Below are 576,716 nucleotides of genomic sequence, written 5' to 3' on the forward strand. Positions count from 1 at the left end.
TTCAATCCATCTGCAACAAATAAGCACATTTTCTCATGATGAAATGGCAAACTGGGGATTAGAAAGATTCATACTCTTTGTCTCCAAACAATCCTGATTTTGGGTTTCTTACCTCTTCTTAAAGACTTTGTATAAATAACATATTGATTTCCCTTAAAACTTAAAAGTGTGCTCTCAGAGCATTCAGAGTGCTCAAATAAAGCCTGGGTTATTTTTCTTTTATGCCTGCATTGTATCAGTTTGAAAAGGTGTCTACTCCTTCAGGGATATAAAAAATTTCAAAAGGGAATTAGAATTTTTCCCCTGCTCCAGTGGGGCCCATTTACCAGCTGCTACTAGAATTTAAAGTATATTAACACAAATTTTCAGAGACCATAATAAAACCTTTTATTTTAAATCACTGACTGACAACATAACATGAGCACAGGAGAGTATAGGTAGAGAGGAGGTTTTCAAAATCTAGATCAAGAATATAGGTGCTTCCAAGCCACAGTGTTCAGATCCAGATCTAGCCTTTCTCCAAGAGCAAAAGTCTCTCCTAGGCCCCTCCCATTAGATTTACCTAACTCACATTACCAACAAGGGGCAAGGAGGGGGCAGGAGAAGAGAAGATCTGCAATCATCTCTTGTAGTCTATTAGAGTAGAGGCATGTTGCATCAGGCCTCAGTTTTCCCAAAGCAGAATCTCAATGCATCTGGGCCTAGATTGTGCCCCAGTGCAGGGACAGCATAGAGGTAGCATGTGTCTCCCCTACCAAAGGATTAACTGTGGGGGCCAGTGCAGCCCTGGGAGCAGGCTAGGCCAGTCCCAATGACAGCTCTATATAATGTTTCATCCCTGATGCAGCAGTCACTAGCTTTTCAGAGGTGTGGAAGCTTTGCAGAGGTATGGAACTGCCAGATTATAGCTGTGCTCTGGTCATGCCTGCCCCACTCCTGGCCCATCCCAGAATTCACCCTGCTATCTGAGCAGCTGAAAAGATGGCACAGATGTCCTCAGTAATGGGGATATTCTCCACATGAAGAGGAGTCTTCCATGTATTCTCTGGCCCTTTTGCACCAACACAGCATCCTGGGGCCTATCTCTACTCATATTACCTGAAGTAGGCAAGCAAGCAGAGGATTTCCCTTCAACAAGTACTGCTTTGAATAAGAAATTCCCAGGATACTGGACCACAACAAACTGCTATATGATAGGACAACAGCTATGTATCACCTGCCTGGGGAATAACACAGCTTCAAAATATCTGGTTTGATTCTACAGATGACTTGTAACTTGCAATTTTGACTTTTCCTGGCTCCTGCATTTGCTTGAATGTTACTTTTTTGCTAGGCCCTTCTGCAGATGACCTGCCTCAATTCAGACCTATGCTGTGAACAACTCAATTTGATGCAGTAAATGGAAGGAAAGACATGGGCAGGCATCATTAATTTTGTTTATCCTTCAAGTCAGATATTTGTTGCTCAGATGCAGAGAAACACAATATGTGTTACTACATCCTTGGATATAGCCTCTTGTTTGTCAAAGATTCTGCTGTAATTGTAATACTGCTGCTGCATCTAGAGTTTAATTGAGGCTTGTGAACTGCTTAAATATTAAATGTTTGTTGATTATTTGTCCTTGGGAACTCAATAAACTTCAACCAACTACAGATTCTGTATTAAAAACCTTTGTCCCTAAGGAATCACAAGGTGGTGAGGTTTGGAGAAAGGGGAATATGGAATGGATTTGGAGAGAAAGAAGTAAATGTTACTTGAAGAAAGACATAAGATAACTCTAAGCAAAATAGTCTTAAAATCATGACTTATATCAAAGTGCCATAATTCTCTTGGGACCAAATGCTGATTCTACTAAAGTCAATTGGAGTTTTAACGTTGGCTGCAGTGGTACCAGAATTTGGCTCTTGGACTATTAAAGCTCAAGAAATTCAAATTACATCTTTTAGCCAAAAATAGCTTCTTCTAGTGGCTGTGACTCATAAATGGAAAGGTAATATTTCCTGTCGGCTACACACACACACACACCATTTGGTTAAATTTGGACTGCTCACCTCATACCTATGAGTAAGTGGGTAGGATGAAGATGCAGGGGGAGGAGACTTGATTTGTGGAAGGGGCCACTTGCCAACCAGAGTAGCTGGTTTGGTGTCTGGAGATGAGTAAGTTGCACTCCCAGCCTGGAGAAGAGAGGGGGAGCACTGGAGGAATTGTAACCCTGTGAAGCACAATTACTTCCCAGTGTGGCTTCTGGCAGTACCGGTACATATTGCATCATACTCTGGGTTGAACCAATTGGCTCTCTCTAGCCCTGTGACCTTGGAGAAATATTTAACTTCTCTGTGCCTCAGTTTATGCCTCTATCGATGTGTAGAATACCTACTAACCACAAGGGGCTCTCTGGGATTTAATTCATTATTGTTCGTATAGCTCTGGAAGGTCTTCAGATAAGGGGCATTAATAGGTGTGGAATATTATTCTTCCGAGACGTGATGCCTATAATGCTTTGATCTCTGATGTGTAACTCATGAAAGCAGCTACACAGCTGCACATGCCTGTTCAGTAAATGATATTATACAATGATATTCAGAGTGCTTGAATTGAGTGTGGATGAATAAAGTCACAGCCTCAAATATGATACTATTGTTGGGACGGAAAGTATATAATCCTTTCCCCGTCTTTTCCATCTCTGGTACATGCCACAATTAATATCTGTATATCTGAGACCAGAATTTAGCCTCAGTTGTAACAGTTTAGGATATAATTCAATGAACTATTGAGTAGAGATGAGTCCAAGCTTCAAGGGTTGTTCAAATTACTCCAGAGTTCGAGAGGGTTTAGAATTGGCCCATCTTCATTATCCATTTATACTTCACAGACACAGCATACTGAATTCAAGCTATAGGCTGACTCTCTTCTCCCTCACATGGGCTTCAGTGCATCTGCTCTTGAGTTACACTAGTGTTAATGAGAACACCTGTTTTTATTCTTTGGAAGCATTTTCATTCTATTCTAAAATTTTCAACCATGAACATGCAGCCTGCTAATGATTAATTTGCTCTAGCCAACAATTCCTGCTAGCCTGTTGGATTGAGCTAATTGTTATTGGGATTACTACATGTGCAATAAATGTTCTCCCTGTTTCAAAGTTGATGTTACATCCCTTTTGGCGCTTATAAAATAAAGGAAAGTGAATTGCCATTGATTCCTTTAGTCAGAATAGCAGGAATTCAACTTAATAGCAGCTACAAATCAATAAAGAATTTCTGACGAAGAATATAGTATTAGAAATCTATGGAAGACCTAACTGTTGTTGGCATTACTAAAACATCATGTATTGAGGGCAGCTAGCTAGGCCTTGCTTCTCAGGTATTGAAAAAGAAATGTTTCAAAGGCAAATGCTAGTATTTTTCCTCATCAGTATAGTACTCTGAATCATGATACTTTCCCATATTGCTGGCAAAGATTTATTAATATTTTACACACTTTATTCTATGGTTTGGGGAAAATGTTAAAGGCTATCATAATATTTGTTTACTGTTACTAAATGTTATGAGTGATTTTAGTTCTCATGAAAGTGAGGGACTAATAGTACTACCTTTAACCACAGTACAAAAGCAAGCAGAACCTATGCAAACTTTCCTAAATAGTTCTACTAATGCACCTCCTGCCTGACACTCCTTCTCCCACCGCTAGTGAAGTATCTGTGTTTAATAGAGAATGTCCACTCACCTGTGCCAAACTATGAGGCACCCTTGGATATCTAGATTAATACAGCGATACAACAGTAAGCCTTCAATTACTTCACTTTTTTCTTGAACAAATATTGCTCTGTGCTATTAAATTGCTGTCACGTTCTACCTCAGAGGTGGATTTCTGTGATGGACAATGTTAGTCTTGTACTGTTTGTACATTGAAAATTTCATAAAGCTCTGTGAAGTCCTTGGGGTCAAAAAGTGCAATATAAATATTGGACAGCATTGCAATTATATCCCCTATCTTTCATTTATTATAATAATGATTATAGCAGCACCTAGAGGTCCCAGCTGAAATCAGAAAATGATGTGGGGATAGTAAGAAACAGTCTTGGCTCTGAAGAGCTTTGAACCTAAATACACATAACATATAAAGCAGGAGTACTAATGGCACCTTAGAGACTAACAAATTTAGTTGAGCATATTTGTAGTACACCTTTTCTTTTTGCGAATTCAGACTAACACGGCTGCTACTCTGAAACATATAAAGCAGGAGTTCTCAAACTGGAGGTCGGGACCCCTAAAGGGGTTGTGAGGTTATTACATGGAGGGAAGTGAGCTGTCAGACTCCACCCCAATGCTGCCTCCAGCATTTATAATGGTATAATAATACCATTATAAATAATATTATAATATATATATATATATATGTTTTTTTAATTTATGGGGGGGTCCACACTCAAAGGCTTCTTATGTGAAAGGGGTCACCAGTACAGAAGTTTGAGAACCACTGATAAAGGGTGGGTGACAAAAATATTGTTAATCTCATTCTACAGATTAGGAACTGAGACACAAAGAGATATAAGTGACTTGCCCAAGGTCATGCAGGAAGTCTGTGGCATAGCTAGAAACTGAACCAGAACTCCCGAGCCCCAGTCCAGTGCTTTAACAAGAAGACATTCTTCCTTTCCTGAGAGTAGCCAAGACTCTGAGTCTGAATGCAACCATGCTCCTGATTACCATGATTTAAGGTATAGGACAGCAATAGAGCAGAATGTGTGAGAGTGTGCAAACACCATATCCATGCAAACCACAGTAATGTAAGGGCATGGGAATCAGCTGTGTCTCCATCAACTTTAGAGTGTACCAAATGTCTATAGGAATTTGCATCACCTCTTTTCTAGCCAGGAGTTGGAAACTCTGATAGTGCATGAGCAATGGTACAGACAAGTGTGTGCAAAACACTGATTGATATCAGTTACAATACCTTCCTTCAGAAATTCAGCATGCAGATCAATAGGAGGCACTTCACAGTCAATTTCAAATGATCTGACATCACTATCCGTTGACTAGCACACCAAATCTGTGACGGAATAATGAATTGTGGCTAGTGTCAATCACCGTCTAAATGTGGTTTCAACTTCTGTTGTGCATGAGGGCTAATTCTTGCTGCATATGGAAATATGTATACTGTGAAACCCAAAAGAACCCAAAAGAAGAAAGCAAAACAAGAACAAGAACAAGTACTGCAGAAACAGAAGTGGTGACATACAGGATTCAATGGTGATGTGCTGTTCAGTGAGAAGATGTACTGTGAAAAGCACCTTGAAGTTCCAGGGAAGCGTATGACAGAACAATGACGTCTTCACAAGATGCACAAAAGGAAATTTATCACTGAACACACTGGCAGCTCGGAGAAATGAGCTTGTTGTGTCACTGTAAGCTTGTGCCACAGATATGGTTGTGCAAGCAGGATTGCAAATGCCATAAAAATAGGGAAAATGGAGAATGTCATTTCTAGCGCTGCAGTTTATTTAAAAGATGGCTCCGAACTTGAATACCTGATCTGCATGCATACCTCCAGGAAGCAGTACAATCCAACCTGCTGGAGAACTGGGAAAGGGCAACTGAGGATCTCCATTGTGTCTTGCCTTTTTACACCTCTATAAACTGAGTGCCCATTGGGTGTCAAACTCCACTCAATCAGAACAGGAGGGCTGGATTCTCAGGTGACTTTATGACATCAAGCACCATGAGGCACCAGTTCAGCCCACACAGCATCATGTATTATGCTGACTGCCTGCCATACCCAATGGGAGTTGCAGCAGCTGGGTATAGCTAGGAAATAAGGACATCATAGCAAAGCTGGGAAAGGGACTCCCTACATGGAGGGCGTTCTTCTGCCAGCTGTTGCCAGCTCTGGAGTGGGGGCTGTGTGTCCCCTGTGGCTGTGTCCCCGGTTGCAGCCACTGGAGCCGGGGATCGGACTGTCAGCCTCCCCAGGGGACTCCATTCCTCCCCCCTACCTAGCCCTGCCCCCTGGCTATTTTTAGTAAAATAACAGACAGGCACAGGCTCCATGAATTTTTGTTTATTGCTCGTGACCTGTTCATGAATTTTACTAAAAATAACCGTAGTAAAATCTTAGCCTTAGTTATTAGGCTCTCAATGCCCAAACCTAACTCCTAACTTAAAAATATCCATCCCAAATGAATGGGGCCATAAATAAGGCAGAGATAGAGAGATCCGTGCTGACCTTCTATCATTCTTCCAGCTCCACGGCCTTTAGTCATAACTAACCTAGTGTGAGGCACATGGCATTTGCTTTTCACTGCTTTCACAAGGACAAAAGAAATCACTGTCTAGTGTTGTGGTGGTGGTGGGAATGCTGAGCGCAAGAGTACTACTGGGGAGGGGTGAAGGGATTGAACATCTTGTTGTTCTGGTTTGAATCAGATGTATATAATCCCACACAAGAGCCTACAGTTAGCGAGCTGTCTACATGGCACCAAGGGTGTGAGTTGTAGAGCAGTCTGATGTGTTGCCCTCTAGCTGCCCCACATGGACCCTGCTGGTGCAAACTAAAGGTACCTAGTTCACTTGGATATAGTCCTGGTCAGTTTACAGGAATTTATAGCAAGCATGCTGCCATCACTGCCCTCCTCAGCTGTAAATTTTCAAGGCAGTATAGAACTCCCGATCCCACTTTTGAGTCTTTTGAAATGTGATGTAATTTGAAGCTTACTTATCTCTTTCTGAACCATTTATCAAAAGATCAATGTGCTATATAGATTATATAAGGGCTCAGGAACACGATAGAATGAGAACATGGACAAAATATATAAAAAGCATGAAAACAATACTAAAAAAAAATTAAAACCGACCCTTTCTGATTAGTGGATTCATTCAGATTTTTAAATTATTTCACTTTGGATCTGTCCATGTCCCTTTTGTGTTCATTTCTTATCAATATTCTGACAGAAGAATTTTGCTGGCGGGCATGTTCGTGAAGTGATTATTGGGGATTATTTTCAGAAACCATATTTCCAATTTGTAATAATAAATATTAGCAACAGAAACCCAATTTCTAAGAGTTATGTTGAACTACTAAGGGAAAGAAACATACCATATGACTTAAATAGCCAGTGAAAACAGAATTTTGCAAACACTCTAATGAGCTGCTCTTGAATGAATTACAGACCAAGAATCATTCACCAAATTTATTTGGAGTACAGACTTAACTAACAAATACATATGATGTAGTTGTCAACTATTCAAAGAATTTGTAAAGAGAATAGGATGTTAAATTTATTGAGTAAATTGTTCACAGTTCATTGTTCATACATTTAGCTCTGGTTTGAAATGAGACACTTTTTGCTGTATTGTTTTGCAGAGATCACTGGAAGCTGTTAAATGTGGGGATTTTGTAAACACAATTTTTAAGATGTTCTATGATTTATGTAGTAATGGAAGAAAAACTTTTTATGTATCCATTATGGTTTTCCAAAACAAGACTATAAAAAATACAAGGATAAAAAAAAGTACAGCTATTTTGCAGTTTATGGATTCCAAACTGGGATAATTGAGTATGATAAAACAAGACATTTCAATCAGTGTAGCCCTATACTTTTAATTAGTTAGTGCAGACTGTAGGATTTTGCAGAAATCAATCATCAGTGTTCTGAATATTCAGGCACAGATTCTGGTCTCAGTTACACTGATGTAATTCTGAAGTAGTTCCAACAAGGTCAGTAGAATTGCTCTGCATTTATAAAGGTGTTAATGGACCCAGAATAAGAATCTCAAAGTTTTACTTTTTGTTTGTTTAGAAAGTATTAAAAATAACATTCTCTCTTTCTCTCACACACATACACACACTCTCACTCCCCCACCCCTCCTGTCTGCAGTGTGTGGCTAATTGTTAATCACAAGGAACCGCTCATGAATTGGAAATCCAGTTTGATTTTCATACATAAATGTATAAGAAAAAAGCACAAAGACAAATTCTCCTCTTCACTGATTGAAGAATACATACTTAACAACAGTCTCTGAACACCTTTTTTAAGAAAAATAACAACCTTTCCTAACTACTGTTCTCCCCCCACCCGTGCTATCGAATAGATAATTTCTATGTACCGTTGCCTTCTTGGTAGCTAGAAATGTGTAAAAGGAACAATGTAAAAGATATCAGTATATAGATTTATTTTCCATCTTCCTGGAAGATCCATTGCCAAGATCACAACATATATTTAAAACCTGATCATGGAATTTGTTCTCACATAAATAAACCTTACACACTTAAGGCCTGATCCAAAACCCATTGAAATCAGTGGAAATATTGTCTTCTGTGCCCTTTGGATCAGATCCATTGGGCACTCCATTGACAGCAATGTTTTAGATATTGCTATAGACAGATCTGGCACATTTTATTTTATTTTTTGCAAAGAAAACTTTTCATTAACACAGTCCTGTTTTCAATTTTTTTTTAATCACAAACAAAGCAAACAAAAAATCCAGTTCTTTGTGAATATTTTCATGATTTTTGAGACTTTTTAATTGAATGTTTTTAAATTGATTTTAATAGAATCTTTTTTATCAGCAAATTATAGTGAGTGGTGGAGAGGGGCCGAAGAGAAAGGGAGAATCCCTTGCAGGAGAACACTACTGGAACTGGTTCCAAAGGTTTTAAAAATTATTGGGTTCCTGGAAAAAAAAAGTTTTATCTGATCAAGACATTTCAGGAGTTTATGATGTTGTTTTTTTTTAAAAACGTGGTACCTCTGGGTCCAGATTCTGATGTCAGTTACTGTGATGCAAATCCATAACAACTCACCTGAGTTGGGGTGGAATAACAGATGAGAATATGACCCCTGTGTACTTCTAGGAATCAAATCCAGTAGTGCTGTAATAACATATTTGTATCCTAACCAAAGTGTCTACGGTATTTGTTCTAATTTATATAGTGTTCTGGTCAAAACAAAGCACAACATTTGACGTCACCTAAAATTAGGGCCAAATTTTCAGTCCGGTCAGAGCAAGTCTCCATTGTTATAACCACAGTTGTATGGATACAAATAAATTGTGGGTTTGATTTGAATTATTTAAATTAGACTACCTGATTTTCAGCTGCACACAATTCCTTAGACACCTAAATGACTTAAGCTGCACTTGAAGATAAATGTGGAGGGGGGAGTTGACTAGTGTTACACAGAATAAATATCTTTGCAGAAAAGAATCAATATGATTTATTTCCTTGCTATGAGGCTATTGATGAATTTGAACAATAAATGTATGTTTCTGATTTGTTTTACATATTGGGCCAAATTGTGCTCTCAGGTTCATTTATGTAATCCAATTGTCTTCAGTGGAGTTGCACATGCATAACTGGTTATATTTTTCAATGATGCTAAGCTAATGTGAAATATGTAAGCAGAAAATTTGTCTTTGTAGGCCAAACTTTCACATAGAGATGTCTGAGGAGCAGAAGCAAAAGTATGTTCCTGAATTAGTGTGAACCACTACCACAATAATAAGTGAAGGCAGGTATCTGCAGGTGAGAAGTCAAGTTTGCTAATGGCCATTTAGACCTCTAACTATCCCTTTGCAGGCACAAATTCTCCTGCAGTGTAATTATGCAAATATAGGAATGCAGTTGTGCATACATCTCTAATCTCCAGTTTGGAAAATTAGGCTATGTCTACACTGCACTTTCATTGTTAAAACTTTTGTCGTTCAGGGATGTGAAAAAACACCCCTCGAACGACAAAAGTTTTAACGATGAAAAGTGCTGGTGTGGCTAGTGCTTCCTCATCCAGAGATGCTCTCCTGGAGACAAAGCTACTGTTCCTCATCGGGGGTGGTTTTATTTTGTCATCAGGAGATCTCTCTCCTGCTGACAAAGAGCAGCTACACTGCGTACTTCACAACTACTGCTATATTCGCACAACCATGCCATTGTAAGGTGTGCAATGTAGACATAGACTTAGACTCTATTTTTCTGTGCTGTAGAGTTTCTCAAATGTAAAGTTAAGCATGTTCCAAAGTGTTGTCTTGAATAATAATGTATCTGAGCATGGGCTTAAGGACTTTCCTGAACTGGGAATTAACTCCTGCCATTTCTTCCGCTGTTATATTTACCCAAATCTGCATTTTCCCCTATTGTTCCCACTGCTAACCTCCCCCTCCCCCTACCACCCAGTCTATGTCTTCTGGTGTGAATACTCTCAGGAACATTTATTTTCAAAAGTATTCACAATGGTTATGCTTTCCACAAACCATCTTCAAATAAAACACACACACACACACACACACACACTCTGAAAGGAATTTATTAACAGAGAAAGCCATGGAAGGCCAATAGAGAAGAGACAAGAAGCTACCTGGGATGCTACTATTCACTAGAACTGGGTGGAGAATTTACAGAAGAAAACAATGGAGAATTTTTTATCATTAAAATGTTTTGCAATTTTATTTACTATTTTCCAGCTAGCCCTACTCTCATGTAACTATCTTTCCCCCTCTGCCAAATGTGTGCATGGCTAAGCGGCCACAGTGAAAAATTGGCAGGGCCAACAGTGATGCGAAAGAGTCACGTTAAGCAGTTTGCCCTTGCACCCAATTTGCAGAAAAAGCTGGAGGCAGCACTAAGTCTCACTGCACATGCTGTGACCTCTCTCAGTGCAGTTGCTCCAGGTTTACAGTAGTGGTCTATAGGGAGAGAAGTGCTGAGAAGTGCAATTATAGTTCAGCTTTTTAAAAATACACTGGCAATTGAGAAAAAAACAGTCCCAATTGCCTTCTGGCTGTAAACTACTATATTTACAATTAGGAAAAAATAAATTACTTGTAAAGCTGGATTTGATTTTAAAAGATAGCCTGCAAGATTGCAGTATGGACTCACTTTTAATGGGTGAAGTTCATCGGATAAATCAAGTCCTGAAGAATAACAAATACAATTCCAAGTAGATAGGCTTCTTGATGTGACATTCACTGACGGGTCCCATCCACACTGCACTTGGAACATTATAACTGGAACTGATTTGAAACTCAGATCAAAGTGCATTCAGTTAAATATTGTAAGAGTCATACATATCCAATCAGGGAACAGAAAACTATCATCTGACCTTTGGGCCTGATACTCTTCTCACTTACAACTATTTTACCCAGATGTGAGTAACATTGACTTCACTGCAATTAATACTAACTTACATTGGTGGAAGTAAGAAGAGACTCAGACTCTATGGCTCAGATCTCCAGCTGGTATAAATCAACATAGCTCTAGCGACTTCAGTAGGTAGGTCAATTTACATCAGTTGAGGATCTGACTTTATACATCCAGTCAGAACTTATCAACGCAGCTCAAGTTTTGAATACTCAAACAGCTCTTACGCAATCTAGAATCCTCAATGAGAGCGAAATTAACTCCTGTGCAGGGACAGTAGAAGGCCTGTATGCCGCAACAAATCCCACTTAATCCCTGAATGTATGATTTCATTGGGATCTAAATGGAGTATAGGCTTTGTCCAGGTCTTCTGCACATTGGTGTGAGTGAATAATTATGTAAACTGTTCACAAATCATGAGCAGAAAAATTATTCACTGTGAATTAGTCATTCAGCATATAAAACAGGGATGCATAAAACTCTGGAGGAAGGTACCGCATGTGAAAATAAGTCCTCTACCATATATCTATTATAGAGGGATTAATCTTTATGTTTTTGACTGTAAAATGTAATTCTTCACATATATGTGAGTTTGAGTTTAACAACAGCTTTTTCTTGGCTCAGCTCAGTTGCACAGCTCTGTCTCTCCTCATGTGTATAACTTTCAGCTATTCGTGCACATAATTTTCTGCTACTCATTAATAGTTCTGGAGATTCAAAGTTGTGACTGTTAATCCAAAAATACGTTTGCCACAAACAGCTTCATGATACATCCGCTTACTCTGCTCTCACTGCTGTAGAGTCCTTTAAAGAAATAGTACACAACTCAGCAACTCTCCAGAATGCAATATGATCTTCCCTAGGAGAAACATAAGATGATGATGATGGGAGAAGTGAAACAGGCAGTTAGCACCATTAGAAAATCCTGTGCTTGCCATTCTAATCACAAAAAATACAATTCCCCAGTGTCATTCCATTGACAGTATGCAGTTGGACCCGGGATGAATTTAGTCCAAGTAATTCAATTACAGGATTTCAGAAATTTGAACAAAATGAACTTGAGCAAAAGAAAGCTCACACTCACAAAGGGGGAAAAGCTGACCATTATGTCACATGAAGAATAAGTCAGCCTTTGAGAGCTACTCCTAGGTCAGAGGGTGCGCTGGAGTTCTGAGCAGGTTCAGGATGGATTCCCCCTGCAATTACTTTTCTTATCTCTTGAAACAATGGTATGATTGTGTTGAGCAGGCTTTAGGTTTAGCATGGCTGACTACGCTTCTGTAATGTTGCAAGAGCTTCTATGGCTCTGTGATGTATGCTACAATAATAATTTAAGTTGCTGCCTGTTTGAAATGGCTCCAGTGAATACTTGTCTGTGTCTTCCTCTCATTGGCATAAGCTAGAGAGCAACTACTGAAGTGGCTGTGGATTCTGCAGAAAGGTCCGGTACACTGTCAATGGGTCTTGATACAATAAAACACTTAAGCATGTGCTTAACTGTAAGCATTAGAATAGTCCAATTGAAATGGGACTACTCACAAACTTAACGTTTGAGCATCATACTTTGCTGGACTGGGATCATATTAAAATTTACATCATCGGTGTGTAAAACACTGGAAATGAAAGGCAGAGTCTCTATGTGATGACATGCATCAAAATGAATACATGATTAGAAGTGCACATGTGGAAGAGATCCCACAATAAGATACTCAATATCCTTGCCATGTTGCTACCACATCATACATTATGCACTCTGATGAAGTATTTTATAAAGCTGCATATGTATGTACTGACATGTGAGTAAGTAATCAGGCTACTTCTTTCACCTTTTCTTTTAATGGAGAAACATTTAGTGGCTTCCTCTTTGGTACTTCTTGTTTTCTTCCGTGCATTCCCATTCATTCAGCTGCTTCTCTATGCTGCATTTTCATTTTCAGCAAGTTAAGTGTGAACTTTAACATCCTCTCCCTCCATAGTGCAGGAGCTTTGAACCACTCAGGTTCAATTATTGGTCTGAACTTTATCCTACGATAAACCTCTAAAACCCACAAAAACTGACTGATGAGTCTGAGCTATCAGATTTCAGTGTGTCATAACCATAGGGGTAGCCTAAATTCCTCCTTACCTGTAAGGCGTTAAATAGCTCAAGTAACCTGGTTGGCACCTGACCAAAGGAACCAATGGGGACAAAAGATACTTTCAAATCTGGGGGGGAAGGGCTTTTGTTTTGGATTCTTTATTTTCTGTGGCCGTTCACTCTTGGGACTAAGAGGGACCGGACATCAATCCATGTTCTCCATACCATTCTGAACCAGTCTCTCCTATTTCAAACTTGTAAGTAACAGCCAGGCAAGGCGTATTAGTTTATCTTTGTTTTCTCAACTTGTGAATTTTCCCTTTGCTAGAGGGAGGTTTATCCTTGTTTTGTTGTAACTTTGAAACTAAGGCTAGAGGTTCCTCTGTGCTCTTTGAATTTTCTGCTACTCTGTAAGGTTAACTACCAGCCTAAGTTTACAGAGGTGATTCTTTTACCTTTTCTCTTTAAATAAAATCCTTCTTTTTAAGAACCTGACTGAGTTTTCCATTGTTCTAAGACCCAGGGGTTTGGGTCTGTAGTCCCTTTGTAATGAATTGGTGAGAATATATGCTCAAGCCTTCCCCAGAAAAGGGGGTATAGGCTTGGGGGAATATTTTGGGGGAATAGGACTCCAAGTGGTCCTTTCCCTGATTGTTTGTTAAATCACTTGGTGGTGGCAGCGATCTCAAGGCAAGAAAGGAATTTGTGCCTTGGGGAAGTTTTAACCTAAGCTGGTAAGAATAAGCTTAGGGAGTCTTTCATGCTGGTCCCCACATCTGTACCCCAGAGTTCAGAGTGGGGACGGAACCCTGACACGGGGCAAACATGCAGATTACTGTGGAAACACAGTCCCACAAGCACTGCTATTGCAGGGGACTGGATGACACTTCACACTAAAAATACATCCTACACTTCTCATGCTGGTAACTGGTTCCTCTGATAGATACACTTGCTTTTCACATTCTTGAATTTCTCCCTTACCATCTGGTACTTAGATGTTCCAAATAAAGACAACTTTACAGTTACAGTTCCCTTAGAAATACATAATTCTACCCTTCCACATCTCCTGCCTTCTGATTCATAACATTTACTCTACATGCAAATATCCTGCTTATTAGTCAAGCTTATTGCTCTAATTTAAGGGGAAAGCATGGGAAAATAAACTAATCTTTGACCATATTGGAACAATATGAAGGTCTGACACTGCACTGATCAAGTACCAGAGTCGCACGATGAAAAACTGTAATTTGTAATATAATTGGAATTTCCCATGATATATTACTGTTACAAAGAAAGTCTATTGCAGTAGTAGGCAACAGAGTGCCATGCCTCCGTCTTCAGACTTACTTTTCCAATGCAAGGAGACTAAACTTTCTCTGTTTTAGTGGTGGGCTAATTTAGGATGTTTAGTAGAGGTGTATCAAATGGTTTGCAAATACAGATACCACATCTATAACATACTGACATGGAAATTAAATATAATGGGGCAGACCTTCAGCTAGTGTAAATTGTCATCGTTCCTTTGACTTCAGTGGATGGAGCTAACCAATTTACACGAGCTGAGAATGGGTCATGGCTTGCTCTTGGTTATAGTGGTGTAAATTCTGAGTAACTCTATTGCAGGCCATGGAGTCACACAGGATTACACTACTATAAGTGAGGATACATATTCTGGCCCAATGAGAAAATATTCCTTGCTTTTTTAAAAAAATGAATGACAAGCAGTTTAGAAAAATCCATGGGCCAAATGTTGCTTACTGTGTTAGTGTGTAAGTAGAGAATAAGTCTTGGGCCAAATTCAACCACAGTTAAACTGTGCTGTATCTCGGGAGTTATGCCAATGATGAATGTGTGGCGTGATTTCAGCGGAGCCCTTGCTATCTGTAATCTATAGGCTGCTCACTAACTCTCTTGTTCAGGGTTTATCCGATTTTACTACCTATGGCCTCCCCTAGGCTATGTCTACACTACACACCACAGCCGGCGCCCTGTAGCATTCATGAAGTTCCATGCTGCAATGAAAAGCAAGCTGTATCCACACTGTGGTGTGTAGCTATACATGTTAATAAAAGAATCCAGGAGTGGGGGAAAGTGCTGGAGCCTTTCACTGCAGCAAGGAGCAGCTCTGGCAATGGGGAGGGAAACTCCCCTGCCATAACCTTGCCCTGCTTCTGGAGTCTTGCGCTGTATCAGGGAAAGACTTCAGCAGTGGGGAGCTGCTCAAGCCTTTCCCCACTGTCTTCCTCCTGCCAGAGCCTTTCCCTGGTGACAGAGTCTTTTCCTGTGGTGGAGAAAGGGTTCAGCAATGGGGTACTATACTGCTAATTGTAGCAGGGTTGATGGGGAGGCATGGCGCAAACAGCATAGAGTATGTACACTGGTACATACCACAGCCTTCTGGCCTGTCTGTACTCACCTAAGCTGTGTGTCACTGACTACACTATTTATAACTGTGCTAGGGAGGCTACATGGGTATGCATCCTACACACAACCAACAAAAGCATGCAATGGAGACGTACCCCTAGTCTCATCTTCAGTGACAATAGATCCTCCCTCTGGCCAGTGTTTATATGGATTAACACCAGTGACTTGAATAAAGTTATTCCAGACTTACACTGTTTACGTTATTAAATGGAAAAAGTTTTAAAGCTCTGATTGGCTTCTCACGATCAATGCCGTTTGTTTACTCTTTGCAGTGCACTGAATTTGCACATGAAAAGACATTTTTTCGGGGAGGAAGCTATGATACCAGTTTAAGAGTCACAAGACCTGGGTTCTGTTCCTAGTTTTGCCCGTGACCTTGGGCAAGCCATTTCACCTCCTTGTGCCTCTGTCTGTATGGGGTGGGAGGAGTAATATTTAACTTCATTTCTAATTCATCCAGTGCTTTGAGATCTACCAAGGAAAAGCTCACTGCAGGAGCTAAGTCATGCTATTATTTTGTTTCTAATCATTTTCTGCTTCTTGGATAAGAACAATACTGCAAGGTTTGCGTCACAAACACAAGGTGTGTTTAAGATGCAGCCAAAATGTATTCTGCTTTAAACACTGACGTAAATGAAAGAAACAACATTTCTACTGATATTAGGTTGGGTTTTTAAACTTTGTTTTTACACAATCTACACCTTGTGTCTACATGAAGCTAACAGAGTCCTTGTAAAATGAACAAGTTCAGGATGTGGACCTTCCCCTATGGATTCTGACCATTTAATTACCCTGAATGGCCTTTAAAGCCACTCATGAGAAATCTCATATTTAACATTTTAAAATTGTATCCCTCTCAAAGATGCCACTCATGTTGCTCTTAGGAGATCAGCCAAACATATTCATATTCTCTCATTGCTATCTAGTAATCTTTGCCAGCCATATATTAGCTGTAACGTGGCAGAGACAGTGCCTTTTGCTACCCACCCCAGTATGATTCATTTCTACAATCTGACAGTGAGTGACAGAAGGTTTTGACCTAACTCTGTCTACTGCCAATCCACATCCTTCTGGGCCTAGCCATTAAATCTCACTCAGAGGTCTAAAACGTATTTCCACAATTATTTTACTTTCCTGAATCTACTGTCCTGAACTTAGTCTTATCTAAGCCTTATAAAGACAATTCATGAGATTGTGTAATGAGTTTAGGGCTGCATACACAAACACACCATGACTATCAGGAGGGATTAGATGTGGAAACAACAGCACCAAACTTGAGCCACTGCCACTATGCCGAGTCTGTAGGATCTTCATGTAGCTCTTAAAAATAATTAATTGTCACATGACTGGTTTCCATGCCTGTGCTAATCTGGTCCTGGCACATCATGTGATGGTTCAGAGGCAAGCTGCATCTGTGTTCTCTTCCCCAGTCTCTCCTGTGGACACTCTTTCCAGGTGCCAAGCTGTGCCCTGAGTTTCTCCCAGAGTGGAACTCCTTGGTTGGCCCCACTTTAGCCTGGATCACCAGGGCATATCACTGCCTATTTTTACCATCCTGCCATGGTTATGGGAGTGTGGTTCCTTATATCCTCTTGCATTTCCTCACACATGCACCCTTCAGGTGACAGGTTTCTCTACGTCTCTCTAGCTGGACCTTTGTGGTTCTACCACCCTCAGACTGGATGCTGGGGTGGCGGCTCCTGTGTTTCAAGCTGCGTGACCCTAACAGGCCCAACTGGAATTGATACTTGCAAGACACTTCTCTCTAGGAGCCGAAACATACACAGCAAGTGGAGAAAAGGGGTAAGCCCACAGGAGATTGGCCTGGGTCTTGCCTGAAGCTCATCACCTCTCTCAAAGCTTAGCTGAGGCCAGCTGCCTCAGGCACCTCCTGCAAACCCTCCATCTCAGCCCCCCCAGCTCTACAGCATTCTCTGCCCCTTTTGGCATCTGTGACAGGGTGTCCCTTTTGTTCAGCTGCTCCCAACCCACACTACTTCCTCTCTTAGACAGGGATTTTTCAATGCTTCATTGTCATTTTCATTTTGTCATTGTCATAGGCCAAAGCCCTGGAAAAACAAACTCTGAACTATTTGAATTTCCCCTTTTTTGTTGTTGTTATATGTTTCTCTCTGACAGAGAAACCAAGAAGTATTCAGCTTGGCATTCATGGGACCTTAGGGAAGTAATTCTGTTATGGAGAGGCATCAATGTCCATGGTGACCAGCCTGTCTATCATAAAGAGAAATATTGGTACCTCTCTAAAATGGTCACTTAACAGTCCTGTCAGATTGCAAATTAGCATGCAGGGTGTGTATGTGAGGGTGGGGAGCAGCACCAAAAGGTAAGTTTGATGCCAAACTTAGAAGATGAATTGGACACATCAATTTGGAGACATGAGATTGTAAAAATTTCAATAGTTTCCTTGATCAAAGTATTTTTACAGCACAATTTTGAATCCCATCATATTTGCATGAAGGGACTTCAGATTAGGTTTGTTCATTACATTCTGGCAACTCCATAGTGCCCTTTGGCATTTTCAAGACAGGGCACCATATGTTAGAAATTATTCACTTATGAAGTAGAAACTCCAGAAAACTCCATCTGCATTATGCAAACATTACAGGCCTGCTATTGACTCCGGCATAACAAGTAACACTCCAACAGACTTGGCAGGTTTGCATAACCACTGTTTGCTTTTGGAAGTACACCACAGTTTCTAAAGCACAGGGGAGAAGTAGGTAGGCTTTAATAGCAATTAGCTTTCCATTCTGAGTCCAATATTAACTACTTTCTTCTTTAGTATGGCCAACGCTAAATCAATTCATTTGAAAATTTCAGTGTGTGGACCTGTGTTAGATGGGAACAGTTGAATCAGATTTGAGGCAACTCAGACCTGATATTTGTTATATATGGGAGTTAAGAGCAAGACACTGATAGACATTCTGTCTTTTTGGAAAAGCACATTTGAAAACCAGCTTGGGCTAGAAACTCTGTATGTGCTTTATTCATCTCTCCTCTATCAGAAGTAAAGGAGCTGAATGTTTTATTTGCTATGGGAAAGCAGAACTTGTCTTTTCACCTATTTTGAAACTTTCCTCTTCTTTCTCTAGTGAGGGCTTATGATCTGGCAGTTAATACATAAGGCAGGGTGTTTTGGTGGCTGATTCTGATCTCACTTATGCTAGTACTAGACCCATGTTTTTTGTTTCTGACTCATGTATAGCTTTGGGCAACTCATTCACTGCCACTTCCTTGAAGCAAGATGTCATGAAGATAGAGGTTAAAGTCTGTACATATTAGAGCTGGGCAAAAACATTTTGGCTTACTCTTTTCTTTACCAAAACATGCAGAATGGGATTGACTAAACTATTTCACAAATTCATATTGTTTTCATTGAATAGTTTTAGTCAAAAAAATCATAACCAATAAAAAGTTCTGAACAAATGAAATGTTTTAAAATTAAAAATAAAAATGCCCTTCTCTTTGATAAAAAAAATTAGACATGTGAAAATACGGATGAAAATGAAATGAAATGAAATGTTTCTTTTGACCCCAACCTATTTTTTTCCTACTTTTTGTTCGACCAACAGTTTTGAGAAGAAATGGGTTTCAGAAGGATGCCAAACTATTTTTCCACATTTTTTGGAACTTCCAACAAATCAAATAATCTGTTATTTACACAGCACTATTGTATGTACATTTAAGTACGCAGATGCCACAATGGGGCATAGAAAAAAACATATTTGTACAGGCCAATGACATGGTGGAAGTATTCAATTTTCATGGGCAACCATAATTGTGCATCCAGCTACAGATTGCAGTTACACAAATTCTTATCTTTGCGCCTTCCCCCCCCTTCTGGAAGTGTTCTCACAGTATCTTATTCTGGCCATCTGTTAAATGGTTATTAATAATCTATCTCTCCAGGGTCACGCTTCCGTAGTTAATGTTTGTAAAGTGCTTTGAGATCGTTGATTGAAACATGTTACGTAACTGCAAAGTTATATTATTCCTGATGAGCAGGTATTGAAATAATGACAAAATTTTTGCTTTTGCATTTTATGGTGGTGATGTACATACAGATATCCATAACATAACTCAATTCTAACTGGACTGTATTTACAAAGAGTTCAATGGCTCTCCAAAAGACGTTACAAACTGAAGGTATGGAAGGAAAAGTAGGGTGATGTCACGATATTTCAAGGATGCCTCAAGTCAGGATTTAGATCTCTTAAATGGTACTGTCACTGCATCAACCATGTATATAAATGAGCCTTTGGGTAATAGACAGATTCACACTGCTTTTTTTGGAGATTTAACTAAAGACTGTGATGCATCCAATTGCTCATTGTTAATTTAAAGGTTGCTTGACTCTGATATTAATTGAGTGGCCTTGGTTGGTTTTCAGAATTGTGTGTCCAGGTGAATGCAATATGCAAATGATATACAGCAAATTCAACCTGATGAAATGAGAAAGGCATGCCATATAGATTTATTTTAAGACCCATATAATTTGTTATATATATCAGTAATGTGATACATTGTCTTGGAAACAAGCAGCTTCAGAATCACATATGCTGATGACTCTGCCTTGTGAAGTTCAGTCTTTTGTGCAAAAAAATGGTCTGGAGATTTTGTAAGACACTTGAGGTAAAATTCAGTTAATTAATTAAATCTTAAATTGCCCAAACTCAAAGATCCATAAAATTAACTCCTTAAGAGTCACCTAATCTTTGCATTGCTGCATGTAAGGTAATTACTTGAATTGTTTTGTCTTTAGGTCATTGATCATTTGGACTGTTCACCTACATATGGATCATCCTGCCTATTGTAGATGAAGGAAATAAGAATTGGTTTCCCTGTATAAATAGAATGTACTTTCCCCTGCCACAGAGAAAGCAGTTGTTAAAGGGCAAAGAGTGCACCCCTCAAGTACACCAGTATTGCGTTTGAGGAGGGATATGCGTAACACAAAAAGTTGCTTATTTTATTATATTAATGAGACTCAATGAAGCTTTGAGACTTGTTGCAGATACAAAATATTAATTCATCACGGACAAGAATTGCATCATGCAGACTTGCTGTTGCCAGGCTTCTTTAAAGGTCAGGAGATATTTTATGTTATAACCTCAGCTGATAAAAATTACCATACATTCACTGATTCAATGCTTATTTATGCCAGTTGAGAAACTGGCCAACATTTGGCATCTGTATGTTTAAAAAGTTAGGGCTTGGTCCAGCACATTAATTGGTATAAATAGTTCTTACTCGTTCAAATAGTCGCATGAAGATAATGGAAGTAATTAATCCCAATGAGCCTGATCCAAAGCCCCCTTAAATCAAAGGAAGTCTTTTCATAATCTTCAGTGGGCATTGGATCCAACTTCATGATTCTTACTCAAGTCATTTAGTATTGGCAGGACCAGATCCCTTCATACTGTAGTCATGATTTTCCAGTGACTTCAGTCCTCCCCCTGGCATTATGTAATGTGAGTAGCCAGAGTTTTATGTAACACTTCTTTTAAGTGCAGAGGATCAGTGTGCAGGTGGTTCTCTTTCAGCTGTATATGGCAGGGTGATGTTCCCCCATAGTTCTTTACCTGGATATTAGGAATCCAAGTATCTACCTGTGCTCTAGGTCTTCCATTTCTCACTTCAGACACTTTAGATGGGCTCTAGAAGGCAGGCAATGAAATGAAGAACAGAACAAAAGAACACAACAAAGAAGATGGAAGTGAAGCAGAATAAAGTCAGTGATCATAAGAACATAGCAAACCATCGACAGTTTTTTTGCATGCTTTCTATGTGAAAATCCCCTAAGGTGGTATTTCATTAAAAAAAGGAAAAATTTGTGAGTGCAAAATCACCAGTAACAAAATTGCTCCAATTTTCACTGACATTTTTGCCTAAAAATTTCCACGTAAACCGAACTATAACCTGGTTTATTAAGAAAATGCTTGTTTTCCACCCTGCACAAGGGAGCTTTTCAAAAAGCACCATGGGACTTTCAACTAGATGGCACCAAGACAGATGTAAGGCTCAAGATAAAGTATTCTGACCAGATTCTCAGCTGCTGTAAATTTGCATAGCTCCATTGAAGTCAACAGGCCTATGTCTATTTACACCAGCTGAGGATCTGATCCTTTAGGCTGTGGAGGAGCTTGTTTTGTTTTGTTTTAAAGTATTATCATATAATCCTAACCCTGTTTAACAACCTTGTTTAAGTAGATTTCACATCTCCTTTTGGTCTTTCTCCAGGATGTGTGACACATTTGAAAATTAGCATAAAAAGCCCTGCCACTTTACTTGTATGTTTTTATCATTTCTAACATTCCTGCTGCACTAGAATGTCAGACTAAGCAGTGCTATGCATAATTTTGTACCATTTTATACTGTCACTACATTATGTAAACAGAACCTCCATCACTGGAGCATACAGGGATATATAAGCTCAGCTCCCCCTATTAACTTTTCTACCTTTCTCAAAGAAATTATTTCTGTCAGGATTCATTTTATCTGGGCTGACTGGCAGGAATAATCAAGATCACAGCAGACCGGTGCCACAAAAAACACCCTGCAGTTCTGGAGCAGTTTATGAGCATAGCAGTTTGGTCCCTTTCCTATATCATTTACGTCAGAAATCAAGTTGGGGCAATATATATTTGAACAATTTAATTCAGCTTTTGTTAAAAAAAAACAACCACCACCCCTTTACTTACTGTACAATAGTCAGAAAAAAGCAAACATCTACTCAAAGACTCCAGGATTTGGATATTTTGCTTTTGGGGACTTTTCAGTAAGAACTACCAAATTTTGGATGTCACTGAAATACTTGACAGGTTTCAGAGTAACAGCCGTGTTAGTCTGTATTCGCCAAAAGAAAAGGAGTACTTGTGGCACCTTAGAGACTAACCAATTTATTTGAGCATAAGCTTTCATGAGCTACAGCTCACTTCATCGGATGCATACTGTGCATAGTATGCATCCGATGAAGTGAGCTGTAGCTCACGAAAGCTTATGCTCAAATAAATTGATTAGTCTCTAAGGTGCCACAAGTACTCCTTTTCTTTTTACTGAAATACTTCTCTCTCTGGGAGAAAATTCTACTAGGAGTTAAGGAAGGGCCTGACAGAAATCAGACAAAGCAAACCCCCTAAATAGGAAACATCTCAGGCTTTTCAGAATATTAATAATATACATAAGTAATAACATTTAGAGATTAAACATTAACATAAATTTGAGAATACCACTGAGAAGTTCAAAGCTGATGGGGGATTTTAGACACACAAGTAACTGAAAGGAATGAAAATCACAACCAGAGCTCACAAAAGGTGCCAAACACAAACACTTCACATCAGGTTAAAAAGTAACAGGGCCTGTTCCTTCACATTATGTAGTCATTTACATCTATGCAAAGTGAATGTAAATCACGACCACATCAGAGTGGGAGCATTTTACACCGACTTTGCATTCACTTTACTGAAATCTAGGGCCGTGTTTCAGCAAGGTAGTTAGGCTTATAACTGACTTGTCTTCAGAACTGAAGAATCTTAAAACAGTAATGGACTGCTGGTGGGCTTAAAGTTAAGTGCTTAATGCCCTGGTGAATCAAGGCCTAAATAGTTGCACCACTTGCAAAGCAATGGAGGAAATCAGTCTCTATAATGTTTTGGCACCAGAAAATGCTTTGGGTGCTTCTATCAGTATAACCTGTAGACCCAGGTTACATATAAAGGACCAGATCCCAAGATCCTTTGAAGCTGTTTTGAGTAAATGAATGGGCACCAGAGTATACACACAGCCCCACAATGTTGTTGTATCTTTCTTATTAACCATCACTCTGGAAACTTGGCTTAGCTGAATAAAGAAGAACACACTTTGCTGCCTGACAACTCTCAATTGTCCACTTCATTTTAAGTGGTCTCCTACAGCTGGTCTTCTATTTGTGAAATCCTTATACTTAACAATCGGTCCAAACTTGTATTTTGCTCAGACATTCAGGTTACCTTCCACAGATTTGAAGAAGAACTCTGTGAAGCTCAGAAGCTTGTCCCTTCCACCAAGAGAAATTGGTCCAATAAAAGATATTACCTCAGGTACCTTGGCTCTCACATCTCCTGGGACCAACACACCTACAAGAACACTTTTTCATGAAAATTTTGACAATCATAATATGTTCAGTTTATGGATTTTCAGTTGCCTGGGAAAAAAATTGAGGAAAGCAGACCCTTTCCACAAAAATGTTCATTTAGTTGAAAATGAACTCCTCTTCTCCACAGGAAAAAAAAAGGTTAGATTGAACATTTTTGACTAGGCTTGATAACAATCATTACAGAAGAATGACAGATAAATCACGTTTTTCTTCCAAATAAAGCAATGAGTTACTGCTTATCAGTCCTGCAGTACCATTTATTTTTAAATATTAAGAACTAAGGATTAAATATTTTGCATATTTTTTGTGGAACATTGTGTTGTAAGATTATTCGTTCGCTACATTTTAACCTTACAAAGGTTACCATATGCACCTCTAATTTCAATAGCATCTCTGTGCCACTGACAAAGGATCTTAGCTTTCGAGAAACCTATTAAAAAAAAACCCAAACAGCTGGAATGAAGCCTATATTCCCATTGTCTTTTGATTAGAGCAATAGCCTTTTTTTTCCATTAGATTAATATTTTGCAATGCCTATTGTCACTTTTTCACTTTACATTTTGCTTTGTGTTTAGTCAATTACTTTATGTTTATAGTGATTTTCAGTTGCTTACTGTTATAAGCCTCTTATAAACACTTCTGCTCTCAGTTAGAATTAAGTCATTGAGAGTTACACTGGTATAACTCAGAACTGAATGTGGCCCTTGCAATGCAGAAGAACACATGTAGCCCTTTCTAGAATTACCTAAAATTTGATCTGCCTCTTAGATTAGCATGTGGCTTTCTACTCTATAATCTACTCACTGACATTTTTCCTTCTGATTTTTCTTACTTTCAGCAGGTAACTTGACCAATTTTCCCCATCAGTCCAACCCTCTGTGACAGGGTCTTCCGTGGCTAGGTGGCCTAGTAGCTAGACAACTGGTCTTTCAGTTTTTAAGGCCAGAGGGGATAGTAGGGGGACCCAGGCCCTCCCTCTCCCCCAGGTCCCAGCCCAGGGCCCTGTGTAGGTCAACCCCTAAACAGGGGAGAGGAGTCTCCGTCCCAGCGAGTCAAGATCAGCTTCCCTGGGCTACTTCCTACAAGTCTGTTCAGTTTGGGGCATGGCCCCACTAGCCCAGTTACCCTGTGGCTGGGATTTATTTGCAGGCTCCCTTGGCAGGAGAACCCTTACTTGACTCAAGTGGCTGCACTCACTGGCAGGTCCCTGATCCATCCCTTCAGGCAGGCAGACAGGGAGCTCCTGCCTCCTTGCCAGTCAGCCCCCAACTGAGCCAGACTCCCTTCTTTATCCCCCACTCTAGCCTGGCATTGGCTGCAGGTATAGCACGGCAGAGTTAGCTAAACCCAAAGGTTTTTGTTAAATCCTGCTGTGCCGAATGGCACACCCTCATACTCAACCTGCTCTTATAGCCCTAGTTCTTGGCAACGGATTCAAGTTTACCAGAATGAGTTAAAATTAAAAGGAAAGTCATCCTACTGGCCAACTTCTTGCCACCATTTATTTTCTCATTGCCTTTCCCTGCTCATCTTCCCACCCCCTTTTTAATTCTTGAAACAACTCTCGCAAATTAAAAGACAGGTTATTTTGGTTTCAAAATTACTGAAGAAAGTGAAGGGAAATATTTTGGAAAAGTAAAACATAAGTCAGTTAATTTCTGTCAAGAATTTCTACGTAAGAAAGACATTTTGTTCTAAATATTTATGGCCCAAGTCTCCCCACTCCCTTCTTCTGTGGGTGTAAGGGACAATAATGCACGTGGGCTGGGATTTTAAAAACACCTAAGTGATTGACTCATTGATTTTCAGTAGGAGATAGGTGATGTCTACACTGCAAATAAAACCCTGTGGCTGGCCCATGCCAGCTGATGTGGTCTCCTGGGGCTTGGGTCGCAGGGTTGTTTCACGGTAGTGTAGACTTCTGGTCTTGGGCTGCAGCCTGAGCTATGGGACCTCCCCACCTCACAGACAGTTTTAAAAACTTCATCTTTGGACCCTGCCCACATCCCCAGAAAGGGAAGTGCTGCCCTGTACTGAGCATACTCCCTTTTTTATCAAACTCTGCAGAGGCACTCTCTATGCATTGTTCCCTCCAGTGAATAGAAGTGGTATAGCATTAACATTTGCATGCACCCCTCCATGTTATTAAGCTGCCCCCCCCACTAGAATAGCATTGCTTCTTGTGGCATTTTGGTCCTTGTAGTGTCTTCATGTCATCAAAAGCTTTCCCTCTGGATACAGTTGAAGTTTTGGGATTTTTTTTTTAATTTTGTTCAAATGAATTCTCCCCTCTCTGAATACAGTAAAAGCTGTGTTATCTGGCACTATATCAACCAGAAAGCTTTATTAACTGGCACTTCTGATATCTCCCAATACAAATCTTCAGTCTCGTAACTGGGACTAGCATGCTGCCCAGGAGGTTTGAATTGCATATTCTGCACTCTACTTTTATGCAAAAGACGCAGAAGACAAGTAAGCAAGCTGATATCAGGGATTTATTCAATAAAGTAGCTTCCAGCATGTGTCATAGAGTCATTACAGATTCAGCCCAATCTCCTACACCTTCTACATCTACACTGATAATTGATGTGAAAATGATGACCCTGAGGCACTGCAAGACCCTGAAGGGTCTTCTGAATCTTCAAAGAAAGATTAAATTATGTTCAGTATAGGTTTATTGTTAAGTGTATTTTTGGTGATCTGGGTGTATGCCATGCACTGCCCATAGTGATATGTATTGTCATAAGTAGAGCTGTCAGGCAATTAAAAAAATTAATCGTGATTAATCACACGATTAAAAAAATTAACTGTGATTAATTGTGTGATTACTTGCACAGTTAAACAATAATAGAATACCATTTATTTAAATATTTTGGACGTTTTCTACATTTTCAAATATATTGATTTCAATAACAACACAGAATACAAAGTGTACAGTGCTCACTTTATATTCATTTTTATTACAAGTATTTGCACTGTAAAAAACAAAAGAAATTGTATTTTTCAACTCACCTCATACAAGTATTGTAGTGCAATTTCTTTACTGTGAAAATTGAACTTGCAAATGTAGAATTATGTACAAAAAACAACATTCAAAAATAAAACAATGTAAAACTTTAGAGCCTACAAGTCCACTCTGTCCTACTCCTTGTTCAGCCAATCGCTAAGACAAACTAGTTTGTTTACATTTGTAGGAGATAATGCTGCCCACTTCTTTTTCACAATGTCACCTGAAAGTGAGAATAGGCATTCCCATGGCACTGTTGTAGCTGGCATTGCAAGATATTTACATGCCAGATGAGCTAAAGAGTTTTATGTCCCTTCATGCTTCAACCACCATTCCAGAGGACATACGCCCATGCTGATGATGGGTTCTGCTCAATAACAATCCAAAGCTGTGCAGACTGACACATGTTCATTTTCATCATCTGTCTCAGAGGACACCAGCAGAAGGTTGATTTTCTTTTCTGGTGGTTCAGGTTCTATAGTTTCCACATTGGAGGTTTGCTCTTTTAAGACTTTTGAAAGCATGCTCCACACCTCGTCTCTCTCAGATTTTGCGAGGCACTGCAGATTCTTAAACCTTGGGTGAAGTGCTGTAGCTGTCTTTAGAAATCTCACACTGGTACCTTCTTTGCGTTTTGTCAAATTTGCAGTGAAAGTGTTCTTAAAACGAACAACAAGTGCTGGGTCATCATCCGAGACTGCAATAACATGAAGTATATGGCAGAATCATAGAGTGGCTCAGCTCCCTGCTGCACTACGAACCATGTGATGTGCCCCTTGAAGTCTTAACACCTCACATGAATTAATGTAGCACCAGTCTGGACACACTGAAGTCTGACTTTTCAGTGTGGCTGCTTACGCCTAAACTAGGCTAACCTGGGTGCTCAGATCTGGGTGTTGATCACCTAAATGAACTCTGCAGTGAAGCCCAAACTTAAATCTACCCTAAGTTTTGTCTTTAATTATTTCAGTCATCTGAGTTAGATACCTTGCCTTCCTGAAGAAGTGTTTCTCTCTGAAGAATCATCAATGAGCTGTTATTAGCAATATTTGTAGTCTGACAATCTCCCTCACTTAAATTGATCCCTAGGTGAAATGAACATAGCACTGAACCACTTTGAAGTCTGCTAGTTCAGTCAGAATGTAAAAGCAAAGAGTAAAACACATCAGACACTCATCTGTATGCAATCAAAGGTCATCAATGTTATTAATCAGAAGCTGGCTTTTTTCATTTTTCCCCATGACCAGTCCTACATTTGTGGAGCATTTAAAATCTCCCTAGCTCCAATATTTCAGAATGGCAGAGACTGGCTTGCCATAGAAACTATTGCATGTTTGATTAATACTTTGATAAATGATTCAGAAGCTACCATCCTCCTACATTCTGTGCTGTAGAGTGATTCTGTGCTGCAATGAAGCCATTTTATAAGTCTGCTGTGGCAGGTCACATTGAGTATGTGAGTTGAGGAATTTTTTTTTGTACTTTGTGCTAAAAAGTATTATATCAAAATCAATAAGATTAATTAATGTTTTTGAATGATCTCGGAGAAACTAGATGTGCTCCTAAAGTACTATCTAATGTAATACCATTTTGCAGAAACCTCACATATCTGAACTTCACTTAGTGAGGACACAGAAAAGAATTAGGACAGCTGGAAAATGGAATTTCCATTCTGCTGGAAATTATGACATTTTGAAATGTGCTTTCATTTTGAATTGGAATAAAAAAGCTGAAATTTTGAAACTTCCCATGGAACAAAAATTCTAAAAAAATTCAATTTGGAACTCTTGAAACATTATGTTTTGATAATGTCCAAGAAGTATAATATATAATATAAAAATCTAAATTAAATTAAATTAAATGATAAAGTGTGACAAGGTCGGGCCAGATGGCTACAGGAGAGTAATAGAAGGCAGATATATTAGCCCCAGGTTAAGTAGGTCCCTTTTCCCTGGGTAAGGTAACAGGGAAGGTTCCAGAACAATCAGGAACCTTCTGGAGACAATTAAGACAGACAGGCTGATTAGAACACCTGCAACCAATCAAGAAGCTGCTAGAATCAATTAAGGCAGGCTAATCGGGGCACCTGGGTTTACAAAGGAGCTCACTTCAGTTTGTGGTGCTCGTGTAAGGAGCTGGGAGCAAGAGGCACTAGGAGCTGAGAGTGAGAACGCATACTGTTGGAAGACTGAGGAGTAGAAGCATTTTCAGACACCAGGAGGAAGGTCGTATGGTGAGGATAAAGAAGGTGTTGGGAAGAGGCCATGGGGAAGTAACCCAGGGCGTTGTAGCTGTTCCAGGAGACACTCTAAACAGCTGTCAGGTTTCAGAGTAACAGCCGTGTTAGTCTGTATTCGCAAAAAGAAAAGGAGTACTTGTGGTACCTTAGAGACTAACCAATTTATTTGAGCATGAGCTTTCGTGAGCTACAGCTCACTTCATCGGATGCATACCGTGGAAACTGCAGCAGACTTTATATATACACAGAGAATATGAAACAATACCTCCTCCCACCCCACTGTCCTGCTGGTAATAGCTTATCTAAAGCGATCATCAGGTTAGGCCATTTCCAGCACAAATCCAGGTTTTTTCACCCTCCACCCCCCCCACACAAATTCAGCTGCATTCCACAGGGCCCTGGGCTGGAACCCGGAGTAGGGGGTGGGCCCGGGTTCCCCCCAAACCTCCCAACTCCTGGTCAGACACAGGAGGAGTTGACCTAGACTGTGGGTTCAGAAAAACAGCCAAACTGAGGGCTGCCATGAAGCTCCAAGGCGAGCAAATCTGCCAATAAGCACAAGACCCACCAAGGTAGAGGAGGAACTTTGTCACAAAAGTCAAAACGAAACATTTTTACCTTATCAAAATGATATGTACTGCTGTGTGAATAAGGAGGCAAAAGATCTGTGCAGTATTCTGACAGTAGCTAAATAGTAAAGAATCAGCCAGATTTTGTCTTAAACAAGACAGTAAAACTTTTCTTGAGTTGAAACAGTGGTTTGCTTTTTAAAAAAAAAAACAAGCAGAAAGTAGTCTTTGAAGGGTCTGAATTTTTGCCTGATTTTGATCACGGGGAACTATTCCTGGAAAAAGAAATAAATAGTCAAAAATCACTGCATGGTGTCCCATTAAAGCTTATACTCCTTTTGCATAAAAACTACAGCACCCACCAGCTTAAAAATTTACACATACATCAACATACCATTAATCTGAACTACAATCTCTTTTCCCCAAAAAAAACTTTTAAACTTTCTCTTTAAAAATTGAAAATTTCCATTCTCCATAAAGCAGTCCTGAACACCTCCTCCATGTACAACAATGCAATACACACACCATACCAGTCCATTGCACTAGGATACAGAACCTTAACTCTGACCTCAGATTTCCACATAGGAAAATAATTCCTCATACAGTTCTCTGGCAGGCACTTACATTAATGTCACAGCTCAGAGGTAAAGTATTGCACTGTAGTACTGTAATGAGGAAAGCCACGTGTAGTGTATTGTGTCAGTGTACATGTTCGGGTGAAAGGGATTTATTTATAAAGATGTAGAGTAGCAGGGCTGACTGTGATGTGTGGCAGGTTCACATATGTTAAATGAGGAAGCTTTACCTGGATACTACTTTGTTTTTAAGGTTTGTGTATTTCCCATAAGAAACCTTAACTGGCTTTAAATGAAGGTTTTTATCTTTGTGGGTATATAAGCCATAGAACAAGTTTGTACAATTTCCTCATCATAAATTAGTAAGTTTATCTGACAATTGATAATCATGCACTAACAGGAGTATCTGAATGAACAAGTCAAGACCACATTGTCTTTAATACAGCCAGAGCCTTTGCCATCTGCAGCCACTCCAACTTGTTTGTCCTTACACTTCTGTCTTCTGTCCATCTGACTGAAGTCCCTTACAAACACCTGATCGGGGAGGACACTGTTATGTGTGCATTTGACTGAGAGGGGGCATGATTTCACATACCCCGCAGTTTTAACTATCTCTCCTTAGAGGTTGAGAGATTTTGTTACATTTGGGGCAGTATGAGAGAAATTACCTATATAGTTTAAGATTTGTATCATCTTATTTAAAACAACAGATTTGTTAAAATGGAAAGAAAATTGTAGAAAAGCAAAAAGAACCAATTTGCAGAACAAATCTCGATTTGAACATCTCATCAGTTACACTCAGCAATGCACTCTCCACTTAGTTACAGAATAATGAAAGGATAATCTGTTACATTCACGTTCCTATAAAGCAGTGTCCCACCCTCTTTGCCAGAAAGCACCTCTATCTCCTGCTCTCTCTCCAGTGACCTCTCTCCACTCAACCTCAGGAGCACCTTTTTTTTCAAGCCTTTGGTCAGTGATTCAGTTAATCCCAAATGGGTTAAAGTCCATTATCATATCAGAGTAAGGTTACATAAGCATTTGCACCACGTACTTTTTGATAAGGTGTGGTTTCTGGAAGAAAAGAAATAGACTCCGTACTCCATACAATGGTCATTGTTAAGAGCTCCATGATAAGAACTGCACACCAGAAGCCATTTGCAAGACATACAACTTGTATTGCTCCTAGAAAACCTATGAGCAATGGTGCATGTTCTTTAGTGTAATCTAGTGGAATGGTATCTAGTAATTATCTATCTACACATATACACACACACAATAAGTGTTATGAAACCTCTTTTGTAGAGCACTCTCATAACAGTTATTGTCTCGTCATTCTGCCATCATCCCCCTGTCTAGCTCTTGAAGTGTCCTCACTTTCCTGGCTCCAAATCTAGCATTTCAAAGGGATCTTTGAGCTCTTCTGTCTTAGGCATCCTCATAAGGCAAGGTGATTGAGTTCTGATCTGGATACTCGTCGTTCTTAGTTAGGTATTAGGTAGATCCTATAGGCTTTCATGGTTACCGTAATGGCCCAGATAGAATGACTCACCAACCATACTTGCCCTGCAAGGCAATCCCCTACTTGGTGGGTGAGAGAATATGTCAGTTGGCACTCAACTGCTCTTCCACTTTAAACAAATTCCTGCCTGACCTTTGACAAGCCAATAAGTCCTGTGATGATGGGGTAATGCTGAAAGTGACAGGTGATGCACATTGCTGGGAGTTGTGAACCTATACATGGACAAATCAAGGCTTTGGTTGCTCTGTATTGTCTTGGGATGACACCGTAGTTCCAAGATACTCTGAAACAACATTTGCACAAGATGAATATTTCTGATTTGATTTTCAAGCAAGTGGTGACTGATCTTATTGCCTGGTACCATGGTGAAGTACAGCACCAGGTACAGAAACAACATGCAGCTAAATCAACACAACCAGGCAAATGGCTCTGTGGTCAGTGCAGTAAAAGTTGTTCATCCTGATTGGTCTATGAAGTCATGTGAAGACCCATTAGTACACATGGTGATTGTTGACTGTTGTCAGTTGGTGTGCATGTGTTCTCTCTCTGTATGCTGTCTCAGCCCTGTGAAGATAGTTCGTTCTGCAGACTTGATGTTACTCACACACAGGGATCCTGGAAATCTGTTTCCCAGAGAAAAACGCGAAAAAATGTAGAATTTGCATTTTTACAGAGAATTTTTAGTTTTTACATTTTATGAAAAAAATAAAAAATACAGTAGAATCCTGTTTATCCAAGCCTCCATTATCCATGTCTCCCTATTAACCGAACCACCAGCTGCACAGGGCAGACAGCTGCAGGGGCTAAAGCAGCCAGCCCTGGGCAGCAGGGCTTGGGCAGTTAGCGCCGGGCAGCTGGGGCTCAGGTGGTCAGCCCTGGGCGGTTGGAGTTTGCGTGGTCAGCCTGGGCAGCTGGGGCTCAGGTGGTCAGCCCTGGGTGGTTGGAGTTTGTGTGGTCAGCCTGGGCAGCTGGGGCTCAGGTGGTCAGCCCTGGGCGGTTGGAGTTTGCGTGGTCAGCCTGGGCAGCTGGGGCTCAGGTGGTCACACATAAACCCAATATGTCAGGAGTGCCTCTGTTTTAGCACTAGCAACACCTTTTCCAAGGTCATATATTGAGCAGTAAACTTGTAAGCATCTGCTTTTCTACGTAGCCTGACTTTGGTTCACAGCATGGTCCGATTTTGCTGACTATCATTCAGGTCTAAGACCTTACACCAGGCCCAGTACGCCAAACTCTCTCTCTCTCTCCTACATCAATGTTGTCCTCAAAAATCTGGGTGACTAGTACTACTACTAGGTAATAGGTCATGTAGGTTAAATCTGTATCTTTTTTGTATATTGGCTTCTCAAGGGGGCAGAATAAATCCCTTTCACCAATTTTTCAATTGGTATGAACTACAAATTATTGAGAGAACCAAGACCCTCTATCAGAGACTTCACATACAAGTGCCTTTCTTGCCCAGAGCTGGCTAGTAGCAGTACCTTACCCACGAACACTTTCTCTATCACTTTGCATTCTGTTCTTCCAAACGCATCGGCTACCCAGCTAGTGGGGAAAATATACTTATTAAATAAAATAAATAATAATAATAACAACAATAATAATAACAACAACTTAGTTGGTGAATACTTGCTGCAGTCAATTGGATTTTACCTTTTCAGTCATTTATAATTCATATTGCTTACTCAGCATGTCAGAAGAGTATGGGGACACTAATGAAATAGGCTTTCTGTGTGAATTATCCAAGAATAATTTCCATAACCTACTAAACAACATTGCCCTTTAGGGATGAACCTAATTATTCAAGATATTTTATACCCACTTGTGATCCTATGCAATTGTTTTTTCACAGTGTATTGGGTTACACTGGCTTCTATTGCACTGTGCATTATAGCGTAACTTGATGCAACTCAAAGCGTCAGAATTCATAATACACCTGCTAGGCTGTTTCATGCTTTTGAAGAACACCACTTGTTTTCCAGAGCAACTAGAAGTGGTTACGGAGGTACATTATTCCCTGGATGCCTACAGTTGACACTTTTTGAATCTTACTGGAAGTCTAAGAATGGATTTCCATGCCTAAAGTGAAAACGAGTACATTTTCTTTAACAGCTGAACAATCAGAGGCCTACAGGGAGGCTGCTACTAGAAACAGCAATTATAAGATTACGATAATTTCAAAGTATTATTAAAAACATAAGAAATAACATAGAATTTATATGCAGTAACTGGTAAGCTGAAAGCTGCCTAACTTCCAATGTGATGTTAAAAAATCTTGGTGCGGAGGTAGAGGCCATTGTGTACCAGAAAGGGCTCTCTGACTAACAGGGAATAGGGAAATATGCCTCAGCCTAATATTAACTAACTGCAAAAGACATCGCACTGGGGTGTGGCCCCTTTAAGGCATAGCCCTTCCCCTAGGGGACAGCTGGGAGCAGCTGTAAGCAGCACCAGGAGGCAAGTAACTCCCCTGCCATTGCCTGACAGGAAATCATAACATAGTGTTGTGGCCCATAAAGGCCAATGCTTTCCTCTGGCGAAGAGACAGAAACCAGCAGCACTTTCACAGCCCCAAACATTTGACACCCGTGTTTTGGATTCAGCAAGCAATTTTACAGGAATGGGAGTCTCACTGTATGGCAGGAGATGGGTCCAGCTGGGGAGGTGGCAGTGTGAGAGAGTAGGAGGGCTAATTAGAGAGGGCAAAATAAACCAAGCAAGAGGAAGAAAAAGGGCTAGTGATAGGCACTGTATTACACTGCAAAGAGATACATCGAAAGGGAATGGGTGGGGTTGGACCTCACCTGTGGGTGAGTGAACAAGTGTTGGAAGGAAAACTATATTTGAAATCAGCAGAGGAAAAATACAGCTTATGGCCAAAGACTCCACAGGCAGGGGAGGCCACACTGGCTCTGCACAGGCTTAGCACTCTCTGAAGAGTTTGTGATAATTTAAGGACAGGGCTTTGGGACTATTGAGGATAGGACGGAGAACAGGAGGGGATGAGGGACAGGCAGCTGGGATCAGAAAAGTGTGGGGGAGAAGAATTATATATATAATTTTATATAACCGATTCCCCTTTCAATGTATCTCTTTGCAGTGTAATAGAGAGGTCCTTCCAGTTATTCAGTGAACAACAAGCTGGATATGTATTCATTGTTCACCAATAGTTCAGACGTAGTACTTCAAAGGACATTTTACCCATTCACTAAAATATGCCAAATAATCTAAAGGATCAGGGCTGTCTGTTTAACTCTATAACTAAAGAACTAGCTATAACTATAATATATGTCATTGATTCAGAGCAAGTTCAGTCATAATGTTATATTTTAGCTATTAAAATCAATTTAAAGGTATTTACAGACCAGATCAGCACTGTATTTTAGTGACCTTATTATTAGCTCTAGCTTTAAAGCTGCAAGAACCTTGAGGGATTAAAATAAAATGCATCTGACATTACTTTAAATGTCCTTATGAGAGAAACTATTGGGGCAAAAAAGTGTAAATGTTTCATTTAAACAAAACACACTGGGAAATAGGATGCGGATTTAATACATCCAAATACTATTAAACCCCAATAAAAACTTGAAGATATTCCATTATCCTGACACATTTGCTATCTCCCATCACTTTTCAATTGTTTATATTAAGTATGCAGCACTATGGTGCAGTATTTCCATTATGAACTGGTGTTGCAACATTTTAGAACCTATTTGGATAAATTAATCAAGGACTACATTTTAAAATTATATTCTGTTTGTTAGGCTAATATAATAATTTGTGCTTGTAAATAGATGCCCAAAGATATGGGTATGCCCAGTAATCTGCTTGTGCAAAATGTATTTACATGAGCCTGCATTTATACGCCCAATATCTATACTATTCATAAAGAAATCAAGAGTTTAACATTTTAATTTGGTAGGCAATTGGTTAAGAATATGGGTGTGATGGGTTCCCCCTCGGGTACTACCTGGAATTGGGGTACCACTGAGCCTTCTGACTCACCAGCCTGGATTTCTTCTCACTCTGTGTTGCTGTGATAAGCTGAAGACCACTCGCAGTCCTAGATACCCACTAGCATTCACACAGGCAGGGACACACCCAGCTGCAGTTATATGCAGTCTCTGGCCAGCCACTGCATGTACCAACAATAAAGAGGTGACAGCCAAAATAACTCCCAGATCCCCAGCCAAGAACCCCAGAGCTGCACTGTCTTGCTCTTGTCAAAATCCCAACCAATATGAATTTATTACTCAGTTCACCCCTCCATCAATGTGGAGAGGAATGTGCAACAAGCCTGTGTTAACCAAGATGAGATTTTTCCCCAGACACTTCACTCAAAGGCACACTGGTTTAGATAAAGCAAAAAACAAGTTCTGAAAACAGTTCCCAGCTCAGTTTGGGAAAAATACAGATACCCAAAATGGAGTTCAGTACATGGTCATACCAACTATTATTTACAGGCTGGCTGAAACGTTTACAGATGGGCTAAGCTCTTTCATAGTCCTTCGTCTTTGCTGGTGGACTATCAACACTGTCTAGCTTCTTCATCGTTTTACCTGAGAGGCTAGTTGTGGGTGTTTTCCAGAGTAAGCACTTTTGAAAAACAGATCCATAGTCAATATTAATAACTTCAGATACAAAAATGATACATGCATACAAATAGGATAATCATATTCAGGAAATCATAACTTTTCCAATAACACCTTGCTGGCTCATCTTGTACAAATTGCATCATAATTATGTCATAATCATATCATAATCATACCCCCAAGATGAATATGGGGTGTAGTGTCCCAATGGGGCTTAGTTATATGCTCAGGTAGACTTCAATATCTGTTGTTTTCAGACATCTGGGGGCAGAGCATAGCCCATAGTCTCACTCAGAATTTGACCAATATTTACACACATGGCTGGATTTTGAAGTTTAAAAATTAGTCAGGGCCTAAACTAAAGCTCATTGAAGTCATCAGGAAGACTCCCATTAAACTGAATAAGCTTTGCAGCAAGTCCTCATGACACATTGGGAGTGACTTCTAAACTTTGCATAAGGTTCCATTCCTTCTCAGAATTTTCCCTCTGCAACCATCAATGCTTGTCTTTCAGTATCACCTATTCTCCTCCACCATTTTCTTTGTCACTCTCTCCTCCCATTATTTTTAATCTGACTTCTGTGCTCCTGTCATTCCCCTTCCCTGCCTGCCCTCTAGTCTAATGGTAAGTCTGTTCTCCTCCACACAACCATTTTGCTTTCTCTGCTCAACCAGCTCCACTTATCCCTGGTCTTGGTTCCATCTTCTCCTTTGTGATCTCCATTCTTGCTTTGACTCCAGGGAGCACCTCTGGAGGATATCCTGTGTAAAAAGGTTTTACACATAGCCCAATTGCTGCTTTTTTAACTAAAATAACTTAGTTTCAATATTTTTAAAAGAGCAAGCACCTGATTTACACAATGGGGTCTGATATACCCTGGCTTCTCCCTATACTTAGAATGGGAAATAACTGTGGTATATATTAGTACATAGTGAGTTCTTAGTCTCATTTACACTAAGGACTGTTTACAGTGCTCAGTAGTATAAAGGGTGTTAAAATGGACATAAGATCCTTTATACCACCAGAGCCATATAAAGGGGCCTTAGTGGAAAAGAGAATCTGGTCCATTAACTTTATAATGTCACCTGCCATATCAATAGGCACTAATCCACATCAGGAATTGATATAATTCAAATAATCTGTTTAAAAATCAAACTTGCTTTTGAATTAAAGGAGCACAAAATAGTGCTTAAGCCACTGAACAGTCATTATGTTCTCATTCTTCTGTTTGTTTGCATACCAATATCTTAAACGGGACAAACCATGTTTTCTTCTGTATGTTTTGTCCCCCACCCAAAATCAAATTGCCCTTGTAAATCCTTACATGCCAAGTATTAACCTGCTGCTATTGTGGGGTGAGTCTATAAATCACTGCAAACAGGATTAAAACGTGAACACTGACATAACCTTCCCCATTTTGGTGCCAACAGTGCTTGTATAATGACAGGAGATAATGAGGATTTACTCAGTAAATAATAAATTAGGCTTTATTTCTTGGAAGTTAATTCAGTCTACAAATTGTAATTGCCATAGAATAATACACAAAGCAGAATTCCTCTCTAAAGAATTGATTTCCAGCATTATCTAGTCAATAGGTTAAATGCAAGGCACTAAGTTAAATAGAAAAGGAGTACTTGTGGCACCTTAGAGACTAACCAATTTATTTGAGCATAAGCTTTCGTGAGAGCTCACGAAAGCTTATGCTCAAATAAATTGGTTAGTCTCTAAGGTGCCACAAGTACTCCTTTTCTTTTTGCGAATACAGACTAACACGACTGCTTCTCTGAAACCTAAGTTAATTAGCTCTTTGCCCTGTTGTCAGACAAACCCCATTAATTTTCACCATCCCAGTAACTGGGGATGATTATAATTTGCAAGAAACTATCTTACTATATTTTGAAAGAATACACAGCTGTGGTAACTTCGCCCTTGGGACTCGACCCATACGTAATTTAAAGGTCTGATTCAAATCATTGCAGACACTGTGGGAGTCTGATTGGTCAGGTGCTTGCTTAGCTGTCACATCACTGCATGCTTACAATTAATACAGATCATAAAGCCTTGAGAGTAAAATAGAGCTAGAGAAGAGTGAGAGTGAGGCAGGAATTAAGGAAAGGCACAAATGGTCTGAGAACCCATTGTCAGATGTCATCTCTGTAGAAGCAACCTTCATTTTTAAGCCACTACTAGTTACCCCGGTGTCCCTTAATGCATGTGCAGAAAATGGAAAACATTCCTTCCTCCTGCACCATTAATTATGTATTTTTCTGGCTAACTAGATTATCTTCATGTTCCATGGATTGTAGTGATACCAACCGATGAAACCTAAGCTGATTATTTATAGACATTAAAATGGATACAGAAGATAGAGAAATTCTAATGTGACCAGAAAAGTGTAACAAGAAAAGTAAAACAAACTGCAGAGTCCATCCGCAGCTCCCGTGAACTATGATAAGGATTAATTTGGGTTCCAGTTTAGGCCCATCTCAAATAGCAATGCAATAAACTGACCAAGCCAAAGCATCCAGCCCAGATATTAAGAGCTCTTTGAACCAATTGCTTAGCCTGGGTTTCAATAAGTCCCATACAGCAGTTGTTCTGATTAACAGTGGTTAATGTAATTAACCTAATCAGCATTCACCCTGTCTACAGTAGATGGAAGAGTTGACAAAGTCCTGTTATTGCAGAAATCTGAGGGCCCAATCCTAAAAACACTTACGGATGTAACTTTACTCACACAAGCAGTCCCGTTAACTCCAGTGTGTTAAGAATTTGCAGGATCAGGACATGAAAGTACAGCAAGATGCTTGATCCAGTACTGAACTCGGGTAGGAACCATCTCCTTTAAGATGGCATTCAAAACTCCTAGAAACAAAATTAAATATAGGTCTTTCTTTGAAGCCAGATTTTCAGATTTGGGGCCTTTAAACTTGGACTTGCAGATGTTATGCCCACTCCTGTTTACATGCTAAAATGCTCATTTGCATGTACTAATATGCATTGGGGTGCATTCAGTTGGCATTTGGGAAAGTTAAATTTGCAAATTGGCTCAGACACTAAAATGGCAAGTCTTTTAGAAAAGCCTCCAAATTAAAAATGCTGACAAATCATTTTTGAAAATTCAAGTAGAAAAAATGGATTATAACTCTAGCCTGACCCTATAATGAATGCCAGTTAGTACTCAACTAATGAGAGGAGTGTACTAAGGTTCTTGTCCCAGAATCAGACACAACAGTCAGAACTGACAAGTTAAATATCTTGTAGGGTGTATGGCAAGGACACTCACACAGAGAGCAAAACACAACCTTTTAACAACCTTTATTGATACAATTAATAGAGACAAGAAAGCTCCAAACCACATGAGCAAATACAAGCAATAATAGAGAAATATTTCAACATTATTCCTTGCATAGCATATGCTCATAAACTTATATACTCACACTCCGTTAGTGGAGGTCTGATGGTAAGAGACAAAGAGACAAAGGACCAGCTCTGTCTCTGGCATGCCACATGGGTCCAATGGTCCAGATCCACAATGTTTGAAGATAGATGATAGATTATAACACTAAAATATTGAAGGGTGGAGGGCTAGCTAGCTTTTCATGTGGCTTCTTGCTTATATAGGGTCTGGGAATTATAATGAATATTAATATAAACACCCAGTCTCTTCTGTCCATATCCAACTTCCTCACCCTCATAATACTGGGGTGCCTTTATGTGATAGGCTAGCATATTAATCCCTATTTACTCATTACCATAGTACTAAAGCAAATTTGTGGTTAGACATCTGCCAATGATCCTATCCTAAAGTATCCAAGTTTAGTATCATGTCAGTATTCCTGCATTTACCTAGTCTCATTTGATACCAACTTTTCTCTTAAGCAAGCTATTCCCAGTTCCGCAAAATCTAGGGTGACCACTGAGCCACTTTATCTATGTTAAAGGTCCTAGACTTATGCTTCACATATGTTAACTTGCTTAGGCCAATGTCTTACAGGATGCAGACTGTAGGTTCCTTGTGTTACTGCTAAATTAAAAAAAGAAAAAAGAAAGAAAAAAAAAAGGCTAAACTGGCCATAAGGGCTTCATAACAAATGAGCTGAATGGGTTAATCCTGCTTGCTTTCTCATGTATTTGTCTATCTAATCTATGGTATTTCCAATTTGTTTATCACTGAATGTTTATCACACAATGTTTGTATTCTATAGATTGTTTGCCATGTGAGTTTGATAATCTACAACATGTGAGCTGTGTTGCTTGGTCGTGAGTGCTCAGACAAAACAAATGCTATTTTTTATCTCTGATTGGGTGCTAGAGAACAATTTACAGTGCAAAATATTTAAGCGTCCACATTTAAAATGTGCAAAAAGAAAAGGAGTACTTGTGGCACCTTAGAGACTAACCAATTTATTTGAGCATGAGCTTTCGTGAGCTACAGCTCACTTCATCGGAAAGCTCATGCTCAAATAAATTGGTTAGTCTCTAAGGTGCCACAAGTACTCCTTTTCTTTTTGCGAATACAGACTAACACGGCTGTTACTCTGAAACCTGTCATTTAAAATGTGGTTTTATTTAAAATGTGGTTTTATTTAATTAATTTATTTTTATTAATTAATGCATTAATTAATTAATTAATTAAATTTAAAATGTGGTTTTCACATGGCTCCATGTCTAGTTGGCAGCCGGTGTCAAGTGGAGTGCCCCAGGGGTCGGTCCTGGGGCCGGTTTTGTTCAATATCTTTATAAATGATCTGGAGGATGGTGTGGATTGCACTCTCAGCAAATTTGCGGATGATACTAAACTGGGAGGAGTGGTAGATACGCTGGAGGGCAGGGATAAGATACAGAGGGACCTAGACAAATTGGAGGATTGGGCCAAAAGAAATCTGATGAGGTTCAATAAGGATAAGTGCAGGGTCCTGCACTTAGGATGGAAGAACCCAATGCACAGCTACAGACTAGGGACCGAATGGCTAGGCAGCAGTTCTGCGGAAAAGGACCTAGGAGTGACAGTGGACGAGAAGCTGGATATGAGTCAGCAGTGTGCCCTTGTTGCCAAGAAGGCCAATGGCATTTTGGGATGTATAAGTAGGGGCATAGCGAGCAGATCGAGGGACGTGATCGTCCCCCTCTATTCGACATTGGTGAGGCCTCATCTGGAGTACTGTGTCCAGTTTTGGGCCCCACACTACAAGAAGGATGTGGATAAATTGGAAAGAGTCCAGCGAAGGGCAACAAAAATGATTAGGGGTCTGGAACACATGACTTATGAGGAGAGGCTGAGGGAACTGGGATTGTTTAGTCTGCAGAAGAGAAGAATGAGGGGGGATTTGATAGCTGCTTTCAACTACCTGAGAGGTGGTTCCAGAGAGGATGGTTCTAGACTATTCTCAGTGGTAGAAGAGGACAGGACAAGGAGTAATTGTCTCAAGTTGCAGTGGGGGAGGTTTAGGTTGGATATTAGGAAAAACTTTTTCACTAGGAGGGTGGTGAAACACTGGAATGCGTTGCCTAGGGAGGTGGTGGAATCTCCTTCCTTAGAAGTTTTTAAGGTCAGGCTTGACAAAGCCCTGGCTGGGATGATTTAATTGGGGATTGGTCCTGCTTCGAGCAGGGGGTTGGACTAGATGACCTCCTGAGGTCCCTTCCAACCCTGATATTCTATGATTCTATGATTCACAGTTAATTGTGCATGTAATTTTGAAATTCACATTTTGTGAACATATATTTCAGTGAACATGTATTCCAATGAAACTCTTTCTGGAATGTTTGCCAAAAGAAGCATAATCATGGCTAGAAAAAAAGTCCTTTAAAAAGTACAGTGAACAATTGTGGAAGGTTTTTTTTTTTTAATATTCACTTATTTTTACTCGTGAGCAACATATGTTCAGAGAGAACAGATCATGGCAAACAATCTTGACCTCTTTCTTTGACAAAACTACCATTTTCTTGATAAAGAGAATTCAGTGGACTCAATTTAGCTAAACCTTAGGAAAGCTTTCACAATTCTCAAAAAGAAAAGGAGTACTTGTGGCACCTTAGAGACTAACAAATATATTTGAGCATAAGCTTTTGTGAGCGACAGCTCACTTCATTGGATGCATCGGATACATCCCCACTGTTCCTCAGTTCTTGTCAACTGCTGGAAATGGCCCACCTTGATTATCACTACAAAAGGTTTTCTCCCTCCCGCCCCCCGCTCTCCTGCTGGTATTAGCTCTTCTTAAGTGATCACTCTCCTTAAAGTGTGTATGATAACATCCATTGTTTCATGTTCTCTGTGTATATAAATCTCCCCACTGTATTTTCCACTGAATGCATCCGATGAAGTGAGCTGTAGCTCACGAAACCTTATGCTCAAATAAATTTGTTAGTCTCTAAGGTGCCACAAGTACTCCTTTTCTTTTTGCGAATACAGACTAACATGGCTGCTACTCTGAAACCTTTCACAATCCTGTAATACATGTGAATTAAGAAATTGGAAAGATGCTTACATGATTAAGAATATTATGCTGTACAAAGTTACTTGACAAGTTATAAACAAAGAAGAATTAATAATAGTACAAAACCATCAGATTGGTTGGAATTCATTAAGGATCACTATCAAGTGACCAATACAATTTAATATCTTTATTAATCATAGAATCATAGAATCATAGAATATCAGGGTTGGAAGGGACCCCTGAAGGTCATCTAGTCCAACCCCCTGCTCGAAGCAGGACCAATTCCCAGTTAAATCATCCCAGCCAGGGCTTTGTCAAGCCTGACCTTAAAAACTTCCAAGGAAGGAGATTCCACCACCTCCCTAGGCAACGCATTCCAGTGTTTCACCACCCTCTTAGTGAAAAAGTTTTTCCTAATATCCAATCTAAACCTCCCCCACTGCAACTTGAAGCCATTACTCCTCGTTCTGTCATCTGCTACCATTGAGAACAGTCTAGAGCCATCCTCTTTGGAACCCCCTTTCAGGTAGTTGAAAGCAGCTATCAAATCCCCCCTCATTCTTCTCTTCTGCAGGCTAAACAATCCCAGCTCCCTCAGCCTCTCCTCATAAGTCATGTGTTCTAGACCCCTAATCATTTTTGTTGCCCTTCGCTGGACTCTCTCCAATTTATCCACATCCTTCTTGTAGTGTGGGGCCCAAAACTGGACACAGTACTCCAGATGAGGCCTCACCAATGTCGAATAGAGGGGGACGATCACGTCCCTCGATCTGCTCGCTATGCCCCTACGTATACATCCCAAAATGCCATTGGCCTTCTTGGCAACAAGGGCACACTGCTGACTCATATCCAGCTTCTCGTCCACTGTCACCCCTAGGTCCTTTTCCGCAGAACTGCTGCCTAGCCATTCGGTCCCTAGTCTGTAGCGGTGCATTGGATTCTTCCGTCCTAAGTGCAGGACCCTGCACTTATCCTTATTGAACCTCATCAGATTTCTTTTGGCCCAATCCTCCAATTTGTCTAGGTCCTTCTGTATCCTATCCCTCCCCTCCAGCGTATCTACCACTCCTCCCAGTTTAGTATCGTCCGCAAATTTGCTGAGAGTGCAATCCACACCATCCTCCAGATCATTTATGAAGATATTGAACAAAACCGGCCCCAGGACCGACCCCTGGGGCACTCCACTTGACACCGGCTGCCAACTAGACATGGAGCCATTGATCACTACCCGTTGAGCCCGACAATCTAGCCAGCTTTCTACCCACCCTATAGTGCATTCATCCAGCCCATACTTCCTTAACTTGCTGACAAGAATACTGTGGGAGACCGTGTCAAAAGCTTTGCTAAAGTCAAGAAACAATACATCCACTGCTTTCCCTTCATCCACAGAACCAGTAATCTCATGATAAAAGGCGATTAGATTAGTCAGGCATGACCTTCCCTTGGTGAATCCATGCTGGCTGTTCCTGATCACTTTCCTTTCATGCAAGTACTTCAAGATTGATTCTTTGAGGACCTGCTCCATGATTTTTCCAGGGACTGAGGTGAGGCTGACTGGCCTGTAGTTCCCAGGATCCTCCTTCTTCCCTTTTTTAAAGATTGGCACTACATTAGCCTTTTTCCAGTCATCCGGGACTTCCCCGGTTCGCCACGAGTTTTCAAAGATAATGGCCAATGGCTCTGCAATCACAGCCGCCAATTCCTTCAGCACTCTCGGATGCAACTCGTCCGGCCCCATGGACTTGTGCACGTCCAGCTTTTCTAAATAGTCCCTAACCACCTCTATCTCCACAGAGGGCTGGCCATCTCTTCCCCATTTTGTGATGCCCAGCGTAGCAGTCTGGGAGCTGTCCTTGTTAGTGAAAACAGAGGCAAAAAAAGCATTGAGTACATTAGCTTTTTCCACATCCTCTGTCACTAGGTTGCCTCCCTCATTCAGTAAGGGTCCCACACTTTCCTTGGCTTTCTTCTTGTTGCCAACATACCTGAAGAAACCCTTCTTGTTACTCTTGACATCTCTCGCTAGCTGCAGCTCCAGGTGCGATTTGGCCCTCCTGATTTCATTCCTACATGCCCGAGCAATATTTTTATACTCTTCCCTGGCCATATGTCCAACCTTCCACTTCTTGTAAGCTTCTTTTTTATGTTTAAGATCCGCTAGGATTTCACCGTTAAGCCAAGCCGGACGCCTGCCATATTTACTATTCTTTCGACTCATCGGGATGGTTTGTCCCTGTAACCTCAACAGGGATTCCTTGAAATACAGCCAGCTCTCCTGGACTCCTTTCCCCTTCAAGTTAGTCCCCCAGGGGATCCTGGCCATCCGTTCCCTGAGGGAGTCGAAGTCTGCTTTCCTGAAGTCCAGGGTCCGTATCCTGCTGCTTACCTTTCTTCCCTGCGTCAGGATCCTGAACTCAACCAACTCATGGTCACTGCCTCCCAGATTCCCATCCACTTTTGCTTCCCCCACTAATTCTACCTGGTTTGTGAGCAGCAGGTCAAGAAAAGCGCCCCCCCTAGTTGGCTCCTCTAGCACTTGCACCAGGAAATTGTCCCCTACGCTTTCCAAAAACTTCCTGGATTGTCTATGCACCGCAGTATTGCTCTCCCAGCAGATATCAGGAAAATTAAAGTCACCCATGAGAATCAGGGCATGCGATCTAGTAGCTTCCGTGAGCTGCCAGAAGAAAGCCTCATCTACCTCATCCCCCTGGTCCGGTGGTCTATAGCAGACTCCCACCACTACATCACTCTTGTTGCACACACTTCTAAACTTAATCCAGAGACACTCAGGTTTTTCTACAGTTTCGTACCGGAGCTCTGAGCAGTCATACTGCTCCCTTACATACAGTGCTACTCCCCCACCTTTTCTGCCCTGCCTGTCCTTCCTGAACAGTTTATAACCATCCATGACAGTACTCCAGTAATGATTTGGAGAATAAAGTAAATTGCACATTTTTCAAACATGCAGATAGTACCAAATCTGGAAGCAGTGCAAAACAGTGGAGTTTGACTGAAAATAGTGAATGATTCCCAGGCAAGAAAAAGGTGGGATAAATTGAAGTTAAGACTGTAAATATGTGCAGCAGTTTAGAGATTTGCTTGAGAAGCAGCAGAGTCCAGCAGATTAGGCATGGGACTGTGAGATGGGATGCTTGCGCTGGTTATTAAAGTGAGTCAATAGCATGACTGGATAGCTTCAGGCAAGTGATATCCCCAAGTTTTCAGGTGCCCTCTAATTTGAAAGAGAAACTTTTTGTCACATTCAGTAATGGAAAGAAGAACCAAAAGTGGAGCAGTTCCTTGAGCTCTACCTCTCTCTCAAGCATTTTTTGTAATCTACAGCACAGGGATCCCATGTGAAACTCATCTCTGCATCATGCATGGGGTAAATATCCTTTATGCAGCCTCTCAAACTCTTGTCCCCCAGTCCCCTTGCACAGTGGAACCACAATGATTGTACTCCTACAGAGCTCTCAGCACCAATGATGAGTGATGGGAAAAAGGAGCTAGGGGTGATAATGGATACAAAGTTGGACAAGAGACCCTATTTTGGTGTGGCTGTAAAGGCTGGGAAATGCTTTTTTGAAAAGTATTTATTAGTGCATGTGAAGACATGAGGAACACACATGCACTCACCCTTGATATCGAGGCACATGAAATCCTATGATGCCTACATGCTAATGTACAAAACACCTTATCAATGCGTTAGCTAAACAGCCAGAGCACTGCATACTGTTTGGTCACCTCTTTGTAGAAAGGAAGTTGATATGTTACAGATGATCTGAATAGGACATAAAATGATAAAAGAATTAGGTCTACCCATTAAAGAGAGATAAAGGGCAGTATTTAATATGTAGATTTTGGGGGAAAACAGACACGGATTAAGGACGGTTGAGGTACCATTAAGATACACTAAAAAAACTTCAAGGCCTAGAAACCGGAGCTCTTAGTAATTTGTAACATCAGAGTGGCTAGTGGAGAGGAAAATCTTCCTCCATGAAGGGCATTGCACTAAATGACCATCTATCTATGGTCTTATACACAAGGGATACTGCAACCCTAACATCTATTATTCTAGAATCTTGATTTCATTTGCTGGTCAGCTCATGAGAACATAAGAATGGCCATACTTGGTCAGACCAAAGGTCCGTCCAGCCCAGTATCCTGTCTACCAACAGTGGTCATGCCAGGTGCCTCAAAGGGAGTGAACCTAACAGGTAATGATCAAGTGATCTCTCTCCTGCCATCCATCTCCACCTTCTGACAAACAGAGGCTAGGGACACCATTTCTTGCCCATCCTGGTTAATAGTCATTAATGGACTTAACCTCCATGAATTTATCCAGTTCTCTTTTAAACCCTGTTATAGTCCTAGCCTTCACAACCTCCTCAGGCAAGGAGTTCCACAGGTTGACTGTGCGCTGAGTGAAAAAGAACTTCCTTTTATTTTTTTTTAAACCTGGTGCCCATTCATTTAATTTGGTGGCCCCTAGTTCTTATATTATGGGAACAAGTAAATCACTTTTCCTTATTCACTTTCTCCACACCACTCATGATTTTATATACCTCTGTCATATCCCCCTTTAGTCTCCTCTCTTCCAAGCTGAAAAGTCCTAGTCTCTTTAATCTCTCCTCATATGGGACCCATTCCAAACCCCTAATCATTTTAGTTGCCCTTTTCTGAACCTTTTCTAATGCCAGTATATCTTTTTTTGAGATGAGGGGACCACATATGCAGTATTCAAGATTTGGGCATACCATGGATTTATATAAGGGCAATAAGATATTCTCCGTCTTATTCTCTATCCCTTTTTTAATGATTCCTAACATCCTGTTTGCTTTTTTGACTCCCGCTGCACACTGCGTGGACGTCTTCAGAGAATTATCCACGATGACTCCAAGATCTTTCTCCTGATTAATTGTAGCTAAATTAACCCCCATCATATTGTATGTATAGTTGGGGTTATTTTTTCCAATGTGTATTACTTTACATTTATCCACATTAAATTTCATTTGCCATTTTGTTGCCCAGTCACTTAGTTTTGTGAGATCTTTTTGAAGTTCTTCACAGTCTGCTTTGGTCTTAACTATCTTGAGCAGTTTAGTATCATATGCAAACTTTGCCACCTCACTGTTACCCCTTTCTCCAGATCATTTATGAATAAGTTGAATAGAATTGACCCTAGGACCGACCCTTTGGGAACACCACTAGTTACCCCCTCTCTGTTCTGAAAATTTACCATTTATTCCTACCCTTTGTTCCAAGGCTTTTAACCAGTTCTCAATCCATGAAAGGATCTTCCCTCTTATCCCATGACAACTTAATTTACATAAGAGCCTTTAGTGAGGGACCTTGTCAAAGGCTTTCTGGAAATCAAAGTACACTATGTCCACTGGATTCCCCCTTGTCCATATGTTTGCTGACGATCTCAAATAACTCTAATAGATTAATAAGACATGATCTCCCTTTACAAAAACCATGTTGACTTTTGCGCAACAATTTATGTTCTTCTGTTTGACAATTTTATTCTTTACTATTGTTTCAACTAATTTGCCTGGTACTGATGTTAGACTTACCGGTCTGTAATTGCCAGGATCACCTCTAAAGCCCTTCTCAAATATTGGCGTTACATTAGCTATCTTCCAGTCATTGGGTACAGTAGCTGATTTAAAGAACAGGTTACAAACTGTAGTTAATAGTTCTTCAATTTTACATTTGAGTTCTTTCAGAATTCTTGGGTGAATGCCATCTGGTCCTGGTGACTTGTTACCATTATGTTTCTTAATTAATTCCAAAACCTCCTCTAGAGACACTTAAATCTGTGACAAGTCCTCAGATTTGTCACCTACAAAAGACGGCTCAGGTTTGGGAATCTCCCTAACATCCTCAGCCGTGAAGACTGAAGCGAAGAATTCATTTAGTTCCTCTGTGATAACAAGTCTGCTGCTCGCCAGGAGCTAGGATTCACGATGTGCCAGAGAGACTGCTGAGACTCATCAAGCCCTCGGATCGCTACCGCTTCCTGCTTCTCCATGTGGGCACCAATGATACTGCCAAGAATGACCTTGAGCAGATCCCTGCAGACTACGTGGCTCTGGGAAGAAGGATAAAGGAGTTTGAGGCGCAAGTGGTGTTCTCGTCCATCCTCCCCGTGGAAGGAAAAGGCCTGGGTAGAGACCGTCGAATCGTGGAAGTCAACGAATGGCTATTCAGGTGGTGTTGGAGAGAAGGCTTTGGATTCTTTGACCATGGGATGGTGTTCCAAGAAGGAGAAGTGCTAGGCAGAGACGGGATCCACCTAACGAAGAGAGGGAAGAGCATCTTCACAAGCAGGCTGGCTAACCTAGTGAGGTGGGCTTTAAACTAGGTTCACCAAGGGAAGGAGACCAAAGCCCTGAGGTAAGTGGGGAAGTGGGATACTGGGAGAAAGCACGAGCAGGAGCACGCGAGAGGGCAGGGGTCCTGCCTCATATTGAGAAAGAGGGACGATCAGCGAGTTATCTCAAGTGCCTACACACAAATGCAAGAAGCCTGGGAAACAAGCAGGGAGAACTGGAAGTCCTGGCACAGTCAAGGAATTATGATGTAATTGGAATAACAGAAACTTGGTGGGATAACTCACATGACTGGAGTGCTGTCATGGATGGATATAAACTGTTCAGGAAGGACGGGCAGGGCAGAAAAGGTGGGGGAGTTGTACTGTATGTAAGGGAGCAGTATGACTGCTCAGAGCTCCAGTATGAAACTGCAGAAACACCTGAGTGTCTCTGGATTAAGTTTAGAAGTGTGAGCAACAAGGATGATGTCGTGGTGGTGGTAGTCTGCTATAGACCATGGGACCAGGGGGATGAGGTGGACGAGGCTTTCTTCCAGCAACTCACGGAAGTTACTAGATCGCAGGCCCTGGTCCTCATGGGAGACTTCAATCACCCTGATATCTGCTGGGAGCGGTGCACAGAAAATCCAGGAAGTTTTTGGAAAATGTAGGGGACAATTTCCTGGTGCAAATGCTGGAGGAACCAACTCGGGACAGAGCACTTCTTGACCTGCTGCTCACAAACCGGGAAGAATTAGTAGGGGAAGCAAAAGTGGATGGGAACCTGGGAGGCAGTGACCATGAGATGGTGGAGTTCAGGATCCTGACACAGGGAAGAAAGGAGAGCAGCAGAATACAGACCCTGGACTTCAGAAAAGCAGACTTTGACTCCTTCAGGGAACTGATGGGCAGGATCCCCTGGGAGAATAGCATGAGGGGGAAAGGAGTCCAGGAGAGCTGGCTGTATTTTAAAGAATCCTTATTGAGGTTACAGGGACAAACCATCCCGATGTGTCTAAAGAATAGTAAATATGGCAGGTGACCAGCTTGGCTTAACAGTGAAATCCTTGATGATCTTGAACACAAAAAAGAAGCTTACAAGAAGTGGAAGATTGGACAAATGATCAGGGAAGAGTATAAAAATATTGATCGGGCATGCAGGAGGGAAATCAGGAAGGCCAAATCACACCTGGACTTACAGCTAGCAAGAGATGTTAAGAGTAACAAGAAGGGTTTCCTCAGGTATGTTAGCAACAAGAAGAAAGTCAAGGAAAGTGTGGGCCCCTTACTGAATGAGGGAGGCAACCTAGTGACAGAGGATGTGGAAAAAGCTAATGTACTCAATGCTTTTTTTGCCTCTGTCTTCAGAACAAGATCAGCTCCCAGACTGCTGCACTGGGCAGCACAGCATGGGGAGGAGGTGACCAGCCCTCTGTGGAGAAAGAAGTGGTCTGGGACTATTTAGAAAAGCTGGACAAGCAGAAGTCCATGGAGCCGGATGCGCTGCATCCAAGAGTGCTAAAGGAGTTGGCAGATGTGATTGCAGAGCCATTGGCCTTTATCTTTGAAAACTCATGGCAATTGGGGGAAGTCCCGGACGACTGGAAAAAGGCTAATGTAGTGCCAATCTTTAAAAAAGGGAAGAAGGAGGATCCTGGGAACTACAGGCCAGTCAGCTTCACCTCAGTCCCTGGAAAAATCATGGAGCAGATCCTCAAGGAATCAATTCTGAAGCACTTAGAGGAGAGGAAAGTGATCAGGAACAGTCAGCATGGATTCACCAAGGGCAAGTCATGCCTGACTATTGTAACTGCCTTCTATGACGAGATAACTGGCTCCGTGGATGAGGGGAAAGTTGTGGATGTGTTATTCCTTGACGTTAGCAAAGCTTTTAACACGGTCTCCCGCAGTATTCTTGTCAGCAAGTTAAAGAAGTATGGGCTGGATGAATGGACTATAAGGTGGATAGAAAGTTGGCTAGATTGTCGGGCTCAACGGGTAGTGATCAATGGCTCCATGTCTAGCTGGCAGCCGGTATCAAGTGGAGTGCCCCAAAGGTCGGTCCTTGGGCCGGTCTCATTCAATATCTTCATTAATGATCTGGAGGATGGTGTGGATTGCACCCTCAGCAAGTTTGCAGATGACACTAAACTGGGAGGAGAGGTAGATACGCTGGAGGGTAGGGATAGGATACAGTGGGCCCTAGACAAATTATTTTGGCCCTAGCCAAAGTAAAACTGATGAGGTTCAACAAGGACAGGTGCAGAGTCTTGCACTTAGGACGGAAGAATCCCATGCACCGCTACAGACTAGGGACCGAATGGCTAGGCAGTAGTTCTGCGGAAAAGGACCTAGGGGTTACAGTGGACGAGAAGCTGGATATGAGTCAACAGTGTGCCCTTGTTGCCAAGAAGGCCAATGGCATTTTGGGATGTATAGGTAGGGGCATTGCCAGCAGATTGAGAGACGTGATCGTTCCCCTCTATTCGACATTGGTGAGGCCTCATCTGGAGTACTTTGTCCAGTTTTGGGCCCCACACTACAAGAAGGATGTGGAAAAATTGGAAAGCATCCAGCAGAGGGTAACAAAAATGATTAGGGGACTGGAACACATGACTTATGAGGAGAGGCTGAGGGAACTGGGAATGTTTAGTCTACAGAAGAGAAGAATGAGGGGGGATTTGATAACTGCTTTCAACTACCTAAAAGGGGGTTCCAAAGAGGATGGATCTAGACTGTTCTCAGTGGTAGCTGATGACAGAAGAAGGAGTAATGGTCTCAAGTTGCAGTGGGGGAGGTTTAGGTTGGATATTAGGAAAAACTTTTTCACTAGGAGGGTGGTGAAACACTGGAATGCGTTACCTAGGGAGGTGGTGGAATCTCCTTCCTTAGATATTTTTAAGGTCAGGCTTGACGAAGCCCTGGCTGGGATGATTTAGTTAGGGATTGGTCCTGCTTTGAGCAGGGAGTTGGACTAGATGACCTCCTGAGGTCCCTTCCAACCCTAATGTTCTATGATTGTATGATTCTATGAAGTTTATCATCTCTAAGTGCAACTTTTGTATCTTGATCATCCAGGGGCCCCACTGGTTGTTTATCAGACTTCCTGCTTCTGATGTACTTAAAAAACATTTTGTTATTACTTTTTGAGTTTTTGTCTAGCTGTTCTTCAAACTCCTTTTTGGCTTTTCTTATTAAATTTTTTACATTTAATTTGGCAGTGAAGATTATATTCCTTAAGGTTCTTTCTTTATGCTCATGAAGTAGGACTTCCGCAGCTGGGGTAAAAGGGAATGGCTCCATTGAAGTCAGTCGAGCTATAGTGATTATAGCAACTGAGGATATGGCCCAAAGTCTTGGAACAAACAGGACAATAAGTAGAATTTAAAAGTGAGTTTATTCTAAAGCCAGTCATCTTTTCCACATACCAAATATGTGTCTGAAAAGCTCTGCAACTCATGATTGCCTGGGCACCACACTGATCAAAGTTATCACCATTTGCACAAACAGGCTTAAAATTCACTGGAGAGACTTGTACCAAATGATAGCCACACACTGAGGAGGGAAGGGACTAGAGATTGTTTAGGACCAGGTCTTCAGCAACAAAACCTGGTGGTAGGGCTGTAAGATGATTCAGAATGAAGTGGACTGAGGAGAGGAAAGGGATATAACCACCTTACATCCCTGTTGTTCTTTCCCACATTCTTTTGGAATAAAACGTCATGGAAATGGCAGCAGCTAATGGATGAAATCCTAGCCTCATAGAAGGCAATGGCAAAAGACCCAAAGTAATGGTTAGCGTACTATATGCACTCCAAGGCTTAGCTCACACAGGGGCACGTGGATAAGTTAAGGCAAAAGAGCTGAGGGTGTAAAGTCAATGTGCATAAGCTCAAGTGTGTTAAGCCTGGTATGGATGCTCTCAGTCAAGGATAAAATGGCCTTAGTTCACTGTAACTTAATTCTTCTTGAAGGAGAAATTAGAAACATTCTGGCCAACTCTTATTACCCAGGTAGCATCCCTTCTGATTATACTGGGATGGCTGTAGCTTGGCAGCAGCAAAATACAGCTTTAGGTTTTTTTTGTTTTTAAATGAAATGTTTACATTTGCAGTTTATTCAACAATGGGACAAAATTTTCAGAGTGATCCTAAAATCTTTTTTAAATCTGCCGTATTTATTACCTTTCCCTGATGTTAAAGTAAGAGGTTGTGTATTGGAGAAGTGTGCAATGCAAGCCCTCCACAGTCTGCAGGGTCTTCACTCCTTGCTCTGAAGCAACTGGTGCTGGCCAGCATCAGAGGCAGGATGCAGGACAAGATGGACCATGGGTCTGATCCAGTGTGGAAATTCCTAGGTTCCTATGAAACGTATCAAAATATGCATTCCTCCATATCTGAAGTTTCAAGGTTCATTGTTGTTTTTGTTATCTCTGTGGAGAGAAAAATATCAGACTTTTATTAAAAAGGAAAGTGTGTTTTTTCATTCACTCATGACTCGGAAATGGCTGAGGGGATTTTTCTCAAACTTAAACAAAAATAATATAAAACACAACAAGAAAATTAGCTTTGGGCAGAGTCCAAGTATGGAAAATTTACCCTGAAAACATATGTTCTGAGTCTTTGGAAACAGGGAGTTCTAATAGAAACTGTTTTGCTACTTTAATTATAGCTCTCAGGCAACTATTATAATAGTCTACAGCTATTATAATTAGTCTACAATTATTTCTACATTAAAATATGAAAGATTTAAAAAATTATAACTTGTCAGAGCATTAATAAACACCATGTTGCTCTGGACCTTGTCTGGTCATCCAAATCAGTGCAAATTGGGTGCATCACCCCACTATTCTGATTGTGCAGAATTTTACAACCACTTTCAATTCACTTTATGAATGCTGTAAATGACAACACCTGATGCTGGGCAATGGAGACTTGGGCCTAGACATATTGGGCCCATTTGTATCTGGCCCTAAACATGGCCAGACCCTTTCCCCCACCAGTCACCAATGTGGCTTTCCCAAGGCAGAGCAGACTTCATGAGGTTGCCACTGTCCCCATGAGCAAGTGGTTGAGGAGAGGTAGGGACTAGGTGGAGCCTCAATCTGGTTCCATAATCTGTGGATAGCACCTGTTTATTTAATAGGCTTAACCAACATCCTCAAATCTTAACACCTTTCACATATGTGTGTATGTGAGAGAGAGAAAGGGAGGGTGTGTGTGTGTGTGAGAGAGAGAGAGAGAATGATATGGGGGTGCTGAAGTTTTGAGCTGAATCAGAATTATGAGAGTCCTTGGTGACCATCTCTAATACTGGACTGCTGATTTAGGTGGATCTTGACAGATTCTGACCAAAAGGATGACACATAGACAGACAAAAAATTCCTCTTGTCTTGTATACAATTTCCTGTTCTGTGGAATAAAAAAATTAGGTTCCTAAAAACAAAAGACAAGGCAGGTGGAATTGTAATGGACTGTATCATTTCTAGATACCTATTTCCACAGAGCCTACTCCCTCATATAATTATTTCCAGTACATTTTTAACTGATGTTTGACTGTAAACATGAGAAGATGAACCAGCAGGGTAGGAATCTTCAGTAAAGAGCAGGGCAGGCTTTTCTGTGAAGAGATTACAGAATAGCCATAGCATTTAAGGAATTTCAAATTCCTATCCCCTGTGTAGATGCCTGCACTGAATTGCTTTTAAAATGTAGAAATTCCTAGGGACATGAAGGGAAAAAAGCACAGCTCGGGAGATAAAATAGCTGGGAAAAGAAACATACCATTTTAGGAGTTAAATAACTGCTTTAACTGAAAGGAATAGACGTCCATATTAGTATGAAGAATCCATGAAGGAATCTTTAGGGAGGTAGCGCTATGTGATCCATCACCATTGTTATCTGGTGCTGTCTAGGAATGTAAGGGCTATACGCCCTCAAAGATTTCATTGAGAATTTCTTGCACTGTGAAAAAGCCCTTGAGTTTTCAAGCAGTAAAATAAGTTTAAAGGACTTTTGAAAAATAAATGACCATATCCGGTGAAAAATGAGGAAAAGAGTGGTTATATGTATGCACATGTGCGTGCACACACACACACACACACACACACACACACGTAACAGGCCTTTGGGTGGGTCGGGGTTCTGATGTTTGAAGACCCATGGGCACTATTGTACCTACACAAACTGCACACTGCACAGGAGAGTGTCACACATTACTATAAACTAGATTATACCTAGATTTAGTCATGCAGCGATTCTGCCCCCTTATCTGGTGACCTAAGAGCTTCCTGGATTGTGGCATTCAGGGCTCAGTGTACAGCAGTGTACTTCCCCCCGGAGTAAGTACACAGTGTCATTACTCCTCCTGCCCACCCATGCCTGATGGTCCATTCAGGGGGCAGTATACAGCACCCTATAAAACAGTGTCACAAGCTACTTCCCCCCAGGTAGAGTGAGAAGTTTCAGGAGGTGTTTAGCCTCTGTGGGGTGTCTCTGCGGAACAGTTCTCTTGGTGCTCCCACTGGGTTGGTGCAGTTGTGAGCCACCCAGCACTCAGGGTGCTAAAGCCACAACCTAGTCCTATGTTATTTATAACAAATCCCTTTTGTGAGGAAAGGAATAATTTGCTCATGTCTGATTAGAGTGGTGGGGTGTTACAATATTTCAATTCTATGCATTTACCCATGGCAAAGCATGCATTATTTTCACAAATAACTAGTGAAGATCCCCTTATTTTGGGTTTGGAAGTCATATATTTTCATTGACCATAAAGCCAGTACTCTGAATAATCTCTGGAACATTATCCATACCTTTTCCAATAAAACTACCTCTATATCTTCAAAGATAACTCTGAAAAAAGTTATTCCATACTCCACACACAACTGTAAACTATGGACACTTTTTCAGCTCTGAATGAATTCCAGTGGTTAATCTTTTAAATAGATACACTCCTGCTTGAACAAACTTAGCCCCTGATCCTACAAAGACACATATATATGTGTTACTTATGTACATAGTAACTAACCACATATGTGAGTATATTTATGTGTGTATAAAACAGTGGAACTGAGGCTTTAGGTTGCTCTAATTCACTACAGAAGGAGAGATAACTGTCATGGAAGAGAAAGATTGATCTGGCAGTTTTTCATTTCCCTTTGTTAGTTTGACTTTTGTGTTTTGCTGCAGTACAATACTATCAAGCTTGATTTATTCCTTGCTCATTGAGCAGGAAGTTTGTTGATCTGATTGAGTATGTCTGTTTCCTAATCAGTTCTTGTTTTAATTTGTTTGATTATTCGAAGCCTTTGAACTCAAAATCCAGCAACTTCCAACGTAACTGGGCATTAACTGGTTATTTTTAAAGCATCCAAAAGGTTGCTGCTGAAAACTGATAATATATTAATTAGTCATTCATAAAATGTCTCCTATACCTTAAAGCTGGAGGTTGTTATGTTCTAGCAGAAAGTGTAAAAGGGCTCTGGCCTAATGGATAATGACAACTTGGATAAGACATATATATTTATATTATTTTATATCTTGATATCAATGTGACCATAGCATCTGTGCTTAAAAGTACAGGTCTGAAAACATCTAAAGACTATTTGACTCAAGGGATCAAGTTTAACTTGGGCAAGTTACCTCAGGATTGAATTTATGGTTAGCTCTCTACTGTGGCATGGTTATTTCCAACAAGCTGGGAGAGTTGGGAGAAAATAATCCCCACCAATGGCAATACCAGCAAACAACGAAAGTAAGTGTTCATTCTCTTGTGAAACGTGAAACATTTTTCATAGCCCTTGCAGGACAAACACTTGCATCAACAAAAGGCAGATTTTGCTTGTGGGAAAATAATTGTTTCTACACGTGAATACAGGTAAAGTGAAAACTGCAGAATGTTTTATACAGCCCTACCTGGAGAACCATTTGTTATTGGTAAGGCATAAAAGCTGCCTTCATTTTTACCCATACAAATTCTGCCTTCATTTTTACCCATACAACCCCTGTCAAAGAAGTATTCTGAGGAGTTTGGCTCATGATTTTCCAGGAGATCACACTTCATAGTAAGGTGAATGTAATTACAAGGTAGTGACATCACAGTTACATTACAGTTGCCAACATTTTCAAAAATTCAGCTGCATAAGGCTGGGATTTTCATAAATGCTGAATCATTTAGGAGCCTAAGTCCTATTGACCTCAATAACAGCTGTGGGACTTTGCCCCCAAATCGCTCAGATGGTTTTGAAAATCCCACCCCGTAGGTGTCTACATATGGATTTAGGAGCATAGTTTTGAGCTCTTATTTGTGAGAATATTGGTCATTATGTCTGATTTATTTATTATTATTGCTTTGGTATTCTGTTTCATACTATTAGAATCCAGGTGCGTTAACTACACTGTATTTACACTTTAATTATTTTCAGTCATGAATTGTCTAGAGATAGGTAAAATGATTTGGTCAAATAGTAAATTTGACAAAAAATGCAATTTTGGAGCGACCATAACTATTTGCCAGTTTGGGTAGAATTCAGTAAATTGTTTTTGGAAAAAAAACAAAAAGAAAACAAATACATTCAAAATGGTGTGTTTTGACATCTTTGAAACAAAACCTTTCAATGTATTGTTTCAAAACATTTGTTTTGAAATTTAGTTAGATTTGGTGTTGTTTTTAATTTAAAAAGTGTGAAGAACACCCAAAATGTAATAAAACAACAACAACATTTTGTTTTGGACTGGGTCAAATTAAGCATTACATTAAAACCTATTTTTCTCCGTTTTTTTAGTTTTAGTTCAGGCCCTGTCTACACTATGAAATGAGGTTGAATTTATAGAAGTCAGTTTTGTAGAAAGTGTTTTTATACAGTGGATTGTGGGTGTCCCCACTGAAAATGCTCTAAGTGCATGTAGTCGGTGGAGTGCGTCCACAGTACCGAGGCAACCGTCAACTCCCAAGCATTGCACTGTGGGTGGCTATCCCACAGTTCCCGCAGTCTCCACCGCCCATTTGAATTCTGGGTAGAAATCCCAATGCCTGATGGGGCTGAAACATTGTCGCGAATGGTTCTGGGTACATATCGTCAGGCCCCCTTTCCCTCCCTCCCTCTGTGAAAGCAACAGCAGACAATTGTTTCGCACCTTTTTTCCTGGGTTACCCATGCAGACGCCATACCACGGCAAGCATGGAGCCTGCTCAGCTAACCGTCACTGTATGTCTCCTGGGTGCTGGCAGACGCGGTACGGCATTGCTACACAGCAGCAGCTTATTGCCTTTTCGCAGCAGACAGTGCAGTATGACTGGTAGCCGTCATTGACGTAGTCCAGAGTGCTCTTTTAACCGACCTCGATGAGGTCAGGGGTGCCTGGGCAAACATGGGAGTGACTCAGCCAGGTCATTACCCTTTTAAGTTTCGTCTCATGGCGATTCAGTCCTACCAGCAGTCCTAGTGCACCGTCTTTTAATGAGCAGCCAGGAGACAACAATAGCCAGCAGTCAGACTGCACTGTCTTCTGCCGAGCACCCAGGAGATGACGATGGCTAGCAGTTGTACTGCACAGTCTGCTGCCAGCAAGATGTATAAAGATAGATGAAGTGGATCAAAACAAGAAATAGACCAGATTTGTTTTGCATTCATTTTCTCCTCCCTTCCTCCCTCCCTCCGTGAAATCAACGGCCTGCTAAACCCAGTTTTGAGTTCTATCCTTGAGGTTTTGAGTTCTATCCTTGAGGGGGACATTCTGTTTCTTGCAAAGCCACCCCCTTTGTTGATTTTAATTCCCTGTAAGCCAATCCTGTAAGCCATGTTGTCGGTCGCCCCTCCCTCCGTCAGAGCAACGGCAGACAATCGTTTCGTGCCCTTTTCCCTGGATTGCCCAAGCAGGAGCAGGCACCATAGCACAGCAAGCAAGGAGCCCGTTCAGCTCACCGCAGCAGTTATGACCATTGTAAACACCTCGCGCATTATCGTGCAGTTTATGAAGAACCAGCACCTGAAAAAACAGGCGAGGAGGCGACAGAAGCGCAGTGATGAGGACATGAACACACTTTTCTCTAAAACCACATTCCCCCACAATTTGGAGATCATGGTGTTAATGGGGCAGGCTCATGCCGTGGAACGCCGATTCTGGGCCCGGGAAACAAGCACTGACTGGTGGGACCGCATAGTGTTGCGGGTATGGGATGATTCCCAGTGGCTCCGAAACTTTTGCATGCGTAAGGGCACTTTCATGGAACTTTGTGAGTTGCTTTCCCCTGCCCTGAATACAAGATGAGAGCAGCCCTCACAGTTCACAACCGAGTGGTGATAGCCCTGTGGAAGCTTGCAACGCCAGACAGCTACCAGTCAGTCAGTAATCAATTTGGAGTGGGCAAATCTACTGTGGGGGTTGCTGTAATGCAAGTAGCCAATGCAATCATTGAGCTGCTGCTACCAAAGGTAGAGACTCTGGGAAATGTGCAGGTCATGCTGCAATGGGATTCCCTAACTGTGGTGGGGCGATAGATGGAACGCATATCCCTATTTTGGGACCGGACCACCATGGCAGCTGGTACATAAACTGCAAGGGGTACTTTTCAATGGTGCTGCAAGCTCTGGTGGACCACAATGGACGTTTCACCAACACCAACGTGGGATGGCCGGGAAAGGTTCATGACGCTCGCATCTTCAGGAACTCTGGTCTGTTTAAACGGCTGCAGGAAGGAATTTACTTCCCAGACCAGAAAATAACTGTTGGGGATGTTGAAATGCCTATAGTTATCCTTGGGGATCCAGCCTACCCCTTAATGCCCTAGCTCATGAAGCCGTACACAGGCACCCTGGACAGTAGTAAGGAGCTGTTCAACTATAGGCTGAGCAAGTGCAGAATGGTGATAGAATGTGCATTTGGACGTTTAAAGGGTCGCTGGCACAGCTTACTGACTCGCTCAGACCTCAGCGAAACCAGTATTCCCATTGTTATTGCTGCTTGCTGTGTGCTCCACAATCTCTGTGGGAGTAAGGGGGAGACGTTTATGGCGGTGTGGGAGGTTGATGCAAATCGCCTGGCCGCTGAATACGTGCAGCCAGACACCAGGGCGGTTAGAAGAGCACAGCAGGGCGTGCTGCGCATCAGAGAAGCTTTGAAAACCAGTTTCATGACTGGCCAGGGTACTGTGTGACACTTCTGTTTGTTTCTCCTTGATGAAAACCCGCCCCCTTGGTTGCCTCTAAATTCTCTGTAAGCCACCCGCTCTCCCCGCTTTGATCACAGCTTGCTTGCAGAGGAAATAAAGTCACTATCATTTAAACAACATGTATTCTTTATTAAATGATTATAAAAATATGGAGATAACTCACAAGGTAGCCCGGGTGGGGTGTGGGAGGAGGGTAGGAGGGAAGGAAAAGGCCACTTTAAAACTTGTTGAATGCCAGACTTCTGTAGCTTAGGCTGTCCACTGGGGTGGAGTGGTTGGGTGCCCAGAGCCTCCCCGCGCATTCTTGGGCATCTGGGTGAGGAGGTTATGGAACTTGGGGAGGAGGGAGGGTGGTTAAGCAGGGGCTGCAGCGGCAGTCTGTGATCCTCCTGCCGTTCATGAACCTCCACCAGACGCCGGAGCATGTCCGTTTGATCCCGCAGTAGCCCCAGTGTTGCCTCATGCCTCCTCTGATCTTCCTGCCGCCACCTCTCCTCATGTTCATCGGCCACTGTCCTGTACTCTGCTATTGTGTCCCTCCACACAGCTCTGTCAGTGCCAGAAGACTGCATGAGCTCAGAGAACGTCATTGCGCGTGTGTTTTTTTCGCCACATTATCTGAGAGGGCCTTTGGGACGGAGGAGGGAGGCTTGAAACATTTGCAGCTGCTGGAGGAAAAAAAGGGAGTGAAGTATTTAAAAAGATACATTTTACAGAACAATGGCTATACTCTTTCATGGTGAACAACACTATACACATTACATAGCACATGTGATTTTGGTACAAGGTCACATTTTGCATCTTGTATTGAGTGCTTGCGGCTTTGGTGTTAGAGATCACACACGCAGGGCCAGGCAACAGAATTTGGCTTGCAGGCGGCCATGGTAAGCCATAGTCTTTCGGCTTCTGCAACCTTCATAACAGCAGTGTCCTCCTTTCCCATACCAAGCAAAGCCTGTTGAGTTGGCCATTTAGTGCTGTGGTTTTCCTGTTAACGTGCAGCAGCAGAAACCAAACTAACCTCCTCCCCGCATCCAATTCTCTGGGATGATCACTTTTCCCCTCCCCCCACCGCCTGGCTGGTATCATGGAAGAACCCTGCTAGCCAAATGTGAACACCTCAGTGCCAATGCCCCCCCCCCCCCCACGTGGCTAACTGTGGGGAGGATTTCTTTTCAGCCACAGGCAAACAGCCCAGTAGGAACAGACACCTCTGAATGTCCCCTTAATTAAATTCCCCTATTTCAACCAGGTTACCATGAACAATATCACTCTCCTGAGGATAACACAGAGAGATAAAGAACGGATGTTGCTTGAATGCCAGCAAACACCAGGATCATACGCTGCCAGGCTTTGTCATGCATTGATACCAGATTACTTGCTACTAGCATGGCGTGGTAAAGTGTCCTACCATGGAGGACGGAATAAGGCTGTTCTCCCCAGAAACCTTCTGCAAAGGCTTTTAGAGTATCTCCAGGAGAGCTTCATGGAGATGTCCCTGGAGGATTTCCGCTCCATCCCCAGACAAGTTAACAGACTTTTCCAGTAGCAGTACTGGCCATGAATGCATCCCAAGTCCTCAGAACTACTTAGTCATTAAAAAATGCTTGCTTTTATTAACATGTATTATATTTTAAAAGGTACACTCACCAGCGGTCCCTTCTCTGGCTTCATTGGGTTCAGAGGGTATTTCAGTCAGGGTCATAAAAAGATCCTGTCTGTCGGGAAGAACGGTGTGCTGTGTGTTCTCCCCAAGCTCATCCTCCTCCTCTTCATCATCTTCCCCATCTGCAAAATCCTCAGCCATGGGGGAGAGTACCCCATCATGGGAGTTCACGGACAGGGATGGGGTAGTGGTGGTGCCCCCCCTAGAATTGCATGCAGCTCAGCGTAGAAGCGGCATGTCTGGGGCTCTGTCCCGGAGTGTCCGTTTGATTCTTTGGTTTTCTGGTACGCTTGTCTGAGCTCCTTAAGTTTCACTTGGCATTGTGATGTGTCCCTGATGTAGCCTCTGTCCCTCATGGCCTCAGAGATTTTTTGAAATGTTTTGGCATTTCGTCTTTTGGAATTTAGTTCTGATAGCATGGATTCCTCTCCCCATACAGCGATCAGATCCAGTACCTCCTGTTCGGTCCATGCTGGAGCTCTTTTTAGATTCTGGGACTGCATGGTTACCTGTGCTGATGAGCTCACCTGGCCAAACAGGAAATGAGATTCAAAAGTTCCCAGGCCTTTTCCTGTACATTTGGCCAGTGCATCTGAGTTCAGAGCACTGTCCAGAGCGGTCACAATAGTGCACTGTGGGATAGCTCCCAGAGGCCAATACCTTCGAATTGCGTCCACACTAACCCTAATTCAAAATGGTGATGTCAATTTCAGCGCTAATCCCCTCGTTGGGGAGGAGTACAGAAATCAGTTTTAAGAGCCCTTTATGTCGAAAAAATGGCTTCGTTGTGTGGACGGGTGGAGGGTTAACTCGGATTTAATGCTGCTAAATCCGACATAAACTCGTAGTGTAGACCAGGCCTCAGCCACCACAAACCTACCACAAGGAATTTAGCTTCTAATTATCACCAATCATCACGGCAATGGCCAAGCAGGTAAACTTGAGTCAGGATTGATAAGATTTCATGACAGGTTTGTACATTTGCTTTTATGGATACAGGAAAATATTGAACAAAATTTTCAAAAACAACTAAGAAGCCCAGATCCTACTGAAAGTCAATAGAACTTAGGAGCTTTGGAAGATGTTACCAGCTGTGATTAAAACACCTGTCCCACTACAGTCAGGAAGTCCAATCACTGTAGGCACTTGACTATTTGCCAGTATACATGTGCCAACATGAGCATTGTTGAGACACTACAGTCTGCTTAATGTAATAAAGTGAGTTTACCTTGGTACTGCAACACTTCCATTAGAGTTATCTCTATTGCATTCTTTTCTACTAGGAAATCATGATCTAACCTCCTCTTATAGCTCACCATCTAACAGGCAATCATGGATTTGCAATGTATAATTTATGAACAACATTCTGTTAGACACATTAGGATAGATTCATCCCATTATATGTTTTTCATTACACAATACGTTATAGGTAAGGTGCAGAATATAAACACACATAATGTGACTGTGAGGCTGTAACTTACTGATTTTAATTATTTATTTATATACTTATTTTTCATTCTGCTGAGACCATTTCTTAAGATTAATTTACAATTAATTTTACCTGTTTATCCTGAAGTCCAGAGGGAGCCAGAATTCCTTGGGAGAAAATAATTAAGTGATAAAAGGTAGAATAAAGACTTCTAATAGTTCATTTTTGTGTAACATAGTAGTACGATAAGCATGAACACTTCCATGCCAATGAGGTCATGTATTCTAGGAAAATATGAATGCAACTGACAAGATACATTTATAATGGGATACTGAGGCCAATGCTGTGTTAGCATCAGGGCAGAGGGAAGATATGAATTCAGTTATTACTGGCTAACATTTTGCAAAGTTAATAATAGGTCATTAAGGAGCAGCTGATATTTTAAAAATGCCTATTGCATGCACTTTGGGTAACAGTCAAAAGGAACTAAATGATTTAGATGCCTAGGTCTCATTGACTTCCAATAGGACTTATTTGCCTAGGTCACTATGTATGTTTGAAAATGTTACCCTTTATCTTTGAGTGTAATGCATTGCCAGCATTGGTAGTTTTTGACCAAATTCAGCAAATACACAGATGCTGATCTAGCTCCCATTTCCTATAATGGATTTGGTCCTTGGAGAGAAGTCTTATGGTTGCAAAGTGTAGATAAAGTCACCTCTGTTCTTCATAAACAACGGAGATTGACTGGCGTGAGTAAATAATTTACTTCAACTCAGTACCTAACAATGGCAAACAAATGATTCTAGCTACAGCTCTATGTAGTGAAGTTTACTGAAAATCAATGGTTCAGCAGTAAATTCCAGTTTCAAACTAAAGCTGTCCAGTTGTATAGACCAAAATCTTATATCCAGAAATATGTTTGTTTGTGTGTGTTTTCACATGACAAGGATATAGTGAAACATAGAGTGGGCTTTTCAAAAGCACTCAGTGTTGGCCTGCTTGCACTGCTGTCAGTGCAATTTTAATGTTGAATTTAGTGGGAGTAGAGCTGGGCCAATGCTGCTGGCTTTCAAAAATCCCACCCGTGTTGTAGATGCAAAAAAATTCTGGGTCTTTTGGGACATTGCCCACTAGCATGGTCCCAAAGTTTGATCCATTATTATTACTTGTATCATAGTATCACCTAGATACCCCAACCAGGATCAGGGCCTCATTGTGCTCATGCTATACATGCACATAGTGAGAGCCAATCCCTGCCTCGAGAGCTCACAAGCAAACAAGACAGGAAAAGGAAGTGCTATTTTCTACTCTTTTACAAGTGGGAACTGAGGCACAGAGAGATTAAGGTGCTGGTCCTGTGCTGTTAAAACCACTGAGAGCTTTGTCATTATCTTCAATGGTTGAAAATGAGGCTCTAAGTGACTTGCCCGCGGTCACATGAGAAGTCTGTAGTAGAACAAGGAAGTAAACCCAGATCTCCTGAATCCTAATTCAGTATCTTGCATACAAGACCATCCTTCCTCCCAACGTATGTTAACATTATGGGGAATAACTTCCAGCATCTAAAGGTACATCTACACTTTGAGCTGGAGGTGTACGTTCCAGTCTGAAGAGATACACCTGCACTAGCTCTGATCAAGCAGTGCATTAAAGAGAGAAAGTAGCTGCTACAGTGTGAATGGTGTGAATGGTATGTACCTGTGGCTAGCCTCTCCCACTGCTTGTCTCGTGGTGGCTACACACTATATATAGCATGTGTGTTTGATCAGCACTAATGTGGTTATGTCGCCTTGGATTGCAATTAACACCTTCAGAGTGAGGCATACACATACCCTGAATTGATAAATGCTTTGTTTTATTTTTTAGCTGAGGCCTGGTCTGACATGAGTCATTAACACATGGAGGCAGGCCTCATTTTTTGGAAGATAGAATGAGGAAAGTAAATGAATCATCAGGTTGAAAACAGAATGTTTGTGCTAAATATGGTAGGTAAATAGGTCAGTAGGCTAAGAGGACAGAATGTCTGAGTCAACTAAGATAGGAGGGAGAACATGCTTGGAACTATTTATTATAAACTACATAACAAGGAACACAATAAGTTAGGAATGTAGAGATGAAGTAAAGAGGAAATCAACCCATGGACGGTGCATGCACAGTGCATGCTGCACAGAGATTGGTACCTGCAAAGTAACCAAGCCAATCAAAAGATGCGTGATGCAATATATAGTAAATGCAATGAGATGTGTAACGTATATAAAGAGAGAAGGTTTCTGTGTAACTTACAAACTGTGATGTACCACATCCATCCCCCCTGTGTTTGAGTCTGATCAACTCATCATAGCAATGCTGTTTGCTAAATAAGAATACAGGAGTGACGAAGGTTGGAGTCGAACTGAGTTTTTGGGAGGCTGAGTGGAAAGAGGCCTTGGAGGGAAATTCCAACATATTTTACTCCACCACCTTGTGTCAGTGGAGATACCAAGTACAGAGTTCAGCATCTGCTATTCAGGCTGGGTGCTAGAAGGAATTATATGGGCCAGTAAGAAGCAAGGGGGAGGGGGGGAGGAAATCAGTGGACCAGATCACCTGTTCATGTAAATTGGCACAGATCCATTTAAAATCATTGCAACTACACTGATTTACACCTGCTGAAGATCCAGCCTGCAGTTTTCCAAATGGACATTCACAACGCATTACTAATAGTGGAAAAGAACTCAGCCCCCTCCCCTCAAATATTAAATAGACTTCTACAGAGAGAATGTACTAAATGAAATGCGTCTCAAATAAATCATACTATGTTATACATTCAGGTTTCCATTTACCAAGATACTTCAGCACATACCTAAAAAAAAGCAAGTGAGTAATCCAACTGAAATTAATGGGTGAAATCCCGACCCCAGTGAAATTCTATTGACTTCAATAGAGCCACAATTTCATTCAAAGTCTTTAAGGTTAGTCACATGCTTAAGTATCTTGATGAACCAGGTTTCAGAGTAACAGCCGTGTTAGTCTGTATTCGCAAAAAGAAAAGGAGTACTTGTGGCACCTTAGAGACTAACCAATTTATTTGAACATGAGCTTTCGTGAGCTACAGCTCACTTCATCGGATGCATACTGTGGAAACTGCAGAAGACATTATATACACAGAGACCATGAAACAATACATCCTCCCACCCCAGTCTCCTGCTGGTAATAGCTTAAAGTGATCATCAAGTTGGGCCATTTCCAGCACAAATCCAGGTTTTCTCACCCTCCGCGCCCCCCCCCCCCCCAAACTCACTCTCCTGCTGGTAATAGCTTATCCAAAGTGACCACTCTCCTCACAATGTGTAAGAAAATCAAGGTGGGCCATTTCCAGCTCAAATACAGGTTTTCTCACCCTCCCCACCCCCAGGGTGAGAAAACCTGGATTTGTGCTGGAAATGGCCCACCTTGATTATCATGCACCTTGTAGGGAGAGTGGTCACTTTGGATGAGCTATTACCAGCAGGAGAGTGAGTCTGTGTGTGTATGGGGGTGGGGGGGGTGAGAAAACCTGGATCTGTGCTGGAAATGGCCCACCTTGATTATCATGCACATTGTAGGGAGAGTGGTCGCTTTAAAAGGGGGTGGGGGGTGAGAAAACCTGTATTTGTGCTGGAAATGGCCCATCTTGATTTTCATACACATTGTGAGGAGAGTGGTCACTTTGGATAAGCTATTACCAGCAGGAGAGTGAGCTTGTGTGTGTGGTTTTTGGAGGGGAGTGGGGGGGGGGTGAGAAAACCTGGATTTGTGCTGGAAATAGCCCACCTTGATTATCATACACATTTCAAAGAGAGTGGTCACTTTGGATGGGCTATTACCAGCAGGAGAGTGAGGGGTTTTTTTTTTTGGGGGGGGGGGGGGCAGAGGGTGAGAAAACCTGGATTTGTGCTGGAAATGGCCCAACTTGATGATCACTTTAGATAAGCTATTACCAGCAGGAGAGTGGGGTGGGAGGAGGTATTGTTTCATGGTCTCTGTGTATATAATGTCTTCTGCAGTTTCCACAGTATGCATCTGATGAAGTGAGCTGTAGCTCATGAAAGCTCATGCTCAGATAAATTGGTTAGTCTCTAAGGTGCCACAAGTACTCCTTTTCTTTTTGATGAACCAGGGCATTATAGATGTAAAGCACCCATCATTCAGATATCCCAGTCTGTGATGCTAGTGTCCTGCAAAATAAACAAAACTGCACTAGCCATCTCACTTCATTTTATCCTATAAATACATATGGCAGTGAAAATATTTTGTTTCTTGGTTTCTGTTTAATTATTAAAGCTAGGGCGAAACCTCGGGGCTCCATTCAATGAAGTTTTCACAAACTGGACATTTTCATAAATCCTGAGGAATCGTATTAAAAATTGTTAGTACAACCTGGAAGCTAAATTTGGTGAAATTCCATATAAAATACAGTAATCATTTTTCAGAGTAGAAGCACACTTTAAATGTTCTTTTTCTGTGTGGACAAAGACCAGGTTTGTGCACTTGGAACACCCAAGTAGCACAGTGAAGGACTACAGTTAAAATGAGATTCCCAAAATGTATGAACTAAAGAATTTTACAAATAACTACAAATGCCTGGCATTGATACTGTAGAAGGAATGAACATCAACAAACCTCTGGACCCCTATGGTTACAAAGAACAACTAAGAGGAAGAGGAGGAGGGGGTAGAGGAGCTGGACTGCCAGCCAGAAATGCATTACAGCTAAGTATTATCTCTCTCAGGGCTTGTCTTCACTACCGCGCTCCATCAGTGCCACTGCACTGATGTATCGGTGCTGGTGTAGCGCATCTGGGGAAGATGGCTACGTCGACTGCAGAGCACTGTCCCGTTGATGTAATTATTCCACCTCAAAGAGAGGTGGAAGCTATGTTGGCAGGAGAGCATCTCCCACTGACATTGTGTGGTGTAGACACTGCTTTAAGTTGATGTAACTTACGTCGCTCAAGGGCTATTTTTTTTTCACACCCCTGAGCAATGTAAGTTATATCGACTTAAGCAGTACTGTAGACAAGCTCTCAGCCTTGTTCTTATGTCTGTCTGACTGCCTTTGTACTGGAGTTCATTGTGGTAAATAGCATACAAATGAAGAACAGTCTATTTTTATTAAACTGTGAAAAGATTAGATATTTGTATTTTCAGCCTCTCTGAGCACATCAAAGAATGGAGTTTGTCATTAGAAGTGGAGATAAGTTTTGTGTCCAAATACTTCTTTCACTGAAAAATGCAGATTCGAGTCAGCCAAAACTAATCAATTTGGGTTGATTTCTGAAATGTTGTTAAAGAAAGAAAGAAAGAAAGAACATAAAACATTTGGAAATGTCAAACATTTCATTTTGGAATTTCAGAAACAAAACATTTTCACTTTTTGTTTAGAAAAGATATTTCATTTTGGAATTTCCCTCAATCTTATTTATAAAAACCGTGAAAAACCACTTAAAAAAACTCAAAATCAAAACAAAATGTTTTATTTAGATTTCAACAAAACCCAAAACATGCGTGGGGGGGGCTTGTTTTGTTTTTTTACTTTTTTGTTTTGTGTAATATTCAGAAAATTTTCATTTTGGGTCCATCTGAAAAAACAATTTTGATTTTGTAGTTTGGTGGCTGACAGAAAATTCAATTATTTGCATAGCTCTAGTTTTAACATCAAAATAAGTCCTATTTAGAGTTCACTAAATGCCACTATAAAATCAAGCTTCTCTTGTAGTAGTGTATGGCTAATTAACACAACAGCTCATCTCCATGTTGAGTTTCAGAGTGATAGACTGTAAATCAGCTACTGCAAACAATGTCAACACAATTTCTCATGTAGAAATTAGATACTGTTCTGTCATAAAGTTTGGACTTGGTTTTGGAATTTAAACTCACAAAAGTTCAGGGGTATCTGGATCCAGGGTTTTGATTTGGCCTGTTATACATAAAGAGACCAGTCACAAATTTCTGACCTGCATCTGTGCTCAGATTACAAACCCCTCTTTCCTTCAAAGTTCTGTGACACTCATGCTTCTTAGTTCACATGGACATCATGCCTCCTGCTATCCACCTTAAGGTCAGCAAGAGGCAGTTCTCTTCAGGTGAATCTATAATACCTCCCAATTTCCTTTGTGGTGCCTACCACCCATAGGGATGCTAGGAGGGAGCAATTCCTGAGCCTGAGGAGCTCACAGGCTGCACTTGTGTCTGGTCCCTTCATTAAGGGTTGGGGAGCACAAAGATGGGCAGACATTTTTCCCCTCTTCCTCCTTGTGAATTCCCAAAGAGGTGAGGCACAACCTAGCCCCAAATGATCTATGCAAAGTAAAACCCTATTATTGCATTTGAAGAAGTTCAATCAAGTTCTATCCCAAAGGATGCTTTCTTTCTACTATAGCAAGAAATAAAGTTTGTCAGACAGAGCAGAAGAGACTACTGGCTCCTAAGACCAGTCCTGAATGCTCAGCTGACTCTTTCTACTGAGCATGAACCACAGCAGATATTGTATGTAGCAATTTCTGTATGATTTGCTAGACCAGCATTTGGGCTCCTGCTGCATGTGCGCTCTCTCTCTCTCTCTCTCTCTCCAGTAATTAAAGATGAATAGTGGGCCTCTGATGTGGTAATTAACTTTAAGAATGGAGGATTTACAAGCAGCATGCCTTCATTATTACCTGCAAAATAATGATGCTATGAGTTTGAGGCTTTTAAAGTATTTGTCCTTGCTAGAACTTCCTAAATGTTTTAAAAGTTATACAAGGACCGGAAGAAAGTTAAAATTGCACTTTGGTTTGATGAAGTGAGCTGTAGCTCATGAAAGCTTATGCTCAGATAAATTGGTTAGTCTCTAAGGTGCCATAAGTACTCCTTTTCACTTTGGTTTGAGACAGCAAGAATGCTGTTGCATAAACTAGTCTGAGATAGAAAATAAACTATAGCAAATTGGGAGACAGACCTGATGAGGGGAGATAACTGGGACTGGCTTGACAAAGTAACCGGGGAAAGCCCTGATTCATCCCCAGATCGGGTCTATTCTCTATACTGAATGAGGCAGGAGTCCTGTGGAAAAAATAGCATGTGAACATGTTATTAAAGACTCTATCATAATTAAGGCTATGTTTTAGTCATGGGTATTTTTAGTACAAGTCATGGACAGGTCATGGGCAGTAAAGAAAAATTCACGGCCTGTGATCAGTCCATGACTTGTATTATATACCACTAACTAAAACTTGGGCTGGGGGATGTGGGTGCTCTGGCGGGGGCAGTCCAGGAGTGCCACTGGTGCTGTGGGGGGGATGGGTGGCATATGGCCCAGGAGCCCCGCTGGTGCTGGGGGGCGGGGCAAGCAGCAACGTGCAGCCTGGGACGCTTGCTGGTGCTGGAGGGAATGGGAGGTTGGAGGAGCTGGCAGGCTCCCTACCTACTCCCTCCACGCAGCTCCCCAGAAGCAGCCAGCATGTCCTTGCAGCTCCTAGTGGGAGGGAAGGCCAGGGGGACTTCGTGCACTGCCCCCACTACAAGCTCAGCTCTGCAGCTCCCATTGGCTGGGAACTGCAGCCAATGGGAGCTGTGCGGGCAGTGCCTGCAAGTAGGGGCAGTGCACAGAGCCCTCTGACCCCTCCACCTAGGAGCTGCAGGGACATGCCAGCCACTTCCAGGGAGTCCCCACCTCAGATAAACACTGCCCCATACCCCAACCCTCTGACCCAGCCCTGAGCCCTCTCCCACAACCAAACTGCTGCTGCTGCTGGCCCAGGGGATGCCTGACTGTTTGGGGAGCCCCTGAGCCAGCCACACTGTCTGCTACAAAATTCACGGATGTCACAGAAAGTCACGGAATCTGTGACTTGCATGATCTCCATGACAGATACGCAGCCTTAATCTTAATGCATATACACATGGGGTCAAATTAAGGTTACACAAGGAACCTTCATTCTGGCATTTTGTAACTTTTGAGTGCTTGACTTCACAACTGTAATAATGTTCTTTTCACATAGTTTTGTGTGTGTACAATAATAATATATATTATGGCAAGAACATCTATATTATGGCTGAACTGCTTAGTAATAGCGACCATAATATAATTAAATTTAACATCCTTGGCGGTGGGGACACCAATGAAGCCCAATACAGTAGCATTTAACTTCAGAAAGGGGAACCACAAGAAAATGAGGAAGCTAGGTAAATGGAAATTACACAAAAGTGAACTACCTGCAAGGCTGCATGGAAACTTTTTAAAAACACTATAATAGAGGCTCAAATTAAATGTGTACCTGTACTTAAAAGACATATTAAGAGGACTAAAAAAAGATCCACCATGGCTAAACAACAAAGTTAAAGAAGTGGTTAGAGGCAAAAATGCATCCTTTAAAAATTAGAAGTTAAATCTTACTGAGGAAAATAGAGAGGAGCATAAACTCTGGCAAGTGACATGTAAAAGTATAATTAGGTAGGCCAAAAAATAATTTAAAGAGCAACTGGCCAAAGACTCAAGTAACAGTATTTTGTTTTAAGTACATCAGAAGCAGGAAGCCTGCCAAATATTTAGTGGGACCACTGGACGATTGAGATGCTAAAGGAATATTTGAGAAAGACAAGGCCTTTGCGGAAAAGTTAAATGAATTCTTTGCATTGGTCTTCACTGCAGAGGATATGAGGGAGATTCCCACACCTGAGCCATTCTTTGTAGCTGACAAATCTGAGGAAGTGTCCCAAATTGAGGTGTCAGTGGAGGAGCTTTTGGGACAAATCGATAAATTAAACAGTAATAAGTCACAAAGACCAGATAGTATTCACATAAAAGTTCTGAAGGAACTCACATATGAAACTGTAGAACTATTAACTCTGCTATGTAACCTATCGCTTGAATCATCCTCTATATCAGATAACTGGAGGATAGTTAATTTAACGCCATTTTTAAAATAAAATATTTCCAAAGGTGATCCTGTCAATTACAGGCCAGTAAGCCTAACTCCAGTACCAGGTAAATTGGTTGAACCTATAGTAAAGAATAGAATTATCAGACACATAGATAAACACTATGTTCAGAAAGAGTCAAACTAGCTTTTGTAAAAAGAAATCATGCGTCACCAATCTATTGGAATTCTTTGAGGGAGGGATCAGCAAACATGTGGACAAGGTTGATTCAGTGGATAAAGTGTACCTGGATTTTCAGAAAGCCTTTGACAAGGTTCCTCACCAAAGGCTGTTGAGCAAAGTAAGCAGACATGGGATAAGGCAGAAGGTCCTATCATGGATTCGTAACTGGTTATAAGACAGAAAACAAAGGGTAGGAATAAATGGTCAGTTTTCAGAATGGAGAGAGGCAAACAGTGGTGCCCTCAGGGATCTGTACTGGAACCAGTGGTGTTTAACATATCATATAAATGATCTGGAGAAAAGGGTAAACAGTGAGATGGCAACATTTGCAAATGATACAAAACTACTAAAGATAATTAAGTCCAAAGCAGACTGCGAAGTATTACATAGGGATCTCATAAGACTGGGTGATTGGGCAACAAAATGGCAGATTAAATTTGGTGTCGATAAATGCAAAGTAAGGCATATTGGAATACATAATCCCAACTATAAATATAAAATGATGGGAGTCTAACTTAGTTGTTACCATTTAAGAAAGAGACGTCTGAGTCATTGTGGATAGCTCTCTGAAAACATCCACTCAATGTACAGTGGGAGTCAAATGATATTAGGAACCATTAGGAAAGGGATAGATAATGAGACAAAATATCATAATGCCACTATATAAATCCACAGTATGACCACACCTTGAATATTGCATGCAGTTCAGTATAGAGAAAGGCAACAAAAATGGTTAAAGGTATGAAACTGCTTCCATATGAGGAGAGATTAAAAAGACTGGGACTTTTAAGCTTGGAAAAGAGATGACTACACAGGGATATGATAGAGGTCTATAAAATCATGACTAGTGTGGACAGAGTGAGTAAGGAAGTGCTATTTACCCCTTCACTTAACACAAGAACCAGGGGTCACCCAATTAAAATAATAGGCAGCATATTTAAAACAAACAAAAGGAAGTACTTCTTCACACAATGAAGAGTCAACCTATGGAACTTGTTGCCAGAAGATGTTGTGAAGACCAAAACTATAACAGGGTTCAAAAAAGAACATTCACGGAGGGTAGGTCCAGCAATGGCTATTAGCCAAGATGGTCAGAGATGCAACCCCATGTTCTCTCCTTAGCCTCTGATTGCCAGAAGCTGGGAGTGGATGACAGGGAATGGATCATTCAATGATTGCCTGTTCTGTTCATTCCCTTTGAAGCAGCTGGCATTGATCACTGTTGGAAGACAGGACACTGGACTAGATGGATCATTGGTCTGACCCAATATGGCCATTCTTATGTACTTTTAAGAAGTTATTTCCATGCACAGTCTGATAGAGAAGTTTTCATTTACCTCGATGGGAGCAGAATCCAGTCTTTCATTTGACTGTCACAGCCATCCAGCATTTAAGAAGGGACTGTAACAGTGTGCCCCAAAAATCTATAATGTAACTGAAGGGTTTTTATGATATTTAGTTCTACTTTTTAGACCATTCTGAATATGAAAAGTTCTATGTGAGCCCTAACAGCACTAAAGAGATACCTACTGGACTACTACCCACCTTCTCCTGAAGTTTTCTGGTGAAAAGTTATGCCTTTTCCCAGCCAAGTCTTTCACGGGGGATGTTAGCTAGATCATCCTATTCTCTTGTTCTGCTATTTCAGAGACAGGCTAGGCCCAAATGTCCTGCTATAATGCATCTCCATGGGAAAAAGTGGCCTTTCTACCCCTCATATTCTGTGGCAAATGAGACCAAGAAAAACTGTTGCACTGATGTTTTTCAACATTAGAGAAAATCAGCCATGATTATTCGCAGCATCATTCTTCTTGTAATGAAGACAGCAATTTCATCAATGAGTCTAAGAAAACAGCAGTCACAGAATTAGAGTGATGCTCAGTACCTCTGTACCATTTCATTATTGTACACACTCCCACATTTGCCAGGTGATCTCTGTCACCGTGGCCAGACATCATGTCCTTCCCTAATGGTTCCAGATGTTTAGGGGCAGACAATGTTGAATATTAAAAGACTATTAGCAGTTGCTACTTATAAATTAATGCCAGACCCCTTCCAGTGACCAGAGATGCCCACAATTAAAAACAATGTAAAAAGACTTCTTATTGGTGAAACAAAACAAACAAAAAAGATGAAAATCTTACAAAAATTTGTGAGTAAAGAAAAAATGGAGGAGAGATAATTTATAATGGAATCAATGGATGTTAGGGAAACCATGTAGGGCCAGATTTTCAGCTTATATGAACCCAGGCATCACCATTGCTATTAATGTAGCAATGCTAATTTACAATAACAGAATCACTATGGTAATAATAATAATAATTAATAATAATAAAAATTAATGGTACTGATGTAGCGGTAAATCCCTCCTCAAGCTGCAATTTGATTACATAACACAACCTGTCATCCATGATTCCATGGTCTTATAATGTATAGCTCTCCCTTGAGGGCTTGTTTCTGATATGATTTGTATCAGTGCAAGTGAGATCAGAATCAGGCCCCAAATCTGCAATCCTAGGACCAAATTCTGGACTAGAACATAAATTGTCCTTTACATGGTCAAACATATACTGTGCAACATGCTCAGATTTTTGTTGATAACACCCTCACACAGAAACTCCATGCAGATTAGTCCTGTTACAACTGGGTGTGTAGAAGCAATTGCTAGGTTATAAGGCATAAGCACACAAACATGTGGCTCAAGATGGCTGATCCGTCAGCCTTGCCTCGGAATACACTATTGCTCCTTGTGTCCTGTTCCTCCTCCTGAGTAGAAGCTCCATGGATTTCTGTAGGAACAAAAATTGAATTGGAAAACTTCCACCCAGGACTCTGTCTGGGTTTTCTAGTGGGTCTCCATGCCAGAATTTGGCCCATACTATCAATGAAGTTTTTATGTAATATATTTAAGTCTGAATGTGCGTGGTGCTGAGTGCCTAATGTAAGGTGCTGAGTGACCTCAGCGCCCACTGAGTGCACTCAGTGCTTTGCAGGAGGTATGTAACACTTTGCAAAATCAGGCCAGTATTGCTGGCAGAAAATATTGCCAATAATCAACCAAAATGTTGCTTTGTGCTAATTTGGTTTTGCAGAGCATTTCTAGTGCAATTGAAAGGAACATTAAAAAGGATAATGAGCAGTACTGAACACAGTGATGGTGCTGTCGTAATCCCACACCAAAGATCTTTTTCTTTTACATTCATGACAGTCACTCTCCACAGGTTTAGTAGTGTGCACATCTGTCAGATTTCCCTGCCTTGTAAAGCTTTAGATTTATTTCTTCACTGAAAAAATGTAACATTTTGATTTGAGATTTAAATGTGACACTATATCAGACAAGTTTGATATATGTTTAACTATTCTTTTGGTAGCGTTCAGACTGATAGTACAGGGAAAAGCCTTTTTAGGACTATATTCTGTCACATTCTGTTATACATCATCCTGGAGAAGAACCACATTTCAGTAGGTTTGCTCAAAGAGTAATGTAAGTACAAGAGGCAGAAACTGGCCCTTAGATATTCAGACATGTGTGTTAAAGGTCCCACATATGAGATCGCTGGAGTGATAACAGAGAAAGGTTTAGAGGAAGGGGGAAGAGCTGTTTGACAGTTTTAAATTAGCTTTTTCCTGAAAGTTTAGAAAAATGTTCACAAATTATTCCTTTTGAATTCTCAGTTCACTATAACTTTTTGACAACGGGACATTAAGTAAACATTAGAGATGGCTGAAGTTTTCCATAAGAGAATATTTTTCTCCAAAAGCTTTTTTTTAAAACAAAAAACTTTTTGTCAAACTGATTTGGCCTTTTCAAAACCTTTTGGTTTGGACATTTATAATGGAAGACATAAATGAAAAATTTGGGCTGATGGTTTTCTGTTCTTTTGTTTTCCCACCTTCATTGTTCCTCTGTATCTTCTTTTTCTTCATGTTCAGCCATCGCGATAGTCCTCTTAGTGTTTGATTGTCTGGGTACACCACAAGAAGGACAGGAGACTTGTTATGGGTTTAAAACATGCTGCAACTTTATTATATAGATGTCTGGGACTACCCAGCAGATAAAATGTACAGTGTAGGCAAATCCAGGCTTATTCCAATCAATTTGCTTAGCTGCCTCCCCCACAACCCCACCAGGTTCTCAGACCTCTCCAAATGGCCGGTTGCCTAGCAACCCTACTGGGGAGAAAGAACCCATTGCCCCATGTGTGTTCATCAAGGGGCACCAGCAGCTGCATTGTCCTTGACCCAGTAGTGCAACAACCACCCTCCACGGAGGGCTGCATAGGCGACCCATTCTCTGGATCCTGAAATTGACAAGATTCCATAAAAGAAAACAAAATAAACAACTTGCAAGCTGGAGCCAAAAATCTCCATTCCTCCACCACATCACATTCCGAGGTTCCAGAGAGCCAGCGGCATCTGCTCAGGTTCACTGCTAGCCCCCGGTGCAAGCTCAAAGAATCTGTCAAACTGGAAATGAGACAAGGCGTCTGCTATGCCATTATCCATGCCCAGCACATGCTTTGAAGAAAAACAGATGTTGAAGGTTAAGCATTGTAGGACAAACGCCCTTGCCAATTTCATAACCCTGTGCGATCTGGAAGTTTGGCGATTGATAACCTGTACCATAGCCATGTTGTCACACCAGAAGCACACCCTTTTATTAGCCAGATCCAATCCCTAAATCACCACCCAACTAAAATGGGGAAAAATTCCAAGAAGGTCATGTCACACACAACCCTGTTTTGTGTCCAGGTGGTGAGACATTTTTGTGCACACCATTTGCCTTGATAAAACACCCCAAAACCTTCACCCCCTGCTGCATCCGAGTGGATTTTTAAACCCCTTTGTAATAATCATTCCTCCCTCCACAATGATAGTCCATTAAATTGACTCAGAATACTTTCCCACACCCCCAAGTCTTCCTTCATCTCTCTAGTGATTCGTATGCGGCCATTGCTGCTGCTGGCCAGGCACAAAATGCCCACCCCAGGGCAACAACCCTGCAAGCAAAGTTCAGGTGCCCCAAAATAGATTGCAGTTACTGCAGCCTGAGCTTTTTAGTCCCCAGTGCTCTCTGGAGCAACCCCGATAGCTCCTGAAGCTTATCCTGAGGGAGCCAAGATATGCCCTCCCTGGTGTCCAGCTCAATGCCCAGGTAGGTCAATGTTGTGGAAGGCCCTTCTGTTTTCTCCTCTGCTAGGGGTACCTCCAACTCTTTAGCCAGGGCCTGACATGTGTCCAATAAGTGGTTTAGTCCCACTGACCGCACCACAGCCCTGTGCAACATTGTACTGAATTTCTCAAAAGCTGCACAGGATACTAAACAGCCATGGGCATAGCCTTGTCGAAATAAAATTCCCCCTCAAAACAGAAACCCAACAGGTCAAAGTCAAACGAGTGCACTGGCAGGAGTCGGAAAGCAGACTTGATATCACATTTAGCCATTAGCACCCCAGGGCCACACGCTCTAACGATACGAAGGGCTTCTTCAATGGAGGAATAGCGTACAGAACATAGTGCCCGGTCTATTCCATCATTAACAGAGCCAACTTGCGGGTATGACAGGTGATGAATTAATCGGTATGTCCCTGGGGTCTTCTTGGGGACCAACGCCAGGGGAGAAACTCTCAAATGTGCTATAGGCAATTGATTAAATGGCCCAGCTATCCTGCCCTCCTTTAATTCTTGTGCAATCTTTTTTTTTAACAATATGCCCCATCCCAGCTACTGACTTTAAATTTTTTGACATTAAATGAATTCTATTTCTGACAAAAGGGATCTTAAATCCTGCTGTAAACCCCTCCCACAAATATGCCCAATCTGCCCTTATAGGGTAATCCCATAGAAGAACCCTTAACACATCCGGTGTAACTGGCACTGGGACCCATGCTCATTGCACCACCCCCCACTTGTCCTCCTTCCCAGCTTCTGCTCTGTGTCCCAGACTCTGTTCCACCCGTGCCAAACCTGTGGTTGACACTTGCACCACCCCCATTCCTGTTTCCTCCCAGTGATCTTCTCTTTCCGCTCTGGCAAGTAACGGGCTGAATGGGTTCCAAAACATGTCTCGCAAACATGCCTGTATCTACAGGGGTAGCGAAAACAATCACCATCATTAAATGCCCAGCAAATAATGTTACTTGCCGGGGCTCCTCCCGAACTTGTTGCGGTATGAACAAACCACTGTCTGTGTGAACTCCTGGTGCCCTTGGCATCATCCACTCTAACCATAGTGTGTGATGAGGTATGTCCCACCTTATCCCATTTTGCGTTGCTACCCTCAATCGAAACTGCTCATCATAATTAAACCAGGACATGCCCCCAAACATATTGTGTGTTCGCCTAATTATATCCATATACTTAACCACGGCAGGGCTCCTCTCTAGGGAGGCCTGCACTATTACACCTGCATAGATGAGGAAGGCAGCCTCTCAATTTTCCCATGTTCTAGGCACCCTCAGTCTCTTGGGCAGCTCGCTGTTTTGCTTGCCTTGTCCATGTTTACTGTCCGTCAACACCTCCCTGTACAACAGGGATAATATATCCATGCATTCACCTCTCAGGATTTTATCTTTAGTTGTACTGATTAGGTGAACTCCCACCGGGTCAGCCACCCCGGCATAACCATACTCAGGACTGCATGGAGTTCTGCAGAGCCGTGTTCCCCCATAGACTCCCCGGGAGTCTCTATTCTGTCCCATGAGGTAACATGCCCTGATGGCTGATGAGTCCCCATGTGACCAGGGGGTTCGTTCCCAGCACGGGATTTGCTACCCTTGCTGGGGGTCTGCCCATGTCCTGCTGCCCAAACTTGAGCCCATACTGGACCTATCCTGTCACCCTGTGCAGACCCCTTACACCTAACTGCAGGTTGATTGTCCCAATGCACGTTGATTGTTTCCGATGCTGAGAGCCTGAAGCCACGCTGTCTCCTGACTGCAGCAGATGCCGACCCCCCCTTGTGTCCCACTGGTAATTTTTCTCTGCCTGCCCTTTCCTGCTTCCAGGGCTGGGGGGGAACAGCACCCTGTTTTCCCGAGTTCGCCTTTCTTCTTGCCCCTGGAGTCATGCTGCTTAATCCTGGCGCTGGCTTCCTCGCCGCATGAAGCAAAAAGACTTGCCCCACCCCGGTTTGATACCATTATGCACATTCCTTGGGGTTGTATGTGGGGGGAGTGGGTGAGTCACTGCTGCAAATCTGACCACCAAGCACCATTTTTACAGCAGTTTCTGACCTTCTTCTTCCCCTCCCCCTGCCCCCAAGCAGACCTGCCCTTCTTTGGGTAAGCCCCAGACAAAATCTGCCCCATTTTAGTTGTGGTGCAGCCATTGTGACCGTGTTTGGTCAATATCAATGCAAGTCAGTCTCATATCCATCAGTTCTTCTTGTTCAGTCCTCAGAAATGTTCTTAATCATGTTTGGTTGCCCAGAATCATCCATTCTCTTTGGGGAAGTTTTTCTTCTCCATTGCCACACTTTGTCAGAGTCACTGTGTTTCCAAATTGAGAAATTTTATTTTCAAAAGTAAAAACGTATTTTGAGATTTGTAGTCTTTTCAAATTTGAAAACTATTGGAATGAAAATGCTTTTCTTTTACCAAGCTCTAGTAAATTACTATAGTACAGTATTCAAATAGTTGACATAGTAAATGCTGGGATAGCCTGTCCTTACCCAGCACTAAGAGCCTAACCATCTAATCCCTAGTCACCTGAGTAGAGGCGGTTAAAAAATGGGGAGAGGGGAGAATACTCTTTTTTTCAAACTTAAAAGTTTTCATAGAATCATAGAATATTAGGGTTGGAAGAGACCTCAGGAGGTCATCTAGTCCAACCCCCTGCTCAACGCAGGACCAACACCAACTAAATCATCCCAGCCAAGGCTTTCTCAACCTGGGCCTTAAAAACCTCTAAGGATGGAGATTCCACCACCTCCCTAGGTAACCCATTCCAGTGCTTCACTACCCTCCGAGTGAAATAGTGTTTCCTAATATCCAACCTAGACCTCCTCTGCTGCAACTTGAGACCATTGCTTCTTGTTCTGCCATCTGCCACCACTGAGCACAGCCTAGCTACATCCTCTTTGGAACCCTCCTTCAGGTAATTAAAGGCTGCTATCAAATCCCCCCTCACTCTTTTCTTCTGCAGACTAAATAACCCCAGTTCCCTCAGCCTCTCCTTGTAAATCATTTGCCCCAGTCCGCTAATCATTTTCGTTGCCCTCTTCAGGACTCTCTCCAATTTGTCCACATCCCTTCTGTAGCGGGGGGACCAAAACTGGACGCAGTACTCCAGGTGTGGCCTTACCATTGCTGAATAGAGGGGAATAACCACTTCCCTCGATCTGCTGGCAATGCTCCTGCTAATTCAGCCCAATTTGTCATTGGCCTTCTTGGCAACAAGGGCACACTGTTGACTCATATCCAGCTTCTTGTCCAGTGTAATCCCCAGGCCCTTTTCTGCAGAACTGCTGCTTAGCCAGTTGGTCCACAGCCTGTAGTGGTATATAGGATTCTTCCTTCCTAAGTGCAGGACTCTGCACTTGTCCTTAGAATCATAGACTATCAGGGTTGGAAGGGACCTCAGGAGGTCATCTAGTCCAACCCCCTGCTCAAAGCAGGACCAATCCCCAACTAAATCATCCAAATTTTCTCTTCTTTTTGCCCCAGATCCCTAAATGGGCCCCTCAAGGATTGAACTCACACTGCTGGGTTTAGCAGGCCAATGCTCAAACCACTGAGCTATCCCTCATCAGATTTCTTTTGGCCCAATCCTCCAATTTGTCTAGGTCACTCTGGACCCTATCCCTCCCCTCCAATATATCTACCTCTTCCCCCAGTTTAGTGTCAGCTGCGAACTTGCTGAGGGTGCAATTAATCCCATCATCCAGATCATTAATAAAGATGTTGAACAAAATCGGTCCCAGGACCGACCCCTGGGGCACTCCGCTTTATACCGGCTGCCAACTAGACATCGGGCCGTTGATCACTACCCTTGAGCGGGACAATCTAGCCAGCTTTCTATCCCCTTTATAGTCCATTCATCCAGTCCATCCTTTTTTAACTTGCTGGCAAGAATACTGTGGGAGACCGTATCAAAAGCTCTGCTAAAGTCAAGATATATTACATCCACCACTTTCTCCATATACCACAGAGCCAGTTATCTCATCATAGAAATCAATCCCTCTATCCATGGCACTTATATGGCCCTGTTCACCATAGTATTTGAACTCATCACAATTTTATTATATGTATCCTCACACACCTGGTGATGTAGGGAAGTTGTATAATGACGATTTTACAGATAGTCTGTCTCTGCCTCTATTCCCTAAGTGACTTGCCCAAGGTCACAGAGGAAGTCTGTTGAAGGGCAAAAAATTGAATGCAAGGCTCTCAAGTCCTTGACTAGTGCCCTAATTTCTGAACCATCCTTCTGTTTTCTCAAGGTATTATTCCTTCTTCCCTGTACCCCACTTGTGCCCAGGGGGAGTCATTTGGTACTGGCCTTTACGGCAGCAGGCTCCTATCACAACCCATACCAAGCCACTTCTCCACCAACTCCACAACCACTTGCTTGGGGAGGGGGGTTTAGTGGGTGTACATGTACCTAGGAGTAAGCAGGTACTAGAGAGCAGGTCTTACTCATCCTTTACTTGCCTACATGACCACATCAGGCCCTGATCTGTCTCTAAGAGCTTTCTCCTCTAATGCAGTTGGGATGAGGAGGGCGTCCAAATGTGTGTTAATGATTTTCTTTGCCTTTCTTCAAGTCTCTCATCCCTTCTTCCCCTCTCCCCACAATGAGAAATGGTGAGTATTAGAAGTCCTATTCTGTTCAAGTAGCTGTAGGGCTAGAGGCTGAAGCTAATACAGAAAGAAAGGGGGAGCATTTATTGCAGGTTTCTGATACTTAAATTACCTAGAGACAGGGAGAAGAGAGGCAAGGTTTGTATGTGTCCTCACTTGATCTTTAGAGCCAGAGGGAGTGTAACTACCACATTTGAATGTGATTGTCATTGTGTCTCAAATATATTATTTACTGCATCCTGAGCATTTTCTCCTTCATTTGCTTTACTGCTAATTGCTGTGCTTTGAAATTGGTCTCCTTTGAAAATCTTTAAAAATGAAAGAAGAGTTTATACATTTTCCATACGACCTTGGATTCCTTCTCTTCTCTCCCTTGCCCCCACTGAGAACAGTGTAATATACCGTACTGTCCCTCCAAGCAAAGCCCAATAATTGCAGCTTCTTTATTTACACTTTTTGGATGTGAGGTAGACTAAAGGGTCTCATTCAGTCAAAGAAAAGGAAAAAAGCAAATCCTGATGCCCCAAGCTTTAAGTGGATTCATTATTGTGCAAAATGGCCGAAGAAGCAGCTCTTGAAAATGGCTTCATTTCCAATAGTGTATCATTAGTAGTAGAAACTGTCATGGCTACAGCATTCAAGCAAATGAATGAATCCAGACTCAGTTTTTCATGTTAATACATTTGATCAACCACAGCAACATAACATGGTATACACTTTAAAGCCTTTGCACAAAGTCTGTTATTTGTATATCCTTTCATCTTAAAGCAGATTTTTAATAGCAGCAGAAGGAACACAGTCACATTCCTTAATTCATTTTTTTGCGGCCTGTTAATTTCACAATAAATCTAGTTATGGATATGGATTAATTCAATATAAATCAAGCAGTGTGTTTCTTGAAATGACATAGGTCTTTAAATACTAGACTGTTAACTTAACAGATGCCACTAAAACAGCATGTAGTTATTAAAGTGGATTACTTTAAGCATTTTATATAATACTTCATCTCCAAAATCAGGTCAGAGAGTAGTTTCCAATTGCGTTTGTCTTCAAACCCTTACACATTCCATTATCTGTCTTTAGGGTGCAGAGTCCACAAGCCCCTGCTACCCATAAAAACATAAGAACAGCCATACTAGGTCAGACAAAAGGTCCATCTAGCCCCGTATCCTGTCTTCCAACAGTGGCCAATGTCAGGTGCCCCAGAAGGAATTAACAGAACAGGCAATCATCAAGTGATCCATCCTGTTGCCCATACTCAGCCCACAACGTGTCATTCTGAGGTCGCAAAAGCTTCTCTGTTCTAGGGGAAATGCTCTAATAACAGAGAGAAGGTGGCATGATATTTCTTCAACTGGAAGGTGATCATCTGTCCATAAGTTGCTTAATCAACAGTGCTAATATCCCAGTAATGTTCACCAGGACACTGAAATCTCTTGGGCATTATCTACGCTGCAATGAGTCCCACAGTCTAAACATGTGAAAAGGCATTTTCTTTTATCAGTTTTCAGTTTGCTATCTTTCAACTTCATTTCATGTCCCCTTGTTCTTGAGTTAAGAATCAATGAGAACAGAAATTTCAAATCTACCTTCTCTGGACCATTTGTTATTATATATACTTCTGTCACATCCCTGTTATTTGTCTCCTATCTGAAATAAAAAATCCCAATCTTTTCAATCTCTTCATAGGAGAGCCTTTTCCTAGATCCTTGATTATTCTTGTTATCCTTCTTTGAACCCCCTCTAATTCTGCAATGTTGTTCAAAACAGTACTATACACAGTTTTCCAGAAGAGCTTATATTATTGCTTCATTAAACTACCTTATTTTTTCCATATTGTTCTCTGTGGGCATCCTCCTCCCACACCTGAAAAGCTACTCAATGAAGGAAGAATGGGGAAGTCATAATAATTTAGATGTTATCATTTCAAAAACTCTATACAAATGTCAAAAATTGGAGAGACACAAAATATACAGTATATCAGGTGTGAATAGAGCAAATTAGTATTGGTGCACAGAGTTTCCTGTGACAGTCAGGCTGCAAATCCCCATGTTGTATGCAGTGTTGTTGTAGCTATTTTGGTCCCAGGATATTAGAAAGACCTGAAGAAGAGTTCTGTGTAAGCCTGAAAGTTTCTCTCTCATCAACAGAAGTTGGTCCTATAAAATATCTTACTTCACCCACCTTGTCTTTTGAATCCCCGTACTGTCACCTGTGCCGTTAGTCTTATAATGAAGTTCTTCTCAGGATGGCTATTCATCAGAAAGCTACTTTGCTATCCAACCAAGTTAGTGGTGTCATACACCAGTCCTTATAATATGATTGTGTGGTATCCAATGCAAAGTTTGTCATGTTGGGTGTCTTCAGAAGGCTCATGATGCACTGAGAATTGTTGTTATAGTAATGTTATAGTAATATTGTAGGTTGTAACTTCATGTATATAGTTATGAGGCTAGAAATGTGTCTTCATGGCTTAAAACAACCCCAGGCTAAAACTCTCCAAGAGCAGAAGGGCAGTTCACATCTCATCAGGGTGTGTATGGGACAAACCCAGCCCAGCCTCACAGGAACAAACGGGTTGGCAGCAACAAAGGATCTGTTGGACTCTCAAGTGAGTTATCCCCTTCTTTTGGTCCGTTTGGGACTGCAATGAAGTAATGCTCCCCTGACTCTGAAGGGGGAGGGGGGCAGCAAAGTAAACATCCTGAACCATTGTATTTAGACAAATTTGTTGAGGGTTCTCAAATTGAGAATGGGCCTCCAGCCTCTGCTCTTTTTCTGGGCTAAAAAATAATGGGAATAAAAGCCATTTCCTCTGTGGGCTCTCCCCTTTGATCAGTGCTTCAGTCACTTGGTGGTGATGTCTGTAGATGGAAGTGTAAGAGAGAGAGCATGGCAAATGTCTCTCCCTTTTATCATGTTCTTTCTTCCCACTTGGCTTTGACTCTCTCCCTTCCACATCCCTGTCAGAGTCAGGTGAGCATTACCTCATCATAGTCCCAAACTGACCAAGGGAAGGGGGGTGACATTTGTGAGTCCAAGAGATCCTTTGTTGCTGCCTAGGATTGGATACCACACAATCATATTATAAGGACGAATATGAGGGTTCAGGGTATTCCCCCAGGGTACAGAATGTCACAAAAGGGTCCAGGCCACAGAGTACCTCTCCCCATTTCTGCACCACTATTGTCATACACTAGGGTTTCAGTTCTCTTACACTGACAGATGTAGAGGTGAGAATATACCTCCAGAAAGCTCCACTTACTAAACACGATTTATACGCCATCAAAGTGTTTGCCGTAATAACACTTGTGTTCAAGTTGTGCAAGGAAACAAACCTCCTCCCTGGTATGAAATCCAAATCACTTCCCCATCAGTCTGCACTAGTTGGTCTCCCTCTGACCACTTTTAAAATAACTCCCCTTTGCAGAGGTACTGCTGGAGCTCTGACTCAGACCAAGAGCGGTTAAGAAGGAGCAGGGGGGTTGGTCACACAGTGCTAGTTAACCGCCATTGCTAGCATGAGACAGGGAGAGTGCATGTGTGATAAATGAAGGGGGGATGGGAGGTTAGCTCCCTTTTATGGACACCCAGCCAGCCAGAAGCTATAAAATCCCTCTTAGTAGCTGTTCTCTAATTGCTCTACCTGTAAAGGGATAAAAAGTCTCACTGCTACGCATAGATAAAAGGAAGCGAGTGGGCATCTGGCCAAAAGAGCCAATGGGAAGGCTAGAACTTTTTAAAATTGAAACAAGACTCTCCTTTTGTCTGTCTGTTGTTGTTCTCCCAGGGAGAGGTGGACAGGGCAGCAGCCATGCTGTAAGAAGCTGGGGGCCAGGTATGAAAAACCCTTGGTATTGTGGAGGAAAAATCTAGTAGGCCTAAACTTATAGACCTAAAACTTTGGTCAAGCTAACTGTGTATATAGAGCATAAGAAGAGGGTGAGGAAAATTCCATTGTGGGGCAGTTACAACAGCACAGCTTAAGAAATGTAACCATAGCAGCTAGAAATTAGGAAAGATTGTTAACCACAAAAGAACAAACCTGTCAATAACAGGAAAAGCTAGTTTTGCTGTATTTCAAATAAGGCAGAGCAACTGTTAAACACTTACATTATATGCCAAATAAGGGAAAATGCAGTTGGTGGAAGGGTGCTTGACCAATTGTGGTTTGGGGACAGAACAAATTTGCAATAGTCAAGCTCATAAAATATATAACCACAACAGTTGTGTTAGAAAGGTCACTGACTGCAAAAGAACAGGCAGTGAATAACAAGAGGGGCCTAGTGCGGGAGACTCTTGGTTTTGCTTTTGACTAGTGTTAATTTTGCAATGTATTCCAAATCAGGTAATTAATACGGAAGTATGTGTAATTTGTCTGTAATTTTAAGCTTTAAAAAGCTGTGTGTGCTTTGCATCGGGGGGCAGCTACTTAAGCTGTTACCCTCCCTGCACTTGTAATCAATAAAGGAGCTTCAGGCTTGTTCTGATCCAAACACAATGCATAGTTAATTTTCCACCACAATATCATACCTAGAAACTATTCATTTGAAACCCAGATATCCAGTATACAAGGGTATGATAAAAACCCTCGGTATCATGCTTAGAAAATATTCATTTGAAACCCCAGATACCCAAATATCCAGTAGATCAGGAAATGTCTTGTAAGATGTGATTAGGTTTATCTCTTTTTATTTCTTTATGGCTTGTGGACTCCTCTGAGCTAATCACAGGTACTTTTGTTTTGCTTATGACCTTTAAACTGGACCTCAAGAAAGCTATTATTGATGCTTAATCCTTGTAGTTGCTCTTTTAAAATCTAGCAATAACCTGAGTTCCCAGATGTATTTTCTTTCTTTTTTTTATTATTAATAAAATTTACCTTTTTAAAGAACAGAATTGGATTTTTGTGTCTTAAGAGGTTTGTGCATATGCTGTTTAATTAGCTGGTGGCAATAGCTGATTTCCTTTTCTTTTCTTTTCTTTCTCAGATTTCAAGTGTGAGAATGACTCTGTAAGATGGTGATTAAGGAGTGAGGTAGGAGGTACATGTTCAAATCCCTCTTCCAAATCAGACAGAGAGAAGATTTGAATCCATGTCTCCTACCTCCCAGCTGACTGCCTTAATCACCAGCCTGTAGAGTCATTCTCACTCTCTCTCACAGGCCCAATATGTATTTAAGCATGTTCATGAAGGCAGCCTGGCTTCAGTCTCATTGGCTATATTTTATAATTTATTCCATCTATCTAATAATCTGAGGGGGAAGCAGCAATATTGTCCTGCAGTCACAGAAAGCTAATATAACAATAATGATTTCAGAGAGAAAGCACAGATGTAAGCCTCTAGTCAAATCTGCAAGCAAGTTGAGGTTCCAAACAGCCTGAGAGTGATTGATTTTGAGGGAGTTCAGCCCTCGGTAACTTGCAGCATAACACTGAAACAGTAATTTCAGGGAGCATAAAGATTGATTTGAAGGAAAATGGCTCTCAGTCACAAACTTCTCTTGGATTATGGCTAAGGAGACTATAAAATATGATTTTCCTGCAGAAGCACAAAGAGGAATGCTCTAACTTCACACAGCTAGGAAATCAGACATTAGGGTCAAGTACCAGTTTCACTTGTCAAAGTATAGTCCCAATCCTGTGAAGTGCTGAGCACCCATAGGCTGGCATTTTCAGAGGGGCCTCAGGGAGTTAGGCACCCAACTCCCATTGAAAATTGGGAGCCAAGCAGCTGATTCCCTTCGGCCACTTTGAAAATCCCACCCACAACTCCAATTGACTTCATTTGGATTTGAGGACTTTTGGCACTTTATATGTTCACAATCCAAATCCTCTTGGCTAATTAATAGGAATCAAGAATTGTAAAGCACTCTGGACAGTTTTACTCAAGCAGGGAACTAGGAACCATGGCTGCAGGTGAAATTAGTTTAAGATCTGGTATAATGGGACAAGTAAACAAACTTCTCATTAAAACATTGACTGGTGCTGACATAGCAAAACCCTGTCTTTGTGTCCTTCATTATTTTATATTCTCTATTTTAACATTGTATCCACCATTTTAACTATTACTCCAGCTCAGGGGAAATAAAATTAGCCTTTGAAGAGCCGCAGGAATGATTAAAGGATTAGAAAGCATGCCTTACAGTAATAGATACAAGGAGCTTAATCTATTTAACTTAACAAAGAGAAGGTTAAGGGGTGATGATCACAATTTATAATTACATACATGGGGAACAACATTTTGATAATGGGCTCTTCAGTCTAGCAGACAAAGGTATAACACAATCCAATTGCTGGAAGTGGAAGCACAAATTCAACCTGGAAATACGGCACAAATTTTTAACAGTGAAGGTAATTACCCATGGAAACAGTTTACAAAGGTTATGGTGATTCTCCATCATTGGCAATTTTTAAATCAAGATTGGTGGTTTTTTTCCTAAAAGATCTGCTCTACTTCAAAAGGGGGGAATTATTTTAGGGGAGTCCTATGGCATGTGGTATGCAGAGATCAGACTGGATGATCACAGTGGTTCCTTCTGCTCTGCAAATCTGTAAGTCTCTTGTCACATGTAAAAACTCATTTAAACTTTTTCATTGCCCATCACTGCACTTTTGCAGGCTCTGTTTTATCATCCTTAAACAACTTTCCAGAAGCTCAGCTTGTGGAGTTCACTGCCATAAGTGGTCATCAAGACAAAGTGTAACAGACTTTGCTAAAAGACAAAATAATTTTATCAGCATTTGCAGCCATGCAAACACGCAGAAAAGCAAGGGCATAATGTTAACATCTCCAGGGGGCATGGAGGGAATCCCTTTATCTTCCACAGACACAGATAGCAATGCACCATGCTCCAATTCCGCCTCCCCCGAAGCATTTAGGATTGGCCATTGCTGAAGGCAGGAGAGTAGTTCACATTCTGTCTTACCCACAGAACCATTTCCTATGTTCCTATGCACTGGCCAAGTGAATTTCTCTCAGTGGAGGAAGTGGGCTTCACTTAGAGTCGGGTAAATTATCAGCACATTATTCTAGTAGCTTCTCTCTGCCTCACAGAGTAATTAGTGCTGGCATCCAAAGCAGAAATTAAATTTTGTGCTCACACAGCAAAATTGTGCAGCAACTACACACTTAGGAAAGTGGAGCTTTCTGGGATGGCAATTAAGGTACAGTAACTCCTCACTTAATTGTTTCATTGTTACATTGCTGGTCTATTAGAGAACATGCTCAATTAAAGTTGCACAATGGTACCTTATAAGGTTGTTTGGCAGCCGCTTGCTTTATCCACTGCTTGCAGGAAGAGCAGCCCATTGGCGCTAGCTGGTGGGGGTTTGGAACCAGGATGGGCCAGCAGCCCCTTTAAGTTCCCTGTGCAACAGCCACCCAGCAGGCTATCAATTGCCGGACAGTTCAGGTGTCCCTCTCCCCACTGCCGTGTGCTGCTCCTGCCCTCTGCCTTGGAGCTGCTCCCGGGAGCCTCCTGCTTGCTGTCTCTGTCTCTCACACACACATGCACGCCCAAGCCCCGGCACTTTGGAAAGTGGAGGGAGTGGTGTGCTCCAGTGGCTTAACAAAGGTTCATCATCACGTTCAGGTTCTGCAGGGAATGTTTGCAGCCACTGCCATACATCTATTGTGTCTCCTCCCTCCATTCCTGCTGCCTTGTAGAGTTGAGGCTACATTAACAACAATGAGTTAACCCTTGAGGGCTCAGCTGAGTGCTAGTTCATCATTTAGCAGCAAGGCATTCCCTGGGAAATATCCCACCCTCTGACTCCATCATCTCAACCAAGCTTCACAATCATCATTGCTGTATACAGTATTAAATTGTTATATATACAGTATTCATTTTAAACAATATATCTATAGATATAGATATAGATAGATAGATATAAATTTCCCTGGAACCTAACCCCCTATTTACATTAATTCTTATGGGGAAATTGGATACACTTAACATCGTTTTGCTTAAAGTAGCATTTTTCAGGAACATAGCTACAACATTAAGCAAGGAGTTACTGTAGTTGGTATTCCACAGAATAACTATTAAGGTGTAGGGGAGGGGAGTCACCACTGTGCTTACATCACTGATTAAATGGAAGATGTGAATTCTTTCTGTGTTCAGTCAGAGCATCTCTTTCAACCTGCCACAGCCCAAATATGGGGCCCAGTGTGTGACAAAGACCCAAAATATGTGGGAATTAGCAAAATATATTCCTATTAAAAAGCCAAGGAAATCACTTCTTTAGGCTGGACTTTTCAATGAAATGTAAGGGAATTTGATATCCAACTCTGTTGAAACTGAGCCTGACTCCCTTATGCTGCACTGAAAATCACAGAAAAAAGTCTTTCTATAACCTCAGTCTGTGATTCTTTATTTCTCATGTAACTTTCAACAATAAAAACGAAGGGAGATGTCTGAAGGATGTTGGCAACTTTGGTCATGTCTGTTGAAATGAGGGACAGTTGAAATTAGGAGATTTGTGTAACACAAAATAATAGCAGAAAAGAATACTTGAACAGCTCACAAGTGAATATGAAAGTTCTAGAATTGCAAGTGATTCCAGCAGAACATTATATGTTAGTTTACAGGCAAATGTAAAAGATGCCTCAAGTCACCTACTTGTCCTGCAAATTAATTTATTCCCCTTAGTGAGAACCTAAAGGGTAGACTCAGAAAAATCTAATGAATTTACTGTAGCCAATGTAGCAGCCTTGTACACCAACAATTCCTTCATAGCACTGACAAAATTAGATTAACTATTTCCTTACCCTGTTGCTTTACAAAAAGTTCTGTGAATCCAGCTGCCCAGAATACTTGTTTTTAATGTGTCTCCTTTTTTCAATGCCCTTTAAAATAATTACAATTTTGCAGTTTGAGAAAGGAATAAAGCTTATATTTTTTTATTCTCTGAGATGACTGAAGGAAAGAGAAAGTTATATAAATATATTTTCCCCCTGTAGCCCTTTTGTATTAATTATTTGTTCTTCTTTACAGTTCATTATGTATTTGCTATTTCCTACTCTAAGACGTGAAAGACACATACACACAGGAATGTTTTTACAAATGGCTGTTAAAATACTCTTCAACTTTAACTTATGGAACTGGCCATTGCAAAACTGAATGGCCATGGTCAAACCTAAAAACATATTTTACACATGATTATATTAGATGACAACCATAATGTAGCAGCTATTATCATGTTAAACATAATTTCAATCAGCTACTGTCAAACATCATTAGTTCTGATAGCTTTGGAATTTACAAATTCATTTTTATGAAATATTGCTTTCAGGCAATACTGGGAGAATTTTTGTAATTATGTATCAGAATTTTTTTAAAATGCAGGGAAAACATTGCATATTCACAGGTTAAAAAGTGACAATAACTTTGTATAATAACTCTGAACACTAAGGAAAAAGAATAGGATATGCAATACAGCCACAAACCTTCTTTGAGATAGCATAAACCACCTGGAGTATGTGTGTGAATCTGGCATTAGTAGTTTATTTTCTGCCCGAAGCTGGGAATGGGTGACAGGGGATGGATCACTTGATGATTACCTTTCTGTTCATTCCCTCTGAAGCACCTGGCCTTGGAACACAGGATACTGGAATAGATGGACCATTGGTCTGACCCAGTATGGCCATTCTTATTATGAAACCAAATTTAGTTTGATTTTGCCATTTCTGTTATGGGGGGAAATTAAGTGTTCAGATGTGTTTTACATTCTTATAACTAAAGTATTTCTTTAAACTAAGTAATACTTAGTCCTGTCATGAGTGCAGGGGAGTGGACTAGATGACCTCTTGAGGTCCCTTCCAGTCCTATGATTCTATGAGGATGTCTGTTGCAATCTACTGAATCTTCTGAGAAAACAAAACAAAATATTTAATAGATTAAATACCAAGGTTTGAAAAGCAGTTGTATATACATCAGTCAAATAACTCCTTTTTAGTAGGTTTCAGAGTAACAGCCATGTTAGTCTGTATTCCCAAAAAGAAAAGGAGTACTTGTGGTACCTTAGAGCCTAACCAATTTATTTGAGCATAAGCTTTCGTGAGCTATAGCTCACTTCATCGGATCCGATGAAGTGAGCTGTAGCTCACGAAAGCTTATAGAATCATAGAATCATAGAATATCAGGGTTGGAAGGGACCTCAGGAGGTCATCTAGTCTCAAAAGCAGGACCAATCCCCAATTAAATCATCCCTGCCAGGGCTTTGTCAAGCCTGACCTTAAAAACTTCTAAGGAAGGAGATTCCACCACCTCCCTAGGCAACGCATTCCAGTGTTTCACCACCCTCCTAGTGAAAAAGTTTTTCCTAATATCCAACCTAAACCTCCCCCACTGCAACTTGAGACCATTACTCCTTGTCCTGTCCTCTTCCACCACTGAGAATTGTCTAGAACCATCCTCTCTGGAACCACCTCTCAGGTAGTTGAAAGCAGCTATCAAATCCCCCCTCATTCTTCTCTTCTGCAGACTAAACAATCCCAGTTCCCTCAGCCTCTCCTCATAAGTCATGTGTTCCAGACCCCTAATCATTTTTGTTGCCCTTCGCTGGACTCTTTCCAATTTATCCACATCCTTCTTGTAGTGTGGGGCCCAAAACTGGACACAGTACTCCAGATGAGGCCTCACCAATGTCGAATAGAGGGGGACGATCACGTCCCTCGATCTGCTCGCTATGCTCCTACTTATACATCCCAAAATGACATTTGCCTTCTTGGCAACAAGGGAACACTGCTGACTCATATCCAGCTTCTCGTCCACTGTCACCCCTAGGTCCTTTTCCGCAGAACTGCTGCCTAGCCATTTGGTCCCTAGTCTGTAGCTGTGCATTGGATTCTTCCGTCCTAAGTGCAGGACCCTGCACTTATCCTTATTGAACCTCATCAGATTTCTTTTGGCCCAATCCTCCAATTTGTCTAGGTCCCTCTGTATCCTATCCCTGCCCTCCAGCGTATCTACCACTCCTCCCAGTTTAGTATCATCCCCAAATTTGCTGAGAGTGCAATCCACACCATCCTCCAGATCATTTATGAAGATATTGAACAAAACCGGCCCCAGGACCGACCTCTCGGGCACTCCACTTGACACCGGCTGCCAACTAGACATGGAGCCATTGATCACTACCCGTTGAGCCCCACAATCTAGCCAACTTTCTACCCACTTTATAGTGCATTCATCCAGCCCGTACTTTAACTTGCTGACAAGAATACTGTGGGAGACCGTGTCAAAAGCTTTGCTAAAGTCAAGAAACAATACATCCACTGCTTTCCCTTCATCCACAGAACCAGTAATCTCATCATAGAAGGCGATTAGATTAGTCAGGCATGACCTTCCCTTGGTGAATCCATGCTGATTGTTCCTGATCACTTTCCTCTCGTGTAAGTGCTTCAGGATTGATTCTTTGAGGACCTGCTTCATGATTTTTCCGGGGACTGAAGTGAGGCTGACTGGCCTGTGGTTCCCAGGATCCTCCTTCTTCCCTTTTTTAAAGATTGGCACTACATTAGCCTTTTTCCAGTCATCCGGGACTTCCCCCGTTCGCCACGAGTTTTCAAAGATAATGGCCAATGGCTCTGCAATCACAGCCGCCAGTTCCTTTAGCACTCTCGGATGCAACTCGTCCGGCCCCATGGACTTGTGCACGTCCAGCTTTTCTAAATAGTCCCTAACCACCTCTTTCTCCACAGAGGGCTGGCCATCTATTCCCCATGTTGTGGTGCCCAGCGCAGCAGTCTGGGAGCTGACCTTGTTCGTGAAGACAGAGGCAAAAAAAGCATTGAGTACATTAGCTTTTTCCACATCCTCTGTCACTAGGTTGCCTCCCTCATTCATTAAGGGGCCCACACTTTCCTTGGCTTTCTTCTTGTTGCCGACATACCTGAAGAAACCCTTCTTGTTACTCTTGACATCTCTTGCTAGCTGCAGCTCCAGGTGCGATTTGGCCCTCCTGATTTCATTCCTACATGCCCGAGCAATATTTTTATACTCTTCCCTGGTCATATGTCCAACCTTCCACTTCTTCTACGCTTCTTTTTTATGCTTAAGATCCGCTAGGATTTCACCGTTAAGCCAAGCTGGTCGCCTGCCATATTTACTATTCTTTCGACACATCGGGATGGTTTGTCCCTGTAACCTCAACAGGCATTCCTTGAAATACAGCCAGCTCTCCTGGACTCCTTTCCCCTTCATGTTAGTCCCCCAGGGGATCCTACCCATCCGTTCCCTGAGGGAGTCGAAGTCTGCTTTCCTGAAGTCCAGGGTCCGTATCCTGCTGCTTACCTTTCTTTCCTGTGTCAGGATCCTGAACTCAACCAACTCATGGTCACTGCCTCCCAGATTCCCATCCACTTTTGCTTCCCCTACTAATTCTTCCCGGTTTGTGAGCAGCAGGTCAAGAAAAGCTCCCCCCCTAGTTGGCTCCTCTAGCACTTGCACCAGGAAATTGTCCCCTATGCTTTCCAAAAACTTCCTGGTTTGTCTATGCACCGCTGTATTGCTCTGCCAGCAGATATCAGGAAAATTAAAGTCACCCATGAGAACCAGGGCATGCGATCTAGTAGCTTCCGCGAGCTGCTGGAAGAAAGCCTCATCCACCTCATCCCCCTGGTCCGGTGGTCTATAGCAGACTCCCATCCCATCAAGTGTGTTGCTCACACTTCTAAACTTAATCCAGAGACACTCAGGTTTTTCTGCAGTTTCATACCGGAGCTCTGAACAGTCATACTGCTCCCTTACATACAGTGCTACTCCCCCACCTTTTCTGCCCTACCTGTCCTTCCTGAACAGTTTATAACCATCCATGACAGTACTCCAGTCATGTGAGTTATCCCACCAAGTCTCTGTTATTCCAATCACGTCATAATTCCTTGACATCACCAGGACGTCCAGTTCTCCCTGCTTGTTTCCAAGGCTTTGTGCATTTGTATATACGCACTTGAGATAACCTGCTGATCGCCCCTCATTCTCAGTATGAGGCAGGAGCCCTCCCCTCACAGACATTCCTGCCTGTGCTTCCTCCCGGTATCCTGCTTTCCCACTTACCTCAGGGCTTTGGTCTCCTTCCCCCGGTGAACCTAGTTTAAAGCCCTCCTCACTAGGTTAGCCAGCCTGCTCGCAAAGATGCTCTTCCCTCTCTTCGTAAGGTGGAGCCCGTCTCTGCCCAGCACTCCTCCTTCATGGAACACCATCCCATGGTCAAAGAATCCAAAGCCTTCTCTCCGACACCACCTGCGTAGCCATTCATTGACTTCCATGATTCGACAGTCTCTACCCAGGCCTTTTCCTTCCACGGGGAGGATGGACGAGAACACCACTTGCGCCTCAAACTCCTTTATCCTTCTTCCCAGAGCCACGTAGTCCGCAGTGATCCGCTCAAGGTCATTCTTGGCAGTATCATTGGTGCCCACGTGGAGAAGCTGGAAGGGGTAGCGATCCGAGGGCTTGATGAGTCTCGGCAGTCTCTCCGTCACATCGCGAATCTTAGCCCCCTTATGCTCAAATATATTGGTTAGTCTCTAAGGTGCCACAAGTACTCCTTTTCCTTTTTAGTAGTTATTGTTGCTACGTGTTTTACATTATATATATATATATATATATATATATATATTGAATACATTATACATGCTATTGCTAATATGTATTAGCATTATATGGATCTATTCCATAGCTCTGCTATTCAGACTCAACTTCTCTTAAGTCATTAAACGTGTTTACTTTGTAGACTACAACAGCTCCACTGAAGCTATCATGGATAAGGCTAAGATTTTGTCAGGGATATTTTTAGTAAAAGTCAGGGACAGGTCATGGGCAAAAAAGAAAAAATCATGGAAGCCGAGTGACCTGTCCCTGACTTTAATAAAAATATCCCTGACAAAATGCGGATCTGCTGTGTCCCCACATCGCTTGAAAAAGGGCAACTGCTTAGGGGCAAGGAGCCGCCTGCAGCAGCTGGGGGCTGCAGGGACCTCTGCTGCCTGCAAGTCCGGGGGTCCACCGCTGCCCATGGGGGCTGGGAGCTGTGGAGTGCCCCCGCCTCCCAGGTCAGCCGGGAGCTGCGGGGTATCCCGGCCACCTGCAGTCCACGGGCCCCAGGGGCCGAGAGCTTGGGGGTTACCCCGCTGCGTGGTGGCTGGGAGCTCTGGGGTGCCAATGCTGCCGCAGCTCCGGGGACCCCCGGTGGCTGGGAGTTCAGGGGTTCCCCTGTCGCAGCCGGGATCTGCGGGGTTCACTGCCGTCCACAGCAGCCTGGAGATCAGGGGTTCCCCGGCTGCGACGGGCAGATCGCAGGGGCCGGGACCTCCGGGGGTTTCCCCGCCGCTGCTGGCAGCTGAGCGCTTCAGGGGTTTCCTTGCCGGTGGCCGGGAGCTCAGGGGGTTTCCCTGCTACCCGCGAGCTGTGGGATACCCCACCGACCGCAAGCTGTGGGGTACGCTGCCTCCTGTGGCAGCCTGGAGCTCCCGGGGCCGCCGGAGGTGGTGGTGGCGGGGGACTGGGGGGGGGTACCCCGCAGCTCCTTGCCCCCGTGGGCGGTGGGGTACCCTGCAGTTCTCGACCCCCGCAGTCACGGATTCCATGACTTCCGGGACCTCCCTGACTACATCGTAGGCTTAATCGTCGATTACTACAGTCGGTAAATAATTTGCATATTAAAAATAACTGCAAACACTTATAAACCATAATGCATCATGGCATAAATAATCCACGTCAAAGGCAGAGACCCATATATATGCACATTTACATGTGTTTACTTGCCATTTATTGGCAAGTAACGTCTACTAAATGTTTTAGAAAATTCTTTACAAATATGTATGTAATGATGATGAGAATGTGTTCCAAAACCTCAGGAGGGACAGCTTATCCTTACTGGTCCAAGGCTGCTAAGGTGCCATTAGATCCTCACACTCAAATTGCCACTGCCTTCCCTTTGTGGAGTTATGTACACCTGTGCAAAAGGGTGTAAAATGCTGCTTTTCTGGTGTGATAGCATTTTGGGTGCACTTTGAACTTGTTTTACACATGGATGTATGCCTGCATGAAGTGCAAGACTGAGCAGGAAAAGGCCATTACAACGTACAGATGGAGCAACTAAAATACCAAGTACGGTCCCTTTTGCTTATTTTATTTTCCTTACTGCAGCTATAAAACCAGCAAAGAACATTAATTACATAAAAAGTCAATTTGTTATCTGAGTTCATGAACACACAAAATTAAATACGCTCAGTTAGAATTTAAAAATCCAGGTTTATCTGGCATATACTGCCAGTATACTATGGAACAAAATCCAGCATAGCTGGCCACTGGACTATCCTTTCAGACTAGGGGGATCTTTCTGGGGGTGGAAAGCCTGGATCATATACCAGTGCCACCACTACTCTTGGAATAGAGATTTGGCTTGGGGAGCAGTGGCATGCCCAAGGATTCCTCATGTCCCAATAACCCTCTCTGCCATATTGAGCCTTTGGGGTCTTTGGCCACTAGTGTCATTTATGCCAGCCGATAGGCCCAGCACACAGATAGTCCAGGATTTGGAGAAAAGCTATTTTTATCCCTCCCCTCCTGAGCTGTGTTGTGTGCTCTTGAATTTTAGACAGCAACCTGCCTCAGGCCTGCTTTTCTGTTCTTTATTCACCATAGTCCAAGGTACTGAATGTGTTTGTAAATAGGTTAGTGTGCTCAGCAAAATGTCTAACATTAACAAATCGCTGCTTGAAAAAAAAATGTCTTTCATTTTTGCAGCAAATTTGAGGAGACAGCACATTCGTTCTTCCTAAATCCTTGAAAGTGGGATTTTTCTCAAATGTAACTGAAAATTTTTAATTATATGTTGGTGCATTATTGTGTGCCTAATTTGGATACCTAAAGCCTGATTCTCAACTATTTTGCACAGATTTCCTACTTGTTTAAAATGCCATTCTGATTTGATAGTATTTTACTCCCACTCTGCATATGTGTGACTGACTACATAGGGTGCAAGTCAGCACCGAACAAAGTGCACAGTCATTGCAACTGCTCATGCAGTTCTAGTATTTAAATCTTTAAATGGCCAAGTAGACGAATAAATTTGCACACAAAATACCCAATTTGCTTAGAGCTGTGGCCAAGCTCTAAGAACATAAGAACGGCCATATTGGGTCAGGCGAAAGGTCCATCTAGCCCCATATCTTGTCTTCTGACAGTGGCCAATGCTAGGTGTCCCAGAGGGAATGAACAGAACAGATAATCATCAAGTGATCTATCCCCTGCTGCCCATTCCCAACTTCTGATAAACAGAGGCTAGGGACACCATTCCTGCCCATCCTGCCTAATAGCCATTGATGGACCTATCCTCCATGAACTTATCTAGTTCTCTTTTGAACCCTGTTATAGTCTTGGCCTTCACAACATCCTCTGGCAAGGAGTTCCAGAGATCGACTGTGTGTTGTGTAAAAAAATACTTCCTTTTGATTGTTTCAAATTTGCTGCCTATTAATTTCATTTGGTTCCCCCTAGGTCTTGTGTTATGAAAAGGAGTAAATACACTTCCTTATTTACTTTCTCCATACCAGTCATGATTTTATAGACCTATATCTTATTCCCTCTTAGTAGTCTCTTTCCCAAGCTATAAAAAACCCAGTCCTATTAATCTCTTCTCATATGGAAGTTGTTCCATACTCCATACTCCGATTAGTTTTTGTTGCCCTTTTCTGTACCTTTTCCAATTCCAATATATCTTTTTGAGATGGGGCGACCACATCTTCATACAGTATTCAAGATGTGGGCATACCATGGATTTATATAGAGGCAATATGATATTTTCTATCTTATTATCTATCCCTTTCTTAATGATTTTCAACATTCTGTTTGCTTTTTGACTGCTGCTGCACATTGAGTGGATGTTTTCAGAGAATTATCCACAAGATCTCTCTCTTGGGTTGTAACAGCTAATTTAGACCCCATCATCTTATATCTATAATTAGGATTATGTATTCAAATGTGCGTTACTTTGCATTTATCAACATGGAATTTCATCTGCCATTTGGTTATCCTGTCACCCAGTTCTGCGAGATCCCTTTGCAACTCTTCACAGACTGCTTTGGACTTTACTATTTTGAGTAATTTTGTATCATCTGCAAATTTTGCCACCTCCCTGTTTACCCCTTTTTCCAGATCATTTATGATTATGTTGACTAGTACTGGTTCCAGAACACACCCGTGAGGGACACCACTATTTACCTCTCTCCATTCTGAAAACTGACCATTTATTCCTACCCTTTGTTTCCTATCTTTTAACCAGTTAACCAGAGGACCTTTCCTCTTATCCCATGACTGCTTAGTTTGCTTCAGAACCTTTGGTAAGGGACCTTGTCAAAGGTTTTCTGAAAATCTAAGTACACTATATCAACTGGATCACACTTGTTTACAAATTTTAGTAGATTGGTGTGGCATGATTTCCCTTTACAAAAACCATGGTGACTTTTCCCCAAAAAAATTACGTTCATCTGTGTGTCTGACAATTCTGTTCTTTACTATAGTTTCAACCAGTTCGCCTGATACTGAAGTCAGGCTTACTGGCCTGTAATTGTCGGGATCACCTCTGGAGCCCTTTTTAAAAATTGGTGTCACGTTAGCTACCTTCCAGTCATTTGGCACAGAAGCTGATTTAAATGATAGGTTACAAATGACATGTAGTAGTTCTGCAATTTCACATTTGAGTTACTTCAGAACTCTTGGGTGAATACCATCTGGTCCTGGTGACTTATTACTGTTTAGTTTTTCAATTTGTTCCAAAATCTCCCCTAATGACACCTCAATCTGGGACAGTTCCTCAGATTTGTCACCTAAAAATATTGCTCAGGTTTGGGAATCTCCCTCACATCCCCAGCCATGAAAACCAATGCAAAGAATTCATTTAGTGTCTCTGCAATGGCCTTATCATCCTTGAGTGCTCCTTTAGCATCTTGATCGTCCAGTGGCCCTACGTTGTTTAGCAGGCTTCCTGCTTCTGATGTACTTACAACATTTTTTGCTATTACTTTTTAAGTCTTTGGCTAGCTGTTCTTCAAATCCTTTTTTGACCTTCCTAATTATATTTTTACACTTCAATTCTCCATTCAGTGCATCTGGAATGCCGGGAACAAGGATGGTTTTATGCCACCTTTATACCTCCTTAATTTTGGGTCTAGCCAGTGGCCTGAATCCACTTTGTGTGCAATTTAGAAGCAGCCTCACAGCTGCTCTAAGTTGCACCAGCTGGAACAAACCTAAGCTGTGGTCCAACTGTGCCTCTGTCACTAGGCCATGGCCTCTACACCAGGGAATTCCCTGAAAATCACTTCAGCTGGCTTATAGCATCTTTATGCCACCAGTGTATTACTAAAGGGTCACAGTAGAGCTGAGGATCAAGCTCATAGTTATGATACTTTTGCAGACATGCTCTGAAAAAATCACACCTTAATATGTCTTTCTTGTCTATTATAAGAGACAAGGTGGGTGAAGTAATATACATTATGATGCACATGGACTTCATGATGCAAATCTCTCTTCTCCAGCCTCCTGGCAGATGCTCAACATGTCACTCCCCACTCAGACATGTTCCTTTGCCCACTGCAGGAGAGCAGCAGTTGGCATAAAGCTAGTACAGATGCATTGGGGGAATCCTGAGTTGCCTCTCTGAGGCAGCTTTAAGTGTCTTTTGCACATCTGGAACAGTATTAAGGGGGCGTAGGCAGGGCAGAGGATCTGGGGCAAGGACTGCAAAAGAGGAGAATAGAAAGAACATATATTTTCTTACTTTAAATATAGCTTTCCCTCTTCTTTCCCTTCCTGGTTTTGTTCTCAATCATCTAGTAGCTAGCTTAGCCTGTAAATATCATTGATTGCAACACAGCTGCAGTAATTGTGCATGCAAATTAGGCCTGGAACTGTGCATGCATTTTTCCAAATAAGATCCTTAATTTTTCCATAGATCTTTTGCTGGATAAGAAATGGCTCAAATTAAAACTTGCTTTGCTTACAATATACTGTATAAACAAGAGAAATTCCAGGTCAAATACAACTGCCCACAAAATAACTTCTTATACTCAGCACTTCTCAGGTCCATAATTTTGAATAAAGAACAAATTTGAGAATGTCTGGATCTTTCAATGGAAAACTCAAACACAGGAAAATAATGTCTTCTAGTAAATGCAGTTTTGTGAATCTTGTGCTCACTTTGGCTGGGACCACCTAAGTAGTGTGTACAGCCACGCAAAATGGGCAGAAACCTTGAATACACAAGAGTGCACAGTCAGAGGTCTAGACAAATTCAGAAAAAATCATTCAAGTTAAATCTGTTCTCAGTTTGAATAGAAGTTCAAGTTGTAACTTGCAGCCTTTGCTATAGTAATAGGTTACTTTAATTAATGACCCACCCCAAGGTGATGGTCTGCAACAACTTTAATCTGTGAGAGGTCAGCCCCAAGATTGACTGGGGTTATCAATAGAAGTGAGACCCCATTAGGGTGACCAAATAGTAACTGTGAAAAACCAGGACCCCTTTTTTCAGGGTGGGGGGGATATAGTTGTATATGTAAGACAAAGCCCCTAATATCAGGCTGTCTGTTGCACAACAGGGACAATACGGTGCTCTTTTTGTAATAATTACTTTTATTAGCCAACCAAATAGCAATACGCACCCTGCAATCTGGTAAAGGAGAGAGAGAACAGTACTGGAAGTCTGCATTTATTGCATTTACTGCATTTACTGCAAGTAAAGCATTTGCATTACTCAAACCATCCCCGATGGAGAAACCCAAAGTATCAGTCATTATCTTCCTTCTCATCATCTTCATTGTCATCATCACTACCTGTGTGTGTGTCATCCTGGCCTCTATCAAGGCATGCAGACTGGGATGTAGGTTTTATAATGTACTACATTGACACCACTATGCCTAATCCATATTCAGTAGGACTTTCAGCCCCTTTTTCTTATCTGTATTTCTTCACCCTACTAATATTGGGGTGCCATAGGTTACTCGGCCTTTTACCTCAAGGTTATTATCATATACATCAATTAGTTACCATGGCATTCTTGTGGTTGGACATTTGCTGATGTTCCTAATGAACTAGCTAAAATGGCATCTTGTGGTTAGCTATCAGCAGTTTAGCAACACTGATTTATAGCATCATTCTATCTTGTGGCCTCTTGTGATATAAGGGTCATTAAGAGCTAGTTGTTTAGTCAAGTCTAGGGCTTTAGTTAGTTTGGCTAAACTATTGTCTTTACATGCTTGGGACCTATAGGCTTTTGCATTACTTCCTTAATCCATACCTATACTTTACTAGCATATACCCATATACCTATAGCAACACAGTGGACTACAAACTGAAACTTGAGAACCAAGTCTCTCCTCACGTAAGGACTAGTCAATGGGCTTTGGATCAGGCCTATGATCTGTTCAGATAGGCAACCTCCATTGATGAGTTGCATTATGCAAGATGAGATCCACTTTTGTGATACTAAAATGTAAAGGAAAACACCCTTTTGAAAACATCACACAAAGGTGTTATAAATCATTTGAATCTTTTAAACTGGCACCATGTGCAGATGCAGAAAGAAATCCACCTGTAGATACCTTCTGAGCATCACTTGGAGCAATCACATAAAAAAGCTACATTTGTGAAACTGTTTATACTATTCTGATGTATTGTTTCAGATTTTCCTGCTTGCATATTCTCCAACAGTGGATATGAGTGCAGGAAATCTTCGGAAATGTATTACACATGTAAGCAGTGTCAGGATGAGCTCCACCCTGACATCTGGTGGTGAGGTGTGGCAAGTTGTGGAAAAGAACTTCAGGGGCCAATCTTATTTGCATAGGCACACCCACCCTGCCTAGAATGAGGCCATAGCTGCCCAAGTGGTCACTTTGGCTGCTGTGGGATCCCCAGTGTCTCTGTTATTGGGGCAGGAAGAATAAATTGTTATTACCCTGATTATGGGAACTGTGCTTGGAACTGTACTTGGCCTTTTGTTATGATGGAGGGACTCACTATCAACTAAGTGGCACTTGCTAGGCAAGGGTCCTGGGTTCCAAAACTCTGTGACTTGAGAGAGGCTGGGGACAAGTATTAATACTTGGTGGCATGGGCCCCTTGGTGAGGGCCTTACATGCTAATTGCACTTCCTCCTCTCTCCACTGTAGAATATCAGAGCTAATTTTGATTTCATTAGAAATCTAGTTACAGGCTGCTGAGCTCACTTTGGGCTAATAGTGTACCAGCACTGAGGCTCTCCTACTACAAGCTGAATTCACCAAAGAGCTGAACTGACTAAGAGCTGAAATCACTGAGCGTTGTGTTAAGTAGTGGGGGAGCCTGAAGATATATTGTGGAGCAGTTTGCGGGACAGCTGGAGTGACTTGTGGACAGGCTGGTGGACCAGTTCATAGGACAGTGGGAGCGGCTGGTGGGATGCGGAGCAGTTTGTGGATCGGCTGGTGGAGCAGTTCGTGGGACGGCAGGAGCTGCGTGTGGGCCGCAGAGCGGAGCTGAGCGAAGCAGTTCATGGGGCGGCTGGCGGAGCGGAGCAAAGGCCTATGGAGCTGTGGGGCGGTCAGCTTCAGATCATGTAAGGTGCCTCTTACCTCAGCCCCCATCTCCACCCAGGTTGGGAGGTAAAGCTCTGTAGATAAACTTTTGAACTTTGGGGCTGCCCTGACCAGGGACAGAGACTTTTGGGTCATTGGACTTTTGGGACTTTGGGTGATTTGGGGTTGCTGGACTCAAGAACCAAAGGGAAAGGGCATGCCCCAATTTGCTTGGGGTGGGTTTTTTGCTCATGGGTTGTGTTACGAATCCTGTTGGTGGTGTTTCCACAACATAATGCCACATTGTTTCTCTCTGTTATTAAAAGGCTTTTTGCTACACTCAGACTATGTGCTTGTGAGAGGGGAAGTATTGCCTCTTGGAGGTGCCCAGCAGAGGTGGTATGTAATTGTCCCAGGTCACTGGGTGGGGGCTCGAGCCGGTTTGCATTGTGCTATTGGAATGGATGCCCTAGATATTGAACTCGGCCCTTGTTGCTGCCAACTCTGACGGGAAGAAGGATTACACACATAACTCTGGTTTCAATCAGAATTAATAGAATCCAAAAGCAACCTAATAGCTGATTGGCAGAAATGCTGAGAGAGCTGCACTCCTCACTGGTCCTAAGGCTTAAATGTAAGTAGTTTGTGGTATTAATGCAGTTCAAAGATGGCTAGTAAAGCCGAAATATGTGTTCTGAAATTCTGCTTCTTCCCTCATTGTTCATATGATTGACTAATTAAGTCTCATGCTTGGAAACTAAAGTTTACTACCCCAGTGTGTGTGTCTCAGCTTGTTTTCCCCCTCAGACAGAATACTAACTATACCAGCATCTGGAGCTGGCATTTTTAGCACCCAAGACGTAACACTTTCTCCTCAACCAGGGTATATATTTATTTTGTAAAGTATTCTGAGTCATGTTCCTGTGCTTTTACAGTGGCCTTTCTGTTAAATTGTTTACAGTCGCATCTTAAAGTACAGCCACACGGCACACTTCTTTCGTCACCGTGTTGTGTACATCCACACGTAGCCCCTGGAACAGGTATAAATAGCAGTGTAGCCAGTGAGACATCGCATGAGTGAGTAAAGACACACCTGAAGGGTGTGGGTATAAACCAGAGTACATACCCTACATGGCTCTCTACTTGTCCATGCTGTGTCTCCCTCCCTACACTGTATTTTTAGCAGTGTAGTATCATGTTGCCTCCTCCTGCTGGAGTCTTTCCCTGCTGCAGGAAGACTCTGGGAGCCTTTCCCTGTTGGTGGAATGCTTCACTGATACATATAGATGTACATCATCACAGCATGGGCGCAGCTTGCTTTTCACTGCCACATAGAGCTACACATATGCTACATACCACCAACAGTTGTGTGTAGTGTAGGTGTCGCCTTAGTCATTGTTTGGAGGCTATGTCTCATCACCTAGAGGACCTGATCAAGTTCAGAGCTCTGTTGTTTTAGGCAATGAACCAGCATGCAGGGAAGCATAGTTTCTTATGTACATAAATGGGTTCTGGTTGCAAATGTGATCAAATGCAAAGGTTGATGAACAAACAAAATCCAATTCATTAACAGAATACAGTCCACAGGCTCCTGCTTGCAGAAGAAATATTTGTGCTATTTTATGAGAAAGATGCTGTCAAGGCTGATTCTCCACTCTGGCACTTCGAGTGCAGAAGGCGGGGGCCCACAAGGATTCTAAAAAATAATACCTGCCACTCCAGGCTTGTATTAAGCTCCCAAGATTACAGCTTTTCTCTGACCTTGGCTTGGTAAACGCTGCCACCACCCAAGTGAAAAACTGCCTCTTGCAAATCCTGGAAAAACTCACTTGGAAAGTTTTCCCTGAGGCCCCTCTGCTTTTCCACCCCTCCCTCGGGGAAGCTGAAAAAGAAAACAAACAAAAGGAAAACCCAATTTTTGCCACCAGCTAATTGAAAAACATATACACAGACCTTTTAAGACACAAAACCAATCAGGTTTTTAAAATGGGTAAATTTTATTAAAAAAAGAAGAAAGGAAACACATCTGGAAAATCAGGCTATTGCTACATTTTATAGAGCAACTGAAAAGGGGTTAAACACCAGGAATGGCTCCCTGGGCTCCAGCTTAATGTTACAAAAGAAAACAAAAATACCTGAGCTTAGCACAGAGGAAATCCCACAAGCCAAAATAAAGAAATAACCTGATCACTTCTGTCTAAACATTCCCTGTCCCAGTGAATCCTTCTAGGTATGGAAGATAATTTTTCATACCCGGTTCAAACTTTACACAGCATTTCTGCTGCCCTGTCTCTTCAGCCCAGAGAGAACAACCAAGAGACAAAGGGAAAGCTTTTTTCCCATTTTTAAAAAGTTTTAGCCTTCCCATTGGCTCTTTTGGTCAGGTGCCCACTACCTTTCCTTTACCTGGGGGATTTTGTTAACCCTTTACAGGTAAAGCAAGCAGAGAACAGCCACCAAGAGGGACTTTATAGCTAACTGGCTGGCTGGGTGTCCATAAAAGGGAGCTCCCCCCCGCCCCTTCATTTAGGGTGCAGAGCCACTGAAAGGAGTGAAGTGATACCAGATTGCACCAGCTGAGGATCTGGCTCCTACTAAGCTTTCATTACTGCCCCCGCCAGACCATTCAAGTTATCCATGTGTATCTGTATAATGGAGACAGATTGACTAACAGGAGTTTAGAATCTGCCCCTGTATTTTTAATTTCTGGAAAAAGATCAACTAGTACACAATAGAGCTGATTTTTCCCCAATCAGTATTATATTTTGAAAAAAAGTTACCGTTCGAAATTTGTTAACTGAAAAGCTTTGGAATTTCCCACTGATTTTCACTTTGAATTTAGAAAGTGTTTTGTTTTGAAACATTTAAAAACAAAATGAAATGTTTTACTTTAAAGTGTCAAATCAGAATGAAAAATGAAACATCATTTTCCTGACTGGAAGATGAAACCATATTTTCCAGTGGCACAATTATTTGGTCAAGAAATGTTGACCAGCGCCAGTGCATAGGATAAGTTATTACTCTATAGAGAAAGAAATAAAAAGAAGTAAAACAAATTAATAGGCATAGAAACTGAGCTACCCCTTAACCCCTAGAGGTGAGTCCTTCACCTTGGGGTTGAGACACATTGGCCTGACAGTGTGGGGAATCCTGCATTGCCAAGGCTCAAGATTTCAGAGTAACAGCCGTGTTAGTCTGTATTTGCAAAAAGAAAAGGAGTACTTGTGGCACCTTACAGACTAACCAATTTATTTGAGCATAAGCTTTCGTGAGCTACAGCTCACTTCATCGGATGCATACTGTGGAAAGTGTAGAAGATCTTTTATACACACAAAGCATGAAAAAATACCTCCCCCCACCCCACTCTCCTGCTGGCAATAGCTTATCAAAGTGATCACTCTCCTTACAATGTGTATGATAATCAAGTTGGGCCATTTCCAGCACAAATCCAGGTTTTCTCACACACACACACACACAAACCCACTCTCCTGCTAGTAATAGCTTATCTAAAGTGACCACTCTCCTTACAATGTGTATGATAATCAAGGTGGGCCATTTCCAGCACAAATCCAGGATTTAACAAGAACGTTGGAGGGGCGGGGGGGTTTGGAAAAAACAAGGGGAAATAGGTTACCTTGCATAATAACTTAGCCACTCCCAGTCTCTATTCAAGCCTAAGTTAATTGTATCCAATTTGCAAATGAATTCCAATTCAACAGTTTCTCTCTGGAGTCTGGATTTGAAGTTTTTCTGTTGTAATATCGCAACTTTCATGTCTGTAATCGCGTGACCAGAGAGATTGAAGTGTTCTCCAACTGGTTTATGAATGTTATAATTCTTGACATCTGATTTGTGTCCATTTATTCTTTTACGTAGAGACTATCCAGTTTGACCAATGTACATGGCAGAGGGGCATTGGTGGCACATGATGGCATATATCACATTGGTGGATGTGCAGGAGAACGAGCCTCTGATAGTGTGGCTGATGTTATTAGGCCCTGTGATGGTTTCCCCTGAATAGATATGTGGGCACAGTTGGCAACGGGCTTTGTTGCAAGGATAGGTTCCTGGGTTAGTGGTTCTGTTGTGTGGTATGTGGTTGCTGGTGAGTATTTGATTCAGATTGGGGGGCTGTCTGTAGGCAAGGACTGGCCTGTCTCCCAGGATTTGTGAGAGTGTTGGGTCATCCTTCAGGATAGGTTGTAGATCCTTAATAATGCATTGGAGGAGTTATAGTTGGGGGCTGAAGGTGATGGCTAGTGGCGTTCTGTTATTTTCTTTGTTAGGCCTGTCCTGTAGTAGGTGACTTCTGGGAACTCTTCTGGCTCTATCAATCTGTTTCTTCACTTCCACAGGTGGGTATTGTAGTTGTAAGAATGCTTGATAGAGATCTTGTAGGTGTTTGTCTCTGTCTGAGGGGTTGGAGCAAATGCGGTTGTATCACAGAGCTTGGCTGTAGACGATGGATCGTGTGGTGTGGTCAGGGTGAAAGTTGGAGGCATGTAGGTAGGAATAGCGGTCAGTAGGTTTCCAGTATAGGGTGGTGTTTATGTGACCATCGTTTATTAGCACTGTAGTGTCCAGGAAGTGGATCTCTTGTGTGGACTGGACCAGGCTGAGGTTGGTGGTGGGATGGAAATTGTTGAAATCATGGTGGAATTCCTCAAGGGCTTCTTTTCCATGGCTCCAGATGATGAAGATGTCATCAATATAGCGCAAGTAGAGTAGGGGCATTGGGGGACGAGAGCTGAGGAAGCGTTGTTCTAAGTCAGCCATAAAAATGTTGGCATACTGTGGGGCCATGCAGGTACCCATAGCAGTGCCGCTGATCTGAAGGTATACATTGTCCCCAAGAACGCTTCAATCTCCAGAGAAGTAGCTCCATGCTTTTCTCAAACATTAATTTCAAATAAGAGAAATTCAAGCTAGAAATCACAGATCCATATTTGAAATTTTCCAAGTGGAGGACGTGGCTGGGTTTGAATTCATACTTACTTCACAAATATTTTAAAGATTAAAACTGTCACAATATGAATAAAAAAAAGAATTAACACTAAAAACTCCTCCTGCCACTACAAATATGTTTGTGTATTTTGTCTAGGTCTAATCTGTTGCTGCAGAGTTTTGTTCTTGTTTGGATTTTTAGACAGAAAACCGTTTCTAGGATCAGAGGGAGATTTCAGGAATGGACTCTTGAAAAGTGAGCTTGCCAAAAGCACTTAGTTGCCAAAACACTTAGTGATCAATATTGTCAAAGATCTCCCAGTATCATAGAAAAACAAATCATACAATCATACAGGAAGATGAAAGGATCATATGTTTGAGACTGCAATTTATATAGATGCTATGTGCTGACTGAGGCTGGGAGATCAAGATGACATTTTGACAGCACTCTGGACAAACAAGAAAATCTTCATGTTATGAATCCCCAGTGGCGATGCGCACCTACAAGATACTCAGCCTGCCAAAGTTCAAACAAAATCCTATTCAAGTTATCACATACCCACCCACAGCATCATGCAGAACTTGACTAATTCCTACAAGCAGGGAGGCAAGATTGACAGCTTTATTAAAGATTAAATTTCACAGTTGACTGGAAGCAGATATAAAATATTACTTACAATCACACTGTGCAAAAATAGAGGCAATGTTTAAAACCTCAGGAGCCAACATTAAAAAATAATATTTCATAATGTACATACTAAAATAAGCCAAATGCAAGAAGAGATTATATGGTTGCTCTCCAGGCTTTTCATTCTGCAGATCACTGCATAAGAAATTGATTTACTTATGAACTAAACTGCACTCCCAACACCGCACTGGCAAAACTCCCTGGATCACGAAATAGATCATTCTGCAGACCATGGGAAGTGCCATGTAGTGGTCCACAGTTACATTCTGAGAACCACTGCTAGAGCAACAAAATGAGCTTGGTCTTAATATATGCTCTATATTAGAAAAGGGTGAAAACGTACGAAAGAATAAGATTCCTATTCAGTGAGGTACTTGAAGTATGTGAGTAGTCCCCCTGAAAAGCATGGCTAATGTAACCTAAATACCTTGCTGAATTGGGTCATCATGAGTTCTACACACAAAATGGGAATACAGTTACCAAATTGGAAGCTGAATGTAGACAAGTTTAGACTAGAAATAAAGCCCCAGTTTTTAACACTGAGAGTAATTAACCATTGGAACAACTTAATTAGGGACATGGTGGATTCTCCATCACTTGAAGTCTTTAAATCAGGACTGGATGTCTTTCTAAAAGCTATGCTCTGGCTCAGACGGAAGTTATGGACCAAAGCTCAGAGCTGAAGCCAGTTGTATGCAGCTTTAGTTTCTCAGTGAGTTTATTCCCCAACCCTCCTGGCCATAAGCACACAACTGTTGCATGTGTGTCTAGTATACAATGTCAGGAACTACCACAATATCATTTTCACTAAAGTCTGTTGTTCTGCATGTAACTCAATATGAGCCTTATAGCAGCATCTGTGATTCAAATCATAGCAGCACGTTGCAATGTGTAAATCAATAAAGTGAAATAGAGCTATTGATGGGGCTGACACTGTTTCCCATATCACTGAATATAAAGCATTCTTATTCCCCATTGAATCATGACTGGCACAGCCTTCACCTGCTGACAAATGCTGATATTCTGTACAGTCTGCTATGTATAAAAGATATGGACAGCTGATGGATTCATAAATGGAGCAGATCAAAGTAGCTTTTAAATTGCCTGTTTATGTGTATCTTTTCAGTGGACCAAATTCTGCCCTCATTTACACTGGTAATGAAACTGAAGTAACTGCACTGAAGTCAAATGATTGCATTGGTGTAACAGATGGCAGTATTTTGCCTGTTAGAACTAAATCAGCTTTAACCCACACTCAGTTGTGCTGGAATGAAAGTATGTGATAATGGAGTCCCTCATTCATACACATCAGGGTGGAGGGGCTTAGTGTGCGGGGATCCAGGTGTGTGTTGAGAGGGTTCTGTGTGGGGCCATCTGGGTGGGTGCAGGCAGCTCAGTGGGGGATCCGGGGGCAGGGGAAGATCTGGATGCACAGGGGCTTGTTTGGGGGTTCTGGATGCAACGGTAATGGGATGCTGCAGGAGGGTCCAGGTGAAGGTGGTTAGGGCTTACTGGCGGGATCTGGGTGTGTGGGTATGAGGGGGTCTGTATGCACAGCAGTTGGGCAGATGGGGGAGCAGCCCTCCGTACAATGATCCCTCCTCTTGCAGCTGAGGAGTGATGGGTGGAGGAAGCGGGGGTTAGGAGGGGAATTTGCAGAGCTTCCTGCAGCTGAGGAAGAAATCTGGGGGTGGGTCTGACCCAGCCCTGGATGCTGTGCAGGGGAAGAGGAAGTCTCATCCTCTCCAGGCCAGCCAGGACTAGCAACTGAGCCCGGCATAGGGTAGGAGCCACCATACGGGTCTTCTCCAGTCCTGCCTCCTACCCTACAGTGATTTACCTCTCTGCCGGCTGCTGTGATCACCTGAAACATACTGCTGGGGAGAGTTGCATGACTGCTCTTGTGGCTTCCCTTTGCTTCCTCATCAGAAAGTCATTTTCTGCAGGGAAGCAAAGAAATCTGCAGGGGACATAAATTCTGCACATGCAGTGGTGCAGAATTACCCCAGGAGTGAAGTGTGAGTTACAATGAAAGGCAAGCAAAGAGTAGAGTTAGATCTTTTCTTCTTGATAAATGGTGTAGATTATAGCCCAGAACTGCATCTAGTTGTTTAACACGATGGGAACAAGGAAAAAAAAACATTCTGCAAAAGAAAGATGTATTAATTTTAGTACAATACTTCAAGTAACCTGAAACAATGATCTTTTCATAAGGGAAGCAGGATGATTTTTTTTATTAGATTTAATCAGTCTAAGAAAGCATGAACTATGTAGGAGAAAGCTCATTGTTATAGTGGTTGGTCAAAGTTGTAACAGGCTTTAAAAGCAGAAAGCTGTTAAAGTAGCAATTCTGTAATGTTTTATTAGCTTTGTTTTCCTGGGTTTTTAATCCATCAGCTATTTTATATAAACTAATAATTAAGGTTTTAACAAACTGGTTAAAACTGGATGGAATATTGGAATGTTCTGCATTAGAACTGTGCTATTTGAAAACAGATAATAATTCTTAATCTCAGCCCTTAGGACCTGAAGGATCACTTTACAGCAATTTGAATGAGTAATATTAATTCACATTAATATTATGCATACATCTGCAGCTTCCTGTAAAAAAGCATTCACAGCCAATTTCTCCTCTTTTGTATCAATGTAAAGCTGCAGTTACTCCACTGAAATCAGTTAGGTTTGTTCATATTTGTACTGGTGTACCTAAGAGGGGCCAGGATTTCACCCTTAGTTTGTCCAGTGAAAGTGCACTCTGGAGAGGAATAGATAGAAGAGGTGAATCTGAAAGGGTGAAGGCCCCCCTTCCTAAAACTGGACTAAATAGTCCTACATACTCCAACCATCTGCTCCTTTTTCCCACAGGGAAGACTTATTAATTCTATTTCTTTATCCAGTGCCTGACCATAAGTAATCCTGCTCATCCAACCATGGTCATTGTAAATGCTGTAGGAGTTAAGCATAAATTTATTTATTTTAAATAATATAACTGAAGCAAAACTTTTGTGGATCACCTGACCCCTAAACACCAGAGATAGGTTGGCCATTACCAGGAGCCACTGAAACACAGGACAGTATCATCATTATTTTGCACTGATATGGCAACACATGGCATCTTATAAACATGAAAGTGCCTAAGGTGGCTAATTTCTCTCTTAGGGTATGTCTAATGTGCAATCAGAGATACGACTGCAGTATGTATAGCTTTGATCTAGGTAGCTCAAACTACAGCAGTGAAGCCCCAGCATCATGTGCTGTAGAAGCCCATCCAAGATCTTGGGTATGTATGTGACATTCCCTAGGGTACAATCTGGATGGCTGAACAGCTCTGTCCTCCCAACCCTCCAACCTGGGTGCCTTTCACACTGCTTTGGTGTGAGAATGACCACTCCTGGCCTGTTCGTATTCCCCCCTACCTCCCCACCAGCATGCAAAAATCACTTGAAGCTGAATGATATGGAGTACTTGTGGCACCTTAGCTACTAATATAAGCACTCTAGCCCCTCGCTTGTGAATTATATTGGAGAGTGACACTTGAAATTTCTCAGCCCAGACATGCGCATCTTGAACTGCCCAGTACGCTCCTGGACAATACAAGCTCATAGAAAGTCCATCATTTCATTAATAGAAAATGATATACACACACCCTGTTACCTCAAATGGAGGTTCCAAACACTTCAGTCCAAACACACTGGCTTAGATAAAACAATAAAACAAGTTTAATAACTACAGAAAGAGAGGATTTAAATGATTGTAAGGAATGAGGAATAAAAGTCAGAATTGGTTACAAAGAAATAAAAGCTAAAATGCAAACTAATATCTAACTTAACAAACTAAGTGAACTTAAAGAAAAAAAGTTTCTCTCAACATATCCTCCCCCAACCGGGATTCCTCCCCCAAACCAATTATACTTTCTTTGTCTTTCAAACGTTGTTGATGCCATGGGCAGAGAAGAGGAGAGAAAGGTCCTCTGTTCTCCCTTCTTATAACATTTCTTTGAGAATCGTCTCCAGCTGGGTTCAAGTGATGGCAAGTCTGCTGCCAAGATGTAAATTTCTTGCTCACACTCCTCCTTCCTGCCAAAGAACAGCCAGGTGATAGTCCATTTGATTTAGTTGATACCTGCCTCAGGCATCAGTTTGCCTTTTGTCTCTGAGGAACTGATTTGGAATATGGTTTAGTAACATTATAGAGTAGAATCTTAACTTTACATATAATGTTGTCACACATATTTTACCAGGACAATAACGATCAATTAATTACAAGTTTTCAAATGATACTTTACAAGGCACACTTTGTACAAAATTTATCATAGTCTTGTAAAAAAAGTGGTGAACGTGAGGGTACAGACTGTCACAATCTACTCATTCAGCTAGCCCAAGGTACCACCTATCCTGCAGTGATTTCAGTGCTACTGTTATTCAAGCTACCTAGATCAAAGCTACATGTTCTGCAGTCATACCTCTGATCGCAGTGTACACGTAGCATAGGACTCTCTTCATGCATGAATTATTTCTCATACATAGACAGCTGACAGATAAAAAAGTCCGTTGGTTTTTATGGTTTCTGCAGTTGGGAAAAATTGAGTTGCAATTAGCTTAGTTTGAGACATATTTATATTACGGGAACTCATTCCTCTTGTGTATATCACTTCACCACTACTGAAATACACATCTGTGGCTTGAGCCTCTCTTACCTTGACCTAATGCAGCTTCATTTCAGTTCAAAAGTCCACTACTTCTTTTAAGACATTACATGGAGTAGCTCCAGTTCTGGTATGTGCGGCTGAATGATATGAATGCTATCTGCAAACTGAGCGCTCAAGATGGAAGTCACAAGAACAAGTCCTCTCACTTCCTGCTAGTATTGACCTGATAAGAAATTCCATGACAATAGCTTTTCTTGCTGTTTTCCCTACTTCCTAACCCTTCCAAAGCCAGTTATCACTTCTTTTAAAAAAGAGAAGTTACTAAATTTCTTTGCCTCTCAGAAAGATGAAGGTTCACTCTGAGGGAAGCACAAAGGGTTGAATCATTTACTATCTCCAAGCCAGTTTTCCCCCTCCTCTTTATTCCAGTTGTAATGCTTAGGGTCATGCCAAATACGGAGTCTAATTAGAGGGTTGGTATAGCAAGTCATATTACTGACCTGTGGGCAGTTTCCATTCTGTCTGATCTCTCTAATTGGGTTTCTCTACAATCCACAAGTCCCAGTGGCAAAATCTTTAAAAGACATTCCTTCTATAACTGCTCACAGGCTGGAAGATCTGAGCAATAAAATACTTTATGGAAAAGTCATGAAGATAAGGTGAAGTCAGTGCTCCCCAGAATCACGAGGGTGGGGGGTATTCTCTCTTCCATACATGTGAGTAATCCTTATTAAGATCAAGGTCTGTTAAACATGTTCATCAACAACTGAAGGACCATGCTGTGTTTGAGAACACCATTGGGAAATGGAAAAGATATCAGAATGAAGATATCAAACAGCAACATGGTACAATGGGGTTTTACGAGCAGCTCTAGGGCAGTGAATAGATCTGAGTCATCCTTTTTCGATTATTTGTGTATGCGTCACTTCAGTCTGACTGTAGCCACAGCATTATTAGCAAAACTTACTAAAATTTTACTGACTTACTCTGAATGTTTTTCCTTATAGATGGCTATCCAGGGAAGAGAGAATGGATTTGTTTTCAGCTGAAACACTCCAAGGGATCTGAATGGAATTTTCTGTAGCTCTTTTTCCTAAATATTTCTAAGGAGGAGTTTAGCCATTCAGTTAGGGGATGATGCTTTAGGAAGGCCATTCTCTATTTCCAGTTCTTTACTGGTCAGTGGCCCCTCTGTAATTTTATGGCCCCGCACAACAAAGGTTTTAGGGACTGCAGACATGTAGCCCATTTCCTGGCATGTGGCATATAGATGGGGTGTTGCCAGGCTACTTTTAGTCCAGTCAGCACTGACCACAGGGAGCGGTTGGTGGAGTCTGTATCATTATAGTTGGTTCTAAAAATGGTTTTAAAAAGCAGATAGTGTAACTTGTTGCAGTCAATTCTACTGAGGTAATAACAAAGGAACAGGATAAATTACTGACTGGGATGAGTTGTGTGCCTCCTGCCATTAATCTCAGCCAGTTACCTGGAGGTTGTAGATAAGAGCTGAAAACACACCCCAAACACTTAAAGACTAATGGAATTTTATTTAGTGTTATTGTGTGTGCACAGGTCTTCTAGACAACTAAAGCCTCATGCTCTGGCCACTTAAGTTGTTTGAATCACTTCTAAACATTCTATTCTGCTTAGAATGTAAATGAAATTCACCCACGTAAACTTGCATTTAAAATGTTACTGTTTTCTTACAGGTTCATCATGTTGCTAACATAAATCAAACTTTATTGGCAGAAGAAGAATAAATAATGTGCAAATGCTCAAGCTATTGCTAAGAATCCATCAACAGGTAAGATAACTGACATCAGCCGTTAACAATGAATCACTGGTGCAGCTAGGGTCTTCACCTTCCACATGAGAGTACATTACATGCATAAATAGATGTCATAAAAGATGTCAGTAAGAACTACAGTGTTATAGTGCTGGCTATAAACACACTAAATAGGAAAAACGCACAGACAATATTCAAACTGTAGCTACTGATCTACTTACAGCAAGTAGTAAAAGAAATAAAGGGGTGATACATTAGTTTATCAAGCACTTGCTATAATAAATCAAGGAGGTCTCAATGCATCTACCTTTGAGCCTTGTCAAGAGAAAACCTATGCAGGCAGCTGGCCGAAGATTGCCTTTTAATGTTAAAGTGGTTTCTTTCAGTTCATTTGATCTCTTTAACATAGCCATTGCCTTTAGAGATCGAAGAACTCTACCTCCTGAAAGTTGTTCTACCAGATGTGTGTTGCAGAACTGCATGGCTTCCCAACCCTGAAGCGACATCTGGGAGATTTAGTGGAAATATACATGGGGAAGGATAACAATATCAATGCCTTCTACTAAGATTCAGCTGGAAATTGTTAATCTCTTGATTTTACAGGCTCTGAAGTGCCCTGCTTGCATCCAGAGTATAGGTTCAAAAATGACCAACGAATAGGGATGACCTCCAAATATGTCAATTGCCCTGTGCTGGGATGATTGTACATTGCCTTGCAGTATAGTAACACTTGCTAAACTATATGTACACATCATTCGGGTACATGACATCATTATAGAAATCCATTGAAAGGACTTTTGCCCATTTACTTTCATCATGTTCCTCTCAAGAGAGAGCTAGTCTGAGATCTTGTTAGATTCCAGATGGCTTGCCTTAACATTACCCTTTTTATTAGAAATTTCATCTCTTGGAAAAATAAGTACTTTGTGGTACTGCAACCCTTTCATTTATGGGAGCAACATCCTGAAACTCATGGTAGTGGCACCATGCATTTTTAGTATAACAATTAAATTATTACATTAAAAGATCAAACAGAGGCAACACAAGATGTGTGCAGAGTTAGTAACTCACTAGCCCTGTCTGTAGATTGAGCATTGATTTCATTAAGTGCAAGACATAAAGCATGAAGTATTACCAAAATGTGAATCACTTAACTTATTGGATTACTGCGAAAATATGACAAAAAGTTTGCAGATGAGTGAATGTAAAAATTCTCCATACTATGTTATAATCAGTCTGATACAGCTCCTGAAAATCATGTGGAAACCAAGCAATTTAAGAAAGATTTCAGCACTGAACTTCAGAGTGTCAGGTAAGTTAGTTTCTTTTCTTAGGATACTTCCAATCAATGAGTTAAGCCTCCTGTCCATGCACAGTGGTCACAATTAAGAAGTCAACACAGGAAATCTGCTGTTTTCCCTTATATAAAACTTTCAGTATGTTGAAATGAGAATATATTGCTGATCATGTATTGAGAAGTCTAAACAATTTACATGGAGGAAGCGCTTCTGTACTGGATCAAGTTATGACTGGACAGCTATACCTTCAAAAAAGATGATACACCTCCATATTGCACTATTTACATTCCAGTGATAAATTCAGCCACATTAAAAAAATCAAACTTCAGAATTAGCAATAAAATCTGGATATTGTTGATATATAATCTAACTCTTCATCTTTTATCAGTGCCTATGGTAGATTTAATCTTTTCAGCATCGAGGAGTAGTCAGCATTCAACGTATATATTACCTACTTCAAAACACAGCTTAAAAATGTTATTAGCTTTTGTTTGGGGAAACACCATCACATTAAGTCTTGAGTCAAGTATTTTGAAAGGGACATTTTGTGTGCTCCACACTAATTGTCCATCTTATCCCACAATGCAACATGCAATAAGATGCACTTTTCATGCACAATTGGAACATAGAAAACAAATCAGTACCCTGTCCATTCTCTCCTCAGTGGAATAAATATACAGTCATAAAGCCCAAGACTCTTGACCTCTCTTGGGAAAGAGGAGGCTAGGTCTTGCTTTAGTGTTTATGGATCTTACTATATTCCACTTTAGCCCTAATCCCAATGCCTATAAAAGGCTCATTTCTCCCTCAGGGTAAGCTTTTTATAGAAGCATTTCTTGCCCTGGAAATAATGGAGACTATTAGGCTATTAGTAATGGGAGTTGAGCCCATGATGAAGATTTCTGCACAATGTGTCAAAGCCTCTCCTTGCTCAGACCCTTTTACTTGACTTATGGTCATGTTAGACTATAACAATCATTTTCAGTTTTTATTTCAGATTGCAGGTCAAGTTTTATTACTTGTTGGAGATGATCTCTGTCACTGAAATAGAGATCTCAACTCCTTAATAAATACTGACTTTCCTAGTCATTTATTATCTTTCTTTCCATAAGGGCTTACCTGTTTTACTCTGTCTTGAGACTTTGGACCCAATTCATTCCAGTATAAGTTTGTGCATTTGGACAGAATGGGCCAGTCTGTTTGCCATTGCATATGACAGCCATTTGATGGAATTGTAACCTGTAAAATAGATCTTCAGTCTGTTATACACTTCCATAAGGATAATAAATTATTGCTTGCATTTGGATTTGTTTTTCAGTAGCAATAGCTTTGCCTTCCGCACTGACTTTTATAGCATTCAGAATCTACAGTTCACATAGAACTGTAACAGCCAATAGCAGATGATAGAAATTTATCCTCTTATGAGATGAAAACAGATGAAAAGAGATAAAGAGGGTTAGTTGGTCTCCGTGGAGGAGTCCCTTTTCTAGAAAGGGAGGAAGGCCTTGTGGTTAAGTCACTGACAGGGACTCTGGAGATCTGGGTTTAATTCCCAGCTCTGTAAGATTCCCTGCATGATTCACTTACTCTGTACCTCAGTTTCCTCTATGCAAGATGGAGCTATTAATATGTCCTCTCTGACACTCCTGCCTCTTTTGTCTAGTTAAATTGTAAACTCTTCAGTGCAGTGACTTTTTTTTTTGTACTACTATAAACAGTGCCTAGCACAGTGGGGCCCTGATCTCCATTGGTGCCTCTTGGAGATCCTATAATATTAATAAATAATAATGACAGTTTCCTGAACATCATTTTCTTAGCACAGTTTTCTCCTTGTGCACTGATGAACTAGAACAGTTCTGGCTCTTGAGTGTTTCTTTCATATAGACTGACGGAGGGCGGGGCGAGAAAGGGGATTTACATGTGACTATGATCTCCCAAATAGAAGCAAGACTGTAATGTTTACTTCTATTACTAATAATAAAGGCCTAGCTTTTATTTTGCACTTTGCATCCATAGCTCTCAAGTGGTTTCCAAAGGAGGTGAATATCATAATCATCCTTAATTTATATATAGGGAAACAGAGGCACATGACTCATCAAAATTCTTTTGGAAAGAACAATTTGAAGTTGTGCAAAGGGAGTTTTGGGGCAAGAGAAAGGGACTCCTCTCCCTTGGAGAGTGATCAGAGAGCAGAGTCAAACTGCTGGGAGCTCTACCTCCATAACAGAGAACTTGTAATCAGAATGACAAAAAGCCATTAAAAGCAGCTAGATAGTAGGTAGCCTGAAGGGGAGGAGATTGATTAATGGATTTCAATGTGAACATGATTGATTTTGGACACCTACTGCATGTATCCTTCAACAATGATTTATCTTAATTTGGTGGGTATTATCGTGAGTTCAACCAGATCTGCACAAAACTATCTATCATGCCCATCATCAGCAGAAGGAAATGTTGCTTTCAATTTATTTTATATTTTATCCTTCCATTTTCTTTCAAATATGCCTCACAAACAGAAATCATTTTTCTTAAAATATTTATTGCTTCTAGTTATTGAAATATTTGTGGTCCAGGTACCCCACCAGTGCACTGAACATGTGCTAGGTTTATAACAATATACTGACACTGAGTAACTCAAAATAAAGTGTTTTGTACAAACAGCTAGAACTATGGGAATGAGTGAGAAGGATTGGTTTGTTTTTACAATAGATATTACAATAGACATTACCTAAAGTTAAACTATATACTGTGACAAAGCTCTGTCCTTGCCTCCATGGGTCCCACAATTCCTGGCAGATTTCACTAGCCTGAGAGGCTCACTGTGACCCTCCACATAACCCTTCTGTCTCTAGAGACAAGGGTTACAGTCTACTGAGCCATTTTCATCATAAGCCAGCAAGGGAGGTGAGGAGAAGTTATCCTTCCTTGCACAGTCTCTGTTGTCTTCCAGTCTCAGTGATTAATCGGGGGCAAAGGGGTGGGGGAGCCCAGGCCCACCCTCTACTCTGGTCTCCAGCCCAGGAACCCTAAAATTATCAGCTATGTTTGCTGACCTTTTAGAAACATGACATGTACAATTTCCTGGGCTACTTCCCCCACAGCAGCCCTCACTTCCTCAAGCTCCACTTCACCCTTACCTCAGGGCCTCTTCCTTGTGCCTGATATGGTGTGTACTACTCAGCCTTTCCAACAGCACAACTTCCTCCCACAGCTCCTGACATCCACACCCACCTGACTGGCTGGGAGGCTTTTAACTAGTTTCAGCCAGCCCCTGATTGGCTTCAGGTATCCCAGTCAACCTAGCCTTCTCGAAAGTTCTTAATTGGCCCCAGGTGTCTTAATTGACCTGGAGCAGCTTCCATTTCACTTATCCTGGTACCAGGGATTTGTTTAGCCTGGAGCTAATATATCTATCTCCTACTACATTTCTATAGCCATCTGGCCTTGCCCCATCACAATACAGAAGGTCAACTGGGTTTACTGTATGCATCCTGCATTACAGAATCAGATCACATAGATACAATATAGTCAGCTTATTCTATAGTTGCTGTCTGAGGCAATTAGAGGGGTGAAAGTGTAGCTCCCAGCCCAATAACTGCAGTTCTGATGGGCCTTTCCAAGCCAGGCAAATTAAGAATGAAGAGGGAAATGGGTATATTTACATTGTAGGCAATAAAATACTCATTTTGTTAGAGCTGTCTTGTCCAGGGAAAATTTTCTTTAAGGATTTATAGGGGGTGCTTAAATTTAAACAGAATAAAAGAGAGCTATTCACAGAGGACAAAGCCTGAAGTCCTTACTCAGCATCGTTAGTCTTTATTGAAGGAAAACTCCCAAGCCCTGTCCTGGGCTTCATCCTCCTCCTCCCCTATGAAAAGTTATTGGAGGGGACTTCTAATAGAGCAGTTTCTGCAAGGATTCCCTCATAGAGATTCCATCCTAGAATATGATCAGAGCAGGGGTTTGCTCCAAGCAGTAAGCCAACAGGATCTACTCCCAAGCTTGGCAGAATCCCCCGTAGGATCTATTTGAACCAATACTCAACTGCATGGGGGTCTTATGCCTTGGTGTGGCTCTGACAGCCCCCACAGCATCCTGGCTGCCTCTGGATTTCCTGGCATGGAGGGGAGAAAGGAAATCCACAAAAGCTTAATAGACCTTCCAGCCCTATTGCCTGTTTTTCAGTACCACCTCCCTGGTTTTATCCCTTTTACCTCAGAGATTCAGGGGACATAACTAAGTTAAAATTGAGAAGAGACTTCAGAGTCTCGTCCAAAGGTTGAAAGCACCCATCCATGTAAAAATATGGTATCCTGGAAGAAGTGGAAGAGAGTTGGGAAACAGTAAAAAAAAAAGAAAAATAGGCAAAAGGAGACAGATTAAAGAATGGGTGCAGGAGTAGGGAACAATAGGCAGCATGAGGGATAAAACCCCCAAATGTATAACAATGAGAAATAGACAGTAGGTGGAGAAATAGTACTAATAGGAGAATGGGAAATGAGAAAGCTTTACAATAAATCTCATATGACATCTGAAGGGTATGCTTGTGTTCATTTTAAACAAAATGTGATTTAGAAGGTACATATGCATAAAGAAGAATGCTGTGGCTCACCACCCTAGGAACAGTCTAGAAAAGGCCAAGGGGAGGGGGGTGAGCTCAACATGTGGAGTGGAGAAGTATAAGCATGTGATGAAAATAAAGTTGCAGTGGGGGAGGTTTAGGTTGGATATTAGGAAAAACTTTTTCACTAGGAGGGTGGTGAAACACTGGAATGCGTTGCCTAGGGAGGTGGTGGAATCTCTTTCCTTAGAAGTTTTTAAGGTCAGGCTTGACAAAGCCCTGGCTGGGATCATTTAATTGGGTATTGGTCCTGCTTTTGAGCAGGGGGTTGGACTAGATGACCTCCTGAGGTCCCTTCCAACCCTGATATTCTATGATTCTATGATTCTATGAACAAATCCATATATGGAAAGGTTAAATATGATGGCTAGAGGTTTGTGTTATGTAACTTGTTATGTAACTGCCAAGTGCTATAAAATAGCAACGGAAGGGGCTCCTTGCTGGAGGGATTCTGACTGATTTTTGTACCAGGAGCCCTCCCTTTGTGCACATTGAATAAAGTCTTGTTGAATTGAATTGAATAAAGTATCGAAGACCCTTGATTCTGCCTGGCATCTGACTCATTTGTTTATTATTGAGAACCACAAAATCCCAAAACATCCCCCTTCACCCTCTTTCTGTTATCTATTAATTCTGCTTTCACACTAATGAGAATACAGAATAAATACAATATGATTCCTTAAGATTTACCTCAAGGTAACTGTCAGCAGAATTTGGTCATTACATGTGTAAACTTATTGAGACAGGCACTTCTCCTCTTACATGTCTATAAAAATTTTGGAGGGTGAGGAAATATCTTTTATTGGACCAAGTTCTCTTGGTGAGCGAGACCAGCTTTCAAGCTTACATGGAGCTCTTAGAATCATAGAAACAAAGAACTGGAAGGGACCTCGAGAGGTCATCTAGTCCAGTCCCGAGCACTCAAGGCAGGACTAAGTATTATCTAGATCATTCCTGACAGGTATTTGTCCAACTTGCTCTTAAAAATCCCCAATGATGGAAATTCCATAACCTCTCTAGGCAATTTATTCCAGTACTTAACGACTCTGACAGTTAGGAATGTCCAACTAATGTCCAACCTAAACTGCCCTTGCTGCAATTTAAGCCCATTGCTTCTTGTCCTATCCTCAGAGGTTAAGAAGAACAATTTTTCTCCCTCCTCCTTGTAACAGCCTTTTATGTACTTGAAAACTGTTATGTCCCCTCTCAGTCTTTTCTTCAGGTTTGGAGAACTACCTTGGCATGTCACACCTAAATACAAGGTAGAACAGATTGTTTAGCATAAGTAGTTAATACATATTCCAAGGGACCATTCAAGGTGAAGTGGTCTGTTAACTTCCTTGTAGTCTTGGGGTGGGGACGGGAAAGGGAAGGGGCAGGTATTTTACTGAGTTATAATAAGCTCCCAGGCTCATCTTTTGAAGGTGTTTTGTGGGTTTCCTTTGAGGATGAGGACTGAGAGTTCAGATATAGAGTGATTGCTTTCGGAAAAGTGTTCACCCACATGTGATGTGGTGTTTTTGTTTTTTATCATTTTTCCTGTGTGAGTTATTCTGAGAACTTGATGATTGTTTGGTTTCACCCACATAGTTGCTACTGGGACATAAAGTGTCCTGGATGAGGTCCACCACATGTTGTGATAGGCATGTGTAGGATCCATGGATCTTGAAATGTGCGGGGAGTGTTGATCACTGTAGCAGTGGAAATACATCTGCGGGATTTGCATCTGTTGTTCTGGCAGAGTCCGGTGCTGCTTTGAGTTGTTTTGTCCTGGTCTATGGGGAGCTTGCTTCTGGTGATGACCTTGGAGTTTTGGTGAGCTTGGAGAGTGTGAGATGGTAGTTGACAACTAGGGTGTGTGGGCTGAGGGGCTTTTATTCTGTATTGAAGTAGGTTCTCTTGGGGCATTTGGGTGGCCCATTCCATGATGCGATCTACCTCCCTGGTGGAGTGTCCTCGTTTGGTAAAGGCCATTTTGAACATGTTAAAGTATATCTATCGCGGACTTTCTCCTCAGAGCATATTCTGTGGTATCTGCGTGCCAGGCTGTAGATAACAGATTGCTTGGTGTGTTTGGGGTTTGTTCTTGATCTATGACGGTAGGTGTGTTGATGCGTGAGTTTCTTGTATATAGTTGTCTGTAGGGTTCCATTTTTGGAGATGATCACAGTGTCCAGGATATTGATACTGGTGTAGGAATGTTCCAGAGAGTTTAATGGACGAGTGGTTGTTGAAGTTGTGGTGGACATTTATGAGGGAGTTTAAGCCATCTGTCCAGAGGATGAAAATGTCATCAATGTATTTCAGGTATATCATTGGTTTCATGGTGCATTTGTCCAGAAATAATTCTTCAAGCTGGCCAATAAAGAGGTTGGCATATTGGAGAGCCATCTTAGTCCCCATGGCTGTTCCATGGTTTGGACAAAGTGCTTGTTGTTGAATGTAAAATTGTTATGGGTGAGGATGAAATGGATGAATTTGGTGATGTGTTTGGGGTGGATGTCTGAGGGTTGTCCATTGTCTTTCAGATATTTGAGGCAGGTAGCTTTGCAGTCATTGTGAGGGATGTTAGTGATCTGAGGGAGGTGACATCCATGATACAAGGATGGCATCCCTTGTGTCTACTGGTTAGATTTCAGGGACTGTATAGCTGTTCTTTGATGGGGGAAGAGATTATGGTGGATGTGGATGTGGCGTTTGTTTGTGGTTCACAGTCAGTTTTTTCCTGCAGCAATCAATAAACATAATGATCAAAAGCATGGTTTATTTGCTCTATGATGTCAGATGATTCTTTTTTCTTATGATTGGTGGTGGGGACATGTAACTGTGAGTGGTGCTGTCTTATTGTGAAAGAATCCTTCTCGTTCTCCACATGTTAGTATGGTATCTTGTTGTGTAGTGGGGACTGACATGCTTACAACAGTACTACCTACAACAATGGAAGACATCTAATTTGCTGCCTGAAATCGAAACTCCATAACATGCTTCCTTTTTCTTCAAAACTTAAGAGACATCTACTTCCTGAGCAAATGCAAGACACAAAAATATTATCCCCAGCGGTCTCACCCTCTGACCACTACATACAACTCCAAATATGCTGGGATACCTCTGCAGACAGACTTCAGAAAAACTGTGGAGTCACTGACTACACCCTGCATACTCCAGAAGGGACCACCTCAAACAGGAAGTCACCACTTTCTTCTACACACTGGAAGAGACAAAATCAGGAGAGTTACCTGGAAATCATACAAGAAATCCAAAACAACTATCAAAAAACCCCTGATTACAGACATACAACACAAAAACAAGAAGTGGAACCAACTACAGCTACTCTACAACCCACAGAAAACCTCCAGGAGAAACCATGGCACCAGTACCCACTACATAAATACTACACAACCCACAAACATTGTCAATTTATCAAGACTATCCCTAACTGGAGCTGAATTATCTGTATTCTAAGGGACTGAACTTCTGCCCCACCACAGAACTGGCTATCATACTAACATGTGGAGAACTAGATCTTCTGCATGGTTACGCTTTGTAAGACTGCATTCATAGAAACACCAGAAAACATCTGTGTGGTTTTTTCCTTTCTTTTTGCAACATGGAGTTTGATTTCAGAACAGCTATGAACAATTCTCTCTCAAGACAGGGGCACTTGTAAAATAAGTGATAACTCAGCCAGGCATTATACCTCATTTACACACCTGTAATGCCATCTGATTGGTTAAAATTAGACATTGGCTCAAATCACACTTTTCAGACTCAAATCTGATAATCTCTAGTTAAAATTATGTGAAAGTTGATAGAAACTCATATTTTGTTTTAATGAAACATAGCTCTCTGCTATCAGATGGCAAATTACATTTTTACTAACTGGCAATAGGATATTTGGGTCTATCCATTAAATATAATTCACTGTCTTGTTTCTGATCTTTACAATAGCTCCACAGGACCAAAGACTTTAAGAAGTTATTATAGAAAAATCCCTAATCTCTTCCTTTGTCACTATCTTTACTTTTAGCATTACTCTGTTTCAGTTCTCTTTAGATTTTGATCTGTACTGGATTTCTTCTGTGCCAGAATATTAAACAAATTCAATTCTTCAGTATGTAAATATATTCTCCCTCTTTATGTGATTGCTCTTCCAATTAGGCATCGTCCACCGAGCTGAAAGTCTGGATTTCATTACTGTTAGTTAACTAATTGACAGTGCTGTTCACTGAGCTCTTACCCGTCCTGTGGTTGGCACGTGGGATCCTGTGTCTAACTTTAATTACTACATTAACAGGAAAATGGAGCAGCTTTTCAGATCACCAGGTAATTATTTCAGTATTGCCCCCGGTCCTGTGTTTCTGCAGTTTTCAATAACACTGTGTGGTATCCTATGGTTTTCCATGGTAGCCAATAGGGAATGGTGTAGGACCCTACCACAAGAGCACTTAGCTCTTGCAACTAAGAAGGAAAACTGAGGAACTCTACACCGTGAAATCACATGTTTCTGTTAGTGGACAGCACTATGTATGGAGGTGATAAGCTGGTATTCACTATCAGTGATCCTTGCAGTGATCCTCTCTCATTGTGATCTCTTTCCTGCATGAGTGTCAGGTGCTAGCTCTTGAGTAGTCTGTAGGCATCAGCTCAGCACTGAAATTCATAGCTGGAAACAGGACCAGCTCACCTGTATGTTAGTAGTGTTCAAGATAGGAATTAGGAATGTAAGTCTATTTATAGTAGGTAGGTCCACACTATCCTCCTTGGGTGGATGGTGCTCATCATCACCAGGAGCACTTCCACCGACGTAAGAAGGGCAGCACGGGGAGCTGAGAGCCCAGTCTCTCAGCTATGCTGGCAGTTCCCTGTTGGGATCCTGGCTGCCCTACAAGCTCCCAGGCTTCTGGCGGGCAACCTCCTCCTCTGCTTCCATTCCCCTCCAGGAGTGAGGGAAGCCACCCAGGGCTTCTCCCCTTCCTGTTCCCTGCTGGGAGCCAGGGGAAGCCACCCAGGGCTTCCCACCCCCGGAAAGCTGATTCCAGCTGCCCCAGCTTCTCCCTGCCCCCCACCGCCTGCTCCCCAGGGGAGCCAGGCAGCCTTGTCAATTTAATGACTTACTCAGTGAGCTGTGAAATTGACAAGGCTGCCTGGCTCCCAGCTGGAAGTGGGTTGGGGGCAAGCCACTGGAGCTTCTCACCCTGGCTTTCAGCTAGGGTGGGGTTTGAAGCCTCTGGGGATTTTTGCCCTGGCTCCTAGCTGGGAATGGGGTCCATTCCCCCCCATCTCCCAAATGGAAGCAGGCCCAGCCATCCATCTCTCCAGGGGACAGCCAACAGCTGATGTAAGGGACACAGGGTCTACACAGACACTGCGTGATCCTAAGTACAGCAACATAAGCCCCACACCTCTTCTGCAGGTATAGTTATTATGGCGGTGTAATAGGGCACTTACAACGGTGGGAGGAAGGCTGTAGTGTAGACACTGACATAATTAGGTCGACATAAATTGCCTTATGTTGACCTTCTGTGTTGTGTAGATCAGCCCTTAGACTTATGGCAATGTGTTTAGTGTTTGGACTCTATGGAATGCTTGGAAGCTGCCACATTCATTAATTTCACTTGTAATGTCTGTATCCCATGCTATACAGTTTTGCTTTATAATTGTAAAAATGCTTACTCTGAACCTAGTCAGGACTAATGGTATACCCGCCATCAAGAAGGGTGATCAAAACTAAATGGGCCATTGTGGAACATCACAATACAAAGGCTGGGTTAATGATCCTCTCACACCATGAAGGTTCTACATGCAAGAAATCCCATCTCATTAGCTTGAATGCTGGAAGAAGAGGATAAAACAGGAATACAAGAAAATTTTCCCTTTGTTGTTTGGACTCTCACAGGGCTGGAACTATGCAACAGAAGCAGAGATCACCAGAGTCAGTCTGTCTAAGCTCTAAAAGACATTTAGTGCTGACAGATTACTCTGACCTTTTGGAACCACAGACTAACTCATTTGTGTATATATATATATATATATATATATATATATATATATTGTGTATATATTGTGTATATGTATATATATTTAGTACATATATATATATGCCTGCTTTAGCATATAAATAACTCTTTTCTTTTTCCTAGTTAATAAATCCTCAGTTTACTCTAGAGGATTGGCCACAAGCATTGTCTTTAATGAGAGATCTGAGATACAAACTGACCTGGGCTAAGTGACTGGTCTCTTGCAACTGGAAGATACCTGAATCTTGTGTGACCTTTGGTGTATGGCAACCAAGTATCACTAAGTCCAACTTGTGTGGATCGCAAGATAGACCAGCATGCCCATGGGGACTGTCTATGGCTCCATGGTAAGAGAGTTACAGTGCTTCAGGAGTTTGCATTTGTAACTGGGTTGGAAATCTAATTATAGAACACACAGCCAGCTGGGGGTGTCTGCTCTGCTTTTGACAGTCTGCCTTGAGGTTGGTGCTCATGGTTGTGAACCAGCCCAGACAGCATGACAGAGGCAATATGAATGATGTCACCCAAATAATGAGTTGAGGCATTTCACTTGATAAATGCAGAGGTAACAGCAAAAGGTGCTGCCCCCCTCCTAAAATGTTAACCTTGTTCAGCTGAACAAGGATCAGATGCTGCTCTCAGGTACATGTCTAGGGGTTAGGGCCCTATCCTAGAAGTCAGGAGTCTATTCCTAAAGTAACAGAGCAGATCTGTTTCCTGTATAACTTTATCTGCTGGGTACTCCCAGACATTTAGGAATAAAGCAGTGGCCTAATTAAACCACATCCATTGTCGTCTGGCATAACTGGACAATGACCTCACTGCACATTAAGCAATGGGGGTCACTGTCTGGCTTGTCAGAAAAGGTATGTTGCTCCTTTGGAGGCTAGAGAGCCAGAGAGTTACTTGCTATGGCAGCTTCATATCAGGTCAGCGTGGGATGGCTGATTCATCCTCCTCCCACACTTTGCCCCAAGAGACCAGAAGAGAGGGGGAACTATTTATGTCCACTTCAGTGCAGGAAAAATCGCTCATACCTGGACCAGGTAGAGCAGCCCCCACCGTCCCACCCATGGAAGTGGTTAAACACCAGGTGTTGTCATCAGTCACTATGGGCATTAAGCTGGTCACTCCTTTCACAAGGGACTAGGGAGGAATTTTTTCCCCTCACTCTTAGATTGGGCAAGAAGAGGTAGGTTTTCCTTCACCTGCCCACAGCACATTGGGGGCTTAGTTGGAGCAAAAAAAAAAATTAAATGGGATGTGACATTCCTGGGTTCAATCCAGACTAATGAGCAGCTGTGCCACCCTTGCCCTGCAATGTTGGGAGCCTTATGATGCCTTGCTGAAGGAGTTCCCACCTGGGCTGCTCACAAACAGCCTTCCAGCATGCAAACCACACCCCGAGTGTGGGTGTTTGTGTGTAATTGTAGCCTGCCAACCACACCTGGGTTAGTGTGGCTCCCATCAACCTTGGTTTGTAGTTCAAGGTGACCCCAACACATTCCCAGTCTCAGATTTCCCCCCAGAAATGTATGTCCTATACTGCTCAGCCCTCTCCTGGACAATACAGTCCTTTATATCTTTAGTAGAAATAATATGCACACAACTTGCCACCCCAAATGGAGTTTCCCAAATACTTCAATTTAAACACATTGGATTAGGTTAAGCAAGAAAAAAAAAGTTTAACTACAAACTGATTTTAAGTGAGTACAAGTCACGAGGCATAAAGGTCAGAAATGGTTACAAAAAATAAAGCTAAAGTTCTCACCACATGCTTTCAGCCCTCTTACTGACCAAATCTCTTAGGTCAGGACCCCTTCTCCCAGTATCTAACAAATGTTTTCTTTGCTGTTTCAGGTGCAGTCAATGTGATGGGCAGGGTGTGTGTGTGGCTGCGGTGTTAGTCCTTCCTTTTTATAGTCTCAGCCCCCCTCTTCAAAGAGATTTCCAGCTGGGTACCAGAAGCCAGGAGACAAAGTCTATGGAGCAGGATGTTCCCTGCTGCTTTTTTTCTTACCTGTTTGGGCTTCCTTTATTTCCCTCTGTTTACTGCTTAAATGCAAATTAAGCAGCACACACATCCCTTTGTTTGAGACAGGCCTGTTTGCCAACCTCAGTTTGGAACATATGTTAATAAAACCAGACAGTGGAGTCTTATAACGTCACACACAATGTTGCCACACATTTTGTCAGAACAGTGATGGACAGCAAATTATAAATTTTTAAATAACTCACAAGACATCATTTGTACAAAGATTGTTACAATAGCATGTAGGGTGTGGACACAGTGGTACATTCTGTCACACAGGGATTAGGCCATGATGTTACAACTCATCAGGTAAGTTTGGGGTGGATGTCCAGCACAGGAACTCCATTGTGGAAGGGATATGGTGATGAGAATATGGATTGTTAAAAGAAGTATTCTTTAAAAGAATGGAAATAGGGAGGTGTGGGGTTCCTATGACTGGTACAGCAGGGAGTCAACCTACCCGCCACATCCCTCTTTAGGGGAAGGGAGGCAAGCTCCTAGCAGTGGGTTGGCTGGAGACCAGGATGGGCAAACGGGGACAGAGGACAGCAGCCTTCAGCCAGGCATATGTAAATTACCTGCACTGTACAAATACGGAATTATCTGCACTGTACAAATTTATCTGCCAGGTACTTCCAGACACTTAAGAATAAGGTTACAGCCTAATTAAACCACATCCAGAGTTTCCAGTCTTTCTTCTAGCATAGTCAGACAATGAGCTTTAACTCTCACTGAATGGCACTCCCTCCAGCCCTCACATCATATCTGTGGCCCTTTTCTGCACCCTCTTCAAGTCTTCAACATCCTTTTTGAAGAGGCTGCAGTGTTCTAGCACTGGTCTCACCAAGGCTGTATACAGAGGTAACGTCACCACACACTTTCTGACTGCTCCCTGTTAATGCATTCAAGGTTTGCATTCGCTCATTTTACCACAGCATTGCACTGGGAGCTCATGTTGAGTTGCTAATCCACTGTGAGTCCTAAATCCTTCTCTGTAGCTGTGTTCTGAGATATCTGAAGTACATTTTTAGCTGAACACTACCTTAATGCCATTGCCAGAAGATGACTGAATATTCTGGAGTTTCTCAACTGAAAATTCTGCAGATTACTACTACTCAGATGTCTGACTATTTAGCCTGTGTGTAAATAACAATGTACATGTATAGAGTGCCCCTTATCCAAAGAGATTCCAAAGCAATTAAGAGATTCTAATTAGTGATTACTTCACCCACTGAAGAAATGCAGCCACTTCTGAGGTGCAATGGGGCAGTAACATGTGATGCCAGCAACAATTCACAACAGCTTAGCTGAAGTAGTGAAGAATGTCATACTTCATTGAAAATACAGGGGAAGATTACTAGGTAGAATGGAAATATCCAGAAATAACTTGAACAGTGGGCTAACTTTAAACTCTTAGGAAATGTCATAGGGCCCAAACCAAGAAAGAAACATGCACACAGAGTAAAGGAAGCAGAACCCCCTTTAGCCTCCCCAAAAATACCAACCCACAAAGCCTCTTTTTCCCCTTATCCCTCACATACAGGTTACTTTTTTTCCCCCTTTTTTCCCCCTTATCCCTCACATACAGATTACTCTGCATGGCCTACTTATACACTTGTTTCAATGCAACTGTCATTTTCTGTCAGTTAAGACAGGGCAGGTATTCATCACAGATTATACCCAAATATATTAGCTCTTGCTTATTAAGCAGACCCCTCTTCCCCACCCACTTCCAGAGTTCTGTTTTCTCAGAGGCATTGCAGTCCACTAGATCTATTTTTCAGCATGTTGAAACTTGTGTTTGCCCTTCTAGCATGTATTCCTCATTATAACTACAAACTCCAGAAGTTTCTCATTGAGTCTTTCCAGCTACACTTGTCACACTTCACAACCAGAGAAAATGTGGATCTCTCCTGTTTTCCAGAGAACCTGAGAAGTCCTTGGCAAATGCTTCTTTTCTTCTCTTCCTGACTGTTTTCTGATTATTCCACTACATTTTTCCAATCTTGTAAGAGTCCCACTCATCTTCTCAGAAACCATTCCAATGCACTGGTGATATTTGTGAGTGAAAAGGGCCCCAGGGTTTATCTTGCCTGGGGGAGGGATAGCTCAGGGGTTTGAGCATTGGCCTGCTAAACCCAGGATTGTGAGTTCAATCCTTGAGGGGGCCATTTGGGATCTGGGGCAAAAATTGGGGATTGGTCCTGCTTTGAGCAGGGAGTTGGACTAGATGACCTCCTGAGGTCCCTTCCAACCCTGATATTCTATGACTCCCAGCTCCATTCCTCAGGGTGTTTTTGCAGGAAATGGTCTTACCACTGCAGGAAACCTATTTGTTCATGGACACGTGAGTAGAGAAAAAATGGAAGAGGCTCTATTTTCCAGCATTGAAGTCTTTCTACGTCTATTCTTTAAGTTTTCCTGCTTATTGATAGTCCAACAAGATTACTACATAATACAATTTTCAAAAGCACCTGAATACCATTGAAAGTCAAAGGGTCTTAGGCACCTAAGTGCTCTCGAAAATTTTACCTGCAGTCTCTCTTTTCTCTTGAATTTCTTTCAGCAACTAATTGGAACAGACAGTTAACAATAAACATTGCAATCAATCTGTAAAGTCCCAGGAACAATAAAAATGACATGTTTGAATAGTAATGAGCTCAGAGAGACATCCTTGGACAAGTATTTCTATTTCAAAGAATCAGTGTAGACTGTTGACAAACTCCTAGATAGAGCAGTCTGAACACTCTAATGAATACCGAAGAAAGACTCTGGAACATTTCAGTGACTGAAACACAAAATTTACAGTTATGTTTTGACCATTATGACACTGCTTTTTGTGAACATTCACAGGATCAAAGCTCTGCTTTACAAATGTTCCAAATAATTACTAAATGGAATCCCTGTTACAAGAGGACATCACCTTAGAAATTCTCCCTGTTTTTTGTGGTCATCCAAAGAGGGACCAGAAACAATATCATGTAGCTTAGATGACCAGTTACAGAGCTCCAGTGTCAGCTACAAATACAAAATACCCATAGATAAGAATTACACAGCAATCTATAAACTGACATATGTTTGCACAGAATATTTATCAAACAATTTCATACAGCAAATAAGCCTCTCAGACTGCAATCTGCTCACAATTTGTGAACAGGATCAAGGGCTAAATTCATTAAATAAATTGTTTGTTGTGAATTGTTTACCCAACTCCCCTCCAAGGTGCATTGCAAAGAAGTTGTGTAATGTCTGCTTTGCAGGCTATATAAAGACAGACATTAAAATGATACTTACACCTTTTCCCCTTGTTTCCATCCCTATGAATATTTTAAAACTATGTACAGTTCTCTGTGTTCTTCATGATTAAATGCTACTATTCCCTTAGTTCTACATGAACTGGTATATTCTGACTGAAATAAACAACAAGTAACAGAAAAGACCCCACAGCATTATTAATTATCCTAGCTGTCAATTATACGTTATACATGGGAACAAGACAGATGGTAAGACAAACAGTGGTGAGATAGACTGGTATGGCTGACAACCTCACATTCACCTTAGAAAGAAAGATGGTATATCACTGTTAGTGTGAACTGAGAAAGGATGACCTTGTGTGACACTTACAAGACATATTGAGGTAAGAAGTATTAATGACTTGGACTTAAGTAGCTGAAACTTTTAAAAAACCAGTAAAAATAGAAAAAGGAAACATTTAAGCTTCAGGCCAAAACAGAGCATTATTTGAAAGGAATCAAAGAGGCATCCAAGTCTAAGAAAGGAACTACATACAGAAAATATGGCAATTATTGCTCCTCTGAAACACTTTCTCAGTTCCTACAGTGTCTAGTTACCTCATTCCCTTCACTTTGTCATTTCCCAGTCATAGAGAAGGACAGTATGTCAAAGTCCTCTAATTTCTTAAAAACTCTATTTGACAATAATTGGTGGCGTGACATGAAGTTTCCAGATATTCTATTGCCAAGGTGATTTAATTTGAGAAGTTTAAAAGAGTATCAGCCAAAATTGTTGCTCCATTGGCCCAAGAAGCTAGCCGATATATGGAGCCTTGCAGGGTTGTTTCCTGAGGATGAGAAATCAGTGATATGAGTTAGGTATATTCTTGATGCAATCTTGTTTATTAAAAAATGTACACTATATCTCTTTTTCCTGAATACAGGAGAAATAAACAGTGGGCAGTTTCCTGTCTCAGAAATCCGCAAGTTTGTCACTCCAGTGAGCTTTGTGTCCAAGAAGATTTTGTTCTCTGCTTCCTTTCAGGGTCACACTCAACCCCTTCTCCTGGCTTTTTCATACCAAGCCACCCACAGCTTGCTACCAATGTCCTAGTGCCTGCATTTGCACCCCAGAAAAACTCCTGGCAATGTACCTGCGTTAGGTCTGGTCTGACCTGGCTATCTGTCTGCAACTGTTACACTGCATTAAGGGACTTAATTGCTGCTTCCACTGAACATGACAGAGGGCTTGGCACACCCTTAGCTTTAGCAGGGTCTGTGGCGGGTTTTTGTTCAAAGAGTCTCTTGGTGGAAGCCATTAGTACCTTTCAGCATAACATTATGGTTGTCGTGGTCCAAGTGCACCAGGGGTGGAGATGATGTAAGGAGCCCCTCTCAGCTACTACTTTCACACAAGAGGCTTCTATGATTTGGCTGTTTAAGCTCTATAAGTGCAGAGGGTGCTGTTAGTGCTGATGACTTGGACAATATGCTGTTTTACTAAACTTCCAGGGACCATTTACTCCCCATGGAGTAAAAAACCAGCAGTGAACCCAGATAATATCTGTGTGCATACATAGTTTGAGAATTTCAATGGAGAAAACCATCCTTTTTTTACTTTAGTCAGGAGCTCATTATAAATCACTCAAGAGCACCCAAGGAGGTGAGAATGCTTTCAATCACCTGCAAAAGGAATCCTTTGAAACAGTAAGCAGAGATAGGTGAAAACCTCAAATTGTCCATGAATAGTCACAAACATTTTGACTGTGCTCATGCCCCGTTAGTGCTTCCTCCCTGTTAATATTGTAGCAAACATTTACTAGCGGTAGTGTTGGTAGAAATAAATTCTTATACACACATTCAAGAATATACATGGGAGGTGATTTTGAACTCAGAATACCTAGTATTCACACAAGAAACTAGACTGATCAGACTTTTGTCTGCTAAGGAAATGAAAACAATACCATCTGGCCTATACATCCACTCAAAAAACCTAACTGCCACACTGTACTACTTTTCCCCTTTTTCCAGTGGAAAAAACTGAAATGGAATGACATTTTAAGGCAAAACAAATTACATTTATAAATGCTGATTTGAAACAAGTAGTTCATTTGGAAATTTCTCATTGGAAGAGAAATTATGCCAACATCAATTTCCCAAGGAAAATATTTTCCTGGAAACTACATTTCAGTTCAGGTCAGCACTAACGATAATCCAAATCAAGTATGGGATATTTTGGATATAGTTATCTTTAGCCACTAATGGATTTTAGGCAATAGGTAATTTAATTTAATAAAGCAGACCCCTCACACCAACTCTTAATAAGCAATTGGTAACTGAAGACAAATGATCCATTCTTTCTGCATTGAAGTCTCTGAATCGATATTTAGAGACTTCAGCACAGAATAAGCTGATGATTTGTGCTTTATTATGAGCTATTCTGTACAGTTACTCTACAGTCTTTTAAGGAGCTGGACTAAAAGTGGTAGGTGAAGTAGAAGCAATTTAATATCTTAGAGTATATCCTAGTATTCCTAACCTATTGACTAAAATTTAGGCATTTTGAAGGACCTGGACTTCATTGTGTTCCAACCCAGAGAAAGCACAGAGAAGAAAGAAAGCTAAAACACAAATTTGGACTCAATTTTTAACTGTGAAAAATGTATATTTGGTGCAACTGAGAATTAGGTGGGTGGATGAGGAAAGGTGGTTCTAAGTCACCTTTCTGCTCCTGCAGCTCTTGGCTGAACAGCCCCTGGCCTAATTTAGATTAGCCTCTGGGCCACTTTATTTTACCCTAGATACAGCCACGTCCTCCAGTAGTTGAGGATCTAAGGTAGTGCTATGCCCATCTTCATAGACCTCCCATATCTGATAGAAAAAAAGTTGAAATCATGTTACATCCCTAGGAACATCCTCACTGTATTCCACTGATAGCACAGTTCACCTGCCATGTCTATCTGTTCACCTACTGAATTTTCTTGATATTAATGATAGAAGGTGTCTCAAAATGTCCCTCCATACTCTGTGATATTTGAGATCCACTGTGTTGCTTCTTCTAACAGTTCTTACATTTGGGAGTTTTCAATGAATGGCCTGCAGCTCAGGACATTTTTAATTGATATTGGTCTACATACGTAAGTTGTCATATTGGTACATGTTCTTAGAAACTTAATCTGAGTAATTGACTGAATGTTTACTGTCCAGGTTTATCTTTGGGATGCCCTGATAGGTAGAATAAAGAAGTTTGCACACTTTTAAAATTGTGAGCACTTGTGAAGATCTATACTACTGTATTTCAGAAGTCTGACAAGAACTCCAAAAATGAACTAGATGGATAATGTGATACATCTTAACAGACCAAAAGATAAGCTGTAATATAATAGCTATATAGCTCAAATGTCTTCTTCAGATGCTCAGTAGTTAGTAACCCAAGGTCAAAGATATCTTTTGTACCTGGTTTTGTATCAGAATCCTCTGTTACTGACAAGTACCTTTCAAGCTACCTGAATCAGCAGTGCTGAAGCATGGAACACGGGTCAACATGCTGACTTGAAAAGGAGTCTGTCAGATATTGCTAAAGTTCTATAAACCTGAAGAAAGCATCATAAATATGCCTTAGGTGACAAAGAAAGGGCTTTTCTTTTTACATGATGGAGGGTATGTGTTGGAGCTGGGGGTACAATTTCCATCTTGATGAGATGCACTAGCTTGATAAGAGTTAGCGCAAGTATACTAAAAATGGAGTGTAGCCATGGCAGTGCAACTGGCAGGAGGGGTAGCAGGCCTGTTGCCTAGGGTTTCTGAGAGGAAAGTACTTGGTGGCAGACATAAATATTGCCCATAAAGGGATTTTTGAAGTTTTGTTGAGCTGTACTCTTCTTTGTAAATCCAGTCCTTTAAAACCTTTAAGTGAACATTAGTATTTGTGACAACTGCTGGATTGCCCACATTAACGACTGAAGCTGTCTATTCACAGAAAGTTATAGCAGAAAGGCAGCCTCCCTAACCTGTTTGGCCTCGTATAAGACTAAACAAGGCTGATGTCGAGGTGGGAGTCTGCTATGACCACCAGACCAGGGAGATGAGGTGGATGAGGCTTTCTTCCAGCAACTAACGAAGTTACTAGATCACAGGCCCTGGTTCTCATGGGAGACTTCAATCACACTGATATCTGCTGGGGGAGCAATACAGCAGTGCACAGACAATCCAGGAAGTTTTTGGAAAGTGTAGGGGACAATTTCCTGGTGCAAGTGCTGGAGGAACCAACTAGGGGCAGAGCTCTTCTTGACCTGCTGCTCACAAACCGGGAAGAATTAGTAGGGGAAGCAAAAGTGGATGGGAACCTGGGAGGCAGTGACCATGAGATGGTCGAATTCAGGATCCTGACACAAGGAAGAAAGGAGAGCAGCAGAATACAGACCCTGGACTTCAGAAAAGCAGACTTTGACTCCCTCAGGGAACTGTTGAGCAGGAGTCCAGGAGAGCTGGCTGTATTTTAAGAATCCTTATTGAGGTTACAGGGACAAACCATCCCGAAGTGTAGAAAGAATAGTAAATATTGCAGGCAACCAGCTTTGCTTAACAGTGAAATCCTTGCTGATCATGAACACAAAAAAGAAGCTTACAAGAACTGGAAGATTGGACAAATGACCAGGGAAGAGTATAAAAATATTGCTCGGGCATGCAGGAGGGAAATCAGGAAGGCCAAATCACACCTGGAGTTGCAGCTAACAAGAGATGTTAAGAGTAACAAGAAGGGTTTCTTCAGGTATGTTGGCAACAAGAAGAAAGTCAAGGAAAGTGTGGGCCCCTTACTGAATGAGGGAGGCAACCTAGTGACAGAGGATGTGGAAAAAGCTAATGTACTCAATGCTTTTTTTGCCTCTATTTTCACGAACAAGGTCATCTCCCAGACTACTGCACTGGGCAGCACAGCATGGGGAGGAGGTGACCAGCCCTCTGTGAAGAAAGAAGTGGTTCGGGACTATTTAGAAAAGCTGGACGAGCACAAGTCCATGGGGCCGGATGCGTTGCATCCGAGAGTGCTAAAGGAGTTGGCGGAAGTGATTGCAGAGCCATTGGCCATTATCTTTGAAAACTCATGGCAATCGGGGGAGGTCGTGGACGACTGGAAAAAGGCTAATGTAGTGCCAATCTTTAAAAAAGGGAAGAAGGAGGATCCTGGGAACTACAGGCCAGTCAGCCTCACCTCAGTCCCTGGAAAAATCATGGAGCAGATCCTCAAGGAATCAATTCTAAAGCACTTACATGAGAGGAAAGTGATCAGGAACAGTCAGCATGGATTCACCAAGGGCTAGTCATGCCTGACTAATCTAATTGCCTTCTATGATGAGATAACTGGCTCTGTGGATGAGGGGAAAGCAGTGGACATGTTATTCCTTGACTTTAGCAAAGCTTTTGACACTGTCTCCCACAGTATTCTTGCCCGCAAGTTAAAGAAGTATGAGCTGGATGAATGGAGTATAAGGTGAATAGAAAGCTGGCTAGATTGTCGGGCTCAATAGGTAGTGATCAATGGCTCCATGTCTAGTTGGCAGCCAGCATCAAGCGGAGTGCCCCAAGGGTCGGTCCTTGGGCCGGTCTCATTCAATATCTTCATTAATGATCTGGAGGATGGAGCGGATTGCACCCTCAGCAAGTTTGCAGATGACACTAAACTGGGAGGAGAGGTAGATATGCTGGAGTGTAGGGATAGGATACAGAGGGACCTAGACAAATTAGAGGATTGGGCCAAAATAAATCTGATGAGGTTCAACAAGGACAACTGCAGAGTCCTGCACTTAGGATGGAAGAATCCCGTGCACTGCTACAGACTAGGGACTAGGCAGCAGTTCTGCAGAAAAGGACCTAGGGGTTACACTGGTCGAGAAGCTGGATATGAGTCAACAGTGTGCCCTTGTTGCCAAGAAGGCCAATGGCATTTTGGGCTCTATAAGTAGGAGCATTGCCAGCAGATCGAGGGACATGATCATTCCCCTCTATTCGACATTGGTGAGGCCTCATCTGGAGTACTTTGTCCAGTTTTGGGCCCCACACTACAAGAAGGATGTGGAAAAATTGGAAAGCGTCCAGCGGAGGTTAACAAAAATGATTAGGGGACTGGAACACATGACTTATGAGGAGAGGCTGAGGGAACTGGGATTGTTTAGTCTGCGGAAGAGATGAATGAGGGGGGATTTGATAGCTGCTTTCAACTACCTGAAAGGAGGTTCCAAAGAGGATGGATCTAGACTGTTCTCAGTGGTAGCAGATGACAGATCGAGGAGTAATGGTCTCAAGTTGCAGTGGGGGCGGTTTAGGTTGGACATTAGGAAAAACTTTTTCACTAGAAGGGTGGTAAAACACTGGAATGCGTTACCTAGGGAGGTGGTAGAATCTCCTTCCTTAGAAGTTTTTAAGGTCAGGCTTGACAAAGCCCTGGCTGGGATGATTTAGTTGGGGATTGGTCCTGCTTTGAGCAGGGGGTTGGACTAGATGACCTCCTGAGGTCCCTTCCAACCCTGATATTCTATTCTATGATTCTGTTTGATGAAACAATGCAAGCTTCTTCCTTGGTTCCAGTGGCTGTTGTTGCCTCTCATACGGCTAGTATCTGCCTGCACACGTCACTGAATCAGTCACTCTACGTTCATATTTTCAAGTTTATTTTGGTAAACAAGAAACTAGTAACCTAATTACTACATGGTTCCAGAAGCTGGAGCTGAAGTCACATGCCAATGCATTTTTTTCATATTTGCCCAGGGAAGTGTCCAAACCCAGCTGAAGGAGAACTAATCCTGTGGAGCCCAGCAGAGCAGCAGGATCATATATGAACATCTGCAAAATCTACTGTGAGCAGTTTTTCATTTTGGCATCTGAAATGGTTGGAGCTAGGCTTGTGGATGGGAACTGGGAGGGTAAGATATTTTTTCCCTCTCTGAGTACAGATTGGGAATGGCAATAAGGTTGCCAATTAGCATCAGTTCTGATGGTGGTTTGGGGTAAGGTGTGCCATGTGGGAGGGGGTTGGGACACCTCTTCAGACAGCAGAACCATCCACTTGTTTCACGTAGTTTCTAAAACCACCATTAGCTAGTAATGACTTTGTCTTTGCAAAGAAACAACAGATCAATCAATATGAGAATGGAGCTAAATGTGGCCCAATAAATTTAATCTGCTTCTAAAAGTCACAAAAGCAGGAGTGATGCAAAGGCATGTTTCAACCCATTTAATATCCATTGCAAATGTTGGTTACTATATGCCCACAATTAGTCCACATGGTGAAAAAAATAGTTGAGTGTACCTTATCGAAAAAGGGCTAATAAATAGAAGCATTAAAGTAATGTATGAATATTAATTGGAGCTACTTAATAGAGGTATGGGTAATTGTAGAACCAATATGCAGGTACTTTCATTTTTGGATAGCAGTGGTGGGTTCTACTGCACCGAAGAATCCACTGATTTATGCATAAAATAATTGATTAAAGTCCATCTTTAGAAAGTCTTTTCAATAGTTTGCACAGATCCGTAAAGCAGGCAGCTGTAACCTGTGAAAAAGGCAATTTTTAAAAGAATCATGCTAGTGATTTTGTTTTCTAGAGCTAACATTATCTGAATGGTTATTTTATATACCGAAGTTTGTAACTGAGAGCACAGAAACAATACATTACTAATGCAGAGTTCCAGCTGAAATGGTTCATGTATTACCAAATCTATGATACACCTAAAATTTTCAGAGTGGATGTTGACACACTAACTAAAAAAGTGACCTTTGACCTTCTAATTATCTTGTTAACGTGCTGTGAATTGAGCTGAGTGAAATATCCAAAATGAAAGGGGCTTTGATTTTCTGTTGAAATGCATGTTTTTGAGTTTGCTCCATAGTCACATAGGACTTCCAATTTCACAAAGTTCTGAAATTCAGTGAAAACACCAAAATATAAGCTGTCAAAATGATTTTGATGTTAGGATCAATAAGCCAGTTTAAAACAATTATTCCCTGGTGTGAATCTTGAAAGAGTCATTAGAGGAGGCATGTGCTTCTCCCACACATGCACAAATTTTGATCTAGCGGATGAAGTTTAGGGATGAGAGTCTGGATGTCCTGAGTTCTATTTCAAGCTCTGTTGTTAGCTTGGGCTTTAATATCCTGCAGTTGTGCAACAATTTACAAACATGTATGTAAATAATTGGAATATTAACAATGGAACAATGTAGTTCTTTTGCTATAATTCCATATAAATGTATACCTGATATCATCAAATCATTCTTGCAGTATTGCAAGCCTTGAAAACAGAGTAAGCATAGTTTATCACCAAAATGTTAAGAAATTGCCTGCTTCTATTACATGCTATTATTATAATATACTACATCAAAGCCCTGTTTCATTTCCTCCCCTGTTGCTGCCACTCTCCTAGACCCCTTCTCAATTTACTTCTAAGATGAATATAAAGTGGTTTTCTTTACCAAGTCACTTAGGGGCAAACCCTCAGCCTGTGTAAACTGTCATAGCTCCATTGACATTATGTCAATTTATAGCAGCTGAGGATCTTTTCCTTAGAGTGCTTGGAGACACATCACTATACCATATTCCATTACTGTAAACCCTGCCACATAAACGAAGAGAAAAGTGGCAATGAAAAGAAATGAGGGAACAGAGAAATAAACTTTTCTTGAACTCTGTAACCAAATTTAACCACGTTTGTCATTCATAATAGCAGGGTTTCCATGCTACTGTATTAATAAAACATTCTAGGCCAAAACTCTGCTCTCAGTTACACCTGGGCAACTTTGCTGAAAGCAATAGGTTTGCACTAAACTGAGCAGAATTTGGCCTACTTAATTCAGGAATATACTGTTTACATTTAATGCTACAGGGTGGCACTTCATGAAACAACATATAGGAAGGCCAGAAAAGCCCTTTTGTTTTCTGTAAATTTGATGTAGACCATTTCATAGAATCATAGAATATCAGGGATATAAGGGAACTCAGGAGTCACCTAGTCCAATCCCCTGCTCAATGCAGGACCAATCCCCAGCTAAATCATCCCAGCCAGGGCTTTGTCAACCTTGACCTTAAAAACCTCTAAGGAAGGAGATTCCACCACCTCCCTAGCTAACGCATTACAGTGCTCCACCACCCTCCTAGTGAAAAAGTTTTTCCTAATACCCAACCAAAACCTCCCCCACTGCAACTTAGAATCATAGAATCATAGAATATCAGGGTTGGAAGGGACCTCAGGAAGTCATCTAGTCCAACCCCCTGCTCAAAGCAGGACCAATCCCCAATTAAATCATGCCAGCCAGGGCTTTGTCAAGCCTGACCTTAAAAACCTCTAAGGAAGGAGATTCCACCCCCTCCCTAGCTAACGCATTCCAGTGCTCCACCACCCTCCTAGTGAAAAAGATTTTTCCTAATATCCAACCTAAACCTCCCCCACTGCAACTTGAGACCATTACTCCTTGTCCTGTCCTCTTCTACCACTGAGAATAGCCTAGAACCATCCTCTTTGCAACCACCTCTCAGGTAGTTGAAAGCAGCTATCAAATCCCCCCTCATTCTTCTCTTCTGCAGACTAAACAATCCCAGTTCCCTCAGCCTCTCCTCATAAGTCATGTGTTCCAGTCCCCTAATCATTTTTGTTGCCCTTCGCTGGACTATCTCCAATTTATCCACATCCTTCTTGTAGTGCGGGGCCCAAAACTGGACACAGTACTTCAGATGAGGCCTCACCAATGTCGAATAGAGGGGAGCTATCACGTCCCTCGATCTGCTGGCTATGCCCCTACTTATACATCCCAAAATGCCATTGGCTTTCTTGGCAACAAGAGCACACTGTTGACTCATATCCAGCTTCTCGTCCACTGTCACCCCTAGGTCCTTTTCCGCAGAACTGCTGCCTAGCCATTCGGTCCCTAGTCTGTAGCGGTGCATTTGGTTCTTCCGTCCTAAGTGCAGGACCCTGCACTTATCCTTGTTGAACCTCATCAGATTTCTTTTGGCCCAATCCTCCAATTTGTCTAGGTCCCTCTGTATCCTATCCCTGCCCTCCAGCGTATCTACCACTCCTCCCAGTTTAGTATCATCCGCAAATTTGCTGAGAGTGCAATCCACACCATCCTCCAGATCATTTATGAAGATATTGAATAAAACTGGACCCAGGACCAACCCTTGGGGCACTCCACTTGATACCGGCTGCCAACTAGACATGGAGCCATTGATCACTACCCATTGAGCCCGACAATCTAGCCAACTTTCTACCCACCTTATAGTGCATTCATCCAGCCCATACTTCTTTAACTTGCTGACAAGAATACTGTGGGAGACCGTGTCAAAAGCTTTGCTAAAGTCAAGAAACAATACATCCACTGCTTTCCCTTCATCCACAGAACCAGTAATCTCATCATAGAAGGCAATTAGATTAGTCAGGTATGACCTTCCCTTGGTGAATCCATGCTGACTGTTCCTGATCACTTTTCTCTCGTGTAAATGCTTCAGGATTGATTCTTTGAGGACCTGCTCCATGATTTTTCCGGGGACTGAGGTGAGGCTGAACCGGCCTGTAGTTCCCAGGATCCTCCTTCTTCCCTTTTCTAAAGATTGGCACTACATTAGCCTTTTTCCAGTCATCTGGTACTTCCCCCATTCGCCACGAGTTTTCAAAGATGATGGCCAATGGCTCTCCAATCACAGCCGCCAATTCCTTTAGCACTCTCAGATGCAATGCATCCGGCCCCATAGACTTGTGCACATCCAGCTTTTCTAAATAGTCCCTAACCACCTCTTTCTCCACAGAGGGCTGGCCATCTACTCCCCATGCTGTGATGCCCAGCGTAGCAGTCTGGGAGCTGACCTTTTTCGTGAAGACAGAGGCAAAAAAAAGCATTGAGTACATTAGCTTTTTCCACATCCTCTGTCACTAGGTTGCCTCCCTCATTCAGTAAGGGGCCCACACTTTCCTTGGCTTTCTTCTTGTTGCCAACATACCTGAAGAAACCCTTCTTGTTACTCTTAACATCTCTTGCTAGCTGCAGCTCCAGGTGTGATTTGGCCCTCCTGATTTCATTCCTACATGCCCGAGCAATATTTTTATACTCTTCCCTTGTCATTTGTCCAATCTTCCACTTCTTGTAAGCTTCTTTTTTATGTTTAAGGTCCGCAAGGATTTCTCCGTTAAACCAAGCTGGTCGCCTGCCATATTTACTATTCTTTCGACACATCGGGATGGTTTGTCCCTGTAACCTCAATAGGGATTCCTTGAAATACAGCCAGCTTTCCTGGACTCCTTTCCCCTTCATGTTATTCCCCCAGGGGATCCTACCCATCAATTCCCTGAGGGAGTCGAAGTCTGCTTTCCTGAAGTCCAGGGGCCTTATTCTGCTATTTACCTTTCTTCCCTGTGTCAGGATCCTGAACTCAACCAACTCGTGATCACTGCCTCCCAGATTCCCATCCTCTTTTGCTTCCCCCACTAATTCTTCCCAGTTTGTGAACAGCAGGTCAAGAAAAACTCCCCCCCCAGTTGGCTCCTCTAGCACTTGCACCAGGAAATTATCCCCTACATTTTCCAAAAACTTCCTGGATTGTCTATGCACCACTGTAGTACTGATATTCCAGCAGATATCACAAAGATTAAAGTCACCCATGAGAACCAGGGCATGTGATCTAGTAGCTTCTGCGAGTTGCCAGAAGAAAGCCTCATCTACCTCATCCCCCTGGTCCGGTGGTCTATATCAGATTCCCAACAGTGCATCACTCTTGTTGCTCACACTTCTAAACTTAATCCAGAGACACTCAGGTGTTTCTGCAGTTTCATACCGGAGCTCTGAGCAGTCATACTGCTTCCTTACATACAGTGCTACTCCCCCACCTTTGCTGCCCTGCCTGTCCTTCCTGAACAGTTTATAACCATCCATGACAGTACTCCAGTCATGTGAGTTATCCCACCAAGTCTCTGTTATTCCAATCACGTCATAATTCCTTGACATCACCAGGACCTCCAGTTCTCCCTGCTTGTTTCCAAGGCTTTGTGCATTTGTATATAGGCACTTGAGATAACCTGCCAATCGCCCCTTATTCTCAGTATGAGGTAGGAGCCCTCCCCTCACAGACATTCCTGCCTGTGCTTCCTCCCGGTATCCTGCTTTCCCACTTACCTCAGGGCTTTGGTCTCCTTCCCCCGGTGAACCTAGTTTAAAGCCCTCCTCACTAGGTTAGCCAGCCTGCTCGCAAAGATGCTCTTCCCTCTCTTCGTTAGGTGGAGCTCGTCTCTTCCCAGCACTCCTCCTTCATGGAACACCATCCCATGCTCAAAGAATCCAAAGCCTTCTCTCCGACACCACCTGCGTAGCCATTTGTTGACTTCCACGATTCGACGGTCCCTACCCCGGCCTTTTCCTTCCATGGGGAGGATGGACGAGAACACCACTTGCGCCTCAAACTCCTTTATCCTTCTTCCCAGAGCCACGTAGTCCGCAGTGATCCGCTCAAGGTCATTCTTGGCAGTATCATTGGTGCCCACGTGGAGAAGCAGGAAGGGGTAGCGATCCGAGGGCTTGATGAGTCTCGGCAGTCTCTCCATCACATCATGAATCTTAGCCCCTGGCAAGCAGCAGACTTCTCTGTTTTCCCGGTCAGGGCGGCAGATAGATGACTCAGTCCCCCTGAGGAGAGAGTCCCCGACCACCACCACCCGCCTCCTTCTCTTGGGAGTGGAGGTCGTGGAACCCCCAACCTCAGGACAGCGCATCTCATGCCTTCCAACCAGCAGAGTCTCCTTCTGCTTTCTCCCCCCAAGACGTATCATCTGGTCCACTCTCCGCAATGGTATCTGTGGAGAGAACATGAAAACGGTTACTTACCTGTGTCCGCGTTGCTGGTACCCGGACATTCCCCCTTCTTCTTCTGGAGGTCACATGTTGCCAAGCTTCTTCACTGGCCTCTTGGCTCTGCTGTGCAACCTGCTCTAAATCTCTAGAGCTTTGTGCCCATAGAAGCATATCCTGACTTTTATCCAGAAAATCCTCAGATTCTCGTATGCAACTCAGGGTCGATATCTGTTGCTCCAGACCTTCGATCTTCTCTTCCAATATGGATACTAGCTTGCACTTTGTACAGACAAAGTCGCTTCTGTCCTGTGGAAGAAAGACAAACATGGCACATCCAGTGCAGGTCACAATAGCTGAACCCCCCCCCCCTTCCATATTACCTTCCTACTATGAGCTTCCTCAGAGAAGTTGGCAAGATGTAAGCCTCACTGGGCTCACTCCAGGCGAACTCCCAGGCAAACTCCTGCTGTGTACTGCTCTGCTGTTCCCCGCTGCTCAGCTGGTTCGCGGAGCTCTGGCTATTTTTAAACAGCCAGCCTTCTCTGAAACAAACAAACAGATAGCCCCAATACCCGCCCCCTGCAAGCTACCACCCAATCAGGCACTCGCTCAGGCTTTCAAACTGCCCTCCCAGCAAACACACACTCGGATACTCACTCAGCAAACACGCACTTGGATACTCACCAATGCCAGGCAAACTCCTGCTGTGTGCTGCTCTGCTGTTCCCCACTGCTCAGCTGGTTCGCCGCCGCTCACTCAGCTGGTTCGCCACCGCTTGAGACCATTACTCCTTGTTCTGTCATCTGCTACCACTGAGAAAAGTCTAGATCCATCCTCTTTGGAACCCCCTTTCAGGTAGTTGAAAGCAACTATCAAATCTCCCCTCATTCTTCTCTTCCGCAGACTAAACAATCCCAGTTCCCTCAACCTCTCCCCATAAGTCATGTGTTCCAGTCCCCTAATCATTTTTGTTGCCCTCCGTTGGACTCTCTCCAATTTCTCCACATCCTTCTTGTAGCGTGGGGCCCAAAACTGGACAAAGAACTCCAGATGAGGCCTCACCAATGTCGAATAGAGGGGAACGATCATGTCCCTCGATATGCTGGCAATGCCTCTACTTATACAGCCCAAAATGCCGTTAGCCTTCTTGGCAACAAGGGCACACTGTTGACTCATATCCAACTTCTCGACCAGTGTAACCCCTAGGTCCTTTTCTGCAGAACTGCTGCCTAGTCCCTAGTCTGTAGCAGTGCATGGGATTCTTCCATCCTAAGTGCAGGACTCTGGACTTGTCCTAATTTGTCTAGGTCCCTCTGTATCCTATTCCTACCCTCCAGAATATCTACCTCTCCTCCCAGTTTGGTGTGATCTGCAGACTTGCTGAGGGTGCAGTCCATGCCATCCTCCAGATCATTAATGAAGATATTGAACAAAACCGGCCCAAGGACTGACCCTTGGGGCACTCCGCTTGATACCGGCTGCCAACTAGACATGGAGCCATTGATCACTACCTGTTGAGCCCGACGATCTAGCCAGCTTTCTATCCACCTTATAGTCCATTCATCCAGCCCATACTTCTTTAACTTACTGGCAAGGATACTGTGGGAGACCATATCAAAAACTTTCTGGTAGAAAAGGATGAGCTTGGCTTTTTGCAGATGACAGGTACTGCATTTTTTTCAGTTCCCAGGATGCAAAAGGCTCCTGAGCATACAGTAGGTCAGAATCTGATCACATTTATATCAATATAGATCCAGTGGAGTTACTCCAGCTTTACACTGGTATAACTCATCAGAATCTGGCCTAGTAATCTCTTTTGTCAAACTACAGGATTTCAGAAGAGAAGAGTGTGCTGGTATATTGCCTTACTTGGGATTTGACAAGCACCATTCTTTACTTGTGTATATATGTTCCTGCTGGTTTTTGGTGTTTTTTTGGCTAGTCCAGTAGTTGTCAGGCATTTATTATATGTTCAAACATTCTGCCCCAGCTGAAAACATCATGTCAGATGGATATTATAGCAAGTAGTTTATTCACTTCAGCTCAGTCACAGATTTTGTAGCCTTCAGAGAATGAGAAATGTGAGGATAGCTTTTTTCCTTTCACCCTAGAAGTAATTCAGTGTTCCATTTTATTGGTTACCAGGTACATCTGAGCAGAGGAGACAAACATTATCTTTTCCCTGATGTACTGAAAATTTATCCAGAATAAGGTAAGGCGTTTAAAGCAGACAAGTCTTGATTAAGTCCACGTGCGGATACTTTTTTCTCTAGAATAGTAGTGCCATATTCTGAATTAGTTTACTCCAAAATGGAGTAAAACAATTAAGAATAGGTACTTTTATTCTAGCAGAAGCACCCACACACGGAACTAATCCAGAATAGTTCTCCATGCAGACAAGCCCTAACAGGTAGGCATTACATATGATAAGAAAAAATTTAGAGAAGCCAGAGTGAGCCTCACACTATACTACTGTTCAACCTTATCATATGTCTAATTGGTGCTTATATCAAATTCTACTATATATTTTTATATAATATAGAACTCTGTTTATACCGAATATACACATCTCAGTGAAAAAAGAAATCCCTCAAAATTGCACTTTGTTAAACCTTGTTTTAAATTATTCAGTTGTTATGAAAATTATCAAAAATTTGAAGTCATTTGCATTTTAAAATGGAAGAGTTTCTGAAATTTTTCACAAAACAGTTTTGAAAAATTTGAAGTTTTGTTTTTTCTGCTGTCTTTTCCTTATTCCCCTCTTTTTTCTTTTGACCAATGAATGCAACAGTATGAAAGATGTGCTACAAATTTAGAAGACACTTAAAAAAACAACAACCTAATCCACTCTATGAATATAGAAAGAGACTTACTTTTATCAAACATGCGTGATTTTTTTGGTAATAGCTTAATTTTAACACATCGTCTGTATGTGTGCTGTCCACCAGATTTGTTAAGATTTCTTAATTAATACAGAATTATGCACCCAGGCTTCCTAGCAAATACCATCATACTTCGAAAGCTCTCCCCTGTATTTCATGGGAGCCAAGATTTTCCGCATTAGCACCAATGAAGTTGCTCTCAGGGTTTTCTATGCAATCAATTTCCTATGAGACCAGAAACTTGATAATCAGCTGAAGAATCCACAGTATGCTTGACAGATGTAATGGTTTTTAAAATATTTTTTCTATTACCTGCCAATTTTACTTCGGGTTGCCAAAAGATTGTAACAGAGCTCCATGCACCTATTTATCTAAGTTAGTTTCCCAATACACCTTGAAAATCAGAGCAAATAAAAATGAATGGAGAAAGTATAGACTGCAAGGATATGTTGCTCTCATCTATTTGTCTCCTTAGCTTCATCTTCATGTAGGCACAGAAACACTGTGTGATCCAAATGTAAAGGAAATGGAAAGACATCAGATAGTCTTAAGCAAAACAAATTACTTTATGGAATAACCTCTATAACAAATGTGCAACACAACACCAGGAGTCTTTACATATAAAATCACTGAAATAGTTCAGTGTGTGACATAATCACTTCCACTACATTTGAAGACTTTTTGTGAAACAAGATATTATATGAAATTCTACACGGATCTCTCTTCTTTAGCTCTTTGAGTTTCTGAGAAAGAATTGAGAGATCCAACAATTAAATTTCAGATATAATGCTTGCCACTTGTACAATCCATTTTGTGGATTTTGTACATTTATTTCACCTACCACGGTAGGATCACTATAACAACAAGGCTGGAGACTACACTTTTGATGTTGTTGTGTTACAACACGTGTCCAGGGTTCAGCTAAAGAACAATTGGACTGATTTGCATTTTTTTTTGAGTGAGACTCATTCATAATGCTGTTTGACTAACAGGGAAAAAATGCATTGAAAGAGATCAAGGCTATTGAAAACTGGGCAATCCAAGGGTAGAGTCAAAGACTTGGGCTCTATAGAATGCCAGTATTTTTCCCAGCCTCCTTGTGAAGAGAGTAGCTACTGTATAGGACTTTTGACTAGCTTGACATTAGCTGAGAAAATAAGCTCCTATCTTCCAAGCTGATGAAGACATATGGCCAAATTCTGACTTCTGTGCGCAACCCATCACAGGTGTGTAGATTAAACACAGCTACATCGAGAAATAGTTACATTGCAAATGATTTAAGTTCAAAAGAGATTCATTCTCTGTCTGTAAGTCTCTCCACAATTAATTTATTTTGATTTAAAAATAACTCAAGAGCCACCTATCCAAAGGTTCTAGGTACCCTAAAACATTAACAACAAAATTTAAATCTCAGCAGCATTAAAATGGTCATTTTAGCAGCAACTCAGCTAACCTGGCTTTTTCAACCCTTTTTCATCTAAGAAGCAGACCCTCAGCCCTTTCCAAGAGTCCCGTCAGACAGATGTCATTTGCAGCATGCCTGGAAGGTCATCAAATCCAGACTATTTCAGGCCAATGTACATGTATCCAGCAAGGCCCAAACCCCGACTCCAGCACATAGCCTGAGCAACTGGACTGTGTAATGGGAAATTCCTAAGAGGTGTGGAGCAGAGGTGAAAGTAAGCCACTATGGTCCAATACTGCGTATCAGCAAGAGCCGGTACACAGCTGACAGTACCGGCAGGGGGCAGCTTCCCCAGGCTGGCAATTTAAAAGGGCTCCCAGGCTCCCGTCTGCCACCGCAGCTACCGGTAACATGAGGCTCCAGCCCTGGGGTAGTGGTGGTGGCTGGGAGCCCCGGGCCCTTTAAATCACCACCAGAGCCCCGCTACCGGAACCCTGGTGGAGTGGCAGCAGCTGGGGCCCTGGCTGTTTAAATCACCGCCAGAGCCCCGGGGCTCCCGGTTACTGCCGCAGCTACTGCTACCATGGGGCTCTGGCGGTGATTTAAAGGTCCCAGGGTTACCGACTCCCGCTACAGCAGCCGGAGCCCCAGACCCTTTAAATTGCTGCCGGAGCCCCAGGATAGCTGGGGCAATTGAAAGGGCCCGGGGATTTAAAGGCCCCACCCTTTCCACCTGAGGCCACTCCCCTTCTGCCTGAGGCCACGCCCCCTTGGTCTGGACCTTGGTCATGCGTACCCATAGGTCCCTTAAGTTTCTTTCAGCCCTGGTGAGGAGGAAAAGCAGTCTCCTTCCTCCTCAGCTATCCCAGGTTCTAGATCAGAAGCCAGACTATTCTGCAGTTGCTGCTCCGTCCTCTGTGGTGCACAAGAGATGTGTATTTCTTGTATGGGCTTCCCAAACTCAGCACTTCCAGCACAATAGCACTTTGTATAAGGAAGAAGCTAGGGATGTGGGACACATTAGAGAACTTTTATATCATATTCTTTTATTTCACTTATGTACAGCTATGTTTGTATGCCTGGCTCTGCATTAACATACAGTAACACAGGCCCAGGTATGGGTATACCTATACAACTTGCCTGCACAGTGATGAAGGAGAAGGAGAGCTCAATGCCTCCAACCAATGGAAGGGCATGACTCTTAGTTATTATTAATACTAATGCTATTAGTACAATACCTAGCACTGGCATGGTGCCTTCCTTTCATGGCTCTGAAAGCGCTTCAAAATCAGTGATAATCTTTACAATATCTCAGAGAAAGAGATGAGGTTTAATATCCCCATTTTGCAGACAAAGCAACTTGAGTGGAGTATCCTAAAGTCACACAGGAAGTCTGGGAGCTTAAGTTATTACACCATGCTTCCTCTCTAAAGCAAATAATTCCCAGATGTCATGATTAAAAATAATAAAAAAATTGTACAGTGCCTAGCAACCCCAATTACGACTACAGCCCCGTTGTACACATACATATAATAGACAGTCCCTGGCCAAAAGAGCTTTTGACCTTAATAGACAAGACAGAGGGTGGGACAAAGGAAGTGCTATTAGCCCATTTTATAGACAGAACTGAGACACAGATTAACTTACTTGCCAGAAGTGGGAATTTAAATCAGGTTTACAGAGGTGCAGCCCAGTGCTTCAACCACAAGTCCATCCTGTGACAAGATTATGTAATTTTAAAATATTAATATTAATATTTTATTAATACCCTATACACTTTCGGAGCCCCAAAATATGTGGAGAAAACAGCACTTCCAGTCTCTGTGTCTACAAATGCTGATCACTTGTGTGCCAGCAGTCACTTCCTCTGCCATGCAGACTAAGATTCGGACTGCTGAAAAACAGGGACAGGTTCTTTTAAACTAATCATTCCACAAAAACCTGTTTTCTTTTTTGTGAAATAGTGATTAGTTTAAAGCAACCTTCCCTGTTTCCAGCAATGTCTGTTTCCATGACAGCAGGAGCAGCAGCCAGCAGCTTCGTTATCAGAAGAACTAATACATTTCAGAGACAGACTGCTAGAAATTACATTTTTTCCCCCAAATTCACCTTCAGACCTGAAAGAGCCAACAGGCATCTGAAGTCTATAGCAGCTTAAGTTTGACTGTTAAAGGGTTTTCCTTTAATTTATTTTATTTATCTAGGTATAACGGTTTGATATAGCTTAAAATGTAAGTGACTAACAATTGCTGACGCATGTGTCTAGACTGTGGTGGAACCTGCTCTATCTAGTTAGATGCCTAACCTGCTATAACCTGCTTCCATAGGGCTACACTGTCATTTAACGACAGCCTGTAGCAGCAGGTGAGATGTACCATCTCAAGGGGAGGAATGCATGCAGCTCAGGAGACACAGTTCTTCCCCAGTTCTCTGCAGGGATGATACACAAGCTGAGATGCACATGTCACAGTGGTGGGAACAATGCTGAGGAGAAGTAGGGCCATGGATTCACCCTTGCCCCAGTGAAATATGCAGAGGCTGGATATTTGTTGCTGCTAAAGTTCCCTGGTTCTTGTGTGACAAAACCGCTTTTGATCAGCAAAGTCCTTAAGCACTTGCTTAAATCCCATTGACTTTTACAGGACCTAAGAATATGCTTGAAGCTAAGTGTGTGCCTAAGTGTTCTGATGAATAAGGGTGGTTTGTATGAATCAAGGCCCAGGAGCATAAGGAACATGATTATGCAGGAGCACAAGGAGGTAGCAAAGGCCCATTATAGCATATCCCATCTCTTTTTGCATATAGGCAAAAATCTAGCCTTTCACATCAAAGATTTGTCAGACCTTTCTCCACCACATATGCAAACAATTTAATCCAGATCTCCCAAGAGGTATTACACTAATGTGTTTTACAGATTTCAGAGGGAAGATTTATAGCATGTGCATTTTGAACTAAATTAGGCCTTTCAGCACTACGATGCTCAAATTTGTATAATCTCAGACACCTAAAATTATTTTTATTACCTCTTTAGTATATTCCAGATTGAATCACTTTTTGGGTGTGCATTTTGTTACTAGGCTATTGATTCAGTGGTTAACAAATTGATTTTGTGTACTATTATAACTGATTGAGTGGTATTTACAATGCCATGAAAAGCAACAGGAGAAAAACAGGGTCTCATAAGTTCTGAATTAACTGCAAAACCTAGGCATTATCCCTTGTGCCATCTTAATTATCTTAATGTCAACCTGTATTACAGCAGATTGTAATGTATTTTGTGTGTATATCCAGGGGTATCAATAATATTTCAATACTTAGGAGAAACTAAAAGCACTTTTCAGATGTCTAAATGGGAGGTACAAGGAATCTCTCTAGATAAAGTAACAAAATGGGGACAGTTCCATATGAGAATTCAGTACTAAGCAGGCCTCATGCTAAATTCTAGTAACCTGTTTGCCAGGAATGAACAAACTATCATTTGTCATCATATCAAAGGTGATGAAATAAACTTTGGCTATGTCTACATTACCACTTATGTCAGTATAATTTATGTTGCTCGTGGTTGTGTAAAAACCACTCCCCCAACATAAGCACCGGTGTAGACAGTGCTGTGTCGGTGGGAGAAGCTCTCCTACCACTGCTCATGGGGGCTGGAGTAATTAAACTGACTGGAGAGCTCTCTCCCGTCAGCTTAGAGCAGCCACATTGGAGAGCTTGCAGCTGCAGCAGTGCACCGATGCAGCTGTGCTGCTGTACGCGCTCTAGTGTAGCCGTAGACTTTGTGCCTGGGCTAGACCATTTTCATACTACTTTTGTCAGGCAGTCCTAAGTGAGGAAGGCAGGCATAACTGCTACTCTTTTCTGAAAACCTCCACAGCCGGTCCTCAGCTCTGTTGCTGTGGTCATGCTACCCTTCATTGCTGAACACCCAAGAGACCTCTCTAGCCAGTAAATAACTATTTGTCAGGCCCCAGTCACCCACTATTCCTTGCAGTACATTTGACTCACCAACTAATCTTGTTGTCTGTCTGATCACTCTATAGTGAATGCTCTGCTTATTGAGTTACCAGCTGTTAAGTTAATTGCTCAAGTGATTCTTTCTTCAGTACCATGATTGCTTGTTTTATGTCCACCTCTGATCACTCCATCAGGTCCCTCAACCCAGCCCCATCCCAACTATCATCTCTTTCATCTCTTCTTTATCTTTTCCCCTTATGCTCTTATACTTCTCTGGCTTGTTCCCCACAAATACAAGCATGATCTGGTATCCCTCCCCCTAAAAATTTGACCCATAATACCTTCCTCTCCTGGCTCCATGACAACCACATTGTGTCCTCCTGTCAATATAGAATGCAGCAACAAAGATGAACTTCCTTGATGGTTGACTTGACTATGTCACCCCTTTTTGAATCTTTCCAGTAATTCCTCCTCTACTGCATCAATTTCAAGTTTGTCTTTGCATTTAGGCCCTTTACAACTCTGTTCCTCCTTACTTAGCCACATCTTGCATTCTTATACCCTTCCCTATGCCATGGACACGAGCCACAATGACCCTTTTCTCCACTTCTCCTACAATGGTCTCAGCACTTCCACACCACTGCCCCATGAGTAGAACTCTTTCCGTGAGAAACTCTGTAAGGGTCATTGCCCTCTCCCCATTCAAATCCTTCTTAAAAACCTAATTCCATTGCAGTGCCTATAGGAAATTAGCCAATTAATAATAGTTAGGGAGAGGTCTAGACTACAAGCATATGTCAGTCATTCTCATCACCACTTTCCCTACATGTTATGCCTAGGTCTTCCATCCTTCATGTATTTGTGAACTCTTGTAAGGATGTTTGCTTTGTCTATACAGTTTGATGTAGTGAAAATGATGTTAAAACTGTAAGCTGCCACTTGAAATTTCAGAGTCTCTTCCTGGTCCTGCATGAAGGCTAGAGGGCTCTTTAGGAAAGCTTGTGATCAGGACCTAACAGCAGTCAGTCTTCAGAAAGAAATACTACAGTAAGCTGGTTTCAGAGTAACAGCCATGTTAGTCTGTATTCGCAAAAAGAAGAGGAGTACTTGTGGCACCTTAGAGACTAACCAATTTATTTGAGCATAAGCTTTCGTGAGCTACAGCTCACTTCATCGGATGCATACTGTGGAAAATACAGAAGATGTTCTTATACATATTCACTCTCCTTACAATGTGTATGATAATCAAGTTGGGCCATTTCCAGCACAAATCCAGGTTTTCTCCCCACCCCCCACAACAAACCCACTCTCCTGTGGTGAGTTGTGCCTCTATTTTAGTGAGCAGCCTTCTTGGTCTCTCTGTTTTGGAGTTCTTATGCATTATCATTTTTAATTCTAAGAAATAAAGTAGTGTTACTTTGCAACCTTCTAGCAAGAGGTTTTGGGGTTTCTTTTGGTCTAACTTCTGCTTATATGCTGTGAACATGACATATAGCCCCATGTACATTCTGGCCATAATAAATACTAAGCCCTGGTCTACATTTGAGGGGAGGGTGAGGGGGGAGAATTGATCTAAGTTACACAACTTCAGCTACGTGAATAACGTAGCTGAAATCGACTTACCATGGTGCCTTCACCATGGTGAGTCAGCTGCTGCTGCTCCCCCTATCAACGCTGCCTGCGCCTCTTGTGGCTCTGGAGTACAGGAGTCGACGGGAGAGTGCTCAGGGGTCGATTTATCACATCTAGACTAGACATGATAAATTGATCCCTGCTGGATCGATCGCTGCCCGCCGATCCGGCGGGTAGTGAAGACATACACGAAGTTATGGGACTTTGTATTGCAGTATGAGCTACAAGCTCCAGTCATGGACCAGTACTCCATTCTGCTAAGCACTGTACAAACACAGAACAAAAAGATGCTTCCTGCCCCAAAGAGCAGATAGCTGAAATAATGGGTACAATAATAATAAAAGCAGTTCATCAGTAGATGCCATCGGATCATGGGGATAAGTGTTTTTAAAAAGGTAATTGCTTCATTCTATTAGAAAAAGAAACAAAACAAAATAAAATAGAATGAAAGACCCAGAGCAGGGTTTCTAAAAGAGGGAAGCTGCCCTCTCTGGAATTTTGTCTTAATAGTTCAATAATTTAAAAATAATTGGATTCAGGTTCCTTATTTAAATCACTAAATTAAAATTAGTACATATACTATAGGAGTTTTGTCCATTTAAAATAGCTAAGGCCAATTGGGTGCCTTTTTGAGGATCAACCTTTATTTGAACCTTTATTGGTCCATTTTAAAAGGCCTGCTGAAGGCGGTATACTTATGAGAGCATGAGAGAGCAATAAAGAAGGTGGTGGCATGAGACAGCTTGTTATTGCCTAATCTAATCAATTAGATGGACTAATGAGACCTGCAGAAAGACTGATGTGGGGCAGAAGGCTGGTATATGGCTTGTAAAGCCCTTTGAGGGATACAGCAGCTAACTTTTAAACCACCAGAGAGGTTAAGAATCTGTCTCATTTTCCTAGCCTCATACTGCATTATCTGCATATTCATCTGTTTAGGGATTATACATACAGTTAGCAAGGACTCAAAGAAGCCAAAGCCATCTATATGCCATTTACATAAAGTATATATAGCACCTCTACAGCAGCAAACTCCATTTAATTAACCTTTAATAAAATGACTGTAGAGAGTATGTGCTAAACAGGAATAATTATAATTCATTTTACAACCATAATCTTCTCAGGTTTAGACATTAAAAGAACAATAAAAATGCTGAAAGGGTATTGTCTCCAGTCAATAAGCAGCATGCAATTCAGTCAACTTGCTTAAACTTTGTGGAACAGTCTAGAGTTTTAATAAACTGAAGTGTCTGTGCAGCTGCTATTAATTTTGGAGGCAATCTACATTCAAACACTCGTGCCAATATTTTTCTGAAAAATGCAGTATTTAGATATTTTACAGTGTTTTTTCCAAGCTGGACTTTTGCTACCCACCCTAAATTACCAGGGCAGCCCTATTTGCAATGGCAGAATAGCTGTGGCAGGAGGCGGCATACAAGTCACCTAGATGGTCACATCCACTCAAATATCCACCCTCTCAGGCATGGAGCATGCAGCAACCCGTTGCCTGCACCCTCAAGCCTAGGCCTTGGAGCAGGGCCCAAGGGAGGCGTTGGGAGCATGCTGCTGAGCTGGTGGTTGGCCCTCCTCACCCCACCTGGCAGTGGAGGGGGATGACTGGCACCTTTACTCATGTATTTACACTGAATACATTTAATCAAAAATGATGTTTATGTTATGGCCACCCTAATGGGCAATGCACCAAGAAATGAACCACCACCACAGGAGCTAAAAGTATGAGTACCCACAGCTAAAGCTCTGAAGCTGAGGGCTTTAACAATTCATCCTCTATGGATTGGCGCAGAGGATAACCTACAGACACCAGTGGGTTACACTAACAATCGTAGAAATGTCAGTGTAGCAATTCACTAAGTCATATTCAGAGCCCAGCACCTCAACCCCAGTACCCTTGGGGATTGTGCTGGAGTGTGGGTGGGAAGCAGTTGCTTGGAGGCAGGGTGTCTGAAGCGGTATACCAGGCTGGTTGTACTTCTCATCTCCCCGGTCCTCTGTCCTTGCCTGACAACCCAGTGCTCAGTGCTGAGACAGTGCAGCTTGCCAGCTCCACAGCTTCACACAAGGATTATTCCCCTATACCAGAGCTGGGCTGTGTGTGTGTGTATGTGTGAATGGATTGAAAGAGATCCACTGTGGATGAGCTTGGGGACGCAATAGGGTGGAATTGATTGCTGCAGGAGGGGGTGATAGTCGCTCCTTCTGAGTCCCCTTTGTCCCACCTTTTTGTGTTTTGCTGATGAGTGGGGTGAGATCCAGCCTGCACCTCATTGGGAGCCATTTAAAAGGCTGTTTCAGTCTGTGGGGTTCAAGATTAGAAAAGGCTTTGAGCAGTTGATATAAAAAAGTAAGTGGGCATGGCTTCCTACAGCCCAGAGCCCAGGGTGAGAATTGGCTGAAAAGACCTCCCCATCTCTTTCCCAGAAGCCTTCAGAATCTCTGTACTCTTGCCTCATTATTGTTTAGGATACCAAATGAATCACTCACTGCAGCTCCTATTGCCTCAGAAGGACTTGCTACCATTTTACTCCCAGCAGCAGGTATGTTTGACAGGATGTAATCTCCTGCTTTCCAGTTATAGCATGGGACCCATCTACCCCATCAGAAACATTCAGCCAACTCATTACTGTGTGTCCTCTAAAATGAAAACACAAACACATTCTATGTTTGTTATCCATCAACGTTTATCACCAATGCAAATGTTCATTGGGATAGCTCATTGCTCACTGCTATATGTGAGCATTAGAATAAGAATTCACACTTAGCCCTAGAAGTATATACATTTATCTCATTATATTTCACTACTGTAGCAAATGCAGTAGACTCAAGAAAACTTTAAGTACTTTATTAGTCATTAAAGGAGTTTTAGGGTGCCCCCAAAAACATGGGATATCTGCTAGCCCAACTTTTTCTTGTGTCAGCCAGTTAAATAATTGGGAATTTGATAGTAAGTAGAGTATTACAATATTCCATTTTGTAATATTACCAGAATAGCAGCAATAACTGGTGAATTAGAACAGCCTACAGTAGTTAGAAGGTTTGATAATGCTTCACTTGCAGATGATGACGATGACAGGTGTGTGACATTTTCAAAGAATCTAGGTATGTTGCTCTAATTATTTTACATTATAATTAATAAGATCAGTTTTCCTTTAGCTACTAATGCAGTGCATCATGAGCAGTGTGAATGTGTTTATGCTCAGTTAGAATGGTAGCTAATGTTTAAGTGCATATTTTGGGTGGACCTAAGTATTAAGTTGCCAGCTCCTGATACACTGGAGCAACTTTTTAAAGCCCCACGGGATCTGACTGACAGAGAAAGGTTAACTGCTTGAAATGGAAGAGTATGACTGGCAGATATGACTAACAGGTCACATATGGATATTAGCACATTGGAGCAGAGGGAATGGGAGCCTGAAACTTTTCATGCATGAGGACAAAGTTTGCAATAACTTTACTAAGGTTATGTTTACACTGCAGTTGGGAACATGCTTCCCAGATGGGATGGACAGACAAGCGCTAGCTAGTATTCTGAAAGCAGTGTAGCTAGGGGTAGTATGTGCAGTAGCTTGGGCTAACTGCTTGAGTATAAACCCACCGGGACCTCAAAGTATGCTGAGGCTAGCCCCAGTTACTGCCCACACTACCAGGGCTACATGGCTATTTTTAGCATGCTGGCTTGAGCAGAGCTAGTGCTCTCTGCCTACTCAAGCTGGGAAGCATGCTCCCAGTTGCAGTGTAGACATACTCTACAGGGCCAGCCCAGACTTTGGTTTCTGCCTTGCCTGAAAGTGAATGTTTTGAGATGTGTAAATATGAGTTCACTAGGTTTTTTTTAACCTCTCCTCCCCCACCCCCATCACCCAAAACACACACACAGTTCTTACACCAAAATGGGGCTAGGAGTAGGGAGACAAAATTTAGGATGGAAATAGCTGTCGCTGAGAAGTGCCTTTGAGCGCTCTAGTGAAAGCTTTCTTTTGACTGAGTTATCAGCCTTTGAAAGACCATATAATTGGGACAATTGTTAGCATTGTTAAGCCACATTCAGAAGGAATATAGCTTGCACAGAACATGTATTTATGGCTAACTCAGCTGCACTGTGGAAAAAATAAGTGACATATAGAGTGAATGAAGGATTTGGTTTCTCTCACATGAACAACAAGAAGATGGTTCCTCATCATAGTTCACATTCTAAGGATTAGATTATGGCTTTTAAGTCACTGGCCACGCACCTCTCCTCCCAGAGGAATTCTAGCTGACTCAGCCAGAATTCTTTCTGGGGCTCTAGAGCAGTGAATGGTGGAGAGGTTGCTCCACCATTCATAGAGAAACTGTAGCATGTGCCTCGTTAATTACCAGGATGTATTGTGTATTCAGTCCCTGTCCTCACCTCAAACATTTTTTTGTTCTCTTCCCTGAGCTTACTTCTATTAGCTGGGAGCAATGCTGCTGTTCCCTGGTGTGACCACTCCCCAGTGTTCTTCCCCTGTCCAGTGGCCTAGAATGAGGGTGAAAGCTCTTTGAGAATTAATGCTGGACCAGATACATTGTACCCCTAAAGGCCAAATTTATAATGCTTTATGCAGTAAACTGATCTCATCCAATGTCCTAGCATTATATAATATGACAAGAATTCCACAGGGCTGAAATGTTTTCAGTTATCTCATTTAGTGTGACTTAAATAAGGTTAAAGCATCTCATACTGCTCTATTAAAGTGATCATTTTGCATTAACATAATAGTTACTAACAATTTTGAATTTAATCTGTAGAAAGGTAGAGACTATATGAAGCAAATATATACAGTGTAATACTCTTAGCAGTATTTCTCAACATTATTCTTGGTATCTACCTAGAGGACCACATTATAGATCAAATTCTGCCCATTACCGTGCTCCTGCAACTCCCTTGAGATCTGACTAATGGCATCTAGCAGTAATATTATACATTTCACAAAGATCTTGATAGCTGAGAATTTTACAGGGTACTTGTGGCAATATACAATAAAATTCTTTGTGACTGGCAGCACCAGAGCTAGGCAAACTGTTTGCCGTGGACAGTTTATTGGATTAATTTAGCTCTTTTCTCTTTGTGGATTACTTGTGAACCAACTTCAGTTATTTTTTACAAGTTATTCAACCAATGCTTCATGCAAAAACATTTCAATGTAGCGGAGTGGTCACCCCACTCCGGCTCAGAAAGGGTTAAAAGCCAGCCCAATACAAAAAGGCTGATTGGGAAGGCAGCCACAGCAGGGAGACAGCTGGCCCTATAAAAGAGCAGTGAGCTAAGAGCTGGGTCAGTCTCTCTCTAGCTTTGGAGAGAGATAGACCTAGCTGCCTGAAGGACCAAAGGGTATAGTGGAGAGAGCAGTGCTGGGGAGCTCAGGCCTGGTGACCTCCCAGGCTGCGGCCTGACAGGAAGGCCTAGAGAGGTACTGGGCTGCAGAGAAAGGCAGCAGGTCCAAACCTCTCTTGCCAGTGATGAGTGGCCATTACACTGCAGCCTGCCCCAGTGAACAGGGGCTAGATGATGACTGTCAGTAGCCACTGAGGTGGGGTTGGGGGTTCCCCTGGGAGGGGGGACCAGAGAACCCCAGGGTAAGGGTCACTGGTGTCTGGGAGGGACATGGGGGGGCCTAAGGCAGGTGAGCCACCGGCCAGCAAAGAGTGCTCTGAGCTGGAATTGAGCTAATCCCAGGACAATCAGCAGGAAACGTCGTGCCAGTGAGTCTCACTTTGCTGCACTAGGGATCATTTGTAAGTTATTTACTGCCATTGCTGCTCCATTATTCATTATTTGCACTGTATGATTTGTCAAGTAAGTCACATAGCAAGACTGCCGCTCCCTGAGTGGGTGAATGAAATTGTTATCAGAAGCCCATAAAGACACTTATTCACATGAAGAAAAGGAGTACTTGTGGCGCCTTAGAGACTAACCAATTTATTTGAGCATAAGCTTTCATGAGCTACAGCTCACTTCATCGGATGCATACTATGGAAAGTGTAGAAGATCTTTTTATATATACACAAAGCATGAAAAAATACCTCCTCCCACCCCACTCTCCTGCTGGTAATATCTAAAGTGATCACTCTCCTTACAATGTGTATGATAATCAAGGTGGGCCATTTCCACCACAAATCCAGGGTTTAACAAGAACGTTGGGGGGGGGGGTAGGAAAAAACAAGGGGAAATAGGTTACCTTGCATAATGACTTAGCCACTCCCAGTCTCTATTCAAGCTTAAGTTAATTGTATCCAATTTGCAAATGAATTCCAATTCAACAGTTTCTCGCTGGAGTCTGGATTTGAAGTTTTTTTGTTGTAATATCGAAACTTTCATGTCTGTAATCGCGTGACCAGAGAGATTGAAGTGTTCTCCGACTGGTTTATGAATGTTATAATTCTTGACATCTGATTTGTGTCCATTTATTCTTTTACGTAGAGACTGTCCAGTTTGAGCAATGTACATGGCAGAGGGGCATTGCTGGCACATGATGGCATATATCACATTGGCAGGTGAATGAGCCTCTGATAGTGTGGCTGATGTTATTAGGCCATGTGATGGTATCCCCTGAATAGATATGTGGGCACAGTTGGCAATGGGCTTTGTTGCAAGGATAGGTTCCTGGGTTAGTGGTTCTGTTGTGTGGTATGTGGTTGCTGGTGAGTATTTGCTTCAGGTTGGGGGGCTGTCTGTAGGGAAGGACTGGCCTGTCTCCCAAGATCTGTGAGAGTGATGGGTCATCCTTCAGGATAGGTTGTAGATCCTTAATAATGCGTTGGAGGGGTTTTAGTTGGGGGCTGAAGGTGACGGCTAGTGGCGTTCTGTTGTTTTCTTTGTTAGGCCTGTCCTGTAGTAGGTGACTTCTGGGAACTCTTCTGGCTCTATCAATCTGTTTCTTCACTTCAGCAGGTGGGTATTGTAGTTGTAAGAATGCTTGATAGAGATCTTGTAGGTGTTTCTCTGTTTGAGGGGTTGGAGCAAATGCGGTTGTATCGCAGAGCTTGGCTGTAGACGATGGATCGTGTGGTGTGGTCAGGGTGAAAGTTGGAGGCATGTAGGTAGGAATAGCGGTCAGTAGGTTTCCGGTATAGGGTGGTGTTTATGTGACCATCGTTTATTAGTACTGTAGTGTCCAGGAAGTATATCTTTTGTGTGGACTGGACCAGGCTGAGGTTGATGGTGGGATGGAAATTGTTGAAAACATGGTGGAATTCCTCAAGGGCTTCTTTTCCATGGCTCCAGATGATGAAGATGTCATCAATATAGCGCAAGTAGAGTAGGGGTGTTAGGGGACGAGAGTTGAGGAAGCGTTGTTCTATGTCAGCCATAAAAATGTTGGCATACTGTGGGGCCATGCGGGTACCCATAGCAGTGCCGCTGATCTGAAGGTATACATTGTCCCCAAATGTAAAATAGTTATGAGTAAGGACAAAGTCACAAAGTTCAGCCACCAGGTTAGCCGTGACATTATCGGGGATAGTGTTCTTGACGGCTTGTAGTCCATCTTTGTGTGGAATATTGGTGTAGAGGTCTTCTACATCCATAGTGGCCAGGATGGTGTTATCAGAAAGATCACCGATGGATTGTAGTTTCCTCAGGAAGTCAGTGGTGTCTCGAAGGTAGCTGGGAGTGCTGGTAGCGTAGGGCCTGAGGAGGGAGTCTACATAGCCAGACAATTCTGCTCTCAGGGTGCCAATGCCTGAGATGATGGGGCGCCCAGGATTTCCAGGTTTATGGATCTTGGGTAGTAGATAGAATATCCCAGGTCGGGGCTCCAGGGGTGTGTCTGTGCAGATTTGATCTTGTGCTTTTTCAGGGAGTTTCTTGAGCAAATGCTGTAGTTTCTTTTGGTAACTCTCAGTGGGATCAGAGGGTAATCAAGGAATATTTCCAACATACCTCTGAACAACATACTAATCCACAGAGACCTCCCTACCAACACTACGAAAAGAAGGATTCTAGGTGGACTCCTCCTGAAAGTCGAAACAGCAGACTGGACTTCTACATAGAGTGCTTCCGCCGATGTGCACGGGCTGAAATTGTGGAAAAGCAGCATCACTTGCCCCATAACCTCAGCCGTGCGGAACACAATGCCATCCACAGCCTCAGAAACAATTCTGACATATAATCAAAAAGGCTGACAAAGGAGGTGCTGTTGTCATCATGAATAGGTCGGAATATGAACAAGAGGCTGCTCGGCAGCTCTCCAGCACCACTTTCTACAAGCCATTACCCTCTGATCCCACTGAGAGTTACCAAAAGAAACTACAGCATTTGCTCAAGAAACTGTATTTTTGCGAATACAGACTAACACGGCTGTTACTCTGAAACTTATTCACATGAATATTCATGGTGGTCCCAGTGTGACTACTCAGCTCAGTAGATCTTTGCATGAGTGTTTATAAACCTTCCTTTGTGCAAACAAATTGCTCATCTGCTTGTTGGCAGAAAGTGAACAACAGGAGTCACTCATAGCACTGAAGAGTGTTCAAAGCATTTATCCAAGTGAATGTCCACAAATACCTTCCCCCAGCATTTACTAATCTGTTTGAAGTTTCACAGAAAAATGCGTGTAAATACCAAAGCAATAAATATTGGGAGATAATCCTGCAACTCAGTCCCCAAGATGGCCTTGGGGTGTCAAAAGACTGTGTGTGAGAAGCCACTCTCAGCTCTACCTTGTGTTCCTGGAACTGTTCCCCTTCCTCTGCATCACAGGCATCCCCTTGCAGAATACAAGAAACTCCCACTGGCTGCATAGATGGGACAGACAGTTTTTAAGGCATCTCTTCCTGATAATATTTGGACTGACTTAACTGATAGGCCCGTGATATGGAATAGCTTCTACTCAGTTAAAACAATATTACTGAGCTGATTGCTAGGGATAGGTACACTTGATACAGTAGTTTCACTTCTTATAGGGTTCTGTACAAACATTTTCCATGCTTTTATTCTATGTGGATTCTTATCTTGATTTGCCTTTTGGGTTCACAAAACACAGAACTGTTGAGTTTCACCTTAAAATGATAAATTGCAAATTTCACATGGTTTCGGTACAAAACTATGAATGGCCACAGTTTGCAGGGATCTTAAGAAACCTTTCTGAATTTCACGTTTGCATCAACATCTGGAACCAAGCAAGTACTGTGTAGCTTTGGATTTCATTGGAAACATTGTGCATTATTCTACTGCCTTTATTTTCCTTCCTCCACTCACTATCCCCGCCACACACACACACATTTAGTGACCACACAGAATTATGTTGTTCATGTGTTATTCTGATCTATGAAAGAGAAGCAGGCAAATTAAAAACAGTGTAAAGGTTGTGTCAGAGTTACCATCTCAGAGCAGACTGGCATTTCAGCAATTCTGCCTTGCTCTCTCCCTCAGGATTTCAGTGGTTTGCTATGGTGGTGACAAGGTCAGTTCCAACCCTTCTGGCATATCAGTGTCCCAAACAAATAATAACCAATAAAGTAATTGTAATATCTTCCACCCTTCCTGGGCTCCTCTACAATCTTACTCTTCCACAGCAGCGGCTACCAGGGCTTCCTCACTCAAGTCCCTCAGCAAAACTCCCAAACCAGACAAAAATACAAACTAAGCAATTTCTGCCTGTTTTAGCATCCCCCTCTTCTCCACCCTTTTGCACAGCACTGCTGCCAACCCAGAGTCTTATTCCTTTTTCAAGGCCCACCACAGGGGCTAACTCTATTCCTATAGCTTTCCCTCAGTCCTCCCTCTATATGGTTCCTGTCAGGCCCATCCCACAGACAGAACTCCAGACCACCACTTTCCTAACTCTCCTTCCTCCAACTGCTCTGAAGTCCTTTCTTTTAACTCCTGCCTAAGCCATACACACCCTCCAGGTGTAGCAAAGTGGAGCTAAAAGAGCTCTTAGGCTCCAGTTACCTGCTCTTGGCTGGTGTGGAGTTTATACACCCCATCACAGGCTGCAGTATCATATAGGGTGCAACTTTAGAGGTCAAATTCTGTCCAAAAAGCATTTAAAGTGTTCTTTCATGAATACACAATGTATGAAAACCTACTTCAGCTGTGATACCTACAAATTACTACCATCTGACATGGTAGGCTGGCAATCATTTGTGACTACTTTAACTACTATGAGTACATGCTTATATAAACATATCCATCTTTATGGTTACATCATACCCCACCCCCCACACCACCCTGTCCTAACCCAGATGTCTGTTGCTCTTGGTATCTGGTTGATTGTTCCATCTTGTCATAGTCCTAGACCAGTTGTGGGCAACCTGCGGCCTGACAGGATAATCTGCTGGCGGGCTGCCAGACATCTTGTTTACATTTGCACAGCTGCCCGCAGCTCCCAGTGGCCGTGGTTCACTGTTCCTGGCCAATGGGAGCTACGGGAAGCAGCGTGGGCTGCAGGGATGTGCTGACAGCTGCTTCCCACAGCTCCCATTAGCCAGGTTGGCGAACCGTGGCCACTGGGAGCTGCGGGCATCTGCGCAAATGTAAACAAACATTCTGGCTTCCCGCCAGTGGATTACCCTGATAGGCCGTGTGCAGGCCACAGGTTGCCCACCACTGTCCTCACTGACTTCATTTTACTCATTTGTCCCCCAACCTATTGAATGGGACTATTTGTGTGTTTAAAGTTAAGCAGATGCATAAGCATTTGTCAGGATAGGGACTCTGAATCGGCCCTGATCCCTGACCATGTCCTCCAAGTGCTACTACAATGTAAATAGTAACTTATGATCATACTGTCAGTGCTAATGTTGGATTTAGGCAGTTTCTGTAGTTAGGTGCTAATGAAGCTGGCTTTCAAGATGTGGAATAATTGTTCTGCCTTTTCACATTGTTATAGTGCTGCTGTTTCTTTACAAGCAGAGCTGACATTTAATCAGACAGAAGGGACAAACAGAATGTACATGTTGACATACAGTAATTTAGTTTGGTAGAAATGACATTCAGTGTATCTTGTGAATAAAGTTATACCTTTGTCACCTCCCTTAAATACACTTTTACATAAATGCTTGGGACAGGAAGAAATGCTTAGTGATGTGCACTTTTTGGGGGTACATTTCTCTCACTCTATCAAGATAGAGCCATACATAGTATAAAAAAGAATCCAGGGAGGTTCAAGAAAGAGTAATGAAAGATCATGGTCTGTTTCAGATCTGACAACTTATTGTTCAGATTTATTGTAAAATGTGTTTCAAGGGTATAAGTAACTAGTGAATAACTGTAACTGCAATGCATGGTCTTTTTAACATTTGACCCTACCCATTTAAGGATAAGATTGAATCTGGCAAGTTGGGACGCATGTAATTGTACTATTGGGTGTAATTTATCTAACCTAATACTACCTTACATTTATACTAGTCCCTTACCAATCTATGCTGAGCTAGCCAGATATCATAGTCTCCCATGCATAATTCAAACAAATGAATAAGATGATTGGAGATTTCCTATGGGTAATATTTAGAACTAGGCATAATATCGCTAAACTCTGTGCTCCATTGCAGGAGCTTCTGCCCTATATAACAGTTTCAGAACATCCAGTGATCTACTGTAGTTGTTCCTTTTGCAGTCTGGACTTCCTCTGCTTTTTCTATTTATTATTAATAATTATTATTAGAGGGAATGTGAAATAAAATGGTTCAATTAAGTAAGCTCAGAAACCCACATTAAGCATCACATTCAAATACGTGGATGAAAGACATATTCATATAAGTAATGCAATAGTGAAGCACATATAGAGTACTGATTAAAGTTCTGATCCTCTTGTGAATTACTCAGATTCAAAATTAGTTCCAAAACTATTTTACTCCTTCTTATTCCTCTACATTCAACAAGCACGTCAGATCTCAACTTACTTTTATCTGAAGTCATGTACATCCACAAGTTTACTGCTTTAAAAAAAAAACAGTAAAATTTGATTGCGTTTTCCTCTTTTATATATATATATATAAAATTGTTAGGATATAGATATTCAGGTCTGTCTGTAAAGGCTTATACTCTAAGCATTTAGGTGTATTCTTATCACTTGGCTAGTTATAGAGGTACAAAAGAAAGAATCAAAGTCACTGTCTGCCAGTGTAAGGGCCTTCTCTTACTGTGACAGTCTGAGGCCCTGTTCTTAGGCTAAGGCCTTTGGCTAAGCAACAGAGGCAGCCATAAGCTGGGAAGGGAACGGTCACATCCTCACATTCCAAACTAGTCACATTGAAATAAGGTGCTATTGGACTGTTAGGAATACAATCCTGTCCTGATAGTGCCTATCACCTCCAGAGAAAGGGAAGTGCCTAGAAAATGTAAACGGAAACTTAGTTTGATAGCATCCTGTCTGGCAAGAACTCACTTATCAATAGCTGGGATGTGAAATCCTCACTTCTGTATTGTTTTGTCATTATAGTTCCAACTTTGCTATTGTTTGTCTGTATAATCTGTCTGGTTCTGTGATTGTTTCTGTCTGCTGTATAATTAATTTTGCTGGGTGTAAACTAATTAAGGTGGTGGGATATAATTGGGTACATAATCATGTTACAATATGTTAGGATTGGTTAGTTAAATTTCAGGAACATGATTGGTTAAGGTATAGCAAAGCAGAACTCAAGTTTTACTATATAGTCTGCAGTCAATCAGGAAGTAGGGGGATGGGGGTGGGCATGCGGGTGGGGGAAATGGGAACAGGGAATGTGGGTAAGGAAATTAGAATCATGTTTGGCTAAGGGCAGGAATGGGAACAGGGGCACAGGTGTAAGGCTCTGTGGTGTCAGAGCTGGGAAGGAGGATACTAAGGAAGGAAACTGGAATCATGCTTGCTGGAAGTTCACCCCAATAAACATTGAATTGTTTGCACCTTTGGACTTTGGCTATTGTTGCTCTCTGTTCATGCAAGAAGGACCAGGGAAGTGAGTGGGTGAAGGAATAAGCCCCATAACATATATATATATATATATATATATATAATATTAGTAATGATATTACTTTAAGTGAAGATACTTCCAAGGTTTACTGGTAGTCCCCAGCTTTTCATAAAATGTCCTAAAACTTCTTTCAAAATGTCCAGGTTTTTCATTTAATCATCAGTGTTCTGGGTACTTCAGTTTGTGTTTGTTCAAGATATGTTGCCATTGCCAAGTAAACTGTTCATTGACTGTTACCAAGAACACACAGTCCAGTGGAACAAGCCTTCAGTGATGAACAGTATTTGGAGTAAAGAGAAGAACCAAACGAATGAACCAAATTATCACAGCTGTTCTTTTGCTCCAAGTGAACATTAATGACAATGTTCAATGTTTCATAATAAATTCATTCAGAAAATTGAATTAGGGAATAAAGCCTTCTACTCCAAAAAACACACCTATGTCATTATTGAATCAGAAGCTGAAAAGAGCGACACCACCACAACACTTGTTAAGTGTATTTCGTGTGACTATTTTGTTGTCCTTAAAAAAACAGGCCTCAGAAAAGTGTCAGTCTTTTATTTTGATAATATGGTCTCCTTATATATATATGTGAGGCAGAATGAACATTTCTCCTCTTTATGTCTCTCTTTTCTAGTTAAATTGTTGGAACCTCCCCTGTACAATTTAAAGTCTTGTTTGTATTTTGGCCACAGATGCATTCTCCAAAGTTAAGCTTGTTTGTTAGTTGCTCTATTTATGTTTAATGCTACAGTATGCTGGTTCTCCTTTTAAGGAAAATCTTTTTAACAGCTCACTGTAAGTAAAATTCAAGGTAGTGACTGGAAAACCTCAGAAGTAGGGCTTCCAAGCAATTTAAAAAAATTAATCATGTTGTTAAACAATAATAGAATACAATTTATTTAAATATTTTGGATGTTTTCTACATTTTAAAATATATTTATTTCAATAACACAGAATACAAAGTGTATATGCTCACTTTATATTTTTGATTACAAATATTTGCACTGTAAAAAACAAACAAAAGAAATAGTATTTTGCAATTCACCTAATGCAAGTACTATAGTGCAAGCGCTTTATCATGAAAGTTGAATTTATGTAGAATTATGTACAAAAAACCTGCATTCAAAAATAAAACAATATAAAACTTTAGAGCTTGCAAGTCCACTGAGTCCTACTTCTTGTTCAGCCAATCGCTCAAACAAGTTTGTTTACATTTTCAGGAGATAATGCTGCCCGCTTCTTGTTGACAATGTCACCTGAAAGTGAGAACAGGTGTTTTTATGGCACTGTCGTAGCCAGCATTGCAAGATATTTATGTGCCAGATGCGTTAAAGATTTCATATGTCCCTTCATGCTTCAACCACCATTTCAGAGGACATGCGTCCATGGTGATGACAGGTTCTGCTTGCTAATGATTCAAAACAATGTGGACCAATATATGTTCATTTTCAACATCTGAGTCAGATGCCACCAGCACAAGGTTGATTTTTTTTTTGGTGGTTCGGATACTGTATTTTTCTCATTGGAGAGTTACTCTTTTAAGAAATCTGAAAGTATGCTTCACACCTTGTCCCTCTAAAATTTTGGAAGGCACGTCAGATTCTTAGACCTTACGTTGAGTGCTGTATCTATCCTTAGAAATCTCACATTAGTATCTTCTTTTGCGTTTTGTCAAATCTGCAATTCATGTGCTCTTAAAATGAACAACATGTGCCAGCAATGCCCCTCTGCCATGCACACTGGTCAAACTGGACAGTCTCTATGTAAAAGAATAAATGGATACAAATCAGATGTCAAGAATTATAACATTCATAAACCAGTCGAAGAACACTTCAGTCTCTCTGGTCACTCGATTACAGACCTAAAAGCCTCAATATTAGAACAAAAAGACTTCAAAAACAGACTCCAACAAGAGACTGCTGAATTGGAATTAATTTGCAAACTGGATACAATTAACTTAAGCTTGAATAGAGATTGGGAGTGGATGTGTCATTACACAAAGTAAAACTATTTCCCCATGTTTATCCCCCCCGCTCCGCTGTTCCTCAGACGTTCTTGTCAACTGCTAGAAATGGCCCACCTTGATTATCACTACAAAAGGTTGCCCACCCCCCCCAACCCCCCCCACTCTCCTGCTGGTAATAGCTCAACTTACCTGATCACTCTTGTTACAGTGTGTATGGGAACACCCATTGTTTCATGTTCTCTGAGTATATAAATCTCCCCACTGTATTTTCCACTGAATGTATCTGATGAAGTGAGCTGTAGCTCACGAAAGCTTATGCTCAAATAAATTTGTTAGTCTCTAAGGTGCCACAAGTACTCCTTTTCTTTTTGTGAACATGTGCTGGGTCATTAGTCAAGACTGCTATAACATGCAGGTAAAACAGAGCAGGAAGCATACAATTCTCCCCCGAGGAGTTCAGTCACAAATTTAAGGAATGCTTTTTTTTTTTTTTTTTTTTTTAAAGCATCATCAGCATGGAAGCATTTCCTCTTGAATGAGCTGAAGCATGAAGGGGCATATGAATGTTTAGCATAATCTGGTATGTAAATACCTTGCAATGCCAGCTACAGCAGTGCTATGCGAATGCCTGTTCTCACTTTCAGGTGACACTGTAAACAAGAAGCAGGCAGTGTTATATCCTGTAAATATAAACAAACTTATTTGACTTAGTGATTGCCTAAACAAGAAGTAGGACTGAGTGGACTTGTAGGCTCTAAAATTTTAAACTGTTTTATTTTTGAGTGCAGTTATGTAACAAAAAAAACTCTACATTTGTAAGTTGCACTTTTCACAATAAACAGATTGCTTTATGGTACTTGTATGAGTGAATTGAAAAACACTATTTCTTTACCATTTTTACAGTGCAAATATTTGTAATAAAAATATAAAGTGAGCACTGTACACTTTATATTCTGTGTTGTAATTGAAGTCAATATATTTTAAAATGTAGAAACATCAAAAAATATTAAATAAATTTAAATAGCGATTCTATTGTTTAACAGTGCAATTAAAACTGCGATTAATTGCATTTAATTTTTTTAATCACAATTAATTTTGAGTTAATCGCGTGAGTTAACTGCGATTAATCAGCTGCCCTACTCAGAAGATTCAAGACCAGAACCTCAATTGATGTAAAAGAAAATAGTTCCATTGACTTCAAAGGAGCTATACCACAGTATACTAGATGAGGATCAGACCTGTAGAAGTTAAAATCAGATAAACCATTTGTCAAGGTTCCTCCCCCACTCTGAACTCTAGGGTACAGATGTGGGGACCTGCATGAAAAACCTCCTAAGCTTATCTTTACCAGCTTAGGTCAAAACTTCCCCAAGGTACAAAGTATTCCACCCGTTGTCCTTGGACTGGCCGCTACCACCACCAAACTAATACTGGTTACTGGGGAAGAGCTGTTTGGACACGTCTTTCCCCCCAAAATACTTCCCAAAACCCTGCACCCCACTTCCTGGACAAGGTTTGGTAAAAAGCCTCACCAATTTGCCTAGGTGACTACAGCCCCAGACCCTTGGATCTTAAGAACAATGAACAATCCTCCCAACACTTGCACCCCCCACTTTCCTGGGAAATGTTGGATAAAAAGCCTCACCAATTTGCATAGGTGACCACAGACCCAAACCCTTGGATCTGAGAACAATGAAAAAACATTCAGTTTTTTACAAGAAGACTTTTAATAGAAAATAGAAGTAAATAGAAATGAAGAAATCCCCCCTGTAAAATCAGGATGGTAGATATCTTACAGGGTAATTAGATTAGAAAACATAGAGAACCCCTCTAGGCAAAACCTTAAGTTACAAAAAAGATACACAGACAGAAATAGTTATTCTATTCAGCACAATTCTTTTCTCAGCCATTTAAAGAAATCATAATCTAACACATACCTAGCTAGATTACTTACTAAAAGTTCTAAGACTCCATTCCTGGTCTATCCCTGGCCAAGACCAGCATACAGACAGACACAGACCCTTTGTTTCTCTCCCTCCTCCCAGCTTTTGAAAGTATCTTGTCTCCTCATTGGTCATTTTGGTCAGGTGCCAGCGAGGTTACCTTTAGCTTCTTAACCCTTTACAGGTGAGAGGAGCTTTCCCCTGGCCAGGAGGGATTTCAAAAAGGTTTACCCTTCCCTTTATATTTATGACACCATTAAAGTCTGAATGCTTATGCAAAGTGCATCCAAACCATTGGAAGTGCATTTCCCAGGATGTTGATTCTGGTCCTCCCATAAACTACCCTTAACGATCTCACATTAATATTACTGAATTACTAATAGAGACCAGTGTTGTTTTGTGGTCTGAGCATAATACTGGGATTGAAGAACTCCCATGGTCTAATGCTGGCTCTGTTACTCACTATGTGGCAAACTCCTGATCATATGACTTTTTCCACCATCTCCAAAGTAGAGGGAAGGTTGTGTGGTTCTTTCTACTGGCAGCTCTTTTCAAGGGTCTTAGCACTCAGTTCCTCACCAGAGAAACACAAGAATTGCCATATTGGATTAGATCCAAGATCCATCTAGTCCAGTATACTTCTGTCTGCCACTGGCCAGCACCAGATGCTCCAGAGAAAGGTATAAGAATCCCACAATAGACAGATGTGGGATATCTACCTGCCACGAAGGTCTCATCATTGTCTTGACTCTACTAGTTAAAAGATTATTTTAAGCCCTGATGCATGAGGCTTAATATTCTTTTCAAAATGTTTGTTAGAATTAACTATTACAACTCAGGATATTTTGGATAGCCATATATATAACTAATCCCTTGTTTAACTTGCTTAGATTCTTGCCCTCAGGGATTTCATGTGGCAGTGAGTTCCACAGTTAAATTACACATTATGAAAAAAATATATTTTATTAGGTTTGAATTTGCCACCTTTTAATTTCAAGGAATGTCCCCTTATTCTTATGTTATGAGACAAGGAAAACAGAAGCTCTTGATCTAATTTCCCTAGATCATACATTATGTCATGTTCTTATTATGTCCCCCTTATTTGCCTTTCTAAGGTAAACCATCCCAATCTTTAAAATCTCTATTCATATGAGAATTTTTTTCCATGCCCCCACTGAGTTCTGCAATATTCTTTTTGAGATGGGGTGATCGGTACTCCACACAACATTCCAGATGAGGACAAAGCACTAATTTATGAAACAACATTATAATATTTTCTTTTGTTCTCCACACAACTCCTTAAGCATTCTAACATCTTGTTAGCTTTTTTATAAGTTAGTTTATTTTTCTGTTTTGTTTTTTTACCACAGCTGCACACTGAGCTGAGGTCTTCATTGAATTGTCTACAGTTACTCTCAGGTCCCCCTCCTGAGTTGATAGTTACTTTGGACTAGCTCTGTAAGGTGTAGGAGTAGTTTAATTTTTCCTTCTAACGTGCATTACTTTGTATTGCAACACTGAAATTCATTTGCCATCATGCAACCTATTCACTTAGCTTGGCTAGGCCCCCCAGACAATCCTCTCTGGACTTGACTAATCTAAATAACTTTGTGCAATCTGAGTTTTGCTACATCACTGCTCATCTGCTTTTTCCTACCATTAATTAATATATTAAAGAACACGGGACCTTGAAGTTTCTGCTATTAAACTTTTGCCATGAAAATTGACCCTCTTCTTTGTTTCTTGCCCCTTAGTCAGTTTTTGTTCATGACAACACTTTACCCCTCACACCACGAGTACTTCTGTGGTAACCTCTTGTGAGGGATATGTTCTCCTTTATACATTACTGATCCACAGAAATAATTTGAGTAGATTAGTTAGATATGATTTTCCTTTGAAGAAACCATTCTTGTTAAATCCTATCAAAAAGAGCAAGAATGGACATAAATGTTACATATCCAAGTTGATCCAGAACCTCAGAATATTAGGACATATTTCAAGATATGAGCATCTGTTTGAGATGGTTCTTTATCCCACATTGATTCTCCCATTCTTTTATGAAACACTAGCGTCTTCTGTCATTTTTTAGAGGATTCTTTTTCATTTATATTAACATTTTCTATGTGCTTTCCTGATATAGTAGTAAAATCTGAGTGTTATTTCTATCCCCTCACACCTTGAATTCTACAGTTTGCTCATGCAACTATATCACCTTTGTCTGGTTTGTCCTTGTCCATCCCTCCACGAATGCAAGTCGATGACACACCATTCCAGTTTGTTGTGAGCAACTATATGCTAAGCCCCCCACACACGGTCTAATACCTTCTCTTGGGTCTGCTTCTTCCCATTTGTATAGCATCTTTTCCTTCCTGTGTCACCTATGATGGCTCTTGTCAAACTTGTTTTCTTTTTTTTTAACTGTACTTGCAGCTCTCACTGATCTTGTCAGGATCCAGTAGGGGATCCAGAAAATGAGGAATATAAAAAATTAGTGGCCACCTGTGACAAGTTTGGTTTAAGTGACTTGACCAGCATCAGAAAGGAATTCTGTGACAGAGGAAGGGATAGAATCTAGTTCTCATGGTGGCATTCAGCTGCCTTAAACATGAAACCCTCCTTTGTCTTCCTGCCGTCTCCTGCCCCATTCACTACACACTTTCCACTTGGTGACTCCTTCATGGAGTCATGAGCACGAGCATGCACCTGGCATGGTTCATGAACTCCCCCAACACTGCCCCTTTTGTGGCAAGAAGGAGATCCTGGTGCACGTCTATATAGGGTTCTTCAGGTTGCAGCCCCTCTTCCAGCTCCTCCAGAACCTCTTGGTGAAGTTCTGGCTGCATTTCTTCAAGCAGCTCCTGATCCTGGCACACCCCATCTGTGGGCCAAGAAAGTCACAGGATCTCCTCCTCAACTTCCACCTGGCACTGGCCAAGAAGGCCATCCATCATACCAGGAGAAAGAAGCTTGATGGGGGGAGGGGAGGAGCTCTGCAAATATGGGATTTATTTCTGTTCCCTTGTACTGTCTCACCTCTGCCTGGAGTTCCTCTGGGCAGTGTCCACTGACTCCCTAGATGCCTTTGAGGAACAGTGGCTGCTGTCTGGGGTTCTCTGCTTGGTGTACATCTCTGGATCCCTCATTAGTAATCTTTCGCTGTCTCCAGAAATAGCTAGTGGCTCAGTGGTTCCACCCTCCCTAACTGAAGGGTTGGGCCTTTTGTTTTGGTTGGTCTACAACTGCCAAACCCCAGTATTACTTTACTTTCCACCTTCTGCAAGAAATTGGTCAGGCATGCTACAGGGAACATCTTCATTCATTATACAGCCCTGATTACTCAGAGTATTTCCTAACTTCTGAGTTCTTGACTTTGCAGACTTAATCTTTCATAGTATTATTTTTAAGCAATTCCACAGATTTTTTTAAAAAAGCAAACTTAAAACAGATATTAAATTACATGGAATTATATTGACTCCCACAAGGTACATCACCTTTAAAGCACAACCCTCTGCCACGTAAGCTAACAGAACAACTGATGGCAGCATTAGGTTATCATCCTCTATATGGGCTAACCACTGGAAGAAGATGAGACACAATATTTGCTGACAGCAGAAGAATGTTGAAAGTCAGGAATCCTGGATTCTAATCTATGTGGACTGTGCTCTAGTAGTACAGGGGTGTATGTACCACTAGAACACACTCCACCAAGACGAACACCCCTTCTGCCCTCACATCTCTAGCCTGTCCTTGTCACAGTCCAATCTCCACCCTGCCCCCGATTTGGCTCCTTTTTTGAATGCCATTCTACCTCTCCAGCCCCATTGCTTCCTCATCCCAGTTCCAATCCTCAAACCTCAGCTCAGCAACTAAGTCTCTCCTCCACTCTTTATCCCAGGCTCCCCAGCATGGCCTCACCTTTTGTCCAAGATTCTCTTCTCAGCATCACTCCAGGTTCTGCTCATCAGCAGTTTGCATTCCATTCAGGCTGAATCCTCCTTCTCCTCAGTGCTTGGGTAGGAGGGGAGCATTGAGAGCACAGGAAAGACAGGTGCTCTATTCACAGTTCCTCTGCCTGGTGCCAGAGTAACACTGCAGCGAAAATCCTGCTCAGCCCCTGAAGCTCTGGGCTGGAGCATGCTCAGTGCTGGCTCAACCTTTGGAGAATTTAGCTGGCAAACATTAACAAGTCTCTACTAAGTGTGTGGGATTTTCAGAAGTTTATAACTTAGCCAAATTTGGGCAGACTATCATGGGGACAGCAAAGGATACATCCCTGAAACCTGGGCTATTTCAAGTCCCTGCTCCAAACCATGGAGGTGGTAAAGCTTCCCATTGACAGAGAATTTTAACATGAGTAAAACAACTTATTTCCCTTAATGGGGGGGGGGGGGAGGCTGAGAAATGACTGAACAATTTTTGCAGAAAATTTCTAAAAAAAATTAATCCTGAGACAGACACTGGCACCTTCAACTAGCACAGAATAGTTCTGCCCAAACTGTAAAAGTTTAGCAAAATTATGAGCAACTGAAAACTGTCTTATAATGTAAAGTATCAAGTAACCTTAATTAACTGTAGGCGCTGCTATCTGCATCACCCACAATTAAGGCTGTCAATTAATCGCAGCTAACTCAAGCAATGCAAAACAAATTAACTAGATTTTAAAAAGTCATAATTAATTGCAGTTTTAATTGCACTGTTACTAATAGAATACCAATTTAAATTTCTTGTAAATATTTTTGGGTTTTTTTACATTTTTAAATATTTTGATTTCAGTTACAACTCAGAATATAAAATGTACAGTGCTCACTTTGTAGTATTTTTATTACAAATATTTGCACTGTAAAAAAGTTACTATTTGTTTTTCAGTTCACCTCATTCAAGTACTGTAGTGCAGCCTCTTTATTGTGAAAGTGCAACTTGCAAATGTAGAATTCTTTTTACATAAGTGCACTCAAACAAAACAGTGTAAAACTTTAGAGCCTACAAGTCCACTCAGTCCTACTTCTTGTTCAGCCACTTGCTAAGACAAACAAGTTTTATTACATTTACAGGAGATAATGCTGCCAGCTTCTTATTTACAATGTCACCCAAAAATGAGTGTTCGCATGGCAGTGCTGTAGCCAGCATTGCAAGGTATTTATGTGCCACATATGCTAAAGATTCATATGCCCCTTTATGCTCAAACTTGTAGATTTTTTATAATACAAATATTTGTAATCACATGTATTGTATAGCAGTTTGCGATGAGCTTGTTCTTCTGCTCTTTAATAGCCTACAGTGACCCTGCTTCAGTGCAGTTAACAGAATCAATAATACACCTATGGAGTGATTTCCTTAGCTGCTATTTCTTAGCTTTGCTGTTCTGAACTAGGGGTATGCATACCCCTGGAGGGAAGCAGAGTTCTTCTAGGAGGTACATCAACTCATCTAGATATTTGCCTAGTTTTACAACAGGTTACATTAAAAAACACTAGAAAAACTCAAATTTCATACAGACAATGACTTGTTTATACTGCTCTATATACTATACACTAAAATGTAAGTACAATACTTATATTCCTATTGATTTTATTATATGGTAAAAATGAGAAAGTAAGCAATTTTTCAGTAATAGTGTGCTGTGACACTTTTGTATTTTTATGTCTGATTTTGTAAGCAAGTAGTTTTTCAGAGAGGTGAAACTTGGAGGTACGCAAGACAAATCAGACTCCTGAAAGGGGTAGAGTAGACTGGAAAGGTTGAGAGTGACTGCTCTGTCATGCTGCACCTTGTCTCATATTGATATCCTTGCATAAGCCCAGTTCAGATCCTAAGGGACACACTCAGAACTTCACATACAGAGTGTTTCTTGTGAGGTTCTGAGTGCTCCACAGAAGACCATGGAAGCAAAGTCTGTTGTAATAATTGGGCCTATACATTTACCCTAGTTGTGAGCTCAGGTATGGAAACTGAATGAAATTTCATAAAATGTCACAATAACCTATAACAACAAATGTTGATGGGAAAAGGTGCAAAAGCGAGACAAAGACTGAATTAATATCCAAATAAAAAGGCCTACTGATATAATTCAAGGACCATGTTAAAATTATGCCTAGAAAACAAGAAAAGTATGGGACCAGAAATCAATGAACCAAAATTGGTGTGTTGCAACTTAGTCCTAACTGGTGAACAAAATAACAAGGGATCCGCTATTGTGCCCATTTCCTTTTGTGAGTTCTTAAAGGAAAATAGATTTTTGGGGGGATGGATCAAGAGGCAGATGTTTGCAGACAACCACTGACTGAGAGATGGCCAGGATAAGAACATGAAGCAAATTTCACCATCATGGCTGCAACACCTGTCATTGCCTAGGACCGTAGGATTTTCCTGATATCTGCTGGGAGAGCAATGCAGCATAGACAATGCAGCAGAGACAATGCAGCATAGACAATCCGGGAAGCTTTTGGAAAGCGTAGGGGACAATTTCCTGGTGCAAGTGCTAGAGGAGCCAACTGGGGGGGAGCTTTTCTTGACCTGCTGCTCACAAACCGGGAAGAATTAGTGGGAGAAGCAAAAGTGGATGGGAATCTGGGAGGCAGTGACCATGAGTTGGTTGAGTTCAGGATCCTGACACAGGGAAGAAAGGTAAGCAGCAGGATATGGACCCTGGACTTCAGGAAAACAGACTTCGACTCCCTCAGGGAACGGATGGGTAGGATCCCCTGGGGGAATAATATGAAGGAGAAAGGAGTCCAGGAAAGCTGGCTGTATTTCAAGGAATCCCTTTTGAGGTTACAGGGACAAACCATCCCGATGAGTCGAAAGAATAGTAAATATGGCAGGCGACCTGCTTGGCTTAAAGGTGAAATCCTAGTGGATTTTAAACATAAAAAAGAAGCTTACAAGAAGTGGAAGGTTGGACATATGACCAGGGAAGAGTATAAAAATATTGCTCGGGCATGTAGGAATGAAATCAGGAGGGCCAAATCGCACCTGGAGCTGCAGCTAGCAAGACATGTCAAGAGTAACAAAAAGGGTTTCTTCAGGTATGTTGGCAACAAGAAGAAAGCCAAGGGAAGTGTGGGCCCCTTACTGAATGAGGGAGGCAACCTAGTGACAGAGGATGTGGAAAAAGATAATGTACTCAATGCTTTTTTTGCCTCTGTCTTCACGAACAAGGTCAGCTCCCAGACTGCTGCGCTGGGCATCACAGCATGGGGAATAGATGGCCAGCCCTCTGTGGAGAAAGAGGTGGTTAGGGACTATTTAGAAAAGCTGGACGTGCACAAATCCATGGGGCCGGATGAGTTGCTTCCGAGAGTGCTAAAGGAATTGGCGGCTGTGATTGCAGAGCCATTGGCCATTATCTTTGAAAACTCGTGGCGAACGGGGGAAGTCCCAGATGACTGGAAAAAGGCTAATGTAGTGCCAATCTTTAAAAAAGGGAAGAAGGAGGATCCTGGGAACTACAGGCCAGTCAGCCTCACCTCAGTCCCTGGAAAAATCATGGAGCAGGTCCTCAAAGAATCAATCCTGAAGCACTTACATGAGAGGAAAATGATCAGGAACAGTCAGCATGGATTCACCAAGGGAAGATCATGCCTGACTAATCTAATCGCCTTCTATGATGAGATTACTGGTTCTGTGGATGAAGGGAAAGCAGTGGATGTATTGTTTCTTGACTTTAGCAAAGCTTTTGACACGGTCTCCCACAGTATTCTTGTCAGCAAGTTAAAGAAGTATGGGCTGGATGAATGGACGATAAGGTGGGTAGAAAGTTGGCTAGATTGACGGGCTCAATGGGTAGTGATCAATGGCTCCATGTCTAGTTGGCAGCCGGTGTCAAGTGGAGTGCCCCAGGGGTCAGTCCTGGGGCCGGTTTTATTCAATATCTTCATAAATGATCTGGAGGATGGTGTGGATTGCACTCTCAGCAAATTTGCGGATGATACTAAACTAGGAGGAGTGGTAGATATGCTGGAGGGCAGGGATAGGATACAGAAGGACCTAGACAAATTGGAGGAATGGGCCAAAAGAAATCTGATGAGGTTCAATAAGGATAAGTGCAGGGTCCTGCACTTAGGACGGAAGAACCCAATGCACAGCTACAGACTAGGGACGGAATGGCTAGGCAGCAGTTCTGCGGAAAAGGACCTAGGGGTGACAGTGGACGAGAAGCTGGATATGAGTCAGCAGTGTGCCCTTGTTGCCAAGAAGGCCAATGGCATTTTGGGATGTATAAGTAGGGGCATAGAGAGCAGATCGAGGGACATGATCGTTCCCCTCTATTCGACATTGGTGAGGCCTCATCTGGAGTACTGTGTCCAGTTTTGGGCCCCACACTACAAGAAGGATGTGGATAAATTGGAGAGAGTCCAACAAAGGGCAAGAAAAATGATTAGGGGTCTGGAACACATGACTTATGAGGAGAGGCTGAGGGAACTGGGATTGTTTAGTCTGCAGAAGAGAAGAATGAGGGGGGATTTGATAGCTGCTTTCAACTACCTGAGAGGTGGTTCCAGAGAGGATGGTTCTAGACTATTCTCAGTGGTAGAAGAGGACAGGACAAGGAGTAATGGTCTCAAGTTGCAGTGGATATTAGGAAAAACTTTTCACTAGGAGGGTGGTGAAATACTGGAATGCGTTACCTAGGGAGGTGGTAGAATCTCCTTCCTTAGAAGTTTTTCAGGTCAGGCTTGACAAAGCCCTGGCTGGGATGATTTAATTGGGGATTGGTCCTGCTTTTAGCAGGGGGTTGGACTAGATGACCTCCTGAGGTCCCTTCCAACCCTGATATTCTATGATTCACCGTGACACCATTCGGCCTTCATCATCCTGATCCAAAAAAATGTTCTGACCAGACCAGGCTAAGCGACATCATCCCCAGCTCTAGCTAAATTTCAAATACCACCTGGGATCTGAGCTGTTGTCACTCCCTGCCTCCATTCCTCCCTGTGTCCTTTTCCTTCCTTGCTTTGTTTCTTCTCTTTCCTCTCCCTCTCTTTTGCCTTCTGTCTAATAATAGTCTGGCTTGGACTGCCAAGACTGTATACTTTGCAACACCGCTGTGAGCCTGTGACCAAAAAGAGGCTGTTAAAAGCAATGTCCTAACAGCCCAGTGTTGGTATAAGTTGCCAGGTCTTGAAGTGGCTAATCAGCTCATGTTTCATGTCTGTGTTTCTCCAGCAGTGAAGTTGCAAGTCAACACCAGAGACAGAAGCTGCATTTTCAATCTTTGCTATTGTTTTCTCTTCCCTTTTGCATGTTTGTCTTCTAGGAAACAGGATCCAACTTTATCAACCGCTCCAGACCATCTCAATTGATTTTTCTCTCTTCTTCACCCCTAAGGACAATTGCCACCAACTTTAGTATCATCTGAAAACTGTCAAATAAGGGCATTTCCTTCTAAAATATCTCGCCAGCTAAAGAGAACGGGTACAACGGATGATATTAAAATGAATGCCTTATATAATACTTTACATTTCGAATGCTTTAACTGTTTTTCCTTCTTTTCTGTATCTTAGTAAAAAGAATTTTAACAGTATATTTGTCATGATACTAAATAGGCCAAGGTCTCTGTATAACAAACCCCGAACCTTGTTTAGCTCTTTTTAATGCTGGACAGTGACAGGGTCATGTTAACACCTTTGACTCTTTGGGCTCATTTATTCCATTGAAATTGACTCAATATCTCTTTGCAGGATCAGGGCCTCATTGTGTCTTGTTCTTTACACAATAAAAATAGTATGAAGAAACTAAATGGGCACAATTGGGTCCCAAATAATGGTATTTACTTCATCAACATAACCATACAAGGCCTGCCTACAGTCAGATAACTGCTCTGGCTGGTTTCTGGAGATTTCTAAAACAGCAAACAGAATGCTGCACAACTATCGATGTTTACTTGGCCCAGATTTGTGTGTGAAAAGTCATTTACCATCTGTGACAACTGACTCACTTTCACCAACAATTCAAGGTGAAAAAAAAAATCTTGCTGAGTTTTGGAACCATGGACAATTGTGATTTCACCACAGTGAGAATTTTTAAATCTGTCATAGATACTGGCCAGTTGAGTGTTTGGTTATGATATTTAATACATTACATAGAAGAACTGGTTTTTAGAACTATAAATGTCTGCAAGCAGTACTATAACAGACACCCACTAAAATCTTTATTTTTTTTCTTCTACCCACAGAGGAAGAAACGAACAATGGTATAGACAAAGACATGGATTGAAGCCTTGCTCCTGTCTAGCCTGAGGGTGTCTCTCTCTCTCTCACACACACACACTTCTACCTCATCAAGTCCACTCTCACACTGACAGACTGAGTCTTGGTGGATGCTGAGGTAGGTCTGCATGCTGGGGGGATTGACTCTCAGGGCAATGCCACATTGTTTCCTGTTCATTAGTATTGGGAATACTATCCTTTAAATAACAAATGTTGAGATCCTTCCTCCAGGCTTCTCTCAGCAACTTTCAATTGACTGCAATAGGTGTTTTATCAAGTATTTCCTAACTTTTTCATGTGTTTTCCCACTTAGGAGTCTGACATGGGTGAAGTAAGGGTCCAGATTCAGGGATAAGGGTCCCCCGGCTAGGATCTGCAACACAACCAGTTTCCTCTCTTCCCTTGCCCTTGATATGATAGATGTGTTAGGGACCTTATTATGCTACTTGTCATAAAACCTCATTGGTTATTCAAAGCTATGCTTTGTTTGTGCCATTTTAGTTTCAAAGTGTAATTCACAATTAACTAAAAATAATTAAAAACCAGAGCACAAAATTGGCCAAAAAAAAAAAAAAGAAAAAAAGAAAAGGAAAAAAAAAGAGGTATTCTTGGGGGAAACTTCAGCACATTTGCAAGGTCCTAACTTGTAAGCTCTCCTCCATAACCCATGTCATTGCTAACTTAGAAAGGAGTTGCTTACAGATGCTTGGAAGGTTCATCTGGTCAGTATTTCAACAAGCAAGAATTACAGCATCTCAGATAATACCACAAGCAGGAGACTGCCATTCTATAAATAGTGAAGGTTTCTGTTACAACATGCATTTGCATATATTAAATCAAGATACCCTAATTAAGTTAGCAAATTCAATTGAAAGCACAATAAAGTAACAGTCATGAATAATCTTTTCACTATACCCAGTACTGGGGAAAGAGCCTGACTGAAATAATTTAACACTCTTCCTGTGTTTGGGGAAAAACACCATCATATTCTCAGTGGCTTAATATAAATTACTAGCAGTGAAAATGATAAGAGAGCAAACATAAATCTATTAATAACATGGACTAGTACAGGACTTGCAAGCCCTTACTTAAACATCTAGTGTTTTCATAATTGCAATCAGCTAAATAGCTTGTTAAGTGAGTGGTACCATTTAAATTCTGAAATTAAAATGTTTGAATTATTTTCCTGCAGGTTCAGAACAGCTTCTTAAAGGACCTAAAGTGCCAGTTGAAAGCCAGGGTTCTCCAGTCAGTGATTGTCTGCTGTTTGCAATCAGTCTGCAGTTTGTCATCCTACCTCCAATAAATATGAATGTAATCAGATGAAGCTATTTTTCCTCCAGCTTCACAGTTTGGTCTGGCATCCAAGTTATGTTTTGCTATTGTTGTAAATGTTTATAGTGCGTTCACTATTAGGGCTTGATCCTCTGCAGCACAGATGCTCAGTGCTATGTGTAAAAGCACTCAGCAAGATAGGAAATGCAGGGGAACCCAATACTGCATTGATAAGAGTGCAGCTGGGTAGCTACCATGCTACTCCTATGGCATACCAAGAGTAGAGCCTAAGAGTGGAACACAGCAAAACACCATTCTTTGATTGCTGACATTATCTGCGTGTGCTCTTAAGAGTAATGGACTGAGCATGCTAGTGGCTTAAACCTTACTCCTTTTCAGGAGGGAGTATTATGACTTATGTTCATCCTTATTTGTCTCCATTATTGTGTCTCTGGCCACACTGACACTGGAGCACAATCATCTTGTGGTCACTACTGATCTCTGGAGAGTGACTTGCAGAATGAAGCCTATATGCTAAAGTAAAGTAACCTTTGTGTTACAGTATCTAGGAACCACAGATGGGTTCCACAAAGGGGACATAGGTGTTGCAACACTGAGCATCAGGTGTCTAACTTTTAGGTGCCTAGAAAATCCAGGTATAACACTGCGATCCACAAAGCCTGAGTTAGGTGCTTAGGCCCCCTATACAACAAATGGGAGAGACAGGTGCCTAAGAACGTGGTCTGCAAAAGAGAGCACACTAGGCAGGGAGCTGCCTAAGCTAGCCAATGGGAGAGGGGTGTGTGCCAAGCTCTACTTTTCATGGAGATAAATGCCTAAGTCTGGACTGCATTTGGAGGGTTGCCAATTTTGGCTGGACATATTCCTGGAGGTTTCATCACATAACATCTTTAATTAAAGATTAATCTTGAATTTCTTGAGATGCCAGGACAATCCTACTGAGCAAGCAGGTGCCTAGCTGTTCTTAGTGAGCCACAAACAAGAACCAGCTGCCTGGAGACATCTTAGGCACCTAAGTCATTCCTTCAAGAACCATCTGAGGTGCCTGCCTGGCTCCACACAAAACAGCTAGAGGAGGTTGGTGGTGTTGCCAGCCCCCTTATAACTTTTAGCCCAGTGGTTAGAGCATGCACCTAGGATGGAGGAGACCTAGGTTCAGTTCCTCCCTCTCTGCCAGATTAGCCTGTTGAGGCTGATTCACTCTGGATAAATAATGAAAGAGTGGCAGAAACTACGGGATGGGACCCAGGGTTACAGAGGGCTGGACCAATTTAGCCAGAGTCCTTCCTTCTCTCTCTGACCCATTGATTAGTTCAATATTTAGCCACAGTGGAACACTTGGGGGGCAAAGGGAGGTGCACGCACAATTGAGCATGGGAATGATGCTGTAATCATGGGGCTAGTACATTCACAGGGGAGGTGGAAGACCCAGGCATCCAGATGCCTAGAGGGAGATGGTAGTACACATGCCCAGAGGCTGAAACGTGGGTGCCGATGGAACTTTGACCCTGAAAATTTAGGCACCAAGCGAGCTGATGTGCCTACAGGATGTGACGGTTTTGTTGATTGCAATGGAGCCAAAACTGTGACTCAGGTGCCTGAAACAGGGATTTAGGTGCCTGGGTGTGGGGTGTAGGCACCTGAATACTTTCACGGATCCCACTCCATATTAGCTGGTGTACCGTTGATGCCTGGAATCACATACTCTTGGTTTTCAATCGTCTTAATCTTCAATTTCTGAGATTGCTTTCTTAAAGCTATGAAAGAAAGCTTTCCTTTTGGGACAGGGGGGTCTGTTTCTTAAATGGGGGGGGGGGAAGGACAGCAAAAGCAATTCAGTGCTCACTTCTGGGCAAACCTCAGAGATTCAGTTAAATGAAGCACCCACAGATTTGGAGGCTCATCTGAATCTTTTCCAAAGGTCCTGAATCTGAAAAATTGGACTATGAATAACTCACCTTGCTTATAGTATATTTACACTTATGCTTCCCAGCAAGAACTACCCTGGTGGAAATTCTAGTTATAAATGTTCAACTTGTGCCTGCTAGTTCCATTTGACAATTAAGATTTGTAACAATGGAATAGGTCTATTCATCTACCGATTTCTGGAACTAATTGCCTCCTAGAACTAACGGAGAGCAGCTGGTCTAGACCCACCTAGCTCTCTACAGCTCCAGCCCCCATGATCTTCTGCAACTCCTGCACCCACACTTAAAAAGTTCTCTAACACTCCAGCTCCGATTGCTCCATAATTCCCCCCACCACACATACACACCCCACATTAGCTCACCAACTTTTTCTTCCCCCTCTTTAGCACTCTCTCTGATGCATCCTTAGCTCTCCACTAGGCTTTCCCTTGTAAGTCTCCTGTAGAGGGGTCCTGATGACTTTGACCACTGCTTCACTATTTTCTAGGGGGTGACCAGCTAGCCTGCCCCCATCTTCTTTCTTTGGGTGACTTTCAAGGAGGTCCACTTCCTTCCCGTTCAGTTATGGTGCTTATCTCAGGTGAAGGGCCATTCACCACAACTAACTGACATTCATTCATATTGACTTCATCCAGTGAAGTGAGCTGTAGGTCACGAAAGCTTATGCTCAAATACATTTGTTAGTTTCTAAAACAAGGGGGAGGGATATCTCAGTGGTTTGAGCATTGGCCTGCTAAACCCAAGGTTGTGAGCTCAATCCTTGAGGGGGCCATTTGGGGCAAAAATTGGGGCTTGGTCCTGCTTTGAGCAGGGGGTTGGCCTAGATGACCTCCTGAGGTCCCTTTGCCCTGATTTTCTATGATCTACTGAGAGGATTTTGCCCACAGACATGCAAAATTTAAAATACAGACATGACAACCTCAGTGCATTCGTCTGCATGGAGACCCGCTTCTCCCACACACAACATGCACATATTGATGTAAAATAAACCAAAAGATTTTGATTTATCTGAAGTTTTGGATTATCATCAAGAGAACCTTTAAAGCTTTTAAGACATGTTTGCAACATCTCTTCTCTTACTTTAAAATCCACTGCCTTCCACTCCAGTTATTAACTATATCTCAGGGATCAAGAGTTGCTAGATGTCTGGCCGTCCTCTACCACACTGGAATTATCAACCCATGGCAAAATTTCTGACTGGTGAGCAGCCAGGATGTTCAGAATTTGTAAAGAAATAATTAATATGAAGAATTTTGGTTGTAACATTTGTAGGTGAAATCTATGCAGGATGAAAAATGTTAGCTGTTAAAAACTAAGTGTTTTAGACCTAGTCATAAAATTTGCAAAACAATAAGATTAAACAAAGCCTGGTCCTTAAATAAGAGCTAGTCAAAAAACAGATCAAAATGTTCATGAAAGTTTTGTCCAATTTTTTGCATTGAAATAATTTTCCGACCATGTAAAAGAAAGAGGAAAAGCCAAGAGAATGCAGTCAGTTGATGATCACTGTTCTAGTAGACTCACTGGTGTTGCTCTTGCAGTTCGGTACAAGTGAACAGTGACACATTCAGTCTCTACCAACAGTAATCTAATCGTAGGGACTCCTCTGAATTTGCCTATATTAATGAGACCTAGCAGTATATGCAGCAGAGCCATTATTGAGATATCAGAGGGGTAGCCATATTAGTCTGGCTAAAAGCAGCAAAGAGTCCTGTGGCACCTTATAGGCTAACAGACGTATTGGAGCATAAGCTTTTGTGGGTGAATACATGCATCTGACGAAGTGGGTATTCACCCATGAAAGCTTATGCTCCAATACGTCTGTTAGTCTATAAAGGTGCCACAGGACTCTTTGCTGCTATTATTGAGATAGAAGATTCTTGATCAGACAGGAGGTAAGAAAGGGTTGGGAAGGCCTGGTCTGAACAAGCATGCAGGAGAAACCCAGTACCAAAGTTTTAGTGCTTGTGTGTCTGAAATGGGAATAGTGTTGTCTATGGTCTTGTCTACATGCAGAGTTGCCTCAATTTACTTAATGGTGTGATTTTAAACCCATGCAAAAGGCTGTGTGGATATTCTTAGTTTTGCTTAAACCAGGCTTATACCAGTTTAATTTAAGTCAATTAGGAACAGATGGACAATAAACCAAAATAAGCTACTCAAACTGAAATAAGAATCCACCCAGGAGTTTAAAAGGGTTAATTAAATTGGTGCTATTTTGTTTTTAGACAAAGCTCAAGTCCAGCCTGGTATTGGTAGACAGTGCCCTAGGAGACTTGTGTTGACAATGGATAGCTTAAGTCATCTATGGGATTTTCACACCAACCATGATAGGACTTCACAAACTGGATCTTATTTTCAGATGGGTTATGTAAGTGGGGTGATGACTATCACAGCAGCCTTGTGACAGTCAGTTTAATATCTCCTGCATGGTGACGTCAGGATTTGCCCTTATGCTTGTCTGCCTGGTGGACTTAACTGGACATATTTTAGAAACCTAAGAAAACAAATATAAATAAATTAATATGGAGTCAGAAGAGTTAACAAGCAATAAAACGAAGAAGAAATACAACGAAAGGTAGAAGGACTAATGTCAAGTCTTCCAGAAAACTCTGAGAGCTCCTGGACATGTATGATTATAGCAAAGGAACCATGTAGAATATCCCCTCACCCACATTCATTAGCTACAAATTGAGGAAATACAGAATTTTAATTTTGGAAAGTAGTTAATTGATTCCAAAATCAGTGATGTCAATTATCTTAATAGTGCAGTGGAACTCACACTTTGCTAATCTGCAAACCTAAAACAAAACACAAAGTATAATCCTACTTCTTAATATATTGGGATAAATTTCAGCTATCCTTGTGCATGTGCACCAGGCTGAAGAGGGAAATTGCTTTCCATGATCATTCTATAATATTTATTTCGCTAGTTGAGAAAACATTCCTTCCAGTAATTTCACAATAGAGAGAAACACAAAAGGGTGTGGTCACAGTCCAAGTGAATTCATATACAGTTGTGAATGAATATTCATGGACAGTTCTGAGCAGTATTTGCCTAACTCTAGTGCAGTTGTTTTCCCTATCTTGATAGCCATGCTAATTTTGCTTTATTGTATCACTGGATTTAGCACTCTATCCTGCACCCAGGGCCGGCTCTACAGTTTTTGCTGCCCCAAGCAGTGAAAAAAACTGCCAATGATGACGGCAAAAGGAAGAAGCTGCTGCCGATTTCCCACCATGGCCAGAGGAACTGCTGCACCTTTCTAACTGCCGCCCCAAGCACCTGCTTGGAACTCTGGGGCCTGGAGCCAGCCCTGCCTGCACCCAGAGACCTTGTTTTGAGCACTGATTTTAAAGGGTGCATGATCAAGCCTTTAAGAAGTACATATAACAACAAGAAAAAGAATCTGCTAAAGACACGTGATATAAAAATAAATTATAATCAGTAAGGTGAGTGATGGTGACTGTGACTGGGCACAGGTAGGATATTACCTGGCTTCCAGCACACAAGGGTTGGACCCCAGCTTTCCTTTCCACTCCTTTTGCAGTGATGCTGGGCATACTGCGGGAGGATACAGGAAGGGGAACTGGAAAGACAAAAGAGGGAGAGGGCCTGTGGGAAGACTGGGCTCCCTAACTGCTTTGGAAGCTGAGCTGATCCTGAGCCCAGGAAAGATTTTGTTTATTATTCTTTGGGCTTGTTACTTTTTTTTTATTCATTTTTATGAAAATTCTCTCCAGTTGAGCAGAACTCACTCCCTCTTGCTGCATTTGTGTCTACTCAGTCATCCCATGAGTTTATACCCATTGCATCTTCAACTTAGCAATTACATATTTGGCAGATCAATTTTACTTCACTGAAACTTAACAATTTAATATACAAAAGATCTGTTCCAATACAAACAATATCCATAAGGCAGGAATAAAACAGACCAGTAAAATTAAGAGAATGAGTTTCATACATCCCATTGGCCTTGTCATTTCATTAATGTTTATATGAAGCATAGATAATCTTTGAGCTGATTTATTAAGATGCACATGCTCTAAGTACTACAGCAGCTCATCATTTCTGGGCACCAAGGACTATGAGAACTAAATCATAAAATATATGACAACATAAAGCCCCCAAGAATATGGATAAATTTCCCTGTGACAAGGCATTTTTTTAAGCCTGCAATTTTGTCATAGGTGATGCATACTTTATCTAGAAGGTCTGCTGTGATTTCAAAATGTCAGGAAAAGTGGATTTAAGAGAAGTAGGAGGGGTGAAGCATCACTGTAATTTAAGGATATGAATCATTTAGTTGTGCCAGCCCAGATATTGTTGCTAAGTAGGAAAGACTGACTGCTGGAATGATACATTTTGGTTTCCAAGGCAGCATGGGTTTTTTGGGTATGTAAATGTCTTCAGCCGTAAATCAATTTCGAGCTGAACTATTCAATCCTAAATGCACAAATAAAAGCTATTAGATATCAGGAAAACTGCCATTTTCTTCAGTAGAGTCATTCAGCTGGAATACAGCTCACATGGGCATCTTACCAGGATGTTCAAATGCCACTTTTGGTCACGCAAAACAGCACTTTGGTGCATAAAGCAGACAGTTATGTGGCTAAGTGCCAAATGATGCGTCCAAATGCCAGATTTTGACATCCTGTTAAGATGTTCACACTTGAAAATTACATTCTGCCACTGAAGACTTTCACTGTGGGAGAAACAGCTTTGCCATCGCTCGTGCGTGATTTGCAAGTCATGAGAATTTGAGCATCTTTTTCACACTACTTGAGATTCATGGGTAATGTGTGAAAACTGACATGACCCCTTCCTGCCCAGGAGTTTAAAGTGCTACTCCACTGGAACTAGTAAAACTGCAGCAAATGTGGCAGCTCATGAAAGTGAAAAACATAATTGAAAAGGTTAAACATAATTGAATATACAACTTACCTTTCATTTGATTTTGGTTCTAAATTAGGACTCAGGCAACAGAGGTGGACATTAGAAACTGGATATTTACCACCTGGGCTAGTTAAATGTATTGTACCCATTGATGTACCCATTCTATCTACAGGGAGTACCGCCAATGTCTTAGCAAAGCTTAAACACTGATGCAGCAAGCCAATTTTTCATGGCACCTGCTGATCTTATTTTCCAGCCAATTTGCATATTCCTAATTGCTGCTGGTAATAAGTGGTTGAGAGCAAGCTTGTTCCCCAGCTAAGTTCTGTTATTTGAGTGGGTGTCTCTCCTCATTATTTACAATGACTTCAGTATATGACATTCACTCTCTTGACATACCCTGTCCCTCCAAAGTATCATGAGCCTCATACTTCAGGGTCTGGCTTCTCCTGAATAAACAAAAGGTTGGCCATTTGAAAACAGTAGAATAACTGGTTTGTCTGATTTACCTACAATAGGACAGCCATTAGGCTCTGACTATGATAAATGACTTCACTAAAATATAACTTCTCTGCTCTAATTGTGATGATTCAGCTGATCTGGTCTAATAAGTTTACTAATGGTTACTGTGGTCTTAGTATTCCCCCACTTAAAAATGTTCAGTTGGCTTTGATTAAGTTTACCTAAGGCTCAAACTTGGGAGGTAGCAAAGTTTGAAGGAAAGAAGGGAAAAAAGAAATTGGGGGAAAAAAGAGAAAGGGAAAACAAACATATACTAATTGGTTTTCCCTTGGGTTGGACAATGTTTCCAGCATTCATCCATGCCTGAACCAAAGTGAACTGAACCAAACTGAAGATTTTTGGAGGTTTCGGAAAGTTTGTTTAAGGATCTTGTGGACAGCTCAATGCTCAGCTGTGGCCAAAAAAGCAAACAAGGTGATAAGCTATATAAACAATGGGAAGGTGAGTAACATGGAGAAAATGATAACGCCTTTATGTAAAGCAGAGGTGCAGCCTCATCTGGAATGCAGTGTGCAGTAGTCATGGTCAGCCCATCTACTCACAAAGTATATGACAGAACTGGAGGGGGTTCAGAGAGGAGCAATGAGTATGATCAAGAGCCTGGGAAAAACTCCCATACAAAGAGCTTGTTTACCTCAGAAAGGAGATTAATCAGAGGAGACATGATAAAAATATATATGTATATAATGAATAGTCTTTAGAGAAGGTAGATTTGGCACTTCCGTACTCACTGTCTCATAACATCAGAACAAGGGAATATTCAACCAAATTAAAAGTTAAAAGTTCAAAACTAATAAAAGGAAATACTTTTACACAGGGATAATCCGGGTCAGCTGACTCAGGTTGTAAGGCTCGGGCTGTGGGGCTACAAATTTCTGTGTCAACATCCAGGTTCACCTGAGCCTGAATGTCTACCCAGCAGTTTTTAGCCCCACAGCCTGAGCCCCGTGAGCCTGAGTCAGCTGACCTGGGCCAGCCACTGATTTTTTTATCTCCTTGTAGACATACTCTATGTGTAATTAAACCATAAAACACACTGCCATGGGGAGTCATTGAGTTGAAGAATGTTCAAAAAGGGATTAGACATTTATATGATTATCAAGATTATCTTGTTACTGTAATTAAGGATAAAAATTTTGTGGAAGGATATCTAACTTTATGCTTCAGGGTTTAATCTAATCTCTTACTATTAGAGTCCAGGATGAGACCTAATATAGGGAGTAGGTTATCTGAAATCTCCTATTGTGGGGTTCTTACACCTTCTTCTAAAGCATCTGGGGCTGACAACTGTCAGATAGAGTGCTGTACTAGATGGACCACTGGTCAGGTCTAGTATGGAAATTCCTGTGTTCCCATCATACCCTGAGAGGGAAAGGGGGGTAGCAGTTCTTTGACTGGAGTTTGGGAGAGATGGCTTCATAGATTCATAGAATCATAAAATCTCAGGGTTGGAAGGGACCTCAGGAGGTCATCTAGTCCAACCCCCTGCTCAAAGCAGGACCAATCCCCAACTAAATCATCCCAGCCAGGGCTTTGTGAAGCCTGACCTTAAAAACCTCAAAGGAAGGAGATTCCACTACCTCCCTATGTAACGCATTCCAGTGTTTCACCACCCTCCTAGTGAAAAAGTTTTTCCTAATACCCAACCTAAACCTCCCCCACTTCAGGATAGTCGACTCTACCTTTCCATTGTTTGCCAGATCCTCAGATTCAAATAGTTCAGGTAAAGTTTGGATAAATATTCAAAGATGTGGAGAATTCTATAACTAAACCATATCTCAATTTTTTCTTTAAAATTTGCCCTTTGCTATTATTTGGTTCCTTTTTGAGCACATTGGGAGTAAAACCTCACTTCTCTTAAACACCAGATTTAGTTGGTAAGGATGTGCCTGGGAGGAACCATAGCCAAAAGATCTAATTTAAATTCTATCATGTTAGGAATATTATTTTTTTCTGGATTCCTGACATGTGCCATTAGATACACTGCCAGATTCCCCTTTATTGCAATGTATCCTCCTCTTTCATTTTATAATGATCTCTGCTTTAAGAGAAGGTTGCTGAAATTCATTAGAAAGAGTAGTATGACCCAGAAGTAGTGGAACGTCTCCCTGAGAACTGTAGTTTAATTCTGTTGCTTCTATGCTGAGCAAAAATTTTCAGATCTGACTGTTTTCCAACCAGATTAAAGTCTCAAATTGTGACCCACACTGTGAAATTTACTATCTAATCCCTCATTAGCGGAGCGCCTCATTGTTTCTTTCTTTGACTTATCTTTTCCAATATCTGAGGGGGGTTGGAAAATTTCTGAGTACTCAGAATGTTGCTAGAGATCTCCCAAACAGGTATTTCAAATTTCATTCATTCTCTGAAAACTTCTTCCTGGATTTTGGCTAGAGTACAATCAATTTCTAGAGGAAAAAAAATTAGAAATCTTGTATCCCATTCATTTTTCCTTGAAATGGGCAATGAAATTGTATAATAATTGTATGTTGTAGGATGTTAACAACATTTTAAAGCCACATGGTTCATATGACTAAGCTTTTCACCCTAAAGGCTCAAGTGAAAAAAATCCCTTTCCAACTGAACACTGTCAACAAAACATTCTTGTTTTGATTTTTTTGGAGCAATTTCTTTTCTAGATTCCAAACATTCATATGTGAGCATATGCATTACATGCAAATCAAATAAATTTGATCATAAGTAAATGCAAATTTTAATGATCGCTGCTTGTGGAAAGTTTGTGGGGGGTTTTTTTTTGGGGGGGGGTATTTTTAAAACCAGGGAAGAAAAACGTTTTCCTACAATTTGTAATTACATTTTTTAAAAATAAGTAATTCTAATATAAATGCTGCCTTGTCTCATCAGGTCATGCGCTATAGTTTTTAATGGATACAGTTGGATTTTGTAATTTGTGTTTAATTGATTTACATTCCCTCTTTTCCCAGTAGTGAAGAGTTCTATGATCAAGCAGAGTGTAGTGTCTATGGTAGACAGGTTGCAAATGAGCGTAGGGTGTTAAGGTGGTTTTGGGCATGGAGATGATATGTGCAATGTGAAAAAACAATATTTAAGAGGACCAAATTTTAAGAGGTCTCTGAATCCACTCAGACAACCCTACAAGAGAGGTTGGGGAAATCTCCCTTGCTAGTTGTGCAGCTTCTTGAGCAGTTAGTCACAGATTCCTCTTGCAGCAGTTCCTTCTGCTGTAAGGCCCAAGGCTTCTCCAATGCCTGGAGAGCTCCCTTGCTTGGTCAGGGTCTCTCCCAGGCCTTTCTGACTGGAGAGTGCTGTAATATTTAGTTGATTAATTAACTAACTTACTTTTCTTCTCTCCTACCCTCCAGTCTTGCAGCTTCCTGCTGCTCTCTTATCAGGCTCAAGTCAATTGGTGTGGCAGGCAGGCTAATTAGATGGGATAAACCATTTACACACCTCTGCCTCTTAAGGGGCAGGTCAGCCCATTACAGGCATAAAGCCACAGTCCCATGGCTGTATCCATCCAAGAAGGCTATCAAATTGCTCAGAAGTAAATAGAAGAAATGCAGTAAAAATAGTCAGCTACTTTAGGATGATTTTAAAATGTTTCATCATATTTTGAGTATTTTTTAGAGAGGACAATTGCCCTTTGATCCTCCTGTTCTCAGCATCCCAACGGTTCTTCACAGCTGGTCTGTAGTGAAGTGAGACTCACCTGTGCAGTGCCTCTTGCCGGTCGTCTCAGGAATTAGCTCTTTCCATCCTGGACCACCCTCTGCAGGCCAGCATCTTGCCTGCTGCTGGCCCCATGTCCCTCCCAGACCCCAGTGCCCTTTACTCTGGGGTTCTGCCCCAGCAGTATGCCCACACTCTGGGTCTCCCCTCCCAGGGGAACCCCCAAGCCTTTAAATCCACCTTGCCTCAGTAGCTACTGCCAGTCATCATAGAATCATAGAATATCAGGGTTGGAAGGGATCTTAGGAAGTCATCTAGGCCAACTCACTGCTCAAAGCACAACCAATCCCCAATTTTTGTCCCAGATCCCTAAATGGCCCCTTCAAGGATTGAACTCACAACCCTGGGTTTAGCAGACCAGTGTTCAAACCACTGAGCTATCTCTCCCCCCACTGATGTCTCATACGACCTATCTTGCATAAAATACATAACAATTATGCCATAATCATATCACTGTGAAAAATATGGGGTGCAGTGTCACAATAGGACGAAAGCAGAAGCAGGAGTAAAGTTGTCCTTCAGACTTGGGTCTCTTTTAGGTTTTCTTATTTATTTAACTAAATGAAGAGTAGCTAAAATGTTGACATTAAACAAATATAATTGCAGCTTTTTACTAGAAACAGAATCTTAAAAAGGACCATGTATGGGGTGGTCACCCCGCTCCTGCTCTGAAGGGGTTAAAACAGCCCTGGGAAGCCAATAGTAAAAGCAGTCCTGGAGAGAGCTGTGGCTGGAAATAAGGGGAGTGAGTAGTTGACCACAGGTGTGGCTAGCTCAATTAGGGCCCAGCTGGCCTTATAAGAGGGCTGGGGGCCAGGATCTGAAGAAGTCTCACTCTGGCCCTGGAGTAGGAAGGTCTAGTTGCCTAGAAGCAAGTACCTGAAGTAGAGCAGTGCTGGGGGAGGGCTGGGGAGTTCTAGCCTGGTAAAACCCGAGGCTGCAGGCCTTGGTGTAGGCCCACAAAAGGTACTGGGGCTGCAGATAGGCAGCCTGAGGATAGGCAAAGGCAGCAGGTCCTAACCCCTTGCCAATGATGAGTGGCTATTACACTGTAGTCTGCCCCAGTGACCAGTAGAGTGGGGAGGGATAGCTCAGTGGTTTGAGCATTGGCCTGCTAAACCCAGGGTTGTGAGTTGAATCCTTGAGGGGGCCATTTAGGGATCTGGGGCAAAAATTGGGGGTTGGTCCTGCTTTGAGCAGGGGGTTGGTCTAGATGACCTCCTGAGGTCCCTTCCAACCCTGATATTCTATGATTCTCTGATTGGAAAGGTTATGATTTACTGAATATGATTATTGTATTTTTAGGCATGTATCATTTTTGTATCTGAAGTTAGGAATATTGACTATCTGCATTACAAATGTGTTTACAGATGGGGAATGCCAACTAAGCAAAAGACTGTCAGTCTAGATGGCTGGCTGGGAAGGGCCTGTGATGTTACACCCCATATTCTTCATAGAAATATTGTTATGATATGAATATGGCATAACTAAGATGTTTTATACAAGAGGACTCATATGAGGTATCAATGAAAAGGTTATGATCTACTAAATGTGTTTTATCCAATGTATGCATGTATCACTTCTGTATCTGAAGCTAGGAATATTGATCATGTATCTGTATTTCAAATGGTCTACTGTGGGTGACACCCATAACTAGCCCTTCAGGCATAAAAATGAAAGTCAGACAGGACTGATAGCCCATTAAGAAGAAACAATAAGACTGTGAAGATACTAATCTCTCTCCTTTTCTGAGAGGCATCCTGGGACATAGTTCTGACACTATCAGGGCAGGTGGCCCTGCCACCTGATACCAGTGTCCAAGGTGGTATTTTGTACTTTTCCACTGTAGGGGAATGGGGATCAAACAAAGGATTCCTGCCTTAGGTAAATCTTTTTTAAGGGCTCGGGAGGGAGTTGATCTGGTCTCTCCTCCATTGCCTACCCAAGAAGAAGGACTGCTGAAAGAACCTGAAGGGACAAGGGTACTGACTTGAAGGGAAAGGCAGGGGTGAGTCCAGACTGAGATGGGTCCAATCTGTTAGAGAAATTACTGGAACTCTGAGCTACAGCATTTAGGGTGATAAATTACATTTTGTGACTTGTTTGTTTAGTGAATCAAGCTTAGCTTGCATGTTTTCTTTTATTTGCTTAATAATCTGCTTTGTGCTGTTTGCTATCTCTTATGATCACTTAAAATCTATCTTTTTGTAGTTAATAAACTTGTTTTTGCTTTGTCTAAAACTAGTATATGTGGAAATCGTATCTCAGGGCAAAAAAGCTGTTGTATATTTCCTCCCCATATTGAGGGAGGGGGCAAATTTCATGAGCTTACATTGTACAGATCTCTGTGCAGCACAAGATGGTATAATTTTGGGTTTACACCCTGAGGGGTGGGGGCGGTATACCTGAGTAGCTGGGAAGTTCCTTAGCTGAAGCCTCCCCGTGCAGAGCTGATCATAGCATCTGTATGTAACTGCACCTGCATATGTCCCTACCTGTATGTGTGCTGGTAAAAGTGCAGTCTGGAGTCTGGGAGAGGATTTGGCTGGCTGGTCACAGCAGTATAGTGTAAAGGTATCCCAAGGTCACTGGGGCTCAGTGGTACCCCAGTTCCAGGTGGCACCCTGTGGGGGAACCCATTACCCCTGCTATTTGATTGCTCAAATGCCCAGCTGCTGATCCTATGTTTCTTGCTGAAAGGGGAGACTTTCAATTCCAAGAGTTTATTTAAAAAACTAAATCAAAACCTGAATTGAACAAGGGATGAGAGACAGGGTTAAAGGGCAAGTTTTAGCTAAAATTTTCCAGAAACATTCAGCCTGAGGTAGACTCCTTGAATGGAAAATTTCAGCTGAAAATGTTAGTTTGACAAAGTTATAAGGAACTGAATACAGGGTCTTATAATGAAAAGTGTCAGGTGACCTTAATAACAGGTAGTGCTATCTACCCTGTCTATAACATATAGCTTTTTATACAAACTTTCTTTAGATTTATACATAATGAAAATATACAACTGTCCATATACTCCAGGTGCCCTTTGATATATCTTCGGGTAACTAAACTGCAACTATTCCAGCCCATGCAATTCCCAACTCAGGCAAGCTAAAAATTGACTAATTTCCATCCACCAGCATAATGCCCTTACGCACAACCTTTCAAATGCTGGCAACAGCATTCCGTTCTTCTAAGGTGATGTGGTCAGAAGTTCATACCTATTTTTAAATCCCCATATACTGGCCTTAAGTTATAGCATTGGACAAATTGGCAAAACATCTATTTCAGTATAGTTTCAATGGGTTTACAGCACAATTAATTTGGTCCTCAGTGTTCATAGCCCTAAAATCTGTCTACGGCTCTTCCCTTACATATAAATCACAGATATCCATCTACCTGGGGTGTTTAAACTGATTGCCCACTGTTACTAAATTGCTCTTTTTTTTTTTCCCCGGCACATTCTTTGTCAATTCTCCACCTTAATTTGAATTTGCCCTGATGGCTGCCTTACCCACTGAAGGGATCTCCACAGGATGAGTGATAACAGACCATTTTGATTGTCACCATTGTAAATCAAGGGCACAGTTTTACTCCCCCCAGTTTTACCTAGAGAAACAACTAAAGCTGCATTTCATGTCTACATACATTGTTTTCCAAGGAGTAACTGACTGTATATTACTGATTAAATAAATACTCTTGGCCTCCTGAGGAGACTTGTATGCAACTTCTGTTTTTCTATGAGATTTAATGAGAGAGGGAGAAATGATGGTTTACATCACCTGTGATGTAAACCATCGAAAGCAAATCAAAAACAAAGATTTTTCCTTATACAAAACTTGATCCCTGGTCTTTACATGTTGTTTTCTCGTGAAAACGAAGGGCCAGATCTACCTTGTATATGCATGCCTAGCTTCTCTTGAAGAAAAAGGAGTACTTGTGGCACCTTAGAGACTAACCAATTTATTTGAGCATAAACTTTCATGAGCTACAGCTCACTTCATCGGATGCATACTGTGGAAATGCATCCGGTGAAGTGAGCTGTAGCTCACGAAAGCTTATGCTCAAATAAATTGGTTAGTCTCTAAGGTGCCACAAGTACTCCTTTTTCTTTTTGTGAATCCAGACTAACACGGCTGTTACTCTGAAACCTAGCTTCTCTTGGTTTCAATTAAAATTGCAGAGTATGTGGCAGAGGGCACATTGGGACCCATAGTCTCTTAGACTATAAGTTAATGAGGTTGCACAGGTGTCATTGACAGCCAAATTTCACCTCCTTACTGTGCCTTCTGTCTTCATTAAAATCTATCACAATCTGCTCCTGGTTATTCCATTGCAGCCCCACTGAGTTCAGTGGGTTGTACTGATGTAAATGAGAGCAGAACTTTGCCTTGCAAGTATTACAGCAAAGACAGCCAGAGTATAAGTGCAAGAGTCCATCCTAAGTTACATTAGTTCAATACCATGGTCTTCAATGAACTTGAACTGGTGTGACTGAAAGATGTACATTGTTAACGTTGCAGTTTTTCTCCAAAGCCTACAGGGCAAAATCTCTCTCCAGCCCTGCAGTGCATTCTTTTGCAGCCATGTAGGAGAAGCACCCTGTGCCAGGTCTATGTATGGTGCAACATACTTCCCCATGCACATTGGCATCTCTAGGCTGGTGCATTTTGAGGGCAGAGCCAAGGCTCCATCTGTCCTTCCCTCCCCACACACATGTGCCGGGGGGAAATGTACAGGCCTGTCAAGGCCCCTGTGCTCTCCATGCAGCTGCCCACAGTACAGATAGCCTGCACAGAGAAGTACATTTCTGATGTCCCACTTACTCACTGCCTGGATGCATAAGTTGGGCTGCAATTTGGCCCACATTGGACAGAAGTGTGCATACTGGAATACACTGAATAATATATCTAGCTGCATTCAGAGTAAATTGTGAGCGAAATTCTCCATTGACTTACACCCCTAAAATTCAAAGGGGCAATGTAGAATTTGGCCGCCTTCTTTTTCTATTGACAATATTGGGTAACATTTAAAAAGTGTGCTGGTTCTGTTCAGATAAGTCCCCTATGTTTTAGGCTTATCTGTGTTCTTTGCAGTCTTTCTGATCTGGGATAAGAGAATTCATTTGTTTTGGGTAGGAGCCGACAACAACCTTCACTCAAATAGTTCTTGCTGTTTGGAAAATTCTCAGTACATTTTCCTTTTCACTATTTTCCATTGCCATGTTTCTGGGAACTTTCAAAAAGAAAAGTAGTACTTGGGGCACCTTAGAGACTAACAAATTTATTTGAGCATAAGGTTTTGTGAGCTAAAGCTCACTTCATCGGATACATTCAGTGGAAAATACAGTGGGGAGATTTATATACACAGAGAACATGAAACAGTGGGTGTTACCATACACACTGTAAGGAGAGTGATCACTTAAGATGAGCTATTACCAGCAGGAGAGCAGGGGAGCAGGGGGAGAAAACCTTTTGTAGTGATCATCAAGGTGGGCCATTTCCAGCAGTTGACAAGAACATCTGAGGAACAGTGGGGCAGGGGGAATAAACATGGGGAAATAATTTTACTTTGTGTAATGACCCATCCACTCCCAGTCTCTATTCAAGCTTAAGTTAATTGTATCCAGTTTGCAAATTAATTCCAATTCAGCAGTCTCTCGTTGGAGTCTGTTTCTGAAGTCTTTTTGTTGTAATATTGTGACTTTTAGGTCTGTAATTGAGTGACCAGAGAGATTGAAGTGTTCTCCGACTGGTTTATGAATGTTATAGTTCTTGACATCTGTGTCCATTTATTGTTTTACGTAGAGACTGTCCAGTTTGACCAATGTACATGGCAGAGGGGCATTGCTGGCACATGATGTCATGTATCACATTGGTAGATGTGCAGGTAAATGAGCCTCTGATAGTGTGGCTGATGTGATTAGGCCCTGTGATGGTGTCCCCTGAATAGATAGGTGGGCACAGTTGGCAATGGGCTTTGTTGCAAGGATAGGTTCCTGGGTTAGTGGTTCTGTTGTGTGGTATGTGGTTGCTGGTGAGTATTTGCTTCAGGTTGGGGGGCTGTCTGTAAAGCAAGGACTGGCCTGTCTCCCAAGATCTGTGAGAGTGATGGGTCATCCTTCAGGATAGGTTGTAGACCCTTGATGATGCATTGGAGAGGTTTTAGTTGGGGGCTGAAGGTGACGGCTAGTGGCGTTCTGTTATTTTTCTTTGTTGGGCCTGTCCTGCAGTAGGTGACTTCTGGGTACTCTTCTGGCTCTGTCTATTTGTTTCTTCACTTCAGCAGGTGGTTATTGTAGGTGTTTGTCTCTGTCTGAGGGGTTAGAGCAAATGTGGTTGTATTTACAACACACACTTTGCTTCTCTACAAAAGAAAAAGGACACTAAACTATCTAAACTACTACATGCCACAAGAGGCCACAGCAAAGGTTCCCTTAACCCACCCAGCAATATTGTTAATCTATCCAACTATACTCTTAGCCCAGCAGAAGAATCTGTCCTATCTCAGGGCCTCTCCTTCTGCCCCTCCACCCCCATGAACATGATACAGTTCTGTGGTGACCTAGAATCCTATTTTTGACGTCTCCGACTCAAGGAATATTTCCAACACACCTCTGAACAACATACTAATCCACAGAGACCTTCCTACCAACCTACAAATAGAAGGATTCTAGGTGGACTCCTGAAAGTCGAAACAACATACTGGACTTCTACGTAGAATGCTTCTGCTGACATGCAGGGGCTGAAATTGTGGAAAAGCAGCATCACTTGCCCCATAACCTCAGCTTAGCAGAACACAATGCCATACACAGCCTCAAAACAACTCTGACATCATAATCAAAAAGGCTGACAAAGCAGGTGCTGTCGTCATCATGAATAAGTTGGAATATGAACAAGAGGTTCCTAGGCAGCTCTCTAACACCACTTTCTACAAGCCATTACCCTCTGATCCAGCACTCCCAGCTATCTTCGAGACACCACTGACTTCCTGAGGAAACTATAATCCATCGGTGATCTTCCTGAAAACACCATCCTGGCCACTATGGCTGTCGAAGCCCTCTACACCAACATTCCACACAAAGATGGACTACAAGCCATCAGGAACAGTATCCCCGATAATGTCACAGCAAACCTGGTGGCTGAACTTTGTGACTTTGTCCTCACCTATAACTATTTCACATTTGGGGACAATGTATACCTTCAAACCAGCAGCACTGCTATGGGTACCCGCATGGCCCCACAGTATGCCAACATTTTTATGGCTGACTTAGAACAACGCTTCCTCAGCTCTCGTCCCCTAATGCCCCTACTCTACTTGCACTATATTGATGACATCTTCATCTTCTGGACCCATGGAAAGGAAGCCCTTGAGGAATTCCACCGTGATTTCAACAATTTCCATCCCACCATCAACCTCAGCCTGGACCAGTCCACACAAGAGATCCACTTCCTGGACACTGCTGTTAAGGGAAACAGGGTTTCCCTCCTGTCTAGGGTTGGGAGGGTAACCTTCCCTGGACTTCTGTATTAGCCAAACAAACACAGAGTCAGGATTCTTAGATAAAATGAGGCACTTTAATGCTAGCAAGTACGACAGCTGAAGGGCTCACCAATTCCTACACGGAGGAATATGGCAAAGCCCAGAACAAAGAACAAGGTAGCGCTTCTATAGCTTGGCTCAACATACTTTGTGAGATCTCTTCCAGTTCAAACCAGTCAACCCCTGTTGGTCTGAGTCCTGAGGTATGAACATGGAGGCCCATCTGTATAAGGAATTCTTTCCCCAAACAGGGAGCACAGGTTATGCATAGTTCAAATTCTTTCTACCCATAAACATAGGGAAAGGACAGAAAAGCATAGAAAAAAAGACAGAAGCCTAGCTTTACATGATTATAGGGTTGTTTTCTGGTTCTTTTCTTTATCACTATGGCGCTAATAAGCGATGGTCACATAAACACCACCCTATACTGAAAATCTACTGACAGCCTCCATGCTTACATGCCTCCAGCTTTCACCCAGATCACACCACACGATACATTGTCTACAGCCAAGCTCTACGATACAACCGCATTTGCTCCAACCCCTCAGACAGAGTCAAACACCTACAAGATCTCTATCAAGCATTCTTACAACTACAGTACCCACCTGCTGAAGTGAAGAAACAAATTGACAGAGCCAGAAGAATACCCAGAAGTCACCTACTACAGGACAGGCCCAACAAAGAAAATGACAGAACGCCACTAGCCGTCACCTTCAGCCCCCAACTAAAACCTCTCCAACGCATCATCAAGGATCTACAACCTATCCTGAAGGATGACCCATCACTCTCACAGATCTTGGGAGACAGGCCAGTCCTTGCTTTACAGACAGCCCCCCAACCTGAAGCAAATACTCACCAGCAACCACATACCACACAACAGAACCACTAACCCAGGAACCTATCCTTGCAACAAAGCCCGTTGCCAACTGTGCCCACCTATCTATTCAGGGGACACCATCACAGGGCCTAATCACATCAGCCACATTATCAGAGGCTCATTCACCTGCACATCTACCAATGTGATACATGACGACATGTGCCAGCAATGCCCCTCTGCCATGTACATTGGTCAAACTGGACAGTCTCTACGTAAAACAATAAATGGACACAGATGTCAAGAACTATAACATTCATAAACCAGTCGGAGAACACTTCAATCTCTCTGGTCACTCAATTACAGACCTAAAAGTCACAATATTACAACAAAAAGACTTCAGAAACAGACTCCAACGAGAGACTGCTGAATTGGAATTAATTTGCAAACTGGATACAATTAACTTAAGCTTGAATAGAGACTGGGAGTGGATGGGTCATTACACAAAGTAAAATTATTTCCCCATGTTTATTCCCCCTGCCCCACTGTTCCTCAGATGTTCTTGTCGACTGCTGGAAATGGCCCACCTTGATGATCACTACAAAAGGTTTTCTCCCCCTGCTCCCCCGCTCTCCTGCTGGTAATAGCTCATCTTAAGTGATCACTCTCCTTACAGTGTGTATGGTAACACCCACTGTTTCATGTTCTCTGTGTATATAAATCTCCCCACTGTATTTTCCACTGAATGCATCCAATGAAGTGAGCTTTAGCTCACAAAACCTTATGCTCAAATAAATTTGTTAGCCTCTAAGGTGCCACAAGTACTCCTTTTTCTTTTTGCAAATACAGACTAACACGGCTGCTACTCTGAAACCTGGGAACTTTCAGTATCCACTAGGAGACTGAAGGCAGAATTACCACCAAAAAGGCTGTCCTCACATTATTTATGGCCTAACCAGAAGCAGACAATCCTAGAAATGTCTCAAGACTAGGTCCTCACCTCAGATTTGTAGACCAGATTTATAAACCGAAGAGGCTCAGATAAGGTTAGAGAAAGCATCTGAACTTTACATCTACAGAAAACTCATGGTCATGTCCTCAGCTGGTGTAAATCTGGGTAGCTCCACTGAAGTCAGTAAGAGCTACGCTTATTTCTAATCCAGTCATTTCTACTCTCCTGTCTCCATCTTTCCCCTTCTTCTATCCCCCAGCCCAGTCAGATCCTTCTATTCAACCTGAAACAGGCACAGAGAATAACTCTTAGGATGATTTTATGAGGAGAGGCTGAGGGAATTGGGATTATTTAGTCTGTAGAAGAGAAGAATAAGGGGGGATTTGATAGCTGCTTTCAACTACCTGAAAGAGGGTTCCAAAGAGGATGGATCTAGACTGTTCTCAGTGGTAGCAGATGACAGAACAAGGAGCAATGGTCTCAAGTGGCAGTGGGGGAGGTTTAGTTTGGATATTAGGAAAAAATCTTTTTCAGCAGGAGGGTGGTGAAGCACTGGAATGCGCTACCTAGGGAGGTGGTGGAATCTCCTTCCTTAGAGGTTTTTAAGGCCCGGCTTGACAAAGTCCTGGCTGGGATGATTTTGTTGGGGTTGGTCCTGCTTTGAACAGGGTGCCATAAATATAAAGGGAAGGGTAAATGCCTTTAAATCCCTCCTGGCCAGAGGCAAAACCCTTTCACCTGTAAAGGGTTAAGAAGCTAAGATAACCTCGCTGTCACCTGACCAAAATGACCAATGAGGAGACAAGATACTTTCAAAGTTGGCACGGGGGGTGATGCTCCTGCTGGGACCAGAGCAGGAATTCAGGTTAGAACTCCTGTAAAAAGTCAGTAAGCAATCTAGTTATGTGTTAGATTCTGTTCAAATGGCTGATAAAATAAATTGTGCTGAATGGAATGTATATTCCTGTTTTTGTGTCTTAAGGTTTTGCCTAGAGGGAGTCTCTATGTTTTGAATCTGATTACCCTGTAAGGTATTTACCATCCTGATTTTACAGAGATGATTCTTTTACTTTTTCTTTAATTAAAATTCTTCTTTTAAGAACCTGATTGCTTTTTCATTATTCTTAAGATCCAAGGGTTTGGGTCTGTGTTCACCTATGCAAATTGGTGAGGATTTTTATCAAGCCTTCCCCAGGAAAGGGGGTGTAGGGCTGGGGGGGGGGAAAGACATTTCCAAGTGGGCTCTTTCCCTGTTATTTTCGACGCTTGGTGGTGGCAGCAATAAGGTCCAGGGACAAAAGGTAAAATAGTTTGTACCTTGGGGAAGTGTCAAGGTTCCTCCCCCTCTCTGAACTCTAGGGTACAGATGTGGGGACCTGCATGAAAAACCTCCTAAGCTTATCTTTACCAGCTTAGGTCAAAACTTCCCCAAGGTACAAAATATTCCACCCGTCGTCCTTGGATTGGCTGCTACCACCACCAAACTAATACTGGTTACTGGGGAAGAGCTGTTTGGACGCGTCTTTCCCCCCAAAATACTTCCCAAAACCTTGCACCCCACTTCCTGGACAAGGTTTGGTAAAAAGCCTCACCAATTTGCCTAGGTGACTACAGACCCAGACCCTTGGATCTTAAGAACAATGAACAATCCTCCCAACACTTGCACCCCCCCTTTCCTGGGAAATGTTGGATAAAAAGCCTCACCAATTTGCATAGGTGACCACAGACCCAAACCCTTGGATCTGAGAACAATGAAAAAGCATTCAGTTTTCTTACAAGAAGATTTTTAATAAAAATAGAAGTAAATAGAAATAAAGAAATCCCTCCTGTAAAATCAGGATGGTAGATACCTTACAGGGTAATTAGATTCAAAACATAGAGAACCCCTCTAGGCAAAACCTTAAGTTACAAAAAAGATACACAGACAGAAATAGTTATTCTATTCAGCACAATTCTTTTCTCAGCCATTTAAAGAAATCATAATCTAACACGTACGTAGCTAGATTACTTACTAAAAGTTCTAAGACTCCATTCCTGATCTATCCCCAACAAAGACAGAATATAGACAGACACACACACACAGACCCTTTGTTTCTCTCCCTCCTCCCAGCTTTTGAAAGTATCTTGTCTCCTCATTGGTCATTTTGGTCAGGTGCCAGTGAGGTTACCTTTAGCTTCTTAACCCTTTACAGGTGTGAGGAGCTTTCCCCTGGCCAGGAGGGATTTCAAAGGGGTTTACCCTTCCCTTTATATTTATGACAGGAAGTTTTAACCTAAACTGGTAAAAATAAGCTTAGGAGGGTTTTCATGCAGGTCGCAACATCTGTACCCTAGAGTTCAGAGTGGGGAAGGAACCTTGACAGAGGGGGTTGGACTAGATGACCTCCTGAGGTTTCTTCCACCCCTGATATTCCTATGATTCCCATCAGTGAACTTACATGCTGTACAGAAGTCAATACAAAAGGGGGGAAAAGCTGTGTGAGCACAGAGATCCAGATAGTTACAAATTACTGAGGATTTCCCTACCTAAAATTGCTCTTATAAGGCAGTTTTTTATCTCATTTGCATTGTCTGAATAGCACAAAGCACTCAGAAGTGAGGCTGAGGATCTGATCCCTTGTATTGTAAGCACAGCACTGATAACTTCATAAAGAAATCAGGTTTGTATTCTTCAGTGAGTTCTCAGGAAGAATCCATTGCACAAACTGAGTGTCATGGTGAAAATGAATCCAAAAGCCAATATAGTTCTGTGCATTCCTCCATAGCAAACGAAAGAAAAAGAAGGCTATAGAATAAGCCCAGTGAGTCTTTTTTTCTCAACTGAATTTCAAAAAAGCTATTTTGTGTATTTACAATGAATAGAACACCTGTTAAAGAGGGAGAAAAAACAAACAGCTGGAATGCATATAGAAAAATCTAGGTGTTTTAGTCATCTGTTTCATCTATCACAAAATTAAGTATTAAGAGGAATTATCAAAACAAAACCCTCAAATGTATTTGAAAATTTTTAGGCTCTTCACATCCCCTCTTCCTCCTGCCGTAAACAAACCCCCTTTCCTTAAACTTTTCAATTTTTAAAAAAGTGAAATAGACTCACCACAAAGACTGATAGATGAAGGGTATCTGCAACCCATATCCAGGACAGCTATTTTGCTATTGCTCTACTTCTAGAACTGGATGAATACCGCAAAAAACAGTTATGAGTATTCTTGTGAAGAAAATCTATGGATTGGCACCATCAACCTTCTTATTCATTTTCCATGAATGTTTATATGTGTGATTGTGTCTTCACAAGAATCTTCATGAAAGTTTTATAAATACTTGTGCAAATGTTGTCCACGCACAGGTTTATGCTCAAAGTGTTGAGGTGCCTATCTGGAAATCTCCCTCATTTCCCTCTTCCTGTTTTTGAAAAGGTTCCTTCATCCAGTAAGGGAGCAGAAATAGATGACCTGTCACACAGCACATATAACAAATTATCAATAACTGTAGAAGAACATAATAGTCTGAGAATAGTCTTCAAGGCTGAAATATTTTTATTCAATGTATTAAAGTTGTACAAAGAATAAATTTGTAAAAATGTAAGTATGTTTGTGGATAATATACAAAAAAGGAAAAATATGGCAAATCTTTTGCTAGACACTGTCCACCCTGCTCCACACATCAGGTTAATTCTTTAATTTACACTGACACAATCATATTCTCCATTTCCAAAATACTTAACCACCTCAGAAACATTCCTTGATGTGCTCTTTTGGGGAGTAAAGATTCTGATCTGCTAGTATGTCACATTATTTCTGGAAGTACTGCAGAACTGATCTATCCAAACATCTAGTTCTCAGGTAAATACACTGCACACCACAACTCAATCTGTTTTATAACCATGCTCCTCTACACATGCACACCTAATTTATTGTGTTCAATTACACGAAGCAAGGTAAAGCTTAACTATACTGCCTGAGGTTGCTATTTCATGGAGTTAAACTTCTACCAAGGACATTTGGAGTGAGATCCTGGCTCCGCTGAAGTCAATGAGAGTTTTGACATTGACTTCAATGGGGCTATGTAGCAGGGTAGTCACCCTGCTCCGGCCCTGAAGGGGTTAGAGCAACCCTGGAGAGGACTGCAGCTGGGGAAAAGGAGTTAAAACAGCCAAGCTAGGCTGATTGGAGTGGGGAAGCAGCCACAGCTGTGGCCAGCTCATTTAGGGCCCGTAAGGAGTTAAAAGCAGCCCTGGACAGGACTGCAGCAGGGAAATGGATGAAGAACAGCTGGGGGAAGCTGACTATGTAGCTGACCAGATGTGTGGCTGGCTTAATCAGGGCCCAGCTGGCCCTTATAAGAGGGCTGTGGGCCAGAAGCTAGAGGAGCCTTACTCTGGAGTGAAAAGGGCTAGCTGCTTGAGAGCAAGGTGAGCAGAGCAGTTCAGTTCAGGGGAGCTCCAGCCTGGTAACTTTGCCAGGCTGTAGGCCTTGTGCAAAGCCTAAAAAGGGGTACTGGGGCTACAGAGGTACAGCCTGGGAATAGGCAGGGGCAGCTGGTACAACCCCCTTGCCAGTGATGTGTGGCCATTACACTGCAGTCTGCCCCATGGAATGGGGGCTAGATGATGATTGGCAGTAGCCAGTGAGGTGGGTCTAGAGGGTTGTGGGCTCCCCTGGGAGGGGAGACCCAGAGTGTGGGGGTTCTACTGGGGAAAATCCCCAAAGTTAAGCATCTCTGGGGTCCAGGAGGGACATGGGGGGGCGGCAGTGTCAAGTGAGACTGGCCTGCAGAGGGTGCTCTGGGCTGGAAGAGCTAATTCCCAAGACAACCAGAAGGAAGCGCTGTGCCAGTGAGTTGTCACATTGCTACAGGCTAGGATCTCCGCATTAACCTGATATATTTGCTAGTCTTTGATTTTGTGTAAATCAGGGTCTTGTGTTGCAAAATTCTGCTTTTACTACTTTTCATTGGTAGTTCATTCAAAGCCTGTTAAGCTGATCAAGATAGTACTTCACTATCGTATTATTTTGTAAGGTATAATTTTGTGTTTGTAAGGCACTACAGACCCACTTAACTTAGGCTCTCTTACAAAATATTTCTAATCTTGTGGCTTACCCACTAAAGATTGGTTAGCTACCTAGAATTCCACTAATAGCTACATACTCTATGTAACAGCTAATTAGGTATTTAAAGAAATAGTTTTGGTTTTTCACTTAAGTATTTGCAATTAACTTTATGGCAAACTCAATTGTACTGTTCATACTGAACTCTGTCTCATATGACATAGATTTTTGACTATTGTAGCCAGAGAGGAAAAACAATGGAAGATGGACTGACAAATTCTTTACCCAATTGGGCACAAACGTTCTACTGCCAATATTACCTGTTAAATTGGTATGTACACTGCCCTTATATCCATTCTCCTACCCATGGCTGTATTCTTTCTTACTTCTCTTTCTTCCCTCTCAAAGAGAATAACTGGTGTGGAGATTACCTGGACATCTCCCCCAGATTTCTAGTTTAAAGCCCTTGATCAGTTGTGCCATCCTGGAAGTCTATTTCCCTCCTTACTCAGGTGAAGTACATCCCAAGAGAACAGTCCTCTGTTCATGAATGCTTCCTAGTGGCCATGCCTCCCAAATCGCTCCTTATAGCACCACTGCCTGACCCATCTGAGCATCATAATCTTGTCACACCTATGATTCTATCTGACCAGGAGACATCAGCAGGCTAACCCCTCCATCATTCCCCAGCACTCCAGCTCAGAGCCAGCAGGTTTTTCCCTCTGTTGCTTGCAGCCTTCAGGCCTCTCTGGCCATGGTTGTCAGGTCTAGGGAAGTTTGGTAACCCCTTCACTGGCTTCCACGTTCACCAGCCTGCTCTGGCTCCACTGTTCACTAGGGAACTCTCACCACTCCCTCCTTCAGGAACATCTGCTCACTGAACCTCTCAACACAGCTCTTGTCCTCTTCTGAGCTCATTCTCTCACTCACTCACCTTTTTAAGATGTCTTTCATTTCTAACTCCTGGGGAGAAGCCCCACCCCCACCCTCCTTACCCCAACAAGGGTGTATCTAGCCTGGATCAGGAGAGCTGGGCCTGATGTCATTTAAGGGGCCAGCTCCCCTGTTACAGGTGCTATTTACTATTACAGTCATCCTGAGATAAATGAAATGTTGGCATATATTATTGATGTGCAAACAGTGTGCTTAGCATGCTGGGATTGCAGCCGCCAAAGTAATTGCTGTGGTCTGTCCAGAAATGAAACATTAGAAAGGAGGATGTAGGGCAACTAAATCCAAACTATTGAGACAGAGGGTTGCCAACTTTCTACTTGCACAAAACTGTACACCTTTTGTCCCTTCCCTCCTCTAAGGCCCTGCCCATGCTCATTCCATTTCCCCCTCCCTCTGTCACTCCCCCCCCCCCCCCCGCCACTCTCATTTTCATGGGGCTGGCTCAGGGCGTTGGGGGTGGGAAGGCCAGAAATGAAGCGTTTGGGATCTGGTAGGGGGCTCCAGGCTGAGGAAGGGGGTTGGGATGTGAGAGGGGGTGAGGACTCTGGTTTGGGATGCAGACTCTGGGGTGGGCCCAGGGATGAGGGGTTTGGGTGCAAGAAGGGTTCCAGGCTGGGGGGGTGGAGCTGAGGCGTTCAGAGTATGGGGGGGGTGGTCTCTGGGCTGAGGCAGGGGATTGGGGTGTGAGGGCTCCAGCTGGGGATACAGACCCTGGGTTGGGGCTGGAAATGAGGGGTTTGGGGTACAGGAGGGTGCTCCAGGCTGGGATCAAGGGGCTCAGGAGGGGGCCAGAGGTGTAGGCTCCCAATGGTGCCTACCTCAAGCAGCTCCCAGAAGCAGCGGGGTGTGTGTGTCTCTCTCTTCCCTCCCCCCCCCCCCAGCTCCTATGGGGAAGCATAGTGAAGCGGCTCTGCATGCTGCCCCCCTGCAGATGCCACCCCTGCAGCTTCCATTGACTGAGGCTCCCAGCCCATGGGAGCTGCAAAGCTGGTGCTTGGGGCGGGGCCAGCATGCAGAGCCCCCTGGCTGCTCCAACCCATAGGAGCCAGAGGGGATACATGCCACTGCTTCTGGGAGTTGTGTGGAGCCTCAGTTAGCCCTACTGCACCACCAACCAGACTTTTAACAGCCCAGTCCGGTGCTGACTGGAGCCGCCAGGGTCCCTTTTCAACTGCACCTTCCAGTCAGAAACCAGACACCTGGCAACCCAAAGACAAGCACCTTTCATTCACAAACCCTTTTTTTTCTGTTGCCACTCACTGGCCTGCTTGGATTTTTATACTGTATTTGGATTGTAAATTCTTTATGGCAAGCACCTCTGGAGGTTGGTGATTTCATGGTTTTGCAAGTGGCAAGACTTGGTAGTTTGGCAAATGACCACTGTAAGTGGCATTCACCCCCCTTCAAAGTTGGGAGAAGCTGCCTTTGTCTTGTCATCTCATCCAGAAACCCTGTCCATAATGTCAGGAACTTATGGATCTGAGATGGGTTTGAGCACAGTGCAGGCAGGGTTCTCAGTATAGGATGGCCATACTGTCTTAGTAGATGGGATGTTTGGGGTGTAGTTCTCTCCTTCTTCCCTTCCTCATCTGAACCCTGGCAGCTGCACAGCTTTGCCTCAAAGTCCCCTTCACCATCCTGCACTCCACTATGTGTCTGGTGGTCATCTTGAGGCAATATGACCATTTAACAAGGTAGGGGAACCTCATACTGATGATGGGATAGAGACTAGGAATCTCTCTACAAGTTCAAAGTCTTAGGGGTAATAATGTTAGGACCAGGAAACTAAGGCATGACTTGACCCTACACTACACCTGGCTTTAATAGAGTTGGATAAACAGGCCTGACTGCCATTGCCTTAACTCTTGTGTTGTAATCTACCTCAGTTCAAAGTGAGTACAGGGGCATGTAAATGCTACTATGGCAGAATGGCATTTTACCCCCACTTTGTGCAGATGGAAATGACCTCATTTGACTGTTGCAAGGCAACAAAGAATCAGCTGTGAACATAATATCTAGCAATATCAGTCCCACTGATGTTTAACAAAGTGCAAGTCTGCTAATATACATTAGGGTTTTTAATCAAGATACCCAAACATTATAATTTATAAGCATATCCACAACATGTACTCTGATTTTGTACAGCAGATATGAGGATTTTTAATAACCTCTTTACCCATTATAAATATACTACTTACCATGGTGTGTTTATCATGTGGAAAATGGGATTGCACACTTACACCAATTATGGGATGTCATCACACTAATTAAATATATGTATGACAATCAACTATTTTATTAGATTTGAGCATAAGCTTTTGTGGATAAAATACCACTTCTTCAGATGCACAGAAGAAGTGGTGTTTTACCCACAAAAGCTTATGCTCAGATCTGTTAGTCTTTAAGGTGCCACCAGCCTCCTTGTTGGTTTTTTGTGGATACAGACTAACACGGCTACTTTATTATTTACCTGTGTTTCTTGTACTGTGTTTACAATTAAATGCTCAATGAAATATAATACATCTTACACTGTAACTGTAACATTTGAAAGCAGACTATTTCCAACATCACTTTAAAAAAAGCATAATATAGAATCATAGAATATCAGGGTTGGAAGGGACCCCTGAAGGTCATCTAGTCCAACCCCCTGCTCGAAGCAGGACCAATTCCCAGTTAAATCATCCCAGCCAGGGCTTTGTCAAGCCTGACCTTAAAAACTTCCAAGGAAGGAGATTCCACCACCTCCCTAGGCAACGCATTCCAGTGTTTCACCACCCTCTTAGTGAAAAAGTTTTTCCTAATATCCAATCTAAACCTCCCCCACTGCAACTTGAAGCCATTACTCCTCGTTCTGTCATCTGCTACCATTGAGAACAGTCTAGAGCCATCCTCTTTGGAACCCCCTTTCAGGTAGTTGAAAGCAGCTATCAAATCCCCCCTCATTCTTCTCTTCTGCAGGCTAAACAATCCCAGCTCCCTCAGCCTCTCCTCATAAGTCATGTGTTCTAGACCCCTAATCATTTTTGTTGCCCTTCGCTGGACTCTCTCCAATTTATCCACATCCTTCTTGTAGTGTGGGGCCCAAAACTGGACACAGTACTCCAGATGAGGCCTCACCAATGTCGAATAGAGGGGGACGATCACGTCCCTCGATCTGCTCGCTATGCCCCTACGTATACATCCCAAAATGCCATTGGCCTTCTTGGCAACAAGGGCACACTGCTGACTCATATCCAGCTTCTCGTCCACTGTCACCCCTAGGTCCTTTTCCGCAGAACTGCTGCCTAGCCATTCGGTCCCTAGTCTGTAGCGGTGCATTGGATTCTTCCATCCTAAGTGCAGGACCCTGCACTTATCCTTATTGAACCTCATCAGATTTCTTTTGGCCCAATCCTCCAATTTGTCTAGGTCCTTCTGTATCCTATCCCTCCCCTCCAGCGTATCTACCACTCCTCCCAGTTTAGTATCGTCCGCAAATTTGCTGAGAGTGCAATCCACACCATCCTCCAGATCATTTATGAAGATATTGAACAAAACCGGCCCCAGGACCGACCCCTGGGGCACTCCACTTGACACCGGCTGCCAACTAGACATGGAGCCATTGATCACTACCCGTTGAGCCCGACAATCTAGCCAGCTTTCTACCCACCCTATAGTGCATTCATCCAGCCCATACTTCCTTAACTTGCTGACAAGAATACTGTGGGAGACCGTGTCAAAAGCTTTGCTAAAGTCAAGAAACAATACATCCACTGCTTTCCCTTCATCCACAGAACCAGTAATCTCATGATAAAAGGCGATTAGATTAGTCAGGCATGACCTTCCCTTGGTGAATCCATGCTGGCTGTTCCTGATCACTTTCCTTTCATGCAAGTACTTCAAGATTGATTCTTTGAGGACCTGCTCCATGATTTTTCCAGGGACTGAGGTGAGGCTGACTGGCCTGTAGTTCCCAGGATCCTCCTTCTTCCTTTTTTTAAAGATTGGCACTACATTAGCCTTTTTCCAGTCATCCGGGACTTCCCCGGTTCGCCACGAGTTTTCAAAGATAATGGCCAATGGCTCTGCAATCACAGCCGCCAATTCCTTCAGCACTCTCGGATGCAACTCGTCCGGCCCCATGGACTTGTGCACGTCCAGCTTTTCTAAATAGTCCCTAACCACCTCTATCTCCACAGAGGGCTGGCCATCTCTTCCCCATTTTGTGATGCCCAGCGTAGCAGTCTGGGAGCTGTCCTTGTTAGTGAAAACAGAGGCAAAAAAAGCATTGAGTACATTAGCTTTTTCCACATCCTCTGTCACTAGGTTGCCTCCCTCATTCAGTAAGGGTCCCACACTTTCCTTGGCTTTCTTCTTGTTGCCAACATACCTGAAGAAACCCTTCTTGTTACTCTTGACATCTCTCGCTAGCTGCAGCTCCAGGTGCGATTTGGCCCTCCTGATTTCATTCCTACATGCCCGAGCAATATTTTTATACTCTTCCCTGGTCATATGTCCAACCTTCCACTTCTTGTAAGCTTCTTTTTTATGTTTAAGATCCGCTAGGATTTCACCGTTAAGCCAAGCCGGACGCCATAGATAGAAAGCCATAGATAGAACAGGGGAGAGGAGGAAAGAACATAAACACTTCAAATACTAGTTACATACCTGTATTAATTAGTTCTCTTACCTAATCTCTAAAACAGAGCTCTCATTCTGTTGGTAGCTAGGGATAACAGATTGGCTCACATGCTGGTATAATTGTTGGATCATATTGAAGTTCTGTATTAAAATCACAAATGAGTTTGATTCCCCATAGTTTTAAATTCCAGGGTATTACTAATTAAGAGGTCTCTTGGTTTTTGGTACAGTTTCTCTCCCCCTGTGTGAAACCTGCAAGCTGCTAATTGTGTTAGTACATTCTAAGACAGTCTGTTCTCAAAGCAATTCTTTGTAACAACTACTACTCACACAGACTCAAAGCAATATTCTGTAACAGAAACAGCACCCAGAGACTCCCCGCCCTTTTGTTGTATTCATCTCGCTTTGTTAACAATTGTGATTAAAATAGAGATAGAGGATGTATGTGGATGGATGCTTGGTGTGGCTAATAACTGAATGATCAGGGAGGTGCCAGACTAACAATCCGGTGTCCATCGGCTGAAGAAGGCATCAAGTGGAAATAACCAGAGGGCCCCCGGGTGGGCAGACTGGAATCCACCCGACAGTCCCAAGAATGGGAGAACCAAAGAACAAGATAACATCTGGCAGCATGGAGCTGTCAGGAATGTTCCATTTGCTGATTGATTCAGCAACAGCATGATGAAGCAATTCCCATAGACTGGCATAGGAAAAAATTCCTATAAAAATGGACTCTAGAAAGTGAGAACTTTGGGGTCTGATTCTGCAAACCAACTTCCAGGAGTGTCAGATGAGCATCTGAAAAGGCCCTGCTCCCTCCTCATGTCCAGGCCAGTGGCTTGGCATGAGTAACTCTAAGGCTGGTAACTATGATAACAACCCTGCAGAACCTGTGTGTGAGTGAGAATGAATGAATGTGTGAATAAATATAACATTCCATTCAATTTCATAGTTATAACTAGCTGCTTACTATGATTCTTTCTGTATTCACAATAAATGTGGTATTTTGCCTTTTTCCCCTTTAAGATCCTGCTGTTTTTTATTTATTTTATTGGTATAACATTCAGTTTCAGGTCACTCAGTTGCTGATGGCAGTCCTTCCCACTGCTTTAATGCCATGCCTACCCAGTCACACTGGACCAGGTCTTTCATGTGCTACATGGGGCCAAAAACATCTTCTCTAACCAGTTTTCTGCCCTTCCTTCCTGTTTTTCCCTTTGTTTTGATTGTTCACCTGGTGTCCCTGATTAGCTGGTTCAAATGCCACTGGGCAGCTTCATTGATCCCCATCCAACACAATGAAGCTTTAAAATGGCTTCTGTCATACAGAGTACCATTCTGGCTCTCACTGGACAATCAAGCAACATGCCTGGAGCTACACCTGCCTGCCAGGGATATGGACACCATCCCAGGCACCCAGCAAAGGGAAGGGCTAGACTAGTGCTACGCTTTGGCAATCTAGAATCCTCTTGGAGCAGTTGTAGCTAGCACAATTTAGATCATCCTTGAGGACGCTGTGAGTTAAGCAAGGGAGCACTGTACAAAATTAGCATTTTTCAAGTAGCTATAGTATTGGGACAGGGAGGGGGCTTTCAAGCCTGAGTACAGATTGGCACATCCCTTGCCCAAGCCTAAATTCTTTGCATGAAGAAAAGGCAGTCTGGGGAATTTGTATCTGGGCCTAATCCCAGTGGTTGATGTGGTGCCAAGGGGGAGCTATTTGGAGTTCCTCACCCATTGATATGGGCCACTTATGACCAGGAAGTAAATAATGAATACCATACTGGATGAGGTAGCTCTGGGCAACGTTAGAGAGGATGCTTACAGTTAAAGTCTTGGGGTTTATTGTCTAAACCATATCCAACAATGTGGAATTTTCATTTGTGCACATTTCATTCAGATGTCTGCCAGTAACAATGTCTTTTCCAGCAGCAACATTGACATCAGGGTGAGGTCAATGCACTACCAAGCGCTTGAAGGATCCACACCCAGGATGAACAAGAAAAGACTTTGACTTGTGAAATACTGTGTTCTTAACACTCAATCACTGAAGATCTATCCCTTTCAATTCCCCAAGAGACGGAAAAATTGAAACCAGGAAAAAAACCTATTAGCTTAAAATGTACATCGGGGGGAGGGGAGGTCTATTGGAACATTTAATAATTTGTGAAATACAATTTTAGAAAAATTACTGATATTAGGGGAAAACTATAGCACATCTCACCTGTACTCAGCCTTTGCCTGCTACACTGTGTGCTTGGTATTCTATCACCTGTCAGAGCATTCTGACAAGAATTCAATAGAATGCAAACATCTTGTTCTGAACTAATCCTCTCCTTAAAACAATGAATAATCTAGGATTCATAGTGCAAATGTAGGTCCATGTTTCTACAGAAATTTGTGAATATAAATCATAACATTAGAGCATCTCCTTCTAAATTAGTTTCTCTACAATTTGTGTATTAAAGGGATACTGTATTTTATGAATGATTACAACAGCAATCAAAGATTGATCGTTAGAGTGGAGGTGTGAGGGCAAAGATGACCGGCATGGCCTTATGAAACAATACCTTTGTTTTTGTGTGCTGCATCTTTAAATTTCTAAGAGCTCTGTCTATTTGTAGAGACAGGAGCCATTTTGTTCTCAGGGTTGCTGCAGTCTTTGATAGAAAACACAACCAGTGTGCTCTCTCGTAGTCTTTGCTGCTTGTTCTGTTTTTAAATTTACCCCAAACGAAATGAAAAGTAATTTTTAGACTGACAGCATGTGGTTGTTGTTTGTGTGTGGCAAAAACATAACAAAGGTCAGCTGTAATTGTATAGTTTGAAAATGATTTAAAATAAAGGTAATCTCACATCAAAACCACAACAAAGAATGTAAAATTTGTCAGATTTCCAAAACCAAAGCTTGAATCCTTTGTGCCAAGAAACAATGGAGCACCCCCACACACACCCACCCACCCCCTGATAAGTATAATACACAAAGATGCAGAATAGCACCTAGGATTCAACCTACTCTAAAATACCTCACCTTTCATTTTCCTGCTGCCATAAGTTTGGTGGTTATGTAAGAACATAAACATATTGCTCTTTTAATATATTGGGAGGGGTTTCATAATTTCTGAATAGTCATTTATCCTGTAGCTTGATATTTAGAAACTGAGCACATGACAGGGCAAAAAAACAGGAAGGCTGTTAATTGATCCTACTTTCATGTACGAGATCTTTCATCATTTTGCATTTCTTGAGAAAGAGGGGGAAAAACCTGCATAGGCTGACATTTTACTGCTGCATCCTGAGAAAATAAACCAATTCTTCATCCCTCCCAACTCTCAGGTATGGTTGTAAGTAGCTTGTGTGGTTTTTCTTTTAGAAAAGAGAACAAACTGAATAAGGTAATTGGTATGACTTGGCAATGAACCAGAGTGTGAAATCAAATGACTTAGTCCAATAAACAGACTTAACTAGCTGATGTTTGTCCAACTTGTGCTCTTCTGACTTCAAGTAATTTGAGACCCTGATAAAGTGAATTATGGGCCAAGCTAAAATGACATCTTGTGAGGATGAAGTTTTGTTTTGCAAAAATATCATATTTATTCTTGGTGGTAATTAGGTCTGCACTTCCTCAAAAAACATGACCAATAAAAATTCAAGTTAATTAATTAAAAATACCAAATACTCTTATATTAAAGGTTTTATGGAATACTAGAGCACTTGCCCTATTACATTTTTTAAGAAATATATTCCTGGATGGTATGTTTTCTCGTTGGTCTTGCCATTCAGCCAATACATGATACAGAATCAGAACAGACTACTACCTGTGAAAAGTTATATTTTTCTTCTTCTGGACAGCTGAGTTTTTAACACTTTTTTTAAAAATAGTTTTAAAGCACCAGAAGTGTCAATTTTGTTTTTTTAATGAAAATATATATAAGGTACTTTCTTGTGGTTCAAATTATGTAATGAAATGATCTACTGTATCTGAGCAATCAATATTACATCTTCAATATATCTAGTCCCATATGACATTTTTAATAAAGCAAATATTCTGATATATAGAAATGTGTCTACATTCAGCATAACTTGTAATAACCACTGGTCAACTTTACTCTTGGATCGCTCATGGACAAATCAGGCAGGGGCTAGCACATATCAAAGCTGTGGCAAAAGTGTAACAAGAGTGAGGTTAAAATAATCCAGTTTGACTGTAGGTACTCAAAATAAATGTGTAAGACTAGAATTTAGAAAATATATTTTTACCCTCAAACTAAGCTAGACTGGATATGGAAGTCAGTAGGACATAATGAATGTAGAATCCCCCAGTGCTGTTTCTACAAAGCTCCTTTTCTGGATAGAACCATATTTGGGCCTGAGCTAAAGCCCACTCCGTGAAAGGTCGCCTTTCCACAGCCTTCATCGGTTTTTGGATCAGAATCACACAGGCAATGCAGCTAAACTTGCTGATACAATGAGCAGCAACTTCATCAAATATCTTTGATTAGCAGGGAGAGCGTGACCATTTTCTTGTGTGTTTCTATTTGTATATTTTTATTCATGTTGATCTAATTTTTGTCTTAAATAATAAAATCTATATTAAGAACGTTCAGTGGAGAAAGTAGCCCGTTGTGCTCCCATGCTATTAGCCAGCCATCAGCTCGGATCGGGTCCCCAGGAGTTCTACGCTACAACCTGACCCATGATAGAACAGTACAAGGCTCAATGGCATGATCCTTATTTGTCAAATAAATCTGAGGGGTAAACAAACCACATCCAATAACATAAATTTTGAACTAAGAGAACTTTTTTGGAAGCTTGTAAACAGTCAATTTTTTTCCCTCCCGTTTATTCATTCTTTGTCGACTTCCTGATTTCAGATAAAGTCCCATTGTCTGTCTTCTCTTTCTGCATTCATTCCTCCCCCGCCCCACTCCAATGCTATTCTCTTGTAGGGAATTGCAGGTGGGCATCATTTGGTCTTTATTATTGATTAGGAATGGGAAGTCAATAATCCATCGTGACAGTCACGATGGAAGTTTGCTGGGGTGAAAGAAAAGTCTGTGGCTTTTTTGTTTTGTTTTTTAATTTGTAAACCGAGCACATTTGATATAGATAAATTGTGGCAGAATGAACATGGAACCCCACAGTACCACTTGTTTCAGCATAGAACCGCACATTAGCTATAGCTGCTCACTAAAACCAGGTAAAATTAGGGTAGAGGTTAAAATATGGTTTTTGATTTACAAAATCAAGACACCCCATAACACATCAGGCATTTTTTTGCATTTGAAATATAACCTTATTTCATCATTTTCCTAATTTTGCCATAATTTGAAGATAAGTGTGCATATTTGCAAAGCGATAATGTAATCTGCCTTAATTCTGCAGTGACCCCTCTTCTGAAACCACTTAAACTGAACCAATAAGAGATTTTTTTAAAGTATTTGAATAAATGAGGCACTAACAAAAATTCAGTAAATTTCACTTTCCATGCAAATAGGATCTAATAAGCTGTACTCAATACATAATCTTTATGGCATTAACAGTAAGTGGTAGTTTGAATGCTAAATGATCAACTTCTTTATTCATATGGTGGCTAACACCATCAATAGTCAACTGTCAGAATTATTTCATATAGCCTGGGCCATCTCTGCTGAAAACTTTTTAAATTATAAATACACTCCCAGCAAAACTGTCCTTCACGCCCTGTTTACTACATACTATTTTATAATCTTTGGGTATGGTAACAACAAATATATGAAAGAAATCGCTTCTGGTACTTGGCACTGTAAATTGTGTACATCTGAAGATGATACAATACAGTATTTTGTAAGTAAGTACTCCCCAAATAATTTCTGTCTTTTCAATGTATGTAACAAAGCCCAGGTTTTCATCTAGGGTCCATGTGCACCTGTTAACACTTGAAAAACCCATATTTCTATGCAGAAAAGGGCATTGCATGTGTAAATGTCAACTGCGCATGCAAATTGTTAGTCGCAAGTTTGTACAAATGCCTGTTTGCACAGAACAATGCTGATTATTATGGGCACAGAAAGGGCATGCATTTTTGTAGGTCCACACCTCCTATCAAAGGGCTGATTGTTCAAAAAGATGAGACATGAGGGGCACACATTATACATGTATTTCTATGCCTATTTTGGGTGTGTGATTACAGTGAGAGCACATATGCATGCCCACAGTGGCCAGTTTTATGTTTATTTTTATCCATTTGAGTGCACAACTGGATAATTTGTTTGCTCACATGTGATAGATAACTCGACCTACAAAGTTGCCACACAAGTCCACATGTACCGCGGTGCTCACCTTTTCTAAAAAGGAGATCTTAACAATCTTTGCATTGAGGGCAGATGCATTTATAATACAAACATAGTGGGGAAAGTGCCTTTTTACCTGGGTATACCTTGAATTTTCCTGCTTACCTTAAAAAAAGGCATTTTACATAATTCTACCTCTGCCTTAGAACATCTGCATATAGGCTTCTAAATTAGTGTTCGTAATGAGTAGAAACACGTCATTTTATTCAACCAGTTCTCTGGCCTTGATGCCTCTTTTAATGATAATGTGCATGCTTAATCCTGCAAGTTGCTGAGTGATTTTTAGCATTGAGCCAGCACACAAATCTCAGGCGGTTCTCAGCACTATGAAGACTCACAGATGTAGTAGGAAGTGTAACTATGTAACATTCTGTAGAAGCTCAAGTCAAAATGTAATTCGCTGTCTTCCTTTGTGACGTGATAACATGAGATTGTCATGTTGGATGGTATAAGTCACTGATATTTTAAATGTTTTTCTAATTAGAACAATTTGGTTTAAAACCATCTATAATCAGAATGGAATAAATTCTAAGTATAGCTCTACTAGAATGTTTACCCCATGAGTTACTTGTTATAAACAGACAACTGCAGAATAACTTAATGAGATTTAATTGGAATCCTGGCAATTCTGTTTGAAAGCAGCCTGCTTTTGCCTCTAGTTGTTTTTGTATTTAGAAAACAGACTGTTCTCTAGGTCTTAATTTTTGATAGTCAAATGTGGAATAAACATTTTGAAATTCTTGTTTTTTCCCTGGTTAGAAGGAAATAAAAACAGGATATCAGATAAGTACTACTCAGCTGAACATCAGTCTTTTGCGATTTGAAAGCAGCCTGTAACCTCTGGGAAATATATAATAGCAAGAGCGTTATACATACCCGGGCACTACTAAGGGGTCACAGTGTAGTTTCACTACATGTCCAGAGTGTTTGATGAATATTGACAAATAGCAAATACAAAATCTGTGAGTGGCTGAGTTAATCACTCCATAATATTCATTATGATATTCTTTTATGTGCTCCTTCGTAGAAACGTAGTAGTGTCTGTATTACTTTTATGGAGAACACATGCTGCCTTTTTTCCTGATAGTCATTTGAGTTCAATTAATTAATAAGGGGGGGGAGAGGAGAGAAAAGGGGAGACACATACAGAAAGAGTGTGAGACTCAGAATATCAGCATCAGAGTTTGGCTTGGCACCCCTTAGACTCATTCTGTCTCCTACTCTATGGTTATATTGCATTTGATGACACAACAGTTGTATTTATCAGCATCACTTTGCACCCATATAAGACCTGCAAATGAGTGAGTGAGAGTATCCCATCCCACATTCTAATGAAAATGAAGAATTGGGCATGCAATGCTTCCATGGGACAGAGATCCAGAAAACAATATGGGTGTGAAAAGTGTGAGCCATTCTGAGGTCATTTCCCATAACTGACATTAATGAACTTTTGAATAGTTAATGAGAGGGAAGCAGCAACTGGTGCTGTAGACCCAGAACTTGGTGTGAATACAGTTAGACTGACTGTTAAAATTAACAATATCAAATTAACCAGCACCTTAAAGGGCATTATGTTCTGCTTAAATGGCAAAGTTGATAGATTTTTGTCTCAGAAGCCATTTTACATGTCTCTAATAATTGCCCTGTGTAATGTACATCTCATTAACTTTTTTTAATGACTACACTATAAAAGTCTAAAAAGTACTGAAGTTCTGAAGAAATAAAAAAGCAATTTGTGTTGGCTTTTACTAGAATGTCATTCTTGGTTACCACACTGATTATATTAATATTAGAGATAGGAGGATATTGGAATGCCTAATCCAGCTTTCTATGGCTCTTTATTTTATCGCATAGAGAAAACAAATACAGACTTAGATAGATCTTCTGAAAAGAGAGAAAAAAAAACTCACCTCAATTCTGGATAATAGGTGTTTAGTTGAGGACAAGTTTTCTCAAAGTTGAAGAGTCATTGGAGAAGAAGACTGAATCGTGACTCTCCCACATCCTGAGTGACCTAATCTTTAGACTATAGGGTCATCCCATGCTTATGCTCTCAATCTTGAACTCACTCTCGGCCAAATTTATCCAGGATGCTACTGTTTAAATAGGATAGGTTGAGTGAGTTCCCACATGAGACTATCCTATAGGCCAGTGGTTGGGGCACTCACCTGAGAAGTGGCAGATCCCTGTTCAAACCTCTTCTGTCTCTCTCAAGTGGACGTGAACTGGAGGTCTCCCACCTCTCAGGTGAGTGCCCTAACCACTGGCCTAAAAGCTAGGGGGAAGGTGCTTCTCTTCATTTTTCTGTCCCACCCCTACTGTTTGGGGTGAACTTGCCTGAGGGGCCCAATCCAGTAGGCATGTGGAGAGTGTGTCTAATGGATTGGGCCACGTACACGACTTAAGTGGTCAAATGCCTAGTTTGTGAATTACTCTGAGACTTAGATGGAAGTTTGGTGTCCGGATGACTAGAAGGAGGCAGTGGTGTAAATGCTCAGAGGGAGAAACATAGGCCTAGGGAACTTTTTACTTCAAAACTTAGGCACTGAATGAGTTTAGGCACTTCTGAGTTCAGTGGGACTTGTGTGTCTCCTAGTAGTCCCCAAACTGGGACTTAAGGGCCTAAAACAGAAACTTAAAGATTAGATTACCCTGAGCACCACAGTTAGGTTAACCTAACCTCCACTGTGGATGCAGCTAGGTTGACGGAGGAATTCTTCTATGTAGCTCCTATGTGAGGCAAACCTACAACCAAACCAGGGCTGCTCGCTCAGCTGCCTCTGTAGGTGCCCCTCCAACGGAGCTGAAGCATGTGGCAACTGCTCAGCAGCAGTAACTTATTCTTCCTACAGAGCCTGCTGTTGCTCAGCCTTCAGGCATGTGGCAGCAGCCTATCCTGGAGTAAAGCCTGGGTCAGATGACACCCAGGTATTTCCCCAACCCCAGCAGCATTGCAGATCAGTCTGTTCAATAGCACTACCTGGTCAGGAACCCTCCTTCAGCCTCATAGTGCACCAGACTCTAGAGACTAAGCCTGCTCCAGTTCCCATTCCTACCCCAGTCATATCCATCCCCTATTCTGACTTTGCTCCATACCTGTTATTGATCTGCTGCAGCCTTGCCTCTGCTCCCTGACCCTTCAGCATCTGACTAAAGGGCTTCAACCTCTGGACTCTGGCTACAGTTCTGCTTTTGGCTTGTCTATGGACTATGATTTTGGTTCTGACCCTGGTCTGTCTCCAGATTTCAGTTCCAGCACTACCCTGTGCTCAGTCCCAACCCTATGTCTCGTCTCGACATACAACTAGGTTTGCTTCAACCACTAGGCCTGACTACCAGGAGGCAGCACCTGACAAACTACCTCTCAGAGACTGGATTTACTATATAGAAATTAAAAAAAAAACCCACTTCAATCAGTGTAGGAAGTTTCTACACTACAGCAGTGAAGTTACAGCCCTGCTGATCTGCTGCTGTAATACTTGTAGCATAGACAAAACCTCATGCCTCCCTTTGTGCATCCGGGCCTTAGTGCCTGGACAGATCTCTGATCTGACAGTGGTAGAAGAGAGGGCAAGGTAAGGGGGAAGAGGTGTCCTGTCATGGCCACAGTTTCTGAAGATTCAGACCTCTAAGCCAAGGGGAACAAAATGAGTGAAATGTGTATGAACTTCCTTGTATAGAAAGTGCCCATCCCTTCTGCACCATATGGCAGTGTTGCAAGGAAACACCTAATACAAAGATGCCCCATAAACACGGGAACTTGGGAATCCCAGGGCTATGCAAAATTGATTCAGTAAAAATCTGTGTTTTTATTAATATACTATCAAAAAGTTAGTAGGGTGCTCTACATACAAGAAACCCTCCTGCAGGGAAGCAAATCTATATGATTAAAACCCAGATTTTAACTGAAATTAGGACCCATAAAAATAGATGAAGACAGCTGGTGTGACTTGTGTTTCCCCTTTCAGTTGCTAAAATACCACTAGAAATCTAGGCTAGCAGAAAGAATATGTTTAACACTGCAAGATCTTACACAGACAAATAAATGCACTATACTTTAGAGGTTTGTATTGTATACAGTTCCTGGAGTAATCCTTGTGCTTATGTGCGTTTCCACAATAAGCCATTAATATTGTTTGGCCTGTTTACTGTTGTACCTGAAAGGCTACTTGTGGGTATTTTCAACCTCACAACATGTTTCAGTAACACGTACACAGCCAAACTTCATAACTTCACATATGACAATAGCACATACAATCCAAAGAGATATTAATGTCTAGCAGATCAAGACTTTTAGAATGATACCTCACAAGACATACTTTATACAAAACATATCCTAACTACATGATAGTGGTGAATATTGGGGTGCCTTGGGCTTCAGGTTTGTGGGAGGGGCTTGGGTGGGCTAAGGCTTTGGTCCAACCTCCTGGGGTCATATAATATTTTTTCTTGTCAGAAGGGGGTTGCAGTGCAATGAAGTTTGAGAACCCTGGCTAGCCATTTCCTTTACCTCTTCCCACACCCCAACAGCTTCCTAGCCTGGAGCTGTGAGTATAGGTGGCAAAATGCTGGCTACAATGAATCTATGGCACCCGAGTTATTCCCTCTTACTGAGGACATCCTCAGCTGGGTGGTGAAGACAGCTTTAATACTTCATGTGCTGTTACTAGGGAATCTCCTGGCAATGAAAAGACAAAGCTGGACATCAGGTAGCACACACTTTGGAAGAAAAAAGAGTAGGCCTCTGGATCTGATGCGTGGGGAAAGGTGGCATTAGGAAGGAATTGGGTGCCAAGTGAACTTTGCCTTTCAAAGTAGATATCGCATCCCATGCTTTAGACATATGATCCATTCCCCCATTATTACTCATCCACCAGTAACTGTATCATCACAGGTATTAATTTAGGCCAAGGTTTTCAAAAACAAGATCTAAAATTAGGCTCCCAAGTCCTTATTTAAGAACCTAAATCAATAGCTTGATTTTTCAAAAGGGCTGAGCAATGAATAGCTCCTTCTGAGCCTGCTAGGTTCCTGTTTTTGAAAATCTTAGCCTATGGGACACATAGGAATTACTTGACGGCAGAGAAACTGGAAACATATTTCAAACATGTCTAACATATCTCTGGTTTCTCCTTTTCTCCTACTCAATGCTCTACATAGATCTCACATATCCATTGACTATTGTTTCCTAATTGTAGTTTACTTAATTAGCCAGATAGGAACTAGCCAAATAGAAAAAGTGGTTTGGTGAATACCTGTGAACATAGCCAACTACAAAAGGTTCATCAATTTCCTTAAAGTGGTTGTGAAAAAGGAACAGGAAAGCCTATACATCCTGCTGGTTGGCAGGGACTGAGGCACTCCTAAAGGAATACAGGACAGCAGGTGACCCTGTTGCTGCAACCACACTCTTGAAATCACTGAAGTCTGCTAGACAAGAGTGATGGGCAAAAACTATTCAGAGCATAGATTTCACCTTCTCAAGCAGGAAAGGCTGGATCCTTCTCCATAATTTTGACCTTGTAAATTGAACAACAGACTCGCACAGGGATCTGTCTTGATACAATTTCTCTTTAATATTTATATCAGCAATAAGGCATTGATTTTTACAGTCACAGACATCTGGATACCAGATGATTGTGCACTTGTCAACCAAGCAAATACCTTTATCCAAGCAGAACACATCCTTATGTAGAGAGAATTTTTCAAAACACCATTTTGTTTGGTTATGTTGTGGTTTGCCCACCATTTTGGTATCCCTTCTTGTTGGGCCAGTTGGTGCCTTTTTTTTTTTTGTTAGGGTGAGAAGGATGGTGTCATGTGATCTAAGTAATCTGCCCAGTAAAAAGAGGTATAAAAGGTCTGTGCAACCAGTGCCAGAGGCTGTCCATCCTGGTGGCACTCCAGCGTTTAGGTTGTCTTAACTGAGACTGTGTCAACAAAAGAAAAGATCTGCCTGCCATTCCTGTTCCTGATCCTGAGTGTGTCTATTCCTGAACCCTGGTGTCATGTGGTCGTTGGTGTCATCCGGTTCCTGATGTTGTTGGTGACCCTGTTGTGACTTCTGGATCTGTGCGTGTGTTCCCCATCCATGATAACCTCTGATCAAGTGACATACTGACTTACTTGATTTGTTTGTATACCTACCTTATATTTCTTTGGGGTCCCTTGCTTCAGGCCAATTCATTTGAGTTAACAACCGAGCGCTTTGTGTTATCCTTTTACATGAACTATTACTTAGTTGGGAGTTCTGTTTAATAAATTTGACTTTGTTTATATGCTATATCCGGTTTGCTTCGAATCATTCCTGTGGATATCACCCCTGGTGACAGATATTGGAGGGAGCATGAGTCTGTAGAGTGGAGGCTGGTGGCTAATTACAGTGGCTCTCTGTTGGATACCCTTTCCGGGTTAACACTGACACAGAAACTGAAAAAATGGAAAAATATTGGTTATGGTGACTCCAACCAAACCCTAAAAAGCTTGCTGTCTCTGCATTCCACCTGCACAACCACCAAAGCAGCACCAAATGTCACTTTCTGAAAACTCAGGCATGAGGGTTTCCCAAAATATCTTGGAGCAATTTTGGATCATAGTCTTACATATTATCAACATTTGACAGAGACTACTATCAGGATAAACTCTAGAAACTGTATATTACTGGGACCAGCTGTGAAGCACATTCTCACACCTTGCAAGACAACCCCCTTGCCCCTCATCTTCTCATCGGATAAATATCAGAGAAAACAGAGAAGTCTGCTGCTTGCCAGGGGCTAAGATTCGCGATGTGACGGAGAGACTGCCGAGACTCATCAAGCCCTCGGATCGCTACCCCTTCCTGCTTCTTCACATGGGCACCAATGATACTGCAAAGAATGACCTTGATCTGAGTTTGAGTAGTTTGAGGCGCAAGTGGTCTTCTCGTCCATCCTCCCCATGGAAGGAAAAGGCCGGGGTAGGGACCATCGAATCGTGGAAGTCAATGAATGGCTACGCAGGTGGTGTCAGAGAGAAGGCTTTGGATTCTTTGACCATGGGATGGTGTTCCATGAAGGAGGAGAGCTGGGCAGAGACGGGCTCCACCTAACAAAGAGAGGGAAGAGCATCTTTGCAAGCAGGCTGGCTAACCTAGTGAGGAGGGCTTTAAACTAGGTTCACTGGGGGAAGGAGACCAAAGCCCTGAGGTAAGTGGGCAAGCAGGATACCGGGAGGAAGCACAGGCAGGAACGACTGTGAGGGGAGGGCTCCTACCTCAGACTGAGAATGAGGGGCGATCAGCAGGTTATCTCAAGTGCCTATATACAAATGCACAAAGCCTTGGAAACAAGCAGGGAGAACTGGAGGTCCTGGTGATGTCAAGGAATTATGATGTGATTGGAATAACAGAGGCTTGGTGGGATAACTCACATGACTGGAGTACTGTCATGGATGGTTATAAACTGTTCAGGAAGGACAGGCAGAGCAGAAAAGGTGGGGGAGTAGCACTGTATGTAAGGGAGCAGTATGACTGCTCAGAGCTCCGGTATGAAACTGCAGAAAAACCTGAGTGTCTCTGGATTAAGTTTAGAAGTGTGAGCAACAAGAGTGATGTAGTGGTGGGAGTCTGCTACAGACCACTGGTCCAGGAGGATGAGGTGGATGAGGCTTTCTTGCAGCAACTCGCAAAAGCTACTAGATCGCATGCCCTGGGTCTCATGGGCGACTTTAATCATCCTGATATCTGCTGGGAGAGCAATACAGCGGTGCACAGACAATCCAGGAAGTTTTTGGAAAATGTAGGGGACAATTTCCTGGTGCAAGTGCTGGAGGAGCCAACTAGGGGGAGAGCTTTTCTTGACCTGCTGCTCACAAACCAGGAAGAATTAGTAGGGGAAGCAAAAGTGGATGGGAATCTGGGAGGTAGTGATCATGAGTTGGTTGAGTTCAGGATCCTGACACAAGGAAGAAAGGAAAGCAGCAGAATACGGACCCTGGACTTCAGGAAAGCAGACTTCAACTCCCTCAGGGAACTGATGGGTAGGATCCCCTGGGGGAATAACATGAGAGGGAAAGGAGTCCAGGAGAGCTGGCTGTATTTCAAAGAATCCCTATTGAGGTTACAGGGACAAACCATCCCGATGTGTCGAAAGAATAGTAAATATGGCAGGCGACCAGCTTGGCTTAACAGTGAAATCCTTGCGGATCTTAAACACAAAGAAGCTTACAAGAAGTGGAAGATTGGACAAATGACCAGGGAAGAGTATAAAAATGTTGCTCGGGCATGTAGGAATGAAATCAGGAGGGTCAAATCACACCTGGAGCTGCAGCTAGCAAGAGATGTTAAGAGTAACAAGAAGGGTTTCTTCAGGTATGTTGGCAACAAGAAGAAAGCCAAGGAAAGTGTGGGCACCTTACTGAATGAGGGAGGCAACCTAGTGACAGAGGATGTGGAAAAAGCTAATGTACTCAATGCTTTTTTTGCCTCTGTCTTCACGAACAAGGTCAGCTCCCAGACTGCTGCGCTGGCAATACAGCATGGGGAGTAGGTGGCCAGCCCTCTGTGGAGAAAGTAGTGATTAGGGACTATTTAGAAAAGCTAGACGTGCACAAGTCCATGGGGCCGGATGCGTTGCATCCGAGAGTGCTAAAGGAGTTGGTGGCTGTGATTGCAGAGCCATTGGCCATTATCTTTGAAAACTCATGGCGAACGGGGGAAGTCCCGGATGACTGGAAAAAGGCTAATGTAGTGCCTTTAAAAAAGGGAAGAAGGAGGATCCTGGGAACTACAGGCCAGTCAGCCTCACCTCAGTACCCGGAAAAATCATGGAGCAGGTCCTCAAAGAATCAATCCTGAAGCACTTACACGAGAGGAAAGTGATCAGGAACAGTCAGCATGGATTCACCAAGGGCAAGTCATGCCTGACTAATCTAATCGCCTTCTATGATGAGATTACTGGTTCTGTGGATGAAGGGAAAGCAGTGGATGTATTGTTTCTTGACTTTAGCAAAGCTTTTGACACTGTCTCCCACAGTATTCTTGTCAGCAAGTTAAAGAAGTATGGGCTGGATGAATGCACTATAAGGTGAGTAGAAAGTTGGCTAGATTGTCGGGCTCAACAGGTAGTGATCAATGGCTTCATGTCTAGATGGCAGCCGGTATCATGTGGAGTGCCCCAAGGGTCGGTCCTGGGGCCAGTTTTGTTCAATATCTTCATAAATGATCTGGAGGATGGTGTCATGTGATGCACTCTCAGCAAATTTGCGGATGATACTAAACTTGGAGGAGTGGTAGATACGGTGGCAGGTAGGGATAGGATACAGAGGGACCTAGACAAATTGGAGGATTAGGCCAAAAGAAATCTGATGAGGTTCAACAAGGATAAGTGCAGGGTTCTGCACTTAGGACGGAACAACCAAATGCACCGCTACAGATTAGGGACCGAATGGCTAGGCAGCAGTTCTGCGGAAAAGGACCTAGGGGTGACAGTGGACGAGAAGCTGGATATGAGTCAACAGTGTGCCCTTGTTGCCAAGAAGGCCAATGGCATTTTGGGATGTATAAGTACGGGCATAGACAGCAGATCGAGGGAAGTGATCGTTCCCCTCTGTTCGACATTGATGAGGCCTCATCTGGAGTACTGTGTCCAGTTTTGGGCCCCACACTACAAGAAGGATGTGGAAAAATTGGAGAGAGTCCAGCGAAGGGCAACAAAAATGATTAGGGGTCTGGAACACATGACTTATGAGGAGAGGCTGAGGGAACTAGGATTGTTTAGTCTGCAGAAGAGAAGAATGAGGGGGGATTTGATAGCTGCTTTCAACTACCTGAGAGGTGGTTCCAGAGAGGATGGTTGTAGACTATTCTCTGTGGTAGAAGGTGACAGGACAAGGAGTAATGGTCTCAAGTTGCAGTGGGGGAGGTTTAGGTTGGATATTAGGAAAAACTTTTTCACTAGGAGGGTGGTGAAACACTGGAATGTGTTACCTAGGGAGGTGGTAGAATCTCCTTCCTTAGAAGTTTTTAAGGTCAGGCTTGACAAAGCCCTGGCTGGGATGATTTAGTTGGGAATTGGTCCTGCTTTGAGCAGGGGGTTGGACTAGATGACCTCCTGAGGTCCCTTCCAACCCTGGTATTCTATGATTCTGTGATTCTATGATTCGAATATTGCGTGCCAGTATATGCAGTAGCAGACATATACGGAACTTTTCTAGGTGCATCTGAAAACTGCTCTGAGAATTTTCACATCAGTGTTGAAGTCAGCACTGACAGTCTGGCTCCCTGCGTCTCTTACCACCATCTCATCAAAGAGAAGCAGAAATAATCAAGAATATGACTGCATGAAATGCATGACTGAATGAAAATGAACCCAGACCCTTCAGTCCAGGAACCCCCTTCTGGTTAGCAGCCAAAGCTCTCCAAACCTCAGGTCTATCACTAAATTCAAGTGGCAGAGGCTGTGCAAAAGAAGCAGGGTCAAGAGTCAAGACTGGATCATGGATCCTACAGACCAGCCACCTGGCTTCACCATGCCAAGTAAGATATGTATCACACTGAACCACATCAGAACCTCAAACGAGCACTGCAATTATCTGCTACACAGAAGGAAAATGAAAGATTCCCAGTATGTGACTATGGAGAAAATATCCAAGCCATGGACCCTCTAGTGAACCACTCCCCTCTAAAATCTTTGTCCAGCGGAACAACCTTAATTTATTCCATGTCACCGGAAGCCATAGTGTGGATGACAAACTGTTTAAGTTGCCATGCGAAAGAAGCCAAAGTGATAAGAATGGCTTATATATATACACTTCAAAGAATATCAGGGTTGGAAGGAACCTCAAGAGGTCATCTAGTCCAACCCCCTGCTTAAAGCAGGGCCAATCCCCAATTTTTGCCCTAGATCCCTAAATGGCCCCCTCAAGGATTGAACTTACAACCCTGGGTTTAGCAGGCCAATGCTCAAACCACTGAGCTATCCCTCCCCCCCAAGTTCCCTTATTTCATTTATTTGTATTACTGTAGTACCTAGACATCATAGGTATGGACCAAGACCCCATTGTGCTAGGCACTGTACAAACACAGAACAAAAAGACTCTTCTCCAAAGACTGCTCTGTGTGCTGAGCTCAGTTAGAATCTATGGGGAACATGACTAATAACACTATATTCACCACTCTGATAGTCCAGTTTTACACCAGTATGGCTCCATTGATTTCCATGGAGTTACAATAGTGTACACCTGGAGTACAGCAGTGATTTATAAGGCCCATAGTACACAGTAGATGTATGGTTAGTAGCAAACTTGCACAGGCAGAGGAATTGGTTTTTGCCCGTTCAAAGACTTTTTTTTTTTGGACATCCAATATCCAATATACATCCAATACACAAATTAATTTGGCCAAAAAACCTTGCCCTTGAACATTTAATTAGGAGATACTCTTGGCAGTCACACCATGGGCTGCAAATTTTCTGGCTCTATATTTGGCCTTTTACAAGCCATTTGCTGTAAGAGGAGGAATGAGCAAGCTGCATTAATTGCTTTTAAATGTATAGCTGGCTTTGTCAAGTTGGCATCCAGCAGTGATATTACCTTGTTCTTCAGGAGATAGTTTGTTTTTCTTTAAGATGGCTCATTTGGAAGGGACTCTCTTGTCCTTGAAGGGAAGGAATGTGTTTCTCCTAAATGGAAGTCATGTGTAGTCTGTGCACAGCAGTTTGGTTGTGTTGATAGTAGCAAGACAGACCAGCTGAACAGAAGCTACAGAAGTTGAGAAAGCCAATGAAAAACAAAGTAGTAAACTTGCAGTCCAAGATCAGAAAACACACAGGGATTTTGCCAAAGTAAAGGAAATGACAGCATATAGGTAGAAATAAAGTGAAAAGAGAAGGCCCAATCCTTGGGTCCTTGAGCAGGGGGTTGGACTAGATGACCTCCTGAGGTCCCTTCCAACCAAGATATTCTATGATTCTATTAATTGTGGGGGGCAGGATCTAAAGTGATAGTTTCAGAGCTGCTCTTAATTGCATCAGGTGTAATGGACCTCAAATGGCCATGCAGGCAGCCTGGATTCACTAAGGCAGATCAACACTTTGACCGCACCTTCTTCCCCCAGCGATAGCTGCTAAACCAAAGGATAGAAGAGGAGGGGTGTAGAACTTCCATAGCTGGTCCTTCACCACTCAATGATTCCCTCAAACAGGGAGAGAATCTGCAGCTGACTGTGAGCCTTTTGTACCTGGAGTGGAGCAGAAGGGTTGTGGTGGGGGCCAAGATCTGGCCCAAAGATGTACTTTAGCTAGAGAGTAGGAAGGGAAGAACCAGAGATAACAGAAAGAATATATAAGCAAAATAGGGAAAAACAAGAAAGAACAAGAGGGAAGAACCCATGAAAAAAGTCCCTTTTTCCCCTTCACTAATTTTTCACGCTCATCTTACAGTTTAAAAAAAGAAAAGGAGTACTTGTGGCACCTTAGAGACTAACCAATTTATTTGAGCATAAGCTTTCGTGAGCTACAGCTCACTTCATCGGATGCATACTGTGGAAAGCATCCGATGAAGTGAGCTGTAGCTCACGAAAGCTTATGCTCAAATAAATTGGTTAGTCTCTAAGGTGCCACAAGTACTCCTTTTCTTTTTGCGAATACAGACTAACATGGCTGTTACTCTGAAACCTTACAGTTTAAGCGAATCTTTGCAAAATCTACATATCAGTAAATAAAACACCTAGCATGTGGTACCTTAGTAGCTATGCGAACCTGATAGGGAGTTGCTTTAAAGGAACCCTTATTCGTATGGGGGTGGATGTTATCATTTCTCTAGTATATTTTAACAATTCACTTCTTTTCAGGTTAATATGTTAAGTAGCTCTGGGGTCTCTCTAAATCACAAGCAGTACTGATTAATTATTCTTCAACAAAACACTAATCCAAGCCATCTCTCTACTCTGCTTACTTGTTGATCTAATGTTGCCCCCTAGTACATTTCCTATGATGGTCCTGCTCCTACTCCTATTAAAGTAAAAAGCAAGCACCTGTGATGTAAGATAGTGTCCTTTTGGTTTAAAACAATATTGAGGATTCATGTTTAGCAGAGTATGAAATTAGAGAGAATAAGGCCTGGTCTATACTACACGGTTAGGTTGTCACAAGGCAGTTTACATTGACCTAGTTGTGCATGTGTCTTCACTTAAATTTGGCTCCTACCAACAGGAGGGCCCCGCTATGCTGACTTAATAACACAACCCCCCAGAGCAGCATTGAGTCATGGTTGATGCAGTTAGGTTGATGAAGTGTGAGTGTTACTGTGTTACTTACGTCAACCATTACTGGCCTCCAGCAGCTGTCCCACAATGCCCTATATGGACCGCTTTAGTCACCACTGTGAACTCTGCTGCCCAGGAGAAGCCCCCCTTCCCCTTTAAAGCCCAGCGAATTTTTAAAATTGTGTTTCCTGATTGCCCAGCTTGGCAAGCACACCTAGCATCTCTCCATTGTTAAGTGCCTGGAGTAGACAGGAGGTATTGGATCTCCTGGGCCTCTGGCGAGAAGAGGCTATGCAGGCACAGCTCTGAACCAGCCATAGAAACATGGACATCTACAAACAGATTGCTCAGGGGATGCAGGAGAACGGCTATGACAGGGACCACCAGCAGATTCACATGAAAGCAAAGGAGCTGCAACAGCAGCAGGGAGGCCAACAATTGACCCAGTGCCTAGCCACAGACCTGCCACTTTTACAAAGAGCTGCATGCCAACCTCAGTGGAGATGCCACCATCACCCCCAACAGCACTGGATCCAGCTGCTCAGTGTTTTTTACTCTAACACAGTCCTGCCACCTGAGCCCAATGCAGGGGAAGGAACCTTGGCTATGTATGCTGTTTGCTTTGAAATTACTGGGATTGCACCCTCATTTTCACTTGTGCTAAAAGAGATGGTGGAACAACCCTGTAGAATTGCTATCTACTTTTCATTCCTCTCTACAGTTAGGCAGTGGTGGCCATGTGGATTAGCTTGTTTATGTACCCCGGGATGTCCCATGAATCTTCCGTAGAGATCTCAATGTAACTTTCATGGAGGTACTCTGCAATCCTCTGCTGAAGGTTTCTGGGGAGGGCTGCCTTACTTCTTCCACTGTGATAGGACACTTTTCCATACCACTCAGCAATAACTTCAGCAGGCACCATTGCAGTACACAGGCCAGCAGCATATGGGCCTGGATGACATTGGGACACCAGCAGCAGTTGTGCTTTCTCTGCCTCTGTAACCCTCAGAAGTGAGAGATCAGCTCACACCACCAACAGTATTCAGTTCTATTGCCCTATACAACTAGAATCATACAACTGAACTATTCCCTCCTCATTTCCCCAACCCCAAGAGGGACATACTCACCATGGCTCAATCAGTCCCAAGAAGAAATGAGAATGTAGTGCTTACAACTTTTGGAGAGCAGGTGAGTGAGTTCAGCATATTAAGTTTTGATATCAGCAGGGCTGGATTTACACCTTATGCGCCCCTAGGCACAGCACCTTCAGCACCCCCCCACCTCACCTCCCCATGTGGACCTGCCTGGAGCCCCCCTTCCACGTCCCCAGGTGGCCCTGTGACACCACCACCCCCAGCGTGTGGCACTGTGTGGCCCACTCTGCTTCCTAACCTGGCTCTAAGAAGGCTGCTGTGACTTTTTACTTGAGGAAAAAACGCACTGTCACCCTGCTGTTTGCAGCTGTAGACCAGTCAGCCTCAGCTAGCTCAGGCTGTTCTGGCACCACAGTGACCTCTGATGGGCAAATGGCAGAACTGCAGCACATTTTCTGTGGATAAAAAATTCGGCCTTCTTCGGACAAGAATTCTGCGCATGCTGCAAATGTCACCTAAGGGGAGGGGGCACAACATGAGACATGTGTGGTGTCTCAGTAGGGGGTGGGGTAGAGAAGGAGGCTCCCTCCCTCCGAAGAACTCCTGAACAGTGCGGCCTGCGACAGCAGGGCAGTGAAATAGCCCAAAATACTGCATCTCGCAACTGTTAATAAACCCCAGAAGCTGACAGCTAAAAATAGCCCAGTTATTTTGGGCTAGTATGGGCTAGACAGTTGCATACTTGGCAATGCCTACTGTACCTAATTGGAAATCCGGCCCTGATATCAGTCATGAATACATTGACCATGGTACCTCTGTTGTATCTGCAGTTGCTGCCATTGCAGTATTCAGGGTCTCTCCCCACACTCGCGGAATGCCTGAGTCAGATAAGGAGGAGAAAGGAGAGCTCAGGATGACTTGCAAGCCAGTGCTGCATCAGAGAGGGAGCACAGGGCCTGGAGGATCACCCTTGCAGACAGCCTGGAAAAGATCATGGAGTGGAGAGGAGAAAGGTACTGGAAAAGAAGAGGCATGTGCAGCCAGGACATCCTTGCGCTTCCCTAGCATCAACAGAGCTGATCCAACAATCCCATCTTCTGCAGCCCATTGAAAACTCAGTATCAGGATCTCCCTAAACCCTCACCTCAACACACCACCCAGTATCAGGGGTTCTCCTTACCACTCCACCACAGGGAATATTACAGACAAACACAGCTTCACATACCTGGACCTTGCGAAAGCCATGGTTGGCGTATTTCAGGTAACCTGAATATGCATGATTGTTCTTTCTCCTGTTCACTTAATTTATTAAGATTTAAAGCTTAATAAAATTTTAATTGTCTGGTTCAAGTTACAGAATAGAATTTTGGAAAAAAAACCTCATCTTTATTAGTTCATAACATATGCTAGCTGGTGCTGAGCAATTCTAATAGCTAACAATTACCTTTTACTGCACTGTGTCACACAACTCATAACATCATTTACAAACAATATTAATAGATGCATTGACAAAGTTATACTCCTACATACACAGCAACCACTACAAGAATCATACCAGGCCACAAAAGAGCAAGACCAGGTAGAGCACACGACAGCAACACTGCTGCCTCACCGTTAAAATGTTTTTTCAAAGCCTCCCTGAGCTGTATATCTCTGTGTTGAGCTCTTCTAATAGCTCTTGTATCTGGCTGTTCAAATTCAACACTAGCTGTTCCACCTCCACCTTCCATGGAAACTCCCCGCTTTGCTTCACAGATATTATGCAGGACACAGCAGACAGCTATAACCATAGGAGCTGAGTGAGAAAAAATATCCCAACCTTCAAATGATCAAAGGCACATCCAATTGTCATTTTGTACCTGCTGAGCTGTAGCTGAAGTATTCCTTAGCCAGTGTATGGCTTCATGAGCCATGGGAGCAAGGGATAGGCTTGGTCACCCAGTATTACTATTGGCATTTCAACATTCCCAATGGTAGTCTGCTAGCTGGGAAAGAAAGTCCCTGCTTGTAGCTTTCTGAACAGTCCTGTGTTCTTAAAGACGCACACACCATGCATCTTCCCTCACCAGCCCACACTGATGTTGGTAAAGAGTCCCTGGTGATCCACTACCATAGAAAAGCAGCCCTTTCTGTTGATGTACTCTGCAGCAAGGTGGTCTGGTGCCATGCCATCGATTATCCAACCACAGTTTGGGAACCCATGCTGCATAACCATCCACTATGTCCTGCAGATTGGTGAGAGTCACAGTACTGCATAGCAGGAGTCGATTAATTGCCCTGTGCACTTGCATGACACCAGCCCCTACTTTGAATTTTCTGACTACAAATTGATTCCTGCTTGACTGGTAGCAATCTGGCATTGCAAGTTTCCACAATGTAATTGCCATTTATTTCTCAGCTGTCAATGCAGCTCTCATTTTCGTGTTGCTGCACCAGAGAGCTGGGGCAAGTTCAGCACAGAGATCCGGAAATGTGGCCTTGTGCATCTGAAAATTCTACAGCCACTGCTTGTCATCCCAAACCTTCAATACAGTGTGATCCCACCAGTCAGTGCTTGTTTCTAGGGCCCAGAACTGGCGCTCCACCATCTCCAGCTGCTGTCTGTGAATGATACCAATAACCTTGAATTGTTTCTTTCTGTGTCCCATAATAATCTGACCTCCAAGGAATTGTCATGTTCCCTGCGGCTCCTCTTGCAGCTCTACAAATGCTGCAGGATCATACGTAGGGCCCTACCAAATTCACAGCCATGAAAAACGCATCATAGACTGTGAAATCTGATCTCCCCTGTGAAATCTGGCTATGGTAAGGGAGTGGCAAGACTGGGGACACCCCAGCCAAGGTCTCCTATTGTGGGCCGAGCTCCAGCTAGTCATGGCCTGGGCTGGGGAGGGACCGGACTTCGTCTTCCCCTGTAGGGGCTGCTCCCAGAGCTGGATCAGACCCACCTCTGGGAACGTCCTGCAGCTTGAGGAAGCTCTGAAGCTGCTGGCTGGGAGCCCAACACCAAAGGTAACAAAGTGGCTGTCAGTCCCTGACCCAGGCAGGGAGGCTGCAGCTCCAGCTGTCACTCCCTGTGCAGAGAGGCTGTGACTCTAGTTGTCACTCCTCCCCCACCCCCCAGGAAAACTTGGATATATGGTAAACCACCCCTTATATCCTGTAACCCTCACTTCTGCGCTGCTGGCAGAAAGCTGGGTGCCTGGCCAGGAGCCGCTGCTCTCCAGCTACCTAGCTCTGAAGGCAGCGCCCCTTCCAGCAGCAGTGAAGAAGTGAGGGTGGCAATCCCATGACTCCCCTACAATAGCCTTACAACCCCCTTTTGGGTCGGGACCTACACTCTTTCAACAACCGGAAATTTCAGATATAAACAAGTGAAACCGTGAAATTGACGATTTTTAAAATCCTATGACCATGAAATTGACCAAAACGGACCATGAATTTGGTAGGGCCCTAATCATATGCCCTGTGGTTTCAATGCTCATGACAATAATGCAGAGCTGTTCAGGCTCCGTGTTTCTGTCAGAGATTGCAGACAGTGAGGAGGGATACACAAGTTTGTGGGATTTTGAATAGAAGGTGTTAAAATCATGGGATGCAGATCAAATCATGGGATGGAGCACATGACATTATGGGAAATTGACCCAGGCTCCCAAGTACCCCTGCACAACTTGTTTCGACCTCCTCAGGCATTGCAAACACTTCCCAAAAGACCCTGCACTGGATGGTGGCAAGTTGCACAGTGAGATACCTACCCTAGGTGCATTGCATTCTGCATTGATACAAGTTCTCCAGGTGAGAACATGCACTGCCAACAGAAGGAGACAAGTATGCACACACACAAGCAATGTACTAACTGCGGCTTAGGTTGCCATAACTTTGTAGTGTAGACATGGCTGAAGTACTATGGCATTCAGTGATCTCTCAGTGCTTAAGGTGCTGGCAGGAGCTCTGCTTTATAATGGGTCTGGTTCAAAATGGCTGTTCTGGGCATCACAACAAGATCTTCATAGTGCCCTGCCCAGACTCTGTCTGGGAAGCTGAGTCTTCAAAGGCACAGATCCTAAAACTATCAGTACAAAGAACGAATGGTACACCAACATCTCCCCTGCTGGATCCTTGATGTGAAGATTAAGTAGGCAAAAAAATTTTGCATGTGTTTGGAACATACTTGCTTTGCCTCGGATGCATGACCCTTTGTTCCCCCATGAAGAAGGCACTAAAAACAGTCATATCCCATTATGAAAAGCATTCAGCTCAACTGAAGTGATGGAATGCAAATTTTTGAAGTGGCTGCATTTTCCACTGGGTACAGAAGTTGCACTGCAGGGTGCTGATTTCTCAGACTACTTGTACATATGATATAGTGCTTGGGAGAGCTTTGCTGAGCTTTTGCATCATTTTCAGGTGCTGCATCTAGATGCCTCTCAAGTTAATATTCATTATTCATGTCCTTTATCAGTCATTACCCTTTCTTTGTCCTCTGCTTGATTTTGATTCCAGCTGCCAAATTACCTAGCATCTTTCAAGCATAAATGATCAAATGATATTCAAGGCACATTTGTAGATATTTGACTCTTGCTAAAAACTTAATACACTCCAGCACTTTAATATTAATATTTCCTACACACAAATTAGAAAAAAAATATTATGATTGTTTTATCCTCACAAAAAATAGTCTGCATTCTTTCTGCTCAGTTGGACCTCTGACATTATTTCAACACTTTTAAGTCTCAGAGATGTGATACAATGTGATAGCTCAATAGTTCTTTCTGCCTTTTATTTTCATTATCAGTTTGTAATAATATACTTTACTCTGTAATGCCCATTAACTGGGTGGATAGCATATTGTAAAGCTTCCTAAAAGGGTACACTCCACATTAAGGAATTGTAATAGTGTTGTGAATATGTTCGGGTTTTCCTTTGAAAATTGCCTTAAAAAGTTGTATGCATGAGAATTTTCTCTTATTAACTAAGAGTAACTTTTAACTTATCAGCTCTTTCTTAATGTATATGACTTTGTCATAAACATACAGCTAAGGGTAGAATAAAATCCTTCCTTTACCTGTAAAGGGTTAAGAAGTTCAGATAACCTGGTTGGCACCTGACCAAAAGGACCAATAAGGGGAGAAGATACTTTCAAATCTGTGGGGGAAGGTTTTTGTTTTGTGTTTCTTTGTGTTCTCTCTGGGTCAGTGAGGAACCAGGGCAGGGAAAATACATCTCCTAAAGCCGTACCTGAATTAAGCATCTAAGATTACAAATTGTAAGTCATAGGAAGGAAACAGGTTAGATTATCTTTTGTTTTAGCTTGTGAATTTTCCCTAGGCTAAGAGGGAGGTTTATTACTGGGTTTTTTTGCAACTTTAAAGTTTTGCCTAGAGGGGAATCCTCTGTGTTTTGAATCTGATTACCCTGTAAAATTACCTTCCATCCTGATTTTACAGAGGTGCTTCTTTTACTTTTTCTTTATAATAAAGTTCTGCTTTCAAGAACCTGATTGGGGTTTTTAGTGTCCTAAAAACCCCAGGGACTAGTCTGTGCTCACCTTGTTTACTCTCAAGCCTCCCAAGGAAAGGGGGTGAAGGGCTTTGGGGTATATTTTGGGGAAACAGGAACTCCAAGTGGTCCTTTTCCTAAATCTTTGTCTAACTCACTTGGTGGTGGCAGCGATACTGTTCCAAGGGCAAGGGAGAATTTGTGCCTTGGGGAAGTTTTTAGCCTAAGCTGGTAAAGATAAGCTTAGGGGGTCATTTCATGTGGGTCCCCACATCTGTACCCTAGAGTTCAGAGTGGGGAGGTAACCCTGACAGACTTTAATACTAAAAATTAATCTTATAGGACACAAAATACTAGCATTAAAAACTACACTTTACTGGTAATTAGAGATGGGGTAGAATCCATTGCTCTGTGGATTTCCCTTACCAGTATTGATAAGCAGATAAGTAATCTAATTTACATAATGCCCTAAAAATAGAACAGATTAGTGCCTGGTAGATCTGCAGCTGACCTGAAAATGAGTAGCAGAGAATGGAGCATAAGTATTATATCATCACCACTGTCAAAATATGCATTAAAATATTATGCTGTGCCACGTTATTAATTATTAGGAAAACAAACAAAGAAGTGTGCGTGAAAATATATACTCCTTTCTATAAAGGAGTTATCTGCATGCTATTTAAGATGTAGAAAGGAGTTCCATCATTGCAAAGGACCTACTGAAAGTTAGACATGTTTATTATTCCACCAATAGTGGTTATGAAATGCTAGTTTGAGCAGGAAAGGATTCTGCACGGTCTAAATAGAAATCAAACAACTTTAATCTATCATTATTGTAAAACAGAAAAGTAAACATAATGAATGTCCTACCCCTTCAAAGACCAAACTAGTTCTTCAGGGCTTCCCTGAGGAAAAGTCCAAAAGAAAGGAAGAAGATATAGCTCAGTTCAGCCAAATTTCTGAGAATGGAGGAGGGAAGACAAAGCCCCTTCTAAGCCCTTCTCATTTGTTGGTAGGTCAGTGATGGTGCTGAGGTGGAAAAATAATAACATGCATCCTACCCATTGACCACGTTTGGAACTACCTGAATTGTATTATTGTATGGAACACCCTCATTCAACTACTTTTACCATCATGTATTAGACATGTTAGGGCCAATTTCATCCTTCATTTAATCAGATGTGGGAGATGAATTTGACCCTTGGGCTCACATATGCAAGATTTCAAAGTCAGAGGACATGTAAAAATAGTGTGATGACCCATCTTAAATACATGTTAGAAGTCATACATCTCCGTGTGTATTCCCCTTGACCTAAGGGCAAGCACAAAGAGTCAAAGCTGATGTTCAAATAGGTTTTCTTAAATGTAGTTATAAATGAAGAAAGCAGGAATCATTAAACATAAATAGAATGCACAATTATTCATATTAGTAAAAAAAGTATAAAGATTTATACATGTATCAGATACTGCCTAAAGATTCTCTGAACAATATATCTAATTTGACTCGTTCACTATGAATATAGACTTATTTGAATGAACAATAGTAAATGAAAGATCCTTTACCTAATGCATCATTTAGGTGTACTTTCCAAAAAATCTACTGCTAATATTTTACTAATATTGGCCATGTCAATGTAAAGACATAAACAAGAATATGGTGCACAGCTTGGTATTATAATTATGTGCTATATATTACCAATTAAATGTCATAATAATGGAAATAGACTCTTAAAGGATACATTGTGCTGATGGCTTTGTGAATGATCACTCCTATGTATATTATCTTTCCTATGCTGTAGAATGTGCTACTTTAATTTATTGTACATCCTCTTGGTCTCATTTTTGCACTGAGCCTCAGGAAAATACACTTATCCAAGCTGAAACCCACTTTCTAGTCCTGAACTGATCTCTAGATTTAGTAAGCCTGATCTGTGTAAAACAGTCCATTGGCATCAGCAGATTTATGCTGATTTACACCAGCTGAGGATCTATAGTAAATTGACCAGCTGTGGAGCATGAATTATGATAAAATGAATGGTTTCAGAGTAACATCCGTGTTAGTCTGTAATGGCAAAAAGAACAGAAGTACTTGTGGCACCTTAGAGACTAACAAATTTATTAGAGCATAAGCTTTCATGGGCAACAGATAATGTCACGGCAAACCTGGTGGCTGACCTTTGTGACTTTGTTCTCACCCACAACTATTTCACATTTGGGGACAATATATACCTTCAAGTCAGCGGCACTGCTATGAGTACTCACATGGCCCCACAGTATGCTAACATTTTTATGGCTGACTTAGAACAACGCTTCCTCAGCTCTTGTTCCCTAATGCCCCTACTCTACTTGCACTACATTGGTGACATCTTCATCATCTGGACCCATGGAAAAGAATCCCTTGAGGAATTCCACCATGATTTCAACAATTTCCATCCTACCATCAACCTCACCCTAGACCAATCCACACAAGCGGTCCATTTCCTGGACACTACTGTGCTAATAAGCGATGGTCACATAAACACCACCCTATACCAGAAACCTACTGACCGCAATACTTACCTACATGCCTCCAGCTTCCATCCAGGACACACCACACGATCTATTGTCTCCAGCCAAGCTGTAAGATACAACCACATTTGCTCCAATCCCTCAGACAGAGGCAAACACCTACAAGATCTCTATCAAGCATTCTTAAAACTACAATAGCCACCTGCTGAAGTGAAAAAAACAGATTGACGGAGCCAGAAGAGTACCCAGAATTCACCTACTACACAACAGGCCCAACAAAGAAAATAACAGAACATCACTAGCTGTCACCTTCAGCCCCCAACTAAAACCTCTCCAGCGCATCATCAAAGATTTACAACCTAACCTGAAAAATGATCCCTCACTCTCACAGATTTTGGGAGACAGACCAGTCCTCGCTTACTGACAGCCCCCCAACCTGAAGGAAATACTCTCCAGCAACCACACACCAAAAACACTAACCCAAGAACCTATCCTTGCAACAAAGCCCAATGCCAACTCTGTCCACATATATATTCAAGTGACACCATCATAGGACCTAATCACATTAGCCATGCCATCAGGGGCTCGTTCACCTGCACATCTACCAGTGTGATATATGCCATCATGTGCCAGCAGTGGCCCTCTGCCATGTACATTGGCCAAACAGGACAGTCTTTATGCAAAAAAATAAATGGACACAAATCTGACATCAGGAATCATAACATTCAAAAACCGGTAGGAGAACACTTCAACCTCTCTAGCCACTCAGTAAAAGACTTAAGGGTGGCAATTTTGCAACAGAAAAGCTTCAAAAACAGATTCCAATGAGAAACTACTGAGCTTGAATTAATATGCAAACTAGATACCATTAACTTGGGTTTGAATAGAGACTGGGAATGGCTGGGTCATTACACATATTGAATCTATTTCCCTAAGTTAAGTATCCTCACACCTTTTTGTCAACTGTCTAAATGGGCCATCTTGATTATCACTACAAAAGTTTTTTTCTCCTGCTGATAATAGCTCATCTTAACTAATTAGCCTCTTATAGTTTGTATGGCAACTTCTACCTTCTCTGTATGTGTGTGTCTGTGTGTCTATATATATATATATTTTTTTTTTTCTTACTATATGTTCCATTCTATGCATCTGATGAAGTGGGCTGTAGCCCACGAAAGCTTATGCTCTAATAAATGTGTTAGTCTCTAAGGTGCCACAAGTACTCTTTTTTTTTTTTTTTTTGATAAAATGAATGGGCAAGGAAGAGAACTGAGTGGCCAGGGAAAGATGCAAAAAAGATTAATGAAAGTGCCTAGTAGTAGAGCTGTGAGGTAGTTTAATAACACAATCTACAATCAGGTGAACAGCACTTGGTTTAATGTTTCATTACAAACCCAGAGCTCAGAGCAACTTTGCTAAGGTTCACAAACCTTGCATTCAGCTTATGATCTGGGTTGGAAAACAGTATATGAAACTTGGTGGTTTGCTAGGGTAATCGTAGCGGGTAGAAACTAAAATGGAAGAAGACTAATTTTCTGTAAAACAGAATTACGAAGAGATAGGAGATACTTGGAACAGCTTGCAAGGCAAAAATGTGAGGAGCACAGAATTCAAAGCAACTGGAGAAGCCTGGAGTGGGTGAAGCTAAGGCATTCTCATGACACCTATGTCATTATATGTGTAAATAGTTCTTAATAATAGGGAAGAAGTTTCAAACTTCCCGAGGCTAGACCTTTGGCATGAAGGTATGCAGACAAATAGCAGGATTGTTTTCTTTTATAGAGGGTGAGTCTGAGCCCTAAATTTAGGTCAATATTGTGATTTATTGACATAACTGTGACCGTATAGATCATTGTTGCAACCAAGGTCCTATAGTTGCACCAAATCTTTACAAAGGAGGTCAAGTAAGGTGTCTATATAAAAGCTGTAATTTGCTTGTTATGATTATTCTGTCTGTATGTGTGTATCATTTTTGTATTTGAAGTTATGAATATTGAATATATGAATATTAATCTTCTTGTATCTCAGTGTGTTTAATTCTAAGTAGCCTCAGTGAAGCATTTGGTCAGCTTCTTGAGAAAGAACTACTCTCAGTAAGTGCTCAATCAAGAAACACTTAGCTAACAATGGACTTCGGGAGATGCCAATCCACATCTGAACTTTCCTGGGAATGGTCAAACTAACATGTAAACAATGGCATCGGCTTGCAAAAAGCTGAATCATTCATGTGACTTGCCGAGGTGGCTACAAACTCCATCTTGTTGCTGTGATTTTTCACAGAAGAACCATGGGGTTTCTGCCCACAAGAGAGAGAATATAAAGGCCCTGGAAGCCCCTGCATTTTGTCTTCAGCTGGCTCAAGAGATGGCCTCTCCACCCCAAAGAGATGCCTGAAAGAAACTGGAACAAAGGACAGTAACTACAGGGATGTGAGTGATTGCTGGACCTAGGCCATAAACTACAATGTTGGTCTGAAAAGGATTGAGCCCAGACTAGGAAGGAGTCTAGTCTTTGAAAGAAGCTTATTGGGACATCTCTGAGGGTGAGATTTATCTGTATTCAGTTTCCTACTGTATTAGGCTTAGCCTGGCATGTTTTATTTTATTTTGCTTGGTAACTTACTTTGTTTTGTCTGTTATTACTTGGGACCACTTAAATCCTACTTTTTATACTTAATAAAATCACTTTTTGCTTATTAATTAACCCAGAGTAAGTAATGAATACCTAGGGAGCAAACAGCTATGCGGATCTCTCTATCAATGTTACAGAGGACGGACAATAAATGAGTTTACCCTGTGTAAGCTTTATATAGAGTACAATGGATTTATTTGGGGTTTGGATCCCACTGCGGGCAGGGTGTCTGGCTGCTAGAGACAGGAGCACTTGTTAAGCCGTTTTTAGTAAAATCTGCAGTTTTGGGGGTGTGGGTCAGACCCTAGGTCTGTGTTGCAGCAGATTAGCATATCTGGCTCATCAAGACAGGATTCTGGAGGCCCAAACTGGCACAGAAAATGGGCTCAGAGGTAGTCTCAGCACATCCAGTGACAGTCCCAAGGGGGGTCTCTGTGACCGAACCCATCACAGATATACTGACCTACTCTAAACCATATCATAGCTGCGGGCTAGTAAAACTATTATCACTAGCTTCCATATCTGTGGCATTTAGTGGGGATCTTGAAGAGCAGAGAAACAGAGGCAAAGATCTGGAACTTGAAGGGCTTATGGCAACCCTGTGTGAGGAAGGACTTAAGTAAAAACAACACCTCTTCGGGAGGTAAAGAAATTAAATGAGACTGGGGAAAAATGGAGTACATCAGCAGTGGTTATAGGAGACAAGGTAATATGTATATTAGCAAAAGGGTAGATAGACAACTGGGGCCATCTCTCCTGGTCCTCTTTTATATATGTCCATATTAGGGTAGTATTGGATTTCAGAACCTTAAAATGGTATTAGGAAATAATTATGCTTAAATGTCTAATCTGATCTGAGATCACCTAGAATGAGAGTGAAGACAGGTCCAGAGATTAAACTAAATGACAAATTTCAACTTCATACTTAGTATTATTTAACCTGCAGCCTGAAGCCCAACTAAAATGGCTCCTTATTTTCATCAGTACAGGGAAAGCAACAGAGGGCTAGTTACAAAGTGCTAACAAGTCATTCTCATAGAATTCCTCTCTTCCCACTGCTGTTCCCTTGACCTCCTGAGAAGTGTATAGAATCACAGACAAATGTTGAATAGGTAGTTCAAGAAAAGCAGACATGACCCTGGGTAGCATATGATGAGTCAGTTAAGAAGTCTAAGATTGTGTACCAATTAACACTACCACTGCCCTATGGATGCTTTTAAAGCAGTGGGGGGATGGGCTTGTAGTTGAAGCATTGGCTTAGAAGTCAGGAAATCTGGGTTCAATTCCCAAATCTACCTGGAATTTCTTATGTGACAATCTCTCTATGCCTAAGGTCTGTTAATGGGGTAATAGTGTTTCCCTAACTCACAGGGAGTGTTGCGAGAACAAATTCATTGATGTTTGTGAGTGGCTCAGATACTATGTGATACTAATGAGGGCCATATAAATGTCTAGATATAGACAAATCGTCCTCAAATCTAAATATTTAAACAATTTAGAAGAGACCTTTCATCAAAATAGAAATGAAACATGTACCAATAGTATATATTTTTTTAGGATTGACCCAAATTAACCACCTGAGATTCCAGGGATGGCATTTAATGTTAATATCCTCCAAACATGGATTTTAGTCCAAACTCTCTCTTTTATTTTAAGAGGGGCAATGGTGTCTGGGAGTTCTTAGCTTATGTATGAAGTTCCAATGAGCTGGCCATTTATCTCATCAGCACTATTCCTTTAATGGAAAAAAAGTTAATCGCTTTGAATTAGTTCAGGCCAATAAAATGTTTAACAAATGGGTTCCTTCAAGTCCAATTTAAACATACATCAATTTTCAGAAAGGCCATCATTAGTCAGTCACTCTGGTTTGTTCTAGCATTAACCAAATTACCTTCTTCATAGGCCACAGGCATAATTCCCAAACAGGCTTATAACTCCAGCTGGGTATCCATGTCAAAATTATTTCTCAAGGAGAACATCCCTCTCCTAGCCATGCTGCTTGATTTTAAGAAGAAAATACAGAATTATAATCTGTTCCAGTTGAACCTTCTCAGTGTCCACATTAACCCCTCCCTTGGTGTTTGTGCATGTGGAGTATAGAAACCCCATTACATTCATTGTTGTTCCTAGAATCAACAAATGCAATGACGCCTATTTCATTTGTAAATTCCAGTCCAGGAAGCTTCAGTGAAACTCAAACTTTACGATCCATTTGCCTCTTTGGTAACTTTAGATACCATTATTGATTTTTTTTAAACAATACACTGCACAAAAGGCTGCCTGTTCCAAGAAATTCTGGGAACAAGAGCTAAGTGTCCCTATCTGACAAATGTCCTGCCTTTCAACTACAAAACAAGCTGAGTCTTGCATTATTCAATTAATGCACAAACATGACAAAGAACATACTTCAGTAATCTAGAAACAAAATAATTGTTCTTTTCTTTTATTATGCCATTATATATGCCGGATGATCATTTCAAGTACAATACTTTGTTAATCAAAGATGAGGCCGTTTCCTTTCTCAAGGTCATTAAAGTTTAATGCATCCAACTGCTGAACAGGTAGCACTATCTCTTTGATGTTTTGCATTTTTTCCTTATATTTGACAATTCATCAGCCATTTCTTTATGTTGTTTCTCCCAGTAAGTCACTGAACAAGTTTCAAAGTAACTTAACATGTGTAACCATACACACGAAGAAGTTCCTTGCATTATTAATTTTTTTTTAAAAAAAAATCTCATTGACCAGTGATCTTCCTTTGATGGATATGTTAAATAAGGATCTTTTTACAGCTGCTGTTCAGAAGAGTTGTGAGCACCTGAGTTTCTCAAAGATCATAAATACATTGTTATTAATTTGGTAAGCTTGTTACTCTGAGCTAATATGTACTTTAAACTCACTATTATACATACACAACTGGTCAGTAATATTCTTCCTCAATGGACAAAGCAGTTCAAAATACTCAAAAGCTTAGTTTAGAGAGACAGGATTTTCCTAGATTTGGAGGAGAAATCCCCTCTCTCCCTAACTCAAAACATGATTTAAAAATAAATCTAAGTGTGCATACCTCAACCAAGATCATTACTTACACCAAAGTGCAGTTCTACTTTGACAAGTGTTTATGTAAAAAATGACAGGTTTCAGAGTAACAGCCGTGTTAGTCTGTATTCGCAAAAAGAAAAGGAGTACTTGTGGCACCTTAGAGACTAACCAATTTATTTGAGCATAAGTTTTCGTGAGCTTATGCTCAAATAAATTGGTTAGTCTCTAAGTTGCCACAAGTACTCCTTTTCTTTTTATGTAAAAAATGGTTGTGTATGTATGCATATCTGTCTCTCAGTGACTTCCATATCACATGTACTAAAACAGCCTTGCAAAAATAATCTGGATTCTGAAGCTCAAGATGGATTCTTTTCTGCTCATCCATGCTCATCAGTGATTTAGCATCTGCAGGACAAATTAAGCCTTTGCAAAACCATTGTCTCCAAATTATGTCCTCAATGATAGCTGTGAAGCCCCCTAGCTTTTAATGGGAATGCACAGATGAAACTGATTGGAACTTAGTAAACAGTTGTATTGATGATACCGGATCATCAGCTGGTGTATATCAGCAAGCTCCATTATGTAGGATCTGCAGTGCTAACAAGGGTAAAAAGTACTATTGTTGTCACTAACATAAGCAAACACAATTCTAAATACACTTAGGAGGCAGATTTGTGCCATTTTGACACAGCCACTTTTGAGAGAAGTATTGCAGATTAAATTCCTCAGAAATTTCATCTTTAGAGAATAGGTTATGTAAGATTTCTGAACTCTGTTAAACAAAAGACTATTATAATCCATCATCACCATTTGTGCTATACCAGTAGCCAAAGACTGAAGTCAGGGACACACTGATGGCTCAGAAAGATGATCATAGTAACAGCATTTTGAATGGACAAAGGCAGGTGAGCTAGTGTTTAGCAGAGGTCAGGAAGAGCAGAAAGAAAGTGGCTGAAATGGTCAAGAATGGAGACCATGAGGGGCTCAATTAGTGTTTTAAGCATGGAAAAAAAAGAAAAGGTCAGATCTTAGAGGTGTGGTGGAGGAAGAAGCAGAAATATTTGGACTAGAGTTTGGTTGTGTAGTGCTAGTGAGAGGAGAGGTCAAACACTAGCACCCAATTTATCAGCCTGAGTGCCGAAAACCAAAAAGTGTATGGATACAGTGTATTTCCCAAAGGACATCACACTGCAATATACAAATCAACATTTCTAATTCCAGATTGCTTTCTGGACTTTCAGAATGAACCCTTTTCTTCTCTTCTGCTTTTCTTTGGAGAGTTTGGAGAATTCTCACAGGCATCACAATCAAAGCACTAAGCTAATAATGTTAGGTATATTTCCTTCCCCTTTTCCTGCACCTCAGTTTAGCTCTCTGTCAGGGTATAGACTAGAGTTTAATCTTCTCAGGTCTTTGATCTCTCTCCATATCATAAGAGTTAAATCTATGAAAAAACAAAAGCGACACAATGTCTAAAAGCAAAAACATTACTAAATCTATCTGTGTGTATATAAAAACAAAACAGTTTATTTCTAGTCCATGAAATGATTGTGAATATTGTCAACAACAACTGTTTTAAGATAATACTTCTAGGTGTTTTCCCTCATGTTTTAGTTCTGGTTACTACCACAAATTCAAAATATATGTATGCACATGCACATACATAAATTCTCTTAGGCCCTTCTCTTGGAAGGTTTTCCCTTCTTATCTGTGTAGAATGGTGCCCAAATCCTCCGATGGGCATGCCAGTGCTTTTAATTTGGGGAACATGACAATCCCAGAGTCTCCTTAAAACTTCCATTTTGTCTCTGCAATGTCAGGTTGCAGTTTAAACAGCCTGCAGCAATTCTAGTCATCTCCTTCTTTCAGTGGGATGAGGGAGCCTGCAGTCTAAATCCAACATAACTGGTAAAGTCCCTGGATCACAACTGTTTACAGCAAATCCTTCTCATTCTTGCACTGCTCCACTGAGTTTCCAGTTTGACACCCACTCCTCCTATTTATAAACTTTCTCCCTCTCCTTGAGTTCCTATTGATTTCATTCTCAGAGAGTGACTGTGGCTTTCCTGCCAGGTAGCTTGCCCACAACAGAAATCACTTACATGGCTTCAAACAGCTAATGAGCATGCCTCGTGCCAATCACACCCAATTTCTGGATGGTTCTGGTCCATCCAGCAGTAAGCCCACCCAACTCTGGCAATTCTGCAGGCACACAGTGCCCCACCCGCTGAGAAAAAGGTCTGAATCAGGCCAGAGAGGCTGTGCAGACCAGCAGCCAATCAGAGAAGCTGGGGAGAGCCAATAAGAGCAGAGACAGAGACAGCCAATCAGGGCCAGGCTAGGTCCTATATAAAGTCTGCCTAGCAGAGGAGAAGGCAGTCATGTCCTGACTAGCAAGGGAGAAGGACTGGCTCCTGAGCTAAGGAGCAATACCTTGGACAGAGCAGTGTTGGGCAGGCTTGAGGAAGTAGAGCAGGACTTTGGCTCAGATACCTGCCAGGTTGCGGCCTTTGCTAAGAGGGGTCAAGAAGGTGCATAGGGCTAAAAGGGAAGTGGCCCAGGGAAATAGGTAGGCAACAGGGGAGAGAAGAAGGGCAGAAGGAGGCTGATGCTAGAGGGTCCCTGAGTCAGGACCCAGAGTAGTGGGTGGGCCTGGGTCCCCCAGCCCATTTCCCCATTGTACTAGCCATGGAGGAGAGAGGCTGAGACAGACTGTGACCTGCCCCTGAGACAAAGGGCTAGGGTTGTGGTTAGCCACTGAGGCAGGGATAAATGGAAGAACTGCTGTTAACAATGCCCCATGCCACCCCTGGAAGGGGGTGAGACCAAAGTGTCCTGCAGAAGTGGATGGAGGGTGTCCTGCAGAGGATGCTGCTGAACAGGGAGCAACGCAGGTCCCAGGACAGTGGAGCAGAGACAATGGGTGAGCTACCATGTGTCGAGGATGCCCCGCAGAGGTCAAGAGCTAATTCCTGGAGTGACCAGCAGGAGGTGTCAAGTCTTGGCCCTGTCACATGCCCCAAAACAGGAAACTATGTATCCTACCCACTGTTTATTAGCTTATTTATACCACTACATACAATAGAAACTCAGAGTTATGAACAGCAGAGTTATAAACTGACCCATCAAATCACACACCACATTTGGAACCGGAGGTATGCAATCAGGCAGCAGCAGAGACAAAAAAAAAAAAAAGCCAGTACAGTAGTGTGTTAAACATAAACTACTAAAAAAATAAAGGGTAAGTTTAATAAAGATTTGACAAGGTAAGGAAACTATTTCTGTGCTTGTTTCATTTAAATGATGGTTAAAAGCAGCATTTTTCTTCTGCATAGTCAAGTTTCAAAGCTGTATTAAGTCAGTGTTCAGCTGAAAACTTTTGAAACAACATTTTTTTCAGAGTTATGAATGTTTCAGAGATACGAACAACCTCCATTCCTATAACTTTGAGGTTCTACTTTACTGCAGTGAAAGAATATGGGTTATGCCAACCTTAAACTGCAAGGGCAGCAGATTCCTGGGTATGGCAGAAAATCCTCAGGGTGTCTGATGTATGCTGGAGGAACTCAAGAAATGACATGTGTTTTACTGTACTTGGCTATGATCCCAGCCTGTTCCCTGCCACTGCTCCCCTTTAGCTCAAGGGGGATTCCACAGTGCAGTGCCATGTCCACAAAAAGTGTGTATTTTGACAAGCAATACTTATGTAGACTGGGACAATATGGCCTTTTTAGAGATATAAGGTTTGAGAGAATGATTGAGTTTTAGCACTGTGTTATATGTAACACTCTTTGCGGGAATTTAGCCTCTTGGTTGTCTATACAGATTCATCTTGGCATGTCAAGACTCACTATCATACAAGTTCCTAGGAAAAAAAGGAAAGGAAAACACAAATGTGTTTTCCAAGTGCTTTAGTTCCTTCATATCTCCAATTTAAAATGCACAAAGGAAATATAGTGAATAAAATCTTTCAGAAGCATTTCTTCAATGTAAGACCAGGTAGCCATCAACTATAAACAGAACAACTGACAGAATATCTGCTTCTTGTGAACTTCAAGTTATTATACACAGTAACTATTTTCTAGAAATTCACCCAAGGTGGTATTATCTTAAAGTGAAATTCAGTTGGTGTAGAGTGAGTCCAAGGCCCACGTACCACTTCAATCTCAGCCTATTTTGAGGACTATAATATGGGACTGGAGGATTAGATAGGCCTTATTCTAGCCCTATGCAGAGGGGTGCATTCCACACTTCAGTGAACAGTACCCACACGGTTGTCTCTTGATCACCTACAAACGTTTTAAGATCTACCACGGTGTGCAATGCATTGTATGGGCCCTGGGCTTGCTTACACTGCCAGTGAATAAAATGACTTTAATAGAAATTCTTAACTCAGAGAAGCATATGGAGTTACGTGAACTGTCTTTAAAGCTACAACCCTCTGTGAATATTAAATTTTGTTGGCATTAAATTTGTTGCCAAGAGCATTATAAATAGAAAAATAAATTAACTGGTATTTAAGTGTTAAAGACCAAGACTTCTCGAGTGATTTTAAGATTTTAAATTTCTAAGATTCTATTAAATTAAAGACCTCGTTAATTAGGAAGCTAAAGACGCACTTTTTTTTTAATTTTCAAATTATCCCCTATTTAGACTGTACACTTTGTTACAGAGAGTCTGAATAATTCATACCCCCTGCTAGAGCTTGGCCAATACTGCACAAAACTATTTGTGAACACTTGTTTACACATTAAACTACTTTCCTTGATTGTCTTCATTCAGTATCCCAAGTGTATATGTTTACTGGCAGGAATGTTTCAAACAGGTAATTGTAAGTGAATAATGTTTGTAGAAAACAACTTTCAAATTTGAATCACTAATATTTGCACAAGAATCTGATTTTGCACCAATTCGTCAAGGGAACAGAAATATACAATACAGTATCATATCATCCAGTCAGAAAACCGAACCCCACACTATCACACAACACAGGTTTCAACGTGAGCAGGTGAGTGTTGGTACAGCACACTGGCACTTCTCTGAAGCTGCAGTTAAGGGCTTCAGAATCTCATCTTTGGTTGCCAAGAAAATCTCATCTATGAAACAACTATAAGCAATGCAGTGACAACTCATTCACCTCAATAAATTAACTTGGATGCCCAATCATAATCATTTAAATGTTAATATTGTTAACTCTTTCACTGCTCATGAAAGCATGCATCAAACAAGCCAAATACAAAACATGAATGAAGCCAGGTTGTGCCTGGCTTTTGGTTGAAACAATGTGGAGGAGTAAATGCTAAGTATTTGTTTAGTTCTTCACATGGAATTTATGAGGAGAACTGAAAAGTCAGCCCTAGTTCAGCTGAATAGTCTGTGGACCTTTGCCCTGAAGAGCTTACAAGCTGAATAGACAAGACAGAGAAAGGCTAGGAGGGAGAAAAGAGGCACTGAGACATGCAATGTTTTGCCCAAGATCACAGAAGAGGTAAGTGGCAGAACAAAGCTTAGATCCCAGCTGAATTGTCTCCTAGCACAGTGCCCTTGCCACTAAATCAATCATTCACAGTGCCAGCCATGTTTGCCACAATCACTTGAAGGACACAATCGTTTACAGCTCCCATTCAGTGTTAGTTCATCTTCTTAATCAGTGATAACACTCACATACCAATGCCTGGGAACCCACAGGGAGTTGCCTTTTCAAAATCTTTATAAAACAGACCATAGGGTAACTCCTGATTTCCTGTAAAACTGCTGTTTTACTTAATCCCTGATGGAGCAAGTGGTAGCAGTATAAGTGTCTAAAAAACACTTAATTTAGATTTAACAGGTCAGTTAAAATATCACTGGGCTCAAAAAGAACACTTACTGTAGTTTAATGAGTACATGGGGTACATCTAGCTGAGAAGTCTGCTAGCCACACAACATACTGCCCCCTTTTCAGAATTCGTTATCTTTAGGAACTGTATTTGGGTTTACCTTTGTGATTAAATTTGCAATATAAATTGTACTGGAACTTTGGATTTGTTACTTCCAAAGCAGGTGACTTGTACTCATTGTGATGGCTTAAGGCAAATAAGGCTGTAGGGGATCATGCAGCTGCAGGATATTGCCTCTCATTTACCAGATTTATTTACTGTAGTTACCCCACAAAGGATTCATTTTAATCTCCAATGCAGCCCTGCAAGTCTTGCCAGTGTCTTACCTGCCCCTCTCCACATTACTCTAATATTCCTCCCACCTGGCCATCTCCACTGTAATCTTCCATATAGTCTATTCCTGGATTTTTTTTTCATGCTTCTTAGTGCTTTCCAGTCTCTGCTTTTTAGTGCTGGTTACTAATTTTGGTCCCAATCCTGTGACTGCTCTGCACACAGAGCTTCTGCAGAATTAGCCCTGTTACTTCCCGTTGTGCTGGGCAAAGTAGGACTGGAGCAAAGCTTTTGTTAGCTGCTCAAACCAAATGACAAAAGTACTTTGTCCAGCTTTGTCTACAGCTTGGACACGCAGGAAAGAGAACAGGTGGAAAAATCAGAAAAGTTATTGTAATAGTATTATATTAATCTATTGTCAAATGACTCACAGTTTATCAGTAGTAACTGCCAGAAGAGTAGTATTCATTTGGAGCCAAATTCTGCCATCCTCACTCACACTGAGTAGTGCCCTACTTCATAAGGAGGCCCACCGATTATTATTCAATAGTTGTAAGGAAAGCAGAGCCTGGCTCTAACTATATAATCAGCCCCTTTGCTGGGACACTGCCTGGAGGAACACCTAAGAAGTGGTTCGCAAAAAGAAAAGGAGTACTTGTGGCACTTTAGAGACTAATCAATTTATTTGAGCATAAGCTTTCGTGAGCTGCACGAAAGCTTATGCTCAAATAAATTGGTTAGTCTCTAAGGTGCCACAAGTACTCCTTTTCTTTTTGCGAATACAGACTAACACGGCTGCTACTCTGAAAGAAGTGGTTGTGATTACTCTGAGATGTAACAGTTTGATAGACGCAGAATGCTATTTCACCGCACTGGCAAAATGAGCTAAGTAGGGCTCTGGAAGAGTCAGTGACCATGTTAACATGAACAACAACTTTGTACTCTCTGTTGTAGAGGGACTGAGGTTTTTATTACAGCACTCTCCTCTGCTAGTATAGAGGTACATTATTTAAGTGAGATTTGTCAGTGGCTAGTTTGATGTTCCTCTGTTGTGAATGACATTTGTCTAGCTTGGTTTGTTCTGCAAATATTATTATGGCAATTTTGGGCATCACAGACTGCAACTTAGGGCATAATCCATAGGAAGCAGCAGTGTGTTGCTACCCCAGGGGCATTCAGGGAGGAATTGTGGCCCATGGACATTTTTTTCAATATGATGTCCTGAAAATCATCATTAGGATTTACCACAAACACCTCTGAATATCTTGTCTTAGATGACAAAAAGGGTCACATTTTCCAAAGTTCTCAGGACCCAATAGCTCCCTTTGTGATGCCTACCACCAATGTGTTGAATTCTTTGGACAATCTGGCCACTTATTTTGTTGCCTGAATGGAATCTGAGCTCTTAAATCTGGTTTAAATTGTGGACGCTGAGCACTTTTGAAAACTCAGGCCTTCCAGACTAATTTGCCAGTCACTTACGCTGGAGTGATTCCACAGAAGACAATGACGCTTTATACTGGTATAGAACTGGTATAAATGAGAGTGGAATCAGACCTCTCCCCCACCCCGTTTCTGTGATTCAGTTTCCTTATCTGTAAAATGGGATTAACAGCACCTAACTCAGACAGGTATTGAGAAGCTATATGTGTTAATATATATTCAGCACTTTCAGGTGCTTAGATGGATAGCACCATGTGTGCACAGCAATCTTATGAATGTTGCTGTTTTGCACTAACATTTAATGCTTCCCCCTGCTTCTCCGATCTCTATTTTTGTTTTGTTTTCAAACAAATGATAATTGGATGAAACCTCAGGAAATAAAATGCTTGAGTAACCTTGGAGATGAAGATTCTTTATAATAGAGTACATTTATTTCCGGGGCTAGTACATGCAAACTAGCAGAAAATGGGGAAAAAAATAGTATGTCTACTAAATAATTGTTTCTTGCAGAAACAGGAACAATAAATATTTAATAAAAATGCAAATATAAAGCCATCTGAGGTGCAACTCCTGCTATAATTTTACAGTGAAAGACCAAGTGCAGCTGTGTTAATGTTCTAAACTTACTTCAAGTACTAGTCCTTCCGCAATTCATTTCCCATAACCTAGAAAGGAGAGACAAAGATCAAACTGAATTATTTATGTTTTAGAATTCACTGGCATTCTGTATTCAGCACTCTGACAGAATATATACAGTTGCAGTGTATTGTTCTAGCTGATGTTTCTGGGCAATCTGTCACCCACACAATGGAACAATAGGATGAAGCTTACTTTTACTTTGCTTATCACTTTTCTTTCAGCTTATTCAAGTATGAACTTACTTCCATACAGGATTAGTTCAAGTGACTGAATCTGTGCGAGAACAAAGCCTGAAGGAAAGGAACAAAATCAGGATAAGGGGAATAACTGGTCTGATGCTTACTATCTGAGGAGCAACTGTTGAGGAGTTATGCTCAGAAATGTACAGAGGGACCTGAAGACCTTTAGTGGTATGTTTTTGGTGCTCTCTTTTTGGGTCAAATGAAGGTGTTTTCTGAAGAAATTAAATAGCAAAATCTACAAATGTGGTCACACCTGCAAGCAGCTAACTGAAATAATGTGTTATGTTACCTTTTTATTAATGAAAAACCATTTGTTGCTTAGTTTCTCTAGGCAGCTAAGTTAGAACAAGCTTGTATGTACAAATGGACCTAATTTGCATTGTACATGTGAAGGATGTTTTATCTTTCAGGGCACAGGTATTACCCTTATCATTTAGCAATGATGACTAACAGTTCTAAATGTGGGAGGCAGATCCAGAGCCATTAACTTACAATCAGAGCTCCTCATGAGGAATGCAGAATGATTTGCACACACACTTTCAGTCACCCAGTTTGAAACATTCAGGGCTAATTGTGTAAGATACTGAATAACTTCTTCAGCTGATCCTGCTGCCTGGGGAATGAAGGTGTGCAAAACATCAAGCATGGCACAATTCACATACAAAGCTGCTGCACTGTGCATTAAATTCAGGAAAGCCTGGAAACTCTGTTAAAGCTGAAACTCAAAAATGAGCTGCACCACATCTATGTCAAAATACTGTACTACATACAGCATTGCATGAAGTACAGTAAAGTTCTCAAAATATTATGTCATGACTAATACAGCATAGTAACCTCTGTGATAAACTAGGCAGAAAGGGAAGGACTTGCTGTGAGAGCTTGAAGTCACTTAATCCCTCTGTGCCTCATTTTCCCCATCTGTTTTAAAAAAAAAGATACTCACTTTTGTAAAACATGGGTGAGGCCCTCAGAAAGAAGGCAATATATAAATGCATTATTATTGTCATTCCTATTTAGGCATTTCAAGTCAAATTCTCAGCTGGTGTAAATCAGCATAGTTCCACTGAAGTCAATGGACCTACCTTGATTTACATTAGCTGAGGATCTGGCCCTTGGAATGCAAAACAGATACTTTTCAAAGAAGAACTAACCCCATGAAGAGTAGCTCTCTAAAAATTGCATTTTGTAGTTCATGTTCTCCCTCTGAGCTCTTCTAAAGAAAAGGATGATTTTGTAACTGCCACTTCTGCAAACTCAGCCTGACATCTGAAAGCAAAGCTGTGATATTTCTCGCTTATATGTTATTGCCAGCAACAAAGGCTGCATTTGAGACACTTAGTTAACTTTTCTGTTGATCATGTGCAAGCCAGAAGAGACCCCAACTCACTCTTCCAGAGCTGCATTGGCTCTGCAGGAATAAAAGAATAAATGATGGTAAAATCTTATTGGTGTCAATAATAATAATTACACATAAAAGATTACAATGAACAAATGAACATTCTTGTAGTGTGAGGTCATAGGCACAAGGAGCCTGCTTTAAGCAGCTGCTAAAGAACTCCCTAAGTGGGAAGTTCCCCTTTTATTAAGCTCCCTGCTGCAACACATCCTGGTCTTCTCTGGTAACTGTGGAGGACCAGGAGCTCTATAACCCCTCCACAGGGGTGTGTGTGTGTACACACAAACACACACATACACAAGTTCAACATAAACTAGAAATTCCATAAAACTGTTTACACTTCTGTCTCCTTATCCACTGAATTTAAATAGTCCTGGGCAGTATTTAAGAGATAAAGTATTTTGAGGGGGGTCTGATCAGTCTTCCAGACAGTGTTCTTACTACTGTTGAATTTCCCTGCGGAGAGGCTTCACTTCCTGACAGAGAACCCATAGGTCCTGGATCCTCCCTTCATTGTGTTGGGAAATGTTGAAGATGAAACTGATTCCTCCAGGAAAAAGTCCTTTTGGGTCTCCAGTAGGTAGAATCTGAGAGTTTTCTGCCAAGTTCTGAATAGCTTCACATGTTTGGGAGATTTTGAGACAAAACTTTTTCCCTGGTCTCAATTCAGGCAGTGCTTTTGCTCTGTACCAAATATTGATTTTTTAAAAAAAAATCTATTTTTTTTTTAATTTTAGTATTCCGTTTTTGAAATTCCTTCAGGTCAGGCTGTGCTTCAAACTGTATTGGTGCCACAAGTAAAGGCATATTAGTTGTCTTCCCACCAGAAGAACTGCTGGAGATAAGCCAGATATAAGCAGTGCTTTATGAGTCCACAGGTTTTTGCAGAAGTCTTTTCAAAGACTGCACTGCTCACTCCACTTCCCCGTTCCTCTGGTAATGTGGACTACTAGTAAGCTATCCAATATCAAAGTCCTGTACAAATGTTGGGAATGAGGTAAATTGAGGCCCATTACCAGATATGAGGACTTTAGTTGTGCACTGTTCTTATGTTGTAAATTTGTCTGACTACTCCTGCCACATTTGTGTCTTTTCTCTTTACTGTGTCAGTATTGTCTCACTATGTGGCTAAGTCACATTGCTGTTTCTTCATTGTTTCTTGCATTCTCACTTTTGCTTCAGCTTTTGCTAGTATGAGATCTGGGTCTAACTGAAGTTGTGCTTATAAACTGGTGTTTCTCCAACCAACAACTATACTGTCTCATTAGTTCTTCTTCTTTTAATGCAACACTAAGAATTGCAGTAATTCAAGTCTCAGCTGTTCCCCTTTGTTCCTGGCACCTCCTATTAAATTTGGCTTTTTCATATATAATACTCTGTCTGCCTATGAAATAGGCATCACAAGTTTCTTTCACATTGGAATATTCATAACTGTACAACCATTCCTCCATTAGTGAAATTGCAAAGTAATAGGACTGGTCGATAGTACGTGATTATTTCGGAATTAGCCGAGTTAATTCGAAATAAAACTGATTCCGTCCACATGACCAAACTGTTTTTTTCAATGTAAAGGGCTCTTTAACCAGATTTCTGTACTCCACCTCTGCAAGTGGAATAGTGCTAAAATCGAGATTGCAGTTACAGGTACTGTGGACGCAATTCAACATTATTGGCCTCCGGGAGCTATTCCAGAATGCTCCCTTGTGACCGCTCTGGACAACACTCTCAACACCGATGCACTAGCCAGGTAGGCAGTAAAAGCCCCAGGAACTTTTGAATTTCATTTCCTGTTTGGTCACCATTATCACAGGTGACCATCAGCAGAGTCCACCATCACAAGAGACCACGCAGTCCCGGATTTTCAGACAAGCTCCAGCATGGTTCAAACGGGAGGTACTGGATCTCATCGCATGTTGGGACACCTGCAAGGGGGGAGTTGCACGGAGCGAGGAAGATGAGTTATTGGAGGACGAAGAGGAGGACAGTGCACAGGCAGCAAGTGCGGAATCCATTTTTCCCTCAGCCAGGAACTAGTCTTAACGCTGGAGCCAATAGCCTCCCCCGATTCCCAAGGTGGGCTCTTGGACCATGACCCTGGAGAAGGCACTTCTGGTGAGTGAGAGCCTGATCGGAGCCGCATGGTGAGGGGTGGGGGGAAACCCAGCAGCGCTAGGCTGTTCGTGTTTAGTTTAGTGGGCTCATCCCTGCTCAGAGTGTCATCGGAGCCACGGGGTGGGGGGGTGGGGTGTTGTATGAAGCGATCATCCCAGAGAGCCTGCAGGCCCTCCTTTTATACGGCAAACCCACCAGGGATCGCTTGCTATGGGAAAGGGGGCCCGGGAAGTTTGAAAGCATTGAAATGAATGCGGAAGAAGCAGAACCCCACGTGCCCCTAGGGCTTACCATGGCTGTCTGCAAGCTGAATTCTGTTGCCTGGCCACGTGTGATGGCTTACTCACATCAAAGCGGCAGACACTTCAGTATAAGGCAAAATGCGACCTTGTACAGAAAGAACATGTGCTGTGTACTATGAATTGCCTGTTTCACTGAGAAAAAGTGTCCCCTTTGTTCTCTATCTTTTAAAATATTACCCTCCCTTTTCCTCCTCCAGCAGGTGCAAATGTTTCAACGTGGCCCCTATCTACTTCATCCCAGAGACTGGTCCAGATTAGAAGGCGGAAAAAACAAACTCGGGATGACATGTTCGCCAAGCTCATGCAGTCCTCCAACAATGATAGGGCCAAGCTGAATGTGTGGAGGCAAACAATTGTGGAGTCCCATAAAGTGTTTAATGAACATGAAGAGAGGAGGGACGCGTGCGACGAGAGCAGGCAGGATGCTATGGTCAAGCTCATGGGGGAGCAAACTGACATGCTCTGCTGTATGGTGGATCTAATGCAGGAAAGGCAGCAAGACCACAGACCGCAGCTGCAACCCCTGTATAACCGCCCTCCCTCCTCCCCAAGTTCTGTAGCGTCCTCACTCAGATGTCCAAGAACATGGGTGGGTGGAGGCTACGGGGACCCACACACCCAACCCCAGAGGATTGCACAAGCAGCAGAAAGCTAGCATATCCAAAATTTTTATTTGGTTTCTGGACTTGTCGTTCCACCCCCCCCAACCCAATACCCTCCCCTTCCCCAGTCTACCTTCTAATTTCTCTCAATGTGTTGTGCAACAAATAATAAAGAATGGTTTTTAAACAATTGTGAGTTTATTTCCTTTCATATATATATGGGGCCGGTAACTTCAAGAGAAACAAACACAACTGTCACACCGTACCCTGGCCAGTCATGAAACTGGCTTTCAAAGCTTTTCTGATGCGCAGCACACCCTGCTGCGCTCTTCTAATCACCCTGTTGTCTGGCTTTGCGAAACTGGCAGCCAGGCAAGTTGCCTCAACCTCCCACCGCACCATAAATGTCTTTTCCCCTTACTCTCACAGATATTATGGAGCACACAACAAGCAGCAATTACAATTGGAATATTGGTTGTGCTGAGATCTAACAGAGTCAGTAAACTGCGCCAGCACACTTTCCAACATCCAAAAGCACATTCTACCATCATTCTGCACTTGCTCAGCCTGTAGTTGAACTGCTCTTTACTAGTGTACAGGCTGCCTGTGTACCCGTTTGTGAGCCATGGCATTAAGGGGTGGGCTGGGTCCCTGAGGATGACTATAGGCATTTCAATACCCCCAACAATAATTTTCTGGTCTGGGAAGTTAGTCCCTTCCTGCAGCTTTTCAAACAGACCAGAGTTCCTGAAGATGTGAGCGTCATGCACCTTTCCCGGCCACCCCAAGTTGATGTCAGTGAAACGTCTCTTGTGATTCACCAGTGTTTTCAGCACCATGGAAAAGTACCCCTTGCAGTTTACGTACTGGCCGCCCCAGTGTTCTGGGGCCAAGATAGGGATATGTGTTCTATCTATTGCTCCGCCGCAGTTAAGGAACCCCAGCACTTTAAAGCCATCCACAATGGTCTGCACATTTCCCAAAGTCACTACCCTTGATGGCAGTTGGTCAATGATTGCATTGGCTACCTGCAGCACAGCAGCCCCCCACAGTAGATTTGCGCACTCCAAACTGATTCCCAACTGACCAGTAGCTGTCGGGCATTGCAAGCTTTCACAGGGCTATGGCCACTCGCTTCTCATGTGTGAGGGCTGCTCTCATTTTGGTGTCTTTGCACTTCAGGGCAGGGGACGGCAAGTCACAAAATTCCATGAAAGTGGCCCTACACATACGAAAGTTTTGCAGCCACTGGGAATCATCCCATACCCGCAACATTATGCGGTCCAACCAGTCTGTGTTTGTTTCCTGGGCCCAGAATTAGTGTTCCATGGCATAAACCTGGCCCAATGCCACCATGATCTCCCAATCCCACATGCCGTGCTTCTAGGAACATCTGTGTCCATGTCCTCATCAGTATAGTAATTGTGCTGTTGTTGCTTCTTTGGCCGGTTTTGCAGGTACTGCACATACTGCTTGACAATGCACAAGATATTTACAATGGTCAAAACTGCAGCAGAGATCTGAGCGGGCTCCATGCTTGCCGCACTATGGCGCCTGCACGGGTAATCCTGGAAAAAGGGCGTGAAACATAGGAGACCGGAGTGGCAGTGGAAGAGGTGCTGTTTGGTTCATGGTAGCCGAAAAAAGGCAGGAAATGGTTGTCTACTGTAGCTTTCACGGAGGCGGGAGCCCAGGACAGACAACTTGGAGAAACTCGGGAGAGCGGGAGAGCAGAGTTGGCGGCAGAAGCTGTGCTGCTCAGTTCATGATGGCTGAGCAGAGTTGTCAGCAGAAGCGGTCGATGAGGAAGAGAAAGAGTAGATACTTATAGAGATTACATAGAAAGATGAGAGGAAATACAAGGTGGATTCATAGTACCAGGAGAGAAGCAGTGCACCGTCTGCTGAAAGCAGCATGGCGTCAGCGTGCCAAAAAGGCGCGAAACGATTGTCTGCCGTAGCTTTCACAGAGGGAGGAGCGACTGATGACACACACCCAGAAACACCCACGAGAATGTTTTTGCCCCATCATGCACTGGGAGCTTAACCCAGAATTCCAATGGGTGGCGGGGACTACAGGAACTGTGGGATAGCTACTCACAGTGCACCGGTCTGACATTCGATGCTAGCCTCAGCGCTGTGGATGCACTCCGCCGAATTCACGTGCTTTAGTGGAGATACACAAGACCGAATGTATAAAATTGTTTAAAAAAAATCAAATAGAATAATTTCAAAATAATTTTGTACTGTAGATGGACCCAGACACGCAGAAGGTAGGACATGCCAGAATTAAGATTGCTTGTGCAACTTTACAACACCCCTGAGAGATTAAGGGATATTGTTATTCCCAGTTTACAGATGGGGAATTGAAGCACAGAAAGTTTGAGGTCAAAAGTATCCACTCATTTTGGGTGCCTAATTTGAGATGCTTAGGGCCTGGTTTTTTTAAGTGTGCTTAGCTTGATAGAGCACTTTATATGTCAAAGCACAGCTTCCTTTGACTTCAGTTGCAGTACTGTGAGTACTCTCCAAATGACATCCCAGAGCCTCCTTGCCCTGCCATTTCCAGTTCCCAGTTCTCCCCACCCTGCCGCTCCTTGTCTCAGTAAACCTAAGTTCTCCCCCTATAACCTGGCTTCTCATTAGATCTGTCGCTCCTCCACCCCCACCTCTTTCCTCCAGCCCCACTGATTCTCAGTTCCAGTCTACGTACCCAGCCAATCCCAGTAATTTTTCAATTTAATGAAATGATAGCACCAGACGAAGTCAATTATTTGTATTTTATGCTTCCTCTATTAACTACACTGCTTGAATAGCCTGCATACTGAAGTTTAAATGGCATGTCAATTATACTAGGTAACTTCTCTTATATTTTCGACTCTATCACTCACTATTATACACACTCAAAAGTATTTTGTTTTCATTGATTTATTTTTAAACTTTCTTTTTCTATTCTGATTTGAAAACTCACATGGGGAAGTGATTTGTCATTGTTTGTCTCCCACATGGCCAATGTCTTCTGTTGTGAGACACATTTACTTAATATTAGAACAGGGTTGATTGATTCACAACCAATTATTTATTCAAAGGAACTTCTTGTGTTTGCAACCAGATGACAAAATTCTCAGATCTATTTGTCATTCAAAATTATTCATGGGTTTCCTCAGTGACAGATACTTGCTCTACCGGATGCACTTTTCACAAGTTTTTGCCTTCAGAAAGCTTGAGCACTCAAACACTTCAAAATATGACAACTTAGGTGATGAGAGACATAGTATTGGACTGGTAATTTGTGACCAAGAGAGTAAAGAGACCCAGGAGGTAGTCAATCTGTCTAGAAATAGCAAATTATTATCAGGTACTCCTTGAGTCAACTGCTGAGCAACCTGTCTTCAGAGGAATGGAACAGAAAACTACAGGGGACATACCTGATAGGCATTCTTGCAAACAATCACCCTTGGTGACCCCATGCTAAGAAGAGCGGGCAGAGAATTCAGCAAGGGACGCAAGGGCAACAGGACAGTGTGGTCTCGTGCCAGTATTTAGCCTACATGGAGTTTGCCACCAGTTAACTTAACTAACTCTCAGTTCAAGAGGTGAAACCGTTAAGAGGTGCCCACGGACGGTGTGAGGCATGTAGCGGCCTCCGGCGCACCAGGACCGGGTCTTCTTGGAGTCGGGTTGCTTGGGAATGCAGCCCAAAGCTGGTGGTAGGACAGCATGGTGACTCCCTGGAGTAAAATATGAGGTGAATCCCAAAGATTGTATGGGATTCTGAATTCATCTGGCAACTCTTCACTGGTGAAGATACACCTTGGAATCAATGACATACATCACCTGGAATTACACAGATTATAGAAGACTAATTGGGAGAGGTAATATTCTTTACTAGACCAACTTTCTGGTTTACACAGAGCTCTTCTTCAGGTCTGGACCTGAAGATTATAGAAGGCTGCAGGGACTATGGAAAAGAGCTGAAGAATAGAGAAGTCCAAATGACATTTTTGAGATCTTTCTGGTCCCACATGTGAGAGAAGAGAGAAGGCAGAAAACGCTGGAGGTGAACCATTCACATTATGGTGTGAAGTTGAAGGGTTTAGTTTTGTGAAGCATGGAGCCACATTCTAGTGGCAGAGAGTGATTTATGAATGGGATGTCTTATATTTCACAAGTAGGGGAACGGAGCTTCTTGGCCAGAAACTAGCTGAAGCAGCCAGAAGGATGTTAAACTAATAATACAAGAGCAGGTTGCTAAGAAGATAAATGTGGTTCAAACTCAAATTCAGGGTGTTGAAAACAAATTGAACCAACATGACACAGAATGTGAAGAGAATTTTTTTTCAATTCTTTATGTAACAATAATAGTACTCTGGAAAACAAGCAAGAGGAATTGGAAATCCTTATTGATGAGAAGGAATTTTATATAATTATCATTACTCAAATGTGGTGGGATGATTCATTTGATTGAAATGTTTATAACTGGTTATCACCTATTCAGAAAGGATAGTTCAGATAAAAGAGACATGGGTAGTGGCACTCTGCTTAACACACCTGTTTTAGAGAAGTGTGTCTCAATCTTTCCAGACTATTGTACCCCTTTCAGGAGCCTGATTTGTCTTCCATATCCCCAAGTTTCATCTCACTTAAAAACTACTTGCTTACAAAATCAGACATAAAATACAAAAGTGTCACAGCACACTATTACTGAAAAATTGCTTACTTTCTCATTTTTACCATATAATTATAAAATAAATTAATTGGAATATAAGTATTGTACTTACATTTTAGTGTATATTAAATAGAGCAGTATAAACAAGTCATTGTCTGTATGAAACTTTAGTTTCTCTAGTGTTTTTTATGTAGCCTGTTGTAAAACTAGGCAAATATCTAGATGAGTTGATTTACCTCCTGGAAAACTGCTGTGTACCCCCCAGGGTATGCCTACCCCCGCTTGAATACCACTGTTTTTAGAGTATGGATCAATGTATTAACCAACAAAGTTCAGAAGGGGATACTGGTGGGAGTTAGGAATATAATTAATGGAGTTTTCTCCCAGGTCAGACTGACAGAGTCCCTGGGGGGTTTTCACAGCATGGTGACAGATTACTTGTAGTGTAAATGGCAAATTCTCTGTAACTTGAAATCCTGATTTGAGGACTTCAGTAACTCAGCCAGATGTTATGGGCCTATTACAGAACTAGGTGGGTGAAGTTCTGTGGCCTGCAATGTGCAGGATGTCAGACTAGATGATCATGATGGTCCCTTCTGACCTTTAAGTCTATGAGTCTATATTGCCAGTCAGAATGGCTTTATAGAAAGCAGGTCTTGTCAAACAAACCTGATTTAATTTTTTGATGAGATTACAAGTTTGGTTGATAAAGATAACTGTACAATATGCACAGCATTCCAATTTTAAAAATAGCACTATACAATGTCAACAGATCACATATTAAATGGATTATCTCAAAAAGCAGTTATCAAAATGGAATCATCATTGAATGGGGATGTTTTGAAGTGGATTCTGCAGGGCCTGATACTAGATCTGATTTTATTCGACATTTTCATCAATGATCTGTAAGTAAATATAAAATCACTGCTGATAAAATTTGCAGATGACACAGAGTGGCAGAGTGGCAAATAGTGTTGAGGACAATCATTCAGAGTAATCTGGATCACTTAGTCAAATGGGCCCATTCAAACAAAATGCAGTCAAATGTCATGGAATTATAGAGTTTAAGGACAGAAGGGACCACCATATTATCCAGTCTGACCTCGGGCATATCATGGGCCACCATCACCACCTAGCACCTGCGCACTAAACCCAACAACTGAAATTAGACCAAAGTATTACAGCTGACGGAAGATTAGACTACTATGTGCCACAGGCAGAGAATAGGGGAGCTGAGGTGAACCAGTCCCTAAGGCTCACATGATGGCAGGGAAATGATTGACTGAGATATAACTAGATAATCCTAGAAAGTGATTTCTCCCACATGAGCATGTGATCAAAACCCAGCCAGCCAAGCGCCTGAGACAGGGAAGCTTGGTTCCACTTCAGAGCCCTGGTCCACCTGCCCAATGTCCCATCTCCAGTTATATACACCTAGATGCAAGTCATACTTACAGAATGGGGGACTGCATCCTGGAAAGCAGTGACTCTGAAAAGAATTTTAAGGGGCCCTAGTAGACAAATTTCAGAGTAACAGCCGTTACTCTGAAATAAATTGGTTAGTCTCTAAGGTGCCACAAGTACTCCTTTTCTTTTTGCTAGTAGACAAAACAGCCCAACGTAATCTCTCAGTGTGAAGAGTGGCAAAAAGAGCCAATTTAATCTTTGGCTGTACCAACAGGGAAGTAGTGAGTAGGAGTAAAGAAAAGATTTGACCTCTATATATAGCATTGGTGGGACTGATGCTAGACTACTGCATCCAACTCCGGTGTCCACATTTTTAAGAGGATGTTGAACAACTGGAGGGAGTGGAGAAAAAAGCCCCAAGAGTCTTGGGGTCTCTAAGCACATTCTTGAGGTACACCCCCTCCTGAGAACAGCCACCATATGGGTCAGCTGCATAGCCTCTGAAACCAGGGTTGACTCCTCAAACTCCTCAGACGCTCCCAGAATCCTGTCAAAGATGTGAGCCTTCTGGGTTACAGTTTAACTCTCTCAGGGGACACATGGTATGTGTAGCACAGACACGTTGCACAGAGGTCTACAACACTGTGGCTGTATAACAACATGGGAATTACACAGATCCACAGAACAATAATAAACCTTATAATAAAATAATAAAATAGTAAAAGCTCATCCTTCCCTTTAGGGGACCATGTGTTCAGGTGGGTAGATAGAGAGGGTTGCCCCCTCCTTCCACTGGCTTCTGAAGCAGTTTCTTTAATCTTAACAGAGATAAAAAGGTTAATCTCCTTCCCTTTATAACCTCCAGTCCCACTATCAGGTGACAAGTCATGCCTGACCAACCTGATTGAATTCTATGAGGAGATAACTGGCTCTGTGAATATGGGGAAAGCAGTGGACATGATATATCTTGACTTTAGCAAACCTTTGATACAGTCTCCCAAAGTATTCTTTCCAGCAAGCTAAAAGAGTACAGATTGGATGAATGGACTATAAGGTGAACAGAAAGCTGGCTAGATTGTCGGGCTCAACAGGTAGTGATCAACGGCTCAATGTCTAGTTGGCAGCCAGTATCAAGCGGAGTGCCCCAGGGATCAGTCCCGGAGCCAGTTTTGTTCAACATCTTTATTAATGATCTGGACAGTGGGATAGATTTCACCATCAGCAAGTTGGCAGATGACACTAAGCTGGGGGGGGGGGAGAGGTAGAGACGCTGGAGGGTAGGAATAGAGTCCAGAGTGACCTAGACAAATTGGAGGATTGGGCCAAAAGAAATCTGATGAGGTTCTACAAGGACAAGTGCAGAGTCCTGCACTTAGGATGGAAGAATCCCATGCACCACGACAGGCTGGGACCAACTGGCTAAGCGGCATTTCTGCAGAAAAGGACCTGGGGATTACAGTGGATGAGAAGCTGGATATGAGTCAGCAGTGTGTCCTTATTGCCAAGAAGGCTCACGGCATATTGGGCTGTATTAGTAGGAGCACTGCCAGCAGATAGAGGGAAGTGAGTATTCCCTTCTATTCGGCACTGGTGAGGCCACATCTGGAGTACTGTGTCCAGTTTTCAGGTCCCCACTACAGAAAGGATGTGGACAAATTGGAGAGAGTCCAGTGGAGGGCAATGAAAATGCTCAGAGGGCTGGGGCACATGACTCATAGAATAGAATATCAGGGTTGGAAGGGACCTCAGGAGGTCATCTAGTCCAACCCCCTGCTCAAAGCAGGACCAATCCCCCATAGTTACCCCAGATCCCTAAATGGCCCCCTCAAGGATTGAACTCACAACCCTGGGTTTAGCAGGCCAATGCTCAAACCAGTGAGCTATCCCTCCCACCCTCCTTATCCCTCCTTATGAGGAGAGGCCGAGGGAACTGGGCTTGTTTAGTCTGCGGAAGAGAAGCATGAGGGGGGATTTGATAGCAGCCTTCAAATACCTGAAGGGAGGTTCCAAAGGGGATGGAGCTCGGCTGTTCTCAGTGGTGCCATATGACAGAACAAGGAGCAATGGTCTCAAGTTGCAGTGGGGGAGGTCTAGGTTGGATATTAGGAAACACTATTTCACGAGGAGGGTGGTTAAGCACTGGAATGGGTTACCTAGGGAGGTGGTGGAATCTCCATCCTTAGAAGTTTTGAAGGCCCAGCTTGACAAAGCCCTGTCTGGGATGATTTAGTTGGGGTTGGTCCTGCTTTGAGCAGGGGCTTGGACTAGATGACCTCCTGAGGTCTCTTCAAACCCTAATCTTCTATGACTCCTGGATCAGTTCCCAAGGGGCTCCCAGAACCTTACCAGGTGACTTTGTTGCTAGTTGACCTGTCCCCTGATAAACTAGTTCTCCTGGCTGGGTTGGGAGCCAGTCTTTTGTCTAGTGCTATTGCATTTCAATTGTCAGGCACTTAAGTCAACAAAACCCTCTTTTTTTACCCCTTTGCCACCAGCCTTTGTATTTCTAGTTCAACATGGAGGTAACGGGACAAAGAAAGTAAAGAACCCTATAACCAAAATGGATTCTGCAGTCTGGTAAGATACATACAGAGAGTTCATAACGTCACACAGAATTCATAAACTGTACATAGAGATTCCCCAAAACATCACACATTTGTGTTAGTAATTTTGATCTCAAATGCTCATAGGCTATGGTCTTAGGTAGACTCTAGCCCTACTGATTACTGGTCATAGTCCTTTCAGTCTGGAGTTAGTTATTTCCTTCTATGGGAAGCTTTCTGATATCACACTAACCTCGCCCCCTCCACACCCCCATGTTCTATAACTCAGTGTGATTTTTTTCTTCAGCTGTTTGACTAATCTTTTACCATAACAGTCAGGTGCTTATTGACTCACATTTGCTGCTGCCTGCAGCACTCTATCAACCTCTCTAATTTTCTTCCTATAAATTATAGGTTATAATAATATTAACCCAGTAACTGTATATTAACATTCATCTTATGTTTGTTCTATAGAATTCCAGTGCTGATCTGGGATCTGTTCTATTTCAGGTTGAGATTTTCAAAGGCACTATGTGTTGGCCTAACTCTTCTCCTACTGAAAATTACTTCACTGAGAGCAGAAGTAGGCCAATGCTGATCACTTATGAATATCCCAACCCAAGTCCTTATCAACTTTGTTAGTTAAGGCCCGGGCTACACTGGGGAGAGGGGGATTTCAAACTAAGATATGCAACTTCAGCTACGCTATTCATGTAGCTGAAGTCAAAGTACCTTAGCTCAACTTACCTGGCCGTCTTCACAGCAGCGAGTCGACTGTGGCGGCTCCCCCGTTGACTCCGCTTACTCCTCCTACCGAGGTGGACTACAGGCGTCAATTTGGGGAATCAATTTATTGCATCTAGATGAAACGCGATAAATCGATCCCCGATAGATCGATCACTACCCACCGATCCAGGTAAGACAAAAACTACAAATCAGATGGATTTCCAAATATCCTGATTATTTGAACCCTGAGAATGAAAAAAGACCATTTGTAGAACAACCACCATTTATGTCACTGCTTATTTGGGATACATTTTTTTTAAAGTTTTAAGTGATTTAGGAGTCTAAGTCCCATTTTCAAAAGTGACTTAGGCAATTAGGGCCAGATTTTTAAAGGTAGTTAGTGGAATTTTCAAACACACCTAGGTGCCCAACTCTCATTGATTTCAATAGCAATTAAGCACCTAAGGACTTCAAAAAATCTGACTATGTGTCTATCTAAATCAGAAGGTGCCAAGATACCTTGAAAAATATGGCCTCAGTATCTTTTGAAAATGGGGCTTAGGCGCTTTTGAAAATGTTACTTCCCTCCTCCTCTTTAACCTACTGGGATGGTAAATAGTATATGTTCTATTATCTTAAATGCACCTTCAAGTGGTGATAATGCTACTTTACTTTTTATGGCACACAAATGGTGCATAACAAAAGGAACCAGCATAGCTGCCTCCTGAATACTACACATCTCCTCCTCTTCTTCTTAAATCACATGTTCTTCCCTGGCATCTTATCCACTGCCTTCTGTTTTCTCTTTGCCTTACATTCCCATCCACACCTCATTCATTTGCTTTCTTTTCTGCTTCCCTTTCCCTTTCCCTCCCCTCTGTAATGTCCCTTTCTTTTCCTTTTCTCAACATGCAACAGGAACAGTGGCAGAAGTTACTTTAGCAGCAGTCCATGGGTGCAATTGCACACTCCAAAATGAGGCCTGGATTAAACAATGTGCTCTGGGTGCTTTTGGACAGGAGCCCCATGTCAGGTTTGGCCCATTCACCCCTCTGTCATTATGGAGGGGCAGTGGGGCCAAATTTGAGTGAGTGGTGTTGTGATTTGGTGCACAGAGTCATTCAGGTTGGTGCCTGACATCAATTGCTCCCCGCACTATCACCTGCCTCAGGTGAGCCCAGATCACTGTTGTCACAACTGGCATCATTTGCCAGGCCTGAGGTGACCTACCAGGCCAAGAGCCCAGATACAGAAGCAGGGTCGGGGGTCAAAGATACTGTTTTCACTGGCAGCAGGACAGGAGCTTAAGAAGAGGTGGACTAGGAGTGCCTCCCCAGCTACATGGAGGGCTGAGCCTCCTCCCCCATCCTCATAGACAGGGCAGTGACACCACAGACCTGGGCTCTCTCTGGCCTCTCAGCCCTCCAGGTTGGGCAGTGACCCCAAAAGTCTGGGCCCCATCTGACCCTCCCATCCCATCACCTATTGAATCAGGATTCTACACTTGCCCTGGAGTGTCAGTCCAAACGGTAACCTCTTCCCTTTGTGAAGAGTGGGTTTAATGAATCAAAGGAGTCACTGGAATAGATTAGTGATATATAGAATATATCACGCTGCCAAATTTGGATGGTCTAGGATTTGAACTGTTAATCTCGTTCTATATTTAAAAAAAAAATCTGTTGTTTTCTTTAATGCTGCCAACTCTTGTGGATATTAATTAGTTAATGAAGATTGTCAGGCATTTGAATATTCATGAATTAAAATGTGATATGCAGACAAAGTAAATTATTGTTCTCTACCCTCAAATAGGACCATATACCGGATTAAGAGATAAAGAAATCCAACATTCTTTACCTACCAGCTCTGACTAGTTCCAAAACTGAAGACAACCAAACTACAGTGATTAGAAACTGAGCCCAAAGAGCCAAGGGAATGTGCAATGTCCTACCACTTGGAAGGCTAATGTTCAGCAGTAACTTCAGCAATCTCACTCTTCAGATCTGCTGGCTGGGAGCTTCTTTGCAGTGATGATCTGTGCCAAAATGTCATATGCATACAGCTTTTGCTCCCCCCGCTTCCCCCCAGTGGGCTGGATACATATCAATACTGCATTTGCTGGGAGCTGGTACTATATACTGGAGATAGAAAATGGCAAAAGTCCTTTGAAAATATTTTAAGAGATTCTTTTATCCTACTCATGTATGTAATTAGGGCTCCGTCTATAGGCTTGATGCTGATCACAAATATAGTACACACTCAAACACATTATGATATTACAAAACCTTTTGCTCAGCCCACAGTGATGCCTGCCTATTTATAGTAATAGAGAGCGGAAAAGGATACTAAACTGCCATTTGCATGTTCTCCCCTCCTGCTGATGTGTTGGCATTTAACAAAAGGTACTGAATTTGTTCCACATCATGCTACATAACAGTGAAAGGTGATGTGTGGTGATCATAGTCCATACTAGAAAGGCTGATTAGAGTTTAAAGATTTTTGGAATGGAGAAATATATCTGACATTCCTTTTCTTTCTTCCCCTCTCCCTCCCCACCCCCCAAAGAGAAGGTGCATCAATGCAGAAAGGATTTGACTCTTTCTGAAGGTGACATTTAAGAAGAGAAATATTATACATGGCTCAAAGGCAACCCCAGGAGTCCACCATTCAGTAAAGGATCGTTGGTAAGTATAAACTGTACAGAAAAGAAAAATAGTGTTAAAGTGCAGGGGGGTGGAGGGTGGGATATTAGTGATGGGGTGACTTTAAGAGGTTCAGAAGTTCCTTTCATAGTTGCCCACATGTCTACAGGAAAAACTAGCCTGGATGCTAATCCAAAATCATTCCAAATGTACCCCAAACTCTCTGGTCCAGTGAGTGAGTAGGAAAATCTCCCAGGAATAGTGACCTGAGTTTGGCAAGATTTCTAGGACTGCCAAGCTTCCTGGCCAAAGTGTGTTTCTCACAACAATATTTATGCTGCCTGTCCAAGCCAACAACAGGAGATGTGAGAAAATGTATTTGTTTTAACCAAAAGCTGATTTTTGAACAATAAAAAGAGTTAAGATCCACAAACCAAAGTTGCAGAGTCAGTGGGAAGTTTCAATTCTTTTATCTAAACCAAAGGGCTCATGCCTAGAAAATTGTTCAGAACAAAAAAAACAAAAAAAAAGAAAAAAGAAAAAAACAGTAGAAAACCTGAGAGCTGTAGCAGTAGCCAATAGATACTGTCTGCTGGCATGTCAAAGGCCTGTAGTGAGCCCAACCAGATCAGAAAGAAGTAATAAAAGTTAAAATGGGAGATCTGGGGTTCATCCCCAAGCAAATTGTGAAGTACTAGACCAGGTGCAACTGCCTGCACTTCTGAAGTTTTTGGACAACGAAAAGAAAAAAGGAAAGAGAAGGCTACTTGTTATTTGGAATATTAGCATGAATTGCCTTTGGCAAATAAAATACTGTTGCTTCTTTTATTGATACTAGTGCTCCAATCTGACACTGGTATACTCTGGTAAGTGAATTCTGGGGCCTTCCAAGTTGGCTTTCCAGTGGGGGACTAGTCAATGATGTGGAGTCTGGTTATCTTGTCAATGTAATTTGCTTTACTGACACACATTCCAGTCCTGGAACAGGGATGATCACAAACAGCATGTAGGCAATCCCCTCACATACCAATGCTTGATTCTCAGAAAACTACTCTGGCCCCAAAAAAGACTCCAAACATAAATGATAAAGCATAATGCAAACTGTCTGCTATCTGTTACAGCTTCTCTCACACAACTACTGTAAAAACAATACAGCATGTCTTCAAATACTAACAACTTGCTCACATGCTAAGAAAAATAACTTTTAAGACTATGTGTAACAGGGCCATCTGGTGACTTCTACCATAACAATACTAATGAATGTGCACCAAAAATCCTGAGTTTCTGAAGCATTTGTGCAGTCCCCATCAGGCACAGAAAAAAAAGTAATAAAAGATTTTCTAAAAGCGGTTTCAGAGTGGGTTTTATATGTCTTGGTTTCAAACAGTGTAGTTTCTTCACTTTCCCACCCCCACTGAATGGCAATTAGGGGCTTCCATGACTATCACAGACCGGCGGGTCACCTTCATCCTACACCAACAGGTGCTATCTTCAACTTGATATTATTTATTCCCAAACTTTCTGTTACAGAGGTAAAAACAAATTTAGAACATAGTGCACAAAAGCCTGGCCCCAATGAAGTCCATGGGAGTTTTACATTAACTCTAATGGAGGAGGGATTTCACCCATTAGGTATCTCTTGTTTTTGATTCTTCCTCTTTCTGTTTCTCCACTCAGCTTTCCTTCCTCTTAGCCTTCTCTTTTCTCTGTGTCCATTGTCCTGTTTTTCCTTTTTTTTTCATTTAAAATAAAATTATGTGAAATTATAGAATCACAATTTGAGATTGTCACGCACTCTGGTCCATTTTAGCTGCCCCCAAATTTTGAGGCACCACTATATGGCCTGGATGCTTCCTTTTCTACAGAGACTATAGTGAGAGCTGCAGGGAATACTTTGCATCAAATTCCTAGCTTGGGCAAGCGATATCTAGCAAAGCTTTCAATAAAAAATAAGCACGAGGAATACGTGCAGCACCATGTGTAGGAATCTTCAAGGCTTGTGGGTCTCTTTTCTTACCAAAACAGAGTGAGCTGAGGAAAGCCTGAGACCTCTGTTGAAATATCAGTCTTTATATTCCATGTAGATACAGTTCACCCTTGGGAATAATGGGAGAAACAGTAGTTTTTCCATTGGTACTGTTGAGCAGCATCATTGTACCTCCTTCTTCTTCCTCCTCCTCCTCCACTAGGGAAACAGGAATTTGTGAGTGAAATTGGGTGATTGCTTGTCTAGATGCCTGTTTTATCCATCCCAGTGCAGATTTGTATGTGCAAATAAGTGCATACATAACATCTGTGGACCAGATCATGGCCCCTTTATTGCTCCTTTGTGTTGCTCTGGGGATAAAAAACAGGTCATACAACTACCCTATCTGTATGGAGGAATCCCTAAATTATGTAGCTAGCTCTACACCACAACCCTGAGCCTCACCCACCAACATACATAGCTTATCACGGGCTTCTCCAGTAGATGGACCAGGTCTGGAGAGCTGCAGTGCTCCAGCAATTCCCTGCTGTGATAACACTCAGTTTGGGAGCCATTATCAGCCATCTTTCAGAGTAGCAGCCATGTTAGTCTGTATCCGCAAAAAGAAAAGGAGTACTTGTGGCACCTTAGAGACTAACAAATGTATTTGAGCACAAGCTTTTGAAGTGAGCTGTAGCTCACTAAAGCTTATGCTCAAATAAATTTGTTAGTCTCTAAGGTGCCACAAGTATTCCTTTTCTTATTATCAGCCATCATAAGTTATATGAACCCTGAGGCTGCTCTAATTTATCCTAGGGGCTAAATCACCCTTGACAACTCCAGGACATAATGGAGCATAAAGGTGGCATACAGTCTTTGTTACCTTGGCCTAGTGCTATTTTCACATGGCATTAACTAGCTTCAGTTTAATACATGCCTAACTTCACTTCTGACTAAATAATGCTCTTTGGCTTCCTCTGGGCTATTTTCAATTATCTAATTCTTTATCAGTATTAAAAATACGTAATTCTTCCTCCTTTTTTCCGCAGTGATTAATAAATTTCTTTAAAACACAAAAGGGGAAATACGGACATGTGTATGATGTTTTTTAAATGTCTCCATTACTATTTTTGATGATAAAGTGTAGTGAATCATTGTACAATGCTATTATAGTGCAACAGCAAGAAACTCCCTTCTTTAGTTCCTAGTTTTCAAAAGGACAACATTTAGTTACCTCTATCATCGTGATTTTTTTGTGTGTAAAACCTAAGAACAAATGTTCTTGATAATCAAGTTTTACAGCTCAAGCCAAGATGAGTATATATAATGAATATGTGGAATTATTTCTTTGCTGACACTGGAAAATATGTACATAAGCCACCTTGCATTCCTTGTACCATCTAAGAACAAGCACTATTATCCTTTGCCTCACACCAAATGATCTCATAAGTTAGACATTATGAGTCTAACATAGATCTAGTTCTCAATTATCGTGGGACAGCTGAATTTCTCAGTCTCATTAGCTCTAACAGTGGGAAGAACATAAAAAATGGAACACATTAGAGAGAGTGAAAAAAGTAATGTTATATATGTAACATCAATATTTTGAATGCCGATCTTGTTATAGATCAACATCAGTGTAGCTTGTAAAACTAGCCTCTTAAAATAAGTTGCTTTACTTATTCCTCATTCATTAGAGCTCAGTAGTTTGAACAGTTCGCTGCTCCTCTGGAGAAGATACCTTGGCAAAGCAGCAATCTAATTGTGTGAAAATGTTCTACTTCTGTAATGAGATTTAATCAGCATCAGTACATTTTTTATTCACCGAAAAGGCATTAGTCATGTCAAAGACATTAGGTATTAATATGGATACAATGTGTGTAATTCCATCAGAAATGCATTGTAATTTACCATTCATTATAATACAGGTAAAGGCTATCAGATGTCCATTCCAAATGAGCCTATATCTTCTAGAGGTTTCTAATTGACCCACAAACATTTGGTCTGTGCTTTACCTAAGAAGATTTAAATATGAGCACAAGCCTAGTTTTTTATCATTTTTGCACATTGCCACCACCTATGTATTTTTAACCAGCTATTTTCCATCCGCATGGGTCAATAAATATATCTACTCTTTTCTGCCATCATTCCTCCAAAGCTGAGCTGGACTAGAGCAAGCAATCTACAGTGGGTTTAGCAATAGGCTGACCACCATCTGCAATGATAAAGAACTTGCTAAGGCAAAAATGTTCAGATTTCAATGGTTCATTGACTGTTCTGAAATTGTATGTTAAATGATCTCTGAGGATCTTAGTGGTATCTAGTTATTTATTTGATGTAAGAACATGCTGTTCATGATCTTACCTGCTCCTGTTTCAGCTTTGTGCAATTAAAGTTATCACATAGTTATCACTGAACTGCAGTGTGCCATATCCTGAGCTGATGTAGACCGATGTAGCTATATTGACTTCAACTGAGAATCTGGCTGTAGGGGAGAGACCTCAATATTGGTGCAAAAATCATTATTAATAAAGTTCTTATAATTTATTCTTACAGTTTTACATTAGTAAAAACTTCCCTGTGCCTTTTACTGGATTTTAAGTGAGTTATTATCATAAACATGAAGCTTGGAGAAGTTGATAACTCAACTACTTATGTTTGTACTTGTTTATTTAATTAGGTTAAATGTTCAAGCTAATTAAGGAGATTCCTAGGAAATCTCTGCTTTCTGTCAGCCAGTGACAGGCATCAAGCGTCAAGGGGGAGGATATCTCCATAGCCATAAAACCATATTTATTACCTCCATACAGACTCTGGAATGCAAAATAGCTTCTATTTTGCTTTAATAGACTATACTATTTTGAAAAAAATGTAAGAGTTATTGTGATTCGTGCTTTGTACAGAATATTTGACAGGAGTCTTTAATTTCACATTGTAAACGTATTGCAAATTGTAGGTTATAAATCTAGGAACTATTTGGTCAAAAAGGCAAACAAAACAAGAAGAGAGTCTTCTCAAAGAGCAAGACACCTTGTGAAAAACACCAGTTTGGTATAGAGATGACCTTTATCTCAAGAAAACAGACTTAGGTGATTTGTATTTTAGAAAGAGACCTAGTGGTATAAAAGAACATGACCAAGTTCGTCATTCCGGATATTCCAAAGAAGCTTGATGTTGGTGATGTGTTATCAGAGCTATAAGTTAAGTCATAAAGTGGGTTTATTCACCCCTACTCTTTGTAAAAAGAAAAACCACTACTTTTAAACCCATGCAAAGAATTCTAGAGCCATTCTTACTGAAATTGATGTTTTTATAAACGCTCTAAAGTTTTAATTCTCCAAAAGTTAAGAAAACTTATGTCTGGGAAATGTTTTACAGATGGTATTTGTTACTTCTAACTCATGTTTCCACTTAAAGGTGATAGCTTTTGTTGTCCCTTGAATGTTTAATGTGGTAAAAGTTTCTTTTGAGATGTATATTTGCAAATACATTGTATCTAAAGGCAAGCCTCCATATAATAATTGCCAGATATCATTGTTATCTGAATAGTAAGATGGTTTATGTACAAATATAGCAAGGTCATTTGATGCTATAACTGGTTACAAATGAAATATTTATATTAACTTGGGAATTAATTAGTTATCTGGCAATGCTTAAGCAACTCCCCACCAAACTGAGAAAGACAAGAAGAACCACTTTTCCAAGGACTAGTAAGAAGAAAGAACAATACCTTCGTAAGGGATCATTTAAGTTTGAAGACTTTCTTTAAAAATCATTTCAGTTTAAAGAAGACTATTCCAAGAGGTGAAAACTTTTACATCATAAATAGCAATGTTTGGACTCAAGAACTTCAACTCCTATTAAACCCTGATGAAACAAATGACATATTTCAGAAAATGAACTGAATAAAAGAGATTTAAAACTCTAACAAATATTTTCTTGTGATTTCTTATCACAAAGACAAAGAAAAAAGAAATATAACCACAAAGTTGAAGAACAAAAGTCCTACTGCTTATGTATTAGCAGATTGCTTATTCAGGAGCTGAAGATATTACCAAGACCATCCCATTAAGTTGTTGAGTCAATGAAAGGTGACAGGTTTCAGAGTAGCAGCCGTGTTAGTCTGTATCTGCAAAAAGAAAAGGAGTACTTGTGGCACCTTAGAGACTAACAAATTTATTTGAGCATAAGCTTTCGTGAGCTACAGCTCACTTCATCAGATGCATTCAGTGGTTTAGCTTATGCTCAAATAAATTTGTTAGTCTCTAAGGTCCCACAAGTCCTCCTTTTTTTTTTGAAAGGTGACAGTGGCTGATATTAGAATCCAGCCAAGCCCCTGAAAGAGGTGCATCTTTCACCTTCAGTGAAACTATGGAGTTAGACGTATAAATTCCTCTGAACTGAGACTTTCGCTCTCATGTTCATTCTGACACACTGCTATACACACTTACTCCACTCTTACTCCTATGCACTTTTACACTCACTCTCTTTATACACTCTTACGCTCTCAGCTCAGCCTGTTCATCTCAGCTCTGCAAGCTAGCAAACAGCAGCAGCAACAAGATAGCTAGGAAGACCAAAGAAGCCACAACACAGCATCAAGAAGAAGCAAGCTTCCAGCTCAGCACTGTTTCTGAAACATGGCATCACTGGCTGATGCAATGGAGTTTGCAAAAGCACTACCTACCACAAGTTGAGATTTCCATTTCCTTGTAATAAATGTCATGGGATATTGAAATGTTGTAATTTAAGGTACTAACAGCTTCCCCTGTTTAACACCAGATTGTTCGGAGTATACAGCAGAACAACTGAAGCACTGCAGCTATGCCACTGAAATGCTGTTGTGTACACATTTACTACAGTAAGGGTTCCTTCCCCCTCCCCATCATTCTAGGAATTCCACCCCCTCTGTTAACCTAGCTGCATCTACAGTGGAGGAGATGACCACAACATGAAATTTTTCACAGCCTTGATTGATGTAGGTAGATCAACCTAAGTTTTAGGTGTAGATCAGGTCTTACGCTGTGTGTTCACAAAAATGAGACACAAGTTAAACTTTCTAAACAGACAGAAATAGTGGCATTTAATATTAATTCATTTGTCTGTTTGAGGACCACATTTTGAATGGCTTCTTTTCCGTAACTGGAAAAAAACATTCTTTGGTTTCATGGATCTAGCACATGGCTACACTGAAATTGGGAGGTGTTACTGCAGCATGTGTAGACTACCTGAGCTAGCTATGATTTAGCTAGATCAAATCTGGATCAAGTAACAATAGCAGTGAAAGCTCTGACAGCATGGATGGTAGCATCGGCTAGCCCTGCTCTTTCAGGACCCTGTGCTGTTGCTCATGCTGTCACGGCTTTCGCTATTATTGTTACCTGAGCTATCTTTGATCTAGCTAGATTAAAGACAATTTGGGTATGTTTACAAGTGCTGCAATCACACCTCCTGATTGCAGTGTAGACATACCCTTAGTTCAGATCACTTATTTCTGTCCTTTTATAAACTGTGTATGTTATCCAGGATGAATCAAACAGAAGTCACCTACCCTTAAACAAAACACTTTTGCCAATCTAAAGCTGTTTTAGTTGTCTTTGATAGACTAAGACAGGACTGACTACTGATTTTGGGAATAATATACTTATCTAGAAAAGAGTGTCCCTACCAGAGATGGATCCACTGTTAAAATGTAATCTCTGTGGCAATCTCTCCACAGAGGCATGCAGAAGAAATTGCACCTGAAGTAACAATTGTTTACTACTAGTGTTTTGTTGTGTCTTTTTCCCTGCCCCCCATCCATTCTTTTCCTACCCTTGATAATAAAATAGGCATCGTTAATAGTTGCAAGTATTTTGCTGGTCTTTAATTGTGGTGTCCCCTAAAGCATGGAAAGAATCCCATGGGACTAAAAGAGTGGGAGACACATTCCTGAATTGGCAATAAAGAGAGATTTCAGAGTAGCAGCAGTGTTAGTCTGTATCCGCAAAAAGAAAAGGAGTACTTGTGGCACCTTAGAGACTAACCAATTTATTTGAGCATAAGCTTTCGTGAGCTACAGCTCACTTCATAGGATGCATTCAACGGAAAATACAGTGGGGAGATTTTATATACACAGAGAACATGAAACAATGGGTGTTACCATACACACTGTAACAAGAGTGATCAGGTAAGGTGAGCTATTACCAGCAGGAGAGCGGGGGGTGGGGGGGCAACCTTTTGTAGTGATAATCAAGGTGGGCCATTTCTAGCAGTTGACGAGAACGTCTGAGGAACAGCGGGGGGTGGGGGGAATAAACATGGGGAAATAGTTTTACTTTGTGTAATGACACATCCACTCCCAGTCTTTATTCAAGCCTAAGTTAATTGTGTCCAGTTTGCAAATTAATTCCAATTCAGCAGTCTCTCATTGGAGTCTGTTTTTGAAGTCTTTTTCTTGAAGAATTGCCACTTTTAGGTCTGTAACCAAGTGACCAAAGTGATTGAAGTGTTCTCCGACTGGTTTTTGAATGTTATAATTCTTGACATCTGATTAGAGAGACAGTTATTAAGATTTGGTGCCTGCTTCTTGTTTCTCTAGACTACAATTTTTCAGTAATTTTTTGGATAAAATTACCTGTCACTCAGAACTTTAACCCCCCCCCCATTACCGCATGTGGGCCAATATCATTAAGTAGATAATGACACAGCTTTCTCTCATTTCCACAGCTACAGTAGCTTCTGATGCCCCAAATGAAGTGAGATTCTGAATCCCTATTTGAAATCAAAATGGCAGAGATGTTACAACCAACCACATGCTTCAATCTAAATGTCAAAGACCAGATTCTTCCCACTTGCCTTCGAGTGGGCTCAAAAGTGGTTGAGAGTGTATAAGAAAACCCTCACATTAGCTCTCTCCCTGCTGTATTCTAGCGTTTCAGTTACCACCAGTTAAGAACTGGTGAGTTATTACACATCATTGCCATTGGTGTCATTACAGAGTCAGTGAAGCAAGTAACCATTGGTAAATTATTGGCTGTTGTTGAAAAATACCCCTCCAGAAAAATAAGAAAATACCATTTACAAATAAACCGGGTTTTTTTAGATAATCAGTGTCCCGACTTTCCTTTTATGATTCTTCTTGTACAAAGTCTATGATCATTCAGCTCCTCTAGTATTTAGAAAGAAAGCAACTTCTACTTATTTCAACCCGTCTATACCACAATAGGAATATATCCAAACCTGCTTGCCCTGATACAACTCAGAAGATTGAAAGGGTTGAACTTACCTAATTGATCAAATCATTTTACTTGAGGAAATAGCAATATTTCTGTGCCATAAATTTTAATAGTTACAAAAACTAGGCTTTGGCCCTCTAAGCTACGAGACAACTTCGAGTGATATGCAAGGTGATATAAGCTAGACTCCCTTCAAACTAACTTATACTACCTTACACTCAGCTAGACTTCCCACTCTGCCAATGTGAAAGGGTATCTACACTGGTGTAGATTACGTGGTGAGGAGCTAAGGAAAATGAAAATGAATATACCTAACTCCCCAAGCTTACATATTCTTCCAGCTCTTCAGCATGGAAATTACACCAATTTAGTCTCACTTGTGTATCAGTAGAGTAGATGTAAGGAAGTGTAATTGAGCATAATGGGGCTGATGGAAGGCAGTGTGACTAATACACTTTCACACATCCTATCAAACTAATGAACTATATTGCCATACTTTTTGTTATGAGATACATATAAACAACTGGTATATAACCCATTTACAATACACAAGTGAGACTTTGACACTAAGAATACTGATTTTCCTCTGCAAGCTTTGATCAGCTTTTTATAAACCATTCCCAGTTCAATGGTAGGAGCCCAAAAATAAATACATCAAAGATAGAGGGAGACAGAAAGAAGAACACAAGGGATAATAGCATATGTATTCTAATCTCACCTTCTTGAACCATATTGTATGTAATCCTTAATCCATGACTGGTTAAAGAAGGACTATATAGTTCTATGAAGATGGTAATGTAATTAATTGTCATGCTCTAATCGACAGTAATGAGGCTTTGGAAGGAGTATTTTGTCCAGTTTTGGACAGTTTCAAGAGAGATGTGGACAAATTGGATAGACAAGAACAGGAGAACAAAAATGAACAAAGGTTTAGAAAACCTGACCTACAAGGAAAGGTTAACAAATCTGGGCATGTTTAGTCTTGAGAAAAAAAGAATAAGGGGGGCCTAATAAGAGTCTTCAAATATGTTCAGCACTGTTATGAAAAGGATGGTGATCAATTGGTCTTCATATCCACTAAAGGTAGGACAAGAAGTAATGGGCTTAATCTGCAGCAAGGGAGATTTAGGTTAGATATTAGGGGGAAAAAAATTTCTAACTATAAGGATAGTTAAGTACTGGAATAGGTTACTGAGAGGCTGTGGAATCCTGGTCACTGGAGGATTTTATGAACAGGTTGGACAACACCTGTCAAGGTGGTCTAGGTACGATTGGTCCTGTCTCAGCACAGGGGGCTGGACTAGGTTACTTTTAAGGACCCCTCCAGCCCTACATTTCTATGTTTATTGTATGCAACCAGTGATTAAATTGAATGTAAAAAAATAATGATGAGGGAATTCCAAAAAAGAAAAACAAAAATGATATTGAGTTATCACCTAGCATCATACAGACTCAAAGCATTATTGAAAAGGAGTACTTGTGGCACCTTAGAGACTAACAACTTTATTTGAGCATAAGCTTTCGTGTTCTACAGCTCACTTCATCGGATGCATGCAGTAGAAAATACAGTGAGGAGATTTTATATATACAAAGAACATGAAACAATGGGTGTTACCATACACACTGTAAAAAGAGTGATCAGGTAAGGTGAGCTATTACCAGCAGAAGAGAAAAAAAACCTTTTGTAGTGATAATCAAGGTGGGCCATTTCCAGCAGTTGACAAGAACGTGTGAGGAACAGTGTGTGTGTGTGGGGGGGAATAGTTTTACTTTGTGTAATGACACATTCACTCCCAGTTTTATTCAAGCCTAAGTTAACTGTGTCCAGTTTGCAAATTAATTCCAATTCAGCAGTCTCTCATTGGAGTCTGTTTCTGAAGTCTTTTTCTTGAAGAATTGCCACTTTTAGGTCTGTGATCGAGTGATCAAAGAGATTGACGTGTTCTCCAACTGGTTTTTGAATGTTATAATTCTTGACGTCTGATTTGTGTCCATTTATTTTTTTATGTATAGACTGTCCGGTTTAGCCAATGTACATGGCAGAGGGGTATTGCTGGCACATGATGGCATATATCACATTGGTAGATGTGCAGGTGAACGAGCCTCTGATAGTGTGGCTGATGTGATTAGGCTCTATGATGGTGTCCCCTGAATAGATATGTGGGCACAGTTGGCAATGGGCTTTGTTGCAAGGATAGGGTCCTGGGTTAGTGTTACCGGAAACCTACTGACTGCTATGCTTACCTACATGCCTCCAGCTTTCATCCAGACCAGACCACACCACATGATCCATTGTCTACAGCCAACTCTACGATAAAACCGCATTTGCTCCAAACCCTCAGACAGAGACAAACACCTACAAGATCTCTATCAAGCATTCTTACAACTACAATACCCACCTGCTGAAGTGAAGAAACAGATTGACAGAGCCAGAAGAGCACCCAGAAGTCACCTACTACAGGACAGGCCCAACAAAGAAAACAACAGAACACCACTAGCCATCACCTTCAGCCCCCAACTAAAACCTCTCCAGTGCATCATCAACGATCTACAACCTATCCTGAAGGACGACCCATCACTCTCACAGATCTTGGGAGACAGGCTAGTCCTTGCTTACAGACAGCCCCCCAACCTGAAGCAAATACTCTCCAGCAACCACACACCACACAACAAAAACACTAACCCAGGAACCTATCCTTGCAACAAAGCCTGATGCCATCTCTGCCCACATATCTATTCAGGGGACACCATCATAGGGCCTAATCACATCAGCCACATTATCAGAGGCTCATTCACCTGCACATCTACCAATGTGATATATGCCATCATGTGCCAGCAATGCCCCTCTGCCATGTATGTTGGCCAAACCAGACAGTCTCTATGTAATGGAATAAATGGACACAAATCAGAAGTCAAGAATTGTAACATTCAAAAGCCAGTTGGAGAACTCTTCAATCTCTTTCGTCACTCGATTACAGACCTAAAAGTGGCAATTCTTCAACAAAAAAACTTCAGAAACAGACTCCAATGAGAGACTGCTGAATTGGAATTAATTTGCAAACTGGACACAATTAACTTAGGCTTGAATAAAGACTGGGAGTGGATGTGTCATTACACAAAGTAAAACTATTTCCCCATGATTATTCCCCCCCCCCAACACACACACACATTGTTCCTCACACGTTCTTGTCAACTGCTGGAAATGGCCCACCTTGATTATCACTACAAAAGGGGTTCTTTTCCCCCCTCTCTCTGTCCTGCTGGTAATAGCTCACCTTACCTGATCACTCTCATTACAGTGTGTATGGTAATACCCATTGTTTCATGTTCTCTGTGTATATAAAATCTCCCCACTGTATTTTCCACTGAATGCATCCGATGAAGTGAGCTGCAGCTCATGAAAGCTTATGCTCAAATAAAGTTGTTAGTCTCTAAGGTGCCACAAGTACTCCTTTTCTTTTTGCGGATACAGACTAACACGGCTTCTACTCTGAAACAAAGCATTATTGGATATTCATACTTCATTATATAGTTTTCCAGTTGGGAAAAAAAGCTGTCATTTATTTTTATTTTTCATTCCACTACTACAAATATCAAACTCAACTGTAGAGTTCACAATAACTTTATTACTGCAAACATTCCACCAACATAAATATGAGCCAATGTTATAAACATGCCAGTCTCTTGAAACGAAAGATGATTACTATACAGTAAATGCTATGATTTACAATATCATTTGGGGTTATTCTTCTAGAATACTACACTGTAAAGCCAACTTACCCTGATTAGCTTATGAGATGAAAACTTCAGGTGGTGAAAATCACTATCTACAAAGGATAAAATTTTCAAAATTGACCAAGTGACTCAGGAGAATAAATCCCATTTTTAAAGGTGACTTAGACAGTTAGGCATCCCACAACTTTCAGAAGGAGTTGCTTAATCTGCTTAATCACTTTTGAAAATTCCATTAGGTGCCTATCTACATCTTTAAGCACCTAAATATTTTCGTGAATCTGGCCCAGAGTGACCAGGAAAGGTTACCATCAAAAGGAGAAGGTAAAAGAAAATCCTGGGAAATTGTGTATAATTTTAAACGGTATACTTCCTACAATCCAATCCCTTAGCAGTAGCAAGAACCTGCTCCATTAAAATCAAGGGGAGTTTTGCCATTGCGTTTAATGGAAGTGGGATCTGGATCCAACTAAAGATCAGATAGGATTACAACAAAATTGAAGAATTTATTCTAAAATCTTATTCTTAACTTGGTGTCTGGATATAAGAGGAAAAGTATATAATGAGTACTTTAGCTAATTAGTTTCTATTTTATGTTTGTTGTAGCCTAGTTGGTCCTAGTATATTAGATACACAAGGTGGGTGATGTAATATCTTTTATTGGCACAATTTCTGTTGGTGAGAGGGACAGTTATTGGAAGCTTGGTCCAATAAAATCTATTACCTCACCCACCTTGTTTCTCTATTTTATATTTCAGTTATCATTTTAATCCTTTCCTTTCCAACCTCCCTCCCACCCACTTTCTTTGGGACACATTACTTTGGCACACATCAAATTGATTAAAAGCTGGCTAATTGATAGGTCTCAAACCTATCTTTTCCAACCTATCCTATCCTATCCAACCTATCCTTTCCTTTCCAACCTCCCTCCTATCCATTCTCTTTGGCACACATTACTTTGGCACACATTAAATTGATTAAAAGCTGGCTAATTGATAGGTCTCAAAATGTAATCATCATCATCGAGAGGGTGTGTTTCTAGTGTGGTCCCACAGGAAGTGGTTCTTGGCCCGATACTATTTAACATTTTTATCAATGACATGAAAGAAAATATAAAATCATCAATGATAAAGCTTGCAGAAGACACAACAATTAGGGGAGTGGTAAATAATCAAGAAGACAGGTCACTAATACAAAGTGATCTGATCAGAGTGACCGCAACTGGAATAATGTCTCCAGTTCTGGTATCCACAATTCAAGATGGATGTTGAAAAATTGGGGAGAGTTCAGAGAAGATCCAAGAGAAGGATTAGAAAACTTTCCTAACACCGATAGACCTAAAGAGCTTAATCTATTTAGTTTAACAAAGAGAAGCTTAAGCAGTGACTTGATTACAGCCTATAAGTATCTACATGAGGAACAATATTTGATAATAAACTCCTCAATCTAGCAGTGAAAAGTATAACAGAATCAATCCAATGGCTGGAAGTTGAAGCCTGAGAAATTCAGACTGGAAATTAGGCAGAATTTTTTAACAGTGATAGTAAGTCGTCATTGGAATAATTTACCAAGGGTTGTGGTCGATTCTCTATCACTGGCAATTTAAAAATCAAAATTGGATGTTTTTTTCTAAAAGATACAGTCTAGGAATTATTTTGAGGAAGTTCTATGGCCTGTGTTACATAAGAGGTCAGATTAGATTATCACAGTGGTCATTTCTTGATTTAGAATCTGTGAATCAATTAATCTCTCAAATTCTTCTACCTGTTCTCTGCAATAACCAGCTAATTAAAATGCAGAATAACCTAAAAGTCAGCAGATTACATTTTACTCTGTTATTTGGTGTTAACATTTGAATAAGTTCTTTTTTACAGGAAAAATCAGGAGAACAGCACAGAGCATGAACAGAGCATTTTAAATGGGTTTTTCCATCACTGAAGGCTTTTTTTCACTACAGGGGTAAGTTGACCTAAGTCACGCTACTTCAGCTGGAGTTGATATAGCTTAGGTCGATGTACCCCAGTGTCTTCACTGCGATGTGTCAATAGGAAATGCCCTCCAGTCAACTTCCCTTACTCTTCTCGGAGAGCTGGAGTACTGGAGTTGACCAGAGAGCACTCTGACTTCAATTTAGCAGGACTTCACTAGACCTGTTAAATCGATCCCTGCTGCATCAATTGCAGCACCGTCAATCTCCCGATAGTAAAGGCCAGTCTTAAGTCTTCAAACCTGCAAATGACCTCTGTACGGGCAGTTCCTGGCACTTGAATGATATCCCCCAGATTTCAGTGGGATTCCACAAGTGCACAAGGCCTGTCCACATGGAGTTAACTACAGGACTGGTGCCTTAAACTGTGACAAGGACTCAAAATACTCCCCTGCTGAAATTTTGGTTCTCATGGGATGCTACGTTAGTCTCTAAGGTGCCACAAGTCTTCCTTTTCTTTTTGCGAATACAGACTAACACGGCTGCTACTCTGAAACATGTCTTGAGTGTATCCAGAAATGAAACTCTATTGCTTTACAAGTTGCATGACAAACTATTACTAAAATGCTAAAAAGCCAGTGACAACTAACAAGTGATTATTCCAGTCATTATATGTGTCACATCCTCAGCGATATTTTTTAAGGGAAGACAGGAAAACCCAAAAGATCTCCAAGCCCTTTAAACTCCTCTGCCCTCTGTTTCTTTTCTTTACTTTAAATATTTTCTTTTTTAAAAAATATTCCTCTCCTATCTGAGCCATAGAGCCTTGGGAAATAGCCATTTTAGCAACAATATAGAAAGAGCTGGTCATTTTAAAGATAAGAATCTTAATAATGGGATTTGATATGTCAGAAGCCAAGATCCAATCTCTTGTAGGAAGTCAGGGAGGCAGGTATGGGAAATCATAAAATAAGATCTGGATAAGATTTGCTAATTGTTTTCTTTTTAAACTTTCTTTTCATTGAGTTTTCACAAGAATTAATAAACCTTGTAATGGGAGCAGCAACAGTGTTAAACCTTTCTAAGCTGTTTATTTTAGGTATTTCTAAGAAGCCTGCCACAGTGATATTTAAGTGCCAGACAACAACAATTAAATATGGCACTGAGCATGCTAAAAAGGCCAATATTATCACAATCACTCTCTGTTCCCAGGGTGTTATATGTTTTTTTTCTTCCCTTCTTCCTTTTTGCCTATTATTCCCCTGGCACCACCCCAGCTGTGGGTTGATTTGGGAGAGAGGAGTTGCAATGCATCAAGCAGCATGAAGAAATCCATGGATTCCCCTGCACAGAGTATTTCTTCAAGGTGATCTTGAAGAAACAGGCCGGTATTTCTATTTTGTCTATCTAAAGCATAAATGTCAGATTCTCCAAATTCATTGGTGAACCCCTAGCCATAACCTGAGTCCACCAGAAACTGGACTGAGGCTATGTATGAAATCCTCACCTGTGGCTGCTTTACACCATGTAAAATGGCCAGAGTAGCATAACAACTCTGTAAATGCCCTGGTTGCAGTCAGGGACAATTCCCACAGCACAGGCACTGCAGCAACAGCTTTAAGGCTAACTCCAGAGGACCCTGTTGCAAGCCCTGGCATAGGGGTGATCTGAGGTGGGGGGAGGCATGATGGATGTGGAGCATCAGGATGCAGTGCTGAGAAGATTCTGGGCAGTGTTTCAGCCCATAGGGCAGCTCCAGGAGTCTGCCATAACTTGGACAGGCCCCTAGGGCTGCCTACATTACTCTGGATTGGAAGGTGCAAAGAGGGCTTAAAACCACCTTAGTTCCTCTGGGACATGAGTGTTATGCCTCTTAGAAGTTCCACAGAGCATGTCACTCCATGAGTTTATACCAATAAGTCATTAGCCAGTTATTATATAGTTAAGGATGTTGAGTCACTGCAACACCTTGGATAGAATTGTAACTAGTAATGCAGAGATGAAAGGCACCTTCACATTTTCCACAGCCAGTCTCCTGAGCTATCCATACTCCAAATCTGGAGGTCTCCATATAATGTCAGTATGAGTTTATCCATGTAATCCACAGATGTTTGTTTTCTAAAGATGCTTACAACATAAGAAGCAAATCAACAAGTTCAAAATTGGACTGTGTTATGCTCCATGAGATACTAAAGCACAAGTGCTTTTCAGCTAGATGACTTGATTCCTTTTGAGGCTACCAGAATATAATTCTATTTCTCAAGCAGACATCTTACACCATAAAGTGATATTTATCATGTCTCTATGGTTCTTTCTTAGAAACCGCTAATATATACTGGTTATCATACCATCTAATACATACCAGGTATCATATGCTAGGGGCCTGTTACAGTCACTGTAGCAAAGCCCTTTGCACAGGAGTAGCAAGGACTTTTTGATGATCTAACAAAATCACACTAGTGATACCTTCTGCCATCTCATAAAAATATTATATTGTGATCAGTATACACCACTGGATATAAAAACAAAATTAAATACTCAGATATTGAAAGATTGGGCTTAAGTATTTCCTTAGTAAAAGAGAATAATCATAAGAAAATGATAATTGTTTTTATCTTTCCTCACATTATCAGATTATGTAATGTTAATTACTGCTAAAATTTGGTTAGGACTTTTCTCAAGTACATGTGGATTGTACCTAAAGATAGAGTTGCCCTAGAAGCAATAGAGAGCAACAAAACTTTTTTTATGGAAAAGAGATCTTCAGAATCTAAAGAATTGGACTCCTCTCTATTCTGCAAAATGTTGTACAAAGGCTCAGCAAACAGGCTTTCACAATATACATTTGTTCACACAGTCTAATTATAATCCAAGGAGATCAATTATAAAAAATATATTAGCACAATGAAAAGGAGTACTTGTGGCACCTTAGAGACTAACCAATTTATTTGATAAATTGATTAGTCTCTAAGGTGCCACAAGTACTCCTTTTCTTTTGCGAATACAGACTAACATTGCTGCTACTCTGAAACCCGTCATATTAGCACAATGTTATCTTACTCAAGTCAACTCCTACTATAGTTAATGGTGGTTGCTTGAGTTAGATATAGCTAAATCCATCCCTGGCATAACTCCACTGAAGTCAAATTCAACAGGGTGGAATTTAGACCCACGGGCCTGATTCAGCTCCCATTAAAACCAAGAAAAAGATTATCACTGACTTCTCTTGTATGGTAGTTGGATCAGTCCCAGGGAAGGGATGACAGGATTGGTCCCTGAGGAATATTTGACCTATTTCTCCAATGGTAATATTAGTCAAAGCCTTAATATACTTTTAAGTTAAGGAAAGACTATTCATCAGCTCACACAAAGCTCTGTGAGCTTTGCATTTTGGAAACATTCACCTTTTACATGGCTGTTTGAAATGTTAACCTTGTCAGTGGTACAACAATGTAGATGGGCCAGATTGTGCCCTTAGCGAAATCCACATATTGGAGATCCTATCTCCTCACAGAAAAGAGGTGGGTTAGCCACCTCCACTGTCCCAGCCTCCTGACTCCTATTCCTCACAGCACATTTGCCACAGGCCTAGAGACCTGTAAGTGGGAAGTGAAGTAGGAACATTATTTTTGTTATGGGAGTTATGTACAAAAAAGATATAAATGTGTGTGTGTGTGTGTGTGAGAGAGAGAGAGAGAGAGTGCAATCTAGTGGCTCATAAGAATGTGTGCATTGTTCATAACTTTGCAGGACCAATAAAGTTGTTATTGTACACTGAAGCATCTTCCTAATTATACATCTCTTAACAGTTCCCCTCTGAACCCAAGAGAAACAGCAGAGGCTGCATTAAACTTTCCCAAGGAGCTCTCTCAATACAGGGAGGTGCCTTAAAGGCGATTCCTGATTGAGAGTCTCTGACAGCGCTGGGTAGAGGTGCAACGGAACCAGAACTGATGCACTAACATCGTGTCACCACATGAATAGCCCTTAATGTATCCCCAAGATCTGCACATTGCTCTCAGTGGATCCATGAGGTTTCTTTCATGGGGAAAGCAAACCTCATCCCCATGATAAAGTGATTCACAAGAAATGCCTTGATTTTCATGGCATGTACATGTTTATCCCCCCGTACTGGGGTCCCTATGTGTCCCATTGTTTTTAACTGTTCTTTATTGCAGACAAAAGGACTCAGCAGGTCTGTTCACTGTCAGAAATACTATAATCCCTCCTCACTCAGGGAAGAAAGCATCTGTCAGCCTTAAGTCTGTGGCTGCTTGTAATGAGTTTGGGCATCGAAGAGTTAAACAGTTCCTCAGGCCAGTTTCAGCTGGTTCCCTATAATTCAGATTGAATGACTGGCTGTCAGTCATTGCCTACATTGTTGAGAGGCAGACATTCAACAGTGATATGAGGGAAATAACACTGTGTGTATCTGATTATTCCTGTGCTCTGGATACTACACTATTATACTCATACATTTACATCCAAAGTTTTCCTACACTTATGCTGACAAAGATAAACACAGCTGTATCAAAAGAGTAACCTATTGTATTTGTGAGTGTTTAAATGCAGTTCTCAGCTCACTTGAATTTGGCAAAGTGCAATCAGTACCTTTATAGTAAGGCTGTTAAGAAATTAACCCACATTCACTCCCACAAACTCTGGACAGATAGCAAAGGTGTCTTTTATAGAAGTTATCCCCTTATAAAAAAACTGGAAGGGAGTATTTGAAAAAGAAATTGAAAAACTGGAGATGGATCTGGCTTTTTCCTAATCTATCTGTCAAAGGAAGAGTTCTGCTGCAGGGGTGGCCACCCGGTGGCTCTGGAGCCACATGCGGCTCTTCAGCAGTTAACATGCGGCTCCTTGTCCAGGCACCGACTCCACGGCTGGAGCTACAGGCGCCAACTTCCCAATGTGCCGGGGGGTGCTCACGGCTCAACCCCTGGCTCTGCCACAGGCCCCGCCCCCACTCCACTCCACCCCTTCCCGCCCCCTCCCCGGAGACTGCCACGCTCTCGCTCCTCGCCCACTCTCCCAGAGCCTCCTGCACGCCATGAAACAGCTGATCGGGAGGTGCTAGGAGCAGGGATGGAGCTGATGGGGGGCTGCTGACATATTACTGTGGCTCTTTGGCGATGTACATTGGTACATTCTGGCTCCTTCTCAGGCTCAGGTTGGTCACCCCTGTTGTAGTGTTTAAAAATACAAAACAAAAACCAAGAACAAGCTTAACCTATGTGATGGAACAGACTTGTGTATCCAGCTCTTCCCTGAGTACAAGGAAAGGAATTTGGTATAGTTAGGGTCACCAGATGTTCTGATTTTATAGGGACAGTCCCGATTTTGGGGTCTTTTTCTTATATAGGCTCCTATTACCCCCCCGCCCCATCCCCTGTCCTGATTTTTCACATTTGCTGTTGTCACCTTAGATACAGTACACTTGATTTCTCTTACTGTAAGAATCAGTGGTTAAGAGCTGTAGTTTGATAGCTTCCACCAGATGACTAATTCTAATTACTGTGAGCATTTGAGGGAGAGTATTTTCTCACCCAGCTTCTCAAAGGCCCTTAACCTGCTCTTTTCGGAATCAATGGGAATGTTCCCATTTATTTCAGTGTGAGCAGGATAAATCACATAGGCCCTTCTGTGTACAAAAGTTTATTCACAAAAATACTCACTGTGGAAGAGCTGTCTCAATGACTTCATTAGGCCTAGTTGCAGGAGTAAAAATATTCAAAAACCTCCAAATAGGCTGGCTTAGCAATTTGTTTCATGTTTGTAGAAATGGTCCAGTTTTGAGAAAATACAAGCTATTTCAGTTTTCACTAGCAAAATACAATAATCTTTAATAAAATGAGGTCATTTCATCGAAAATCATAATTTTTCAGGTGAGAAAATAGAAAATCATTAACTCAACATTTCATTCAGACATAGATCAGTTCTTGTTTTGGAAGCAGCAAACAATCGGGGAACCTGGATTTGTGCTGGAAATGGCCCAGCTTGATTATCATACACATTGTAAGGAGAGTGATCACTTTAGATAAGCTATTACCAGCAGGAGAGTGGGGTGGGGGGAGAGAAAACCTTTTGTAGTGGTAAACACCCATTTTTTCATGGTTTGTGTGTATAAAAAGATCTTCTGTACTTTCCACAATATGCATCCGATGAAGTGAGCTGTAGTTCAAGAAAGCTTATGCTCAGATAAATTGGTTAGTCTCTAAGGTGCCACAAGTACTCCTCTTCTTTTTGCAAATACAGACTTACACGGCTGTTACTCTGAAACCTGTCATTATGCAAGGCACTGCATTTAGCCGTATGGAGTGGAAATCTATCAACTGCATGAAAAAACTTGTACAGATACAGACAGACATCATCTTCCTTTCCAAATGCAAACAGATGGACATCATACCAAAAGGACTGAAGGTAAAAAATCCATTACAATCTACATACCACACAGACTATGCTGACAGCTTCTGCCACACTCTCTCAAAGAAACTGCAGAATCACCTGATCAACATCCTCTACAGAAAACAGGGAAAGATAAAGAATGAGCTCTTAAAAATGGATACTCTCATAAAAAACCAACCTTCCACACAAACTTCCTCGTGGCTGGACTTTACTAAAACTAGACAAGCCATCTACAACACACACTTTGCTTCTCTACAAAAGAAAAAGGACACTAAACTTTCTAAACTACTACATGCCACAAGGAGCCACAGCAATGGTTCCCTCAACCCACCCAGCAATATTGTTAACCTATCCAACTATACTCTTAGCCCAGCAGAAGCAGCTGTCCTATCTCGGGGCCTCTCCTTCTGCCCCTCCACCCCCACGAACATGATACAGTTCTGTGGTGACCTAGAATCCTATTTTCGACATCTCCGACTCAAGGAATATTTCCAACACACCTCTGAACAACATACTAATCCACAGAGACCTCCCTACCAACACTACAAAAAGAAGGATTCTAGCTGGACTCCTCCTGAAGGTCGAAACAGCAGACTAGACTTCTACATAGAGTGCTTCCGCTGACGTGCACGGGCTGAAATTGTGGAAAAGCAGCATCACTTGCCCCACAATCTCAGCCGTGCAGAACACAATGCCATCCACAGCCTCAGAAACAACTCTGACATCATAATCAAAAAGGCTGACAAAGGAGGTGCTGTTGTCATCATGAATAGGTTGGAATATCAACAAGAGGCTGCTCGGCAGCTCTCCAACACCACTTTCTACAAGCCATTACCCTCTGATCCCACTGAGAGTTACCAAAAGAAACTACAGCATTTGCTCAAGAAACTCCCTGAAAAAGCAAAAGATCAAATCCGCACAGACACACCCCTGGAACCCCGACCTGGGATATTCTATCTACTACCCAAGATCCATAAACCTGGAAATCCTGGGTGCCCCATCATCTCAGGCATTGGCACCCTGAGAGCAGGATTGTTTGGCTATGTAGACTCCCTCCTCAGGCCCTACACTACCAGCACTCCCAGCTACCTTCGAGACACCACTGACTTCCTGAGGAAACTACAATCCATCGGTGATCTTCCTGATAACACCATCCTGGCTACTATGGATGTAGAAGCCCTCTACACCAACATTCCACACAAAGATGGACTACAAGCCATCAAGAACACTATCCCCGATAATGTCATGGCTAACCTGGTGGCTGAACTTTGTGACTTTGTCCTTACCCATAACTATTTCACATTTGGGGACAATGTATACCTTCAAATCAGCGGCACTGCTATGGGTACCCGCATGGCCCCACAGTATGCCAATATTTTTATGGCTGACTTAGAACAACGCTTCCTCAGCTCTCGTCCCCTAATGCCCCTACTCTACTTGCACTATATTGATGACATCTTCATCTTCTGGACCCATGGAAAAGAAGCCCTTGAGGAATTCCACCATGATTTCAACAATTTCCATCCCACCATCAACCTCAGCTTGGACCAGTCCACACAAGAGATCCACTTCCTGGACACTACAGTGCTAATAAACGATGGTCACATAAACACCACCCTATACCGGAAACCTACTGACCACTATTCCTACCTACATGCCTCCAGCTTTCACCCTGACCACACCACAAGATCCATTGTCTACAGCCAACTCTGCGATACAACCGCATTTGCTCCAACCCCTCAAACAGAGACAAACACCTACAAGATCTCTATCAAGCATTCTTACAACTACAATACCCACCTGCTGAAGTGAAGAAACAGATTGATAAAGCCAGAAGAGTTCCCAGAAGTCACCTACTACAGGACAGGCCTAACAAAGAAAATAACAGAACGCCACTAGCCGTCACCTTCAGCCCCCAACTAAAACCCCTCCAACGCATTATTAAGGATCTACAACCTATCCTGAAGGATGACCCAACATTCTCACAAATCTTGGGAGACAGGCCAGTCCTTGCCTACAGACAGCCCCCCATCCTGAAGCAAATACTCACCAGCAACCACATACCACACAACAGAACCACTAACCCAGGAACCTATCCTTGCAACAAAGCCCGTTGCCAACTGTGTCCACATATCTATTCAGGGGACACCATCACAGGGCCTAATAACGTCAGCCACACTATCAGAGGCTCGTTCACCTGCACATCCACCAATGTGATATATGCCATCATGTGCCAGCAATGCCCCTCTGCCATGTACATTGGTCAAACTGGACAGTCTCTACGTAAAAGAATAAATGGACACAAATCAGATGTCAAGAATTATAACATTCATAAACCAGTCGGAGAACACTTCAATCTCTCTGGTCATGCGATTACAGACATGAAAGTTGCGATATTACAACAGAAAAACTTCAAAACCAGACTCCAGTGAGAGACTGTTGAATTGGAATTCATTTGCAAATTGGATACAATTAACTTAGGCTTGAATAGAGACTGGGAGTGGCTAAGTCATTATGCAAGGTAACCTATTTCGCCTTATTTTTTCCTACCCCCGCGCCCTCCTCAGACATTCTTGTTAAACCCTGGATTTGTGCTGGAAATGGCCCACCTTGATTATCATATACATTGTAAGGAGAGTGATCACTTTAGATAAGCTATTACCAACAGGAGAGTGGGTTTGTGTGTGTGAAAAAAAAAGAAGGGGGGGGGGAGAAAACCTGGATTTGTGCTGGAAATGGCCCAGCTTGATTATCATACACATTGTAAGGAGAGTGATCACTTTAGATAAGCTATTACCAGCAGGAGAGTGGGGTGGTGGGAGAGAAAACCTTTTGTAGTGGTAAACACACATTTTTTCATGGTTTGTGTGTATAAAAAGATCTTCTGTACTTTCCACAGTATGCATCCGATGAAGTGAGCTGTAGCTCACGAAAGCTTATGCTCAAATAAATTGGTTAGTCTCTAAGGTGCCACAAGTACTCCTTTTCCATTTCCTGAAAATGTCATGCTAAGGTCCAGAACTCAATTGTGACTTGTTTTATTAATTTTCCCAACCTCTCCATTCATTTGAATTATTTTCACACACCACCAGTTTGACAGACACATATTTCTAAAAAGTTTCAATAATGGAGAGAACACAAATTTGCCTGAATGTAGTTGAGGTCTATTTAAATCTTGTAAACTTTGAAGATCACAAGAGCAATGGAATGTGTGTGCATTCTAAATCTTTTTGATGATGCTTTTATTTTATTTTATTTCAAAAACAGCCCAGACAGTTTTCCAAATTGTCCACATTTTCTTGCACAGATACATCAGTAGTTATTTTTATTAATTACTATTATTTAATAGGTTTCAGAGTAGCAGCTGTGTTAGTCTGTATTCACAAAAGGAAAAGGGGTACTTGTTAGTCTCTACGGTGCCACATTACAAGTACTCCTATTATTTAATAATGACCAGTTAATACTAGTTAGCATTTTCCATTTTCATAGTGCCTTACAAAAATTAGCTAATGAATCCTTCATCCTTTCAGAAAGAACCTACAGTATCTTCTATCATTTCTTGAGCTGTAAGTGGCTTAGAATTTCTTTCATCACTAAGACAGGTTTGAGAGTAGCAGCCGTGTTAGTCTGTATTCGCAAAAAGAAAAGGAGTACTTAGAGACTAACAAATTTATTTGAGCATAAGCTTGCATCTGATGAAGTGAGCTGTAGCTCACGAAAGCTTATGCTCAAATAAAGCTGTTAGTCTCTAAGGTGCCACAAGTACTCCTTTTCTTTTTGTTTCATCACTAACTGAGTTTTGAATTCTGAATGAGCTTCTCCAGTGAATCAATAAAAATGATGTTTGACCAATTTTACTTTAATCAGCATTTTCAGAAAATTATATACTTACTTGTATGCCTAATCCATGAAAGTAATTATAGTATCAAAGCAGATGACAGTTAAATTTGTAAATTGTTATATGTACATATAGATGCATGTACAATCACTGAAATTGTGGCCACAAATTAGGGATATTGGAGCATTTTTGCATGGAGCATTCTACATTAATTTTTCTGAAAATTTAGGACTCAATCCTGTTCCCACTGAACCTGATTGAGTGTTGTTACTGACATTTTTTTTTTTTTTTGGATGGGATATACATAAACAAGTGCCATCAGCCCAATGAAGCAGGACAATATCAACTTTTTTCCTTTACTTTTTACCCTGTACTGGTTTTCATCTTCTTGCTGATTTTGAAATTACTTATGCTATCCACCTGTAAGCTAATGCAAGGTTTTAAGCAGAACTACACAACAGTGGCATTTCTTACACCCTGTAAGATACTGAGAAAGAATAAACAGAGATGCTGGAGGTCAATAGAAAATTAAAAATAAAGGTAAATAATCTGGTGTTTGTTTGAGGGCACCATTTAGGCACTAGGATATTTCAGATCACATGGTTAACATAACAGAATTTATATAGCAAAAAAGACTCAAAAGTAATGAATACTACTTATCATTCAAATCCTATAATATTCCACTAGTACATTTCACAATACAGCAAAACAACAACATCTTTATGACAGAAGTAGGCATCATTAGTAGCCTAGATGTGAACCAGATGATGCATTCTCTCATGATTCACCCACAGTCACGTACAGTAGAATTTCAGTGTTACGAACTGACCGATCAACCACACACCACATTTGGAATCAGAAATATGCAATAAGGCTGCAGCAGAGACAAAAAAAAAAAGCAAATACAGTGCAGTACCGTATTAAACGCAAACTACTAAAAAAATAAAGAGAATGTTTAAAAACGATTTGACAAGGTAAGGAAACTGTTTCTGTGCTTGTTTCATTTAAATTAAGATAGTTAAAAGAAGCATTTTTCTTCTATATAGTAAAGTTTCATGTTGTAAACTTTTGAAAGAACAACCATAATGTTTTGTTCAGAGTTACGAACATTTCAGAATTACAACAACCTCCATTCCCGAGGTGTTCATACCTCTGAGGTTCTACTGCAGCTCCTATGATGCACCACCCAGCTTGGCCAGAGGGAAATCCCAGTTGTGTCATGGGAGTTGGTACTCAAGTGAACCCAGCATATAGAAGAGAATGGGAATCCAAACTACAACTCGCTTAAGGCAGTCTGCCACAACAGGAAAACACATTTGAATGTTGAATTGACTCAATATGAAATATTTTGGTTCAATTCAAAGCAAATCAAAATATTTTGTTTAGATTTTTCCCAATTTTTTGGTAACAGTGTATTTTTTCCATGGAAAATTTTGATTTTGTAGAAACTGCGTTTTTCATTGGAAAAACATTTGGATGGAAAATTCCCAACTGGCTCTACTACCTAGAGCCATTTAACACCCATAAGTGCTATCACAAGCATCTCTTGTTCTAATTACAGGTACAAGCTCTGGCACTCTCAGAATCCATTCTGTTGACAAATACTGGCTTTTTAAAGATGACCTCTGCAGTCTGCACCCAAAATACGGAATATAATTCCACTGCGGTATGCACCCACCCCTCCAAGCTAGAAAACTCATTTTAAACCCTCTTTGAAAATTCTCTAGTGAAAGAACCAAAACATAGTCTCACTGCAAAGCCTTAAATCCCTTTTCTGTATTTGTACTTTGAAACTTCCGATTGGAATTAACATTCTGATCATGTACATTTGTATTCACTGTTTAAAAGCTGTTGACTTGCATGACACAATACGGTCTTCATCTTGACATGCATGGATTACTCTGGATAGCCATGGGATAAAAGAGTCACTTTGGGTTTGTGAGTCACTGACTGGATATAATTAATGTATACTTGCATATTCACAGTGTAACCCAGTGAATGTCAGAGTGACAGGGTGACATTCTCATGTTGTGCCAACAGCATTTCCTGTGAAATTGTTGATGGCATCTCTGTGCGCCAGAAGTTACTTCTGCTATTGGAAAAGTGACAAAATAGCAAGCAACAAATCAGTATGCTTTGTTTCTAACTGCCACTTGATAGCATCTCACTAAATTCTTTTTGGCAATGTGCCCAGAAGATCTAGGGAAAAATTGTCCGAGTAGCAGATCTGTTGAAAGTTTCAGTATGTTCAAAATTTAATTTGTTAAAGATAAGAACAAAAGCTTTGTCTGGCATAGCTATTAGGATTTTTCTTGCTTTCTTAATTTCAGCTCTGGTTCTCCTGACCATATATGGCCACTAATAACCATATATAGCTAATATTCTTGGTATTTTGATCCATTTCTATGCACATTCATTCAGATTGATTCCTTGCAAGCACATTCTATTCTATCACTTTAGATTTGGGACCTGTACTTTTCGGGGGGGGGCGAGTTTGAGGGGCAGCTAAATTTTGTCTGCAGCAACAATCTGTATTTTTGGAGTTACATGTGAAACAAAGAATTAAGTTTATTTGCTTCAGAAGCCTTTGATTTAATTACCTTGATTTTTTTAAATTAAAAATAGCTTGACTACAGTATTTGTTTTAAAACAACACATTGTATACAAAAAATCCATTACATTTTCCTAAAATTTCTTTTAGGGCCAGATAAATACCAATACTTAGGTTATTCCATATGTAATCACATTGAAAGCACTACCAGAATAAGGTACCCAGCGTGAATAAAAGGTGGCAGAATCTGCCAGAGAATAGTTAGAATCAGCTTTTCTACTCCATCAGGTACAGATATATCATAGTGTGGGTTAAAAAACCCACACCGTTAGCCTATAGTTTCTAAGTAGCCAGTAACAACATGCAGTATGTAATCTTAGTTTTCTGATTCAAATTCACGTAAACCATTTTTAAAAGAAATCAGATAGCAAGCATTTGATATCAAACATTCCCATTAGTCACCAATGAAGTATGGTTCTACTGTAAATGCAAACGTTTCTAACAAGGAGGCTGACAAGACAAACATTAGTCATTTTTTAAAAAGCTTTGTTTTACATCACACCACATACATCTCATGAATATTGCATTAATCTGGCCATACTATTTTATTTCCTTGATGCAGATGCTGCCAAACCAAGAGATGTTCTTGAGAAATCTCCTACCTTCCTCCTTTAGAGACCAATCAGATCATGGCAGGCTCCTTTGATATGCTTTCCTGCCATAGCATCGTGGGGTAATGGATGGAAGGACAAAAAATGACTAGATGTAGGCAATTAAAATGATTAGGGGCATGAAGAGATGTGTAAGAGGAGAATTGTAAAAGATTGGGACAGTTTAGTTTAGAGGGAACATGATAGAGGTCTAGCAAAGGTAAACTGAGTGCTCTCATTTACCCTTTTGTATGATGAAAGAACGAAGTGTCATTCAAAGAAATTGAAAGGTCAACTCATTTAAAACTGATAAAAGGAAATATTGCTTTACATGATGCATATCTAACCTGCTAAGATCTTGTCAAGATTGGATTAGATATTAATGTGGATAATGAGACCAGCCACAGTTGTATTAGACAGGATTTTAGAAGAGTGAGTGAGAGATAAATCCTCATGCTTCAGGGCATAAACTAACCTACAATTGATAAAGATTAAGAAGAAACTTCCTCTATGAGCAGGTCACTGCTAATTTCCCATTGTGGGATTTATTTGAAGCATAAGATACTGACAGTTGTCAGACAAAATACTGGAGCCGAACTAATGTGATGTGGTGTAGTCAGCAGTTTCTATGTCCTGTCCCAGCCTCCATGGCCCTGTGCCCTCAATAACATATGAAGGGATGCATAGATCTGAGTGCGGGTGATGAGGTGGCCTCTCCTTCTGTCTTTCCCAAAGCCATTATATGGAGCACAATAACAACAAGAGCAGGCAACATTTGTCATTCTTTGTGCTGCTGATGCTCTATTATGTCTTAAAAAATAGAAAGGGGATCTGTCACTGGCTACAGTATGGATGGAAGGGACACAGTAGGAGTAAAACACTATACAGAGGTAATAGCACTGATCATTTGGTGTAAAGGTCAATGGAAATCTTATGTAAGAAGAGCAGGATTTGTCTGTAATACTCATCTTGTATGCTTGTTGCAAACATTTATATTTATAGTAGAGCCATATTTTATACGAGCTGGAAAATGCAATACAATTAAGAGTGTAGGGACCGATTCTGGGCAAAATGACACTGGTGTAAAACCACTGATATCAACAGAGTTCCTTTGGATTTACAGCAATATCAGTGACATCAGAATCTGGCTCTGAAGCTCCCTAATTTACCCTGTTGTGAGGAACTGTGGGAGTCACAGCATCACTGTTCTCCAGTTTGTTTATTAGAGCCATAACTAATGTAACTAAATACATGAGCTCACTATTTTCAATTAGGATCGTACACATTTATTTCGGTGATACAGGCATCCTTGCTTATTTAGCAGTAAAACTGGCTAAGAATACAAATCTTAGTCCCTACTGAAGGAAGAAATGTTCCACTCTCTTCTGTTCTTACCCCTACAATGCATGCAGCTATCAAAACACTTCAAAAACCAGCTACTACATTCTCTAGGACATTCCCTCTCCCCATCCTCTTGCCTTCCTTGGAGCTACATATTTACAACGGTCTCTCTTAGATGTGTTTCAGAGTAGCAGCCGTGTTAGTCTGTATTCGCAAAAAGAAAAGGAGTACTTGTGGCACCTTGGAGACTAACCAATTTATTTGAGCATAAACTTTCGTGAGCTACAGCTCACTTCATCGGATGCATTCAGTGGAAAATACAGTGGGGAGATTTATATACACAGAGAACATTGTTCTGAGATATTACTATATGTGATCTTATACATTTACCACAGATCCTGAGAACACATACTAAGGGCATAAGGGAGAAGTTAGTTTTCTCCAGATTGTCATAACTTTAACAGCATCATTTTTGTGCTTAAATTTATCTATTTAGTGTTTTCTAGAAGAAATTAGACTGATATTTTTCCTCTAAACATACAGTCAGCAGCCACATCTGGGTTCTGCTGTTCTGAATAGCACTTTGATGCAAGTTATAATATAAGCTACATGATGGAATTGGGAAATAAAACTGAAATGATAATTTGGCTTTCGGTAAATTTCACTCCAGCTGTGAAATTGTAAGTCAAATTAACTGTAGACTTTTGCTTTTAACTTTTATTTTACAAGAACAATTTAGTCACCAAGAAACATTTTATGGATTGTCATTGCTTATTTTTTTTTCTTTTAGGAAAGTAGAATCATAGAATCATAGAATCATAGAATATCAGGGTTGGAAGGGACCTCAGGAGGTCATCTAGTCCAACCCCCTGCTCAAAAGCAGGACCCATCCCCAATTAAATCATCCCAGCCAGGGCTTTGTCAAGCCTGACCTGAAAAACTTCTAAGGAAGGAGATTCCACCACCTCCCTAGGCAACGCATTCCAGAGTTTCACCACCCTCCTAGTGAAAAAGTTTTTCCTAATATCCAACCTAAACCTCCCCCACTGCAACTTGAGACCATTACTCCTTGTCCTATCCTCTTCCATCACTGAGAATAGTCTAGAACCATCCTATCTGGAACTACCTCTCAGGTAGTTGAAAGCAGCTATCAAAGTGGGTTTGAATTTAAAGTAATTCAAATCGAGATCCTCTTATCTATCCCCAGAGTACACTAGTTCACAAAAATAGTTCCAACTATCACTTGGCATGAGTAAAGTGTGCAGGATTTGGCTCAGCAGAGGCACAGCATAGCCCATAGAGGTGTACTTTTCCCCACCCTGGCCCATCAATATGCCTCAGCCCTCTTCTGGAGATTCTGCCTCTAAAACCAAGTCTTACGTCCTCCCACCATCAGCCTTGCTACCACTGGTGGAGCTGTTCTAGTGGCAACAGTGACTAGTGTTGAAAAGCCACTAACATTTTTACCACTGTCATCTTACCCTGCTTGAGCAGGTATAGACAACACAGTGATATAAATGCAGAGTGCGATTAGCAAGTTTGTTCCACACAAGAATTCCTTCTGTTGCTACCACTGATGGTGCTGCACCATCGGCAGTGTAACAGCGGAACATTTAAAAAAAAAATGCCAGTGTACCCCAAGCCTAAGGATGCTAACGTAATTCAGTCCCCATGCCCATTAGGGTCTTTCCCTGTGGCAGAGCTGCCAGAGTCTTTCCCCGTTGCAGGGAAAGACCATTGTGCTCTCATCAGAGATTGTCAATAAGAATGCCAACTTTGAGGCTGATTTTTGTGATCGGAAGCTCATCTGCAAATCTCACTTCATTCACATGCAGTACAGTAGACCACTCTATAGTAACCCGTTGGAAACAGTTTTGTTTACTACAGAATAGATCTCAATTTAGGCTGAGACCAGTGACCAAAAATTAAAAGGCTCCAAAACCCACTATCCTCCTCTGAGTTCAGAACTATCTTGAGTCTTATCTCTTTCTATATGCAAATTTGAACTTGCAGAATTACTGGTTTTCATGCATTAACTGTATCCATTTGCACCACTTGTGCCACTGGATCTTTTAATGTTTCTATATGACTTCCTCAGTTCCAATCTTACTATCACTGTATAATGGCAAATGCTACTGATAGTTTCCTACCATCTGTGAGGGCTTCAAGGATGGTTTTTCAATGTCAATAATTATGGACTGCAAGACACCTATCGGATCTGTTCTTGAAATGTCAAAATGCTCAATGAAGAGAATAACAGAAAAGACATTTTGTCAGTGCACTCAAGTATGAAGAAAATGTATATGGAAACACTTTGGTTAAATATATTACTAGAAAATCTTAAAGTACCATCCTGGAAACGGTTCTGTTTTAAAAATATGTATGTGTGGGACAATCACAGAGACTTGATATATTCTGTACTGTGTTCTTAACCAAAGAAACTGAAGTTGTTGAGCTCAGTATAATGTGACAATCTTACAGATCAAATATTGTTTCTTTTATAGCTTTGGTTATAATTTTGTTATATTAAATTCCAAATGACTTAATACTTTTTTCTCTGTTCCAATAACACTTTTTAGACTTTAAATGTGTGTCTGTAGGGAATATATCTGAGGCCCTGAAGTTCAGTTTGTGCATTTTAGTGTGATTGTGACGAATTGGATTTGTACACTGTGTTTTCATTATCATTAAAAGGGACTTTCTTGAGGAACTGATGAATGCATTAATTTTTTTCGGCATTATGTTTGGCTGTTAAACCATCTGCCAATCGCTCCCTTTACCAGTGTCGCTCTCTTTCCCCTCACTGGATCACCTCCTCTGTTCTTATTTTCCGGTTGTGGTTGACTGATGATAGTGTGATATATGCCCCACTGAGGTGGATAGTCTGGTTTCCTTTTTACCCAAAGTGTTCATAACACTTTACCAGGCTTCTTCTATGCAGATGTTCATTCCCTTTTCCACATAAAATTGTTTATCTGAATTATTCACTCTTCCTGTTCCACATTTTATATATGTCAAAAAACACACAAAAAAGTGTGGATTTTTTTAAAGTATAAAATTGGTTTATTGGTCCTTCCACTCTGGTGTAATTCTACAGCAGGGAATGGGGTTATGGCGGGGGAGTGGAGAACTGGGCCCAACAACTGTAAAAACTGTAAAAAAACCCCAACCCTGCAGTGATATGAAGTCAATCAAGCATTCAACAAAACAAACTTGTGATGAAATTTGGCTTTTTTTATTCATAATTCATTCATGAAGCAACTTCATTAGCTGTAAATGTATGCAATATTTGTAAGTACTTGCCAAATAGTTTGGATAAATGTCACTCATGAACTCTTCACGTCAAATACATGCTATGCATTTTCATTTTTTCTCTGTGATTGTCAGATAATAGAATTTCTGTTCCTTGGTTGCCTAACTACAACTTTTTTAACAGGAGAATAATAAACAATAAATTATGAATAGCAGATAAGAAATATGATTATGAAAACAGTACAAATTCATAAAACTTTGGAGATTTGCAAACAGGAGTATGCACTGGAACTCAAATATTTAACAATTTGTTCTGATCCCAATGAAGTCAATGAAAAGAGTTGGAATGGATTTTGGATCAGACCCATAATGCACAATCTAGGTTAAGCCTTGGCCCCATTGAAGTTAATACGAGTTTTGCCATTCACTTCACTGGAACCAGGATTTCACCCTGTGATTCCACAAATATTAGCAGATTGAATTTGAGATCATTCTCTAGTGTCTGCATGTGTCTGTTTTGTCATTGTTTGACCAGCTGTAGGCAATAGTAAAGAATACATGATAACTTGGAGTGGAAGTATATTTATGATTCTTTACTGCAAAACTTCATAGTACAAAAATTATATATGAAAAATGTTAGATAAAAATGATGGTAAAAGTAAAAGGTTGCAAAAGTACACAGGTGATTTTCTGTAATTGCTCTGTTCTAATTTAGAATATTAGGGGCAGGGGCAGTGTAATCACTAGGTGAACTAGGCAGCTGCCTAGAGCACCAAGATTTGCGGGCGCCAAAAAGGGATCTGGTGGGATGAGCAGCGACAAGCTCACAGGTGGGAGGCGGTGGGCTTGGGATCGCCCCCCCATGCTGATCGCTCTCCCCCTCCCTCTCCCCCTGCAGGTGCCAGCCCCATGCCCAGCCCCGGCTCCCCCGGACCCGAGGAGGTGAGGCGGGCAGCGGGAAGGGAGCACTGGGTGCCCGGGCTGTGGGGGCAGGGCGAGGGGAAAGGCTTGGGCTGCCAGGGAGGGGGCTCCATGTGCTGCCCGGGGGGCTCTGCCCCGTGAGGGGTAGACAGGGGCCTGCTGGTGCTGGGGGTACTGGGGGGGACCCTGTGTGCCAGGCTCTGGGGGGAGGGACGGTGTGGCGTGGTGTGGCGTGTGGCGTGGTGTGGTGTGGGCTGGGGGGGAAGAAACCGGGGGAGGCTGTATGCCAAGCTCTGGAGTGGGGGAGCAGGGTCCCGTGGGCCAGCCAGACTGAGGCATGGGCGAGCTGGGCCAGAGGGGGCTGCGTGCCACGCTCTGGAGACGGGAGCAGGACTCAGCCGTGTGCCGGGCAGGGCTGGGGGGGAGGGGCGTGCTGTGTGCCGGAGGGGTGCTGTGTGCCAGGGGTGAGAAGGCGGGGGAGGTTTCTGTGTGCCTAGCAGGGCTGACGGGGGGTGGGAGAGGGAGGCGGAGAAGGCTTAAGGGGGTCTGCCTGTCTGGCTGGGTGCTGTGAAGGGGGGGCTGTGTGCCTGGTTGGGGGGTCTCTTTGTGTGCTTGGCTCGGCTTTGGGAGGGAGGTGGGGGACCAGCAGGCCAAGCCGGCCAGGGAGGGGGCTGTGGAGAGAGGCGGAGTGCGCTGATCTGGGTTTTGGGGGGAGCATAAAAAGCTGCGTAAAGTGCACTTTGGACTACTACTGTACATGTTCACCAGGAGAATTTTAAAAAGACCAGGAACAAAGAAACAAGCAAATAACAGAAATATTTTTTTGCATGTCATCCTTCTTGTTGAAGCAGGCAAACCATTTCAATATGCCACCTTCATAGCAGCAAATTATGTTTTGATAAATCAATGAGATAATATGTTTATGGATGCATATGAATCAGGATTCAGAACCTTTAGCATTTTATTATGGGGAAAATAAATATAGTTGCCATATTCATCCATTAACAGTATAAGGTTGGCAAATTTGTAAACACAATTACCTAAGTTGCTCACTCAGTGAGATAATGGACACCTATTCTATTAGTAAAAGTCTGGATGCAACATTTGTATGCAACACATGTGCACACATTGGAGCCCAATTTGCACATTTTCTACCATAGTTTGACACAATAGCTGTTTTCATCCCCACATGCAATAAGGTGTGCTGCACGCTCATTGTACAGGCAAACTTTTAACAACTTTTTAGCATTCATTTGAAAATCTTGCCCCAACTTGTATTTTCAAGTGGCTTTCAATTAAAGGAGGTTTTAATCAGTTTGATGCATCTCACCGATTCTGTCTGTTATATCTAATGCTCTCTGAATAGATACAGAATAGTAACTGCAACATATATTTATATTTGTGAAGAACAATGTGTGCCTGGATGTAAGAGTCAGGGAAAAAGAAGGAAACAACATGACTATGGTTGTTTCATTTTTTGAGAGTTTCCTTGAATAAGGAAACTAACTAGCTGTTTCCTTACAGTGGGTGTCTTTAAAAATCCAACATTCACCAATCTTGGCCATACAGTGTAGTGCGAGATTGTGATAAGGATATGACTACATTTGGAGCAGTGTGTGTGATTCACAGCTCATGCAGGTTTCAGAGTAGCAGCTGTGTTAGTCTGTATCCGCAAAAAGAAAAGGAGGACTTGTGGCACCTTAGAGACTAACAGATTTATTTGAGCATAAGCTTTCGTGAGCTACAGCTTGAAGTGAGCTGTAGCTCACGAAAGCTTATGCTCAAATAAATGTGTTAGTCTAAGTCTAAGGTGCCACAAGTCCTCCTTTTCTTTTTACAGCTCATGCAGATATACCCACAAAAGCTCTGCTTGAGCTACTGCCTAAAAATAGCTGTGTAACCACAGCGGTATGGCTGGCAGCTGGGCCTAGCTATCTGAGTACATGCCCAGGAGTTATACTTGGGATGGCTAGTGCACTTTGGCAAACTACTGTCAAGCTGAGCTAGTGCAGGTACATCTAACAAGCTGGGAATCACACCCTGGTTCCAAGTGTAGACATATCCTAATTCTTTCTAGGGGAATATTGTACGGCAGTACCTCAGCCATCATTCTGACCTACTTGATTTTTTAGTGGTGCCCACTGTTTCAGTCCAAATGTAACCCTCCTTTATTTTATTTTTGTAAAGAAAGTTTCAGATTTGATATTTTGATGACTCAGGCTAATAAACCTCGAACCAATCAGTTTCTCCCAGAATTAATGAGAGTATTCCCTGAATGGTACAAATAAACAGGATGAAACAGCATGGTCTGAGTGACACACTAACAATTCTGAATGGACCAATGCCAGATGACATCAGCTGATGATTTGGCCCCATGTATATGGCACTAATAAATTTTTAAAAAATGACTTACAGTACCTGGTGCACCCTAATGAAATGCATATTAGGCTTAGAGGAATTCCCTATAATTACATACTTAATTAAAGTTGTTGACTTCCACATAAGCCACTATGTAGTCTCCAGAGAGAGAGAGACCGACAGAGAGAGAGAGAGAGAGATATTCCCTTCATTCATAGGAACTGAAAGGATCTCCCTGAAGTAGTCTTAAGACAGGCAAGATAGGAGAGTATCAGGCAGTAACATGCTTATTGCATTTTTTTTAATCTCCTATAGTTAATTAAATAGAAGTGTTAATCTATGACCAGCCACAGTGCTGACTGAAACTGTGCAACAGTCCTGCCCCATTATTGCTACAATTATTACAAAGCTGGGTGAAATATATAAAATAAGGCAATGTTCCAAGCACTGTCACATGATGCTTTGCAACTTCCCTGTCTAAAATAGTTTGGGGAAATGGAACAACTGAGTTAGCTCCTGTCTTGGCCATTTTAATGCTCAAACAGAAATCATCTGCATAAACAAACATAAATTTAATTAACTAATGACATTATTTAAGAGCTAGCTACTTTTTGAAAATGAGTGGCATTCCAGAAGTGAACTCAAGGAATCTTGAAATTATGAAAATTGTAACTAATCTGAGATAAAATAAGGTCTTGCCATCCCCCACACGCTATAGCCCCTCCAAGCTTCATGATGGACACATTGGTAGAAGTCAGATCCTTCTTGTCCAAAAGCCAAGGCCCTAACACTCAAGTTAAAGGGGAATCTCCACTAGGTACTGGTAGTATGAGGCCTATGACATACAGTTGAGCAATTCTGTAGAGGTCACTGGCACACATATACATTTCTTTTTCTCGTGTATTATGAACTGGTCAATGATATTTTACAGGAAATTTCTGATTTGACCGGAAGAAATAGTTATTTCCACAATGATTAAAAACAGTAGATAATATAGGAGCCAAATTCAATGTTGCTGACAAAATCAAGAATGAAAAACATATAAACATATTGATGTTCTATTTGAGCTATTTTTTGAGCTGGTTAAAGATAGAAGTGGGCCAAAGCCGGAGAATTTGGGTTTGAACTCTACTAAGTTCAGGAGTGTTTGATTCAGGCAAATCTCTAATCCAAATACAAAATGACCTTGTTTGTTTTTAAAATAATTCATGCTGTAGCTCTGAAAGTTCTACAGGTAGTTTAGAAAGTATTGACGTCAACCACAAAGAATAGTAATGTTAAGTGTAATCAGAGCTACCTAGAGTAGTAGATGTTCGAAATCCTTTCTGTTTTGTAGATATGGTAAACAAATCCTGCTGGCTGAATTTTTCTAAGCATTCATATTATCAGTTCCCTCAGCATTAAGAAGCCACTCACAAAAGAGTGAAGAGAAAAGCAATCTGAATACAGACTGAGTTTTCCCCGGTTCTTAGCACCCTGATGGCACAGGGCACAATCTGATATTTAATTGCTATACAATATCATTGCTACAAAAGAAGGATGCCACTGAATTATTCCTTTAATGCAAGTGGTAGAGGCCTGTACTTTTGGGTCAGAAGGAGCCAGCTGTTCTTTCCCCATGTATAGCCCAAGGTAGGAGGGTTCTTACAAATTAGGGGATCATATAGAATGGAATTAGAGCTCCTGATGACCTTAGATCCCTGAGAAAAGGGTCACCCCGGCTAAAATTGATCCTATCTCCCTCTCCTGGTTTGAGCTTTTACTGTGACCAGCTATTCCATTAAAGGAGAAAAAGAAAATGAAACACAAAATGAGTCTTGAAATTAATAGTGCTCAGCAAATAATTCATAATGAATCATTTACTCAATGAATGCAATCTTTTTTCTATTTTTGAAATATCCATCAGCAGATTTATGAACGTCACAATGTATTCATTATTTGAAATTCTTCAATTAAATATTTCACAAGGTTTATTTACTGTCTGGTTTGTATTTGAAATGTAACATTTAACATATATAAGGCTAGATTGTGCCTTGGTGTACATGTCTACACTGGATGAAGAACCCCCTTGCTTAAGGCCATGACTAATGCTACTATCTAGCCCTTACTTATTGTGAATTATAAAAATGTACTACTTCTACACTCTTGGCATATGTACAACTATTAATGCTATATACAGCAGCTAGGGCCAATGTACAACAAACTAATTCCCTCCAGATGTCCCTCTTCCCTCCAAATGTAGACTTCCTTACCCTTTTATGAAAAACCTGTGTGAGCCAACTCTTCTTGGATTGCCTACTCCAGACTTGGTTTTTAATATCCCTACTATAAAACCATTAAAATAGCTCTTTTGTTAGCAGGCCATGGGTAATTCCTCACAAAGAAATATGCTTACACTAAGATGTAAGGCTATTACTGTATGCTTACACTAAGATGTAAGGCTATTAGTTGGTGTTGGTCCTGCTTTGAGGAGGGGATTGGACTAGATGATCTCCTGAGGTCTCTTCCAACCCTAATATTCTGTGATTCTATGGGTCTATGTCCATCCTCAAAAGAGACTAATTTATGCATATAGAAATTGTAAGGACTCCAAGATGCAACAGACTCATACGGTCAAGAGAAAGCATTCAGAAATTGCATTAAAGGTAGGATTTTCTAAAGCACTCAGCATTGGTTTAATTCTGCCCCCATTTAAGTCAGTGAAAATTTTACCATTGATTTAAATGTGGGCAGAGTTAGGGCAATGCTGAGTGCTTTTTCAAACTCCCCCAGAAGTGTTATACAAGGCGATTGATCAGATATCTGGATATACCACGATAGCGATTGTTGATTCGTACATGACTCTGTAAATACATACATATTCAGACTGTTCTAGTGCAAAGTACCAGCGAGTCATATCACAATGAACAGTAAACACAACACATGAGAGGCATTGCCCAGCAATCTTATCCCACATTTCACAGCTTTCACACAGCTTTGAGAAGCACACCACACTGCATTCTGTCCAGTCAGCTACATCATCAAACCACACTTTCCACAGACATCCCCTCCCTCTGGCACCTGCCAAACTTGCTTCACCAATCTTCCTCTGCTCATTGGACCCTCATGTCCCACAATCTCAAGTTTTCTTTGTCTGATTGTCTTGATGATATCTGGTATCACTCCAGTTATGCTGTAAATTAGAGTGATTACGACCTTGTTAGTCATGTGTGAGGTATCGCTAACAAGCAGCAATTGCTGGTAGCATTTTATTTCAAAGGCAAAAAACTTCCTAATGTTCTGTTTTCTTAATGTCAGTGTCTCACAAGCATATAGCAACATTCTGAAGACAAGAGACTTCATGGTCTCATTTCATGGTAATACCATTTACATTTCATGGTAATACCATTGCTTCTCCAAATACAGCCAAGTGTCACTACAACAACAGCCATAAGTCCGATTCTACGATGGATCTCTAAATGAAGTTTAGCATCTCTTGTAGTCATACTAACCAGTTATTTGATGTGTTCACTGCATGCCAATGCCTCAGATTTGAGTAGAAATATCTTCATTTTTTCAACACCTAGATATGAACATTATCTTTATCTTTCCATTTGATATCTTTAGATCAAATTTCTCTCCTTCCATTGTGACTCTTTCTAGCAATTTTTGCATCTCTTCTTAGGACAATCCAGTCAATCAATATCAGCAGCAAAGGTCAGGTGACTAATTTTTCCTCCACCAATGGGTACATACTCCTGAAGGTTTCCATCAATGACTCTTCTTAAAATTTCTTCAAGATAACAGTTGAAGAGGGTTGATGATAGCATGCAGCCCTATCTTATACCTATCCCCAAGTCAAACCAACTACTTTGCTCAGGCCCCACAAACACCTATCACTGTCGCACTTCCATAGAGATTTTGTATCAGCCTTATTATGTTTTCACCAACTCCAACCAGATGCAGGATCATTTGTGCCATATGCTGTCAAACATCTTAGCAAAAGCCACAAAAACATGGACCACTTTCCCATCATTCTTCAGCTAGGAATTTCTCTGTCTTTGGCACAATTCTCTTCAGGATATGTAGCAGTATTTTGGTAGGGTATGCCAAAAATGAGATTATGTGGTAATTTCCACAAAAAGTAGAGTGCCCCTTTTTATGAACAGGAATGATTAGGGACTGTGTCCAACTCTTGGGCCATCTTCCAGAATCCCAAATGGCATTGACAAGCTTATGTTATGCTTGTATGAGTGTCTCACCACCACTTTTAATTAGTTCTGCTTCTATATTATCCACTCACGGGACTCCATTGTTTTTCAGTATCTATACTGCATCAGTGGAACTACTTGTGGCATAAAGTACTATTCCACACAGCTTTGGAAGGCAGAATCTGGCCCTGAGATTTTTAGTCCTAGTCTGAATTTGCCTGCCTTTTCTGTTATTAAAAAAAAAAAAAGACAGGAACTATATGTGTTATAATATTCTCATGCAGTAGGTGTTTCACTAGAGAATTGCACAATATTATCATAAACATTCACTTCTTTAAATTGCAGCTCTCTTTTCCTCTGCTCCATCTCCATAAATCATTTTTCTTTCTGCCAATGTGACAGTCATTGTATCAATTTTTCTAAAGCATTATCTGCTCTTTTCCCTGCCTCTCCACAGCAAAGCACTGTGTAATACTTGTCTGTAGGATGCTAATGCTATGCAAAAATTAATTGCATTGTAAAAACTCCTTGGACTCTCAATCTTTTCTCCTAGTGACTTTTGTCCTCATTTGGCAATTTAACTGATGCTTCACATAGTTCTTCCTTTTAAAGAGAATAGTAAGAAGTTATTCCCAAAGAGCATCTAAAAGCTTTTTTATTCTTTTGTTTTTGTAATTTTTTCCTTCTATTTTTATAGCTTTTCCCAGTGCGTATTACTTTACAGCTGTCACCGTTGTACTTGCTTTGCTATGTATCAGCACAGTTACATAGCAGATTGAAATCCATCTATGTTTGATTGGTTATTTCCTCTGTGTCCTCTTCTTCTCCACAATTTAGTGTCATCAGTAATTTGAACTAGTTCACAGTTGTTTTCTTCTTTCAAGTCATTTATAGTGATTAAAACCAGCAGAGGTCCAAGTACCAATTCCAATGGGAAGCCAAGTAATATTTACGCAGCTGAACAGATGGTACTTATTTATTACTGAGGCGGTGAGGTTAGCTGGTAGCAGAATCAGATCTAGTTGGATGACTAGCAGAAAGAAAAAAGGGCCCAAATATTAGGCATGTATCACAGGCCTCCAGCAGAAGAGGAAAATCCTTGAGTTGGAACAATAATATGCAGGAGATTAGTTCAGATAAGATCTGTAAGCCTGAGTTACTGAATCTGCTCTCACTTACACCAGTGTAAGTCAGCAGAGTTGACCTTGTGAAACAAATAGCTTTAAGTCAGAGGCAAATCGAGTCCTGAATGCTTAGCTGAACTGTATTCAAAGTATAGCCTGATTCTGTGATTTGCTGAGTTTCTCCAACAAGGTGCTGACTTAACTGGCGTTGAGGGTGCCTCAGACCAAACAGGGAGCATGCAGGATCAGGTCCTGAATAGACACACAAACTGTCTAAATGGACAGACACATCATCCATAAGGAATTGTATCTCCAAGCCTTTTGATCTTTGCCCTTAGAGTATGTTTCTGGCCCTTTTACTGTTTCTTAGTCCTCCACCAATACTTCTAACATGTATATGTGACTATGCCGAGTTTCTGAGCATTGTTTTCATTATTACATATTTACATAAACTCTAACTTCACCATCCCCTACCTTTGGCCCAAGTCTACTTCTGCTTTTCAGGCAGTGTCGCTATTCTACCTGGTAATGGGAGATGGCAGAGCTTACCTAGACTCAGGCTCCAATTTGGTGTATTTTATCTGAAGCAATTCATGCCAAACACAAAATGTGTTCTCACTTGGATATGGCTTATGAGTTTGCCAACTAAAGGACTCGTTCTTCTCTCATGCTTGTGTAAATCAGCGAGAACTTCACTCAAGTCAGGGGAGTTACGCCTCTGTAAGCAATGGCTGACATAGACTGAAACAATTGTAGGAGCTTTCTCCACACTAATGCAGGAGGAGGTGCAGTGTTGCTTTCCCAAGCCAGCAAGAGGGGACAGGCTTCCCGGTACTTGAGCGTAAATGAGATTTTAGTTAGGTTTTAAATGAAATCAGCACAGTACATGGGGTTTAGTGACGTGATTCATGTTAATGACAATTGGAGTCAAGCTCCCCTCACCACTTTAACAATTTGCCACCACTGTTTTGATTCAAGAAAGATCAGCATCCAAAAGACAAGGTTTACAGACTCAGAGATGTGGACACGTTTGCAAATGGTGTCACCCATTCTCTGTTTGAAGAGGTCTCTTGGATTTTCACCAGTAAGACAGACTCCTGGATGCTAAGGGTAATTAAGGAGCTGACTGTCTCCTCTCAAAAACTTTTGCTGTCCACATGCAGAGAATAACAAAACATGTTTCTCTCCATCGACCAGAATGGAAACGATGAGGTTCCCTTGAAGGCATCTCCATCTGTGAGGATCCGTGGGGGATGGGGGGAGGGGGGTGGGGAGAAGATCCAAGGATTTGGATAGCCAGTTCCTAGCTCTATAGGGGGCTGAAGTAAAATCCCAGATCCAAAGGCCTCAGAATTTTGGGACAGTGAAGATCTAGACTCTGATGCTTGGGCCTATCTGTAGCAATAATATTTATTTTCTTTGGTTTTACACTGGAGTCCTAGCCTGACAGAAGAGTTGTTGGTCTCCTGGCACAAAATTTTTGCCACCTTACTCCAATTTACTCCACCCATAGATTTCAGTAGGGCTACTCATGGTTTAAGGTGCTATTCAGCATGAGTAAGGGCATCAGATCTGGCTACCAGTGAACATTTCAGTAGAACATTTATGAAACACAGAAATTCCTGATTTGCTCAGATATCCGCATGTGTTGTAAAAATGCTGACTCCAGTGTTCCACTCAGCTCCTATGGGGCATATAAATCTTTAAGCACCACAAAGGGCATTATTCTCACCAGTGTCAGAAAAGCTGAGGTTTTTCCTATTGACTTAACAGCATCTGCATTAAATTGCTGATTCCATATTTCCATAAGTGGCCTTTTAACGTTTTTCTTCATCTTCTTTATTGTTTTAGCCAGGATACTTCTGTTTCTTCACTCTCTCCAAGAGCTGTTATTTTTTACAATTCCATCCTCAATACCAGGTTTTTCTCCTTACATTTTTCACTCAGAAAGAGAAAAACATGCAAATTCAGTTTTTATTATGCATTTATTTGTATTCCAGTAGCACCTATCGGTTACAACTGAGATAGAAGCCCCATTGTACAAGTGGTTACACACAATAGGAGACAGTCTGTGCTCTGCAGAGCTTACAGACAAGACAGACAAAGGGCATAAGAAAGGAAGTACGATTATTCTCCATTTTACAGATGGGGAACTGAGGCACACAGAAATTAAGTGACTTGCCTAAAGTTGCACAGGGAATCTCTGACAAGCCAGCAATTGAATCCCGATCTCTGGAGTCCCAGTCCTGTGACCTCAAACAAAGAGATAACCATCAAATATTAAAATGTGTCATATTAGAATGCCACAGGGATCTTGCTTTTGGCTTATTATGTAAACTATATATCTATCTAAGGTACTTATATGGCCTCTTATGACAGTCTATCTGAGCACCTCACAATCTTTAATGCATTTACTTTCACAGCACTCCTATAAGGTAGGGCAGGCCTATTATTCCCATTTTACAGAGTGGGAAATGACACACGGAAAGACTGACAGACTTGCTTAAGGATACATACAAAGTCTGAGGCAAATCAGGGAATCGAACCCAGGTTTCCTGCGTCCCTACACATCTTATCTACCTTACTCTTTATATGCATTGGGCTTGTTCCAAAATCCATTGAAGAGCACGCCCACAGTGCACATTTATTTCCTGCAGTGAATTTCTTTACCTCAGGTGCTCCATAACTTCATGTCACTTTATATTATATTTTCCCAGCTAAGCTATCAAATTGTTTAACATAAAACATGTAGATATTTGAATACCCAGTATTGATAAATGATAAGTGACATTAATGCTAACCACTAGTCTATTTTTAAAAATTATCACCAGTTCATTGAAAGGTATTTTGTGAGAGTGGCACAAAATCCTTTAAGAACTGGGTGAAAATTTCAATCTTTCTGCTAGAAGACTGCCTCAGTAAATTTGTTTGCAGTGGTAATCTTTTCGGCACTGCCATTAATAAAAACAAAAACAAAAAAATTAAAAATGTCACTTTCATACAACAGCAACGAATGTGGAGTTTTAATCACTTATTACAAGTTGAAGGTGATTTGAAAGTGAGACAGCTCAAAGTGGAGAATTTATCCTGTTTATGAATAGAAGGCAGAGGAAGGGTGAAATGCTACACTTTGCTAATACAGGTATTCCCTTTAGCATTTGCAGTCTGTGGAATCCTCAACACATCTGGAAAGTCAACCAATTTTTGAACTCCTAAATCTAGCAAAAAAAAGAACTGAATGTAACAACAGACTGAATGCAAAGACATTCCAAAAAAAAAAAAAAAGAAAGAAAGAAAATAGCCTTCTAGAGCTCCATTTACAAGCATTAGGGGATTTTCCCCCCCAACTCCTATTATAACAAAGTGCTTTTTCACAGAACCACAAGCATGTTTCTGGGAAAACACGAAAGACTCATTCCGATTGACAATTATTTGAGATTCATTATCAGAAGTTTTCATAGTACATGGCAGTAGGTTTTTAAATAGCATCATAGACTCATGCTTAGTGACTCCAGGAAATAATCCAATTTGTTTTTCCAAATGGCTATATAGTAATTGGCCATGGAATATATTTCTTTTGTCAGTGGATGTCATAGTTCATCTCATTTATCCACTGGTTATGTTCCTGAGGTAAAAATATAAATATTGACATGCTGGAGATAGGATAGCTGTAAGTGCCAAATGGACAAAAGCTAATTGACATTAATAAAAACATCTGTGTCATCTTCCGAGTGTTGAGAGAGAGATTATAAAAAGAACAGAAACAAAACCACACACTCTTCTGCATCTACACTCCAGAAGAAAACATGCCCCTTCTAGCAGTGCATGTCCAAGGAGTCTCAGCAGGCAATGGACTCTCCCTGTAACTCTGGGCTAATCATACACACTAACCCTTTTCAGAATAGCAGCCGCGTTAGTCTGTATCCGCAAAAAGAACAGGAGGACTTGTGGCACCTTAGAGACTAACAAATTTATTTGAGTGAGCTGTAGCTCAGGAAAGCTTATGCTCAAATAAATTTGTTAGTCTCTAAGGTGCCACAAGTACTCCTGTTCTTTTTACCAACACTTTTAAAATCCAGTGTAAACCTGGAAACAGTGTGATCAGATTTAAAAAGCATGCTGGGAAGTCTGTGAAGAAGCCCCACAGGTTTTTCACATCTGCCAAGTTTGACTTTTACAGTGAATTAATGTACAAATTGGTAAAAAAATATTTCTAGCAATTTCAGGCACGGGATCATGACAATTCCTGCTACACACACCTGATGATGGTGCTCTTTTCGCCAAACCAAAATTAGCTCTATAAATTCTCTTGACTTGCCTTGTACTGTTATTCTATTAAAAATAATTGGATGTGTTCATTAGAATCAAAGATAAACTTACCTAAGCTCTGGCAAATTTTGTAAACTACACACAGCTAGAAACAGACCAAAACCAGAACTATTCATCTGAACCATCCCAACCTATGGATGGTTGTTCCCAACGGAATCAGGATCTGAACCATATTTTGGCTTTGCAAAACAAAACAAAAACAATCAATTTAGGCCAACAAAATTTAAAGACTCCAAACCATCCCCAAGTTACACTCATCTATGGATACAGGTAGATAGAGAGAGACTGCAAATTGAGAAAGGAAGATTTTAAACTTTCTATTGGCTTTTTAAAAAATAATTTAAAAATTAAGTTCCATGTGAAAAGTGGGTGAAAAACTCTAGGATATCAGATTAGTACTGTTTTATATCCACATTGCACAGGTGTAGATGACTACCTAAGGTATAAGGCAGTGGAGAATCGGGTCCTTAAAGTTCGCTACTGTTTCCACACTCCCCACTGTATTTTCCACTGAATGCATCCGATGAAGTGAGCTGTAGCTCATGAAAGCTTATGCTCAAATAAATTTGTTAGTCTCTAAGGTGCCACAAGTCCTCCTTTTCTTTTTCCATGCTATGTATTTCTATATCTCTATTTCAGTCTAATCCTCTCACCTTTGTGTGTGTTGATAATGGTGTACATAGGATTTCAAAGCATTTCAGAGTTCAGACTAGGTCTGGCACAGAGAAATGTTTTATCGTAGAAGCTTTGATCACAAAAACATATGACGCTTCAGATGAAGCACTGCTACCAGATAAATAACTACAGTAATGTGAAAGCTGTATACGCTACAGCAGATTTTGTAGTTTCATTACCTTTAATTTTTCCTACTTCAACTTAGAAATGCAAGTTGGGGCAGTTTTGCCTTTTCAAATGTATGGCCGTAAGTGAAGCTCTGTGGTGGTCCTAAAACTGCAGAACCTAACTCATTATGGTATTTATATGCAACTAGTTGCCTTGAATTGGGAGAACTAGGAGCTAGCTTGTGACCAGGCAAACTACAATCAAGGGGTCAGGCTGTGTAATTAGTTATATTGAGACAGCGTGAGCAGGGAATGCTGTGAAACTTTCAGTTCCTCATTCAACCTGGTAGAGTTCAATGATGGAAGTTTTTGGTGCAAGCTTGGAGAGTATGCCATTCCTCAGAGGATGTGTGTCTGTAGCAGCTCCTCCTTTTCTCTCTAAAAGTCCCTGGTTCAATCCCTGATGTGTCAGCCAAGATAATAGCCATCATGCTTGTAAGTTAAGGGAAAAGCAGTTTTCCCTTTAAGGCGAAATGGGAATCAGAACAAACACAAATAAGCTAAAACTAGTAGTCAGCAAGGAAATGATTGGCTCCATCTGGTCTGAGGTAGATGACGCAATGGATACCTTGTAATCACAGGTATGAGAATGGGCTTTGGGAGAATAAAGAGCTGTATTCCATTTAACAGCAGTGCGTATAACATGGAACATACTCCACTCGGTTTTGTTGTTGTTGTTGTTAGGATGTTTCCTGTTCAAATGGTATTTACTACAGAATGCCACTCTCCTGGGAGGAGTACATATCAGCTCTGAAGTTGATCAGAAACTGGGGAAAGTATTTCAAAACAATGAACAGTTTTCCTGTTTGTTTTTCCTAGCTTGTAAATGTCATCAACATTTCAAATTTTGAAAAATGTTGAACAGCTCTATCCAAAGTTTAGTTACAAAGGAGCAAAAGACACATGGACATGTTCCTGATCTTATTGCAACCAAGGGTGGAAGATCAGTGGATGCAGGGTTGAATCCTGTATGATTAAATCTTACATCCCCCTCTCTTTGAGAGCTCCTCTAGAGCTCTGTGGTTCAGGAGGTCTTTGTGGGAGGGAGGGTAAGTGTTCTGAGAAAAGGCACCTGGCCTCCCTTTGTTTGATATAGAAAGGTACCAACCTAGTCTCCCCCATTTCTCTGAACAACTTTAACAGGGCATATGATGCCTCTGTAGGCATTAATTAACTCTTATTAATTTAAAATCACCACTCTACTAGTAGGAGAGTGGATTACGCCCCTTGTGGGCTAGCCAGGTACTGTACTACAGCAGTTTATACACACACACATGCACACACACGAGTCAAACCCCATATTTATGGATTGCAAACACAGTGTGCCAGCCCTACGATAACTCATGACTCTCCTTACCACCACTGTGCCCCCTTTTCTCAACAATGTTTTCATTTTTCAGCCAGCACCAGAGAGAAATGAGGTCTGGTGCATCTCCCCTATGCCTTGCTGGTAATTCAGGCACTGGCAACAGTGTATCAGTGCAAGTTCTTGAGTGCCCTAAGATTTCATTAGTCTCTTTCCCATTTTTGTTTAATTTTCAATCATTTGCTTGTTTTTAGCTTCATATGCCTTAGCTTTAAAATCTAATCCTGGGTGAAAAAGTAAATGAGAAAGCAGTGTCATTTACTTGGTATTAATTGCTTGGAGACTGACCATTTCCCATTATGATTTCTTAGCATGAAATGCACAGTACACCATGGCTGTATGTGTACATTTTCTCCAGTGTTCATTCAGCATAAATTCCTACTTAGCCATGTGGTACTGCTCTAGTAAAAGCCATCATACCTTGTACCCTTCTATTGCCTTGTGAATCTGTTAGGTGAAACAAGCATGTGGACCCAATTAGAGTTTATTACAGTCCTAGTGTTTGGAGGATAATGCTGCCACTTGGCAGCACTTTAAATGATGAGGACAGAGTTGGAGAGTATTATAATTGGTTATAAAAAATTAAGGTGCACCATCTCTTAGGAAAGCATTTGCAACAGATACAGTAATGCAGGATGTAAGGTAGAGACAGCAAACAGAGAGGGAAAATGAATGGATAAGCAGTTTAATTTGTGAATATTTTACCATGTATTGCACAAACAGCTGCACTTATAGTTGAGCAGTGCTGTTAGTATGCATTAAGCTTGCTAGCAAATATATATTACAAATGATCTATTTACATAGCTTTTGATGGCTATTCAGATTTAAATATGGTTGTTAACCATACAGTCTGTCCAAGATTAATGTCCAAGGCTGGATTAAATGTAGGTGAAGGCTCATTTGTGTCCCTTAATTCTATTCAGTCTGAGTTTCGACACCATTTCAAAAGAATTTGGTTCCAAATGAGTAAGAAGTCCTATTCTATTAAAAGTTATCATTATTGTTCGGGGAAAAACTCATTTGTACCATTAAAAATGGAAGTATACTTTAAAAATAAATGTCAGCTATCCTATATATTGTCATCATTGCTAAATAATGACTCAAAGAGACTTGTATTCAGTTTCCTAATATTCATGAGGTCTGATTTAATGAGATAATTAATTCAGAGGAGCATGATCCATGACTAGATTCTCATAGCCTGATACTATTTTTTTCCTTGTTCAAATGACACTGGAAATGAAGTGTTCATCATTTCAGCTTTGTCAATGGAGGAGCTTATATTAGGGCTTGATCCATTAATCCTGACTCAGACAAGTAGTTCCACTGACTTCAGGTAAAATGCTGACTTCAGTGAGAAAATGGACATTATAAATGAACCATTCAGATTCAAGCTTGCCAGCTACGGAGCTGGAATCAGGGGGCATATTCCATTCAACACTTTCTAACACACATAGACTCAGTCACATTAGGTAAGTAGTTGACTTCAGTGTGAATATTCATGTGCTTAAGGGTTGCAGAAACTGTCCTTTAGTTATCAATTTGTGCCCCAGTCCCACATACAGGTATCCTAGAGTGGACCCTTAAACACACATGAAGTCTCATTAGTGTATAGAATCATAGAAGATTAGGTTTGGAAGAGACCTCAGGAGGTCATCTAGTCCAACCCCCTGCTCAAAGCAGGACCAACCCCAACTAAATCATCCCAGACAGGGCTTTGTCAAGCCGGGCCTTAAAAATCTCTAAGGATGGAGATTCGACCACCTCCCTAGGTAACGTATTCCAGTGCTTAACCACCCTCCTCATGAAATAGTGTTTTCTAATATCCAACCTAGACCTCCCCCACTGAAACTTTAGACCATTGCTCCTTGTTCTGTCATCTGCCACCACTGAGAACAGTCAAGCTCCATCCTCTGTTCACAGATTAGATTCTTAAATCTGATAAACTCTTTCAGAATTGTACCCTATAGAAATTAATACCACAACTAACTGACATTCATTCATACTGACTTCATTCAATGAAGTGATCTGTAGCTCACGAAAGCTTATGCTCAAATAAATTTGTTAGTTTCTAAAACAAGGGGGAGGGATAGCTCAGTGGTTTGAGCATTAGGCTGCTAAACCCAGGATTGTAAATTCAATCTGTGAAGGGGCCATTTAGGATCTGGGGCAAAATTTGGGGATTGGTCCTCCTTTGACAGGGGGTTGGACGAGATGACCTCCTGAGGTCCCTTCCAACCCTGATATTCTAAGTATTCCTTTTCTTTTTGCAAGACTAACACAGACTAACACAGCTGCTACTCTGAAACCTGTCATTTATGTTTTAGCCATTTACAAACTTTATATTAGGAATCCTCACAACAACCCTTTGAAATAGTTTAGTGAGTAGGCGTTATAGTTGACATTGCACTCAATTTCTGTGTTTTTGCACTGTGAGAACTGGGCAGTCAGTGAGAGTCATTATGGCTCAGAGAAATGTGTATGCTCTTCTGAATTGCTTGCTTGACTGAAAAGTTAGAGCAAAAATGTTTGATAGTCTAAAGACAACAGTGCTCTCTCATGTTTCATAACAAACTACTTTGCATTGTGAGGTTGTAAACTTTTCTTTTTTAAAAAAAAAAACAGAAGTAGTAAAATATGCTTCAGGGATTTTTCAAACAATTTCATGCTTTCTTACTAATTAGAAGCTTGATTTAGTGACATTTAATTTCAGATAATTATTTCCACAATAGCAAAAAGTAGGCACCTGCAATGTTATATTTAAATAGAAGAATGCTGGTCAACTTAACTTCATGATGTCATGGAATCTAGTTAGCAGAAGTAGTCCTGGCATTTTTGATGTTCTATTCTTTTTCCAAATGTAACTTAGTGACAGATTTGTTTGTTTATTTTTTTTAAAATAGCTCTTTGGAAACAAACAGACAACCCCCCACCTCTATTCTTGGAATTTTTCAGTGGTTCCAAAATTACCACCAGCGCCTCCCCTCCAATTTTTGGTGTAGGGTACTATGTTCTCCTGTGTATGTTATTCCACTTGATCTCTGCAAGGTTCTACTCATAAAGTTTCTCTGGTATTCTTCCTTCCTGGATATGGGCAGCATTCCAGTGTTTGTCTCCAATGGAAGAAGCTCCAGGTTCTACCTGATTGGAGTCATGCTGCTAAGGACTTCCTTGTGTGTGGTGAGGAACTGGGGAGGAGTCATTACATGAGATGGAGGAAAAAGCCACACAGATTACTACAGAGTCAGAGTCAATCTGAACTGGAACCCAGAGTAGAGGGTGGGCCTGGTTCTGCTACCAGCCACTGAGGAAGTGGCACCATAGGGGCAGTGAATGGGAAGACTGCCTAAGATTGCTAGTAAGGAAGGACTTTGATAACCTGGAAAGGGGAAAAAAACATAGTGAGCTGGCTGAAGGGCTAAGTCATGAAGAGAGAACACAGTGAGTCTCACAGAGAGAGACACAGAGAGAGAGAGAGAGAGGCTAATCCTTAGAAAGGCCAGGAGGGGGCACCACCTACCATAAATGGACCCCATGCCAAGACCCCAACCATGAATGGGGCACCATTTTACTATACAAGACAGACAAAGGGTGGGAGGGATAGAGGCAGAGAGAGGGGAAGTGACTCACACAAAATACACAGCAGGTCACTGGCCAACAGAGGAAGCCTTATTCACTGGAGCATGCTGTCTCTCCATATGTCCATGATGTGATATGTGCTGAAATGTGTAATGGCAAAAATAACAGCCCTACTAATTGCATTTTATTAGTATTTTCTTAGGGCATTGTGGTTCACTACTCTGTCAGCAACTCCTATCAGTCCTGACAAACTCACTGTACCTAACACACTGCTGTCATGGTATTTATCTATAAAGATCACCTTGTAAGACATTAAATGAAAGTTGTTAATACACTCTGGTCATTTATCATTGTGAATTGTAGGTATTAAGCCCATATAAGAAATTATGGATAGTTACATGTCTTTAAAATCTGCAACCAAAGGGGGAAACAGGTTTTTCTTCCAGACAGGAGGAAAGATAGATATCTCCCCAACTCTAATGTAAATTAAACATTGTGAAATCAACACAAAGGAGGTCCCATTTGCATGTAATTCAACAGAAAAAGCCAGGTTGACTTAGGAATGTAAAATTAGCATGAACGAGCAAGATGACCTGGGATCAAAACAATGCATTTTGGAGAAATATAAGGTGAAGCAAAAAGACATTTGGGGACCCTTTTCACTGAGGAACACTCCTGGCAGAGAAGACTGACTCATGGAAAATCTGGAGGCTGATATAACTGAAAATCAGCAAGCTCTGCAGAGGGTGAGAAAACTGTTTTAGCCAAAGGATTGTAGCATGTTATGTTTTAGTCACTAGAAATTGTGTTATACTTTTATTTAACTATTTTCTGTATCTATTATCTTTGCTTAGTATCTCTTAAATCTCTGGACTTTATTAATAAACCTATTCTTGTTTAATATAGCAGCACTGAGATGAATTTATAATAAAAGCAAAGCGTGCTTCCCCTGCTAAGCCAACAGGTTGGTGTGTATCTTGTCTCAGTGGAGACTTGGTCATTTCTGTGAGTGCCCAGTGACAGGGACTGGATAGCACAAGGGAACACTTTTCAAGGGGGTTTGGGAACTGAAGTGCACCAGATGTTACAGACAAGGCAAAGTAAGGGCTGTCAGGGTCATAAGGCATTTGTTGGGCTAGCCAACAGACTGGAGTGTCAGGGAGCTGACACACAGATTAGCAGTATCAAATCTCTTTCTTGTTGAGGCAGAGAGGTAACAAGGTTACTCACAGTTATGGACACCCTGATAAAATGTCACAGGTATGTGGACACTTCAAGCTGGAGTTGTAAACTATAGCTGGAAGAGACATACCCACTCTAGCTCTGATCAAGCTAATGCATATCCTCCTATGGAACTGTGGTACAGTAAAACATGGGCTGTCCTTTTAAATGGAAAAGCTTTCCTAAGAGGTCCATACACAAGAGAAGCACTAAAGAACATAAGTATTTAGAAATTTGCTCACCGTTTGTAGCATATTCAGAGGAGGAAGGCTCCCCAGCCAGCAAGTCAGAATCTTTAGCCAGGTTCTTTGAATATTCAATCTGATCCTGAATAAATAATGTGCAATGTAGGGTGTTAATATTTTATTGTAACTTTGCCTTAATCAAAAGTTAATTTAAGAAAGCAGTGTAGCTGTGTGAGTGGCTGGATGGCCTAGCCACCCCAAGTACATACCCATCCAAGATGATAGGTACAGAGTTAAGGTGGCTAGCTCTTCCCCCCACTGCAGCTACATTCTATTTTTAGCATGCTAGATCAGTTGGAGCTAGTGTGGGTGTGTCTCCTTGAGCTGGAATGTAAACCTCCATCTCAAAGTGCAGACCTACCCTTAGGTGGAACAAGCAGTGGCGCATCTGACTGATTTCTCATGTTTGCTAGTTGTCTGCTAATTCGGTTGATCACTTAAGGCTTGGCCAGAAAAAGAAAGTTTCAGGAATTAACTTTTTTAGCCAAAGTGGCAGGGATTTGCACTTAGATGCAAGAGGCTGGTTTCAATTCTCACTGACAACTGATGGCTTCTACATGTATGTTCCTGTGGGTTTGTTACAGCTGCACATTTTATATTGTCAAATAGTTCTACAAATTCTGTATATCAGATCTGCAGCATCCTGGTGTTTCAATGTTATTTTACTGTTACTGTGTTTTTTTATTCCCTGGTTTGCAGGGAAAATGAGAGCCTGTGGCAGATTACTTGTTCATAGTGTGTGCTTCTTCATTAAACCAGGTAATTGCAACTGGAAGTTGAAGCTAGACAAATTCAGACTGGAAATAAAGCATACATTTTTAACAGTGAGAGTAATTAATCACTGGCACAATCTACAAAGGGTCATGGTGGATTCTCTATCACTGACAATTTTTAAATCAAGACTAGGTGTTTTTCTAAAAGATCTGCTCCAAGAATTATTTTGGGGAATTTCTATGGTTTGTGTGTACAGGTCAGCCTAGATGATCTCAACAGTGCCTTCCAGCCTTGGAATCTCTGGAAAAAAGAAAAAGAGGCAATGTTGTCTAGTGGACAGTGCAATGGACTGAGCAGCAGGAGACATTGGTTCTAGTTCTGGCTGTGTCATTAATTTGTATGATCTTGCAGAAAAATCACCTGTTTCCTCTTTGTCTCTCTTGTCAATTTGGGCAGACACTGTCTTACTCTGCATTTACCTGGCACCGTAACGCACATAATAATGTCAGACTAAATAACTCCTGTCTTCTTTCCGTACAGAGTCCTGGATGGTGTACTATGGGAAAAAATCTTCATTTAGAACCAAAAAAAACAACCCACAAGGAAATACAAGACTACATCCTATCACAGCATGCTCTGTTTCCTATAACTATGGATGAAACAAGCTTTTTTAATCATTAAAATCCTCTTAGCTAAAAAGTGAATTTCCAGCTTGGGCACTAAATTTGTGACAAGTCGAAGGGCCACCCATATGAACAAAAAAAAAAGCTATTCATAGGTCAGATTTTGTCACCCTTATGTACGTTGGATATTACCTTTCTCAGTGTTTAGTCCTACTGAAGTCAATGGGACTATTTGCAGAGTGAAGCACTACTGATTGTTAGTAAGGGTGCAGTGTCTGGCCCCCTTTTAATATGTATGTTATACTGGAATGGTTTCTGTTTAAAACATTCCTAATGAATGGATGTAAATTAAGACTGCTCAGGCTTATTATTGGTCTACTGTATGTGATTATTATAATATATGTATGTCATTTCCAGGGATCCTAGTTTTTCGTGATAAAAAACCCCCAAATTCTCCACAAAAATCTGTGTTTTTCTGAAATTAAAATGAAATGCAGAATTTTTGTTTCCCTAGCTACAATATATATAGGTATCAGTTGAACACAATGTTTTATTGATATTGTTACAATTTTTAAGCAAGATCGAAGCCTACGACTGCCATCAATCATTGTAATAAATAAGACTGTTAAGCGACTAAAAAAAATTCATCGCAATTAATCGCACTCTTAAACAATAAATAGAATACCAATTATTTAAATATTTTGGATGTTTTCTAGATTTTCAAATATATTGATTTCAGTTACAACATAGAATACAAAGTGTACAGTGGTCACTTTATATTTATTTTTTATTACAAGTATTTGCACTGTAAAAAAACAAAATAGTATTTTCCAATTCACCTAATACAAGTATTGTAGTGCAATCTCTTTGCCATGAAAGTTGAAATTACAAATGTATAATTATGTAAAAAAAACTGCATTCAAAAACAAAACAATATAAAATTTTAGAGCTGCAAGCCCACTCAGTCCTACTTCTCGTTCAGCCAATCGCTCAAACAAGTTTGTTTACATTTGCAGAAGATACTGCTGCCTGCTCCTTGTTTACAATATCACCTGAAAGTGAGAACAGGTGTTCTCATTGTTAGGGGGCTTATTCCTTCACCCACTTACTTCCCTGGTCCTTCTCGCATGAACAGAGAGCAACAATACCCGAAGTCCAAAGGTGCAAACAATTCGATGTCCCTGTTCCCATTCCTGCCCTTAGCCAAACATGATTCCAATTTCCCCAGCCCCATTCCCTGTTCCCATTTCCCCTTTTAGCAAAACATGATTCCAATTTCCTTACCCACATTCCCTGTTCCCATTTCCCTCACCCGCATGCCCACCCTCACCCCTCTACTTCCTGATTGACGGCAGACTATATAGTAAAACTTGAGTTCTGCTTTGCTATACCTTAACCAATCATGTTCCTGAAATTTAACTAACCAATCCTAAAATACTGTAACATGATTATGTACCCAATTATATCCCACCACCTTAATTAGTTTACACCCAGCAAAATTAATTATACAGCAGACAGAAACAATCACAGAACCGGACAGAGATTATACAGACAAACAATAGCAAAGTGGGAACTATAATGACAAAACAATACAGAAGTGAGGATTTCACATCCCAGCTATTGATAAGTGAGTTCTTGCCAGACAGGATGCTATCAAACTAAGTTTTCTTTTACATTTTCTAGGCACTTCCCTTTCTCTGGAGGTAATAGGCATTATCAGGACAGGATTGTATTCCTAACAGCCGAATAGCACCTTATTTCAGTGTGACTAGTTTGGAATGTGAGGATGTGACCGTTCACTTCCCAGCTTACGGCTGCCTCTGCTGCTTAGCCAAAGGCCTGAGCCTAAGCACAGGGCCACAAACTGTCACAGTAAGAGAAGGCCCTTACACCGGCAGACAGTGATTTTGATTCTTTCTTTTGTACCTCTATAACTAGCCAAGTGATAAGAATACACCTAAATTCTTAGAGTATAGGCCTTTACAGACAGGCCTGAATATCTATATCCTAACACTCATGGCACGGTTGTAGCCGGCGTCCCAAGATATTTATGTGCCAGATGCACTGAAGATTCATATGTCCCTTCATGCTTCAACCACCATTCCAGAGGACATGTGTCCATGCTGATAACAGGCTCTGCTCGATAACAATCAAAAGCAGTGCAGACTGATGCATGTTTATTTTCATTATCTGAGTCAGGTGCCACCAGCAGAAGGTTGATTTTCCTTTTTTGATGGTTCAGGTTCTGTAGTTTCCGCAACAAAGTGTTGCTCTTTTTAGATTCTAAAAGCATGCTCCACACCTTGTCCCTCTCAGATTTTGGAAGGCACTTCAGATTCTTAAACCTTGGGTCGAGTAATGTAGCTATCTTTAGAAATCTCACATTGGTACCTTCTTTGCATTTTGCCAAATCTGCAGTGAAAGTGTTCTTAAAATGAACAACATGTGCTGGGTCATCATCCAAGACTGCTATAACACGAAATATATGGCAGAATATGGGTAAAACAGAGCAGGGGACATAGAATTCTCCCCCAGGGAGTTCAGTCACAAATTTAATTAACACATTATTTTCTTTAACAAGTGTCATCAGCATGGATGCATGTCCTCTGGAATGGTGGCCAAAGCATGAAGGGGCATACAAAAGTTTAGCATATCTGGCACATAAACACCTTGTAATACCAGCTACAAAAGTGCCATGCAAATGCCTGTTCTCACTTTCAGGTGACGTAAATAAAAAGAGGACAGCATTATCTCCTGTAAATGTAAAGAAACTTGTTTGTCTTAGTGATTGGCTGAACAAGAAGTAGGAGTGAGTGGACTTGTAGGCTCTGAAGTTTTACATTGTTTTGTTTTTGAGTGAAGTTATGTAACAAAAAATTCTACATTTGTAAGTTGCACTTTTATGACAAAGAGATTGCACTACAAGAGGTGATTTGAAAAATACTGTTTCTTTTATCATTTTTACAGTGCAAATATTTGTAATGAAAATAATATGCACTTTGATTTCAATTATAACACAGAATACAGTACATATGAAAATGTAGAAAAACATCCAAAATGTTTAATACATTTCAATTGGTATTCTATTGTTTAACAGTGCGAGTTGATCATGTGAGTTAACTGTGATTAACTGACAGCCCTAATAATAAGATAGAATTGTAATTTGTATTTCTTACATATACCAAATTCTTCTGTCTGTATTCTATATTTTCAGAAAACTGATTTTTTTAAATGCACAAAAAATAAAGTGAAAATTGCTTTTATATTAACATTATTCACTTTGAGTTAGTACTAGTTATAGAGTTGCAGCATTCCAGCCACACTTTCCTCTTTCAGACATTGGCATTGAGCACAGAAAAGAACCCCAAGTTTGCTGAAACTTCTTTCCATGTCAGCTAAATTTACAGTCAGTTGGAGAACTACTGTATGGTTTGCAACGTTGGGAACATGATCTTCAACAGCCATCCAGAAGTAAATGGGATCCTCATTGCTTCCAAACACATCTTTGCCAATCCTTAAATACACTGGCAAGTCCATGTTGCATTAATCAGACAGCTTTAATTGCTGTTTTACAGTTTCATAATCTGTATAAGCAGCACCAATTTGTTCAGGAGAAAATCAATTGTTGGTTGTTTATTTTTTAGGTTGTACTGTCTCAGTTTATCAGCAGTGCTTTGAGCAGCTGCAGATCCATTTGCATTATCAGTAGATGATGCAAGATGTTTCAGCCATGATTTTAAATCCAGGATAATGTGGTGCACTTTGTGTATTTGATGTTTTGGGGACTGTAAAATGTCCAGTACTATCACCAGGGATCTGCAGTTCTCTGCAATGTATTTCAGGTTAGCGTGCATGTCTTCTACCACTAACAGACTGGCTAGTTCCCAAAGAACATATATAGTCCTTTGTTCCATTTGTTCATGCTCCACGAACCCATGGTACAGCTAGTAGTACTGTACAAGGTACTTTACACTATTGAACCATGTATTCCACCTGGTCACAACTGGTTTAGGTGGAAATGTTGGTGAATCAATGCTCTGTTCATTCAAGTATCTGAAAAACCATTCACAATGAGCTGGAGCTTTCACGAAAAGTGATTTCATCAAAGCATTCACTTGCTTAAAGGTATCTCTCCAAGTATTTCCTGCCAGAGAGACAATATGTGCATAGCAATGAATACATACTGTGATATACCGAGGCCAGTTGGGTAGAGCAGAGTAATCGAAGGGAGATATACTGGCAGGGCAACAAAAATGATTAGGGGTCTAGAACACATGACTTATGAGGAGAGGCTGAGGGAGCTGGGATTGTTTAGTCTGCAGAAGAGAAGAATGAGGGGGGATTTGATAGCTGCTTTCAACTACCTGAAAGGGGGTTCCAAAGAGGATGGCTCTAGACTGTTCTCAATGGTAGCAGATGACAGAACGAGGAGTAATGGTCTCAAGTTGCAGTGGGGGAGGTTTAGATTGGATATTAGGAAAAACTTTTTCACTATGAGGGTGGTGAAACACTGGAATGCGTTACCTAGGGAGGTGGTAGAATCTCCTTCCTTAGAGGTTTTTAAGGTCAGGCTTGACAAAGCCCTGGCTGGGATGATTTAACTGGGAATTGGTCCTGCTTCGAGCAGGGGGTTGGACTAGATGACCTTCTGGGGTCCCTTCCAACCCTGATATTCTATGATTCTATGATTCTGTGGCCACTGGATGAACAGGTTTCTGTTCCCTGACTGGCCAGAGCAGGGGCTGCTCCAGGCTAGGGTGGGCACATGACTCCAATTAGCCTGCAAAGAGTCAGTTGAAGCCGTTAGGCTAATGAGAACACCTGACTCCAATTAACCTGCAAAGAGTCAGGCTGTTAAGCTCATGTGAACACCTGACTCTAATTAAGGCCCCTCTGATACTATAAAAGGGCTCACTCCAGTCAGGCTGAGGAAAGCTAGGGAGCCAAAGAAGAGGAAGTGTGGCTGAAGGGCTGGTTAATGAAGACACCCTCAAGCCACTGGAAAGGGAGCCTGAAGGTAAGGGTGAAGAAGGTGTTGAGAGAGAAGTGGGAGAGCTGTGGGGAAGTGGCCCAGGAAAACATAGCAATTCTGGCAGTGAAAGGTCAGCTGCTAACAGCTGCTGCCATTAGGGTCCCTGGGCCAGAACCTGGAGTAGAGGGTGGGACCGGGTTCCCCACAACTCGCCACTACAGAAACACCTCCTGGGAGGGGAAGACAGGCCCCTGTCAGGACAGGAGGCTAAACTGTTCTGGAATAAGCCTATAGGGACAACAGAAACTGTGGGAGTTCTCTAACCAACCTCCTTGCTGGCTTATGATGAAAATGGCTCAGTAGGCTGTGACCCTTGTCTCTAGAGGGAGAAAGGCTATGTAAAAGGTCACAGTGAGCCTCTGAGGCTAGAGTAATCTGCCAGGAAGCATGGGACCCACTGAGACAAGGTTGGAGCTCTGCCACAGTACACAGTTTGACCACAGGTTGCAAAGCACATCATTCCAAGCTTTTGTCAGGTAGCTCACAGTGTCAATTACAAATGCTAATATTGATCAAGTGAGATGCCACCACACAAGAAATCAAGGCTTGTGAAATGGTGGCATGATTAACTTTTCTGAAGTACACTGTCTTTACAAGCTGTGGTATGGTAATGTTAGCATGTTTAGGAGGATCTATCTTGAGCACCTGAAATAAAAATATTGAAAACTGGTCTATTGTAGAAGTTGGTGGTTTCATCAGTGATCATGGCAATGGAGTTTCCTTTCATTAAGAAGGCACCACTTTTCTTCAATTGATCTGACTTGGGAACAGCACCACGACCCTTAACAAGTTTGGTCAAAAAATCTCTGACAACAGGTAAATCCATTTTATGCAGAGGAATATCTGCTTTTACACACACTCAAACAACATCTGGAGTGACAGTTTCACGCTGTTCTTTGGCAGTTCTAAAACACTGAAATGATCCAGTCATAGTGCATTGTTTCTTTACCATTGTCAATGGCCCTGCTGTTTCAGCCTCATGTTTTCATTTATTTTCGTTTGGTTTATGATTAGCAATTTCCATGTGTTCTACAATTGTCTGCCTTCAAACAGAATCTACAGCTTTGCTGCATACAGGACAGAACAGCACATCAACGTGAAATTCGTCCTTGCCAAACTCAATGACACGGTCTTTAGGGGCGATTTTTAAAATCTTCTGCTTCTTTTCATAACTTTAATTACTCACTTCTGGAGGCTGAAGTAAAATTTGAGATACATTAAAACACGAATCCCTGAACGACATTCAGTAACCTCTATGCGTTGGAAACTGTCTTTTGGAGTATGTTTAGCTATGTAAACTTAAAGCGCATTCAAAAATTGACCACAAGAGGGGGAGATTGTGCACATTGAATAAGTGACTGTGATGGGCTGTATTCCCCACACTCGCCCTGAGAGGGTAAATTAGGCCAGGCAGGTCTAATTAACCAGTTAAGCCGCAAGTAGGGGAGAGATGGAGGCTACTAATTAGAAGCAGGCCGAGCTGGGCAGGAAGAGGAGGAGCCTGTATAAAGCCCAAGAGCTGAGCACAGCAGGAGGTTACCCCCTGAGAGGAGGGAGCTGGAAGGCTGGTGCATCCCGAGTGGGTGGGAGCCAGTTATATAAGAAGAAGCCCAGGGAAACAGCGGCAAAGGCAGCATGGGCCTTGGCTGGTTGTTATAGGGTCCCTAGATTGGAAACCAGAGGGCAGGCCTGGGTTCCCACACCAGCCACTGGATAGTGGCACAGGGCATTGGAGAATTCAGACAGCTGATCCACAAGGTCTGATTTCTCTGGAAGGGGAGGAAGTTAGTGACCTGGCTGGAGGGCCAAGCCAAAGACGACAAGCTGTATCTCCAAGAGAGGCTTCAGACTGAGAAGAACATGGGCAGAGAGAGACCGCTGAGGAGGGCGCAGCACCTGTCAGGGGTAATCCTCAGGGCAGCCAGGAGGAGGCGCTACAAGCGGTGAGGGAACCTGGTCACAGTGACACTGGTACTTTCAGTAAAATTAAGTTGTTAGTTTTTATTTCTTTTCACAAAATGTAAAAATGCAAATTCTACTTTTTTTTCCCCCAGCAAATGGATATCTAATATCCCTGGTGATTACTATATTTGATCAGTTGTATGCGATTACTGAGGCCTCAGTCCTAGAACCACTCTTCTCATGTGAGTCAAGTAACTCACCACCACACAAGTTTGCAGGATCAAGGCTTTACTGTATAACTCAGGGAAAAGGCTGCGTTCCCCTCAGCAGCCAGATATCACGACCAGGGCATGGCGGTCAGAAGAGTTGTGATCAGAGACCAGGAACAGCTCTGAAGGTAAAAAAGTCAGCATCAGGAACCAGGAGTCAGATCCATCACTACAGCTGACAGTGGAGTCCACCATGTTGCATAGACACCTCCTGGAACTCCACCTAGGCTTAAATAGAGTGCCTGGACCAATCAAGGATCATGAAGGAAGCTGTCAGTGAAACCTTCTGAGGTGGTGGTTCTTGTGGTGGTGCTCTCCATAGAGTCTGTGATAATGGATGCAGCCCTATCACAGCTGCTGGGTAGTAGGGTATAGATATTGGCCATCCTGGGACCTGTATTGTAGTCCCTGCAGAAACTCATACCAGAGTAACAATGGTTTAAGGTACAAATAAGAAAATACACTTATCTATAAATAATTCAACATTTTCACCCTTCCTGTTAGAAGCATTTAATAGGAAAATAGCAGATAGTTTTGTTTCCTTTTTCAGGTTAAAAATACGGCTTGTTCTGCCGCATCACTGAGATCCTTGCCTATTTTCCCCTCCATTTGTTTTCAAAAGACATTAGGGCTTTTCAAATGCTATCCCTGGCCTGCTTCTATAGTTATTTTGCTCCCAGGACATATAAGACTGAGCTAGAAGGTGGCTGCATTTGTAGAAAGAGCAGCAAGAAAGGGGCACACACAAAGAACTACATGTATTTTATGTTTTACAGTTTTTCCTCTGTGCCATAACAGTCTTTGTTTGCTGGGAACACAGCAAAATCGTAGCATGTGATTTTATTAAAGAATTACTTTTAAAGGTCACTCTCCCCGTCTGTTCAGTCATTGGACTCTCTGCTGAGACTGTCATTAAGTATGCCAAATGAGTGCCAGTTTTGCTGATGGGGAAATCTGTCCACTAGAAACTGAACAGAGATTACGAAGGCATTTCCCAAAGGCCAGTGAACAAACCAACATTAGATAACAAAGCAAAACATTTTTTAAAAAAATGTTATCTGACTGTCTTGGTGCAAACAAGCCAGCAGTTTGCAGAAAGGCACTTGTTATTCTCTACATATCTAAGGCTACTTCACCCAATTATCTCAGGTGCTTCTTTCATCCAGTTACCAGTAAGTCAATTAACAATACTAATCAAATCAATTCTGAAAAACCTCATGACAATAAAATTAGTGAAAAATGCATCTACAGTCAGCATTCAAAGAAAATCAACTATTTTTAAGGTTCGCTCCCACCATATAGAAACAAAGAAACCAAAAAATAACCAACCAGAAAAAAACCCACAACCCACCCCTTCGTCCCCCTGTTACTGGAAACTCAAAGGATCAGGGATCATAAAATCCATCCTATTAGGCAGGGGCATGTGTCCTACCAAAGATTTGTCTAACCCTGCAACCAAATCATTTATCATTCTTACTTTTTGAAGTTCCATTGCACGTGCAGCCCTTAATAAAACTACAAAATGAAGGGAAAATTCTGCATTCTGCTCCTGCCATGTAGCTCTTTTGCCTTCACTATGAGCAGACTACAGCCCTAGGTAGATACGTACAACCTTATCTGTAGCAACAGTCTACATGTATATACAGAAGCATACTATTTAATAGGTACACTATTACAATTGGTATGGTTAATGCTATCTGTAACTATTGGAGTAAAAATTGTATTGAGGGCAGTGTGGCTCAGGGAGAGATTGTACCTTAGAGAGAAACAAGCCTTCCTTAGGGAAGTGGTAACATATGCATGTGTTTTCCAGACAATGTCATGCCTTCACATTTTTTATACTCACAAGTATGTATTTTTATACTGATTCTGTAGTTTTCGTTTTACTTTCAGATTCCATTTAGAATAGATATGGGGGAAAGCCATAAAAGAAAGAAAACAATCCTTTGAAATGAACGGAAAATACCAATTTTGATCAAAGCTTTTAGTATCAGCTCTTTCTCCTACTTCTCAGTTCTCATTTTGCTCTCCTGCTGATAAGGTCATTGGAAGTATGAATTGAAGCAGGAGAGCTAAAAACACAGGCTAAATAAACTGGGTTCTGTCACTACCAGCACATAGAAGTTTTAGTGATGTGGCTTATCTTATGACTGAACTCTCAAAAGCCTAAAATTCCACTGCAGCTAAATTAGTGTTTAACTGCTCATAAATCAATGGAGGGTTTTGAACACAAGGATTACAGCTTCCAGCATAACAAGAAAATACACACTCATGCTTCTGCATTGTGAGGGAATGCTTTAGGGAAACATCTTGGGCAGAAGTTACACAGAACGAATGAAAATGAGTACTGGGAGAACCCAGGAGAACCCATTGGGCAAGAAAGCTCACCACAGTGTGAAAGGAAACAAACAGATTCATGAGCTTAATTAAAGAGCCAAGAATTTGAAGAAGAGAGTAGTGGATCTGGAAGTCCAATTCCCATTTATTTTCATGGGAAACAACCATACAAATCCCTTGGGCACTGTTGAAAATTTCAGCCTAATAATATAATTATTTACTTTTAAACTTAAAGATTATATGAAGGGACAGACTTTACTTGCCCCTTCTGTAGATGTGCAAAGGGAGGTTACAAGGGGAGTCCCTTCTCCCCAGTTTATGCAGCCTGCCCTTGGCCGTGTAGCAAAGAATTGAACCAAGCTGTCCCAGGTTCTAAGCTTGTGCCCTAACAACTGGAACACACTTCCCCTCTGAGCAAAGCATGACTTCTTACATGCTCCGTGAGGCTGTGAGTTACACCCATTACAATCTGTGCCAATCTACACTGGACACCACTCAGTGTTAGCACAGTTTATAAAGCCCTTCACACAGAAGTTTAGATTAAGTATCTGAGCAATCATCTCTTTGTTTTATAAACTAATAAAATAGTAGGACTAAATAATATAAGAAATCTTGAGACATGCATTCTTATGAGACCCACCCTGTAGTTTCTTTTTACCCATGATTTACTGAAATTGAGGGATATGGGCATGTTATTGCTGGGGGAACACTCTTTCTTTCAGTGCTCCACCCTGTCTAGCAGGGCTTGTTTCTATTTAAAAAAATAAATAAATAAAATGAACCTGACTCCCCATTGCATCACTCCATTTTTATGCTGGGTTAATACCATTAATTTTAAACCACTTTTTAAAATATATGGTCAATATTGCTTGTTCTGTCATTAGATGTCTACAGCTAAAGTCCTCATCCTGCCACCTACAACCATTTGGATTGTATGTCAAACATGTGTCATCCAAATTAACACTCTGAACATTAAATCTCACCCACTTTGGATAAAAATGCTACTTTTGTGACTCAGTATCATTTTACTAATAGGGTTAACCCAATTTAAAACAGGAGTAACCCAGTGGTGAATCACACCCAATAGCTGCTGAAGAACACTAAAAGGTTTTGCTGATCTGTTAAAGGCCTTGGCCTATGGGATGCAGCAGTTAAATAATGCAAATAAAAGACTTCACCATTCTATTGTGGGGATGACAAGACCAAAAAAACAGGTAGTCCCATTCATTCAAATCACTTAGTTGATTATGCAATTGCTTAAAGCTAAACGTGTGTGAGTGCTCTGCTGGATCAGGGCCTTAGCTTGTGGAGTAGATACATAGACTAGTTCCAAAAATTATCTGTACCACATATAGTCCTATTTCTCCACAGGCTATCTGTGATGTTGGCAGACCAGGTGCCAGCTCATGCCAAGGCCCCTTGCTTCACTGAACACTGATAAATGCATAGCTGGAAACCAGTCTGACTCAACTGTGTGTCAGCAGTGTTAAAATAGTTGTTAAGTTTATAAAAAAAGTGTTTAGACTTGATTAAATGCTTGTAGAATGCTGCATATGTTGATCTCACTTATAACTACACCATGAGTTACAGATGTTATATTGAGTATTTGCATTGCAAACCTCTGTAACCGTGTAACTCAAACAGAAAAGAAACATTAATTAATGTTAAGTGCTCATCCTGCACAAAAGAAGGCCCACTGAAACCAAATGAGGCATTGTGAAACATCAAAGGACAGAGACTTTGTCGATTGCCCACACACACACATACACACACACCTCCATGAAGAGGAGACAGGTGCCAACACCTGTCCCATCAATTTGAACTCTGGGGGAAAAGAATAATTTTGGGGCAATATTTTTAAGCATAAGCAAGGGATCCCCAAGCTGCTTAGTGTGGGTTAGCCCTAAAGGACATATAGGGCTGCATATATAGTGGCTACTATCACTTTTTGGATAGTAAGACTAACTCTTGTGTGCATATGTTTACCTGCTTTAGCCTTGTAAACAATGTGTTTCTTTTTCATAGTTAATAAATCTTTAGTATTATAGGATTAGCTACAAGCTTTGTCTTTGGTTTGAGCTCTGAGGAACAAGTGACCTGGGATAAGTGACTGGTCCTTTGGAACTAGGAGTAAGCTGAACATTGTGATTTTGTGTGTGAGGGACCATCTATCACAAAGGCAAACTTGCCTAGTTGGCAGGATAAACCAGCATACCCAAGGGGACTGTCTATGTCTCCATGTTAAGGCTGTTATAGTGCTTGAGGAGTTCACACTTGATATTTGGTTGATGAAATCTAAGTATGGAACCCAGAACCATTTGGGGATTTGTGGCCTGTTTCTTAACAGTCTGCCCTGAGGTTGGCACTCACAGTCATGAGCCACTCCAGACAGCTTGACAGACATGCGTAGACTACTTAAAAAATAATCTGTACCACACCCTCCTGTTTCTTCCCGCCTTGTGTAGCCATTTAGGTACAAAGTGGGAGTAAAATGTTACTAAATCAGAATGGCAACATCTTACGCTCACTTGGCAGAAGTGTAAATGACTACACAAGGTGCAAGCCAGTGGAGAATCAGGCTCTTCTTCTGTCTGTGTGCCACTGCTGATAACTCTCCAGGACTTTAGACCAGCTGTTTTCTTTGCTTAGGGACAGTTGACAAAATGTTATACTAGGGTCTCTAGTGCATCATTTTGATATATTTTTTCTTATGCTTCTATGGTCTTATCTCGTTTACACCTCTTCCTTTATCATACGGTGCTGGTGCTCAATGCTGATGTAACTATCAGGCCAACCAATCATGTCCACAATATTAGATTGGATGCAGTGGTGCAAGTAGAATTCATTTCTTACCGATACGCTGCACCAGCTAAAGGGAGGGAGGGCACGTGACCTGTCCACATGACCCCCCACATGACTCCTCACCCCGACCCCAGCACTCTCCTTCTCCTTTCCCCATCCCATATTACCTGGGTGGGCGCTCTGTCCTCCTCCCGCTGTGCCGGAGACTTCTGAACTGCAGGGCTCTCCGGAACTGCAGTGGCAAAATGAGCAGAACATGGGGCTGCAGACCCTGGACAGGACTCAGGAGACACAGCTGCAAGGAAGGGCTGGGGGCGGTACAGCCACACCAGAGGAGCTGTCGGTGTGGGGCTGCACCTCCTGTGTCTCTCCAGTATGGAGTATGGGCTATAAATATCTTACTGGTACAGTGTACCAGACCGGAACAACCTACTTGCACCACTGATTGGATGAAAAAACGTCTGAGACATGATCCAAATGTTTTCATGGTACCTTAGTGAGTACATTATTGATGAGAGAACAAGAGACATTTGAAAGTATAGAAAAAGCTTGAGAATCCCTGGCTTAGAAATATTGCCCTCTCCAAATTCCAAGCAGCATAGTGATAAAGACTATCTCCTGGAGATTATAAACCTATGTAGGTATATTTAAATTATATTTATATATATTTATACACATGGATATGCCTAACAATAACCATTTTCCAACTAAAAGCGCGCAGTTATCCCTATGTAAGTAACACCATATTTATTGCTTGTTACATGTAAGACTTTTTATATTAAATTGGTATGGGAGAGAGAACTTTTTTTAGTCTTTCATGTTCATGTGGGGGGAATAAGAGGAAATTAACACTTCAGATATTTAATCTCAAAACCCAATGTTTAGTATGTCCTGTTTATAGATATTGTTGCCTTTTTTATCAAAATAGGGGCATCATCATATTACAGTAATTTCAGCTAATTTTCCAGAGAGCTGTCTGAATGGCCAACACTAGATCCGGAGAATTTTAAGAATGTCTTGATTAGGTTTCAAACCCACAAAAATCTTTCTTAAAAATATTAAGGTAGTGCACTTGCAAAACACGCCCAAATCTCATTTTCCCCAGTGTATTAACTACTCTGTTTCCCATCCTTGGTTAGTTAATGCTGCCTACAACCCAAGGAAGCATTTCTTTATGTAAAAGGCTATGTTTGTAGGATAATGTAACAAATCCATGTACTGAAAATAGATACAATTACTAAATAAATCATACTCGCATGCTGAACCGGGACTAGAAGCCTTGTTTTCTGCTCTCTCAACTTTAGTCTTTATCAAAGGAAGACTCCTTTAACTCATGTTAGTAATAGTCTCCTTGCCCTCTGAGCCAGACGCTAGAAGGCATCATCATTCAGACTTCCAATGCCACTGTATTTTATTAGGAACCAATATTTTCCAGGAAAGGAATGACTGAACCTAAGGTGGGGAAGAGGAGGACAAAGTTTGTGTTTCACGATAGTTCTTTCTGCATAGTTTCTTTTCACTGAGTATTCAGGAAAGTAGAATAAACTTACTGCTTGTTCTAGTACTGTGGAAAAAACAGAGTAAATATGATTAGCCTATGATGGGGAAAACAACATGTGATGCCTTCTTGACCCAATTTTAAGTTACTCTTCCAATATGAGTTTTCTGGGCTCAGACTCTCCAGATCCTGCTTTAAGACATTTGCATCAGGGGAAGATAAGATATGTTTGCCATTCCTTAAGAGATGGAATGTGTTAGAGAATGAGCAGGCTGACCCAGAGGCAGATTGAGTAAATGGGCTTCTTTATGGCGGTACTTGTTCCCCTCGACCCAATTATCGAGTAAGTACTGAGTTAATCACCTCACACACTCTTTTATCTAAGTTAATATGTAAATGCCTACATTTACTAAAACACCTCCAAAACTCTTATTTAGTAACATAACACCCATACAATGAATATTAATAGTCATATCCTGAATATAATTATCCCCGCCCCTGTTTACAGTTTACAGCATTAAGCATATTCTACAGACATTTTTACCTTGAAGATATATTTCTTTGCAGTAATTGCAGCCACAAATTCCCTTGATCAGCAGTCCACAAGGAAGGGAAGAAGGGGCCATGACCCTAAGCTCGTTTATGTAGCTGGGAAAGAAAGGGAGGGGAGATAACACTTCTTTACACAAAGCGTAACAATTAGACACCCACATTCCTTATGCAACTGCAATGCTTATCAATCCTAACAAGCAGAAGGGAAGGGAGAGGGATGGCATTTTATCTATCAAGTTCAGAAATGGTTCCCGTGAGTCTACTCCTTAATGCCATGTCAGCACACCAGCGGTTTCCCAGGTCTCTACTTAACCCTTACATGTCCCAACAGAATGCAAGATCAAAGTGCTCAAAAATCCTGCTGCACGAGTATCCAAGAGCACAAAATGTTTCTTACTTTACATATGAAATGTTCAACAGCCTTTTCTAAAAGGGAGTAGGCACTGAGAGGCTGGGGAGGCTGGGGAGCTACTGGAGACTCTCAGAAGATCTCTCAAATATCTACCACCTTGCATTAGGGAGAAGTTGGGATGGTTTCTAGTTTATGATAATTTATTCTTGCAGGAGATGACTAACAAAAATATTTCAGCAAAGATATTATTTTGCTTAAGAATGGACTAAATTGTACCAAATGCCAGGGTTCCCTCCCAGACTCAGGCCCTACTTCCCAGGAGAGTTTGTCCTTTATGAAATATCTTCACCCCAACTATCCTGCCCTTCTCTTCTCATTTACATAAGCTGAACACTAAACTATACTGTCAATAAACAATCTATTTTTCCATTAATAGAGTATAAATATTTTATAACAAAATGCAGTTTAAGATAAAGGGTTTGCCTCCTTAGTTGGTTATGGTTCTGATAAATTCAGCCCCCATCTAAAGAAAAATTCCTTAATACCTACCCTAGTCCCTGTCCCCTCTTCCCCTCCCCCTGCCAGTCTCTCTCACAGATACCCTCCACACATGCATGTACCCCTAGCAATATGAGGTTTCTATTATAGACCAAGGTCAATTACAGACATTCATCTTAAGGCTGTCTTTCATACATTAAGTAAATAAGTCTGACAACATTAGTATGAAATACAGTAGACAAGAAACTATATAGGATCACTGGGGTGACCATATGTCCCGTTTTGACTAGAACAGTCCCTTTTTTAGGCCCTGTCTCGGCCATCCTGACTTTTTTGACAAAACTGGGCATTTGTCTCATTTTCTCTTGCAAGCTGATCTTCCATTGGCAAGAGTAAACTGGTCAATGCACAGTTTTGCCAAAAAAGTGGGGTGGGACCCCTGGCAGGGCATGGATGAACATGCAGAAGAGTGGAGGGGGGTGAATCGCAATACCAGCCCTGTGCTGGAGGGAGGACTAGGGAGAGCTGCTTAGGCCAGCTGGCCTGCCACACATGCATGGAGGAGGGGCCTCAAGCAGCCCAGTGCACGGAGGGACAGTGCACTGGGCCGCCTGAAGAGCTCAAAGGACCAGCCCCATGCACAGGCAGGCAGTGGGGAGGCACGGACGAGCCCCACATGCAGGGAAGAAGAGAGCTGCAGGAGGAGGAGGTAATGGGCGGGTGGCATGGGGCTTGGGCCACCAGCCCCACATGGGCAGGTAGTGAGGGGGCTCAGAGAACCATCCCTGCATGTAGGCAAGAGAGTGGCGGGGGAGAAGGTAGTGGGTGCGAGTTGGAGAGGGGGAGGGTGACCTCAGGCTGGCCCCACGTGGGCGGGAGGCAGGGAAGGCTCGGGTTGGCCCTGCGCCGGGGGTGTATATCTTGGGCCGGCCTGGGGTGTCCCATTTTCCCTTTGGTAAAATATGGTCACCCTAAGGATCACCTTACACCATAGAAAAGCAGCTACTTCTGTGTCCAACCAAAGAACCTATTTAACAGCACATAATAATTGTTTAGGATCAGGAATATACCATATCCAAGTGAAATTGTACCTAAGTGGTTAGGATTTATCCAGGATATCCTGGTTAACATCCCTTATCCTTAAAACCATAATCTCACTTTTGGTTACACCAGGTTAGGGCCTCACTTTTACATTTAATCTGAAAGAAGCCAACTTCAGCAGCACAGCACTGGAAGCATTATTTCAATACTGAACAACAGGAAAGAGGATCTCCTTCTGAATTAGTCACGCAACTTCATGCAATGTTTGGGCATTCTTTAGAATACTCTTTCCCACTGCAGTAGTGACCAGTTTGAATCCTCCTCTGTTTATGAGGTCTAACAAGATCACAGCACAAGGAAACACAACTGCAGGCTTCCTTCAAATAGATGGGAAATCAAAACTAAACATACTATGCTGTTTAGGAGTTATGGAACCAGAAATCAATAATTCACAAAGAGCTTGAATTTATGAAACTTGGATTATTTCAAAACAAGCCACATCACAAAGACAAGTTCAGCCCTATTGGTGACATATTGACAAGCTCCCCATTTGGCTTATACTTTGTAACAAATCCCTCGGGCAAGAAAGCCAAATCTCATTAGGCAGATTCTTCAAGGTGTCACTCTTATTTAAGATGGATGTCATTTGGCTAGTTATTATGCCTAATAAAAGTACTGTGCACATACTTGGAGCTTTGCTGCTTGATAAAGTCAAAGCAAGCTAGGTAAAGGGATTTTGACATAAGCATTCATTAAAATATAGCCTACTCTACTCTCAACTAAAATAGGGCAGGTTTCTTTTTTTTTCTTCCTTTCATCATCTGCACCAAGAGCAATGTGCAGAAAGTATTCATAGCTGCAACAGTCCTTGAGAAAAAAATCGATACAGTAAATAATGCAATACTTTTCTGAATCAACAATTAAATTTAATACACTAAGAACAAAAGGTTACTTGATAAAGAAAGGTCATTTTTTTTTATTGGAAGGCTGTATTATGTTGTTCTTGTCTAATAAAAGAAGGGAGGTCACATATAACTGCTGTAACAAGAGTAATAAAATATAGAACTTTACAAAATGCAAACAAAATCTGACCATGTACAAAATCTGTCATAATGTCCCACTAGAGCACAGCAGGGTTAGTCAGGTTCCTCTTCTCTGCAGAGAGTGTATGCTAGGGCTAGAGATAGCTGAAGTAACCTCCAGAACAATTTAGTTGCCTTACAGAGAGGATACCTTCTCTTCATTTCCACCAGCAGATCTTCCTAGTGTCTAGCCAAGATACACGTGCAGGGCACTACGGACTGCATTTGACATCAACTGTAGCTGGGCACTGGACAGCTTGGCTGCATACATTGATTTGAACTTGGAAACCTGATGACTGTCTCCCACCGACTATGGACATCCTGACCAGTCCCATGTATTATGAAAGCATTTGTAACACTGACTAAGCATTATGAATATGATAAAGTAGTTAATTATTCACCAATTGGTCCTTAAAGTGTGTGCCTTTTACTTTAAATAGGTCAAAGGATTTAGTACTCTATTTAGCAGAAGTGTCTGTTCATAATTTTGCTAAGACTATACTCAGAGGAGAATCTCCTCACCAATGAGAAAATGCTTAGAAGAAATTCACTTCTTCAGGAAGCAATTTCAGGGGAAAAAACATATGCAATTAAACCACCATATGGTTTTTCAGCTTCATGAGTGATAAGCAGCACAGGCAAACAAAGTGCAAGGGCATAAATATTAAACAGATACTGATTCTTTTGTTTTTATGCCACATAAATCAGGATTTGAAATCTACTAAAGAAGTTTAGGGTAATAAGACATATTGACATAAGCCATACAAAAACAAACAAACAAACAAAAAGTGATGATCAAGTAATGCTAAGAGTTCCACTTCTATTCACAAAAACAAAAATGAAGGCTGCAATTTTGTCCTTAATTCAGCCTACTGTACAAAACTCATGCCTGTGTACACAGCCAGAACAAGGCCTATGAAGTATTTACCTGCCCTTTATGTGCTCAAAATAAGGTACCAAGAGTGACTTCAGTGGTACAACCAATTTTTTACTGGTCCTCTACAAAGAGGTGAATTTCACCTTTGGGGATTTTTTTTTATAAGAAAACAGAGGTTTTCATAAGTTACCATTCAGATTTATGAACCTGATCGAAAACTATTTATGAACCTGATCGAAAGCATAACCCCATTTTTTTCCATCATGCAACATAATGGTGACATTCTACCCTGGAAGAAATAGCAAATTTGTATTTATTTGCTGTAAATGGAAAGGAGTAGGTTTTTCCCCCCATGGCAAAACCAGCAAGCATCATTTTCAAAACTCCTCATTAGTGGTGTGGGTTGTTGGATTTTATTTTATTTTATTGCATTAGTGGTGTGATATTTTTCACATAACTATTTAGAATATTTTGAATCAAAAGGAACAATATAAAACCAAATGAATGGTTTCTAATACTCAGCAATTGGAAAAGTGTGCATTTTCTAATCCTCTCATCACTGAAGAATGAGCAAAATCCCTTCAGTGAATCTATGTTTCTTGAGAGAAAAACCAAGAATGAAAGATTTCATCCTCAAAGGTGAACATTCTGGAAGGCTCTTGTTGTATGAAAAGAGGGAGTTATATGACAACTGTCTTGCAGTCGTGTCCATGGTAATCTCTTTTGGGCAATTGCTATGATACTTTCTAGAGGTGGGCAAGAAGTCAACTGTTATTCTTTAATGTAGGCATATGATCAAAAAATCCAACTGAAATGGAGCTGCCTCCCGAGAAAATTCACAAGAAAAGGCAGAATTATACAGTATCAAAAAGGATTTTATCTAAATGAGCACAGAGTTTAGAGCATTTATATTTATCTGGATGGTGGCTGTGACCATCTTTAAAAGATCAGTAACATTTTGTAAAAAAATCCTAAGCTTTATCTTGAACACAATGTACCATTTTCTCAGAATAGATGTAATATTTGCTTTGCCTGACAATCTTATAAAAGGGTAAGTTATACAAGAAAAGACACACACACACACACACACACACACACACACACACACACACACACACACACACACACACACACACACACACACACACACACACACACACACACACAGAGAGAGAGAGAGATGGTTCAACTCTACATCCAAAAAGCCAGAGGATAGCTGAAATTGCTATTGTATTCTGACAGGTTTCAGAGTAGCAGCCATGTTAGTCTGTATCCGCAAAAAGAAAAGGAGTACACAAGTACTCCTTTTCTATTGTATTCTGTTACTGTTTTTACACAGCATTTGAATGCCTTCCAGAAGCAAAGGAAGTGCTGTGACTAGCATCTTTCCCATGTTTTGTTCTTTGTCTTTTCCTCTACCCCAGGGGAACCTGTGTGGTTTTTTTGAATTATATATTTACACTGTGCTATGTTTTTGAACAAAGAAGAGCACCTTTACTTGAAATGGAAGGTGGTAAAGTCTGGTTCTTAGTTCCTGTGACAGTTTGTTCCTCAGTCGTGGACCATCTCCCAAGAAAATTCTGTCTCCTGTACGGAGGCATTTACTTTTGGGGTAGAAAGTGTCATCATGCCCAAGGAGTGGAGTTGTAAACTGGGGTCTTCATTCTGGAGCTTTGGGCCCTAGTTTAGGTATCATGGGTCTTGGCCATTAAGCACATGAAGTGCTTTTGATGGTATATCTTATTTCACTCAAGAAACCTGTATAAACTATGACTAGCAAAAAGTACTTTTTTGCCAGTCTAAGATGTATCTACACCAGGAGGGTTTCCCAGGATAAATATGCAGCCAAACCTTTTCTAGCTTAGAATAGGCTTCAGAGAGCTGCTCTTTGGTGATTATACTTTGGTGTCTGAGCTGAGGTTTCTGCAAGAGGATTGCCTATTTGTGGTTTGTGTGATCATCTCTTCTGCAGGAAAACAAAACTTGTGTCATTTTTGTAAATAAAGAAATTACACTAGAAAATATTCTGGGTCACCAATTTCTCCTGCAATGGAAACAGACCTACAAGGCCCCAAAGTTTGCTGTCACACTTTGGAAGAACAGGAATATTGACCACACCAGTGGTTCTCAAAGCTCGTCCGCCGCTTGTTCAGGGAAAGCCCCTGGCGGGCCGGGCCAATTTGTTTACCTGCCTCGTCCTCAGGTTTGGCCGATCGCGGCTCCCACTGGCCGCGGTTCGCCGCTCCGGGCCAATGGGGGCTGCGGGAAGCTGCACAGGCCAAGGGATATGCTGGCCAAGGGAGTGGTGAACCGCGGCCAGTGGGAGCCGCGATCAGCCGAACCTGCAGGCCCAGCAGGTAAACAAACCGGCCTGGCGCGCCAGGGGCTTTCCCTGAACAAGCGGAGGACTGGCTTTGAGAACCACTGGACCACATGATAATGTCTAGCCAACCACAAGCCAGGAATTCTCTTGTCTGTAGCAATGATATTTACATCGTCTCAGAGGAGCATTTGTGAGGGTTAATTCATTTTTGCAAAATACACTGGCTATATGAACCCAATTTTGAAAATTAGCTCTAAATTTTGTGGGCACAATTCTATATCTAGCTACCTGATTCCACCTGTCAAACACCTAAACATTAGCATTTCTGAATTTAGTCTCTGTTCCTGAATTGTTAGATTTTACAGTTTTCTAAAATCTATTAATTGTAATACAGTATTTCCTGAATAATTTCTATGAATAATTCTTGGTCTGTATGCTATTCATGAACATTTTTGTGAGCTTCAATTCAAACTTTGAGCTGTGTTTCTTAAGTATTGACTGGCCACTAAAGTCACACAATATTGTTTCTATCTGGATTGGATAAGCATAAGTGAGAGAATCAGATTTCTAACATGAACACTGCTGTGAACAACTTCAAAATTCACTTTCCATACATAAATAATTTACAATACTTGGCTTTTTGGTATTTGCTGCTTTAATTAATATTTCTACTAGTAAACACTTTTACTAGAATATTCACAGAAAGTGAACACAAAAAAAGGACACAAAATATATGTGAAATGTACACATTATTTTATTTTTTGAGAATATTTGCCAAATGATTGGGGTTTTTTTAGTATTTTTAAACTATTTACCCAGCTGTGATGGGCAGTTTCCTCCTTTTGAAAATTATTCCATGCAGGACTGCTATTTTGACGTTAACCTGGTTCTGCAAAATTATAAAATAGATCTAGGAGTTATTCCTCCATGGGTAGCTATCTAGCTTGACCTTATGCTATTCTTTACAAAGAATTAGTTTCCCTATCTGTAAGTGCACCTTTTTTTTTACTGTCTGCTCCTCCCTATAATTCTCCCTCACTTATTTATTTGTGCACTCATCAACTCAGAGCTGTGCAAAATTTTGCATCTTAAATTAAACCTGACAAATTTCCCCCTTTTCCTGACTTTCACTGCTCCAAACGTAGGGAAACATCTGTGTACGTTGCAGCAGGGAGAGAGAAGCAGCATGAGAATGGGAGGAAGATCACAAGTAAACCAGAAGAAGGGTAGGCACAAGTATAGCCTCTCTGAACACTCTCCTCATGACCACTTCAAAGGCAGAGGCAGCTGAGGTAGCATATAGAGTAAAATCCTAGCTCAATGGCAGGACTTCCATTTACTTTAGTGGGGCCATGATTTCACCCCTCATTTAAAAGTCAGAGCTTCAGACAAGAGGAAAAATAAGCAAGCTGTTCACCAACCTTCATCACCATAGCTACTGAAATAGCTGCACATCCTCTCAGGAATAGACAAGAAAATCCGAATGATGGAATAGCAGAATAATAAGTGTGGTCAGAGCTGCTCTGCTCTCAATCCAGTTAAAGACTGTGGATGAGATTCACCTCTATTCACCTGATTTGAGGGCTCAAGAGAGATTTCAGTAGCTCATGGTATTGGTTCTCTGCACAAGAATAGACCCTATTGGTTCATAATCTGCCAGTGTTAGTCTTTGTGCTCTCTCATTATAAAAATGCTCCATTATTGACTTTGGTCAGTTTCTGCAGGACAGAAGGGGGCAGAAGAGTCAGTTGTGGGTGCATGATCCACTGGACCTTGGGTAGAATAGAGCAGTCTGTTCATTCCATTCCACCCCCTCTGAACATCCCAGCGTCAACTTCTCTGACTGCACACCTGATGGAGACCTCCTATGTGGAGAAGCACCAGATGGGAAGATCCAGCCAGCTCCCAGCCCCCTTTCGTAGCCAGAGGGGCACAAAGCACATTGTAAAATCAGGCCCTATATATTTATGCCCGGGACATTTTTCCCACAGACAGAAAGTAACTTCATACAATTTGTATTTTCCTTAACAGAAAAGAGTGACTGGCTGCCTCTGTAAACTGCACCATTTATCTACAAGTGCCATATTCACAGCACTTCTCTCATTTCATCAAATGTGTATGAAATGCCACAGTTTCTACAGAGGCCTTTGGTAACTGAACAAACAGAGTAAACAATATACTGTAATGCTGCAGAAATGTCTCAAGGGGGAGGGTTCTTGAGAAAAAACTTCAAAGCAAAGGGTGGGTCTGCTTGACTAAATGAAAGGTTGTGAGGTGATGCTGCAGAGGGTGCTCTGTCAGAGGCGTGCCCTCCGCTAGCCAACAATGGCCCAACAGGCCACAACTACATCCTTTCTTCAAGGGTCTCAGCAATTATTCCACTAGTGCATTTTAACATAGAAAGCACTCCTGCTGCCAGATTTATTTATTAATATTCCAAATAACTCTGCCCATAGTCCTAAAGCAGACCTTAATATCCCAATGTGATGTCCCCAGTCAATCCATTCTTCTCTCCCCCAGGTTCATCTAGTCCTCCATTTCCTTTTCCTGGGCACAGGCCCTCAGTGTTCCATTAAAATGAAAGTTAACCAAGATAATATCCTCCCATCCCAGGATAATTCCAGTCTTTTAATATTCCATATCGGCCTTACATGGGCTACTTTTTTTCAAAGTGTTTCAAGCAACTTCTCAGACACTCTTTTTGTGACTTCCATTCCACGGGGATCATTGGTTTCAGAGTAGCAGCCATGTTAGTCTGTATTCACAAAAAGAAAAGGAGTACTTGTGGCACCTTAAAGTCTAACAAATTTATTTGAGCATAAGCTTTCATGAGCTACAGCTCACTTCATCGGATGCATTCCGATGAAGTGAGCTGTAGCTCACGAAAGCTTATGCTCAAATATATTTGTTAGTCTCTAAGGGGATCACTGTTGACCATGAATGCCTACCTCAGGGAAGACCATCAGAAAACAGGGCAGACACCCCAAACTGGTGGTGATGTGTTCTATAATTAGATTTCATCGAGCCAGTAACAAATGTGAGCACCTGGATCATTATACCAGTCTTGTCATGGAGCCACAGACAGTCCCCTCAGATTCTCCAGTATGTCTTGCTACCCAGACAAACTGGATTTAGTGATAAATGGTCACTTCCACCAAAGATCACATCACATTTAGGTTGTTCCCAGTCCCAAGAGACCAGTCACTTACCCCTGATTAAATGGTACTCTAGCTCTTACAGCAAAGACAACATTGGTAGCCAATTCTGCAGTAAACTAACTAGAGATTTATTAGCTAAGAAAAGGAAATGAGAGTTATTGAGAGGTAACTGCAGGTAAATATATATATACAGGTGAGTCACAGTCTAATTCCAAATGGTAGCAGTGATGTAATAAACTGCCAGTTTCCCAAAAGTCTCCCAGGACAACCCAGAAACTCTGGGGATCTCTGTCTTCTTGTTCAGTTATTCTGCTCTGTTAGAATCCAAGCAGTCCAGAGATGAAGTATCTTTCCCTGAATCCATACTCATAGCTTCTTCTCACAGAAAACAAGCTGACAGGGCCACTACCCACGTGGGCATTTCCCTTTGATGATGAAGAGCGAGGAATGCATTTTGAGTCTTTGACCTCCAATCACACACAATGGCCACTTCCTTTGAGGTTAGCACTTTTCTGTTAAAGTTCTTTATTTGCATTTCACAAGGCTTCTTTCTTGCGTGATGGGTTATTTACTTACAGAGATATACACAATGTAAATGTTTGCTATTACATTATAGCAGGATACAGATAAGTGAAAACAATGCATGTAACATCCCATTACTTTTCATGAAGTTTAAACACCAAATACACTCATCTACATTTAAAAATTACATTTATCTATACTAATACACAGGTGACTTGACCGGGGCCTTTGGCATGAGCTGGCACTGGTCTGCCAGCATCACAATCACTACAGGAGCTGACTCCCCTCCTGCCACTCTCTTCAGGGCTTTTCCCCAAAGCTCCCCTCCTAGCCCCTTTCTAAGCCTGCCCTTCTGTGGCATTTGTCCCTTGCAGCTGCCTCTGTGCTACTCTCACCTTACCCTTAAGTCAGGTACCATCTAGTTCCTCATTTAGGGCCCATACCTTTCCAAGAGATGATTTCCTGCTGTTTTAAGATGTGATAGTGGGACTATTAAAGGGTGGGTAACATTTGAACACAGATGCTCATAAGCCAAGGCTCAAAGATATAGCTGGGCCATATACCATCGACAGCTTTAAAAAACAAACAGCACCAGATTAAAGTTAACTGGCCCTTTCACAGCAAACAAGTATAAAAATGCAGTGTGGGGATATCATGTTCCTGGCTGTTTAAACCATTGAGCAAACAAGCTGCCACATTAAGGATGAGCTGTAAGTGAGAGAGAGTCAATGCAAGATGGCCTGATAAAAATTAGTAACAGTAATCCTCTCACTTTAAGGCATAGCTAAGTACATTCAACAGGTAATTTTCCATTAAAAAGGGCATATTCAAAGCAAAATTCTGAACCCAGATTTGATATCTCCAAATGTGAACCCTAAATAAGCAGGGATGCAAAAGTAAAGAGTTCATTGTCACACTCTGTGATAGGTAGTTATACAGTTCCTGTAGTACCTGAGTGCTTTACAGACTTTAATTTATTGATCCTCATACCAGTGAGGAAGGGCAGTGCATAGAGAAATAGGGAGGCTAAGTGACTTATCCAAGGTTACACAGGAAGCCTGTAACTAAGCGGGGCCTGGAATCCAGGATTACCAAGTCAACTGCTAGTGTCCTAAACATTGGACCATCTTTCTTCCATATAATGACAATCTCCTGTCCATTTATCATCAGTTTGTTTTCTCAGGCTGAAGAATGACATCGCTCTGAAAATCCAGATGACAAGATAGTCCAAGCACTGAACGTGCAAGGGCAACAGGGCAATTGTTTATCATCGGCATGCCAATAGTCTTTTACTCCTTGTTTAGAATGATCTCTTAAGTGGCAACTGTGACATTTTGGGGTTCAACCCAGCTCAGTGAGGGGTTCTATCACCACCTTCCCTGTAACCCTGGGTGCCTGCTCTGTTGCTGTGGCTTACAGCCCAGATACCAGCAGACAAGCATGCAGGTCCCTGAGCATCTGTGTGCTGGGCAGCCCTCGTTCAGCACTCTGACCCCAGCAGCCTGCCTACAACACAACAGGCCCACCCTGGTCGCCACCAGCCTTGGTTACCACTTGCAGGTGACCCCAACACATTCCCAGTCCCAAATTTCCCCAAAACCATCTGCCCTGAAGCATCCATCCCTCTCCTGCAAGAGTCAGGGATGTAATAAGGTCCATTGTTCCTTTAAAGAGACAAAAGCACTGGTGTTAACAGTCACTTCAAATCAAACACAGCACTGGGTTGGTTCAGATTAAAAGTAAAACAACTTTATTAACAAGAAGAGAGATGTTAAGTAGTTCAAGTACAAGACAAATATGGTTACTAGCAAATAAAAGCAAAATACCCTTTCTAGTGGCTAAGACAACTAAAAAAGTTACAGTCTTAGATCAAGGTAAATTTCTTACCAGTCTTTCTTTTTTCCAGCCATGACTGATGTTCTCTCAGTCAGGACCTTCCACAGAAGTACAAAGTGCTGGTTTTCCTTGTCTTCATACATGAAAGGGGCCAAAATGGCTCTCTGTTTCCCTTTATCTTTTTTCAGAGTTGACTATCTTGACTATCAAGAGGCAGGATGACCTTATGTTGTTCTTCCCTTCCTGTGGGCTTCCAATCCCCCTGATTATTTGTATAAAAATGGGGCTTTGATTACATAATGCTCAGTGAGTTATTAGTTTTCCAATGATATATTACATGTCACCTTTGGGGTATATATCATGATAACAGCGTGTTAGGTGTAGTGAGCATGTCAGGCCTGACAAGAGCTGCTGACAGAGTAGTGAACCAATGGTGGCACTCCTCTGTGCCACATCAACATACATATATTGACCAACATAGGGATTGGATAGAGCCCAGAGATATTCTGTAAATCAAATCCCTGGTTCATGACACAAAATTGTCAATCTTCTAACTAGGACTTGATATACTGGAGGAGAGTTCTAGATGCACCAGCTCCCTTAGTTGCTGAAGCAACAAACAATTGCAGCCATAGCTGCTGAATAATCCAGAATGATCAAAACAGGTATCTGACCCTGATCTAAAACAGCAGCTCATTTTAACATGGATGGTCTTATCTCCAAAATGGAAACCAGAGTCCAGACTGGTACCATCTGATCTTATTGGTATCTAAGTGCACCTGGGACTGAATATTCACCAACTGAACCATTCCACACAGAGGAGAGTTAAGACTTGATGGTAATTGGCTAGGGGTCCAGTGGCAAGAGAAGATTTCTTGAAGAGAGTTGCACCAGCATGACTGAGATGGTTGATATTCTCCTTTTGATAACGACATCAGAAACTATACTGATCACTGAAGTCCTTTTACTCTCTGAGAAACCCCCAGCAAATGACTGCATCTTGCTTAGTACCAAGAGAAGTTTGGTCACTTCTAGCAGAATAACAACTCATCCTCCTCTGTAAAAAGAAGTAAAAAGAAATAGCTGCTATCCATTTTCAGCTATAATATATTTAGTGTGGTCTGCTAAAGATTACACAGAAAAAGTAGAAGGTGTGTTTATCTTCCAGATCTAATCAATAAGCTTCAGCAATCCACTTCAAATTCTTGAAATGTTAAGTTCAAGTGCTGTTTTATTTGTATTTTATGTAGAAGGCTTCCAACACTACTCAAAAATTCACCCACCAAAGAGCAAAACTCATTTCAACTGGTATTTATGGGTGCAATTACAATAGGCAGATTTATGCTACGGATCTATAGTGTTGAGGGACCACTATAGAGTCTGGCCTCTCCAAAAAAACCCACAAAAATCACACAAACTCTCCCCAGCTGACATCCGCCTGGCACAGATGAGGGGTGTTACCTGTCAGGTAACCACTGCTCTAACCTACACCAGCTGGCAACTCAAGGGACTGTCTGCCAACTGAGAATTGCTGGAGTGCAGAAGTGCTCCGGTTACTCCCCCTCTCTATTACAGCTTGCCCTCCTTACCAGGGCTCGGCTGGTGGGGTGCCATGCAACCCACCTATGCTGGATACAAACCAGCAGAGACCTTCTCATTACCAATGTTATTCTTATTTTGCCACATTCGGTCAGCATCCAACACTTTTGCACAGCCTGAGCAGCACAAAAGGGCCACCTTGGGGGATATAATCTGGGCCTATAGATGCGGAACTCTCCAAGTCCACATCCCTGAACAAATCAGCATGGCAAAGCCTCACACAGTAGCTGCACTGTCCAGGTAGAGGATAGAGGAGACTGCGCTTGAGGCAGATGGAATCTCTCAGGGGCATGATCAGGGCACATGTAGCATGTGCCGCCTGCTCCATTCATTAGGGTGGAGCAGATTGTTTCACCTGGATGCTGGTCTCACTCCAGGGCTTCAATGGCACCACGTTCCTATTTCATCCCTATCCCTTCCTGCCCCCTTTTCTCTGGTCTGCTCCCAAGGATGTTGGAGGAGCAAGAGGGAGCAGGCCCTGTGCTTTGAAGAATGCAAGAAACACAGGGACCGCTACTGCAAGATGCCCTTGCACACCCATTCAGCTAGAAATGGGGGAGTCTTGTGCTCCCTTTCATGGCCATGAGGCATTTCACCTGTGTAAACTGACAATAGTCCCCATAGTCTAGCACCCAAAGTGTTAAACTGTGGATTTGATTTTTCACCTTAAACTCCTGAAATTGTTTTTTTCTCATTTTTATAAACCTGATTTAATTGAAAACGTAATCCCTAAAATACCACTCTTCCCTTTAAGTCATCCCTGTTTCTGTTACATCAGTACATTTATAAAAAGAGACCAAAATATTACAAGCCAATTATGTTTCTGTCAGAATGATGCAAACCCATTTTACTGCACATGCTGTACCAGATTAGTCTGTGATGTAACTCCACTGAAGTCAATGGAGTGACCCCATCATCAACGTGACGCAAGATCATTCAGTAAAAAAATGCAGTTGGCACCACTACAATGTTGACATGTATCATTTTCAAGTTACATTTACCTTGATATTTTCAGTATTTCCCCTTATAAGTGTAACCCTTCTGCCAGATGCCAATAGTAGCAACAAGGGCTAAGTTCAGTCATTTTTTTTAAATGAGTAAAACCATGACTCCCCACCCAGAGTCATACTCCTACATTAGGGTCTGAAAATTAAAATCTCTCATGTCACCTTTGCAGGTGTTTCTTCCCCACTTACAAGCACTCAAAATCCTTTAGGAACATGGGACCATTTATTTGGGGAAAGAGGGAAATCAGTGAAAAGAAACTTGGAAACCCTGTATATATATATCTGCATATAAGAAGTCTGAACAATCCCAATCAATACATCAGGAGTTTGGTCAACCCCTCATCCCAGAACACAAATATCCAACTTATGAGAAGTCCAGAACTCTAGATCACTATGCCCCACTCACCTAAAACCCAGTTCACTGTCTGTCTCAGTAGTTCTTCTCTGCTGCAGTCCTGCGAGAAGTGTTCTACTTCATCCTACTCTGATGAGCATCTACATGGTCCAGTTCAGTGTCTGAGGCAGCTCAGCACTGCTACCATGGGTCCAGGCAAGCCATACCATGGAGCCAGCTCAACTTCTTCTGCCACTAATCCAGCCCAATTCAATCTCCAGGTGGGGAACCCAGAGTAGAGCAGAACTTTGAACAGAGTCACTGCCTGAAGTACTCCTCTTCGAGACAGAGCCTTTCCCCCTTTCTTATTTGCTGAGCCCAAGTTTTGTTATCCAACCAAAGTCAATTACTTAAAAAAGCCAGGGTGACCCCCTCACCCAGGTCTTCTCCTGTACATTTCCTATGCTGTTTCATGTGTACAGTAGTGATTATAATCTATTAGGACATTTACACATCAAAGCAAACAAATTCCAAACCAAAAACCTCAGCAGATGAATTTATGGGTAAGCAACACTGTAATTCATGCACATCAAACTGATCAGAGCAAAGAGGTGAGAGCTTGTAAGCAAGGTGGTCACCCCGCTGAGGCCCTGAAGGAGTTAAAACAGCCCTGGGAGAGGGCTGCCCTGGGGATCCAACAGTAAAAGCAGCCTTGGAGAGGGCTGTGGCTGTGGGAAGAGGAGTGAGAACAGCTGGGGGAAGCTGAGTGAGTAGCTGACCACAGCTGTTGCCAGCTCAATCAGGGCCCAGCTGGCCCTTATAAGAGGACTGTGGGCCAGAAGTAGGAGTCTCACTCTAGTCCTGGAGTAGGAAGGGATAGCTGCCTGAGAAGATGGTAACTGAAGCAGAGCAATGCTGGGGAAGGGCAAAGGGAGCTCCAGCCTGGTAAACCTGCAGGCCTTGGTAGAGGCCCAGAAAAGGTATTGGCGCTGCAGAGGGGTGGTCCAGGGATAGGCAAAGGCAGCAGGTCCTAACCCATTGCCAATGATGAGCAGCCATTACACTGCAGTCTGCCCCAGTGAGTGAGGGTTAGATGATGACCCTCAGTTGCCACTGAGGCAAGGTGGGTTTAGAGTGTTGGGGGTTCCCCAGGGAGGGGAGACCTAGAGTGTGGGGGTGCTGCTGGGGCAGAGCCCTGAGGTAAAGGGGCACCGGGATCTGGGAGGGACACAGGGCTAGCAGCAGGCGAGATGCTGGCCTGCAGAGGGTGCTCCAAAGGCTAGAAAAAGCTAATTCCTGAGATGACCAGCAGGAGGTACCACACCAGAGAGTTGTCGCTCGCTACAGAGCTCCATCCCTCTAGGGTTCTCTTTGCTCATGGGCTTACATAAATATGGTGACTCCCCCGAGTCCTGTAGAACAGGTAATTACTATTATGTAGTAAGCAAGGAGGGCCAAACTAGCTCATCTTTTCTAAAATCAATTGGTCTACACTGATTTACACCAGCCCAGGATCCTGACTTTTGGTCCAGTTGCTTCACCTTTATTCACAGTGAGTAGTATATTGCTACACAAGCAATTCCACTGAAATCAAATGGTACTATTCAGTGAGAGAAGGGTTAGCACAATTAGGTCCAACATGAAACTATAATGGAAAATATCATGCAGACATCAATAAAAATGAAATATCTTTGATTTTCTGGTGTAGCCCCTCTTTTCCATAAACCCCTTATTAAGGACTCTTATTTATTTATATATATGTATATTCAAAGTCACACACTTTACAATCTGCTTCAAGAACAGCTATTGAGACTTCTTTGAAAAGTCCTGAAGCCTTTTTGCTTTGTGGAACTTCTGAAAGGGGGTGATAAAATCTTCAGATAGTGCTCCAGCTAAGGCTCCTTGATGCTTCTCTTTGCCAGCTCAATTTTATCAGAGATTGAAGATGTAAGAATGGATCTGTTTGAAATCAAGATAAGCAATGGGGGGGGGGGGGAAGGAAACCATGATCCAAATTATCCTCATTGCCTCTCCCTAAATTTGGTCAAGTTCAAAATTTATTCTGATGAACTCTGATGCAAGTCAATCTTTCCACATTTTTATGGAGGATCTGTTTTTTTACTGCTCTCAGTTTATCAGTTCTTTTCAGAGCTGATAATCCACTAAGAATGCACATACTGTACATACATTGCTTCTGTAGGTGGACAGTTTAGATACAAATGGGTGTCCCTCTTAGATTGCATTGACTAAATCTTTGATTTATATGCCCTTTAAAGGAAGGGATCATTTTGCTGATATCATTAGGTGGCTCAGGCAGAAAATGAGAAATATAGAGACACAAATGTTTGCTCTGCTCCATAAGCAGATGACCACTAGAAAGGCAATAAAAAAATTGGAGTGGCTCATCTAGTTTTAAACAAACAAATCCCACGCCCCCAACCCAATACAGACTCTGACATCCATTCCCACAGCCTAACATGCCATGACTTCCAATTTGGTACTGAAAAAATGCTCAATTCTTGATGTTAAAAAAAAATGAGCTGCATCATGGCTGTAAATACCTGAGGCTTTTACAGTTGTTTCTATTTTTGTGCCAATCCTAAAACTGAAGCCAAACGAGAATCTAAATATAAAGTATACACATATAATTATATATCAACCGAAATAGAAACTCTACCTGTAGTTCACAACAGTTTGCCGCTCTCCAGCTTTGCAAAGGCTGCTTTGCTCCCTCTATAGTTCCCTAATCCTCATAACTCTTTTTCCCAAAAATCTCATTTCTCATCTTGGACAGGTGATTTATAGGAATTGGATGAGGGGAGTGACCATCCTCAAAGCAGCAGTCCAGGAGGATGTAATTTAGGTAGCTACCTCAAAGGGGGAAGAATGAAGGAGACAACTTCCCCATACAGGCAGATGCCAAAGCCTTTACAGAAGTCCCCAGTCAAGTACCTTCTCCAAGCACTAATTATGCTTGGTTCACTCCAGCTGAAACAGGTGCTGCGGCGTATGGATAAATACTGATTTGTTGACAGATCTGTCTTCTGTCGCAGGCATGGCAAGCCTGTTTTTCCTATACTTAGAATTAGCTAACCTGTTAGAGGTCTCAGGTGCTGAGGAGCACTAATAGTTAGAACAGGGGTGGGCAAACTGTGGCCCTCAAGCCACATCCAGCCCTCCCGATGATTTAATCTGACCCTCGAGCTCCCGCTGGGGAGCAGGGTCTGGGGCTTACCCCGCTCCCATGCTCCAACCAGGGAGCAGAATCATGGGCCGCGGCACGCAGACATGCTGCAGCTCCCAGAAGCAGCAGCGTGGCAGCCCCCGCAGTTCCCATAGTCCAAGAATTGTGGCCAATGGGAGCTGCAGGGGCAGCTCCTGCAGACAGGGCAGCACAGAGCTGCCAGGCCACATCTCTGCATAGGAGCTGGAGGGGGACATGCCGCTGCTTCTGGCAGCTGTTTGAGGTAAGCACCGCCCGGAGCCTGCACCCCTGAGCCCCTCACATGCTCCAAACCCTGCCCCAGACCTGATCTCCCTCCGAACCCCTAGATCCCAGCCTGAAGCGCCCTCCTGCACTCCAAACCCCTCATCCCCAGCCCCACCCCAGAGCCTGTACTCCCAGTTGGAGCCCTCACCCATACATGCCCCAATCCCCTGCCCTAGCCCAGAGCCCCCTCCCACACTCTGAATCCCTCAGTCCCAGCCTGGAGCACCCTCCTACACCCCAAGGCCCTCATCCCCAGCGCCACTCCAGAGCCTGCACCTCCAACCAGAGCCCTCACCCTCTGGCAACCCAACCCCCTGCCTCAGCTCAGAGCCCCCTCTGGCACCCTGAACTCCTCATTTCTGGCCCCACCCCAGAGTCCTCACCCCATCCTGCACCCCAACCCCAATTTTGTGAGCATTCATGGCCCACCACACAATTTCCATACCCAGATGTGCTCCTCAAGCCAAAGAGTTTGCCCACCCCTGAGTTAGAGCTAGCCAGGGGACAACCATTCTGTTTTGTGTCAGCATGTGAGGTTTGAATTTTTTTTTTTTTTTGTTCCTCATTGGAACAAAAACCAAAACCTTGAGAAAGCTTTCAAAAAAAGAGTTGTGTTGAAATACCCATTTTTGTACTGAAATCTGAGCTTTTCTATTGGGGAAGGAGCATGTTTACAAAGCTTGATGGCTTTGAGAGAACTGCTTTTGAGGGTTGGGAGCATCTGCTCTGCCTGATTCACAAGAGTTTTTCATCCCAGATTACTCTCAATGAGCCATAACAGGGACTTGAACCTAACCATCAGGCTATGCGTTGTGAGATAATCCCTCTCTCGCTCTCAAAACAAAGAAAGATTTTGCTGGAACTAATGCATCTCCCCAAAATATTCCAGCTTCAACAGAAGGATCATATTTGAACTAAATAAAATTTTATTGTAAATGGTCTGATTGGCTCTACAAATAGCACTGGAAATTTCTGACTTGTCATTATCAGTCACTCACCCAGACTTTGGGCCAGAATCTCATGCCCTTACTCACACCTTACCTGAGTGGTACTTTACTCCTCCAATAGTCCCATTGATTTCAGTGGCACTATTCATGCAGTGAATGGAAATACTCCTCTATCTGCGTAAAGGAATGAGAGTCTGGTCCTTTATAATCAAGACACCTTACTAAAAATACCCAAACAGATTAATCACCAGTGTAACTCCATAAACTCTATTCTTACATAAGAATGAATGCTGATCATTAAGATGGGACAGGGAAAAGCAGCAGAACAGTTGCTTCACATATGAATTGGTATTTTCTGCAGAAAATAAGGTGATTTCTGCATTCTAACACTGCTAGGATTTTTCTGTTCAGAAAACTGTGGCCTGGTAGCTATAATAAATCCAGGCATGTTGACTATGAGGACTTGCTGTGGGTCCTGGACATTCCACAGTGCTAAGTCTCCATGTATGATCAGCATCACCATGAAGATTAATGGCTCTCCTTTGGTCAAAGCTGACAGTTTCACCAAAATTAGGCATATAGAATAGACATACTCTGCATGGTTAACACATATATTTTAGATATTTATAGCATGCCAATCACCATGGAATCCAAGCTCATTTTAGGAGTGAACTTGATTAATCATAGAATCATAGAATATCAGGGTTGGACGGGACCCCAGAAGGTCATCTAGTCCAACCCCCTGCTTGAAGCAGGACCAATTCCCAGTTAAATCATCCCAGCCAGGGCTTTGTCAAGCCTGACCTTAAAAACCTCTAAGGAAGGAGATTCTACCACCTCCCTAGGTAACGCATTCCAGTGTTTCACCACCCTCATAGAGAAAAAGTTTTTCCTAATATCCAATCTAAAGATTTCCCCAATGCAACTTGAGACCATTACTCCTCGTTCTGTCATCTGCTACCATTGAGAACAGTCTAGAGCCATCCTCTTTGGAACTCCCTTTCAGGTAGTTGAAAGCAGCTATCAAATCCCCCCTCATTCTTCTCTTCTGCAGGCTAAACAATCCCAGCTCCCTCAGCCTCTCCTCATAAGTCATGTGTTCTAGACCCCTAATCATTTTTGTTGCCCTTCGCTGGACTCTCTCCAATTTATCCACATCCTTCTTGTAGTGTGGGGCCCAAAACTGGACACAGTACTCCAGATGAGGCCTCACCAATGTCGAATAGAGGGGAACGATCACGTCCCTCGATCTGCTCGCTATGCCCCTACTTATACATCCCAAAATGCCATTGGCCTTCTTGGCAACAAGGGCATACTGCTGACTCATATCCAGCTTCTCGTCCACTGTCACCCCTAGGTCCTTTTCTGCAGAACTGCTGCCTAGCCATTCGGTCCCTAGTCTGTAGCGGTGCATTGGATTTTTCCATCCTAAGTGCAGGACCCTGCACTTATCCTTATTGAACCTCATCAGATTTCTTTTGGCCCAATCCTCCAATTTGTCTAGGTCCTTCTGTATCCTATCCCTCCCCTCCAGCGTATCTACCACTCCTCCCAGTTTAGTATCATCCGCAAATTTGCTGAGAGTGCAATCCACACCATCCTCCAGATCAATTATGAAGATATTGAACAAAACCAGCCCCAGGACCGACCCTTGGGGCACTCCACTTGATACCGGCTGCCAACTAGACATGGAGCCATTGATCACTACCCGTTGAGCCCGACAATCTAGCCAGCTTTCTACCCACCTTATAGTGCATTCATCCAGCCCATACTTCCTTAACTTGCTGACAAGAATACTGTGGGAGACCGTGTCAAAAGCTTTGCTAAAGTCAAGAAACAATACATCCACTGCTTTCCCTTCATCCACAGAACCAGTAATCTCATCATAAAAGGCGATTAGATTAGTCAGGCATGACCTTCCCTTGGTGAATCCATGCTGGCTGTTCCTGATCACTTTCCTCTCATGCAAGTGCTTCAGGATTGATTCTTTGAGGACCTGCTCCATGATTTTTCCGGGGACTGAGGTGAGGCTGACTGGCCTGTAGTTCCCAGGATCCTCCTTCTTCCCTTTTTTAAAGATTGATACTACATTAGCCTTTTTCCAGTCATCCGGGACTTCCCCGGTTCGCCACGAGTTTTCAAAGATAATGGCCAATGGCTCTGCAATCACAGCCGCCAATTCCTTCAGCACTCTCGGATGCAACTCGTCCGGCCCCATGGACTTGTGCACGTCCAGCTTTTCTAAATAGTCCCTAACCACCTCTATCTCCACAGAGGGCTGGCCATCTCTTCCCCATTTTGTGATGCCCAGCGCAGCAGTCTGGGAGCTGACCTTGTTAGTGAAAACAGATATCCATTATTTGTCAGTGAACAACATGTTCATTACACGGCAATCCTTTATCCTGAAACATGCGGTTCAAATATTGTTTGAGCTATCAACAGGAAACAGAATAGTTTATCATACAATGAGAATTATCATAAATACAATGAAGCCAACAAAACTTATATTGGCTTGGACTGGTAACCATACATCTCCACCTAACATCTGGCATCCTATCTTCCAACAAACTGATCAGCAAGGTACAGCAAATGCTGTGCTTGTCACTGTTCAGGGATATACAGAATGCTCCCTGCCACCATCTGTGTAGCACAATCTCCATCCAGTTGATAAAATCAGCAGCTCACAGTAGTAAACAAAATTGGAGAGAGCCTCTCCCACGATCATAAATGCCTACATAATTACCAGAACAGTTGAACGGCTACCTGACTTTAGGCTCCCACACTGCCACTGGAGGTAGTTGAGTAAGTTCAGGTGTGGCCTGATTTGTTGTGCCAAGGTCAACCATGCCTAGGATGTCCAGGACAGCCCACTGTCCATTGGTGATGCTTTTGAGGATGCTGCACACATGCTGGATGGTTGCTCTTTTTGTGCTGGGCTCCCCGGAGGTCTTCTCAAGCTAACTCAGAACCCCTGGCCTGGATGACGACCATTTAACTGTTTTTAAAAAATGAAACAAAAACAAACAAAAAACCTGCCCACCTTTCCTTGCCCACACAAAAATCACTGTAATGAGAGAGAGAATGTTTCCTTTGAGCCCTATTTAATTGGAGTGATAATAACTAAGGCTTGACAGGTGGAGAGAGACAAATTTAATCCCAAATATTTTTTTAAAACTCTCTAAAATAGTGTTTGTATATAGTGTCATGGTATAAAGTTTTCATTGTCACTTATTTGGGGTGACCTGATTCCCCACAGAAAGCAACACATCCAACCCAAACTAATGATGATGAAACCTTTATGCTACCCCACAGCACCATGTAGTCTGTCAATGTTTATGTGAACAAGGTAGATAGGTTCCACAAAGAAGTTGACCAAGCAGTCAGTTTAGAGAAGGTGTCATAAGAGTTCTTTAGCCAACTTCTGCTTCTAGTTTACACCTTTGCAGCCCCATTAATGTCAGGGGATTTCAAAAGTGTAACCAAAAGGAGAAGTTGGCAGCTTGAGGCTAACTATTTCTAATATGTTTTGTGATGATACAACAGTCAGAATGTTGGACTGCAATATACAGCATGTGGGTAATGAAGTTCTATACATTTTCTAGGAGTTTGGCACCAGAGACGACTAAAGGAAAGTGGAACACATATTGCCAAAAACAATCAAATTCATGTGGGAAATATTCCTGGTGTCATAAATATAAAGGGAAGGGTAAACCCCTTTGAAATCCCTCCTGGCCAGGGGAAAGCTCCTCTCACCTGTAAAGGGTTAAGAAGCTAAAGGTAACCTCGCTGGCACCTGACCAAAATGACCAATGAGGAGACAAGATACTTTCAAAAGCTGGGAGGAGGGAGAGAAACAAAGGGTCTGCGTGTCTGTCTTTGCTGGGGATAGACCAGGAATGGAGTCTTAGAACTTTTAGTAAGTAATCTAGCTAGGTATGTGTCAGATTATGATTTCTTTAAATGGCTGAGAAAAGAATTGTGCTGAACAGAATAACTATTTCTGTCTGTGTATCTTTTTTGTAACTTAAGGTTTTGCCTAGAGTGGTTCTCTATGTTTTTGAATCTAATTACCCTGTAAGATATCTACCATCCTGATTTTACAGGGGGGATTTCTTCATTTCTATTTACTTCTATTTTTATTAAAAGTCTTCTTGTAAGAAACTGAATGCTTTTTCATTGTTCTCAGATCCAAGGGTTTGGGTCTGTGGTCACCTATGCAAATTGGTGAGGCTTTTTATCCAACATTTCCCAGGAAAAGGGGGGTGCAAGTGTTGGGAGGATTGTTCATTGTTCTTAAGATCCAAGGGTCTGGGTCTGTAGTCACCTAGGCAAATTGGTGAGGCTTTTTACCAAACCTTGTCCAGGAAGTGGGGTGCAAGGTTTTGGGAAGTATTTTGGGGGGAAGGACGCGTCCAAACAGCTCTTCCCCAGTAACCAGTACTAGTTTGGTGGTGGTAGCGGCCAGTCCAAGGACAACAGGTGGAATATTTTGTACCTTGGGGAAGTTTTGACCTAAGCTGGTAAAGATAAGCTTAGGAGGTTTTTCATGCAGGTCCCCACATCTGTACCCTAGAGTTCAGAGTGGGGGAGGAACCTTGACACCTGGTAAAAACTTCAACCGAATGTCTATTCTAACACTAACTGCATGATGAAATAATTGCGCATCTCTAAATTCTTTTTTACTGAGTTTGCTCTGACTTCAGCTTTCAAACTAGTAATATTCTACCTAAATATGTTTACTTAGTAGATGAATTATTAGCAAGGATAATTCTCCTAAAAGTGAACTAATTATTTTCAGTTATGTGCGTTCAACTTGCACTCATAAAATTAACATGAAAGTCTTCAATGTCATTATCATAGACACTTTTTTGGTATTCACAAAGAAATGTTCTTCACATTAGGCTTTCTGAACTTTGTATATGCTGTAAGAACTAAAACCACACTGTTTTATTAATGATAAATCCTGTGAAAGAAGGAGAAAATTGTTTAATTTTTAAATCCATCATGATCAGTCTTCTTCATACATCAACACATCTCTGAAAATACAGAGATGAGGTATTTTTGACAGAAAGGACAAACTGTCTCTTTGGCAAATGCCTGTGCATGAAGTCAACCATTGGCAAAGTATTGTCAAGTACAGACATTCATTTCATCCATCAGCCAGCATCAATCAGCCCAAGCTAATCAGGCTTAAAAATAGGAAATGTAAAACTTTGGGTAAAAATGTTTAAAAAACCACCATTAACAATTACCATTCCAAGATGCCATTCACTTTTTTTCATGGCATACAATATATATCACTTACTCCAAATTGCATTAGCAGCAACTTAAATTCCATTCTTGCATCCATAAACTAACGAGAGTTAGAAAATGAAGTTCGAGGAGACAAACCCAGGGACAGCCTTAGGGAAAATGGCGAACATATATTTTGGCACCCTTGGCCCCTGCTTCCTCCCCATCCCCAATGCTGCTGGCACCCGTTGCCTTCCTGAGCTCCCTGAGAAATATTGTGAGTGCTTTTAATCCTAATTCTATGCACTTTCTTTTCTGCCTGTTTTCAGTAGCTGATTTTTACCATCTCACACTTCACCTCCAGTTCTATCCTCCCCACGTTTTTTGGAATATGGTTTTGGTTAATGGATGACTAAATACTTCTGCAACTATTATGAACTGCAGGAAATAGAAGTCGCTTGTCACATCTGGCATTATGCAAGTCTCTTTAATTGTTAAGAAGTGGTTGGTTGCCTAGGTAGTTACATTTATTTAAAGGTAAGTCAACTTTCTATAAAAAGTTGTGTAAAATGTACGGTCTATTACTTATCCATTAGCAATAAATCTGCTGTGTGCATTTAAAATTATTTCTAATTTGTCATCACAGCTACGTGTACTTTAAATCAATTATTCTGTCATCTGCCATTGTTTCGGTTAATTAAAGTGACCCAGGGAAGATAGAACATCCATGAATATGTAATGGAACCCTGCTAATTCCTGAATAAGAATAACAAATGTAAAGTCATTACTCATCCACCAAAAGCAGGTATGAAATTCATTAACATAATCTTCCAACTATACAGCCTGCAACCCAGCAATAACTTAGAATCATAGAATATCAGGGTTGGAAGGGACCCCTGAAGGTCATCTAGTCCAACCCCCTGCTCGAAGCAGGACCAATTCCCAGTTAAATCATCCCAGCCAGGGCTTTGTCAAGCCTGACCTTAAAAACCTCTAAGGAAGGAGATTCTACCACCTCCCTAGGTAACGCATTCCAGTGTTTCACCACCCTCTTAGTGAAAGAGTTTTTCCTAATATCCAATCTAAACCTCCCCCACTGCAACTTGAGACCATTACTCCTCGTTCTGTCATCTGCTTCCACTGAGAACAGTCTAGATCCATCCTCTTTGGAACCCCCTTTCAGGTAGTTGAAAGCAGCTATCAAATCCCCCCTCATTCTTCTCTTCTGCAGGCTAAACAATCCCAGCTCCCTCAGCCTCTCCTCATAAGTCATGTGTTCCAGACCCCTAATCATTTTTGTTGCCCTTCGCTGGGCTCTCTCCAATTTATCCACATCTTTCTTGTAGTTTGGGGCCCAAAACTGGGCACAGTACTCCAGATGAGGCCTCACCAATGTCGAATAGAGGGGAACGATCACGTCCCTCGATCTGCTCGCTATGCCCCTACTTATACATCCCAAAATGCCATTGGCCTTCTTGGCAACAAGGGCACACTGCTGACTCATATCCAGCTTCTCGTCCACTGTCACCCCTAGGTCCTTTTCCGCAGAACTGCTGCCTAGCCATTCGGTCCCTAGTCTGTAGCGGTGCATTGGATTCTTCCATCCTAAGTGGAGGACCCTGCACTTATCCTTATTGAACCTCATCAGATTTCTTTTGGCCCAACCCTCCAATTTGTCTAGGTCCTTCTGTATCCTATCCCTGCCCTCCAGCGTATCTACCACTCCTCCCAGTTTAGTATCATCCGCAAATTTGCTGAGAGTGCAATCCACACCATCCTCCAGATCATTTATGAAGATATTGAACAAAACCGGCCCCAAGACCGACCCTTGGGGCACTCCACTTGATACCGGCTGCCAACTAGACATGGAGCCATTGATCACTACCCGTTGAGCCCGACAATCTAGCCAGCTTTCTACCCACCTTATAGTGCATTCATCCAGCCCATACTTCCTTAACTTGCTGACAAGAATACTGTGGGAGACCGTGTCAAAAGCTTTGCTAAAGTCAAGAAACAATACATCCACTGCTTTCCCTTCATCCACAGAACCAGTAATCTCATCATAAAAGGCGATTAGATTAGTCAGGCATGACCTTCCCTTGGTGAATCCATGCTGGCTGTTCCTGATCACTTTCCTCTCATGCAAGTGCATCAGGATTGACTCTTTGAGGACCTGCTCCATGATTTTTCCGGGGACTGTGGTGAGGCTGACTGGCCTGTAGTTCCCAGGATCCTCCTTCTTCCCTTTTTTAAAGATTGGCACTACATTAGCCTTTTTCCAGTCATCCGGGACTTCCCCTGTTCGCCACGAGTTTTCAAAGATAATGGCCAATGGCTCTGCAATCACAGCCGCCAATTCCTTCAGCACTCTCGGATGCAACTCGTCCGGCCCCATGGACTTGTGCACGTCCAGCTTTTCTAAATAGTCCCTAATCACCTCTATCTCCACAGAGGGCTGGCCATCTCTTCCCCATTTTGTGATGCCCAGCGTAGCAGTCTGGGAGCTGACCTTGTTAGTGAAAACAGAGGCAAAAAAAGCATTGAGTACATTAGCTTTTTCCACATCCTCTGTCACTAGGTTGCCTCCCTCATTGAGTAAGGGGCCCACACTTTCCTTGGCTTTCTTCTTGTTGCCAACATACCTGAAAAAACCCTTCTTGTTACTCTTGACATCTCTCGCTAGCTGCAGCTCCAGGTGCGATTTGGCCCTCCTGATTTCATTCCTACATGCCCGAGCAATATTTTTATACTCTTCCCTGGTCATATGTCCAACCTTCCACTTCTAGAACTATCTCTTAACTATCACGAATTGAGAGGTTTATATTTATTGTTCTCTTCCATGATAAGACAGCTCTTTAGGATTATACATTTGGTACTATTAAATTAGCATACAGAATAGCATCTAGTGTTTACCGCAGTGCTTTGTCACGTCCATTAAACACAACTGGGTCAGATTCTCAGCTGGTGTAAATTGATCTCACTCCCTTGAAGTCAATGGAGTGTGGCTAATTACACCAGTTGAGTATCTGGTCCCTTGTGTTCATAACTTTCTAAGTTATTCCTCTTTTGGACCTAATCTTTTTGCACTCAGCTCAAAGGGTAAAGTTTGAGCCAGATCGCATTAGTCATTTTAAGTTTTTGGGAAGGGGAATATTCTGTATGCGTTATACACACCATAGTTAAGGGTTTTTTTTTGGTTTTTTTTGGCTTTTCAACAAGTAACAAATGATTGAAGATTTTTTTTGTTCAGATTCCCCAAATGATTCATCCTCAGTGTGATTTAATTGCTGCTGTTGTAAGTATGAAATGAAATCAAGCAAATCAATCCACACAACCCACATAATATATAATATATGTGCAGCTGCAAATTCTAAGATTGCAGTAGTGCAATGTCCTACAACAGTATGGAGCTGTGAATAGTGTCCCATGCAACTATGGCTCTAATACATGGAACATGGAAAGAAGCCCAAGGGATTGCCAGAGGGATCTTGGATGGAACTGGGAACTGCCAGAGACCTTTCCCATGACATCCGGTGGTATTAGCATAGTTCTTCATCCAGTTCTCTGGAGAGTTGAGAGGTGGCAGAACCTTCACTTGGCCTTCCTGAACTAGATGGGGAGCAAGTCCCAGATTTTCTACCCAGCTGGCCAGAGTGGGGGTTGTCAATGAGAACCAGCTTTTCCATGCTAGTTGTTAATGGGATAGTTGCAGTTTCATCTGCCTGCCTAAGATTTGTAGATCATGCCCATTACTACTGCGGCACCTACCTGCATAGAAAAAACTGACATAAAAATAAAGTGAAATTGACTTTCCTCCCAATTCTCTGTGCTGTTCACAGCTATTATTTAACAGCATACCACTTCTCTCTACCAGCTGAAGGATCTGTGCAGATCTGCTCCAGTGTCCCAGACTGCATAGTGCAAATTGCAGTAGGAGACTTCAAAACAGCCAGCACAGCATACAGCAGCAGGACTTCAAGAGAAGTGAGAATCACACTTACAGTAGACAGCCTGGCAGCTACTGAGGGTTACATTTAAAGACCTTTCATAAATGAGCACCCATGAACTTACATGTAATGACAGCATTCCACTGTGTTAGTACAAGAGCACCCTCCCATGGTGGTAATGATATTTTAGATGTTATACACCTCAAATGATCCATAATAAAGTTGTACCTAATGTAACTACCTCTTCCAATACCACTGCCACTGGGGAGGGTCCTGAAACTTCTTCTCAACTCCTCGCCTCCCTGTGAAAGGGAGATCTAGGGGCCCACTCTATCAAGCCTCATGCAACTACTTTCCTCGTACCCCGTTGGCCATTTCACCTTCTGCACTCCTTGCTTACTGTGCCTGTACTCTACACACCCCTCACTGGAGAGGTCCGAAGGGGTCAGTAATGTACTTCTATCTATCTGGGAGAATCTGAGTGGCTAGAGGATTTTTTTTCAGTAATCTTTGGAATGGTCACTGTCTGGCAGCATCCTTCCCTCTCCCCACAGTCACGCCCTAGGCAAGGTCACTGCTTGTGTCCTCCTCCTAGCATATTTTAGGGATCAAGAGCACCAGTGATGATTGCCAGAAAGTGCCAAGAAATTCTTCAGTATACTTTTGTCATTATAAAAATACTAAACAATTAATTGTCTTCTTACAGTTAACATGGAGATCACTTTGCTAATAATATACCTGGTCAATATTTTATCCAAAAGTTTTTTCCCTCTAAATATTGCCTTTTTTTAAAAAAATGAAAATTTTAGTAAAAAACTGATTATTTTCCAAAATATTTCATTTAGAATAATTGTGACTTTATCAACTTTTTTATGGAAGTCATTACTGAAACTTACCAAAAAGAAAGAGAACAAAACAAGGAAACACCAACAGGTTTTGATAAATGAAAAATATTGTTAGTTTCCACAACAGTTTTGATACATATTTAAAAATAAAAGAGGGTCCATTTTGTACCATACAAAAGGGTCACAATGTGGAAATGTGGACATTTTCAAAAAATTTGTTCTTAAAGTTGCCAAGCAGCTTTACTAATAGGCCATTTTAGAAACTAGTGTGCTTACACGCCAGTTGTAGACTTTGATATTCTTATTTACTACTGATTGCCCTTTATCTGTTGATTGGGTAATGCTAACAATTATGCTTCTTTAGATTTCCTAATTCACTTGGCTATACCTTAGTTAAAATTAGTTGCTACACAAATCTATTGTTCCTTACATTGATTTCAATTTTAGTTCTCTAAAAGATAGCTCAGTGAAGGCATTACTGAAGTGAGGACATGGCTGTGATTTTCAAAATGACTAGTAATATTGAGGTATCTCAACACTTTCTGAAACACAGTAAGTTACTCCATATGTCAAAAAGTTCTCAAAAATATTCTAACTGATTGAGAAAGAGTCACCTTTTCCACCAAGAAAAAAGTCTTGGGAGCTTTTTGCACTGACAAGGCAAATTAGGCCCAATCCTGCAATGACCTAAGTGTGGACAGACCCAGGAGTGCAGCTGCACTGAGCGTACTGCAAAATCAACAAGATTTCACAGTAGAATATCAGATGAATAAATCAATTTGTTATATTCAGAAACATAGAATCTCAGGGTTGGAAGGGACCTCAGGAGGTCATCTAGTCCAACCCCCTGCTCAAAGCAGGACTAATCCCCAATTTTTGCCCCAGATCCCTAAATGGCCCCCTCAAGGATTGAACTCACAACCCTGGGTTTAGCAGGCCAACGCTCAAACCACTGAGCTATCCCTCCCCCCCAAACAACTCATTTTGAATTTGCAACCAAATCAGTGCACCTCATCACACCCAGGCATTTAGGGATTTGGGGCAAAAATTTGGGATTGGTCCTGCTTTTGGTCTTAGGCATTGGTCCTGGACATGTCTACACTACAATTAGACATCACCATCTTGTCCATGCCAGCTGACTCAGGCTCAGGGGACTCAGGCTAAGGTGGCTGTTTAACTGAAGTGTAGAGTAAGGGCTCCAGCTGCAGGTTCATGCTGCTTTTGCTGTCTGTGGGTGCTGTTTCTTAGTAGTTGTAGTAGTATTGAGTTGTCGGCTTGAGCCCCATACCTCATTGTGCTAGGTGCTGTACAGACAATTAACAACAATGACAATACAAGACAAGAGACAACAGGTCGAGACGGATGGTGGAGCACAAGGAAACAATAAAATAATATTACTCAACATGATACCATCCATCATGGGCACGGAGTGAGGCAGAGATCCTGTGGAAAAAATAGTATGTGATCTTGTATTTACAGGCTGTACATAATGCACACTAATCAAGGTGAGGAATTACGGTTGCGTGGGCAAGTCTGATTCTTCCCAAATTTTAAGAGGTTGACTTTTCACCCTTAATGTTCTTAGAATCTAGGATTTTTAATGTAATATACATATATGTACACATGCTCATTTTCTTTAATGAGGCTTTAATTTATTTCATTTTGGTAAACTGCAGAGAAAGCAAAGTTTTGAATGGGACTCACAGGAGGAACTAGCATCAGAAGATTCAAAGCAGAAAAAACTGCATTCTAGTAATAGACATCAGGTAGTAAGCATTTTATGGATAGCTTGCAATATTACTTAGAATTTGTCCTTCAAGCCGGAAAGATTTTAAGCATGTGGCTGTAGTGTTCTGTGCAATCCATTACTGTAACTGTTTCCAGCAAGATGGATCCTTTTTCTTCTGAAGAAAATAAAGCATCAAATAGCATGAGCTAGCAAGATTACAAGAGCAAATCTCAGAGTTGCTGATTATCTTTCTTCCTGCTTTACACTGGACAGAAGCCTTTGTATGCTAGTAATTCTAGTCTCTAAAATGAAACATCAGCTCCCCCTTCTGTGATTGTGGGGAATTGCATGTATTGGCTATCAAATACTTAGTTAGCTATTTCTTGGCTGACAGTGTTATGGGATGGAGTGAACTCTTCCACAAAATACCAAGCAAAAATGTTTCAATTGGCCATAATTATTTTATTGACTGTACTTATCTTATTATACTTGAAGGGACTGACTCTGGTCTTGCCTCACATGTGCGCAAATAAGGAATGAATCCATTGACGTCTATGGGTTACCTAGGGAGGTAACCCATAGACGTCAATGGATTCATTCCGTATTTGGAATTAATTCTGTGGTGGAATCTCCATCCTTAGAGTTTTTAAGGCCCAGCTTGATTTAGTTGGTGATGATTTAGTTGGTGTTGGTCCTGCTTTGAGCAGGGGGTTGGACTAGATGACCTCCTGAGGTCCCTTCCAATCCAAAAGGACCAAGGGAAATTAAATAGGGCCAAGATGTGTCAATAGGGAGAAAAAATAAGATGGGGGGGGCAGCAACAGGGAAGGGGAAAAGTGGAAGATGACTTAAACATCAGGGAAAGAAAGCATTAGTAGCATGTGGAAGATACAGATCTAGGAATCAGTCATAACTCCATAATTCAAAGTTTGTCTGATTTTAACATTATATGATTCTTTCAAGGGAATCTGGTCAAAACATAGAAATTTTAAGCTTCCCTCCCAGGTTTTACATTGTCAGCAAAACTCTGACAGAGTTATAGTTTTGTTACTCACAATTACCAGTCTGATCTATATTTATAACATGGCCATTGTCTGCAACAGTGCTTATTAAATAGGTGTGCAACAACTGGAGTAATTGCAAAAGTGAAGGCTCATTAGTCAACTGTGACTAAATGGAGCTTTTTAATAGTAAAATACAATTAAAAGTGTACTTAAGATAAATACACTCACCCTGACTCAACTGCTTTCAAAGATTTTAAGGCCATAAGGGACCATTATGATGATCTAGCTTGAATTCCTGGCCAACACAGGCCATAGAATTTCACCAAATAATTTCTGAATAAAACCCAATAGTTTGTGATTAAGGTAGAGCATTAAAAAAAAAGCAAGTATTTTTGAAGATTTCGCTATATGTGACGTACTCAGAGTCACACAGGAAGACTATGGCAAAGGTGAGGCTAAAATTCAGACCATCTGACTCCCACCCTGTTAACCACAGTCCCATCAAGCCTCTCCATTAAAGACTGCACAGAAAATGTGCTTCTACTCTATACAGATTGTTTAGCTTTTCCTTTATATGCACCATTGAGAAGAATTCACGTTTGAAATGGAAAATATTTTTTAAATAGTATCCTTTCTGGGCATTGACTCCTTCTACAGACCATCCCCCACTAGCAGTGATGCAAGCAGTCTCCTGTTGTACCTTTTCACCTACAAGACAATACTTTTAAGCCAAAAGTTAACTCAGCAGATGCATAACTCCCCCGCTTGAGCTTTGTGAAATAAAAACTGAAATCTAAAAACATTTTAGCTACAATAGAAAAGCTGTTGAAAGAAGTGGCCTTACAGAATGGAGGCTGAAACTTTGGGTTGCTTGTTTTTCTGAAGTGCTGAGTTTTGATTATTCCTCTGGGAATAAACAGACCCATCTATGTGTTTTAAAAAAAAAAAAAAGATGTTTGAAGAAGATCCATGTCTTTATAAGGTTTCACAGCTCAGCTTTGCTCCCAGGCACATGAGGAGGATAGAAGATTATGGGCTATGCGTTGCTGAGGAATGAGAAATGTATTAAGTTATTATATGATGCCTGCATGTGAAAGGACATGAGAATGTATACGTTAAGTACTTTGTAGTGTTATGTAGCCATGTTGGTCCCAAGATATTAGAGAGACAAGTTGGGTGAGGTAATATCTTTTATTAGACCACCCGCTGTTGGAGAAAGAGACAAGCTTTATATCTACACAAAACTCGTCTTCTGCCCAGTTCTGAAGAAGAGCTCTGTGTAGCTCGGAAACTTGTCTCTTTCTCCAGCAGAAGTTGATCCAATAAAAGATATGACCTCATGTTAAGTATTGTTAGGGTGTTCAGAACATGGGAATATTGCCTATTAATTGAATGATCACTATCTTGGCTTAGCCCAGTGGATGAGGCACTAGTCTGCAGCTCAGGAAATCTGGGCTCAAGTCCTAGCTCAGCCACAGACTTCCCATGTAACCTTTGGCAAGTCACTTAAGCTATTCTGTTGCCCCTCTGTGAAAGGGTGATAATACTTCTCTATCTCACGTGGTGAAGATAAAAATCCACTAGTGATTGTGGGCTCCTGAGATACAATAATTTGGAGAGCCATTTAAACACATTTTATACATGAAAATGCATATACATATATATATATGACATTAAATAAAGAATTCCTGTTTAAGTATAGAATACTCTTCATCTAACACACCTATTTAGTTGCTTAGATGATTTATGTTGGGGAAAATGATACATATGTAAGTTTTAAAAGGTTGGAGCCCTCAGAGTGTAATAGCTTTGAATTGCCTTATGATTTTTAATTTCCTTTCAGTCAGCTGGTGCACAACATTGCCATGTAGATATACACACCAGAGCGAAATGGAAATATGATTATCTTATTGTCATCATATTAGTTCAGTGGGGTGTGTGTGGTTTAATTTCAGTCATTTATTTGTGGTGGGGTTACAGATGCAGTAATTTTTAAAAAAGAAACATGTTCTGTCTCAAACAGGATAGGACCATTACCATAAAATGATTTGGCAATTTTCACAGCATTATGATATCACCACGCCAGAACTTAAATTCTCATAGAGTATCTCCTGGAGCCCTCTACACTCCCCTCTCCCCAAACATGCTATAAAAGCTCCAGGGGGGTTGAAAATATTTACCAGAGCTCCGCACCAGACAGCTCTGGATGAATTTAAGACCTGCATCACTCTCATGTAACTGCTCAATTTAGGACACCCCGCCTATACCCTACCAAGGGATCAAAGCGTGACCCAATACATTTAGGCACTCCCACCCTTTCCCTTCAAGGGATCAGGGTGTAAGGCACCTATCCTTACCCATGGGGCTCAGTAAGAAACCTGGTCAATTTAAGTACCTTCCCTTTCCATAGGGGCTCTACGGGTCTGCAGAACCTTTTCCCAGTGAAAAAGCCTTACACAGTTGTGCTCTAAACATCTGTTTATTAGCAACACACACAGAATATGTATACCAAGCAAATCTCTTATGCTCACCACTCCCAATATACAGACAAATTTCACCCGATGGCCAATCAGGATCCACTCATCTGGGGGTTCCTGCTATGCCTCTGCATGTCACAGTCATGCAGGGGGGTCAGAGTTCCAGCAGCTTGATGTTGAACTGCAGTCCAGAAATGTTTCCCAAAGAGCATTGTTTTTCATTTACATTATATAGGTAAAACTAGCTCCCTCCTTCAAATTTACTAAACCTATCACATTATCCATTATAACAAAAAATTTAATCAATTACACACTGTCACCTATGTGTCCTCCTTCCTGCCCAAGTTTTTTACATTTTATCTTTCATGTCCAAATTGTAACTTAGTTTTGACCTTCTGTTTGTGCAGATGATCAGCATAAAAACACTGGTTAGAGCTTATTTTACCATTTATTGAACCTCTCTCTGCATCCTCCATAATTTCATAGAATATCAGAGTTGGAAGGGACCTCAGGAGGTAATCTAGTCCAACCCCCTGCTCAAAGCAGGGCCAAGCCCCAATTTTTGCCCCAGATCCCTAAAAGGCCCCCTCACAATGCTGGGTTTAGCAGGCCAATGCTCAAACCACTGAGCTAACCCTCCCCCGTAAAAACAGTGCTCTAGGTGAGACTTGAACTCACAACCTCAGCATGTCTCCACACAGCACTGCCCTATATATACTATGCGCTAACCAATTGCGCTACTGGAGCACCCAAATTTCCCAGCGCCTGGGTGTTTCTGCTTTTCCACCGTGGGGGTTATAACTCTTGTTAGGGACGTTCCTGAGGTGGGGGAGCTTTATCAGCAGCAGAATGTTCTTTTTTTCAGTTTTAGTGGTGAACACCCTGAGTTTCACCCATGGCTGGTTTAACATGGGGTGGGAAGGGGTTCTCAGGTCTCAGACCTACACTCCTGTTAACCCAAAGCAAACTGAAATTCATATGATCTGAATCTCAAACTTGCCATATCATGAAAGGGATAGATCTGATTGCCCAACTGACATCTAAACTGGCAAATTTTGCACACATTTTCTACGTGCTTATATGGCCCCTAACACCATAATATCTGAGCCCCTAACAAACAGTAATGAATTTAATCTCACAGCACACTGATTGAGGGAAGTCTTATTAACATCACCTTACCAAGGGGGGAACTAAGGCACTGAGTGACTTGCCCAAGTAAACATGGCAAGTTTATAGTACAGCCAGGAATTGAACAGAGGAATCCTGAATCCCTATCCAGTGACTTAAACACAAACACACCCTTATTCCCCCGTTCCCCAAAGACAGACACACAAACTGGCATTTGGGCATAAAAATGCAGAAGTTGTGTGCGTGCGTTTGTGCCTAGCAGCACCATGTCTGCATACAGGGCTCAGGTGAAGGAGGGAACCTGGTCAGTAATTTTGTGTTATATGTCTGAACTTCTATGTACTTGCTGCTTGAATAAACGGCACTTCTGTTCCTGAGCACACCGATCACAGGAGGTGGGACTGCAGATGGGTTAGGGAACATGCCCAAATATCATCCTCTACAGATATGATTGGGCATTGTTAGCACACACAAAACAGATACTAAAAGAGATTCTAAAAAGGTGATGATTCATCTCTATATATTGGAATTAGGAACAAAATATAAGTTGCCTACGAAGTGGCTTGGTTTGAACTGCGGCCCTTTTAATTTGAGATGTGACTTGAAAATCAGCCAGTAACAGAGATATGTGACTGAAGTGAAAACAGGTCAAAGCATCTTCCTGTGAATCAGTCATACTTCCCTGAACATGTCCCTAAAGTGACAGAAATATATTTGCTGCATATCTGCTCCCATGCAAATGGGCAACAAAGGATTTTGTGCTCCAGAGGGTTTGATCTAGCAGCATAGCTCTTTCTAACATATTTCTGGACTATCTAGATATTTTATCAATATCAGTCTGTGTTTAGGTATACTTGAGCTGGTAAAATAATACAAAAAATGATTTAAGAGTGTTTCCAGCTGTAAGAGCCGTGAGTTAGTTTGCTGTCATTTGGGGGAACATGTTACCATTTTTCACATGTAATCAAATGACCACTTGGTATTGGTGAAAATGTTTGCAAAGCCAAAATGTTTCACCATCAACACAGGAAAGACCATCTCTGGAGCCTGACAGTCAAAAAAATCCCATAGACTTCAATGGACAAAGACTGCAGGGTAGGACCTGTGAAAATTACATGATATTATCACTAATATTGTCATTTTTTATTCCCTCATAGTAACTGTTGAGCCTGGAGTAAAAATTTCTCAAGTCCCTGATTTAAAGCCCATTGATGTGAACAGAAAGACTTTTTTGATCAAGTTCTAAATGTCTTCATCTGTAGAACCCATTCAAACAATGGCACTAAGAATCTATCTGATGAGCTTCATGCCCATGCCTGAATTTTATCACTGTCAGATTTATTTTCAAGGGGAAGAAATAGCAAAACTAACATCAGAACACATTATTTTTATCAGTGTGAAGAAGGATTAGTTTTCTAAAATTTCTTTGCTTTGTTGTCAGCTCAATAAATCTTGTTATAAATGTTCAGGGCTATATTATTTGTAAGCCAGATCTCTCTCTCATGATTTGACCAAAAGTTTGGATGGGAAGTTAGCTTCATTCTTCATAAATAAAAGTTAATATCTCAGCTATAGTGTTTCTAAAGTACCCTCTTACAGTAGAATTTAGATGAGATCATGTTTATGCACTGTAGATCATTTAGGCTTTAGATTATAACATATTCTAGGAAAGAGGAATCCACCTAATGAAGAGAGGGAAGAGCATCTTCGCAGGAAGGCTTGCTAACCTAGTGAGGAGGGCTTTAAACTAGGTTCGCCGGGGGGGGGGGGGCGGTGACCTAAGCCCAGAGGTAAGTGGGGAGGTGGGATACCGGGAGGAAACACAAAGAGGATGGTACAACAGGGGAGGCCTCCTGATTCATACTGAGAAAGTAGGGCAATAGGCTAGTTATCTTAGGTGCCTGTACACGAACCCAAGAAGCCGGGAAACAAGCAGGAAGAACTGGAAGTCCTGGAACAGTCAAGGAACTATGATGTGATTGGAGTAACAGAGACTTGGGAGGGTAACTCACATGACTGGAGCACTGTCATGGATGGGTATAAACTGTTCAGGAAGGACAGGCAGGGGAGAAAAGGTGGAGGAGTTGCACTGTATGTAAGAGAGCAGTATGATTGCTCAGAGCTCCAATAAGAAACTGGAGAAAAGCTAGTTGAGAGTCTTTGGGTTAAATGTAGAGGCGAGAGCAACAAGGGTGATGTCATGGTGGGCATGTGCTATAGACCGCCAGACCAGGAGGATGAGGTAAATGAGGCTTTCTTCGGACAACTAACAGAAGTTTCTAGATCACAGGCCCTCGTTCTCATGGGGGACTTCAATCACCCTGACATCTTCTGGGAGAGCAATACAGCAGTGCACAGACAACCCAGGCAGTTTTTGGAGAGTGTTGGGGACAACTTCTTGGTGCAAATGCTGGAGGAACCAACTAGGGGCAATAGTCCTCTTCATCTGCTGCTCATATACAGGGAAGAATTGGTAGGGGAAGTAGAAATGGGTGGCAACTTGGGCAGCAGTGACAATGAGATGGTCAAGTTCAGGATCCTGACAAAAGGAAGAAAGGAAAGCAGCAAAATATAGACCCTGGACTTCAGAAAAGCGCACTTTGACTCCCTTATGAAACTGTTGGGCAGGATCCCCTGGGAGGCTAATGTGAGGGGGAAAGGAGTCCAGGAGAGCTGGCTGTATTTTAAAGAAGCTTTATTGAGGGTGCAAGAACAAACCATCCCGATGTGCAGAAAGAATAGAAAATATGGTAGATAAGCAGCTTAGCTTAACAGAGAAATCTTCAGTGAGCTGAAACACAAAAAGGAAGCTTACAAGAAGAGGAAACTTGGACAGATGACTAGGGAGGAGTATAAAAATATTGCTCTAGCATGCAGGGGTGTAATCATAGAATCATACAATAGAATCATAGAATATCAGGGTTGGAAGGGACCTCAGGAGGTCATCTAGTCCAACCTCCTGCTCAAAGCAGGACCAATCCCCAACTAAATCACCCCAGCCAGGGCTTTGTCAAGCCTCACCTTAAAAACCTCTAAAGAAGGAGATTCCACCACCTCCCTACGTAACCCATTCCAGTGCTTCACCACCCTCCTAGTGAAAAAGTTTTTCCTCATATCCAACCTAAACCTCCCACACTGCAACTTGAGACTATTACTCCTTATTCTATCATCTGGTACCACTGAGAACAGTTTAGATCCATCCTCTTTGGAATCCCCTTTCCGGTAGTTGAAAGCAGCTGGGAAGGCCAAAGTACAATTGGAGTTGCAGCTAGCAAGGGATGTGAAGGGTAACAAGAAGAGTTTCTACAGGTATGTTAGCAAGAAGAAGAAGGTCAGAGAAAGCATGGGACCCTTAATGAATGGGGGAGGCAACCTAATGACAGATGATGTGGAAAGAGCTGAAGTACTCAATGCTTTTTTTGCCTCGGTCTTCACAGACAGTCAGCTCCCAGACTGTTGCACTGGGCAGCACAGTAAGGAGGAGGAAGTAAGCAGACCTCAGTGGTGAAAGAACAGGTTAAGGACTATTTAGAAAAGCTGGACATACACAAGTCCATTGGTCTGGATCTAATGTATCTGAGGGTGCTGAGGGAGTTGGCTGATATGATTGCAGAGCCATTGGCCATTATTTTTGAAAACTTGTGGCAATCAGGGGAGGTCCCGGATCATTGGGAAAAAGACAAATATAATGCCCATCTTTTAAAAAGAGAATAAGGAGAATCCTCACCTCAATCCCTGGAAAAATCATGGAGTAGGTCTTCAAGGAATCCATTTTGAAGGACTTGGAGGAGAAGAAGATGATCAGGAACAGTCAACATGGATTCACCAAGGGCAAGTCACAGCTGACCAACCTGATTCCCTTCTATGATGAGATAACTGACTCTGAGGATATGGAGAAAGCAGTGGACATGACATATCTGGACTTTAGCAAAGCTTTTGATACGGTCTCCCACAGTATTCTTGCCAGCAAGTTAAAGAAGTATGGATTGGATGAATGGACTATTAGGTGAATGGAAAGCTGGCTAGATCGTTGGGCTCAACAGGTAGTGATCAACGACTCAATGTCTAGATGGCAGCCGTCATCAAGCGGAGTGCCCTGGGGTTGGTCCTGGGGCCGGTTTTCTTCAACATCTTCATTAATGATCTGGATGATGCAATGGATTGCCCCGTCAGCAAGTTCGCAGATGACACTAAGCTGGGGGGAGAGGTAGATATGCTGGTGGGTAGGGATAGGGTCCAGAGTGACCTAGACAAACTGGAGGATTGGGCTAAAAGAAATCTGGATATGAGTCAACAGTGTGCCTTTGTTGCCCTTGTTGCCAAGAAGGCTAACGGCATATTGGGCTGCATTAGTAGGAGCAAAAAGAAAAGGAGTACTTGTGGCACCTTAGAGACTAACAAATTTATTTGAGCATAAGCTTTCATGAGCTACAGCTTGCAAATACAGACTAACACGGCTGCTACTCTGAAACTGTCATTTAGTAGGAGTGTTGCCAGCAGATTGAGGGAAGTGAATATTCCCTTGTATTCGGCACTGGTGAGGCCACATCTGGAGTATTGCATCCAGTTTTGGGGCCCCCAATACAGGAAGGATGTGAACAAATTGGAGAGAGTCCCACAGAGGGCAATGAAAATAATTAGGGGGCTGGGGCCTTGACTTATGAGGAGAGGCTGAGGGAACGGGGCTTATTTAGTCTGCAGAAGTTAAGAGTAAGGGGGGATTTGATAGCAGCCTTCAACTACCTGAAGGGGGGTTCCAAAGAGCATGGAGCTAGGCTGTTCTCAGTGGTGGCAGATGACAGAACAAGGAGCAATAGTCTCAAGTTGCAGTGTGGGAGGTCTAGGTTGGATATTAGGAAATACTATTTCACTGGGAGGATGGTGAAGCATTGGAATGGGTTACCTAGGGAGGTGGTGGAATCTCCTTCCTTAGAGGTTTTTAAGGCCTGGTTTGACAAAGCCCTGGTTGGGATGATTTAGTTGGGGTTGGTCCTGCTTTGAGCAGGGGGTTGGACTAAATGACCTCCTGAGGTCTCTTCTAACCCTAATCTTCTATGATTCTCTGATATTAGATACCTGTTCAGTTGTGAACATGGAGTTAGGGCTTGAATATTAGGTGTAGGAAGAAAAGACATTGATGAGGAAGGTTCAATTGGAACTCTAAGAGTGGAATGGAAAAATGTGATGAGAGATTAATAATGTCATGGTGCTAGTTATAAAAAAAGCCACTCTGATCAGTGCAGCTTTCTGAACATTAAATTCTCATGGTAAGAAATTCCTCTCACTACATATAAATTTTCAGGTGTCTTTGAATGTAACATTTGTGATTCTCCTATTAGCAACAGCTCTATAATTCTAAACATGGCATCAATTGTACCATCAGCAGTATAGGAACCAAACCTCAGTTTGTTTCCATCCTGGTCTTACAATCAAAAATACTAATCACTTGCTTTAATAGTTAAGAAAATGTGTAATGTTTAAACAGTAAGGGTTAAAGGCAATGGGCTTGGATTTAACTAAATGACTCCAATTAACATCATAGAATCATAGAATATCAGGGTTGGAAGGGACCTCAGGAGGTCATCTAGTCCAACTCCCTGCTCAAAGCAGGACCGATCCACAATTAAATCATCCCAGCCAGAGCTTTGTCAAGCCTGACCTTAAAAACTTCTAAGGAAGGAGATTCCACCACCTCCCTAGGTAATGCATTCCAGTGTTTCACCACCCTCCAAGTGAAAAAAGGTTTTCCTAATATCCAACCTAAACCTCTCCCCACTGCAACTTGAGACCATTACTCCTTGTTCTGTCATCTGCTACCACTGACAACAGTCTAGAGCCATCCTCTTTGGAACCCCCTTTCAGGTAGTTGAAAGCAGCTATCAAATCTCCCCTCATTCTTCTCTTCTGTAGACTAAACATCCCCAGTTCCCTCAGCCTCTCCTCATAACCCATGTGTTCCAGTCCCCTAATCATTTGTGTTGCCCTCCGCTGGACTCTTTCCAATTTTTCGACATCCTTCTTGTAGTGTGGGGCCCAAAACTGGACACAGTACTCCAGATAAGGCCTCACCAGTGTTGAATAGAGGGGAATGATCACGTCCCTCTATCTGCTGGCAACGCCCCTACTTATACAACCCAAAATGCCATTGGCCTTCTTGGCAACTAGGGCACACTGTTGACTCATATCCAGTTTCTCGTCCACTGTAACTCCTAGGTCCTTTTCTGCAGAACTGCTGCTGAGCCATTCGGTCCCTAGTCTGTAGCGGTGCATTGGATTCTTACATCCTAAGTGCAGGACTCTGCACTTGTCCTTGTTGAACCTCATCAGATTTCTTTTGGCCCAATCCTCTAATTTGTCTAGGTCCCTCTGTATCCTATCCCTACCCTCCAGCGTATCTACCTCTCCTCCCAATTTAGTGTCATCTGCAAACTTGCTGAGGGTGCAATCCACTCCATCCTTCAGATCATTAATGAAGGTATTGAACAAAACCAGCCCCAGGACTGACCCTTGGGGCACTCCACTTGATACTGGCTGCCAGCTAGACATGGAGCCATTGATCACTACCCGTTGAGCCCGACAATCTAGCCAGCTTTTTATCGACCTTATAGTCCATTCGTCCAGCCCATACTTCTTTAACTTGCTGGCAGCAGAGCTGTGTGTCTAAGCCCTCCATGCACTTGAAAATGTATCCCTAAAGCTCTTTTCTGATGATTAACCCAGTAATACCATCCAAAGGAAACTAGCTAATGATCCATGATATTGGGTTTCTCTGCTGCTGGTGCCACAGTTAATATTTTTTTTTTAGCAATATACCTGCCAGCAACTAGCAGCTCAGTAAGTTAGCATACATGATAAATTCGGGTCTCATTCTGCTTCCAGGGTCCTCCAGCATTCTTCGCAGGTAGCCACAATTCTTTCATGATTGAAATTACCTGATCAATCCATTTCATAGACATCCTGCTGGTTCTTTCTGAGGGGGGAGGGGATATTTTTTCAAATGCAGTCGCACCATATTCATAGCTCTTCAATCTCTGTGTGAGTACTGCATGTCAAACAGTTAGCAAAATCAAATTTATCTGAAATCTATTGGCATAACTCTCTGATGATCTGTTACAATATGGTTGTTACTGTGCTCCACCTTGTGGATCCTCAGAATTTTGTGGTACCAATGGGCGTAGAACAGGGGTGGGCAAAATTTTTGGCCTGAGGGCCACACCTGGGTATGGAAATTGTATGGCAGGCCATGAATGCTCACAAAATTGGGGGGCTGGTGTGTGGGAGGGGGTGAGGGCTCCACCTAGGGGTGCAGGCTCTGAGGTGGGGTTGGGATGACAGTTTTCGGGTGCGGAAGGGTCCTTCAGGCTGGAATCCGAGGGATTTGGAGGGCTGGAGGGGGATCAGGCCTGGGGCGTGGGAGGGGTTGAGGGCTCCGGCTGGGGGTGTAGTCTCTGGGGTGGGGCTGGGGATGAGGGATTTGGAGTGCAGAAGGGGGCTCTGGGCTCGGACTGAGGGGTTAGGAGGGCAGGAGTGGGATCAGGGCTGGGGCAGAGGGTTGGAGCATGTGGGGGTAAGGGTCAAGGATGCAGGCTATGGGAGGTGCTTACCTCAAGCAGCTTCTGGAAGCAGTGGCATGTCCCCCCTCTGGCTCCTAGGCAGAGACGCGGCCAGGCAGCTCAGTGCACTGCCCTGTCTGCAGGCGCCACCCTTGCAGCTCCCATTGGCCACAGTTCCTGGCCAATGGGAGCTGCAGGGGCCATGCTTGGAAATCTTAGTCCACCCATATAGTGTAATCACATGCAGTCAGAACCTGCGATGAAGTTCCATACAACTCCTGACCATCTCAATAGGGACACATGCTGGCAGGTTGTGGAAACATTATAAGGAATGTGAGAGTTCACTGGACTCCGCAAGCACATGGTCATTTCAGAATCCCTTCTCACGTATTATTGTTACCATACAGAATAGGAATTATTGCCAGATCTCCTTATGCACACAGCTATAGGGTGCCCCTGGCCTACAGGAAGCCCCACTGCTCTGCTTCACCCTGCCCCAAGAAACTGTGAGATGGAAGGAAAAGAGCAGCAAAGATGAGGTCTCCATGTCTGCCTACAGATGCCTCACTGAAGCAGCCACCTTGGAAGCTAGAGGACCTTGTCTTCAAAGGGCTAGGAGGACTAGCGACAGCCAATCAGACAGGATTGCCAACTGTCTAATCACACAAACCCAAACACCCTTTCCCTGCCCTGCCCCTGCCCTGAGGCCCTGCTCCTTCCCCAGGGCCCTGTCCCTGCCCCGCCCCTTCTCTGAGGCCTCACCCTGCTCATTCCATCCCCCCTCCCTCCATTGGTCACTCTCCCCCACCCTCATTCACTGTCACTGCGCTGAGGCAAGGGGTTGGGGTGCGGGAGGGGGTGTGGCTCTGGGCTGGGGCTAAGGGGTTCAGAGTGTCGGAGGGGGCTTCGGGCTGAGCCTGGGGGAAGGGTTTGGAGTGCAGGAGGGGGTGCAGGATACAGGCTCCAGGAGGGGACTCAGGGCTGGGGCAGGGGATTGGGGTGCAGGAGGAGGTGGGGGGGTGCAGGCTCTGGGAGGGAGTTTGGGTGCTGGAGGGGACTCAGGGCAGGGGGTTGGGATGTGGGAAGGGGCGAGGGGTGCAGGCTCTGGCTGGGCAGCACTTATCTCAGACAGCTTGCGATTGGTGGCACAGCAGGGTAAAATCAGACTCCTTGCTTGCCCTGGCCCCACTCTGTTCCTGGAAGTGGCTGGCATGTCACTGCAAACCTTGGGGAGGACCAGGGGTCTCTGAGCACTGTCCATACCCTGAGTACCAACTCCATAGCTCCCATTGGCCAGGAACTGCAGCCAATGCCTGCTGCGGGAGCAAAGCCTGCCTTAGCCCCACTGTGCACCAACTGGGAGCCACTGGAGGTAAACAGGGCAGGGGGCTCCACACACTGCCCCCTCCATGCACTGCTCCCAGAAGCGGCCAGCATGTCTTTGTGGCTCCCAGGGGGGAAGTAGGGTGTTCCGCACGCTGCCCCTGCCTTCAGGAACCACTCCCGCAGCTCCCATTGTCCGCAGTTCCCAGCTAATGGGAGTTGCAGAGTCGGCGCTCAGGGCATGGGCAGTGTACAGAGACCCCTGCCCCCGCAGAGGCCGCAGGGATGTGCCGTCCACTTCCAGGAACAGCACAGGGCCTGGGCAGGCAGGGAGCCTGAATTAACCCTGCTGCTCCACTGGACTTTTAGCAGCCTAAAATCTTCTGGTTTAGCTTTAGTAGCCTCCAGGAGATAGAGCCTGATTCCGGGAGAATCCTGGCAAAACTGGGACGGTTGGCAACCCTACAATCAGAGCCCAGCAGGCTCAGATGAAAGGAGCTGCCTTGCTTTAGGAGTTCAGTTCCTGGCTGGGCCCAGAGAAGTGACCTTACAATCAGACAGAATTCATGGCTAGCTTAATTTATGTGGCTGGGAGTGCAAAGAGAGATGGACCTGAGGCTCTGGCCCTGAGGGAGAGGGTTTATTGAAGTTAGGGGCTAATTTTGGCACAAGAACAAATGGATATAAACTGTCCATCAACAGTTCGAAGCGAGAGAACTCAAAGCACTTCACTACAGCAAGGAATTATTGCCAAAACATCATTGTCCTCACCTCCGTGGCCTGAAGTCAAACTGCCAGATCCAATAGAAGAGGCAAAGTACCATGCAGAGGTCATGCAAATGGTGAATGAGATGATTGCCACTGGGCTGTATGGAAGGTTCTTTGCTGTGGTTCACTTTGCCAGTAAGCAGTGGAAGGGAACCAGCGAAGATTTGATTTTAATGGAAAATGTGCTGCCAGCTGAATGTGGAGACCGAATCCAACTGGAGAAGGCTTTGCTGGTTGGTGCCGATGACTTCACGCTAATTGGAAAGACATTTCTGGGGAAAGATCTTGTCCATGTGGAAGCCACAGTTATCGAAAAAACAGAATCTTGGCCAAGAATTAACATGAGATTTTGGAAAAGGCACAATTATCAAAGGAAGAAAATTATCATGCAGCCACAAACGATCCTCTGGATAAACACCATAGAAATTGCTCCCTGCTTGTCATGATCGATTGTTGGTCTAGTAGGTCTTGATTTATTTTTATTGCTTTAGGAAGTATGGAAATAAAGAACTCTTGTCATTGGGGAAAAAAAAAACAAGTTTAGGCTTGAAATTAGGCAAAGATTTCTAACCATCAGAGGAGTGACATTCTGGAACAGCCACGGGAAGCAGTGGGGACAAAAAAATTAATTTGTATCGAGACTGAGCTTGACATGTTTATGAAGAAGATAGCATGATAAGATTGCCTACAATGACATATGGCCTATCTGCAACCAATATGTCCAACAGCTGGAGATGGAACACTAGATGAGAAGGCCTCTGAGTTACTACAGAGAATTCTTTTCCAGGTGTCTGGCTGGAGGGTCTCACCCACATGCTCAAGTGTTAACTGATCACCGTATTTGGGGGTCAGGAAGGTTTATTCTCCCAGGTCAGATTGTCAGAGGCCATGAAGGTTTTTCACTTTCCTCTGCAGCATGGGGTATGAGTGCTTGATTGAACTAGAGTAAATGGAGATTTGAGGACTTCAGTAACTCAGACAGAACTTATAGGCCTATTACAGGAGAGTATGGGTGAGGTTCCATGGCCTGCAATCATGATGGTCCCTTCTGGCCTTAAAGTCTATGAGACAGGGCTGGAGATAAAGGGAGCCATGATGAAGAGTTCTAGGGAAATAGCAGAAAAGGATTGAAGTTGAGTGGTATGTGGCCATAGGATCCCTGTGTTGGAACCTGGAGTAGTGGGCGGGCCCAGGTTCCTCTAACAGCCACAAGTAAAGAAGTTTAAACCCCACAAAGGGGACAGGGCTTAGCTGGGAGCCCAAACAAAGGGCTGAGTTTGAAGGGCCCAGATCCAGTGCTTAAGACTCTAGTCTTTAATACCCTTGAAGGAGATCATTTGGACTTTGTGACTCTGCTGAAGGGGCAAGCTGCTGCAGACCAGCCATGGTTGACCAGCAGCCTGCAGCGGGTACCAAGGATGAGAAAAGGACTGCAATACCACACTATCTTGTAGGATGGGGGAAGGGATAGCTCAGTGGTTTAGGCATTGGCCTGTTAAATCCAGGGTTGTGAGTTCAATCCTTGAGGGGGCCATTTAGGGATCTGGGCCAAAAATTGGGGATTGGTCCTGCTTTGAGCAGGGGGTTGGACTAGATAACCTCCTAAGGTCTCTTCCAACCCTGATATTCTATAATTTGAAGAAGATGTGAGTACCCCTTTATACACAAACAAATAAGCCAGCCATACAAAAAAAAATTAAAACACAGAAGAAAAAAGGATTTTAAATGCAATCTAAAAACTTTTATTTTTAAAAGGATTTACCATAAATTATAGTTCTGTAAATATAGTACAGTGCTCCAAATATAGAGAAAATACATTCATTGAAAACTTTCTAAAATGACTGTCAAAATTTAAATTCTAGACCTCATACAAGGGGATGAGCATGTAGAATTTAATGTTTAATTTTTTTAGCTGAGATTGGATCTGTTTTGACATTATTCAGACTGCTTTGACATAAAGTTGAACTGCATGTCTAAAGGTATTTTCATTTCTGAAGCTTAACATGAAATCCCTGAAGTTCATCAATCAAGCTCTTGGTCTCCTAGACTTTGTACAAATACCAAGTGCTGTCACATCTTTCTTGAAAGAACTACCACCCCAGCCCACCCTGCATTTCATTAAAATCACTAACTCGCTTTGGAAGTTTAACAATAATATCTTAAGAGTGGTAGATCAGACTGCCTCATGTAGAAAGACAAAATAGTTTTTGGCACCCACTGAGTACAATATGAGGTTTTGGTCCCATTAAAATCAGCATTTGTTAATATTTCTGCCACACAGTCATATCAGAGAGATACCCAGTTTTGATGTTTTAACTCAGCCCATGTGTAACTGCACTGATTCCATATGCCTGGGTGCACAAGTGCTGAATTTGGACGATATGAATACATTTTTAATATAAGAATAAACCTTTCCAGTTTGGGTTGGGGGAAGGAACACCTCATGTGCCCAGGCAAGCCTTTTATGTACACAAGTAAAGTTAAGAGAGAGAAATGCTGCCTCTACATGACATGAAAAAAATATGATCTTTCTGGTCTCTGGTGGACATGTTTGGAATAACTGTCCAATTTGTCTGAAATTCGTTAAAGAAGGTATGACACCGAATTTAAACTTTTCCACACATAAAATATGTGCAATTAAACTAGATGTTTTCAGGTGACAAGCAATGTTAAAGGGATTTGATCAGATCCACACTCAGCTAGCAATGCTATCAGAATTTCTTCCAACTGAACAAATAGAATGTTCTGCTCCTGGCTTTATAATACCTTTGTTGCTCACTGATCCCAGGGATAAACAGGAGGTCCTCTAAGTTGTGCTCAGCTTCACTAGACCCCCAAAGGGATACACCTGCAGCTGCAGGTCACAAGACTTCAGTGGCACTCTGGTCACATCCTCTTTCACTTGGTCATACCCTTGACTTTCCCACTGGGAGAGAGGATGGCCTCAAGCTAGCTACACCAAATCTGTACCACCAGGAATTCACCATATATCTTATAGAATAGATTATATAAATGCATGAGAACCAAGAGAAAGACGAAGGAAAGTGTAGGTCCTCTATTTAGTGGGGAAAGAGAGCTAATAACCGATGCCATTAAGTTTAATGCCTGTTTTGCTTCAAAGGTAAATGGATACCAGATGCTTAACACAATCAATATTAACAACCAGGGGGAACGAATGCAAGCCAAAATAGGGGAACAAACAGGTTACACAATATTTAAATAAGTTAGATTCAAGTCAGCAGGGCCTGATGAAATTCACCTTAGGGTACTTCATGATCTAGCTGAAACAATCTCTGATCTCTTAGTGTTTATCTTCAAGAACTCACAGAGTGGGACCCAGAGGATTGGGAAAAGGCAAACATAGTACCTATATTTTAAAAAGCGAACAAAGAGAACCTGGGGAATCATAGACCAATCAGCCTAACTTCAATACCTGGAAAGATACTGGAACAGATTATTAAACAATCAATTTGTAAGCACCTAGAGGATACTAGGGTAACAAGAAATAGCCAACATGGATCTGCCATGGATCTGGGAGGCTAATATGAGGGGGAAAGGAGTCCAGGAAAGCTGGCTGTATTTTAAAGAAGCCTTATTGAGGGTGCAGGAACAAACCATCCCTATGTGCAAAAAGAAAAAAATAGCAAATTATGGCAGGCGACCAGCTTGGCTTAACAGTGAAATCGTCGGTGAGCTTACACAAAAAGGAAGTTTACAAGAAGTGGAAACTTGGTCAAATGACTAGGGAGGAGTATAAAAATATTGCTCGAGCATGCAGGGGTGTAATCAGGAAGGCCAAAACACAACTGGAGTTGCAGCTAGAAAGGGATGTGAAGGGTAACAAGAAGGGTTTCTATGTTAGCAACAAGAAAAAGGTCAGGGAAAGTGTGGGACCCTTAATGAATGGGGGAGGCAACCTAGTGACAGATGACGTGGAAAAAGCTGAAGCACTCAATGCTTTTTTTCCCTCGGTCTTCACAGACAAGGTCAGCTCCAACACTGCTGTCCTGGGCAACACAGTATGGGGAGGAAGTAAGCAGCCCTCAATGGTGAAACAATAGTTTAAGGACTATTTAGAAAAGCTGGACATGCACAAGTCCATGGGTCCAAATCTAATACATCTGAGGGTGCTGAGGGAATTGGCTGATGTGATTGCAGAGCCATTGGCCACTATCTTTGAAAATTTGTGGTGATCAGGGGAGGTCCCAGACAACTGGAAAAAGGCAAATATAGGCCGATCTTTAAAGAAGGGAGGAAGAGAACCCAGGGAACTACACACAGGTCAGCCTCACCTCACCTCAGTCGCTGGAAAAATCATGGAGCAGGTCCTCAAGGAAACCATTTTTAAGGACTTGGAGGAGAGGAAGGTGATCAAGAACAGTCACCAAGGGCAGGTCATGCCTTACCAACCTGATTCCCTTCTATGATGAGATAACTGGCTCTGTGGATATGCGGAAAGTGGTGGACGTGCTATATCTTGACTTTAGCAAAGCTTTTGATATGGTCTCCCACAGTATTCTTGCCAGCAAGTTAAAAAAGTATGGATTGGATGAATGGACTATAAGGTGGACAGAAAGCTGGTTAGATTGTTGGGCTCAATGGGTTCTGATCAATGGCTCGATGTCTAGTTGGCAGCCAGTATCAAGCAGAGTGCCCCAGGGGTTGGTCCTGGGGCCGGTTTTGTTCAACATCTTTATTAATAATCAGGACGATGGGATAGATTGCAGCCTCAGCAAGTTCGCAGATGACACTAAGCTGAGGGGAGAGGTAGATATGTTGGAGAGTAGGGATAGGGTCCAGAGTGACCTAGACAAATTGGAGGATTGGGACAAAAGAAATCTGATGAGGTTCAACAAAGACAAGTGCAGAGTGCTGCACTTAGGATGGAAGTATCCCATGCACTGCTACAGGCTGGGGACCGACTGGCTAAGCAGCAGTTCTGCAGAAAAGGACCTGGAGATTACAGTGTATAAGTGTGCCCATGTTGCCAAGAAGGCTAATGGCATTTTGGACTGCATTAGTAGGAGCATTTCCAGCAGATTGAGGGAAGTGATTATTCCCCTCTATTCAGCACTGCTGAGACCACATCTGGAGTATTGCATCCAGTTTTGGGCCCCCTACTACAGAAAGAATGTGGACAAATTGGAGAGAGTCCAGCAGAGGGCAATGAAAATGATCAGGGGGCTGGGGCACATGACTTATGAGGAGAGGCTGAGGGAACTGGGTTTGTTTAGTCTGTAGAAGAGAAGAGTGATAGGGGATTTTATAGCAGGCTTCAACTACCTGAAGGAGGGTTCCAAAGAGCATGGAGCTCAGCTATCCTCAGTGGTGGCAGATGACAAAACAAGGAGCAATAGTCTCAAGATGAAGTGGGGGAGGTTTGGGTTGGATATTAGGAAACACTATTTCACTTCGAAGGTGGTTAAGCACTGGAATGGGTTACCTAGGGAAGTGGTGGAATCTACATGCTTAGAGGTTTTTAAGGCCTGGCTTGACAAAGCCCTGGCTGGGGTGATTTAATTGGTGTTGGTCTTGCTTTGAGCAGGGGGTTGGATTAGATGACCTCCTGAGGTCTCTTCCAAGCCTTATCTTCTATGATTCTATGAAATCATGCAAAACCAACCTAATTTCCTTCTGTGACAGGAGGAAGCTATAGACCTGAAAACATCCACTCAATCTGAAAATATCATAATGCTACTATATAAATCTATGGTATGTCCACAACTTGAGTTCTGCTTGCACTGGTTGTCCTATCTGAAAAAAGATATTAGAATTGGAAAAAGTACAGAGAAGGCAACACAAAGGATTAAGGGTATGGAACATCTTCCATATGAGAATAGATTAAAGAGACTGGGATTTTTCAGTTTAGAAAAGAGATGACTAGAATATGACAAAGGTCTATAAAATCATGACTGGTGTGGAGAAAGTGAATAAGGAAATGTTATTTATCCTTTCACATAACCAGGGGTCACTCAATGAAATTAATAGGTATCAGGTTTAAAACAAATATAAGGAAATACTTCTTCACACAACTCATGGAACACAATGTGGAACTCATTGCCAGTAGATGTTGTGAAGGTCAAAAATATAAATGAGTACAAAAAGGAATTAGATAAATTCATGGAAGATAGGTCCATCAATGACTATTAGACAAGATGGATGAAACCCCATGCTCAGGGTGTCCCTAGCTTCTGATTGCCAGACGCTGGGAGTGACAGGGGATGGATCATTCGATAATTATTCTGTTCTGTTTATTCTCTCTGAAGCACCTGGCACTGGCAACTGTCAGAAGACAGGTGCTAGGCTAGATGGACCATTGGTCTGACCCAGTATGACCATTCTTATGTGTTATGTTCCCTACCCTCCTCCATATCCTCTCTCCCACCACCCCCTTCTCACACTCCCTTCAGGACATATTCACCACTGGCATAAGTGGGTGCAATTTCATTGACTTCAGTGGGGTACAACTCATATACCTGATGGGGATTTGGTCCTCTTTCTCCTGCTTGGACTCACACTTCATTCCACTCTGGCTTCAAATAGGCTCTGATTTCCCATGCCTTAAGCACCTTCACTTCCTCCCCTTAAATCCTTTCAGATTAATTTCTTTTGCAAATCTTTCCTATTTTAGTCTCCTTTGTAACAACATCTCCAACACCACGTTGCATCTGAACTTTTGTTCCATGTATCGTACAGGCGGTTCAGTATAGGAGTTGTGTCATTCTATGTTTTAATGCACCATGTGCAACGTTGTCCAGTTCTCATAGGTGTTAGACTGTAGCTTCTCTAACATTCTTCTCATTAGATCTTCCCAAGACAGCTCTTTAACAGTAGACAGGTCTACAAATCAGCCACCCATCATGATCAGAAAGCTTGACCATTAGAAAAATGCATTTCCCTACAGTATATCATTTTACAGATACCACCATTGAAATTATTAGTGCATCTATGCAAGCTGCACTCAAATACAGCTGGTAGGTCTATTATGTATTCTATATGGTCTGGAAAACAGAAAGCAGAAAAAATGTATGCTAACAGGGTCTTTTCTACTTAAACAGGGGCTTCAAGGATTGTAAAACAACTTGTTAAGTAGAACCAGAGAACAAGATCCTCATCTGGAGTTAGCATAACTCCACTGAAGGCAGCAAAGCTGCTCCACCCTACACTAGCGGAGAGTCTGGCTCTGAATTCTTATACAACAGCTTTTCCAAGGAGAACTGTGTCTACTGTTTAGAATGTACCTATTGAATCACCAGGGATGGGCGGGCACAAGGCTGCCCACATCTAAAGGCCCCTCCCCCAGCCTAAGGGGAGGAGCCACTGAACCTTGGAAGACAGGCTCCTCCATGCTATCCCCTTTGATAATAGCTAAGTCACTCAACTACTCTGTATCTGCAGTTTAATCCATCTCTAAGGGATATTTAAGGCTGATCCATCCAGGTGCTGAGTGCCTTCAACTCCCACTGGTGCCAAAAGGAGTAGAGGGAACTTGTCCCCTTGCAGTATTGAACCCACAATGCTTACACAAGCATGCTGTGATGCTGAGCACTCTCAGAAGATGTTCTATAACTGCAGATTATTGTATATATTCCTATTAGCAAGTGTCTTACTTCATAAATATTTCAGTCTTGATGACTCTGCCCTCAAATAGGTGAAAGACAAAATCAGAGGCTACATTCTCCTCTCCCAAAGGAAAAGAAAACAGAGGGAAAGCAAAAGAACTCACAATATGGTTGTCAGTCTTACAAAAACTCTGCCGCATGATGTCCTAAAAATGGGAGGAGCCTGAAGCTCTACGTAACAGTCAGTGGGAAGAAGGCTTTAAGGCCTGCAGAGACTATACAAAACCCAGGGTGTCAACAAAGGGATCAGGAATCTCCACAATAGTCCCCTGACTCCACCTGCACCCTGAGACAGGCTACCATTGAATCTCTCTTGCCCTGCCCAAACCTCTGCATAGCCCCTTTCTAAATGGGGTGAAGGCAGTGGTGAGCTGGAGTCGGTTCCCACCGGTTCGCTAAAACCGGTTGTTAAATTTAGAAGCCCTTTTAGAAGCCCGCGAGGGACAACAGGTTCTAAAAGGGCTTCTAAATTTAACTGGCCAAAAGTGGAGCCTTAGGAGCACCCAAGGGGAAAATTTGGTGGGTGCAGAGCACCCACCGGCAGCTCCCCACCCCATGCCCAGCCCCAGCTCACCTCCGCTCCGCCTCCACCTCCTCCCCTGAATGCACCGCCCCACTCTGCTTCTCCGCCCCCCACAGGCGTCCCGCAAATCAGCTGTTCGCGCGGAAAGCTGGGGCGGGCTGAGAAGAGGTGGTGGCTTCCCGCTCAGACCCAGGGAGGCGGAGGTGAGCTGGGGCGGAGGGTCGCGAGGAGGGCTGCCTGCGCTGCAGCAGGTAACCCGGGAGTGGGGGGCGGTGGGGAACGGTTCCTGACCCCAGCTCACCTCCACCACCCTCGGCCTGAGCAGGAAGCCGCCGCCTGCTTCTCAGCCCTCCCTGGCTTCCCACCAAACAGCTGATTCGTGGGAAGCCGTGGGAGGGGGCGGAGAAGCTGAGCGGGGCGGTGTGTTCAGGGAAAGAGGCGGAGCGGAGGTGAGGTGAGGTGATCTGGGGCCTGGTGCAGGGTGGGGAGCTGCCAGTGGGTGCTCTGCACCCACCAAATTCTCCCCGTGGGTGCTCCAGCCCCAGAGCACTCAGGGAGTCGGCTCCTAAGGCACCACTTTTGATGTGATCAGTGGGGGAGCGGCCGCTCCCCCTGTTCCCCCCCAGCTATTCTCCCCCCAGCCGCTAGGAGCCAGAGGGACCTGCTGGATGCTTCCTGGGAGCTGCCCCAGGTAAGCACGGCCGGGACTCCACACCTCACCCCCCGGCAGGTGCCTCTGGCTCTTAGGGGTGGCATGGGCACCCACTACGGTGGCCCATGAGACCCTCCTACCCAGTTCTGGGGGCAGTCAGGGGACAGGAGGGGTGGATGGGGCTGAGCGGGTGTTAAGGAACGCCGGGGGGGTTGGATGGGGCAGGAGTCCCAAAGGGCGGGGGGGGGGGGCAACGACCCCGTCGTGGGGTGAGGAGGGAACCCGTTGTGAAGATTTTGGCAGCTCATCACTGGGTGAAGGTATGGAACAAATGTTTATGTGGCTGTGTTAACTCTTGCCAGGTCCACAAGACAGCATGGGGCTCAGTGTGAATGACCCTGCCTCCTCCAGTCTTGCTGAGCACAAACTGCAGAGCTGTAACTGCAGGACTTCTGTAGGCTGAGACAGGGAGGAGCATGTTATCTCATTTCTATTCCCTCTCACCTGGAAGGAAGCCTTAGTTGCAATGTTTGCAATGCTCAATTTGAGGCTGGTTAGTTAATGTTTGCTTCCCCCTTTTTTCCTGGGCCAAACTATTCTAAAAATAAACATTGCTAATTGATCTAATAAGATCTGGTGGAGATGGTCAAATAAATTAGGAAACAACATAGTGACATTTTTCAGAAGTGCAAAATTCTATTTCACAGAATTCAAAACTGATGATTTTTGTGAATTTTTCTGAAACATTTTTATCAAAATTATTTTCATTGAAACATTTGTTTGACAGTAAACCTGGACTTTGGGAGGAGCTTTCCAGTTTATACAAAATTTACTGCAACATTTTTAGACATTTTGATTTAAATCAATTTTCTCAATCATATTAGAAGTTTTCTTGTTACCAAAAACCCAGTTTTCAGTGAGAACATATTTTCCAGTAAACAAAGAATGTCTGTTATTGTTTGGGTGAAACTATGACAGAAAATGTAATTGACCACTTTCTGCAAAAAGTTTTGCTTCTGAAAAAGGGCCACTTTTCTATGACAAAATATTTTGTGTGAAAACTGTCAGCCAGATCAGTTTAGAAGCAACAAGACAATACAGCGTCCTCTGAACTCAAAAGCATTGGTCAATAGTTGCACCCCCCCCCCATTTTTTTCTCTTCTTAATGGTCAGTGGTAACAACGGAGCTATATCATTTCTAGTCATTTGTTAATAGAAACACTTGTCATCCATGGAACTGAGAGTTCTTGAATGTTCCCAAATCTCAAAGGATTTACTCCAGAAAAAAATATGAGTGCCTCTTTTGCTTACAAAATAACATACCTAATACTCTCAGATATTAGCATATTTCTTCTCACACTCATTTTTACTTCACTGGAGCAAATTCCATGCTCCTGTATTAACCAAGCAACCAATATGGCCCTGATAATATTTTCCACCCAGTTTACTGCATTCTTTTGGTGAATGGTGATTGCATATTGACATATGAGTGACTTGGATTCTTTGGCTCTCTCAGGTAGTCAGACTTGCAACTTAAAAGGAAACAGATGTAGAGCCCGAGTCTCCTTGGTGATTTCAATGGAGTTGTATCTGTTTACAGCAGGGCAGTCAGAATGTTTCCAACACTTATTTACCCTGCTGATGAAGATCATCTGATATACCTTTCCCACATTTCCTTTAATTAATCTGCTAGGGAGTCTAGTGGGAAGGGTGGAAAAGCTAAGCCTGAAGAAAATAAGGGTCAGTAAAGCTTGCAGACCCCAGTATCTGAATGAGTAGTTCAAATCACATGTAACCTTAACCTCCACTATCGCTGCAGTATCAATTTTATTCATATGATGTAGCAGATGGTTAATTAGGCATTGATCCATATAACACCATTTCATTAGCAACTGATGACTGTAGAAAGGACTCTTTAATCGTGTGTAGTAGCTGTCATCTTAGTCAACACATTTTCTGTCTCATCCCAATATTTTCTGCTCAACTCTCCCTTCCAGAAATTTACATACTAGTGAGTGGACTGGTCCAAAGTAACAGATTCTATCTACCTGGTCTCGGGTTTGTGCTGGTGGTCACCACCATAGTATCTGAATGCTCTGCACACTGTCAAACTGCCCCACACATTGTGGGAGTTTGGAGATGAATCCTGATATGAATTATCATTACAATTTCATGGGTCAGGTCTATCTCTAATATATTTAGGGTTAGACCATGCAATCAACACAAAGCCCTGTGTAGGGAGCTAGTGCGGAGTCATTTTGCCACTGGGGAAGCACTGGACATGATTATGCCATCTCTCCCAGAACTGGTTGTTGCTCACGGGGTGCGTGCACACTGACATTCATTAAGAAGGAATAAATTGCTCTGCCTATGCCCCGCTTCCTCCACAGGCTACTGCATAGGGCTCTCAGGCCCATGCACTGCCCCATGGGAGCAGTCAGTGAATAGTCCCTGCACAGCGCCTGCCATTGTGATTGGTCCTTGAGCAGGCAATGCATGATGGGGGATGCATCTGAATCAAGGGTCAACCACAGTCTGACCCTTTAGGAATTAAATGGTCCTTTAAGACACAGCCTTGAGTCAGGCATGGTTTGGCTCCTCACTGTCGTGCATGAACCTCAGGATGCAATGCTACCCACAGCTCCCAAGTAATGGGAGGAGCTCCTCAGGAGAGACAGCATTTTTGAGTGCACTTTGCCACATCTGCTGGCCGGTGTAGAGTGATGGGGTCATGGAGCTGCCCCTTCCCAGCCCCTTTGGCATGGCCAGCATCCCTGTGGCCACTAGAGGGAAACAGTACCTATGGTCAGGTACCACAGTGATGTAAGTAAGTAAAGACCATTTAGTGACGTCTGAATACTGATGACATCATAGGAGAATTTTCTGAAGCCTTCTCGATCCATCGCTAACTTTACACACAGCTGTTGAACTCTGAGTGATCAGCCACATACCGGCTATCCATGTCCTCACTGGTTGTTCCCAACTATGATGACTCCCCACCAGTTATTTCATGATAACTTTCTTGAAGTTATTTCTATCTCTGTGCCTCATGTAACTAAGGTACATAAGTTTGCCCCTGTTGATTTCTGAGAGCAGAGTCCTCTTCTCTCCACTAATATTTTTAACATAAGCATTCCTCATCTTTTACATCCAGGAGAAATCAAGAGTCTTCATTAGCATCACATCTCAAAGGCTTCAATCTTCAGTTTTCTTCTTGTTAGCAGCATTCGTTTTCCAGGATTCGCCTCCGTTAAGTCGAACCTTCGTGCATTTCAAGATGCCATGGTTTTTCCACACTTTTATAAGGGAGGCCATGGTAGAGAGAGCCATCCCTAGTTTTCCTTTTATTTCTTTGAAGCAGTCTCCTTGGTTGAATATGTATGATCCCAGTTAATTAAATTAATATACTGCCTCCACAGTTTGACAGTTAATTGTGATGTCTGCTTGCATCCTGCTAATGATTGTGTCAACATACGTGCATTTCATTTTCACCACATACATTAGTCTATCTTCCTCAAAAACTGTTTTTTGTTTGTTTGTTTGTTTGTTTGTTTTATAGGCTCCCACATCCATTGCATTGCAGCATTACCATATTTGAGGTCAGTTAAAAGTGTCCATGAGTGGAAATCTCAGCTCCTTTCTCTTTATCAAAACCTTCCAGGGCTTGTCTCATAATAAATTCTGTGTACGTATTGAAGACTTGGGAACAGAATGCACCCTTGTCTTATACCTGCCCAACGCAAAACCACTCACTGTCACCCACTGTTGTTTGCACCATAGCTTGCTGTTCACAGCAGAGACTTTCAATGACTTCAATGAAATGCTGTGGAATCCCCATGTCTGCCAGTATCCTCCAAAGACCATCATGTCTGATGGTATCAAATGGCATGGAGTAGTCAATGAATGATTATATTCCCTGCCTATTTCATTGAGATTACAGATATTTGCAATTTGATCACTTATGTCTCGAACCTCCCTGAAACCAGTTTGTTGTGATGGTAGTTCTGCTTCTATCATTTGCTTCATGTGATCCTGAATCATGCAGAGCAGCCCTTTATTCGTGTTCCATCTCCCTGATATCAAACAATAGTTACTGCACTCTGTTATATCCCCTTTCTTTAATAAGGGCAGAAAGATTGACTTAGTCTAGTCATCCACATATCATTGCTAATTTTCCATGTAAGATCAATCCTGCAGTCGCCCCTTGCTTTTTAGAAATCCTGCTGCTAAGTCATCCACCCTGATGTTTTTCCAGGCTTCATTTTCATAATAGCACACACCACTTCCTCTTGCAGGATTGATGGCTCCAGAGCCATACTCTCTTGTGTCATCCTGTATTGTAAGTGGCTCTGATGAGGCATAGAGATTGATACAATAATCTCTCCAGTTGTATTTGAAATGATTAGGGGTCTGGAACACATGACTTATGAGGAGAGGCTGAGGGAACTGGGATTGTTTAGTCGGCAGAAGAGAAGAATGAGGGGGGATTTGATAGCTGCTTTCAACTAGCTGAGAGGTGGTTCCAAAGAGGATGGTTCTAGACTATTCTCAGTGGTAGAAGATGACAGGACAAGGAGTAATGGTCTCAATTTGCAGTGGCGGAGGTTTAGGTTGGATATTAGGAAAAACTTTTTCACTAGGAGGGTGGTGAAACACTGAAATGCGTTACCTAGGGAGGTGGTAGAATCTCCTTCCTTAGAAGTTTTTAAGGTCAGGCTTGACAAAGCTCTGGCTGGGATGATTTAATTGGGGATTGGTCCTGCTTTGAGCAGGGGGTTGGACTAGATGACCTCCTGAGGTCCCTCCCAACCCTGATATTCTATGATTCTATGATTCTATGATATCATCACCTTCATTAAGAACTCTGACATCGTGATCTTTTATTATGCTCTGTCAAGGACAAAACTTTTTAGTAAAATGTCTGACCACCATGAACATATCTTTTGGTACTCTCTTTATAATTCTCAAGTTCTCACATTTTACCCGGATGTACTTGTCTTTTATTGTCCAGTCTGCCTTTGAATCTGTATGCTCAATTTCTTGTATTTACTCCTGCGTTCCCTCAGTCTCCAAGCCATTCTCTTTCATTCTGTCACTTTTTTGCCAGCTCAGACACCTTCTCCATTAAGCATGGTGTGGTCCAGCACTGACTTTTTGGAATGTGTTCTTTGCTAGCTTTGACCATGATAGTTTTCATTTTATTCCAAGGTTTGTTTGGGTTGTTCTCTTCTTTCATCTGTGACAATAACTCAGAATCATTATTTAAAGAAGTCATGTAGTTTGTTGATTTTGGACAAGTCCAGTCAGAGTGGAACTGCTGAACCTCTTATCTTTTAAGTTTTAATTTTATGTATAAGGCCAACAATTGATGGTCTGACCTGCAGTCAGCACTTGGCAAAGTCGTTGTCTACTTACTGGACACTTGAATGCCAGCATCCCTGAATCATTACATAGTTGATTTGATTCTTTGTCATGGTGCCAGGTGATCTCCATGTATATAAATATCAAGGATGTTGGGAAGATGGTGTTTGCAATGACTAGATAATTAGAGCAGCAGAATTTGACTAAATGCTTCCTCTCTCATTTTGTTTCCCATTACTCCTTTGAAAGCTTACAGTTCCAATTTTTGCGTTCAGGTCTCCAATTACAAGGGTGATGTCTTTGATTGGTGTTTTAATGAATGTCTCTTCAATTTGTTCAGAGAGCGCCTCAATCACATTGTCATCCTCTGCTGTCATAGGGGCATAAACCTGTGTGATTGACATATTAACTGGATTTGCTCAAAGGCAAATAGAATTATACCCAAACAATACTGAAAAAAAAAAAAAAGGTTTGATGCTTTACTACAGTGGTTCTCAACCAGGGATACTTGTACCCCTGGGGGTATGTAGGGGTCTTCCAGGGGCTACATACATTGCGTGGAGGGGAGGTCCAATGCTTTACTACAGTGGTTCTCAACCAGGGATACGTGTACCCCTGCAGGTATGCAGAGGTGTTCCAGGGGGTACATCAACTCATCTAGATATTTGCCTAGTTTTACAACAGGCTACATAAAAAGCACCAGTGAAGTCAGTACAAACGAAAATTTCATACAGACGCTGACTTGTTTATATTGCTGTACACACTATACACTGAAAAGTAAGTACAATACTTATATTCCAATTGATTTATAATTACATGGTAAAATTAGAAAGTAAGCTAATAGTGTGCTGTACCTTTATGTCTGATTTTGTAAGCAAGTAGTTGTGAGGTGAAAGTTGGGATATGCAAAACAAATCAGGTTGTTTGTTTTATTGTTCCTCTGATGTATCCAGTATAAGCCACTGTTAGGATATAGATATTCAGGCCTGTCGGTAAAGGCCTGTACTCTAAGAATTTAGGTGTATTCTTATTACTTGGCTAGTTATAGAGGTATAAAAGAAAGAATCAAAATCACTGTGTGCCAATGTAAGGGCCTTCTCTTACTGTGACAGTCTGAGGCCCTGTTCTTAGGCTAAGGCCTTTGGCAAAGCAACCGAGGCAGCCATAAGCTAGGAAGCGAACAGTCACATTCTCACATTCCAAACTAGTCACATTGAAATAAGGTGCTATTGGGCTGTTAGGAATACAATCCTGTCCTCATAGTGCCTATCACCTCCAGAGAAAGGGAAGTGCCTAGAAAATGTAAAGAAAACTTAGTTTGATAGCATCCTGTCTGGCAAGAACTCACTTATCAATAGCTGGAATGTGAAATCCTCACTTCTGTATTGTTTTGTCATTATAGTTCCCACTTTGCTATTGTTTTTCTATATAATCTCTGTCTCGTTCTGTGATTGTTTCTGTCTGCTGTATAATTAATTTTGCTGGCTGTAAACTAATTAAGGTTGTGGGATATAATTGGTTACATAATCATGTTACAATATGTTAGGATTGGTTAGTTAAATTTTAGGAAAATGATTGGTTAAGGTATAGCAAAGCAGAACTCAAGTTTTACTATATAGCCTGCAGTCAATCAGGAAGTGAGTGGGTGGGTGTGTGTGGGGAAAATGGGAACAGGGAATGTGGGTAAGGAAATTGGAATCATGTTTTGCTAAAGGGGGAGATGGGAACAGGGAATGTGGGTAAAGAAATTGGAATCATGTTTTGCTAAAGGGGGAAATGGGAACAGGGAATGGGGGTAAGGAAATTGGAATCATGTTTTGCTAAAGGGGGAAATGGGAACAGGGAATGGGGGTAAGGAAGTTGGAATCATGTTTGGCTAAGGGTAGGAATGGGAACAGGGACACAGGTGTAAGGCTCTGCGGTGTCAGAGCTGGGAAGGAGGACACTAAGGAAGGAAACTGGAGTCATGCTTGCTGGAAGTTCACCCCAATAAACATCGAATTGTTTGCACCTTTGGACTTCGGGTATTGTTGCTCTCTGTTCATGCGAGAAGGACCAGGGAAGGAAGCAGGTGAAGGAATAAGCCCCCTAACAGCCACCACTGAAGGTATGTCAAGATCCTAAACTGGATGGGATAGTGATCTAGTCTGATCAAGAAATCCTTAACCTTAACCTTATTTATATAGCTGAGTTTAATCAAGAACTCTTATCAACAGTGTAAACAGGGCCGGCTCCAGGCCCCAGCTTTCCAAGCAGGTGCTTGGGGCGGCATTCAGAATGGGGCAGCAGTCCGTGTCCCGCGGCGGCAATTCGGCGGCAGCTCCGCCACTCTTCTCACCGCGGCAGCTTTTGGGCGGCAGCTCCGCCACTCTTGCGGGGGTTGTTGTGGCGGTGGCAATTCGGCGGCAGCTGCTTGGGGCGGCAAAATTGGTAGAGCCGCCCCTGAGTGTAAATAAGAGTCAAACCAAGAAAGCAGAATGTAATTCAGCCCCAGGTGAACTGTAATGCAATCATATCCTTGTTCTTCACCTCTGGGTGGGCAATGCTTAACTAGTTGCAGCAACTGTGGCTGAAGGGAGAGTGGCTAAAGGAAAATAATGGTTTTGAAAGATGGTTTTGTTATTTCTGTTGGCTATTTCTATTTCTGGAAGGCAACACAGAGAGATATTATCTGTTTCATTTTTCCCCCTTCTTAAACTGCAGCAAATTCCACTTACCTTGAAGAGTTGTGAGAGGCTTTCTGCAAAATAGCTAGATTCAATGTGACTTTTCAATGAAGAGAGAATAGGATTTCCACCCTAAGATGGATCAGTTTGCTAGAAGATTCAAGTCAAATGGAAAATGCTGGGGGAGAGTTTCAGTATTATTACAATATAAAAATTCTTCAGGTTCACATTCTTGCATTAAGAAAAGGAGAGCTAGTGGCACCTTAGAGACTAACCAATTTATCTGAGCATATGCATCTGATGAAGTGAGCTGTAGCTCACAAAAGCTTATGCTCAAATAAATTGGTTAGTCTCTAAGGTTTCACTAGTACTCCTTTTCTTTTTGCGAATACAGACTAACACGGCTGCTACTCTGAAACCATTCTTGCATTAGCTGGGGATTTTGAAAGCCAGATTTACTCGTATGTGGGGCAATCTTTGTCATTTAACAGCAGACACAAATGAAAGACGCAACATGCAGGAAGCCAAGTGCAGCACGTTATTATCCTTGCACAATGGTGGCCCTGGACAAGTCTCTTTCTAGCTATGCATATGGCTTAAGAGAACACTTGAAGATTTGTACCTGAGGTGGAACTGAAGTGACTTATTAGTTATTTAAACAGCGGAGATATTAATGGCCAAATTTTCATTCCTTCACAATCCTGGGGTGAACATAATTTATGAGACTGTTGACCGTGGGTATGCACCCATCCTGCATGTGCACAATTCTCATTTGTGCTCCCAGACTGGGTGCCTGGGTAGCTGACACTCCAATTTCTGCCTGAAAATATTATTTCATATTAAAATTGATGAGTCCCCAATTTCAGTGCTCAATCGGGTATGTGTACACAACTGACAACTGACTGTGTCAGTAAGTTTGTCCATACAGTTATTATTTAAACCTATGACATTAAAATCAAAGTAACTGCAGCTGAAAAACTACATACTGACTACACAGTATGATTTAATATTATGGCATGGAAGACAGAGACCTCTAGTGGATTTTGTATATAAAGGCACTGTATATATTTATAGAAGGGTTGATTTAAGTATTTTCCTTCTTTGCACCAAGTATTTAAAAAGCCACAAAAACACATTTAAAAAAATGTTGAAACCAATGTAAAGATGAAATGATAGGCTCTTTATTTATTATAATAATGGTGTAATAACTTTATAGCTGTAAAGATTCACTTCTGTAAGAAACTAATGCAAACTAATGAGAAAAAGGAGGCTTAGACAAATAAGGAAGCATTGAGAGAATGCTGTAAATAGTATCTGCTAAAATGGAACTCTTATTTTTGCACTGTTTTTATGGTTTACTTGGAATAGGTGCTAAATCCAACAGAAAAGGTCCCAATAGACCCAACAGGTTATACCAACCAGTATACAATTTACAATATTTTGCACTTCTAGACTTCCTTTAAACTGAGGATCTCAAAGTAATTTAAAGTCTCAAAGCACTATTATGTAAGGTACCTATCTAGAACACTTCACTCACCCTTGAAATGCAGACAAAACAGTTTAGGGCAGAAAGTGAAGGAGAATAGGGTTTCCAGTCAGATCCCACAAGACATATGCCTTTGTCTCAGCTTTGGAATATCTGGGCAATACATACATCATAGCTTTCTATGAATGGTAGCTTTTGGAATCCTTTGACACTCAGTCCTCTGATAGTTCATTAGGCACTATCTGCCATTTTGGAGTATTTTTAAAGAAATTGAGGCAGTTGCTATGGAGGGTTATGTTCTTCATTCATGTGCAGGCGTCTGGTACTATCCTAACTTATGCAAAGTGTGAGATACTCTGGTGATAGAGGTCTCACAAATACTAAAATAATTAATAACAGATACTGTATCCAATTGAAACTGCTGAGGGAATTTAGGTGGGAAGAATCTAATTAACTGAGTTTGAATTTTGCCAGCTTACTGGGGTTAACATGTCTTCTCTTAAAGATGATGAGCTCCTCTGTGATCACAGTTAGTCAGGACTCTGCTTTTCTATTTAATATGAAAAGATAACACCTCCAGAAGAACAGAGCTCCCTAGCTCTATGCTGGGGCATCAGCTCCATACTGACTGCTCTGTGTGCCACCTACTGGATCAGCAGCAGCACAAACTTCCTGCAGCCTTTAAATGTCTGTGGAGATTTCCCAGACAAGGTCTGAATCAGTCCAATCCAATGCTGCCTTTTCTGTGAGTTTTACAACAAGCTACATAAAAAGCCCTAGCAAAGTCAGTACAAACTAAAGTTTCATATAGACAATGTATACTATACACTGAAATGTAAGTACAATATTTATATTCCAAATAATTTTGTTTATAATTACGTGGTAAAAATGATAATATAAGCAATTTTTCAGCAATAGTATGCTGTGATACTTTTGCAATTTATGTCTGATTTTGCAAGCAAGTAGTTGAATGAGGGGAAACTTGGGTGTACACAAGACAACTCAGACTCCTGAAAGGGGTACAGTAGTCTGGAAAGGTTGAGAGCCACTGTTCTAAGAAGCCTCTGATGGCCTATAAAAAACATATATCCTGGCATTAGTCAAGCAATTCACAGCACTGTGCAATGAACTCAAGAGTCAGAAGTAAGCCTTTGCAAAGATATGCAACTGGCCATAAAAATCCAGGGAACATCACCTTCTTAGAGAGATTTGTGTGTGGTCCAAACACTGTCATTAAAGGCTTATCTTGAAAAAGCACTTGGAAAAGTCCACTGCTTCTTTGGCGCATTTCATCAGTCAGAGCAAAGGTGTCATCTGTCATGACATGATTCCCTCTCATGTATAGACCTCTACACAGTTCGAACATGAAAAGGCCCCCTAGATATACAAATATAAGTGGTCAGACATTGACTGAATGCATTGCTAGCTGGCATCTTTAAATCTGTGCCACAAATATTACTTTTCTTTCTATTGCCGGAATCATTTTTATCATTATTTACCACTTGTAATTCATACACTTATCAAAGATAGTACTGTTGGACTCCATGACAGTCATAACATAATGTTTGAAAAGATTCCATCTTTCTTTTGCCAGAAGGAATTATTTCCTGGGAGTGTGCTGTCAGCCATGTACAGGCTAATGGATTGGTACAGCATGATCAAACTAGTATTTTGTTTCATATCTGACATGTATAAAAAAGAACCATTGAAAACCACTCTGAACCTGAAGCAATGCAGAAATGTAAACTGAACAAGTCTGAGAAGAAACATTTTGGGAGGTAATTTGAGATGTCAGTGGTGAACAGGCAAAGAAACACAGTCTTGTGGGATGAAGATTTTTGGGGAAGCAATTAAACTGCATTGCAGCAGCCTCAAGAATCTATTAGGTTTACTGCTGCAGTACCACGTACAGCAAGTGTGTTTGTATCAACACAAACAGGTTGATATACCCACCCCTGCAAACACGACTGCAGTTTGTGTTTGAAAGTTCCAAATGATGCAAAACCTGTTGTGTTATCTTCACAGTGATGTGGTCAGACTATCAAAGGGACACGAATGATGAGTGTATCTGTAAAATTCAGAACAGCTGAACTCTTCTGAGTTGTGCAGAAATATGATTAGCCCAGATTGCCTTGGCTCAATAACAGGACTGAGATTTTCTTGCTGCATGGAGCTGTCAGCCCAGTGTGCAGTGAAAAGAACTGATACAGACCAGTCTGATTGGTTCTGTGACAACAGTATGCACTCTCTTGATTGAATGGTTTTTGCCTGGTTTGTTTACTGGAATTTTCATTAGAGTGACCAACCACTGGTGACCAACCACTTGTGAGCTGGAACCATGCCCTTTATGGATTTTAAGGAGAGCCTCTAAGTCTATTTTTGATAGTATTAGTTGACCCCTTTGTTGTGGAAAGCAAAGTCCCCATGCCCTTAAGCAGGTGGAGTTTAGGCCCTTAATCAAGGAATGAACCTGGACCACTAACAGCCTTGCCAGTTGGGTTGAATCTACCCAGGGAGCAGGGAGGGAACACCGTGACTTGAGAAGATGAAGATGGGGTGGCTTCAACAACTCCAGAAATCGGCAGATAATAGAATATCAGGGTTGGAAGGGACCTCAGGAGGTCATCTAGTCCAACCCCCTGCTCAAAGCAGGACCAATCCCCAATTTTTGGCCCAGATCCATAAATGGCCCCCTCAAGGATTGAACTTGCAACCCTGGGTTTAGCACTCGAAGGCACAAACCACTGAGCTATCCCTCCCCCCATACTAAATCCATTAGACTTACCAGCAACCTCTAACACCATTGCCTATAAGACACAGTATTACTGATTCACTTGCTGGAGTGGTGGTAAACTTTCAATGGGTTACCTCCTTCCTCTCAGAGAAATCACAAAGGACAATCCTGGGCAATGGCTCACTCACCAACATCCCTCACCTGCAGTGTCCCACAGGGCTCCATCCTGTCTTTCCCTCATTCTGTAGGTATATGAAACCAGCAGGGGAGAAGGAGATTTAGGGAAGCAAGATTGATGGGAGACTGATCATATTCAGCTCTGTATCTCCAGGACATCACACCTCATTCTGAAGCTTCACTGTTTTCTAAGTGTCCAGGCAAGACAAAAGAGTAAAATGGAGAATTTGATATCCTGTGTGTGGAAAACTTGTGAAAATAACAAGAGATGAAATTTGACTAACAACTAATATGTTATGAATCAGTGAGACAATTCCACGCACAACTGTCACTCAAACCTCTACCCACAGGCAACACAGCTTGCCAAATTCAGTCCTACGCTGCTAGCCTTTCGTACATAGCCCCATTCTCTAGGTGGAATAAAGAGGGATGATGAGGCCTTGGGTAAGAACTGTAGCATTTGGCCCTTACTTTGAGTGAGAAAACAGCTCTGATTTGTTTTGGAAGGTTTTATTTTAAAGTGGTACAAGTAAAAAATGTATTTGGTTCAATATTCATTATAACAGTATGAATGCACTCCCAGCGATGTGGTAAATATAGATGAGTATATTCATACACAGTCATCCGGTTATTTTTCTAACCAAAGCTCCCACAAGTACAATGCTTAGTTGCTTAATTGCCTAATACTTCCCATTAATATGAGAGTTGACAAGTAGAAAAGTTTCAGTCTTTCACCCAGCAATTCTAACAATAACCTTTATTTCACCTGTTCCTGTTTTCTGCTTCATTGAACATTAATTTCCTGTCTAAACCAACTTCAGTATAACTTTCTTCAATATGGGGCCAAAAGATATTAAATGGTGTGTTCTTTCTCAGTGTCTAAAGAGGCTTCTCTAGCTAGCCTTCAGGTAGGCAAGTTTACAAACATATAAAAAGCAGCAGGTGGCTCTTATATTTCATTATGAAGAATCATGTTTGGGGTTTTTCTTGTCTAATATATCTGCAAGGTTAGAGCAGGGTATCAATTCACTGATAATTACCATTCAAAGATAATGGTATCTCTGTCATCTTGGGAACTTGATCCACAGTGGGCAGCACCTTCCATAACATGTGCAAAGATAATAATGAAGATTATTATGACAATTTTCAAACCTGTCTAAAGTTAGACTCTTAAATCTATATTTATGTACCTACATTGACACAACCTAATTTTTGTAAGTGCTGATATCCCACAAATCCCTGTAAAGCCAATGGGAGCTGCAAGTATTGAGCAACTTTGAAAATCAGGCCTCTTTTATGGGTGCCCTTTTGTAGGTGCCCATATTTGGGAAGCCAATTTTAGGCTCCCAAATATGAAAATTGTGGACTATAATATTAATAGTTATATAGAACTCTTCTTTCTGAAGCATTATAAAGCACCTCACAAACATAAACTGGTACTCAAAATGATGGGCTGGTTTGTAAAGTCTTCATGAAGCAAATATAGGCAAGAGAAGAACTATAAAAATGATTCAAGGTGAGTAAAATAGGCCTCATAATAAGAGACTTAAGGAAATCAGTTTATTTATCTTATCAAAGAAAAGATTAAGAGGTGACTTTATCCTTTACTCTAGGTACCTACAGAGGGAGAATATATGTCACCTTAGAGAGCCCTTTAATCTAGCAGACAAAGGCATAGCAAGATAGAAATTCAAACTGGACTTTTTCTTTTTTGTTTTGTTTTGAACCATTTATATTCGTCCCTAATTACAAAGGCCTAGACTGTTACAGCCCTCCCCCTGTGCTGTGTAGGGGAGTACAGCCCCTCTGTCTCCCCTGCTCAGTTCTGCTAAGTGTGACTCCAAGCATGAGGGCAGAAGACAGTAGGGGTTACTCACCTAATACTCCCACCTGTGAACAGGTGAATGGGGGCAAAGAGGGGCAGGGAGTGGGGGAGTTGTGGATCCACCCCTACCTACTGGCTGCCTGAAACACATGGCCAGGTCCCCCTCACAGGGAGTCAAGCTGCTCCACAAAAAGAAATGAAGTAACCTACTCCCTCCCCAGAGCAAGGGGAGGAGCAGGAGAGAAACTGTCACTCACACTGCTACACACTGCCCTTTACTCAGCATCTTATTTCACGAATATAATATTACCATGGAGAGGATGAGAAAGAGAATGAACTGCACATGACAGAAGTTACTACTGGCTGCTGCTCAGATACTACTGTGAAGAGGGAAGATTTGAACAGAACAGAATAGCTATAGTACCTACAGGCCTCAGTTAGGGCCCGGGCCCCACTGTGCCAGGCATTTATGCATACATAACGAAAGACCATCCCTGACCAAAAGAACTAAATACTACTTGTACGCTGAGAGGCAACAGCTGAAATAAACAGATGGGGGAGGGCAAGGTGACAGAGAAATGTTTGTAAGTGTAATAAGCAGCAGCCGCAGTACATCAAGTGCCCAACCATTGTCCAGTGTGTTGGAGGCATTACAGTAAAAATTACAATCTAGCCCATTGTAAACATCAAAAGCTGGGGTCCTGATCTTGGAGGTAAATTAGAGATCCAGGTGTATAAACACATGGGCAATAGCATGTCTGTATTTGTCTCTGCAATTTCAGAGAGCGCTCATACAAATCAAGTATTTTCTTGGACAAATGACGAGTGAAAAGTTTAACTGACCATTTGTACAAAAACTATCCCTTTTCTGTATGCAATATTGATAGCTGTGCTCACAGCTCGGCAGAGCTCCAGCCTGTTCCTGAGATCGTGGCCCCAACTGCTTCTCCAGCAAAACTGGGCTAGAAGATTCAAGACAGTGGTGGTAGTGGGTGTGTGGGAATATCATTTTCAAATAAGTTAATTTCCAAAGCTACTTTTTTGTGGGGTGGGGGGGAGATACATAATTAAAGGCAGGAATGTCTCCATGAAGGTTTTGGTCAGGTGTGCCATCCCCACTGTAAATCTTCAGCAGTTAGACATGTCGAAGTGCAGCAGGAAGGAGAAACATTACTAAAGTTTGCAGGATGTAGATCTTGCCATACTTTTTACAATATCATTTGCTGAAATAACTTATATGTATTTTTTAAAAGTTTAAATGATTCAGAATCATTGAGCTATGCATGTAGCTAGCCTAAGTAAATGCATATTTTATTACTACTACCCCCACCCTTCCTACCGACCCATTGTTTCTTATACTCACGGGCAAAGGGAACATGTCTTCCCAGAACCTCTCACGGTCCTAAGTGGGGTGACTAAGTACAACTATAATTTTGAAATAATTATTCAATTATGATGTCAATAAAATCCAATTAGCTAGAATTAATTTAAACATGAAGAATCATGTCTCTGTTGTTAAGACGGCAAACTACAGATCACTGCACTCACACAACACCTCGATGTCCCACAATTATTAGATATTTACAAATAATAAATAAGATGAAATGTATCAAATACCTTTCAATTTGCTTTTCAACCCAGCCTTAATCAGGCCTCCATTTTTGAAACAACAATTTGGGGATATCTATAAATGTGGATGCCATTTTGCACCTGCAATTGTGTGAGAGTGCGACTGATTTCACAGCATATTCATGCACTTATTCTGTGAGAGGGGCACTGTGCTGTTCCCAAACAGTGTCCGGATTTTGCTCTGTCTATTACCCAGTGGAATAAATCCATTAGCAAGCATCCTGCAGCTCTGTGATAGGACTCCACTAATTGTTCATACTCCCTGTACAAGTGCTTTAGTGCTGCTAAATTCCTGTTGCTAGTGACAGGATTTAGTGCCTAGCGCTAGTTTTACAATGGCCTGAGAAAAGGAGCAATCCCAGTAAATCAGTTCCATTCTGCTCAGGACCCATCATCGTGAGTTACAGTCACTGCAATAAATTGAGTTTTATTTCATGACTGAAAGCCTCATAAGTCATAAGTATCATACAGTTTAAGGGGCGTTGAGGCCTTTCTGGTAAGACAGATACCAGGCTATTAGTCATCGCTGTCTAGGGACCATTTCCTATTTACACCATTGGTTTTAATGGAGGTTTTATAAATATTGAAAAATGTTTTACTTTGCAGGAAACTCAGTTAACACAGTGCTTTCAGGGCAAAGAAATGCAGAGGGCTCAATCTGGCCACGTAGGCACAGCACTGCAGTGGGGACAGGGAGCCCCATGGGGGATTCTGCCTCAGGGAGGATTTCTCCCAGAGTCCCCTGGCACAGGGCAGGGAATGTGCCAGCTGGCCTCCCCTCATTACCACTCACTTTGGGGCACCGTTGCCCCATGCAGAAGGATCAGCACTTGCACTTTCTCTAGCGAAGGGACTGCAGTTGTGGCTGACTCTAAAGTGGGCTGCACAAGAGAAAAAGGCTCCTTGAACCCTCCCTTTTCACACCAATAGAAAGGTTCAGTCAAAATCTGCTCCACAGCAGTTTGCTGCCACATAAATGACTGCCTTTACTTTTTCCCTAAAATGTTGATGGAACAATGGGCAAGCTAGCAATTCTAGCATTTCATCCCACCTGATCCTACAAATCCTTATTAATGTGAGAAGTCCTTATGTACGTATTCCCATTAGCTGCAGTGAGCGAACTCACAGGCGTTAGAGTTTTCAGGATGAGGTCCATGGATTTAAAAGGTGTAAAACTTTGTTTCAGGTTGCAAACTGTTATTCTTTTAATAAACCTTCAACTGCTACATTGTAAATGGAGTAGAACCTATTTTAGTCATATTAACAGGAGACTGTCAGGTTCAAGATATAAAAATTCCAACTAGTACAACCCTAGATTACTCAAACGGACAGATTGCTTTTTAATCTCACGTACTTTTCCCCATTTAAATAGTTTATTTCCCCCCATTTCATTCACTCGCATTTACATAAATGAATCAATTTTATTTTTGTTTCTAGCTGGATTCTACCTCTGACTCACGCACTAGTGCAGTGCTGAGAAGTTGGGGTTGCAAACACTGCAAGGGGATGTTTAAATCCACATGGCTCTTTTTATAGGAATCTATTTTTAAAAAGATTATTGACATGAATATAAGGCTTCATATAACCATTAAAAAAAAGTTAAAAATGAGTGGCACATAGTACCTGATGACAGTGCTATGAAATGTCACAGTTAATCCCTTTCCATTAGAAAGCTGCTTTGCCCCAGACACAATCCAATATTATTATTCCAGGCCCATGCCTACAACCAAACCATTTCTCTACTGCAATTACCCTGATTGCTCCGTATATTGAAATCAGAAAAAAAATTAACTGGCGTTATTGGAGAAGCAATACAAACACGGGGTCTTACAGCTTGAAAACTGAAAGGTGAACATTGTCTCTAATAAATTCTGACTTTTTAACAAGAGAACCTTCTATTGTACTTCTGTCAAGGATGAATGATCTCAGCTTCTCTTTCATAGAGGGCACGAGTCCACACAAAGGCTTCTGATTCATAATGATGTAAGAATAGGATACATTAACGATACTGTGCCCAATGAGCACTGCACATAACTCTGACGGTAAAAGAATGAAAAGACAACTGAGAGATATTTTGGGTACAGCTGGTTGGAAACACTTAGGCTATGTCTCCATTTGGAGGTAGGGGTATGATTCCCAGTTTGTGTAGACATACCCACCCCAGCTGTCATTAAGCTAGCATGCTAAAAATAGAAGTATAGCCAGGGTAACATAGGCAGCAGTGAGCAGCAGTACAAACTAGCCATGCCAAGTATGTACCCACATGGTTAGTGCACTAGTTCCATGAGACCTAGTGTGAGTATGTCTAGGTGAGCTGAGAATCACTCCCCTAGCTCCAAGTGTAGACATACCATTAGATAGAATCATTTTCCACCAGAGAATGCAGTTCCATCAAAATGCTTTGCAAAATCCTGTCAATTTCACCAAAATATTGTTTGGAGAAAAAAGGGGAGTAAGTTGTTCTGACATTTTATAGAATGAAATGTTTCACTTCTTCCCTTTTAAATGATATTGTTTTGATTATTTTTATTTTGTATTATATTCTACTGTAAAATTAAAAAGTTTAAATCAACATGAATTATTTTTATGAATTTTCTTTCATGGAAAATTTTGAAATTTGGGGGTTTTAGTCCAAATTGGAATGAAAACAAATTTTGAAATCTTAAAATCCTCCATGAAACTGAATTTCTATTCTCCTCACAGCTCTAGTTTTATACCACATTTTTCTCTCAATTACATCAGAGTACAAACTGATTTCCGTGGAGAGGCTATATTCTGAATTTACACAAAGATAACTGAGACCTGATTTTGGCCCTCTGTTTTAGACATAACCAGAAGTTTAGTGCCTACTCATTCTCCAGAAACGGTACTGCTATGATATATTTATTGTTTCGATTATTTTTATTATCATTTCAAAATAAATGCCATTTTTGCATGTATTGTAGATATAACTATATCCAAAAAACTATGTTAAAAGAACACTGCAAAGTCAAGTAGTTAAAATTTAGGAAATGACAGAATTAAAGTTGTCTGTGCACCTTAATTCAGCCTCCCTTGTGAATATACATTATGATACAGTCTGTAATTACATGATCACAACTATTTTTCCCTACCTCATTCTGTGCTCATTGAGTGATGGATGGACAGTGCTCACTGAATGAGCAGCTATTCAATTTTTTTATGGTTGTTCAATGTGTGGGGTCATGACTTATTTACCGCTCACCATCCAAATGCTGCACTAAACACAGAATTATTAATTTCCCCATAAGCTTTTATACAGTGCTCTCATCTTAACATCTTAGTTCTTTATAACCATTAAATTAATTTATCTTGACGATGCCCCTGTGAGGTGAGGTGGTTTCATGAGACCCTTTAACCTGAGATATAGAGATTAAGACCGAAATTGTCAAAAGTGTCAACTAACTTTGGGTGGCCATTTTGAGAAACTATGGCCTGATTTTTGAGTATTTACTATCTTATAACATTTTACATGTCCAAAGCACAGCTCCCATTGACTTCAGCTGCAGTTGTGAGTGCTCAGCACGTCTATAAATCAGACCTCAGCGTCGCAAGTTGGGCGCACAGAAAATGCAGAAGACAACTAGTGACCATCTGTGAAAAGTCTGCCCAGCTTCACACAGGAACTCTGTGGAAGAGCTAGGGATAGAATCCTTTTCTGCAGGGCAGCATTCAACTGCATTAACCATGAAACCATCCTTTCTCTTCCTGCAATCCCATGCGGCACTCACTACTCACCTTCTAACTTCTGCAACAAATGAGGCAGGGGGCCTACAGACAACAGCCTTCTTCACTGCAAAACCCTGATTCATCCACAGAGCACCATCCAGACTGTGCACTGAATGAGGCAGGGGCCCTGTGAAAAATAAAGTAGTATATGATCATGTAATTGAAGACCACAATGCATATGGACCAGGGGGCTAAATTAAAGTTGTACAGTCTTTGCTTGACTTTGCAGCCTTAACATTATTTTAAACACAGGTGGGTTTTCAGTTAGAAAATTGAAAAAAAAATTCATCATGTGGAACCATAAGGACTCTCTCATGGTCCATCAGCAGGGCTGGGACCTTTAGATACACAGCATGGTCCCCTATCACCTGAGATAATGGCATAACTGGTAGCAGTAAAAGGCTGTTATCGTCTATGTAGACCTAGTACTAGGGAGTGATTTTCACATCAAAGCAATGTTGTGGCTTAGGAACCCTGGGTTCCATTATAGGTTTGAGGGGAGTGTGCTCTATTGGTTACACACCCTGTGCTCAGCCTGACCGTGTACATTTTTACTGCTATCCACCCCTGTTCCTCCGCATCCTCTGTTCCCTGCCCCATCCTACCCCCTATATCTCTTCCCCTGCTCTCTTCCCCATCCCCACTCTTCCCTCTCTGCTTTATAGTCAAGCTTTCCTAGGGAACTTGACTGTCTCACAGACTTAATGCAAGATGGATAGGGCACTCTTCCCCACTCCCACCCTCCTAGAGGTATAGTTCTCCCCTTGCTGAGAGGAGGGAAGGTGAAGTGAAGTGAGGTGCTCTGGGGCTTTATGAGAGAGACAGTCTCCCTTGACTCAGTTCTGGTGCCTGGTACATGACCTGGTTTATGATTCCACATCTTAACACCCATCAGAAGACAAGAGTCTGTATTTGCTGATTCCAAAGGCACCATCTCTCTCAGTGGGGGCCAGACACACACTGATGGTGTCATGCAGAGCAGTATACAACGTGCTCAGTCTGAGGTTATGTCTACACTATGAGCTTGGGATGTCATCAAGCTAGCGTGAGTACAACTAGCACAGGTAGCAGCCGCAAAGGCACAGCTTAGTCAGGACAAGTACGTACCCTTGGGATTCAGGCAAGTTGTGAGCAGGGAAATCACATTCCTAGCCTAAATGTAGCCCAAGAAGAGCACAACAGCTACATCCCACCACTCTGCCCCTGGAGGTACCATGCTTTGCTGGAGACTGCCCAGGAGAAACAGCTGGGCACTCAGGGAAAGGTTTAATGAGTTAGATCAAAAACTGGACAACAGCCCCAGCAAATTTAGGATCAGCAAATATAAAGCATTAGGAGCTCCTGAAAGCTTCCGTTTGACACGACCTCTTCAGGCGTAAGGCTTCCTTTATCCTTGTCGAAGGAAAGATCATAGAGCATGCACTTAAAATTTGTTTCATGCCTGTGACAACTACTCTCCTGCTATTAATTTATTAGTTGTCAGCTGTGCCTTGTGCAATATGTGATTTAAAAAAAAGACACACAATACACACACCCCATGGAGGAAGTGTTCTTCTGTGTAAATCAGTTCCCAGCTATTCTATGTTTGTGCACGAGGTGGAAGCACTATTACCATTCCATGCCTAGTTTCAGAGTAACAGCCGTGTTAGTCTGTATTCGCAAAAAGAAAAGGAGTACTTGTGGCACCTTAGAGACTAACCAATTTATTTGAGCATAAGCTTTTGTGAGCTACAGCTCACTTCATCGGATGCATACTGTGGAAAGTGTAGAAGATCTTTTTATACACACAAAGCATGAAAAAATACCTCCTCCCTCCCCACTCTCCTGCTGGTAATAGCTTATCTAAAGTGATCACTCTCCTACAATGTGTATGATAATCAAGTTGGGCCATTTCCAGCACAAATCCAGGTTTTCTCACCCCCCCCCATGTGTGTGGGTGGCTTATACCCCCTTTTAAAAAATGTTATGCACAGCCAGACAACCCCAAAATATCCTCTTAGCTGCCCAAACTAGTCATTTCAGTAACCAGGTGTCACAGGGTGTGGGCAACCCATAGCACCCCATTCGTTCAAGCATAGAACTGCCAGCACTCCCTGCCTCAGTTTCCTTCCCTGAGGTGGGTCTCCTCCACTGTCTATGCACAAGTCAGTGCTGGAGGTGTGCCTTAGCCCTCTGGCCAAGTTACAAACAAAACATAACCCCTTCTGGGGAAACAAAAGCCCAACTGAAAGTCCCAACAAACAAAAAAGTTCTTCCGATCTTCATCTTCAGCTCCCACCCCCCACCCCGTTGGCCCTGTTCCCAACCCCTTTAAGGGCTACCTTAGAGTCTTTCCTCTACTCTGGTATAGAGCACTCACAAATACAAACACCCCAGGGTTCCCCTGGAGGACCATTCTCAGCCCCTGCTGAGATCTGTTTCTTGTGTCCATCCCTGTCCCAGTATAGTCCCAGGATAGGTTACCATGGAGTAACCAGCCTCCTACAGGAGCCTGCCCATTTCCTCTGGTTTCACACTCCAGGCTGATTTCTCTTAGCCCCTTCATGAGGTCCAGGTATCCATGGGAATCATCTGTCCTCCTCAGTCCTGCCCCCTCTGGGTGGGATGCAGCTAATTAATTATGGCACAGGTAGGGCTAGACCCATCTCCCCTTAAAGGGGCCAGTAAGCCTGTGACACCAGGCTTTTGGAAATGTTGACCTTCCCTAACTTTAAAATTACAACTTAATCATGTAATCTTTTGCTATGTGCAGTAAGGAACTAATCCAGTGCTCACTGAAGTCAGTGCAAAGATCCCCATCAACTTCCATGGACTTGGGAGGCCCTTAATGTCAAGTAAATTTATTTTGATTGTTTTCCTTCTTTCCATTTCTTTGGTGTGGGTGGAGGTGCAAATTGGTATTGCTGCAAAATGGAAAAAAAGTGAAAGGGTTTGTTAACTATTGATAACCTTGGGCTTGATTCTCCATTGTCTAGCCCCTTGTATGGTCAGTATATTATGTTCACAGCATACAGACTGAAGTTAGATAAAAAACAAATACTCTTGCTGGAAGGCTGCTATGTAATGCTACTTTATTTCTTAGAATTCAGAACGATAACAAACAAGGACCCAACAACAGAGAAATCCAAAGCAGGTTGCTCCCTAAAAGAGAGAAGCACAATTCACCCCACCTTACTCTAGGCCAGTGGTGGGCAACCTGCAGCCCGCGGGCTGCACATGGCCCATCAGGGTAATCTGCTGGTGGGCTGCAAGACAGTTTCTTTACATTGACTGTCCGCAGGCACGGCCGCCCGCAGCTCCCAGTGGCTGTGGTTCACCGTTTCTGACCAATGGGAGCTGCAGAAGGCAGCGGCCAGCACATTCCTGTGGCCCACACCTCTTCCCGCAGCTCCCATTGGCCGGGAATGGTGAACCTTGGTCACTGGGAGCTTCAGGTGGCTGTGCCTGTGGACGGTCAATGTAAAAAACCCATCTTGCAGCCCGCCAGTGTATTACCCTGACAGGCCGCGTGCAGGCCACAGGTTGCCCACCACTGCTCAAGGCTCTGTGCAGACTGACTGCTGCTAGGCCCAGATCTCACTCTGGCATACTGAGCCTTCTGACTTGCATGCAGGACCAGGAAAAAAACATAACATTTAAAATGACAATTTACAATTTGTACACATTTTTCAATATATCACAAGTTACATCTGTGCTAAGTGGGTGTAAATCACAACCAAATCAAAATGCCAGCTCATTACACTCTCTTTGCACAGGTATAAATGACTACACTAAGGGGCAAAGCAGTGGAGAATCTAGTCCACCTGTGTAATAATTCAGGGAGCTGTTGTCTAATTCATTTCAGATCTGGTGGAAAAGTCTGCCTCAGTCCCAGACCAAACCCACCATTTCCAAAGCTTATGGCACTTCATTTGTGGGTTTTAGAGAGGGGCCAGAATCAGACTTATAATGAAAACTCAATTGCAACCTTATCTACTGTGTGGTTGTCTTCTGTTTTAATTTGCAAAGCATGGGAGGATATTTTTCTTTCCTTGTAGCCTCACAAACACAAAACTAAACTATCTGATAGCAACAATATTTATTTTCCACAGTCCATTAGTAGCCCAGAAGCAATTCATGCGTGTTACTAGAATCTGAACCCAGCTAATTAAAAATAATGTTCCAAAGCTACACTGATGTCTGTTGCATCTGGAGCTGGCTAGCTTCTGCAAATAAACATGCACAAAAACAAGGACAAATCACAATAAATCTAAGTAGACAGGTACAAGCAAATTGGTCTGTGAATGTGACATGCTTCTCTGCTTAAATGTCTACCACAAATCCCAAGGAGACATGGTAGGATTTCATCTAATTGGTTTTGCCACTTCCCTACAGCTTAATGCGAGAATAACTGCAATTACATATGACTGTACTTAGCCCAGTACCAAAAATCCATTTATTAGGCTATTAGAATCTATAGAAACCAGAGCTTTGAAATCACTTGGATATGTTGGTTACGTACTTGGCCTGATAGTTATTTTGTGGTTACAGTTTCCAAATTGCTACTGATGAGGTGGTAGTGGAAAAGCAGATGCAGTTAAAGTGTTTGAATGAACAGTGTAGAAATGTTTTATTCTAGCTACACAATCTGTTATAGTATCTTACATGATAGCTCAGAACTCTGCAAATCTCATAATATTCAACTGGAGAGTGGGAGAGTGGTGTTGCTCAGGCTCTAAATTCTGATTATCATAAAGCAAACTATTTTCACATTTGTGGGCCCTCGCATGGCTGGCACTGCTAGAGATGAAGAGATCTCAAGGACCACATGCCCAGCCAGCACTAAAAAAGTCTATAGATTTGCACAAGTTCTGTTTGCTGCTAATCGTGGCCACAAAAGTCTGACTTGCCCCCACTTTGAACAAGCAAAAAAACTGTATTTTTGTATGCAGATCATGTTACTGGTTACTTATCTGTCTGATTTGCATGTACAAAAGACAACTTGCATGCTCATCATGGGTGTACATGCATGCAAATGTGGCCACAACCAAATGAAGGCTGAAGCTAACAAACTGCCCTTAATCATTTTGTCAGTTGGATCAAGAGTACCAAAGTTCTACATGCCCAACAGGTTTGTTTTTGATGAGTTAGTAAACTATTACCATGCTTTTTACCATTATTCATTATGGTGGCTATGTGGTTAGAAGATTTTATGCCTGGGCTTGTAGATTTTCATGGCAATTTTGAAAACTTTGTACGCGGGCATAATCCTGCATTGTAGTACACACAGCAGAGCCAGAAGAGGTACAAAGAAATGTTGTGTCTATGCTGAGGAACTCGCAATCTGAGGGCTTGATTGTGCTCCTATCGAATTGAGTGGCAAATCTCTTGATGTTTTAGAGTGAGGCCATATGAGCTTAATCCTGCCTGACTTCCCTGGGAGTTGGGACCTCTGGCTAGCCTGGTATTAGGCAAATATTATGCACTGGATAACAGTTCAAGAGACTCAAGTAATTAAATCATTGGGCCAGACACACAGCTAACGTAAATCAATATACCTGCATCAGAGCTATACTCATTTACATTAGCAAAGGATCTAGCCAACTGGTTGTGAGTATATCATAGAATCATAGAATATCAGGGTTGGAAGGGACCTCAGGAGGTCATCTAGTCCAACCCCCTGCTCAAAGCAGGACCAATTCCCAATATCTGCCCCAGATCCCTAAATGGCCCCCTCAAGGACTGAACTCACAACCCTGAGTTCAAGGCTCAAACCACTGAGCTGTCCCTCCCTCAAATGCCACTTAAGAGCACAGATTTAATATTTAACCATAAGGAGCAATAGTCTAATGATTTGTTAAGTGTGATCCAAGAGAACTCACTCACTGTTACTCATCATTTAGGTGAGGGCCATCCCAAACGCATGAAAAATGTATAGTGTTGGTTTCATTAGTTTTCACTCATGTGTATTTCTTTCAAAATAGTTTCTCTATCTGTACACTACACACTTAATTTAAAAAAAACTACCTAGGAAACATCAGGAATAAAATAGAGGTATAATCAATTGTTTTGGTGAACTAGAACAACCTGAGGTGGAGACGTGTGGTTGAGTCTTTGGCTAAACTGTTATTCTTACTACCAATGCAGCCCCATGGCTGTAAATGTACGACAAATACAGAACAACTGTTTGCCAGTGGTGGACTCAGGATACCAGACTCAATGAACCAATGTGGCAGGGTTGCTAAAGAAAAAAATCCACATATATAATTAATCTGGGTTATATACAAAATGGATCAGTTAGTTAAAAATTCTGAAACAGGAGAAATTTAACCCCTAAACTTGTCCCCAAGCTTCTTCAGAATATTTTAAAGATAGCATATATGTTTATAGACAACTTGCTGACCAACAAGCAAGCTCAGGACAATCAATGAGGGCCAGATTCCAGCCAGCTCTCTGCATGTGTAGGTAAAAGAATGGAATGCAAAAGGACCTTGCTGTACATCCTTGTTTTCCTGCATAAGAGCTGGCCAGAATCACAGGGGGGTACATAGTCTCTACTCCTTCCTAGTGCCCTTGTAGGTGAGGGATGGATGACAGTGAGGTCATGGCTCTGCACCCAGGGCCAGAACTGGCCAGTGGACAGAGCTGTAGGGTGCTTCTTCTAACATAGTGCAAGTGTACCAGCTTCTGGGAGCTTCCAGGAAATGCTCTATCCTCTTCTTTAGGAGTTCAGGTGTTGCCTGGTCCCTATGCAGCCCATCCAGCACTAGTGACAGCTCACAGGGAAAAATGTATCCCTGAAACAGCATGTATATTCATTGACTCAGACCTGGAGGAAAGTAATGATAGTAATGGAAAGCATAATCCAGGGGCATAATTCCCATGGGTTATTTCCTGTTACTTTTTTTAGGGAATCCCGATTTAATAAAAGAGGAATGTTCAAATTTTCCAAATCTGTTCAAGGGATTTAGCCATTAAAATTAATGGGAGATGGGTGGCTAAGTCCCCTGCACTTGCTTTGAAAATCCACTGTTTTTAAAACTGTGGCATGTAGTAACGTACCTATGATACCCATTGAGAGACATCACATACCATTATATTCTGAGATGCTGAAGTTACCAGGAGGGGATCATGAATGGTTACAGCACATCACATTACAGTGAATAATATACGGCACTACACAACCTGATGCCACATAACAAAACATGACAGCTGATCTGAACTGTTTATGCGATTGCTGAAATGTGCTGAAAACTTTTCTAAAGTACTATAGAACATGAGTTACCGAAGGGTAATGACAGAGTGGGTTTAAACAACTCATCATAAAAATTATGAATGAAGTGTTCTCCCCTTCATGTGACCTTTATTGCTTCTTCAGCAAAGCTAAATGTATTGCGCACTGGATTGCATCTGGAAAAGAGGGAAACTGTACAGATGATGGTACATCAGAAGCCTTTACAAGTTGCTCACTTGGTTGGCTTTATTAGTTCAGCTTACTTGGGAAGAAGGAATCTCAATGCATGTGTGAGTGTGTGTATTAATAAAGGAACATATCTGGGCTCATCCTTTCTGAGCATGAATTCCTCATGGGTGAGATCCATCCTCAGTCCAGCCTTGTACTAAGACTGAATAAAAGGGCTTTGTGCAGGGAACAATGCAGATAGGGTAGGATGATGGAATCTACCCCATAACCCAACGGCAATGTGAAGGGCATCTCCACACCTTTCTGAGGCCACTATTGTGGCTAGAATGACCTTGGAGAGGTTCATAGACTGTGCATCCACATAGTCACAGACACCCAGCTTTCAGCATCCCAAATGTTCTGGGCTAGTCACTGCTGGTTATATATAGAGGCACAGGAACTGCTGTCTCTTGCAGTCTGTGAGTGTGATCCACAACTATATCTGAAAACTCTTCCTTTTTACAGGAGGGGTGGGGTTGAGGAACAGTATTGCATTCATTGCACTGTTGGAGGCCAATGGGTCAGTTTGTCAGCTGGTTTAAATAGCTATAGTTCCTTTGAAATCAATGGAGCTACATCAGTTTACACGAGCTAACAAAATACCCCATATACTTCCAAAGGCTATTTTAATGCTGCAAGTACATAAAGCCTGATCCAAAGCCAAAGCAAGTTATTCCTTGGACTGCTATGACCATTAAGATTCAGTTTTTGCATACCCGTGATTTTCTCCCATTCCTGACATTAAGGCAGTGGAGGGTTCTACTGTGCATGTTTTTTCTAGGAGACATTTACTGTCACCCTCTTGTAAGATGTCCCACCACTAGCCTTAGTGCAATAACACCTGTTATGTCAGTCCCCTGAGAAAGTCAGGCCTAATGAATGAACAGTGTGATGTCACAAAAGGAGGCAAGTCTTAAGCATGCTCCACTAAACACTCTCTGCAGATACTACTAAGAAAACTGAGACGTGATTTTTCCACACACTTACAAATTTAATCAAGATCCAGACTGTTATTTTCAAATATGATGACAGCCACATCAAATATGATGACAGCCATAAATACAACTAGCCACAAACTAGTTGTATTTATTCAGCAAGGCCTAGACTGTCCCTTTAAGGCAGAGTCTGGCACTGGAGACGGTGCCAACCTGGAGGAGGATATCAGGTAGGAATTATGTTTCTGGGAGGTGTGATCCCTCCCCATACTTCTCACTGTGCAGGGTTGGTGCTCAGGCTCCTAGCTTCTGAATGCGGTGTCTTCCACAGAGGTGGTGGGAGGGACGGCTATGCACTGCATATTTAGCTGTGGCCTCTGATGGTATAATGTTTCCAGCCACTAACAGCCAGGAGCATTGCAGCGGAGTGCATTCACTGGCGGTCTTTGCTATATTCTGCAAGAAGTATAAGGTCATGGGGTCAGCCACAGCTTTGTACAAAGGGTGGACATGTTCTGACCCTACCACATAGCTCTCTATGACAGCACCTTAGGCCTTCCCATGGACCTCCTTTCCGTGGAATCAAGGAGCACAGTCCGAAGTAACATGGTCGCATGTGATTGGGACTACTCAGGCATCTCTCTGTACTGTCTCCCACCAGTGGTCTGGTCTTATGAGTTTTGAAAAAGGTGGGAGGGAAATCAGTATTAATAACAACCATGAACAGAATGCAACCAAGGAAGTTTGAACAGCAAACATATAGCACAGGCATAAACATACTACCTCCAATAAGAAGACAATGGGTAAAAAAGGAAGGCGATATTAAACTGTCATGAGTGAGGATCAAATACAAAGAAAGTTGTAATAAGAGTGGGAGCGTGGAGAGTGACAATTCAGCATGGGAAAGACAAAGTTGGAACAAGAATGGGATCAAGAGAGAGAGCAGAGAAGGGATGAGAAGGAAGAGAAATTTGAAATGGAAACGATGAAAATGGAATATGATTTCCAGAGGGAAAGAAGAAGGGTGAGCGAGGGTCCTACTGGGTCAGCCCATGCATATTTAGTCAGTTATAATAAGGTAAAATTGCTTCCTCATTACAAGGAAGGGAATGATGTTGATATGTTTTTTCAGTCTTTTAAAAACTGTACAGAACTTATAATTGGTGAGAGAAGGCATGGGCATGCACAGTTCAGTCCCTTGCTCAATGGGAAAACCCTAGAGGCCTATGCCAAGTTGGTTGATAATGACTGCTGTGACTATCAAATTGTGCAGTGAGCCTTTCTGAGAAGGTATGAGGATGACCCCAGAGACCTGCAGGGTTACATTTAGGTCTCTGAGGAAAGGATCTGATAACTCTTTTCCTGAATTGGCTGTAGAAATGACAAGTTTATTTAACAGGTGGCTAGAAGGTGAAAAGACATCTGTATCTGTTTAAAAAGAAGATGAAATTATCCTGCTGGAGCAGCTTATGGAAATTGTTCTGGAGGATTTTGGAGTCTGCTAGAAAGAAAATTCCCTATATTAAAATTTGAAGCCCATTTAGCAGATTAATTTATGGCTGTGAATCTACATAGTAATAAGAAAAGAAATGGGAAACCTCTTCATTTCCACAAAGACCTGCCCCTTTATTCAGAAACAAGTAGTGATAAGGACCAAGTACACATGGCTACATGTAACTTCAAGAACATAACAACAAAAGGAAAAAATATTTCATTACATCTGGCTTGGGGTATGAGACAGGATGTCTGATTTGAATAACAAGACCTTTCATCCACCTTACCTAAATTGTGTACAAGCACATTGTAAATAGGTTTAGAAACATTGAGTTCAGAACAATGTTTGTTAAAAGAGCCTAGGTAGCAATAATTGGAAGTGGCTCAAGTTTTCCTTTAACAGAAGTTGTGTTGGTTTGTCCCTATTATATCATTTTTCTTTTCATACTTCAGTCTCTGACAGTGTTTTCTCTTCATTACCTAGGAAGGGTAGATGCAAGAAAATCATTTGCCATCTCTCCAATGGCTTATCTTCTTTAATTGCTCCCTTTACCCTCACTGGTTAAATGTAAAAAAAAAAAAATCTCTTCCTCATTGTCTCATAGGCTTCATGCTTCTGATATTCTATTGCTCTTCAAATTCCCTCTGAGCCGTCCTGATTTACATTTAACCTGCCATTTGTTTATGCTCTTTTTTCTTTGCTTCATTTGGGCTGAATTTCTGAAGAACATATTTTTGGCTTTAAAAACTTATCACAGAATATCTGGGTTAGAAGGGACCTCATCTAGTCCAACCCCTTGCTCAAAGCAGGACTCATCCCCAGTTTTTGCCCCAAATTCCTAAATGGCCCCCTCAAGGACTGAGCTCACAATGCCAGGTTTAGCAAGCCAATGCTCGAACCACTGAGCTATCCCTCCCCCCAGGTACTTCTTGTACTTTGGTATGTAATTATATCAGGGGACAGCGGGAAGTGTCTTCCCTTCCTGCTTCCTTTTTTATTTTGGACCCAAAATCTCCATCATTTCCAATAAGGACTCAATGCGTGGTTTGTTAGCACTTACATCATAATCTCCTTTTCCTCCTTGTGAACATACATATACATGTCATTAAACAAATCACCTAAAATCAGATCCCTTGGGCTGCACCAATGTAAAAGGCGGGGGGAGGAAAGAATTTATCCCACTGGCATTTTTGAGCAAAAAAGTCATAGGAAAGTGAAGTATCTTCACTTTTACTATCCATGTGCCCAAATGCTGTTACAATCAATGTGCAATGAAATCATTTCTTTTGTACATAACCTATCACTCACAACAAAAGCCACTGGATAAACATAAATGCTAGCTTGTCAATTATTTCCTGTGCTGGGACTTATGGCTGCACATGAAAGTAGTGTAGAGAGAAATTAGACATACCAGGAAATCAGTAGATCTGCCTTCTTAAGCAGGTGGCTGTGGACATAGTCTGGCCTTTATATTCCTCATTAACCTCCAAAACAAACATTTTGTGATGTCTGATTTTGCTGCTAGTACTTAAAACTGTAACTGTAGAAGGTAAGATAACAGGAGCCAATTCAGAGAAAAACTCACTGAGCTCCTGCAATTATCTCAGGAAACCTGGAAAATGCTCAGTTGTATTAGAAAGCTTTCATAAAAGTACAAGTGTAGATCAAGATAATATAGTGTGAAGCAAAAGGTCATATTTCCACTGCTTGTTCAAACAAGTTGCTGGCACATTGGGATAGTCCATACATGGTGGTATAAGGATTAGTGGTACTGATTCCCCGACCCAGTATGTTTATTGGGAGAAACATACAAGAAACATACATACTAGCCTGCTAATATGCTGAGAATATATTATGATGGAAAGAAAATGGTTTCTGATGAACTCTAGGATAATTAGTGCCTTCTTTTTGGGCAAATTTACCTCTTTGTGGCATGCCCAAACTTGCCTCTGTTTATGTCCACATTGACAGCTGCTCCTAAGAGGCCAATTCCAGAGCACTTTACTCAGTTTTTTACTCCATTGAAGTCAATAGTTATTTTACCAAAGTAAGGACAGACTGCAAGTCCCAACATATAATCCTCCACACTGATCTATGCAGATTTTTGAGTCTCTTTAAAGATAGGTTTGCCCCACAAAGTTTGTATCCAGAACTGGATTCCAAAACAAATGTTTCCAAATGCTTGCTGTGTGCAGATCTGGAATTTTGCTTCAGCCCATTTCAGAAACAGGATAGTACTTCAGTCTGGATCCAGTTTGGAACTTACTGCCCAAAATAGCAATGCCTGTTATCACCCTTCTCCCTTTGCTTGTGCATCATCTAAATGGTTGTAAAAGTGAGAAATGATCAAGATTCCCTCAGCCTAGTGAAGGTCACAGAGTTTGCACACTGAAGCTTTCATTTTTTGAGCAGTCAAAATTTTTCAAAAATTGAAAATGCAAACAAACTTTTCTCAGAAAAATTTCAAAGCCTTTTTTTTGCAAAACTGGTTCATCCTTTTACAACTGGCTCCAGAGTTTACTGGGTTCTATGGGTGAATTGGGATCATAAAGCGCTTACAGAGTATAGACTAAAGGAACTAACTTGTTTCTTGATGCAACACTGAGATGTGGTGAGTGAATAGTAACATCTCCAGCTGTAGGGAATATTTCCAATAGCAAGTTAGTCCACATTTACTATATATATATATATATATATATATCACTACTATATATAGAATATAGAACTACTTTAGATATAAAAATATGTAGAACTATCATGTGTGCCAGCTGTCAGTTTGCTTGTCTGTTGTATCTCTTTCCCCCACGTGTTGTCTTTTTGGATTGAAAGCTTTTGGGGACAGGAGTTTTGCCTTTCTATATGCTTGTACACAGCCCAATACAAGTCCTTTGATTTTGACTGGGACTTCTGGCCTCTACTACAATATAAAGAGTAAATATTAATAATTGTACATGTCAGTTCCCCTTCCTAAACTCAAAACAGTGCTCCTAAAGCACACAAAGTATAGAGATATAGGAGACTGCTGGGAACGGTCTCAAGATTAAATGTGGTAGGTACACTAATGGAAGCAGGGTCACTTAGATATGTGCAGGAGAGAGCACGGCATCAGAGGTGCTGAAACTGATTTGAGAAGGAAAGGTAGCCCAGGAATACTGACAGGCAATCCTTGGAAGAAACAAACAGAAAACAAAAGAAGGAACAGGAACCATAGTGCAGATGTCAGATCATACCAATATTACAAATCCAGCCAGGTATGTCTCTAACACAGAAACATGACCATGTTTTCACTGCATGAGTGCAGTGCAAAATATAGAACGGTTTGATGCAAACTGAAGAAACAACAAAACAATGCTTGTATTTATTCTGATGAAATCCTTCAATTGTTAAAAAAAGCACTACCAATACAATGTCTAGTAGTATGACATCAAAATAAGCTATTAAGTAGCCAGAAACGTCAAGTGACTTACAAATAAGCAGGGTGTTTCTCTTGAATTTCTTTATACACAAACACACACACACCCTTCCCCCCCCCCATTACGTTGTGCATTTGTTGTATTATTTAGTATCAACACAAAGAAGTAAATTCCACTCTATTTATCATGCCCCTCACTGTGGTGTTTGAGCTTCAGTAGTACAGCTTGCAGGAAGTTGTCAATATAACCTCCATCAGTTGATCTTAATGCCACAGATAGGGTCTATAGTCAGTCAGAAAGAATGCCTTTTTTCCTCTGAAAATGTTGCCACCTGATTTAATCTTTTGATTTACTAACCACTGAAGAATGATTAGTCTTTGCTACACTGGGCCACATGTTCTACTGATGTAGATAAGCATATCTCTGCTGATTTCAATGAAGCTATGCTGATTTATACCAGCTGAGGATCTGGCCCATTATCTTATTTTCATGATGCTCTACAATGGTCTTTCCAAGATGTCTGTCTTTCGGGGGGATTTTGCTACCACACACCAACTGGTAAATAACATTTGAACAAGCACCAATCGAAGAGTCCACCCTCCGCCCAACTATTTACACAAGTGGCCAATAGCAGGCAGCATTCTTTGAAGTCCTTCCTAGCTGCTCATCCTCCCCATTCATCCTTAGATGGAGTGTTTGAAGCAATGGGTTTGATCAGTGGTAGCTGCAGTGTGGAAAGTAGGTGGATTCATATTTAATAGGGAGTAATTTGTGGTGGCGTTGAAGCTATTTTCACAGAGATGAGCAGAGAAGAGACTAAGAGAGCTTTACAATGGCTAAGAGACAACTAAGTGGGGACATAATTTCCATTTTCAAATAAACACTGTGGATGGAGAGGAATCATTAGGGGTGGTATTAAGAGGTTTCCAAATATCATCTGGGCACCTCTGATGCAGGGCTCCTATGTAGCCTTGGCTGCAAGTTAAAGCTTTCTTCTCTCAGCAACCTAATCTCTCTAGGGTACAGTAATCCATGATGGTGCCACAGTGTTGCACCCACTGCTCCTGGGGGTGAATCAAATCCATAGCATAAGAATGGATGAGTGATTAAAATTCACACCTATCTCAAGGGTCTAATCTTTGTTTCGTTATATGATTCAAGGTTTGAGGATGTGGTCTGTAGTACAGTCAGAGTTGACGCATATCTTGGTGGTCTCTCCATTTCTGTTAATTGTGCCATAAATAATTACTCCTTATTTACATATTGACTCCAGCATTGTTATGAATGCCACTTCACATTAAGAGAAAACCCGATCAGACCTCTGCACTTTTGCTGAAAAACAATTGCACTCTAATAGTGGAGTGTTATACAACATTTCCGGACAAGGATGATCTGCTCACTCAATGGCCGCACATAAACTACCATTATCAAAAATACATTTTAACACCGTGTTTCTGAGATACATCATTCACTTTCTGTAGCTGTGCTTTATTCTAGTTCAGCTTTACTGATCGTTCATGCATTCGCAGTCTGGGGGAATTTAGGGTCATTCTGAGAGTCCTTGTCTCTCACATGGTAATTGGAAAGACACAGTAAGGGATGGTTAAACTGACACTAGTTCATGCATCCCTTGCCCTGCCTACACTGGCAAGTTTCTGTGCCTTAAAGCAGCTTTCTGCACTGTAACTCCTGAGGTGTACACACGGCCACGCCACTTAGTGTGCAGAAACTGCGCAGTTGCAGCACTGTAAAAAAACCCACCCCAATGAGAGGCGTACAGCTTTCTGCGCTGGGGCTGCAGCACTGTAGGGCCAGTGTAGACACTGTGGTCAATTACAGCGCTGCGATTGGCCTCTGGGAGGTGTCACATAATGCCTGTTCTCGCCTCTCTGGTCATCGGTTTGAACTCTACTGCCCTGCCCTCAGGTGACCAACCATCATCCCCACCCCGTAAATTCCTTTGGAATTTTGAAAGTCCCCTTCTTGTTTGCTCGGTGACGTGTGCAGTGGCCTCAGCACATCTTTCCAGGTGTCCATGCCTGCTCCACAACCAGGCGATCCCCCGCTTGGAGCAATGCCAAGCTGCTGGACCTCATCAACATTTGGGGAGAGGAGGCTGTCCAGTCCCAGCTGCGCTCCAGCTGTAGGAATTATGATACCTACGGACAGATTTCATGATGCATGACAGAAAGGGGCCATGACAGAGACACACTGCAGTGCAGGGTCAAAGTGAAGGAGCTGCAGAACACCTATCACAAGGTGCGAGAGGCAAACCACCACTCTGGTGCTGTGCCCATGAGCTGCTGGTTCTACAAAGAGCTAGATGTGATGCTCGGTGGCAACCACACCTCCACTGCGAAGACCACTGTGGATACTTCAGTGGCTCATGTGCCAGTTGAGAGTGGACCGAGCCAGGAGGAGGAAATCTTGGATGAAGATGTGGAAGGGAAGGGGGACCCAGAGGCAGAGGACAACTCGGAGGTCAGCGATGCATGCAGCCAGGAGCTCTTTTCCACTCCAGAGGAGGCTAGCAGTCATAGCTGTCAGATGCTGGCAAAATGCAAACAGGAGAGGAGGCCCCTGGTAAGTGGATTTGATTTTGGGAATCTTTGAGGTGTGTTGTGGGGGGCAAGAGGGTTGCAGAAATCAGGCTTGTCTTGTATGATGCATGTACCACAACATGCCTAGTCTGAGAGGCGGAACAGGATATTGATTGTCTCTCTCACTTCATGGGAATCTGCCTCAGAGATCTCCAGGAAACTCTGGTGGAGATAATGGCCAATTTTCTGCTGCAGGTTCTTTGGCAAAGCTGCTTTGCTTCTTGCCCCTTTCATGGTAACTTTCCCGTGCCACTGTGCCATCACGGAGGGTGGGGGGAACCATTGCTGCACGCAGACGAACTGCATAAGGGTCAGGGCAGAAGCCACTGTCTTGGAGAAGACCCTCACTGATTCTCTGGTCACCCTCAGCAGTGAGATATCTTCCATTCACATCCTGTGGAAAATGTGAGGACAGGAATAATGATCAGCCCCACCCCCCCCACACACACACAGTGCTGGCTCTCCCCAAGAGCCACGTGCCCAATGTACAGCAGGATCTGGGAAGAGTGATTTACCCTGCCCCTGTGGCTACTCACCACTTTGGGGGTCTTGTGGCTCATGTGTGCTTGCCTGGGGTAAGCCAGTTAGTGACAGGTGTGTGAATACTGGCTGTGTTTTAGATTACTGAATCAGTGTTCTGTGTGTTGCAAACAATACTGCTTCTGTGAAATGTTCCATTTAAATGTCACAGAGATGACCTTAGGAGCCCAGCCTCCCTCTTTGTTATTGGCGGCTGAACATCTGCGAGAATTAGACAGCAGCCATGAAGAACTAAGGAGGACTTTTTGCATGATGTTATGATGCACTCCGCGGCCAAAAAACAGGAATTGAAGGAGTGGCAGGACAGCAAGAAGAGGGACCGAAAGGAGAATGCGGCATGCCAGAATGAAGCCACAGAGCTCTTAAATGTTATGGAGTGACAAGCGGACACACTGCAGATGATACTAGCACTGCAAACCGAGCAGCTCTGCAAACCCACGCTCCCCTGCAGCCGCTGTCACAAAACTCTTTTCCATGCTCTCCTTTAGACACTGCCAACACATTCTTATCAACCTCCTGGCTCCAGTCTATACCCGCAGCATTCCACTCCTCTCCTGTCACAGTCCAGCACTGCGGACTGCCACTACCCACTGCACTCAACAGCCATCTCTCTGCAGTTTGGCCCTGCTGAAGTACAGTACCCACTGCATTGTACTCCAAAGGAGAAGGCTGGATACGATCCCTGGACATACACAAATCTTTAGCCGTCCCGGGATCCCACTTCCTCCAGGGAACTTCCCTTCCACCATCCCCCTCAGTGCTGATGGGGTTTTTTTGTATGATTCTCTCCTCAGGTTGTTGTTTTTTAATAAAAGAATTGTTTTGGTTTGAAAACAATCTTTATTCTATTAATTGAAAGAAACAGAGCCCTGCAAAGCAACAGACAATTATGTTAAACCTTCATATTGCATCATCTGCACCAGTCACAGTCCCCTCCTAGCATTACAAGCACTGCACTCCCGAGCATAGCAACAAATATTAGTGGCTTTCAACGTCAAATTGCTGCATCAAGGCATCCCTGATCCTTATGGCCCCGTGCTGTGCCCCTCCAATACTCCTTGTCTCTGGCTGTTCAAACTCAGCCTCCAGGCGCTGAGCCTCAGTGGTCCATCCCTGAGTGAAGCTTTCACCCTTCCCTTCACAAATATTAGGGAGCATACAGCCCGTGGCTATAAGCATAGGAATATTGTCATCGGCCAGGTCCAGCTTCCCATATAGGCAGTGCCAGCAGGCCTTTAACCGGCCAAAAGCACACTCAACAGACATTCTGCACTTGCTCAGCCTGTTGAACCGCTCCTTGCTCCTGTCAAGTTGCCCCATGTTAAGGCTGATTCCCCACTCTGGCATTTTGAGTGCAGGAGGTGGGGGCCCACAAGGATTCTAAAAATTAACACTGGCCACTCCAGGCTTGTATTAAACTCCCAAGGTTACAGCTTTTCTCTGACCTTGGATGGGTAGATGCTGCCATCACCCAAGTGCATAAAACCCCTCGGAACCCAGGAAGGCGAACTTAGGAATTCCTTTCTGTCCGGTACCCTCAAGCCCTTTCACTCCCACCCCCAGGGAAGAGCTGAGAAAGAAAACACAGGAAATCAGCTGTTGCCACCAGCTAATTAAACAACAAATGCACAAACCTCTTAGGACACAAAAAAACCCAATCCTCTTGTTAAAAAAAGAAATTTTATTAAAAGAAAAAAAGAAAAATTTTATTAAAAACAAAAAGAAAGAAAATACATCTGGAACTTAAGCTACTGCTAGATTTAAAAAGAGCAAATATAATAATTAAGCATTGTCACAGGGTCCGCACATGCTTCCACCTCCTCATTCCTGTGCCCTGTGTTGGCCAGCCAAATAAAGAGTCCCAATGCCTTCTTTGGTGCTTCATCCTTGTGTCTTTATTTACGGTGCAACTGTGTAGTCCCTTTTATTCCCCCATCAGCTATCCCAATTCAGACCCTTCTCAGGGTCTCCTGGCCCACAAGGCTCCTTGCCTTTGGTGAGGAGACAGAGCTGTACACCTCCTATCCCCTCCCAGGCTAGCCTCCTGACTGAGCTTTCTCCAGGGCTTTTATAGCCCTTCCCTTCTTCAAACCAGCTGTTGCTGCTTAGCTCACTTCATTGCTGTGAGCAGGCCCTCATTAGGGCCTGCAGCTGGGCTCTCTGCTGGCTGCCTGGGCCCCTGCACCTGGCTTCCCTACAGGAAGCAGGGCTTAGCCAGCATTTTGGCAGGGCATTCAAGGGGTTTTACCCCTGCCTTTCCACAAGCATCAAGAATGGTGGTCCATCTTGAAGGTTACAAGCAAAACAAAAGCACCTGGGGTTAGCACAGAGTAGTCCATAAGCCTTACAGAAATAAAAGAAATAAACTCAATTGCATCTTCTTAGACATTTCCTGATCTACTTACATATCTGGGGTTTCAAATAAGAAGTTTCTAGGTATGATTTGATGATTTTTCATACCTGGTGCAAGCTTCTTATAGCATTGCTGCTCTGTGTCTCCTCTCTGGAGAGCAACAACAGACAGACAAAAGTAAAGATTTTTCCCAATTTTAAAAAGTTCTAGCCCTCCCATTGGCTCTTATGGTCAGGTGACCACTCTCTTCCTTTTACTATGGGCTTTTTTAACCCTTTACAGATAAAGCAAGTAGAGAACAGCTACTAACAGGGATTTTTAGCTAACTGGGTGGCTGGGTGTCCATAAAAGGGAGCCCCCCCTTTATTTATCACACCCCATGTATGGACTCATAAGCCATGGCATTATGGGGTAGGCAAGGTCTCCCAGGATCACAATGGGCATTTCGATTTCCCCATGTTGATCTTCGGTCCGGGAAGAAAGTCCCTGCTTGCAGCTTCCTGAAAAAGCCAGTGTTCCGAAAGATGCACCTTTCCGAACCAGCCTGTGTTAATGTCTGTGAAACTCTCATGGTGATCCACAAGCTCCTGGAGAACCATTGAGAAATACCCCTTGAGATTAATGTACTAGGTGGCTAGGTGGTCTGGTGCCAGAATTGGAATATCCATGCCATCTATCACCCCTCCACAGTTAGGGAAGCCCATTTGTGCAAAGCCATCCACAATGTCATGCACGTTGCCCAGGGTCACGGTCTTTCAGAGCAGGATACAATTAATGGACCTGCACATGTCCATCAACATGAGTCCAGTGGTCGACTTTCCCACTCCAAACTGGTTAGCGACTGATCGGTAGCAGTCTGGAATAGCCAGCTTCTACGACTGCAATCGCCACATGCTTCTCCAACAGCAGGACAGCTCTCATTCTCGTTTCCTTGTGCCACAGGGCTGGGGCGAGCTCATCACACAGTGGCTTTCCTCATCTGAAAGTTCTGCAGCCACTGCTTGTCATCCCAGATATGCGTGACAATGTGATCCCACCACTCAGGACTTCTTTCCCAAGCCCACAAGTGGTGTTCCACTGTGGTCAGCACCTCCATGAATAATGTCACAACCTCAGGGGTTCCCCTGGAGAAGGCAGATCAGCACTGCATGTTGCTAACACTGTTGCAAGCTTTACAAAGCATTTTGGGGAGGGTCAAAGGTGTGAGTGGGGAGTGGAACATTCTTTTGCAGGCTGCAAAAGGCCAAAGGGGGAAGGATAAAGAGAGCAGAGAAAGGGTTAACTCGACACTGCAGCTAGCAAGCTCAGTCCGATGATAAGACGCTGGCCCCAGTTCAAGGTCATGGCGCTAGACAAAAAATTATCTCACCCAGCCACAGCCAGCCATGAGAAAACCAGGGCTGCAGAGATGGAAAACATGGGTGAAATGACAAGGGGGGGAGCAGAGCTTCACATCCCTGGAGCCATTCTCTTTTGGGAAAGCGAAGAAGACCACAGAAAGCCAGTTGGACTGGCACAAAGAGCACCAGGAACAGAGGTCATAGAACAGAGTAACACCCCCAAAGGAGCCCAGGACTTAAAACCCTCCTGAGAGCTGGAGCAATTCGGAGATTGGCAGCGAACCCTGGACGATCTGTGCGCACAGGACAGAACTCCCATCCACCCCCGCCGCTTCTTTTTACATTACACCCAGGCCTGGCCAGCCTCGGGTAGTGCGGGTGTGAGTATGAAAGTGGGTTAGGGCTTGGGGCACTAACGCTTTCTTCCTTCCTCTGAGTGATGTGGGGAACACCCATCACTCTCCGCTCTTATTTTATTATTTTATCAATAAAGCTTTAAAACTCAGTTACATGGTGTGTTCAGTCATCTGCTCCTTAAAGATCCTGTGGCCTCAACCTGATCACCTGACACCCCAGGCAGATTGGTAACATGAATCTGTCACAATGCCACAAGCAATCTCGTGTTGTAGCTACTACGTGTGGTGAGATCAATGTCACACTCCTCTTGCCTTTGTAGTTTAAGAAATAACTCCACTGCAACTCATGACATGTTGGTCAGAATGAGCAGCATACTGGTCAACAGTTCAGGATCCATTCCTGCAGACTGAAGAGGCAGAGCGCACAGTACATAAACCACTGAAAGATGGTGCCAAATGCAGATAGAAGCACAGGGATTGCTGGGATGCAAAGCAATGCATCACATGTCATTGGGACAGGACCCAGGATGCCCCATGACCCCTTCCACCTTCCCACAACTCTTAGCGGAAGAAGAGGAAGAGCTGCTCTGTGGGATAGCTCCCCAGAGTGCACTGCTCTGAATACTGCTGCAAGTGCCGCAAGGGTGAACACACTATTGCACAGGCAGCTGACAGTGTGAACACACAACAGTGGTTTCCGTTCAGCGCTCAATGAGTGGCGCCATAACTCATGGTGCTGTAACTCTGCCAGTGTAGACATACCCCCTGTTATGTCACAGTTCTTCAGGGTTTAGTTCTGTGGTATGGGGCCCAAGCCACGGTCCTGCTGATGTTTCCCTATGGGTTCAACTGTGGATCCTTGACAGAGGGAAAGGGAACAGAACCAGTATCTGCTGTGTTGGAGAGAGAGAACTTAAGCCCCAGGAGGCTCCTGTAGTGCCAGGAGAGGGTCAGAGAGGTGTCTAGAACTGTTTCCATAAATACTGGTGTCAAGGTTCCTCCCCCACTCTGAACTCTAGGGTACAGATGTGGGGACCTGCATGAAAAACCTCCTAAGCTTATCTTTACCAGCTTAGGTCAAAACTTCCCCAAGGTACAAAATATTCCACCTGTTGTCCTTGGACTGGCCGCTACCACCACCAAACTAGTACTGGTTACTGGGGAAGAGCTGTTTGGACGCGTCCTTCCCCCCAAAATACTTCCCAAAACCTTGCACCCCACTTCCTGGACAAGGTTTGGTAAAAAGCCTCACCAATTTGCCTAGGTGACTACAGACCCAGACCCTTGGATCTTAAGAACAATGAACAATCCTCCCAACACTTGCACCCCCCCTTTCCTGGGAAATGTTGGATAAAAAGCCTCACCAATTTGCATAGGTGACCACAGACCCAAACCCTTGGATCTGAGAACAATGAAAAAGCATTCAGTTTCTTACAAGAAGACTTTTAATAAAAATAGAAGTAAATAGAAATGAAGAAATCCCCCCTGTAAAATCAGGATGGTAGATATCTTACAGGGTAATTAGATTCAAAAACATAGAGAACCCCTCTAGGCAAAACCTTAAGTTACAAAAAAGATACACAGACAGAAATAGTTATTCTGTTCAGCACAATTCTTTTCTCAGCCATTTAAAGAAATCATAATCTGACACATACCTAGCTAGATTACTTACTAAAAGTTCTAAGACTCCATTCCTGGTCTATCCCCAGCAAAGTCAGACACGCAGACCCTTTGTTTCTCTCCCTCCTCCCAGCTTTTGAAAGTATCTTGTCTCCTCATTGGTCATTTTGGTCAGGTGCCAGCGAGGTTACCTTTAGCTTCTTAACCCTTTACAGGTGAGAGGAGCTTTCCCCTGGCCAGGAGGGATTTCAAAGGGGTTTACCCTTCCCTTTATATTTATGACAACTGGTCCTTTGTGTGGAACTGGAGGGCTGAAGGGTGACTGGGACAGTGCCATCCATGTTCCCCAGTTGCCATGTGTGTGCAAGAGGTTTCAGCCAAAGGACCTGGAAAATTCTTATCTGCAACCCCTTGTCACACGCTTGAAGAGTGAAGACAAAGTGGTTGCATTACAGCCTTAGCGCCTGCTGTGCATTGGAAGGTGCTTTCCTAACCACTGAAGAATTTCTGTTTACGGCCCAGGTAATTCACAATTTGCATGTGTATTTTTCTTTGGTGTTGGTAGAAGCTGTGAAATTTCACCCCGCTGAACAGCAGAAATACAATATACTCATGCAGTAAGACCTGATGTGAATTGTGGTGCAATGACTCATGCTTACTGGACAGTTAGATACAAAGATGAAAGCCAAATACCATCAGAAAAGCTAGGTGTAAATTAATAGAGGCCTGTATTGGCTTGTTGCCAATATGAGACATTTCACTTGAAAAATAATAAATAAAAATAAGGCCAGATCCTAGGTGATGCAAATTAACTTCAACTGAGCTACTTTGATTTATATGAGCTGAGGAGCCAGCTCATAAACTTTAAATATCTATAATTATTTTATTTTGTTTTACTCCATGCTAAACAACTATATCCCCAAAACATAGCTTAATTAAAAGAAAGATGTTTATGTATTTTATTAAGCTTAGACAAGGCCATTGAGGATGTGCAGGGAAAGTACATGGCATTTAAGATTTTCATGGTTGGATTCAGACGTGCCCTTGTGGTTTGGGTGTTCTCATTAAAACTCAGCATTACAAACACAGGCTATTGTCATCTTCTTTAACTATAGGGGATTTAGATTTTAATTGTCTTCTTCCCTCTTGAACTCATCCTGCGATATCTGCTTCAGTGAATAGAGGACAATGCTGCATTTAAATGTGTATGTGGATTTTATTTTCTCTCATCCAGTGCTGAAAATTGATATTGCTCAAAAAGGCGTCGTTTGCTAATAGATTTTTTCTTTCAGAATGTCTCTTACATTAAAAATATTGAAAACATGTAATTTTATTGAAGAAGGGAGGCAGTGTGATCTAGTGGAGTCAGGAGACCTGGGTTCTATTCCTGGTTCGTCTTGTTTTGTGATCTTGGACAAGTCACTTCATCTCTCTGTGCCTCTGTTTCCTCTCCCAGTCTTTGCCTATCTGGGTCCGACTCCTACAAAAACTTATGCACACCCTTAACTTCATGCATTGTGAGTAGTCCCAGTGACTTAAAGCTAACCTAAAGTCCAGTATGCATGTAACTCTTTAGAGGATGAAGACCTTACAATACCTGCCCCAGACCACTTACAGTTTTCATGTGTTTTCATGGTCCATAACATTTTGGGGCCCAAATCCAAAACCTACTGAAGTCCGTTGAAAGACACAACTTGATTTCAATGGGTTTTGGATTAAGCCCTAAATATATAAACAACAATCAATGAATGGATCAGTAAATACAAATATTTTTCTTCTGAGATATTTCTAGTCATTCTTCAAAAATTACATTTAAAACACAAAATATTGTTTGCAGCAGTCACTCATTTTATTTTCTGTGAGGAATCAGATTTTCTTTTTTTTTAAATTATTCATCTATCTGATTAGGTTAATGGTTTCTGGGCAAATAGTGTATATTAATTAGCTATGGGTGAATCTCTGAAGGTACAGAGATTCAGTTGAGATAATCATCTCAGAATTTGGATGCCTATACCAAAGCTCCCTCCAAACGTTCAGATTCCCACTAATTCCATGCTGCCCAGTCTCTCACCACATTCTCATGGGCTCATTATTGATATTGAAAATCTCTCTGGGAGGCTCCTTCATCCATCACCACTGAGGAAAAGGCTCTGCAACCCTTCCTATCCCAGCGGTGAAGGCTACAGCCTTGGAGAGATGTTGTGGGACTAACCTCCCAACAGCAGCAGATGTATATAAGGACCATCTGTACGCTGGCTGAAGAGAGGAAGCAGGCCCAGTAAGGGGGTCTTGAACCTCATGGTTGATATCAATACCATTATGTTCTCCATCAGGATTTCTACTGTCTGAGGCCTTCTTATTAGTGGTATCCTGGAGTAAATGTTGAAACCACATAACATGCAAATATAAAGCTTCCAGAAGGGGAAAGGAGACAAAATAAATGGAACCTAACAAGGGTTCACTGAAGGTTCCACTACGTGCTTCCAACTCCAGCTCCATAGCAACTCTTCAGCCATAGTTCTACTGGGATAGGCCCCCCTGAGAATTTGAAAGCAGGGCCAGGAGAGATGAAGCCAGGGAATGTACTCCACACAATGCTTGCCTCTTCACACACAAACTTCCAGAGCTGTGGGTGAAGTCAGCTAATGGGAACACAACATCATTTGGGAGCCATGCAGCTGTAGCACATGTCTTGCCAGCAAGTTAAAGAAGTATGTGCTGGATGAATGGACTATAAGGTGGACAGAAAGCTGGCTAGATCATCGGGCTCAACGGGGAGTGATCAATGGCTCCATGTCTAGATGGCCGCCAGTATCAAGCAGAGTGCCCCAAGGGTCAGTCCTGGGGCCAGTTTTGTTCAATATCTTCATTAATGATCTGAAGGAATGCATGGATTGCACCTTCAGCAACTTTGCAGATGACACTAAACTGGGAGGAGTGGTAGATACGCTGGAGGGTAGGAATAGGATACAGAGGGACCTAGACAAATTAGAGGATTGGGCCAAAAGAAATCTGATGAAGTCCAACAAAGACAAGTGCAGAGTCCTGTATGTAGGACAGAAGAATCCCATGCACCGCTATAGACTAGGGACTGAATGGCTCGGCAGCAGTTCTGCAGAAAAGGACCTAGGGGTTACAGTGGACGAGAAGCTGGATATGAGTCAACAGTCTGCCCTTGTTGCCAAGAAGGCTAATGATATTTTGGGCTGTATAAGTAGGGGCATTGCCAGCAGATTGAGGGATGTGATTGTTGCCTTCTATTCAACATTGGTGAGGCCTTATTTGGAGTAGTGTGTCCAGTTTTGGGCCCCCCACTACAAGAAGGATGTGGAAAAATTGGAAAGAGTTCAGAAAAGGGCAACAAATATGATTAGGGGGCTGGAGTACATGATTTATGAGGAGAGGCTGAGGGAACTGGGATTATTTAGTTTGCAGAAGAAAAGAATGAGGGGGGATTTGATAGCTGCTTTCAACTACCTGAAAGGGGGTTCCAAAGATGATGGATCTAGACTGTTCTCAGTGGTAGCAGATGACAGAACAAGGAGTAATGGTCTCAAGTTGCAGTGGGGGAGATTTAGGTTGGATATTAGGAAAAACTTTTTCACTAGGAGGGTGGTGAAGCACTGGAATGGGTTACCTAGGGAAGTGGTAGAATCTCCTTCCTTCGAGTTTTTTAAGGTCAGGCTTGACAAAGCCTTGGCTGGGATGATTTAGTTGGGGATTGGTCCTGCTTTGAGCAGGGGTTTGGACTAGATGACCTCCTGAGGTCCCTTCCAACCCTGATATTCTATGAGTCTATGATTCTATGATTCTTCACCCAGAGATGGGATTCAATATGCATTGGACTGGAGACCACTCCCACCTCCCACTGTTACACGACATTGAAGAACATGGAGAACAAATGCTAAGTGATACTTCAGCCCTCCATTCCATATAATGTGCCTATTTTTATTGTTTTAAAGTACAAGATACCCCTCTGGCCCCTCTCCTTCCACCTTGGGAGTCCATTACAGCTTCAGTCTTCTCCAAAATGGAGACAAAGGAACAAATTGCACCTAAGGAACTCAAGTGGTAGAGCCTGTTCTTTTGGAGTAGGGCAAGCTGAATTTGACCAGCGGTGTCACTGTGAAATTCAGCAATCATGATGTGCAGCATGGTGGTGACAATGAAGGCTTAGGTGGCCTGATATTTTTACCATTTCACATCAAAGAAACAGTTTTCAGAATCGTCATAGAATATAACTGTTGTGTCTTTAACCACATGACCTTACTATTTACCAGTAAAGACACAGACACGATGGGTTATTTCTCGAAGAACAAAGGGGGATTTCTGTTCCAATAACTGGATGGCAAAAGGCAAAACACAGACAAGATAAAGGTGAGTAATAAGCAATAGTGCCATCTAGTGGTAAGACTGTAAAAACAGCTTCAATACACTAAACATTCTAATAAAATAAACCATGCTAACTTGCAAAAATCATATTGTATCTCTCTGTGCATACCATATTCTCAAAAATGTACAAGCCAAAATGCCCTAACTAATCTACAGTATTAATATTAACTACCTCACCTCAGCAAGTCCTGGTTTCAGAGTAGCAGCTGTGTTAGACTGTATTCACAAAAAGAAAAGGAGTACTTGTGGCACCTTAGAGACTAACACATTTATTTGAGCATAAGCTTTCACAAAAGCTTAGGCTGAAATAAATTTGTTAGTCTCTAAAGTGCCACAAGTACTCCTTTTCTTTCAACAATTACTGAATATCAAGTTCTGTCTCTACGTAAATACAGTATATAGGTTGGACTTTTCAAAAGTGGTCAGAATTGGCCTCTCTTCCCACTGAAGTAAGTTGCGGTTTGACCATTGACTTCAGCAGGCCAGAGTTAAGCCAACACTAAGTGCTTTAAAAAAAACCCACCTCTAGGGAGCTCTCTGGTAAGAGTCATGTGCATGAACAATAACTCAGGATCAGATTGTACAAAATTAGCATCAGTTAACATAGGTTTACATTATGCATGTTTCACTTTAAAGTTGAGATTTGGAAACACCAAGTTCTGCCAGGTATCAGGCTGAATGAGGCAGAATTGCATTTTGCCTGGTTATCACCTGAAACAATAAATTGAGCTAGGCTCATTCCAAACTGATTCCTGGCTCACCAAAAGTTTTATGATTGTTGGTGATCCTTTATTTATTTAATTTCACTCAACTAATATACAACATCACCTAAAACAGCAGATGCCCTGGCTTCTGGACACTCTGTCATCATTTAAAATGAAAGAACAGACAAGATCCATATCCTTCACTTCACTACTGCACAACAAAAATAACAGCAGTCTTGCTTAAAGCTTCATGTCATCAGTCCAGCCAGTAATTCCCAGTATCTCAAACCAACCATTACTCATCTCACTCACAAACCTCAAAGGCCTGAGGCAGCAAATGCACCTTACAGATTGCCCTGATGGTCAACAAATTCAGACAATTTGGACCAAGATGTTACATGTTCAAAGCACCCATGAGAGAACACCTTGCTACCAGCCCTCTCTTTGATATCCAGCTTGAGTGCCTTCACTGAACACATCTAGGTGAATACTGCATGAGCTGAAAGGCAGGCAGATCCCAGAGTATTAGGGTTGGCCTCCAGCCTGAGTTTCAGGTTTTCAAAAAACCCAGACAAGTTCTCCTATCCGTGGGTGTTATGAACTTTGTACAGAGCTGCACTCAGGATTTGCCCCAATACACTGTATACTGTCAGGCTGCATGCATTAGAGAGAAACATTCCATTTACCCAAAACTCAGCCGACAAATAAGTGTATGTGGCCCAGATTGGTTCTGGTCTTAAACAGGAAATAGCTGCTCTAGCACACAGACCAAGCAACAACAAAGAAAGGGGAAATGGTTAAGTACTTTTGGAGTTAAAGTCTGTGCCCTGAACAGTAAATTTTACGGCCAAATGTGAGTCCTCTCAGGGCTCATTTATTATTGCAAAAATGATTGGAACTGGGGACCATGACACTATTACCTGTTACTGCAGATTTATTGAAAATTAGCAATTCCATTTATATCTGTGAGATTTCAGGGATTATTCTGCTACAGACTAGAAAATTGATAGATTTACAACTCTGGCAAATCTAGTTGTACCAACTAATAGAGCTACTGAGAAAATTTAGAGGTTTGTACTCCTAAAGGAGTTAACCTTTGGATAAAGAAATATTTTTCAAGTAGCATGTGAGAAATTATTGGATCCATAAATTGTCACTGTCAGCATGAAAAATATCCACTTCACAGGTTTTATTTTTTGTATGAGAAAGATATAACAAGCAAAAATTAGCACAAATGTTTTGTACTATCACTCGGCTGAGTGCTGTAATCACTTCCAAATACTATTCATTACTCAACTGCTTTAACTGTACATTCTCTTTGTTAGCCTACTGGCACATATTGGCATCATTTGCCTGGCTGGTCATAAGTATATATTCTATCTATATACAGTATTTTATAAGTTCATTATTACTGTATTGACTTGACAGTACTTGAGCTAACTTTGATTTTGATTTTTGTCTACTCACTTGACTCGTTAAAATGAATCAGACATTCTACAGTATTAAAATAATTACAGGTCTTAAAAAAAAAAGAAGAAGCAGATATCCCTAATTGTGAAATAGGTTTTTGTAATTCACAAAGCACAAAAAATTGTTCTACCTTCCTCAAAAGCTTCTGATGATACCTAAAAAAGTGTGTCTACCCTATTGCACAATTGGTTTGGGAAAGGCTCTCTCTTTCACTTCCCAAATATGTGAAATATCTGATATTGGCCACTTCAGCAAACAGGATGCTGGATGTGATGGAACTGATGGTTTGATCCTCATCTAAAATACTGTTTTTATTTTGATAGGCAGAAAACTGGCCTAATGTCTTTCTCTGTCCGGTCACTGTTTCTTTGTGGCGGCAACCTCTTAAAAATTATTTCTATAGTCTTTTAGCTACCTTTGTAGGCTAATTTTCTTGCCCTAGCCCTGCTGTTCTGTATTAATACTTAGATATATAAATTAGATTAACAGAAACAGAACCATGATCTTCTTTCCAAAGAAAACTTTACTTGGAACATTCACCTTTTTCACTTGGAGAACTCTGCTACCCTGTATAGCAGTTGCTCCAATCGAAGCTTGTATGTCTAACATCCATCTGCTAAAACTACTCTCTACATTGAGATGCATCTTTCATTGAGAAAGAGCATCATAATATCAAGAATGCCTGAGGTCAGAGTAAAGGGGAGAAGACAGTAGAAGCATTTGATCATAGCTGGAGTAAAATTTAGGGGAACTTGTGAGATGAACAATATAGTCAGGGGTCAAAATGGGCAAGGGGGAGAGGGAAAGATGGTATTTCTTCAAGCTCCTTCCACAAAATAAGTTCTACCCATGTGAGTCACCAAAATGAAATGCTGCCCACAGTAGATTATGAAGGTGCTTAAAATATGAGGTGTGCTTTCTGAACCCAATAGACTCCTTGAGCTTGGCTCCCCCTCAGTGGGGCTTATGCTCATGGGCTTTGCTATGCTCCTTGATTGGGAGGGAAGTGATGGTATCTCCCAATTGCTATCTGCTTGTGGGACCAAAATGAGATGCTTCTTACTATAAACTGTGCAAATCTATGATCTCCACTCTCCTTTATTACACAAGGAATGATATTTACATTATCATTACGAGGCATGCGAGTTAACACCTCACTGAGATGAACAGAGCAGTTCACACCTCTCCAAGCTATTGTTCAGGCTCTTTGCAGAACTACCTAGATATCCCTACATCCGTTACATTCAGTTCACATTTTTCAGGTTTTCTTCACAATCATAACAGCTAAAGACTTTAATTAAAAAAACCCAGTAGACTAAGATTCTAAATGAGGAGGGGGAAGTGACTTAAGATAGTTGCTGAAACACTGTTCCAACACATACCAGTAAAATCCAAGCCCTGTATTTAACGAAGAGCAAGAAGAAGAGGAATTGGACCGATGTAGAATTTAAGAAACTACTGCATTTTAGGGACTGATAATGTAGGTTCCTGAGCACCCTCTATTCCCAGGTGCAGTCAGGTGGTGCTCAGCATCTCACACGATAAGATCTTTACATATTAAACAATTCACTGCAAAAACATTTTTGTTTTTAATTTTTTTATAAAAAGTTATTTTAAAATTGAACTGTTTTTACAGAGTAAACATTTAATGGAATCATTTTTGTTAGTGAGAATGGCTTATAAAAAGATGCACTTGTTATAAGACCCAAAAGGTAATTTCTTGGTTACAAAAGCAATGCTTTCACAATACCAAACGTTCAAGGCCATAGTTCCAAATATTCTACTTTTCATGACAGTGTTGGTTTTACCCATAGGACTTTCCTTCTAGCCAATGTGTGTTTGCATGGATAGAACTTGGAAGAGAGCCAACTGCTGGAAGCTGAAGTTGGAAAAATTCAAATTGAGAATAAGACACGGGTTTTAAATAGTGAGGGTAATTAACCACTGGACCGTTTTTAACAAGGGAAATGGTAGTCTGAACATCACTTGGACTCCTTAAATCAAAACTGGATGTCTTTCTAAAAGATAGGGGGAGGGATAGCTCAGTGGTTTTAGCACTGGCCTGCTAAACCCAAGATTATCAGTTCAATCCTTGAGAGGGCCATTTAGAGATCTGGGGCAAAAATTGGGGATTGGTCCTGCTTTGAGCAGGGGTTGGACTAGCTGGCCTCCTGAGGTCCCTTCCAACCCTGATACTCTATGATATGCTCTAGCTCATCCACATGTTATTCAGCTTCTGCGTGTTCACTTATATAATAGTTCCCTTCACTGCAGGAATTATTTGGTGCAGTTCTGTGGCCTGTGTTATACAGGAGGTCAGACTAGATGGCCATATTGGCCCTTTGGGCCTCATAATCTACAAATTTATGAAAATGTTACAATAAGATTGAAATTTGAGCATTTTATTTAGTTTGAAAACTTGCAAATTCAACCATTTGAATAATATTAGCAAATGAAACAAGAAAGACATGGGTTTAGACCTCCTAACACTGGAAGACTGCGACTGTTATAATATTCAGTCACGGTTAGGGCCTCACTAAAATGAAACTCCAGCTGGGATCCTGCTGTACAAATGTTTCTGTTCAGACTGAGAATGGTAGGTGACAAATGAAAACGTGCTTAGTTGTGTAAATACCTACTTGAAACAAAGTCCAGGAAATTTCTATTTCTCATTCAAATTCACAACATGAAACTCAATTTTGGTTTGTTTTTTTTTACTCACAGATGACTATTGAGTTTTTTAGGCCATTATATCCTGCTCCATCAACTTTTCTGAAGGTAATATCAGGTCACAGACTCAGGCATCGCAATTGTGAGCTTGGTCTTTATTTTTAGATGAAAACGTTGAAATTAGTGACAGGTGCTGTAGGGATTTGGTGATGCATAATGTGCAGAAAGATAATGTAATGCTGCTGACACTACCAAAGATAAACTACAGAACAGTCATAACACACACATTAGGGAGTGAACCATCAACAAGACAAGCATGCTCACCTCCCACTAACTTCAATGAGAAAGGAGGGCACGCAGCACCTCACAGGATCAGACCCAAATATAGCATAAATCCCTAAGATTCCAAGGGCTTGTCTATATGAATAATTAGTTCACAGGAAGGTGGGGAGGGAATCTACCCCACACTAGCCTACTGCAGACTAACTACCTATGTGGACCTTGCTGACATGCATTAACAGTTCATTAAAGCACTCTAATTTAGTTATTTCTGAAACTGACTAAATCAAAGCACATTGACAAACTGTTAGTGTGTCTCAGTAGAGTCTACGGGGACAGTTAGTCAGCAGCAGGCTAGTGTGGGGTAGATTCCCACCCCAGCTTGCTGCAAACTAATTGTTCATGTAGACAAGCCTCAAAATGGACTAAGATTCCATAACAGAAACATCATGAACAAACAGTGAAAGAGGAAAGGCTGATCTTGTGGTTAAAGCATTGGACTAGGACCCGAGCTCTGGGTGTTGTTCCCCATTCTGCCACAGATTCCTGTTTGATTTTGGGCAAGTCACTTAAACTCTGTGTGCCTCTTTCCCATCAGTAAAGTGGGAATAAAAAACACCCTTTTTTGTCTGTCTTGTCTATCTAGCCCAGGGATAGGCAACCTATGGCACGCATGCCAAAGAGGGCACGTGAGCTGATTTTCAGTGGCACTCACACTGCCTGGCCACTGGTCCTGGGGGCTTTTTAAGTCCTGATTTGCTGCTTACATCACTATCATGCCATGTGGAACAGCGCGCTGCGTTTGACGTTGAGATTAGAATGTACATGCAAAAACTGGAATCAGAATTTTCTGACAGATTTCAAGATTTCCAGCAATTGGGGCCTCTATTCTGACCTGCTGGACATCTGTTCCAGTGAAATTTAACTGTCTGAAGAAAATTGCGTTTGCAATGCTTTCAGCATTTGGATCCACATACCTATGTGAACAGGTATTTTCACACATGAAATCTGTCCTCTGTCCCTCTCGGAGCCGGTTAACAACTGATCACTCAGAAGCCTGTGTGCAGCTTAAAGTATCCAAATATGTGCCAGACACTGGAAAACTCAGCAAGGAAAAGCAAGGGCAAGGATCACGCTAAACTGATAAGATATGCATTTTAATTTAATTTTAAATGAAGCTTCTTAAACATTTTAAAAACCTTATTTACTTTACATACAACAATAGTTTAGTTATATATTATAGACTTATAGAAAGATACCTTCTAAAATCGTTAACAGGTATTACTGGCACACGAAACCTTAAATTAGAGTGAATAAATGAAGACTCGGCACACCACTTCTGAAAGGTTGCTGACCCCTGATCTAGATTATAAACTCTTCAGAGCAAGGCCTAACAACTGTCTTTTATTATGGGTACACAGTGGAACCCCAATTTCAGTTAAAGCTATTCGGTGCTGCCATAATATAAATAATAATAATATAGTAGGACGACCCTGGAAGAGGTTTCCTTCTCTACATGTCACAGGCTGGTCTTTGGGGACAAATAGCTTAGTACTTTAATTTGGGAGAGCTGAGAATCTATGGCAAACCAAGGAATTATGGGACATTACTTTAATCTTTCCATCTCTTCTCAAATCTCCTGTCTGCTTAAGAAGGAGGTCTGTGCTCAGAAGACTGACAGGATCAGACTTGTCAGCACTCCTAAATGCAACATATGATGAGTTAAATGTACACAAACTAGTTGCTACTTAGAACAGTACCTCGTGTCTCATATAGATATAAATCTTCCACTTTAATGTATGACATATAAACCTGGCACCATGTGCAGAGAATTGCAAGGTTGTTACTTTTGCATGACTGCTTCAATATTGATTATTGAATGACTGCAGTGCCTAGAGAGCTGACCAAAATAATCTGATGTCTCTTTGGCAAAGCTCTCATTCAAGCAGTTGGGGCTTCTTCTGAGCTCAGCTACAAAAGTCCATTGACTTCAGTATAGCTACTTCAGGTTTACATTAGTCTAACAGAGATCAGAATCTGGACCATTGGTTTCACTAGGGATTTTGCCTTAGTTGGGAGTGCAGGATTGGGCCTCAGGTTACTTAATATCATTTTTATTATCACCTGTCTGTCTACTACAATTTTTCTCTTCATTTCAAAAACTACATTAGTGGTATGACATTTTTAAAAGCCCTCTCAGAATTCTGTTAAGGACTTGCAAGTCTTTAAAATTTCAGATGTTAAGCTCTGAAAAGGAAAAAGGTGTTGAACTAGAGAAAGAAATTCATAATTCATTCAAACAAGTATTGACCCTTTACTACAGGAGAATGACGACAGCTGTGAATATTTTGGGCTACATCCTGCTCCCCTTGGAGTCAATGTAAATTTTGTCATCGGTGTTAGTAAGAACAAGCCCTCTATTTGTTAATCACTAAGAAAAAACACCACCTCCTGAATCTATCAATAAAGCAATAGCAAAGAAAGTACATCAGGATTATTCTGTGTTTCAGTCACACTATTGTAGAGGTTTCAGAGTAACAGCCGTGTTAGTCTGTATTCGCAAAAAGAAAAGGAGTACTTGTGGCACCTTAGAGACTAACCAATTTATTTGAGTATGAGCTTTCGTGAGCTACAGCTCACTTCATCAGCTGTAGCTCACGAAAGCTCATACTCAAATAAATTGGTTAGTCTCTAAGGTGCCACAAGTACTATTGTAGAGCTGATCCTATAATGCAAGTACAGATCATCTCTGTTTAACCAGTGTTTCACCTGTTACAAACTGAGTTGAAAGGACTCATCTTTTTATTTGTATTGTTTAATAGTAAATAAATATATAGAGTCATCATTTCACAGCAGAGAACCCTTTCTTAGTGGAGGTGATGGGTGAGGGGAGGGTGAAGGAAAGCATCACCCAGTGCCACCGTGCTTCCCCCAGCCCGTGGCCAACATGGGCAGCACCTGTGACCTCAGCTTCAAGATCCTAAGTGAGGGGGGCTGAGGCTGTCTGGTGTCAGGAGCTGGGGTTACCCACATGGCCAGAATGGTCTGCAGTCAGGTTGTGCTCATGAGGGATGGGGCTTACAATCTGAAAAATAAATTAGCAAAAACCAGCCTTCTTACTCTGAATCAAAAAAGTGGGCCAGATTCTCAGCTGATGTAAAGCAGCACAGCTCTGTTGAAATCTACAGCACCAATTTACACTCACTGAGGATCTAGCCTATCAAGTAATTCTCATTTTATGTGTTTCATTTGCAGCTGGGACTATTCTGACCTAGTTGAATACCTGAAAGTGGAACATGCTGTGTCAATGTCCATGGAGCTGCTCACATGTACAATATGAGCATGATCTGACTACTTGAATTTGCTACCCTTGAAGTTTAAATAAAAATCATTGCATATAGCTAGCTAAACATCATCACTTAACAACATCACTTAACAACAGTGCAGTATCTGCAGTTACATGTCTTTATTACATACATGCAGGGAAACTTTGAGAATATGTTTGAAAGGCTGTTTCCTTTTTTGAGAGTCTGAAGACTTTCCTGTCAGAGTGTAAATCCACTTTTTGTAACATTCCTCTAGTAAGCAATGATGTGACTTACTTCATGACTTTTATTTATTCTATTTATTTACTAATTGACATCATAAAATTCCAGTAATTAACTTCTTGTGGGGAACAGTGCTACTTATTTCATAATCAATAAATTATGTGACAGGTAAGCAGCAACTTTATAAAATCTTGCTGAAAGGCTGGTGGAACATGCTGGGCTCTGCTGTTTATACAGTAGCCAACAAACCCTTCCTGTCATTCCCGAGCCCCTGGTCCATCACCAATCTAGGTCTCTCCTGAAACCTAACCCTTGTCCTCCAGTTCCATTAATCGCACTATGCCATTTACTATATTACTCAGTACAGGCTTGATCCTATGCCCATCGAATTCAATGACAAAGCCCTCATCAACTTTAATGGTTCAGGATCAGGCCTGTGAATGGGTGTAGCAGAATCTGGCTCCGTCTTTTTATTAATTATTATTTTATTTAGGTAGCGATAAAAAGAGTCTTAAGAGTTTGATGCCATAAGAAGATCCCATTGCCAGATACTTGCTCCTTTTTCTTCCTTTGATCAATAATCATTGCATATCATCACACTGGCTTATCGTTCCAAAAACACAGGAAGCTTTCTGTTTTTAAAGCTGCTGTACTGTAGAGTGACCTTTTCATGAACCTGGACTTTTATAAATCTCTTGTTTAGTATTTGTGTCATAAGGATTACCCACTGCTCTCTGTGATATATAGTGATGATACTGTTTTACCTGCACCATGATGGAATTTCACCATGTTTTTCTGTCTCTTTTCTATATACTGTTCTCTGCTTATGGATGGCACAGACTAATGTCTATGATAAGTTATGTTCTCCCTGCAGCCAGCTTTGTATGTTCTCAAGGCTTGAACATTTCATAAACGGATATATAGCTAATTTATTGCCCATTCACTTTTGGAAATATCTGTTATTTAACATTGCTGTCTTTCCGCCCATCTCTTCGTCCTCTCTCCCTTCTAAACACTGTATTCTCCATTGGTAAGACAGAAGAATTTTACATGTAAATTCTTGATTCAGTTTATACCTGAACTTTATCTATCTGGATGTTGATACTTACAGTGATTAAATGTCCATGAAAGCAGCTGCATTGACAGTTCTGGAAACCAAATGGCTCTAGTTATCCACAGGTCCTGGATAGTAGCAACAGTCCAAAGTTCTCCACGTGCCATACCTATCTGCCTCAACTCTTTCTTGAAAGGATCACACCTACAAATGAGAGGAAAGCTCAGTTTCCATTCACATTTAATCCTTGGCGTATCAGAAAGACTGCTAACTTCTGCCAGCTGTTATGCTGGTCTTTGTGATATAAATATCTGTCCACCTGTAGGTGGACTAACACCGTATACTCTGTTGATGCACTCTTAGCCAGGTCTATATGAAATCAGCAACTCAAAGGTGAAAGGCTTCACAGATCAGATACTGACTCTTCCTATGGCTACTTCGTGCTGCATTGATGGTGGAAACCCAGACATAACGCTGGCTTAACCAGGCACAAAAGAATCTGTAGCACAGAGAAATCATTAGATAGTATAGAGTCACCATTGCTGGTCATCCAACATAAGTTACAGCAGCCCTCAGACTGCTGTAACTTATGCCAGGGAGGGACAGACCTTGTCCCAGGCCAGCCTGGAGCCATTGATGGAAGAGTATCCCCCTATCCCCATCATCCTTCCTGAGCTGACACAAGCGCAGCATGGGCCAGAGTCAGAACCTATATACCTAAGCCATGAGCTTTCCAGTTTCTAATAGATGTTTTACTGTTATGATATAAAATATAAGGGTGGGGTTTTCAAAAAAGCTCAGCATTGGTTGAGCTCTGGTCCCTTTGAACTCCATGGTAAATTAACTGAAATTCAGTAACTGGGTCCAAATAGATGGTGACCTGCATGAGTTTTTAAAAATCTTATAGAGACAAGGTGGCTGACATAATATCTTTTATTAGACCAACTTCCATTGGTGAGAGAGACAAGCTTTTGAGTTCTTCTTCAGAAAAGTTTGTCTCTCTCACCAACAAAATTTGGTCCAATCTCACCCACCTTGTCTCTCTAATATGCTGGGACTGACACAGCTACAACAACACAGTATAAAACAAACAATCTTACAGTGATACTTTAATATATGGAAAATGAAGGAAATCTGCAGGAATTATAGAAACTAAACCTGTGAGAGGACCAGTCCGTTTAAGGTCAATCACCTAAACTGAGAATACCTAATCCTAATTTCAGATGTTGAGTTCACATGCAATATATATATTTTTTTTTATCTCATCAAAGGATCATGGAATCATAGAATATCAGGGTTGGAAGAGACCTCAGGAGGTCGTCTAGTCCAATCCCCTCCTCAAAGCTTATTTGACAATGATGACACAGTATATCCCAGTTATAATGAGCCAGAACTTCAAGCTTAATTTAGAGGGAAGTATTTTCATCTTATGCTAGGCGTACCATTGACTTAGAGAATTATACAGTAGTGATTTAAGAAATAAGAAGCAAAAGGTAGGCTAAGTTCTTTGTGTAAATCAAAATTGTGCCAAGGAGGTTTAGAAAGGCAAGAGTATTTCACTGGGAGAGGTACAATCGTCAACTGCAAGTCAACTGAAAGTTAATGGGGACATTGCTAAAGATCACAGACAGATGGCTACCATCCTTTTAATGAACATTTTATTAATGTCACTTTTAAATTAGTTAAATTTGTATCAGATGATAATGTAATGCAAAAAGCTTCCTCCCTGGAACACTTCAGGGTGGATGGTAGAGCAGAATTTAATTTTAGAAGTACTATCAGGTCAAAATTAAGTAAAAAAATTATGGTTTGAAAAGTAATAAATCTAGTGACCAATGGAAAGAATACTAAACTATTGAGATGTGCATGCCATTTAGAAAACCACAGACATTTAACATGGCATAGTTCTCTTATCCTGGAAATGAACAATTGTATTGCCAGGATTTTTTGTTTTTTGTTTTTGTTTTTTTTTCTGGGAGAATAGAGAACATAGAGATAGAAATGGAAAGAAACACTTTTAGATCTATTCTTATCAGTCATTCCTAAAATTATGAAGATAAATGCCAGAAATTCATAATATGTAGCAACATTATACGTTTAGGCACTTAAAATCTTACTTAGGCATCTAAATAAGTGTCCTGATTTTCAGGGTGCTGAGCCCCCAAATGTGCCATAAAAGTCATTTACAAAGTATTGTTGATACCACTCAAGTGATATCTATGGGAATCTTTACATCAACTTCAGTGGGCATTGGGTCCCCAATGAAATTTGTGGCCATAGAGTGGTGGGGAAACTCCTCCTAGTGGGATGGTGCACCTTCACATCACCCATATTGCTGGCTGTGGCTTTAAGTCACAACTTAGCACTCAGGACCAATTTTTCACACCTTGGGGCCTATGCACCTATTTCCATATTTAGACATCTAAGTAAGAATCCTGATTTAAGTCAAGTCAGCTCAGTATCTCTGAAAATCAGGGTACTTATTCCTCAATTTCAGAAATCATAACCTGACAGATAGCAAAATTAAAGCTAATGTTAAAGAGTTATGTAGTACACAGGTGGAGAAAAGAGTCTCTGTACATCTGGGTATAGTGCTTAGATTATCCACAAATACAAAGTTTGTTTAAAAACCTCATAAGATACATATAGTACATAATCTGCAATAACCCACATTTAGATAAATTTAATGATACAATTTAGATATTAGAATCTGAATACTCGGGTACATCACTCATGAAAAGTTATACAGAGAGTTGATTTTTAGAAAGCAAATATAGGAATGAGTGTACATTGTCCCTGAATAATTGAGCATTTAGGATGGGTTGTCCCTTAGTAGATGTAATCCATCAGAGAAGTATTTCAGTTACTTTCCGATTTCGCTTCTCATTGGCACTCCAGCTCATCTCTCCTGGTATTGCCGATGTCTGGTGATGTGTTCTATGTAGATGTTCCTCGACCACCTGATAGCATCTGACACCATGAGTTGCCGCATTAGCCAAGCATACCATTGACCAATTCCCACAACACTCGCTCATTACTGGGGTCCCATGCATCCAGGGCTCCGACGATCAGTGTGTGTGTCGGAACCTGGTAGCCCTTAGCTCTCAAGGTTTCACCCGGGGTCCTGTTCTCGAAGGCACGGTGACGTCCACCATGATGATCTTCTTCGGGTCCTCGCTGGTGATGACGATGTCCTGTTGCAGTTGGCTGTCGGTTCCGGGGATGGCGGAGTTCATGGCCACCTTCCCTATAGGTGGCAGGATCATTCTGATTAGGTGATCTTGGATGGCATTATGTCACAGCTTCCAGGCTCTGGAATGGGGCTTGCAACTACACAGGACATGGGGTAACATCTTGATGGCATAGCCGCACTTCCTGTGTTGCTTGTTCCGATTTCCACGGCAGATGTCTCCGTTCAGCGGAACACAGTTGAGCCGGGCCCTGTGGATGAACCTCCAGTTGGCAGTCTAAAAGTTACAATCAACTTTTGCCTACAAATATTTCACCCAACATGAATGATCTGTTATGTCAAACAATGATAAAGGCATTTCAAATGGACTCAGATACAGATAGACTAGTTTTCATTTGTAATGTAGCTTATTCCATTTTGCCATATATTTCTCGTGATATTAGCTTACACTGCTAGTTACCTATGAACAGGTGGAATCCAAATTGTTTGAGACAGTGTATCCTGGTTCGATAAAAATTCAATAGATTAAACCTGGACTTACACTGTAGTGATGAAAGAGCAGCAATATCAAACTAATTCTTCCAAGGTATAATTATGAGACAAAACACTGTTTTTTGGGGGATGCACTGGATCAAAATCAAGGCAGAATTTGGATGGGAGGTATGTACACTATCTGACATTTTCTGTATATCCAGCAACATAAATTTTGTTAGAGTTAGTGAAACATTAAGATGCACTAAGCCTGTAAGGGCAGTTCAAGAACAGGGCAGAATCTCTAAGTAGATAGCAACATCAAAAAGAATGTGCTACACGAAGTTGAGGTCTGAGCACGGAGTCAAATGAAGTACCACACAGCATTCAGAATGGAATAAGATCATCTTAAGAAACTACATGCAAGCCATTAGCTTTATATCATTATGCAAAGGAATGAAACATAAATGTTCCCTCTAAATAAGGCTTTTTCTTATGGAACTACTTGTTATATGAGGACACAATGGAGAAGGAGATAGACACAGAGGGAGATGATAGAAACACAGCTGTCTACTGTGCTCGCTTTATCGTTCAGGATGCAAAATAGAAAACAACATGAAACTGAGGCTTTGCACTGGGGAAGGGGGAGTGCTCAAACTTTTAAAGGAACAGGACATCAGATTCTTCCACCTTTCTTTTAAAAAATTCCAAAATACACACACACACCTTATCATTTACATGTAGAGCCCTGCGCAGATACAAATATAAATCGGTAACCGCAGAACTGTAGGGCTCTCCTGGGAACCACAGAAACTAGCAGAACATGGGGCCGCCACTCCCAGGAAAATAAAGAAAAAGAAAGAGTTGGGAGAAGTGGGCCTGCTCCAGATGAACTGATATACTAATTCTCTAATTTGAGAATAGATTGGCTAGTGTAGACCCTAATATAATCCTAACTGGGATTCAGATGAATTCTGTTGCTTAACCTGATTGCTAGTGTATATATTGCATCATAAATCATTCTTATTAACGGACCATTTTTGTTGCTGAGAATTTGCAAATGGGTACCTGTATAATATTCCCTTGAACATCTGTACAAACCAGTCTGTTTCTGAAGGGCTAAAGTTCATCCACACATGATCAAGACTAGTCCAGACTTCTTTAATATGCTTATATAGGGCCAAAGTTGGGTTTCATGGGTGCAGATGAGGGCAGAATTTGGCCTGAGATTTTCAGATGATTCATTTTCCTATTTCTGAGTTAGTATACATAGGAACAGATTTCCCAAAGAGTCCAGCTCCCATTTAGTCACCAAAATGAAATGTCCAGGTTTTCAAAAGTGCTCAGCATCCAGCAGCTCCTATTGTTTTCTCCAGTCCTCAGTGGAAGATGCCCCTTGCTGAGCACTTTTGAAATCCAGCCACTTCATTCAAATGCCTAGACAAGAGCTGCATTCTTTTGAAAATCTGGCCTCCATTGTGGGTTCTGGGCATCTCAGCCTGTACTGTACCCTAAGTACAGAGGACTGATCCTGAACCATGCTGAGCATCTACAACAGGATCAGACTTTAAATTACTCTAATTTGTTGTCTTTACTAGACAGCTCTCTGATAAATTGGGATGGTCATTAGGATTATTGACTTTAAAATTTCTGTAAATTCTGGCTTTAAGCAATGTCTTCTTAGAGCTCAGTTTGATTACCTTTTTCAAGCTTTTGTTTAAACACTCTAAAAGCAAAAGCAAGTATGGATTAGAAAGTGGAAAAAACACAAAGAAGCTAGGAAGAGCAAAGAAAGAGGATCAGATCAATAACTCACATCCCCAAGCAGTAAACAAACTGGAACAATTATGGTGAAAAAAACCATTATTGATCGATATCATGAGCAGCTCATATGCTGAGCTCCATTTATACTAGAGCATAACTATATTCCCTACACTTTCATCGTATAACTGCCTTCTTATGAAGGAAATAATTTTTATCACCAAAGAAACTCTATTTCCCTTATATTATTTAGACAACGTTGACCTCAAGTCTTTGGTAATATAAGGCAGGGATGCTCCCTCCAAATATCCTCTGTAGCATTATTTTTTTAATGAGGGACCTCTCCCTTTAATAGCAGCAAACAATAAGTAAATCAAAGTATTCAACCAAAATAACTTGCCCTCTAGCTTGTTGTGATTCAAAAAGCCAAGACCAGATACTGTGCATGTGTGATATTAAAATGCAAACATGCCTGAAAGGCATTTAAAATATTTTAGTGAACTACAAGAATTTAGTTTGCTATACTGAAAGATGCACCATCATTTACAATAGTAGTTTGAGTCATTTGGAGCTAAGTATTGGCAAAGGAGGTATGAAAGAACAATTCTTTCATATCTCCTTCGCCAATTCCCACCTATAACCCTACATGACAAAACTGCGTATTTCCTGGCCTACAGCTCTGGCAAATGTTTATAATGAAGTGCAAAACCACCACACATAACAACACAATTTGGCAGAGTAGAAATCCCTACTCAGCAGAAGTGTCTTGTATAAGGAAGAATCATCATGGCCCAGTGGCTGGGTCACTGGACTAAACATCTAGGAAGCTCTGCCAGTGTAATCTTGTGCACTCTGACATGGATCCTCAAGGGAACTCAGGTACCTAATTCTCATTGATTTCATTGTGCCTCTGATTCCCCTCTTACTTTTTGTCTGCCTTGTCTATTTAGGAATGTCATTTCACTATGTGTTTATGCAGCAACTGGCACTATGGGTCTCTGATTTTGACTGTGACTTCTAGATGCCACCATAATAAAATATATCACTAACTAAAGGACATCACAGACATTTTATCTTACCTATGGGAAACAGTACTGCTTAAAAATACACATTGAGGACAATGGAAAATCATTTAAATGAACTCTCTTGTGCATTAACCCTAACCAACTGAGGTTCAGAGCTATGCACTCTAAAAAAACCCCCCTAGAATAAAGAAACATGAAAAGCAAACTGCAAATATGCTTTCTGAGCTGGCCTTACAATTTTAAAGGGGTTAAGCAAAAGTAGGGTCTCGAACTGCTTGACAGAGGGCAGTGCTATCAGTGGTATTCATGTGTTACCTTTTCCACCATTTCTGAACATTAGGCTGGCCAGTGAATTATAATTCTGCACATGGCTCTGAGCAACCACTTGCTTGAGGCTGATCCTGAATGCTTGGCTAGAGACATGAGGGTTCTACCCTGAGATGACGTGACTCATTTATAATTTGAGGCAGATTAATCAAGGTAGTCCTCCTGAACTTCTTAAAGAAACCAGCACCTAATTAATAATGGGCTGCCGCTTGTAGGATAACACTTTTTGCAAGTTTCTTCATCTCTTAGGATCATATTGCTTATGAAGCAACATCCCACCTTTGAGAACTCTTGGTCTGCATTATGAAGAGGTATTTATTTAAAACTGATGATTAAACCCATTTGACTAAAATAAATACTGCAAACCTAGAGCTGGTCATACAAGAGGAAAAGGATTGTGTGTCAAGTTTTGAAATTGTTTCCATTTTGCCGGGTTTGAACCAGACCCTTTTTACTGAAAACTGGGTTTTTTGGGAAATGAAAGTGATAAAAGTGTCAAAAATATTGACTGAAGAGTTTAGAAAATTTCGGTCTACAATTTTCCATGAAAAAAGTTTCTTATTTGAAATGAAGCTATTTTTGACAAAAAGCCTTTTAGTGCCAAAAAAATAATTCATCCAGCTCCATTTAAAACAGAATATTTAGCGTCAAAGTGAACATACACAGACAAATGCAACCGGGACAGGGAGGGTTTTGGCGGCATAATCAGATTTTAGTTACAACTCCAGTAAAGTGTAATAGAAGAGAGGATTTGGTTCTTATTTCCTCAGATATCTGATAGGAGAGGGAAGATACAGAGATACACTGAAAATCTAACTCTGCTCCATATAGCAAAATAGTCTAGACGACTTAAATACAAACTATGTAATACATCAATGTTAATTATTGGTCTCTAATGGCTCCATTGCTCTCTGAGATTGGCACACAGTTTAAACTGCAAAATTAATTCTATCCCAGGAGAGCCTAAAGGAACCCCTCATGTTGCTCTCAACAGGAGTGTCACAAGGGACACCTCCAGCAGTAGGTCTGACTTTCATAAAACAAAAGGCACACATTCATTCTCTCATGAAATAAAAATTCTATTTGCCCTCTACTTAGCTGGGAAAGGACATGCACCAAAACTTTCCAAACTCAAAACCCCAAAGTCAAAATTCAGGCTTCCCAGCAGAAGGCTTTTGTTTTTTTGTTTGTTTGGTTTTTTTTAAGCTTGCAAGGTTTAGACCCAGCCTTCACCGCTTGAAATACATCCACATATTTACATACTTACTCCCAACATGTCAGGGGAGCAGTTTTTATAAGGCCCTTCTCTGGTCCAGACTGGGCCTAGATGCTACCTTTCTCAACAAAAAGAACAGGAGTACTTGTGGCACCTTAGAGACTAACAAATTTATTTGAGCATAAGCTTTCGTGAGCTACAGCTCACTTTCGTGAGCTCACTTCATCTGATGCATCCGATGAAGTGAGCTGTAGCTCACGAAAGCTTATGCTCAAATAAATTTGTTAGTCTCTAAGGTGCCACAAGTTCTCCTGTTCTTTTTGCGAATACAGTCTAATACGGCTGCTACTCTGAAACCTTTCTCAACAAGTCTTACCTGGCCTTTCAGGATTGAACCAGGGCCATTAGCCTCTGCCTGTTCTGGCCAAATGTTATTAATGCAACCCACCTGATCCCCAGGTGACAGGGGTCTCTCATCTTCCTTCGATTCCTAAAAGAAACTGAGAAAGGAACTGAAACAGAAAAATACCATAGCATAGACAGACATAAAACAGAGGAAAGAAAGAAAAAAACAAAACAAGAAAGAATGATCTTTCAGACTTCATTCATTGTTTGCAGAGTTGTTGTAGCCATGTTGGTCCCAGGATAGTAGAGACACAAGGTGGGTGGTCCAATAAAAGATATTACCTCGACCACCTTGTCTCTTTAATACTTCATTCAGATTGCATTCACACACTTAATCATGCCACATGCAACATAATGAGTTTTATAGACTGCAAAAGCTGCCCCTAAAGTATATACCCCACAAAGCCCCAGACCACCCTGGGTGCATGGAGGAAACACCCACCATGGGGCAACTTCTGCAGGCAGGGAATATATTGTGTCACCCCTATGAGGAAGGAGGGAATACCTCATTTTTCTCTTGAAGGGGGAAGTTACGTGGAGGTTAGAGTGTAGGGAGAGCTTTGTGTTGCCTTAGTAGGAAAGGGAGGGAATGACCTGTGATATGTGCAGGGAGAAGAGTCACTTATGTCACCCTTGGCACAGGACTGAGAAAAATATGCACTTTTTTGTCAGGGAAGAGGGAAGAAAGAAATGACTCATGCCAGCCTTGGGTAGCAGGAGGGAGGAAACGTCTCATGTCACCCTCCGGGAATCACAAGAGAGCATCATGTTGCCTGGCATGGAGAGTGAATGCTCTAAGTGCCTCTCCAACCCCCTTCTGGCCAGCATAATGATAGCCCTTACAAGGAGTTTAATCCAATTTCCTCAGCCAGAAGGAGCTGCAGATCATCATGATACTGAGCTTTGCTTGTGGTGGGTTATAAACATTAGGGGGATGGGCAAATGGAGATCCTTAAGGCTTCAGGGGTGCTAGAAAACCCCTTTCCTATTCCCCACAAACACATGCATACCAACTCATACAACTTTTGCCAGTGTTTTCTTATCAGATAACGTACATAGGATTTAGGTAATCTTCAGCTTCAGGGACACTTTAATATAAGTTAAATCACAAGAGAGAGAGTGGAATTGTGCCCTCCGTCTCTTTTTCACTTTCTGACCTGAGATGCTTTGAGACACATTCTGTTTGAATGGTGTTGCACTAGGTGTAAGCCAGTGCAGGACCTGGCTCTGTGTTTTCATTCTTTACTGTCTCTCTTGGACGCCTTCTTTCTCCCAGCCAATGTAGTGATGTAATAGTCCCTGTGTTATGCCAGGGAACACTGATAAAGAGATGTTCTGGTGAGTCGTTTGTAAAGAAACCTGAACTTGAATCCACAGTTCCTCTGCCTTATTTTACAGGACTAATCATTCATTTGCATCAACTCTATCTTTTCCCTTCATTTTTTCATTCTGATCAAGCCTTCTGATACATAGAATCATAGAATATCAGGGTTGGAAGGGACCTCAGGAGGTCATCTAGTCCAACCCCCTGCTCAAAGCAGGACCAATCCCAAATTAAATCATCCCAGCCAGGGCTTTGTCAAGACTGACCTTGATATTCTGGTGCTCTTCTAAAATCCATCACTGATTTTCTTATAATCCTTACATGAAATCGACAATATGCTAAGGAAAACGGCAGTGCAAAGTTGCCAAAAGAGCAATTCCAATCTAATTAGGAGTTTGTACTGCTTCAGTGAAAGCAGCACAAACACTGTTAATATTCACGGCAGCTGCTTTGTAAATAACTCCCAGAGAATCCTCCAATTTATAAGGAAAATCAGAACACTATCGAATTCTATGACACTGATAGATCTATCAGTATTCATTGCCCCTTTCCTCTGCAACACAAGGCACAAATGCCAATAGCTCTAACAGTCCCGTAAATGCTGAAGGATCATTATTAAAGTGTGCTTGGCATCCCTGGTCATTAATTATAATCTTGTGCACATATGCAGTGTGATTGCAGGAAATAATCAGCTTTGTCTGCCAAATTGGCAACATTTAGAAACTAATTTGTTATGACATACCATCAAAGATATTTAAACAACAAACCCAAAGCTCCACTGCACTGCGTACACTGTTAAAATATCAGATCACATCATTAAAACATAGTTAACATATCCAAGGGGAGGTAACATTTATCCTTGAACCCTTGAGTTCAAGTGGAATTTTCAAAAAAGAATTCATGTAGCCTTTGTCTCCAGCAGTTAGCATGAGGGGGATTCTCTCCAGAGCGATAGCTTTTTGGGGACAGGATAGCTTAAATTACATTCCATACTTGCTGTCAGCCAGGAGCTATTAAGTGGTCAGTGAATAAATGTTTGCCTTGGGCAAAGCTTACGCAGGTTTATTTTACTATACAAGATGCCTTCAGAGTCATTTAGAGATTTAATATAAATATTTATCAAATTTTTATGCCCCCTGTATCCATGCCCCCCAGATAGTAGAAAGTGACTCCCTTTTCCCTCCAATCTGCAGCAGGGGTGAAAGTAAGGGGTGGGGAGAGACTCAGCTTCCCTTCTCTCTCAGGCTTGGGGAAGCCATGCTCCCTCACCTCTCTTGGCTGCTAAGATGAGAACTTCCCCTCCTGTTTTCATCTACTTTAACTACTGGTCAGCAGGAACTGGACTTATTTTTCTGTCACTATTTTGTCCATTTTGGCCCATATCATGGCCTGTCCTGGGTGCTGGAGCAGAGAGAGCAGAGGGGGTGTCAGGTGCTGTACACCACTTCCTGTGCCTGAGGGAAGCAGGCTGCACAGAGGTACCACATTCCCCTTTGTGCAGGTGAGGTGGGGTGACAGAGCCATGACTCTGCCCACTCTCCAATGCACCCACCAGCATAGCTACACAAGTGCATTGGGAGAGTGCACCTTCACAAATAAGGATCTGTTGCAGTTTACTCACTCTCTGAAGCAGCAGGGAGACCAGGAGAGATGCTGCAGGCTTAAACTGCCAGTTATGACGGCCTAAATTGCAAACAGATATGCTAGCCCTTTGTTGGAAACGTTGCTCTGGGGAAGGTTGCTCAAAGGCTGTCCAAAATCCCCGGGGCAACCCTCCAATACAGAAATACAAACAGCAAAAACCCTGTGGAGGCTTGAGGGACCTCCTGTACAGCAAACAGTAGGGGTAGTAGCAGTCAGTCCCAGTGGTGGTGATCTGTGATGGTGTGTATAAACCACACACTAGTCATGAAGGAGTTAAAGAATTGTTATGGGCAAGGCTGGCCCCACCCCTCTGTCCCTGCCAATCATGTCAGGAGTGAAATAAGGCCTTAAAAGCTGAAAGTTCCGGGCCATTGCTGGGAAGCCCTGGGAGATAGCAGACAGTGGCTCTACAGCTCCCATCAGGGACTCCCACAAGTCTTCATGGGAACTGCCCTCAAGAAGGCCATTCACATCCCTCCGCAACCCCCCGTGCCTACAAGAGACAGCAAAGTGGTGTACTGGCTGGGTAGGACAGGTTTAGCAAGCCCCAAGGCACACCCTTAAGCAGTTGTTACCACCACCCTCTACCCCTTTCAGGGTTAGGGAATTTGTGACTGTACTAAAAAGACTAGGGGAGTGGAAGCCAAGAGCCCCATCCACTTCAAACACAGTCAGGCTATTTGACTCAGTTTATATCACGGACACCCCTACTTAGGCAGATGGAGGTGCCACAAGGATTTTTCAGTGTCTATACAATGGGAAGTGCCTGTCAGCAGCCTGAGAACTGAGGCACTTGGTGGCGAATGCAGGTGGGAGATTGCCCCTGAGATACGGGAAAATGCAGTGGGAGGGGTTACTTACACTCATGGGCTGTCTAAGCAAGATGGACTTAGGCTGCTGAAATGGCTGACAGAAAGCTAAAAGCGCAGCAGCAGCAGCAGCAACATATGGCACAGCAACAACAGCAATGACAACAGCTGTGAAGGAAGATAATGGCACAATGGCAAGACCAACAGCAACAGCTGGGGCAACACATGTTGTCTTTTTTCAAGCTGAACAAGGGCACCAACAAAGCTGACGAAGGAAGCCCCACCCATGCCAGTGAAGTTAACAATATGAGGCTGGATAATGACCCAGAGACCTTACTCATAACGTTTGAACAGGGGGCTCAGGGAGCCCTGCTGGCTCGTTTCCTCACCGGACCAGACCAGGAAGTGTACTGAGAAATGGCTGTACAGGACTACCTGAAAGTCAAAATGGCTGTCCTTGGCTATTTAGATAGCACACAGGAAACCCACCGCTGGCACTTCCAAGCAGAGAAGTACCCCTCAGGAGCATGACCCTGAGTGATGGCTCAGTGTTTAAGGGACCACTGCTTGTGCTGGCTGAAGCCAGAAGCCAGGACAGGGATGCAAGTAGCTGAACTTGTGTTGGTGGGAAAGTTCCTGCACATCCTACCTGCTCAGGGAAGGGTCTGGGTGTTAAAACATTGCCCAGAAACACTGGTAGAGACAATCCACCTCATGGAAAATTATATGGCTGCTGATAGCCCACCAGTGGCTCCAGGGAGCAGTATATGGGGAATGAGAGGACCTGACCCCAAATGTAACCTGGGACCATCCAAGGAGACAAACCACCTCATAAAGGGTTCCTAGAAACAGATTCAGCAGCAGCAAGAAATGCAAGCAAGGGGGGCAGAGGGTTTCCCTGCGTACCTGGAAAGCTATGGTCATCTGGAGAGGGATCTTCCCACATGAAACCAAAGTCCCATCAGATGCATTCCTAAGACCAAATAGGGCTTCCCAAAGGACTTCTCCTGCAAGAACTACAAACCCCTAAAACGGAACCAGATGCCTCTGCAGCCCCCTGTATATGGTTCTCATGTGGACAAACAGGACACTTCCACTGAGATTGCTCCTACATGGAATGCAATAATAGGAAAGTATGATCAACCAACATCTGAGCTTAGAAAAAGGAGATGGCCAAGCTAGTGGTGCCCATACAAGTCACTGGGAAAAGTGTCAATGTCCTAGTAGACTATGGCTGTGGATAGACCCTGGTATGGGAACAACTAGTCACACAGGAGGCGAGGCTGGGGAGACAGCCATGCTCCAGTATATAGATGGAGGTGTGATGCCCAACCAACACGAAATGCACAACTGACAGTGGGGAGCCATACAGCCAACCTCATGGGGTTAGCCTTCACCTTAGCATATCCAGTTATACTAGGAAGGGATTAGCAGTAATTTCTAGAAATGCTACCCAAATGTGGGAGACATCCCCTTGAAAAGATCAACTCCTTTTAGCAGTTGGAGACAAAGGCAGGCCAAGGTTAACTGGTTGGGGTAGGTGAACAACCTTATCCTGTGGAAGAATCCTCAGGGAGTGGGAACCCCACAACCTCAATGATCTGATAGGCTCTGACGAAGATCCCAGTACCAACATTCTTGCCTGAAACACTGACTTTTTGTGGGAACAGCAGGCTGACCCTATGCTTAGCCAAGCCTTTGATCAGCTCACTGTGATAAACAATGAGCTGCTGGCAACCCAACTACTGAGCCAGTGGCCTCATTTTGAACTCCAGCTTGAGCAGTTATTCTGTGTTGAGTGAGAAAAAAACAGGTGCTTGAATTCAGGTCCCCAGCTTCTAGTCCCTACAATATATAGAAAGGAGGTGATGAGCCTAGCCCAGGAGATGCCATGTACAGGGCACCTGGTGAGGGAGATAACTCTCAATTGAATCACAGACTGTTTTCATTGGCCTGATATCCATAAATATGTGAGTCACTACTACAGATCCTTTCCAGAATGTCAGTTGAGAGACCCCAGGAGCATCCTCAAGGCACCTCTTATTCCACTTCCCCTTATGGAGGTACCCTTTGAAAGAATAGGAATAGACTTGTGGGACCCCTGGAAGAGTGCTCTCAGCTCCCAGCACATCTTAGTCATCCGAGATTATGCCACTTGGTCTCCTGAGGCCATTCCACTTCAATCAACTAATGCAGCCACCGTGGCAAATGAGTTTGTGAAACTATTTTCTTTTGTGGGACTCCCTAAAGAAATCCTGACAGACCAAGGTTCTAATTTCACTTCCTGGTTGATGAAGGAATTATGCAATCTATTGAAAGTTTAAATGCTGTGAATATCAGTCCATCATCTGCAAATGGATAGCCTGGAAGCACATTTTAATAAAACTTCAAAAGAAATGTTGCAGAAATTTAAAAGAAATGTTGTAGACCCCAAAGATTGAGGCCAACTACTCCCACCCTGCTATTCACCATCCAAGAAGTCCCTCAATCCTCCATGGGCTTTTCGCCTTCTGAGGTTTTATATGGAAGACAACCTCACAGTGTGTTAGACCTGTTACAAGAGTTCTGGAAACAACAGGGTCTCAGGGGTCCAATGTGATCCAATACATTCTCCGATTACAGAAACAACTTAATGAACTGGGATCATTTGCTAGAAAAAAAAACTTTCTGCAGGCTCAGCACAAACAAGAGACCTCCTATAACCACAGAGTTGTGTTGAGAGAGAGCTTGGTGTAACACTTTTCTGTGGAATTACTTGGGGACCAGAAGCTGACCAGTGCATTTACCAGAGAAGTGGCAGATCCCTGTTCAAATCCCTTCTCCACCTCAGGTGGACTGGGAGGACTTGAACCAGAGCTCTCCCACATTCTGGGTGAGTACTCTAACCATTGGACTAAAACTTAGGAGGGAAGTCCTTCCCACCTCCCCTGCCAGCCTCTTGTAAAAAGACTCATAAGTGCCTTGGCATCTCCCATTGGATAGCTTAGGCAGAGACCTGTTACGCATGTTGCCTTTTTGGGAATCACATACTTAGGCACTTATCTCTATCCATTCATTGTCTATAGGAAGCCTAAATGTCTGACTCAGGCTTTTTGAATTCCAGCGCTTTTCCAGGCACCTAAAAGTTAAGCGTGGCAATGCTCAGTGTTGCTACACCCAAGTGCTGTTGTGAATCTAGCCCATAGGGTGAGATATTTGAAACTACTCAGGACTGGCCATATTCTAATCCTATTAGTCTTACTTATTCATATTATTATTTTTAATTGCTGTAGAATCTAGGAACCCCAGTTATGGAGCAAAACCCCAGTGTGCTATTTGAAGTCAATGGTAAACCTCCCAGTCATTCAAAGGGAGAAGAGTTACACCAAGGCTGAGCACTTTCGAAAATCCCAGCCATAATGTTTCAATTTAGAGTTTTTTAAAAAGTATTGCAGCTGACTGGACCAACAATATGCCTGGAAAGCTAAACTGTGTCCTGTCTTTATTTTTTACAAACTTAAATCAGTCTTTAATTACATTCAATCATTTTGAAAAAGGATGCCCAGACTGGACTCCTTTTTTCATGGATGCTGACAGAGCAGCAATGTATAAACTATGTATTATGATCATAACTATTGCTCTATGTATGAGACAAGAATGTCACTTCCCAGTCTTCAGGACAAAAGCATGCAATTAATTTTGGAATGTATCTGACTTGGAAAAATCATAGCTCATTCCAAATGTAAACATAGTCCACAGTAAATTAGACAGTTTATTGTATTGCATGCATCTATATTATAATGTTTGCTTAGAGCTGTGGATAGGCTATTAAATTATGAATCAAAATAAATATGAATATTGATCCCTATGCGCTTCCAAGAAAAACACTCAATTTCTTTTTCTAAATTGAACAAAACTATTTAAAAATAGCAAAATACATCCTGCCTACAGATAGCATTATTTTAAACAAGAAAAAAGTTGTTCTATATTCAGCTATGACTAGGGAATCCTAATAAGATCAAGCTAATGCTTTCACTAGGCAGGAAACTAAACTCAAAATTACTTCGGCACTTTGTTTGACACTCTCTTGTACATATACCATGATTCCTTCAGTCTTATTGTTAATGTCTTCTTCTTGCAGAAGTGGCAGGAGCCAATCCGCTCAGTTAAAGCTAAGGATGGAAAATACAAGGGAAACTTGCAAGTGCAAAACACTTCACCAGTGTGATTGCTTCTCCATTCTTATAGTAATGACTGTTTACTCCAGGAGACTGTACTTCATCAGAATGTTTGGTTTAGTCAAAGCAGTTTATGCTACAATTTCCTACACTTTACCCATTTTTTCTCAGAATGTACAGTTCCATATTATTGAAACTACATTTAGGAAATCACAGTTTTGTATAAATCCATTTCACCAGATTCTCAATTGCTATCATCAACCACTGAACAAACAACAACATTAATCTTTTTTTCCCCGTGTGGTATTTTCTAGCTTGCAACTGATTTCAAAAGAATTCATTGAGAATGCTGGGGAATACATTTGTTTTTTTAAAGTTATTAACATCACAGATGTTTCTTTACCACACAGTTTTAACATAGGAGGTGATAAAAAGGTGTCATGACCATGAACATCTATCAAAAGATTAGCCATATCAAAAGACTTTTTATGCTAATAAAATCTTTTATTTTGTCAATATTCTTTAAATGTTTTCATATTTCCAAAGAAAAATAATATAGTACATGTGAACCTCTAATTAGCACCTCATGAACAAAGCAGATACTTTCTGGACCATTGTAAATGTGGGATCTTCACTACAGTTTTAGCTTTTAAGATTTTTTTAAATGAGTTATTTGTATAGCTTTAGCTTTTAATATTTTTACATTTAATATTTGACTGTATGTGAATCAATTATAACCCCATCAACGCATCTCCAGACAAAGACATTTGTAATGGGATTCTTTAAGTCACTTCAACATTTCTTGAGAGAATAGTTTGAACTTTGCACCAGGATATATAATTATTGAGAGCTTTTCATGCAAATGTTCTAAGACTACAAAGGTATAATATTGTATTTAAGTCTGATGAATACAGTGTGCCTCCTATAAACAGATGCAGTTTATAATAACATTTAACCAGGAAGCATTTTACCTTGGAAAGCACTATTATAGTTTTTATAGACTTACTCTGTTAAGGCTAATGTTAAGGTATATATAAATTAATGTCATTATAATTGCTTTCTCTTTTATGTTGATAAATACTTGTTCATTAATTAAAACATAAGCCTAAAAACATTGGCCTTGGAAACAATATATTTTCAAACAAAACTGACCAGCTTGAATGCCCTATTAATGGAAAATCATTCTTCTATATATTGTGGTCCAAGTCTCAAGCTGGTGCAAGTTGGCATAGCTCCAATGAAGTCAATGGAGCTACGTGTGATTTCCACTAGTTGAGGCTCTGGCCCTGTATGTATAAAAAACTTAAACAAAGTAGCAATGTATCTCAGTGCATTCACAACTCAAAAACTGGAAGACAACTGACTCTTTGTCTTAGCAGAAAGACTCTGAAGGTATTGGAGTTTTTAAATCCTGTTCAGGAAGGACAGGCAGGGCAGAAAAGGTGGGGGAGTTACACTGTATGTAAGGGAGCAGTATGACTGCTCAGAGCTCAAGTATGAAACTGCAGAAAAACCTGAGTGTCTCTGAATTAAGTTTAGAAGTGTGAGCAACAAGGGTGATGTCGTGGTGGGAGTCTGCTATAGACCACCGGACCAGGTGGATGAGGTGGACGAGGCTTTCTTCCGGCAACTCACAGAAGTTACTAGATCGCAGGCCCTGGTTCTCATGGGAGACTTCAATCTCCCTGATATCTGCTGGGAGAGCAGTACAGCGGTGCACAGACAATCCAGGAAGTTTTTGGAAACTGTAGGGGACAATTTCCTGGTGCTAGTGCTGGAGGAACCAACTAGGGGCAGACCTGCTGCTCACAAACCGGGAAGAATTAGTAGGGGAAGCTAAAGTGGGTGAGAACCTGGGAGGCAGCGACCATGAGATGGTCGAGTTCAGGATCCTGACACAGGGAAGAAAGGAGAGCAGCAGAATACAGACCCTGGACTTCAGAAAAGCAGACTTTGACTCCCTCAGGAAACTGATGGGCAGGATCCCCTGGGAGAATAACATGAGGGGGAAAGGAGTCCAGGAGAGCTGGCTGTATTTTAAAGAATCCTTATTGAGGTTACAGGGACAAACCATCCCGATGTGTAGAAAGAATAGTAAATATGGCAGGCGACCAGCTTGGCTTAACAGTGAAATCCTTGCTGATCTTAAACACAAAAAAGAAGCTAACAAGAAGTGGAAGATTGGACAAATGACCAGGGAAGAGTATAAAAATATTGCTCGGGCATGCAGGAGTGAAATCGGGAAGGCCAAATCACACCTGGAGTTGCAGCTAGCAAGAGATGTTAAGAGTAACAAGAAGGGTTTCTTCAGGTATGTTAGCAACAAGAAGAAAGTCAAGGAAAGTGTGGGCCCCTTACTGAATGAGGGAGGCAACCTCATGACGGAGGATGTGGAAAAAGTTAATGTACTCAAAGCTTTTTCTGCCTCTGTCTTCACGAACAAGGTCAGCTCCCAGACTACTGCACTGGGCAGCACAGCATGGGAAGGAGGTGACCAGCCCTCTGTGGAGAAAGAAGTGGTTTGGGACTATTTAGAAAAGCTGGACGAGCACAAGTCCACGGCGAGAGTGCTAAAGGAGTTGGCGGATATGATTGCAGAGCCATTGGCCATTATCTTTGAAAACTCGTGGCGATCGGGGGAAGTCCCAGACAACTGGAAAAAGGCTAATGTAGTGCCCAACTTTAAAAAAGGTAAGAAGGAGGATCCTGGGAACTACAGGCTAGTCAGCCTTACCTCAGTCCCTGGAAAAATCATGGAGCAGGTCCTCAAGGAATCAATTCTGAAGCACATAGAGGAGAGGAAAGTCATCAGGAACAGTCAGCATAAATTCACCAAGGGCAAGTCATGCCTGACTAAACTAATTGCCTTCTATGATGAGATAACTGGCTCTGTGGATGAGGGGAAAGCGGTGGACGTGTTGTTCCTTGACTTTAGCAAAGCTTTTGACACGGTCTCCTACAGTATTCTTGCCAGCAAGTTAAAGAAGTATGGGCTGGATGAATGGACTATAAGGTGGATAGAAAGTTGGCTAGATTGTCGGGCTCAACAGGTAGTGATCAATGGCTCCATGTCTAGTTGGCAGCTGGTATCAAGTGGAGTGCCCCAAGGGTCGGTCCTCGGGCCGGTTTTGTTCAATATCTTCATAAATGATCTGGAGGATGGTGTGGATTGCATCCTCAGCAAGTTTGCAGATGACACTAAACTGGGAGGAGAGGTAGATACACTGGAGGGTAGGGATAGGATACAGAGGGACCTAGACAAATTGGAGGATTGGGCCAAAAGAAATCTGATGATGTTCAACAAGGACAAGTGCAGAGTCCTGCACTTAGGATGGAAGAATCCAATGCACTGCTACAGACTAGGGACCGAATGGCTAGGCAGCAGTTCTGCAGAAAAGGACCTAGGGATTACAGTGGACGAGAAGCTGCATATGAGTCAACAGTCTGCCCTTGTTGCCAAGAAGGCCAATGGCATTTTGGGATGAATATGAAGGGGCATTGCCAGCAGATCGAGGGACATGATCGTTCCCCTCTATTCGACATTGGTGAGGCCTCATCAGGAGTACTGTGTCCAGTTTTGGGCCCCATAGTACAAGAAGGATGTGGAAAAATTGGAAAGAGTTCAGCGAAGGGCAACAAAAATGATTAGGGGGCTGGAACACATGACTTATGAGGAGAGGCTGAGAGAACTGGGATTATTTAGTTTGCAGAAGAAAAGAATGAGGGGGGATTTGATAGCTGCTTTCAACTACCTCAAAGGGGATTCCAAAGAGGATGGATCTAGACTGTTCTCAGTGGTAGCAGATGTCAGAACAAGGAGTAGTGGTCTCAAATTGCAGTGGGGGAGGTTTAGGTTGGATATTAGGAAAAACTTTTTCACTAGGAGGGTGGTAAAACACTGGAATGCATTACCTAGGGAGGTGGTGGAATCTCCTTCCTTAGAAGTTTCTAAGGTCAGGCTTGACAAAGCGCTGGCTGGGATGATTTAGTTGGGGATTGGTCCTGCTTTGAGCAGGGGGTTGGACTAGATAACCTCCTGAGGTCCCTTCCAACCCTGATATTCTATGATTCTCTGATTCTACGATTGGCCTGGACCCATGGGGTTCATGTCAGCAGTTCCTTATTATGGGTAAACTCTAAGGCAAGAATTACAGTAACCTTTATACTGGAGAGCCAAAAAGGGCACTAGATCAATGGCAAGCAATGATAGGACTCTGGTGGAAGAAAGTCAATATCAACACCAGTAACTTTATCGTTAAGAGTTTGGTTTGGCATCAGTGCAATTAAGAGTAATAGCATAATGCTTTGAAGGGATAGGGGGGTCAGATAGTGTATATATGTGGGGGAGAGATGTGGTTTTTATAACTCATGTTTTAACTGTTAACCATAAAGAGTATTGTCCTTTTTGTGCTGCCTCATAAAAGCCCTTTTAATATAATGACCTGGTATGTAAATGAAAGTCATTAGCCTTAATTTCCAGAATACATTCTGAAAATCCTTTGTAGTTTTTTATTAATGATATTTTAAGGATAATGCTCAGAACCAACAAAAGGATGAAAATGTAAGTGCAAAACTAAACTTCCACTTTAAAAAAAATGTTTTCTGGCATTTTCCTTGAGAAAGTAGCCTCAAAAACATAAATTGGTAAAAATTGGCTTACTTTCTGCATCATATAAACAGGCCAACAGCACGTGAGAGCCCACAGTGATCAGTGTAATACCCTGTAGGAATTCCATTGTGCTTCTACTCTCACATGTATTACTATAGGAAAATAGTACCTATACAAAGCCATAGTCTGATTCTCTGTATAGCAGAGGCCATAGAACTTGGAATTTTAAACTGGAGGACATCTTTTAGAAACACATCCAATCTTGATTTAAAGATTTCTAGTGATGGGGAATCCTCCATAACCTATGAAAAAAACGAGGAGTCTGGTGGCATCTTAAAGACTAACAGATTTATTTGGGCATAAGCTTTAGTGGGTAAAAAACTCGCTTCTTCAGATGCGTGGAGCGAAAATTGCAGATACAGGCATAAATATATATTGGCAAATTACCTATGGTAAGTTGTTCCAATGGTTAATTACTCTCACTATTAAAAATGTATGTCTTATTTCTAATCTGAATTTGGCAAGCGTCAACTTCCAAACATTGGAACTTGTTATACCTTTGTCCTCTATAGTGAAGAGTTCATTATTATTTCTGTTCCTCATTTAGATTCCTATAGACTGTGATCAAGTCACCCTCTGCCTTCTCTTTGATAAGCTAAATAGAGTGAGCTCCTTGAATCTCTCACTATAATGCATGTTTTCCAATCCTTTAATCATTCTTGTGGCTCTTCTTTGTCACCTATTCAATTTTTTTTTTACATTTTTCATGAATAGTGGACACTGGAACTGGACAAGTATACCAGTAGCTATTACACCATTGCCAAATACTCCTATTTGATATTCTCCCATTTATACATCCGAGGATCACTTTAGCCCTTTTAACCACTGTGTTGCATTGGGAGCTCACGTTGAGCTGATGATCCAGCATGATCCCCCCAAGTTTTTTTCAGAGTCACTGCTTCCCAGATTGGGTTCCCCATCCTGTAAGTATTGCCAGAATTCTTTGTTTCTGCATGTATCACTTTATATTTGGCTTTACTGAAATGTATACTGTTTGCCTCCACAAGATTATCCAGTGATAAAGATCAGTGACGTGCCTTCTTCATTATTTACCACCCAATCTTTGTATCGTCTACAAACTTCATCAGTAATTATGTTTTCTTCCAGGTCCTTGTTAAAAATGTTAAATAGCCTAGGAACAAGAACCAATCCCTTTGGGATGCCTTTGGAAACATGATTCCAAATGATTCCCCATTTACAATTATCATATCAGTTAGCCAGTTTTTAATCCATTAAATGTGTGCCATGTTGATTTTGTATTGTTCTAGCTTCTTAATCAAAGTGTGTGTATGAAGGCAAGTGCATCACAGAAGTCTAAATATACTACATCTACACTATTTTCTTTATCTGACAAACTTGTAATCTCATCCAGAAAAGATATCAAATTAGTCTGAAAATATCTATTTGTCATAAACCTATATTATTGTCATTAATTATATTACCCTCTAATTTTAATCCCTTTACTTCATGTTAATTGATTCCCATATCAGCTGTTCCATTATTTTGCCTGGGATCGATGTCAGACTGACAGGCCTAGAATTACCCAGGTAGTCCTGTTTACCATTTTTCAATACTGGCACAACATTAGCTTTTTTCCAGCCTTCTGGAACTTCCCCCGCATTCCAAGACTTATTGAAAATCAACATTAACAGTCCATATAGCACCTCATCCAGCTCTTTTAAAACTCTCAAATGCAAGTTATCTGGACTTGCTGATTTAAAAGTCACTTTAGTAGCTTCTGTTTAACATTCTTCTGAGTTATTATTGAAATGGAAAATATTTCATCTTCATCATAAGATATTAATATATCTTTTTCCCAAATACAGAACAGAAATGTGCATTTTCTACATTATAATTGACAATTCTACCATTTCCATCTAGTAACGGACCAAAACTGTGGTTATAATTCTCTTTGTTACTGATATACTTAAAATCTCTTTCTTATCATCCTTAACTCTGCTGGTCATAGATGCCTTCTTGTGTCCTTTAGGTGCCCTTATCAATTTTCTACAATTCCTAACTTCTAATTTATATTCATTGCTATCAAATTTTGATTTTTTCATATACTTCATTTATGTACTATATGCTACTTTTACTTTCCCTCTAAGATAGGCTGCTTTTGCGATTCTGGCTTTTGGGGTAGTTAGTAAAATGTTCTTAAATAGTTCCCATTTATCATTCACATTAATCTGTTTAAATTCTTTCTCCCAGCTGATTTGGGTCATAATTGCTTTTCAGCTTTGTGAAATGGGTCTTTTAAAAACACCAAATATATCTGTTACTAGTTTGGACTTTATTCTGTTTGCACATAACAAATGTAATCAACCCATGATCATTTGCACCTAAGTAACCACTAATTTCTTATTCTGTGATCAATTCCTCTTTATCTGTCAAGATGAGGTCTACAATAGAATTTCCGCATGTTGGACGAAACATTTTTTTTCAATTAGGAAATTGGTCATCTATAATTTTTACAAAGTTCAAGGACATTTTAGTACTGGCAGACTGACACCTCCATCATATGTCACTCAACTGAAGTCCCCCATGATAAAACAGGGGGTTTTATTCATGGATATATCCAGTACAGATAAATGTAATACATGGAGCAATGGTTACAGGATCATTTGGTGATATTTTGGGTGAGAATACCAGCACCAGTTGACTTTGCTGACGAAGGACATTTTGAAGAGTTTTGAATGAGGTGGCAAAATGGTACTTGGTTCATGGAAAGCGTGAGGCTCTTTTAAGCCAAACAAATAACATGAAAGAAGTTGTGATAACAAAGGAAGGAAAAATTTCTTGTTAAGGCACTGGACTGAGATTCAGGAGATCTGGGTTCAGTTTCTGACTCCACCACAGACTTCTTGTTTCACCTTGAGCAAATCATTTAAGATCTCTTTGCTTCAGTTCCTCATCTGTATAAGAAGGATAATAATTCCTTTCTCCTATCCTTTGTCAGACTTGTTTATTTTGATTGGGAACTCTTCAGGGCGGGGATTGTCTCTTGCAGTGTCAATGTACAATACCTAGCATATTGGGACCCCAATCTTGGTTGGCACTACTTTAAGACAAATAAATTAATAATAATGAATGTATTTGCTATGGCTCCATGGCAGTATAATTGTTCCTCTTGCACTATTGTCCAGCTGCACTGCTGTCCCTGCAGATTGGGGTTCAGCATTGGAGACAGTTGCTTAGACAGGCATAGTTCTATAGAAATAATTTAGCTAGAGATAGAATGAAAGATCTGGGTGAATAAGCACAGAATTGGGAGTCAAGTGATCCTGACCTCTAACACTGGGGCTGCCAATTATTTACTAAATGACCTTGGTCAAGTAATTTCACCTTCTGCCTCAATTTTCCAATCTGTATAATGGGGCTGATAAGATTTACCTAGCCACCAAGGCAAGGTGGGCAGATTACTTATTTAATGTTTCTAAAGCTGTTTGAACATGTAAAGAGCTACATGAATGCCAAGTATGATTATTATTATAATATCAAGTATATGGTCATTCATTTCCAGTAGTTGGCATACAAGGAAAAAAATATCTGAAACATGAACAGTTATTATTTACAAGCTGTCAAGCTTTTCCAAACTTAGAAATATAAATCACATTCTTCCAGCTGAACATTTTTCCAAATAGACATGCAGGGATGAAAATATTTTTGCCTCTTCCAAAGATCAAGGTTTACAGAGGTTCCTATAAGGATGAGAACATAGCACATTCGTCCTACAGAATTACCAGTATGCGATCCAGTAACCAGCTGATAAAAGACATACAACATGAACTACCCCCTTTCTGTAATGTATATATAATGCTTGTATAGTAAAACTCTAGAATTTTTAAAGTCAGGTCTTGCTCCAGGAATCCTAATACTCATTTCTAAGATCCTTGGGGAAATTAGGAAGCTACTAGACAAGGTAATGCTTTGAAGCCATAATCTAAAGGGTTTTTTTTTAAAGAGCTATTTAAAAAAAATCTTGGCATATTTTAAACAGAAAATTGTAATAATAATTATGGCTATATTGACCTCATTGTTCTCTTAGGATGGCCACTTAAGTGAAGTAGATTTTAACCAGCTCCCTGTAGGATTCTCTATATTCTAATGTCAGGTCCTATTTTCCTATGTTATAGAACTTCCTGCATTCATCCTGAAGGGTTGCCTAATGCTGTTTTAGGGCTTAACTCAGTCAAAGAAACATTTTTCCAGACCATTTTGATATATGTTACTGAGAACAATATAATATTCCTACTGCATGCCTATTTCTAATGCCTGTAGCTGCAGCTACCCTAGCAAACTTTGCAGCCATAATTCACCACAGCTGCAGCTCCATTCTTGTTAGCAATGGTGTAAACTGCAGCATATGCAGGCCCTGGGCATTTTGACAGCTGTATAATCTAATCCTGAATAAGGTAAAAATGTCTGATCTCTGCCTACATCTTCCTCTATTATTATCACTGGTGCGACTGCATCAGTTGCAAAATGAAGTTTCCCAATGCAGGCAAGGCCTTGGACTATCCATAAAACCATCATTGAAGTGTCTAATCCAAAACCCATTGAAGTCAGTGGAAAACTTTGGTGGGTTTTAGATCATTGACTTTGGTGGGCTTTAGATCAGGCCCCAGTAAGTAATTTTAAAAAGAAGACTCAAGTGCATGATAGAAACCAATATATCACTGTACCCATAATACTTATACAAAATGATAGTTTGACCAAAAAATTGGCATCTCCTCCATAGGACAACTATCATTTAGACACTGATAAATCACACACTCTAATTTTACAGAAATGGAAACCCTTTTTGGATTTGGCATTATTTTAATGAATGATCAGGGCAGTTTTCAACACATACTTGTTTTGCCATAATTTCTTATGCAACTTCTGTCTTTTTAAAAATCAGCTAAACCCTGTTTCTCAGTGAAGCCTAAGAGCTGGGAGTATGGATAATGTGCTGAAATGTGGAAAATAAGAGCCAGACCCTCAGCTTGTGTGAACTGGAGCTGTACTGATTTACACCAAGAATTCAGCTCTAAGGATTTAAACACATATTTACTAGTAGATTCTTCCTTGTCTTTTGGTATGATTTTGTCAGGACAAAAAAAAAAAAAAAAAAGACCACACACACTATTAATCACAGAGAAAACTATAGATTTGATTTTCTTGTCACTTTCCCTAGTGTAATTCATGAGATATTCCAGTGAAGTCAAAGGCGTTAAAACAGTGTATAACCAGAATGAGAAATGAGAATTAGAACTTCTCCAGGGACTACAGAAAAAATGATGGTGGTGTCAACATTACTTTCAATTGTTTGCTTTGCATTGTAATGTATTATGGATTGAAAGAATATTTTCTTCAGTTATGACCATGCTGAACCACAGAGGCGGATTTACAGTAAAACACAGGGTGCCCTGGCAGGGGGCCCCCCAACGACAGGGGGCCCCAAGGCCGGGCATCTGTGGGTGCAGAAGCCTGGTCTTGCTGGCTCCTGGGGCTCCTGCTGCAGGCTCCGCACCCACTGGCAGCCAAGCTCCCCCCGCCCCCGTCTCCTCCCCAAGCATGCCGCTTTCCTGCCCCTCCCCCACCGCCAAACATCTGTTTACTGGCGCTAAGGTCACTCCGGGAGGGAGGGGGAGAAGTGGGGCAGCAGTGCACTCGGGGGAGGAGGCGGAGAAGAGGTGGGGGCAGGGCCTTGGGGAAGGGGGTGGAATCAGGGCAGGGAGGAGCAAAGGTGGGGCCCCCACACTCCCCCTATACATACTGCCCCCCCTGCACTGTTCTGTGAGCTGCTCAGGGCAGGGGGCTGGGAGCACCCCCACAACCCCAGCACACACCCCCAGCACCCTGGCTCCTGCACCCCCGCCACATCCCCACCCCCACCCTGAGCACCAAACAGGAGCTCCTGCACTTACCCCACATTCCCACCTGCATCCCTTGCACCAAATGGGAGCTGCCCCAGGTAAGCACTCCACACCCCAACATCCTGCTCCAACCCTGAGCCCCCTCCTGCACCGTAACTCCCTCCCAGACCCTGCACCCCCAGCCCTGACTCTTGCACCCCTTCACAGACACCCAGCCACCTGCCCTCTCTGACTCCTGCACCCCCTCACACTCTCCCTGACTCCTGCAAGCCAATACACCCCCGCCACACCCAGCCCCCTGCCCTCCTTGACTCCTGCCCACCCGACTCCTGCACCTCCCCACATCCTCACCTGCACCACCAAATGGGAGCTGCCCCAGGTAAGCGCTTCACACCCCAAACTCTGGCCCAGCCCGAGCACCATCCTGCCCCCTAAGTCCTGGCCAGACTCAGCACCCCAATGTTTTTTAACTTTTTTTTTTATAAAGTGCTGTTATCCAAAGTGCTTTACAATAGTTAGCTAATGGTACAAACAATATTTGGAAAGATCATTAAGTGGTTCCCCGAGACCCTCAGCGATTTTCAAGTGGTCTGTGGAAAAATAAGTTTGACTACAAAAACAATCAAGGTACCTCACTTTATTTTCATTTACAGGGAGGAGGAGGATGAAGAAAAGAAAGAATGAAAAATGGGGGGCGGGTGGGCAATAAGAGAGAACATTCTTTTTCTTGACTGGCTCCCAAGGAGAGGCTCCAAAAATGAAGCTGAGCAGAGGGCCCCACTAACTCTAAATCTGCCGCTGCTGAACCATGCAGAAACTACCCTGCCACTTAGCATTCTAAGACACATAGGGCCAGAATCTGATCTGAGTTTCACCAGTCTAACTCACAGTTACCTTAGTCAGTGGAATCACGCCAATTTGTCGCTACTATAATCCTGGAGGCTGAACTGTGTTATATAAATATGGTATATTTTTTATTATTATAGCCATAACTGCAGATTAATATGCACAGACATATAATAAAACCATCTTACAACTATTACAATCTCTGAATATAATGCAGAATTCTCAGATGCAGAGAGCTGTATAGTTTGCTACTTGGCCTACATCAACCCAAAATGATGCCCACAAAATGTGTTTTATCTTATGGTATATTTTGAAAATATTTTTTTAAATAAATAATCCTCCTAATACAAGGGAAGCAATTTACATACAAATATCTTTCCCAAAATGTCCCCTGCTTCCTGAAAGGAGGATATACAATCATCTCCCTGAGCTTTGCTCGCCTTAGTCATAACACACATTGGAAAAGTGGAGCTGGAAGTTAAAGGTAACTTAGATGCACTTTACTTTCTACAAAAATAATAAAGTCTTGTTTTTATAGTTATCATTGCTCCTAAAGATTAAACACTTGGTGATTCAGACTGTGTATTCTTTATACCAAAAGCCTACAGTGCAGACATGTAAAACTGGTTCCATTTAAATAGCAGTGACATTACCACTTAGCTGCTTAGAAGGCTTTAGTCAACAAAACTCAGTCACAGAATGTGTTGGAATTAGTAATGATATCTCTTGGAGCACTGTGGCAGCTCTGCCATCTTTTCATTTCCAGCACCAGATGTAAAACTTCCAGCACACATGTCCTTGAAGAGAACAGAAACGAGTAATGACAGAAGAGTTGATACAGTAGAAACTGTTTCCAGCACTTTAGGTCAATTCACTTGATTTAATGTCACAAGGAGCTGAATGAAAGCTCTCTAGGTCTCTGATTTACAGTCAGAAAGTAACTTTGGGATGGCTCTGATACTCCTCAGTGCACAGCATAGAAGTGCGTCATGTTGCCGAAAGGGATTTTTTTCATTTTTATTGTGAGAGGAAGGATCCTTCTTGCAAAGTGAAAATATAAGGGACAGGAAAAAGTTTTCAAATGGGATGTTCCACAGCAATTTTTATAAAACAATCAGAAAGCACCCTCAGAAAACAATACTAGGGATCTGCATTTTCAGGGTGCTGTGCATCCCCATCTCTCAGGACCTTGCAGGATTGATGTGCTAGAGAATGCATCTTCCACCCCTTTCTACAACTTAGCAACACAAATTGGAGGATGCTAGTGAAAATCTTCCATTTTTTCCATGCACTTCATACCATAAAATAAGGCGATTATTATTCATATTGCACCTAGACATGGACCAGGAACCCATTGTGCTACATGCTGTATAAACACAGAACTAAAAGATGGTCCCTGCTCTGAAGAATTTGCAGTCTGAGTGTAAGACAAAAGACAACAGGTGGAATCAGGCAGATGGGAGAGCACAAAGGAACAGTGGCATAATGTTAGCAACCATAATTAGGCACGGGTCTCAGCACACTAGCAGCCTAGCCATTCTCAAGTTTTTATTTAGTGTCATGGCAAAAAAAAAGAGTTTTAAAAGGGATTTGGAGGGGGACAATGAGATAAACATTTGCAAAGCTAAGGGGAGCTTCTCCCAAGCATGATGTAATACAAGCCATTCCCATGTACAAGTCCTTTATAACTGGGACACAAATATTTTCATCTTCTCATAATTAATCTTTTAGCACAGCACATCAATCTCAACGCCCTCCATTTTTACGTGTGTTCTGTGATGAAGAATTTGTTGGAGATTTCTTTTTAACTAAATGATGAACGCCCATCAAAACAGCAAGATGGCAGCAAACAAGAGATCTGACAAAAACTTCAACTCACTGGTGCTGATATTCTGATGTTTCTGCTGCTGCAAGCCCTGCTGTTTCTATATATCAGTGGCACAGCTTCTTGATGGCTTGTCGTAGCTGCTAACAACCAATTTAACATCCCTGTGGGGGCGGGGGGACACCAAAGCAGCCCACCACAGTAGCATTTAATTTCAGAAGGGGGAAAGGAAAATGAGGAAGTTAGTTAAACAGAAATTAAAAGGAACAGCGCCAAAAGTGAAACTCCTACAAGCTGTAAGGGAACTTTTTAAAGACACCATAATAGAGGCTCAATTTAAATGTATACCCCAAATTAAAAAAACATAGTAAGAGGACCAAAAAAGTGACACTGGGGCTAAACAACAAAGTAAAAGAAGCAGTGAGAGGCAAAAAGGCTTCCTTTAAAAAGTGGAAGTTAAATCCTAGTGAGGAAAATAGGAATGAGCATAAACTCTGGCAAATCACGTGTAAAAATACAATTAGGAAGGCCAAAAAAGAATTTGAAGAACAGCTAGCCAAAGTTTCAAAAAGTAGCAGCGAAAAAAAATTAAGTATATCAGAAGCAGAAAGCCTGCTAAACAACCAGTGGGACCATTGGACGATCGAGATGCTAAAGGAGCACTCAAAGATGATAAGGCCATTGCAGAGAAACTAAATGAATTCTTTGCATCGGTCTTCATGGCTGAGGATGTGAGGGAGATTTCCAAACCTGAGTCATTCTTTTTAGGTGACAAATCTGAGGAACTGTCCCAGATTGAGTTGTCATTAGAGGAGGTTTTGGAATAAACTGATAAATTAAACAGTAATAAGCCACCAAGACCAAATGGTATTTACCCAAGAGTTTAAGGCACTCAAATGTGAAATTGCAGCAATGCTAATTGTGGTATGTAACCTACGATTTAAATCAGGATCTATACCAGATGATGGGAGGATAGCTAATGTGACAACAATTATTTTAAGAGGATCCAGAGGTGTTCCCAACAATTACAGGCTGGTAAGCTTGACTTCAGTACCGGACAAACTAGTTGAAACTATAGTAAAGAACAGAATTATCAGACACATAGATGAACATGATTTGTTGGGGAAGAGTCAACATGGTTTTGTAAAGGAAAATCATGCCTCACGAATCCACTAGAATTCTTTGACAGGGTCAACAAGCATGTGGACAAGGGTAATCCAGTGGACATAGTGTACTTAGATTTTCAGAAAGCCTTTCACAAGGTCCCTAACCAAAGGCTCTTAAGCAAAGTAAGCTGTCAGGGACAAGAGGGAAGATCCTCTGGTTAAAAGATAGGAAACAAAGGGTAGGAATAAATGGTCAGTTTTCAGAATGGAGAGAGGTAAATAGTGGTGTCCCCCCGGGGGTCTGTACTGGGACCAGTCCTATTCAACATATTCATAGATGATCTGGAAAAAGGGGTAAACTGTGAAGTGGCAAAATTTGCAAATGATACAAAACTATTCAAGTTAGCTAAGTCCAAAGCGGACTGCAAAGGGATTTCACAAAACTGGGTGACTGGGCAACAAAATGGCAGATGAAATTCAATGTTGATAAAAGCAAAGTAATGCACATTGGAAAAGTTTCAGAGTAACAGCCGTGTTAGTCTGTCTTCGCAAAAAGAAAAGGAGTATTTGTGGCACCTTAGAGAGTAACCAATTTATTTGAGCATGAGCTTTCGTGAGCTACAGCTCACGAAAGCTCATGCTCAAATAAATTGGTTAGTCTCTAAGGTGCCACAAGTACTCCTTTTCTTTTTGCACATTGGAAAACAATCCCAACTATACATATTGGGTTTAAACTAGCTGTTATCACTCAAGAAAGATCTTGGAGTCATTGTGGATAGTTCTCTGAAAACATCCATTCTTGTTGCTGCCCACCAACCTACACCAACCCCTATGAAGTGCAGCATGGAGAAGATGAACAAGAAGAAGGAGAAAGCACAAAAGTATGCTGTCTCTGCCACTCCCCCACCCCTTGTGAAGTGCATGGATGCAGATCTCTGCATATTCTGTGATTAGGAGCCCTGCACATCTCAGCAGAGCCAGACAGGGTAAGGACCTTCACAGATTCCATCTCCCAAACAAGGAGCAACAAATTCAGACTCAGACCAGCAGGAACATGGAATCATGGATGGGGTTTCAATCCCCCTCTGGTAACAAATGGAACAAAAGTACAAAAGGGTTTCTCGGTAATATGCCAGGGTGTAGGAGGTCTGGCCTAGTGGTCATGACTGGGCTGAGGTCTGCCCACCAGGGGACAATAGTCACCGGGCAGGAGCTGGAGGAAATCATAAGAGTCAGGTTTCATAAACGAGTCAGGGTCAGGATCAGCCTGGCGTCAAAGACCAGAGATCAGAGGCAATACCTGGTTAGAACTAAGAGGCAGGAATCAGGGTCAGAGTCACGGCTGGAGATCAAGCAGGATCTGGCATTGCAGCAGATCAGAGTCTATGTGGTTGCCCAGACAACTTCCTGGAGCAACCCCTGGGTTATATGTGGGGCTTGGCCAATCAGAGGGCCACAGGGTACCATCGCTCTTGTTCTCTTGGGCAACACTTACTGTGATGCCTACTCTCCATAGAGCTCCATGGTTGTGCCTTTGCATGCCCTCCTGCTGGCTCAGTGGGACTATTTGCCGTCCCAGGTTCCACAGACCTGGTTCTAGTCCTGGGTCCTTACAGCCGCTAAGGAAGAGGCCAAGCCATGCCTTCAGGAATGTATGTAAGCAGGAGCTATGCAGCTCATCCCCTGCTCCCTCCTCCACTTCCTTCTCAGACACACCTGAGACCAGAGGGGACTGAAGAGGGTCATCACTCTTCATTTCAAGAATGGATTTTCTACAGCCAAGCAAGACAGAATAATGCTTACTCTGATGCCAGCTCAAGGACTGAGGAGCTCGAAGAGAGATTAATTCAATACTGGGAACTTGGCCAGTGCAGGAGTGGAAAGAGTGTAAATTGGTTAGAGCTCATGATATTGCTGTGGACTCAGTGCCCCCACCCCAACAATTCCCATGTCCTAATCATTACAGATAACACCAGTGGAATGGAACCATCAGGGTGCAAGGAGTTCATCATCCTTGCAAAAGGAAGTCCACCTTCTGATGTCCTGGGCACAGTGAAACCTTCACTCTGAGAGCTATGTATGCAAGGAAATAAAAACATCACTGCTGACTGGCTAAGCAGGAAACAGCTAGATCAAGTGGTGTGGAATTTTCGTCTGGGTGTTTTTCAGTCCCTCGTGAGGAAATTCAAGGTTCTCGCTTACAGACCTATTTGCATGATTGCATGACTCTAAGGTCAGAAGGGCCTATCATGATCATCTAATCTGACCTGCACATTGCAGGCCACAGAACCTCTCTTATCTATGTCAAAAGAGGATTCCGTGGGCAATCAGATACACTCTCGTGGTGGTGGCCAGTACACCTCCTGTATGCCTTCCATTCTACAATCTAGAGCTATCCTAGACATCAGGAAGGAGAGAGTGCTGGTTCTCCAGTCTCCTCAACATGGCTGTCCAACCCTATCATCTGCCTTTTAAGAAAGGCTCTGCTCAGAGGCTGCTATCTTTGGCTTCACTTCACAAGGTAAGTTACACACATCCAGGGAGAAACTTAAATCCAAAATGTTACAGCAGGTTTGTGAAATTCTAGGGATCCAGAAAACTCACACATCACAGTACACCCCTAATCTGATGGGACGGTGGAAAGATTCAACAGAAGTCTGGGGTTTCAGCTGCCTACCTTTGTAGAACAGCACCAAAGGGACTGGAAACAGAGTATCTCATTCCTTTTGATGTCTTACAGAGCAGCCATCAATGAAAGTACAAAGTGTACCCAATTACTCCTCACATTTGACATGAGCTAAGGACCTCAGCAAACCTCCTGTATACAGTTCCTGAAAAGAAAAAACAGCATTTGAATTATTTGGACTATGGAGAAACCTACAACCCAAAACTGAGAAAGTCCACACGTTGCTAGGAAAAAAATTGAGGATGGCCTCTGACAAAATGAAAAGGCTGTATGATGTAAGGCAGTGGTTCTCAAAGCCGGTCCACCACTTGTTCAGGGAAAGCCCCTGGCGGGCCAGACCGGTTTGTTTGCCTGCCACATCCACAGGGTCAGCCGACTGCGGCTCCCACTGGCCATGGTTCGCCGGTCCAGGACAATGGGGGCTGCGGGAAGTGGCGCGGGCCAAGGGACGTGCTGGCCGCCCTTCCCGCAGCCCCCACTGGGGAAACTTTTGAAAGAGGGTACTTGGTTTGGTTGTACAATCCTCAGTGAAAGAAGCATGGGAGCCCTAAACTGGACACATTTTGGTAGGAACCCTAAGTGAAGAGGTGTAAAGGATACAGCTTGGTCCCCAGACTAAACCTGAAGTTATACATAAGGACCATTTTAAGAGCTATCGGGGCACAGAATTTCAGCTTGGCTGCCCCCGGAATCTGAGGATATGGCTGTGGAAGTTGAGGTGAGAAAAATTGTTACAGAAGTAAATTTCCCATTAGATCAAAATGGGCAGGGTCTGCCTCAACCAGCAAATTCCAGAGAAACAATAGGCATTCCTCAGAGGCTAACTGAAAGGATGAGAATAAAATTGTTTTATCTGGTGATGTGAGACATTGTACATATGCAAATAGCTTAGCTTGTATCATTTATAATTTGTTACATTATTTCTTTTCATTCTGTTTGGGATGGGTTATTGTGTGTCACCACTTAGGCCCATCCAGATGATGACCGAAGCTGAGGTGATGGGGGTGGGTTCTTGTTAAAGGTGGAGTTAAAACCTCATTCAAATTAATGTGTGTACATGCCCTCCATTTAAAATAGTTGTAAGTAACACCTAAGGGTCCACACCTAAAACAACCCCTAATAGAGTTTGCCCAGAGACTAGCACCAGGTGGGTGGAGCTTTCACTGGGTATTGTAATCCGGTGTGTATGGGGAAGAGAACACACAGAAACTGAGAACCGGCAAGAGAACAGAGAGAGAGAGGCAGAGCCAAAAAGCAAGAAAGTCAAGCAATTGCCTCAGTGAACACACTGTGGCTGTGACCTTGGAAAAAGCCGGGCAGAGAGCTTTTGGATCTGTTGGCTAAAGAGGGTTAGGGGGTGTACAGGGGCTTCTTTTGTTTCTGGTTCCTTCTGTGCTTGGAGCAGGGCTTTGTGCATTCCTTGTAAATAAACAAGATTGCATTTTAAAAAAAAAAAATCCTGATGCATCAATATCTACTTCCAGGGCCCTGAAATTTGACTAGCTGCTTGGGTCAAGAAGGGGCAACAATGCACCAGTGAAATGAGCTTTTGAAGAGTGCCAAGTTAGAGTTGCATTTGTAATGCTGAACAGATTTTATGTTTCTGAATACATTTGCCAGCCCTGTACTGAGATACCTGTGGACTAAGCACATGGGACAATATCAGGTCATTAATGATGAAGTATCATGATCCCCTGTGTAACCCACAGACATCCTGGGTGTGGTGTTCTGTCCCATCTAGTGGCACCGAGACCACTTAAAGAGAGAGAGAGAGTTAAATGAGTCTGCTCTACAGCCTTAGCTAAGATCCAGTTGGCTCTTAGCTCATGCAGTAGCGGCTCATGCACTAAGCTCCAGAGATCCCAGGTTCAATCATAGATTCATAGATTCATAGATATTTAGGTCAGAAGGGACCATTATGATCATCTAGTCTGACCTCCTGCACAACGCAGGCCACAGAATTTCACCCACCACTCCTACAAAAAAAACCTCACACCTATATCTGTGCTATTGAAGTCCTCAAATTGTAGTTTAAAGACCTCAAGGAGCAGAGAATCCTCCAGCAAGTGACCCGTGCCCCATGCTACAGAGGAAGGCGAAAAACCTCCAGGGCCTCTTCCAATCTGCCCTGGAGGAAAATTCCTTCCCGACCCCAAATATGGCGATCAGCTAAACCCTGAGCATATGGGCAAGATTCATCAGCCAGATACTACAGAAAATTCTTTCCCAGGTAACTTGGATCTTACCCCATCTAAAACCCATCACAGGCCATTGGGCCTATTTACCATGAATATTTAATTACCAAAACCATGTTATCCCATCATACCATCTCCTCCATAAACTTATCGAGTTTAATCTTAAAGCAAGATAGATCTTTTGCCCCCACTACTTCCCTCGGAAGGCTATTCCAAAACTTCACTCCTCTGATGGTTAGAAACCTTCGTCTAATTTCTAATCTAAATTTCCTAGTGGCCAGTTTATATCCATTTGTTCTTGTGTCCACATTGGTACTGAGTTTAAATAATTCCTCTCCCTCTCTGGTATTTATCCCTCTGATATATTTATAGAGAGCAATCATATCTCCCCTCAGCCTTCTTTTAGTTAGGCTAAACAAGCCAAGCTCCCTGAGTCTCCTTTCATAAGACAAGTTTTCCATTCCTCGGATCATCCTAGTAGCCCTTCTCTGTACCTGTTCCAGTTTGAATTCATCCTTCTTAAACATGGGAGACCAGAACTGCACACAGTACTCCAGGTGAGGTCTCACCAGTGCCTTATATAACGGTACTAAAACCTCCTTATCCCTACTGGAAATACCTCTCCTGATGCATCCCAAGACGACATTAGCTTTTTTCACAGCCATATCACATTGGCAGCTCATAGTCATCCTATGATCAACCAATACTCCAAGGTCCTTTTCCTCCTCTGTTACTTCTAGTTGATGCGTCCCTAGCTTATAACTAAAATTCTTGTTATTAATCCCTAAATGCATGACCTTACACTTCTCACTATTAAATTTCATCCTATTCCTATTACTCCAGTTTACAAGGTCATCCAGATCCTCCTGTAGGGTATCCCTGTCCTTCTCTAAATTAGCAATACCTCCCAGCTTTGTATCATCTGCAAACTTTAGTAGCACACTCCCACTTTTTGTGCCCAGGTCAGTAATAAAAAGATTAAATAAGATTGGTCCCAAAACCGATCCCTGAGGAACTCCACTGGTAACCTCCCTCCAACTTGACAGTTCACCTTTCAGTAGGACCCGTTGTAGTCTCCCCTTTAACCAATTCCCTATCCACCTTTCAATATTCCTATTGATGCCCATCTTATCCAATTTAACTAATAATTCCCCATGTGGCACCGTATCAAACGCCTTACTAAAATCTAAGTAAATTAGATCCACTGCGTTTCCTTTATCTAAAAAATCTGTTACTTTCTCAAAGAAGGAGATCAGGTTGGTTTGGCACGATCTACCTTTTGTAAAACCATGTTGTATTTTGTCCCATTTACCATTGACTTCAATGTCCTTAACTACCTTCTCCTTCAAAATTTTTTCCAAGACCTTGCATACTACAGATGTCAAACTAACAGGCCTATAATTACTTGGATCACTTTTTTTCCCTTTCTTAAAAATAGGAACTATGTTAGCAATCCTCCAATCATACGGTACAACCCCTGAGTTTACAGATTCATTAAAAATTCTTGCTATCCCACCTGCTAACAACCAGGGTCTGTCAGCATTACACCTGCATGTAGTAAGAATTTATATTGGTCTACTGTTGGTTAGCATCTACCTTTTTCCTGGATTTCCTTTGAAGTTGGTACACAGGTTACCAGCCTGAGCTTATAAACTCTCTCTTTTACACACACACCCCAGTGTGCATTATAAGTGATATATGTTTCTGGTTTTAGGTTTTGTATATTGTGTCCTGCACAACCATTTGTGTTTGATTAGTTAAGCATGAAAGCGGAGGGAAAATCAATTCTAGAAATATTTCTACATATGAACTTGTCAAGTGAAATTGCTAGGGCTGTCAAGTGATTAAAAAAATTAATCTCAATTAATCACACAATTAATCACACTGTTAAACAATAATAGAATACCATTTATTTAAATAGTTTTGGATATTTTCTACATTTTCAAATATATTGATTTCAATTACAACACAGAATACAAAGTATACTGTGCTCACTTTATATTTATTTTTAATTACTAGTATTTGCACTGTAAAAAACAAAAGCAATAGTATTTTTCAGTTCACCTAATACAAGTACTGTAATGCAATCTCTTTATCAAGAAAGTTTAATTTACAAATATAGATTATGTACAAAAAATAACTGCATTCAAAAATAAAACAATGTAAAACTTTAGAGCCTACAAGTCCACTCAGTCCTATTTCTTGTTCAGCCAGTCGCTCAGACTAACAAGCTTGTTTACATTTGCAGGAGATAATGCTACCTGCTTCTTGTTTACAATATCACCTGAAAGTGAGAACAGGCATTCGCATGACTTTGTTGTAGCCAGCATCACAAGATATTTATGTGCCAGATGCACTAAAGATTCATATGTCTCTTCATGCTTCAACCACTATTCCAGAGGACATGTGTCCATGCTGATAACAGGTTCTGCTCAATAACGATCCAAAGGAGTGCGGACCGACGCATGGTCATTTTCATCATCTGAGTCAGATGCCACGAGCAGAAGTTTGATTTTCTTTTTTGATGGTTCAGATTCTGTAGTTTCCACATCCGAGTGTTGCTCTTTTAAGACTTATCATAGAATATCAGTGTTGGAAGGACCTCAAGAGGTCATCTAGTCCAACCCCCTGCTCAAAGCAGGACCAACACCAAATAAATCATCCCAGCCAGGGCTCTGCCAAGCCTGACCTTAAAAACCTCAAAGGAAGGAGATTCCACCACCTCCCTAGGTAATCCATTCCAGTGCTTCACCACCCTCCTAGTGAAAAAGATTTTCCTAATATCCAACCTAAACCTCCCCCACTGCAACCTGAGACCATTACTCCTTGTTCTGACATCTGCTACCACTGAGAACAGTCTCGATCAATCCTCTTTGGAACCCCCTTTCAGGTAGTTGAAAGCAGCTATCAAATCCCCCCTCATTCTTCTCTTCTGCAGACTAAACAATCACAGTTCCCTCAGCCTCTCCTCATAAGTCATGTGTTTCAGTCCCCTAATCATTTTTGTTGCCCTCCACTGGACACTTTCCAATTTGTCCACATCCTTCTTGTAGCGGGGGGCCCAAAACTGGACACAGTACTCCAAATGAGGCCTCACCAATGTTGAATAGAAGGCAATGATCACATCCCTCTATCTGCTGGCAATGCCCCTACTTATACAGCCCAAAATGTCATTAGCCTTCTTGGCAACAAAGGCAGACTGTTGACTCATATGCATCTTCTCGTCCACTGTAACCCCGAGGTCCTTTTCTGCAGAAGTGCTGCCTAGCCATTCAGTCCCTAGTCTGTAGTGGTGCATGGGATTCTTCCTTCCTAAGTGCAGGACTCTGCACTTGTCCTTGTTGAACCTCATCAGATTTCCTCTGGCCCAATCCTCTAATTTGTCTTTTGAAAGCATGCTCTACACCTCATCCCTTTCAGATTTTGGAAGACACTTCAGATTCTTAAACTTTGGGTTGAGTGATGTAGGTGTCTTTAGAAATCTCACATTGGTACCCTTCTTTACATTTTGTCAAATCTGCAGTGAAAGTGTTCTTAAAACAAACAACATGTCATCATCCAAGACTGCTATAATATGAAATATATGGCAGAATGCGGGTAAAACAGTAGGAGACATACAATTCCCCCCCAAGGAGTTCAGCCATGATTTTAATTAATGCATTCGTTTTTTTAATGATCATCATCAGCATGGAAGCATTTCCTCTTGAATGGTGGCCAAAGCATGAAGGGGCATATGAATGTTTAGCATATCTGGCACATAAATACCTTACAATGCCAGCTACAAAAGTTCCATGTGAACACCTGGTCTCACTTTCAGGTTACATTGTAAATAAGAAGCAGGCAGCATTATCTCCCGTAAATGTAAACAAACTTGTTTGTCTTAGCCATTGGCTGAACAAGAAGTAGGACTGCATGGACTTGTAGGTTCTAAAGTTTTACATTGTTTTGTTTTTGAGTGTAGTTATGTAACAAAAAATCTACATTTGTAAGTTGCACTTTCACAATAAAGAGATTGCACTACAGTAATTGTATGAGATGAATTGAAAAATACTATTTCTTTTGTTTGCCATTTTACAGTGCAAATATTTGTAATAAAAAAAAACTATAAAATGAGCACTCTCTACTTTGTATACTGTGTTTTAATTGAAATTAAGATATTTGAACATGTAGAAAAATATCCCAAAATATTTAATAAATTTCAATTGGTATTCTATTGTTTAACAGTGCAATTAAAGCGGCAATTAATCACAATTCATTTTTTTAAATTGCAATTGTTGTTTGAGTTAATCGCATGAGTTAACTGCAATTAATCAACAGCTCTAGAAATTGCTACAAATATTTGTTGTTTAAACTATATCTGGGCTTTATATATGTGTGTAGTTTTATATATATTCCTTACTGTCACAGGGGCCACTCACCTGTTGTGAGCACATCCTGTCAGTCAGGTGCAAACCTGCACCCTCTCTCTCTCTCTCTCTACTCCTGGCACCCCATGTTGGTAGTTAACCTCATCAGCTCCTTCTAGGCTAGCTTTAAGTCCATGTTTTCCCTGGTATACAGCAGTGCCCATAGGGCTTTCTCCCTGGAGACTAAGTCTTGCCCTTCTCTTGAGCCTCTAAGTAAGCCTTATCCCCTTCTCAGGGCTTAGGCCACCCTGCCAGTGGCCAGTGTGGGGGGACCCAAGCCAACCCATGGACCATATAAAAAGCAGCCAAGTGCTGCTTCCTGTAATAGTTGCTGCTGCTATTCCCTGGGCTGTTTCCCACATAGCCCCTTCTTCTTCACTCTCACCTCAGGGCTCTCTGTCTGTTCCCTGCATGAGCAGGGTCTCTCCCAGGCTTCCTCACTTGGAAAGCCTTCCCCAGCTCCTCCTCACCCTTCCAGTCCCAACCAGAAACAGACCTGCTCAGCTCCTGCAGCTCCTTTTAACTGAGCCTGCTTCACTTTGATTGGCCACTTCCTACCTTCACTGCTCCTTTCCTGGGGTGGGGTGTGGTAGGACCAGAAGGCCTTCAGCAGGAGGCCTCAAAGCACCTGGTACACCCATCACACTTACATACAGTGGGCTAAATTATACCTGCTCTGCACACATACTAGTGGGTGTAAGAAGCCCCTTATAGCAAATATAATTTGATTGTTAGTGCTCCAGATCACTTGAGATCATAGGCGCAGGAACTAGGGATGCGGCGGGGTTCCAGCACCCCCAGGCTCCCGGCTGCCAGCCCCGCACCCAGTGGTGAGCTGGAGCCGGTTCGCACCGGTTCTCGTGAACCGGTTGTTAAATTTTGAAGCCAGTATAGAACCAGTTGTTAAAGGGGTGGGCAAACTCTGGCCTGTGGGCCACATCCAGCCAGCAGGGCCATCCTGTCCAGCCCGCCTGAGCTCCCGGCTGGGGTGACTCCCCTGGCTGAGAATCCCTTTTCACTCACCCGTGGGCACTCTGGGTCTTTGGTGGCACTTCGGTTCTTCAGATTTTGGCAGCTCATCACTGCCTGCCCCCACAGCTCTGCTACCACCCCCGTCCAGGGCTTTCATAGAATTATAGAATATCAGAGTTGGAAGGGACCTCAGGAGATCATCTTGTCCAACCCCCTGCTCAAAGCAGGACCAATCCTCAATTTTTGCCCCAGATCCCTAAATGGCCCCCTCAAGGATTGAACTCACAACCCTGGGTTTAGCAGGCCAATGCTCAAACCACTGAGCTATCCCTCCCCCCAGTCTCAGCTCTGGGGGTCAGGGGGGAGTGGACCAGGGTAAGCGGGCTGGCTTTCAGCATCCCCCCCGCCATTAAAAATGTTCCAGCACTACTGCTTGAGACGGTGACACCCAGATTTGATTTCAGCAATTCCAGCTCCAGTAGGGCCTTAAAAGGGTGCACAGCAATGCTCCTAACTCCCTTGCACTGGTCCACAGATACAGAGCAGTGCACAAACTGTATCTTTAAGACAGGTATACCAGCTGCTGCTTCTCAGCCTGTTTCCCTCAGCATTCCTGAGCCACTCTGGGGATGTCCACACAGCATTTTGGAGCGAGTGGGAGCGAGCCTCCCAGGCCAGGTTGAAACACTTGGGCTAGTGGGACTAAGGCTAGCACCCTAAAAATTGCTGTGTAGACAGTGTTTTTAAGTTATAACTTGGGCTGGAGCTCAGGCTTGGAAGCCCCTCTTCCTTAGGCTTCAAAGGCCAAGCTCCAGCCACAACTTCAAAGCAGAATCAGTTTAGCTATCCTTAGAGCATTAGAGCTAGCCTGCTAGCCTGAGTTAATCAACCCAGGATGGGAGGTTCGCTCCCACTTTCTCCAAAGTTCTGCATTGACTATGACTGCTCCTCTACTAGGCAGGCATGTCACTCCCGCGGGTCACTGCTGAGCGTTGCTGTTCTTCCCCGCTCACAGCATGACACTGCCTCACACAGCACTTCACGATCTGAGCCCTAGAAAGAGAGCCCTGCGAGGCCCTGGAAAGAAGGCAGTGTGCAGGCACAGACAGGGAGCTCGCTGAAGCATGGAGTCTGAGAAAGCTTTGCTCCCAGGTGGGCTCAGGGGCGGAAGGGAGCTGTCCCACTGACTTCACCACACCCACTCTGTAAGAAGGCCAGGCCTCTTGCCTTCTCCACTGGCCTTCAAAGCTCTCCTCTGAGAAGAAAGGTGAGTCAGGAATGCCATAGGATGAAATGTGCCGAATTCCCCAAGCAGCGTTCCCCCACCTGTGGATGGGGATGATTTAGCCCATTGTGCCGTCTCCTCTGCTATATAATTTATATTCATTGGTATGCCAGTACTGCACGTTCTCCTCTCAAGGTGAGCAATTAACTCCCCTCAGCACAAGCGGGAGTCACTCAGGAGACTGGTCCCCGTTATCGATTATCTCATTTTTGCACCAACTCATAAAAAATGTACAAAGAAAAGAAAATCATATAGTGGTTTTGGCTAAGTTAAGGCAGGCAAATTAGATTCATTACCATTCCTGAGCTAAACAGTTGGGCTTATTAGAATGTAGTCTATTTGCATACTTTGATCTGATGGGTGTAGATACCTAATTATACAGCAGCCAGCAACTTATTTTTGATGGTTTGGATTAATTAATATTCAGTATTATAATTAATTGTGCAGACTGCTCTTATGCAAATCAAACTTAGTTTCTAAAACACAAATAACTTTAAAAAATATGTCTGTGAAGTATGCAATTGGCCATACAACCTTCCACAAAGCATTATAATGTATACACCAATTTATAGCAAATAGGCCATGCAACTTTGACCAAAGCCCCATTATTCCCAAACCCATCCTTAACTACCAGTAATGCCCTTGATGTTAAATCTGCCATCTGAAATATGCTCCCTTAGGTAGTGGTAATGAAGTTACTTACAAAGTCATCTTATCTTTAAACTAAATATTGTATTTTACATATATAATAAAAATCAAATATTTACGTGACTTGTTTTGACAGCTTGCACCCAAGTTACCTCATCTGAAACAATACGGCATAGTACTTACAAATATAAAATCATCTTAGAATCTTAGAAATATAGGCTTGGAAGGGACCTTGAACGGTCATCTAGTCTAGCCCCCTGCAGAGCCAGAACCAAATATACCTAGTCATATCTGTTTTGGAGGGGGGATATGAGGATAATTATCATACTTAATTTTAATACGTCTTTTAGATGCAAACCATAGATATTATAGGGATGGTCACTATCAAAACACCTAAACAGCCAGACAGATCTCAAATTAACCAAGGGTGCTATATTCTACCCTCATCTATGCCCATGAGGTCTCAAATAGACCAATTTCTGCTTTCACTTACACTGGTCTGAGCACTGAGTCCCGTAAGATGCAGAGCATTCTGTCATTGATCTAGCAAAGCAAAGCACTTAATTATGTGCTTAATTTTAAACATATGAGCAACCCCATTTAGGTCTGGGAAATTTTTTCATGGTGGTTGAACTGAAAAATGGGGGGGCAGGGACTGATTTCAGACCAAAGTGTTTTGTTTGATTTGCAAAAATATTTTTTTCTTTTCATTTCATTTTTAGGGATTTTTAAATGTTTTAATTTTTTTTCCAATTAAGTTTAGGTAAATTCCAAAATGAAACATCTTTCCAAAATGAAAAATCAAAACATTTCATTTTGGAAATGCTGAAACAATGTTTCAACTTTTCTGGGGTTTGTTTATTTTTTATTATTATTATTTGGCCAAAACTATTCACCAAATTCAACCTGAATTAACAAACAGTTTTGGTTGACCCAAATCTGAATTTGTCAGCAGGAAAAAAAACTATTTGCACAAAAAAACCCTAACCCAACTGTAGTCCCACTGACTTCAAATTTTCTCATGACACTTACATGTTCAAAATTAAGCACACGCTTAAGAGTTTTGCTGGACCAAGCACAGCATGCTTAATACCTTTACAGGGTCAAGCTTTAGATCCAGAACAACTTCACTGAAGTCAGTAAGGTGTAAAAGAGTCACAACTGTGTACCTGAGAACAGAATTTTATCCTATGAAGTTGCAGAGGCATAACCGAGTGAAGAATTTAGTCCCATGCATATAAACAAGGTCAGGATTTGGCCCATGAGTTTTTTTTAACAAACATAGATAATGTTTACTACAAATGTGGTTATGAGGCCATATACAGTATATTGTTACACATGCATATATGTAAGATGTCATAATAAAACATGTTCACTGAATGCTGCCTAGAAATTTCAGAACATGCTCAAGTGATATATTGATTTGCATTACTAGAAAGCCTTTTCTTTGTGTCACTTTGAAACAATCTTTTTAAAGCAGGCACCTTTGTAGTAAAAGGTATATATACACTGCTACAACTACAGCAATCATCGGCTCTTCCTGTCACTATACAAACCAGCCATGAGAGAGTGGCATTATGTAAGGTTTGCTGTAAAGGAAATAATGGTGGGCTCAAAATAGCAAGGAGATGTCACTAAGCATTCAAATAAAATTAGCTGGTGCCAATAACATTTTACTCTGAACAGACAGTGCCAAGCAAGCTGAAAAATTAATTTACAGTTTAGTACCATCTTTACAAATCTGAGTCATTAGCATGCAAGTTTACAATTCTGCTTTGAGCTTTGTAATGTCCTGTCGTTTACCTATAGGGATTTACATCTGAATCCAACTCAATTCATAAGTGATTGTCCCGCAGGAGTGAATGACAGAACCATTATAGCTCGCTGCAGCAGATGATGGTAGTAATATTATTATTCCTCACAGTTTGGTGATAGTTGTTTGAACTTTATCATTATTAATAGAAAAAATAATAAAGGTATTAATATTTGAAAGCTCTCTGTATTGTGTTTAGTATCATATTATTGCTGCATTTTATGGCAAGTACCTTGACATTTCAGTGAATTTCCATTTACAGTATTACTGGTATAATCTACTTACTTTATAATTGCTTCTGGATACTTATAAGGTTTAATTTCTGATATTTCCTCTCAATAAAAGGGCTTGCATATTAAATTTATATACACTTATCCCTGGAAATTTACACTGTTAGGCTAAAGTTCTGAGGCAAAACTATTCTCTGTGGCTGCTGGCCCAAATGAAGCTTCATGGTTCTCTTGGGTTCCACACTCCTGAAAAGTGATTACAGGTCTAAAGAACCGCTCTCAAATGTCTGCTTAAGAAATCCATGCGACCTGCATCCCCGGGGGCAAGCTGCTGACTATACCCAGACTGATAGCCACAGGGCAATGAAGTTATGGGAGTGATGTCGGGGGACTACACTAAGTGAGTTCAGTGCATGCCTCTCCCCACCATCATAACACCTGAGCAGATTTCTAATGCTATCGGGGACTCAAGCCCTTAGTTTTGAACTGCTGCCATTCCCACACTTAGCTGCTTTTCCTGTCTATCCAGATGCCCTAGTTTAAATTCAAGCTTCTATAGCAGGGATCGGCAGCCTTTGGCACGTGGCCCATCAGGGAAATCCGCTGATGGGCTGGGATGGTTTGTTCACCTGCAGCATCCGCAGGGTCAGCCGATTGCAGCTTCCACTGGCTGCAAGTTGCCGTTCCAGGCCAATGGGGGCTGCGGGAAGTGGCAGCCAGCACATCCCTCGGCCCATGCCACTTCCCGCAACCCCCATTGTCCTGGAACGGCAAACCACGATCAGTGTGAGCTGTGATCGGCCGACCCTGTGGACACTGCAGGTAAACAAACCATCCCGGCCTGCCAGAGGTTTTCCCTGATGGGCCATGTGCCAAAGGTTGCCGATCCCTGATCTATAGAGTTCAGCGCCCACCCCCGTTTCCTGCCCTTGTCTCAGGTTGGCTACTGTTGAGCAGGTTCAAAACAACTGCCAGCAATTTATCCTGCTTCCTGGAAACAGCAGTGAGAGCTTCCTCCAGGCCTGGAGTCAGGCAGCTTTTCTCTTCCCCTGATGGTGCCCAGCTCTTCCTTGTTGTATCCCTGCTGCTTCCTCCCTGCCCTCCCTTGCCAGCCTCCAGAAGTACAGCTGGAGCTCTGAGCACTTTGCCAGCTGGTTGTTGATCAGTCAGGGAAAAAGGGGCTGAAGCCTGAAGACATTGTGCTGCTCTCTTAAAAGTGCCTATGTCTGGAGACAGTTTTGGATACTGTGAAACTCAAGAGAGGAATAAAACAAAATCAAGGCAGGTGTTTTGGGATGTGAGGCCAAAGGTAACAAGAGGCAATAAGCCAATATTTTAGAGGAGGCTGGGCAAGACTGGTAAAGGAACTGGGACCAGAAGTTGATAGGCATGGGAGTTCTGCACTTGGCAGGGGAACTTAGAGAGTTTTTACAAGGGCTGGGAACTAGAGCAGGAGCAGATGAAGGAGGGCGTGGGAGGCGAAGGGTTTGTGTGGGGGATAGCTGAGTCTTAGGGCAGAAGAACCTGGCAGATCTTAGACTTCCTCACTGAACAGATGTCGCATCACTTCCTGAGAGCATTCTGGCAAAGACCTCCCCTATGCCACAAACACTTCTTCAGGGCACTACAGCACTCTCAGTTTCACAAATCAACCCTGTAGCATTTTGCCTTACATTAATATGTGGCAGTTTTGTAGGATAAAAAGTTTTCCTGAACAAAAACCCAGTCTTTTAAAAATGACAAATGCACCCAAGAAAAAACGGAAGGCCAAGAAAAAAAATGAACCATGAGTCTGCCACTTTCTTAGTCTTGCGAACGATGCATCGAATAGGTGACAAGCTCAGCAGCAGCAGAGGCATCACTATTCTATGTCTGAGGCTCCGCTGAAGCAAGCCATTTTCTCTTGGCTCTCCGGTTCCATAGCAGCTTTGTTGCAATGTATCAATGCAAGAACCTAGTATATGATAGCTGCCATAAGAGTTCTTTGTATTGCACCATATGGTATTGCATGAGACGCGCTTTTGGACACTGCCTGAGACATTTCATGGAATCACATTCACAGCAACTCTCATGAGGGCTACTCACCAGCTTTCCTGGATCAAATGAGGTGCTATGCAGAATGGCAGAGCTGAAACGGAAGGTGTTTAAACAGCACCCAGTTAGCTCGATGATTCATGGCATATTATTGTGGTGGCTCTTACGAGCATCATTCGCCCACACCTCCCTAAGGAGCTTGTCCTAAGCAGAACAGGAAAATGTTGTAATAGGAAAAGAGAGGTTATTCACAAACTACCTAGATCTGTTCAGCCACTTCAGATGGAAAAAAAATCCAACAAAACAGAAAAATATTGCTTATTCATTGAACAGTTCAAGAGACAATAGTAGACAGCCCCACTGCTCTACGGATCTTAGGGCATGTCTACACTACAAACTTAAGTAGATCGATGTTAGGTTGAATTCCAGCTGATGTCCACACTACACTCCTTCTGCTGGTGGTGTGCATCCTCACTAGGAGCACTCCCACCAGGGCTCTCAGCTCCTTGCAGCTCCCCACCGGCAGCCCAGCTGCCCCCCAGATTTCTTGCCTCCCTGAGCGGGTAGTGGGGAGCTGAGATGGGGGCACCCAGGCTTTAGTTGGAGCCCACCACTTGGCCCAGAGCTTTATTGTCAATTTCAGAGCTCCACATGGAGCCATGAAATTGACAAGAATGACAGCCAACAGCTGATGTAAGGAATGCAGTATCTTACACAGAAGACACTTTGGCACCCTAACTACATCGACATAAGCCCTATGCCTCTTGGGTTATATCAGTGTAGCGGGGCACTTACATCAGCAGAATCAAGACTGTAGTGTGTACACAGACATAATTAGGTCGACATAAGCTGCCTTACATCAACCTAACTTGATACTGTAGACCAAGCCTTACTGTCTAAACACACAGACACTGCAAAATACATTGGCAGATGAAGAAGGCTCAGTTGTAGAAAGCTCAGATGAAGAAGGCTCAAAATCCTCTGCATTAAAAACTATTAAGTATTCCTAATTTTTCATTCTTTTCCACCCTCCCACTTAGCTGCCAGCACATGGAAAATGCTTCATTCTAAGGTCATAACGTTTCCTCTTCTCAAATGATACTTACCAACAGCCTGATTCTGATCTCACACCAGTTTTATCATTGACTTCAATAACTGATGTATACTGATCAGGCCACAAATGTGCAGCTTTTTGTGTTACCTCCTAATGTGGGAAGTGTTAACTCTTCAAGTACTCTGTCAACACACTATGAAGTAGGCAGCAGGTAGTGCTAAAGCACACTGCAGTCACTCTGCTAACGCGTGTGATCAAGAATGTAGTGTCACAATAGCTTCAATTTATCCCAGGTTTGAACCTGTCAACTTTGAGAGTGAGGAGGCAGTAACATTAAAGGAATCCTCTAGGATAGGTGGCTCTCTGAAAACTGTATTAGCCCCCATTGGCTTAGGCTATGTCCACATTGCAGGTGGGAGGATGCTTCCCAACACAGGCAGATCGACACACACTAGCTCTGCTTGAACTAACATGCTAAAAATAGCAGTGTGGCTGCAGTGGCCCAGGTGGCCATATGGGCTAGCTTCCCAAGTACATACCCAGGGTGGGGCGCGATTGTATTTGGGTGGCTAACTCAAGCCACGACCTGTGCCACCGTGGCCACATTGCTATTTTTAGTGTGTTCGCTTGAGTAGAGCTAGCATGTCTGTCCAGCTGCATTGGGAAATGCCCATTCAATTGCAGTGCAGACATACCCTTAGTCATGTTTGTTCCCTATGAAACTGTGCATCCAATTAAGGAGACTAATTTGATTCATCTTCAAGATTTTTGGTGAATTTCAGTCCTCATGGACATGAAAAAAAAACGGTGGCATTGAGTAGAACAAGACATAGTGAAGACACATACACGGTTTCACCACTTTGTCAGTGCATCTTTGCTATCCTAATTTCCTGAGCAGCGACTGCCAAACAAGACCAGTTGCACACAGGTGACATGGCATGGAGAAATACTGGATTGAAGCAACTAAATTAATACACCCCCAGAAGTGTCAGGCTATTGGATAACCCCTGAGCCTTTCTTACAATCAATTCAATAGAATATTAACACAATTACTCAATTAATTTGCATGGTATTATGTTAGAATAATATTGATCCTCCACAGCATTAACTTCACCATGGTGATTAAAATTGTAACATTCTTCATTTGTGGAAAAATTGTAGATAATCCTGCTCAGGTACTTTTACTTTCATTAGGGCTCAGTCCTGCAAGATGCTGAGGACACTTATGACATGTTGAGCACTGAAGCCAGAGGGAGCAAAGGTGTTGAGCACTTCCCAGGAATGCAGGAGAACCTCTAATAAAAAAGTAATGTAGCCATTTTTAATGACCTGAGAGAGTTGATGTACAGACATCCTGCAAGTTGCTGCTGACTAATACCAATGTGCAGGGTGTATTCTTCCACCAACATCTGGAGGAGCTACACATTCAGGTGTTCCACACATGCTACTGAAGGTATAAATTGTCCAATTGGTGGGTGAACAGTCCTTTACAAATAGGGCCAAATTCTGTTCTATTACTTCAATTTAAACAAGGAATTGGAGTTACCCATGCTTTATACTGGTTTGGCTGAGAAGACAATTTGGGTCTTAATAATGTACTTGGTTTATTTTGCAAACAGCCACAAATGTTTTCAGTTGCATCAAAAGTGTATAATATTTCTAACAGATTCCCAAACTATAATAACCATTTACTCATAATCTTTCATTACTGGTACATCTACAAACTAGTGTTCACATGTTCTTTTGTGTTTTACTGCTGCAGGCCTAAACACTTCATTCTTTACTTCAATGGGAGCTTTCTCTGAATAAAGCCTGGAGGATTCGGGTGGCAGAAAACATCTCCAAGTCTATGGCTATGTAATCTGGCAGCCTTTTCTCATAATAGGTTTTGTCTAATGATTATTTCATACTAGAAGATTTAAAAGTGTATTGCACAAAATGTTAATATTTGTAATTACTAGTTTTCAATATGTTGTATGTGTAAAAGAATATTTCTATTCTACAGGAGTTGGTGTCATTCTAAATTATAGAGGGATGCATAAAAATTATATGAATACTTAATATCAAAACGTTTACCTAAAAAAGAAAGCTTGGTTTAGGCTGAGCTTCCACTTACAAATTTTAAAATGACTCTTTTCTTTACAATTCTGTTATAAAATAAAAGAATTAGGAGCCATGTCTATAAGTGACCTTAGTGCTTAGGAAATATTAATGGAGTTTGGCCATTTTTTAGCATTTCGGAGCATTGCACTTTATGTAAGTGCAGTTGCTTTCTTTATTCTCAATTCTAGTAAGTACAGCTCTGAAAATTATTGGTCAGTGCACACAAAAGTGTAAATCTGTTGCACTGGTGTAACTATGTAATAACTCTCTTGGTTTGTATTTACTCAGAAACTGGCCCACAGCATAGAAATGTGACTTAATCAAATACAATAACTGTTCATTCACTGTACAATGAGTACATCAATATTGTGAATACACTGTTTTGGGCTGTTTCATCTTTGCTGAAGATGATAAAACAATAAGAGGCATTCCAAAAATGTACAGTCTGTCCAGGAGCAGCAGAGGGCAGTCACACTCTGTGCTACACAGCACAGGCTGAACTGCAGCACATTTGCATTGTCTGCAGTACTGTCAAGAGCTGTCAAGCCTTGTGCAAGCAGAACTCTCCCCCATTCTTCAAGAAAATTCCACAGAAGTTTTGTTCTAACTCCCTTTGAATTCTTAGTGCATTTAAAAAGAGGGACAGAAAAACCGCAGTAACAAACTCTCTCAGAGCTACAAAATCCTCACATACACCCTGAGGTGCTCAGGGCCAACTCCTACTTTGACCTTAATCATGTGGTGTAAGGCACAGACTCCAGTGGAGCTACTCCAGTGGGTAAGTGAGCAGGATGTGGGCCTTCAGGGTTTGAGATTCTTTGCAGCAGCAATGGTGAGGGACCAAGTAATACCTCCTAAACTGCATAAGCCTCAAGCAAGTTTAATTTAAGCTGATCAAGTCATAATGAAAGTATCATCTTCTCTATATCCCTGATACATTGCTATTGCAATTGTTAATAGGAGGATGTATGTGTAAATAATAGTGTCCATGTGTTTCTGAGTGTTGTGTCCTGATTTTGGTTACCCTCTGAACAAATGGGTTCTCTCGGTACATGACCTAGATAAAGTAATTTCTTATTCCTCAACCTAATTCTGTAAGGCATTAGTATGGGGGAGAGATATTATGTGTGTATTAGAGATGGCTCTGAAAGAATCCAAGAATCTAAAAATACAGTAAGTTTTACAAGAGAGGTTTCGTACGGTGGCTGTCTCCTCCTTGACATCACCATTCAGCTGGCTAGTGGAATGGGACTAATTTAATTAAGAGAACAGCTCATATAAAACATTTTTGTCAGATTATCCAAGTCCTATTCACCTTGCTTGAGAACTCAAGCAAGTCTTCTCTCAAGTAGTCCCGCCATGGGCCCCAAGTCCCCCAATCGATTCCTTCATGCCAGCTCAGTTAAGCATAGCAATAATAGTAGCAATTGGCACAAAGAAAATGATTGAATTTAATGTAAAACCTATCATATTATTTTTCTAACTCTGACTCCAGTGGTCAAGACAATTGCTGGTTAGAATTTGCTGAATGCAGGCTTCACCTTCCACTCTTCAAAAGCTCAATATGAGCTTTATCTGAGTGGGGACTGCAATGTTTGTCCTGGGACCCCCAAAAGCTTTACATACTCTTCTCCCCTTTCTGTCCTCAGCTTTCCAAAGTATCTGAAGAAAAAGCAGCACTTCTGTACAACGAATGTCAATAGTTTTCTATTATTTACTATTATTGTTTCTATTCTCAACATGAAACCACTCCACAGAGTAGTTTAAACACAGGAAAGTCAGATAATTTAGAGGGATGGTTTGGTTCCAGTTTCCCTGGGCCTGAGATTTTATTTCCTAATAGTGAATGTCTGTATCTGATTTCAGAATGTGCAGCACATATACAATTCAAAATGTAAAACTATTTCATTTTTAAAGAAAGAACAAAAGCAAAGAAAAATTATTCTTAGCACTAAACAGTACCGTCCTTAAGACCCAGAAAAGAATCATTATATTAAATTAACACTGGGGGGGTTGTGTGTATGCAGAGGGCTGAGAGGGTGATACAAGTTTTCCAATCTACCTTTCTCAAAGTAAACACATAAACAAACAAAAAACGCCTCAACCTGACCAAGGAAGAAGAGTGTCAGAAGGATGTAATGCAATCCCTGCAGCAAAACTCTACTTCAGATCTAGGTTTCCTTCTGCATGGCATGTTGATTGCTTGCAGCAAAACCGGGTTCTTTTCAACAGCATGTTCCTTTATCATCACAGAACCAGCAGTTTCAGATTTCATACTTGTGATCTAAATAGCTTGCAGGAATTCATATTCAGAATACAGCTTTAGTGTACAAAGCTGGAAAATGTCTGACAATATATCTGTATATTACCCAGAAGTCTCTGGAAGAGGATTGGTGTATTTTGTTTATTCCAACATTGCTTTTTAGGCTTCAGAACACAGAACAAGAAAAAAGTGACCTTTGCGCTGTTTCAGAAGTGGCAAGAGTGTGCAGCTATTACATGACATGGTGTTAAAAGACAACATTCCCTGAAGGAAAGATTTGGTTTGCCGTCCTTCAGAAGCACCCATTAAACCCTTTAGTTATGAAATCATCTGTTTGGCACACCTAAGTATTTGTATACACTCACACATAATTAGCATTGTTTGTGTGCTCTAATTAAGAATCTTAATTATAACCTTATCTCAATTCTGAATATTCTTGCTTCACAGAACTTAAAAAGCAGTCTGTTAATGTGTCAGTGTTACCTAGGTGTAACTTTTTGTACAGTAATGCAAGAGAGACAGAGAGTGATCCTTGGAGGTACTCTGTGTCCTCTCAGCACATTCAAAGCCCACAACATGTTTCTATTTCAACCCTTTTTAAGAACCCATTTTGCCATCTTTTCAGTGTGGGATTTTTGAAAGAAAACGTATCACACAGCATTCACGGGTCTGTACTTATTTTTAGTGGTTCGGAAACAATACAAAGTCAACTTACTTTATGTCCATATCCCTTATATAAGTCAGAAAATGTTGGTGATGGTACAGAAAGTGCATCTTAATGAACTAAAACAAATATGGGCCTGATTTTCCTCTTTTTGCTTTCTGTGCAGTTCTAGAGCTAATTAAGTACACATCCCTGGGAGAAAATTCTGCCCTCAGCTTCACCAATTTCAGTCAAAGTAGTTACATGGGTGTATCTGAAGGCAAAATCAGGTCCTCTCACCCAACTAAAATCATGATGTAAATTTATATCTGGGCCCTGATCCTGTGATCAGACCTATGGAAGCAGACCCTTGCACCTCCTAGAGTCCAGTGAATGCAGTCAGGTTCCCCACAGCACAGAGATGTGCCCCATGAGCATAGATGTCAGAGTTGCCACTGATACACTGGTCTTTTCAAGGTGGAGCATGAAGCATGTAACTCGAATTTCCTGGTCTTTGTTATATTCTTGGCATTATTTACTCATTGCTATTTTTGTATTTTATTTCACATTTTAATTAATCAGACATTAATTTAATCTCCTCTTTGCAAGGCTAGTTATAAAATGCATATTACTTACCTGAGACCCCCAGATCTTTTCAGTCCCATGAGTAAATCCATAATTAGTCAGTTTTGTAAAATGCATATCATTTACTTGACAGGCCAGAGTGGCTTTTCAGGAACTGTCTTCCTGTCTTGGTTAAGTGCATAGTTAGGCAGTTTTTGAAAACCCATATTATGTTCCCCATATTGGAGCCATTCCAGTCCATTGGTTAAATATTCATTCTTTTCTTTAAAAAGATGTATTATTTACTCAGTTGACCAGGACGGCATCTAGTTATGTATTTAACACGTGTGCTTTGCATAGTAAAAACAATATTTTGACAATTTATGAGAAAATTTCTGTACATAGGTAGTCAGTTTTTAAACCACAGTATCCTGGCCATTTACATGTTTCCTCCTGAAAGACTAACTCCGTTGAGATGCGAGGCCATTTCACACTGGAAGGAAAGGAAGCCATTTTTTGTCTTTCACAGGCGCAAAAGTAATTTAAAACACTTAGATAAAAACTCCCCTTTGCACTGAGTCGTTCAAGCACTTTGGGCCAGGGGGTGAGTAAGTGCAGCTCCATGGAGTTGGAGCTATGTTAATTTACATCAGCTGAGGGTCTGGTGCATTATGTACTGGTTATTCTGCTCTATTATTTTATAGCAACTCTGCCTAAATGTGCGGGCAGGGTGACTCCCTGGAAAGTGGCTCTGAGCATTGTCACACTTTTATCACAGAGTGCTCATTGAGAGACATTCACACCATTCAAAGAGCCTGCAGAAGGCCAATGTCATATATTGAGGGCTTACATGAGCTATAAGTGGTGCATAGGTCTTGGCCAGGCCATAAGCACAGGGGTGAATTTCACCCACACTGACTAGCAACAGGCAAAAAGCAGAAGGCACTAAGCAGCAGTATGAGTACACTTGAAGCAACTAATGCTAAGGAGCAGAGCTAATAAAATAATTGATTTTTTCAGTTCGGAGGTCAAATCAAAAAATCTGGGGTAAAAAACTCATTTCAGGTTGACCTGGAATGCCTGTTTTTTAATTTCTCCGTGAAATGAGAAACTGGAGAAAAATGTAGATCAAACAAAACATTTTGTTCAACCCAAAACAAAGATTTTTTTGGTTTTTCATTTTGTTTAGTTTTTATGTGCATTTTACCTTTTAAAAAATAAATTTAGCTAAATTTCAAAATAAATTGTTGTTTCAGAATTAAAAGTAGAAACATATTTAGAAAATGTCAGAATGGCTTGATCTTTTCAGAAAAAAAACCCAACATTATTTTTTCAGCCAAAACTTCTCAAAATTCATCTCAAATTTGCAAAGAGTTTTAGTTGGCCTGAAACTGCATTTATCAGCTAATAAATTATTCATATGAAAAATGTCACCCAGTTCTATTAAGGAGCACATCTGAGGAATAATCACACTAATAATAATAATAGCACACTCTTAAACATAGCTTTTCTACTGCAGATCTCAAAGCACTTTATAAAGGAGTCATTTTAGATATGAAGAAACTGAGTCACAAAGAGGTTAAGTGACTTGGCCAAGGCCATACAGTGGGTCAGGTTCAGGAATAGAACCTCGTTTTCCAGCTCATAGTCCAGTGCTCTGTCAAGGGTCAGCAACCTTTGGCACATGGCCCATCAGGGTAAACTGCTAGCGTGCTGCGAGATATTTTGTTTACGTTGACCGTCTACAGCAGGGATCGGCAACCTTTGGCATGCGGCCTGCCAGGGTAAGCCCCCTGGCAGGCCAGACCAGTTTGTTTACCTGCCGCATTTGCAGGTTCAGCCGATCAGCCCAATGGGGGCTGAGGGAAGTGGTGCAGGCCAGGGATGTGCTGGCCGCCACTTCCCACAGCCCCCATTGGCCTGGAGCGGCAAACCGTGGCCAGTGGGAGCTGTGATCAGCCAAACCTGCAGATGTGGCAGGTAAACAAACCGGCCTGGCCTGCCAGGGGGCTTACCCTGGTGGGCCGTGTGCCGAATGGTCTACAGGCACATCCCCATGCAGCTCCCAGTGGCCATGGTTCACTGTTCCCGGCCAATGGGAGCTGCAGGAAGTGGCAGCCATCATGTCCCTCTGGCCCGTGCCGCTTCCCGCAGCTCCCATTGGCCGGGAACAGTGAACCGCGGCCACTGGGAGCTGCAGAGGGCTGTGCCTGCAGACTAGGGTGATCAGACCAGAAGTGTGAAAAATCGGGACGGGGGTGGAGGGTAATAGGCGCCTATATAAGACACAGCCCCAAATATCGGGACTGTCCCTATAAAATCGGGACATCTGGTCACCCTACTGCAGATGGTCAATGTAAACAAACTGTCTCGCAGCCCGCCAGCGGATTACCCTGATGTAGGGTGACTAGATGTCCCGATTTTATAGGGACAGTCCCGATTTTGGGGTCTTTTTCTTTTATAGGCTCTTATTACTCCCCACCCCATCCTGATTTTTCACATTTGCTGTCTGGTCACCCTACCCTGATGGGCTGCATGCCAAAGGCTGCCGACCCCTGAACGAGGCCACTCCACATTAGGAGCTTCCTACTAGCATCTCATGTGAATGTGCTCATTCTGATGTTCATATTTCTTGCTGAGATACACTATGAGCCCTCACAGACAGTAACCAGTACTTGCACCAGTTGACACTAGTGAGCAGCCTGGCTCATATTTCCCATTGCTAGGCATCATGTGTGCTCCAAGTCATGCTCTACAGCAAAGGCTAATGTGAAGATGGAAAAGTCAGACATGAAACTACCAGCGAGATGAGGAGTGCAGGAGAAAATACATGACTATTGATAGTTATTTAAGATTATGCAGTTTCCGACAGATCCTGCCACCCATACCTTAGTCTGAGTAGCCCCATTGAAATGAATGGGACTGTGTGTGTAGTAAGGCACTATTCCACATGAATAAATGTGTTGGCACCCTTTGATTTGGAAAATAAGAATCCTGTTAACTCCAGAGTCACAAAGGCATCCATTTAAGCTTAAGTATCATTGGAAACCATAGTCTGATCTTGAAAAGTACATCTGACTTTTTTTTTCCTGAATAAATTATGGGAGTAACTTTCCTAAGTAGAACAATTCACATTTTGGAATCTGCACTGTCTCATTCTCTGTCACATTCTCAGGAAATTCATGGTTTTCCAAGAAGAAACACTGATGTTAAAAAAAGACTGAAACAAAGACTTTGATTAATCCTCCAGTCACATTGATAGTGATAGCCACTTAGATGTACAATAAATCTACTATGGTTTCCCCCCACCCTAATTTAAAAAGAAGAACTCTTTCTTGCAGTAGGTTGGATGTTTCCAGAAATAATATATGAGTGGCAGCTATTTTACCCAGCAGGTTCCTTTATCACTCCAGAACAGGAAAGTTGACAGGCTTTGTATTTGAAATGTAATTAGTTTGTGGGAGTACAATCATAATGAAAGTAAAATTTACATTATTACAGGCATGTGATTATTTGTTCATTCAAATAGGAGTAAAAAGTGAATTCCAAGATTATATTCAGTAGGCTTATTCAATCAGTATCCTCAAACTTCTTGTATTTTTGTTCAGGAAAAAGGAGGATACCAGAGATTTAAATCAGATCTGTGTGTGAAAGCTTTTAAGACATCAAAAGAAGATCAAAATTATATTGGGCCTGATTTCAGATACAGTAGGGTAACTATTGTATCACTCCAGTTTAACCCAGACTATCAGTGCAGAAGCTCCCTCTTAGAAGCAAATGTAGAGATTTTCAACAACCCAAAAAATACAGAAATTAGCTACCCCATGTAATCGAAAACTTTAACTCTGTGGACTAAGTTCTACCATCAAATATGCAGAGAGCTCTCATTGACCTCAACATTGCACATGCATATCAAAAGGTGGACTTTGGCTCTACAGAAATGCCACCAATTTTAGAAAAGCTTGATAACATTTAAACCCTTAAACATTTGTATGTATAATATTTTGTGGCTTAATTAGGTCATGACCACTATACTGATATGCATACATGATTCCTGTTCATTTCAATACGTGTTCTGCTCATTTGTTTCTGGAGAACATGGATCACTTTCTAAAGGATGGTAATATGTACATGTCACAGCTGAAGGAACACTTGCCCAATCAGAATTCCCTCACCACTTACACATTGGGCATACTGTACCAAAGTTCAGATTTACGCACACACACAGTGTTAACAGCAGTAGTCACCAGCCTCACAAGTACATGAGATGTTTCATTTATTTTACATTTTTTAACTTATCTTCTCCCTTGGAAGTCCCAATTCTCAACAAATAAATTATCTTGTCATCCAGTTTTCCACCTATTTATGTCATCTCACTGTAAGGCAGAAATCCTATAAAGTGCCCCCTGTTCAACCAAATCCTGAATGCAGGTAGAATAATACACTGAACAAAAGCAATTTTATGAGCAGCTCCAATCTGCACAGAAGTCCAGTGTATGTTTTGTAAACATTCCCCTGGAGCACAACAATGCCTGTGTATTAATCCAATGAGAGAGTACAGCTGGACTCCTGCAGAGGGCAAACTTAAGTACATTATTCGTAATAGCCTGGGTCAGCACCTTGCAATCTACCCCATGTAAGGGGTGGTGTGTAGTTGCGTTGTCCCAGGAGCAGTGTGGGGACTAAATGGTGATCCTGCTTTCCCCATATGGTCCTTTTTCTGGCACAGATTGCTTCTTCCTCTGTACTGGCTCAGCTGTGCTCGGAGTGATGAAGCCCAGGTTGCACCACTCCCTGTCAACTCTCCCCTGTCACAGAGGAAACGCAGGTGTCTCCATTCCACACAACTACCTGCAGAATGGACAGCCCATGCAGGGCAGTAGGAACGCTCATTATACCTCCTTACTCCCTTGTGTGGAAGCATATGCAGGGTCTTAACTGTACTCAAAGAGAAGTGGATCAAGAGTTTATGGTCAAGACCCCTTCTACCCTAAGGCAAGATGGTCCTAAATCCCACAGCAGATAACTATGTTTTCTGTAGCGCTTTGGAGCCGCACACTGAGAATCAGCAACAGATTCAGAAAAATTTTAAAACAGCAACATTTAGCAAATGTAGATGAACACAAATAATCCATTCTGCACAGTACTCCTTCCATTATGTATTTTTATATTTAGTTTTGTGCTGACCCCAGATCTTCAGTGTGCTGTAAATTTGTGCATTGAAGAAACACAGCTCCATTGTAGAAGTCACCGTGGGGAAGCAGAAGGTTTTTCCAACTGAGTAGGGGCAGTTGAGACAGTTTGGGGTTTGGTACCCAGAAGGGAGTCAAGAAGATAGGGAAGGGATACATTTCCTTTTTCCCTTCCCCTTGTGGGCAGAGGTAGGGGTGAATTCAAATTTTAGAGAGAAGTATAAACTACTCATTTCCCATTTTAGCAACCCTCGACAACAACCAGATATCCCAATGCACCCTACCCCAGTCTCCTCTGTGTCATGCAGTTATCATGAATAAATATGTTAGCTGGAAATATGTTTCTGGAAAAATCATCAACACTGACATAGTTATGTGTGCCTTTTAAAGTGTCATCATCAAGCTTCATATATAACACCTATTAAGAAGAATGGAGCAGTTTACACCTCTCAGAGCTATTATTTCAGGCTGCCTGCAGACTCCTACAGTATGAGTTTATACTTGGTTCATGTTTGAAAGGTTTTCTTTTCAACCTTAAAGGCTAGAATTTCTTTTTTTTTTCAATGAAATCTTAGATTTTGTGGCACAGTTTCTGTGCAGGAATGTACAGAGCCCTGCTTATCCTATCCCAAGAGACAAAATGCCCAGACAACTGATTAGACAACCCAAAAGCCACACTGAAACTACTAACAACCCCAGTGCTAATTCAGTAAAAGGGATGCATATGTTTCAGAAAAGTAAAGTATTTTTGCACCATATTGTAGGCTTCTGTTGCAAATCATGATCATTCACAGTAAGCATGACAGGACCATTCTTTGTTTCTGAGAGACAGCATCTATTTCTCAGTCTAAATGTCCCCCTGACCACCCTCAAGCAGTGTTTCAGAATCTAGATGCAAGTCCATCACAGTTAATGTTTAACATGCAATTTACAATTAGTGATAATTGGTGACCAAAAGATTTGACATTAACACTTGAAATTATCAAGTGTAGTGGTCAATAAATTGGAGTTTGACTATCTGTTTTTACGGTATCCAATTAACTTAAAACAATTTCCTAATGGCTGGACCTGTGTACTGCTATATTTACTCTAAAGTAAAAGTAGGTCTCAATCTGCCTTATTTTGTTTTTATTTCATTTTTTGCTTTTCCTTAAATCAGCAAATCCACTACATAGCCTCTTGCTGATTTTAAGAGGCATATGCTTCTTAATCCAGTGGTGTATGAATTATGGCAGTAAATGGCTTTGAAAGTGCCTCGAAAGCAAAAATATGGAAATTTCCCCCCCAAGAGAATAGGATGAGCAGTCATTATTTTTGCGAATGCAGAGAACACTGCCCAAGTGTGCCAAGACAGTGTGTGTATAATTGTTTGTCTCTTTCTCTCTTTGAAGTATTTTTTTTCGAAAACTATAAACCCTCAGACACAGTCAAGGACAGCATCCACAGCTTGGTCAAGAACACTAACATATCTGCATATTCACTAAGTCATAAATCTTCTGTACTTTGGCTATGCATATATGACACATGACCCTTATTTCTCCCTTGTGGTTGCACTCCGAGAGACAATAGAGGTCCAGTAAAGCACACAGCCTCCCTCTTAGGTAATATTTCATATGGATCTCTTTGCAACTACCAACACAACAAGGTAACTGAGCTACAGTCTAGGAGGGGACTCTAACCACCATTGTCTTAAATTGTCTAATTTGGATAAAATGAGCAAGAAAATTCCCTCAGCTATTTGTTAGTGTAATAATGTCATCTATATGTTTCTTGCATTGTGGTGTTCTGTTTTGTTAGAGGGAACAAATTATACTCTGAATTCTTTGGATATTTGGTTCGATTTGTCTGTCAGACATTAATTAGTTTCATAGCAATCTCTCACTGCTGTCTTATGGAAAGACTGCAAGAGTGAAAAATAAGCCAGGATGACAAAGGGAGAGCTTGACTTGCTTCTGACCAAAGAAATCTGTCATTAAGAAAAGGTTCAGAACTCAGATCCAAAGCTTCTTTGACTACCTTGTGGGAGAACAGATGACTGTATTAAAAACATTAATACGTTCTATCTGAGAATAACATTTCAAAGAAAGGTATACATTTGCCGAATGAAACAATATACATAAGCAACCACAGAAAGGGATATTTTCATAGCAGTGTGCTGAACTAAACCACACAATTCTCGTTAATGTCGCTGGGTGTTACACAGACAAAACACTGAATGAGGCTTTCCAAATTAACCTCAAAATAACATTATGGAGGCCTCAGTAGTGACTCTGGAGTTAAATTATGTTGAAATTTGCACTTAGACCAGTACGAAAATCCCTGTATTTCATACTTAAATTATTACATTTTGTCTCCAAATTTTACATACAAGAGGGCTGATTCTTGGCTGCATTATAGCACTTATATAGTGGTATAACTCCACTGAAGTAGTGGAGTTATATCGATCATTACAGCATTTTTATCTTTGTTTTGTTTTGTTTGGCGATGGGGTGGACAATCAGATCCCAATTCTACAGCTAAGACAGACATTTTCAGAGGTTTTAGTTTGGTTGGTTGGTTTTGGATTTTTGTTTCTTTATTTCAATATATTAACTTTGTCTGAAAGATTTTCAAATATCCATTTTTTTTTAAATTTGCCTCTGGGAATCTCACCTTTTTTGGCTCCCAGTAACTAAAGAATCAGTCACCACAAATTCCAAACCACGCACACAAATTTTGATGACATCTTACAGGAAGGCCCTTTTCCTATTTTTAAAATGTAACTCAGTCTAGTTTTCCCTCTAATTCATCATAGATTCTCTTCAGCTCCAGCAGGTGAAGCTGACATACTGTTAATTATTGTAGCTGCTTCCTGATATTTCCCAGACTGTCTCCCCAACTCACCAGTTCTGCTCCTCACCCCTCTCTGCCAACTTGACTGCCTTGGCACACCAGCCAGCAGCACTAAGGAGAGTCCAGTATCCCACACAAAACCTCACTTCTCCAGCCCTTCAGAACTTCCTTCGTCCTTTGACCCATCTCCCACAGCTCCCTGAACCTCTGAAAATGAAGCTGCTTTGATTTAGGCAGCTAACATTAAGCACCATGTTTGAAAATGTTGGTTGATATGTTTGTGCTTTTATATGAAAGATGCATATCTTAGTCTTATATGTGGCACTTAACTTCATGGGCTAGAGGGTGGCATTAGAGCACTAATGGTGCAGCTATAACTTGTGTAAACTCATGACTATACATTCCTGGCTTAAAAAGAGGTTGAGATGACCCTTGCCTTCTCAGAGGCATCCCATCCCTAGACCAGATTAAAGGATTAGTAGTTGCTGGACAAGAGCGGACTTTGCTTATTCTGTTATAGTAGAAAAGTGGGATGGACTGGCAGCCAACACTTCAAAACATGTCTCCTAAAGGATTTCATGGGGAATTGGTCTACTAGTTCATGCCCCACCCCCAAAAGTAAGATGGGAATTAGGCCAGCCAATTGCATCCTTAAAACATAGGGGGTGGGTAGAAGGCCATTGGTCCTTTTCCCTTCCCTAAAACAACTCAAGATATGGGGAGTCCAACCCTGCTGGCAATAAGTCAAGTGGTCTGTGGGAGCAATGGGCATGTGTGTGTATGTGGCCAGAGTAGAATTGTTTGGATGGGGAAGGAACTAAGGGCTTGATCCAACATCCACTGAAGTTAATGGAAGTTTGCCCATTGACTTCAATGGGCTGTTGTTCAGGACCCATGAAAGGGCCAGATAGTTCACACAGGCATCCACGTATTTAAATCATCATCCAAATTCTGAACAGAGTGAGGTTAGCGCATCCCTCATACCTACCTATTGGCAAGGTGGAGGAAGGGTAACACCAAATGATGTTTTCCGTTACTATCTTTTCTCTGGCTAGGAGCACTTTGTCGGTGTAGCTATACCAGTGAAGTGCTTCTAAGTGTGGAGTATAGCTTATTCCAGCCCCCATGAACAAAATAAGCTATACTGGGGAGGGGAAACCATAGTTTTACTGTTATAACTGCATCTATAAGAGGGACTTCAGACAGAATAGCTATGTTGGCCCTATGACAAAAGATTTTAGATTTGGCCCCTATCTGTATATGGCATCAGTTCCCAGGATTAGAGGAATCAGTGTTTAAGGGAGCTGTCCTTGGCCAGGAGGATTTGGATATGAAATCATGCCTTGGGGAGTGCTGGGGACTTTAGAGGGGAGCCAATAGGGTGTATGGAAGAGACCCCCTCATATCTCAGACAGGAGATTTTAAAACATTCAGGACCCTAAAAATGATGATAAAAGACATCAAACATGTTATCATAAAAGTAACAAACATTACTCATTTGCTTTCATAATACTGCAATGAATTGCATAAACTTGTCTTTAGAAGCTGAACAACAGAATGAATGGCAAAATTATTAAAAACAGAAACTTCACTAAAATATGAAGAATGGGTTTCTCAGTTTTTACTCAGTCCTTATTCAAACTGTATCCCTTGGGATTTCAGAATTCAGCCCAATAATTTTAGAAACACTATGATGAAAGATGATCAAGACATTTTAAAGTCATTTTCAATAATTCAGTTAGATCAGCAACTTCTAACTTCTGATGTGATCTACACATACCCATAGTAGCATACCTTAATACAATAATGAAGGAACAAAGAAACTCCTCCAGAGCACAAAGAGGACTTGCCAGTCCACTGTGTTTTCTTTAAAATGTTTTAGAGGATTTGCCATCCAGAATGACAATCTCAATCAGCAGTAATTTTGATACATGGCCTGTGTAATTTTTAATAATAAGTGACCCTTAAGAGGTCTGGAGATTTGGTTGACATATCCAAACATATCCACATCTCATTGGGTTAAAAAATTCATCTCTACAGGCTTTCTAGTAAGAATTCAGAATTTGAAATTCGTAGTTTCAGTCAGGTCAAACAAACTGCAAGAAAAACTTTTTAACTGTAGAATCTCCACTTCCTTCCCCAGCTGAAATTTGGAAGTACAGATGTGTAATTAATAAATAAATAAATAGAACATCAAATAGCTAAAGCTAGGATTTTCAAAAATTAATGCCCAAATTTAGGCTCCTAAGTCTAAAAGTGCCTACTTTTCAAAAGTGCTGAGCAGCCAGGCCTCATGTTGAAGTCAAATTATATTAGGCCAAAACAAATAAGACCAGTATTAGCAGTAAGCCAGAGAATGCACTTCAGGTCCCTGCCAAGACAGGAAGTACAGAGGCGTGTGAAAATGGCATGGAATATGTTTTAAAATTATATAGAGTTTTCCAAATCTCCAATATGGTTTGTTTCAGGATTTGTATAAAAGTTCATCTTCTTTTATCCAAATACATTCCTAGTAATAAGTACTTGTGTCAAAATGGCTTAGCTTTCAGAATATTCACCTCTGAGTCTAATGCTTATCAGGACAAGCTACCTGTCTGTATGTCTGTTTAATGCATTACTAAAAAGGGCATCACCATAATACCTAGGTGCCAGTTTGAATTCTCACCCCATGCTCATGTGACAGTGCAGTTGTTGGGGAAAGCAAAATTGTGCTATGCTAAAGCCAAAATGAGAAACCATGACCACCTCTGTCCAACTTTGGCAACTGTTCATGTGGAAGTTGATGGCATCTTTTCAGATGAAGTAGTGGATGCATTCCAGTGTCCTGGCCCATGTTCTCTACCTCCGTAGAATAGCTCATTATGCCCAAGCCTGTGCATGAAATTTTGCTGACCACATATTGGCAATGGTCACATATAAATGGGGGGAGGGGCACTATCAGGCCTTGGGAAACCTGACGTACAAAAGTCATGATGAATGAATACTATTCTATAGTATTCTGCAGAAATTCTAAGAAAGCAGCACTCTTCACATGCAAAAATAACTACATTCACATAGACTGTAACTAAAAGAGTTATGTAACAGCAGCCATAGCACTGCCGTTTTATCGGCAGCATACAGATTTTAAAACATGATTTGCTCGCAGGTACATAGATATGCATGCTATAAAGAGAATGGATCGGTCTTGTGACTTTGGTAAAACTTTCTGCAGGCAATTACAAAACACGGGTCCAAGTGACATAACGGGAGCTGAGGCCACTCAGAACCTGGTAGGATTGGGCCCTAAGCGTGGGTTGCAAATATGGAGAACCCAAACTGCTAGAAAAATATCTTGGTGCCGAAAGCATGTGAGAGAGAAGTTCAGAAGTCAGGCATCACATTCAGAAAAAAAAAAGAAAGGGTGAATTATGAATTCATCAAACCATTACAGTATATTGTGATGTTTTCTTTTGTATACAGTATCGATGACTGTGTAGTATGCTCATTGAAAAAGCAACCCAGGGTAATTGTCAGGGATCTTCATTCTGAGTGCAGGCTCTACTGGAAATTAATTGCTTCAGTGCAATCTGAACCACATCATAAATGTCATGTAGAAGTTGCAGGGAGTGAGGAGGCAATGACAGCTCTATCCGCACTGTTTCATTTAAAGGTGGGTAAAACACACTGCGACAGAAGTGCTCTTCATCAATAATTTAGTCCACAGTGTAAAGCCAAGCCTTGCCAAAGATGCCAGGGGAGCAGCTACCTCCCTGGTTTTAATGACACCAGCAGGGAGGGGTTGCGGGGCCAGCTCAAATCAACATTCATTGCACATCTGGGCATGTCGGCAGATGAAGATATCAAGGACTGAGCTGACAGGACAAAGGGTTGAAAAAGGAAGCGTAACCTAGAAAACCTTTACTTTGAATTCTTTGTATAAATTCAAGGGGGATGACAGTTCCTAAGGTCATCTTATATAATAAAACTTCAGTGATCTACGTAGAGAATTTTAACTCTTTCCAACACGTAATCGAAGAAGCTGCAAGTTAAGTTTATATTATTCACTTTATGAAATGCAGTATCCTTGATTCTCTGAATAAGACTATTTTAATGAGCAGAATGTTAACATTTATCTGCCTGACTTCATCTCAATAACCCTAATTATAGTACCATAAAGGCCCCACTATAGTGGAGGGTCACTGAAGTTTCTATTATAAACCCTTATCTTGGGGGAGTTTAATATCTTTGCCATTTCAAAGTATATCAGCCTAAAACTTGAAATATAGTTTGGCAATGCACTTTGTTTGGGGTTTATTTTAAATTACAATTCCCATTTTATAGCAATAGATTAGTTTCTGTTTCCTCCACAGTGCCCGCTTCTTGCTAAAAAATGTATCTTGATGGGTTTTTGAGAAGATCTACACAAAAGCACAGTTCCATTTTTTAAATGGAATGTGACATGCAGATGACACAAGACAGTACCAAACTATTGTATATTCACCCCCAGGAGGTTTTGAACTGTAGACACAATGCTGCTGAAGCTGTCCTGGTTTGTGATGTCATCAGAGTCCCAGAGCTTTTAGCCAGTAATGTGTTCTGGGTTATGTATGTGAAGTTCATCTTGGGGGTGGTTGAGCCAGTGGCGAGCCTGCTAATTACTATATGGTGATATTTAGTACTGACACTGAAGAAGACAAGCAGGTGACAAAAAAAATCAGTGCAACAACCTCCTCAACAACCCTCCAGGCTCCAGCATTCTCTTTTTGTCCACATAGCAGCAGTGCCAAGAAACAACTTTTTTCATCACGATCTAGCCAGAAGAAGTCTCTTCCTCTCGTATCCTGCCCTTCCCAAAGTGATTCCTGCCTTTGTCAACTCAAGGTTACATTCCTGTAAGTCACTCTCCCTGGAGTGATATTGGAGAAGTAGTTGGAAGATAGGCAGCTGAGCCAGTTGTATGTTTTTAAGCAAGGTACACTGATAAGAATATCTCCCACCTGTGCTCCTTAGTTTCTGCGAGCAGCCAATTCCCTTCTGGGTGAAACTCAAGATGCCTGTCATGACCTAAAAAGCCCTAACTGGCCTGGCCCCCTCCACAAGTACACTCAGTAAGAAAGCTTCACAAAGTACCACTTCAGTGAGGGCTACTGTGCCCCACAGAGGAGTGCAGATTTTTGTTCCAAAAGAGCTTGCAATCTAAATAGACAAGAGAGAGAAACAGTAGGAACAGACACAAAGTCACAGAGAGTGACTTGCCCTAGTCAGAGTCAGTCAGTGGCAGAGATGGAAATAGGTCCCCTGATACCCAGGGCAGTTGTCGCGGCTGAGTCATGAGCAGACTGGCCTAGCAGGTAAGGACCAGGAGTCCGGCCTAGTGGTCAGAGCAGCAGTAGTTCCTGGTGGTTGGAGCAGGAGTCTAAGTCAGTGCCAGGAATTACAAATCAAGGGTCAGACCCAGAGTCCAAAACTGGGAATGAGAGCAGGGTGTGTTGTAACAACAAGCCAGATGCTACCAGATTCCACAGACAGCCTCCTGGAATTCCCTCCAGGCTTAAATAATGTGTCTTGACTAATCAGAGGTCATTGGGGGTGCTGCCAATCGGGTATTCCACGGGCAGCATTTCCTGAGGGGCTTATTCCCCATCAACCCCCAGGGTTGCTAGTTCATGGATTGTAGCTCTGCCATGGCTAGTGAGTGGTGGCGTGGAAGCGCCAGTGATCTGGTGCCCAACTAATCTGGGTTCTAGTCCTCTGAATCCTTATGGCCATGTCCTATTCACTAGTCCCTACTGCCGCCTTCTCAACATGAACCTCCAACCAAATCTGAAGGGCTGGAAGTGAACCAGACCAAATGGCAGGATCTGATTTATTAGCCAAATCCTGCAGGATTCACAACTCCTGAGTCACAATTCAATTAATTCTCTGGGTTTTCTTCTGAGGTGACAACTTTCACTCATAGATTCAGAGTTAACTGCACAATTCTAGCAGTGTAAAACCTATAGAGAACAAGGGCTGCACAGAGGGTGGTGGTGGAAACACAGGTGCAACAACAAAAAAGCTAGAAATGTGAATCGTACAACAAGAGGCAGTTGCGGACATAACGTGTGCCAAGGCAAAATGATGGTGTTTGCTCATGCAGTAGTATGTTCTGAAAAGGTTAAACAATACAGTCTAGATTGTAATCTTCTCTTGTCCTCTTCATAAGGACAGAGCATGATAGTACTCCCTGTGTGAAGGAGCTACCTAGTCCTTTCTCCTTCCAAGGAGCAATGTCACAAAAGAGGGAGAAGTGGGAAGGAGATGGAGTAACAGTCCTGTCCCCCCGCCGCCCCAGCCCACCAGAACAGGGCTGGTGTTCGCTGTTCAGACAGCTGCCAGACATTAGCATTATAAATGAAGTCAACTTTTCAAGTTGCACAGTTGAGCCCCATATTGCCATAGCCAAGCTCTAGGTCACATGATGCCAAGATACTGGACTGTCTTCCCAAGCTCCGTTCAGCCATCTATCTGACACCAGCATTACAAATGACGCTACGTGGCTAATGCAGTACTCCTATCCATGCTGGTGGAATAAAGGGAAAAGATGATAATTATCTGAGAGCCTGATTAGGGGGCTGATTGGTTCTTTAAGAGCTTTAAAATAATGTTATTCATGGTAATTGGTAAGGTTATTTGAAAGGTTATTGAAAAGCCACTTCCATTTGTGCCTTTTGTCTTAGTACCGTACTTTTGGGGGGAAAGGGGGAACAATGGAATTTTAAAGCAATAGAAAGTTAAAGCTCCACTTCTTCCACTGCTGAATTGCAGAAAACTGGGAGCCCTAATTATAGTAAACTCAGATAATAATAACAGATTGCACTACTAATATACATGTGGAGAGATTAAAAGTAAGGGGGTGCATATGCAGTAGAAAAGGATAAGCACAAAGCAGTGTGTGATACACTTTTCTTCTAAAGTGCCAGACTAAGCAGAGCAATTTAAAGAGTATGGGAAACAAAGTAATACCTTCCTAACAAGCAAGTAAGGGATTAACAGCAGGAAATAACAGCAGTGTGCTCTTAGGGCTTGATTCTCACTCCGTATGTAAGCATTTACACCAATGCAATATGAGAGCAAAGTAGGTATAAAATGATACTGGATCAGAATGTTTTACACTCACTTTTCACATAAATGACTCCAGAAGAGGGAAAGGCCGTAGAGGACCAGGGCCTTTTAACTGCTACATTCAAAGTGCTTTAACTTATTTAATTTTAAATGATCATTGCCAGATCCTCAGCTGGTGCAAATTGGCATAGTTCCACTGATTTAAACAGAACTACACCAATATACACCAACTGGCAATCGGCACAATTTCCTAGTTTAAACAGTATATAATGAAATACCCTATTGTCAAAATGGGTAATGAAGATTCTTAGGTCAGGTCCTCAACTGGTATAAAGTGAAACAGTCAACAGCACTACATAGCAATTTACATCAGATGAGGATCTGCTTTATTATTATTTTTCTTATGCTCATGGTGGGGTTACTCCAAAAGTAAAGTAATTTCTTATATAACCTGAAGATCCAAATTAAAAATGCAGCCAAATGATTACCCATCAGGACGGTCAGTTTGAAATTCTAGCCTAAACACCTACCCCCCGCATTTCTCCAAAGTAAAACAGTGTGGTCTGAAGGAATGGGCCTGGGTCTGAGCCTGAGAGCCAGGAATTCCTGAATTCTAATTCTGCCTCTTTGATGTTGTGCAAGTGATTTAGGGCTAGTTTACACAAAAAACTCTGCTGTAGCACATCTGGTGAAAACACTCTATGCCATCAGCATAATAAAACCACGTCCGTGAGAGGTGGTAGCTATGTCGGTGAGAGAAGCTCTCCTCCAAACATTGTGCTATCCACGGTCGGTCACTTCTATCACTCTATTCACACCCCTTAGCAACACAAGTTATACCAATATAAGTGGTAGTGTGTACAAGCCCTTATTCTCTGCTGCTTTTCCCCAATCTGTAAAATGAGGCTAATGAATTTGTGCTGGAAATGGCCCACCTTGATTATCATACACATTGTAAGGAGAGTGATCACTTTACATAAGCTATTACCAGCAGGAGAGTGGGGTGGGGGGAGAGAAAACCTTTTGTAGTGATAATCACCCATTTTTTCATGGTTTGTGTGTATAAAAACATCTTCTGTATTTTCCACAGTATGCATCCAATGAAGTGAGCTGTAGCTCACGAAAGCTTATGCTCAAATAAATTGATTAGTCTCTAAGGTGCCACAAGTACTCCTTTTCTTTTTGCGAATACAGACTAACACTGCTGTTACTCTGAAACCTATCTCACTGGAGTTGTGTAAGGATTGTACAGCACTTTGAACATGTAAACTTTAGTATTATGATTAATACAAGGAAGTCATTTTAAAGACACAATTAATAGTGGCTGTAAGCAGAGTATTTATCTGTGTCCACAATCAGGCAGCAAGAGGTGCATTCATTCATATTTGTAGGCACAAATTTCATGAACAAAAAAGAATCCACCCATTTGAGAATGCAGCCCTAGGTAGATAAAACATACTGAAAATAGGATATTTCTTATTACCTGACATACAATAGGTTTAATGAGGAATTATTATGAAATAATAGAAATGCACAATGGTTTCACTTTTAACTAGAAATAACCAGTCTGAACCCCACAAAACCAAATACGCATCACACCGCCCAATAGACTTAATCAGCTATAAAGCCAAATACTTCCCAAAGGAGGTGATCGTTAGTTTGAACATTAATTTCCTTTCCTCTTTTCCTGTGTATCCATTAAATGGAATAACAAGAAATGTTCATGGCCATAAGGTATTTTTGATGGAAGGGAGTAAAAGAAAATGGGCAATTAAAAGATGTAAATGATAAACTGTATAACTTCTCAGCTGGCTTGACCAATATGTGAGACTTCTGGGACATGGGCATTTTCTAGTCCCATGTTGAAGTCAGTGAATTGACAGACAGAAGAACGGCAAACTTTTTTTAAAAAGGCAACGTTTTTAATACTCCATCTCTTTCTTGTTCGCTTACATTTGCAAAACATGTTTCTTGAATGGTTTTGAAGCTCAACATATAAAAAGCTGACTATTTATATATTTGATTCTTTAAAGGCAATTAGGAATACAAAGCAGATGGTACAGCATTGTAGATTTCCCTTTTCATATTGCTTAAACACTAGAGATCAATAAGTCTAATATAAACAGATGATTTCCATAGCAGGGTTTATAATTAGCTGGCACTGAATGTGTCCAAACTCTAAAATAATTAGCAGAAGCATGTGGCACACCATTAAAACCTTGTGGCTTGTCTGCATTTACATTTATAATTATTAAAGTTAATTATGATGCTTGTGGTGTGGTTCCAAGCTCCTTTACAACTTAGATTAAATATTCTTTTCAGTCCCACTTCTTCCTTTTGTAACCTTCCTTAACCTACCTACCCCATCCCACTCCATTCCCAAAATGCAACGTTCTCAGAGCAACTCCCTTCAGTAGGAAAAGAGAGTTTATTCTTATAGGATCAACCTGCATTTTTCTCACCCACCAGATGTTATTCTGCCCCAAAGTTTTGTTTTAAAGAGAACATTGCACAAGAGAATTAGATAACACACCATTTTGATAACATAGTTCCCAATTAGAGATTAAAATGTTAGAGTTGTCTAAGAAAATTAATACACCTGGGCCTGACACCATTTCAGCTGGGATACATGAAGAGACAGTATGTGAAAACAAAGCCCATGGTCATTATGGTTAGGTGGCACTGTAAATGACAAACATCTGAGTAAATCAAACAGAATATTCTTATTTTTATACCACCTAATCGTCTGGTTGGTGCATACATAAGACTTCTATTGGGAGTTATTCACATATAAGATAGCAGGGGGATCTTGTACAAAGGTCACATATTGTGTAATGAATTGTGAAGGTCTTATCTGGATTTACATGTCTGTTCCCACACTTATGCCTGCAGCCATACATGCAGGACATTGCGTATTTTCCCTATTTAGTCATTCACAAAGTTTATTTGCACACCATTTTAGTAAGACAATCTGGGCCACATCCAAAGCCCAGAAACAGTCCCATTGTCTTCATTAGGCTTTGGAACATACCCTTTTTCACAACTACTGACTTGTGCTAATGGAAGTCACACTTTTTCTCAATTGTTTTCTAGTGTGTGTTCAAGGCAAGCTCCAACAGAGCATCCTCAAAGGGTATGGGGACAGTGGAGACAGGGCTATAGCCCCAGACTCCTCCACAATATCTTGCATTGTACACTGCAATAAAACCCACTTCTTGTATATCAATGTTTTCTATGTAACAATGTGTCCATCAAGACTTCCTGGCCCACATTCTTGTTTCCTCTGGCTCAGGCCAGACCTGGAGATGGCTGGAATGTGACAAGATAGTATTAGCCTGCCAACTCTATTCTGTTAGCAAATTTATTTTCTTCTCCTAGACTGATGATAAAAATGTCATGGTGTGATGCTTTAGCAGGCCCAAGAGCTGCCCACCTACAGCTTCAGGGCTTGAATAGAACTCGGAGCCAAGAATACCATAAGGAAAGCAGACAGTAATTCCACCAACTTTGCTCCTTCTGCATTGTTCATTCTCCTGCTAAATGATGCAATGTGACCTCCCTCAGGGATTCCGAGTCTGATCATGTTTTTCTCACTATATTTTTCTTTTTTACTTCCTCCTTCCCCTTGACTAATGCATCCCAAACTGCTGAATTTTTCATGAAAGAGATAATATCATTGTACACAAGATAATGGCATTCAAATACATCCATCTGCTTGTTAGTGCTGACTACACTGACTGTGAGTCTTCTGAAGGAATATTCACCATAAAAATGGGTTTTTTTTCTTTTGCGGTAAAATCTGCACATTTTCATAAATGAACTACATAAATTTCCTCACACCTACCTCAGATACCAGAATAAAATTAACTGAGAAATTAAGAAATGCACCCTTGGGGTCTTGCCCAGACAAAAGTATTTCCTCCTTTCAGAGATGCAGTAAAAATACAGCCAGGTTTTATAAGAAAAGTTGCTTTCTCTCAATAAACAGTATCTTGTTTCAGGGATGAAATGCTGTATATCACTGGTTTGCTTTTTTTAACAAGCCTAAAAGTTTTCAAACGTATTCTAGATAATTAGTTCCAAAGACATCCAGGCTTATTCCTCTATAAAAACTGCTTACACTAACTTGTTTATTTTATCAAATCAAGTTTTCGTTATCCCAGCAATACAAAGTAAGGCCATTAAATTATGTGATATTCAATTACAGGGAAACTAAAAAAAAAAAATCTAAGAAGTAGGCCAAGTGAATATATTTACTGAATTTCAGATGCTTTAGTTAAAAGACAACAATGGTAAGATAAAAACCATCTATCGATTTTATACATAGTGAAGTGTATTAGATTTTTTTTCCATTGACTGTATAAAGTAATCCTATATTTTTGAAGTTTCTTTTGCGCAAATAGAATACTCTACTTCAGTACAGAGATATTTAGATTTATAACTGGTGTGCTTTAAAATTTGGGGTACTCCTGAGTGTCAACCATCCTGGATTGTTATTCTAATGCCTGTAGTTTAAATAATCACTGTGGACTTAAATTCAATCTGTTTCTCAGTCTCTGTTGTGCACTCTTCAGTTCAAATGGCAAATACAGCAATTAAGAGAAGTAGTAATTAATGTCCTTGATCACTGTTCCCTCTAAGCTGTGCACGTGTGCGTGCGCACACAGATCCTAGACCCGTGCACACGGCGAAACACCGCACACACAGAAGCAGAACAATTTTCACAGAAGAAATTTTTTGCGCACACGGCCTGTCATAAATTTGCACAGAAAAAATTTTTTGAGCACACGGCCTGTCAAAAATTAGAGGGAACGTTGTCCTTGATTAGACTATTTTCTTCACTCCTACCTCCATTATATCCTATCTTTGTATCGACAGGAGGAGTGAGGGAACTAGCCATTTTGTAGGCACCTTTGTTGGAGGGAAGACCTACATAAAGGGGTGTATCTTAGCCCTGGTCTACACTACGAGTTTAGGTCGAATTTAGCAGTGTTAGATCGATTTAACCCTGCACCCATCCACACGACGAAGCCATTTTAGTCAATTTAAAGGGCTTTTAAAATCGATTTCTGTACTCCTCCCTGACGAGGGGATTAGCACTGAAATCGACATTGATGGCTCAAATTTGGGGTAGTGTGAACACAATTCGACTGTATTGGCCTCCAGGAGCTATCCCAGAGTGCTCCATTGTGACCGCTCTGGACAGCACTTTCAACTCAGATGCACTAGCCAGATACACAGGAAAAGCACCGGGAACTTTTGAATTTCATTTCCTGTTTAGCCAGCGTGGCGAGCTCATCAGCAGAGGTGACCATGCAAAGCTCATCAGCACAGGTGACCACGGAGTCCCAGAATCGCAAAAGATCTTCAGCATGGACCGAACGGGAGGTACTGGATCTGATCGTTGTATGGGGAGATGAATCCATGCTATCAGAACTCCATTCTAAAAGACAAAATGCCAAAATATTTGAAAAAATTTCCAAAGGCATGATGGACAGAGGCTATAACAGGGACCTGCAGCAGTGCCACATGAAACTTAAGGAGCTCAGCAAGCCTACCAAAAAACCAAAGAGGCAAACAGCCGCTCCAGGTCGGAGCCCCAGACATGCCGCTTCTATGATGAGCTGCATGCAATTCCAGGGGGTGCCCCTACCACTACCCCACCCCTGTCCGTGGACACCTGCAAGGGGGGAGTCTCCCTCAACAGGGATGAGGAATTTGGGGATGAGGAAGATGAGGAGGAGGAGGAGGATAGTGCACAACAGGCAAGCAGAGAAACCGTTCTCCCGGACAGCCAGGAACTGTTTATCACCCTGGAGCCAATACCCTCCCAACCCTCCCAAAGTGGGTTCCCGGACCATGAAGCCGGAGAAGGCACCTCTGGTGAGTGTACCTTTGTAAATATAATACATGGTTTAAAAGCAAGCATGTTTAATGATTAATTTGCCCTGAAGACTTGAGATGCATTCGCAGCCAGTACAGCTACTGGAAAAGTCTGTTAATGTGTCTGGGGATGGAGCGGAAATCCTCCAGAAACATTATTAAGGGGACATTCAGAGGTGGCCGTTCCTGCTGGGTTGTTTGCTTGTGGCTGAAAAGAAATCATCCCCGCTTTTAGCCACACGGTGGGGGGAGGGGGTGTTCACACTGAGCTGTTCGCGTTTGGCTGGCAGGGATCTTCCCTGATACTAGTCATGCGGTGGGAGGAGGGGTGAAGCGATCATCCCAGAGAATTTGGGGGGGAGAGGGGTTAGTTGGGTTTGTGCTGCACGTTAACCCAAAAACCGCAGCCCCTCCTTTTAAATGGCCAACCCAACGGGTGCTTGATATGGGAAAGGAGGGTGCTGCTGTTTGAAACCATTCCCACATGTTATGAAGATTGAAGAAGCTGAAAGACTGTGGCTTACCATGGCTGCCTGTAAGCCAAATTCTGTTGCCCGGCCCTGCATGTGTGATCTCTCACACCAAACCAGCAGGCCCTCACTATAATAGGCAAAATGCGACCTTGTACCGAAAGCACATGTGCTATGTAATGTTAACAGCTTGGTTCACCGTGAAAGAGTCTAGTGTTCTCTAAAATGTGTCTTTTTAAATACTACTCTCCCTTTTTTTCCTCCTGCAGCTGCAAATGTTTCAACACTCCCCCTATCATCTCCATCCCAGAGGCAAGCAGAGATAAGAAGGTGAAAAAAAAGCACTCGCAATTAAATGTTCTCTGAGCTCATGCAGTCCTCCCACACTGAAAGAGCTCAGCAGAATGCATGGAGGCAAACAATGGCAGAGACCAGGAAAGCAGAAAATGAACACGAGGACAGGAGGGACGAGCAAGATGAGAGGTTGCAGGAGCAAGAGGAGAGGTGGCGGCAGCGTGATGAGAGGAGGCAGGATTCAATGCTGAGGCTACTGGTGGATCAAACTGATATGCTCCGGCGTCTGGTGGACCTGCAGGAAAGGCAGCAGGAGCAAAGACCACCACTGCAGCCCCTGTGTAACTGCCCACCCTCCTCCCCAAGTTACATAGCCTCCTCACCCAGACGCCCAAGAATGCAGGGGAGGGAAAGGAGGGGGGCTCTGGGCACCCAATCACTCCATCCCAGAAGACTGCCCAAGCAGTCAATAAGTTATAAGTTATTGGCATTCAATAAGTTTTGAAGTGCAGTGTGGCCTTCTCCGTCCCTCCTCTCCTCATCCACCACCCAACCCAGTGCTTCCCTCCTCCTGCACCCCTCCCAGGCTACCTTGGCAGTTAGACCCCTATTTGTGTGATGAATTAATAAAGAATACATGATTTTGAAACAACAATGACTTTATTGCCTCTGCAAGTGTTGATCGAACGGGGGAGGGTGGTTGGCTTACAGGGAAGTATAGTGAACCAAGGGGGCGGGTTTTCATCAAGGAGAAACAAACAGAACTGTCACACCGTAGCCTGGCCAGTCATGAAACTGGTGTTTCTTCAAAGCTTCTCTGATGCGCAGCGCACCCTGCTGTGCTCTTCTAATCGCCCTGGTGTCTGGCTGTGCGTAATCAGTGGCCAGGCTATTTGCCTTAACCTCCCACCCCACCATAAACATCTCCCCCTTACTCTCAGAGATATTGTGGAGCACACAGCAAGCCGCAATAACAATGGGAATTTCGCTGAGGTCTAACCGACTCAGTAAACTGCACCAGCGTGCTTTTAAATGTCCAAATGCACATTCTACCACCATTCTGCACTTGCTCAACCTATAGTTGAACAGCTCCTTACTACAGTCCAGGGTGCCTGTGTATGGCTTCATGAGCCATGATATTAAGGGGTAGGCTGAGTCCCAAAGGATAACTATAAGCATTTCAACGTCCCCAACAGTTATTTTCTGGTCTGGGAAGTAAGTCCCTTCCTGCAGCTGTTCAAACAGACCAGAGTTCCTGAAGATGCGAGTGTCATGTACCTTTCCCGGCTATCCCACGTTGATGTCAGTGAAACATCCCTTGTGATCCACCGGTGTTTGCAGCACCATTGAAAAGTACCCCTTGCGGTTTACGTACTGGCTGCCAAGGTGGTCCAGTCCCAAGATAGGGATATGCATTCTGTCTGTCTCCCCACCACAGTTAGGGAATCCCATTGCAGCAAGGCCATCCACTATGACCTGCACATTTCCCAGGGTCACTACCCTTGATAGCAGCAGCTCAGTGATTGCATTAGCTACTTGGATCACAACAGCCCCCACAGTAGATTTGCCCACTCCAAATTGATTCCCGACTGACCAGTAGCTGTCTGGCGTTGCAAGCTTCCACAGGGCTATCACCACTCACTTCTCAACTGTGAGGGCTGCTCTTATCTTGGTATTCATGCGCTTCAGGGCAGGGGAAAGCAAGTCACAAAGTTCCATGAAAGTGCCCTTACGCATGCGAAAGTTTCACAGCCACTGGGAATCATCCCAGACCTGCAACACTATGCGGTCCCACCAGTCTGTGCTTGTTTTTCAGGCCCACAATCGGCGCTCCACGGCATGAGCCTGCCCCATTGCCACCAGGATGTCCAAATTACTGGAGCCCGTACTTTGAAAGAAGTCTGTGTCCATAACCTCATCACTCTCGTCACTGTGCTGCCATCACCTCTTTGCCTGCTTTTGCAGGTTCTGGTTCTGCACATACTGCAGGATAATGTGTGAGGTGTTTACAATGCTCATACCTGCCACGGTGATCTGAGCGGGCTCCATGTTTGCTGTGGTATGGCATCTGCAGGATAGCAGAGTTGCAGCAGAAGTGCTGGCTGACGACGGATGCCATGAGAATAGATATTTATAGAGAATGACGAGAGGACCTGCGAGGTGGATTCATGAGAGCAGGAGAGCAGAGTTGCAGCGGAAGCGGTGGAGGACGACGGTTAGCACCGCGCACATTTTCCAAGGAAGAACACACTACCCAGGAGCTCATGACAGAAAACATGGAGAAATTCTCTATTGAGACAACAGCAGCAGAGCAGAGTTGCAGCAGAAGCGGTGGATGATGACGGTTAGCAGTCCTACTGCACCATCTGCTGAAAGCAGTATGGCGTCCGCACAGATAAAAGGCACAAAACGATTGTCTGCCATTGCTTTCACAGAGGGAGGGGCGACTGATGACATGTAGCCAAAACCACCTGCGACAATGTTTTTGCCCCATCAGGCATTGGGAGCTTAACCCAGAATCCAATGGGCAGCGGAGACTGTGGGAACTGCAGGATAGCTACCCACAATGCACCACTCCATAAGTCGATGCTAGCCACGGTAGTGAGGACATACTCCACAGACTTAATGTGCTTAGTGTGGACATATGCAATAGACTGTATAAAATCGATTTCTAAAAATCGACTTCTATAATATTGACCTAATTTCGTAGTGTAGACATACCCTTACACTGTACACTAAAAGGAGTGAGACTAGAGGGTATCCTGATTTCTTGGGGAGTTCCATAGCTGAGTGTCCTCTGTTCTCCATTCCATGCCTAGATCCCATGAGTTTTGCCTTGGACTCTGACCACTGTCAATGCCCTACAGACTGTAGCATTCTCAGCAGGGTGGAAAGAGAAATAGTTTCAGGAGTAGTCAGGCCTCACCCACTGCAGGCTTTCAAGATGAGAACTGGGAGCTAGATTCATCTCTGCATTAGCACCTACAGCAGCAAAGGAATAGAGGGGAGGCAGCTCACACCTCTTTTATTCTACCAGTGTGGGGTTGAGCCTCCAGGTCTGGCTTCAACCAGAAGGAAATAAACATCTGGATGAAAAGCAATTGGCTCAAGCTCAAAGTGGCTGCAGAACTGGACTAGCTTTATTTAACATAAATAATCCTTTCTTGATTTTGTTTTTGCAGAGTTCCACTATGCAAGGTAGCCTATTTCCTCTTGTTTTTTCCTACCCCCCCCCCCCCCCGATGTTCTGGTTTAACTTGGATTTAAACTTGGAGAGTGGCCAGTTTGGATGAGCTATTACCAGCAGGAGAGTGAGTTTGTGTGTGTATGGGGGTGGGTTTTTGGAGGGGGGTGAGGGAGTGAGAGAACCTGGATTTGTGCAGGAAATGGCCTAACTTCATTATCATGCACATTGTGTAAAGAGTTGTCACTTTGGATGGGCTATCACCAGCAGGAGAGTGAATTTGTGTGGGGGGGGTGGAGGGTGAGAAAACCTGGATTTGTGCTGGAAATGGCTTTTAGATAAGCTATTACCAGCAGGACAGTGGGGTGGGAGGAGGTATTGTTTCATATTCTCTGTGTATATATAGAGTCTGCTGCAGTTTCCACGGTATGCATCTGATGAAGTGAGCTGTAGCTCACGAAAGCTCATGCTCAAATAAATTCGTTAGTCTCTAAGGTGCCACAAGTACTCCTTTTCTTTTTGCGAATACAGACTAACACGGCTGTTACTCTGAAAACTGAACCTTTGTTTCACAGCATTACCTGGACTTTCATTTAGCTTCTCAGAAAAAGCTTTAATCTAAGTTTTTAGTGCAAACACTTAAATAAAACACACTGTTCAGCAGTAATATAATTATGTTTATTAAAACTGAGAGAGAAAACAAAGAAGCTGTTAACATCATTACTGGTAGTAGCCCTTTTCCTTAAAAGTGATCAATAAAGAAAGAGCTTTAGTGGACCAGCATCTGTCTAAAATCCAGATCACAGGCCATTCCATGGGCTAGGCAGAGATTAGCAGTGTAGTTTATTATTTGTGTCTGTAATCCCTTCACTCTGTAACTATTCTCTAAGAAGTATCCTTTTCCTTTGTTGGTGAGTAATAGAGCTGAATGAATAATACTAAAAACTTTCCTTAAATATTCATGTGAATTTTAAAATTAATTCACTTCAGCTGTATTTAAGGAAATCATGATTTTCTCACGGATGCTCAGTGAGTAGAACAAGAGACTAAAATTATTCAAATTAAACAAATTTTCTGTTGTGAATTGTTCCCTCAGCAATGTTGACCAATCATTCTCCCTGCAAAACTTCCTGCATCAGCTGTTACTTTTACTACCAAACTAGTTGTTTGTACTGCTGTAACTTTCCACATGTTGATGTGCATATCACAATGGGCAAGGTTCTTTTTCTGGACACCTGAATCTCTTCTTCTGTCTAACTTTTGATCTTCTGCCCTATGAAACTAAAAGTTCACTATACAACATTTTCTATGGGAGCCGTGTATCCTAAATACAGAGAACATGTCCAGTCCAGTAAAGCAGTGCTTTTATAACCATTGTGTCTGTGCCATTTGTGCAATCTCTTTGGAAAATCTCATTATTTGCTATTCTTGTCTTGCAACTTGATATGCACAATAGCTTAAAGGTGCTGTTGATGGAATGTATCCAGCTCTTTGATGTGCCAGCCATGACTTGTCCATGTTTCACAGCCATGGAGTAATGTAGAAATTAAAAATGAACTTTGGTGTTTTGTGGATACCATACTGGTGTCAGATTATGATACAATATGGCATGTGTATGGAGGGACTTTTAAACAAGCATCTGATTTCTTGGACATTAACAGAATGTTTGACAGAAGTCCTTAAAAGCAAATCAAAATGCTTTATCCATTGATTCTGATGCTAAATCTTACATATGACTTTTTAGCTATGGATAGGTATGTAACCTTGTTTTTCTTCAGACTGACAATAAATCTGTAGATTTTAGCTGCCACAGCAAATTTGTTGGTCATGAACTAGGGGTCTTCTGTACAGTGCAAAACAAAAGCAAAACCACCAGCATAAAGAAGTTCACATATAACCTTCTCATTTAGTTTTCTGGAGGCCTTCAATCTGCTCAGGTTAAAGAGCTTGCCAGATGTTCAAAATTTAATAAATATTCCTGGCATCATGTCTCTAGTGGCATCATCAATCATTACTACAAAGAATGTTCCAAAGCGACTCTGTGCCAAAATACACCTTTGCTTGACTCCTTTTGCTATTACAAATGGCTCCAACAGAGTGCCAAGCACAGAATCTATCCAGCCTACCATTGTGCAGATGATAGATAATTTCATGAAATTTTCTGGACATCCAAATGTTGCCAGGCATTTTCACAGTCCTAGAAGTCTGACAGGTTAAAAGCTTTGGTAAGGTCAATAGAGGCTTGTTACATTTTATTTTGGTCCTTACATTTTTCCTGCATGCTATTGTTACTTTTTTCTTCTTAGACACTAAGCATGTCACCTCAGTATTTGTGGTTCTCTTATTGTATCCTATTAGGGCATGGCACTTTTCCATAAATCAGTAGTCATATGCAATGTGTATTTATCTGTATAACAGACTACTAGAAAATTTAGGCTGTGTGTTTCAAAAGAGTCTAAGAAACCTATAGGCAGATTTTTAAAGGTATTTCAGCACCTAAAGGTGCAGATGGGTGCTGAGTGGAATGTTCAAAAGTACCCAACTCCCATTGATTTCAAGGGGAATTAGGTACCTAAGAACATAAGAATGGCCATACTTATGACCAGGCTGCATTCAGAAAGAGATTCATACCTTTCTGAGTAACAAACAGCTTGCTGATCAAGGATGAAAATGATGCTTCAGAGGGAATGATCAGAACAGGGCAATTTCGAGTGAACTATCCCTTGCATGTCCAATCCCACCTTCTGGCAGTCAGAGGCTTAGGAACACCCAGAGCATGGGTTTGCATCCCTGACCTCCTTGGCTAATAGCCATTGATGGACCTATCCCCCTTAACTTATCTAATTCTTTTTTGAACCCACTCATCCTTTTGGCCTTCACAACATCCCCTGGCAATGAGTTCCACAGGTTGACTGTGCGTTGTGTGAAGAAGTACTTCCTTATGTTTGTTTTGAACCTGCTGCTTATTAATTTAATCAAATGACCCCCTGGTTCTTGTATTATGTGAAGGGGTAAATCACACTTCTTTATTCACTTTCTCCACATCATGCATGATTTCATAGACCCCCATTATACCTCCCCTCAGTAGAATCTTTTCCAAGCTGAACAGTCCCAGTCTTTTTAATCTCTCCTCATATGGAAACAGTTCTATATGCCTAATTATTTTTGTTGCCCTTGTCCGTATTTTTTCCGATTCTAATATATCTTTTTTGAGATGGAGCAACGAGAACTGCTTGCAGGATTCAAGTGTTAGCATACCATGGATTTATATAGTGGCATTGTGATATTTACTGTCTTATTATATATTCTTTTCCTAATGGCTCCTTACATTCTGTTAGCTTTTCTGATTGCCACTAACATAGAGCAGACTTTTTCAGAGAACTATCCACGATGACTCCAAAATCTCTCTGTGGAGTGGTAACAGCTCATTTAGACCCCATCATTTTGAATGCAGAGAGGGGGTTATGTTTTCCAATGTGCATTACTTGTCATTTATCAACATTTAATTACATCTGCCATTTTGTTGCCCAGTCACCCAGTTTTGTGAAATCCCTTTATAACTCTTCTTAGTCAGCTTTGAATTTAACTATTTTGTGTAATTTTGTATCATCTGCAAAATATGCTACCTGTCTGTTTATCCCCTTTTCCAGATCATTTATGAATATGTTGAACAGTGCTGGTGCTAGTACAGACCTCCAGGGGGACACCACTATTTACCTCTCTCCATTCTGAAAACTGACCGTTTATTCCTACCCTTTATTTCCTATCTTTTAACCAGTTACTGATCCATGAGAGGACATTTTCTCTTATCCCATGACAGCTTATTTTGCTTATAAGCCTTTAGTGAGGGACTTCATCAAAGGCTCTCTGAAAGTCCAAGTACACTTTTCCCACTGGATCCCCCTTGTCCATATGCTTGTTGACCCCCTCAAAGAATTCTACTGGGTTGGTGAGGCATGATTTCCCTTTACAAAAGCCATGTTGACATTTCCCCAACAAATCATGTCCATCTATATGTCTAATAATTCCGTTTTTCACAATAGTTTCAACCAATTTGCCTGGGACTGAAGTTAGGCTTACCAACCTGTAATTGCCAGGATCTCTTCTGGAGCTTCTTTTAAAAATCAACATTATAGTAGCTATCCTCCATCATCTGGAACAGAAGCTGATTTAAGTGATAGATTACATATCACAGTTAGTACTCCAATTCAGAACTCTTAGGTGAATACCATCTGGTCTTGGGAACTTACTACGGTTTAATGTATTGATTTGTTCCAAAACGTCCTCTATCAACACCTCAATCTGGGACAGTTCCTCAGATATGTCACCTAAAAAGAATGGCTCAGGGATTAGAATCTCCCTCACATCCTCTGCAGTAAAGACCAATGCAAAGAATTCATTTAGCTTCTCCATAATAGACATGTCTTCCTCAAGTTCTCCTTTAGCACCTCAATTGTCTGTGGCCCCACTGATTTTCTGGCTGGCTTCCTGCTTTTTATCTATTTAAATAAATGGTTGTTAGCTTTTGTGTCATTTGCTAGTTACACTTCAAGTTCATTTTTGGTCTGCCTAATTACACTTTTACATTTGACTTGCCAGAGGTTATGTTCCTTTCTATTTTCCACAGTAGGGTTTGATGTCCAAGAATTAAAGGATGCCTTTTTTTTTCTCTGACCTCCTCTTTTACTCTGTTGTTTACCCATGGTGGCACTTTTTTGGTCCTCTTACTGTTTTTTTTTATATGGGGTATACATTTAATTTAAGCCCCCATAATCGTGTTTTTAAAGAGTTTCCATGCAGCTTGCAGACATTTCACTCTTGTGACTGTTCCTTTTAATTTCCATTTAACTAGCTTTCTCATTTTTGTGTAGTTCCTCTTTCTGAAGTTAAATGATACTATGGTGGGCTTCTTTGATATTCCCCCCAACCCTCACACACACACAGATACACAGACATACACGCACACACACACATGGATGTTAAATTTAGTTACATCATGGTCACTATTACCAAGTGGTTCAGCAGTACTGACCAGATCCCGTGTACCACTTAGGACTAAATCAAAAATTCCCTCTCCGCTTGTGTGCTTCAAGAAGCAGTTATTAATGGAATCTAGAAATTTTATTTCTGCATACCATCAATACGGGGATAACCGAAATCCCCCATTATTACTGAGTTTTCTGTTTTTGTAGCCTCTCCTATCTCCCTCAGTATTTCACAATCATTGTCACCAACGTGGTCAAATGGTTGGTAGTATATTCCTACTACTATAATCTTATTATTCACGCATGGACTTTCTATCCATAGACATTCTGTGGTACAGTTTGATTAACTTAATATTTTTACTATGTTTGATTCTATGCATTCTTTCTTGTATGTCATTCCCATATATTTTAAATTCTGGGTTTACTGTGTCCCATTGATTATCATCATTCCGCCAAGTTTCTGTGATGCCTATTATATTAATATCCTCATTTAATACCAGGCACTCAAGTTCACCCATCTTAGTATTTAGACTTCTAGCATGTATATAAAAGCACTTATAAAATTTGTCAATATTTAGTTCTCTGCCTTCATGTGATGTCATTGCATGGAACTCTTTCTCAGTTGACTGTTTCTCTTTAGCTATTTCCTGTACTTTGTCAACTTCTATCATCTCCTCTTTATTAGGATATATCGAATCCACATTAATAGATCCACCACAAGGAATGTCTCTGTCCAAATCATGTGCTTCTCTGAACTTGTCAGCTTTCCCCCAGCCTTTAGTTTAAAAACTCCCCTATAACCTTTTCAATTTTACATGCCAGCAATCTGGTTCCATTTCGGTGCAGGTGGATCCTATCCTTCCTGTATAGCATGGACGGCAGGAATAATAGGCATGGGGAGGCTCAGCCTTCCATGGCGCTGCTGCGGCTGCTGAACCTCTGGCTGCAGGGTTTTGGGGGGAAGTTTTTGATTTATTATGCCCCATGCAGGTTGTGGGGTGGCTGAGGAGGCAGTACGTGCTCCTGCCTCCTCCGCCATCCCGAAACCTGAATAGGGCATAGCAAAGGCTTCTTCTGGAGAAAAGCGATGCATGCTTTTCTCCAGGCAACTTGGGGTCTGAGGAGGGGACGGGATGTATGGCGGCATCTGAAGCTGGCCCAGGACTCCAGGCAGGGAGTTGGAGCATTGTCCAGCTTGGGGCTCCTCTGGCCAAAGGAAAATCTCAGGGCTCCTCTGGCTGGGGGGGGGGTCCTCTGGGCTCTTCCCACGGGGCGGGAGGTGTCTCGGGGCTTCAGCCAGCTTGGGGCTCCTCTGGCCAAAGGGGAGTCTCAGGGCTCCTCTGTGTGGATGGGTCTCAGGACTCCAGCCATGAGGGCAGATGTCTTGGAGTTCTGGGTGGGAGCATGGGCAGAAGGGGTGGAGCCAGGGCTAGCCTCCACAAAGGGGGGCTCCACCTGTTGCCCATGCTGTATAGCCTCCTTCTTTCCCAAAAATTTCCCCAGTTCCTAATAAGCCTATAACCCTCCTCTCTACCCCAACATCTCATCCACCCACTGAGATCCTGCAGTACTGCCTGTAACTGGCCCTGAGAGTGGAACTGGAAGCATTTCAGAGAATGCTACCATGGAGGTCCTGGACTTTAGAACATTCCACTAGGCACCTATATGCATTTTTAGCCAGCTAAATACCTTTAACAATCTGACTCTTAGTTCCTTTGACTTTCAATGTAATTTGGGTGCCTAACTCTCATGGGCATTTTTGAAAATACTAGCCTTAAATTAAAGTCCAAAAACAGACCTAAATTGACATCAAGGTCAAGGCCAAGGGTTAGCCCTAAGACATTTGAAGGGTACTTCTGAATGAAGCTTTGCAGTGAAGAAGTTGGACTTCTAGACAATTTAAGACAGTTGGCTTCAATAGAAGCACTGTACACAGAATGACTGCAAATTTAGCCCGAGAGCAGTGATACTCAGACTGAGCCTCGTGAGCTGCAAGTGGCTCTTTCAGGTGTCTCATGTGGCTCTTTGAAGCATGTGATATTAAAACACTGTCTGATTTAATTATTAACCAATCTAAGTTATTAACCAATCACATTGCTTTTACTATGTTATTAACCCATTAAGTTATCAACTTATTAACTTATTTATTAACTTATTTGCTGTGAAAAATAATATATACTTGTGATGGGGCAGAGTGGCCCCACACTGCTACCTCAGGGGTTAACTCTTCCTTCCTGGCAGAGGAAGTCCTGCCCCAGAAGCCCTGTGGGGCACACTCCAACTGGAGACTAGATATAAAAGCTTGCAAAGGAGCTCAATCTGGGCTGAACCCGGAGGAGAAGGACACCACCAGCTCCTGAGGAGGGACAGCCAGCACTCTAGAATCCAGGGGCCAGCCAAGCCGGGATGCACCTGGTGTCACAGACAGAGGTCCAGACAGGAGGGGACGGACCAGAGGACCCCCTTCCCCCTCCCCCGCCGGCGGGAGTGGAGAACATGATGGTGAAGATAGGAAGTGACCCAGGGGAACTTTAGAGACAAGTAGCATTAAAGCTGCACTGACGCTCGGTGTGTTGCGGGCGGATCCCCGCCAAGCTAAGCACGAGGGGAAACCCCATCAATAGGAGAGCCCTGGGTCGGGACCCAGTGGAGAGGGCAGGTACCCCTACCACTTCAACCAGTGAGATACACTTCCCCGCCTGAGAGGGGGAGCTATGGACTCTGGCCATTGGGCCAGACTGCCCTGATACGCGGGGCGAGTTATATGGACTCTGGCCGCTGGGCCACACTGCCCTGATATGCAGGGCGAATTATATGGACTCTGGTCATTGGGTCACACTGCCCTGATACATGGGGCAAGTTATATGGACTCTGGCCATTGGGCCACGCTGCCCTGATACTTGGGGCACGACACATGGACTTAGACCGTTAGGTCCCACTACCCCAACCAAGGGGCGAGCATGGGGAAACCGGCCATTGGGTCACATCGAAACGCTCTTAAAGGACGGGTGTGGGAACGTAAGAGTGGCGAGGCCCCGACACCCCATCCACCCCTGCCACAAAGGGGCGCTGCGGTGCCAGACCCGTCATAACTGGTGGAGAATGCGGGCAGCAATCAGGGCCTGACGCAAGGACCCAGACGCTCAAGATGGAACCAGAAAAGCTACTGAAGTGGCTGCTGGACAACCAGCAGCAACAGGCTGCGCAGCAGGAGCAGCAATAAACACAGTTACTCCAACAACTAGCAGCCCAACAACAACTACAGGTGGCGTGGCAGCAGGAGCAAAAGCAGCAGCTGATTAGGGAGCTGACTGCCCAATAATAAGCCAGCCAGGAACGATTATTCCAACAGATGACCACGCTGTTAGGACACGCACCAAGTCCTTCCTCTGGCACGGCTGGGTGCAGGGCCGGGGAGGGCCTTGGAGGGCTACTGATGCACTTGACCAAGATGGGGCCCAGAGACAACCCCAAGGCCTTTCTCGTGACGTTCGAGAGGATTGCCACCGCCGTCCAGTGGCCCCATGCACATTGGACCACCATATTAGCCCCCTACCTGACGGGCCCCGCGCAGGCCGCTTATCGTAACCTCGACCCGCAGGAGGTGCTGGACTATTCCAAGGTCAAGGCGGCCATCTTAGACCAGACCGGTATCATCCCTGAGACCTACCGCCAGTGACTCCACTGAGATTGATACACGCCAGGGGCTAGACTACAAGTCATGGCCCAACAAATCCACGACCTCTGCTGGAGGTGGCTCAAGCCAGAATGCCGGACGAGTCTTCAGGTTGCTGAGACAGTGGCTCTGGAGCAGTTCCTGCAGACCCTCCCTACCAGGGGGAAGGAATGAGTGCAGTGGCACCACCCAAAGACCCTCGCAATAGTACTAGTCCCCAAGCCGGATAGGGCAGTCAGGTTCTGCATTGACTTCCACAAGGTAAACACAATCTCTCATTTTGATGCCTATCCCATGCCCTGGGTGGATGAGTTGCTGGAACGATTAGGTAAGGCAGCATTCATCTCCACCCTAGACCTGACCAAGGGATGCTGGCAGATCCCTCTGACACCCACCTCCAGAAAAAAGACAGCTTTTCCCACACCATTCGGCCTCTTCCAATTCACAATGATGCTTTTTGGGTTACACGGGGCCATGGCCACCTTCCAACGGCTCATGAATCAAGTGCTGAGCCCCCAAAGTTCATACACCGCGGCATATATCGACGACATCATCATTTACAGTTCCAGCTGGGAGGAACATCTCCAGCACCTCGCGGACATGCTGTGCACCCTGGGCAAGGCGGGTCTCACCGCAAACCCAGCCAAATGCCACTTGGTCCAATGAGAAGTGACCTACCTAGGCTATACAGTGGGCCGGGGGAGACTCCACCCTGTGGTAGATAAGGTAGAGGCCTTGAAAAGCTACCCCACGCCCAAGACAAAAAGACAAGTTCGGCAGTTCTTAGGGCTGGCCGGATACTACCAACAGTTTGTACCTAACTTCACCACAATCGCAGCCCCCCTCAAAGACCTGATGAGAAGCTCCCAGCCGAAGAAGGTCCAGTGGTCGAAAGCCTGTGAGGAGGCCTTCGACCCCCTAAGCGAACGGTTGACCCGGGAGCCTATACTGAGACAGCCCAACTTCTCAAAGCCCTTTGTTCTTCAGACCGACGCCTCCAACGTAGGGCTGGGAGCCATGTTGTCCCAGGAGGAGGGGGGAGAGGAGCACCCCATCTTGTATCTAAGCCGTAAGCTGTTTCCCCGAGAAACCCGGTATTCTACCATAGAGCAGGAGGCCCTTGCAGTCAAATGGGCAGTTGAGGCACGGAGGTACTCCCTGTTAGGGAACACCTTCTCCTTGGTGACGGATCGCGCACCCCTTAGATGGATTAACAGCATGAAGGAAGCGAATACGTGGATCATGCAGTGGTATCTGTCTCTCCAACCCTATTCCTTCCACGAGTCACACTGTCCGCGGAAGGCCCATGGGAATGTGGACTTCTTTTCCCGTGGCGGGGGCGGGGGGGAAAGAAAGGTCCAAGGGACCGCCAGCCCAACCGCGGTTTTAACGGCGGGGATGTGTGACGAGGCAGAGTGGCCCCACACTGGTACAGCAGGGGTTAACCCTTCCTTCCTGGCAGAGGAAGCCCCGCCCTGGAAGCCCTGTGGGGCATATTCCAACTGGTGACTAGGTATAAAAGCCTGCAAAGGAGCTTAGTCTGGGCTGATCACTGGAGGAGAAGGAGGCACAGCACCAGCTCCAGCTCCTGAGGAGGGACAGCCAGCGCTCCAGGGGTCAGCCAAGTCGGGACACACCTGGTGTCACAGATGGAGGTCCAGACAGGAGGGGATGGACTGGAGGACCTCCCCACCCCCCGACAGGAGTGGAGAACACGATGGTGAAGGTAGGAAATGACCCAGGGGAACTTTAGAGACAAGCAGCGTTAAAGCTGCACTGACGCTTGGTGTGTTGCGGGCGGATCCCTGCTGAGCTAAGGGCGAGGGGAAACCCCACCAATAGGAGATCCCTGGGTTGGGACCCGGTGGAGAGGGCGGTCCTGGGTCCCCCACCACTCCGACCATTGGGATACACTTCCCCACCTGAGAGGGGGAGCTATGGACTCTGGCCATTGGGCCAGACTGCCCTGATACGCGGGGCGAGTTATATGGACTCTGGCCACTGGGCCACGCTGCCCTGATACACAGGGTGAGTTATATGGACTCTGGCCGTTGGGCCATGCTGCCCTGATACTTGGGGCGCGACACATGGACTCAGATGGTTAGATCCTGCTACCCCGACCAAGGGGTGAGCATGGGGAAACCGGTCATTGGGCCACATCGGAACGCCCTTAAGGGACGGGCGTGGGAACGTAAGAGTGGCAAGGCCCCGACACCCCATCCACCCCTGCCACAAAGGGGCACTGCGGTGCCGGACTCGTCGCAACACTACTATAGTACATTCATTACTACAGTAAATAAAACAATGAATTCACACTACTGTGGCTCTTTTGGGTAATGTGGATCGCTAATTTGGCTCCTAAAGTCTGAGGATTGCTGCCCTAGAGTATATGTAAATAATTTTAATGTAAATAATCCTCTATTGTGTCTATCCATTAGAGCTTTAGCTTTCTCCTAGCAATTCATACCATTACATGTACTTCTGTTTGGCTTCCTAAGAAATCTTTCTCCTTAGTTTTTTGTGCAAACATTTTAGTCACAACAAAAATTATATTTAATAAACAGAAAGAGGGGAAAAAAGGAAATTGCCTTGTGTTGCTTCATTATAAAGCCTATACAGTAGAATTTTTTTACTAAGTATTGATTTGGGGAACCTGTGTTTATGTTTGAATGGACATTAAATCCAGATTTGTGAACTTCTAATATCAGATTAGTGCACAGAAACCAACTGTCCATCTTGCAAAGACAGATCAGATTCTATGGGGTATATAAATGCAAAATAGGTCACTTGGGCTAAAACTGGCTCTCCCAAAAACTGTAACATGCTTTAAGCCATATTGACTCCTGTGACTTATTTTAACAGTAAGGGTAATTAACCACTGAAATAGAGAATCCATCCCATTACTGCAGTAAACTATCACTTGAAGTCTTTAAATCCAGGTTGGGTGCCTTTCTGAAAGATATGCTCTATCTCAGCCACAAGTTATTGGTCTTGATGCAGGAATTACTGTGTGCAATTCAGTAGCTTAGGTTATGCAAGTGGTCAGACCAGATAATTATAAATCTATTAATCTGCGAGGATGCAGGGAAGAGAGAATGTGCAGGGAGCTTACACCTACCTGTGTGGCCTGCATAAGAAGCCGCCACAGGTACCAGCCCATGCATTTGGAGGAATGCAAGGAATGCTCCTTATGTGCATCCAATGGAACACAAGACATACTTCAGAAGACTGGGAAGAGTCAGAGCAGTGGCCTGGCCCTCACTCTACTGTGACAGAAAAGCTGGTTAGGAGCATTGGAGGGCAACAAGATGCACCATCTTAATGGATGTTGCAGCCTGCGCCTCCTCTGTACATAAGAAGGAGCTGAAAGATGGATTGTTTCTCCTGTGACACAGTCTCCCAGGGCACTTCCCCTGGGGCAGTGCTCCCCCATGGAAGCTTAACGTCCATCACACACAATTTGACCCTTGATTAGTAAGCTGTTTGTTACTTTAAAAGGTGTAAAACTTTGGTCCACGTCCAAGAAAACCTCATCCATATAACCAAATGCCCTGCTGTGGTGTATACAAATGTACCAGCACCAAGAGGAAAAACACAAACTTTTCGAAAGTAACTTTTTTTTATCAACAGAACCAAATGCTCACTATAGTCAGTGATTACTAAGTATGGATTCCACTTCATGCCTTATCAACAGGCATGTAAAAGAATTAAAATGTATCTAACACAGTTTTGTAACTTATGCAGAAAGGGAAGAGCAATATCCCATTACGAGAGAACTACTGCCCTTTATATGTCTGTGTTTCTTTACAAATGAGATAATAGGTAGGTAAATCCTGTCATTCTCATAACACAGACACTAACTCTCTTTTCTTTTTATTATACAGTTTATCCTTCATGCAGCAGAAAAGCATCCAAATAACTGAAAGTGCTTTAATGGCTGTTTGAAGTTGATTCACATTTTTGTTTACTTTGGTAAATATCAGAAGTTATCTTGGCATGGATAAAAACATATTCTCAGTTTTACATGCAATTAAAGGGTATCTTTTTCACTTACTATAGTGAGAAACAAAGTATGGTTCAAATTGTCCATGGATGCATGGAGATCACTAGGAACTTTGCATGTGCATCCCAGGGAAGAATTTGATGTCAGATATCAATTGTCCCACATCAAATCAAATTCCATGTATCAGGGCTTCAGTTTGTCAGGGTCAGGAAAGAATTTATTCCCTTGCTGCATAATTGGTTTATTTTATTATTTATTATTAATTATTATTTATTATTTTGTCTTTCTCTGAAGCATCAAAGATTGGCCACAGAATGAGAGATGAGACATCCAAAGGGTGGACCAGTGCTTGGAGGTTGTACAGAGAATGCTCTTTCTAGGTCTTGCTCTCATGTTCAGGGTGACACTGATTGCCAGATTTGGGGTCAGGAAGGAATTTTTCCCTAGGTGAGATTGGCAGAGAAAGTGGGGAATTTTACCCTTCACATGGGGTGAGGTTCACCTGGGCATATCTTACCTACTCAATTCCCTACCATTGCAGGGGCTTCCGGAATTGGTTGCACTTCACTCTCCCCTGTTCTCTGCCTGTGGCACATCATTTATTTTCCTGAGGACTGAAATGTTTTAGTCTAACTAAAGACCCCTGGGCTCAATTCAGGGGTATCCGAGTGAATATTAATGGCCTGTGATATACAGGATCTTATGGTCCCTTTCTGGCCTTAAACTCTATGAAAGTATTAAACATACATACATGACTTTCATTAATGTTCCCATGCTGTGAGGGAAAAATAGAGTTCTACAAGTTTGAGCCATGTATACAGGAGGGTTTATTTTGTGTTATGCCCGTTCCCATTGACACTGCATTATGGTCAGATCACCCACATATGTGTGGGTGAAAGTATCTCATACAAAGATATTTTTAATCATCATTTTATTTTCATATGAACATTTATGGTGCTGTTAATAAACTCCTAAGAGCAGACAGAAAAGTGTGCTGGCTTTTAAACTGGTTAGATTGCTATTCTCAGCTTTAATTCCTCAGGGTCTTCTTTCTGTGTTTAAATAAAAATTAAGCCGACTTTAAGGAAATTTAAATGAGTGCTTTGGGATACTTGAACACATGACATATAGTGAGATGTATTAGACTGCTCACTAACCTTCAAATGAAAGTAGGGCAGCCCCATTGCTTAAAACATATAAACCTGGTGTGAATGTAGCACTAAAGAATATACTATATGAAGCATTCCTGCATTTACAGGGAAATGGAAAATCTGACAGCTTGCCTACCTAAAGTTAGAAAATTAAATCCATATTTAAGCCCCTGTATGAGTAACATGGTTATCAGAGGTGCTGAAAGACATAAGCTGATGACCACAATGGGTTCTCAGCACCCTTGAAAATCAGGCCATTTATTGAGGAGCCTGGATTTGCACTTACTGTTAACTAATAGTTCTACAGTTTTGGCCCAAATCACCTAAATCCACCTCTAATATCTATGATTCTATAAACAAGTCGATGGATTTTAATGTGACAGTTCTGAATATATTACAGTCCTAACAAGGAACATGCAGAGTTTTATGTATCATTTTTCTTTAAATTGTATTTATGCTTAGATTTATATTAGGTGCCCATCCCAGGGCTCTGAGCAAATGTACAGTAATTAACGACACTCAATATAAACTGACCACTGCCAGTTAAGCAAACTGACAAAATAGAGAGATAAATGCTAAATCCTGGTCCCAGCATACAGTCTGATCAAATGGGATGTGCACAAGGGGCCAAAATGATGTAGAAGCAGCTGGGTAATGACTCAGAGAACTGTATCACCCCTATAAAAAAATGTTGGTATCCCTCTGCTGGGAGTTTGGCCAATATATCTTCATAGTCACATACCCACTTGCCCCATTCTGCCAAAAATCCCTCCACCACGGGGCCATCACAGAGCCCTCCAGGGAGCTGTGCTTTTTGGCATCAGAAGGTTGTGCAATCTCTGTGCCCTAGCCCTTTCCATGGAGTAACTAGCTTGGTAATATTTTTTTAAATGGTGACCACTGTACACAATATATAATAGAACAGAACAGACTTTTGCAGGCTCCATATGAAAGAATCCTCAGCACTGTTGAGCAATAGAGTGGAGCCTCTCCAAGAGGAAGGAGAAGAGCTTCTGAAACATGATTTCATCCAAACCTGCTAGGGTGTGTAAATGAATGAACAACAATAGTAGAGCTGATCAAAAACAGAATTTCTATTACACAGTAGATTCCAATATTTGGACATTTGTTTTCATTCCAAAGTTGGATAAAAAGATGAAATATCAAGACTTTCCAGGGAATGAAAAGTTCTGAAAAAAATTGATTCAGACATGTCAAATTGTTTCGTTTAGGTGGGAATTAAACATTTTGAGATTCTTGAATCAAAATTATTCATTTCAGTTTGTCAGTCTGAAATGAAATATTTTATTATATTACAGCCTGACATTAAACTCTGCTTCCTCAGAGCTACCAGAGCATATCATGGGAGATGTAGTCTGACCAAGGAGCTGAGCCCATAGAAGAGTATAGGAATATGTGGGACCCAGATGTACAACTTCCATGAGGCACATAGAAGCTCAGGCAGAAGCAGAGATAAAATCAAAATGTGATATATGCCATCATTTGCCAGCAATGCCCCTCTGCCATGTACGTTAGCCAAACTGGACAGTCACTATGCAAAAGAATAAATGGACACAAATCAGACATCAAGAATTGTAACATTCAAAAACCAGTAGGAGAAAACTTCAATCTCCCTGGACACTGAATAACAGACTTAGAAGTGGCAATTCTTCAATAAAAAAACATCAAAAACAGACTTCAGTGAGAAACTGCAGAACTGGAATTAATTTGCAAACTGGACACCATGAAATTAGGCCTGAATAAAGACTGGGAGAGGATGGGTCACTATAAAAAGTAATTTTCCCTCTGCTCATATTCACCCCTTCTTGTCAACTGTTGAGAATAGGCCACTTCCACCGTAATTGAATTAGCATCATTTGCCCTGACCCCCCACTTGGTAAGGCAACTCCCATCTTTTCATGTGCTGTAATATATATACTGCTTACTGTATTTTTCACTCCATGCATCTGATGAAGTGGGTTTTAGCCCATGAAAGTTTACACCTAAATAAATTTGTTAGTCTCTAAGGTGTTTTTGCTGATACAGACTAAAACGGCTACCACTCTGAAACCTGTCAAAATTAAATGTTTCAATTCAGACTGACTCAAAATGAAGTGTTTCCTTTAGATTTGTCCAACTGAAAGTTCTGCCCTAACTGTTCTTTTCCCATGGAAAAGTTTGATTTCAATGAAACTGTTTGAAATGTTTTAACTAGTCCCAGTCTATATTATCTATTCAGTTACCTAGGAATTTATACCACTATCATGCTGCTAACAGATCCAAAAGAATTAGCATGGGCACTTTTTTCCAGCACTACAATGAATAAATCCAAGTGCAATATCAGAGTGAAAGAGGTCAAAGAAAATAGAAGATTTTGGGTGAGTAAACAGCTACTTTTGCTTTGCTCCCTTCTCAGTTAACTTTTCCCAAAAATAAAGTTGGTTGTTTGCCTATATCTGTTTACCTATTTGGCCTTTTTTATTGTAAATTCTTTAGGACAGGTATTGTCTTTATTCTATGTTTGTATAGTGCTAAGCCCATGGAGGGCCTTTAGTTGCTACTGGAAAATAAATATAGTAATAACAATAGTATTTTTTCTAAGAACAATGAAAGTAGAACCTAAACATATAATTATTATCCACGCAATGCCTAGTCCCAAGGAATTCTATGTATTATGGTACATTATGATTTTAAATACAGTGATTAAAAATTCAAGTGATTGTGTCACCCCCGATTGAGAGTATTTATATATCCTGAACAAGCCGTTTTCACCTTTGTTCAGATTAAATTTGAAATATATTTTGTAGCTCTCAGAAACGGGATCAAATGACCCCCAAATGTCATGTGCCAAGGCAGACAAGGGGCAATCTCTAACCTAGGCTATTGCTGAGTTCATACAAATACTGCGAGCTCTTTAAGTGCTTCCCTCTCAGGAGTCATAGTGACATTCCTTGCTTTTTTAATTTTACCTTACCAGATTTGCTGTTTTCCCTTCCTTTCACTAGCCCTAATCAATGCTGCAGGTCAGGTTGAAAGAACGGACAGCTCCAGAGCCCCATACATTTAAAACACTTTGATGCAAATATTGATCCAAAGAGCATAGACATGTGGAGGTGCTGCTTTTTTTAATGGATCTGCTTTTTTTCTCTGTCTAGGTTTTCTCTTCACATGATAAAATAGATCACCATGTGTCCAGGTCTCAGCTGTCTATTTGCCCAAGCACAGGCATGAATTAATAGATTCAAAGATAGGCCAGTTATAATGTTAAATTCAGATCAGAATACAGGCTGTTGTCTGTATCAAATGCAAGTACATTACCTGGTCTGGTTTGCTTGAGTGTCTACACTTTTCACACTTTATAGCCAAGCTGTTTTGGCCAGCAAGGTTCAGTGGCAAGAAAGGGGTAGTGCCTCATGTCAGCTCAAGCAGTATTGCTGATACCATGTCCACCACGTCTATATACTTAATTCCCACGTACACAAGGCTAACAAAGGATTTTATTAGAAAGCTACTGTCCATGGCTTATGTTTAGAAGCAGAGTGCTAGTCCAAGCTGTAATCCAAAGACAAGATCAAGGGAAGGAAGGAATTCTAAGGACCGCTTTGAAATTCAACACTAAAAAGATCTGACATTCTTCTATCTGTAGGCATTTTTAGGCTGGACTGAAAATAAAAAGAAAACCTGTTTGTTCAGAGAAAGCTTGCCTGGCCCTGTGCCAAGACAGGAAGTCTATCAAAGCTGGGCAGTGTTTGAAAGCAACAAAATACTGGAACCAAAAAAGAGGGGGAGTGGGGGAGAAATGAGTTGCTTTCACATTGACTTTTTGCTATTTTTTAGATTGTCCTTTGCCAGCTGCATTCACAACTGTTTGCAGCTATACCACTCCTGTTTATTCAGCCAGAGCTGCAGGCTATCGGTGTGCATGGTAGCTCTACCCAGGCAGCACACCTAAAACAGATGATGCCTACAACAAAACTTCTGCCAAACAGCATGGCTTGCATGGGGAATGCAGTCATACGATTGTCTATGTCCTTCCCCAAACACTAGGATGAGTAAATCCGTTCCCAAGCATGCCTGATTGTCATAAGATAAATCAGGTTGGATGTACAGTAGCATATGTAAAATATGTTCTGTGCAGGTTTATCAGCTCTGAAGGGCCTAAAGATAACTCAAGCAGGTTAGCAGAGGATTTGTTTTGTGGTGAGAAGCCTTTCACTAGTTATATACACACACAAACACACAATTATAGCAACACATGGAATGAAGTCTCACAGCCTTTGACCTTGGAAGAGCATTAATACTTAAAATATCAGAGAATATCAGGGTTGAAAGGGACCTCAGGAGATCATCTAGTCTAACCCCCTGCTCAAAGCAGGACCAGCCCCAATTTTCGCCCCAGATCCCTAAATGACCCCCTCAAGGATTGAATTCACAACCCTGGATTTAGCAGGCCAGTGCTCAAACCACTGAGCTATCCCCCCCCACCAATGTATATATTAAACAATATATATATTAAGAATTTCTAGCTGTACTATATACAGGCAAAAATGGTTCTGTCATCTTGAGCTACAAGTTAGAAAGTTATTACTTTTAATATGCCACTACCCTAGGCCTGTACTGTTATGTAAAAGAAAAATAACCTTGTGTGACAGTTTAACATTGATCGATGTGCCTGCCAAATGCAAAGAGATAAATAAGCAGGTGATGAATAAACAGCACTTCAAGTAAAGACATTACGCTGCATGCATAAAACGACGCCAGGCACCTAGGAGCTGTGGGTGGCCGAAGGTTAGCCATTTCATGCCCACTCAGTAAAGCAGATTTAATCGCTTCCAATATTTTCTGTTAAAAAGCACGCTTAATGAGCCAATTTCACAAGCCCAGAGAAACTGATTATTATCTTCGAGTTCCAACAGAGTTGGTTGTTTTCCAAGAGCCAGTTTTTCCTTGACGGGATAAAAACCTTTTAGGGGGAGAGAAAAAAAAAAAAAGAAAGAAAGAGAGAGAGAGAAAAAAAAAGCTGGGTATTGAGGAAGAGGATGGCACTAGATGGCAGTGTTGCTCTGTTATCTGGGATGTGACTTGGCAGCAGGCTAAGGCTCAGAAGATGTTGGCTTGGAAGCCTGCCTAGACTGTAAGTAAAACAGAAAACAGTCACCTGAAGATTTTGCATTTACTCTTTTTCCTTTTTCTCTGCCCTACCATTCTCTGCTGCTTTTCCTCAGTGGACACTAGTGTTTGGTGGAGGGGAGATGGATCGGGCTCTCCTTCCATCTGAGCTCTAGTAAGCAAATGTGTAAAACCCAAAGCAAACAACATTGAAACTCTTGAAAATTCATGTGGTACAAGTGGAGGGAAACTTTTCCTTCCTGCTTCTTTCCCACAGGAGTTAAGAGCCAGGAAAGTTTCTTCATCCATGTACTGATAACAGCCATGCTGTTCTCTCTCTCCTTTTTTCTCCACCTATACTTTAAAATTCAGTGGCTATAGGGATTCACTATGGGGCTAATTTTACTCTGCAGAGGACCAGTTCACCCTTTACAGTATTTGAGTAACTATTGACTCCAATAGGAATTATTTGTAGTCCGTGGAGAAGAAAGGGAGAACTAAGCCCCTGGGAGTCAGAATAGGTCCATCCTTGGAAAGAGAAAGAGGCCTTCACTTTAGGGAGCCAGTGCTTCTCCCAGGGGGATGTCTCTGTGCCTCCATCCAGCTGCAGAGTACCACTGTGGAAGCCACATAAAACACAGGGTTATTGTCACCAGCAGCAGTTAGTCAATCGCCACTTACGAAAGAAACCCCAGCAACTAGACCTCAGCATATAATTAAGTCATCTATCAAAAAAAAAAATCAAATTGAAGTGAACTGTTGTTGAGTTCTAAATCAGGAGCCAAGTTAATTATTTTTTATGAATATTCATAGAAAACTTGTACAATTTCCAAACTAGGCCTTCAATTACTAATCAGTTAACTAAATAACTGATATGTCTATTTCTTCTGAGGATAAATTGATTTAAAGAGGAAATAGAGCTTTCAAGCAGGTACAAAAAAAAATAGAACAGCATAAAGTAGACAGTAGAAATTATCCATCCACATTTTGGATGTTGCTCAGACTTACAGTAGACTGTCCCCTTTGGAGGTGAACCCTCCTATACCCGTATTTGATGTTTGCGTTCAGAAATGGGTCTGCAAAATGGGCTAAGAATGGGCAACATGACACGACAAAGGACATGGCGCAGAGAGTGCAACATACACTGCAGCCAGGGAACTTGTCTTGGTGTACAATCAGGAGCGTAGGGTTTCATCTATTGGTCAGACTATGGTATACCAAGTCCAGGAACCTGGCACGTGTCTGATAGCATAAGCTTCAGAGAAAGGTGAACTCACCACCACCTCCAACCTCCATCCTCATGCCCCTCACACTTCATAACACACCTAACTGATTCTGTAATGATATATATTGGGGAAGGGGGGTGGTACTTTTGCCACAGTGAGTTACTTACGCTAAAGCAGGGTATTTGATAACCTGTGGCATTCTCCGAGCTTGCATAGCTTTCAAGATTAGCATTAGTCATAAGACTATCCAGGGGCTAAAAAACACAAGCAAGAGAACCCTTTGCTATACTGTATACATGCTGAGGTGACATACTTTAACCAGAAAAATGAGGAACATTTTAAAAAACAGAGTGGAGTTACAAGTAACCCACAAGTTTCTGTTTGCTAGTCACATAAAAATTTTCTATATAAGAAGCTGGTGCTTCTGGAAGCAGAAGGCAGAACTTGTGTTCAGGCCGCCTCTGTGATTCCCTTCTGCTGATAGACCTTCTCCCTGGCTGATGACATAGGGATCAAATATACAAAGTACAGAACATGTCCTGGCTTCAATGGGAGTGGAAGCTGCTCAGCACCATGTAGTAAGAGCTCAGCACCTTGAAGGATTGTGCCAAATGAAGATATTCCCAGCAGGATTGCCAGGGGCAGGCTGACATTGTAGAAACAGAGGAGGAACTCATGGGGACCCAAGAAAAAAACATATTTTATAGAGAGAGAAATATAAATATAGGCTAATCTTGGTACCTATTCATTCACACACACACACACACACACACCCCAAGATCAATCTATTACATACCATGTCCTTTACCTTTATACAAAGAAAGAACAGTGGATTTACATGCATTTAAATTGTTTCAGTGCAGGTCAGTTCATTATTTATATTTTATAGATAATTCTTCAGTGAAAGGTTCATTTACCATACATACTAAGAGTACTGAATTTCAAGAGTATAGCAAATACCTAAATGAAAAGCTAAAATAAAAAAACAGACAGTAACACTTTGCAGACTGCGGTAGTATTCAAAAGCTATGTGTTTGGAAAAGTATTTAAAATGGAGTTAAGTAGCTATAGAACACAATTTCCTACCGACCACATCAGTATTCCCATTCATGCATTAGGATCATGCAAATGGAATTATTGAGTGTCCTAGTCATTTAGTGATAAGTGGTGGCAAAGCCCAATGGTTTTTCCAATTCCAAGCCCACATAATGCATAATGTAGATAATTCAGTGTCTTTTAAGCAAAACAAATAAATAAATAAATAAACAAACTGATGAGAATATATTTTTCCTGCACCTAGAGACAAGCAGTTATATTTAGATAGTGCACTGAAAATCAGCTAAAATACCTGCTGTGAGAGTTCAACAATTACAATTAAATGATGCGGCACAGTAGCCCCTTGATGTACTCACAGAACTCCCAGTGGACCAGATTTTGCTCTCAATTACACCAGTGTAAATCTGGAATACCTTCACTGTAATCAATGGAGTTATTTTGGATTTACTCGCTCTAACTGAGCATTGATGCTTGACCCTTATGCACATATCAAAGGTGGGAATAGACCCTTAGTGCATCTAAGATAAATCTTGTGAAGGATTTCCAATAGAAGAAACCCTTTTAAATGTTATTCAAGAACTAAAATATAGCAGAGTGACAAAAATGCCATCTTGCCTATATCATAAATAAAATAATGTATGACGGATGCACACACTGGCTGCTAGAGCTACTCCTAGGGAGCACTGACATGTCTCCCATGGCATTTCAGTTAGGTTCTGACTTTGAAAATAGCATATCCAGGACATACCTCACTCTTCCATAAACCCAGCTCAGCTGGCATTGTGTCCTCATTCTAGTACCTCCATTGCAAAAAAGGGCATTTGGGCATGTTGTTACAGCATGGCACAGGATATAAGAACCCAGTCTAAATTTCCATTGAAGCATGCCTCTACCATGAACATTTCTATTAAACTGTTACATTGCAGATCTATTCTCATAGAAACTGAACATTCAGCTGAAGAACATATGCATGCTACGAGAATATTCATGTGATCTGCACTAAAGCTATGAATTTAAGAGATCTCCAATGTATTTTGCCAATTTAAATCAAATTGTGATTGGTTTCTGACCTAACAGAGAAATAGATTTGATGAAATAAGACTGGTAAAACTCACTTTAGGACAAAGGTTGATTTGATAATCATAATTACATTTCTACTATCCCTATTTTCTTAAGTGTTAGTGGATTTATTGGACTTTTCCTGTGTAACCTATGGCTGATTTGCAGCTTTTTTTGTAATTTCTTAGTAGAGAGTAGCAATTTCTTATATCTTCAGTAATGTCTAGAATGTACATTTTTTTATATTAATGATCTCACCAGGAGAAAAACTGTACTGTGAATGCATGATGGCCATATGGAAAAGACAATGAAGTTTAGTAATTAAAACTGAAAAGGGAAAGAACTATGCAGTAATTAGAACACTGATTAATCAGCTGATAATTTTATCTTGATTAATGCTGCTGATTTTTCTCCTCTTATTGACCTAGGAAAGGTAGGTTTAGACCAATTAAATATAAATTATTCCCTTTTTTCACATTCCAGGCAGATTCCAGTGTTCTAAGTCATAGTACATTTAAGATGTAGCACTGAATAGCTCTTACTAAATTGGGCAGCTCAACAAAAGGTAAAATAAGGTTTATGTTTCAAACATGCTGATGCTTTTATCTAATTCAGAATTGGACAGAACTGGTTCATTTCACTATTATCAGGGGAATATTAAAATTAGATTAAATTGCTGTGCACAACAACAACAAAAATAGACTTTCCTTGTACTAAAGCCATCAGAGTAGGGAAACAAAAAGAATTAATTCATTTTATTAGGCCCAAGATATGGATAGATAATGTGGTCCTGAAACTTGAGAAAAGGATCCATATTAATGCTCTGATCTCCCTTCATGTGCAGCATTGCAAATTTATTTTTTGTGGAGAAGTGTTACTAGTCTCAGTCTGACTCCAGTGTCTATCCATAGGCCATCAGCAACAACATCCATGCCCAGTTTCCCTAGGCAGGGTCAAGGAAGGATTAAACCTACTCAGACTAAATCCTAGGGTAGCAGCCATTTTAAGTATAGCTAGTTCTTTCCTTCCACCATTAACCTCCTTCCATCCACTTCAGCTCCAAGCAATGATGAGGGAAGGGTCTATTGAGTTCCACTGTGTGGATATTGGAGAAGAGGGGAAGGAATGCTATTCCATTGCATGTTACTAAGAGAGGGAAAAATTCAGCCCTCTTTCTATAACTGCCTGCATGGCTTTCTCCTGGCCCCCTTTTCAGCTGTCTTCTCAGGTACCCTCTTCCTTTGTGATTTCTAGATTCATTCTTTTGCTCCTTTCCACCATCCCACCGTTATTGGTATTGGGTGTTTGCTAAATGCTAAATGTAAAATACTTGGTATTCAGTGACTTCCCCACCAAAAGACTGGCAACAACACATCACTAAACTGCTCCCAGACAATATGTACCAAAAATATTACATCAAAGAGGCCTTGAGTTACCCCTTTCATGCTTACCAATACTATGAGTTTTGACTAAAACACAAAGTAGTCTGGAGTTGCAGCATTTTGCAGCATTCATAGAATCACTGGACTGGAAGGGACCTCGAGAGGTCATCGGGTCAGGACTGCAGTAGTCAAAAGTGGAAGAGGCCAAGAGATCACTGAGTCCTTCTTCCTGTAGTGGCAGAATACAGACCCAGAACATACTAAACATATTAAAGAACATATTAAAGATTTTAAAATGTTATTAAAGCTAATGTTTAAAATCAAATGTACATAGGTTAAGAGGGAAGGTACTGTACATCTGGGGTCAGGCTTGAGTTATGGAAGATTACAATTATTGGTTACAAGGTTCACAAGATACATACATAGTACATAACCAGCATAGACCCAGATTGGGGAGTGGGAATTTTTAAAGAGTCCGTGAATAAGTGATCTCAGATATGCCACCCATATAATGTATTTAGAGTCCAAGTCAGTGTTGGTGTAGCAAATAGGTAGGGTGCATCCCTTGGTTCGTCAGCGGAGGAAGTGGGTTATTTCTCTGACCGGCAGTCTTGTTTTCCTGTTTTCCCTGATCAGCGGTCTACTACACCTGCTCCTAGCTAAAAGGCTGAGAAGAAGTTGAGCAACATGCATCTGTTTTATGATAGTGTCATAACACTGGGGATTTGGGTTCATATCTGATGAACTTAATAATAAAATTAGATAATGCAGGGTTGGTTCAGACCATGACCTGATAGATGTCTGCCTTGAACTACTATGTCACAAGGAAACCAGCACTGCCATCAGCAGAAGCACAGAGCTGTCCATTCTCCTATGGACAGCTTAGGAAAGCTGCGTGTTTTAGAATAGAATTGGTAAAAAAAAAAAAAAATTCAATGAGAAATGCCAACTCGACTAAACCAAAACTTTTTTGCAGAAATATATCAGTTTCAACTAAACATTAATTGGGAAGGTACCGCCGCATCAAGATGAAATTGATGATCTAAACAAAGAGGGAGAGACACCACACCGCTTGAGAATAGACAAATGGTAGAGTATTCACCTGGGGGAAACCCAAGTACAAGTCCCTGGTCTGCCTGATTCAGCGCAGCAATGTATACCTTCCGATCAGCGGCACTGTTATGGGTAGCCACATGGCCCCACAGTATGCCAACATTTTTATGGCTGACATAGAACAAAGCTTCCTCAGCTCTTGTCCCCTAATGCCCCTACTGTACCTGAGCTACATTGATGACATCTTCATCATCTGGACCCATGGAAAAGAAGCCCTTGAGGAATTCCACCATGATTTCAACAATTTCCATCCCACCATCAACCTCAGCTTGGACCAGTCCACACAAGTGATCCGTTTCCTGGACACTACGGTGCTAATAAGCGATGGTCACATAAACACCACCCTATACCAGAAACCTACTGACTGCTATACTTACCTACATGCCTCCAGCTTTCATCCAGACCACACCACACGATCCATTGTCTACAGCCGAGCTCTATGATACAACCGCATTTGTTCCAACCCCTCAGACAGAGACAAACACCTACAAGATCTCTATCAAGCATTCTTACAACTACAATACCCACCTGCTGAAGTGAAGAAACAGATGGACAGAGCCAGAAGAGTACCCAGAAGTTACCTACTACAGGACAGGCCCAATAAAGAAAATAACAGAACGCCACTAGCCATCACCTTCAGCCCCCAACTAAAACCTCTCCAACGCATCATTAAGGATCTACAGCCTATCCTGAAGGATGACCCATCACTCTCACAGATCTTGGGAGACAGGCCAGTCCTTGCTCACAGACACCCCCCCAACCTGAAGCAAATACTCACCAGCAACCACACACCACACAACAAAGACACTAACCCAGGAACCTATCCTTGCAACAAAGCCCGTTGCCAACTCTGTCCACATATCTATTCAGGGGACACCATCATAGGGCCTAATCACATCAGCCACACTATCAGAGGCTCGTTCACCTGCGCATCTACCAATGTGATATATGCCATAATGTGCCAGCAATGTCCCTCTGCCATGTACATTGGCCAAACCGGACAGTCTCTACGTAAAAGCATAAATGGACACAAATCAGATGTCAAGAATTATAACATTCAAAAACCAGTCGGAAAACACTTCATTCTCTTTGGTCACTCGATTACAGACCTAAAAGTGACAATTCTTCAACAAAAAAAACCTTCAAAAACAGACTCCAACGAGAGACTGCTGAATTGGAATTAATTTGCAAACTGGATACAATTAACTTAGGCTTGAATAAAGACTGGGAGTGGTTGTGTCATTACACAAAGTAAAACTATTTCCCCATGTTTATTTCCCCTTCTACTGTCCTTGTCAAGTGCTGGAAATGGCCCACCTTGATTATCACTACAAAAGATTCTTCTCACTGCTCCCCTCCCGCCCGCCCCGCTCTCCTACTGGAAATAGCTCACCTTTCCTGATCACTCTTGTTACAGTCTGTATGGTAACACCCATTGTTTCATGTTCTCTGTGTACTCCCCACTATATTTTCTGCTGTATGCATCTGATGAAGTGAGCTGTAGCTCACGAAAGCTTATGCTCTAATACATTTGTTAGTCTCTAAGATGCCACAAGTTCTCCTTTTCTTTTTGCAAGCAGAGCTGGGTCTCCTATATTGCAGGTCAATGCCCTGACTATTGGCTCTTCTGTGAGGGGTTCAATTAATCTCTTTTGCTGGAGTGGTTCCACTTTGTATAAATGATTAGACATTCAGAGGAGAAGAGAAAAACTCTATAGCCTTTTGGCGAGAGCACTCACTGGGGTTGTGGGACACATAAGTCTTTGAATGTAGATTTCCCAGGTGAGTACCATAACCACTTTGCTATTTTGGGGGTTTCTCTCTTTTCCTGGCTTTTCATGAATAGAACCGCCATCCCTGAAACATTCAGATGAACTAAAATCCATTAGTGCAAATGTGTGCTGAGAGAACACGAAGGGACCCAAACATGGCTGAATAGTTTTTGCAATATTATATTCTACCAGCTCTGTCTGATTGTCCATATTGCTTAGCACCCAACTGTTCCTGCTGAAATCAATGGCAGCTGCTGGGTGCTCCATATGTTTGAAAATGAGGCCACTTACTTAGGTGCTTAAATGTGCACTTAGTAGCCTTATTTTTAGCCACCCAGGTTTGAAATGTAGGCCAATATGTCTAATCAGATGACAACCCATTTGCAACATGATGTTCAAATAGACAGGTAAGTGCCAAATAAAAAAAAAAACAGGCCAGTGATTAAAAACAAAAGGGAAGGACTAGATTTTATCAGTAAATCTCAATTTCACCACACACAAACCGATAAGAAATATGTCCATCCATGATAATCAAAATGTACAGATCAGTCAAGTAAGAAAAATACTGCTTGCGAACTTTTTAGAGTTTAATGTAAGGATATTAGGTTTGTATATTTTGACATGTGATGTTGATAGTTTGTATTTTAATGGTTATAAACTTTTTAACATTTTGAATATCAACATCTACTGTCATTAATTATTGTCTGACACCTAATATAATTTCCCACAACTGTGAAAATTTAAACTGATTAAAAATAGAAAAAAAATGTTTAAAACCAACAATTTTGCACAACTGTGAAAATTTAAAGTTATACACATCGGAAAAAATGCTTAAAAATAAAAATCAATATAATCCATCATAATTACAAAAAAATTAATTCTGCCAAGCCTAGATATAAGACAGCTTCAACTGAAGCCATATGACTACCATTTTTCCAAGAAAAATACAATTCAGGAGACCAAAAGCAGGAACTCAATTGTGTTAGAATTTAAATACAAGGACTGTATATGAAAAACAACTCAGGACCACTTGTAGGAATCCCATTTATGTGTTAAATGCAAAATATTCTGTGAGGAAAAGATCCAAAAATCCCAAAAGCTCCCTCTCCCATTGGTGTCCTCCATTTGCGTGTGAAGGAAAAATGTAGTGATATATAACTAAATGCCAGCCAGTTCTGTAAACCAGATGAACAATTTGGGAAAAAAAATTCCAAGAAATACAAGTAATATAGCAAATGGCTGAAACACACGAGGAAGAGTGGGAGAAGGGCAATGAATCAATCATTTCTAACAGCCTGAAAAAAAAATGAAAGCGTGATATACAGTACAGAGAGATGATAGCTGTTATTTACACCTGATTCAAAAGGAAGCATTTTTAATAAAATGACCACACTTTTTACCATATTTGGTACTAAGCCAGACTTCTAAGAACAATTATTAAATGTGGTAGTATAAACTACCAAAATGTCATCAACTGAATCTAATAAAAATGAAATTGTTCCAGCATTAGAAAAATAAAATAAAGTAAAAATTGAAGCAGATGTTTTCAAAGGACTACAAAACATCACAATGATATTCAACCAAATAAAATGATGAAAATATATTCCCATTTTGAGGAAAGAGCGAGATCTATATATTAGGGACTCAGGCTGCTAAATGTCATTTCACTAATGAAGGTTAGCCAAAAAGTTAAACACCTTTATTTTAGAAAAATCAAGATGCTTGCTCTAAAAATTGTTTAACAACCCTATAAGACAGGGTTGGGCAGTTTAATTAAGACCAGTAGTAAACTCTTTGGTTGGGCAGTTACTTAGTCATTTCAGAAAGATAACCTAGAAACGTTTTGCAACCTTAAGAGCAAGAACATAAACTGGAGCTCAAGCTTTATAAATATCACAGTGAACTCAATGTTGGATCTGATCCACTGATACTCAAGTTTATATGACATTGACTTTTAAAATTAATGAAGACTGCTATAAACCAAGATGAATGTGTAAGAGATTTACAATACCATACACTGAAAAGAATAGAACAAGAAATTAATGGAAAAAGAAAATAAATGCAAAAAAATGTTAAATTGATAAACTATTCAAACCTGTAGAGACAAAGGAACACTGATCTCATATTAACAGGACTATTCTTGATGACAATCAACCAGACGATTTAATAAGCCTTGAAGACAAATACAGATAGAGCAGCAAGCAAGTAAATTGTACAATAAAATGATCAGAAATAATCTAATCAAAAAGCAATAAAGTTTATAAAGGCAGATCATTAGAAATAACTATGTTAATGATATGACTAAGGGGGAAGAAGAGATTAGTTAAGATCAAGAAGACATAACATCCGACATGATAATTAAGATCACCTTGGGCCATATATACTATACTGGATGTCAACGGGAGTTCGATGAATAGAGTGATGGCAGCCAATGCTTCCGACTATGTGTAGGAATGAATCTGATTGAGGTTCCAGGCCCCCAAAGATTTTAATGTCCATTTTAACTATAAGACTGACAGTCCAAAAAGTCCCTGTTCTATTTTACAAGAGATTCTACTAAGACAACGGAAAGTATTTCAGTTTATCTAAGAAACTTTTTCAAGACAGTCAAACAATTAATGCAATCAGCAAAGAAAAACACTGAAGTTAATTTTATGGGATGGATGACAAGCTAAAGGAAGTGAGAAAAGCAGTAGAAATTAAAGTGAAGTAACAAATATTCTAATGTAGGAAGAAGAAATGTTTGAAAAAAAGAAGTGAGAGTGGTAAATTATCATGAGCAACAACAACAAGCTCAAACCAGTGCCCACTGTGGTACACAATATGAGAAACCCTAAGAGCAAATTTATTCAGAGAAACTGAGACATGAGCAGTTACTCAGGTCTTCAAAATGTACCACACAATTAATTTATGTTTTTCACCAGACATGTCATTCTGTAAAAACAATGTCTTACTGTTAGCAGCACAGATATTAAAATAAAGCTCATTTGATCCAGAACAAAACTGTTAGGCCCAGAGAAAGTAAAAGGCATTAATTCAATCTGAGTGTGATTAGATAATATAGACAAACTAATCAGTTACTTGAAGGAAACTTAGTACCTTGTTACAAATGGATTGAAATATTGAACCAAATATCCCAATCCAGTGGCAGTAATGTAATCTGAATAAATATTGGCTCTATATGTTAAAGGAGCCACCCTGCGTCTATCAGATGGAATATGAATGATCAGGTTCATCTTCTGATTAATAAAGCAATGAGCTAGAACCATTGGGATTTCCAGAGGATCTCTAACTATAGAGGGAATAAACATGAACTGTGAAGGATGCTCCAATTCAAGTACCTAAGTTAACAATGAACAATAGCATAACAAGCCCGTTTTGGGCCTAATTATTGCTAATCAGTTCCACTTTTAAGTTCAGTAGTTAGTTTAAATGTTTAAGCATCTAACTTCTAACCAATATTCACGTTACATGTAGGGTAAGGATCTTGCTTTCTCTTGAAAAACTCAAACGAGAATTCAAATACTTATTAAAATTTATTCTCTCTCTAATGTGACAGCTAATGACCTTTCACTTCCAGATAATTTCTTGAGCAGTTTCAGACAGTTCTCCAAAAATTGCATTCCTAAATCAACAGAACATTATAGAACACTTTTCCAGAAGGAAACAATCTATTCCTTACATCTCTCAACTGCTATAGTTGGCAATTGCTTCCTTACATTTTCAATATTTCAGTTTTCAACAAATGGTATTGTTCATACTTTTCCCCTGCTGTCCAAATAGCTGAAGTTCTCCACTCCCAGCATTATTGAAGTCTCTTCTGCAGTCCCATCGGAATTTGTTTATAAACTCTCGGCTCCTGGCTAACTGCACACCATGCCAAATCTCTATGAATCTCCAACTTCTCTTGCCAGCAATTTTTTCCTTCCAGTCCCAGCAACTCACAAATTCAACACCCGGGCATACTCAGTTTTCTTCTAAAAGCAGCCATTATGGCCCTTGGTCAAAATAATTCTGTACTTTTCTGCGGCCCCAACAGCACTTTTCACAGTCAGGATTATTCTCCACATTCTTGTCTGCAGTCAGAGTCACTCAAAAATTCTTATGGTCCCAGCAGCAGTAAAAATACATAACAGCCTCCTTACAATAATGGCTGTGAATCATAGCATTCCTCAGCTAACATAAGTAGTTAAAATAGTTTTTTAAAAAGTTAAAATAGAACTTTTTTTAAAGTTCAAGTGAAAAATGAAAAAAAAGGTTGAAAAGGACTCCCCTACCGTCTAACAATATTAAAGTCTGCCTCAAATTTACAAACGTGCTCAGCAACATCAAACCGGCCGGCTTCAATCACACGCGGCAGCTTCAAACCCGGCAGCTTCAAATGCGGCAGCTTCAAACACACGCGGCAGCTTCAAACGCGGCAGCTTCAAACACTTTTGTGGCAGCCATCTTGCACACGCTCAAAAGAGCACAACCTTAGAAACCTTAGGCAGGCACCTTATCCACTAGGCTACACAGAGTCTTTGTTACAAAAAAGAATTATTGGAATTTGTAGACGTTAAATTAGCCCATAGAGGGAGCTCACACGGTCCCATAAATGTACAGTAATTGGAACATACAGTAATTTAAAACATATATCTATTAAGCTCTCTATAGAGGCTACAGAGGTCAAAATAGTACATTCTTTACTTTCTACCAACCTCTGCATGCCCATAAATTCATTCAAATTAGACTCCATTGACCATGTACTTTGTAACTCCAACAAACAGAAGATTTTTTTTGTCCATATATTCTCCACAACAGGCACAGCTACTTATAATGATTATTTGCATCTGATGTTGGCACGAATAAGTCTGTGTAAGAACATAACAAGAATAAAGTTCTAGCAACTAGAATTGTCATGGCAATGCCCTCAATATCCCCATACAGTTTGTTCTGTTAAGATAACTATGGTAGTGCTCTTTTTATAAGTTGACTAGAGCCACTAGTGTGTTTCTCAATGTCCTATATTTTGTTCAAGAGTATTACAATAGTATGATTGATATTCAAAGATTGACAATGAAAATTGTTAGCTATCAGATGTTGAAGAGGCCTTTAAATAAGAACCAGATAAAGAAAATCCCAATTCCTGAGGAAATGTGGAACAGAAAGACAACTCAACGGAAGAAAACATACAGTAAATGTGAAGTAAAAGAGAAACTCTCTAATCTGATGTTGCAGAATATATTTTGGAAAGAAACCCATAGTTTTATTAAATCAGATTCCAAGTATTTAAATTAATTAACATTGCACAAGACTGAAACGGCAAGAGAGAGTATTTAATCTATATAAATTAGGCTTCTAAATTTGTGCTTCTCTGAGCACAAATGTAGCATGCAACAAAATAAAGTGGATGAGAATGAGGAAAAAATATCAAATAGATATTTTATTTTACTTAAAATAATCTGTTGAGTTCTAAATATAATCTGCATTATTTTAAACTCCATATTAACTTGCTTTTCCTATGCTTTAACCATATCAAGCATTTTTTTCATCTTTGTGCTGCCCTTTGAAATGTTACTTATTACTTTCCTTTTAGAGATTTGGTTATTCCCAGTCTGCAGTGTAGTTAATGTTGATTTTATTTGATATTTTTGAGGAAAATATAGTTAAAAAAAAAGACTCATAGTATGATCAACAAGAATCATAAAAGAAAAGAATAGGAGTATACAACTTCAGTAGAATAAGTGCATATTTGGTTAAAGCTGGCATTAGCAGTGGTATAAATCTGGCTAGAATATGTTGGTCTACCACAAGTCACCAAGGCATTGTGTTTATTTTTCATCGTGCATCTCTAATTTACCCAGGGGCTGGAAGTTAACCTCACACACTCTAATTGCACCAGACCAATGTTCTGTCTGCCTATATTTTTATGTTAAGAGTTACTTCACATTGACATATCAATGACCTCTTGTATATATATAAATTATAGAATACTTGATTTTAATACAAACAAAGACCTTATACTGTACCCTTCAGTTACTCATGTAGACCTTACTCACTTGAGTATCGAATGGACTCTTCAAGACCCCAATCCAGCAAAGCCTATGCTTACCATTAAAGCAGGGTATAGGTATACTCACATGTTTAAAGTTAAGCATATGCTTAAGTGCTTTGCTGGCTCAGGATCCAAGTGAGTATGAATTAGTTCCATGAGTAAAGTCTGCAGGACCAGGTCCTAATATTAAAATTTCATATGTAAACCCTTTTAAAAAATGAAATATTTTAGTAAGATCTGGCAGAAACTTTGGAAGTTGTACTGTTATTTATATCAGTTTTGCGTTGCTATGAACTTCAGTGATGGGCAAAGCTCAAGTTTTGCTCCAATAAGCACTGACAATTTTGGATGCATATCCAAAACCTCTGAATCATTTGGGTGTCTGGTCTGGGAATCTGGAATGAACAGGATTTCTCATGAGATTTCCCGTATTCCTTCCCAAGTTTGATAAACCACCTGCTATTTTTGATACTGCTGCCTGAACTTCAGTTTGAAATCAGGAAGTGCAGAGCTCTGTGTGGGAGAGAGAGAGAGTGTTTGTGTGCCTACAAAAATTCTAAATCCGGGTAGGCTTGAGTTTTGGGTCAGCATTTACTTCATCTGAACTGTTTCATCTATCCCTAGTGATCTAGTTCAGAACCTTAACCAGAGGGCCAATACAAAAACTGGGGAGCTGATCCTATTCCCATTGAGGTCCATGACAAAAGCTCCATTAGCTTCAAAGGATAGAGGATTAGGCACTTGATTTCCAATAAATTCAGCATCCAGAACAAATCCATTTAGGTTTGTTAGTTACATTTTTATTTATTTAATTAGCTTTGGGTCCATCTAAATTTGACTTCTTGCTTAGCTACATTAAATTGTTCAATTTCTCCTTTGACATGGTTTCGCAGTACTTGTTGAATTTAATGTACTCAATGAAAAAGTGTTCCTGCTTATACTTTTAAGTAGCTATCATAAGAAATAAAATTGTACAAAATATAAATTAATAGCTAATAAACCCCACAAAGTCCAAAAGAGACCTGAAATGAGAGCACTGATGTGTTTGGTGTCTTTCTGTATGCCCTATTCCCCACCACTGTTGGAAAGAAGGAATAGGTTAGAGCTGTGGCTATTGTTTAAACAAAGAATCAGATGGCTGCTTTTGCTCTTCTGTATGCTCATCCTAGGATCTCATAGTAGTCCATTTCCTTCAGGACATCTACATATATCTCCTCCAACAGCCATCTCTTTTCATGATATTCTTATGGTAACAACTCCATTGAACATAAAGGCAAGTGAGGTATATATTTCTGCTAGCTAACCCGCTGCACTTTGGGGAGTTTACATCCTGCCTCTGTTGAACCAATTTAGACCCATGCTCTGAAGCATAATTTCTTTACTCACCCACTTAAATTCTGCTTAATACTGAGCAGAATCAGTGCCTCCATGTATAAAGGTATCACCCATTTAACATAGCTGTGCAATAATATAAATAATCTATCTTCCTATAGTACCTTTTATCTGATGGTCTCAAATACCCTTGTGAACTAAAACCCTCCTTAACTATCAACTCCCAATCTCATGTGCCAGTGATTAAACAATGTTTCCTTCCCTATATGAAGTGCATCAAGGCTTTCATGTGGTGTTCCAGAAAATATGCTCATAATTCTTAAACAGGACAAAATTGTAGCCTTCCCTCCCCAACAGCCATGGAGGACCTTAACAGCAGCACAAAAATGATCAGGAGATCCTCTGTACAGAGGCTGGGCTATATGTTGAATACACAATTTGGCCTAAAATGCAAAATTACTTGGTATGCTACCTGATTTAATACCTCTAATTTATATTTAATTGTTGTTATTATTACTAGTCTCATGTTCAGTGCTGCAGAACGGTTAAAAACTGCTGGATACATAACAGACTTGTTGTCTAAAACTTTCTCTGAAAGACATCATGCAACATGCAGTCATTTTGAACTTCCTATCAAAAGAACAGAATTTGGACTTTATTCTGCCATGTGAGTCAGATTCTAAATAGCATGTTACTCCATAAGTAGCCCTATTGAAATCAGTGTGACTACTTGAGGAGTAAAATTCTATTCAGCGAGCTAAAACTATCAGAATCTGTCCCATATACGTCTGTAGGCTATCATTTATTGTAGTATCTAGCTGATGATGTAAAAGTTCTCAGACACCCCTTAAAGAATACTCCCATGCCCAAGATAAAGGCTATGTCAAAAAAAAACAAACCCAAAACCTAAAAGCATGTTAAACTCTCAGTTATTAAATTTGTACTTAAATTTGCCACAATATTGTTATCAAACAAGTGGTGATTGTAGCACCCATTTCTTGCTGAAAGCTGCCCAAAATACAAGGTCACCCTACAAGAAATATGGTGGCACTAGTGTCTCGGGCAAACAAGGGCACTCTGTTCGCTGTCTGTGTGGTGATGCACAGTGACCCGTGGCAAGACAGCATTCTAATCCCGTTCTCAGAGGTTCAGTATGAAGCCCAAAGACAAACTCAATAACAATTTCTTGAGTAGAAAATAGTGCTTATTATGTTTCAGAACTCTCCAGGAATATATTTCACACAGCAACAGTGACTTCCCTGATCGTCTAACTGAGATTTGAGAGCTGGATACTTTTTTTCCCTTAAAATCAAATACAGTAAATTCTATATCAGTTACAGTGACAGTACTGGAAGCTGGCAGGCCACTTTACTCTAAAATTTGCTAAAACATGCTTTAGGAAAACAGTTCTTGTACAACGTGTCCAGAAGCTGTCCACCTGAAAAATATATCTGTGTACTACAGTTAGTATATAGTTTAGCAAGAAAAAAGTATAGTCACACAACTCATCTTCCCTGGCCAAATGCAATATTAGCATACACATACACCATACACTTAAATATGCTCATTCTAAAAAGTCAGGAGCTATGGGATTTTTTAAATATATGAACTGTTGTAATTTACAACAGAAAACATGTTTACACAACTTTCCATTTAAGCACATCACTTTACTTATAAAGCATTTCGTTTTTACCTTTCAGGCAGAGGTAAGAATTATGTAAATGCTTTCCTGTGGAGTGTAATTATAGCTGAGTAACAATATTTCTAGGATATATTTTTAATCTTCATTTTCTCTGTCATTCCATTGTTCTAGTGCTCCAATCCCATATAATGCGTCTCTGGTGTTGTATCAACTATCTGTTCATGTTTCTGCCTTTTTTCTGGTGTTGTGACTCTCCTTTCATGTGCTTTCTCTTCTCTACTTTTATTAGACATTTGCAAGACTTTTTGCTTTGAACTGTGCAGGCTGCATTTGGGTCTGAAATGCTTGATACTGACACCATTTTTTCCATGTCAATGTTCTCTGAAATCTACTTGACCAATTTTTCAAGGGCTCAAGATATAGTTGTGTGCACAAATAAGAAGTAGGTATATGCCATACAATCCAAGTACTGACTGGATGCTAACATCCTCTTATAGTTCTGCCAAAATTGCCTATGCTATTTCTTCTTAGTATTCAAAGGGTTGCACACATATTTTAAATGAATTCAGGTATGATAAAGGGGGAAAACCTATGAGCACAAGTACATTGACAGTCCTGTGTGTGTGTATGTCTATGTTATAACTTTATATTTTCTATATGCAGTCTAATAAAGGAGAAATTCTCACAGATACAAAAGGCCATTTCTGTTCCTCTGCGCAGGGATGGAGACAAGAGATTGAGAGGCCACAAAGGAAGAGTTGACACTGTTGTGCACTGCGTAATCCCCACATAAATGCATCTACAGAAAGAGGGTAGGCAGGAATGGTAGGCACAATTTCTGTGGATCCAATGGCCACAAATTCCACATCGGAGTTAGTACAGCAGCCTCTACTACAGGCCATAAGTTGTGCATTTATACAGCACCCAGAACCAATAGGCTGTAGCAATCACAGATCATCTGGACAGATGTCTTGTACCTGGTTCCAAGCTTTGAGTAGAGGGGAGAATTCCTTCCTCTCCATTCCCAGCATTGGTCCCAAGTGCAAGGCAAATTTAGACAGGCTTTGTATAAGGGAAATAATAATGGAATCTTAAAGGTAATCCTGTTTGCCTGGACACTTTCAAAAATGTAGTGGTAGCTAGTATTATATTTCCTGACTGCAACAATATAGCATGTTCATCTTACATGCCATTTATGACGCTGGCCCATGTAACTTAGATCTGGAAACATTGCTCCTATGCTGCAGGAACCTGGGCAAAATAACATGCATTACCACCAGCGCAACAAAAAACAGAAAATCTGAAAATGTGTTTATTAGTATCAGGGCATCTCATACATAACTATGCAGTGATCCTAAAATGAATAATCCGACCAATGATAATGGAAAATCCAGCAATTTATAACAAACATTACTGTGTATCATAGACAAAAATGAATTACAGTATAATAAGATGCGAGTACAGCTCATACTCATAATAAGTTTCTTCATGGGATCCAAATGACTTGTATCTGAAAGTAGGTTCAATGTAGAGAGTGTTCATAACAGGATTATATGAAATAGGAAGCCATGTTGCATCTGAGATAGTCTAATAAGAGAAAACACTAGAATATAAATGTCTTGTGCAATATAAGGAAAATTTTTGAGCAAAATTAGATTGTCATCATATAACCAACTGCTGCATTAGTGAAAACAAACATCAAACAGGATTATGCAATTTGCCTGATGATCACAGATATGAAAGTCACCAATAAAATGCTGCGATCACAGTAAGTGGCATAGAACAAGCCTTTAAACAAAAAAAAAAAAAAAAAATTAGTTATCAAATACTTATACATTGAAATCAGTTGTATTACATCAGGGTGAAAACAACAAGGAGTCCAGTGGCACCTTAAAGACTAACAGATTTATTCGGGCATAAGCTTTCATGGGTAAAAAACCCACTTTTTCAGGGCATCTGAAGAAGTGGGTTTTTTATCCATGAAGCTTATGCCCAAATAAATCTGTTTGTCTTTAAGGTGCCAGCAGACTCCTCGTCGTTTTTGTGGATACAGACTAACACTGCTACCCCTCTAACACAACTACCCCTCTGATTTGGTATCAGGGTGAAAAATTAATCTTGTCACTAGTATTTCAGGAAGCTGGAAATGAAAATTAACCAAAGTCCCTGATGCCATATCATTGGCATGAGTGCTACAGAGTCCATCTTGCAGGTGGATCCATCCATTTTGGTCTGATGATAGTATGTGTTGTTTTAAGAGCACAAAGTTAGCGGCTAAATACAGAGAATAAAGAACAGAATGACGGAGACAGAAAAAAAAGAATTGTACTAATAATATCAAGAAAATGTTAATCATGTGACGATTGTTAGATAGATGTTTTGTCTATCTTTAATATCAATTCAAAAGCATTTGTAACCAGGGAAATTTGGAAATTTGATATACCTTACAATAATGTTTCATTTGATATTATGAGTTCTGAATCATTATGAAATTAAATGCCCCTTTGCATGGTACCTTTCTTAGTTTTAACTGGTAGCTCACGCTTTGCTTTTCTAGCAACGCCTTTTTAAAAATCAAATCAGACCTTAAGGTCAGGTCTCGGAGAACATCCTTGTTAGAGGGCGTGGTGGCATCCTTAAGACAATTACCACTGATCACCTCTTAATGGCACTTCAAAACTACTTGAACATTAAAAGAAAGGTTAAACAAAGCTACAGTGTGCACTTTTACAGGGCTCCAAACTATAATGTGAGCTCATACATTTGTTCAGTCACATAAATGGTTTTAGTTACTGTTGTTGGAACACATAGGGTTAGTTTGAAGAGGGTGGGGGTTGTAATATCAGCCTTTCTGCTCACTTTACAATTTTAAATAAGTATGCTAGGAAATCTTTATTTTAAAAGAAAAGGTTTCACGTAGGCTAAATTCTGGATAATGATATCCTGCACTCCATATGTTATTGTTACATATACCACATATTATTACTGTCCGGATAGCGATACACATTGTTTTCAAAAGGAAAGTTAAGGGCCAGATTTTCAAAACTGCTCAACATCCATTTTGATAACAAATTAACTGAACAGATTTTCAGAAGAGCTCAGCACACTGGGGAGCGGAGCTCTTTTGAAAATCTGATCATAAGTGTCACAATATGAACTGCTGGGAGTTGAGGATTTTTGCAAATTTCACATTTACTTATGTGCCTAAATGGGAGCTGAGCTCTTCTGACCTTAATTGTGGGTGCTGAGAATTTGAAAATGTGGCCGCAAGTAACCCATTTCCAGTTGTACAAGCAGACCACAAAGTATAAGCCTGATAAGCTAAGTAAAACTGCATTGTTTATCAATACATTTTTTCTGTACTTACACATTTCCAATTACCTTGGTTATATGTTGTATTATAACATACACTTTATCACGTCACTTCTGTCCTGCAGTTGATCTTATAACACCTAGTTTTATAAGGTTCAGAAATTATATCAATTATAGGCTTTATAAAAAAGACGTTGTGACTTTTGCAAGTCTTTCTGTTATTGGGAAATATGTATTTTTCACATAATTTTTAAGAGTTAGAAATATTTTAATTTCTTATTTTCACCACTTTTTGTATGTTTGGCACAGGTATTTTTCTCATACTCTTTCATCCCAGTCCCAATACTAGAAGTTAGCTATTGGGGTCATAGTAAAAAAGAGGCTGATCCAAATAAAGATTTACAAATCACAATATTCAGTGTGGGGAATCTTTAGCATTTCTGATTTTAAGTTGTTTGAATTTAAGACACAAAAGGTTTGTCAGCTCAAAAATAAACAGGAAGGTAATTTCTACGGTGTGGTTTGTGGCATTTTGCCAGATGCTAATGTTTTGGCATAACTTTGCAGGGGGGCTGGTGTTTTCCTACAGAGAATTCTTGTAAAAGTTGGCAAGTTCATAGGGGTTTCCAGGATTTTTTTTCCCCATGTGGTTTCCTGTTTTGAATAACCACTCAGCCATTTTTGGCCTCAAGTTTCCAAAAGGTCTGAATATCTCAAACCATCATGAATTGAGCCATTCTTTTTCAAATGAACCACTTAACCAGCTTGCATGCAGACAAAAGAAAACTCTGTGCTAGTTATTGTTATGGTGGTTAGTGATAGCTCTCCTATTATAATGCAATAAGGAAGATTCAAATCAGTGCTGACTGGGAGCAGTGAGTCAGAGCTGAAGAAACCATGACTACTATTGCAGCTTTCCACCACCAATGGCTTTCACTCAGATCCTCTATGAGAGGGAGGCTAGAGAAAAGGAGAAGAAAGGCTAGAGGACAGAAATTAAAAAACAGAAATGCAATGGATTTTAAAAGTAAGAGTTTTAGACAGTGTGCTGGGTAACTGACATACTACAAGATCCTCTTTATCATCTATTTCAATAGCATCAAACTAACTAAAAGCCACTTTTATGAAGAGCAAGACTATTGAAATTGCTGTAATAGTCTATTTCGTACACAATGGTGCTAAATTAAATGTATGTTTACTAAAAGAATAAATTTTCCTAGCCCAAAACAGAATATGAAAGTATCAACCAATGATGCTGTCTTAGATTAATGTTTGCAATAAATAAACCAGTTGAAATAATAAACCTTCCATGCATCAGGAAAGTGGTAGGAAGTTCAAAATAGCTGTGAAATTAATATCTTTTCCACAGTAAGCCCAAATAGACAAGTCTGATGTGACTATACTGTTTCCCTCATGATGAATCTGTCTTAAATGAATATGTTAAAAGGAAAGTTCTCTATGAACCAAAGTTATAGTTTTAATTAGTTTTCATTATATAATCAAGTACAGGAAGGAATATTAGTCTATGGGCCTTATTCTTCCATCCTGAGGCCTCAATCCTGCACTAAGAACTGTGCAGGTGGTGGACTCCCTATGCCCAATGCAATTCTCAGTCCAGGATCAGGCCCTTACTCATGTAAGTAGCCCTTAATAACACAAATAATTCCTTTGATTCCAAACTTATACAAGTAAAGGCTACAGCATGAAGCTCCATAGTAGTATGATGTATAATGTTGGTTGATCTTTAGGAATTCCCCCAACGAAAAGCTATGTTACCTAGAGAAAATTCAAAAATCTGTAGAGATTCTGTCTATTGCAAAAGAAAAGTACAATCCAGTCTCCAGTTGTTGAATTTTATGCAATAAAAGCATTGCAAAAATGTATTTGAAATGTATGCCAATGCATAATGTGTCATATTATTCATTTGCAGGTGCATATAAAACCTCTTTTTAACACTTTATTTTGGGAATGTAATACAGGGGTAATTATGTGCAGGTAATTTATTAAAAAAGATGTCCAAACACCTAATTACCATTTTGTACAGTTGGAGTTATATATATTGCCAAAAATTACTATTCTTTCCAGCATTCCCAGTGAAAAGACAAAATGGAGACACAGACAATATCTTTCATTGGATCAGCCTGTTTTTTCCCCAGAGTCTTTTCACTCTGTTTATATGATTTCTATTTTTTCAAAAAAGTAAACTTCCACCTAAAACAATTATTCCAGATTGTTCCTCTTCTTCACACAATGGGATGCTATCAGTTACTACAAATAAGTGAAATATTAGTTTTCCACCAATAATATAGTTGTGATTTACCGCATGCAGCCTGCCCGATATGAATTCTATTGTATTAATAGAGATTATTTTAATTACTGGTTGTCACAGTTCAGGGCAATTATTCCTGTATTTCCCCTCTGTGATCCAGCAAGGTTCCTGGTTCCTCAGCCATGACCTTTCTTGGATCGAGACCCAAATCTCTCTCTTCCTGACAAGGTTTTCTAGGCTGGATAGTTCCTGGCCTACACTGAGAGTTTCCAGCAAGTCAGATAACCTAAACAGACCAGCATCTGTTCTTTGTTTTCTCTTCTGAGGCTTTCTAAGCAAGTACAGTTATTCTTGAGAGGAAAGCATTACAGAGAAAACAATTTAAAAACCCACACACATGCTAAAAAGCTTACCAAAGGTAACTCCAACCTTGGGCTCTGTCAGATGTCTTTCCTTTCAACTCTTCCCTAAGTTTTGGGGGCCATCCACTGGACAGAATGTTCTGTCCATTTGCTGGAGCAGAAGGCAGGCCCTAAGTCACTTTAAAGTCAGGCTATTTATCTAAAAGTTCTTTCTTTGTCTGTTGGTCTCTGGAAAATCCAGTTTGAAAATCCAGAATATGGTGCTGGTGCTTCTTGGGAGGTGCTACAACCTGAGTGAATTTGTCTAATCATCCCCCACTGTTCTTAGTTCCCAGATACCTGTGGTCATAGTCCCCTATGGAATTATGTACAGTCCCTGAATCACAATGAAATCTAAACTTAATACCGTAAGATCTTACAAAGATACTGCAGAGGAATGTCATACTTAGCACCTCTGTGTTCTGTATGATTCTTAAAGATAAATGTCGCTATCTTAAACTATGGCTCACATAAGTTGTCTGCTTCCACTTGCATGATACAATAGTGTTAGGTAGGTAGGTAGGTGGGTAGTACTCATTATGTCTCTGACATTTAAGGCAGTAATGAAGCTCCTCCACTCCTGTCTGTTTATGGCAAGTCTTTCAAGACTTACTGAAGTCAATATAATGTAAGAGGGAGAAAAGGACATTTTTAGCTCAGTAGCCATAGCAGCGGAGCAGCTAACAGACACAAGATTTGAGGAGAGTGGGGGAGGAACCTATAATCTAAAACTGAGGCCTTACTCACACTGGATAATGTTTTCATAAGTGACCATGTTTTGTGTGCCTCAATTTGAGGGACGTAGGGCTTGTTGCTGTATAACTGCATAAACTTCAGTTTAACTTATGAGTGCTCATTGCCTGTGAAGGTCAGGCCCTCAGTGTATCAAATCAAGTGTCCATAAACAGGCACACCAAAAATTAAGGCCACTTTTAAAAATTTGGGCATGCTCCCTGGAGGATCATCCTCTCAGAAGCCCGTCACAAAGCTGTTTTCTTTGATATGGGCCAGAAACTAGACATGTTTCTCCAGTGCTGTAAACCCAGAAAATCCTGCTGTCTTGTTTAAGTTTAGTGCCATTCCAGCAATGCTTTCCATAGATTTGTAAAGACACATGTAAGTTTAACTCTCTTTTATTTTGTAGTTCTCGCTATATCTATCAAACTGACAATGTAAACATCATTGGGTCAGGCTTTGCTGCACTGAAGATCTGACTGTTACCTGGAGCAGCTGCTGTTTGCATGCACAAAGAAAACTTAAAGGGGAGAGGAGGCAACAGGTAACTCTGCCCACCTAGCAATATTAACGGAAAAAGCTGTGCTCTTCTGCCAAAAAAATGCCACAGACTAGTTGTGGAAGGCCATTGTGGGCACAGAGAAAGATCAGAGGAAAAATCACCCTCATCCACCTAGAAACATACAGAAGCAGAAGTCTATATACTGATGATCTGCTTAAGGGTCTATTGGAGCATTGTCCTCGCTAGTCATAAAAAGAGGTGATGATAGGAACCTGAGTAAGCAGTGGTGAACCCTTAATGCAAATTAAAGCTGCCTCTGAATAGTGCTTACAAAAGTAGAAGCCTTAATTTCTGATTTTTTTCCCCTAACTAATATGCATCAGTTCTTTGTCTTCTGATTTTCTTTTACAGGGAGAAAATAAATGAACGACAGTTCAAGAGGTAAATGAAACACCCCAGAAGACAATAAAGTTAGTAATGTATGCAGTCATCTTGACGGTGGTGGGAATTTGTCATCATATAATATGATGTCTGTTCTGGAAAACAGCAGTGTAACTATGTGATATCAATTATATGCTTGACTGATGAGAGTACATTGTGGCCACACCAGGGAGACCCCATCTGCCCAGACTGTTTCAATGCCCTCAGCCACAGACGAGATACAACAATCAGGACAGTGATTACTATCCATTAAGACTCAATGGGTCAAACCACCCAATCAATGGAGCAGCCATTGTTGGGGCCATTCATCTTCATTAGCTCAGCTGAAAACTCTAGCCAACCAGGAAAACTCAGTTTGAGGAAATACACTCACCAGGGAATATATTTATTGGCTGTGAGTCAGATCATGTGCCAGCTTCATAAGGACCTTAGGTAAACACACTTAGGATATGTCTACACTGAAAAAAAACTGATGCAAACTGATTCAGGTTTGCACTATGGGGCTAAAAAGAGCAGTGTACATGTTCCTGCCCAGGCTCTGAAATCTGGCCTGGGGGAAGATCAGAATCAAGGACTAAAGGCTGATAGAGACAAACAGACAACCATGCCCTCTGTAAAGGTAGAGTAGCCTGCCTTGGTAGTAATGGTTCACTGCTATCCTCAGGTATGATAAGATGTGCTTTTAAGTTTGTTTTTAATACCTTTTCTCTGACTTCTAAATAACCCTTGTTTTTTTTAAAAAAAGATCCGCTGACTGTGTCTTGGCAATTCCATTGTTGTCTGTCCCTGTGCAGAACCATGTGTAAATGACCTGTACACCTACAAGCACTGTACTCTGGCCTCAGTCTAGTGGGAGAATCACATGATTCCACTAGAGTGAAAGGTGAGTGGCAAAAGACGCCTCATCTAGGGGTAACTCTGAGAGACCAAAAGAAGGGACAGAGGTACAGGTGGCCATAACAGAGTCACAAGCAGATGACCAGTATTTTTATTACTGCAATGTACTCTTTTCAGTTGAGGAAAGGGGATTTGACTATGGAGTCAGTTCTCAGGTAGATGACCTATGAATTCACTTCAGACCATTTTTCTTGCCCTACCAGTTGCAGAGAGTGCTCACAGGAGACAAGGTAGAAATGCACCAACTGATGATGTGAAGACTAAGGAAATTAAAGGTTCTGCCTTTGATGAATGCAGATTATAAAATCACTACACATGCTGCTGAAATGTCCTTGGCATGCACTCCCCAGGTAATGTGTGAGCAAGAGTGTGTGGGATACCCTATGGTCTTTTGCTGACTAGAGGTACCAAGTAAAAGCTGCGCTATACTCATACATTGATTCAAGGCAAACCAAGTGGTGTTTACTCAAGATACTGAAAACTAGGCAGCCCACTAGAATTATAGGTGAATACCAATCCCCAGTTAGTTATTGTTTGATGGGCAATGAATTTTGGCTCATGGGGAGCACTGTTTGACTGAAGGTTGACCCTGAAATGACCAAACCAGAACTTTACATTTCCATGGAAACAAGCATTTTCATCCTCCACTAACTTGGTTTAGATGTTTCTTAGTTTTAGAATTGCTATTCCTACAGGATTAATTATAAATAGTTATCTACTGATATCTGCTGTAATACATTTTGCTTCTGACCATGCACCACTGAGTTTTATAATGGGCTGTGCATACACTGAAAATGTAAGACAATATTTTCATTGATAAATCTCATGCAACATGTGTTTGTGTTTCCTGTGAGATTTAATGATGCAATGGGACAGCTGTATGAGAACTAGGAGGTTATTTTTTGTCACTGAGTAAAAGTTCAATAATATTAAGACTTAGAGCCAAAGTCAGCTCTGCAAAGCAGGCACGTTGCCTGTTAACTTCAGAGGGATTTGTGCCCACTTACTCCACACTTTAATATGCTTCTTGGGGAACTAAAGATGAATATATTTGGTTTTATTGCTCTTTACTTTGAGACTAGAGAGAAGTAAACGCATTTTTAATTTGTTTTTTCCTTTCCTTTCCCAGAGCTCAACCTTTCCCAATTTATACTCCCTCTTTTACCCCCCCTTAAGAACAAAAAGACTCTTTCGATTTCCCTAGTCTACCCAAAGCCTCCCCCAACCACTGACTGTAGACAGACAATGCTCATCTCCAAGCAAGCCAACAGCTACCTGACTACTTCCTATCAGCTGCTGGCTCCATCCCAATTATGCTCCTCCCTGACAGCTCAACACCAGT

General features: G+C 41.7%; 2 protein-coding genes across 12 annotated transcripts; one reads left to right on the top strand and one right to left on the bottom strand.

Moving 5' to 3' along the window:
- Positions 1 to 53,459: 53,459 nt before the first annotated feature.
- Positions 53,460 to 343,283, bottom strand: LOC144263186 (uncharacterized). Of its 11 annotated transcripts, none has more exons than XR_013345759.1 (7): positions 343,093 to 343,283; positions 341,218 to 341,282; positions 327,369 to 327,453; positions 317,975 to 318,045; positions 257,666 to 257,703; positions 151,822 to 151,889; positions 53,460 to 53,488 (listed from the first exon to the last, which is right to left on the bottom strand). XR_013345759.1 is itself a non-coding variant. In XM_077813960.1 (6 exons), the coding sequence occupies exons 1-5, from the start codon at positions 343,259 to 343,261 to the stop codon at positions 257,667 to 257,669; spliced, it is 420 nt and encodes a 139-aa protein (XP_077670086.1). In that variant the 5' UTR covers positions 343,262 to 343,283; the 3' UTR covers positions 113,181 to 113,987; position 257,666. The 11 variants fall into 11 exon arrangements, 7 of the variants coding, with proteins under 7 accessions (XP_077670086.1, XP_077670090.1, XP_077670085.1 ...); XR_013345757.1 differs by having other exon boundaries at positions 53,469 to 53,488; positions 317,975 to 318,038; XM_077813960.1 differs by lacking the exons at positions 53,460 to 53,488; positions 151,822 to 151,889 and adding an exon at positions 113,181 to 113,987 and having other exon boundaries at positions 317,975 to 318,038.
- Positions 343,284 to 388,255: 44,972 nt separating this feature from the next.
- LOC144262294 (large ribosomal subunit protein bL21m-like) lies at positions 388,256 to 388,632 on the top strand. The gene has a single exon (XM_077812024.1). It carries the CDS (start codon positions 388,256 to 388,258, stop codon positions 388,616 to 388,618), a length of 363 nt encoding a protein of 120 aa, XP_077668150.1. The 3' UTR covers positions 388,619 to 388,632.
- The last annotated feature ends 188,084 nt before the right edge of the window (positions 388,633 to 576,716 follow it).

The sequence above is a fragment of the Eretmochelys imbricata genome, chromosome 3 (assembly GCF_965152235.1).
Source record: "Eretmochelys imbricata isolate rEreImb1 chromosome 3, rEreImb1.hap1, whole genome shotgun sequence".
NCBI classification, from domain to species: domain Eukaryota; kingdom Metazoa; phylum Chordata; order Testudines; family Cheloniidae; genus Eretmochelys; species Eretmochelys imbricata.

Coding starts and splice junctions, on each gene's coding strand:
- LOC144263186 (XM_077813958.1), bottom strand. CDS start 343,261: ATGTGGGTGTCTAATTGTTACGCTTTGTGTAAAGAAGTGTTATCTCCC. Junction 341,283..343,092: donor CAAAGAAATATATCTTCAAG/GTAAAAATGTCT, acceptor TTGCCACTGCAG/TTCCGGAGAGCCCTGCAGTT. Junction 327,454..341,217: donor AGGACAGAGCGCCCACCCAG/GTAATATGGGAT, acceptor TTATTTATTCAG/GATCAGATTGAATATTCAAA.
- LOC144262294 (XM_077812024.1), top strand. CDS start 388,256: ATGATTGCCACTGGGCTGTATGGAAGGTTCTTTGCTGTGGTTCACTTT.